Here is a 502,149-nt window from a genome sequence, read left to right on the forward strand (position 1 = left end):
CGCAGCACTTTGGGAGGCTGAGGCAGGTGGATCACCTGAGGTCAGGAGTTTGAGCCCAGCCTGTCCAAACCCCATCTCTACTAAAAAAATTTACCAAAATTAGCTGGATGTTGTGCATGCCTATAGTCCCAGCTACTTGGGAAGTTGAGGCAGGAGAATCGCTTGAACCTGGGAGGCAGAGGTTGCAGTGAACTGAGATTGCGCCACTGCACTCAGTTTTGGTGACAGAGCAAGACTCCGTCTCTTTAAAAAAAAAAAAAAGCCCAGTCTCTCCCCAAAGCTTTATCTGTTGTTATACAATAGTTTTCACGTTGTAACCCCAAAACTTAGTGGTTTACACATCAAACATCTCAGTTTCTGTGAATCAGGCACTCAGGAACAAACAGCCTCGTTTTGCATTTCTACTTCAGGGTCTCTCATGAGGTTATAATCAAGGTCAAGGTGACTGTTGGGGCTGCAGTCATCTTTTTTTTTTTTTTTTTTTTTTTTTTTTTTTTTGAGACAGAGTCTCGCCCTGTCGGATTGGAGTGCAGTGACACGATCTCGGCTCACTGCACTCTCTGCCTCCCAGGTTCAAGCAATTGTCCTCCCTCAGTCTCCCTAGTAGCTGGGATTACGGGCAAATGCCACCACACCTAGCTAATTTTTGTATTTTTAATAGAGATGGTGTTTCACCATGTTGGCCAGGCTGGTCTGGAACTCCTGATCTCAGATGATCTGCCCACCTCGGCCTCCCAAAGTGCTGGGAGTACAGATGTGAGCCACTGCACCTGGCTGGTCTTTTTTTTTTTTTTTTTTTTTAACCTTTTAAAAATCTACCCTTCTGCACACTGTTGGTCTACAAGTCATCTGAGGGCATCACTGGGTCTGGACAATCCATTTCTAAGATTGCTCAGTCCCCAGGCTGTTGACAGGCAGTCTCAGCTCCTCACTGGCTACTGAGAGAGTTCACTTCTTTGCTACAGGAGCCTCTCCAGAGAGCTGCTAGAATGTCTTTACAACAGGGTAACTTGTTTTACCCAGAACTACTGATCCCAGAGAAAGCCAGGAGGAAGCCACATGCCACTTTTTGATCTAGTCTCAGAAGTTACACTTTGTCCTTTCTGCCACATTCTATTTCTTAGAAATGAGGGTAACTAAGGGCAGGCTATACTCGAGGTGGTGAACTAGGTTCCACCATTTGAAGAAAGGTGTAGCCAAGGATTTGTGTACAAATTGTGAAAACACTCTTATCCCGTATATCAAGACCCAGCTTCAAACATGTAAACTTCTGTGGGCAAAAATTCTTTTTTTTTTTTTTTGAGTGCAGGGGTGCAATCTCAGCTCACTGCAACCTCTGTCTCCCGGGTTCAAGCGATTCTCCTGTCTCAGCCTCCCGAGTAGCTGGGATTACTCGTGCCTGCCACCACACCCAGCTAATTTTTTGTAGTTTTTAGTAAAGACGGGGTTTCACCATGTTGGCCAGGCTGGTCTCAAACTCCTGAACTCAAGTGATGGTGGTAAACATTCTATCAGACTGGCCTCAGTGCTTCCTAAGGCTTTGAATTACATCTGATCCATAGTTCAGCACCAGATGATTTCTTTTACCTGCAGGAGATAACCAAATGCCAAAATATCTCTTTGAAATGACGAAGGCAACTCAAATTTCCCATATGAAAAATCTACCAGGATAACATCATTGAGAATTCAGTTTACAAATGATCAGAAATCACAGATACTGTGCTATGTTTTCTTAAACTGTGATCCCCCTGTGAAACCAAGATGATAAGACTATTCCAGCAAACGAAAAGCTTATTTGGTGCAACGACTTGGAATGCCCCCAGGTAAGTGTATTTGTTACCTGTTTTGTAACAAACCACCCCCAAATTGAGTGGTTTATAAAACACATTTATTTGCTCACAGTTGCGTGATTTGGGCGGTGCTGGGCAGGCATAGCTCATCTTTCACTGTGGTATGACGTTTCCTCATGTGGCTACATTCAGCTGCAAGTTCTACTGAGACAGTGTCCACGTGGCCTCACCTTGCATATCTGACGCGTTAGCTGGGATGGTTAGGACAGGTGATAATGCGCTGGGCATTTCTCTCAATGTCATCTCTAGAAAGGAATAGCTTGGGTCTCTATGGTGGTGACGCAGGACTCCAAGGGAGAAATAAACTGCTTCCTAAGACCCAATCCTGTTACTGGAACAGCATCTCTTCTTTCACATTCTGTTGGTTAAAGTAAATAACAAGGCTAGCCCAAATTTAAGGAGAGAGAAAATAGATTACACCTGTTCACAGAAGGCACTGCAAAAAAAAAAAAAAAAAAAAAAAGGGGGGCACTCTTTCATCCACCACAGTGAGGTAAAACAAGCCCCATTGTTTTGTTAGAATACCTAGCACAAGCTTTCTGAACGCATTTACTTCTCCCCCCAAACCAAAGCTTTGCATATAGAGAAGCGCATGTGCAAAATGATTTATATTCTCAGAGGAATCAGCAGTGAAAGAACTTTCCGTTTCCCAGTGTGATTGATTTATTATTATTATTATTTTTTTGAGACAGAGTCTCACTCTGTCACCCAGGCTGAAGTGCAGTGGCGTGATCTTGGCTCACTGCAACGTCCGCCACTCAGCCTCCCAAGTAGCTGGGACTACGGGCACACGCCACCATGCCTGGCTAATTTTTTTTTTTTTTTTTTTGTATTTTTAGTAGAGAAGGGGTTTCACTGTGTTAGCCAGGATGGTCTCCATCTCCTGACCTGGTGATCCACCCGCCTTGGCCTCCCAAGGTGCTGGGATTACAGGCATGAGCCACCATGCCAGGCCTCCTAGGGTGATATTTGAAAAAAAGAAATTTATGGATGGGCTGGGCATGGTGGTTCATTCCAGCACTTTGGGAGGCTGAGGCAGGAGGATCACTTGAGCCCAGGAGTTCGGGATCAGCCTAGGCAACATAGTGAGACCCCCATCTGTACAAACCATTTAAAAATCAGCCAGCCGAGTAGTCCCAGCTACTCGGGTGGCTGAGGTAGGAGGATCACTTGAGCCCGGGGGATTGAGGCTGCAGTGAGCTGTGATCACACTGCTGCATTCCAGCCTGGGTGACAGAGGGAGACCCTGTCTCAAAACAAGAAGTTTGTGTGTAAGGTTTTAGGTTAGTTACAGTGAGAAGTACAAAATAAGAAATATTATCTTCATTTTTAACACCTGTAATCTCAGCACTTTGGGAGGCCAAAGCCGGAGGATCTCTTGAGCTCAGGAGTTTGAGACCAACCTGGCAACATAGCAAGACCTCCTCTCTACAAATAAAAAAATTAGCTCGGTGAGGTGGCTCACTCCTGTGGTCCTAGATCCTCAGGAGGCTGAGGTGGGAGAATCACTTGAACCTGGCTGGTCAAGGCTTCAGTGAGCCATGATTGCACCATTGCACTCCAGCCTGGGCAACAGAGCAAGACGCCTTCTCAAAAAATAAAAAATAAAATAAAACGTGTTAATACAGATTCAATTACTCAATTTTGACAATGTCAAGTCGGTTAATAAAAGCACTATGCCCAGCCTAGGCAACACAGTGAGACCCTGTCTCTACAAAAATTTTTAAAAATTAGCTGGGAGTGGTGGCATATACTTGTAGTCCCAGCTACTCATGAGGCTGAGGCAGGAGAATGGTGTGAGACCAGGAGTTCGAGGCTGCAGTAAGCCGTGACTGCACCACTGCACTCCAGCCTGAGCAACAGAGCAAGACCCCGACAAAAATAAATAAATAAGAAAGCACCTTTACCGTTCATAAAAAAGCCCTATGAGTAAGCAAGCATTGTCACTTTTATGGTTGTATCTTTTGATAACATATCAACATAAAGCAAAAATATTTTACAACTTCAGTGCACTAAAACATCTATTTTTCTTTTCCAAGACTTTTCCATAGGATACCTAGTTTTTAGTTATGGGATGATTATGGATAGGCTAACATCTTTTCACATAGTAGCTGCAATTATTCCTGTTTCACCTAAGAGGAAACAAGTTCAGAACTGTCAGATGCCCTCCAACCAATAGGGATTGAGGCAATTTAGGAATTTAACTTTACATAAGTCTCGTCCAACCACACTGATTATTCGTCCCCAAGTAACAGAACCATTTAAGAATGATGGGAAAGCTCGGTCAAATTTTTATTTATTTATTTTTGAGACAGAGTCTCACTCTGTTGCCCAGGCTGGAATGCAGTGGTGCGAACTCGGCTCACTGCAACCTCTGTCTTCCAGGTTCAAGCGATTCTCCTGCCTCAGCCTACCGAGTAGCTGGGATTAGAGGCCTGCACCACCACGCCCAGCTAATTTTTGTATTTTTAATAGAGACTGGTTTTTACCATGTTGGCTAGGCTGATCTTGAACTCCTGACCTCAAGTGATCCACCTGCCTCAGCATCCCAAAGTGCTGGGATTACAGGTGTGAGCCACCATGCCAGGCCTTCAGATTCTTAATGGAACCTGATATCATGGGTGTTAGATCACTCCTTTCCTCTTTTCCTTCTCTTTTCCCATTAATCTCACTTTTTCCTTTCCTGTTTCTTTTTCTGTCTTGATCTTCACCTGCTTCTTTTTACAAGGGCAACATTAATACTGTTCTCTTTGGACTGTGCTAATCCTCCCACTCTTCTGCTCAAGACTGGTGTCACACCTTGTTTTTCATTCTTAAATCTTACATACATCATAAGATCATTTATTAGATGAATATTTTTTAATTAATACACTTAAATTTTATTTCAGTAGCTTTTGGGATATAAGTGGCTTTCTGTGATGTGGGTGAATTATATAGTGGTGAATTCTGAGATTTTAGTGTGCCCATCACCTAGGTAGTGTATATTTTATCTAATATGTAGGTTTCTATCCCTGTCTCCCCTTCCACCCTCCCTCTTCTGAGTCTCTAAATTCCATTATATCACTGTGTTTGCCTTTGTATATTCACAGCTTAGCTCCCACTTACAAGTGAAAACATACGGTTTTTGGTTTTCCACTCCTGAGTTACTTCACTTAGAATAATGGCCTCTAGCTCCATCCAGGTTGCTGCAAAAGACATTATTTTGTTCCTTTTTATTGCTGAGTAGTATTCCATGGTGTATATATACCACATTTTCTGTACCCACTCGGTCGATGGGCACTTAGGTTGGCAATTGTGAATTGTGCTGCTGTAAACATACATGTGCAAGTGTCTTCTTCATATAATGACTTCTTTTCCTTTGGGTAGATACCCAGTAGTGGAATTGCTGGACCAAATGGTAGAACTACTTTTTGTTCTTTAAGGAATCACCATACTTTTTTCCATAGAAGTTGTACATTCCTACCAGCAGTGTTTAAGCATTCCCTTTTCCCCACATCCACGCCTACACTGTTTTTTGACTATTGTTTTTTGAGGTTTTTTTTCTTTTTTAGACAGGGTTTCAATGTGTTGCCCAGGCTGGAGTACTGTGGCACAATCATGGCTCACTGCAGCCTCAGACTCATGGGATCAAGGGATCCTCCTGCCCCAACACACGGCCCCCCGCCCCCCGCCCCCCGCCCCCCTCCCAGTACCTGGGACTACAGGTGCTCACCACTACACCCGGCTAATATTTGTATTTTTGTAGAGACGGGGTTTTGCCATGTTGCCCAGGCTGGTCTTGAACACCTGGGCTCAAATGATCTGCCCAACAGGCCTCCCAAAGTGCTGGGATTACAGGTGTGAGCCACTGCGCCCGGCCTTTTTTTCTGACTTTTTAATGATGGCCATTCTTGCAGGAGTAAGGTGGTATCTCCTTGTGGTATTAACTTGCATTTCTTCGATGATCAGTGATGTTGAGCATTTTTTCATGTATTTGTTGGCCATTTGAATATCTTTTGAGAAATATCTATTCATGTCCTTTGCCCATTTTTTGATGGCATTATTTTCTTTCTTGCTGATTTGAGTTCCTTCTAGATTCTGGACACTAGGCCTTTTTCCGATGCATAGTTTGCAAATATTTTCTCTTAATCTGTGGTTGTCTATTATTTCTTTTGATGTGCAGAAGCTTTTTAGTTTAATTAGGTCCCATTTATGTATTTTTGTTTTTGTTGCATTTGCTTTTGGGGTCTTAGACATGAATTCTTTGCTTGGGCTGATTATTAGACGAACATTTATTGAGCACCAACCATATACGACAAACGATGTACTAGGTGTTGGGAATACAATGGAGAACTTACATGAATCACCAGTCACACAAATCTCTTTTATCTTTTTTTTTTTTTTTTTGCCTTACTTGAGAATTTGGGTTTTTGAGTAAACGCCATTATTCTCTCTTTTTTTAAGCACACTTTTGCATCTCAACCACCTAACACACTGCATCCCTGAGCAACCCGGAGGGGCCGGTTCCTGCACCCAGGCCAACACAACTTAAACCCCAACACACCAGAAGAGGAATAAAGGCCAACCAACTTCCGCCCACCCACTACAAACGTCGAGAGAAATTCGTAGATGAGGCCTTGTCAAAATTCAGAGGCGTCCTACGTCTGCTTTCCCAATGAGACAGTTCCTTTTTGTTTGTCTCAGAGACTGGGGTTTTTTTTTTTTTAAAAGACTGTAGGCAGAAAAAACACCCCAACCGGCTGTTGTGACAATCAAACGTGTCTAAGAAAATTCAGCCAATGAGAGTGCGAGAGTGCATCTTGTGTTGGCCAATGAGAACAGCGACCCGTGCGCAGGGCCGCCCAATGGGGCGCAAGCGACGCGGTATTTGAATCCTGGAACAAGGCTACAGCGTCGAAGATCCCCAGCGCTGCGGGCTCGGAGAGCAGTCCTAACGGCGCCTCGTACGCTAGTGTCCTCCCTTTTCAGTCCGCGTCCCTCCCTGGGCCGGGCTGGCACTCTTGCCTTCCCCGTCCCTCATGGCGCTGCTCCGACGCCCGACGGTGAGTGTGCCCGGGGACCGCTCTCAGAGGCGAGTCCGTCGGCCCCACAGCTCCCCTGTCGCTTCTCTCATCTGCTCCGAGCTTCTCCGTCCCAACCGGGGCTGCTTTTCTCTTCTCCGGAGCTCACTGCTTCGCCCGCGTCCCTGGCCCTGCGGCCGGTCCTCTCCGGCCCGCCTTTCCCCGTCTGGATTCCGCCCTCCCCTAACCCCTCCCTGCCCCGGGGTGGGAGAAGTGTAGGAAAGCGCTTCCGAGATGGCGCCTGTCAAGTGAGCCCCCAGAGCACTAGGCCTAGTACTCAGCGAGCGATCCCCGAGTGCTCTTCATTGCTAGAGAGTTATCTACTTCCACGTTCCTGGGATTTCCCTCCCCCTTTCTTACAACTCCTTGCCAACTAAGGGACCTGTGATGGCGGCTGGGAGGAGGACTGGAAGGGTTCTGTAGGCAGTAAAGTGTACGGCGTGTTTCATCAGGCAACTGCCAGGCTGTTTTTCAGATTGTTCACATTTCTTTTTGTATGAGTTTCCCATTTATTTCGGCACGCTAAGTCTTCCATGCTACGTTCACTAATAAATGGGTTTGTCCCCTTAAAAAATTAATTTCTTTACTCAAATGTAACAGAGGTTTTTGAATATAATTTGGACCAATGTGGCAGACTGAGAGAAAAGGGTCCAAATTCATTTATTTCATCCTTGCAGAGATCAAAGTGTTATGGTGTTTTGGGTATTTTTCCTGTGGGCTTGAATTGTACCGGGACCTACTTTTTTCCTTTGCCGAAAGCTAGAGGGCCCTGACACACCTGAGTTCCATCATCTTGGCTATAAGGTTAGATAAAAGCTGCCAATTTTCCTATCCAGATGAATTTAAATTGAGTCACATTACCAGGCTTCTACCCATAAGCATTACATTTTCAAACACTTTTTCAGATTGGCAGTTGCTGCTGGAAGAAATTGAAGTGTGACTTTTGAGAATCCTAATAGATTGAATACATTTAGCATTTAATTAATATCCTTTTGTGGATCTAAGTCCAACTGACAAGTAATTTTTTATAATAATGTATTCTATAACGTTATTTAATAGTCAAAACCTTTCTGTTCAGGGAAGGCTTGAGTTTCCCTGGCCCCTCTCTCTGCCTGGTAGATCCACTCAAACCCCTTGTTGGGAGTTTTATTAGAGTCGGGACCCTGAACTCTCAGGGATAGGACATGCTGGTTTTTTGCTTTTTTCTTTTTTAATGAAATGTTTATCACTTCTATAATAAACTTTTTTTGGTATGAGTTGCTTTTCCTAGCAAGTTTTATTTCCAAGCACATTATGTCTAAAGCAGGTTAAGGTCAACTGACAATTTTTATTTCATACAATTCCAACCTTCCCTGAGTTTGGGAGCTAAAACTATATTACTCAAGAAAACTACTTCCATTCTAAATGTCCTTAATATAAGAGAAAATCCATTCTATGGCAACCTCATTTTAAAAAGCTGTAGTTCTAAAAGATCATGCATACAGGAGCATTTCTTATTTGTGAAATGGCATAAGAATCAAAGCTAGTTTAGGTTTTAAACATCTGGTTTTTAAACAACCAGACCTATTATTAACTATTAATATTATAGCTTTATTATTTTTCATCTTAATTTACTTTTTACCAAGCTCTGTAAAGGAAGGTTTTTAAATATATGCCTTTAACTTGCAGGGATCTCTAACAAGTGATATGGGTACTATATGAGAAATAATCATTAAATACTAATAAGCTTTGAAGTTCTCTTACAGGCCCACTTGAATACTCAGAATAGCTTTGCAAGGTTAGTGGGAGGATCTTTATTACGGATAAAGTAGATGGGTGATTTGCCTAATTTAGAGTGATGTTATTAATCACAAATAGCATTTTTAGACTTCCTGAAATGTACCTTTTCCATCTTGCAAATAGATCTTGACGTATTGTCCTTTCCCAAAGCAATTCTAAATTTGAGTATCTAACATTAGCAAAGTATTTCAAATTCTTTCAAGGTTTCATTACTTTTTTTTTTTTTTTTCAGGTGTCCAGTGATTTGGAGAATATTGACACAGGAGTTAATTCTAAAGTTAAGAGTCATGTGACTATTAGGCGAACTGTTTTAGAAGAAATTGGAAATAGAGTTACAACCAGAGCAGCACAAGTAGCTAAGGTAACAATGATGAAGACTGAATGTGAATACAGAGGCCGATTCTGTATAGTGCTGAGTCCCACAACGCTGGCTGTCTTGCGCTATTCATGTTTCTTTTTCCTTATAGAAAGCTCAGAACACCAAAGTTCCAGTTCAACCCACCAAAACAACAAATGTCAACAAACAACTGAAACCTACTGCTTCTGTCAAACCAGTACAGATGGAAAAGTTGGCTCCAAAGGTAGGAAGTTCTGAATTTACAAACGTATTTAATGAGGTAGCCTGTTTTTAGCCAGACTACAAGGGTGCCTTTATCATTGCTGTACCTTCTAACGAACATTCATAGCTGGAGCTCTGCTTTGAAGCAATAGTGTAGGAAATGAGTATATACACCTTTTAACTTAATAACATTATGACCTTGAAGCTGGGCATGGTGGCTTATGCCTGTAATCTCAGCACTTTGAGAGGCTGAGGCAGGAGGATCGCCTGAGGCCAGGAATTCAAGGCTGCAATGTGCTATAATGGTGCCACTGCACTCTAGCCTGGACAGCGGAGCAAGACCTTGTCTCTGAAAAAAAAAAATAAATATTACGACCCTGAATAATAAAGTTGATTACCTTAATACCCAAATAAAGGACAGAATGGTTCAGAAAATTCATGGAATGAGTGAGATTTTTAGGGGTAGAGAGAAGATGATAGCTGACAGGAAAGGGCACGTTTGTGGAGAACAAAGTAGCAACAAAGATCAAGGTACCAAAGCGGATATGGACCTATAATCATGTCCTTTCGTTAAGGAGTCTGAAAGACTTAACTGAGTCAGGCGGCTTGAGTGAGGAACCAGAAGATAAGGCTGGGAAGAAGGTTGCAGTTGGATTTGAAGGACTTGGAATTTGGATTTTTATCCCATTAGGCTTGAGGAAACAAAGTTTTGAGGAGTACCGAAATGATGAAAACAATGTAGGGAGGTAAGTTAGGAGGTATTGCACTTATCCAAGCAAGAGCTGATGAGGGTCTGGAGCTAGCCCAGATCTTCCCTAAGCGCCTACCCATACACCAGTATCAATAGTGGGTATGAAGAAACAACATCAAATGTGTTAGGATGTCTCAGAATGTCTTTCATCTTGTATTTAGGAAAGAATACTTTGGACACATGGCTTGCACTGCAGGAGTGGTATCCTTACCCACTTGGATATTAAATAAACCATTTATGCAATAAATGAACAAAAAGTAGGAAAGTCAGGAGAGGGCGGTAGCTTTGGTAAAGGTATCCTGTTTGGCTTCCGATTTGTTGAGGTAACCGAGGGACATCTGCCTGGAAATGCAGTTGGAAATGTGGCAGCAACATCTGAAGGCAAGGAACAGATTTGTCAGCTTTCTTCACAGAGATGATGGTTGAAAGCTCTTTGCTCTTTATGAGAACTAAAGCTTAGAAAAAGTAGTTGAGATGGGACTTCATTTAAAAAGCCTTCCCTAGAAGGTTTCTATAACAGTGACCTCCTGAAAGCCAAACCCAAAGGCTGGTTTTCAGACCTTGATCTCTTAGCAGTTGTGCAGTGTTTTACATGTGTAATGGTTTGAATGTGGTTCCTCCCACATCGCAGGAGGGCGATTTGGCAGTATATGTATATATTTTTGGGGGGGGACGGAGTCTTGCTCTGTCGCCCAGGCTGCAGTTCAGTGGCTCGATCTCTGCTAACTGCAACCTCCGCCTCCCGGGTTCAAGCGATTCTCCTGTCTCAGCCTCCCGAGTAGCTGGGATTACAGGTGCATGCTACCATGCCCAGCTGATTTTCACTATGTTGGCCTGGCTGGTCTCCAACTCTTGACCTCAGGTGATCCACCTGCCCCCGCCCCTCAAAGTGCTGGGATTACAGGTGTGAGCCACTGCGCCTGGCGGTAGTATATTTCAAATGGTTATTCTCCATACCCAGTAGCTTTGTTTTTTATCCAAAGAAAATGATCAGAGGGATAATCAAGTACTTTTAGATAGTGCTATGATGAGTGTCTCTTATAGAGTAGAGAAATACCCTAGTTAAATCCATTTAAGGAAATACTATGCAGCCATAAATATCATGTTTTAGTAGAATATTTAAAGGCATCAAAATGCTTGTAACATTAAGTGGAAAAATCAGATTATAACAATATATAAACAGTGCAACCCCAGATTTGCTTTTAAAATGTACATTTGTATGCAGAATATTGATGGTAGTTATTTTTGAATATTATGTTGGACTTAAGATTGACTTTCATTTTCTTCCTTAAAACGTCAAACTTTGGCCGGGTGCAGTGGCTCACGCCTGTAATCCCAGCACTTTGGGAGGCCGAGGCGGGCGGATCGCGAGGTCAGGAGATCGAGACCATCCTGGCTAACACAGTAAAACCCCGTCTCTACTAAAAATACAAAAAATTAGCCGGGCGAGGTGGTGGGCGCCTGTAGTCCCAGCTACTTGGGAGGCTGAGGCAGGAGAATGGCGTGAACCCTGGGGGCCGGAGCCTGCAGTGAGCCGAGATTGTGCCACTGCACTCCAGCCTGGGCGACAGCGAGACTCTGTCTCAAAAAACAACAACAACAAAACAAGAACAAAAACAAAAAACTTCAAACTTTTACCATGGGTACATATTACTGTTCAAGTTAGAGAAGAAGAAAAGAAGGCTTTTTTTTTTCTTTTTTTAAAAGCAAAGACCATAAATATGTTACTAAAGAAACAAAGGGAAAAATAGTTTCCTCCTGTGACCTCCATAACTTCATCCTTTTTGTGTTTCCTTTACTCCTTGGCTGACTCCTTTTTCTCTTGCTTCCTGGCAAAATTGAGGCCACTGTTTGAGATAAAGCATTATGGACCCGTAGCTCAGTTCATATAAAAATCAATTCCAGGGTTGAAACATATAGCTACATGTTCTAGATTTAGAAGTTATGAGGAATTAATGAACAGGAATTATTTCCAATTCAAATACATTTCCCTCTGAGAAAGTAGTGAAGGAATCTCTAAGTCCACGATTTAGGTAGAGTCCCACCTTCTAGCAGGTGAGTCTCTCTGCCTGCCTGTCTCTGGTCAGCCTTCTGGCTTTTACTTTGTCATCTGCTTTATCTGCAGGGTTATCACTGTTCTTTAGAGCCAATCCCTGGAGGTGTGGAAATGCCACTTGAGTGCACAGGTTTCTATCAATTTTCCTGGAAAGGTGATAACATAAGCCATGTGTCCATGATAGGAGATGTTCCCAGTCTTCTAACCAAATTTATACTATCCTTTTTGCAAAACTGGAGGGCAGGTTTCTTTCTCTGTAGCAGTTGACACAACTGAATCACAAAGTGCCCTGGCTGAGACCTCGGAAGAGTTCCAGCCCTTTACAGGTAGTCATAGAAGCTTATTATCCTGCAGGTTTTGGAGAAAATGGTGTTTTTTGCTGATTAATGAGGCTTTGGTAAACACAGTAGTTAGAAAGGACATGGAAGGCTTTCTACTAGTCCCATGTTTGCTGGACACTGGGGAAACAAGTTGAATAAACCATCGATTCTGTCTAGAGGAGCTCCCAGTCAAGTTGGAGGACATAGGAGTAGAAGTATGGCTTTATCTGTCACAAAGAGAGATGCATGCTTATGAGAGGTACTGAGGAGTCATAGCTAGAACAGATTACCTGACCAGATGAGTAGGATCTTAGAAAGGGTCTTACAATAATTAAATTATGTTGGAGTTCAAAATGAATGCTTTCAAGGAATTCTAAATTAAGGGCCAGGGCAAGAATCTTTGTCTTATCCTAGTGGCTTTTGTTGTTGACTGCTTGATTGATGGAGAAGATCTCACTATGTTGCCCAGGTTGGACTCAAACTCCTGGGCACAAGCAATCCTCCCACCTTGGGCTTCCAAAGTGCCCGGATCACAGATGTGAGCCACCACGCCAAGCCCTTGGTGGCTTTTGGATATGGCTAAACTCAGTTGCACTTCTGAATAGGAGCCAGAAAAATATTCTAAAGTGGTATGATAGCACATGATAACCTCTATCTCCTTAAACCAGACTTTTTGTTATTGACTGCCCTTCCAGGGGTGGGTGATAATGCTTATCCTTGAAAAAGTTAACCTTCAGCTGAAGCTGCATATGCTTATTACAATGCAAATCTGATTCTAGTCACTTGATAAACTCCTTCAGTTTTTCACCTTAACGTTTGGATAAAATCTAAGCTTCTAGAAGCTCGGCTGTTGTTCAGCTTTTCAGCTCATCTTCTCATACCTCACAGGCTATCCTGCTGACATCTCAAATCAATTTGCAGTTCCCAGAATTGCCTTGATTTTCTTTGGTTTGCTTTTGCCTGTTCATCTTCCTTAAGGTCTTACCGTCTCTGGTACCCTGGGTACCTCTACTCATTTGTTCTAGCTCCTTGAGGTTTCCAGGTTCCCAAATTCTATTCTATTCTTTTCTTTCTTTCTTTCTTTTTTTTTTTTTTTTTGACAGAGTCTCACTCTGTCTCTAGGCTGGAGTACAGTGGCATAATCATGGGTCACTGCAGTTTTGATCTCCTGGGCTCAGGTGATTCTCCCATTTCAGCCTCCAAGTAGTTGGGACAACAAGTGTGCGCCACCATGCCTGGCTAATTTTTGTATTTTTTGTAGAGGCGAGGTTTTGCCATGTTTCCCAAGCTGGCCTCAAACTCCTGAGCTGAAGCAATCCACCTGCCTCAGCCTTCCAAAATGCTGGGATTACAGGTGTGAGCCACCGCACTTGGCCTGGGTTCTCAAATTCTTGTATAAATGGCATGCATGCCTGCATAGTTCTTGCTCACCTGGTTCTTCCTCAGTTTAAGACCTTTGATTTAAGAGGGGAGGACATGTTTTAAACTGTTTTTTTGTTTTGTTATTGTTGTTATTGATGCATCCTCGAAGACTGGAAATTATAATCATTGAGCTTTACTGTAAATTAAAATTGTCTTTTTTTTTTTGAGACAGAGTCTCGCTCTGTCACCCAGGCTGGAGTGCAGTGGTGTGATCTCCGCTCACTGCAACCTCTGCCTCCCAGGTTCAAACGATTCTCCTGCCTCAGCCTCCTGAGTAGCTGGGATTACAGGTGTGTGACACCACAGGCCCAGCTAATTTTTGTATTTTTAGTAGAGATGGGGTTTCACCATGTTGGTTAGGCTGATTTCAAACTTCTGACCTCGTGATCCACCCACCTTGGCCTCCCAAAGTGCTGGGATTATAGGCGTGAGCCACCAGGCCTGGCCGCCTCCTCTTTTTAAAAAATATTTTATTACCTTAATATATATTTGTATAGCTTAGCATCTTGTTAGGTTTTACTTGGAGAAGTACTTTTTTTTTGAAAGCATTGATTTGGCTGGGTGCAGTGGCTCAAGCCTGTAATCCCAACACTTTGGGAGGCCGAGGTGGGCGGATCACAAGGTCAGGAGATCGAGACCATCCTGGCTAACACGGTGAAACCCCGTCTCTACTAAAAATACAAAAAATTAGGCGAGTGTGGTGGAAGGCGCCTGTAGTCCCAGCTACTCCAGAAGCTGAGGCAGGAGAATGGCGTGAACCCGGGAGGCGGAGCTTGCAGTGAGCCAAGGTCGTGCCACTGCACTCCAGCCTGGGCGACAGAGCGAGACTCCATCTCAAAAAAAAAAACATTTAAAAAAGCAAAGATTTTTTTATCTTTCATTAATAAATACTTGTTTTAACTGCTTTATAAATTTTTAATTTGCATAATTTTTATAAATAATTACCCAGTCAGCATAGGAAAGTGAAATACTGAGTTGTGAACTTGCTCAGTCTTCGCTCCCTTCTCCTATTTTATTTATAGACTGCAATATGCTTTTCTCCTTTTTAGTTGCCAGTTTTTCAATTTAGAATAAATTAGTTAAAGAGAAGAAAACATTATACTGCAGAAGAGGCTGCTACTAAAGTAGAATGATCAGCTCCAGTAATCTTTGAACCCAGGTGGTCAAGTTTCTTCCATTTATTGAGCACCTACTACGTATCAGGGATTATATAGATGTTTGAGGTGCCTTAGTGGGCAAAACCAATTAAATAAACGTAAGCTTTTAGAGCTTACATTCTGGCAGAGGTAGACAGAAAATAATACACATACTATATAAACTATAGAATTTTAGAAGTATAGGTATTATGAGAAAAAACAGAATAATACACATATAAACTATAGAATTTAGAAGTATAGGCTTTATGAGAAAAAACAGAATAATACACATATTAACTATAGAATTTTAGAAGTATAGGTTTTATGAGATGAGACATATGGGTAGGGTAGGAGGACAGGGATTGGAGGCAGGTGATAATTTTGTTTTTTGTTTATTTGGTTGGTTTTGAGGCGGAGTCTTGTTCCGTCCAGCCCAGGCTGGAGTGCAGTGGCGTGATCTTGGCTCATTGCAACCTCTGCCTCAGCCTCCTGAGTAGCTGGGACTACAGGGGCGCACCATCACGCCCAGCTAGTTTTTGTATTTTTAAAGTAGAGATGGGGTTTTGCCATATTGGCCAGGCTGGTCTTGAACTCCGGGGCTCAAGCCATCCACCTGCCTTGGCCTCCCAAAGTGCTAGAATTACAGGCGTGAGCCACCGTGCATGGCCTGATAATTTTAAATAGGAGTTAGGATAGACCCCATTGAGAATGTAACATTTAAGTAAAACTTGAAGTAAGGGAATTACCCATATGGACATAGGGGCAAGAGCATTCTGGGTAAGAAGAACCTGGCTTGAGTGAAGCAGTCAAGGGAGAGAAGCAGGAGATGGGTCAGCGAGGGAACTGGGGAGGGCCAGATTATATAAGGTCTGTAGGCCATTGGGAGGACTTAAGTTTTCAGTTTGAGTGAAATTAGAGAGTTTTAAACAGAGAAGTGTCTCTTGAAGAACTTCACATACTATATCTTGAATTATTCACCTCTTGGTATGAAATTTGTTGTGTCTTTAACATATTTCAGATGTGCGTATGATATTGATATTTAAGCCAGTTGGCTCTGCATGTATTTATGGTTAAGGCTGCTCCTACATGTGCCTAAATTTGTTGGTGTAGGGTCCTTCTCCCACACCTGAGGATGTCTCCATGAAGGAAGAGAATCTCTGCCAAGCTTTTTCTGATGCCTTGCTCTGCAAAATCGAGGACATTGATAACGAAGATTGGGAGAACCCTCAGCTCTGCAGTGACTACGTTAAGGATATCTATCAGTATCTCAGGCAGCTGGAGGTAGGTGGGCCTTTGTGTTTTGGTTGTATAAGCAATGTGGAATTTACCACACAGCTGGGAAGCAAACAAGGTCAGCTTTTTAAACTTTTGATTCTACCCACAGGTTTTGCAGTCCATAAACCCACATTTCTTAGATGGAAGAGATATAAATGGACGCATGCGTGCCATCCTAGTGGATTGGCTGGTACAAGTCCACTCCAAGTTTAGGCTTCTGCAGGAGACTCTGTACATGTGCGTTGGCATTATGGATCGATTTTTACAGGTAGGTGTGGCTTCAGGGACTTCACGCCAGTGGCTCATTGAACATTGCATTTATGCTTGGGGGATAGAAAACTAAAGTGGGTACTTCTGAAAAAAAGACCAAAAATCAAATTGTGAGAAGCCAAAGAACTTTGGGGACTAAAAAGGGAAGTAATCCAAGTGTGTCAAGCCTTTGATGATGCGGACCAATAATGGGCATTTCTGTAAGGCCAGCCAGCTAAAAAGTACTTGGGGGAAATATTGCATTGCCACAATCCTTCATCAGAGGAAATATACCATCAGTTGGGCTGAAAGTCCATCTGAAGCCTGTAGTGCCTTTGGATGCTGGTTTTCTGGGCCTGCTTGCACAATTTCCATAGTTTGGTGCTCTGGTGTTAAGTTTCCTCATCTGAAAAACGATGAGTTTGGCTGGAGAACCTCCACATTTCCAGCCAACTATGTCATTGAATCACTGTAGAAGAAGAAGGTGGCAGTATTTGTTTTTTTTAAAGGAGCAGGGGTTGTGTGTGGAGTGGACTGAGAATGTAGTGTAATAAAGAGTAATATAAGAAAATAAGAGGCAAACATAATCTTCAGCATATTTATGAGTGGGTAATGCACAGCCCCTGACCTGTTAGAAGAGACAGCAGATATAAATTGCCAGTGTGTTATCTACCAAACAATAGCCCTGCAGATAAGGTTTTATTTATTTAAAGTCAACATTCAGGATAGGGGTTTAGGTCAGGCACAAATTCTGTCCAAACAATGTAATAAAAATTACTTTACAATAATGACCCTGAGATACTACAAAATCCCAGGTAGCATGCATTCCTCTTTGGGCAGGAAAGCACAACAGTATTTTAGGTAGGTTTCTTTATTTTTTATTTTTTTGAGACAGGGTTTTATTCTGTTGTTGCCCACGCTGGAGTGCAGTGACACAATCTGGGCTCACTGTAGCCTCAATTTCCTGGGTTCAATCAATCCTTCTACCTCAGCTTCCCAAGTAGCTGGGACTATAGGCATATGCTACCACGCCCAGCTAAGTTTTTGATTTTTTTATAGAGATGGGGTTTTGCCATGTTGCTCAGGCTGGTCTCGAACTCCTTAGCTCAAGTGATCTGCCCACCTCGGCCTCCCAAAGTGTTGGGATTATAGGCATGAGCCACTGTGCCCATCCGTGGTAGATTTTTAATAATGAGAGTTGAAGCAAGAAAAGTACAGAGTTTGGGAGGAAAAAAAAAAAGCAATTAAGGGAAACGCTTTACCCTAGCCTGAGAGTCTGCCTGACTCCAAAGCATTAGCGAAAGATTTTCTAAGCTGAATAATGGGTATGCTTTTGGTAAGGATTAAGGAAATGAGCCATCCATTAAATTCTCACTTTTTTCTTTGGCCTCATTTCTATTCAGACCATGTTTAGTGTGTCAGGCCAGGGCTGCCACAGATACTCAAGTCAGCATGAGGTTGTGGGAAGGGTGACTAGGAGCTTGGTATTCAGGCTTGGATTCTTCCCTTCTTGGCAATTGAATGATCTTGGCATGGTGTCTGAATCTGTTCTCAGGACATCTATTTGTAATTGAGGAATAAAATATGCCTTTCCTAGAATTTTTATGAGGATTGGGTGAGATAATATGTTAGAATCTTAGCACTGTGCCTAGCACACAGTGCTCAATTACAGATAGCTGTCATGATCAGTGGTAGAACAGTCAGGTCTCCTGTGCCCTTATGAGCAAAGACAATGTGCACTTTTCCAGGACTTGGTTTCCTTTCCCCTTCTCCCACCTAAAGCTTCACTCTTCTTGTTAGGTGTGACTTTTGTTACATTAATTTTCCATTAGGTTCAGCCAGTTTCCCGGAAGAAGCTTCAATTAGTTGGGATTACTGCTCTGCTCTTGGCTTCCAAGTATGAGGAGATGTTTTCTCCAAATATTGAAGACTTTGTTTACATCACAGACAATGCTTATACCAGTTCCCAAATCCGAGAAATGGAAACTCTAATTTTGAAAGAATTGAAATTTGAGTTGGGTCGACCCTTGCCACTACACTTCTTAAGGCGAGCATCAAAAGCCGGGGAGGTAAGTGCCTCCAGCTCTGTAAGAGACTATTTTTGCTTGGTGTCTCATCCCAGAAACCTTGACCTAATTTAAGGAAAGCTTATTTATAGGACGCTTCCTTTAGGTAAGTCTTAATGCTTTCCTCATCAGTTCTTAAGAGAAAAGGCCTCATGATCTATGTTTACAACATAGTGTGGAATAGAGTAATTCTTGAGAAGGATAAGTGAGTCAAGTGAATTGGAGTTCCTAGGCCTTCACGCAGAATTTTGCAAGACAGTAATTACACTTGTGATTCTTACTATCCCTTGCTGTTCTTTCTTAGGTTGATGTTGAACAGCACACTTTAGCCAAGTATTTGATGGAGCTGACTCTCATCGACTATGATATGGTGCATTATCATCCTTCTAAGGTAGCAGCAGCTGCTTCCTGCTTGTCTCAGAAGGTTCTAGGACAAGGAAAATGGGTGAGTGGTGGATTTAAGAAGAAACTAATTAGGCTATATTTTAGTCCTTCGTAATACAAAAGGCCTTAGCATTTTTACAACACTATCCTTGAAGCAGTTGGTTTTGTTTTGTGTTTTTGAGACAGGGTCTCATTCTGTCACGTAGGCTGGAGTGTGGTGGTGCCATCACAGCCCACTGCAGCCTTGACTTCCCAGGCTCAAGTAATCCTCCTACCTCAGCCTCCCGAGTAGCAGGGACTACAGGCATGCATGACCATGCCTCGCTAATTTTTGTAAATTTTTTTGTAGAGACAGGGTTTTGCCATGTTGTCTAGGCTAGCCTTGAACTCGGCTCAAGCAGTCTGCCCACCTTGGCCTCCCAAAGTGCTAGGATTTCAGGTGTGAGCCACAGTGCCTGGCCTGAAGCAATTGTTTAAAGTCCAAAGTCCTAAAGGAAAACTACTTGGAGAGGGGCATGGGGGCTTGTGCTTGTAGTTCTAGCTACTTGGGAGGCTGAGGGAGGAGGATCATTTGAGCCCAGGCCCAGGAGTTCAAGTCTATCCTGGGGAACACAGAGAGACCCTTGTCTCTTGGGAAAGAAAGCAAGCAAGCTGCTTGGAACAGTTCACATAGAAGTGAGTTGACTATACATACTAAGGTGCATGTGTGCAGTATAGAGTTGTACAGAATGAGGAAGGCCACTAAGAACTGACATGTATGATTTCTTAGATATTACGTTAAGTGAAACAAGCAAGTTGTCAAGCACACAAGACAAAGGAAGGCCAAGGCCTGACTGATTTAGCCAGTAAGAATAGAATGAGCCACTTGTAGATTTAGAAGAGTAGCCAAGGATGGCAGCTCCTCGGGTCTTTGTTTCACATGGCAAAAAGGATAATGTGGAAACAAATGGAGCTGGATGGCTGCAATGCAAGTCACAGGTACACTGTTGTGGAGAAGCCAGTTCTAGACCACCGCTAAACAGTCTTCTAGTCTGCAGTTATACCCTGAGAGCAGTACAATAGAAAACCTCATCAGAACCTAGGGGATACGAAGCTGTCTTGGCCGGGTGCCATGCCAGTAATCCCAGCACTTTGGGAAGCCAAGGTGGACAGATCACCTGAGGTCAGGAGTTTGAGACCAGCCTGGCCAACATGGCAAAACCCCCGTCTCTACTAAAAATACAAAAATTAGCCAGGCATGGTGGCAGCTGCCTGTAATCCAGGCTACTCTGGAGGCCTAGGCATAAGAATCACTTGAACCCGGAAGACAAAAGTTGCTTTGAGCCAAGATCGTGCTACTGCACTCCAGCCTGGCGGACAGGGCGAGACTCTGTCTCCAAAAAAAATATAAAAAAGAAGAAGTTGTCTCGTGACAGCCTCCCAGGGGAGATAGGGAGGTGAGTGGGAGATGGCTGGGCGGCAGCTCTGCCCACACCTGCCATCTCCTCCTTTTTCAGGAGGATCACAAAGCATTTTGCCAGGACAGATCAGCTGTGGTTCAGGCCTTGGCCTGTGTGGCCTATATGGATATAGGCAAGGTCACCAGGGCAGCATGGTGGAGCTGTTCACCTAAACAATGTATATTGTAGTTTACATTTTATGCAAGAAAGTGTGTGTATGTATATATATTTATATATTTGTTAATTTTTTGGTACGGGAGGAATAAACCAGAAAGAATGAAAGTGGAAACTATGGGGTTCTTTGGGAATAGGGTGGAGGTTGAGGATGAGAGGACTTCTGATTGTAACCTTTTATTGACTTTATAATACAGTGTAACTTTTTTGACTTTTGAACAATGTAAATATTTTATGCAAACTTTAAATTGTAATTAAGTGGAAATAAACAATGTAACTACATGTGAAATTGGTAACAGAACACAGAGGAAAGAATTAATTTAAGTACTTGTTGCTTGAGCCCAGCCTGGGTAGCGTAGCAAGACCCCCATCTCTATAAAAAATTAAAAAATTAGCTGGGTATGGTGGCACACACCTGTAGTCCTAGTTACTCAGGAGGCTGAGGCAGGAGGATTGCTTGAGCCCAGGAGTTCAAGGCTGAAGTAGCTATGATCCTGCCAGTGCACTCCAACCTGGGCAACAGAGCAAAACCCTGTCTCCAAAAAAAAAAAAAAAAACAAATCTGTAACCTGAACACAGCATTCTGACTGTGCATCCTTAGTGGGATTTAAAGTATGACAAAATAAAGGACTAAAGTGGTAACATCAAGTTTACTTAGTAGGTTCATTGTTAATAGTAATCTGTTATTATAATTTTGGAACTAGTTTATGTGTATTGTAGGATAAAACAAATTTATTCATGTTATTAAGGACTAAAATTTTCAATATAGGAAGAGTTTTAAATTATTAATTCATTAATTTTTTCTTATACAGGGTCTTGCTTTGTCATCCAGGCTGGAGTGCAGTGCTGCTGTCACAGCTCACTGCAGCCTCAATTGCCTGGGCTCAAGTGATCCTCCCACTTCAGCCTCCCACGTAACTGGGACCCAGCCACACGCCATCATGCCTGGCTAATTTTAAAGTTTTTTTGTAGAGATTAGCTCTCCCTGTGTTGCCCAGGCTGGTCTCGAACTCCTAGGCTCAAGTGATCTTCTCGCCTTGGCCTCCCAAAGTGCTGGGATTACAGACGTGAGCCACTGTGCCTGGCCTAAGAGAGAAAATATTAACAATTAAAAACAAAAGGTTAGTCCTCACGTAGGAAATAGCAAAACAAAAACAAAGGAAAACCCCTATTATGTTTTGGAAATAACAGCAAATTCATAATAAAGGGTCTCAGAAACAGTGACAACTCAGTAGTAGTGAGCATATTTAGTGCCCACATCTTGGATACTAAATACCATTATCTACTGGCAACTAGGGCTGTTTAGTGAAATTGCTGATTTCAGGGCTATGGCAGGGGAAGTACAAGGTGAGCCTAGAACAATTTGTGCCAGATAGCACACAAATTCTCAAAGATCAATGAGGTCACATCAAAAGGACATAGGAGAGCTGGTCATGGTAGCATGTGCCTATAGTCCCAGATACTCAGGAGGCTGAGGCAGGATCCCTTGAGCCCAGGAGTTGGAGGCTGCATTGACCTATGATTGCACCACAATAAAATAGGAAGGAAGGGAAGGAGGGAGATAGGAACTGGCTTGAAAGGACTCTGGCTGACTGAATTAGAGCATTAAAAAGAATAATGACAGTAATAGATTATAGTGTATAAAAAAAAGGATTCCTGGGACCATAATGACATAAAAAATAAAAGAGGGGTTCATTTTTAAAAATCAGAATACCAGCTAATTAAAGTAGAATGATAGAGTTAGAAACCACTAATTTTCAACCTGTAATGTAATAATTTATTCAAGCAAGGTGCATCAATGAATGCAAAAATCATTAGATGGAATAATTTTGGGAAACAAGATTCACGTGGTCTCAATTTATCATCCCATAGATACTTATTAATTCTGTAACAAAACTGCACATCTATGATGAAGTGGTCTGGTGGTTTCCACCTTCACCCAGTGATTAAGCTCAGCATTACCACTGGCAGACGACCTGAGTTGCCATGCCGTGTTGTGCAGTAAGATGTATACATTATCACCTATTCATGCCCAAAATGTTTGACATGAATTAAATCTTGAGGAAATATGCAAATCCAGAATGTGAGACATTTTAAAAGGAACTGCCTCGATGCTTAAAAAAAAAAAGTCACTGGTGACAGTGTTTCTTATGTGAGAATGGTGTTATGGATAGGTACGAAAACGTACTTTTTAGAATATGCTTCTGAAACATTTAGCAGGGATGTGCTGTGATATCTGCAAATCGCTTTCAAATGGCATAGCAAAAATTGTGTGTGAGTATACACAGAGAGGGAGAGGAGGGAAACGTGGCACATGTTCATGATTGATCAGTCTACATGAAGGATATATAGAGGATCATTCTTTCAGTTTTTCTGTAGATTTGGAATTTTTTGAAATAAATAAAACATTTGAGGCAAAAATGTCACTGGTACATGGTACCAATGGCTCATTTTTAGTCACCTTACTCTTAAATGTGCTTCGCTCTCCCAGTTTTCTGAGAATTTATTTCAAAAGGCTAGAAATTGTGCATTATTTCAGTTTTTACTCGTTTCCTCTTTCTTCCCTTCAAAGTATTTTAGGATTAAATTGTGTAGACTGGGCACAGTGGCTCACACCTGTAGTTTCAGCAGTTTTGGAGGCTGAGGCAGACAGATTGCTTGAGCCCAGCAGTTTGAGACCAGCTGGGCAACATGGCGAAACCTCGCCTCCACAAAAAAACAGAGAAACTGGCTGGGCGCAGTGGCTCATGCCTGTAGTCCCAGCACTTTGGGAGGCTGAGGCGGGTGGATCACTTGAGGCCAGGAGTTTGAGACCAGCCTAGCCAACATGGTAAAACTCTGTCTCTATTAAAAATACAAAAATTAGCTGGGCGTGGTGGCACATGCCTGTAGTCTCAGCTACCCAGGAGGCTGAGACACGAGAATTGCCTAAACCCGGAAGGTAGACGTTGCAGTGAGCAGACATTGCACCACTGCACTCCAGCCTGGGCGACAGAATGAGACTCTGTCTCAAAAAAAAAAAAAAAAAAAAAAAAAAAAAAGGAGAAATTACCCAGGCATGGTGGCATACACCTATAGTTTCAGCTACTAGGGAGGTTGAGGTGGGAGGATCACTTGAGCCCAGGATGTCACGGCTGCAGTGAGCTTTGATAGTGCCACTGCACTCCAGCCTGGGCAACAGAGTTGAGACCCGGTCTTCAAAGAAAAAAAGAGATTAAATTGTGGTTTATTTTGCCAATTATACCATGCATATGAAAAAAACGTACTTTCGCTTTTAGAATTTTTGTCACAGAACTCTTAAATAAAGTCAGTTGACATATCTTTTTTTTTTTTTTTTTTTTTTTTTGAGACAGAGTCTTTCTCTGTCACCCAGACTGGAGTGCAGTGGTGCGATCTCAGCTCACTGCAGCCTCTGCCTCCCGGGTTCCAGCGATTCTCCTGCCTCAGGCGCACACCACCATGCCCGGGGAATTTATGTATTTTTAGTAGAGATGGGGTTTCACCATGTTGGTCAGGCTGGTCTCGAACTCCTGACCTCAGGTGATCCGCCCACCTCGGCCTCCCAAAGTGTTGGGATTACAGGCGTGAGCCACTGCGCCTGGCCTTTTTTTTTTTTCTTTTTTTTTCTTTTTTTTTTGAGACAGGGTCTCACTGTGTTGCCCAGGCTGGAGTGCAATGGCGTTAATATCGCTCATTACCTCAAACTTCTGGGCTCAAGCAATCCTTCCTCCTCAGCTCCTCAAGTAACTGGGACTATAGGTGTACACCACCAAGCTTGGCTAATTTTTCATTTTTCATAGAGATAGGGTCTCCCAATGTTACCCAAGCTGGTCTGAAACTCTTAAGCTCAAGCGATCTTCTTGCCTTGGCCTCCGAAAGTGCTGGGATTATAGGCGTGAGCCACTGTGCCCCGCCAATTTATATATCTTCTTACATGATACATCTTATTATCAATTGACAGCTGTTCTTTTACTTGAATTTTACTCTTTGGGAGGCTAGGTCACAAGGCTTGGTGTGGTAGTGTCTAAGTTCTCTCTGCTGTTTGGTGCTTAACTACACAGGGTTCAACAAGAGAATCATAGGTAGTCCTAGTTCTTCTGGATTTGATAGATTGTTGCTTGTAGCACAGTTTATTTCTTATTTCCGAACATCTTTCCCTGACTGACAGTATGTCTGTTTGGGCTCTTGAGCTCATAACAGGGACAGCTGGGCAGGGCTTTGATGCAGGGTTGTGTGAGATGTGGCCAGCACTGTAAAGGGGCACTTTGTTTTAAGTGTCTCCTTTTCCATCCCCTTTCAGTGTTGTTACTTGAAGGACTCTTACCTGTGCAACGTCTTTGAAAGATCGTATGGGACCTTTGGCACTTGATTTAGTCTGGTCTCAGGGCCAGAATCATCTTGCATTTACCAGCTGCTTTAGTGTTGCTGGTACTGTGAGAGTGGTTAGGGCTTTGATTGAATTTCCAGAAGGTAAGAATATTCTTGTACAGCTTTTACATAAGTAATGTCATCATGTACAAGATGTGTTCTTCTAAAGAAGCAGAGGTTTTCTCTTGCCCCTCAGTCATGTCTGTCTGTCTGCTTCTTGTGTTTCAGAACTTAAAGCAGCAGTATTACACAGGATACACAGAGAATGAAGTATTGGAAGTCATGCAGCACATGGCCAAGAATGTGGTGAAAGTAAATGAAAACTTAACTAAATTCATCGTAAGTACTACTGTTTTCTTAAGCTGTGGAAAGCTTTAGGTTCTGGGTTTTGTGTGTATGTTGGGCGGGGGGGGGCGGTGTGTGCCGTCATGTAAATATATTAATAACATGTGGGAGTTTTAGCACAAATCCTTTATCCTTTATATTTTTCTGGTACAGTATGGTATGGAGCATACTGATAAACCCTGAAAGCAAGCTTTATTTGAAACAAGGTCGATAGGCTAGCCATGTCCAGGCCCAGATCCCAGTCAACCAGTCGGTTACTCAATGTATTGAATTACTCTGTGCTTATACTAGCATCCTGGGGAGGGCACTTTGCAAGCAGGGAAGGCTGGTCTGCATGTGATTGGGAAGAGAGAGGGCCCACTTCAAATGGCGGTGTATTATATTGCGTATTCAGGTGATGTTACTCAGAGCCTTTGTCCAGGGTCTTTTGAGGCAATGATGGAAAAACGCCTAATTAGCAAGCATGGTTAAGAGGGAAGAGGCCCATTCAGGGGGCATCCTGAGGGCATGGTGTCTATCTCTGCATGGCCCACCTATGAGGAGGAGCCAAAGGAGACTTAGTGCTGTCCTGTGCTTGTGTGACACCAAACATCAGAGCTCACCAAGTGTGTGGTGGCAAAGAGCAAGGTATTTGAACCTCAGAAGAGTCTCAAGTGTCCTCACAACATGATTTGCTTCATGGAAGTGTAATATGTGTTCAGTCCTGAGAGGACTGTCTGGGATTTGTTAAGCACTAGTTGCCACCCTCTTTTATTGTCTTTTATTGTCTTTTAATTGTTCCTATTGCTGCCAGGCCTGGTGAACCTGTTATGTCCTGATGGCACTTAGGTGTCGTAAACACAGCTCCCCCTCCCATCCCTCTGGTAGCCTACAAGAGGAAGCCTGCTACTTGGACCTTGAAATCATTTGTTCCTATCACCTGTGCTACCAGCTGTGTTTTATTCATTAATGGGGATGGAAGGAAATGGTCAGGCACATGTTATGAGCCCAGAGCTTTCACTGGCTTCAGCGATTGGGCATCATCAATGTGATCATGATTGTAGCCGTGGACCTTTGATAATTGTGAGTTAGACTAGGAATAAGGTATCATTGGGGGTTCCTGACATGTGCTTAATCACAAATGACTTCTGCAGGCCATCAAGAATAAGTATGCAAGCAGCAAACTCCTGAAGATCAGCATGATCCCTCAGCTGAACTCAAAAGCCGTCAAAGACCTTGCCTCCCCACTGATAGGAAGGTCCTAGGCTGCCGTGGCCCCTGGGGATGTGTGCTTCATTGTGCCCTTTTTCTTATTGGTTTAGAACTCTTGATTTTGTACATAGTCCTCTGGTCTATCTCATGAAACCTCTTCTCAGACCAGTTTTCTAAACATATATTGAGGAAAAATAAAGCGATTGGTTTTTCTTAAGGTATCCCATGTGTATTTATTTGTGTATTCTGTACTTAAGAAATCAGTGAAAGCTTGCTTTGACTAATTTCTTTTTGAGCTGTTATGAATAGCATGTAAATTACTGCCATTATGGCTTGGGCAAGACCTTTTTACCATTTTCTCAAATGGAAAAAACTAGAACTTGGCCTCAGTGAACACTAAACCTATTCCTAAGCTTCTTGAATACAAATAAGTTTATTATGAAAATTTTAAATGGGAGGATAACCATGACACTTTCCTTTCTAGAAGCTAGTCAGCTGCTCTCTAATTCCTGCATAGGAACGCCTGGCCCAGAGCAACCCTTGTAATGGGTCCCTCTCTCAAATGCATTGTTGAGACCAGAGAGAGCCATCCCATGGGTCACAGCTGGAGAAAATGGGCCCGTGGCATCCTGTTCAAGGTGAAGCTTGGCATGCATTTTTTCAGGTACATTATGGGGTAAATGGCTTTGCATTTTTTTGTTTGGTTGGTTTTTAATGGGCATTGAACTTTTTTTTTTTTTAATTGAAGTTCTGGGGTACATGTGCAGAACATGCAGGTTTGTTACATAAGTATACATGTGCCATGGTGGTTTGCTGCACCCATCACCCTGTCATCTACATTAGGTATTTCTCCTAATGCTATCTCTCCCTTAGTCCCCCACCCCGTGACAGGCCCCTGGCAGGGGTTTTCCCCTCCATGTGTCCATGTATTCTCATTGTTCAACTCCCATTTATGAGTGAGAACATGAAGCGTTTGGTTTTCTGTTCTTGTGTTAGTTTGCTGAGAATGATGGTTTCCAGCTTCATCCGTGTTCCTGCAGAGGACATGAATTCATCCTTTTTTATGGTTGCATAGTATTCCATGGTGTATATGTGCCACATTTTCTTTATCCAGTCTGTCACTGATGGGCATTTGGGCTGGTTCCAAGTCCTTGCTATTGTGAACAGTGTCGCAATAAACATATGTGTGCATGTGTCTTTATAGTAGAATGATTTATAATTCTTTGGGTATATACCCAGTAATGGGATTGCTGGCTCAAATGGTATTTCTAGTTCTAGATCCTTAAGGAATCACCACACTGTCTTCCACAATGGTTGAACTAATTTACACTCGCACCAACAGTGTAAAAGTATTCCTATTTCTCCACATCCTCTCCAGCATCTGTTGTTCCCTGACATTTTAATGATCGCCATTCTAACTGGCATGAGATGGTATCTCATTGTGGTTTGGATTTGCATTTCTCTAATGACCAGTGATGATGAGCATTTTTTCATATGTTTGTTGACTGCATAAATGTCTTCTTTGGAGAAGTATCTGTTCATATCCTTTGTCTACTTTTTGATGTTTTTTTTTTTTTCTTGTAAATTTGTTTAAGTTCTTTGTGGCCTCTGGATAGTAGCCCTGTGTCAGATGGATAGATGGCAAAAATTTTCTCCCATTCTGTAGGCTGCCTGTTCACTCTGATGGTAGTTTCTTTTGCTGTGCAGAAACCCTTTAGTTTAATTCAATCCCATTTGTCAATTGTGGCTTTGTTGCCATTGCTTTTGGTGATTTAGCTATGAAGTCTTTGCCCATGTCTATGTCCTGAATGGTATTGCCTAGGTTTTCTTCTAGGGTTTTAATGGTTTTAGGTCTTACATTTAAGTCTTTAATCCATCTTGAGTTAATTTTTGTAAAAGGTATACCAGTATAAGGGATCCCGTTTCAGCTTTCTAAATATGGCTAGCCAGTTTTCCCAACACCATTTATTAAATAGGGATTCCTTTCCCCATTGCTTGTTGTTGTCAGGTTTGTCAAAGTTCAGATGGTTGTAGATGTGTGCTGATATTTCTGAGGCCTCTGTTCTGTTCCATTGGACTATATATCTGTTTTGGTACCAGTACCATGCCGTTTTGGTTACTGTAGCCTTGTAGTATAGTTTGAAGTCAGGTAGCATGTTGCCTCCAGCTTTGTTCTTTTTGCTTAGGATTGTCTTGGCTATGCGGCCTCTTTTTTGGTTCCATATGAAATTTAAAGTAGTTTTTTCCAATTGTGTGAAGAAAGTCAGTGGTAGCTTGATGCAGATAGCATTGAATCTATAAATTACTTTGGGTAGTATGGCCATTTTCATGCTATCGATTCTTCCTATCCATGAGCATGGAATGTTTTTCCATTTGTTTTTGTCCTCTGTTATTTCCTTGAGCAGTGGTTTGTAGTTCTCTTTGAAGAGGTCCTTCACATCCCTTTTAAGTTGGATTGCTAGGTATTTTGTTCTCTTTGTAGGCATTGTGAATGTGAGTTCACTCATGATTTGGCTGTGTCTGTTGTTGGTGTATAGGAATGCTAGTGATTTTTGCACATTGAGTTTGTATCCTGAGACTTTGCTGAAGTTGCTTATCAGCTTAGGGAGATTTTGGGCTGAGATACTGGGGTTTTCTAAATATAGAATCACGTCATCTGCAAACAGAGACAATTTGACTTCCTCTTTTCCTAATTGAATACCCTTTATTTCCTTCTCATGTCTGATTGGCCTGGCCAGAAGTTCCAATACTGTGTTGAATAAGAATGGTGAGAGAAGGCATCCTTGTCTTGTGCCAGTTTTCAAAGGGAATGCTTCCAGTTTCTGCTCATTCAGTATGATATTGGCTGTGGGTTTGTCATAAATAGCTCTTATTATTTTGAGATACGTTCCATCAATACCTAGTTTATTGAGAGTTTTTAGCATGAAGCAGTGTTGAATTTTGTCAAAGGCCTTTTCTGCATCAATTGAGATAATCGTGGTTTTTGTCACTGGTTCTGCTTATGTGATGGATTACGTTTATTGATTTGCGTATGTTGAACCAGCCTCGTATCCCAGGGATGAAGCCGACTTGATCACAGTGGATAAGCTTTTTGATGTGCTGCTGGATTCAGTTTGCCAGTATTGTATTGACGATTTTTGTGTCGATGTTCATCAGGGATTTTGGCCTAAAATTTTCTTTTTTTGTTGTGTCTCTGCCAGGTTTTGGCATTAGGATGATGCTGGCCTCATAAAATGAGTGAGGGAGGATTCCCTCTTTTTCTATTGTTTGGAATAGTTTCAGAAGGAATGGTACCAGCTCCTCTTTTTACCTCTGGTAGAATTTGGCTGCTAATCAGTCGGGTCCTGGACTTTTATGGTTGGTAGGCTATTAATTACTGCCTCAATTTCAGAACTTGTTATTGGTCTATTCAGGGATTCGACTTCTTCCTGGTTTAGTCTTGGGAGCGTGTGTGTGTCCAGGAATTTATCCATTTCTTCTAGATTTTCTAGTTTATTTGCGTAGAGGTGTTCATAGTATTCTCTGATGGTAGTTTACATTACTGTGGGATTGGTGGTGATATCCCCTTTATCATTTTTTATTGTGTCTATTTGATTCTTCTCTCTTTTCTTCTTTATTAGTCTGGCTAGCGGTCTTTGAAATTTTGTTGATCTTTTCAAAAAACCAGCTCCTGGATTCACTGATTTTTTTTGAAGGGTTTTTTTGTGTCTCTGTCTCCTTCAGTTCTGCTCCGATCTTAGTTATTTCTTGCCTTCTGCTAGCTTTTGAATATGCTTGCTGTTGCTTCTCTGGTTCTTTTAATTGTGATGTTAGAGTGTCGATTTTGGATCATTCCTGCTTTCACTTGTGGGCATTTAGTGCTATAAATTTCCCTCTACACACTGCTTTAAATGTGTCCCAGAGATTCTGGTGCCTTGTGTCTTTGTTCTCATTGGTTTCAAAGAACATCTTTATTTCTGCCTTCATTTCGTTATTTACCCAGTAGATATTCAGGAGCAGGTTGTTCAGTTTCCATTTAGTTGTGCGGTTTTGAGTGAGTTTCTTAATCCTGAGTTCTAATTTGATTGCACTGTGGTCTGAGAGACTGTTATGATTTCCATTCTTTTGCACTTGCTGAGGAGTGTTTTACTTCCAATTATGTGGTGAATTTTAGAATAAGTGTGATGTGGTGCTGAGAAGAATGTATACTCTGTTGATTTGTGGTGGAGAGTTCTGTAGATGATGGTTAGGTCTGCCTGATCCAGAGCCGAGTTCTAGTCCTGGATGTCCTTGTTAATTTTCTGTCTCATTGATCTGTCTAGTGTTGACAGTGGGGTGCTAAAGTCTCCCACTATTATTGTGTGGGAGTGAGTCTAAGTCTCCTTGTAGGTCTCTAAGAACTTGCCTTATGAATCTGGGTACTCCTGTATTGGGTGTGTATATATTTAGGATAGTTAGCTCTTCTTGTTGCATTGATCCCCTTACTATTATGTAATGCCTTGTCTCTTTTGATCTTTGTTCATTTGAAGTCTGTTTTATCAGAGACTAGGATTGCAACCCCTGCTTTTTTTTTTTTTTTTTTGGTTTCCATTTGCTTGGTAAATATTCCTCCATCCCTTTATTTTGAGGCTATGTGTGTTTTTGTGTGTGAGATGGGTCTCCTGCATACAGCGCAATGATGGGTCTTGAGTCTTTATCCAATTTGCCAGTCTGTGTCTTTTAATTGGGGCATTTAGCCCGTTTACATTTAAGGTTAATATTGTTATGTGTGAATTTGATTTTGTCATTATGATGCTAGCTATTTTGCCCGTTAGTAGATGCAGTTTCTTCATAGTGTCCATGGTCTTTATAATTTGGTATGTTTTTGCAGTGACTGGTACCAGTTGTTCGTTTCCATGTTTAGTGCTTCCTTCAGTAGCTCTTGTAAGGCAGGCCTGGTGGTGACAAAATCTTTCAGCATTTGCTTGCCTGTAAAGGATTTTATTTATCCTTCGCTTATGAAGGTTAGTTTGGCTGGATATGAAATTCTGGGTTGAAAATTCTTTGAATGTTGAATATTGGCCCCCACTTTCTTTTGGCTTGTAGGGTTTCTGCTGAGAGATCTGCTGTTAGTCTGATGTGCTTCCCTTTGTGGGTAACCCAACCTTTTTCTCTGGCTGCCCTTAACATTTTTTCCTTCATTTCAACCTTGGTGAATCTGATGATTATGTGTCTTGAGGTTGCTCTTCTCGAGGAATATCTTTGTGGTGTTCTCTGTATTTCCTGAATTTGAATGTTGTCCTGCCTTGCTAGGTTGGAGAAGTTCTCCTGGATAAATAACCTGAAGAGTGTTTTCCAACTTGGTTCTATTCTCCTTGTCACTTTCAGGTACACCACTCAAATGTATATTTGGTTTTTTCACATAGTCCCATATTTTTTAGAGGCTTTGTTAGTTTCTTTTTACTCTTTTTTCTCTAATCTTGTCTTCTCGCTTTATTTCATTGAGTTGATCTTCAATCTCTGATATCCTTTATTCTGCTTGATTTGGCTATTGATACTTGTGTGTTCTTCATGAAGTTCTTGTGCTGTGTTTTTCAGCTCCATTAGATCATTTATGTTCTTCTCTGAACTGGTTATTCTAGTTGGCGATTCGTCTAATCTTTTTTCAAGGTTTTTAGCTTCCTTGCATTGGGTTAGCACAGGTTCCTTTAGCTCGGAGGAGTTTATCACCCACCTTCTTAAACCTGCTTCTGTCAGTTTGTCAAACTTGTTCTCTGTCCAGGTTTGTTCCCGTGCTGGTGAGGAGTTGTGATCCTTTGGAGGAGAAGAGGCATTTTTTGGTTTTTGGAGTTTCCAGCCTTTTTGTGCTGGTTTCTCCCCATCTTCGTGGATTTATCTACCTTTGGTATTTGATGTTGGTGACCTTCGGATGGGGTCTCTGAGTAGACGTCCTTTTTGTTGATGTTGCTACTATTCCTTTCTGTTTGTTAATTTTCCTTGCAACAGGCCCCTTTTCTGCAGGTCTGCTGGAGTTTGCTGGAGGTCCACTCTAGACCCTGTTTGCCTGGGTATCACCAGCGGAGGCTGCAGAACAGCAAAGATTGCTGCCTGTTCCTTCCTCTGGAAGCTTCCTCCCAGAGGGGCACCCGTCAGATGCCAGCCAGAGCTCTCCTCTATGAGGTGTCTGTCGGCCCCTACTGGGAGGTGTCACCCAGACAGGATACACGGGGGTCAGGGACCCACTTGAGGAGGCAGCCTGTCCCTTATCAGAGCTCGAATGCTGTGCTGGGAAATCTGCTGCACTCTTCAGAGCTCTCAGGTAGGGACTTTTAAGTCTGCTGAAGCTGTGCCCACAGCCGCCCCTTCCCCCAGGTGCTCTGTCCCAGGGAGATGGGGGTTTTATGTATATGTCCCTGACTGGGGCTGCTGCCGTATCTTCAGAGATGCCCTGCCCAGGAAAGAGGAAATCTACAGAGGCAGTATGGCTGCAGCAGCCTGGCTGAGCTGCAGTGGGCTCTGCCCAGTTTGAACTTCCGGGCAGCTTTGTTTACACTGTGAGGGTAAAACCACCTACTCAAGCCTCAGCAATGGCAGGCACCCCTCCCCCAACCAAGCAGGTAATTTCTGCGTTTCCAACTGAGGTACCTGGTTCATCTCATTGGGACTGGTTGGACAGTGGGTGCAGCCCATGGAGGGCGAGCAGAAGTAGGGTGGAGTGTTGCCTTTCCCGGGAAGCGCAAGGGGTCGGAGGATTTCCCTTTCCTAGCCAAGGGAAGCCGTGAGAGACTGTACCTGGAGGAAAGGTACACTCCGGCCCAGACACTGCACTTTTCCCAGTCTTCACAACCGGCGGCAGACCAGCAGATTCCCTGTGGCGCCTGGCTCGTCAGGTCCAACCCCCACGGAGCCCAGCAAGCTAACACCCATTGGCTTGAAATTCTCACTGCTAGCTCAGCAGTCTGAGGTCGATCTGGGACGCTCGAACATTGTTTTCTACGGGGGGAGTGCATCCTCAGCCTCCAACCATTGACTTAAAAACAAAAACCATAAACATAGTGAGTCTCGTATAAAAACAACTTCCCAAGACGTTGGTTTAACAAGATGTTAATTGGTGTTGTAAGAGAAAGGAGTTAGTTAGTCAAATACACTTGTGAAACATTGCAAATGATTGGAAGATTCATAAAGGTTCTGTGCTTTGCAGTAAACTCATTTATCTCAGTTATTTTCCCCAACCTAGAGTGTGGTTGCCTCTTGCTGACAGAGAAATTCAGCGTCTGCTCTTTTGATTCAGGTGCAGCTTGAGGACAACTGCCCCTGGGGAGGAGAAACTGGCTCCAGTTAGGGCTGGCTTTTTACTCTCTTCCTGGGCAGGCAGGACTGCCTGACTAGTATGTCTTTAACTGTAAGTTTTGGGTATCTTTATATGCTGAAATCCTAGTATAGAGTTTTATGAATATCCCTTATTGGGTTAGTGAAGCTTGTTCCCATGGCAGCCTTGGACAACTCTGATCACAAGTGTGAATGGTAACGAAGTGAGACCATGAAAGGGAGCTTTCCTGGCTCTGACAAGCAGTTACTTCCCAGAGATGCTTGAGCTCAACTTCTCTCCAAGAACGCCTGAGTTTTGTAAGCATATTCCAAAGACATTTTATAGCTTCCTTATTACATATTTTACTTAGTTAAATATTAAATGTCCTGACTTAGGAAATTCTTCCAGGATGTCATAAAAAAAGACCTTTAAGATACTTTCTTAGATGGCACAGCAGGCACCCCAAACTAAAATGTCATAAATGGGAAATGAGTGGCAGAAGTAGAAACCATATCATAAAAACACGGAAATTAAAAATGAGATGATGTATCCATAGTATAGAAGAGCACTAACTCTGAACGTGGGTGCTTTGGGTTTGATTTTAAGTAGTGGTGATCTCTATACTTTAGTTTCTGTACCTGTGAAGTGGGGATAAGAGTGTCTCCCTCATAGGGTGGTGCTAAGTAAAGTATGCCAAGCACTTAGTATAGCTTCTAGTGTGAAGAAGATACTTGAACATAGCTGTTAATTATTTTAAAGAGAAGGTTAATGGTCTTGGAAAGAGATGAATCAGAGGATTCAGATTTGTTAGATGGAGCTCCTGCCCATTAAAGGAGCTTACAAGTTTCTAGCTGTTGAGTTTTATGCGTGAGTTTTCTTCTCTCTCTCTTTTTAAATAGACTTTTATGTTCTGAGAGGAAGATATTGGAAGTTGAAAGGCTGACACAGTAGACCATCACATTACTAAATATCTGTTGAATTGGAGAAAATGATTAAAAGCACAGGCCTTTTGGGCACAGTGGCTCATGCTTGTAATCCCAGAATTTTGGGAGGCCAAGGCGGGAAGACTGCTTGAGCCCAGAGCTTTGAGACCAGCTGGGCAACACAGGGAGACCCCATCTGTACAAATAATTAGCCGAATGTGGTGGCACATGCTTGTGGTCCCAGCTACTTGGGAGGCTGAGGTGGGAGGATCACCTGAGCCCTGGAGTTTGAGACTGCAGTAAGGCATGATCGCACCACTGTTCTCTAGTCTGGGTGACAAAGTGAGGTGCTGTCTGAAAATAAAAACGCACAGGCCTTTGACTCAGAGTTCCTGTGATGGCTCCCCCAGGGAAGAACTGTGTGACCTTGGGCGACCTAGTGAACCATACTGAGCCAGTCTTCTTGTTAGAAAGGGTGCTCAGAGTGGAAAGGTATGATCTAGTAGGGAAAAAGACATCAAGATTAGTGGGTAGGAATAAAACCAAGTTACTAAATCCAGAAAGAACTGCAATCAATCAGCTAGGCCTTGGGAGAAAAGCAAAACAGGGAAAGAGGGCAGAATTGCAGAAAGGCTCCTCTGGTCTTTCTTTTGATCACAAAAGTGAGGGGTGCCAGAAACACAGAGTTAAATTGTCTACCAAAGACGCACCGTTCATGCTCTGCTCTTGATTGCCCTGGAAACCAGAATCCAGCCCTACTGCCAGTGAAATCTTAACTGGGACAACACCTATAAAAGAAATGGTAGCAACTAGAGGCACAGGCTGACTTGGTGTGACCAGCTCCACTCAGGGAGGGTCTGGGGATGAGTTCAGGAGGGAGTCGCAAAGAGAAGGAATTTAGATTATGTAAAAGCCATGCTCTATGGAAGCCCATGGAGTTTGTAATTCATAAAGGCACATCCATATTTTCTCTTACTCATTTTTGTGAACACTTCCACCTGGCAGGAGCCCGCTGTCACTCTGGTGCTCTGGGTAAGCTGCTGAGACAGCTCTGTGCAGAGACCTCCAGCCCCCTTGAGTTGAGGCCACATGACTAAGCTCTGGCCAGCAGAATATTGGTGGACATGGTGTGCACACAGGGCAGGTCCTTTAAGGAGGAAACTGCACGATGCTTTTCTACCTTCATTGGGCTGGACTTGGTAGTAGTGGGGAGTCAGGTTTGATTACGATGGGCTGGGACCACACGTTGGGAGGTCAGTGGGTTGGCATCCTTCATGGTTGGGGAGCAAGCTTATTCAAGAAGGCTTCACCCTTTGTCCTCTCCACATGTCTCTGTATTGTTTCACAAAACACTGTGGAAGAGACGGCCCTTTTGCATGTCTTTAAGCCAGTTGGCCAGGTACGGTGGCTCTTGCCCATAATCCCAGCACTTTGAGAGGCTGAGGCAGGAGGATCGTTTGATCCCAGGAGTTTCAGATCAGCCTCTCTCTGTCTCACAGACGGCCATCAGTAGAGTGGATACCACCCTTATACAGACCTCTGTCTCTCTCTCTTCTACAACTAAAGCTTGAACACCTCTACCCTAGGGTACACAGTCAGGCCTTCTCATTTAGTTCCTGGTTACTTAAAACCTTTGGTTGAAGGGATGTCACATTTTTATACTGTGTTTGATACTGCTATACACGTTGCTGTGTGTGCACATGAACACCCCTTATTTCAAACAGGATGGCAAGTTCCAGAAGGTGGGGGTGGCCCCTTGATCTTCTGTATGTTCTTTCCTGGTAAGTGACTCCTAAAGTGGTCATATTTGCTTAACTGCACAGTGAACAAAATGGCAGGCCAGGCTAGATCCACAGACTAGAGGAAACCCAGGTTAGTGTCTTAAAGGGAAAAAAGACATTTTTCTGAAGACTTTTTAATTAGGAAAAAAAGGGAAATGTTATTTATCCCAGATTTTTCTGGTAGTCCCCATGTTGAATTTCTAAATATATACAAATAAGTTTAAGATAAACCACTATTTCTCCAAACTTTTCTTAATAGTGTCAGCATTTCAGCATCTCTACGCAGATCTAAGTCTCCTTCCCCTGTGGGTCACTTACCTATTTCAGCACCATTTGTTGGGCATCTCCTTGAGCCTGGCACTGGCTGGGCACACGATGCAGGTGCTAAGGGCTTGGTCTGTGATTTCCATGGATGAGGGTGTTACTCGTGGGGGTTTAACTCAGTCCCTGTTTTGTGACCTAGAGCCCGATGGTTCCCAGTTACACACAAGTGTAAAATGCCAATCAATCAATCAGGAGGAAAAACAAAGGCTTGTCCCAGCCAGCCAGGGGCTTATGATAACAAGGGAAGATGGTCCTGGTGTTCCTGCCCTGAGAACGCAGCCTGAGTGCTGGTGGCTGTGGGGACTCCAGCATGCTCCTCTGTCCCAGTTCTGGTGGTATCTTCCTCCCACTGCGGGGAGTCCATGAATGTGAAAGTACTTTAGAGACCACTAGTGTCAACAGGATTACCTTTCCTCAACTCACCGCATCATGGCTCTACTTTCCTCTCTGGTCGCAACATGGAACTGAAGTAGCCTTTTAACATTATTCGTTACTGTTACAGAATGGAGTTTGCTCCCTGTTCTTGAAGTAAAACACAGCAGAATTAAATGTATCTTCGTTTCAAATCTAGATCAATTTTTTTCCCTTATACGTAAGCCCTGATAATTTTTTCCCATGGACTTGAGGATCCTGAAAGCCTCAAAGGTGTATGCTGCTCAAACTCTAAGTTACCAGTAGCTTAAGAATGGCTATGGCACCCAGAGGAGGAAAGGTAGAGAAATGGCAGTCTCTACTTACAACCATTCCATTATTGATGGGCATTACACTGATTCCAGCTTTTCACTATTATGGCAAGAAAACATTGTTTTAGTTTGTTAGGGCTGCCGTAACAAACTACCACAAACCGAGTGGCTTAAACAGCGAAATGTATTGCCTCACAGTTCTGGAGGTTGGAAGTCCAAGACCAAGGTGGGCAGGGCTGGTTCCTTGTGAGGGTGTGAGGGAGAATCTGTTCCAGGCCTCTGTCCAGGGCTTGTGAATGGCTGTCTTCTCCCTGCCTTTTCACATGGTCTTTCCTCTGGCATGTTGGTCTCTGTGTCCAAATTTCCCCTTTTCATCAGGACACCATTATATTGGATTAAGACCCACTCTAATGACTTCATTTTAATTAGTTTTGTTTGTTTGCTCCATAAAGACTCTATTTCCAAATAAGGTCATATTGTGAGGTACTGGTGGCTGGGACTCCAACATCTTCTTTGGAGGCACACAATTCAACCCATAACAAATGTCATAAAAGAAGAAGGTGTTCGCCGATTCCTTTATTTATTTAGGAGGTGGGGGCAGGACGCGGAGTAAGTTTCCTATAGGGAAAGAGTTGAGAAGAGTCTGCAGGGACTGACCTAGAAAGCAGTGACACTCCGTAGTTGGAAAAAAGCAGAGCACATCTTTAAGTACCTGGTGTGAGTTTTGTAAGAAAACCTACCTTATGAATGAGTACAGTGGAATACTACTTAGTACATTCATACATGTTTCTACCATCTCAAGATTTTTATATATACAGTATATGATCTGTTTTTATAAATGTACAGCTTGAAAAAAGATCCTTCTTGTAGTAAGTACAGCATTTAAACACAAACCAATATGGGCCAGCCACATTCTAATTGAAGACCCAGAGAAAGCAAAGCCAGCAGCCCAGCCCCCAGCCCCCAGCCCCTGACCTGCTTGGCGGCCCTGATGGTCCCGGCAAAGTGTAAACCAGTGCCCCTCTGTCGCCCTGGGCTCAGCAGGCCAGCTTACCCTTGGCACGTACATGGGAAGTGCCTGCTCACGCTAAGCCCAGTCTGCAGAGGGCGGGTCCTCCCTGAAGGAAGGTGGCAGAGAGGAATGTGTCTATCAGGTATGGACAAGAGAGATGAAAGAAATGTGCTCTTCAACTAAAGGCACTTGTCAGCGGCCACCTACAGCCATTCTCTAGGCCTGGTGAGCAAGCAGGGTGCTGTTTTGATAGAAGCCTACAAGGTCTGAGCAGACCTCACTTGTCCTCTCACCAGGTTTAAATACAATAAATAAATCTTAATGCATGGTGGTTTTGTCCTCCTGGGTTCCTATGAAGAGGCTACCTTTTAGGATCACTTATGGAGTGATACTCCCTGTCCCCAACCCAGCCTTTTCAGTGTCCTCCATGGGGAAGGTACCAGAATAGCTCCAGGCCTTGGAGAAGCAATTGCTCATTGTGGATTGTAAGGGGAGCCCCTAAATATCCCCTCCCCTGGTCTGTGCCTGGAGCTCCTCTGCCCCATGTGTCAGAGTCACGGGCACCTCAGATCTTGGTCACATAGTTGTTGGGGAACAGGCCCTGCTTGCCTCGTAGTCGACCCGTCCACCAGCCAGAAGGATCTGCAGGGAGAGAGAGGTGGTGGAAGTGAAGATGAGAAAGTCTGTTCTGCCCCAGCCACACACACTCCGCTCCCATGGGCTCAAGTGATTTGGCTCCATCCATGTTGTTTTCCCTTTGTTCTTTAAATCAAAAAGTTTGTTGAAAAAAGTAAGATATCTACCAAATTAATAAAGCACTCAGCCAAGCCCATGGACTGCTTTAATAATGGATATTCAAGGTTGTCTTCCTGGCTTCCACTCCATCCACTTTCATTATGAAGAAGCCAGGAAGTGTGGGTGGGACAGACCTCCCCGTTTCTGGGGACAGCCCCTACCAGGTCTCATCCTCTCAGGGTACAGCCTTTGTCTTGCTACTGAAGTTGGTTCAGGGATGGACACATGGCTAATTTGGTCTGATCAGAATAAAAGTCAGGACTTTTGTCCAATGACTAAGAACAGAAGTTTCAGAGATGATGCACATTTCAGACATGGTTTGATATGTTGGCCTGGAATTGCTGCTGCCGTTTTGCTACCATGAAGAAAAACAGCTTGACAAGGGAGGGAATATAAATAAGGGGGCAGAGCTGAAAGAAGCATTAAAAAAGCTGGTGTCTTGATCAGACTGAGCCTGAGGCCTGACCTGCCTCTACAAATTGCAGTTTGAGGAGCCCATAAATTCTTTTCATTTTCACACTAGATCTTACAGCAATGTGACTGCATGCTCTTTGGGAGGCTGTCCCAGCCAACCAGCCACACACTTACCTTCTTTGATAATATCAATAATGTCATTGGCATTAAAGCTGAGTTCGTCTGTGTCCTGAGCGTCATAGGCATACAAAGCCTTGCACTGTGGCACCTGAGGCTTGGGCTTGGGCTGGGGCTTGGGTCTGCCCCCTGCTGGGGGAGGCCGACTGGTTGTTTGTCTCCTGACCCTGTGGAGAGAGTGGAGCAGATGAGACTGGGCCCCAACAGGGGGCAGCAGCACCGAACGGTGGTTTGGAGCATGGCGGCCGGCACTGGCCTGTTCAAGTTCAAATCCAGCTCCATCCTTAGAAGACATGTGGCCCAGGGTGCAGTCTTTAAACTTGAGGAATAAAAGTAACTTTTCTGACAAGGTTGTTGCAAATGCACATAGCTCTTAAAAACCTTAGCTGCTGTTGTCACTGTGTCCCCAGCATAGAAGGAAATGTGGGAGACACATATCCATAAAAAAGTGTCAAAAGTATACCCATACATTTAAATCAGGAACATTCAGGTATCTGTCCCTCCTTCCTCAAGTTTCGAAATGGAACTTTTGCAGGTGCCACAGAAGCCTGTAGGCATTTCTCCTTCACTGCATTCCCCCCAGATTACCACCACCTTACAGTTTGTATTAACCATTCTCTGGCTCATCTCTACAGTTTGCCACACATGTAAATACCCCTAGCCAATATTTGTGGTCCGACTGTCAACTGTATGAAAGGAATCATATTCCACGGTCACATGCTCAACAACTGGATGACGTGCCCTGCTGATGCCTGCAGCTATCGTTCCTTCACCCTTGCTGCCTGATACTACACCACTGCGCGAGTGAGTGTGTCACAGTTTACTTCTCCAGGGCACTGTGGATGGTCACTTGGGATGGTTCCAGTTTTCACTATTATAAAAAATGCTGCCATGAGATTTGCTCCCCATTCACAACCTTATTATGCCTCAGACCTCACTCCTGTCTACTCCCATCCCATCTATCCACCCACCCTCATTACTCCAGAGACTTCCCTCCCACCAGTTCATTATTACTCCTTAGACTTCCCTCCCATCCCTCATTATTACTCCTCACACTTCCCTCCCACCCCCTCATTATTACTCCTCAGGCTTCCCTCCCACCCCCCTCATTCCTCCTCAGACTTCCCTCCCAACCCCTCATTATTACTCCTCACACTTACCTCCCACCGCTCATTGTTACTCATCACACTTCCCTCCCATCCCTCATTATTACTCCTCACACTTCCCTCCCACCCCTTCATTATTACTCCTCACTTTCCTTTCACCCGCTCATTACTCTGCAGACTTCTTTCCCACCCCCTTATTACTCTGCAGACATCCCTCCTACCCCCTCATTATTACTCCTCAGACTTCCGTCTCACCTTCTCATTATTTCTTGTCAAACTTCCCTCCCATCCCTCATTATTACTCTGCAGACGGCCCTCCTACCCCTTCCTTATTACTCTACAGGCTTTTCTGCCCTCTCATTATTACTCCACAGATGTCCCTCCTACCCCTCATTATTACTCTGCAGACTTCCCTCCTACCTCCTCATTATTACTCCTCAGACTTCCCTCCCGTCCCTCATTATTACTCCTCACACTTCCCTCCGACCTGCTCATTATTACTCTGCAGACTTCCCTCATACCCTCATCATTACTCCACAATCTTCCCTCCCACCCCCTCATTATTAATCCACAGACTTCCCTCTCATTTTATCAATCAGTTATTACTCCTCAGGTCTCCTTCCCATTCTTTCATTATTACCCCTCAGAGCTCCCCTTTGCCCCTCCAAAAATGTTGCTGTAAATATTCTTATACAAGAGTTTATCCAGAGCAGTTTCTCAACATCTGCACTACTGACATTTGCGGCTGGGAATTCTCTGTTGTGTGTGTGTGTGTGTGTGTATGGGGGTGGGTGCGGGAGGCTGTCCTATGCCCTGTAGGATCCCTGGCCTCTACCCACTGGATACCAGTGACACTCCCTTCACCCCACTGTCATAATTATTAAAAATAACTCCAGTGCTCTAACCCTAATCCAGATCTTCTAGCTTTAAAGTTATTCTTCCTATATACTATGCTGCCTTAAGTCACCATTCATACATTCTTTCAAAGGTGTGTAAGTTCAACTTGTTCCTATTTAGTGAGATCTTTACACTTATACCTGAAACATTTATTAAATATGTTCATAAAAAGCATTTAGCAAAAACAAAAAGGAAAACGGAAACATGGAGAACATTTCTTTTTTTCCACTTCGCTTAAGGACAAACCAAAGTAAAGGCTACATTCATTTCCCTACAAAACAAACTTAAGATTTCTCCCTCAAGAAGTTGGGCTGGACCTCAACAGGGTGGGGCTGGCTGTTAGGTCTGTGCACATCATTCACACCTACAGGAGCAAGGAGGAAAAGGGAGGGCCTTCCTGGGGCCTGAGTTCTGGAAAGAACAACCACACCCAGTTTTGAGCTGTGCTCTCAGGAGCCACAGCCTGCTGGCCTTGCCCAGGTCCTGTGATGACAGATGTTCATGGGGTGCTGATGAACAACCTGGATCACAAAGGGGTGGCTGGGGGGAACACTGACTGCCAGCAGGGTGGTGGACTGTCCCCAGGAGGGGCTGGGCGCCCCTGAGACTCGGCTTTTACACCACCCCACGTGGGAGGGAGCAATCCTCAAGGCTACTCAGGCTCCACTCCTCCCACCACCACCACCCCCCTGCACTTTTCTCTTAGTGCAGAGGAAAGGCATTTTGTAGGTTCTTAGTGTGACATCATTCGTTTTCTACCTAGTGCCTACTGGAAATCCCCATTCCCTGTTCAAGAAGTGCTTGCTTCTCTGAAAGTTGGCCAGGCGAGCAGGTTTTTAATTAAGCACCCTATATATTGGGATGTGTCAGCATTTGGTTAATAAGAGCCATTAGCCTGGATACCAGACGTCATGTGACTTCTCAGCAACAAGGAATGAAAGGGGATGGCGGCGGGCATTACAACACCCTGGGAGGGAGGAAGCCTCCAGCCTGGCAGTCCACAGAACTGGGCTACAAGTGCACATGGAAGGACACAGATGCACACATGTGCACGCACACACACCAAAAACTCATCCCTATCTCCCTGGGGGACTGGTTCCAGGACTCCTCACAGATACTAAACTCCACAGACACGTCCCTCATATGAAAGTGTAACAATTGCATATAACCTATGCACATCCTCCTGTATACGTTAAATCACCTCTAGATTACTTATAATACTTAATATAATGTAAATGCTATGTAAATAGTTGTTATACTATATTGTTTAGGGAATAATGACAAGAAAAAGGCTTTTTAAAAAATATAGGACTGGCTAGGCATGGTGGCTCACGCCTATAATCCCAGCACCTTGGGAGGCCAAGGCGGGTGGATCACCTGAAGTCAGGAGTTCGAGACCAGCCTGGCCAACATGGCGAAACCCGTCTCTACTGAAAATACAGACGGTAGCTGGGCGTGACGGTGCATGCCTATAGTCCCAGCTACTTGGGAGGCTGAGGCAGGAGAATCGCTTGAACCCGGGAGATGGAGGTTACAGTGAGTCGAGATTGAGCCACTGCACTCCAGCCTGGGCCACAGAGTAAGACTTTGTCTCAAAAAAAAAAAAAAAAAAAAAGGCTGGGTGCAGTGGCTCACGCCTGTAATCTGTAATCCCAGCACTTGGGGAGGCCGAGGTGGGTGGATCATGAGGTCAGGAGATAGAGACCATCCTGGCTAACACGGTGAAACCCCGTCTCTACTAAAAATACAAAAAATTAGCCGGGCGTGGTGGCGGGCGCTTGTAGTCCCAGCTATTCGGGAGGCTGAGGCAGGAGAATGGCGTGAACCAGGGAGGCGGAGCTTGCAGTGAGCCGAGAGCGTGCCACTGCACTCCAGCCTGGGAAACGGAGTGAGACTCCATCCCAAAAAAAAAAAAATTTTTTTTTTAAGTCTGTACATGTTCACTACAGAGGCATCTATCCATATTTTTTCTGAATATTTTCATTCCAAGTTTGGTTGAATCCACAGATGTGGAACCCATGGGCACAGCGGGCCAGTTGAACCCACAGATGCTAATTTGTCCTGTCTTGTTCAGGGAAAAACCCTAGTGTCCTTAGTGTAGACTGACAAGGTCTCTGGAGCCCAAGTATGGGGGCTTAGATACAGGGTCCTCCTGCTGAAGGACTCCCCTCGCCAGGGTCGGGGTAAGACCTCTTAGTGGGAAGACAAGACGGATGGCTCCTGAGAGGTAAGACCCTCCCTGCCCTGGGCATCACCCACTTGTTCTGCCCCACCTGCCTCCAGCTTTGACTAAGACCTGTTTCTGTCCTTCGTGTCTTCCTTGCCAGTTGTTTCCTTTCTAGGACACTTGGCCCTCATGCTAGCTCAGCTGTTATTAGTTCGCCCCATCCTCAACCTGAAAATCTTTCTAACAGCTTCTCTCTGCTCTTGGAAAAAGGACCAAAACCCTTCATGGCGCCTACAGACTCTGCCAGGGGCGGCCCCTGCTCACACCCCAGCCTTACTCCCTGCTGCAGGCCACATTGGTGCCTTCCTACCTTTCTTCATGAGCCCTGGTTGGGGAGAGGACCCTTGTCCACATACTTCAAGCTTACATCATATTTACTGGTGAAACTCACAATGATTTCCCCATAAGATCAGGAACAAAACAGGGATGTCAGCACTCACCACTTCTGTCCAATATTATCCTGGAAACTCTAGCCAGGGTAATTAGGTGCAAAAAAAAAAAAAAAAAAAAAAGGCGTCTAGATTGTTTTAAACTAGAGATCGTAAGTCTCATGGAACGGATTCTTTCTGGTGATAAGATACCAAATTATAAATAAGACCTAAGGGGATGCAGGACGCAAAAAGCTGTGTGTATGTGGCCACTGCGTGGTCTTTGATATCAAGGCATCAGAGGCTACTTCCTCAGGATAAGTGACTCCTGGCCAAAGTAAAACCTCCGAAATTACCCGGGGAATTTGGGGTCCATAATTGTCCAGGTTGTGGACAACTGCTACCATGCTGGCAGTGTAAGCCATTTGGCCCTTTATCACTAGGCTGAATGGGGTTCCTAGTAACTCCACAGGTGAGAGGTGGGGGAGGCCAGGGCAGCTTTGAGATGGGTGTGGATAGTGGGGACTGTCTGATGGCAGCCGGGAGGAGTGGGCAGGTGGGTGGAGGAGGGAGGACCTCTGCAGTTTGCACTTTGCATTAGGAAGGGCAACACTGATGCTGCCACCATTGGCTCTGTCTTGTGACCACAAAGAGGCACAGCTGCTTTGCTGGGGCGGCATATTCCCAAAGCGAGCCACAGTGAGAGCCATTCTCCCTGGCCAGCCTGCACATGTCTACACCCTTCTTGTGAGGGCTAGCAGACAGGATGTCTTCTGGGAAACTGCCGGTAGCTGTGTGAAGTCTGGATAAACTCCCCTCAACTCAGCCAGGCCTTGTCCTAGGCATTTTCACAGATGCTGCTTCATTTCACCCTCACGACACTCCTGTGAGATGACTGATGCAGGCTCCTGGGATTTCCTGCTGGTTTCATCCCTGGCCAACATGGTGGCACACGCCTAAGGCTCCTGGCACTGCAGCCACATGGAATCTTTCTGGATCCTTGGTCTGGCTATGCTCCCCTGGCCTCTGCCCACTTCCCAGGCAGCACTGCTAACTCCTGCTCGGCCTTCGGATCTCATTTCCATCACTGCTTCCTCATACTCTGGCAAACCCCCGGCCATACCCTCTCCTAGCCCACGGCTTCTCCAGAACATGGGTCAATTGTAGCATGACAGTGACTTGTGTGGCTATTTGGCTAACTCCCCCTGAGATGGGGCCTCAAGCTCTATGTTGACAGTGTGTAGCAGGAGGGGGACGTGGGCTTGAGTCTGTGTGCTGGGTTTGGGGCCAAGCTCTGCATCTGTAAAACCTGAGCAGATTCAGGCAATGGCCTAGGTCCTTTTTCTTTTTCCTTTTATTTATTTATTAATTTATTTTTATTTTTTTGAGACTGAGTCTCACTCTATGACGCAGGCTGGAGTGCAGTGGCATGATCTCGGCTCACTGCAACCTCCACCTCCCAGGTTCAAGCAATTCTCGTGCCTCAGCCTCCCAAGTAGCTGGGATTACAGGCGCCCACCACCACACCCAGCTAATTTTTGTATTTTTAGTAGACACGGGGTTTCACTATGTTGGCTAGGCTGGTGTTGAACTCCTGACCTCAAGTGATCCGCCCGCCTCAGCCTCCCAAAGTGCTGGGATTACAGTTGTGAGCCAATGCGCCCGGCCTCTTTATTTTTAGAGATGAAGTTTTGCCATGTTGCCCAGGCTGGTCTTGAACTCCTGGGCTTAAGCGATCCTCCCACCTTGGCCTCCCAAAGTGCTGGGATTACAGGTGTAAGCCACCGCACCGGGTTCCAGGTCTTTTTTCTGATTCTAGGAAAGTTTTACAGAGAGCTCTCAACAGCACTGAGGAACACAGGAAATCTGTGTCAACGAAGCCGTCACAATCTCTACGATTCACCAGACTGGAGACCTGGAAGCCACCTTGGAACACAGTTGGTGGGAACAGCCATTTTCCCAGACTCCAACAGCCTCGAAAACCCAGGCAATCTCCTCTGCGTCACTAGGTGGCAATCCTGTGTCATTAATGAGAAGAAAGAATGACTTTTTGTTTTGTTTTGAGACGGAGTTTCACTCTTGTTGCCCAGGCTGGAGTGCAATGGTACGATCTCGGCTCACCGCAACCTCCACCTCCTGGGTTCAAGCGATTCTCCTGCCTCAGCCTCCTAAGTAGTTGGGACTACAGGCATGCACCACCATGCCCGGCTAATCTTGTATTTTTAGTAGAGATGGGGTTTCTCCATGTTGGTCAGGCTGGTCTTGAACTCCTGACCTCAACTGATCCACCTGCCTCAGCTTCCCAAAGTGCTGGGATTACAGGCGTGAGCCACCGCATCCGGCCAGGAATGACTTTCAAAGAAACTGCCAGAAATTTGATTAATGAGGTCTTCTAGGCAGGTGGAGCCCCCTACTCCCAGCCGAGGCAATTGGCTAGTCCAGGAGGAAGGGATTACACACCCCCTTACAGGGCACATGAGACCCGCATGCCCACTGTGCCAGAACAGGCTTAGTCCAGCTTGCGAGAGCTGATAGAACTTTCAGGAATTTTGTGAGCCAGTTGTCAAACATGGCCATTATTAAAAACCAAATCATTGACAACAAAGAAATTACATTAAAACAAAAGCAATAAATGCTCATCATTTATCTCTTCCTACTTCTCACTGCAACCTCCGCCTCCCGGGTTCAAGCGTTTCTCCTGCCTCAGCCTCCCGAGTAGCTGGGATTACAAGCATGTGCCAACAAGCCCGGCTAATTTTTCTTTTGTATTTTTAGTAGAGATGGGGTTTCACCCTGTTGCCCAGGCTGGTCTCGAACTCCTGGCCTCAAGTGATCCACCCGCCTTGGCCTCCCAAAGTGCTGGGATTACAGTCGTGAGCCACTGTGCCCAGCCTACTTATTTTCCTCTATCTATGCATTTGAAGTTATTAAAGTCTATTGCTGATGTATGGTAGAAATACTATACAATGGTGAGACTGCCCATGTTTTCCCAACTCCGCACTCAGTAGTAGTCACACTGGTAGCTTGAAATTGGCCATGAAGAGAGAATTTTACCATGGAAACTGGTAAATGTTACAGTTCAGGCCTTTTCCTCCCTGGAGTGCCCACTGTTTACCAGCACACTACCATCCTACCATCCTACCATCCTCAAGCTGCCCTCACGACAGCACAGGCTCACTCATGTCTAAAAATGCCTTGCCAACTTTTGTTTCATTATTTCCTTATTGTTATTATTTTTAGAGACAAGGTCTTGCTATGATGCCCAGGCTGGGGTACAATGATATGATCATACCTCACTGCAGTCTTGAACCCCTGGACTTGGGCCATCCTCCTGCTTTAGCTATCTGAGTGCTGGGACTACAGCCATGTGCCACCATTTGTTTTATAATTGTACAACTTAGATAATTTTGGTAGGTCTGGTACTCTGTGATACAGTATTTGTATTTCTAATAAACATCACAGAATTGAAAATCGTGTTATAAAAATAATTATTTCATTGAGATAATGGTTGTTTTTTGTTTTGTTTTGTTTTGTTTGAGACAGATCCTTGCTCTGTCACTTGGCCGGAGTGCAGTGGAATGATCTTGGCTCGCTGCAGCCTCCGCCTCCCAGATTCAAGTGATTCTCATGCCTGAGTCTCCCAAGTAGCTGGGATTATAGGCACCTGCCACCACGCCCGACTAATTTTTGTATTTTTAGTAGAGACAGGGTTTCACATGTTGGTCAGCCTGGTCTCGAACTCCTGATCTCAAGTGATCCTCCTGCCTCGGCCTCCAGAACTGCTGGGATTAACGGCATGAGCCACTGTGCTTGGCTAGATGATGGGGAGTTGCAGCAAGATTTCAGACTCACAATAACTTATTTTTTCTTTTGACATTTCAATAATAAAGGCTCATTATATATATAATATATATTACTTATATTGTATATATTATTTATATATGTAATATACATATGTTAATATATGGTTATAAAACTATACATCACTGAGCAAATCCAGTGTTTCATTATATGTAATTTCTGTACAATCCAATTTAGTTTTCTTATTTTAGGGTAATTTGTACACATCACTTTATGTGTCTATTACCAATTAACATAAATGCACGAAAAAGCTGACCCACAGCAACTTCTTTTTGCACCAGGTTCTTTTTTCTGAGTAGGGCAATCACATTATAACCCAGAAACAAATAACATTTCCTGATGAATTAAGTACACTACATCCAGTTTGCTTTGTGAAAACTTGCTCTGCAAGAGAAGTCCTATATTAGTGACCAGAGAAGACCAAGTGATATACTTGCCCCGAGACATTTGGATGTCAGCTGACATTTGAGTCCTCATGGATGGCTGCCGAATCTCACAAGGTGCCAAAAGCCCACAAGAAAACAAAACCCCAAATGACATGAAAACTCTCTAAACTGAGGGCTAATTCCCTCTGCCCTAGCAATGTCCATCCTTTCCATGGGCTGTTCATTGTTATGATGACTGCAGCTCAGATGTTTAGTTAGAAAGAGACCGTGGAGGCCAGGTGCAGTGACTCATGCCTGTAATCCCAGCAGTTTGGGAGGCTGAGGTGGGCGGATCACTTGAGGCCAGGAGTTCGAGACCAGCCTGGCCAACATGGCGAAACCCCGTCCCTACTAAAAATTAGCCAGGTGTGGTGGCTCATGCGTGTAATCTCAGCTGCTTGCGAGGTTGAGGCATGAGAATCGCTTGAACGTGGGAGGCAGAGGTTGAGCTGCAGTGAGCCAGGATCGCGCCATTGCACTCCAGCCTGGGTGACAGAGTGAGACTCTGTCTCAAAAAAAAAAAAAAAAAAACAATACAAAAAAAAGAAAGGAAGAGACTGTGGAACGGTGCAGAGCCAGAAGGAGTTTGTGACTTTTCATCTTCAAATTGTCCAAATGAGGCTCTCATGTCTAGTGATTATTACCATTACTGCAGAACTCTGTGTGCCACTGATGCTCTGTGCCCACGGAGAACAGGCACAGCTGCCAAGGGTGTGTGTGTGTTGGGGGCGGGCGTCTCCCTGTCTGGTCTCCTTGTCTTGGCTTCCCTAGGCTGCCCATTCCCCGCATTACAGCCAACAATGCCTGAAGCGTAGACCTTCATGGAGTCCACAGCTCTAGGCAGGCCAGAGATTTGAGTTCTTGAGAATAAAGCCACTGGGCCAGGAAACATCACCTTTCAACCCTGGTAGAGCATTAAAATTTCCTTGCAAGACCAGCCAATGAATAATGGTAATGAATCAAATACAAAATAACTTTCAAATAGCATTGTGCTTTATAGCACACAAAGCCCTTATTTAACCTTCAAGAAAACCCTGAGGAGTGGGTTTTCAAAATTATTATATTAGTATCCCTATTATACAGGTGAAGACACCAAGAGTAGAAAGATTAAGTGACAAGCCTGGGGTAGCACATAGAAGGCACATGGCTCAGTAAATATTGATGAATAAAAGAAAAAGGAAAGAATGAATGAACCAGGACTCACCCTACTCTTACAGATGCAAATCCTGTGCTCTCTGCACTCTAAATGCCACCTTTTGTGAATTTCTCTGTAGCTCCCACACCTCCTGGGTGGGTGTGCCTAGTCTATGTCGGGGGAGCTAGGATTAAGCTTTCGAATATCACCTCTTTGTTCTGCAGATGGGAAATTTATGTCTTGAAATTCCAAGAAGGAAAATAATGGCATTTTATTTCACTGGCTCTTAAAAATATGCTGTGTTCCAAAAGGTTGAATCTATAAACATTACTGGAAATGTGGAAATGGATGCCAGGAATTCCTCAGCACCATGTCTGCCTGGGCCAGGATATGGCTGCTGCTCCCATAGATTATGGGTTGAGAAATATTGCTATTGGACACTTGATGGAAATTTTAAGCCCCATAAAAATATGACTCCATTGGGAGGATCTTGACAAGAGACACACAGGCAGCATTTAAATATTTCTATTGACCCCTCCTTTGTGGCATGCCCAGAAGCCCTACCACTGAGCACTTCCAAGACTTTTCTGTTTTTCCAACTTCTAGTTGGATTAATCTCTGGAGTATCTTGAAATTTCCTGAAGTTATCCTCCCACAAAATGGACCACAGGATTAAAAAGGTCAACAGACATTTCCAGTCTGGGTTTTAATGCTTCCAAGAATGAACTGCAGGTAGATTAGGTACATTTCAGTTATAGGAGGGAAAATTACAAAGCACACTGGATAGTGAGATCAGAGCAAAGGTGGGTGGATGAACTGTTTTTTTTTTTTTGTTTTTTTTTTTTTTTTTTTTTTGAGACAGAGTCTTGCTCTGTCGCCCAGGCTGGAGTGCAGTGGCCCAATCTCAGCTCACTGCAAGCTCTGCCTCCTGGGTTCACGCCATTCTCCCGCCTCAGCCTCCTGATTAGCTGGGACTACAGGCACCCACCACCATACCCAGCTAATTGTTTGTGTTTTTAGTGGAGACGGGGTTTCACCGTGTTAATCAGGATGGTCTTGATCTCCTGACCTCGTGATCCACCCACCTCGGCCTCCCAAAGTGCTGGGATTACAGGCGTGAGCCACCGCGCCCGGCCTGGATGAACTGTTAATAGGATTCTTGCCTAACCTCTTCCCTTTCCTTGAGAAACAGGAAAGATCTTTGACCTGAATTAAGACTTCTCAAAAGCTATGCTAATCGATGGCAAGATCCTGATTCCCACGCAGATCTCTCAGTGTTTCCTGGAGAATGATAATGATAGCTACCATGTGCACCAATACTGCAATGAAAGGGTAAAGAATCCAGTTGGGATGGTAATTAATTTAGTGAAATCTTCATGCTCTCTTCAGAACAACTGATTGAACCTAAAATAAACTGATAAAGACTTGCCTGAATTAACTTGAGGTGCTAATTACATCATTTGATTTTATCCATATTACATGATCCAAAATAAATTACAGAAAAAGTGCACTGAGGGATGAGAGAGAGGAAGGAAAGATAAACTCAGAATGTGAAAGCCAGGAAAGAAAGACCATAGTAATCCTACTTTTATAGATTGGTAAAGTCAAGGTGACTGTTTAGAACTTTGATGTATAGGAATTTTCATGTTTATGGAAAAAGTACAAACTTGGGATCCTAAAATTCCCTGCATGCTTCAACAGCCTCCTGTGGAATAAATGCAATTCATGTTTTCTTGGCAAATAGGAGAAGCTGTTAAATTTAGGTAACCATGGGGATCCATAAAATGCCACATCCAAAGTCTCTGGCCACATTAGATACTTTTAATTTTCACCTTTACATGTTTTAGAAAATAAATACTAAGAAAAGGCTGAGCCTTTTGCCCAAGGTACTATTTTGTAAGGAATGTTTGCACAGCAGATTTAAGGTTACAAAGAGGAGGCTGGCTAAGACACAGTGTGCCTACTAATTGTGTTTTACATACAAGGAAATCTTAATGCCTAGCAGACAGGTGTGAAGGTGTCCTCTCCTTCCGGCCTCATGGCCTGCCTCCAAGACAGCACCACGTGTACCCAGTCTTTAGGCTGGAGGGTGGCAAAGGGTGCCATAAGACTTAAATAGGGAACCACATGGCAGAGGGCTGGAAGGGAGCAGCCTTGGTTAAGACACAGTGTTCCTAAATTGCCTACTTTTGGCTGACAGATGCTCCCAGCTGGCTGATGTGCAAGTTTGCAACTTGCAAAGTAGGCTGGAAAGATGGTTTTGCTTGCCAAAACCAAAGTAAGTAGGCAGCTAGCACACAGAGCTAAGAGATTTGGTGCATTCTGTTGACTGCTTTTAATACCCTGCCTACTTTGAGGCATCAAACTGGGCCTAGGTGGGATTGTGACTTAGTGATGCTCACCCACCTGAAAGGTGTAGGTCTGGGTTAGAGAGCAAAAATCCCATAAACCTAACAGCACCCTTGCAATTCACCTTCACATGGAGGCTTCCCTGGCTTTATCAATCAGACTACAGGTGCCTTCAGACCAGTGGTTTTCAAAATGTGGTCCCTGGATCAGAGCATCACCTGGGAACGTGGTACAAATGCAAATTCTTAGGCCCTACCCCAGACCTACAGAATCAGAAACGCGGAAAGTGGGCCAGCAAGCTTTCCAGCGGATTCTACTGCACACTAGAGTTTGAGAACTACTGGTTTAGACCAAGCCAATCACGTGAACCACGGTCATGAGAGCTGGTGGGATATAGCTACTTACCCAAGACTGGGGGGTAGTGGAAGGGAAGAGGAGAGGGACACACACACACACACACACACACACACACACACACACACGCGCGCGCGCGCACGTGCACTTAGAGAGAGGTCTACATAAGGGCGGCATCCACTCTACTGATGGCTGTCTGTGTGATAAAACTAAGGTGCTTTCAGCTGGGCGCGGTGGCTCACGCCTGTAATCCCAGCTACTATGGGAGGACAAGGCAGGCAGATGACGAGGTCAAGAGATCGAGACCATCCTGGCCAACATGGTGAAACCCCATCTCTACAAAAAAAAACCAAAAAAATTAGCTGGGTGTGGTGGCACGCACCTGTAGTCCCAGCTACTCAGGAGGTTGACGCAGGACAGTCACTTGAACCCAGGACATGGAGGTTGCAGTGAGCTGAGATTGCACCACTGCACTCCAGCCTGGCAACAGAACAAGACTCCATCTCAAACAAACAAAAAACCCCCCCCAAAAAAACCAACTAAGGTGCTTTCATATTTGTAGCCCAAATGAAGTGAGATAAGACTTGCCAGGGCAAAAGGAATGCTGCTAGGAGAGAACATGGTAAAGCTCTTAAGAGCTCTGTGGTCTTTAGAAGGAAGCTGCCAAGGCAGGAAAAACATCAAATAATAGGGCATAAAGATGAATGAGGCCAGGCACAGTGGCTCACGCCTGTAATCCCAGCACTTTGGGAGGCCAAGGCGGGTGGATTACTTGAGGTCAGGAGTTTGAGACCAGCCTGGCCAACATGGCGAAACCCTGTCTCTACTAAAAGTAAAAAAATTAGGCTGGGTGCGGTGGCTCACATCTTAATTCCAGCACTTTGGGAGGCCAAGGCGGGTGGATCACGAGGTCAGGAGATCAAGACCATCCTGGCCAACACAGTGAAACTCTTGTCTCTACAAAAATACACACACACACACACACACACACACAAATTAGCCGGGCATGGTGGCAGGCGCCTGTAGTCCTGGCTACTCGGGAGGCTGAGGCAGGGGAATCGCTTGAACCCGGGAGGCAGAGATTGCAGTGAGCCGAGATTGTGGCACTGCACTCCAGCCTGGCAACCGAGTGAGACTCCGTCTAAAAAAAAAAAAAATTAGCTGGGTGTGGTGGTGCGTGCCTGTAATCCCAGCTACTCAGGAGGCTGAGGCAGGAGAATCACTTGAACCTGGGAGGAGGCTGCAGTGAGCCGAGACTGCACCACTGCATTGCAGCCTGGGCAACAGAGCGAGACCCTGTCTCAAAAAACAAAGCAACCAACCAACAAACAAAAAGGTAGATGGATGGCTGCCCCCTCAGAGGAAGGAGCTGTTGTTTCTCTTCCTGCACAGGTCTATTTTGCATTCATACCTCCTGATCCTCATTTGAAACTTCTCCATGGTGCTGGAGACAGGAGACAGTGGAAAATGGAAGTGGGCTTGAGAGAGGGGAAGAGAAGAGAGAGTGGGTGGGAGCAGGCCATTACTAGCTTTAGCAGACAGAGCCACTCCACCATGGAGAGTCGTGCAGAGCTGGAAGATTCCTTACAAGTCTCTAGTTCAACCTCCATGAAGTGACGGGGGTCCTTATGATCATCACCCTGTCACCGTCATTACCACCCTCAAGCTAGAGTTAAGTGAGCAGACGCCTGCATGCCAAGTACCATGCTAGAGATTTTATGTATATAATTTCTAGTCCTCCCAACAAGTTTGCTGCAAGTTTGATGGCATTACATTAGTGCTTAGACAAGGAAACTGAAGCTCAGAGAGAGCAAACAGCAGGTCCAGTGTTAGAGAGGCCTCTCTTTCCCCTTATCTACCATTTGACAACACTACTCTGAACACTCCTGCCTGGTGATCCCCATCCACCTGGTGCCTGGATGCTCCCAGGAACAAAATGCTGTTTACATACGAGGGCAACTCATATTTGGGTTGCTACGTTCTTCCTTTTACTGGAGCCAAAATCTACCTCCTGGCAGAGTTCACCAACTGGCTTTCAGTTGGCGCTAGTTCCATCCCTACGACTCCACAGGACATGTCTTAACCCCCTTTTAAAACTGATAGCTCTTTTAATATCTACACAGAGTTTCAGGAATCTTCACTTCCTCCGGCTAAAAAGGCTGGGTTCTCTTCACCACTCTTTATTTATATTCTAGAAAGGCAGAGAGGCTCTCACTATAAAGCCACAAAGACCCATATTCTTCAACAAATATCATATAGAATGCTGGGATGTTATGCTTAATGTTGCTGAAGACTCTTAAAGCTGTTGTATTTATGCAACTGCAGGCACAGACACAAATCAAAAGATCCATTATTCCTCAACCATGCAAGAAAGCACAAAGAGGTCACAGAGTAACCATATCTGGGGCCAAGGGGAACCCGTCTTCTGATGTTTCCAAGATAAGCCCTCTCTGGAGAATGAAATGAATTGTGTGCTATTAATGTGACTGTACCTTTACAAATAACCAGCCACAGCCCCACAGCCTTGGGTCCTGGCATATAGCACTGAGGTGGAAAACTAAACCTTAGAATCCTGTGTATTGACAGCCCACAGGAATCTCTGAACCCTTGTTTTGAATGATGGAGATGGAGCTTGCCGGCTTCATCCAGAGGATGTGAGAATCTTACCCTGCAGCTCCCTGGTCCGGGACCTTGAGGAAATCCAGGCTCTCTGGCGTCTGTGACACTCGGTCTGAACTGGTAGACTGCTGCCGAGGCAAGGGCGGGCGGGCCATGGAGGTGTACAGGCTTTTCTGATTGGACCTCTGGCTTCCAGGAGCATGGGGATATGGCACATACTGGTTTCTGATGACTCCGTTCTGATGGTATCCTAGAGAGAGGAACAGAGAAGGAAATAAGGCTCAGATTTTTGGATCCTTTGCCAAAAGTCTCTCCACATTTCTTCCATGTACTACAAGGGCAGCTTACTTAACTTCTGAGTCTCAATTTCCGCATTTGAAAAAAATGGAAGGCATCACTGCTAACACATTGTGAGAATTAGAGCTGATTCCCTGTTTTCCCCATCACCGGGCTTTACTGAGGTATAACTGACAAATAAAATTGTATGTATTTAACATGTACAACAATGCATGGTCAACTTCCCGGGATGTGCCCGGAACACAGCGGACACTCAGCACATGCTTGGTGGCAATAGAATCCCCAGATTTCCTGGGGTTCAAAGCCCACAGTAAGGTAAGCTTACAGCCGGCTGGGAGACACCTTCTTGGGCCTAAGAAAAATTATGAGATTATGACTCAAGAGGGCTGACAGGCAGCTGCTTAAACAGCTGGACATCCATTTTCGAGGGGTCAATCTTGGGCATCCACGGCAGGAGCCTGCTGTGTGAGGCAGAGGGGGTGCTCTACACAGGCAAGGGAAAAGTGGCCACCCAGTTGGATCAGTCCGGATGGAGCAAGCTCTCTCAGCCAAACAGCGATGTCTAGTTAAAATCGCATTAGCCAATAAGTAATGGGTTACAGTGGCAGGCTCCAAACCATGCGTCTTGGCAGACTCGGGCATTAGCATTCCATGCTACGTATGAAGAGGCCCTTATTCATTCTCCCACTGACAGATCTGGGCTGAGTGGAGAAAGAGAACAAGACTCTTCAAGGCCCACTTTGGTGAACCCTACCTAAAGACCTCTTCCAACCAAATTAAGAGAACTCTTTGGTACCAGTGGGATGACCCTTAGGAAAGGATTAGGGGTTCAGTTCTGGCTCTGCCTCTGAGAGCTATACTGATCATGAGCAAGAGAGTTGATCTTTCATAGTCTCAGTTCTTCATGAAAGAACCACGAGATAGGTCCAGAATCTGCTTGGTGGCTTCCAGCTCCGACAAGCATTTTCTCTATATCCTTATTATTGCAGAAATATTTCATGCCCAGTAATAATAGGTGGAATTCTTACTTTGAACCACGGTTTTATCAGGGTGGAGCTTTCAAGAGGGTGGCTCCTCATCCAGCCATGTCTCTAGCAATTTCCTCCCACAGGCCGTCAGACCAGATCAGAACTAGACATTTGGGGCAAACAGCTGCTCTTCATCTTACCTCATTCCCTCAGTGAGTGAGAGCTGAATGGGCTCCCACAGGGTCTGGGGATGGGGAGGGTAGAAGGACCCTGCTTGCTGCCTAGGGTCCCAACAAAAGGAGAGGGGCATCTTAGGAGTGTGACATGCCCTCGGGATGTCACATGGCCAGTGATAAAAGTGGGGTCCCCACAGGGGCTGCTCCACATGCTGCTCGAGATCCCCTTGTCCACGATAAGGTCAGAAATGAAGAGTAAGCATTTAGAAACGTTCATGGCAGTTTGACAGATCTATTTCATGCCTGTTGCATCTTATAATAAGACATTTTGGCTTATATTTTATATGTTTTGAAAATTCCATTCTTCTACTAATTCATTTTTATTGTAACATACAAATACATGGTTTGTGACGGACTGGAAATTTTTTAAAACCCCCTGAAAACTCCTGGTCTTTCACCACAGACAGTTTGAGAAGTGCTGGTCAAATGGATCTGGTCCCATTGTCTCATTTTTTTGATGAAGGAACTGTCATTTAGAGAGTTGGGGAGCCCTGCTCAAGGTCGGAAACTTTGTGGCCTGATTTGATCTGAGGCTACTTTGGCCAACCTAGCTGAGGCCAGTGAGCTTTCCAGGTGGACTTGGCCAGAATTCTCCACTGGAACCAGCGCACACGCAGTAATATGATACTACAGTGCTTCTCTTAAGTTCCTTTGTGCTTGGATTTTCTTCAAAGAAGAAAGGAGGAGACAGAGCCGGGTCAAGGCAGGATGGGGACTCCAAAAGAGATGAGAATTAGTTTCTCACTGCTGGGCCCCAGTGTCCATACTTTAGCATGCAATGGTGAGATTCCAGAGACTAAAGAAATGCCCTTTTCTGGGGGGAAGGTGGGGGTGGATGGGGAGGGGAGACAGACTCTCACTCAGTTACCCAGGCTGGAGTACAGTAGTGCAATCTCAGATCACAGCAACCTCTGCCTCCCCGGCTCAAATAATCTTCATGTCTCAGCCTTGTGAGTAGCTGGAATCACTGGTGCATGCCACCACGCCCAGCTAATCTTGAGACAGGGTCTCACTCTGTTACTCAGGCTGGAGTGCAGTGGCATGATCATAGCCACCTCAGCCTCCCACTTCAGCCTCCTGAGTAGCTGGGATTCCAGGCATGTGCCACCATGTCCAGCTAATTTTTATTTTTTAATTTATTTTATTATTTATTTATTTTTGAGCCAGAGTGTTGCTCTGTCACCCAGGCTAGAGTGCAGTGGTGTGATCTCAGCTCACTGCAATCTCCACCTCCCGGGTTCAAGCAATTCTCGTGCCTCATCCTCCCCAGTAGCTGGGATTACAGGTGTGCACCACCATGCCTGGCTAATTTTTGTATTTTTAGTAGAGACAGGGTTTTGTCATGTTGGCTAGGCTGGTCTCAAACTCCTGGCCTCAAGTGATCTGCTCGTCTTGGTCTCCCAAAGTGCTGGGATTATAGGCATGAGCCACTGCGCCTGGCTGCAGCTAATTTTTAAGAACATTTTTGTAGAGATGGGGTTTTGCTGTGTTGCCCAGGCTGGGCTCTAACTTCCGGTCTCAAGCAAGTCTCCTGCCTTGGTCTCCCAAAGTGTTGGGATTACAGGCGTAAGCCACCATGACCAGCCTCAAGAAATGCTTTTTACTCCTTATCTTGGACATTGGTACAAATAGAATTCTCTTGGCTGGGAAGACTGGAATCAAATACAGTCTCAAAATGACCCTATCAGACTTAGAATTCTAAACTGCTTAATACCAAACACTCTGGGAGTAATTTTTTATGAACTGAATTTTGTGAGTGATGGAAAAACATTAAAAGATTTTATGTATTTTTGCAAGCATTCTGCAAACACTACACAGATTTTTAGAGACAGAAAATCTTAGATTCAGGTTTAGAGTGTCTGGATATGTCAGTTATATTTTTACTATTAAAAATGAGAGGCCAGGTGCAGTGGCTCACACTTTCAATCCCAACACTTTGGGAGGCCAAGGTGGGATGACTGCTTGAACCTAGGAGTTCAAGACCAGCCTGGGCAACACAGTGAGACTCCGTGTCTACAAAGAGTAAAAAAAAAAAGAGCCAGGTGTGGTGGTGCGTGCCTGTAGTCCCAGCTACTCAAGGGGCTGAGGTGGGAGGATCACTTGATCCAGGGAGGCTGAGGCTGCAGTGAGCTATGATGGCACCACTGCACTCCAGTTGGGCAACTGAGACCCCATCCCAAAAAAAGAAGAGATAAATATGAAATATGAGCATAAATTTTATAACAATTTTGTAATACTCTCAGATATTACTTTGTTTTTTTGAACAGGCCTCCTGAATCCTAATCTCAGAAAATAAATAGAAAACAGATTTCTTCTATTCAGTCATTAAGCTGCTATAACTTACAAAATAGTAGCCCCCTCCCCTCCTTATCCATGATTTTGCTTTCCACTGTTTCAGTTACCCATGGTCAACTGTGGCCTGGAAATATTAAATTAAAGTTCCAGGAATGAACAATTCCTAAGGCTTAGGTTGTGTGCCATCTCACCCTGTCCCGCCAGGACACGAATCGTCCCTTTGCCCAGCCTATCCATGCTGTGTGTGCTACCCCATCATCAGTCACTAAGCAGCCATCTTGTTATTCATAATGGCCCCAGGAAGCTGGCAATTTGGGTATGCCAAAGAGAAGCCATTAAGCGCTTCCTTTAAGTGAAAGCGCTTCCTTTAAGTAAATTCAGTAACAATATATCTTCTATCTGTAACACTGTGAAGACAGAAAAAAATTTCTGCTGGTTTTGTGGAAAACTCAAACTGGAAAAGTATAGATAGGTTTTGGTAATATCTGCATTTTCAAGCCCCCACTGGGCGTCTTGGAATGCATCCCCCGAGGATAAGGGGGTGCTGCTGTAGTGGTATTTGGCCGGAGCTGGGTAGTGGTGGTGGGGTTAGACCTGTAAACTCCTATTTCCATAAAGCAGCATCCTGTGTCTTAAAAGCTGACAACAGTCTGGTTGTTACGGACAAGGAACTCCTTTCTCTCTGTCAGAAGCCTTTCCTAAGGGAGTAATATTTCGAGGTAATGAAATCCAGATTGCAAACTCAGCCGCAGTTCAGTCTCACTGACTCCTATTTTTCTGAATTTTGAGGTCTCAAGTAGGGCTGCTGTGTTGTACATGTGGCACTGAAATGGTCCATGCCTGGTTAATATGTGTGCATTGATTTGCTAATGGGTTTCTTCCCAAACATATTTTATAAGTTATGGGTCCAGATTTAGTGGTCCCAGACTACGGTACGTAGCTGGCTTACCTGGGGGAGGAGGGGCAGCTCTCACTGGGTAGTTGGCATTTTGAGTCCCACTGGAATAACCTGTATTTTGGGTAGTGTTCCTTCTGGTAGGACCTGAAATAAACAAGACAAAGTTAAAACCAGTGCTACTGGTTGGTTTTATGGATCCTCATGGTTCTTTGCATATGGAAAATTTTTGAGAAGCTTGGATTCCAGCTCTCAGGTGGATCTGCAGGAGAACAGTTGCAGTGGAGAAGGAGCCGTTGAGGGAAGTATGTAATGGTAGCTATTGGGTGGGAGGGGCTGGAGGACAGGGTTATAGAGGTACAGTTTTGAAATGTTAGAGACAGTGGTTCTTAAAGAAGGATTGGTCATCTTACAAAGGTGTTTCTATTTTTACAGACTTTTAAAAGAGACAGATGGAACATTTAAACATTTGCATTCATGTTCTAAATGCTAAGTGGCTGAGCAGGTTCACTAATGCTGCGGATCAACGGGGTTGGCATGAAGCCCGTTCTGGCACTGACTGCACACCTGCCTACGTCAAGCGCCTTGCACGCAAGAGTGTGTGTTCTACGGTCCTTGAACTAAACACAGACCACAAGGAGGAGAAGCAGACTTGTACCCTTGACACAGACATGAAGGAATGAGGAACAAGCTGGGGCCAAAGGAACACACTGTGGGTCACAGTCAGGGCTGGACAGCAGGGCCAGAGGAGCCAGAGGAGATCTCTGCAGAGACATCTATGTGGGGAAGAAAAACAATAGGGTCTTGAATGGAACAGGAAGGAAGGTAGGATTAAACCAGCTGGAAGAGGGGTGCAGAGGGAATTTCTTATAAAGAGAAGAGCTGAAGAATAGAGAAGGGTAGGAGGTGACAAGGTGCACAGTGCAAACACAGCAAAGGAGCTGCAGCTCTAGGGCCTGGGAGAACCGACCACGTGGGATCGGGGCAAACCCAGTGTGGCCTGCTGGACGCTTCCCTCCCAGTACCTAGGCCACTCTCGCCACCCCAAATAAGATAGAATCCAACACCTATTGGGCAATTTCCCCTCGGGGGCCCGCCGCACAAACATAGCCTGCTGGTTATTTGCAGCCTTTCTTTGCCCGGCTCTGTGCCCTGGGGTCTGAGTCCTGTGGACAGCCAGGCCTCTGCCTTCCAGTGGGGTGAGGCCTATAGGCCAGGCCAACAGGAGGCACTGGAAGGAGACTGGAGTGTCAGGAGGGAGGTGGGGGACTTCATGTGCCTCCTTCCTGACTGTAGCCTTCAGTTCACCTCGTTCCTCCCTCTGCTGCTTCAGGTTTGCGGATAATAATGATTTCCTGCCACTCCCTTTCCCTGGGTCCCTACTTTGTTCCCTAAACCCCGTCCACATCTTTTCACTGAAAAATCGCTTCAGAAATCCCTCCAAAAGTTGCTGTCTGTTTTCTGCAAGTACTAACGGATACACAGACATACATCAACATTTTCTGAGTGGCTCTACATATATAAAGATATGATGGCATTTGCTGGTATTGTATTAATATGTTAGAGAACATGTTAAGGTGTACCTTTGCAGACAGATTTGAGAAATGGCTAATTAATTAATTAATTTTTGAGATGGAGTTTCGCTCTTGTTGCCCAGGCTGGTGTGCAATGGCGCGATCTCAGCTCACTGCAACCTCCACCTCCTGGGTTCAAGCAATTCTCCTGCCTCAGCCTCCCAAGTAGCTGGGACTACAGGCATACGCCACAACACCTGGCTAGTTTTTTGTATTTAGTAGAGACTGGGTGTTGGTCAGGCTGGTCTCAAACTCCTGACCTCAGGTAGTCCGCCTGCCTCGGCCTCCCAAAGTGCAGGGATTATAGGCATGAGCCACCGTGCCTGGCCTAGAAACAGTTATTTTATATAAGGCATCTTCATGTGTGTGATCACACACAGGCTAAATCTTAGAACAATATCACAGTATATGCATACATAGCATGTATGATTATTCTATGCTGTGTGCTATAGATATAAGTTTATAAATATCAATTATAAATACAAAAATAAAGGCCAGGGAAGGAGTTAGACTGGGGTTTGAGGTAGTGCGTGTGTGTGTGTGTGTGTGTGTGTGTGTGTGTGTGTGTGTGTGTATGGTGTTTTATTTCTTTTTCATCTTCTTTTTTTTAATGAGGCAGGGTCTTGCTCTGTCACCTAGGCTGGGGTGCAGTGGCACCCCAGTAAAGATCATGATTTACTGCAGCCTTGACCTCCCAGGCTCAAGCCATCCTCCCACCTCAGCCTCCGGAGTGGCTGGGACTACAGGCATGCACCACCATGCCTGGCTAATTTTTACATTTTTATTTTTGTGTGTGGAGACAGGGTTTTGCCATGTTACTCAGGCTGGTCTGGAACTCTTGGGTTCAAGCGATCGTCCGGCCTTGGCCTCCCAAGGTGCTGGGATTATAGGTGTGAGCCACCACGCCGGGCCCAGTCAATTTCTTTAAAGGTGGCATAGAGGATGATGTTGGTATTGTGGACAAGATCTGACTGGAAAGGGAGGGGAAATTTGAAGCTAACAAACTTTGATTTGTTTTAACCACAATATTGTAATGCCAGGTGTACTGATACATAAGTACTAAGTCCCTCAGAAACTTTTAACCTGCTCATTTTCCTTGCTGTTGCTTTAGTTTGAAATGTTCCATTCTGAAGAAAGCGTGAGCCCCAGCAAGCAGAAGGTGTACTGATTCTCAGCCCCCACATCTGTGCACATGTTTGCAGCATTTGCTCGGGAGACTCGGGGGAGCGGCGGCAGTTCTGCCTGCAGGGCCCGTGGAGCACTTACGGGAGTTCTTGGGCAGTCCAGGTCCGATGCTGACCTGCAGCACTTTGTTACTGGGCTTGAGGACAGCCAGGTCCCCAAACCCTTGGTGGAACTGCACTTGCCGGGAGCCCCCTGCACTCCAGGGGCCCCAGTTTTCCTTTTTCAACTTCAGTTCAAGCCTGCAAAAAGCACAGTGGGGTTAACAGGTCGAAGGACGCAGTGAGAAAACGGTGCTCAGAGATCCCGCCACGGAGTTCTGCTGCTGGAAAAGCATAAACATGAGGCGAGAACGGACAATCTACACCAGGAGCAGGGCCCTGAGGATGCGCACCGCATCCATGGGGTGGCACTGTCGCTGCATGACAATGAGCCAGAAAAAGGAGCATCTGGGGCCCGGTACCGTGAGACACCAGGTGGTGAGGGAGGTACATCTGGCTAATGTGCCAGTGCCACTCTGTCAGGTGGTCTCAGAGGCGCCTGCTGAGGGGACAGAGGAAAGAGACAATTTCCAGGTCATACCGCTGTGCTGTCATTGTGCTTCCAGCTGTTGTCCCTGATTCTGTGCTTGTGGAGGACTGAGAGATGCCAGACACAGGCCAGCTTGAGGACTCTAGCATAGAACCTGGCTTTGTTTAGTCCTGTACTATTCTTGCACCATCACAGCCCACCCAGGGATGGAAAAAGACACACACTAGCAACCAAAATCCAAATAGAAGGCAGGATTTACCTGCAATTCCCAAACTCCCCATCCAGTTTTAATGCTTCTATATTGCATATATGCCTGTATTATGCAATCCTTATTCTGTTTTTAAGTTATATTTTCTGATATCATAAGAAGGAAAAATCATAATTTTAAGTAGCTGCCTATTATAAGTTTCCCTCATCATGATATAAAGGCTTTGTCTTGGCCTTATTTTTGTAGCTAGGAAAAGATGGAGGATATTCCCATTTTATAGATGGGGAAATTTAAAAAGAAAAGCTAAATAACTTTCTTTCTGTGTTTTAGACAGGGTCTTGCTCTGTTGCCCAGGCTGGCGTGCAGTGGTGCGGTCTCAGCTCACTGCAACCTCTGCCTCCTGGGCTCAAGTATCCTCCCACCTCAGCCTCCCGAGTAGCTGGGACTACAGGCATGCACCACCATACTCGGCTAATTTTTTTTTTATTTTTTACTTTTTGTAGAGATGTGGTCTTACTATATTGCCCAGACTAGCTAAATAACTCTTACTCAGCAAATATGAGATTAGAGGGTCAACAGTATGCCAGCCAGTACCTGGTCCATTAGATCATGTTGCCAAAAGAAATGAAGGTGAGGCTGGGCATGGTGGCTCAAGCCTGTGATCCCAGCACTTTGGGACGCCGAGGCGGGTGGATCACTTGAGGTTAGGAGTTCAAGACCAGCCTGGCCAACATGGTGAAACCCCGTATCTACTAAAAATAAGAAAACATTAGCTGGGTGTGGTGGTGAGCACTTGTAATCCTAGCTACTCAGGAGGCTGAGGCAGGAGAATTGCTTGAACCTGGGAGGCAGAGGTTGCAGTGAGCCAAGGTCGCACCACTGTACGCCAGCCTGGGCAACAGAACGAGACGCCATCTCAAGAAAAAAAAAAGAAAAAAAAAAAAAAAGAAAGAAAGGTGAACCACCTACACAATACGTTGGCCACCTATAGTCCTCAAGCCCCCGGAGGCTCTACCAATAAACAGGTTTTATTATGCATTGGTTTGGGGAATTTAAACCCCCACCTCTGTCACTTTTATCTGCTTCCAGTGTGATTCTACTCCTGTCTGCTCTCCTAAATTAAAAAAACCCTTTTTTGGGTGATACATAAAAATCTGCCTTTGTCTGCCTCATTCAGGTGATTTTTGTCTAAATGATAAAATACACTAGTCTATGAAGTCATTATTTCACAGAAATGCAAAAGTAACCTTTTCAAAGTCTGTGACTACTATCCAGACTGTCTTCTGCAGGCTCTAAGGTTCCACTGGGGCCAGCCAGACCCCACTCTTCTCCTCGCAGGCCTCCTCCAGCCCCATCCTGAATCGCAGGGGTGCGATCAAGACCCCTTTTTAGCTACACGCAGAAGTCTGGGTCCCAGATCCGGACTTACGTATTGCTGAATTTCAGAGGTAGTTGCTTCTGGGTCTTCTCCTCGTAACGCTTTGCTAAGAGGCTTAGGAATTCAGTTTTGAAGACAGATTCAAGCAAACTGTCATACTCTTGCTCATGGAGAATAAAAATGTCATCCTGCATAGTACTGTAAAGAGATTGGACAAACACACTTGGTGAAAGCTGTGCTTCTGTTTACTCTATTGTTTTTTTTTTCTTCCATTTTAAAAATCCTGCAAGATAGTGCTAAGATTTTACAGTCTTTCTTTCTATAAGTAATAATCTTTCAAACAAAACCAACAACAATGAATTACATAATGAAATTGCTGAAATCTGCTTTCAAAGAAGGTTTATAGTCCAACAAAAGCATGATCAAAGTACTTTTTCCACATGATTTTTACAATCAGGAACTTAAGGACAATTTAGCCCATATTAAAAAAAAATCCATTTTCAAGTCCAACTTGTGTTTTTAAGATCATAAAAATCCAGAAAGTTATGAATAGAATGCAGTTGAAAAGGGATGACTCTACATTTAAGTTCCAAGTTAGTATAATTTATGATATGGTTATAGCTATTGTAGTAAATTTGAACTTGAAGAATCATAAGCTCGGTTCTCAAGAGGGAAGCCAATATCCTGGACTTCAAGGTACTTATTAAGAACCTTCTGGCAAACAGTGCTCTGTGGACACTGTAGGCCAGGAGCTACTAGAACGTACAGACACATCCAAGTTCAGAAATGCGAAGGCCAGAATGGACAAACAGCAAACAAGCAAAAATCATCACCTTCAAGCTAATGAATTTTGTCAGACAAGGAAAGAACACACCTTTGCGGGAACTGCATGTTTGGACAGGGTGGGATTGTGGAGAAATTTATGCCTGGAGGGGAGCAGGTGTTACAAGCTATAGGGTGATGGCAGAGAGACGCTGAGGCAGACCCAGCTCCGAGGAAACGCTTGCTGGTCAGGGGAGGTTGATGAGACAAAGTTCCATCTTCAAGCCTGGCTAGGCTTGGTAGAAAGCAACAACATGTATGTAATTGAGAATTTGCATTCCCTGTTAGATTTATCACTCAGGTGAATGGGGCCACCACCCCAAAGACTATAATATATAAGTTTACGAGTATCTCCAAGTACCACTGCCAAATACCAAAGACAACCCTTTGAAGAATGAGATTTCGTTAGGGATTGTAAGCATTTTCCCAGGCATTAGAAACAAATTAGGCAAACCTGCTTCAGTGAATTGACCATGGTAACATTTTATTCTCTCCAAGTGCCACAGACACGGTTCTTTGTATATCCAGAGCCCTGCAGCATCACTCAGGAGCTCTGCTCTGCTCTCAGAGCACCTGGTGTCACTGCACCAGTGGGATTACTGTGGCTGTGACAAAGCCAGATGATGAGGCAAGGGGATCACAAGAGGACTGAGCTGTGGAGAATCTTTGAGACCCTGGATCCTTCTTCCATGTAAAATCTGATCCATTTAGAAGGAAACTCCTGTGGTATCCCTGTTCAGCCCCATTCACAGGTCAAGGTAGGGGTTGGGCCCTTCTTGGAATGACAGGGCTCCCTTGGGCAGAGAATCTTGGGGGACTATCTCAGGCTTGTCAGGAACCTTCTCTCCAGACTGAGACAGGGAGCTAGTGACCCAGAGGTGATGGAGCCAGTAGCTGTAGCCACAGCCTCTACCTTGGTCTGATGTTGAAACTCATTCACCAATGTGCTAGTATTAAGAAGTGTGGCCTTAAGGAGGTGATTAAGTTACAAGGAAGAGGTCCTCATGAATTGGATTAGTGACCTTACAGAAGAGGTATGACAGAGTGGTTTGCCCTTTCTGTCATTCTCCCATGTGAGGACACAACAAGAGGCGCCATCTATAAAGAAAAGACTGGGCCTTCACCAGACACCACATCTGCCTGCACCTTGACCTTGGACTTCCCGGTCTCTAGAACTGTAAAAATTAAATTCTTACTGTTTACATATTACCCACTTTCAGTCCTCCTACAGGAAAGGGGCTTGGTAATCCACAGGAGAAAAAGAGGTCGAAGGAACCACAGCACAATTGGATAGGAAGGCGTAGAATGGCAGTACGCGCAAACCATGGGGGTGGGGCGGGGCGGTGAATGGAGTTCACTGGAAGCAAGAGGCCAGTGTCAGGGGAAAGGAGCTTGGTCCTTTCATGGCCAGCTTACTGAAGAGCAGCCAAAGAGTTTCCCTTGGACGTAAAGTCAGAACCCTTTACAGTGTTTTTTGGACAAATAATAGCCATTTGGGTGGAACACTTGGTCATTATCATTACCTCAGATGTTTGTTTTCAGACATCCACACATCATAGCCATGCTTCTTGCCCACTCCTGTGATAGTTGGGATCAAGGATAAACCCTGACAAGCAGTGGTTTAAACAATAGACGGTTTTCATCTCCGTCACTCAACAGCTCATGCAAAGGCAATTCAGGGCCAACGTGCCAGTTCCATAGTGCCTGGGAACAAACACCTCCTACTTACCTTTAAAGGTACAGCCAGCAATCTAAAACCCCAAAAAGCACTTATGAAAAGCTGCTCAAAAGAGCTCTTCCAAGTCATTTTGAATTAATAAAGTCTAAGCCTCCTGGCACCCTAGCCCAGGTGTAAGAACCCGGCTGCATTAGGTAGAGTGCATGCAAAAGACCAGAGTAAAACAAGAAGCTCCACTTTTTGGCCTTTGGGGTGAGGAATGAAACGCCTTCCTGTTTTGGTTGTTTGCTCAAAGCTTTCTTTGGCATGTCTGGTCATGCCTGGTGGCCTGGCTGAACTGTGGCAGGATGGTGATTATTCAACAGGGCTAAATGAGCCCAACACAAGTCACCTTGAGTGGTTTAATGGGCTTAGATTTATTAGGAGTTTCATTACTATTATAACGAAAAAAGCAAGCAGGCCAAAACTTCAAGGTCAATTATCAGCATGAATCTAGAAATGAGAAGAGATGTGTTTGGACACTTTGACTTTAACCAACAACTCCAAAATCCCCTCCCTTCAATGATCCAGGCATTGGAGCTAGGCAGACCACCTTCACCCAGGCCAGGGTCTCAGCTCATTCTGCTCTCCTTAGCCCACGCTCCTGAACCTGAAAACAAAGCTTTCGTGTTTATTTATTCTAAAAAGTCAGACTTATCTTTGGACTTCACCCCTGACTTATTCCTATGCTGCAATTCCTTACAGATGTTTGACGCTGTAAGCTGTGTTGAAAGACCTCTTCCTAGTCTCTGGTTTGGATCTGCCCTTGTTTTTTTATTCCTCTGTCTTTGCGGCTTACTGTTGTATTGCTGAAAACACTAGAAAATCTGTTTTACTCTCTTCACCAATATATCTTTTCACAGAAATGTTAGTTACAAAACACCAAGGAAAGTCCTGAAGGAGTTTTGTTTTTTTTTTTTAAAGCTGAAAAGGCAATTTCCAAGGATAGCCCTGCCTTTATTTAAGCTTTTATAAAAGTCTTTCCTGATTATGAAATATATGCTGCTTTTAGGAAACTGGAAGATACGGAGGCGAATCAAGAAGAAAATAAACCTTGCCCAGAATTCTACCACTCAGAGAAACCAGTGGCACCAGTTTCAGAACCTTCTTAACTTCTCTGAGAAAGCCCGGACGCAGATGCAGGCCTCAGCAGTGACGTGTCCAGCTCAAAGAAGCTTCACCTGACCCGCAGATGCAAAGACCCACTCTCCTCTCTTGTGTCCCAGGAATATCCTTTAAATCACGCTGGGAACACTTATAGTAAGGCACATGTTTACTCAGCTGTCTGTTCCCCCTTCCAGAATGAGAGGAGCTTCCTGAGGCAGTGACTGTGCCTCATCCACCTTCGAATACCAGGGCTCAGCACCAGGTAGGTGCTCAATCCCATGATGTTGACAACTTCCAGGTTCCCAATGCTTACAGACCATAGCAAGTCAAGATGCCAGTAATGCTTCAGGTCAGCAGGACAGGCAGTGAAGCGGGCTGTTTTTATTGCCAGAAAGTTTAGGGGATTCAGGCAAGGAGACATTCTGGGCAAGAATGTTGTGACCAGGGAGCTGGAGCCTCTGTCTAAAAGCACCGTCTTACGGGTTGTTTTTCCAATTGGAGATAAGTACTGGAAAATCTATTAACCCAGACAGACAGCCACACAACTTTTGGTCTCATCCTTCTGGTGATCAGCCACCAGAATGAGAAGAAAAATGAGAAGCCTCATCAGAGACCCCCAAATAAGAGCTTCCATGGCACCGAACTCAACACCTACAATAGCAAAGCCAAGAACATGGGTCATTACACCTGTGGTCACCCTTCCTGCAATTGAGTTTTTCAAATAAGAGTGGGGCCAGGCCAGTACTTGAACAAGAAGCAACTCTGGGAGGATCCTTCAAAAACCCAGGCATGGCCTTCTGCCAGCAGCCACCATACACTCAGAAATCCCGTGTCTCAACTCTGTATTGGTGTGTCACCTCCTGACACTCTTCCCGAGTCTCCAATGAAGCCAGAAATGCAAGCGTCAGTGTTTCACTTTAATTTTTATTTATTTATTTATTTTGAGACGGAGTCTCGCTCTGTTGCCCAGGCTGGAGTGCAGTGGTGTGATCTTGGCTCACTGCACCCTCCGCCTCCTGGGCTCAAGCGATTCTCCTGCCGCAGCCTCCTAAGTAGCTGGGATTACAGGCACACACCACCATGCTCAACTAATTTTTTTGTATTTTTAGTAGAGAGGGGGTTTCATCATGTTGGCCAGGCTGGTCTTGAACGCCTGACCTCAAGCAATCGGCTCGCCTCGGCCTCCCAAAGTGCTGGGATTACAGGTGTGAGCCACCACACCCAGCCTAATTTTTATTTAAATAAGGATTTTTCCTGATCAAATTATCCTGGAGTCCCTTTGACAAACTATTGTCTTAATATCTCTCTGAGCTATTGGCCCTATTTCTACCTGTTGGGATCCTATTTTTTCTTGTAAATGAAAACTTCAAAAAAATTTTTAACCGTAACTCAACTAGACATATATCTGTATGTTTAGAAAAGATAAAGACTTCTAAAAATTTAACATCTACTGGAGGATTAGAAAAACATTTTATTATGGAAAATTCTAAATTGTAAACAAGTAGGATAGTAGGGCCAGGTGCAGTGGCTCATGCCTGTAATCCTAGCACTTTGGGAGGCGAGGTGGGTAGATCCCATGAGCCCAGGAATTGGAGACCAGCCTGGGTAACATGGGGAAACCGTGTCTCTACAAAAAATACAAAAATTAGCCAGAAGTGGGGGTACATGCCTGTAGTCTCAGATACTTAGGGGGCTGAGGTGGGAGGATTGCTTGAACCTGGAGGGCGAGGCTGCAGTGAGCCGAGATTGCGCCACTGCACTCCAGCCTGGGTGGCAAAGTGAGACCCCGTCTCAAAAAAATAAAAAGTAGTATAGAATGAACCACCACATGTCAGATTTCAAGCACCAATTCACGGATAATCACAATTATCTACAACCTCACTCTCCCTGCTTCCACTTTAAAATAACTACCAGGCTGGAGTGCAGTGGTATGATCATGACTCATTGCAGCCTTGACCTATTGGGCTCAAGCAATCCTCCCACCTCAGCTTCCTGAGTAGCTGGGACCACGGGCACGTACCACCACTCCTGGCTAATTTTCACATTTTTTGTAGAGATGGGTTCTTACTATGTTGCCCAGGTGGGTCCCAAACCTCCTGGGGTCAAGCGAGCCTCCTGCCTTGGTCTCCCAAAGTGCTGGGATTACAGGCGTGGGTCACTGCGCTCAGCCTTTATTTCATGCTCAAATGTTTCAGTACATATTATTAAAAGATAAAGTCTCTTTATATTAAAATTAACCACAAAACATTATCATACCTACAGAAATAAACAATAAATTCTTCATACCAAATATTTAGTCATGCTCACATGTTGTCTTGTAACTGTTACTGAATGGTTGGTTGGTTTGAATAGGGAGCTGTAGGCCCACTGTGCACTGACATTAATTGTAAGAGCTAGAGATGGGCTAAGATCAAGCTTATGGGATACTTTGATAAATCGTAACTAGGAGGCCATATGTTGATATCATTCCAGCCAATAGTCAACTGGTCAATCTCAGAAATTCTTAAAAACACATACAGATGTTGCAGCTTTTTTCCTGAAGTACAAGCCAACTGTTAAAATCTTTCTCTATGCCAGTACTGAAGTATTTTGAGAACACACACGCATGTTCAGTAGTCTGGTACCAGAATTAATTTCCACTCTGGGTTCGATTCTGCACACACATCACCCTCTGGTTGCTTTCCTAACTTGGTTCTGATTACTGGCCTAACTCAAGTATAAAGAAATGAGGGGACACTATTATTCATCTTGGCAAGTGTGAGGTTCAGTGACTGCAATACACAGACATCACAAGTTCAAATGACTCACACTTTCTTTTTTTTTCCTTAGAGTCAGAAAAACTTTTAGGCTAAGTACCTCATTTTACTACAGCCTTTAAAAAGGAAAGACCGCAAGAAAGGAACCTTCCAGATAATGAATACTGAACAGGAAGAAGAAAAAGAAGCTGGTGCTCCCATGACAGATTATATCCCCAGAGGCTGTAAAAGAAGACAATAAACAAACAAAAAACAATAAAAGGAAGAAATTTGAGTGTGAACAGTCCCTACAGTCCCTGCTTGACAACCCCCTCAAGGACTTATCAATAAGATAGTAAGTGTCAAAGTGCTTGATACAAGTGTAGCTCAAGGCCAGGCACGGTGGCTCACGCCTCTAATCCCAGCACTTTGGGAGGCTGAGATGAGTGGATCACTTGAAGTCGGGAGTTCAAGACGAGCCTGGCCAACGTGGTGAAACCTTGTCTCTCACTAAAAATACAAACATTAGCCAGGGGTGGTGGCTCAGGCCTGTAATCCCAGCTACTCGGGAGCCTGAGGCAGGAGAACCACTTGGACCAGGGAGGCAGAAGTTGCAGTGAGCTGAGATCACGCCACTGCACTCCAGCCTGGGTGACAGAGCGAGACTCTGTCTAAAACAAAACAAAACAAAACAAAACAAAACAACCACACAAATGTAGCTCAATTAGGATAATTTATGGTCCCAGTCATGAGCACTCCACCAGGGGTCTGAGGGACTGAAGACATACCTGGGCAATAACAGAAAGAACAAGTCACTCTCGGCACAGCGACTACACACACCCTAGAGCTGTGGTTCCCTGACTTTCACCTGCTGTGCCTGCCAAGCACGCTGTGGCCAACCTGGCTTAGTCCAGGCATGGCAGGGCCCCATGCAATGACAAACAAAGCAGGAGCTTCCTGTTGGGTTTCCACGGCAGCCTCAGGGCCCAGCTAGCCAGGAAGAGTGTGGCCAGCAGGCACTGCCCCGCTCAGGTTGGGACCCAGCCAGTGAGCTGAATGTTTAGGAAGGCCTTCAGAAAATCAGTCAGCGCCTAGAGCTTTAAAAAAAAAACAAAAAAAACAATAGCCTTGAAACCTACCTGAGGTGGGGCTGCAAAATGGACACTGCGGACTCATCTGCTTAGCAACTTTACCACATCCTGAGTTGGCACGTTTTAAATACTTCACTGCACTGCACTGCCTGGTCCTTTATCCAGGGAAATTAGGAACAGATAGAATCAGAAACCACAGAGACACAGGCAAGAATGGATGCAACTAGAAATCTGTTTTGGATTATCAGACTGGAACTAGGATTTCCAGCTTGGTACATCAGACGCCTGAGCACATAAAACCCCTGCTTTTTCCTGAGCGCACCAGTTTTGCCTTCTGTGTGGAGTAAGAGTTTGACAGGCGTCCCAATTCCATGTTCATGTGAGAGCAGAACATCTTTAATGCAAAGGCCCAAAGCTTTTCCTGATTAAAGTAGTGTTAGCCTCAGAGGCCCAGGGACACGATTCTTGGAGGAAGCTATGGGGCTCAAGGAGGCCTTTCTTCCATTCTTAGTCTTCATGGATTGCGAGGATTTCCTGTGTCAGCGGAACTTAGTCTAGGAGTTCTTACCATGGGAGGACTTCGGGAGGACTTAGCATGGGAGGACTCCTAGTCTGGGAGTTCTTGGCATGGGAGGACTTCTTAGCATGGGAAGACCTCCTATGCTAAGAACCCCTAGCCTAGGTCCCACTGACGGAGGAGATGCTGACGGCCGGCAGAGGAGCCCTTCTGCCGAGAGGAAGCCAAGGTGCTGCCGGGAGGAGCAAGGGCCCTTCCTGAGGCCTTGTGGAAGCAAACACCACTCCCCACTGCCTGAGAATTGGAGCGAAGAGAGCATCTCACGATGACTCCAGGGCTACAGAGAATGGAGACCAACTTGCACTCCCTAAGGAAGTCCCAAAGAAACTTCCCTTTCAGGACCCTCTGCTCAGGGAAATGGGTGAGGCCTCCAACCTGGGTGAGGTGGACTGGGGGACAGGGCTCTGAATCCTTGGCTCTACTGCAACAAGAGAAATTATTCTCTGAGGTGTTCCATATACCGGGTTCATTTCTAACACGTTTCGGTTACAAGAGATCTGGGTCCCCCTTGATTAGAGGAGCTGTCCGGAGGCAACCTTTTCTTGGTACCTTCTTCCTGACATATCAAGACTTGCTGAGACTAGGGAGTCTTCCCTTTGGGACAAAGGGAAATTCCATTCTCTTGATCATGATTTTGACAGCTGGGAAGCCCAGCCCGGCCTTCCTCCTGGCTGTTTGGAACAGCGGACCGTGATGCTGAGGCGAGAAGGGGCAGTCCTGCCTCTGCACCTCCACTACTCACCTGAGGGACACAGACAAGATCCGTTCTATCTCGATTTTCCGCTTCAGGACTTCTTTCACCAGGCCCTTGTCTGGGCCCTGTTTGACTTTTTCTCGTCCGATTAAGTACAAGCACTTTGGGGTAAGGAGCAGGTCTCGCTTTACACCCTGTAAGGAGAGGAGCTTTAAGAAGCTGGACAGGCCAGGCATGGTGGCTCACACCTGTAATCCCAGTACTTTCGGAGGCCGAGGCGGGTGAATCACCTGAGGTCAGGAGTTCGAGACCAGCCTGACCAACATGGTGAAACCCCGTCTCTACTGAAAATACAAAAATTAGCTGGGTGTGGTGGTGGGCGCCTGCAATCCCAGCTACTTGGGAGGCTGAGGCAGGAGAATCGCTTTAACCTGGGAGGTGGAGGTTGCAGTGAGCCGAGATTGCGCCATTGCACTCCAGCCTGGGTGACAGAGCAAGACTCCGTCTCAAAAAAAGGTGGACAGACATGGTCAATGTGATGACAACAATTCACACAGTGGACTGCTGTTACCAGGACAGGGGGAAGCTGCCTTGGACAGTCAATCTTCACTACTGTTGAGAGGCCATTCCATTCATCACATGACCGGGCCCCATGACAGTGAAAGAGGGCATTGTTCATGATTATTAGGATGACATGTAAAAAATGATGACATTTGACTCTTTTTGACTTAAAAACTGGCAAACTCATATGGAGTCACTTCACATATCAGGACAGCAGGTGTAAAGGGAAAGTCACCAACACCTGTGGTGAACTTAGCAAGGATGCACTACAGCATGTTTCTAAACAGGGGGCAGTGTCTGCATATATTTTCTTGGGAGTTCATAAAATTTTCATTCTAAAATACTGATATATTGTCATTTGAATGATAATTCTCAATAATCTAATAGAAATCTACTTGGGAATTTGTGGGTAACCACTTTATAATGAGTACCGCTGCGAGAGCTAAGCACCCCTGTGTGCATCCAGGGCTGCCGTCACAGCAGCTGGTGCCATGCACAGGTTGCAAGGAATGGTTTGGTTTTAGCAAAACATGCTTCCGTTGTTTATTTCGTTAAATTTTTTTCTTGACCTCCCCGCCCCTGGCAAAAAGCCAAAAGCTCTTAACGGGTCCATGAGCTTCTGAAGCTTCAGATTTTTCTATTAGGACCAAGACTTTATCAAAAGGTATCTAAAGGAGGAGGTGAAAAATCAACTGTTCCTCCTGTGGCTGGAAAAGCCTTACTTATCAGCCACTCTGGGAAAATGGATGAGGATACTCTGCAATATTACTTGATACTCTGAATCCTTTGATTCAACGATTTCACTCCTATCAATTTCTTCTAAAAATATTAGGAGACAGATAGATACACAAAGATGTGTGAAAAGATGCTCACTGAAGTTACGATAGTAAAAAAGAAAAACTCACTAAAAATTGATTCATGAGAAACTGGTTAAAAATAATAAAGCATCTGTCAAATGGAATACTATGCAGCCATGTAAAATAACTTATATTGCTAACTGTATTACTATCGAAAATTCTCGCATTATTTAAAAGACAAACAAAAAACCACTTCAGGACATAAAACAGCATGTAATGTATATCTCATTTTTTGTAAAACTAAATACGCAAATGTATGTTTTCATAAAAACATTCTGAAAGATATGGATATACACAGAATGTTAACAGTGAATGTTTCTGGGCATAGGTGCCTGTTTATCTTTTGGTTTACTGTATTTTCTCTAAATTTTTCTACAACGAACACATTCTGATTTGGTAACAACAAAAGCAAAATAACAAGTTATTAAAAAAATAAGGAATCTGTTTGGTGATCTCAGAGGCAGGCAGTTAGCACGTACCTTGAACCTCCTGTCATACTTGGTGACTGTGTCTGCGAAATCAATCTTCTCCCTCTTGCCCACGAACTGCTGGAGTTCTGGGTGCTCTTCCATCCCAATATAATCCCCTATAAAGTTCCTGTTAATACTGTTTCTCCTTCTCTCCTTCTTGTTCAATAAGAGGTCTGAGGCTACAATTCCCAAGAGGGTCAAGATGGAAGAAGGATAAGTCAGTCAGAAAAGGGAGGAAAATACTGTGGAAATATACAAAGAAACTCTAAATGATGCAATATTTTTAGCGTGACATTATATGCAAAATAAAATGGAACTTAAAACTTCACTTAAGCTCCAATTTACTCTTCAGATTTATTAAAATCAATGAAACAAAATTGCTAAAATACCTTCTTCTCTCATTTGAACGTATTTCTTCCGGGCCACGAATTTCCTCCATGATTTCTGTATCACTCGAGCATACCCATCATACTTTCTCTCTCTCATCTCTTCTAAAAGAAATAGCTGTGAATGGAGAGAAGACAAATGTGAGCCAAGCCCCAAGCCCCAATCCCTGAACAACACTTTTCTTGTTATTCCAGGGACCCTCAGTTTAGACAATGACACACACGGGAAGCAGCTTCTCTGATTCATGAACGAATATGTGAAACGCTTACTGTGGCATGTTGTTTATTCTCACTATAAAATGACCTATACCTTTTTTTCTTTTAATGGAAAACAATGGGAAATAGGAGAATCTGAGTGTATTCAGTTAGACCTTGTCCTGCCTTGCTACAGTCTCTGTGAGAATCGAATGAGCGATTCAATGCTTCTCCACTTATTCCCCACCTTGATCCAAAGAGTGTATTATTAGGAAGTCAGATCAAGTGAGTGGGTGGAGGCTGTTGCTGTTGTTTGGCGCGGCACTTCTGCATGCAGCCTCTAAACAGAATTTTCCAGTTTCTGCAGGAGCTGGGCTTGTGCTGCTGTGGAAGGAGGGCTGCCCTACTTTCAGTTCCAAGAAAATATAGACTTCCTGTCTCAGGATTCACCAATCTCAGGATTCACCAAGGACCAGCGGAGCAGAGGATAATAACCACAGTGACTGGAGCTGGACGTGAGGTGTGTTAATGAGGACTTGCATTTGCCCAGAAAGGCTGGGGCTGTTTAGGGACCACATCAGCCTCTAGCAGGTCTTGAGAGTCCGGCCATTTTACCAATGAATGCTGACAGCTGCGCCTCAACCAGGCCTTGGAATGATAAAGGTGACAGCAAACAGCTGTAGTGAGCCGAGTGCCCACTATGGGGCAGAAGTCACCCTAGATGATTTCCACACAGTTTCATTCAACGCCTCCACAGCTACATGAGCCGCATACTCTGTCATCTCTATTTTACAGATGAGAACATTGGAACTAAGACTGGGTGGGGCTAGAAAGTGAACCTAGGTCTTTCAGGCTCTGCCAGGCTCCTCCTCATTTAGACACGCAAAGCTTTCTCTGTAAATCTGCACTTGATCCACTTGTAAAATAGTAGGAAACCTTCTCATTTACCTTGAGAGTGGCTTACATGACTCTCTAGGAAAAAAATAAAATCAACCAATAAAAATCCAAAGTAAAGATGATGAACAGTCATTGCAAAAATGTTCCAGAAGTAAACAAGCCAATGTGGTTTGAAGGCAGCTGGGCTTGATTTGTTGTCTCTGTTTATCCGGGTGCATGCTTGGGAGACAGACCTATCCTCTCCTGCCACTCAACTTCTCTCCTCACAGATCCATCTGTGCAGAAACAACAACTCAAACTCCAAACACCAGGGGAGGGACCACGTAATTCCCCTGGCTTCAGTGCTGTAAACAATAGGCATAAGGACAGATTTCTAAACCCCAAGTGGAATGCACAGATTAGCAACTGGACAGAATGTTTAAAATCTGAGCCCTGCAGTTGCCTGTTGTAAGAATATCCATTGATATTTCTTATCTTGTGTATTGGGTTTCTGAGTAAGTCTTGTTTCCTTCTTCTTTCCCAGAACTATTTTGGGCGTATCACAGAAAATACACTTGTGACTCAGAGAAAGGATGAACAGGCAAACGATTCCCAACTTCCTAGAGACTATCTCAAAGATTCGCTGGATTTTAGATTTCTTTTTAAAAGCCCAGGGGGTTAGAAATTAGGGAGGTTCAAGAAAAAACCTTGATAACACAGATAAGGAGAGAATAAAAACCAAACCAAACCAAAAAACAACAACAGGAAAACACACAAAACAACCTTAAATGAGAAAAGCCAAAAGACATGGATACATTTAACAAAACAAAAACAAACCCTATGGTGTCTGATGTGGGTTTTGTTGTTGTTGTTGTTGTTTTCCGAGGCAGAGTCTTGCTCTGTCACCCAGGCTGGAGTGCAGTGGCGCGATCTCGGCCCACTGCAAGCTCTGCCTCCTGGGTTCACGCCATTCTCCTGCCTCAGCCACCTGAGTAGCTGGGACTACAGGCGCCCGCCACCATGCCCGGCTAATTTTTTTTGTATTTTTAGTAGAGATGGGGTTTCGCCGTGTTAGCCAGGATGGTCTTGATCTCCTGACCTCGTGATCTGCCGGCCTCAGCCCCCCAAAGTGCTGGGATTACAGGCGTGAGCCACTGCGCGCGGTTATGATGTGGGTTCTTAAAGCAAATAGGTAATTTTGTATATTCAGAACATTTACTATTAAGGTGAAACCACATGGTAGGTTTTCTTTTTCCTTTTTTTTTTTTTTTTCTTTTTTTTAGAGAAAGGGTCTTTCTTGATCTGTTGCCCAGGCTGGACTGCAGTGGTACAATCATAGCTCACTGTAACCTTGAACTCCTGGGCTCAAGTGATCCTCCAACCTCAGCCTCCTGAGTAGCTAGGACAGCAGGCGTGTACCACCACACCCAGCTAATTTTAAATTTTTTTGTAGAGAAGAGGTCTAACTGACTTGCCCAGTCTTGAACTCCTGGCCTCAAGTCATCTTCCCAACTCAGCCTCCCAAAGTATTGAGATTAGAGGCATGAGCCACTGTGCCCAGCCAGATTTTAAGAGTCAACTTTTGTGAAAGTATTTGCATGTCAGGGCTAGATGGGGATGTATGCGTTTGGGGCAGGGGAGAGAGCGGAGGTGATGGTGTGCGTGTGTGAGTGCATGTGTCAAAGATGGGGGAAAGGAGAGTCAAATAATGGTAATAACACAATTGAATGTAAGGCAAGGAAAAGGACAGCCAAAAATAAATCTTGATTTTGAATATAACCCCCTCCAACGCAACTGAAGCAGAAAAAAAAGTATTACAAATATTGAGGCTGTTTTAATTATATATGAAAACCTCACAAGTTGAAAAGTAACAGCGGGTATGAAACAAGGAGTTCTGCATTGTACCGATAAATCACTCCATCCCATTTTAGAAAGAACAGGAACTGTTCTGTGGGTTGCTTAATGGCGAATGACACAACATTTTCACTTTATATTTGGAAATGAAAATTCTTGTGAAGCTACAAATAACTCAAAGTAGAAAAATGCTACCACAAACGTGTCATAAATGGGTTCCATCTCTGTGTGCCGCTTATTTAATAATCTTGATGTCTCACAAAGCCATTCAGTTATAGCCATTATCATTCCTGAGTCTCAGGCTGATCCTACGAGGCAGGCAGAAACAGTGGCTATGGGGCCCACCTTAGAGGAGAAGAAAACTAATGGCAAGACTGGGATCTGCCTGAAGTCAAATGCTTCCCTTTTTACTGTGAGTTCCCATATGATTTCCCCTTGGTCTGATGACTGATTTCTGCCAAGTTCATCACTGACTCTTGAAATAGGTCTTGTGATGGTTAAGGGAGCCTTGAGAAACGATGATGCTGAGCCTCGGTTCCAGCAGTTTCTCCAGCTTAAAAAGGAATGAATGTCTTTATTCCGCAGCCCTGGAGCAAACTGGGCAGAAGAACTGAACAGAACTTCCTGTGGACATTCATGGGGCTCACTGACCACACTCTCATCAGGAAAGAAAGAAGTGTCTCTAAATGAAGCTGTAGCAGACTGTTTGTGAATTGTAAATGTGTATTATGAATGCCTTACTGGTAAGTACTGTGTTCTATAAACCAGAGATTTCTCCTCCCACCTATTTTCCCCCTCACAGTCCTTTCTAGGCTCCCCCACAGCCTTCTAGGTACAATCCTGGGAATTCCCACCCGGCACTCTGCTGCACCTTCCAGGAGGAATCCTGAGACTATGCGTAACTGACTTGGTGTCAACTAACCATGGGTGGGACACTGAAGTCCCTCTTTAGCTTAGACACTCTTAGAGATTAAGTAACTATTGAGCATTTTCTGTGTGAGGCTTTGGGTATATAAACACATATGGAACAAAGAGTCCCTGCCCTCCAGGAGTGTAGCAGCTAGAGAGGAGCGAGACAGTCAGCGAGGAAGGAGCCACTCTCTGATGCCCCTTTTTCTACCTGCTTAGTGCTCTGCAGGAAATGAACCGGGCAGTGATGGGCTATGGAGAGCAGGTGTTTAGGGAAGGACCCACTTAGACCAGGAAGGGAGGGAAGGCTTCTTTGAGGAGACAACATTGATGGCATGAAGCGAAGAATGAGAAAAAGAAGCCAGCTGAGGGGTGGAGCAGGGCTGGCGGGGGCCCCGCGGGAGGGAAGAGAGTGGAGAGCCAGCCAAGCACTCACAGACTCGGGGGCTTTGATGAACACTTTACTCCTCCCCAGCTGGAACTGGTCGCTGTCCATGTTGACCGACTGCAGCAGGTGCAGGACGCCTTGCTTCTCCTCTCCCTGCCAAGAAGGCCAGGTGGCTTTGGTCAGAATGGCATACCTGTGGGGACATTGGGGAGAAGAGAATCACACTTGGGCGGGACCGCACTGGTTTTCTACCCGGGCAAGGCAGCAAGAGCTCTGCTCTGAAGGTGCCCAGTGCTGCAAAGTTACTGATCATCTGTTTACCAGCGTTCGAAGGCTCAGGCGTGGACTGCGATGACTGCAAAAATCCCGAGTCTGGGATGCTCGTTCCCGAGCTGCCTCCTGCTTCTTTCCCTTTCCCAGCATTCCCACGTCAACACCCTGGTGAAAACCTGCGTACTCTTTCTACCACTGTCTGAAAATAGCATTGTGGAAGGCCACCAGGGGTGGTCTTTAGGCAAAAATCAAACGGTCTTGTCTCAATAATCATCTCCCCTGACTTCTTCAGGGCATTTAACACTTAATGCAAAGAGTTTTATAAAGCTCCTGCTAAACAGCTATTATGACAACTGTGTATCAACTTTCACCTTTGAAATTCTGTGCATCTGGGTCACGAGGCCCTTGGGATCTGGTCGTTGGCTGTTCTCCAGCCTCGCCTCTTCATTCTCACTTTGGCTTGCTGCATTTCTTCGAGAATGGCCTCTTCTTCATGCCCACCATGCCCTTTCCTTCCTCGGCGCCTCTGCCCCTGCTCTCCCCTCTACTGGTGTGCTGCTCCCCAAACTCATCACTCGGCTGGCTCCCGCTTGGGTGTCTCACCTTCAGTGACACTCCCAGACAGGCCTTCTTGGACCAAAAATCAAAAACTGCTCTCTTGTTAGTTTCTCTCATAGCAAGTACTATTTTTCCTTCAGAGCATGTACTCTAATTGGTAGTTATATTCACGGTGGTGTTTATTTGGTTAATTTATGCCTCCCAGATGAAGGTGAGAGCTCCAGGAGACCGGATGCCACATCTGTGTGGCTCCTGCTGTACATCCAGAGCCTTAAACCGTGCCTGGCACACAGCAGTCATAATGAACATTCCTGGCTAATGCGGATGGGTGCTCTCTCTGCATGAGGTGCTGTGATTGAAGCTTTTGATGTACGATCTCCTCTTACTCCTACAGCAACCTGATCAGGTTGGTTTTCCATTTTGCAGAGTAGGAGACAGAGGCAAATTATGACTTGCCCAAGGCTACTTAGCCATTAAGCGTCAGAGATGGGATTTGAATCCCTCTCTGTCTCTTTCATGATGGCACTGTAAAAAAGCCATGGACTGGTTCACATTTAAATATTTCTTTTAAAGATTATCCAGTCTACTATACATGCCTATGTTAGAAACATTACTATTATGTCAGAGGCTGATATAATCAAGGAGAGACAAACACATTACAGTTTGTCAAATATGGATAGAATCATCATGGGTATGTGTGGGTGTGAAGTTGGAGGGCGTGGCCCACGTGAGAGCACATCCAGGGCCCAGGCAATAGGCCCCCAGGCCTTGAGCGAAGCCAGGGCCCTCCTTTGTTCCCAGAAACTACTGTCACGATTAGACTGATTTATGACAGCCAAGGGAGAAGGGAACCTTGAGTGGCCCTGCCAGCTGGTTGCGACTCAGGTGATTTTAGGAGCCTTCTCTGCTCCTCTCAAATGTCTGCATCTTGCCTGATAATATCATAAACTTCCTAGAGAGGTAAATCCTCCTATTCCCTAATTAGAGATAAAAAGCTTAAAAATGAAAATGCCTAGTGGAAGTCACACATTAGCATGAATAACATTCATATATGTTATAAGGATGTTAATTAAAACAAATTAAGCTACACATAAATGACTAATAGCAGAACCTGTCTAGATGTGATTGGGGGAGTTAGTGAAAATGAGTAGGTGCTAGGAATCTAATTGGGTGAGGCAGAAAGTTCATGGAGGGTAGAAGTGAGAAGGAAAAGACTATAGACTTTCAAGGTGACAAGCTTCTGAGAGTACAGTTTTGCTTGGCTTGATCTAACCTAAAATTATAAACTAAAGTATATTTATCGTGCAACTGGAAATGGGTCTTTATGGCAATTCACATTTTTTCCTACAAAATTAATGCTGCGTTTCTCTTTTTTTTTTTTTAATGGTAACGAACCTTGCAGAGACTTTCTCTCCCTTATCCTGACAAGGCCTCCAGTGTTGAGGGTCTTGGCAATACATGGGAATTGCCTGGGGCTTCCTTTGCTTCCATGAAGCCTGATACATCCTCACCCCATCCTTTGGTATCGCACTGGAGACCAGGGCATAAACCAACAACACATGTTCTCCTACCAAGTGTACCCAGGCCACTCTCTTTCTCTAGGATATACTCATGGGAACAGGTTGCACAGGGCAATGGTGCCCCTGCCTAACTGGTGCCTGTGATAATTTTGGACAGATGGCAATAATAGCTTACATTCCTTTCATCACATATTTTCAGTTTAAGACTCAAATATGCTAATATTTCCTCTCAAGGCCTTTGTGCCAGCTCCTCTTTCTGCCTGGAAATCTGTTCCCTGCTCTTGTTATCTCTTGGATCACTGATCCCATGTTTCCTTCTCAGAGGAAATGCAGCTGGGACCCCAGGGACTCCCAGCTGCTGGCACTTGAGATTAAGGATGTTTCTGACCTCGGAGGACACAAACATCCTGGCAGCCAGGAGAACGCTCTCCACCACTCCGTGCTTTCCTGGGCTTCCTATTCCTCCTTCTCTCTTGCCCGTGAAGTGGAACGCCTTTGCTGATGAGGCATCCCTTTATCATCCCCACATTCTGAGAGGCTAAGGTCAGAGGAAGCATGCTTGTGAGGAAGTGTAAATCATGCTACAAGATAGACTTTGCAAATCTGTTATGTTTCTACCACATTCTTCCTCCTAAGCATCAGAATCTGTATTTGGGCTTATTTCTGCCAACCACAGAAAGAAACACACATTGCCTAGCTCAGAGAGGTGTTTTCTGGAGAACTTATTTTCCAAGACACAACATGGCTATTTGTAACAGTTTTTTAACACTTTCTGAAGGCATAAAAGTTGTAGTGGGGAGATGGTGTAAATGGGTTCTTCCTACTACTGCTTCAAGTAGCACAGCACTTACTTCAAGAGCATGGGGCCCACCCATGGGGGAATTAAGGCATCTTTTGATTTTTGCTCTCCAATATTCAGTCAAGAGGGATGGTTTTGATAAATATAAAGGATTTTCCAGAGAGGAAACGAACACACACTAAACACACAGAATATTTCCTAAGCAAACACTATGCTCTGGGTAGTCTGTGAGCCATGGCTCTGTTTAGGCCTGTGAACTTCCTATATAGGGAGGGTGTATAATACATGCAGATGTGGATAGTTGTGCTGGGTATTAATATATCCTTTCCCTTCAGGCTTTTACTTTCTGTTTCTCATTTGGCAGCCTTTCTGTGGACACCTAGAGAGCAATTTTATAAACAAAGCCTTTCCTCTCACCTTTAGAGAAAATAAAGTTATGAGATGGTTCAATTACTTGTAGAGCATCATAGGATGAGACAGTTGGCGGTGGACTCTGGATGAATTCTGCATGACCAAGATCCCAGACTCATGCGTCTTATGGAAAATTGTGTTCTCTCCAGAGAAATACCCCCGCCCACTGATATAGTGGGACTTCAAGCCACTTTTGAGTGGACTGCTTCAATAACAGTTTTGAAATATAGTGTGGGGGATTGAAAATGTCCTTTTTATAGAAAAATAATTTCTTTCCAAACTTTGATTCTCCTCCCAGTATTCTTTTTTTTTATTTTTATTTTTGAGATGGAGTTCCACTCTTGTCGCCCAGGCTGGAGTGCAGTGGCGCAGTCTTGGTTCACTGCAACCTGCGCCTCCCGGGTTCAAGCGATTCTCCTGCCTCAGCCTTCTGAGTAGCTGGGACTACAGGCACCCGGCACCATGCCTGGCTAATTTTTGTATTTTTAGTAGAGGCGGGGTTTCACCATTTTGGTCAGGCTGGTCCTGAACTCCTGATCTGAGGTGATCTGCCCACTGCGGCCTCCCAAAGTGCTGCGATTATAGGCATTGAGCCATCTTGCCCAGCCCCAGTATTCTCAAACCAAGAAAAGTATGACAACAATAAAAGAGCCTACTTTTTGACAATAGAGACAAGGCTATTTGTCTGTTCTGAAAGGAAAAGCTTACAGCAGGAGAGCTAAGGGAGGCATCCAAGGATACAAGCATTTCAGTGGAAGTTCCTCAACATAAAAGGAATAACAAATTTCACAAAATGCCTACTCAGAGTGCGGCACAGCGTAAAGTACAGCATGGAATCATGAAGCTGGCATGGCACTCGAGACAGATCCGGATAATCAACAGAGTCAGTTCACACCTCATGCACGTATCACAGGGTCCCTTACACCAGCCAATCTTTTTGGCACCAGGATTCATGGAAGATAATTTTTCTATGGACGGGGTTGTGGGGATGGTTTTGGGATGAAACTGTTCCACCTCAGGTCATCAGGCATTAGATTCTCAAAAGGAGCGCACAAGCTAGATCCCTCGCACGTGCAGTTCACAATAGGGTTTGTGCTCCTATGAGAATCTAATGCCACCGCTGATCTGACAGGAGGTGGGGCTCAGGCGGTAATGCTCGCTGGCCTGCTGCTCACCTCCTACTGTAAGGCCCAGTTCCTAACAGGCCACAGACCAGTACTGGTCCCCTGCTGCGAGTTGGGGACCCCTGCCTTAGACGGGAAAAAAGAGTGCATAGACTTCCTGCTCTCCTGAGATGGCAGCACTCTCAGCATTGTTTATGGAAGTCAGTTTGGTTGGTTGGTTGGTTTTTAAAACAAGGTAGAAGGAAGGAGGTCTTTCAGAACTGGTTTCTCAAAAAACAAACAAAAAAACCCAGAATAGATTAAAAAAGGTTTGATCAGGTTTTTTTTTTTTTTCTTGTTTTCTTGAGACACAGTCTTGCTCTGTCACCCAGGCTAACTCACTGTGGCCTTGACCTCCTGGGCTCGAGTAATCCTCCTGCCTCAGCCTCCCAGTGTTCTGGGATTACAGGCATGAGCCACTGCACCTGGACTGATAAGTTTTTTTTGGGGGGTGGATACATAGTAGGTATACATATTTATGGGTTGCATGAGATTTTTTTTCTTTTTTACTTTTTGCATGAGATGTTTTGATACAGGCATGCAATGTGGAATAACCACATCATGGAAAATGGGGTGTCCATCTCCTCAAACATTTATTCTTTGTGTTATATGAAATCCAACTATACTCTTTTAGTTGTTTTAAAATGTACAGTTAAATTATATTTGACTATAGTCACCCAGTTGTGCTAGGAAACACTAGGTCTTACTCATTCTTTCTATTTTTTTGTATGCATTAACCATCTGCACCTCCCTTCCCCTTCCCCCACTACCCTTCCCAGCCTCTGGTAACCATCATTTTATTCTCTATCTTGATGAGCTCAATTATTTTAATTTTTAGCTCCCACAAATAAGTGAGAACATGTGATGTTTGTCTTTCTGTGCCTGGTTTGTTTCACTTAACATAATGATCTCCAATTCCATCGTGTTGTTGCAAATGACAGGATCTCATTCTTTTTCTGAGACGGAATCTCGTTCTGTCACCCAGGCTTGAGGGCAGTGGCGTAATCTCGGCTCACTGCAACCTCTGCCTTGGGTTCCAGCAATCCTTTCACCTCAGCCTCCCGAGTATCTGGAATTACGGGTGTGCGCCACCACACCTGGCTAATTTTTGTATTTTTAGTAGAGATGAGGTTTCACCATGTTGGCCAGGCTGGTCTCAAACTCCCGACCTCAAGTGATCCACACACCTTGGCCTCCCAAAGTGCTGGGATAACAGGTGGGAGCCACTGCGCCTGGCCTGGATCTCATTATTTTTTATGCCTGAATAGTACTCCACTGTGTATGTGTAACACATTTTCTTTTTTTTGAGACACAGTCTTGCTCCATTGCCTAGGTTGTATGTAGTACAGTGGCAAAATCTTCACTCACTGCAGCCTCTGCCTCCCGAGTTCAAGCAATTTTCCCGCCTCAGCCTCCCAAGTAGCTGGCATTACAGGCATGGGACACCACACTTGGCTAAGTTTTGTATTTTTAGTAGAGACAGGGTTTCACCACGTTGGCCAGGCTGATCTCGAACTTGTGATCTCAAGTGATCTGCCTACCTTGACCTCCCAAAGTGCTAGGATTACAGGTGTGAGCCACTGCACCCAGCCTGTATCACATTTTCTTTATCCATTTGTCTGTTGATGGATGCAGCTTACTTCCAAATCTTGGCTATTGTGAATAGTGCTGCCATAAACACAGGCGTGAACATATCTCTTTGATATCCTGATTTCCTTTCTTTTGGCTCCATACCTAGGAGTGGGCTTGCTGGATCATATGGTAGCTCTATTTTTAGTTTTTGGAGGAACTTCCAAACTATTCCCCATAGTAGTTATACTAATTTACATTCCCACCAACAGCATACGATGGTTCCCTTTCTCCACATTCTCGCCAGCATTTGTTATTGCCTGTCTTTTGGGTAAAAGCCATTTTAACTGAGGTGAGATATCGCACTGTAGTTTTATTTTGGCTTTCTCTGATGATCAATGATATTGAACACGTTTTCATATGCCTGTCTGCCATCAGCATGTCTTTTTTTTGAGAAATGTCTCTTGAGATCTTTTGCTCATTTTTTTGATTGGATTATTAGATTTTTTCCCCACAAAGTTGTTTGAGCTCCTTCTATATTCTGGTTATTAATCCCTTGTCGGATGGTTTGCAAAGATTTTCTCCCATTTTGTGGGTTGTCTCTTCATTTTGTGGATTGTTTCCTTTGCTGTGTGGAATTTTTTTTTTGAGATGGAGTCTCACTCTGTCGCCCAGGCTGGAGTGCAATGGCGCCATGCCAACTCACTGCAACTTCCATCTCCCTGGTTCAAGCAATTCTCCTGCCTCAGCCTCCCAGGCAGCTGGGATTACAGATGCATGCCACTGCACCTGGCTAATTTTTGTATTTTTAGTAGAGACAGGTTTCACCATGTTGGCCAGGCTGGTCTCAAACTCCTGACCTCAGGTGATATGCCCACCTCGGCCTCCCAAAGTGCTGGGATTATAGGTGTGAGCCACCGTGCCCGGCCCCTCTTAATTAAAAAAGGGTATTTTGGGGTCGGGCATGGTAGCTGATGCCTGTAATCCCAGCAGTTTGGGAGGCTAAGGCAGGAGGACTGCTTAAGCCCAAGAGTTCAAGACCAGCCTGGGCAACCAAGGGAGACCTTATCTCTAAAATAAATAAATAAATAAAATTTAAAAATGATTATCTAAGCCAAAGTTCCTCAACTGACTGTGCCCTGTAGGGGGAACATTAGTCAATGCCTGGATACGCTTTTGGATGTCACAACTCAGAGGAAGGTACACTACTGGCATCTAGTGGGTGGAGGCCAAGAAGGCTGCTAAACATCCCACAATACACAGGACAGACTTCGCAGCAAAGAATCTTCCAGCCTAAAATGTCAGTGGTCTGAGGTTGAGAAAACCTTTTCTGAGCTAGTGTTACTGATCTGTTTAAGGAAGTCTCATAACTAACATCTCAGTTGTGTGTCAGCAAATGGGTGGTGCTATGTGATGCAAAAGCTCTACAAATACCTTTTCTCAACTTCCTAAATATTTCTTTCACATAGTCCTGCTTACACTATAGGCGTACTGACGTCTTTAATTCAGAGAACAAAGAGGGTAAACCTTGTTCCTAGTCTAACTCACCTCCACGGTTATTAGGAAACTCAAATGTGGGGGACTGAGTTTCTGACGCTTTATTATACAAAATCATTAGCTCTTTTTTAAAACCTCTAAATGGTGAGTCGGCTGTCCTAATCTCATAGCAGAAGAAACAACAGCCCTAAATAAGAACTGTCTTATTAGAAATACTAGATTCCAAAGACAGTAATTAACTTCTTCTTCAGTTATATACAATCTGAATTTTAAAAAAAAAAACATTATATCCAGCCCCTGCATAATATATCAGGAAGATGTAATTGTTTCTGATTAAAATGCTCAGTTTGACGCGGTGTGGTCGCTCGTGCTGATAATCCCAACACTTTGGGAGGTTGAGGTGGGAGGATCACTTGAGAGTAGCTGGGGCAACATAGCGAGACCCTGTCTCTACGAAAAGTAAAAAGTCATCTGGGCATGGTGATGCATGCCTGTAGTACTAGCTACTTGCAGACTGAGGTGGGAGAGAATGGCTTGAGCCCAGGAGTTCAAAGATGCAGTGAGTTATGATTGCACCACTGCACTCCTGAGTAATAGAGCAAGACTTTGTCTCTAAATAAATAAATAAAACACTACATTTGGCTTACTTCTTTTTTGTTTCCCTATTCCTTCAAGGAAATTAAATAGATGTAGAAATACAGTGGAACGCCACAGAATCATTAGAGAAGTTAGAGTGATGTAACATTTTAAGGGTACCACATTTTATCCTTTTACAAACAACACAAAATAAGAACAATTTAAGTATAGGTCCTGCCAAATACATGTTAAGGGATATATAAAAATAAGTTTAAATTTATACATGGATTGTACAAAATTTTTGAGGTTAAATATTTTAAGCTTATTGTCTTAAGTGGGTTAAACATTTTCCTGAAATTGTCTTCATACTGTTAATTTATTCAGTCAAGTTAAACCTCCGCTCTTCCTGTGGCACAATTATCAAGAATTCTTGCACTTATGTGTTACACTAAACAGACAGCCTAATGAATACTTATGGCTACTGATTTATTCTACAATAAATAACAGTAAAAGAATTATTATTACAATGCAATGATAAAAAGACAAAACACCCAATTAAAAAATGGCAAAGGGCCTCACAGACATTTCTCCAAAGAGGAAATACAAATGGCTAACAGGCACATGAAAAAATCCTCAATATAATTTGCCATCTGGGAAATGCAAATCAAAACCATCATGAAATACCACTCCACACTCACTAGGATGGTTAGAAAATAACTTATGTTGGCAAGGATTTAGATAAATTGGAAGCCTCAAATACTGCTGGTGGTACAAAATGTGAAGTGGTGCAGCCACTTCAGAAAACAATCAGGCAGTTCCTCTCAAAGGTTAAATGCAGAGTTACCATATGACCAAGCAATTGCACTTTGAAGCATATACCCGAAAGAAATGAAATATGACCACATAAAAACTTGTACACAGATTTTCATAGCAGCATTATTCATAATAGCCAAGAAGTGGAAACAACTGACGTTTATCAACTGATGAATGCATAAGTAAACTGTGGTATATCCACACAATGGAATATTATTCTGCAATTAACAGGAAGGAAGCATGGAAATGCAACAACATGGATGAATCTTATGTTCAGTGAAAGAAGTCAGTCACAGAGGACACATATATGATTCCATTGCTATGAAAAGCATAGGCAAATCTATAGACAGAAGGTAGATAAGTGACTGACTGGGCCCAGAGGCAAGGGGAGAATTGGAGGTTGACAACAAAGGGAAGCGTGATTTCTTTTCAGGGTAAGAAAATGTCCTAAAATTAACGGTGGTGATAGTTGCACAACTCTGTGAATACGTTAAAAGCCATTGACTCGTACGCTTGAAGTGGGTGAATTGTATAGATTTGAATTATAGCTCAATAAACCTGTTTTAAAAAAGGCCAGAGTCACTAGTTCATTACCTCTGTAGGAATTTTTGGAAGATGCGCCGATAGGCATAGCCAGCTCTTCTCACTCGAATGTTCTCTTTCAGACCCAAATATTCGACTTGATGCTTTACCCTGTGCAAAGGAGAAAATGGGGCCTGGACATTACTGGATAATCCTTTCACTCGTGTTCTTACCAGCCAACCCCCAAGCCCCCAGTTCCAAGCTGTAGGGAAACATATTCAGAAGACTACAATTTATAGTGTTCAAACACTGAGCTGACCTCTCAGATGACATAATGCTAATTTTTAAATATTGAAATACAGCAATTAGGCTGGGCGCAGTGGCTCACACCTGTAATTCCAGCACTTTGGGAGGGTGAGGCGGGTAGATCACCTGAGGTCAGGAGTTCAAGACCAGCCTGGCCAACATGGTGAAACCCTGTCTCTATTAAAAATAAAAAAATTAGCCAGGCATGGTGGCACGCACCTGTAGTCCCAGCTACTCGGGAGGCTGAGGCAGGAAAATCGCTTGAACCAGGGAGGCAGAGGCTGCAGTGAGCTGAGATTGCACCACTGCACTCCAGCCTGCATGACAGAGTGAGACTCCGTCTCAGAAATAAAATAAATATAAATAAATAAATAAATAAAAATACAGCAATTAAATAACAGGGCATTACATATCTATTTCAAAGAATAACAGTAACACAAAGACCCATCTATCACCTAGAGTATGAACAAAAATATTGGTTAATCAGAAGGCTAAAGGAAAGAACTTTTAACTTTTGAATTAAATGATGCTAATGCTGGTTTTGTTATTGAACTTAAATTTTAATATTGATTATGACTTAATGGAACTACACTTCTAGGCTTTTCTAATACAAGTTACAAAAGGGCATTTAAAACTATTAATTTCAAGTGTGTACATTAAAAATGGTCTAAAATATATCTAAATTATAGTTTTAGTTGATTTCTTCTTTCTTACAAGAATTTTTTTTTGATACAGGGTCTCACTTTGTCATCCAGGCTACATTGTAGTGATGTGATAGCTCACTGCAGCCTTGACCTCCCCAGGCTCAGGTGATCCTCCTATTTCAGGCTCCTGCGCAGTTGGGACTACAAGCATGCACCACCACACCTGGCTAATTTTTGTATTTTTTGGAGAGACAGGGTTTCGCCACTTTGCCCAGGCTGGTCTCAAACTCCTGAACTCAATTATCTGCCTGCTTTAGCCTCCCAAAGTTCTGGGATTATAGGCATGAGCCACTGTACTCGGCGTGTTTCTTCCTTTCCTTTCCCTTCACTTTCCCTTCCCTTTTCTTTCTTTCTTTCCCTTTCCCTTTCCTTTCTTTCTTTCGAGACAGAGTCTCGCTTTGTCATCCAGGCTGGAGTGGAGTGGCAAACTTTCTTTCCTTTCTTTTTCTTTTCTTTCTTTCTTTCTTGAGTCAGAGTCTCACTTTGTCATCCAGGCTGGAGTGCAGTGGCAAACTTTCTTTCTTTTCTTTCTTTCTTGAGACAGAGTCTTGCTTTGTCATCTAGGCTGGAGTGCAGTGGCAAAATCTCGGCTCTCTGCAAACTCCGCCTTGTGGGTTCAAGAGATTCTCCTGCCTCAGCATCTCGAATAGCTGGAATTACAGGCATGTGCCACCATGCCTGGGTAATTTTTTGTCTTTTTTCGTAGAGACGGGGTTTCGCCATGTTGGCCAGGCTGGTCTCGAACTCCTGGCCTCAGGTGATCCACCACGCCTGGCCCATCCTGGTTTCTTAACAGTAAAAATCTAGCAATGTCTTTTGAAAAAATGGATGTAAAGAACTATTAGGTTAATATTCTCACACATGAGGATTTTCATACCAGAAGATGCCCCATGCCCCACACCTTGGGGATGCTGATTTAGTAGGCCTGCACCTTGGGGAGGCTATTTTAGTACACCTGCTGGGTCTAAGGTGGAGCACGGACATGTGCCTTGTGAAAACCCACCACTTGCTGGAAAACACAGTGCTCTGGATGCCGACAGATCCTGAAAACTTGCTTCAGATCATCCACTCTGGGAAGATAAATTGGGCCTGGGCTGCGTGCTGCGCGAGCTGGCTGAACCAGACACTTGGAAACATGGTATTTGAGGCAAATTAGACATAAAAAGTAAGGTCTCTCTCTTTCGAAGATGGAATGTCAGGATTGTGCTGCAGTAGGGAGGTAACTCCTCACACTCCCTGTTTGGTACATTTGGGGATATCTGTGCTGATAACGGGGCTAATGCGCTCAGCAAAATGGGCCTTTCAGGAGCTGCTGAGCTGAAAAGACAATCAGAAGCATCCTCATTCCGATGTCACGCAGGTTCCCAACAGCTGTCTTCCCAGTAAGGCTCTCACAAAAACCACCATTTCCAATTAAGTCTCATACTTGCGGATGTCTACTGTGGGCCAGTCACACACAGTGCCTATTGCAACATGCTAGGGTCACCAAAAAAGGACAATGCTATGATTCCTGCTGGAGCCCACACAGGCAGCACAGTGGTTAGGAGCCAGGTTCTGGTGCTGCATTCCTGCTGCGCCACTGGCCCTGCCACGATGCAACTTCTCTGTGCCTCTCAGTTTCCTCTTCTGTAAAAACAGGAATGGTGGCATAAATTCTTTATTTCTAGACGAGTACTTTCTATGGAAAGCACTTAGTTCGTAGCACGAGCATGTAAAGCTGTTATTATCGTCATCCATTCCCAGCTACAATATGTAAACCAGGATAGGAGAATAGAGAAGGAAGTGGATTTTTCACAGCACAGGGATTCTCAGGAGCACTGTGATGTGCCTGGGCCTGGAGGGGCGAGTTGAATCCATGAGGTATACAGGACAAGGCAGAGGGCTGTGAAAGCAAAGGTACAAGAATAGGAAAGGCCAGTGGCAGGGTGCTGTGGGACAGGAGGAGGGGGACAGATGAAGCTCGAAGTGGGGGTGCAACCTTGGCTGATGGGAAGGATGTCACAATGGGAGTGGTGTTTAAGAGTCTCCAGTTTGATGGGTCTTACAGAGCCAAGAGCCAGAAATGTTGATTCCTCTAAGATTATTAACTTTCAGAAAGCCTCTGTGTGCAAAGAGTTAAGCCGGGCATAGTGGCTCACGCTTGTAATCCCAGCACTTTGGGAGGCCGAGGCGGGCAAATCATGAGGTCAGGAGTTCGAGACCAGCCTGGCCAACACAGTGAAACCCCGTCTGTACTAAATATCCACCTTTGCCCATATAAGTCAGACAGACAGAGACAGAGAGAGAGAGAGAGAGAGAGAGAGAGAGAGAGAGAAAGAAATGTCATGTCAATTAAAAAGGTAATTAAATTGAAAAATAATTAATTTTCCTTTCTCTCACCCTCCAAATCTAAAACTCGCCACTGGCCTTTTCTCTAGTGAGAAAAATGCATGAAAAATGCATTTAAAGGTTCTGCTCATTTTAAAGTACTTTTCATAAACACTGGCTTCACGCCAAGCTTTCGAGGCAGGGAATGCATCACCCATTAATTCAAGCAGAAACGTTCCTCTCCCATGAATCACATAGGAAGGAATATTCCTCATGTTAAAACATTGTTTCATTCATTATAACTTCCACCATCAGGAAATTTTCTGGTAGAAATGAGTCTAGCAAGTCCTGTAATGTTTAAAATTTGGGGGTCATCAAAGCGACACAAGTTGATTTTTGCATATTCCTGGAGCACTGTCACCTCCTCAGTAGTCGTTGATCAGACAATGCCCAGTTGTTCCCTAGGCTATGCCAACTCCATCTTGCAGAGGGAGTCTTTTTCCAAGACTGTCCCTGGCCGTTTACTCAAATTGATCAGGGCTAGAGAACTCTGCAAGGCAGCAATTCAGAATGCAGGGCAAGCAACCTTGCCAGAAGCCAAACAAAAACGCATTTGCAACAGGAAAAGAAAAACCCTACACCTCATAAACTTGTGGAATGAGTAACCCTCTTTACCAGGAGCTTCAACTGGGTGTGTAATCCCAGCCAGTGAAGCACACTGCCCTTTCACGGACCCTAACACTCCTGACTCATGGATGGAGTGAAACCATTTGTTACACAATAAACCCAAACCAGGATTAAGGGTGGAATCCCAGAAAGCGGTCTTACTGGAATTATAAATCAACGCTCGACCAACTAATACCTTGAACTTCTTAAAACCAGTTTATTTGAATGCATGTCATAAAATTCTTTGCTGCAATTCAAAGGGGAATCATTTAAAAAAAAAAAAAAGAAAAGAGAAAATACCATCCTCATCCTATGAGGATTTACTGAATAAAATGTACCACTCATTTAATTTCTCCATTTTCTGATATTCCAATGAATTATGTTGGATTTTTACAAGGAAGTAGCATCAGGGTTGGTGAACTTCCAAGCAGCTATTGCAAAATTTCTATTTTAGAGGGGCTTTCAGTAGAACTATCTACGTGGGGTAGAGGAGGGTGTGCTAGGGGGCATTGATCAGACAATGCCCAGTTGTTCCCTAGGCTATGCCAACTCCGTCTTGCAGAGGGAGTCTTTTTCCAAGACTGTCAAAATGCATTTGTAGGGCAAGTGAGATGTTTTCATTTAAGAGTATTTGCTGGGAAGAGCAGGTGGATAGAGTTTGAAATGGGGGAAGGTGGGCTAAGGCCCCCTTTGGCAATACCTCTGCTTCCAAGACTCTCATGGTTTATTTCTAAGGTTGACTAAAGATTTGGTTGGAGTAATCATATTGGGATATTGATTTAATATCACTGTTCTGTTGTGTGTGTGTACATGTGGATGTATGTGTGGGTGGGTGTACAAGTGTGGGTATGTGTGAGAGGTGAGTGTAAAAGTGACAGAGACAGAGGCAGACTGACAGCCACTGTCTGGAAGCCTTCATTCTGTCAGACTGAAGGAGATCCTATTCTAGATGGACCCTCTTAAGAGGAAGGAACTGAGGGCTAAGGAGATGAAGAGTCTCGCTCTAACAACTTAGTGATAGGTCAGCACCGGGACACAGTCTAGTTCTTTGCTCTAGATCAGTGATTCTCAAAGTGCAGTGCCTGGGCCATCATCACCAGCACCACCTGCAAGATTTTTAAGATGCACATTCATGGGCCCCACCTGAGACCCACTGCATCAGAAACTCGGGATGGAGCCCAGCAATCTCAGCTTTAACAAGGCCTCCTGGGGATCCTGAGGCAGGCTCAAGTATGGGAACCAATGTAAGAGAGCAAAACAAGATGTTTTCTGTATGATTGATTGATTGATTGACTTGGGGTCTCACTCTAACAGCTGGGCTGGAGTGCAGTGGCTCAATCATGGCTCTCTGCAGCCTCAAACTCCTGGGTGTAAGCATTTTACATCTTTAGAGGAGAAGAGATGACAATGCTGCTACCCTCTTAGTCTGAAAGGAGAAGCGGAACTATACATTTCAGAAAAGCAGAGGCCAAATTAAGTACCTCCAAGAGAAGGGCTAAGATGGGGAATGCTTATATTTCATGTCCTAGAGAAACTGTTGACGGAACTGAGAGGGATTAACCTGTAGAAGAGAAGATTCAAGAGAAACACGACGGTCACCTCGAACTAACAGAAAAGGTGTCCAGTGGCAAAGTAATGAGAATGATTCTTATCGCAGATTGAAAACCTGGGATTAGGATAAAAGTGACCTAGAGAAGGACTGTACAGCCTCCTAAAGTAAGAATTGACCAAAGAAGAGCTGGTCACCTTAGCAAGTATGAGCTCCTCATCCGGGCCTGAATATCATTAACGGACAATATTGTAGAAGGAATCTGACTACATTAAATTGAAAAATTTCAGAGATTCAATAGAAAAGATGCCTTAAGCGGTCAGGGGTGGTGGCTCACACCTGTAATCCCAGCACTTTGGGAGGCCGAGGCAGTTGGATCACGAAGTCAGGAGTTCAAAACCAGCCTGGTCAAGATGGTGAAACCCCATCTCTACTAAAAATATAGAAGTAGCCAGGCATGATGGTGGGCACCTGTAATCTCAACTACTCAGGAGGCTGAGGCAGGAGAATCACTGGAAACCGGGAGGCAGAGGTTGCAGTGAACCAAGATCATGCCGCTGCACTCCAGCCTGGGTGACAGAGCGAGACTCTTGTCTCCAAAAAAAAAAAAAATCCTTAAGAATATGCATCTATGGATGAGATTATTCAGAACATAGTGGCCTGAAAAGATGGCAGCTCTTACATCCAAGCAGCCTGGCTTCTTCAGAGGAGAGAACAGACTTAGACTGCATGCCGAAGTATTCAATATTAAATAGAACGAACTTTCAGACAGTAAATGTTTGACCTACGTGTTTTTCTTACTATGGATCTGTTTCCTCCTGTAAAGGATCAGGCATCATCTATCTGCCATGGTTTAGGATCTTACTGGCAGGAAGGAAAATGGACACACCTGTCCCTCGCAGGAGATAATCGGCAGCTAGGAATTTTAGTCCTTGTCTTCCTGTGGAAGCTAAACCTGGAGTTCTTCACTCGACACCTAAAAGAGCCTACCTTCTTTTCTCCAAGAGAGAAGACAAGAGGTAGCAATTCTGGTAGGCTCCCATCCTGGGACTGATACTAGGTGACGATGGCTAGGGTCCTCTCTGTAGTTTAAGTCTCTCCCTCCTTCCCATGCTTCTATGGACAGTGGGATCAGGCCTCTGAACAATGTGTGTCTGGGTCTCCCAGCGGGCCACAAAATTCATACCCTCTAGCCACCACCTTAACAGGCTCCTCCTCAATGCCGCCATTTCTTCCTGCCCAGGCCACTTCCCTAAATCCTAGCTGTGGGAGGAACAGTGATGCAGGCTTCACTGGAAGTCAGGGCAGAAAGGGTTTGCTGAATTCTTGTGCTCTGCATTTCCCTTTGACATCTTTCCTCCCAGAGTCGTTCTTCTCATCAATACGGTGCTTAGGGGGAATGCCAGAGCCTCCAGCTTGTCCCCAGTGTCTTCACGAGGCACAGCAAATGCTGGATTGTATTTCCATCAGCTCTTACGCCCTCCACTTTCCACCCCAAGCTAAGCATTCTAGGCCACATCCTGTGGGTCCCGATCAGGGGCTGGGTGGACTAAGAATGTCTACACAGAACCTCAAACTGATTTTAAAACCATCATGACTCTGCGGTATGAGGTTATGTTTTGTTTTTTTTCCATCTGCCCCCAGACTAGCCAAGATCAACATTATAAACTGCTAATGCTGAAATGAATGGCACTGCTAACATTTTAGCAAATGACACGGAGGGGAAACAGTATACAGCTTTTGTCCTGAAAAAGTTAAGATGCAAGGGCATGACAAAGACATGTGCGGACAACTGACACTGCTCCTGCCTGTGATGGAGGACGGCTCATCTTGAGCAGAGGGAAAAAGGTCCCGGCCCCACCTAAGCCGGTTTCCCCCGATACCTGCTTTCCTCCCAGTCTCTGGGCTTCTTGGTTTCGTTTGGCTTGATGCAGCGAATGTAGTGGGGCGTACATTTCATCAGGGTGCTCACAAGGTCATTGGCTTGTTTCTAGAAAGGAAGAACAGTATCAGAATCATGGAACTTTCTCTAAAGAAGACCAAATTTCAAAGGAGACTTGTAAAACTCTCTTGTAGAAATACATAGCTAGGAATTAATCTTCATGACAATTTGCTCGTTAAGCATAACTCAGGTCTACTAAACTTTCCGAAAGCTTTGCCGACTTTTATGATGATTTTATCACTCCTAAATGGGTTTGAAATTCAATCTTCAAAAGCAACTAGGCATTTTCAGTACAGTTAATAAAATAGAACAACAACAAAAAACAAAAATCCCAATAAATCTTCACATACAAAATGATTTTCAGGTGGTACAGTGAAGCATGTCAGTTAACAAACTAAGTTCATTTTATGCTGATAGAGCGCCTTTGAAGATATATTGTTCTCATTAACTTTTTTTCCCCCAAAATTATTTGTAAGGATAAATCATCAAATCCCCTACACTCTCTTTTCTGGCAATCCAACTAATGAAGAATCACTTTGCTAAAGTGATGAAAATTCATAGTTAAAGAATGGGAGATTCATAAAAATCTGAGAATTTATAAACTTTTGATATTCCATTTCATTCAGTTTCTTCCTCAATATGGCCATTTAAAAACCTGCAGAGTCTGAACACTTTATCTGTGGCTGCCAACTTACTTCTTTGCAAATCTAGAATATTCTATATAAAACCTTCTATTAATGCCTGTGCACTGGGTACTCAAAGTAGAACTGGATTCAAGCAGAAAAAGCCACATAAAGCTGAAATTGCTTATGAAGTATTTTAAACCCTGAGAATCTCAAACTTTGTTTGAAGAAACAGGAGTAGAGCTCACATCAGCATTCCCACCCCACAGCTGAGCACACCCTGTGGGTCCAAGGATGTGGCACACATGCGAACTCCACTTCCAAGCAAAGCAGCCTAAAGAGAGAAAACCTCTAAAAGAAAAAAAGCCAAAAGGGACCTCCAAAGCCAGAAAACCATTACAGTCAGCAGAAGAGATTTGCTTGCAAGACACAACCCTGTCTCAATTAGGACTTTTCTGTTTTCATGGGTTTGGGAAATCTGAAACCCTTGAGAAAAACTATTGAGTATATTCAAAGCAAGATATTCATTGGTGAATTAAGTTCTCTGTTTAGATGTGCAGGAAATAGCATTCTTTGCGATGCTTGAAATTGAGGACAGACAGGGCTGCAGAGGTTGCATGATCAAAGCAAAGCCCTATGATGAAAAAGTAAATTGCCTCTTATGTTCTTTGATGATGCAGACTGCACTTGAGAACAAATTTGATGATTTTTGCAACACATCAGGTGGAGCCGGAGAGGGACTGCAGGGTTGAATATAGCACAGCTTTTTTTTGTTCTTAAAATCCCCAAATTCTTAATTTTTTAAACTTCATTTTTAGATTTTAGTTTTGTATTTAATTACGACTTTTTTTTTTTTTTTTTTTTTTTTGAGATGGAGTCTCACTCTGAGGCCCAGGCTGGAGTGCAGTGGCGTGATCTCTGCTCATTGCAACCTCTGCCTCCCGAGTTCAAGCGATTCGCCTGCCTCCGCCTCCCGAGTAGCTGGGACTACAGGCGTATGCCACCAGGCCCAACTAATTTTTGTAATTATAGTAGAGATGGGGTTTCACCATGTTGGTCAGGCTGGTCTCGAGCTCCTGACCTCAGGTGATCCACCCGCCTCAGCCTCTCAAAGTGCTGGGATTACAGGCGTGAGCCACTGTGCCCAGCCTACAACTTTTAATTTCCAAGAATAACTTTGCAAACTCTTTTGTCCTAAGTATTTAACAGCATTCCTTCTTTTTCACCTCAGCATAAGAAAACATAGAGAGGCAAGTGTAACTTAAGTTTATAAGTCACTTGCCATAGTCCTCTCCAGCTAAAATAGTGACAGATAACATTTACTGAGTTTGCAGTGCAGATTAGATACATGTATTATCTCATTTACGCCTCACAACAACCTGAAGAGGTGGCTACTATTTAATATTATTCCTGTTTTTTAGATGAGAAAGCTGGGCCTTAAAGAAACAAAGTATTGCTCAAGATGACACAATTTGCATGAAAGAGAAGTAAGGCTTGAACCCACGCCCATGGGCTACCAAGCCTGTTCTTTGGCAACAATCCTATCCTGCCTTGCTGACAAAGAGATGGGATCATTTAGTGTGATATAAAAGGAATTAACTGGTTGAGGTAGGATTAGACAGAAGCCACCAGGCTGTGAATAATTAATTTCAGCAAACAGAAATACATCTTAACCATCAAAATTATCCTGTATTTCAATAGCTATGGGTCAACTTTATTTACCTATTTTTAATTTTTGAAACAGGGTCTTGCTCTGTTGTCCAGGCTGGAGTAGAGTGGCATGATCACAGCTCACTGGAGCCTTGGCCTCCCAAGCTCGAGTGATCCTTCCACCTCAGCCCTCTGTGTAGCTGGGACTGGAAGCACATGCCACCACACCCAGCTAATTTTTGAAAAAAAATTTTTGTAGAGGTGGGGTCTCACTATATTTCCCAGGCTCGTCTCCAATCCTGGCCTCAAGCAATCTTCCCACCTTGGCCTCCCAGAGTGCTGAGATTACAGGTGTGAGCCACTGTGCCCAACCTTGGGTCAACTTAAGATGTCTGCTGAGGTGGTTGTGAAGCAGTAACTGAATTTAATCCTGATTCCAGCCAAGAAGGGTTCCTGAGTTAGGACAGAAAAGTACCAACAGCACTTGCTCAACAGAAGCAGGTGTTAAAATACGCAGACAGCACAGTGAGAAACGGCTCAGGGTGAAAGCTCCTCATTCTACCTTCAACAGAGATGACAGCAGGCCTGACTGTGGGTCCTGGCACTTTTATTTGCAAGTTACATGACTAATCACTAGATTTCTCTGGTCCTCAGTTCTCTATCTGTAAACTAAGTAGGTTGAACTAGAAGACCTCTAATTTAATCTAGAGATTGAAATACATATTAAAAAACAAACAATCAGGCTGGGTGCAACGGCTCACTCCTGTAATCTCAGCACTTCGGGAGGCTGAGGCAGGCGGATCAATTGAAGTCAGGAGTTCGAGACCAGCCTGGCCAACATGGTGAAACTTCGTCTCTACTAAAAAAAATACCAAAAAATTAGCTGAGCATGGTGGTGCCACCTGTAGTCCAGCCACGTGGGAGGATGAGGCAGGAGGATCGCTTGAATCTGGGAGGCAGAGGTTGCAGTGAGCCAAGATCGCATCACTGCCCTTCAGCCTGGGTGACACAGCAAGGCTCCATCTCAAGAAAAAAAACAAAAAAAAAACAAACCAAAAAAACCCCCAACCAATCCAATCACCTGCATGATGCCTGTACTTCCTCTGTCATGTCCCTTATAGCTCCAGCTGCACTCAGATAAAGCTATAGCCAGTCTGCCTTTGCCACCTCTGAGCTTGGTTCTGTTTCTCCGTAGCATCAATCTTTGGCTCTAATTTAAATATGGGATGAGTATCCCTTATCCGAAATGCTTGGGAAGGGAAGTGTTTCGGATTTTGGATTTTTTCAGATTTTGGAATATTGGCATTATACTTTATTTTTTGAGATGGAGTCTCGCTCTGTCGCCCAGGCTGGAGTTCAGTGGCATGATCTCGGCTCACTTGCAACCTCCACCTCCTGGGCTCAACCAATTCTCCTGCCTCAGCCTCCTGAGTAGCTGGCATTACAGGCTCCTGCCACCATGCCCAGCTAATTTTTGTATTTTTAGTAGAGATGGGGTTTCACCATGTTGGCCAGACTGACCTCAAATGATCCAGCCACCTCGGTCTCCCAAAGTGCTAGGATAACAGCCATGAGCCACTGTGCCCGGCCTGCATTATACTTTATAGTTGAGTACCCCTAATCTGAAAAGCTGAAATCCAAAATGCTCCAAAATTTGAAACTTTTTGAGCACCAACACGATGCTCAGAGGAAATGCTCATTGGAGCATTTCAGGATTTGAGATGCTCAACCTGTACTTGTCCCTTCCAGACACGACAATATCGAATTAAGTAAAACCTCAAAATCAAATGCTATTAAATATTACTATATTTATACTTTTATTTATAATCAATATAATAAGAGTTCCCATCAAATGAATATTCTATTAGTTAAATCCTACAAATCAGTTTAAATTTTTAAATAATTAGAATATAATGAAATCTATAACACTACGATGACCTTGAACACAAGTTTAATTTTTCTTTCAAGGAACTCAGAATCCTTTTAAACGCTTACGCCTCAGGGACATCGTTAAGATGACAATGATGTCTGCAAATTACTGTAGATATGGAACGTATCAGCGATTGGGCCATGGCTATGTATCTGTAAGAGGTACTGGGAGAGACTTTTATTCCTACGTGGAGGCAGACAGCCAGGCAGACAGAGGTCACAACATCCACCAAGGAGATTGTGCCTGGAGGTGGGAAAACATGCTGTACTCTCTTTAGGTAAACTGCTGACTTCAGCTTGACCTCCCTAGACAAGGGCCTGAGACTTGTAAACCTAAACATTTTGGAAACATCCCACAATGGTGGCACTTTGAGCCTTCAACCAGACAAGCATACGAAGGAAAGAAAGGGGACAAGTCTTTAAGGAGGAAAAAGTGTCCCTACCCTTGCTCTCCTTTTTATAGACAATAATCCAGACCACTTGAAAATGAGTCATCATAACCTGGATGATCTGGGCCCCTTGGATCTGAATGTGACAGTCTTATGACTCGATTTTCCAGCCCAGAGTTAATCCTTATCCAGGACTTTGCAGTAAAGGCATGAGTCAGACACTTCACGCAGACATTAATATCTGGGCCTCATGAGAATTTCATTTGTTTTCTGCCTTCAGCAATCTGCCCCAGTGAGCCTAACCCAGGGACTGTCCTGAGGCTACTAAATGTCTCTAGTTCTTTCAACATGATGTTCTTGACGCTCAGAGGGCTCTACCCTACAGCTGAAAGCCCAGGCTGGACTCGGTGGCTTGTGCCTGTAATCCTAGCATTTTGGGAGTCTGAGGTGGATCGCTTGAGCCCAGGAGTTCAAGACCAGCCTAGGTGACATTGTGACACCCCAACTTTACAAAAAAGAAAAAAACAACAATTAAGCAGAGACCAACAACGGCGATACAGGAAAGGGGCTAATGGGAAAGAATGTAGTCAGAGCATACATATACATCTTGTGTTCAGTATGCCTCAGGCACTGCGTTACATGCTTCCAATGAATTATGAAGCTGAATCATCACAGTAATCTCTTAAGATAGACACTAATATCTTAAGATAGACTCTTAAGATAGACTCCATTTTACAGGGAAGCGGTGAGGGCACTGAGAGCGTAAGTAACACCTTGGCAAGCACACAGCGAGGAAAAGCCAGAGCTGAGATTCGAACACAGGCGAGCAAACTCAAAGCCCTGCTGTCACTCAACCATTCCTTTGATTGTAAAACTGAGGAAGTATTCAGCTGGTATAATTTTTAAAAAAATTATTCTTAACCAGTATGATTTTAAAAAATAGCTCAGTGAGTATTTCTTAGAGTTACATGATTGTGTGTGACACAATGACAAAAACTATTTTTTTTTTTTTTTGGAGACAGGGTCTCGTTCTGTCCCCCAGGCTGGAGCAATCATGGCTCACTGCAGCTTTGACTTCCTTGACTAAAGCGATCCTCCTTCCTTAGCCTCCCAAGTAGCTGAGAGCATAAGATGTGAGCCACTACACCTCATTTTTATTTTTAGTAGAGATGGGGTTCTCATTATATCGCACAGGTTGGTCTCGAACTCCTGGGGTCAAGTAATCCTCCCTCCTCGGCCTCCAAAAGTGTTGGGATTACAGGCCAGAGCCACTACATCTGGCTGACACAGATTTTTTTTTTTTTTTTTTTTGAGATGGAGTTTTACTCTTGTTGCCGAGGCTGGAGTGCAATCGCGCAATCTTGGCTCACTGCAACCTCTGCCTCCAGGGTTCAAGTGATTCTCCTGCCTCAGCCTCCTGAGTAGCTGGGATTACACTCACGTGCCACCACGCCTGGCTAATTTTGTATTTTTAGTAGAGACAGGGTTTCTCCATGTTGGTCAGGCTGGTCTTGAACTCCTGACCTCAGGTGATCCACCCGCCTCAGCCTCCCAAAGTGCTGGGATTACAGGCGTGAGCCACCGCACCCAGCCCACAAACTCTTAATTCAGTGTAATTAAGTGTAAACTCTTAATTCAGTGTAATGGCTCAGGTACCACAGAACCCTGCCTACTTCCTGAGAAACACTGTAAGATTTCCTTCAGACTTTGAGACACCATGTGGCTAGATGTGTCTTCAATTCACAGCAAGGAGAGGCCTGTAGGACCCAGTGAGGAGGGATGCATAAATTGCCCCTAAAAGACCAAGTAGAATTTCTGGCAAGTAACGTTCCATAACTGGCAGGTTTTTGGGCCTGGCCTGGTAAACTGTCAACAGTATCCAAAACATGGCTCCGAACCATATTTCTCTGACAGTTTAACATAAATTCTTCCAGGTTCTGTTTAAAGCCATTTCCTCTTAGAAAGTAGCTGATTATCATCTGCTGACTATTAAGCTATGAGGTACTTAATATCCATTTAAGGTTTCGGTACAGCCAAGTCAAATTCAGCTTGCATCCTGGAACCTTGTAACAAGCAGCGATGTTACTTCTGGGCATCTTCTGTAACCACCTCCTCACGTCTCACTGACCTCATCCTGGCCCAGGGGTGCAGTTCCTTACTCCTAGAAAGCGCTAGCCCTTATAAGAATCTATAAACTTCCTAAAATAGAACTAACCTTTATTTTGCTTCCGGCAGTAGTTGGGCGCCCTTTCTTGTCAGCCTGCAGATTTTCCGGAAATAAAGACTTTATGAAAGGCCTGGAAAAGGAGAAAGAGAATGAATTAACAATCTGTAAGTACCTCTGGGGCTGAAAGCCTGCCTTTCTAGAGGATGGGGTGAAGGGCCGTCCCCAGGCACATAACCTTGGCTACAGAAAAGCCATCTGACTCACAGCGCGGGCCATCAAGATGTGACTTGGGGAAATGAACAACGGACAAAAGTCATGAAGGGAAAGAATTCTAAGATATAAGCAATTTGGAATCAAAGACTGCAAAATAAATTTTAAAACAATGCCTTTCCAACGTCCCTAGTCACAGGAATTGAGGTATATCTTGACAGAACATAACAGAGGGAGGTCAGTAGGGGATTTTAGGTTTTTGTTTTGTTTTTGAGACAGGGTCTCGCTCTACTGCCCAGGTTGGAGCGCAGGGGTTCAATCATGGCTCACTGCAGCCTCGACCTCCCAGACTCAAGCCATCTTCCCACCTCCGCCTCCTGAGTAGCTGGCACTATATATAGGCAGACGCCACCACGTCCAGCTAATTCTTGTATTTTCTTTAGAGATGGGGTTTCGCCATGTTTCCCAGGCTGGTCTCAAACAACTGGACTCAAGAGGTGCTCCTGCCTCAGCCTCCTGAAGTGTTGGGACTACAGGCATGAGGCACTGCGCCTGGCCAGCATGTGTTTGTTAAGACAAGCAAGATAGACCAGAGCTCAGGGAATTATATGAAATGTCTGGATTCAGTGCAGATGCTGCTTTGCTCTAGAGCAGAGTTTCTGAGTCTGGGCACCATTGGTATCTGCGGCTGAATAATTCTTTGTTGGGGGCCGAGGAGGGCGCCTCTTCTACATATTGTGGGATATTTAGCAGCATCCATGGTCTCTGCTCACCAGATGCCAGTAGCACACTGTTCCCAGCTCTACACAGAAAACCCTGACAAACTGCTTTTGAGTATGAGCAATTTTAAGCGGAGCAGTAACAAATCACCAGGCTCTGCCGGCTGAATATACTTTCTTTTTTTTTTTTTTGAGATGGAGTCTCGCTCTGTCACCAGGCTGGAGTGCAGTGGCGCGATCTTGGCTCGCTGCAACCTCTGCCTCCCAGGTTCAAGTGATTCTCCTGCCTCAGCCTCCTGAGTAGCTGGGACTACAAGTGCGTGCCACCACAGCTAATTTTTGTATCGTTAGTAGAGACGGGGTTTCAACATGTTGGCCACAGTGGTCTCGATCTCTTGACCTCGTGATCCACCCACCTTGGCCTCCCAAAGTGCTGTGATTACAGGCATGAGCCACTGCACCCAGCCTGAAGATACTTTCATTAGTGGTGCTATTTGAGCTGCATGTGTTTATACGTCTGCCTCACTAGCAACAGGGCAGGGACAATGCCTTACTCATCTTAGTGTCCCTGGTGTCTGAAGCATAGCATGGTGCACAGTTGGTCCATAATATGTATTTGCTGACTGGGTGAATGACGGGATCCATGTAAATTAGCAATCTGACATTCAAACTCAAACTCACTTCCTCCTCAATGACTTTTTGGGCATCTTGAATTTTCCAGGAAGTCTCCCCAGCAGTCTACTTTTAACTTGACCAGATACAACTACAGATTTTGACATCAAGTGTGTTTACAAAATAATAGGCCATGTCCGTATGACAGCAGTTTATGTGGAAGCAATAATAGCTCTTAAACTTGGCAGGAATTTTAATAATTTTTTAAAAACAATCTCTGGAAGCAAGTCTGCACCTGACTGCCATAAAACCCACAAGCCAGGACTTGTGGCTTACCTAAACATCTCAGAGAAGAACAAATTGATTATGTATGTTTTGAATAAAAAGAAATGCAAAATCTCAGAAATGGTGGTGTGGCTGCAAGGAAGCGCAGGGATGGAGAGCAGAGGGTGAGGAGGGGTAGGGAGCTACAGGGAGAGAAGTAAACGGAGCAGAACAGCTGACCAGGGCCTGAAAAGGAAACTCTTGCTTTGCTTTCATTGCAGTCAGCCCTTTAATAGGAAATTATCAGGCTCGCTGCTGTTGATCAGAGAAGCTGGCCTTGCTATTGTGACAGCTTAACTAATAGAGAGCAAAAGGGCAGCTCTTACTTGAAAGAAGCTCTAGAAATTGTAAGATCTGGCATGCATGGGCCTTGCCTCGCAAGCATGATGGACTTGCTCATGTAAATTACATCTTATGTGTTATCCAGGATCTTGAGAACCTTTTCAGGGAAAAGGGGAGGAAGGCAGAGGTGGTCTTGAGAGTTCTAGCAGCGTGCAAGGGGGATACCCTCCCTCTTCTACCCCTACAGCTGAAACAGGGTCTTGGGAGTTAAAATGGATCTCTTAGTCACTCCTTCTTTAGTTGTCCCTCCCAGAGTTCTCAAGCCATTTCTTCAGTACTTCAGGGACTCTGGTTAATGTGGGTCTTGCTAAGCCATTAACCATCTTTAAAAATTCAACGACCATGAAGAAGAGCTCAGGGGCAAAGTATCATAGAACCAGACTGTTCCACTCTTAAATAGTCAGAAATGGCCATCCCAATCCAAAGCCAGTGGGCTTATTTCTCCCTGATAATAGTATTGAAAGGTAGAAAGCCTGAGGCCCTGAAGGACCTGTAGATGGCACTTGGAATTTGGGGGCATGAAGTGTTAGGGACATAAAAGGGAGAGACTGATATAGAGAAAAGAAAGCTATTTTGAGAAACCAAATAGATTAAATGATAATCCAGACCCAATAGCATGAAGGAACAAAATGCTAACCACTAAACATCACAGGTGTTTTGTTTTGTTTTTGTTTTTTTCTTTATTAGAGACACAGTGTTCCTATGTTGCCTGGCTGGAGGGCAGTGGCTATTGACAGGAGTGATCACAGCTCAGTGCAGCCTCAAACTCCTAGGATCAAGTGATCCTCCTGCCTTAGCCTCCTGAGTAGCTGGGACTATAGGAACACACCACCACACCCAGCTCATAAGTTTGTTTTCATATTGAAAATTTCATCAAACCTATATCCCCTGTCAGCTATGGCAAAACATACTTACAGCTCGCTGCTCTGCATAAGCTCGATGAGATCCATAAAAAGCACATCCCGGTTCCTTTCACAAAAGCCATCCATGTCATAGGATACCTGGCCAAGAATGGAAAGAAATCGAATTTCATTGAACAAAATGTAATTAATTGAACAAAATCATTTATTGAACAAAAAATCTAATTTCACCAAACAAAAAACCAAAGCTGTCATGGCTACCCTCACCACAACATGTGGATTTCCAGATGTTGCATTTGGGATTTCATTGTGCACTGTCACAGGAAGGCTGTGCACGTCTTACTTGTTAGCTGACTTAGTGGGGAAGGCCTGCAGATGCTGATGAGTATCTGGCTGCCTGGATGGCCCAGCTGATCCGTAATCAGAACTCCAGCTCTCAAGTCCCCATACCCCTTCTTCAGTGGATCCATAGGGGTGTCTAAGTGACATACTCAATACTTTTCCTAAATTTTAGCTAAGCCAGAGCAAAAGTGAAGCCCCTCATGCTCAGTAATTCACTGCAATGAGCCATGTCATCTGAGGCTTTGCAGTTTCTCCCAGAAGTGGTATCAAAGTTGCACCAATCTGGCCAGAAACTCATGCTCAGATACTCTGTTTAACAAGAGATCAGCTGGGATGATGGATGAGACCAGGGGATTTCCATAGCACTAGGAAGTCCCCAAGACCACGACCTCAACTTAACTTTTTTATCATCAGCAGCCCCACACAGCCTGGCATCCAGTAGGCACCCAATACTGATGGGCTTTATAAGAACACCAAAAGTGCACTCTGGGCCTTGATTTATACTACCAGTAGGCATGGGGAGACAAGGAATGCCAGTCTGTGATTCCAGCAAGAGGCAAGACGAAAATCCATTTATTCAGCAGCTAATACATGTAGCAGGGTGATTCATTTTCCAAAAATATGCAGTAGTATGCTGAGATTTAGTGCTGGAGTGACTCCCAGCCGGCCCCTACCCTGCTGAAGCCCCAGCCGACTGTCCCAGGGTGGGTCCTGGCCAGGACTGGCACCAAGGCAGTGGAATCCTTTCAAAATAGGCCTCCAGCGCCATAGACCAGAAAGCAGGCGCCCAATTCTGGGACACTGGGAGATGGTGCAGGCAGCCACCAGTACGCAAAGCATAGAGCCCTATCCTTCCTGGCAGGGTCACGGTTCAGAAAACGTAACCTTATTTTCATCTGTAGTTAACAGAAGCATGTTTCCTCAGCATTCATATTAAAAATAAAAAACTAGTAATTCCAGGGATCTCGGTTAGCCTCTTAAGCATGTCAACTATTGATAATACTCTTAGCAAAACTAACTCCAGAAATCACTTGCTAGAGAAGCAGCCCTTCACTGCCTTAGTCTGAGCACCCACGGAAAGCACGTGTCGGAGACTCTGGCAAGGCCCGCGCAGCCGCAGTAGAGGGCCAGGGGGCGGGGCACGCGCACCTGCCGTAGAGTGCTGAAGGTCCTGCCAACGGCTCTCTTGGCGTCTCAACGTTCGGATCAGCAGCTTTTTTCCATTCTCTCTCTCCACTTCTTCAGTGAGCAGCCATGAGTTGGACTGTGCCTGTTGTGCGGGCCAGCCAGAGAGTGAGCTCGGTGGGAGCGAATTTCCTATGCCTGGGGATGGCCCTGTGTCCGCGTCAAGCAACGCGCATCCCGCTCAACGGCACCTGGCTCTTCACCCCCGTGAGCAAGATGGCGACTGTGAAGAGTGAGCTTATTGAGCGTTTCACTTCCGAGAAGCCCGTTCATCACAGTAAGGTCTCCATCATAGGAACTGGATCGGTGGGCATGGCCTGCGCTATCAGCATCTTATTAAAAGGCTTGAGTGATGAACTTGCCCTTGTGGATCTTGATGAAGACAAACTGAAGGGTGAGACGATGGATCTTCAACATGGCAGCCCTTTCACGAAAATGCCAAATATTGTTTGTAGCAAAGATTACTTTGTCACAGCAAACTCCAACCTAGTGATTATCACAGCAGGTGCACGCCAAGAAAAGGGAGAAACGCGCCTTAATTTAGTCCAGCGAAATGTGGCCATCTTCAAGTTAATGATTTCCAGTATTGTCCAGTACAGCCCCCACTGCAAACTGATTATTGTTTCCAATCCAGTGGATATCTTAACTTATGTAGCTTGGAAGTTGAGTGCATTTCCCAAAAACCGTATTATTGGAAGCGGCTGTAATCTGGATACTGCTCGTTTTCGTTTCTTGATTGGACAAAAGCTTGGTATCCATTCTGAAAGCTGCCATGGATGGATCCTCGGAGAGCATGGAGACTCAAGTGTTCCTGTGTGGAGTGGAGTGAACATAGCTGGTGTCCCTTTGAAGGATCTGAACTCTGATATAGGAACTGATAAAGATCCTGAGCAATGGAAAAATGTCCACAAAGAAGTGACTGCAACTGCCTATGAGATTATTAAAATGAAAGGTTATACTTCTTGGGCCATTGGCCTATCTGTGGCCGATTTAACAGAAAGTATTTTGAAGAATCTTAGGAGAATACATCCAGTTTCCACCATAATTAAGGGCCTCTATGGAATAGATGAAGAAGTATTCCTCAGTATTCCTTGTATCCTGGGAGAGAACGGTATTACCAACCTTATAAAGATAAAGCTGACCCCTGAAGAAGAGGCCCATCTGAAAAAAAGTGCAAAAACACTCTGGGAAATTCAGAATAAGCTTAAGCTTTAAAGTTGCCTAAAACTACCATTCCGAAATTATTGAAGAGATCATAGATACAGGATTATATAACGAAATTTTGAATAAACTTGAATTCCTAAAAGATGGAAACAGGAAAGTAGGTAGAGTGATTTTCCTATTTATTTAGTCCTCCAGCTCTTTTATTGAGCATCCACGTGCTGGACGATACTTATTTACAATTCCTAAGTATTTTTGGTACCTCTGATGTAGCAGCACTTGCCATGTTATATATATGTAGTTGGCATTTGGTTCCCAAAAAGTAGGATGTAGGTATTTATTGTGTTCTAGAAATTCCGACTCTTTTCATTAGATATATGCTATTTCTTTCATTCTTGCTGGTTTATACCTATGTTCATTTATATGCTGTAAAAAAGTAGTAGCTTCTTCTACAATGTAAAAATAAATGTACATACAAAAAAATGCAGTAGTATATACAATCTTTTGTTTTGCTTCCTTTGATAGTTAATAAATTCCGTTTGTTGAATCAATAAAATACGGCGAGCCATATGATTTGCTTCATGAGAAACCAGATCACAAACCCAAAGGCTTAAAACAGATAGACATTAAAATGGATATTGGCCATACCTTCCCAGCATAATGATGAATGATGAAGCCTTGGTTCCAACTGTTGAAGTGCTCATGACTCCCAATCTGCATCTGAAGTTTCTGGAGCAGCGTCTGATCTGCCCCCTCACCCACCGCATGCATCGTGGCGCACACGTCATCCAGGATGCTCATGATGCCAGGAGGGTTCTGATGGGAGCAAGAAGGCAAGGCCCTAGTCACTGACCTCTCCAAAACAGACAATGCTTATCAGGTCCTTTCTTAGGCAAGGAAACAGCTCCCCAGACTTAAGATACCATCTTGAAAGTCAGTATTCCCCTTCAGGCAAGAATGCAATTAATAGTCCCAAATAGGGAGTCACCACTTAGATCTAAAGAGGGAGGAAACTCCACTTTCCAAAAAGCTGTTTAACTCCCTGAAGTTTTATCCAAGAGTCATGCACAGATCATTATCTGCTCACTCATAGTCATGCCAAATTGACTTGCTTAAGAATCCAAAAGTAAAAACATTTTCCTTTGACCTAATCTATTTCTTAATGTTCTCTTTCAGCGTGTTACCCATATAGGCATCATTTCGGTAGTTATTTAGTGTACACATTCTATAATGCATTTCCTTTTTCACATAGCACTATTTTATAAGCATTCCTCATGTTTTACACATTCTTCACACTTACTATTTTAATGGCTATACTTCTCTGTTCTGATATGCTATAGTTTGTTTAATAACTAAGTTGTCTGGCCGGGCATGGTGGCTCATGCCTGTAATCCCAGCAATTTAGGAGGCCGAGGGGGGTGGATCACGAGGTCAGGAGTTCAAGACCAGCCTGGCCAACATGGTGAAACCCCCTCTCTACTAAAAATACAAAAATTAGCCAGGTGTGGTGGTGGGCGCCTGTAATCCCAGCTACTCAGGAGGCTGAGACAGGAGAATCGCTTGAACCCGGGAGGTGGAGGTTACAGTGAGCCAAGATGGCGCCACTGCACTCTAGCCTGGGCAACCGAGCGAGACGTCTCTCAAAATAAATAAATAAACATGTAAATAAATAAATAAATAAGTTGTCTACGGATGTTTTTACTGTTTCCAGTTTTTGGCTTTTATATATATAAAAAAATCCTATAGAGATATTTGTTCTGTATCACTTTTATTTTGAATCACCTTTTTTTTTTTTTTTTTTTTTTTTTTTTTTTTGAGACATGGTCTTGCCTTGCTCTGTCACCCAGGCTAGAGTGCAGTGGCACAATCTCAGCTCACCACATCCTCAACCTCCCAGGCTCAAGCGATCCTCCCACCTCAGCCTCCAGAGTAGCTGGGACTACAGGTGCGTGCCACCATGCCTGGCTAATTTTTGTATTTAGCTAATACAATTTTTGTATTAGCTAAATTTTGTGTTTAGAAATAGGGTTTCACCATGTTGCTGGGGCTGGTCTTGAACCCCTGTGCTCAAGCGATCCACCTGCCTCAGCCTCCCAAAGTACTGGGATTACAGGCACGAGCCACCATGACCAGCCTGAATCAGTCATTAAGGCTAAAGTCCTAGAAGTTGGACTAGAACACAGGGCCAATTTTATGGCTCTTTCCATGCTAAGTCATCATGTGATCCTGTCTTCTCTTAGAATTCAATAACAACTTCCATTTGTACATTGACATTTTACTCATATCCACATGTTCATATTTACTGCCAGAATAAAGCCGTACTGTTCTCTTTTCACACATACAGAAAACTAGTACAATTGCTCAAATTCTCTGCAAATCAGAGTTGTCACTTTGCCTGTTCTAAAACAATGACACAGAGAATAAAAACTCACTTAATGTAAACCTGTGAGCAGTGAAAAGACATACTAAATGAACACTTACCACTTTGTTCTCTATGAGGTCACATACGATTTTATTATTAAAGTACTCAATGGGTGTCCATCTTATTCCCTCTTGAACATATTCTTCCTGTAACACAGAGACAAGGAACTCACATTATTTCCCAGATAGCAAGAGCTCTGCACGGACAGACCCTGAATGGACAAAAATTCCCATAAAAGAGAAAAACCTGAATGTCCTGCAACAAAGACCAGGGACTTTAATTTTTATTTTCTAAGAGGTAACAGGAAAGGAACATTTTATGACTTGGTGATTTTTATGTTTAGTTTGAACCCTATGAAATTATTGCCACACAACTGTTTCTGGCCAAAGAAAACTACAATTTAGTAGCACCGAACTGATAAATCCAGTTACAAAAAAATCACAAAACTCTTAAAATTTAACATAGGACTGGGCGCGGTGGCTCACATCTGTAATCCCAGCACTTTGGGAGGCCGAGGTGGGCGGATCACAAGGTCAGGAGTTCGAGACCATCGTGACCAACATGGTGAAACCCTGTCTCTACTAAAAATACAAAAAGAAGCTGAGTGTGGTGGGGCGCGCCTGTAATCCCGGCTACTTGGGAGGCTGAGGCAGGAGAATTGCTTGAACCCAGAAGGTGGAGGTTGAAGTGAGCTGAGATTGTGCCACTGCACTTCAGCCTGGATGACAGAGCGAAACTCCAACTCAAAAAAAAAAAAAAAAATTGAATATAGGACAGGAGTACAGATTAGCATCCAGGTACTTAATGGGAAGGTTCTTCAGTCTATGAGTTGCTCATTTAACTTGAACACCACAACACCATCCTGGTTTTTTCCTCTTTCCTCACTGGTTTCACTTTGTCAGCTTCCTTTGCCAGGTCTTTCTTATTTCCAGACCTTTATATGTGGTAGAGTCTCAGGGCTCAATCTTTCAGCTTTCTCATTTTCTCAGCCCTCCTTCTCTAGGTGATTTCAATCAATCCCATGGCTTTAAATACCACCTACAGGCTAATGACCCCTGAATTTATTTCTCTAGTCTATACCTCGCCACGGGGTTCCAGACTCAAATCCATTCTACAGATTGGAATCTTCACTTGGATGTATGATAGGCCTCTCCCACTTAACCTGTTTAGAGGAACTCTGATTCCATATTTCCCGTGACCTCCAAACAACCCCTCTTCTAATCTTACCCTCCAGTAAACAGTGTCACCATCGGCCCTGTTATCCAGGGTATAAAGCTAAGAATCACCCGTGATTGCTCTTTCTTTCTTGGCTATTGCTAATTATTTTGAGCAAGTCCCATTCTCTCACTCTCCAGATACTCCCCCTCCCCACCTACACTGCTACCATGGCCGTCTAAGTCTCTACCATGTCTAGCGCAGTCTCCTGCAGTATCCCCCTCACTGGTTTTTAAACTTCCATTCTAGTTTGCTTTCCCCTGACTCATCCCACTCTATAAGTCTATAGAGCCAGAGTGACCCTTTCAAAAACACAACAAATCACATCATGTCACTCCTCCCTCAAAATTCTTCAGTGGGTCCTCATTCCACTTACTGTAACACCCAAAGTCTCAGCCATGCCCTGCAAGTTCCCATACAATCTAGCCCCTGCCTCCCCTCTCCCATCTCACTGGCTATTGCACTCTTACTTGGTTGTTTTGCTCTGGCTACTCTAAGGGTTGGGGAAGGCTAGAGGTTCACAGGAAACCCATATGGAAACTACCAAACCAGTTAGGAGACTACTGCAGGAGACTGGGCTAGACGTGGTAGGGACTTAGATGGCAATGGGAGCAATGGGTTTCATGTGAACCTCTAGCCTACCCCACCCCTTAGAGTAGCTACAGCAAAACAACCAAGGGCAGGTTCCAGGGCAGAAGGTCACGTGAAACCCCCTGGTATGGTGTTTCCTAAGCAGAGGCATAAACACTTCCATAACTAAATGACCCCAAACAGCCTTTGATGTGTGTAATGGCTTGAATAGTATCCCCCCAAATTTCACATCCACCTGGAACCTCTCAGAATGTGAGGTTTGGAAATAAGGTCTTTGTAAATGTAATTCACTAAGGATCTCACAATAAGTCATCCTGGGTTTAGAGTGAACTTGAAATCCAAAACAATGGTGTCTTTCTTTTCTTTTTCTTTTTTTTTACAGTTCACTCTCCATAGAGACTGTCAAAAATTGTCAATGCTGACTGTATTTCCAGTCATCATGGCAGGGTATTGTGAAAAGTTTTCAATTAGCAATAATCATGCCTCAGATGAACAGCCCTGGCTAAAATATTGCCATTGCGCAAAGCTAAAATGGTGTCTTCATGAAAGAGACGGAGATTTGGATATAGACACAGAGGGACATTGAAAAAGGCTACGTGAAGACACAGGCAGAGACTGGAGTCAAACTGCCATAAGCCAAGAAATGCCAGGAGCCACCAGAAACTAGAAGAGGAAGGATTCTCCCCTCTATCCTGAGGAGGAGGAGGAGTGTGGCCCTGAGGACTTCTTGACTTCAGACTCTGGGCTCCACAACTGGGAGGGAAGAAACTGCTACTGTTTTAAGTCACTCAGTTTGTGGTGCTTTGTTATGGTGGCCCCAGGAATCCTAAACAATATGCTATCAGGAAACAATGGAAACTGCACTGAACTATTTATTTATTATTATTATTATTATTATTATTATTATTATTATTATTATTATTATTTTGAGACGAAGTCTCGCTCTGTCGCCAAGGCTGGAGTGCAGTGGCACGATCTCAGCTCACTGCAACCTCTGCCTCCTGGGTTCAAGCGATTCTCCTGCCTCAGCCCCCTGAGTAGCTGGGTCTACAGGCACACACCATCACGCCCAGCTAATTTTTGTATTTTTAGTAGAGACGGGGTTTCATCATGTTGGCCAGGCTGGTCTCGAATTCCTGACCTCAAGTGATCTGCCCGTCTCGGCCTCCCAAAGTGCAGGGATTACAGGCATGAGCCACTGCGCCTGGCTATTATTTATTTTTGAGATAGAGTCTTGCTCTGTTGCCTAGGATGGAGTGCAGTGGTGTGATGATATAAGCCTCGACCTCCTGGGCTCAAGCAATCCTTTCACCTCAGCCTCCAGAGTAGCTGGGACTATAGGCTTATGCCACCACGTCCAGCTAATTATTTTATTTTTTTTGTATGGATGGGGTCTCATTTTGTCCCGCAGGCTGGTCTTGAACTCCCGGGCTCAAGCAATTCTCCCGACTCGGCCTCCCAAAGTGCTAGGATTACAGGCACGAGCCACAGCACCCAGCCTGCAGTGAACTTTAGAAGAAACTATACCAAGGCATGTTACCTCAGGTAAGTATTCAAATACCAGCTTTGTTAAAAATGCACGTATTGTTAGGGAAGATTGAAAATGGCGTAGATCTGAGGAAACCAAGTCTTTTATTTGGAACACAATATTTGCCACAGACAGTCGGGGCTGGAACTAGGCTCCCATTTCCCACGTGCTCAATGAGTCAGTAGAGTAAAAGCAGCCAGTCTTACCTCCAACATCACAGCATCATTTGCTTAAAGAAGAAGGCAAATGCTGCAGACGGTATTTATATTTCATAGATTAAAATGCCACAATGGCATATGGTTTTTCTGCCTGACTTTATTAGATGCATTTCCTAATATAAGACTGGAACCGAAATCTATTAACAAAAGACAGAAATCTATACCCTCTTAAACAAAATAAATTATAAATAGAATAGGATGAAGGAAGAGGGACTGCTTACCTGTTCTGCCTTTAATGTCAGTTCAATAAAAATCTGCTGCAGTTTTTCATTAACAAAATTGATACAAAACTGTTCAAAGCCATTTTTCTGGAAAAAAAAAGTTATTCACATGTAATTCTTTCACAAAATCATTTAAAAGTCATTTCTGGAGTGATTTATTGAAATGTCTTCATGTGAAAAGCTTTAATAGAAATGTTGGATGCATCAAAAGAAATAAGTTTATATTTAGGAGAAACTAATTTGGTAAAGGCACATGAAGAACTCACAAAGGCAAAAATGAGCCTGAGTTGTTTTTTTTGTTGTTGTGGTTTGTTTTCTGTTTTTTTGTTTTTGCATTGCCTAGAATTATTTCTTGCAGGCCAGATGAAATACGTCACCCTCCTCAACCCCTAGTTATTAAAACTGGCCTTACCTGGAATATTTCAAAGCCATAGATGTCTAGGACGCCAATGTTGTATTCTTCATGGTCTTTCTCCATGGCTTTATTGATGGACTAGAGAAAGTAAACAGCATGGCAGTGAACTCCTTTCCATTCATACTAAAAACGGGCATGCACTGGGGAAAGGGAAGCTGGATTCTACACGGCAAACACTACTGCTTGCAGGAAACAGAGGACAAGTGAAGGCAGGAGACTTGCTGCTTTAACAATCTCTCAGTCCAAAGTCAAGTACTTTGGAAAACCACCAGGATTCAGAAAAGCGAGTACAGTAGAAACAAAAAATGTTTGTTTAATGATGATAACCATTAATTTCTGTCCAAGTAAGCTTTTTCAGGAAGTCTTAACAATTAGAAAAAAATGTCATCTTGGATGATCGAAGTAAAACCTATTTCACACAAAGAACCCACACTAAAGGATCTGTAATTGTCATTTCCAGTGTCTTCCATTCACCAGTCATTTAATGATGACCCAACACAATATGCCAGGGATGCTAAGGACAAGACAACCCTTGTTCCTAGGCGCTTATAGAGAGGGTGAGCTATCTGCAGATAGTAACAATAGTCATTATTTTTGAATTGATAATAGAAGCAGCTTACGTCTATTAAACATTCACCTTTGCCAGGGTTTGCTAAGTGCTCTCAATGTGTTGTTTCACTTAATTCCCATTTCAGTTCTCAAAATGGCAGTGATACCATTATTTTCCCAATTTTCCACATGGATACACCAAGGCTTGCTTAAGGTTGTTCTATGTAAGAAGCAGGGTCTGGGACTAAATTTAAGCAGTATGATGCCTAAATCTGTGTTCTTAATCACCGTGAGAAGAGGCCAAGCAATTCATGGGAACAGATGTAATGACAGCAAGGGAGGTTTGGATAGAGCGGTTGGTGGGGGATGCAGTGGGGGAGGAATGTAAGCGAACAATTCTTTGAGGTGATGAATACCTGGACGAATTCTGAAGTACCAGAGGTGTTTTCCAGGCAAACAAAATGAAATATCATCTTTTGTGAGCGAATGAGTAATCATACACAACACACAGTCAGTGCCCAGTAAATCCCACCTCAAATTAGGATCACTTATATGAGTATTCATGTACTGGTACTATTCACAAAAAAAACTGACAGGTGACAGGTAGAAAGGTAGGTAGGAAGCCCAGCGCTGGAAGGTGCTCTGAACAAAGAGAAAAGAGATATGGATTCTAGTCCCAGGCTGCACCACCCCCTTGCTGACCAGCCTTGGGCAAAACCACCATTGCTCAGGCCTGAAGTTCCCTTCTCAGTAAAATGAGGGGTCTGGACAACCTAACTGCATGACTTCTGTTTAGTATGACCCTGACCTTCCCAAGCAATGTTATCCTTTAAATAGCCACTAAAGTACCTAGAATAGTTCTCCTACCCTGTCCTGCCTGACCCTACTCTAACCACACTAACCATACCTTAAGCCGTATAAATGTTAGTGCCTGGAATCAAATACAGATCTTTTGGATTGAATGGCCCCCACTGTTGTCCCTTGACTAGGGTCCTTCTAGCTTGAATATATAAACGTCAAAGAAACAAACTAGCTAGGAATCTAGGGCCTCCTAGATCACTCACATAATAACAGAGTGACCTTGGGCAAATTCCTTAATCGATCTATGCCTCCCTTAGTTTATCTGTAAAGCAGAGATAATAATACCTAAGTCACAGGGTTGTTGTAAGAATTAAGTGAGGGTTTTTTCTCTTTAAAATACTCAGAACAGTATCTGGGCACTAACATAGTTAGTTCTATATAAGTGCCTGCTATTATTATTTTACCATTTAGAGGCTACAGTGATTAACAGAGATTGTTACTGGCAGCTCTACACTGCTGAAAGACTAATTGTCAGAATATATATGTGATATACATATATAAATATATATTCATATATAAGAGTTTATGTGTGTGTGTGTGTGTATCTATCTATCTATCTATCTATCTATCTTTTGGATCGAAGGGCCCCCAGTGTGTGTGTGTGTGTGTATGTGTATATATATATATATATATACACATACACACACACACACACACACACACACACACACATAATTATGCCATAACCAAAAATATCTAATAGTTTCAAAATACATGCAAAAAGTTTTTGATATTCCTTCCTCTAAAAGGTGGAGCCTCATTCCCCTCCCCTTAAGTGTGATCTTTGCTTAGTGACTTGCTTCTAATAAACAGAATGTGGCAAAGTGACAATACCTGAGTCCAAGATTAGGACATAAAAAACTGGCTTCTTGCTCATTCTCTCTTTCAGATCACTCGCTCTGGGGAAAACCAACCATTATGTTATGAGGATATTCAAGGAGAGGTCCATGCAGCAAGGGGCTGAGACCTCCTGCCAACAGCCACATGGGCAATCCATCTTTCAGCCAGATCCTCCAACCCTAGGCAAGCCTTCAGACAACCACAGTTCCAATCAGCTTCCTGACTGCAACCTCGTCTTTGAGTCAGAACCACCAAGCTCAGCCGATCCCAAATATCTCACCCTCAGAAACTGAGAAAATAAGTGCTTATGGTTTCAAGCCGCTAGGTTTTGGGTTAATTTGTAACATAGAAATATGTGAAAAACATATTCCTAAATCTTTAGGTCCAAAAGTCAAGAAAGGCCCATGAACGTGGCTCTCCTCTTTTTCTGGTCTCTAGTCCTAGCTTTACTAAATATTTTGTCCAGAAGAAACTTGTTACCACATTAGATTTAGCTAAGGTATCTTGGTGGGCAGTTCTAGAAGGAAAAGCAGGATTCAGTAATCACAGAGTGAGAGAAAGTGAAGTAAGGTAATGGGTGAAAGGAAGGAGCCAGAACAGGAACACAAAACCCTCAGTCGTTTTACCTTTTTTTTTTTTTTTTTTTTTTGGGAGATAGGATCTCACTCTAACCCCCAGGCTGGAGTGCAGTGGCGTAATCTCGGCTCACTGCAGCCTTGACCTCCCAGGCTCAAGTGATCTTAACCACCTCAGCCTCCTGAGTAGCTGGGACCACAGGCACATGCCACCACACCTGGCTAATTTTTGTGTTTTTTTGTAGAGACAGGGTCTCACCATGTTGCAGAGGCTGGTCTCAAACTCCTGGGCTGCAGTGATCCTCCCACCTTGGCCTCTCAAAGTACTGGGATTACAGGTGTGAGCCACCGCACCCAGCCTACTAGTTTTACTCTTTATAGCTAAGATATGAAGCATCACCAGCATCAACTTCTGTTACTTACATCTACCAAGAAATCAAAGACCCGGGCGTGCAGGGCCTTGGCGAGCGCATCCCGGGTGTAACAGGCCTGCTCTACGTTGAGGGTCACGTGGATGGATTCGGATTTGCCTCCCCACTTGCTATCCATCTGCCGGCTTGTTAGCTTTTCTTTCAACCGGTCCTGGTTTATCCCTAGCAGATATGCAGGAAAAGCTAAAACTGTAGAACATAAAACAAAACATGACAATCTTTCAGAATTGTGACACTTCCAAGTCATCTCACAAACATATGGAGGCACTTATGTGCACATGCACGTGTGTGTGCATAGAAGGCACAATCACGGGCCCCAAGAGCTTACGTTCTAGTGAAGGCTGCTTATCAGTAATCCCATACACATCCATCTCCTTTGTTTTTCCCAATTGTTTTATGACATGAGTCAATTCCTATGATGACTGAGACTTCCAATAATACAAATCAGGGATTCAAGAAGGATGGCAAACCTATCCCTCCTACTGAGATCACAGTCAAATGCCTAAAATGGACATCTCTCCAAGCTTCCAGCACGACAGCCAGGAAGGAACTCAATCAAGAAACATTTCTTTGGCTCCAAATATTGTTTTCTTCCTTTTTAGTACAATGTTTTCATAGCATCATTTTTGAAGCACCTGATATTACTGAACTAATAATTACAACCAATCCCATGTTTATTGAGTATTTAGCATGTGTAGGGTTACTAAAGAGAGAGGAAAAGATAGAAAATATGTAAGAAATCTTGAATGCAATCTAGATGAGGCAAAAATAGTTTGCCAAATAAAGAACCCTTGGAAAAGCTGAATATGTAACACAGACAGACAAGATCTGGAGAAATTAGAACAGGAAGATATTACTACTTGCTGGGGTAGTCAAGAGATTTGAGCTGGGTGTAAAGGATGAATACGATTTGTGCAGATGCAGAGAGGAGAAGGGAGTGTACCAAGGGGAGGAAGCAGAAGTGTGGGAGACATGATCAAGACGAGACGGTCTACAGTGTGTGGACTAGCACTGGCTACAGGTGAAAGTTCAGGTCAGATTTAAAAGGTTAGGACAGATTCCAATGCTGGGGGTCCTTGAATGGTATGATATATTTGGGCTGGAGGCAAAAGGGGGCCTGATGGCTAATAAAGAGGGGCATTATAAGAAGATTCCTCTGAGGGTAGCATATGGAGTGAAATGAAGGGGATGGTATTGTTCATATCCTGCCCTAATGTCACATGGTATGGCAGTCTGTGGTCTTTGGATAGAAAAACGGAGACTTCCATAGCTCAACATCTTGTTTCAGACCATGAAACTTACCAAGGAGGGCTAGTGATATAAATGGGGTTTTCTTGATTTCTGGGCAGAACGTTCTCATATAAATAAATGACACCATTCTTTGACATGAAAGAATGCTCAGATTTTTCCAATATGAATGAAAGATTTTTATAGATGCAATGCAAATTTTGAACTTGGCTGAGTTTTCTTTTTCTGCATAATGCTTTACCAAAATTATCTGATAAAAGAATTTTGTTAAAGGCCTTATGATAATGCTAAAAAATCACAAGCCTCCCAATAAAGGATAATCTGTTTGAATTTCACAGATGGTGTTAGAATATAACGGGCTGACATTTCTCAGTATACACCTTCCAATGAGATTAAGTCAGTGAATACATTTTGAAAAAGTATAATGCCAGAACAAGACATTTATCCTCTATATGAGTGTTTCACAAAAATGCTTTGAGCAATAGAAGGGCTTCCTTTTAGAAAGGACATGTAAACAAAATCAAATGCACTGATCTGAAAATGGCCATTATCCTTAGTTTAGTTTTACTGTTAACACATGTCTAGGAATCTGGATATGTCTTCCAGTGAACTAAACGTGCATTCATCTCACAGAGTTGAACATTTCTTTTGATTGAGCAGTTCTGAAACACTCTTTTTGTAGAATCTGCAAGTGGATATTTGGAGCACTTTGAGGCCTGTTGTGGAAAAGGAAATATCTTCACAGAAGAACTAAACAGAAGCATTCTGAGAAACTTCTTTGCGATGTGTGCATTCATCTCACAGAGTTGCACTCCTGTGCACAGAGTAAGGACAGATGACATTCATAAATCAGACTGGACCCATGTCGGGTTGTTGTGAGAATCAAGAGACATTCACCAACATATCCAACTAAGAAGGGATTTCTTAGTTTGTTTAGCTTCACAGCAACGTAAAGGTTTGACCAGGGAAATGCTACATTTCCATTAGTCTAAGGTCAGGTAAAAAAAACAAAGCTTGTTTGGCCAGGTGTGGTGGCTCACGCCTCTAATTACTGCACTTTGGGAGGCCCAGGCAGGCATATCATCTGAGGTCAGGAGTTTGAGACTAGCCTGGTCAACGTGGCAAAACCCCATCTCTACTAAAAATACAAAAGTTAGCCAGGCGTGGTGGTGCGCACCTGTAATCCCAGCTACTTGGGAGGCTGAGACAGGAGAACTGCTTGAACCCAGGAGGTGGAGGTTGCAGTGAGCCGAGATAGCGCCACTGCGCTCCAGCCTGGGTGACACAGAAAGACTCTGTCTCAAAACAAAAACAAAAAACAAAATAAAACAAAAAAGCTTGCTGTTATTAATGGCTATTTTGCTTTAGTAGGCCAGTTCTGATGAAAATCTTACCATTTTTTTCCATTTTTTTTCTGCACTGCAAGAGCAAGAGAAAGTCTGCTTTTTTCCATTATAAAGGCATGGACTACCACTTCCCTCTACAAATTTATTCCATAGATATACTAAAATATGAGAAAGATGATAGAAACCAAGGCTATTCCTTTCAGTAGTGTTCATTCAGTCTTGTAACAGCAGAAGATCAGAAACCATATTAATGTCCAACAACAGATAAATAAAGTGTAGCCAATGAATGGAATGCTATGCAGCTACAAAAAGGACAGCCAGGTGCAGTGGCTCAATCCTCGATTCCCAGCACTTCCGGAGGCCAAGGCGGGAGGATGACTTAAGGCCAGAAATTCGAGACCAGCCCTGGCAACTAAGCAAGACCCCATCTCTTAAAAAAAAAAAAAAAAAAAAAAGATAAAGCTCCTTAGGAATTGATATAGCATCATCTCACATTATATATATAATTATATATATAATATATATATAAAATTTATATATATATTATATATATATACACACACATAATTTTTTTTCCCTTTTTGAGATGGAGACTCGCTCGTTGCCCAGGGTTCAAACGATTCTCCTGCCTCAGCCTCCAGAGTAGCTGGAATTACAGGTGCGCACCACCACCAAACCTGGCTAATGTTTGTATTTTTAGTAGAGACAGGATTTCACCATGTTGGCCAGGCTGGTTTCAAACTCCTGACCTCAGGTGATCACCTGCCTCAGCCTCCTGAAGTGCTGGGATTACAGGCATGAGCCACCATGCCTGGCCTAAGACACATGTTAAGTGAAAAAGCAACTGTAGAACATTGCAGTATAAGCCCCCAATATTGCACAAAAGTGAGAAAAAGGAGTGGTTGTGTGTAGTTGTTTTGGAACACACATCCTTTAAAGGGAACACAAGAGACTGAGAATCTTGGTTACCTCTGACGAGGGGAACAAGTGGACTAGAAAAGGTATAGAAGGGAGAACTTTCACTGCATACCCCCTCAAGCCACGTTAATGTATTACCAAATGAACAAAACCCCAAATCAAAGGAAATTATTGGTAGGGGGAGGCCCATTTCCTGGACCTCTCTGGCTTCCATCTCAGCCTTTTCCAATCTCCATGCCTCCATCGCCTCTAGTCAGGGAATTTCATGGGCAGTTGCCAGTGCTCGGCCTTACCCATCTGGCTGAGAAGACTACTAACTCTGGACATCAATGTGCAATAAAACACTTCTTGTTTCAAACATCTAGGGAAGTGTTTGCTGTTTCAGTGTCATGATTTTGTTTTCAAGCATAAAGAGGCAGTAAATTATTTTACTATCCAAGAAGGCAAAAAAAATCCAGTCTACTTCAACAGAAACTACCACCAAACCAACACTGTTACAATTAAAAGGCCAAGTGTTAATGATCCTACTGGAAATATATGTGCATTTGTTAAATGTCAAGGATAATGTACACAAAGTTTAGAAACATAGTTATCCTTATTATGATTATTAGGTCATGTTTTTAGACTTTATGGACACCCTGTATATTTATTGTTTTCTACTCCCTTCCCTGGTAAACATAATTCATCTTTTTCTTTATCAGATAGACATCAGAAGTTAGCAGAACTTCCCTCTTTTATCAGAAAAGAAAACAAAAACATAAAAAAAGAACCTTATTTGGAATGGAAATATCCCCACTGCATTGTCAGCAATGAGTGGGATGCTATTTATTACTAAGCATCTAAATTTATCATCCTTAAAGAATGCTGAGAAAGGAAGAATGTCTTCCTGGGTGGTTAAAGGATGTGTGGGTTCTGAGAGCAGCCTGCAAGCTGTTGATGCCTAAGAGGCTAAAGTCATGTGCCGCTGTATTTATGGTAGATTTTGGGCACATGTAACCAGCAGCACCTCTCTGTAGGAAGAACCCTGATTTTTTTTCTCAAAGAGTAAAAACGACCATTTAGGTGTTGAGGCTCCAGGTATACAGATGTGATCATTAAAAGTGATCATCAGAAATGTCAACACAACAGTCAATGTCCATCTTTTTCTGTGTTCAGAAATCCAATGTAATCCAATCCATGGAACAAACTGTGAAGCTGTGAGCTTCCCATATTTACATATATTATATTGCTTGCTCTTTAAAACCTGTAAGTGAATTTAGATCCTAAAGACCAGTTACTGAAAAGGTTTTGATAAAGACAATAAATCTTTTGCATTAAGCCATTACTCTAATCCCCATTAAAGAGATCACTTTATCTTTAAACCAAGGTGTGAAATCCTCCCAGCTTTCCCCAGGTTAATGATAAATTGAAACGATTCCATTAATAATCGATGGTGTGGGACTTGGAAAGGCTGGGGGTAAGGACAGGGACAGGTGCATAGAAGAGGTCTGGTCTCTCGTGAAGCCATTCTGTTTGCCACAGAGGACATGTAGATTTATCACTTCTTCCCAATATTCCCATTTGAGATCTAAGCAAAGGAAAGTGCTAGGTTACTTCTAATCAGAGCTAGCCACCCCTCATTCAATGGCCACATGCCAGGGCTACGCACACTCTTCACTCTCCACAGCCGCGTAGTTGCCAACTTCTTTGAAGCTGATGTTTCCCAGGTGGAGAATACCCGCCACTATCTGCAACACCAGCGTTTGCTCTTCTGCAAAGATCCCAATCACATTCATGGCGTGCTGGAAGAGAAAAGAGAAACTATCCAGAGAAGCTGGTCACCAGCTTTAAAAGCACCTTAGGAAGAAGCCAAGGCACAGCAGCTGCTCTAAATAAGGATGTGACAAGTACAGACGAGTTACAAAGAAAAAAAAAAAAAAAAGCCAAAACATAAGATTGGGTTGTGCAGTCACATGTGGCTTAGCTTGTGATGACAGCAGGACGTTCTTGTACAACATGGTCACTGCCCAATGCACACATTCTTCTCACGTCTCAAAGTCATGCTGGAAGGGCACTTCTGTCTCTAAGCATAGCATGCCATCCTCCAGGAATAAGAGAATACTCCAGGAGGAAAGAGACTCGGAAGAGTGGTAGTTGTACACAAAGTCTCCAAGTCCTGTCTTCATCCTTTGATGTGTTCTTGTTGCCAGCTTCCCCTCGAAGGTCGCTGCTGACCTTTCCACCTACTCAAAGTGGACTCGAGATCTTTCCCTTCATCAGGAGGGATAAGAATATATTGTACTTGCAAAAGGATCTTAATGAAAAATCTCCAGGAAATCCAATAAAAGCATCATTTAAAAGTCCAGTTTCTGAGGTCCCTTAAATGCAATAAATACCGCTAAAATGTCTAAATCTTAAGAGAAACATCTCCTAAGAAAACTACACTCTAGGACCAGTGTGCAGACTCCTTATTGGCACTTTTCCCCGCAGCTGCTTTGAGGCCATGTGACCTGTTGATACCATTTTGTTTCCTGGCACCCAGGACACAGTCTGTTTGAACTTTCTGTCCCTTTCAACCACAAATGTACTGAACCCACGCTGCTCATTCAGAGTCTACTGCTCAGTTCTGGATCTGGGTTGAGGAATAGTCCCCAGCTTGAAACAGACTCAAAGGGCAGTGGGTGGCAATGAAGGCCTTTGAGGCCAAGTGGGTGTTCAGCCTACCTCCAGAAAGTTCTACATTATTGCCCCCAGGATGGAACCCCTCCATAATCTACCTAGTTTCACAGCTTGGACCATAACATACATGCAATGTGAAGGGCATGGCACAGAAAAAGGGTCCTCTGCCCTAAACAATACAGAGGGGAAGAGAGTCTTCAAAACCAGAAAAGAAATAAGAGAAAAGACTAAAGACGTTCCAAAATGTCTAAACCTATTCAGTCCATAGACGTGCGGTTTGCTTAGCTTTTCTAAGGAAATAGCTCACGAATAGAGTAGGCCATCAGCAAACAGGTATGCTCAACGTATGAATCATTTTTGCCTATTTATCAGAGCTCCTGCAGGGTGATAATGATGAATTCATTTCTTTTTACCCATCTCAAATCATTAAGTGGTCCTCAGGCAACTGGCACATGGCTGTTTAAGGATACTGAAACATGTATGAGCATACAGAGTGCTCACAGAGAAAGAGGCGGACATTTCATGCAGCTCTTTGCTTTATTAACCTTCACTGCCCTTTTGGCCACAGGAAATGGCCAGTTGGGAGAGCAGATCCTGCCTGGCCCTGCGCCAGCACTTACCAGAGTTTCCTGAAACTCCCGCCTGTCGTCAATGTCATCAACCTTGTATGAGCCCGAGAGGCTCAGGTAGTAATAATAGTCCATGCTGGTGATGCCAAGGCTGTGTTTCTGCTCTGCAGAGGCGCCCTCGATGAGCTGGAGCAAGAGAACACAGGTTGAGCCATGATGTGGACCACAAGGCACCCGAAGTCACTCCTGCATCCTGCAGCCACCATCCCTAAGGACTTTCTATCTCTGCTTTCTAAAATTACAGGCAGTCCTGGCCCCCAAATATGTACTTGTAGTAGCCCCAGGTCATCTCTGCAAATTTTGATTCCTAACTCTGGAAAGACCTGCAAGAGCTGAGGATTTTCCATTGTCCACTGAAAGGAACTGGACTGCCACCCTCGGAAGAGTGGAAAGCAAAACAGATTTTAATTACTTAGTTCCTGCCCAACTTGCTATGGCTTTTTAAGCTGGCTTTTCCATGTTTCTCACTGCAGGGTGCATGTTAAAAAACTGCCATGCAGCTTCCTGCTCTCTGGTACTCTTTGCCTTCTTTAGAAGCTTTTCCTTGACTGTGAACTTCTCCAAGCTGCAGGATCTACTTCCTTGCCATGACATAACCACTTGCATTCTAGCTTCTCCCCTCACCACTCTGGCGGAACCCTTGCATGGCTATTTTTCAGTGCCTAAATCCAACAGCCTTTTTTTTGGCCCCCACACCCCAGCTCGTCCCTTTTGCCCAAGAGCTCTGACCATTTGATCCTGTCGATGTCGCCCTGAGGCTTCCCTGGCTTGGTGACACTGCAGGATCCTGGCTTTCCTCCTTATCCTTCAACTACTTCCCTGCTGGCTCTTCAATGCCTCCCGATCCTACATATCTAGAAAGTCCCCTGGTCCTGTGTGGCAGGATTTTCTCCCCACATCCACTCCCAAGTATTTCGTAGCTTCAAGAATTTCTTTTTCTTTCTTTTCTTTTCTTTTTTTTTTTTTTGAGACGGAGTCTCACTCTGTCGCCCAGGCTGGAGTGCACTGGTGCGATCTCCGCTCCCTGCAAGCTCCGCCTCCCAGGTTCACGCCATTCTCCTGCCTCAGCCTCCTGAGTAGCTGGGACTACAGGCGCCCACCACCACGGCCAGCTAATTTTTTGTATTTTTAGTAGAGACAGGGTTTCACTGTGTTAGCCAGGATGGTCTCGATCTCCTGACCTCGTGATTCACCCACCTTGGCATCCCAAAGTGCTGGGATTACAGGCGTGAGCCACCGCACCCAGCCAAGAATTACTTTCATGTCAGAATCTTGAACCCCTGCGCCCATCAGTTCCCAGCCTCTATTCTGGTGGTTTCTGACTTAAGGGCAGAGAACTCCTGGGGGAGGGTTGGGGCTTGCATTTATTTAAAGAAGTCCTGACATCCATTATACACTTCCATCTAGCACTGGGTATTATTTATGTGAAATATATAATTATTTTTCACTTATCTATATATGTTGCTTTAATACAATTTTAAAAATGACTGAATTCACAGAAGTTTTAATCATTTATATACTTTTTCAACCAACAGGTACAAACTAAAAGAATTATTTGGCATTGCCTAAGATGTGTGTGTAATTGAAAAGATTGAATGTGAGCTACTTCCACAGTTTAATGTCCTTCTAATCCAGTGATCCACAAACTAAACACGAAATGAAACAAAACAAAACAAAAAACAGTGACCAGGTCTTTCTTCGAAGAAAGTCTAATGTGGATCTTCAATATAAAATACTAATAAGTAAATAGAACATAAAAAATTTGGTTATTAACATCATTATATTTTTTAAGTACTTAAAAACCTTTTACAAAAGTACCTGAATCAGGGCCAGGTGCAATGGCTCACGCCTGTAATCCTAGCACTTTGGGAGGCTGAGGTGGGTGGGTCACTTGAGTCCGAGAGTTAGAGACCAACCTGGGTAACATGGTGAAACCCCACCTCTACGAAAAATACAAAAATTAGCCAGGTGTGGTGGCATGTGCCTATAGTCCCAGCTACTTGGGAGGGTGAGGCAGGGGGATCATTTGAGCCCAGGATGCAGAGGTTGCAGTGAGCCAAGATTGTGCCACTGCACTCCAGCCTGGGCAAGAGAGCAAGACACTGTCTCAAATAAAAAAATAAATAAAATAAAAGTAGCTGACTCAGATGACTGCTGAAGCCTGTAACATAATCAAAAAGCACCCTGCAAGCTGCTCTGGCCCCAAACTCTCCATGACTTCTGAGGGTCTAGGTGGCAACTTTTCAATTTGGCATTAAAGATCCCAAACCTATCTCAAATCTTTCCTCCGGTAGCTCACGTTCTGGAGACGCCTGCCCTGCAGGCAGGCTGAGGCCGGGCTCCCTGACTGGCTTTCCCTCTCCCACCTCCACTGCTTTGGTGCAGGTCACCTGTCTTCCCTCATCAATCCCCTCCACTTTCCATCCGGGCTCTACCTCCTTCACACCTCTCCTACTATCCGGCCAAACCTGCCCACCTGAATTCCTTTGGCAAAGACTCCAACACTCCTCGTTTTGTTTTGAAGTTACATCAATACTTTCTTGATGATTTAGCTTTGGAGGAATTTCTGTCTTATCACTCCAATTAGAACTCACTCTCCTTGAGGGCAGGACATTCTCACAATTCTGCACATTGACTTGTACATGGTATCATCATCAGTCCTCCCTGGCTTCCTAGACTATAGTCTATGCCTGAAGTCTGAGAAATATTTTAATGTAGAGAAGGGACAGGAAGTGGGTAGGAAAAAAGTAAACAGGAAAACCTGGTAAAATATGTGAAAACTCCGCTCTCCTGGGTTCCTCATCACCACCCTAGATTTTTCCAGAAGGAAGTTGGAGATCTTTCCACCATCTGGTTCCCCACCTGGACTGAACTGGATTTCAAAGTATTTTCCCTGCAAGAAAGTTAGGGATTTCCTTCAATGGTTGGTGAACAAAACATGATGTCCCAAACAGGCTTTGAATACAGTATATAATTCAAGGAAATTCATTAATAAAATACACATTCTGAATTACTCCTAATTTGAGTCTAGACTTCCTTAGTTTTCAATCAGACAATAACCCGTGCTTTTGTCCAGCCACACGATTCTGTTAGAGAGAGCACCTATCATTCCAGCATGACTAAATAAGGATATGCTCTATTCCTTGCTCATTTTCCCCCAGTAGGTGCCTGTCTGCTCAACCAGAAGGTGTAAATCATGAGGCAGAAAAATGGCATGGCACCCTTTCAGAGGAAGAGCACTCTTGCTCTGTCAGGCTTCATCTCATGGCTTTGAGCAAAAACACTCAATCTCTCTTACCTACGGAGCATCTAAAATGTTTATCTAGAACGGAAACACTTTATTAAAAGTAAAGTTCTTTCTAGCTACTGACGGGCCTAGGGATTTTTGTCACTGTCATTGTTATGAAAATTCCTCTTTAAATGACTGCTAATAGGGAACAAAGGAGAATAAAAACCTAGACTGTAGTTGAAAAGGTATCTAGGTTGTTATATTAATTATATATAGCCAGGCGCGGTGGCTCACGCCTGTAATCCCAGCACTTTGAAGGCTGAGGCAGGTGGATCACTGGAGGTCAGGAGTTCGCAACCAGCCTGGTCAACATGGTGAAACCCCATCTCTGCTAAAAATACAAAAAATTAGCTGGGCATGGTGGCGGGTGCCTGCAGTCCCAGCGAGGCAGGAGAATCGCTTGAACCTGGGAGGTGGAGGATGCAGTGAGCCGAGATCATGCCACTGAACTCCAGCCTGGGCCAGAGAGCGAGACTCTGTCCAAAAACCAAAATAAAATGAATCAAAATTATATATATAATTATTATAACAATTATTATATATATTTCATATGTATATTTAAATTGGTTTTTTTTTCTCACTAGAACTTAATTTGTCTCCTGTGCTTAGAAACTTAAGCACCCTCAGAGGCCAGAAGGGTAAATACGGATAAAGGAAAAGAGGGAGTGGTGTGGTCTATGGTCAAACTGGAGAAGATGCCCAGCCTCATCGCATTCACATTTAATAACATAAAAATGTGTATGCTGACTAAATCCACCCATCTCAGGGATGAATTCAGCTGGGTTTTATGTCTGTGACTGGAGCTGTAAACTCATTAAGGGCAAGAAAAGTACTGTGCACACTGCAAATGTGTGAGTACATGCCGTGTTCCTGTTCGTAATTATTCTAGGTGTCAAGAAAGACCACCGAAGGCGGCCAGCCTCTAACTGTCTATGTGTCTTAATCTGATGATTCTTTTCCTCCAGGCAAAAAACAAAAACACCCAGCAGCACCAGGCACAGAGAACCACCAGCCATCGCTCTGCGGAATGTCAGTGGCACCTGAGAAAAGCTCACTGAAAGAGAGCTCCCGTGCTTCCTTTGGCGGCCACCTTCACCACCCTTTCCTTTTGGCATGTGATAGAGGGAATACTTCAGTGCCTGTCCCCCATTCCTCAACAGTTGAGGGAAAATGAAACCAAACAGAACATCTGACCCAGGAAGGGCAGGTGTTGGACAGGCAAGCTCCCAAGTCCTCCTAGCAGCAGTGCTCAACCTTGGATGCCCCTTAGAAACACCTGGGGAGCCTTTCCAACATGCTGTCAGCCCAGGCCACGCACATCAGACTCTAGGACCAGGGCCCGGAGCTGTGTGGTTTTCAAAAAGCACCCAGCTGATTTTTATGTGTGGTCAAGGTTGAGAACCACTGCTCTAACATAATAAAATGCATATGCATGGCTCATAATTGTCATATAAAAGTTAAAATTTCTAACAAAAGGTTAACATATTTAGGACTGCTGTATAGCAGCCTGGGGGGGATGACAGGAAATTTTATAAAGGGAATAAAAGGTTGCATTTGCATTTTGATAATGAAATGAAAAGAAGTTTCACCTCGACTCTTGGTAATGATTTATTTCCTAAGCTGGGTGCCAGATACATAGATGTTCATTGCATTGTTTTTAAATCGTGTTTGAAGTATTTCGTAATACATTCTTTAACTTGAAAAGATTTGTAAGTGTTAAATATATACATTCTTATGCTTCATAATACCTGTGCATTTTTTAAAGTGAAATTACTCATAATTCTACCCTGATGCCACTTCTTCATTCTCTTGCTAAATAATTACTGTCATAGATGTCAAACTTTGATTTACATACCTCTTAGTTACCTTTCATATAATGTGCACATTAAAAAAAAACAAGAACATATTGTAAATATTGTTCTGTAATCTGTTTTTTTAATTTAACAATATATTATGAATATCTTTTAAAATAAGTAGTTATTTAAGCAGGAAGCTTATGTAATTTATTCTAAAAGTATTGTTGGGCAAAGATAATGAACGATTAAAATTTTAATAACAATTGCCCAATCACTTTCCTGGAAGAATGTGTCAGTTCTCAACCAATAGCGTGTTTTCTCGATTATTATCAATCAACTTAATGTTTGCCCATTTGAGAGACAGAAAATTATATGTGGTTTTCATTTACATTTCTCTCATCCATGATGGTGAATAGTGAGAGAGAGAGAGACAGTGTGTGTTTGTGTGTGTGTGTGTGTGTGTGTGTGTGTGCAGGTGAATGTGTGTCTGAATTGTCTCTTCCAATCTTTCTATCAGGGTTGTATAAAATTTTGCAATTAGAAAAATAATAAATGTTGAGTGTTTTTGTTATTTACAGAAACTGATATATCCTCCAAATATAATGAATAATTTATATTGCAAAAATCAATGAAAATATCAATTTAATTGTTTTTTTTTTCTGGTCTCCAAGGAATCCAAGACAGGGGAAAAGGTAAATAAAGAGTTAAATTTGGTCAAGTCCATTTTTATAAGATTTAGATTGAAAATTAATTCAAGTGGAAAATTTGTTTAATTCTTCTTTCCTATTTTATTATCTGGAAAACTTCTTCAGGATAACACAACTCAGGCATTGGGCCCAAATATGAGAGACAAACAAATGAGTAGTTTGAATAATATTGGAAAGCAAAGAAAGTAAGGGCAAGTCTAACAGATAGAACCCACCAGGGAACTTGACAGTTATTATATGAGCACATAGTAAAAATTCTCTTGGAAATAGAAGCTTCTTTCCAAAATAGACAGTGGAAAAGAAAATTGTTTTTCTCCAAAATTCCCACTTATTTATTTTAAAACGTTCCAGAATCAGCCTCACAGATGGCTCCGTGAATGCTTTAGTGCCAGACATGATCTATGGTTGAAATAAGATGCAAAATCTATATAAATCAAGGTTACTGGATAAACATTTGTTTCTTTGTAAATGTGGCTTTTGTCAAGGGGAACATATTCATATTCAGCCTTGCCAGCTTTCCTATTTACCCCCTCTGGAGACACCCAGACAGAAACATGACTAAATGAGCATTCATAACAATGCACTTGGTTGACATTTTCATTACCAGTTAGGTAAGCCAGTTAAGAGGCAACCTGTGAGGCCAGGTCCAGTCACTTTGGGATGTCGTTAGGTTACATGAGTAGGGCATAAGACAGATGCACAAAGCCAGAGGGCTGCGGTGGGCAGGCAGCTCGCTCTGAGGGATGGAGAGGAGGAAGTTTCTCTCCAAGGTGCCAGATCAGTCTAACTCTGTGCACCCTTCAGAGTCTATGGACCAAGTTCTAAGAAGCAAAACCACTGCCAGTGGGAAATGATACCTGGGATACCCCTCTACTCTAGTTATTTCTTGGTCTGGGAAAGAAGGTCTTTTCTCTAGGGCATAAAGACAACTCCTCCAAGGCCAAAGCTGCCACTTTCATCATTTATTTTCCTTAGTAAGGCAACTGATGTGGAAAATGATTTTCAAAATTATCTTGTTTGTATCCCCGGGGCGCAAAAAAAGGCAAACTGCAGCTTGGCGGCATGCTGCTATAGAAAATGAAGGAAAGATCGAAGAGGTGGCCTCCTGATGATATGTGAAAGGCTCCCATTTCCTGTGGGATACTAGACTTCAGTCAGAAGCATCAACATCATCAATCAAGCGACACTCTCTGAAACAGGGAAGGGACTTACAAATCGGCTGGAGTTGTTGTTCCGGACGGTCTTGGCGTTCCCGAAGGCCTCCAGCAGCGGGTTGGACTGCAGGATAATGTCCTTCACGTGCTGTCCCAGCAAATAGACCGGAGGTTAGGAAGGTGTGAACACCTACCACACAGTGTACGCCAAACTTTCTCTAAGGACCTGGTTTCTGAATGCATTAAGGTGAGGGGCCCCACACCCGTGTGTCACTGGTGGGGTTTCTGGAGGATTTATTCTTTCACCATGACAGACCTCAACCTGTTTGTGTATTTGGGTCTTCCAATTCCCATGGCTTGATGCAGAGTCCCCAGGAGCCAGGGCCCCACTGTCAATCAGGAACTATTCATACAAACGTTCTCAGTGTCCAAATTGATTGCTGCAACTTCACCAAAAGTGAAGTGGTACCTGAAGGGGCGTGTCCTTGCTGTTCTGGCCAGGGTCTTTCTTCTCACTACCCCTTCCCAACTACTCTACCAACCCATCTCATCCCATCTCCACCTGCTTCACTGCAAGTTACCTTAAGGAAAATTAATCCACTTCTCCTCCCCAAACAAGGTTATGGAAATATAGCCTGGTGTTTCTCAAACTTTAATATTCATGAATCACCTGGGGATCTTGTCAAAATGCAGATGTGGACTTAGTAGGTTGGGGTAGGCCCAAGAATCTGCATTTGTAGCCAGCTCCCTGGTGTTGCTGGTTTTGCCAGCACTGATACACACTTTAAGCAGCAAGGGTCAACAGTGGATCGTGTGGAACGAGTCCTGGCCTGGGGGGAAGGATTTGTTTTTCAAACATCCCAGTTCTATGCAGAAGTGTGCAAAACACACCATAGACATGAGACAGCTCAATAGATAGAATTTGATGTTGGAGAAGTCTTTCAACAAGTGAGTCATTCCTTGTACTTCTAATTATTCACATGCTATGGTTAAACATGTTCCAGAAATAACAAGTCTTCTGGCTTGTGCTCTTTAGCTACTGACTAATTCCAAGCCAAGGGCTCTGTATCATTGTCCTCATAGGAAAACAGGAAGAGAAAAATCAACATTAACTGTCTGCAGTCTGGCTACTAGGTCGTAGGGGTGTAGCAAAGAGGAGTAAATTAATGAACTACTAACTGACTATGTAACAGCCAAAGTGTTACAAAGGGTGTAACAGGCACCCTCCTGAACATTCAGAAGAGAAACTGCCATGAGAAATGAGAACTGGGCTTTCATTGTGACGAGGGAATCATCCTTAGCCATGGCACCAAGGGCAATTCTGGGTGGTCCTTTCATGGGTCAGTTTCAAAGCTTAGAAACATACTCCCAACCTGCCTACTCTCTTTTAAAAACTCATGGATTTATATAAACTCTGCTTTTCTTTGTAAAATCTATTTTGAGTTTGTGGATCTTCATTAACTCTTTCTATCTTTTTTTTTGCTGGCCAGACATGCCCATACCACTTAACAAAACTCAGCTTCTCTCAGGAAGAGAACAAAAGCCAGAATCTTCTTCTATCTTTTCCCTTTTTAAATTACAGTGTTTAAAATGAGAATCTTTATGTATCCATTCATCCATCCATCCGTCCGTCCATATGTATTCATCAACAATCGGTGATGTTCAACAGAATTTTGTGGCATGTGGCGGGCATATTAGGGAAAAGAGAAAGAGCAAACTGAGGTAAAAGAGTAGCCCATCGGCCGGGCGCGGTGGCTCACGCCTGTAATCCCAGCACTTTGGGAAGCCAAGGCGGGCGGATCATGAGGTCAACAGATCAAGACCATCCTGGCCAGCATGGTGAAACCCCATCTCTACTAAAAATACAAAAATTAGCTGGGCATAGTGGTGCACGCCTGTAGTCCCAGCTACTCGGGAGGCTGAGGCAGGAGAATCGCTTGAACCCAGAAGACAGAGGTTGCAGTGAGCTGAGATCGCACCACTGCACTCCAGCCTGGCGACAGAGCGAGACTCCGTCTAAAAAAAAAAAAAAAAAAAAAAAAGGCAGCAAAACAGCATCCTGGATTCTTGTCTCCATGTCAACCCTCTCAGGATCCAGTACAATCACAGGAATAGAGAAAAGCAAGTGGACTGAACCACATGAACCTAGGTTCTATAGCTGCCCTTACTGTCCAATAGGGAAGCCATAAGCTACCCCAACTGAGGTGTAACTGTAGAATACACACTGTATTTCAAAGACTTAGTACCAAAAAAAAAAAATCTCATTAATTTTGTTATATTAATTATATAATAAAATCTTTTTTTACATATTGGGTTAAATAATACTGTTTTAAAAAGTAATTTCCTTTTTCTCTTTTTACTTCTTTTAACATGGCTACTAGAAAATTTAGAATTACACATATGGCTTGCTTCATCTTTCTACTGCACAGAGCTGCTCTCCATCTTCCTTTCATTCAGAGAAAGAGGCCACTTTAAGGACCCTTCACTCTGCAACCTTAGTTTGCTCTTTCTCTTTTCCCTGATATGCTCACCACATGCCACAAAATTCTGTTGGACATCACTGATCACTGATGGATGGATGGATGGATGGATGGATGGATGGGTGCATGGATGGATGGGTGCATGGATGGATGGATGCACGGATGGATGGATGGATGGATCCATAAATATTCTCAGTTTTAAAGTCTGTAATTAAAGAAGGGAAGAGATAGAGAAGATTCTGTCCTTTGTTCTCTCCCTGACAGAAGCTGTCGTTAAATGGTATAGGCACGTCTGGCCCGCAAACAAAAGATAGAAAGAGTTGATCCACAAACTCAAAGGAGGAATGTTTGGCTCTACCTTAAGCTTTCTGATCTACCAGTACATGATAGAACACTATTTAATTAATAGAAAGGGGCCAGACATGGTGGCTCATGCCTGTAATCCCAGCTCTTTGGGAGGCCCAGGTGGGTGGATCGCTTCAGCTCAGGAGTTTGAGACCAGCCTGGGCAATGTGGTGAAACCCTGTCCCTACCAAAAACAAACAAAAATTAGCCAGGCATGGTGGCACACACCTGTGGTCCCAGCTACTTGGGAGGTTGAGGTGGAAGGGAATGCATAAGCCCAGGAGCAGGAGGCTACAGTGAGCTGAGATCATGCCACTGCACTTCAGCCTGGGTGACAGAGTGAGACCCCATCTCAAAAAAAAAAAAAAAAAAAAGGGAACCACAATAAAGAGAATTTTATGTGTCTTTTGAAAGTCTACAGCTGACCATGGCAATAACATTACATAATTCTGATTTAAAAAACTAATCTTTGGAAGGAATTCTGTCACCAGCGGTGCATACTGGTGATGAGCGCCAAGCTTGGGCTGCCCCTTATGGACCTTAGCTCGCCATCACCCTCATCCATGGCTCTGGGGAGCAGGCTTTACTCATTCCTGCCAATGCTGATTTTAATTTTCACCTCTTGAGTATCCTCATTCTCTGGATCTTTTCTCTTTCCCAACACTCCTTTACACTCTTTAATCTCTCTTTTTTCCTTCTCTTAAATCCTTTCTCTGTCTACGTCCTTTAAAATTTTTATAAGTTTCTTGAATTGGCAAGTGGTTCACATAGCTCAAACCATGCAAGTTTCTAAAGGGTATACAGGAAGGGTAGGCCCTTCTCCCAACCTCCCAGCTCCCCTCCCTCAAGACAACCATTGTTGACAGTTTCTTGTGTATACTTCGAGGGATATGTGATAACATACCCAAACAAATACAAATGTGCACTCTCTTTTGATCCCTCAAATGGCAGCATATATTACAAACAATGTTCTGAACCTTGTCTTTTGTAATTAATGATACATCTTGGAGACCATTCTCTATCAGTACAATCGGTACATGAAGCCTCATTTTTATTGCTGTATAATATTCTATTATATAAAGAACCACAAATTATTTCACCAGTTGCCTAGTGATGAACACTTAAGTTGTTTCCAGTCTTTTGCATTACCAAAATTGACAGAAATAACTTTATACATGTATTATTTTGTATACATTTCAGCATATCTAAAGAATAAATTCTTTTCAGCAGAACTGCTGAGTCGAATGGCATACATGTGTAAGTTTAACAGATTTTGCTGAAATGTTCTTCATTAAAATGTACTAGTTCATCTCCTACCAGCAATGTATGAGAACAACTGTGTCCCTACTTCCTACCAATCAAGCGTTTAAAACATGGTAAGATTCTGGCCAATCTGATAGGCAAAAAATAGTTTTCTAATGCAGTTTTAATTTGCATTTTTCTTCTTATCATGATGGTGAACATACTTTCATGTTTTGTGAGTAATTTATATTTCCTTTTCTATGAGTTGTCTTTCATGTCCTTTGTTTATTTTCCTTTTGGGCTGCTGATCTTTTTATTGATTTGTAGGAGTTCATTATATATTAGGCACATCTACCTTAAAATATGCTATTCCTTAATCCCAGCACTTTGGGAGGCCGAGGAGGGCAGATCACCTGAGGTCAGGAGTTCGAGACCAGACTGGCCAACATAGTGAAACCCCCGTCTCTACTAAAAATACAAAAATTAGCTGGGCATGGTGGGGCACACCTGTAATCCCAGCTACTCAGGAGGCTGAGGCAGGAGAATCTCTTGAACCCGGGAGGCAGAGGTTGTGGTGAGCCGAGATCGCGCCACTGCACTACTCCAGCCTGGGCAACAGAGCAAGACTCTGTCTCAAAAAAGAAAAAAAAAAAATATATACACACACACACACACACACACACACACACACACACACACACACACACACAAACACACATACATATGCTATTCCTTTCCATTCCAGATTTCAAGTTTCACAGTTATAGAAGAACCAGTGTCTTTTCTGTGGAAGAAAAATTCTTTTCTAACAGCAAATGGAGCCTCTTACATTTCCCATAACATAAGGTATCATAATGGGCCACTGCCCACTCACCTGGACTTTGGTCCCTCCTCCAGACACTCTGGAGATGTAGCTCATGATATATTTGGCAGCCACTGTTTTTCCAGCACCACTTTCACCACTAAAGAAAGACAGACAAAGAATCCACCTGAGAAGTGGATTGCGACCAGCTCCCTTCCTTGTCTCCCCCATCACACAAAACAAACAAACAAACAAAAAAACAAAAAAAACAGGCAGAAAAGAATTTTTTTTTTTAAGTACAATACCAGTAGAGAAAGGCAAGTTACAGCAGGATTAGGTCGCCCATGTGACCCGTGTGAGCCGGATTAACATGGTGTGGATAATTACCACTGTGCACACCACTGACCATTAAGCATTTTACATGCCCAATAATGGGGGATATGATTAGGAAAATTATGGAGTATCACAAGGGTGGAATTCTACATAAATTACAACTGACATGAAGACTGTAAACACAGGAAACAAGCAAATGAAATCATGTTAAGTGAAATAAGTCATTCAAGTTATATACAAAACATGATTACAATTTTTTTTTCTTAAAAAAAAGACTGGAACTACCACAAAATATTAACAAAGGCTTTGGTCAAGCCAGAGACTAGAGAAACTTGTTTTAATTCATTAGTTTTCAAACATTTTATAATGCATATGCTATTTTTGTAATTTAAAAAAAGAAAAGAAAAAGTGGGCACTCTGAGGTTTCAAACCATGTGCCTTGAATTGATGCAAGCTTCCTTATTTTAGAAGTTCTAAAATTAAACCTTGAAGCAATATTAATCACATCCGGAGTAACAAAGGCCACCTTCCGCTGGGTAGCCTTCCTGCATGGGGAGAGCCTTTTGTTAATAATATATAGTCTGCTCTTCAAAATCCCCATTCTTCCTACAAAATCCCCCTGAATTGATAATGACCTCAATTCAAAACATGCTTAAGTCAGTCAGATTTTTCATCTTTCTATTGGTACCCTTTGTGTTACCAGGATAGAATTAAAGAACCCCATATCATATAAAATGATGGTGGGAGTTAGTATGAAAAATGCAGACTGCTACAAGTTCATAGGACAATATTTTTGTTCGCGCTTCGCGATAAAAAATTTTAGGGCGCAGAGCAAATGTTCTTCTATGAATATCCAGCCCAAATTAATTGTTATCGATTGCTGAGTTACTCAAGGAAAGAGAAAACATTTGCTTGGGGAACAACCAAGCAAGGTGACACTCCTATTCCCAAAAGGAAACTGAAATTTGAAATAATTTTACATTTCAAAACAAAACAAAAGAAACAAATGAACAGAGAATTGAGCTGGCCATATAGCGAAACTCAGAACTTTGCTGAATTTCCTTGAACTAATAATACGGTTTTAAAGAAATTATGGGGAGGCGGGAACCATCCTCTGTTCAGAGCTCATGACCTGCAAAAGTCTGAACCCACCTATGCAAGTCACTCACCATCCTAGTGCTATGCTCCTGGCTTCCTGGTCACATGAATAAGAAAACCAAACTGAAATTTCGTAAGCTACAGTAGCAAGTAGAAAACCAGCAAGCCTGGGACGAGGTGTCACACTCTTCCAGAGGACATGCTTACTCACAGGCAGCAACTAGGTCGGGCAAATTCAACTCCATGGGGAAATTATCTTTTCAAATGGTTGACATACTCAGATGATGTATTTACTAGATCCAGGGTCAACACACACACTCTCTCATTGGAATTACACGGTTTGGCAACAATGAAACTCCATTTTAGAAGTTGTAAACAATGTAAACATTCAAGAATATTGGAAAGTCCAAGCTTACAATGGCACAACCACCCAATATAATACTGCACAGGCATTTGAAGTACTTACAAAGAGTATGTAGCAACATAAAGATAATGCAGCCTAAGTTAAGTGGTAATGTGAATAGAAGATACTATATTTATAACAAGTTTACAACTATGTGAAAATAATGTATGGGCAAAAACAAATTGACAAGGAAAAAGAAATATTCCTTACTTGTTAGGAGGCTGGTATAGGAATGGTTTTTTTGAAATGGAGTCTCACTTTGTCACCCAGGCTGGAGTGCAGTGGCACAATCTTGGCTCACTGCAATCTCTACCTCCTAGGTTCAAATGATTCTCCTGCCTCAGCCTCCCAAGTATCTGGGATTACAGGTGTGCACCACCATGCCTAGCTAATTTTTTAATTTTTAGTAGAGACGGGGTTTCACCATGTTAGCCAGACTGGTCCCAACTCCTGACCCCAGGTGATCCGCCTGCCTTGGCCTCCCAAAGTGCTGGGATTACAGGTGTGAGCCACGACACCTGGCTCTTTTTCCTTTTCATGTGCTTTCTCATAATTTTCTATTTTTTTTAGATTTTTATGCCGGGTACAATGGCTCGTGCCTGTAATCCTAGCACTTTGGGAGGCCAAGGTGGACGGATCATTTGAGGTCAGGAGTTCGAGACCAGCCTGGCCAACATGGTGAATCCCCGTCTCTACTAAAAATACAAAAACTAGCTGGGCGTGATGGCAGGTGCCTGTAATCCCAGCTACTCAGGAGGCTGAGGCAGGAGAATCTCTTGAACCCGGGAGGCAGAGGTTGCATTGAGCCAAGATTGTGCCACTGCACTCCATCCTGGGCAACAAGAATGAAACTGTGTCAAAAAATATATATATATATATTTTTTTTATTTTTTAAAATTTGTGTATTTCAGATTTTTTAAAACAGCTTTTCCAGAGAAAAGGGAGGGATCACACCTCACAATAATCACCACTGATCAATTTCATTACATTATTATTATTCAACTTCCTACATATCACCATAAGTATGTATATTTTCCTTAAGTTTACACTGTCACATTTAAACTTTACTAGAACAAGCTGGGAAAGAGAGAGAGAGCAAGCGTGAGCAAACCCTATAAGAATTATAAAATAATATATATAAAGGGGAATTTATTAAATTTAAAAAAGAATTATAAAAGGACAGTAATCCCAGTAATCCTCCCACTGTGTCTTTGGTTAATACTGTATTCAGACATGAAATATTTTGTCTCTTTTGTTGGAAACAAAAGCAAGTAATAATAATGGAAAGTAGCTCTTTTAATATATCAAAATAAGTATACCAGTTCCAAAAATAGGATATCTGCATTCTCAGCAACTATGATCTTTTCCAGCAGACTTAAAATAATTAGTTCTCACTAAACATTGATCGGAATTTTCATTACTTGGTTTCAATTTACAGACACTTAAGAAGAATTTTTATTGATCAGAGGCTGGTGAGTTGGTCAAAATATGGTACAATAATGGAATGTTACAGAATGACTTGAAACCTACAGTATATGCAACCATAATTATGCTGGCCTGTTTGGGATGAGAACATATTGTTTCTTCTCCGGCACTAAAACCCAAGTTAAAAGAAAGTGAAGGTCTTAGACAAAATAATATATCCCAAATTATTTACTTTGCATCTCACAGCAGTTATTGTACAGCAATTTGCTTTGTTTACGCTTCCAGGCAGCCCGTCCTAATTTAATTGACTTATAAAATGGACACACACACACAAATACTCTAGAAATTAGGAAAATATCCCAGTGGTTCCCAAATCTGGCAGTCTATCAGAATCGTCAGAGTACTTTTTAATTGCCCATGTCTGGGCCCGTCTTCTGACCTGCTGGATCCCAGTCTCCAGGGACAGAGTCTAGGAATAGGAATTTCTAACAAACTCCCTAGTTCTTGTATAGCCAGCTGGGAACAAGCCAAGCAATTTTAAATCAAAGTCATAACAGACTTTATAGGAAATATTAATTCAAATAGGAAGTATTGTAGAGTGTGTGTCTGTGTGTGGGGGGGGTCTGTGTACTAACTATAGAAATGGAAACATACGGTAAAATATCAACGAAATGGAAAGAATGTTCTGGGGAAAAAAAGCCATTTACAATGGTATAATCCAAGGACCATAATTATTTTTCTGAGAAAGGTTATTCCTCACTTAAAAGTCAATAGTATTTTCTATTCACTTCAACTTATTCAGCAAATGTAAAAATATTTCAGTTCTTTTTTATTTTGATTTTTTGAGATATTCCCTAAAATAAGTAGGATCCGCTGTTACCACTGTTGGACGACTCACCAATGCACCCCCATCCCCCATTTCTGATCTAAAAATCTCTCTCCTGGCTCTGTACCACAGGAACTGGTGTTCCCTTGTAACTGGCTGAATCAACGTAATTGAAATATCACTTTTCCAACTTTTTGTTTGTGGTTTAAAAAGGACAAACACTTAAAACAAAAATGATGTCTACTTTTGTTCATGCAACACACACTGTCTAACAACCCCCTCTGCCCCAGTGTGTTAAGCCGAAGGCCAGAATGAGATGTGGCTCCTGTCAGAGAAGAGCTCACTCACTGTCTTACAGGGAAGTCGAGTATACAAAGGCTATTAATAACACAGTGGAGATGTGGGTATGGCTTTAGGGATTTGGGGGTGGCAGCTATCCCTGATCAGAAGATTACTAAACGAAGTCACAACTAGTTACATCTCAATAAGGACAATCAAATCAGCCAGGTGTGTTGCGTGTGTGTATGTGTACTTGTGTGTATACATGTCAGGGGCTGGGATGAAGCCTGAGCCATACATAAGAGGCAAAAATTCTGTGGGGTACACATGAAGGGAACCATGGGTAGTTAAACAGGACTTGAGGAGACAGTGGCTCACACCTGTAATCTCAGCAATGTGGGAGGCCACGGGAGTTGGAGAACCAGCCTTAGCAAACAGCAAGATCTCGTTTCTTAAAAAGAACAAAAACAAAACCCCAAAACACAAAAGAAACAACAACTATAATAATAAAACAAATAAAAATAAAAACAATTGGCTGGGTGCAGTGGCTCACGCCTATAATCCCAGCACTTTGGGAGGCCAAGGCGGGTGGATCACCTTAAGTCAGGAGTTCAAGAGCAGCAAGAGCAGCCTGGCCGACATGGTAAAACCCCGTCTCTACTAAAAACACAAAAAAATTAGCCAGGTGTGGTGGCATGCGCCTGTAGTCCCAGCTGCTCAAGAGATCCGAGGCAGGAGAATCACTTGAACCTAGGGGACAGAGGTTGCAGTGAGCTGAGACTGCACGACTGCACTCCAGCCTCGGTGACAGAGCAAGACTCCATCTCAAAAATAAATAGATAAATAAATAAAAATAAAAATAAAAATTTTTAAATAAAAACAATTAAAAATAATTAGCTGGGTGTGGTAGTGTGCTCCTGTGGTCCTAGTTACTTTGGAGGCTGAGGTGGGAGGATTGTTTGAGTCCAGGAGGTTGAGGCTGCAGTGAGCTATTGTTGAGCTACTGCACTCCAGCCTGGGTAACAAAGTGAGATCCTGTCTCTAAAAAATAAAATAAAATAAAATAAAATAAACAAGTAAATAAATAATAGGCCTTGACTGTGATGTGGGAAGCTGGGAGGGGTAGGGAGTGGAGCTGGAAGGCAGTGCAGAGATCCAAGACAGTGACCTTGGGTTCAGGTTTGGGGATGCACCAAGGGTTCTGGCCTGTGCCATTTCGTGCTACATTTTATATAGACTCTAGACTTCCATTTTCTCAAGGCAGCATACCGACAAACTTGCCTTTACCTATACAGAACAACTGATATATTATTTACTTAGTTTTCAAAATTGACACACTTTTTGTTGGTCTCTGAATACTATTCTTCAATAAAAAGAACAAGGGCTGCTTTGGGAAATGACCAATGCCAGGGCTGGAGTGGGGAAAATTCAAACTGGGCGTGGAACATATAACTGTGCCAAAAGGTAAGGAAATGTACAGTGACTGGTGTGGACGTGTCAAGCATATAAGAGCCAGCTGGAAGGGGTTCCCACTGGCCAAATCAAAATAAGTAATGATAATAATGGATTACGATCCTTTGAATAAAATAGGAAGCCATAATTCCATAGTGCCATACGAAAGTAAACGAGTCAATCAGTAAATAGGAGAGAAAGGAAAGCTCTTCCTCACAGTGGAATACCAACTAATAAATGTGGAAGGAATGATGGAAACAGATATATCACCATTTGGCAGCCATCATACAGGTGTCCAGGAGTCATTAATGGATGCTAAGGCTGGTAGGTGGAGGTTTGGATGTGGAGAAGGATGTTGTCATGATCTGAGAATATATCCCCACAAAATACACATCCTAAAAGAAAATAAAATTAATTTAATGAGAAGAAACCTAGCAGATGCCTACAGAACCAGGTGATCAAGAGCCCTGCATTGTTTCTATGGTAGTCCAGCCTAGAATGCATGACCTGAGCCTGGTCACGAGGAAATGGGTAGACTCAGCCTGAAGTCATCCCACAAAATTTAATGCCTGAACTCTTTAAAGCTGTAAAGGGCAAAAAACATGGCAAACACAGAGAACAAGATAGAAAAGTCAGAGAGGTACACAGAGAAGCAGGAAGATGCATGTGGCTTCATGGGGGCCAACGGAGTTGGGATTAACCATGTCAATGTGTCAGGGAGATAAACAAGACAGTGGAAATTCCCACTGGACTTATTTAATTAGACCCTGCTTTTTTTTTTTTTTTTCAAATATAGAGAGATATAGTATTGAACACAACTCTTATTTCAAAAGGTATAACCCAAGGATTAAAAATATAGTGATAGTTTTTAAAAACCAATTTTTGTAATTCTAGAGTTATAAAAGATGAACGCAGTTGTTCATCTATTAAAACATAGTCTAGACGATGAGAAATAACATCAATTCCAAAGGAGGCTTGAAAGGAACACACTGAAATATTGTGGCTATGATAATTGGAGGTACGATGTGTTCATTGTGTGTATCATGCATGTCAGAGACTGTTATAAGTGCTTTACATGTGTCAATCACTTGGTCCACATAAGAGTCCTGTGTGGTAGGTGCTTTTATAATCTCCATTATTTGAAGTGAGAAAAGGTAAGAAACTTGCTGAAGGACACTTAGCTAGTGAGTGGAAGAGCTAGAAAAGGAGGTGAGAGAGTCTGTGTCAGGGGCAAGAGCTCTACTGCTCAGAGGACGGTAAACCTTTAAGACCCTCATATGGGTTGACTAGTCAATAAAAATCAACAAGGTTTCACAAAGGAACCCCATGAACAGCACAGTTCATAGTATCAGCAAACTTTTAGCTACTCCTGAGTCTTTACTGATACACACCCATTTAAGCAAGCCTTCTGCCAACAACATTTATTACCTCACGCAGAGTTGGAACTAACAAATAATAAATAGCCTACATCACTGTGATCATAAGACAAAGTAATTCTGCGAGAATGAGAAACCACATCAAAGAAGGTCCTGGACAGTCTTCTCCAATGGCTCAATTCACAGACTCCGCTTCCTGGCAGCCCTACTAGATCTGGAACAGAAACAAGTCGGAGGTGAAGCACATCTGGGAGGTTCCAGGGTCATGGAGAGAGGGGTCCTCCATCGGACTTTAGAATTACACTAAAAAACTAATTCTCAAATACATGCCATGGCTAATGGTATAAAAGACAAAAACAAACAGCCATGCTGAAACCACTGGCTAAATAAGACAAATTCATTCCTTAACAGATTGAGGAAAGTGTGAATAAGACCAACAGCTGTTATTTCTTCCCAACCCCAGACAAATATCTAGTTAATTGGTGTTGTCAAGCAAACAAAATTTTCACCTACTCTGCCAAGAATATGGATGGCCCCATGGCAATGCTCATCTTGGCCCAGCCTGATGCAGTCAGAGGAACCCAATGTTGAGTATGAAGACCAAGTTTGAGTCCCAGCCCAGCTACTTCCCAGCTCTGAAATTCCTTTGAATGTTACTAGCAGATCTTTTACATTACTCTTTAAGAGTTAAAAAATGTTTTCCATGTATATTTCCTCATTACACTTTCTTTATATTCCTTTAAGGTATAAATTCCCAATTTATAGATGAAGTAACTGAGGCTTGCAGGGGTCACACGCCTTAGACAGAGAGAATAGAGTCTACCCTATGACTCACCCCAGAGGTCTTTCCACTGCACCTCATGACTGAAAGTGGTAATGGATTATTAACCAGTTAACCTAACACCTGCTGGCTCAAAGCAGCAGAGAAAAGTATAAAGACTGCTGTATCGGAGGCGGGCAGCTCTGGCTGGGAGCACAACTTTGTCACATTTCAAATGCAAGATTTTAACAGTTTCATTACCTCTTTGAGACTCAGTTTCTTGATCTGCAAAAGTAGGGGACAGCAATACCTAGTTTGCTAGGCTGACGTAAAGATGAAAAATGATACAATTAAAAGGATGCAAAGCAAGTACTCGAAAAAGAGTTGCTGTTATGTTTATGGGTAATATATTAATTAGGCAGCCCTCCTGAATAGCACTCCTTGGCTGATGATAAAGGAATTTTAGCAACCAGACTAGAATGTAAGATTTGCAGAAAGCTTGGGGAACAGGGTCAATCTAGGCCCTTGCTCTTCAGATTTACAGCCAGCGGCAGCCCCATGCAACCCCGTCATAGTCAGAGGTATGGGCTGACAGGGCCTCCCAAAGCCAGGCCAGGGGGATGGCGAGGTCAAAGGCCGGTGCTGCTGGGATAAACAAGAAATTGGGTGGACCCACAGCAACTCAGGAGAGCCCTGAAAAGCGTCCCCATGCTAATAATAAAAGGTTCCTGAAATACATCAAAGGCAGGAAGATAGCTTGAGAATCCGGAGACACCTGATGGTGCCACAGCAAAGAGCACGAGAGACCCACGAGCCAAATATGAGCGGCACTGGGAATTTTTCCCTTTTATCTTTACTACTGCAAAAATTACATATTTCAAATCTAAAATATATGTTGAAGCACACGGGTCAGAAATCTTAGCTCCAGTGATGACTACTATCTCCTTTTCCTCTATGAAAACTCTCTTACTCAATCAGTCAGCAAATCCCACTGATGTACCTTCAAAATATCTCTCGCCTCTATTTATTATTTAAAAAAGTATTTATTTAGCTTCTATGCAGGATGCACCTGACAAAGACTTTGCAAACTGGTATTGGATATATTTAGGACAGATGGTCTACTCACCAGAAAACAACTGCGTCAGGATACTTCAAATAAAAAAAGTAGAAACAGCACCAAATGGGATGCTTTCCAATTGACATCATATTTTTTAAACAGCCTAAGGTGCAAGAGCTGATTTAGGCCAAAAGTGATAAGAATTCACTTTTGATGGCAGCAATAAAACTGCCACATAAATGTTCTCCAAGGCCCGATGATTCTCCATGGGTCAGTTGGCAAGGGCTTCAGAAATGCCTCTGGCCACATTGTCAAGATCTTGTCTGGTGATGGAGAGATGGTAGAGATCATGAACAAAGCTTGCCAGTTCTTCCTTTACCACATCATGACCTTTTTGTTAAACAGATTTGCAGAGATGTCTCTTGACATCCAAAGGTATCACATATGTGGTTTTAATGCACAAATCCAAATTCTGGATTTTGGAGAACAGATTAATGAGCTAAGCAGATATGGGTGGCTCATTTACTGGGCTCACAGGTACCTACCAAGCCTTCAGGTGCTCATTATCATTCTTTTTTTAAATTTTTTAAATTTTTAATCTTTTTTTATTTTTTGAGATAGAGTCTTGCTCTGTCATCCAGGCTGGAGTGCAGTGGTGCCATCTTGGCTCACTGCAACCTCTGCCTCCTGGGTTCAAGTGATTCTCCTGCCTCAGCTTTCCAAGTAGCTGGGATTACAGGTGCCTGCCACCACACCCAGCTAATTTTTATATTTTTAGTAGAGATGGGGTTTCACCATGTTGGCCAGGCTGGTCTCGAACTCCTGACCTCAGGTGATCTGCCCACCTGCTGGGATTACAGGCGTGAGCCACCATGCCCAGCTTCACTATCATTCTTAATGATGCTAATGTAGCTATTGCTGTTGCATTTTTCTGTTGGCACTGCCCAGAGTCTACCTTCACACTTGCCCATTCCTTTATTTCTTTACAGGCTTACTGAAAGTCATACGTCGGCTTCCTCCTCGCCTTTCTAACTCAGGTCAGGCCCTCACTGCTGCAATAGATTTCCATATTCCCTCAACATCCCATCTCTTTTCTACCAATAACCTTATCTTTTTGAACCAGGTGTCAGTGCTATCATGTCTCTGCTCAGAGGCCTGCTATAATATAGAAATAGGCCATAGAGAACCATGAAAAGAAGGGGAAGACTGAGCTCTGGCCCCCAGACAAATCCACTGGATAACAAGTCAGGTAAAATACAGAAACTGCCCAGGTATGGCCATTTGGTGTATAAATGCATCTTCACCTCTTGGTAAGAAATCAAAGCTAATGTGTCAATAAGGTCATGTTCTTCTGTTAACTAAGTCTGTGCGTCATTTATCCTCCGTTGATGACAAGCCCAATCATCATCCTCCTGGGTATGCAGAGAGCATCACGGCCAACAATGACAAAGGGTTAGTTTTAAAAAGCACCTGAGTCCAGCCTGGGCAACATAAGAAGACCCTGTCGCTACAAAAAATTTAAAAATTAGCCAGGCATGATGGTGCGCATCTGTGGTCCCAGCTACTCGCGAGGCTGAGGTGGGAGGATCGCTTGAGCCTGAGAGGCGGAGGTTGCAGTGTGTTGAAATTGTGCCACTGCACTCCAGCCTAGGTGACAGAGCGAGACTCTTTTTCAAAAACTAAAATAAAAAAGCACCTGTATTTGTGGGGACAGAGTGAGAGACTTTAATCCTAGGAGCTCAAGTCCAGGGGTAACTAACCTGGCGAACCTGTCCTGACCTCTGTCCTATGGTATATGGTAGCTATTACATCTCCATTAAAATATGGGAAATTTGAGACCTAGAGAGACATCACTGCTAATAGGTATAAAGAAAGTGCATAAGGTTTGAAGTCAGACAGGGCTAAATTCAAATAGAGGCTCTGCCATCTACTAGTTTTGGATCTTGGAATTCTCTTAAGCCTCATTTTTTAGATGCAGCTTCAAAAAACAATGCCAACAGAGTGGTAAGGATTAAGAGACAACCTATACGAAAGCAACCAGCAGAGGGCAGGCACTCAGGAAGTCTATCTTGCGGGGTCTGATGGTGCTAACAGCAAGAGGTGACCTGAAATCAGGATTTCAAGAGCCTTAGCCCTGGCTTTTAAGCAGAGTGAGCTGGGGGAGCTTGAAAAAAGGTATTAATGCTCCAAGGCCACCACAAATCAGTTGAAACAGAATCTCTGGAGGTGGAGCCTACATATCTGTAGAGCCACTGAACTAGTAAGGCAATTCAGGAATCAGAAATACTTATCCCTAGAAAGTTAAATTGGTGAACCTAGGCCAGCCATGGCAGCTCACGCCTATAATCAGAGCACTTTGGGAGGCTGAGGCAGGCAGATCACTTGAGGTCAGGGGTTCAAGACCAGCCTGGCCAACAGGGCGAAACCCCTTCTATACTAAAAAATACAAACAAAAAATTAGCCAGGTGTCATGGCACACCCCTGTAATCCCAGCTACTCAGAAGGCTGAGGCAAGAGAATCACTTGAACCCAGGAAGCACAGGTTGTGGTGAGCCAAGAGTGTGCCACTGCACTCCAGCTTGGGTGACAGAATGAGACTCCGTCTCAAAAAAAAAAAAAAAAAAAAAAAAAAAGATAAATTAGTGAACACAAGGCATGGTAGATAAAATTAGCATCTATAGGCCGGGTGCGGTGGCTCATAACTGTAATCCTAGCATTTTGGGCGGCCAAGGCAGGTGGATCACTTGAGGTCTGGAGCTCATAACCAGCCTGGCCAACATGGTGAAACCCTGTCTCTACTAAAAATACAAAAAAATTAGCCAGGCAAGGTGGTGGGCGCCTGTAGTCCCAGCTACTTGGGATGCTGAGGCAGGAGAATCGCTTGAACCCGGGGGGATGGAGGTTGCAGTGAGCCGAGATCACACCACTGAACTCCAGCCTGAACGACAGGGTGAGACTCCATCTCAAAAAAAAAAAAAAAAAAAAAAAAGTTAGCATCCATAGAAGCCACTCTTCCTGATTTGTCTGCCAGTGGGCTGAGGAGGAAGGCATAGGAAATATCCAAGGTCAACCCCAGGTGTTTATTCCTTACTAGAAGTTGGCCTAATAGACATCAGGGCTTGGCAGGAGAGAGTGTAGGTTAATGAAAGGGGGTTGACTTACAGCAGAGTCAGGACAGGAAAGTAAACAGCAGAGATGGGGGGTTTTCTCCAAGTAAAAAGACTGTTCTGCAGACTAGAGCAACACCCTTAGTTCATGTGTTCACATCTTCAGATAGAGGTGACTGCTGTGAGCTGATTTAGCAAATACGATCATCCCTTCGCTCAGAATTCACCCCTCTATCCAGCGTTCTCGTGGTAATCTAGCTCCCTTCGTGGACTGTGTTCCAGGGCACATAATCGGCTGTCCACAGGCAGAATTCTGCCTATGCAATAATGAATTGGGGTCTGATTCACACTTCCTTGTGAGTTTGCTTGGCAAGTCAGTCTACCCAAGGCTGCTCAACTCCAGCTGTTTTGACAAATCAAGTTTGTAGATGGACCTAGGCTTCCATGGAGCCCTGTGCTTGAGAAAGCAGCACGTCTCCTTCCTTGATTTATTTCTTTCAAAATCCACTTTGTGGCCAGGCGCGGTGGCTCACGCCTGTAATCCCAGCACTTTGGGAGGCTGAGGCGGGTGGATCACGAGATCAAGAGATCAAGACCACCCTGGCCAACATGGTGAAACCCAGTCTCTACTAAAAATACAAAAAAAATTAGCTGGGTGTGGTGGCAGGTGCCTGTAGTCCCAGCTACTCAGAAGGCTGAGGCAAGAAAATCACTTGTACCTGGGAGGCAGAGGTTGCAGTGAGCTGAGATCACGCCATTGCACTCCAGCCTGGTGACAGAGCAAGACTCTGTCTCAAAAAAAAAAAAAAAATCCGATTTGTTACACTCATTTCTAGTCTTGAAATGGTCAGGTGCCTGTCCATCCTGTCACCGTATCCACTGCGTTGGAAAATATGAGTAAGACTGACAGGAAACTAGAAACGCCGCCTTTATGGGCTGCATTATGCCATCTAAAGTGTCATTTAGACAAAGTCACACCAGGGAAACTGGGAGGTGGAAGTCTAAAACACCACCATAGAAATTAGGTCATCGCTCACTTTTTATTTCCTAATTAAATGACACTAAAGATTCCTAGTCTTTCCAGCCATGCCAGAATCCCTTAGCATGAGGAGCAGGCTTCTCTTCCAGCCTCCAAGAAAATGGTTTTTTCGTTTGTTTTCTGCTCACAAACACATTTTAAAAGGCACCATTCAACTCGGCCCCTAACAGATGGAGCACCTGCCCCATCCAGTGTCAGGGGCTACAAACTTGGCCTTTCCACCCAGAACAGGATTTCCCTGCCTTTCCTCCTCTCCAACATTATTTGGAAGGAAGAGTTCCAAAACCAGTTCCTTCACAGGTGAAAAAGCCAAGGCCCAGACAGGTGTGAGGCGTGCTGCCCAGGGTCAGGTGAGCATGAACCACGGCATGCCAGAGGTTTCCAATTTGCTTTCTCAAAGCAGACAAACCACAGCCCTGGTGCAGAAGAGAATTAACTCAAGGGCTCAGGCTTTTGCCCTCGGTGACTGGGCGGTGATGTCTATGCCCCTGGAATGTCCTACCTAAGAGGAGTGCTTTTCCTTTCTTGGGGGCTTTGACCATAGGAGAGTCTGACGATATGATTTATGTCGGGGGCTTTGGGACATACCATCGCAATTCTGACCTCCAACTGGAAACTAAAGGCATTTGCACAAGCCTTCGAGAGCAGCTGGAAACTGAAGGTGGGCCAGGCAGGCGGTGCGTGATCGAGGCCAAACATCAGAGGCTCAGGTGATGTTTTCTGGTCGGCAATACTGTGAGTATTGTCACACCTCATACCGGTAGGAGGTAGCGCTGTCCATGACTCCACAGGGAGAGGAAAACCAGAAACTCCACCTCGGGACCCTCCCAGACCTCGCCCTCAACCTCTTTTGTTTGGCTTTAATTTGTATCCTCCTTTTGCCAGAACGAAACTGTAATCCTAAGTGTAGGGCTTTTCTGAGTTTTGTGAGTTGTTCTAGTGAACTACTGAACCTGGCGGGGGCGGGGGGTAGTGGGAACCCCTGAATTGATGAGGGTGGCCTGGGGAGCCCTGAACATGCAGCTGATGTCTGCAGGGTGGGCAGTCTACCGAGGAGGCCTGTGTCCTTAACCTGGAGTTTGGCCCAACTCCAGGTAGCTCCTAAATTAAAGCACATCTCCTAAATGAAAACACAGCCACTGCAACAGAAATCCTTGGGAGCAGGTCCTTGAAATCTCTGCCACCTGAACAGCTGGAAACAAGGATCTGAAGTGGGCATCATCCCGCTTCAGTGCAGGTGGACCTTGCAGTGCAGGTGGAGGGAGACACGTGGGCTGCAGAAGACTGAGGGGGCCTCCAGACTAGCAAGCTCATGTAAGAAGACCATTCCCATCCCACTCGTTTTGGCACACACCCAGAAGAGGGAAAATGTGAGGAAAGAGAAAGGGCAGAGGACTCTATCAGAAAACTCATCCTGGACCCTCATTAAATTCCAGCTAGGAAAATACCTCCTGCCTCTCTAGTAGTCGGTGACCTCCGCTTAGTATCAAACAGAAGCATTTCCTATTAAGCAACCAAATTCAACATGACCCAGGTGTTCCTCCTCATAAAATTTAACTTGCACCTGCATCTGATCAAGTCATTAGATATAACCTTAAACTTGTAGAAAATCCAACTGAAGGAATAAGTATAGTGAGACCAGGAAGAAGCAATTAGACAAATGTAAATGATGTCTGTAGGAAAACTAGTTTTGGTCTCTTCAAAAAGTCAGTGTCATGAAAAAAAACAGCAGTAATAGGGCAATTGTGGTAGGATAAAAATAAATTTATGATTCATAACCAAATGCAGTCAGCGTTACTTGATTTGCATAAACCAGCAGAAAAGGACGTTTGCGACTATTAGAGAAGTTTGAAGTTTTTAGATGATGTTGAAAATGTACTATTAATTACTGAGTTATGATAATGGTCTTCGGATCAGTAAGAAAATGTTTCAATTTCTCAGAGATGCATGTGGAAATATTTAGGGGTAAAATGTCATGAAGTCTATATTTACCTCCAAATACTTCAGATATGTATTTACCTTGAAATGCTTCAGTGCTCATGTTTTGCAGTACTGACTTGGGAACCATGTAAATGTTTTGCATAATTATAAAAACAAAATTACATTTAAAAATGCAAAACAACTGAAATTGTAAATGAAATAAATGAACCCAACTGTAGGTCAGGTTGACATAGAAAAGGATTATTTTAAGTGACTTTTATGAAACCCAGTATTTTGACTGCAAATATTGGATATTTGGACAAAAACCAGAAAAGAAATTTTAAAATGAATTCAGTATTGCTACTAATAATATTGGTATTGTTACTTTAACAGCATTAACAAACTTATTCTATCTGTCTAAAACGCATACAATGCAATGCAAATAATTGCTAATGTAATCAGGAACTAAGATTGTTCAGCATAAGATAAATGGGATACAAAAATTAAAATCAAAGAAATAAAAACTCTGAAATCTTAAAAATTAATTGAAAACAGTTAATTTTTCAACTTCATTTTTCTCTTAAAAAGCTCATATTCCCTAGCTTTGTACTTTTAAAGAACTATAGGCACTGAAAACACAGGGCAGTGAGCACTCTTGGTGTCTAGTTTAGTGGTCTCTTAATGCCATTTCCCATTAAAATGAACCAAGGCCTAGCGGGGTGCGGTGCCTCGTGCCTGTAATCCCAGCACTTTCGGAAGCTGAGGTAGGCAGATAACTTGAGGTCAGGAGTTCAAGACCAGCCTGGCTAACATGGTGAAACCCTGTCTACTAAAAATGCAAAAGAGGCTGGGTGCAGTGGCTCATGCCTGTAATCCTAGCAATTTGGGAGGCTAAGACAGGCGGATTACCTGAGGTCAGGAGTTTGAGACCAGCCTGGCCAACATGGGGAAACCCCGTCTCTACTGAAAATACAAAAATTAGCCAGATGTGGTGGCGTGTGCCTGTAATCCCAGCTACTCGGGAGGCTGAGGCAGGAGAACTGCTTGAACCCAGGAGGCGGAGGTTGCAATGAGCCAAGATCGTGCCACTGCACTCCAGCCTGGGCGACAGAGTGAGACTCTGTCTCAAAAAAAAAAAAAAGCGAAAGAATTAGCCAGGCATGGTGGTGCATGCCTTAACCCCAGCCACTCAGGAGGCTGAGGCAGGAGAATCGCTTGAACCCAGGAGGCGGAGGTTGCGGTGAGCTGAGATCACACCACTGCACTCCAGCCTGGATGACAGAATGAGACTTGGTCTCAAAAGAAAAGGAAAAGCAAAGGAAAAAGAAAAGAACCAAGGCCCCTGAAGAGACTGTGGATTCTACGCAGGAAATATACAAGATGAGCTAGAAGATCTTAAAGAAGGAAACCAACAGAGCCTACTGCGGTCATGTCCAAAGGACATAAGAGCTAAGAAAAAAGAGTGTCACTGTTCAACAACAGGATCATTTCAGCCTTGAAAAGTATAACTGCAATGTAAACAGGTACAATATTAAAAGTCCACTAGTTTGAGTAATACTGAAAATAAAACACATCACCTTGGGAGACTGCTAGGGCAACAATTAATTGTTTTGAAAATAGGTGAGTAATGGCAGTGAATCCAGTGTTTTGTCTAATTTTCCCACATAGTTTTTATTTGAAGGTGACCAAGCAAAAGAACTAATAACTGCAGAAAAATAATAGAATTAGAAAACAACGATTTTTCAACCACTAATTAAACAATGGCTCTGAAATGATTTATAACAGACGGGTTCACTGACAATCTGGACACACGAAGAGAGAGCAACAGGCATGAAGTGCACAGCATCACTGATGAAGTTTCCTTTGCCAAAAACGGAATCTGAGTCTGATCGAGTTTTTTTTTTTTTTTTTTTGAGACAGAGTCTCACTCTGTCGCCAGGCTTGAGTGCAGTGGCGCAATCTCAGCTCACTGAAAACTCTGCTTCCTGGGTTCAAGCGATTTCCCTGCCTCAGCCTCCCAAGTAGCTGGGACTACAGGCATGCGCCGCCATGCCCGGCTAATTTTTTGTATTTTAGTAGAGATGGGGTTTCACCATGTTGGCCAGGATGGTCTTGATCTCCTGACCTCGTAATCTGCCCACCCAAGAGTGCTGGGATCACAGGTGTGAACCACCACTCCCGGCGTCTAATGAAGTTTTTAGATATAACTATTAATTTACAGAAAATGTAGGGGACAATGGAATACTTAAGCAACATCATAGGATACAATTAGGCAATGCCAGACTGTATAGTAAGATCTACAGGACAAACAACCTTTTTTTTTTTTTTTTAACAAAGCCAAGAAAACAAAAAGGGGAAGGGAAAATTGTTAAAGACCGAGACACCTAAGAGACACAGCAACCAGGTGCGGTGTGTAGGCCTTGTTTGGATCCTAAATAAAAATAAACCAACTATAAAAAAGAATTTATAGGAAAATCATGGAATTGGAATACTGATATTAGATACTATAAAAGAATTCTTCCTGTTTAAGGTGTGATAAGAATGATTTCTTAGAGGCACATACTAATTATTGAGGAATAAAGGGGATCTTTGGGTTTGCTTTATTAAAAAAACAAAACAAAACAAAACACCATCTCTGTCGCCTGGCTAGAGTGCAGTGGTTCAAGCACAGCTCACTGTAATCTCAAACTCCTGAGCTCAAGCGATCTCCCTGCCTCAGCCTCCCTAGTAGCTAGGGCTACAGGTGTGCACCACCACACCCAGCTAATTAAAAAAACTTTTTTATGGAGACAGGGTTTGCTATGTTGTCCGGGCTGATCTCCAATTCCTGGCCTCAAGTGATCCTCCTGCCCCCTGGCTTCCCAAAGTGCTAGTATTACATATACTCTTTTCTTGACCTTGGAAATGAATCTACTGCCATGCCCTGCCAGATTTGCTTTAAGTAATCAAGTGGGACAGAATGGGAGGACCAAATAAAACAGAATTGGCCATATACTGACAACAGTGCAAAATGGATAATAGATATACAGGGACACATTCTACTATTCTTTCTCATTTTGTGTATATTTGTAATTATCCACAATAAAAGGTTTTTTTTTTCCCAAAAATGTCTCAGAAAAATTAACTAAAAAAGATGAACACAAATACGTATGATAAGATTGTGAACTGTCAAATTCTAGGTGATGAGAATATGGATGCTTATACTTTCTAGTGTTTGAAAATATTCACAATAGTAAGCAGAGCTTTTTTTTTTCTTGATATGGAGTCTCAGTCTGTCGCCCAGGCTGGACTGCAGTGGCGTGATCTTGGCTCACTGCAGCTTCCGCCTCCTGGGTTCAAGTGATTCTCCTGCCTCAGCCTCCTGAGTATCTGGGACTACAGGCATGTACCACCACACCTGGCTAATTTTTGTATTTTTAGTAGAGACAGGGTTTCCCCATGTTGCCAAGGCTGGTCTTGAACTCCTGACTTCAAGTGATCTGCCTGTCTCAGCCTCCACTAAGGTATAAGCCTTTTTTTTTGGTTTGGTTTGGTTTGGTTTTTTTGAGACAGGGTCTTGCTCTGTTACCCAGGCTGGAATGCAATGGCACAATCTCAGCTCAATGCAGCCTTGACTTCCCTGGCTCAAGTGATCCTCCCCACTCAGCCTCCTCAGTAGCTGGGACTACAGACAAATGACACCAGACGCCTGGCTAATTTTTATATTTTTTTGTAGAGATGGGGTTTCGCCATGTTGCCCAGGCTGGTCTCAAACTCTGCGGCTTACAGGTGTGAGCCACCCCAACTGGAGTTAGTAAGCAGAATTTTATTTTATTATTTTTTTTCAAGATGGAGTCTCACTCTGTCACTCAGGCTGGAGTACAGTGGCACGATCTCAGCTCACTGCAACCTCCTCATCCCAGGCTCAAGCGATTCTCCCACCTCAGTCTCCCTAGTATCTGGGATTAGAGGCGTGCGCCACCATGCCCAGCTAATTTTTGTAAATAAGCAGAATTTTAAAAGCACTTAAGGCAGGAGTATCCAATCTTTTGGCTTCCCTGGGCCACACTGGAAGAAGAAGAATTGTCTTGGGCCACACATAAAATACACTAACACAAACGATAGCTGAAGAGCTTAAAAAAAATTGCAAAAAAATCTCATAATGTTTTAAGAAAGTTTACGAATTTGCTTTGGGCCACACTGAAAGCTGTCCTAGGCCGCATGTGGCCCATGGCCTGCAGCCCACAGGTTGGACAAGCTTGACTTAAACCCAGCCAGGATTCAGAGCCATGTCAGACTAGAGGGATTATGAAATGTGGCTACAGACACCTAATGCTGGCAATTACCAGTAATCTTCCCCCAAATTCAATGCAAATGACAAAGTTCACCAAAAATGTTCAAACATGAACTACTAAATTATGAAGGGAATGAAAAAATAGGGACCTACAGAAAAGGAATTCATCTGACTAAACAGTGAAAACATGTTTATTATACTTACTGCAATCCCATGGAAGCTCAAAAGTTTTATGATATGGAGCTCTATTATATAGAGTTATAAATAAAGCAAGATAAAGCAGCTAACCTGCTTGCTACTCAGACACATTAACCAGGCTGTGACATCAGTAGCTGTTGCAAAACCACTGCTTATCGACCGAAATCCATAACCACAGCATAGTCTCATATCTTCCACGCCCACTGATAAGGATCTTCTTCATACCTGATAATGACGCACTGGTTCTCTCTGTCAATGATCATGTTTCTGTACATATTATCTGCAAGGGCATAGATATGTGGTGGGTTTTCATACTGTGCCTAGAAAAGCAAAAAATAATAATACATAAATAATAATAAAAATTTAAAAATAAAAACAAAATCATGGTCAGATAGGCAATACACTCAATTTCTTTTCCTGAATTTGGAAACGAATCGTGCACTATAGTTCCAATGCCTATCATTACATCTTAAAGGTTGCATGATACAAGAATTCATAAAACTTCCTAGGTCATCAAGGTTACACCCTCACAAAATTAAGACGGAATTTGGAAGCAGTCTCCCGTAGGCATATCCATGATTCAGCCTTCCGGATGTGCCCCGTGTCTTTAGACACTCCAACACCCCACCCTTCCACCCATACACGCCTCTGCAGGTGACAGTCCATTTCTAAATGTTTCTGTAGACACTTGGGCAACAGGTCTTTGGAGAGGCCTGCCAAACACCTAGATCTGACTTCTACCAGAATTCTAAACTCTTACATAATTTTTTCTAAGAGGCCACGTTGTAGATTCTGGGGCCTCAGAGGGAATTAGGTGAGATTATCTATGGATCAGAAAAAATACTTAAATCTTTCCATAAGAAGAGGGCAAGAAGGTGTGGTTCTTTAAAGGGATAAGCTAGTTTGGCCAGTTTGTTTCATCTCTATTGGAAAAAAAAATCCTACCACGCTAAGATATTCTCCTGGGTTTGTGATTTCATCTTATGGGATATCTTAGCTATGCACAAATATCAAACTAAATACATTTTCCATGCTTAATAAATTATCAGGCTGACTTCAGCCCTGCTTTATACAATTTCTTGACACCTACCTTTACCACAACCTCAAAAATTACTAAAAAGAGAAATACTTTGTTGAGTATATATGGAGAAAGAACACTCCTAGCCTGTAATCACTCCAAGCTACTTGGTAGGCTGAGGCAGAAGAGTTGTTTAACCCTAGGACTTGGAGTCTAGTCTCCACACACACACACAAATTTAATTAGCTGGGTGTGGTAGCACATGCCTGCAGTCCTAGCTACTTGGGAGGCTGAGGTGGGAGGACAGCTTGAGTCCAGGAGTTGGAGGACGCAGTGAGCTACAATTGTGGGAATAATAGCGTCCAAGCTGCAAGTCTCACAGTGTAAATGACGGATGGGAAAGCAATTTGAAAAGACAGAGTGATATACAAAGGTGAAGCTTAACGTACTTAATCCATCTTTGGATTAATTTACTTAATCCATTTCATTGTGCAGTGACTTACTGTAGAAAAGGGGGCCTGGCTGAGAAGTTGCTGCTCACTGCCATGCTCTGGAAGATGAGAGTTTGGTGGGGAGGGGTTAGGATGAGGGGGCTTTGTATCCGATACCCAGTGTTCTTCCCATGCTGTAGGCAGGGGGCTCATAGGGGGAGCTACCCAGTGAGGGCTGCAAGCTATGCCTAGGACTGGTCACCTAAAGAACCCTATGCAGGAACCAGAATATGTGATCTCTGCCTTAACCTTATGGTTAGGAGTGGATACCTGGATAGGACCTCAGGATATGGTTTTAAATGGACTTCTAGTCCACAATAAGATTGTGCAGGATTATTATAATTATTATTTTAATTTAACAGAGTTTAACTGAGCAAAGAATGCTTCGTGAATAAGGCCGCCCTGGAACAAGAATAGATTCACAGAGCCTCCAGTGCTGCCATATGCCATAAGATTTTTGGGCAGAAAAAGGAAAGTGATATACAGAAAATGGAAGTGAGGGCTGGCCCTGGCTCAGGCCTGTAATCTCAGCACTTTGGGAGGCTGAGGTGGGAGGATCACTTGAGGTCAGGAGTCCGAGACCAGTCTGGCCAACGTGGCAAAACCCAGTATCTACTAAAAACACAAAAATTAGCCAGGCGTGTTGGCAGATGCCTGTAATCCCAGCTACTCAGGAGGCTGAGGCAGGAGAATTGCTTGAATCCAGGAGGTGGAGGTTGCAGTGAGCTGAGATTGCAGTATTGCACTCCAGTCTGGTGAAGAGCGAGACTCCGTCTCAAAACAAAACAAACAAACAAAAAAATATATATCTAGAAAATGGAAGTGAGGTACAGAAACAGCCAGATTAGTTACAGATTAGTTTAGAATTTGCCTTATTTGAACACAGTTTGAATAGTTGGCCACCTTTGATTGGCCAAAACTCAGTGACTGGCAGAAAAGTAGGTTATAGTTTGTTTATACATCTGGTTAGGCTACAGTTCACTGTGCACAGAGAAACATTTAGCGCTGGGTGTGATGGCTAATGCCTGTAATCCCAGCACTTTCTGAGGCAAGGCCAGAGGATCACTCGAACCCAGCAGTTCCAGATCAACCTGGGCAACATAGTGAGACCTCCTCTCTACAAAAAAGAAACAAAATTAGCTGGACATGGTGGTGTGTGCCTGTAGTCCCAGCTATTTGCTTGGGAAGCTGCGGTCGGGGGATCGCTTGAGTCCTGGAGGTGGAGGTTCCTGTGAGCCAAGATCACAGCACTGCGCTTCAGCATGGGTGACAGAGTGAGACTTTGTTTCAAAAGAAAAAAAAAAAAGAAGAAAACATTTAGATCCAACTTAAAATATGTAAGGAGGCAGCTTTAGGCTAAACTTAATTTAACAATTCCCCTCTCTTGTTTTTTTTTGTTTTTGTTTTTAAATAGAGACAGGGTCTCACCATGTTGCCCAGGCTGGTCTTGAACTCCTGGGCTCCAGTGATCCTCCCACCTTGGCTTCCCAATGTGCTGGGATTATAGGCATGAGCCACCATGCCCAGTCCAATTTCCCTCTTTTGGTCATCCTCTCAATTTTGAGACACTGACCAAAACTTTAGGCACTGATGTCACTCTGTCACCATTGTAAAAATGTACTTACTTGTTCTCAAATATCATTGAGAAATAACAGAACAGTAGGGTTTGTAAGATTGGAACAAAGACTCTAGGTTACTTTTTGTAAGGGTTAGAGTAGAGCGGACCTCCTCCTGCTGGCATCTCCTGGTCTGTTTCTTTAAAGTTTCGATTATGTCACATGTAACATGAGTGATTCCATGTTGGTTTGGTTTGGTCTGGTCTGTTAGGGGCTACTGCATGAGATCAGTCCAAAACAATGGACTCTCATAATTTTGTTTAAAAATTCCCCTCTTTAGGTCAGGTTCTCACTTAGGTGAGAGTGTCACCAAAACTTAGCCCTTAGCACCCCTCTCAGTTACCCTCATTTTGGGTTTCTGGTCTCAAGTGCACAAACAACATTAATGACTCTTTGAAAATGAGAAAGTAGAGGACTGTAAGAAAGACACGAAGATGGAAAATGGAAGGAAATGGAGTGAAAAGCAAGCTATGGGCAGTGGGGGAAAGTCATTGCCCAGTAAGGCTTCAACGCTGCTGAACTGTCATACTTGACCTTTGCATGTCACTCTATATTTTCCAAACTCGTTTCCTATCTGTGGTCTTACTGAACCTCTCAGCTATCTGTGACAAAACTATAGAGTGGGCATTTCCTTTACCTGATTCTTCCCTCCCCTGAGACTCTCAAAGTCATTAGGACCTGACTTCAACTCCTAGCTCCATCACTCAGTAGATTTTAGTACTTCATCTCTCTGAGCCTCAGTTTCCTCATCTGTGAAATGGAGATAGATGTTATGACACAGCCAGCATCCAGGGCTGTTTTATTATTGCTGCAAGTATAACATAGTACATGGCACTCAGTAAATACCAGTTTTACAATAATCTGTTACTATTAGCAGTAAAATTGAGCATATTTTTTAGAAATTCTACATTTCCTTAAAGAGAACACTTCAAAAGATAAATGGTCTAAAAGGGATGTGTATACAGCAACCCTTTTCAGAAAACTGGAGAGAAACACACATGCACAGCACTACCATCTACAGCGCCTTGGCTGTCATTGAGGACGCCAAGCCAGCTCTGTGCGCCTGCTGATCAGGGCACTAGGGCAGGGCCAGCCTCTGCTGACAGTGTTTCCCTTGTGCTGGGCTCCCATAAAGGCAGCATTATCAAAGGTCTTTCGCGTGGCAGCCTCCTTCGGCTCCAGCTACCAGCACCATTCATCTGGCAACAATGGGGTGGGCTCTTGCTCTGGGTAAATTGCCTTCCACTTCAACTGATGAATTTGTGTGGGCTCTCTTTTGTTTGCTTTTTAGGGGTCAGGATTAATGAATACTCTTGTGCTTCTGCTGCAGTGGGAAGGAAAAGGAAAGGAAAAAGATGCAGAGATGGGGAGGCCTGGGGAAGTGATGAACCACAGAATAAAATATATTAAGGAGAATTACAGCTTCCATTTTTACTATACAACTGAAATGGCTATGGAGCTGATTATGAATAGGAACCAGGGTCAAATTAATAAATGAAGTAATACAAGATTCATTTTTCATGTTGAAGTCATAGTCATAGTTTAACAATGGTTCTGATTCTGCAAATCAGTACCCATTGCTCTATTTTTTTACCCATAACTGATTTTTATTCCTTAGATTTTTGTGGCATATATGGAAGCAGGAAGATCCCTAAGCTGTAGGTCCTACATCCTATTTAACTAATTTTCTATGCAAATAAGGCTCAAATATTAGACAGTCCTAAGCTTTTTTGAGCTCTGCTCTAAAAAGCAGATCATTGGCCAGGCGTGGTGGCTCACCAGCACTTTGGGAGGCTGAGGCAGGTGGATCACCTGAGGTCAGGCGTTCAAGACTAGCCTGACCAACATGGTGAAATACCGTCTCTACTAAAAATACAAAATTAGCCAGGTGTGGTGGTGCATGCCTGTAATCTCAGCTACTTGGGAGGCTGAGGCAGGAGAATTGTTTGAACCCGGAAGGCGGAGGTTGCAGTGAGCGGAGATCATGCCCAGCCTGGGCAACAAGAGCAAAATTCTGTCTCAAAAAAAATAATAATAATAAAATAAAAATAAAATAATAAAAATTAAAAAATAAAAATAAAAAGCAGATCATTAAAAATCAAACAATGTCACTCAAGTTTCTCCAATAAAAAATTCATAATAGAAAAGTGCAAAAGTACTGCTAACTTCAAGAAAAACCATGTCTGCATCATAAAAGCCCTAAATAAGGCAGTAATTTATGTGACACGTAACTTACCGCTCCTTGGTACATTTCAATTTCCTTTTCCCCAAAATATGGCATCTGCTTGAAAGGGTTGACTGAGATTAATACAGATCCTATATATGTCTGAATTTAACTCAGTTAAGGTCCATCATTAATATTCATAGCTACACATTTTTCAAATTAAGTAACCAGATGTTATCAAGAATTCACAATGACTGTCCAAGTGGAAAGTTTGTGTACTTGTTTTCTAAAAGATTACAAGTAAAGACGAAAGCAATCATCCAACTAGCACAGGCTTTATTCCTCCTAAGGAAGAGTAATAAATTACCAAGGTGCTACAAAATGAAATCATTATTTTAAATGAACTAAAGCACATTCTTTCAAGATGGGTGACACGTACAGCAAGGAGAAAAGAAAACAAAGGAAAAATGGCCAAAGAGTGAAAAAAGCAGTTATCAGTCCTCCCCTCAAATGATATGCATTTTTTCCTTTGAACTTTCGTATCCGTTAGGTACACTAAAAACATATTCATCAGCCGGGCGTGATGGCTCATGCCTGTAATCCCAGCACTTTGGGAGGCTGAGGTGGGGAGATCATTTGAGGTCAGGAGCTCGAGACTAGCCTGGCCGACATGGTGAAACTCCGTCTCTACTAAAAATACAAAAATTAGCCAGCTGTGGTGGCACACGCCTGTAGTCCCTGCTACTGTACTCAGGAGGCTGAGGCAGGAGAATCGTCTGAACCCATGAGGCGGAGGTTGCAGTGAGCCAAGATCATGTCACTGCACTCCAGCCTGGGCAACATAGTGAGACTCTTGTCTCCAAAAAAAAAATAAAAAAAAATATTCATCTACTTATTTAACAAATACAGGGATACAAGATGAACTAACAGCTCTGTTCTCCAGAAGCTTAGAGGAATTAAAAGGCATCAATGAGGTAATTTTCTGGCCAGGTGCAGTGGCTCATGCCTGTCTGTACTCCCAGCATGTTAGAAGGCCAAGGGGGTGGATCGCTTTAGGCCAGGAGTTTGAGGCCGGCCTGGGCAACATAGCAAAACTCCATCTCTAAAAAAACAAAAACAAAAACAAAAACATTAGCCAGGCATGGGGGCGTGTGCCTGCAGTCCCAGCTACTGGGCAGGCTGAGGCGGGAGGATTGCTTGAGGCCAGGAGTCGGAGGTTGCAGTGAGCCCAGATCAGAGGTTACAGCAAGCCAAGATCACGTCACCGCATTCCAGCCTGGGTGACAGAAAGAGACCTTGTCTCAAAATAACAGTAATAATCATAAATAAGGTAGTTTTCAGAGAAGAAAATTATAAACCCACCTACATCAGGTTTAGGGAAAGAAGGTATTATTTCTGCTTGGGGAATACAAGATGGCCTCTCAGAGAGGCTATGCTTATGCTGGGCCTTAAAAATTTTACACATTTTAATATATGAAAATAAATGAAGACTTATGATCACATGAAAAATATTTCCAATTATTCATTCAACAATCAACTAATTTGAATTGGGTGCTTACTTAACATGCCAGGCACTGTTTTAGATGCTCGGGATATGACAGTGAACAAAATAAATAGAATATATATAACTTCTTGACTTCATGGAGAGAATAAATATAACTTCTTGACTTCATGGAGAAAAAAAATCTAAACAACACACAGAGACATTCAAAACTGTTTCTTTCAATGATCAATTTCAAGGTGTTTAGAAATTTTACAAATAAATTGTTAAACAGAAAGTTATTTACAAATATATAGTTTTAGATAAAGACTTAAAACTATGAGATTTCCTCCCACAGGAGAACATTTTTATATTTACATATTAAGACCTGTGTACCATGAAAACCAGCCCAGGTGTTCAGTCAGATTGGCTGGTGCTGATGGAGATAAAATAGGACCTACCTGATAGTCTCATTTTACTTAAATAAAATAATTATAGAACACTCAGCACTGTGAGCACAGCACATAGTAATGGCTTTTCCTTAATTAATATCCTCTAAGGCACATGTTTTATCATGTAATATCTCAAATCATGATGCATGTTTCAAGTGTGGCTTAACATGCCAGGTGCTGTTTTAGAGGCAATGGTTTGTTAGTTTCTATTAGACACAGTGTTATTACTACTTAATACAAATCAATGTGAGATGGATCATATAATCATATAATTTTTTTAAAGATAATATTTTAGATTATTGTGCATATACAAAGGTAAGCATGCAGAATGACATGATTATGCTTTTACTTCTCTTTGTCACTGACCAGAAAGATCTTCATACTTGAAGGGGTGGAACATGAATTGCTATTAGGGAAGATGAAGTGGTTTTAAGACCACTTCAGCAGTGCCCAGTTCTGGTCTAAGGGCAGGCCATAGTGCTAAGAGAAAATGCTGATGAGACAGTGATTGAGCCATAACTGAAAATTACTGAAGAGTTATGGAAGAAGGGCCATGGAAAATGTATTCCCAATTGCCAAAGTCAGATGAGGCCAATGATAGATTAGTGAAAATTTAGGACACATACATGTACTGTTAAAATTATCAAGCAGGTAAGACGTCCATGATGCCGTAGCCAAGACTCAATAAGGCGTCATAAAATTAATTAAACACATATACATTTACATCTTAGCACCAAATAACAACCTATTTGACTTCAGGTTGACTGTCCCTTATCCAAAATGCTTTTTGCAGATTGTGCTTTTTTTCATATTTTGGAACGTTTGCATTACACTCACCACCAGTTCAGCATCCCTAACCCAAAAATCCAAAATCGAAATGCTCTGAAGAGCATCGTGTCGATTATCAAAACATTTCAAACTTTGCAGCATTTCAAATTTGGAATTTTCAGATTAAGGATACTCAGCCTGTACAGGGAAACTGAGGCACGGAGAAATTTTTAAAAGTTGCTTAAGGTCACACACTATAAGTGGCAGAGCTAGGATTCAAACTCAGGCAGTCTGGATCCCACGCCCATACTCTTAATCAAAAGCTAGAATGTCTAAGATAAGCAGGTACTGTTGCGTTAATATTATTACTGGTAGCCAGATTTAGCAAATAAAAACACAGAAAACTAGTTAAATTGGAAAGTCATTCAAACAAGAATTTTTTTAAGTATGTTCCAAATAAGTATGTTCCCCAGTAATATTTGGTACATACTTATAGTAAAAAGTAACTTGTTGTTTATCTGAAATTCAAACTTAACCAGCAGTCCTGAATTTTATCTGGCAACCCTAAATTGGCAGCCTCTTCTAACTTAGATTCTCTGATGCTTTGCATACTCGAAAACCTAATTCCCTTAGGTGGATTTTTAAAGTATCTTTTCTAATTGGTAAGGACCTAATCAAAATTGAATGAACGAGCAGGTTGTGGTGGCTCAAGCCTGTAGTCCTAGCACTTCGGGAGAATAAGGTGGGTGGACCCCTTGAGCTCAGGAGTTCGAAACCAGCCTGGGCAATCTAGTGAGACCTCATCTCTACAAAAAATTTTTTTAAAATTAGCCAAGCATGTTGGTTGGTACGTGCCTGTAGTTCCTGCTGAGGTGGGAGGATTGCTTAAGCCAAGCAGGTCGAGGTTGCAGTGAGCCATGATCATGCCACTGCACTCCAGCCTGGGCAACAGAGCCAGACCCTGGCTCCCAAAAAAGAAAACAAACAAACAATTAATGAATGAAGTAATAATGATTCTTATGGTAAACCCAATTTTAAAGAAACACAGCACTGCTAGAACCATCTTCACTTCAGAAGAGGAAGATGTTTATTTCATGTCTACATCTATCCCCAGGGAAAAACAAACAGGCAAATAAGCTCCTTCCATGGAGGAGGGTACTTGTTCCCTTAGTTGTAAAGGGAATGTGGTTACTGCCGCCTTGTCCTAGACAAATTGATCACTGCACACAAAGAATAAAGGGCTGCCCTCAGGACAACAGACAAAGGTACCACCTCCCCACCAATCCCTTGGTTACTCAATAAATATGAATTCAGTTGCATATGAGCTCCTAAAGTGACCAACATTTTAAAAACTGTTAATTTGCTATATAAAGAGATATCTCATTAAGTCTTGATTTTTCACCAAGTAGATTACATAAATTCTGATTAGGGCCTGGTTAAGGAGATATTCAGGAAAAAAAACAAAAACAAAAATTTATTTTGGACTATTCTAGGCCAATCGTGAATCAATGACTCAGGTCAGAATGAAATGAAGAGGGAAATTTGTACCTGCTCCCTAAATTTATCAGTAGGGTTCTTGGGGATAATACTATTTGGGAAGACACCTAAAAAATAAAGTTTGGTTTAAAATGGCTGTTTCTGGTTGGGTGCTATAATCACAACACTGTGGGAGGACAAGTGGGATGATTGCTTGAGTCCAGGAGTTCGAGACCAGCCTGGGCAATATACTGAGACCCCATCTCCTTAAAAAAAAAAAAAAAAAAAAAAAAAATTGCCAGGCATGGTGGTCTTCACATGTAGTCCCAGCTACTTGGGAGGCTGAGGTGGGAGGATCACTTAGGCCTGGGAAGGCAAGGCTGCAGCGAACTGTGATCACACCATTGCTCTCCAGCTTAGGTGACAGAGCAAATAAAATAAAATAAAAAATTTAAAAAAAAGTCTCAAAAAATAAAATGGCTGTTTCTACAGAAAAACTAAGGAGAATTTAATTGATTTAAAGAAAATAAACATATCGTAGTTATTTCCGGTGAGAGTTTGGAATAATTGTTTATCTAAACAATTCTCACCTTTTCCACCTTGCTATGTCTGCAGAGACCTTAGCTATTTTCCGGACACCTGTGCTCTCCTGCTGCTTTGGGAACTCCAGGTAATTCCAACAATGCTCACTCCCACTCCTGTTGCATAATTCAGGTGTGCCTCTGGGAAAAGCCGTTCGGATCATTGTCTTTACCCACATAATCCTTGGTGGTGAAGGTGTGGCCTAAGGTTAATTTTCAAACTGCATAAAGATATGAAGCTATGATACCAAAAAACAGAAGGAAAAAAATGCCAATTATTTAAAAGACTCTGGGAGACAGAAGAAACCCAAGATATCTTTAACTGATGGGTTCCCAAATGCCTGCCCGTGGATCTATCAGTTTTCATTGACCTGCAGCAAGAATGACAAAAAAACAAACAATGCACTGAATTTTTCATAAAGCTTAATTTATTCAAAATAAAGAAACTGTCCTTTATTCTTAGATTATGTCCTTCCTACGTTTTTGGTGTAAAAATATTTTCTTTTATGAAATGTGATGGCAGTACAACTTTCAAATTTTGTTTTTTGTTTTGCTGTTCTTTTTTTTTTTTTTTTTGAGACGGAGTCTCAGTCTGTCACCCGGATGGAGTGCAGTGGTGTGATATTGGCTCATTGCAAGCTCCGCCTCCCAGGTTCACACCATTCTCCTGCCTCAGCCTGCGGAGTAGCTGGGACTACAGGCACCCGCCACCACGCCCGGCTAATTTTTTACATTTTTAGTAGAGACGGAGTTTCACCTTGTTAGCCAGGATGATCTCGATCTCCTGACCTTGTGATCCGCCCGCCTTGGCCTCCCAAAGTGCTAGGATTACAGGCGTGAGCCACCGTGCCCAGCCTCAAATGTTTGTTTTTAATAGTCTTATTAGGCAATGCTAAGAGTTGAACTTTTAAAATCTTTTTTTTTTTTTTTTTTTTTTTTTGAGGTGGAGTCTTGCTCTGTCACCAGGCCGGAGTGCAGTGGTGCAATCTCGGCTCACTGCAACCTCCGCCTCCCGGGTTCAAGCAATTCTCCTGCCTCAGCCTCCCGAGTAGCCGGGACTACAGGCATGCGCCACTACGCCCGGCTAATTTTTGTATTTATAGTAGAGACGGGGTTTTCACCATGTTGGCCAAGATGGTCTCAATCTCCTGACCTCATGATCCACCTGCCTCAGCCTCCCAAAGTGCTGGGATTACAGGCATGAGCCACTGTGCCCAGCCGGTTAAAATCTATTTGAATAGTCAGTGAATTTCCCAAAACCACCTACGCTGGTCGAGTGGACTTCCTTGGGTTCATCCCTGAGGTGGCACAGGGAGGTGAGTTGACTTCCCCAGAGTCACGTGGAGAGTGGGTGGCCTGGAACTCGAAGCTTTGGCTCCAGCCCGGCATCTGTCTTGCTATATAGCATGCTGCCCCTCCAGTGAACTGGATGCCAAGGGCCAGACCTCACTCGGAACAACTACGCTGCTTTGAAATCTAGTGGGTCTGGCACGAAAATCTGGACTCCTAATTCAAGGATTAAAAATGCCAAACACACCTGAGTGTGGTCTTTGAGTAAAAACAAGTTTGGAGAAAGTTGGACCGAATGAGCACAGAGTGCTTTGCGCAGGAACTCTTTTCGTCGGCCAAGTGGTCAGAAGTGCTCTCTCCCTATGCACAATAGACAACACTGTAATGTTTTCCTCATAGATCTTACAATGTAATTGTAAAAAGTGTGGCAACATTGATGACAAACAGATGGCAAATTAAACCTTGTCATAGGACAAATAACTCAAAAATAGGGAGTTTTATTGGTAAACGATGTCAGCATTTTCTAAGTGGATTTTTTTTTCCTAATGTAGAAGAAATGTGCATTCAGCCTGAATGCATTAACAATCGATCGCCCCAAATGCTGACTTTCAACACAAGACAATGTGCAGGAATTAGATATAGAAGGGATAAAGTGAGCAATTTTATAACTCAATGTGAAATCAAGTCTCTTCTCGTCTTAACAATTAAACATAGGAGAGGAAAAAACCCAACTCTTACTTACAGTAATGCCATTCTATTATAATATTCCCTTAACATTGAAGTGTTAAAGGATGCTTTTACCACTTAGCAGAGGAAGACTTGCAGCAGAGCCCCTGTATTATTTCACAAACATCCATCAAGCTCCCTCAAAGCTGAAAGCTACTCTGTGCTAATGATAGAAAGCACATTTATGCTGGGCTTCCCATATATTCAGTGGGTAGAGATTTCTAAAACATAAAGTCATTAGTGGTCAAGTAACTCATTTCCTTGGTAGAACACACGATTAGTCAGTCATCGATTCAAAGGCATTAATTCAAAGGCGCATAAACAGCCCTCTCTGTGTGAGTCATTTAAAAATTCTGTTGTCTGAATTTAAAAAGCAAGTCTTAACAGTCAACAAATTGTCAATGAATACTTAATACAATGCACCATGCCAAAAATTATGCAGAAAACCAAGAAATACATGAGGCAGGATGATGCCATTTTTGTTAAAATTAACAAGAAAGCACACATATATGCATGGCCATATGTGGTTAAACTGAAAGCTCTACACCAAGAGATTAATAAGAACTAACCTTTGGTGATGGGTTCTGGGTGACTTTGGTATTTTTTTTTTTTTTTTTTTTTGCTTCACTGCATGGTATGAGCCATGTTAAATGAACCTACATTGCTCTAAAGGGTTTTTATATGCTGCTTTTTGAAGAAGATATATAAGACATAGTCCCTGCTTCTGGTGTTTTGGGAGTAAACAATCGTGATTGGGAGGAGTGAGGCCGCCTGGAGTTATGAAGGACTGACTACGGACATCATTTGTTTGTTTTTATACTCAGCTTACCAAAAAACCGTATTTCCATCTTTATAATGCAGTAAGTCCAGCCCACATTCCAAGAACATTTCAAAATATAATTTGTACAACTACTACATTCAGCGGAAATGAAGACTTCTATGGGCTTGTCAATACTCCATTTATAACGGTTTCTGTGGCAAAATGCATTTTAATTTCCAATAAACAAGTTTACAGTGGAATTTTTGGAAAATAACTCGGAAATATGGGAAGCACTTACACACCTGCATGGTAATAATGACTCATACTTACTGTTTACTTGCTGCATTCTTTATTTGGTTTCACCCTACAACAGCCTTATGTGGGAGATTTTATTATTACTCCCATTTTACAGGTACGGAAAGCAAGGCACAGAGGTCACAAAACGTTTCGGTCACCAAATCTATGCAGAGCAAGGTTTGAAGCCAGACAGTCCAGATCCACATCCTGCCACCCAGCTCCTTCTAATCAATTAACTGCCAGTTTTCATGTGCTGTGGGTGCTGCACGTAAAAGTGATTAACATTTTTTGACGGTGTTAAGTCCGGATAAAGTAAGCATATTTCAGTATTTTGACCAAATAAAATAAAAACCTGCAACTGAACATAACTGTTTTTGTACAATTCAATTAAATGAAGCTGCTGGGCGCAGTGGCTCACGCCTGTAATCCCAGCACTTTGGGAGGCTGAGGTGGACAGATCATGAGGTGAAGAGATTGAGACCATCCCGGCCAACATGGTGAATGAAACCCCACCTCTACTAAAAATACAAAAATTAGCTGGGCGTGGTGGTGCACACCTGTAGTCCCAGCTACTCGGGAGGCTGAGGAAGGAGTGAATCTGGGAGGCGAAGGTTGCAGTGAGCCAAGATTTCGCCAACTGCACTTCAGCCTGGCGAGAGAGCAAGACTCCATCTCAAAAAAAAAAAAGGAAGCCCTGCACAGGTATCTGGAGCAGAAGTCAGCAAATTTTTTTCTGCAAAGGGCCAGAAAGTAAATATTTGAGACTTTGCAGAGAGTCTGTTACAACTACTTAGCTCTGCCACCATAGTGTGAAAACAACCCTAAACAATAACTAAACAAATGAGCATGGCTGTGTTCCAACAAAACTGCTGTCCAAAAAATGGTGGTAAGTAAGATTTTGTCTGTCAGCCATAGGTCACCACCCTGATCCAGAAGTTATATAAGTAAATAATAACGTAATGTATATTTCAAAATTGTGGAGTATAGATTTTAAATGTTTGCACCACACACAATAAGTATGTGAAGTGATGGATATGTTAATTAGCTTGATTTTATTATTCCAAAATGTATATACATATTAAAACATCACATTGCCAGGCGCAGTGGCTCATACGTGTAGTCCTAGCACTTTGGAAGGCCGAGGCAGGTGGGTTGCTTGAGCTCAAGAGTTTGAGACCAGCCTGGGCAACATGGTGAAACCCTACCTCTACAAAAAATCAGCCAGGCATCGTGGTGTCTGCCTGTAGTCCAGCTACTTGGGAGGCTGAGGTGGGAAGATCACCTGAGCCGGGGAGGCGGAGGTTGCAGTGAGCTGGGATCGTGCCACTGCACTCCAGCCTGGGTGACAGAGGGAGACCCTGTCTTAAAAAAAAAAAAAAAAAGAAAAGAAAAAAGAAAAAAAAATCACATTATATCCCACAACTATATACAATTACTATTTGTCATTTAAAAATACAATAAATTCACTTTTTTTTTTTGGAGACAGAGTCTTGCTCTGTCACCCAGGCTGAAGTGCAGTGGTGCGATTTTGGCTTGCTGCAATCTCTGCCTCCCAAACTTAAGCAATTCTCCTGCCTCAACCTCCCAAGTTACAAGTTATGCCTTGTAACTGGGATTACAAGGCATATGCCACCATACCCCGCTAATTTTGCATTTTTAGTAGAGGTAGGGTTTCACCATGTTGGCCAGCCTGGTCTCAAACTCCTGACCTCAAGTGATCCACCCGCCTCTGCCTCCCAAAGTGCTATAAAAAGAAAATAAATGTTTTAAATGATGCAATTATAATGTAGCCAATAAATCCAACTATATCTGTTAATCCTTGAAAACAGAGGTTCAGAGGTTTAACTACAGATATTGGTAAAATTCCCTTATAGTAAATAAGAAACAGCAGAGTACTGGTCAGAATGGTCCAAATGCCTTGGAATAATGCTGTTAATTATTTAACAGTATTGTTTGTTAAATACCTGATAAGTTGAACCCGACCCCCCACGACTTACCAGTGATGGGATAGGCAGCCGCTGCAAAAGTTATTACTGCAAAGGTTCCCGTGCTTTTAGCTAATAGTCAAAAAACCAGTTTAAGTAATCATAATAAGCCACTGATGTGAAAACTATTCTTCCCCAAGCTTTTTGGGTAAAAATCTAAGATGTATATTACATCAGAAGCAAAGACTCCACTTTTTAATAAGTCATCCATGATACCATACTTTCAGAAGGCACTATTGGCATCAAAGTTAAACTTTTTGGTACTATTATATAGATTTGACACAGAGTTTTGCATGTCCATGACTAACTCTCACAATAGTTCCACCAGGATATCTTTACATAGTTGCATCAAACAAAATTCCTATAGAACTTAAGCAAATATCACAGTTCCCTGTTGATAATGAAGTCAACCCATATTTGAATCAAATTTCCATTCTGCATTTTTTAAAGCCCCATAAAAAATGGCATCCGGCAAGCTAAAATTGAAACATAAAGAACAACTGAAGAACGTCAAGCATTTTCAATAGTCCATCTTCACTTCTCACATTTCCTTTAGTAAACATTAAAATGCAGAAAAACTGGCAACATTTTTAAGTCTTTTAAGTGCAGACTCAAATGTCTCTGCTTTGCAGTCAGGATGCATTATTGATAGAACTCTTTGCAAACCAGGACTTCCTCTAGGAAGAGCAGAGGTTTCAGATACCACGTGCATGACTAGAGCATGTCAAAGGGACGATATTATAGATTAAAGTAGATGAATACTGGCTGCATCTTTACTTTGTGAAATGCCAGGAGAATAACCGGGCATCATCTTTGCCCTTTGCACAGCCTGAACCAAGTGATATAAACATACAAAACCTCATTCTGAAACGGTGAAAACAATGTGAGCACACAGCATCTGTTCGGACTTTCAGATAGCTCTTCTCAAGCCAGGAATAAAGCCACAAGTTCAGTTTTTATTTTTATTTTTTATAATAGAGATGGGGTCTCCCTGTGTTGCCAGGATGGTCTGGAACTCCTGCCTTAGCCTTCCAAAGTGCTGGGATTACACACGTGAGCCACTGCACCCAGCATAAAGCCACAATTTAACTGTGGACACTGTAATATCACTTAGAAATGTCCAAAGCAGCCAATAAAGGATACAAAAATGTAGTCATCCATGTATCTCTTCTTCAGATTCTCCACGATGGAGTTCTCTGTGATCTTGGACAGTAGCACCATGTCGTCCACACCACTGTGCTTGACATTGTGGCTTTGCCAGTGGTACTGGTAGACACCTTTGCTTCCCTGGGAACATAAAACATACAATTACTAGGATAGTTTGTTTTCCCCTGTAGTAACAAAGACAAAATGCTGTTAATTTCCCAAATATTCTTAAAATAAAATGTAGCAGAAAGAGCAGTGCAGAGAAAGATTCTGCAATCAATAAGATGAGGATTCAAGTTCCAGCTTTGCTACCTACAGACTAAGTTAAGTGGGGAAAAGCTACCTAAGCTCATGTGTCCCTGAAGTGACACAAAGTGACTTCTCTTTTCTCATTTGTAAAATGGGAGACAGACCCATTTCACAACGCTGCTGTAAGGATTAAATAAAATAATATGTGTGAAGTGCTAAACAGTGTCAGGAATACAGCACAACACACGGTTGACAGTCTCGGATGAGACTATCCTTCAACCATACTGTTGTGTTGAATTTGTCGGTGAAAATAAGCAACGACATAGAAACTTTCTAGTCTTGTTTTGCAAACTACATGACAGAATCCAGAAATGGAAAGAATATGTATCACACAAAGGCTATGTCACACGGTCATAATTTCTCAAGTCATCTAAATTACTTTCCCTTCATAAACTTATCACTGTCATACGTGTAATACTGGCTTTCCATATTCAAAAGATAGGCTACATTTTTATGACTGATCACTGCTCCAATAACGAGGATGTGGACAGGACAGACGAAACGAGATCACGGAACATGCCCAGGAGGGGAAGGCCTCATCCCCGCATGGCCCCCTTGGGTAGATGAAGCTGTGGCCCTCATCTACGTCTGGGATTTTTCAGCTTCACACCAGGGGCGGCCTCTGAACACTCTGTGGGCTGCAGGGCTTCCTTTCATTTGGCATTTCTGTAGTGGGGTCCCCCATGTGTTCAGCTACGTGACAAGTTCTTATGGCACACTTGGGGAGCTTAAAGTCCTATGAAGACACCTAGATAATGATGGAACAAAGTGACTCATGAGCACTTGGGGAGCTGAGCACTTGGGCAGTTCAAAGTCCCTTGAAGGACACCTAGATAATGATGGAATAAAGTGATTCATGCGTCAATAACAGTCAACATAAACACACACAAAATGGGTGTTCCAGGAGTGGAGGTTAGGCCACTTTGTCCTGGGAGAGGCAGAAGAAATGACTTCCCAGAAAAGGAGCCATTTGAAGTAGGTCTAAGATATTTAGAATTTGCCGGAGGAGACCAGAGGAGGAAGGACATTCATTATAATCTATGCCGGAGGAGACCAGAGGAGGAAGGACATTCATTATAATCTACACTTATCAGCAAAAAAGCTAATAAATATGAAGTAATGGCAAATATTACATGACAATATTGGAAGATCCTCCCTTACCTTCAAATGCTTGCATTCTACTGGGAGTGTCGCCAGTGGGTAAGTGCAGTGGGCACTGCACTGGGTGAGACTCGCCCCTGCCCCCTCCCTGCTCACTGCTCGGGGGACTTCGAATGAAGAAGAGAAAAATTCTAAATAAGGGTATCTAGAAAGGCCAACTGCTCAGACATCAAAACTAGGATGAAAAAAGGGAAAAGGAGGCTTTTTGAGAGGAGAAGATGACAAGAAACAAGATGGAAGCCATTCCAAATTTTATTTTAAAAATTTATTAAATGGTTTACTTTTTTTTCGATGGGAAACACAGATCCTTTGCTAAGAGCAAGTTCTAAGAAGCTCTGGGAAAAGCCATCTTTTAAAATCAGCCAAGAAGGAGCTACCACAGGAAAAGTGTACAGTGTCATGGGCTCCTGCTCTGGAAAGGGATTCTGGAAGGCCTGCCACCCATGCTGTCTTGCAGAAGGAAACTCTCTATATCTGGCATTCTCAGAACCACATACAGCATCAATTCTACAAAATTACCTCAGACCTCACCACTCCTTCTTCCTCTTGTGGCAAAGCAGAAAGAGAAAAAAGCACTGGCCACAGCATGACTCACTAGATTTCCATTGAATGCCCATGGTCTACTTCCAGCCAGATAATTCCCAGTGATTCCTCCTCTCCTCACCTCCCCACCTTTTCCAGCTTTCTGGGCACCCACGGTTACTCTGCACAGAAAACTAGGGTCCCAGAGTAACCAACCTGCAGATTGGTTGGTTGGTTTTTAACCCCCATAGACATCTAAAAATGGAAGCAGAGTTGAATAAAACACAAGGGCTGTTAATAAGTACTTATTCAACTTCTATAAAGGACAAGAAACAGAGAAGCTCTGTGTCATGGTGCGTATGTTTGTATTGATCCGAAGAAACTGCCTTCCTAGCGTAACCCAAGTTTGTCTCAGTATCAAACCCATTGGTCTTTCTCTGTCTCACTGCACAGAGACACATTCCTGACTGCCCCACCTCAGAGGCTGTTTCCTCCTTTTTCTCATGGTAGTTATTTCCTAGCAGAAAAGCACTCACGGTAGAGTTCATTGATTCTCATAGTTCCAAGTATCACTCGATACTGAAGATTCCTAGCCCCAGTCTCTAATGCTCAAAGAGGACTCATTTTCCAGTCTGCTGTCTATATAACAAGGTGACAGTGGTTACAATATGCAAAGGAATTAGTTATTTGATTTGTGGAGGGTGTTCTACTTACTACTGCAAGCAATCCTAGGAGAGAGGGGTTAACATTCCCATGCCATATAGGAGGAAACTGAGATCTCCCGACTAGTAAGTAGCAAAAGCCAAGATGTGAACCGAAGATTCGATGACTATGGACGCATCCAAACGTGGTTTCTTCACAGTCTCATACATGAATGACTGACTTATTGGATATTTCTACCCGTTAAGTTTAACATGACAATGGAATGACAGACTGTCTCCAAAACCAAATGTATCATTAAAAAGACATACAATTTTTATTCATGACCACCTCCTCTTAGCATTAGAGACTAAAACACCAAAGTTATTTTTGATTTGATACGTTTTTTATATCCAATAGGTCACATATCAGTTTCTGTATCTCTCTCTCCCTCTCCCTCTCTCTCTTCCGCCCTCCCTCCCTGTCTCCCTTCCCTGTCTCTCCCTCCCTCTGCCAGGCAATTATAGTTACATATGTGAACTCATTCAACCTTCACAACCATCCCCCCATACTATGTATTACTATCTCTATTTTACTGCTGAAAAAACTGTAAACTGCCCAAGGTTTTCTAATGGTAACTTCTGTCTTTAGTGACCACTCCTCACTATGCATTTATTCTCCCCACTCCCCTAAAAACCCACCCAGATGAGGCAAAGGGAGAGAGTAAAGAACCTGGAGGTGGGAGCAACTCAGAGCCTTTGGGAGAACCTGACCTGCCCAGATCGTCAAGGACAAGGTGGATCAATGAAAGCTGGGAAGCTTTAGCAGAGGGTGATATGGTTATCAGCAAAGCTGGAAACCAAACATGGATGTGCAGACCCTCAGCCCAGCCAGGGAAGCTGAAAAGTTCCCCACAGTGAAACAAAAACCATTTTCTGTTGCTGGGTAGGGGACAACAGAATTTGCTACTAGTGTGACTTGTCCAGAGGCACACAGCCTCTGCACACAGCCGCTGAATGCCAGGAGTTACATGGGCGGTGTGGTGGGGCATTGTTACCACGCACTATCCTACGCTCTAGGGAGCAGAGGCTGAAAGTTGTTCTAAGACACAAACTACCGCCCTAGAATTGTGAGAATATGCAATAGGGCTCTGGGGCAACTAACCCTTCGCACCCGTTTTGCCCCTCATTTCTTCCTCTACCCCTGCTGAGAGGCAGGGGCAGGTTTGGCTGCCATGTGTGCTGGGAGAGGGGCAGCAGAGATGGTTCCTCATCAGTGTGAGGGCAGCCATTCTCTTCAGAGGGCAAAGGCATTGTTTATTGGGCTACTACTTCATGACTCTCAGGCGAGCTTCATTTTTGAGTAATTCCCTTTTGCTCCCCCCACTAAAAATGGTACCATTTTAAACAGGTGGATACTCAGCAAGGTATTGCATTTTACAGCAGCTCCTGGTGAGCGCAGCACACTGTACAAAGGGAGGAGGGCAGTGGCGGGCGTGCCAGCTACGACATGAACGTAATAATAACAATAATGAAAAGTTACTCTTATCCCTGACACTTCCTACAAATTATGACGGAGAAATTTCCATTAGATAGAGATTGAGTGCAGACACTCTCAGATCCACATTCCGTTTCTAAGGATGACGTAGTTTATTAAAAAGCAGTTGATTCATGTGCAAGTTCTGGAAAGTAGGGTACGCCCCTATCCACATAATAGCCTGGTTTGTTGCTAACATTTAAGAGGTGGAACCCAAACACCAGAGTCCCTCACACACAGGAAGAACTCGGCCTTGAGGCTGGGAACCTCAGATGGGTGATTCCCTGACTGATTTTTTCAAAGGTGGAACCTCACTGACTGGTGTCTGTTTACCAGGGTGGGGACCAGGAAGAGCAAAGGTGAGTCAGCATACACAGGAAGGATTATTCTCTCCTGAAAGTCCACCTTCATTGCCCAGGAGACAGCCCCAGGGTAGGCCTGGCCCCACGCGGCAGCGGTTCTGCAAACACTTCATTAGTGTCCCAGGGAGCACTGTTCTTTGATGCATCTGGGAGAAAGGAGGAGTTACCCATATACTTGGTAACCACTATCTTCAAATGCCTTCAAATGCCCAGAAAAGGGAGACAATTAAGTGTGTTGTGTAAATACAACAAGGTCCCCCACCCCGTACAGGGCAGTGGGGAGGAGGTGACCATCAATACTCTTACAAACTTCTACAAAGAGTAAACTGCACAGTATTTTTAGGTAGCAATTTAGAAATCGGTATTGAAATTTTAGACACACAGACCAATATATAAACATAGTTAACTAAATAAAAATCAAAGTCTGGGCCAGGCGCGGTGGCTCATACCTGTAATTCCAGAACTTTGGGAGGCCAAGGTGGGCGGATCACAAGCTCAAGAGATCAAGACCATCCCAGCCAACATAGTGAAACCCTGTTTCTACTAAAAATACAAAATTTAGCTGGGCATGGTGGCATGAGCTTGTAGTCCCGGCTACTCGGGAGGCTGAGGCAGGAGAATTGCTTGAACCCAGGAGGCGGAGGTTGCAGTGAGCTGAGATCGGGCCACTGCACTCCAGCCTGGCAACAGAGCAAGACTCCATCCCCCCACAAAAAAAAAAAAAAAAAAAAAAAAACATCAAAGCCTCATCCTCTTTGAGCCAGCAACTGTATTTTTTAGGAAACTACCTCAAGATACACCTGCAAAAGATACATGTGCAAGGTTGTTCACTGTAGCAAAGTTTGTAATAGGGAAACAGAAGCATCATTAAGGGACTGATTAGAATACAGAATGCTCTGCAAAGGAGTACTTTGCAGTCATTAAAGGAACTTGCATGTCCTGATATGGAAAGAGCTTGAAGATACTGTTTCATTGAAAGAGTAGTCAATATGTGGAATACATATGGAATTACTGAATTTGTGTAATTTTTTTAAAACGGCATGTTTGCTATAATTGTTTTGTTGGTACTTTTGGGGAGAAGACCTGGAGTTTTAGGAGAAATGTAACCTTTATTTTCCATTTTAGACCTTTCTGTACAGTTTACATTTTTTAATCATATGCATGTGTTAGTAAAATCTTAAAATAAATAGAAACATCAATATAATTGAGCATTTTCTGGGTTGCTGTTGGGCACTGACCAGGCTCTCAAAGTCAAAAGCCAGGACTGTCCTAAGACTGGATTCTATGCTAAGTCCAGGTTTGAAAGGTGATTGGAAGACGCTGTGTGGACAGTAAGATAGTATCATGTCTGAGCCATTTAGTTGGCCCATGAGCACAACAGGACAGCAGATTTGATTTCAGAAAACCTGGGACTAGAATGCCCCCAGTGTTATAAGTAGATCACCCTGAGAAGCAGATAAACCATATTCTTACGGTGAACAATGGACAATGGGTAACACTCTGGCCTGCAGTCAAACTGAGCTTGTTTTGTAATGGGATTTTTCTGTCTCCGTGAGTAATAACAGGAAAGGGACTACCTATTTTAATTTTAAGACATTCTGGAATTCCACCTTTTACATTTCTGCCATTTTACTGGACTGAAACATTTACTTCCACTGCAAATGATGAAAAATCAACCAAAAATATTTGTCTGTCTGCTACATACAAGGCACTGGGCTTGCAAACTGGTCTACAAACCAGCATTGGGCTTGCACTTTATTTCAACTTTATGAAATTTAAACCCCTAATATTTTGGTGATGGGAAGATGTGTCTCTGAAGCAAGTATGTGTGTGCTGGACTTCAGTGCACAGAGTACAATATGAGGAAAAAGTGTTCCTGAAACAGTGCATGGGGGACAGGGTAGTCAGTAGCCAACAACCCACTCTCAACCCCTTACACTCCTAGATAATTGGAACATTTACTGAAACCAGAAATACGTGCCAATGCTTTTTACATAATTATCTCATTTAATTCTCACAACACTTGCAAGACACAAGTATTATAATTTCTGCACTATTTTACAAATGGAGAAACTGAAGCTTGGGGTCATAATGTACCATGTTGCCTCTGCTTGGAGTGGGTGGAAAAGTGCACTGAGGGGGTGGCACGTGAGGCTCGGGGAAGGGAATACTCAATGAATATGGAGTATGTGCTTATTCATAAAGTTTCATCCATTTAAATATATGTGACCATACCACAGATTCATTATTTGTGTAGCATTTTCACATACACGTGGTCTCCTTTCATCCCTGAGACCTGACACAGGGATTTCTGACTTCCTTTTCTCTGCTCTTTCTGCGATACCAAAGCTCACTTCCAATATCATCGTTAAGTCCAAGTGTAGACACAGGCTCCAGGTCTACTGTGGGTCCAGTGATCTCTTAGTCAGTGGTGCCTGGAATCAACCTTCCTAGAAGAGCTGGCCCCCGGTGGAGAAGTGTTCCACCACTAGAGCAAACATATAATGTATCATTCAGCCCGGGACACTTTTGATGCAGAAGAGAGTGTTGTTAATGATAAAGCTGGAGGAAGGCACATAAACTGGGACTGTCTCAGGCTGCTAGGTTGCATCTGTGACCAACTTGATCTCAAAAAAGCCAAGGACAACTCTCAAAGACTAGCCCTCCCAGCCAAGACCCTGTGCCACTTAGCCATAGGGTGTCACACAAATCAGTCAACCTCTTGGAGCCTGTCCCCTCCTCAGCAAAAAGGGGTTCATAACACTACACTCCCCCCTGGGCCACTGGGAAGATCAAATAAGACTGACCATCAAACCACCCCCAATCCTTTTAGGGGTAGAGCTGGTTTTACATGATGACATGATCCAGTGCATGGAAGGTGCACACCAAGCCAGCAACATTGGCTGAGTGGGTTAGAAGGGGGAGGGAAAAAAAGGTTTGTTGAAAATAACAAGGGATGGTAAGGAGCCCCAATTTTGTTTTGATTGAACGTATGATAGTATTTATATGCACTATCTCTGTACAAAAATACAGTTGTTAAAATGTTGTGGTTGTTTATCTCAGTGTACTTTCTGCACTGTTTTATTTTTCTGAGTATGTATATATAAAATATACACACACAGAGCTGTTTTCATTGTGAAAAAAGTTAGATCAAATAAGATAATGGATGTGAAAGTCTTGCTAAGCAGAATGAAATATATAAATGTCTGACACTGTTTTCCATATTTTTTATTATTTCATGTCAACTCAGTCTCCAATTCTTTTTGTTTATTCCAGCTTGCAGATATAGCAAACTTTTTTTAACAATAGGCTCCCAGAAAGAAGAGACACGACAGCTTTCTTTTACTTTCTCTGCCTGAAATGTCAATCTCAAAAGGATCATTTTCTATATCAATGAACAGTTCAAAGATAAGATGTTGTAAATGAACAGTTAATGTATTCCATCAACTCTAAGATGCATTCTTTTTCACATTTTCACATTTTGAAATTAGGATGTCTTATAATCAACTGGACGCAGCAGCTCATGCCTGTAATCCCAGCACTTTGGGAAGCCAAGGTGGGCAGATCACTTGAGGTCAGGAGTTCAAGACCAGCCTGGTCAACATTGTGAAACCCCGTCCCTGCTAAAAATACAAAATTAGCCTCGTGGTGGTGCACTCCTGTAATCCCAGCTACTCCAGAGGCTGAGTCAGGAGAATTGCTTAAACCTGGGAGGCAGAGGTTGCAGTGAGCTGAGATCGCGCCATTGCACTCCAGCCTGGGCAACAAGAGCGAAAGTCCATCTCAAAAAAAAAAAAAAAAGGATGTCTTATAATCAATGATGTGTTATAGCTTAACTGGCAGTTTTTTTTTATTTTTCAATACTGTAAATAAAATAATGATGCTCCTTTTATAACCAGTAGCATCTTAGGTGTGATATATTCTGGCGCATGACATTTACTAAGGGCCAGGTACTCTTCAAATATCACTGTTTAATATCATCACAGATGAAAAAATATTATAAAAATTTTGATTACTCTGGAAGCATTGTACCAAATACTAATCTCACGTCAGGAACTGTGTAGTGGCTTTACTGGTGAGGCTGATGATCACCCAGTTTTAGAGGCTTTGTTGCAGAAATTTTTGTAGCTGCCACCCCCTCCCCCATCCTCACCTCCAACCCACTAGAGGATGAGGACAAGGGTCCTGGATGACAAGCTGCCCAAGAGAAGCCACCCATCACCAGACCACAGCTCGCAAAGCAAGGTCTTTACGTAATTTCCTCTTCGCTTTGTAAAGACATGTTCAAGTTTGTATCTCTTTCAGCCTACAGGTTCTTTCAATATTAACACCATTTGAAGCAGAAAGGTGTCCCACCCTCCATGCGATATGTCTGCCCTGGGATTACTATGATGTCTGACTTTCCCCATGACTTTTCCTTTTCTTTTCTTTTTCTTTTCTTTCTTTTTTTTTTTCTGAGAAAGAGTCTTGCTCTGTCACCTAGGCTGGAGTGTAATGGCATGATCTTGGCTCACTGCAACCTCCACCTCCCTGGTTCAAGTGATTCTCCTGCCTCAGTCTCCCGAATAGCTGGGACTACAGGCGTGCACTACCACACCAAGCTTATTTTTGTATTTTTAGTAGAGACGGGTTTTCACTATGTTGCCCAGGCTGGTCTCAAACTCCTGACCTCAGGTGATCTGCCCGCCTCGGCCTCCGAGAGGGTTAGGATTACAGGCGTGAGCCACCGCGCCCGGCCCCCATGACTTTTCTGACATACACCACACCATATTGCAATCTTTCCTAAACCTCAGTCATTTTCAACTATTTTAACAAGTTTCCTATAACCACATTCCACAGCACTTGCTTCAAATTTTTCTATAAATGGTCCTTAATAATTTTGATTAAACCTACACAACAATCTTCATAAAATCCACCAGTTTGGTGTGCTAGTTTTGTTTCTTCAACATGTAAAAATAGCTACGAAGACAAATGTTGTAAGCCGGTCGCGGTGGCTCATGCCTGTAATCCCAGGGCTTTGGGAAGCAAAGGTGAAAGGATTGCTTGAGCCCAGGAGTTCAAGGCTGCAGTAAGCTATGATTGCACCACTGCACTCCAGCCTGGTGACAAAGCAAGACCCTGTTCAAAAAAAAAAAAGGAAAAGAAAAAGAGAAATATTGTAAAATACACCAGTGTGGGGTTGTACATACCGATGTTAAGGTCTACCCTGGTGCCATGTTCCACACCTGGGGACACACTGGCATTCCCTATTGGGCCTTTTCTTGTCAATTTCAAGTCCAGCCATAGGGAATTTAAATAACTTCTGTTCGATTTCCCAAATGCATTTTACTCTGCTGTGGAAAATCTCACATGGTAAGACCAGATTTCCCTTTTAGTTTGCAGGCGAGAGTCTAGGTTGTGTTCTCACAAGTAGAACCTACCCTATGTTTGTGTTCTGAATTCCCTGCACTTTCCATCAGGGCTCCCAAGCCCCCTGCTCTGTCTAGACCTCCCACCTCAGAAAACCCTCCCAGCCACAGGTGGGACATGTCAGTAGTCCCCAGGGTCAGGGCTTGTCTTGAGGCTGAGCAGGAAATTCTCTTGGGTAACTGCTTTTTATTCTTTCTCTCTCAGGAAGTGCTTCCCGTAAGCATTACCAAAACGGTTCTGTCCTCTTTCCCTCACAAACTCCAGGAACCCTAGAATGGTGGCTCCTATCTCTGATCCTCACCAAAAGTCCCTTTGAAGACCAGGTGTGGTGGCTCATGCCTATAATCCCAGCACTTTGGGAGGCCAAGGAGGGAGGACTGCTTGAGCCCGGGAGTTAGAGGCCAGCCTGGACAACATAGCGAGACCCCATCTCTACACAAAATCAAAACATTAGCTGGACGTGGTGGCACATGCCTGTGGTCCAGGCTACTCTCGAGAGCCGGAGGCAGGAGGATCGCTTAAGCTCAGGAGGTCAAGGCTGCAGTGAGCCGTGACTGCGTTACTGCACTACAGCCTGCGTAACAGAGCAAGACAAAGAAAGAGAAGGGAAGGAAAGGGAAGGGGGAGTGGGAGAGGGAGGGGAGGGGGGAGGGGGGGAGGGGGGAGGGGGAGGGGGAGGGGGAGGGGGAGGGGGAGGGGGAGGGGGGAGAGGGGAGGGGAAAGGGGAAAGGGGAAAGGGGAAAGGGGAAAGGGAAAGGCCTGGGCAGCCCAGGCTCTCTGAGATGCTCAGGGCATCCATCCTCCAGGGCACAAAAAGGGCTCTGGTTGCCCTCATCCCAGGGAGACGGGCGGTCAGAGGACAGTGGCTGCCTTCACAAGCCTGGTCTGGAACCCCTCAAGGTAGCTGCGCATGCATTTGAAGTGCAAATCTTAGCGAGGCTTCCCTGACCTGTCCTTGTCCATCTCTAACCCCTGCTTTCTCCGTTTTGAGGTTCCCACCACACCATTTTCTGTGCATACCATGCTGTGCTTTGTTTCTGTTTTTCCACAGTGTGTGTGTGAGGTGGGATCTTCAGTACCTACATTCCCACTGTCCCCCAGCTTAGGGTATTCTTCTATGAACTCCTCCCTACCTCAACCCAACTCTATGCCTACTAAACTCTCACCCAGCACAGGTCAGGCATCATCTTGCTAAGAAGCCTGCTCTAACAGCATTACCTGAGTGCCTGGCTCCCTGATTAAACTGACCCCTAGGACCAAGTCTTATTCACCATTCTGCCCCAAGACCTAGTAGAGTGCCATGATGCATGGCATGGGCAGCCCCCAAGTATTTGTTGAATGAATGAAATACATTATTATTATTCTCACGTAACAGCTAATTCTTATTACATACCAAGCACTGCTCTAAGCATTTTACATATAACTTATCTAATCCTTACAACTTCACGAGGCAGGAAACTGAGTGAAGCACAGAGAAGTTAAGTAACTTGCTCAGCTCCCACAGCTGGGCTTCAAACCCAGGCAGTCTGCTTCAGATCTTTGCCCTTAAACATTGTACCTACTGCCTCTCATAATAAAGTAACAGCAGTTGGAAACAGCAATAATTCTAAAGTTCATAGTAACTGCTTTATTGCATGTTTACTATGTGTCACGTATCAACTTCTTTCATCTGCCCAATGACACCACCAAGTACTTGTATTATCCTTTTTTTTACAGAAGAAAAAGAAGTACCACGTGGTAAACAGAATACCTGGTACAAAGCCCTGCAAGCTAGGAGCTCACGGAGCAGCCTGGCTCTGCACAGCCTTGCATAATGCAGAGGAAGTTCCGTGCCCTGGAGTCAGCCTTGGGATGATGTCTGCCCCCTGCCATGTCCCCACCAGGGTGGTGCCTGGGGCATGGGAGTGCCCAATCTTTACTAGCTGGGTGAATAAATTCCAGGCTACACTGACTCACCTCACAACATGTTTGCTGTAGGTACACGGCAGCACTGTGGCAGCAGCTATCGTGGGGCAAATAGGAGTCCTGGGCCCAGAGTCTGCTCCAAGGAAGAAATAAGTTTCCAAGGCGTTCCTATTTGCCCCCAACTCAGGAGATCAAAGGGAAGAGATATTGCCCCTAAACACAGTTCTCCTTCTCTTAACCATGTAAGTAGTCCAGTTAAGAGTAACAGATATTTGAGGTTGGATGATTACTATTTTATTTTTATTTTTATTTTTTTGAGACAGGGTCTCACTTTGTCACCCAGGCTGGAGTGCTGTGGCGCAAACATAGCTCACTGAGGCCTCAACCTCCAGGGCTCAATTAATCCTCCCTCCTCAGCTTCCCTAGTAGCCAGGGCTACAGGTGTGCACCACCATACCTGGCTGTGTTTCTCTACCAAAAAAAAAAAAAATTTTTTTTTTTTTTGTAGAGACAGGGTCCCACTGTGTTGCCCAGGCTAGTCTCAAACTCTTGGGCTTGAGCAATCCTCCTGCCTCAGCCTCCCAAAGTGCTGGGATTATAGGTGTAAGCCACCGTGCCCAGCCTGGATGATTAACTTTTTAAACAGAATAACAGGCAATTAATCTTCACCACATCATTAGTGAGGTAAGGACATTTCAAGCTACAGAATAATATGAATCAAATGCTTGAGATTCCTTAATATGACAAATGCTCATTTCACTTCTGCTCTGATTATATTTTAATCAAACAAGTGACAAGAGAGTCACACTGATGTTAGTCCCTGTCTTTTCAGCTGTGGCTCTGCTAGCATGTCACATACATCAAGCACTTAACAGTCCCTTAAGAGAGCTCCCACATCACCACTCTTGTTTTTAAGTGCAAAGCTCTTAGACATTCGGTAATACGATTCAGGAATGTAACTTTTCTTCCTAATCTAGCAAACTGATTAAAATCAACAGACTTGGGTACAAGCTCTACCTCTCACATGCCTCTGTGCCTTGGGCAAGGCCAGTTTCACAGAATTTTATTATTTACAGTTTTAAAGCAATCTTGCAAGGTGTGGCGGTTCATGTCCTTCATCTCAGTGGAGGCTGAGACAGAAAGATCACGTAAGGCCAGGAGTTTGAGAACAGCCTGGGCAACACGCAAGACACTGTCTCTTTTTTTTTTTTTTTTTTTTTTTTTGAGACGGAGTCTGGCTCTGTCGCCCAGGCTGGAGTGCAGTGGCACAATCTTGGCTCACTATAACCTCTGCCCCCCGGCTTCACGCCATTCTCCTGCCTCAGCCCCCCGAGTGGCTGGGCTTACAGAAGGTGCCCACCGCCACGCCCAGCTAATTCTTTTTTGTGTGTGTTTTTAGTAGAGAACTCCTGATCTTGAACTCCTGACGTCAAGTGATCCACCCACCTTGGCCTCCTCAAGTGCTGGGATTACAGGCGTGAGCCACCACGCCCGACTAGACACTGTCTTTAAAAAAAATAATAAAATCAATTAATTAATTAGCTGAAATGAATTTTAAAAATAAAAGTGAAAAAAATTTTTAAGAAAAAGAAAAGAAAAAATTAAGTCAGCCTATTAAATGCATACCAAATTAGTGTGTGCATGTCCATTAAGATTTTTATTAATCATACAGGTCGGCACAAAAGTAATTGCGGTTTTTGCCATTAATGGCACCGGCCTAATAGATTCATAAGTCAAAAATCCTACCAGACTCTGTGTCCTAATTTGTGGTTTGAAAATGATAGTCTCTGAAGTAGTAGCTGCTCAATACCTTTTTCTAATTCAATTACACAGCCAAGGTAATGAGGCAGGAAGACTAGCTAGAAACACCAGCAGCTGTGCATATAAATAAAGACAGGGAGGTAACTGAACAATTTCTTGTGACATAATATGAACTATCACCCTGTACCATGGAACAAAGAAACTCTAATTTAAATGCTATTCTGAGAAAAAGAACAGTATGCAAAGAGTTATCAGCAGGCTGTGGCAGAGTTGATATCAACCTGCCAAAAAGTCAGGACTTCCTATCCTTGGAAGAATCTCTCCTATACTGCTTGCAAAATACGCATTATTTATAAGTCATGCAAAATGCTGGAGGTATGCTGACATGAGTTAACCAACTACTCACATGTTATGGTTTTCTCAGATTGCCCTATTTTTCTGAAAAATGTTTGGGGCATATCTGAATAAGAACTCAATTTTTAAAAGTTTTATAAGGTTGATGAAATTATTTTCTCATCTCTGTCTTTTAAAAGCCAACGTGGAAACTCCACAAGAGTATAAAGAGTTGGATTTTAAGGAGCGGTGACACAGGTAAGGTGTTGGTGTGTCATCTCTCACTTAGGGGTACTGTGTCTGGACGTGCTAAGCGGGGGAAGGGTCTGGATGTGATCAGGGGTGTCTTGATGTGGGCACAGCCTTTGTTGTGGGTTTGCTATAGGGATACGGAGTCCAGGGAAACAAGCCAAGCTCAGGGGCAAGGAGCATTCCCTGAACAACCACTAGCCAACGCTGAACCAAATGCAGAAGTGAGGAATGCCTGTTTCTGGCATGGTTACTTCTGGACCCTTGGCTTGCCTGATCTGCTCTGATCTATGGCACAGTGGCACCATGTCCCTCTTGGGGCAAAATGTAACCATAAGGGCATTGGTCTAGGGGCCTTTAGGGTATCAATGACACATGTTTACAAACAGAGATCTCAGACCACAGCTGGTTGATGGGTGGCAGAGATGAGAGTCCCGTGGGCACATCTCAGGGAGAAGCCACAAGAGCAGCCACTAATCCACATGGCAGATCAGTGTCGCCAAGGGTCCTGCAGGCTCAGGGCCGCTCAATGTGTGATCACAAACAAGTTCATCCTCTCACTCCCTTCCACCACCTGACAGAGGATGCAGGGCTATCTTGCTGTTTCTTCTGATCCATACCTTGGACTTTAGGAGTGGGCTTGGGGAACTTAGAAGGGGTGGGGAAAATTAAGAACAAGCTTGATAATTCAACTAAAAGCCCTAGGATAGACATGAAGGGAGGCACTGTCTTCTAATGGGCCTGCTAGGGGCTTGTCTCTCGGAACCCACACCCAAATCGCAAGCCCAGTTTGCAGAAGGCAAGCACTGCAGCATGCAGAGACGGGAGCCTTATCTTCTATTGATGTGTCCTTCCCGACAGACTTTCTGAGGGCTACCTGCAGTTGCTGCCACCTCCCCAGCCCCAAGTTCAATCAGCAAGCTCTAGAATGAATTTGCAATAAAAACCAATTTGGAAGATCAGCACGGCTTCACTGATCTTACCAGGACCCTCACTGTTGTATGCTTCTAGGGTGGCCACAAATAGGTAGATTCTGCCTTCCTTTGATCAGCTTAGATCTTTATTAAAGGTTCAACAGCAAGCCAATAGAGCAGGTCCTCGGATGACGCCATTTTGTGATAAAGATAATGAGGAAGAAAAATGGATTCCTGGTCCAGCCAGTGAGGAGTCTGCATGTTTTTCCCATGTCTGTGAGGGTTTCCTCCCACATGCCAAAGACATGCACATTGAGTACATTGGGGTGTTGACATGGTCTCAGTCTGAGTGAATGTGGGGGATTGTGTGAGCACCCTAAGATAGGATGGCCTCCTGTCCAGGCCTGGTTCCTGCCATGCTCCCTGAGCTGCCGGGATAGACTCTGGCCACCTGCAACCCTCAACTAGAAGGAGTGGATCAGAAAATGCGTGAATGAATGATTATAAGTTATTGTCAAATGAAAACTTTTAAAGTAGATGATAGTCATACAAATACATGACAATCAACAATGTGCAGCGAAGGCGCTCAGCGAGCCTGCCATGTTCCTGATGGGTTTTGAACTGCGTGGTGCACAGAGGCACTCCTTACAGTTCTCACTTTGCAAACAATTATTCCTTAACTCAAACCCCACTACTACTACCACTGTCACTCACCGACTCACCAAATATTGGGCAAATAATTCTATTACTTTTTTTAAATTAATCTTTCTTTTCTTTTCTTTTTTGAGACAGGGTCTCACTCTGTCACCCAGGCTAGAGTGCAGTGGTGTGATCACAGCTCACTGCAGCCTGGGCCTCCTGGGCTCAAGTGATTCTTCTGCCTCGGCCTACCGAGTAGCTGGGACTACAGGTGTGTGCCACCATGTCTGGCTAATTTCTTTAGTTTTTGTAGGGATGGGGGTCTCACTATGTTGCCCAGGATGGTCTCGAACTCCTGGGTTCAAGCGATCTTCCTGCCTTGGCCTCCCAAAGTGTTGGGATTACAGGTGTGAGCTGTCATACCCAGCCCCGTTCAGTGCTTTTGAGTACATTAAAAGAGATAACGCACAGAGATTTCATATTACCCAAGCTCACAGTACCAGATGAGTAAAGTTTTGCATTGGTTATTAATAAGTGAACTGGGATACTACTAGCCACTAATATAGCTCTGATTGGATGTATGATATTTCAAGAAAGAGACTGGGTACTGTCATCTCATCTGGCTAATAAGATAATAGGAGGGACAGGATTCAAATAAAAAATATAGAACTTTTAAAGTTTCATGATGCTCAAGTGATGTATAACTGGACACTATAAATGTGAGTCAATTTGAATATGGGATTCTGAGAATAGGGATCCGCCACAGAAAAGAAGACGACAGACAGTAGCTGCAGAGAAGATACATAGGGAGTTCAGCAGGCTAACCAAAATGGAAGCCAGTGACAAAGACCATTTGAGCAACAGACTGATGCCTTGTAGGCAAAAAATTAAGGTGTTTAAACAAACAACAAAGTGGCAGGGATAAGGAAGGGGCAGAATACTTACATATTTACATTCAGAACCCTAAAATATTGTAGCTGGAAGGGGCCTGGCCTATCGATTAAGCAGTGCAAAACTTTTACTTTACAGATGAGGGACCTGAGGGCCAGAGAGGTGAAAGGATGTGTCCACGGGGCCATCCTGGACTGGAACCAGGACTAGAACTCGGGTCCTCTGACTCCCAGCCCAGCACTGTGCAGCTCTCTGCTTCCAGTCCCTCCTGAGCAAATCTGTACCAAAAGTTTTTTGTTTCTGGGAAGAAAAATAAGGCACTATTTTGGATGCTTACCATAAAATAATCAGCTGAATCCAGGCATTTATATAATTTGAATTTCTCAAATAATAAGTAATACCATTTGTGAGCCCTGACCCTCTGGCAATCAAACTGCATGAGGAGACTGGGGTCCATCCAAATATTATATATGGGAGCAGCTCAATTTCATCTTAGTTTTTAATGTAAAGATAAATACAAATTAGGTTTTAATATTTTCTTTCCAGTGAGTTTCCTTGCACATAAAAGTGCATAGACCCCACTTTGGAGATCTCTTTCCCAGAACCCCTTGTCATCCACCCAAGACACAGGTGTCTGCTTATGGGAAGAAAGTAAGAGTTAAGGCATTGGCTTGAAATCTAGAAACAAGACAGACAGAAAGGAAAAAGGCAATCTCCAGAAGATGAGGGGCAATGCCAGCAGAAATTAGAAAGCTGTCATCTAGTTAGAGATCTCTGGCTGTAGCATTTCAAGGTGTTCCTTCTGCCAGTAACTCTCTCCTGCCAGAATCACTAAAACTGAAAGCAAAACACAAACTGACCATGTCTGATGTGATTATGGACATGGTTGGGTCACACCAGTTTAAAACTCACAACTCCCTAGAAAATCCAAGGAAATTTTTGCATTTCCTTCTCCAAGAATACTTACTTCTCATTGTATCTGTGAAATATAATATGGCATCAAAAGGGCAACCCACATCAAGAAGTGTGCCCCACAATGTTTGGGGATCGGGGAACGGGCATCACTTTTCTTGAGCACCAACCATGTTCCCAATGCTACGTTAGGTGCTTTGCGTACATTGTTTCATTTGGTTTCAAAAGAATTCTAGAAACAGGGAGGTACTGTGATCCCCATTTAACAGATGAAAAACTTGGTGACAGAGTGTGTGTGTCCATGGAATCCAGATTTGTACTGGTTTGGTGGCTTTAGAAACCTGGCAGCTTCTATTAAGGCTACGGTAGAAGACAGAAGAAATGGATTCCCCACTCGGTGAAAATATCTCACGGGAGATGTCCTCTGAGAGCCAGGTTTCATATGCAACCCTTGAAGCTGCCTTTAGATCCCACAGTGGTAAACTGGATGAAGTGTTACCTTGGCTACGGAACAGAGCTACCCTTTCTAAACAGAGGGACATTTTGGGTACCTTGAATGACTGACTCTTAGAAAGATCACGGGCACAGGAGATGCCTCAGCAAAGCTGAGATCAGAGCTTTGGAGCCACCCTGCGACATCTTTGGGCCTCTGCCTTGTCTCCTTGAAAGCATGCCTCGTAGCCAGCTTCAAAGTCAGACTCCCCATGCCTGGTGTTCAGTAACAGCGGGCTTCTCATTCAAAAATTTTGCAGAGGTAATAGACTGTGACTTTCTTTTGTGACAACGGTGCCTCAGCACAATCAGACAACTTGAATATGTTTAAAATAACCTTGCAGAAATCCTCAGAAAAAGTAGGCAAGATAGACATCAATTGCCAAAACAGTCCCAGCTAGGGATCCACTGGAGGAATTTTTAACATAGTTTCCAAAGTCAAACAGCATGCCACTCTCAACCCTGCAAAGTCAGAGCTGGTAGTAAATGCTGGGTTCCCTTGCTGTACTGACAGGAATGAGAGTCAAAGGTGCTGAGATAAACACACAAATTATCTCAAAGCAGTAATAGTAAAAATCATTTTATGCAAGGAATGGAGACCAACTGATACCCACTCTCCGCATTAGGTAGAAAAGAGTGTGCTCACACAATTAAAGTACAAGACGGCATGCTCGATTTGGGGCAGGACAGTGAATAGAAAACAGAAGTCAACATCACCACCTCAAACAGAGCGTTGTGCTCACAAACTGCCAGCAAGACCACAAGCATATCTGCAAAAACATTTGCATGGTTTCTGGTTGCAAAAATGCTGAAAGGATTTGTACGATACTCTGTTCCCAAGTGCACAAAAGTCTCTTTCTACCTGAGCCCAGCGACCCAAAATATGAAGAAAAGCAGCACCAGTACTCCTGATATTCTTTGCTGGTCTGTGACCCCTTCCTTTCCTTGGAGTTGGACCAAAAACACAGTATTACCTCCTAATCAAATAACCAACACCCAAAGATACCTGGGTGTGACTACATGTCAATTCAAGTTCACCGGAGTTAAAAGGAAAAGGTTTCACCGATTGTTTGTTGGTGTTTGTTGGAGGCTGGTGTGTTTAAGATACAGAAGTAGCTGCTAGCTTTGCACTAAAACAAACAAACAAAAGCACATTTCAATTATTTTTTATTTATTTTTTAAATTTAGTGCAGCAAAAAGAGAACAAAGGTGGCCAGGCGTGGTGGCTCACACCTGTAATCCCAGCACTTTGGGAGGTCAAGGCGTGCGGATCACCTGAGATCAGGAGTTTGAGATTAGCCTGGCCAACATGGTGAAATCCCGTCTCTACTAAAAATACTAAAAAAAAAAAAAAAAAAAAAAAAAAAAAAGAGAGAGAGAGAGAGAAAACAAAGATTAACAAAAAGAGAAATAGCTTGAGATGCCGAGGAAGATAAAAAGCAAATGATTTAAATTAAACATGAGGGAAACATTAAAGAAGGGAAGGAAATAAAACAACCCTAGGGATCTAAATAGACAACAAAGAAAAGTTGTTTGATCACAGGGCAAGCAGTATGAATAAATCAAATACCATAAATGCTCTAAAGGAAAAAAAAATTTTAAAAAGTTTCCTTCCAACTCTCATTCTAAGGAAACCACAGCTCTTTTGCTTAGTATAACTATAGTTCACATGCTAAATAGCTAAATTCAGCTTTTTAAAATCTACCCAACACTCTCTAGATTTAAAAATGTAAGTAAACCGTTCAGATCCTATTGTTAAGTAAATTTTGTTTGGTGAGTGGATTTGTTTTGAGTGGCTGTGGATAAAGGCAAGGGGTGATTTTATTTTACTGGTCATTTAAAGATTACATTCTTTTTAAAGAAAAAAATCTATGATAGTTTTACAGGATTTCAAGGCAAATTCATCAGTTTTGTTTCAAACACACCCAATGGGTGTTTCCCTTGTCTCCAAATGAAAAGCCTTAATCCACCTTTTCCTACATGTGTTTCTACAGCATCTTCTGGCTGTGAGTTTGTACACCACTACAGAATTATTATTACTATTTCAACTCCCATGAAATGTACTACGACTGGCAGGCATATGAGTTCTGAAATTTAAAGTGCGTTACTAGAGAAACTAAAACTCATGTTGGCCGCAAGGATGGACAACAATACGAAATGCTACAGATGGCAATGGGAGGCCTAAAACAATGTGCAGTTCCTTTCTATTCTGGTTTGCCCCATTGTGTTCTGAATAGACTGAATCACTGCCCAGCTTCAGGGCCAGCCTCTGAAAGGCCCCATTGTAAGGGCTATGCTTTCCAGAGCAGAGTTAAGGTTGCTGTAGTAACCTTCACTATGAATTTCCTGACCAGTGTGATGAAAATCTCAACTGAACTGCGACAGTACTACAGCTACAAACAAGACCGCGAAATGAGCGTGGGTCTACCCATTTAGGGGGTCTTTCTTATCTGAACATAGCCCACTATCTACTACTTCAGGCATCCACATTGCCAAAGAAGGGACTAAATTTCTACAAGCCAGAGCTTGAGAGGTGACCTTGTTGTATAAAGTCTCAGGGGGATCTATCCCATAGGATTTGAGGTGGCAGGCAAATGGGAGTTTGTAGACAAAGGGGAGGCCTCGGCTCATAAACTGTTTAAGCTGTCCTGTGTGCTGGGCTGGGGAAGCCACTTTTCTGGAGTTGCACAGGGAGGCATGGGGGTACCATTGGTCCAAACACCACAGGTAAGGAATAAGTCTGCACTGAGTGGGAGAAAACAGTTTAGAATTCAGCAAGGCACCCTTTTTATTCTGCTAGGAAAAGAAGGGCAACGGACAATCACCCCCATCTACCAGATGGAAGGCACACTGGCTTAGAATGAAACCCCCTCCCAGTTAAGTTTATTGAGGGTTCCCTATCTGCCAAGCAACATTCTAAGCACTTTACTTATACTAACTCATTCAATTGTCCCAACAGTCCATAATGCTGGCATGATTATTAACTTGAGGTCAGGAGTTTGAGACCAGCCTGGCCAACATGGTGAAACCCCATCTCTACTAAAAATACAAAAATTAGCCAGGCGTGGTGGCAGGCACCTGTAATCCCAGCTACTTGGGAGACCAAGGCAGGAGAATCGCTTGAACCTGGGAGGTGGAGGTTGCAGTGAGCCAAGATCACACCACTGCACTCCAGCCTGGGTGACAGAGTGAGACTCCCTCTAAAAAAAAAAACAAAATAAAATAAATAATTTTTGTGAAATTAAAAAATATGTATAAAGCTAATGAAATTCAGCTGAATCTAAAATATTAAGCCCCTAACATATGTACAGTGTTGTTTTAGGCATCACAGTGAATTCAGAAAAGGTAAATGAAGCCCTCAAAAGTTTTTTCATCTGATGTAGCAAAAACAAAACAAAACAAAAAACCCTGATATATGGGCCAGCTGTGGTGGCTCACGCCTGTAATCCCAGCACTTTGAGAGGTTGAAGTGGGTGGATCACTTGAGCCTAGGAGTTTGAGACTAGCCTGGGAAACATGGTGAAACCCTGTCTCTACTAAAAATGCAAAAGTTAGCCAGGCATGGTGGCGCATGCCTGTGGTCCCTGCTACTTGGGAAGCTGAGGTGGAGAAATGCTTGAGCCTGAGAAGTCAAAGCTGCAGTGAGCCATGATTGTACCACTGCATTCCAGCCTGGGCAACAGAGCAAGACCCTGTCTCAAACAAAACAAAATAACAACAGAAACCCTGACATATATACAGAACTGATACTCAGTTCCCACTGGAAAGAGCGTCTGGCTGGCTTCCACCCTGATTGTTCGGTATTCATGTTGCTAACTATTTAAACATTTTATATCACCCCTGCTTATGTTAACCAACTAGACAAACTGTAACAGTCTGAGATGGTTTGGTGTGAGTTCTATCTCATGATCGTGCCCCTTAGAGGTCTCTCGGATTTTCCTGGGCCAGCTGCTTCAAAGGCAGATATCCCTCATTCTCTGAGGTCCAAAATCAGGAACTAAATAGATCTGTATAAAATTTTTGATAAATCACCTCTTATCTGGAATCTCACTACTTCCTATTCCAAATAGATTTGGACAAAGGAGCATTCCTTATTCCCAAATGTCCTACCCAAACCCCATTGAACTTGGAAATAAACAGCTTTGGATAGTGAGAGATAGCTGTGCTTGGTCACGTCATGCCATATACCACAAAATGTCCTGGAAATGCCAGTATCTTTGCCCTCCCGCTTTCAATTGTCAATGGCAGCCACAGGAACTCAAGGGAGAACACAGGCCTTCTTGGCTCCCTTGCCCCTGTCGTTTCAGCCCCCACAGGACGGGGGTTTGACTCTTCCTAACAGCCAGGGTTTCTCTTGCCCTCAGGGGAGCTCCTCCCTACCAGTCAGTGAGGTTCAAATTCCTTAGCCTAGCTCATAGCCCACTCTCCTTGCCAGTGCTATTTCCCACAATGCCTCATGCTCCTGCCACCAGTCTGCCTGGGGCTCTTTGCATGGAACATCTGACCTCTGCATCTTAGTCCATGATGTTCTCACCACCTGGACCAAATATCCTGCATGTTCAATCTAGTCCATCCTTGAAGACCCCATGCAAATGCTACCTCTTTAAAGCCTGCAAGTTCCCAGATTATCGGTAATCTTGTCTGTCCTCTGACCCCCACTGTTGGCTTATTTATATCTCCTCTCCCTCCCTTTCTCAACTGTAAGTGACCTGAGGATGGGGCATGCCTCATCTCTGAACTCTCCTTGTCCTAATAAAGAGCCATGCACATAAGTGGCTTTATAAATGCCTGTTCAATGAAGTAATGAATGAGACAAAATCACTAAAAGTTGAGTCATCCTAGGAGGCTTCAGGGAGATCAGATTTGAGTTAGGACTGAAAAAAGCTTAAGCACTGAATTGGGAGAGAGGAGGAAAAAAAAGGCATTCCTGAGAGGGAAACAAGGAGAGTAAAGGCATGGACGAGGGTAACAACATCGCTTGTGTTTGCACTGAGCTTTTCACCACGTGAAAACCCCCTAAAAAGACCAACTGGACTAGAAAGGCGGATTTGTGTTGAGGAAACGGTAGCCTCGGTTAAGTAGGAAAATAGAGCTGACCGAAGGAGGGCCAGGAAGGCAAGGCTGAGTACTTGGCACTACAGACAGGAAACAGGCAGCCAAGATGGAATCTCCATCAGAGGGTGCAGCCCAGGTCATGCAGAAAAACTGTCTTCTTTCCAGAGGGAAAGGGACCAACTACTGTAGTCAGATCCCCATCCAGCGAGAGAAAATAATGCCACCTCGCATTTGCTCCCAGTGTTTCACAACTTAGCCGTTAATCATCCCAGGAGAGTCCTAAAACAACTCTGCCAGGAGGGCGGAGAGCAGGTATAATTATCTCGGTGTTACAGCGTGGAAAGGCTGGCAAAATTCCCCTCCTGCTTTGGAGGACCCCAAAGGAGTGGAAGAGACGGGGAAGGACTGATGTGCAAATTTCCGGTCCAGCTCATCTGCTTTGGAGAACTTACCTCTGTGTATCTGTCTAGTGTAACAATGGCTATGTCACTTACTGCGGGGTTATTATTAAGCTGAGCTGTGAGTCCCTCTGTGTGCTCAATCTCGCCTACTTAGACCTAAAGAGGGGGCAGGAGGAGGGAACCAGAACCAGCAGTGGAGCTAGACTGCTTTTAACCCAGAGACAGAGAAAAAACAAACAGCTCTTTAAAAACACAATTTCTAAGCATACTAAAAGGTAGCAATTCCAGCCTAAAAGCCTGTCAGCTTAGCAATGCACCACCCTAAAGAAAGGGCAAAATTATCAAGGCATAGAAAAGCAAGAGACATCACGCTGTGGATAAAGGACCCTGCTCTATGCCAACTTCTAAGTAAGACGAGGAATTACAGTAATCCAGCCCACAGCAATTTCCCATTTTAACTGATGCTTCCTGTTTTCTATGCTGGGCATCATAAGGATATTCAGAACCAAACACAGCGTTCACAGGCTGTCCCTTCACTGGGGTACATTCTTTTCTGTTCACTCACCAAATTGTGTGCAACATTACAAACCAAAACAGATCTGTTTTCCTACTGACCTCAATTTGCGGCCACCATTACTGTTGCTGAGAAAATTCTTGGCTCTGCATGGCAGAGCGGGGGCTCCTACCAACACAGGCCAGCATGAAGGCCTAGGGAGAACAGCTCATTTGCCCAGCAGTTCCCTGGGCTTAATTGCCCTTGAAACACAGTCGGGACGTGCTGGTAGGTGTCTCTCTGCAGGCACTGTCCACATCAACTGGAGTGACTTGATTTTGGAGGAAGGGTGAGGGGCAGAGGGGATGGAGACCTCTTCCAGTCCTTTTAGTGATTGCTGATCCATCCCAGAGTAAAGCAGACAACTGGGTTTTCTGTTTGTTTTGTGTTTGAGTGCAGGACAATGAAGGTAGGGCTGTTTAAACCATCTATTTTTAAATTCAATACAACAGTTACACAAATATACAAAGAATTCACATACTTTTTTCTTTTTTTTTTTTTTTTTTGAGATGGAATCTCGCTCTGTCGCCCAGGCTGAAGTGCAGTGGCATGATGTCGGCTCACTGCAAGCTCCGCCTCCCGGGTTCACGCCATTCTTCTGCCTCAGCCTCCCGAGTAGGTGGGACTACAGGCGCCCGCTACCACGCCCGGCTAATCGCCCGGCTAATTTTTTGTGTTTTTTTGTAGAGACAGAGTTTCACTGTGTTAGCCAGGATGGTCTCGATCTCCTGACCTCATGATCCACTCGCCTCGGCCTCCCAAAGTGTTGGGATTACGGGCGCGAGCCACCGCACCCGGCCAGGAAATTTAACATCGATAGAATACTTTTTATACAAGTCAATATTCTAATTTTATTATCCCAATCATGTCCTTTATTACTTATTTTTTCCCCTGGTGCAGGATCATGTACCACATTTGTCAGAATTTTTTTTTTTTTAGAGACAGGGTCTTACTCTGTCACCCAGGCTGGAATGCAGTGGCACGATTTCAGCTCACTGCAACCTCCGCCTCCTGGTTCAAATGATTCTCCTGCCTCAGCCTCCTGAGTAGCTGGGATTTCAGGTACGCACCACCACACCCAGCTAATTTTTTTTTTTTTTTTTTTTTTTTAGTAGGGATGGGGTTTTTGCCATGTTGGCCAGGCCAGTCTCAAACTCCTGACCTCAGGTGATCTGCCTGCCTCAGCCTCCCAAAGTGCTGGGATAAAAAGCCACCATGTCTGGCTTTTAAAATTTTTATAATTTTTTGAGACAGGGTCGTGCTCTTGTGGCCTGGGCTGGAGTACAGTGGTGCGATGAGGGCTCACTGCCACCTCGACCTCCTGGGCTCAAGTGATCCTCCCACCTCAGCCCTGGAGTAGCTGGGACTACAGGTGTGCACTACCATGCTTGGCTAATTTTTTTGAATTTTAGTACAGATGAGGTCTCACTATGTTGCCCGGGTTGGTCTTGAACTCCTAAGCTCGAGTGATCCTCCCACCGTGGGCTTTGAAAGTGCTGGGATTACAGGCATGAGTTTTCCTTTGTCTTTTATGATGGTGACATTTTAAACAGTTCAGGCAAGTTATTTTATAGAATTTCCCTCCATTTGAGTTTGCCTGATATTTGTCATACTTAGATTCATCTTTCACATTTTTGACTAGAATTCTAGGCAAATAATTTTGTGTCCTTCTGAGGGCATGATGTCCAGAGGTACATGATATTTGTAGGTGATATTCACTTTCATCATTTGGTTAAGTATTTTCCAACTTCCCCACTGCGTAATTTTTCCTATTACAAATGCAAAGTGATTTGTGGTGAGATACTTTGCGACTATGTAAATATCCTGTTCCTCATCAAACCTTAAGAACTGACTGAAAAAATTTACATTTACAAATCTAGTTATTTGGTACCCTGGGGGAATGTATTAAACTCCGAAACTGAGTTTTTCAGACAGTCAAGGGCCATGGAGTATGTGTTTGGGCTTCTTAGATACATGACTTCCTCACAGCCCGCTGAGTTCCAGAGAGGCTGAGGTTGCCCGATAGCTGTGCCCTGATCAGTGATACTGCGTTCTACCTCCACAAGGTGTGAAATCATGCATTCCTAGAAGCTGAACTGAAAACCAGAACTATGAGTCAAGGTGATTCTTAATGGCCCAGACAGCACTGTGGGAAGAGGCATAGAAGGAAATCAGGTCTGTCCATATGCAAAGCTGCTATGTGTGGGATGTTCACGTCTGGTTTCCTCCCTCGGGGTGCCTGTGAACCTCACCCCTGCTCCAATCCTGTTCCCCCTCTCTTCCTTGACTACAGTGGCATTAAATAAGAACCTATTTAAAGGGTAGAAATGGAAGGAGTTCTTTCAGACCAGATCGCTTAAATCCAGGTGAGGACTGGGGGTAAAGGACAACATGAGTGAAAAGGATGGAGTCCAATCATTCAGTTCAAAGAGGTTGCCAACATCTGTCCTTGAATCACAAAGAGGAAAGTTCTTCTCTATGCCCAACCTTTGATTCCCGCCATTCTTGTTTCCACAAGGGAATCTGCTGCCACCTGGGATAACCATTAAACATTTTCTTTTTGCTAAAAATTATTGTGTGGAAATATTACCTCAGATGACTTTGTTATACAAGAACCACCACTTCCACAACTACAGTGACTGGGATAGATCCTCAGAAAAAAAGCCTGGTCTCTATGGCAAATTATCACAGACATGAAGGCCAGTGAGCTTATTCAGAGGCCAAAGATTCTTGCTCTGCCAATATTACGGCCACATGTTTTACAAGCCTGGAGTCCATTTCTTAAAGGTATGTGTGTAGGTTCGTGATTTTAATATTAATAGCTACTGCTGACACATCACTGGAAAAACACAGGTTTTCCATTTTGACGGTAAAAGGTTTACATTTAGGATTCATTTATCCCTCCCTTAGCTTGAGTAATGAGATACAAATTACTGGTAGTGCCCTCCAAAATTCCTCAGGCTTCATAAACACAAACAGGAATTGGCAATAACAGTAATTACAGGGATGGCATTTTTTAAATAGCCGCCGCACTCTTGTGGTTTTCTTTCCTGAACTGCATCCTATATTTTTCATTTATTCAATCATTCACTGATTCAATCATTTCACCTAGTCAACAAAACTTATGTTAGGCCTTGGGGATAGGATGATGTTTTAAAAAGATACAAAGGTTTACAAATTAATTACTTAAGTCTGCATTTATAGTTCCACTGTGAAGAAATGGGCTTTGTTGCCATAAGATTCAATTCTTTCATCTTCTAAAAATCCTGAGTGAGCTATGAAGAAAAAGAATATAAATGCAATTCACTCCGAAGTGTGAAATATTACCCCTGGCTACCAGGTAAGCTGAGAAGACTGTGAGTTCACACAAATCATTGATCTTTCTTGACAACTGAATCCTAACCTGATGACCCCATTTAAAGAAACTCTGTAGTTTCATTTTAGAAACACCAGCCCAAATTCTGACGATAATTAGCTCTAATCATCATTTATGCCATTTAAATTAAGTTGATTAGATTTTCCCTAACAATTTTCCACTCAGAAGTTGCTATTTTAAAAATCTCAATGCCCAGCTGTGAGACGCACAAATTTGGTGTGAGGTATGTGATACCATCTCCTATCTGGCAAAGGTTTTAAATATCCTAACTGGAACCCCTAAATCTTTAATGTAATGTAAGATCTCCGTGAGATATACTTTGTCACCACTGAGAAGCTAAAAGGGCATTTGAGCAACTGTTCACCACAAACCAGTCAGCTACTTTATAATTTATCATCTGGTGAAATCCTAAGAGCCTGGGCTTTGGGTCCTCTTGAATCTCTTCTAGATGAAAATCTTGGGCAGTTCTTCCCAACCAGCATGCCTGGCAATGAATGCCAGTCCCTAGGAAAAGGCTGAAGGGGGTGCTGGGTTTTCCTGTTCCCATGGCTCTGCCTGCCCAGCACGCGCACACACACACACACACAGACACACACACACACGCACGGTCATTTCTGGTGCACACAGGCACACACACACGGCCATTTCTGGTGTGCACACACACCCCCATTCCCATTTCTGAGTCTTTATTGGCAAAGATACTTCTAGAGGCTTAGAACCACTGGACACTCCCACAAACATCTTCAGACACCACCCTCCCCACCCACTGCTATTTCCCCACTCTGCCCGCTCATTCTCAGACCTAAGCACAAGAGGAAGTGAGTCTACCCATGATGCGGTCACACTTTTTGAAACCTGGAAGTGGGCCACATGTTGTAAAAGGAAGCTGAACGCTGGTGCACTGATCTAGAAACCTGTGATCGCCTTCTAGCTATAAATCTTCCGGGGTTCCCATTAAAAAAGAAATTCCCAAACTGCCCCTCTTTTGTTGGAGCTATGATTATGAAAAATCCTGACAGGCTTTCTTGAAGGTCTCACAGGCTAGCTCTAAGAAGCTAGCCAAACGATAAAATCACAATCATAACAAACTCTTGGAGGAGGGAGCTTATTGTATATCTTTCTTTTTTTCCTTTTTTTTCTTTTTTTTTTTTTTTTTTTGAGACAGAGTATTGCTCTGTTGCCCAGGCTAGAGTGCACTGGCACCATGCCAGCTCATTGCAACCTCTGCCTCCCATGTTCAAGAGATTCTCCTGCCTCAGCCTCTGGAGTAGCTGGGATTACAGGCACATGCCACCATACCTGGCTAATTTTTGTACTTTTAGTAGACATGGTGCTTCACCATGTTGGCCAGGCTGGTCTTGAAATCCTGACTTCAGGTGATACGTCTGCCTCGACCTCCTAAAGTGCTAGGTGTGAGCCACCGCACCTGGCACATTTGTTTTCCTTTTTAAATTTTATCAGTGGCAGCCTCTGAATCCTCAAGATGTATTAAAAATGTCTTCCTAATTAATGTCTCCACTCTCTTTTGAGGAAAATATGGATTCAACAATAAGAATGTATCTTTACATCTGAGCATTTAAAAATAGATTAATTCTCCCATTTATACTATAGCAACTTGTAGTCAACAAAATTTCCCTTCTCTTTTCCTCAGAAATGCCCTCATTCCCAGGAAATTTTACCCCAGTCTGCTGGGAGCAGGAACATCTCTGTGCAATCCTGAAAGCCAGCCTTCTTTTGAGATGCCCTCATCCCCTCACCGACTCAACAGCCCTGCCTTAAGTGAAAGCACCTAGGACCCTCAACTGTGTCTCCTGGGCTAATGCCCGAAGGCTATAATGTTTAATTGAAGAGATCTTCTTGGATGCTGAGAGGAATAAAGTCAGTCAGTAACAACCACTCTCCTCGGTCCTTGAGGCAGCTTTATTGTGGCTAAGTCCATATTCTGCCATGACCTGGCAGAGAGAAGAGGCTTAGCACTGGAGCCTGCTGGAGCCTGAAGAGCGGACTCCAAATTCCTCTTCTGCGACTTACTACTGGCTGGGTGGCCCAGGGGATTCTCTTTAACTCTTTTGTTTCCAACCTCACAGGGTTGACTTCCAAGATAGAGAACGGGAAAGCTAACCTGAAGATGTCATATCAATGAGTTATTTTGATAACATCAAGAGATCATCTGTGATACTACTGATTCGTTTTTCCTAATACATACCCTCATCCTAATTGCTATGCACTCAAATAACTTACCTTCCCCTGCCCTCAAACCCATTTTCAAACTAATGCAAACAGAACACCTACGTAAAGGTAGGTTCGTCCCCTGCCTGGCAGAACTAAAGCCTCTGTTGGAGGTAATAAGAACATGGGGTCTGGCCAATTCTCAGGAAAGTCCCAGGCACCATGAGCATCAGATGTGGGGAGAAAAAAAGGCAGGAAAAGTTAGAAAAGAGTACACCTTGAGGCTAACAGAAACCAGCGTGCCAATGAGGGGATCAGTTTGTGACTCAAGTAAGATTTAGGGACATGTCCAATTAACGAAGGCACTGTCCTAAATGTCTTGAGAAAAAAGGCACCCCAAAATAGACCTTCTATATGATCACAGACATTAACATGCCATCTTGAAATGGCAACATACTGCAAAAGAATGCTGACAAGGTGAGACGCGGGGCAGTGTGCTGGGTAGACAAGGCCAGTATTTAGAAGTCAGAACACCTTAGCTGGGTGACCACTGCAGTCACTTAAGGCCGCTTAGTCTCACTTTCCTCATCCATGACAAGGGTGCCACAATCTAACTCATGAGGCCAGGAGGAAAAGTTCTGTGTCTAGGACTCATCTGTATTATTGGATTTCACATGTCGTCTTGACCTTAATTAGACATAACACAACTGATTTTTTGACTAGGCGCTGCATGCCACCTGAGCAAAGAAATCTGTCTCTTTTTCTCTGAATCTCCAGAGTCCATCTAACACAGTGCCTGACACACCTTGGGGCTTGATCAATTTTATTCCATTTACAACTGAAAAATGAGGTGTAAAGTAATACATTATAAACTCTGGACACTATATAAATTATACAAATATGTTAAAAATTATTGAAAGTAAATAAAAGACACTTGCCAATTTAGAAGCTAAAAATGGCATTGGAAGTTAAGGACTGGTAAAGCTGTCTCCAGTCCTGCCCAGGGGAGAAGGACATTTTGACCAGGGCACCTATGAATACAATCTCTTAGGCCAAGGCATCTCTAGAGTGGAGAAAGGAAACTTTCAGTTGTTGTCTGGTGAGAATACCCCTCAGAATCACTCCAAGCCACCTACATATTAACTGGTTCCCACACAGAAGAAAATGTAATGCCTGGCTGGTATTTTGAGAAGCCAGCTTGGCAGGTGAGTTCCATGCTGCAAATAAAGTCTTCAGCTTCAGACCCTCATCAAGTCTAAATTTGATTGTTAGAATTAGATGTCAGCTTGATAAAATCCATCATCTAAAATGCAAAAGCCAGCCTGAGCAACGTGGCGAAACCCTGTCTCTACCAAAAATACAAAAATTGGCCGGGTGTGGTGGTGGCATGTGCCTGTAGTTCTAGCTACTTGGGAGCCTGAGATGGGAGAATCACCTGAGCCAGGAGGTCGAGGCTGCAGTGAGACGGGATTGTGCCATAGTCCTTCAGCCTGGGCAACACAGTGAGACCCTTTCCTAGCTACTGAGGAGGCTGAGGCAGGAGAATTGCTTGAACCCGAGGGGCAGAAGTTGCAGTGAGCCGAGACCGTACCACTGCACTCCAGCCTGGGTAATAAAGTGAGACTCTGTCTAAAAATAAAGAAAGAAATAAATAAAAAGGAAGAAATTAAAAAAGATAAATAAATAGATACATAAAATGCAAAAGCAAGAGGCAACAGTGCCTTCCAGATCTCTCCTCGGAGTAAGCAGCATAATCCCACAGCGAGATGGTATCTGCGAGTAGTGGCACTGAAGTGTGATCATCTCGCATTTGCCCCTCTCCCTGGCTCACAAATGTGACAGGGAAAGGCGGTGGCACAAAACACCAGGCACAGTGACTGCACACAAAACCATTGCTCAAAAGCTACTTGTTCTACTGAGTCGGCAGTGTAGGACTCTCTTCTGATAAAATTAACAACAACAGCAGGAATATAATGGCCCGTTTCCTGGATATATGGCCTTTCACAGTTAAGAGTTTCCATACACATTAAAGTGATGCCTGGAGGAGTATCAGGCAGGCGTCTCTATTTTCATTTTCTTTTCTTTCTTTTTTTTTTTTTTTTTTAGAGGGAGTTTCGCTCTTGTCACCCAGGCTGGAGTGCAACGGCGCAATCTTGGCTCACTGCAACCTCTGCCTCCTGGGTTCAAGCGATTCTCCTGCGTTAGTCTCTCTAGTAGCTGGGATTACAGGCACACACCGCCACGCCTAGCTAATTTTTGTATTTTTAGTAGAGATGAGGTTTCACCATGTTGGTCAAGCTGGTCTCAAACTCCTGACCTCAGGTGAGTCATCTGCCTTGGCCTCCCACAGTGCTGCGATTACAGGCGTGAGCCACTGCGGCCCGCCTATTTTCTTTTTCTATATGAGAAAGGTGAAGGTCAGGTACGTGGCCAAGGTCACATATAAAGCAAAAGGCAGGGCTGGGTTCCTACGCTACTGTTTCAGTTGGCTTCTTTCCATCTCTTCACAAAACTGAGATGATGGTAACCTTGGATTAACTGGAGCTGAAATATGTGCTAGAATTTCCCTTTAGACCTCCAAAGCCCAGTGAAATTTTTATAGGTGCTACTAGAAAAAGGGGCTTTCTTCTAATTATTTAGGTATGACACAAAATAAATCATGTCATCTTTGCCTTCTTTTTCCTCATTTCAAATGGATGTTGCATCATGGATTCAGCATAACTTTTTTTTCAAGGGGGCTCTGCTGAAACTATGCTCTGTTGCATCCTTAGCCCGTGATCTGGTTAGGGCAGAAATGCCCGGGAATCAGGCTCTTGGTTCAAATTACCCTCCCTAGTACAGATCAAGCGGGACCTAAGACTGCAAAAGTATTTACTGTTGTCAATTAAGCTACAAAATAAGCTATTCATTGACCTTGGCTCAAATCAAATCCTAGAAAATGGAACTTGTCTTTACCCTGTCATAATCAAAATTATGGGTCCTACAGGAAACTTTTTTGTGTCTGTGCTCAGAAAAAAATATGAAGTGGCTTTGCTTTGTCTCTATTTACCATGGTTTCACCATGACCTTGTCCAAGGTCAGTGCTCTGTGAGTCGGCTTATGGCCAACAGGAAGACAACATGGCCGAGCTGTGAGCACCTGACCAGCGTCGAGCAACACTGTGAACGAGTGGTGTATAGCGTCCACTGTCACCAGTTCCTGGAGGTCAGGGCTTGCTTTTTTCTTTCTCAAACAACTGCCTCTAAGCAGCCTTCATATCTAGCAGAATGTCAAAGAAGATCATTCCACAATTTATTTATTATTTATTTATCTATCGAGATGGGGTTTCACTCTGTCGCCCAGGTTGGAGGGCAGTGGCATGATCTCAGCTCACTGCAACCTCTGCCTCCCGGGATCAAGCAATCCTCCCACCTCGGCCTTCTGAGTAGTTGGGACTACAAGCACACACCACCATGCCCGGCTAATTTTTTGTATTTTTAGTAGAGATGGAGTTTTGCCATGTTGCCCAGGCTGGTCTCGAACTCCTGAGCTCAAGTGATCCGCCCACCTCAGCCTCCCAAAGTGCTAGGATTACAGCCATGAGCCACCACGCCCAGCCTATTCCACAGTAACTTAAATGAAACTTCTACTTAGAGAAACGAAAAATACAGCCAGTATTAAACTGCCCCTTGAACTCCCCAGCAGATGAGATAAACCCTGAGTCACAACTTTCTTGCCTGACTTGTCTCTTCCTCTATTCAGATTTCCTCCCATCTGAACAACTGGCTCATGGACAGACAGAGGCTGACCTGTGGCAGCAATTGTGAGCTGTGCTTCCTTTCCTTGAGTTATAAAATCTCGGGCTTTTTATTGGACACACAGTTACCCAGAATAAAAAATTCATTCCCAGCCTACCATGTAGTTTAGATGTGGCCGTGTGACATAAGTGGAAGGGGTGTATTCAAGTTCTAGGACATTCAAAATTAGGAGGTCTTGATCAGAGCTTCACTGGGGGCCCATAAGGATGAGGACAGACCAAGGCCATACCCTAAGGATGGCAGAGCAGGAAAACCAGACAACTGCAGAGCTACACAGCAGCCTTGAACTCCCTCCATCCAGAATGTTAAGTGGGAGAGAAATAAACACATGCCACAGTAACAACCAATAAAACTCCCTCGTAATTACAGCTGCATATTCTCAGGTGGGCATTTTTCTATTTAAATGCGATAAAATTAAATTCAACCCCAGAAGTTTTTCTATGGCACCAGGTTTACACAAATCATTTGCAATTAAATCCCTTTGCAATATGTTAGTGCTCACTTCTCAGAATCCAAAATAAGGGAAAAAATCTGTTGTAGATTATTACATGTACATTATTATAGATTACCTGATTGTATATTTCTGTGCTCACTAATTGTTTTATGAGTATATTTATGGTCTTTTCCATTACATAGAATATTTCTAGTTTTCACCTTTTTGTCTTACTCTTTCTTTCTCAATAGCCTAGGGCACATTAATGAAAGCATAAAAGATACTGAACGAATATATGTTTTAATGAGCATTTAAAGACTCTATAATGTAATCATATTTTAACATTTCTCCTTCATTCACTCACTCCTCATCCTCGTCTGAGATACTCAGGTTGTGGATGGAGGAAAATATATGCCTCAGCTAAATGGCAAATTGCCATGGGGTTGCTCCACAGGTTGGCAAAACCTCAAATGCTAAATTTGTGAGTGCCAAGGATTTAAATATATAAAATGCCTTTATTTGTGAAAGGTCTCAAAGGACTTTGCTCATTGTTGATTCATCATATCCCTTAGGTTTGCAAAACCATTTGCAATTTACAAAGTACTTTCACACTCATCATCTCAGTCCTTGGAGTCAGGCTGGATATTAGGGACTGACACGTTATCAACAAGGAGCCAAGATGGTGAGGCACGCCTGGTGCTCATGCTCATGAGTTGCTCATGATGTCATTCATCTCAAAAACCTGGTGTGTGAATGGCCCTTTGGGTTATTTTCCTGGTCTCCCTGTTATGAGCAGCGTTGCAGCAAGCGTTCTCATTCCTGTATCTTTGCAGCCTTGAGCTAATACTTCTGTGGGATGGACTTCAAAGTGGAACCGCTGGTCAGAGACTTGAGAACGGGATGCAAGCATATAGAAAGAGGCACTGGGAAAGTCTTCCTGGCAGGAAAATGAAGGAGAGCACCAAAGCATGAAGTACAGGAGGCAGGCCTAACGAGATCATCATTTCCAGCTTTTATTTAACTGAAAATGTAGGCTATTGCTTCCCAGCTTCAGAGTGAAACTAAGTCCAAGGGGACATCACCCAGGGAGCTGCTGGTATGGCCTGGGCATTGGAACTCTCCGGGCATCTCCAGTGGCACATGAGCATAGGCTACCTCACCAGATCCCTCAGCAGCTGCACCAACACCCTGGGCCCGGGGAGGATGAGGTTCCGCACAGTCGTTTTCTATTGGAAGGAGAACACGCAGGAGCTTTGGCTTACAGACAACAGCAGCTGGGCAGCTGGGGCTGGCCACCATGGGAAAGGGACAGAGCAAGAACCAGATTCTGTCAACTTTAATCTACGTTAATCCTGCTTATAATTCTGACATTTCCTTCCCACCTTCACTCTCAGGGTTTGCTTCATAGACTCTAAGACCCCTAATCTAGCTATTTGGGTGAGTATATTATTTGTAAATGATTCCAATGAGTTTAGTTTTTGTTTTTGGTTTTGGTTTTTTTAAGACGGAGTTTCGCTCTTGTTGCCCAGGCTGGAGTGCAACGGCGCGATCTTGGCTCACGGCAACCTCTGCCTCCAGGGTTCAAGCCATTCTCCTGTCTCAGCCTCCCGAGTAGCTGGGATTATAGGCATGCACCACTATGGCCGGCTAACTTTCTATCTTTAGTAGAGGTGGGGTTTCTCCATGTTGGTCAGGCTGGTCTTGAACTCCTGACCTCAGGCGATCCACCCGCCTCAGCCTCCCAAAGTGCTGGGATTACAGGCGTGAGCCACCACGCCTGGCTCCAGTGAGTTTAAAACAAATCCTTGGGGCTGGCGCGGTGGCTCACGCCTGTAATCCCAGCACTTGGGGAGGCCAAGGTGAGCGGATCACTTGAGGTCAGGAGTTCAAGGCCATCCTGGCCAACATGGTGAAACCCTGTCTCTATTAAAAAACAAAAAACAAAAATTAGCCGGATGTGGTGGCATGCATCTGTAGTCCCAGCTACTCGGGAGGCTGAGGCATGAGAATCACCTGAACCCAGGAGGCAGAGGTTGCAGTAAGCCAAGATCATGCCACTGCACTCCAGCTTGGGTGACAGAGTGAGACTCTGTCTCAAAAAAAAAAAAAAAAAAAAAAAAAAAAATAGGCTGGGCATGGTGGCTCACACCTGTAATCCCAGCACTTTGGGAGGCTGAGGGGGGCAGATCGCCTGAGGTCAGGAGTTCGAGACCAGCATGGCCAACATGGTGAAACCTCATCTCTACTAAAAATACAAACATTAGGCTGGGCACAATGGCTCACGCCTGTAATCCCAGCACTTTGGGAGGCCAAGGCGGGTGGATCACCTGAGGTCAGCAGTTCGAAACCAGCCTGGCCAACATAGCAAAACCCCGTCTCTACTAAAAATACAAAAATTAGCCAGGTGTGGGGGCCCACACCTGTAATCCCAGCTACATGGGAGGCTGAGGCAGGAGAATCACTTGAACCCGGGAGGTGGAGGTTGCAGTGAGCCGACATTGCACCACTGCTCTCCAGCCTGGGTGACAGAGCAAGACACCATCTCAAAAAAAAAAAAAAAAAATTAGCTGGGCATGGTGGCAGGTGCCCCTAATCCCAGCTACTCGGGAGGCTGAGGCAGAAGAATTGCTTGAACCCAGGAGACGGAGGTCACAGTGAGCGGTAATTGTGCCATTGCACTTCAACCTGGTGACAAGAGCAAAACTCCATCTCAAAAAAAAAAAATCCTCTAGAGGGATTTGTTTATTATTTATTTATTATATATTTATATTTTAGCCCCAGAGAGGCAGAATTGCAGAAAGAGCTCTGGGCCTCAGAGAGTCAGAAAACCTGTTCGATTAGCTGGGCTTGGTGACGCATGCCTGTGGTCCCAGCTACTTGGGAGGCTGAGGTGGGAGGATAGCTTGAGCCTGGGAGTTCGGAAGCTACAGTAAGCCATGATCACACCACTGCACTCCAGCCTGGGTGACAGAGTGAGACCTTGTCTCTAAAAATAAATTAAAAGAAAAAAACCTGGAAGAAAGAAGAGAAGGAAGATTGATGGGGAGGGAGAAAAGGGATGATTGTGTACTATGCACTAGCTCTGAGCCCGGCACCTTACATACATTAACTGATGTCTATCCTCAGAGTAATGCTACAAGAATGGTGTTGCTGCTCCATTTACTGAAAACAAAATGAAGCTTCCATAAGTTAAGTGTCTCCTCACAATACTACAACCCCCAAAAAAGCAACTAAAACAACAACAACAACAAACAGGACTTGAATTTTCTGACTTGTCAAAGGATTTTCCATTGTTCCAAGATTGCTGTGTAAACTAAACAGATGCAAAAACTGTTTACTAAATGCTACTGAAGAATAACAGGACATCATGATGGTGATGCCATGACCTGCAACACAGGTTCACTAAGAATTTTTGAGTCTCCCTGGAGGTCAGCCAGCTGTGTATTCTCAGGCTGGACGACGGCCCTAGAACCGCCTTGTGAGAAGTCCACTCAGTATGGCAGTAGCTGCCATTCCCTGAGACATCTACACTCCGTTTAGAGAAATCTTCCCAGAAAGGCCAAATGTGTGTCTTTCTGCCTTTAAAATATCTTTATTCACATGCATTTCTAAGGTTGCCCTTCGGTTTCTTCCATATCATTTTCACCTTTTTACCCTTCTTGGCAGCACATAAAGCATAACTTAAGTGGGTAGAGACAAAGAGAAGCTTGTCTGGATAGGCCTTCGTATATACTGATAGGGATTATATACCCCACCCACCACATTTGTAAATAGGCTAAGAATCACCCTTGATCCTTCCTCCCACTACATCAGATCTTAGTGGTTCTCCTTCAGACCCACCCCTCGACTACTCCCCTTTCCTCTCTGTTCTCACAGCCACTGCCTTACTTAAGGTCCCCTTATTTCTCACCTGCAATAGCGCCCTAACTCGTCTTTTTGGTCAGTTCTCCACAGCCTGCTGCTTAGGTCCTGTGCACCTTCCCTTCATAATTACTTAAGTGAGCTGCTAGTATTACTTACTCTAGGTCCAGGCAGCTTCCTAGCGCTCACGAAGAACACATGACACTGCCAAGTTGACCAGCTTGAGTGTGGCAGCAAACCCACTGCCCCCTTGAGTCCTAAAATGATAAGGTGCAGCGAAGTGTGTATCTGTTGTGGGTTGCACTGTGTTGCCTCCAAAAAAGACATGTTGAAGTCCTAGGCCACAGTATCTGTGAATGTGACCTAATTTGGAAATAGTCTTTGCGGATAGAATCAAGTTAAGACGAAGTCAGCAAAGCGGGCCTTAATCCAAGATAACTCACGTCCTTAAAGAAGAGAAGAGACACAGAAACAGACACAGGGAGAAGGTCATGTGATGATGGAGGCAGAGATTGGGGCGACACAGCCACAAGCCAAGGAATGCCAAGGCTGGCCAGCAACACTAGAAGCTGAGCAAAAGCATGGAACAGAATCTCCCCAACCTTCGGAAGGAGCGTGGTCCTGATGCCCATGCTGATTTTGAATCCTAGCCTTCGGAATTGTGAGAACACATTTCTGTTGTTTTAAGCCACCAGTTCATAGCAATTTGTTAAGGCAGCCCTAGGAAATGAATTATAGTATCTAAAGAAAGGTGGGAAGGGCTGACCACCAAGATGAAACAAGCCTTCGTGCCCAAATTCCTCTGCTTCACCAAGTTGCCTTTGGTAGTTTCGTATATATACTCTGTAAGAAGCTAGTGGTCTCAGAATTATGGTTCTAAAGAACAAATGTGATTTTGTTAAAAACCTCCACTTTCTGTAGGACAAATTCCAAGCAAGCCCTTAGTGTGCCATGTAAGCCCTCTCAAGTCTGGCCCCAACCTGCCTGTCCCACGTACTCATGTACTCATGATCATCTTCCCCCTCCACTTCCCTGCCTGCATGCTGACCTCCAGCCATCACTCTGCCCTGGAGTCCAGCAACTGATTCTCATGCACAGTAGACAACAGGCATGGTCAAGGCAACCATCCAGGGTGGCCCTGGATGTCCATCATAACGAGCAAAACCACAAGGTCCTTACTCTAGAACAGCAGTCTCCAACGTTTTTGACACCAGGGACAGGTTTTGTGGAAGACAATTTTTCCATGACAGTCATAGGAGTGGAACGGTTTCAGGTTGAAACCGTTCCACCTCACATCATCAGGCATTAGATTCTAATAAGGAACACGTCACCTAGGTCCCTCACATGCGCAGTTCATAACAGGGTTCGGGCTCCTATGAGAATCTAATGCCGCCACTGATCTGACAGGAGGCAGAGCTCAGACAGTAATGCTCACTCATGCATGCTTACTTCCTGCTGTGCATCCCAGTTCCTAACAGGCCACGGACCGTATTGCCCAGGGGTTGGGGACCCCTGCTCTAGAAGACCAGAAGTTTGGGCAGTTCTGAAGCAGGCAGAAGGACCTGCAGCTTTGGGCACAGAAATCACATGAGTTTACCATATAAGAACCATAAAGCTTAATTTGGTGGGTATCTCTGGCACTATATATCAGGCAAGCCCAGTTGGTGTTATAGGCAACGTTATGATTTAAACGTGTCTTCCAAAGTTCATGTGCTGAAAACTCAATCCCCAATGCGACAGTGCTGAAGGTAGAAAAAGGGGGAACCTTTAAGAAGTGACTAGGTCATGAGGACTCTGCCCTCATAAATAAATGGATGCTGTTATTGTGGGAGTGGGTTTGTTTTAAAAGTGAGTGTGGCCCTGTCTTGCTATCTCTCACACACTTTCTCACTCTTTCTCGTGCACGCACTTGCCATATGTTGCTTTCTGCCGTGTTGAAGCAGCAAGAAGGCCCTCACTAGATGCAGCCCCTCGATCATGAACTTCCCAGCCTCCAGGACCAGGAGAAATAAAATTCCTTTTCATTATAAATTACCCAGTCTGTGGTATTCAGCTATAGCAAACCAAATGGACTACAACACTCAGCAATATATTTTCTCTCTTAATTCACTTTGAACTTTCATCACAAAATAAATAATTGAGTCCTGTGCTTGGCTCTGTGCTAAGTTCAAGAACACACATAAGAGCATCTAAGGGATGATCGTGTTCACAAATCAAATCAGTTCAGTCTAGTTGGGAAAACAATTATCATGCATCAATCTGAGCATACTACAAGGCAACAAAAGAAATTTTAGGGTTTCATTTTTACAACTGAAAGAGTTCAGAGAAGAGAAAAGATCGTGTGCACTAATCAGGAAAGGTTCCGTGGAGGAACAGGAACTTGGGCCGAGCCTGGAGGAAGCAGAGGACTCAGCCACTGGGACGAGGGGGACTTTCCAGGGACAACACAAATGAAGAAACAGAAGCATAAAGGAGCAGCTGTCACTACTGCTGTGAAAAACCTTGCGTTTAGAGCACCATTCTTTGTTTTTTAAGAGACAGAATCTTGCTCCGTCACCCTGGCTGTTACAATGGCATCATAGCTCCCTGCAGCTTCAAACTCCTGGGCTCAAGCGATCCTCCTGCCTCAGCCTCCCAAAGTGCTGGGATTAGGCGAGAACACCATCCTTGATCATGCTAGTTCACAAAATGGGGCCCCCAAACCAGCAGCATCAGCAACACCAGGAAACTTGTTAGAAATACAAAGTCTTGGCTGGGCGCAGTGGCTCATGCCTTGTAATCCCAGCACTTTGGGAAGCCGAGGCAGGTAGATCATGAGGTCTGGAGATCGAGACCATCTGGCTAACACAATGAAACCCCGACTCTACTAAAAATAATAATAATAATAATAATAATACAAAAAATTAGCCGGGCATGGTGGCATGCCACCTGTAGTCACAGCTAATCAGGAAGCTGAGGCAGGAGAGTCGCTTGAACCCGGGAGGCGGAGATCACGCCATTGCACTGCAACATCTTGGGCCCCACCCTAAACCTGCTAAATGAGATGCTCTGGGCATGGGGGTGGGGCCCAGCAATCTGTGCTTTAACAAGTCCTCCCGTAGATTCTGGTGCTGGCTAAGGCTTTTGAGAACCACTGCTTTAGTGAGAAGACTTATAAATAAGTTTGTAATTATCTATTCCTACAGAAGAAACATTGAAATCATCTCCAACTAGATTTCATTTAGCTCTTGATATAACCCAAATGGGGGTCCACATGAAGGGAGAGTCAGTATATGGACATATGTATCCCCCAACACACACACAGACCAAATCAGCCACCTGACTGCCAGGAAGCAACTGTTAATACGCATCTGAAGGATATTTGGAAAAATTCATTATTTAAGGAAGCAACACAGGTCTGATGTCATGGTTCTATGGGACAAGAAATCTTCTGTACTAACGATAAAGTGACTTAATTGTGGTTATCTAGGACCCTGAAATAATAATGGGAGTACAGATGCAACTACCCCACCCCCGCCCCACCTCCAACACTCCATCATCTTTCAGTGATCATTCTGTGGCATGTTCTCCTATCTCCTATGCTCACATCCTAGAGATGAGGGTACATGCTCTTTTATTTCAAGCTCTTGTTTCTGAGAACCTCCAGCAATTCCCAACTTCCACCATTCCTGCCAAATGAAGGCTGGATTTATTTTGATTTGTGTTGGCTCTGTAGCCCCTTGTTAAGTAAACTAGGACTCTGTGTCTGGCCAATGCATTCACGAAGAGAAAAATAGAAGGAATCAAAGTGAATTATAGGGAGAGAGGGAGGGGGAAGTTCCCTGGAAGTCTAAAAGTAGGAACCAAGGATGGTATTTTTGGCTTGGGACTTTCTGTACCACATGAAATTATGAGAATGACTTAATTGCTCCTGTGCATTCGAAACCTGAGAGAGACCATAATGGCTGGGTTACGCCCAGACTGACTGGAACAGGAGTTAGACAGCGTGGCCTCCTGCCAGCTAAACCTGCTCTGCAAACACAAGTGACTGCATCATTCATGCTTTCAGGCCTGGGCTGAGTCTGATGATGGCCGGTGTTGCTTTTCTTCCTCAATCTCCCTGGACTAGACAGGGCAGAGTATGTTACAGAGGACTGTCATTTTAGGGGTAGCCAGAGGGGCAGAGGTGGGCTCCAGAATCCTTTCTCTACCTCGCTATGTGCACTTAGGCAGCCACTTAAACCATTCTGTGCACCCTAGTTTCCCCATCCCCTGAATATGAATGACAACTCTGTGCCTTAACTATTTCACACAATGCTGGAGAGAATAAACTTGAGAAAACAGATTCAAAGAACTTCTGGGAAGTGAAGATTGTTATACTATTGATAGTTATTCCTGGACTCTCTTGTTTTCACACAGTGTCTTTTGCATCCCTCCTTCCCACATACTGTGAGGGATACCTATTGAGTTGCCTGCCCTGATTCCCTCTCTGCAGGAGGTAGCAGCCATGATGGTTAATGCCACCCTGCCACCTGGTCACAGGAGAAGGCCTCTGACCCAAGCCAGACCAAGTGATCTCACTCCCAGAAATGGTATAATGGAAAGATTTAGGGACTGAGTGGTCAGTGGCTTAGGCTCATTATACAACCCAGTGATTTTCACTCCGGGGCAGCTCTGCTCCCCAGAGGACATTTGGCAGAATATGGATTCATTCTTGGTGGTCAGACTGAGGAGGGGGTACTACTGGTATCTAGTGAGTGGATACCAGGGATGTAGCTAAACATCCTCCTATGCACAGGACAAACCTCCACAACAAATAACTCTCTGGCCTAAAATGTCAGCAGTGTCAATGTTGTAAAACCCTGGCTTAGGTGACTGCTGGAGGTAGAGGGGCTGAGGAGGAGGCAGCTTCCATCTAGCTCCAGCCAATTGTTACCACAGGCGGGGTGGCAGGAGGAATGAGGCCTCAAGGTTGCCTGGTCTGATTTTTCTAGAGAAGCTGGAAATCTGGATTTCCATGAGTAACCTTTTGATTTTTAAGCACCAGCTCAATTTTTAATAAACGTATGGGCCAAATAAATACATCTCCAGGCCTCATGGAGCCTGGGGGCCACCAGCTTACAGCTTCTGATGGGGAGAGGAGACCCAAAGTCTCCTTTACTTGAGCTTTTTGAAGCTATCTGGCTTCTCCCCTTCCTTGGATGTTGTGAGGCAACAGACCATGATTTTTTTAAGTAAGTTCTCTGTGTTGCCTAAACAATAGCTTCCATTACATGTGCCCCCAAAAGCCTTAACTAGTACACAACTCCTACCTGTTTCTCTCCCACTCACTTCTTTGGCTACATGTTTTGACCTGATTGCCATCCCCATCCACGTAAAACATTTTAATCTCAGAACTGGAAGGGGTCTTACGAAAGGTCTACTAGTTAGGGTGGGCGGGGGAGAGTATTAGGAAAAATAGCTAATGCATGCTGGGCTTAATACCTAGGTGATGGGTTGATAGGTGAAGCAAACCACTATGGCACACGTTTACCTATGTAACAAACCTGTACATCTTGCACATGTACCCTAGAACTAAAAATTAAAAAAAAAAAAAAAAAGTCTAGTTCTGATCTGCCAAGAAATAACACTGGGTAAGTTACTTAACCTCTCTGTGCCTCAGTTTCCTCATTTGTAAAACAGACATGATACTTATATCACTTCATCAGACTGTGAGGAAGATTGAATGAGCTCTTGTATGTGCAATGATTAGTTAAAATGATCACATTAACCTCTTCCTTGAATTCTTTGCCTTTGGAAATAATGCCCCAATGCTGCTGCTGTTGCTGTTAATAAAAATATTAAAATAAGCACACTTAGATTAAGATTGGTGTTTATATTTGTCTGAGGCTTAGCATAAAAACTTGCAAAGGTGGAATTAGAGCACTAACTTGAACTTTCTCAGTGACAAATAAGCTGCGATCCATCAGCTTACTCAGACACGTTTTTGTAACATTTTGTAGACACTGAGGAATACTTTTGCACTGAGGCACCCGTGGGCCAACAAGTACCAGAGTGGTTTGGCTCGTGGTGATTCTGAGAAGGAGCCTGAGCAGCAGGAGACAGAGCAAGTAAGGAAAGGGCAGCTGTCAAACCATCAAACCTCCACTTGCAAAAACCGAAAAAGCATACAAGAAATTCTTGGGCCAGAGTGCAACAATCTCTCACCATCTGAAGAATTTAGTGTATCCAGGTTTATGGCTAATCTAACCTGTCACAAGGGCTGTGGCTTTCTTTGCTGAAGCCAAATCATTCTGGCCTGAATTCTTGCCAATACCACTTGACCCTCATAAAAGTCCTTGACAGCAGAGTGGATGCCATTTTTCCCTTGGCTTTGAAAAGCTTCCTTGCCGGCACCCATTACAAAGAGAATAGGGTCTGCTCTCCAGACTGGAGGCCAAAATGCTAATTAACTCATACCCAAGTCTGCCAAAAAAATTTGTGGGCAGCACTCTTTCTTCCCAGCAGTCACTATTATAGCAGTATTATAGAGAGAAGAGAAAGAAAGAAAACGAATGGAAATGAATAAAAGCCAGAAAGAATTCTGATATTAAGACCAAATAACTGCATACGCTTTTTTACATTTGTCTTTCCTACATTATTTATTTTTTATTTTTCGGAAGTCTGATCACTTCTTGCCCATATAAACTGGTCTTTCAATTATAAAATTTATCTTGTCATGTACGGATTAGACATCAATCCTCTTGCTTTCCATAGCGAACTTCACAGAGGATTTATGTGAGGTCTACAGGATCCGTTAGCAAGTCTTTCAAAATATTTCTATGAAAACACTGTGCTTTGTAAGGAAGATATCATACAAAGCAAATAATGCAACTATAGCAGGGAAATAAATCTGGAATCCACCCAAGTACCTGTGAAAGTTGGTATTAGTAAGATACCACTCCTAAATGTAAATAACTTCCCATGGTCTTATCAGCAGCAGAGCTAAATAAGATGCTCTTATTTAGTAACCTCAGTAGCCCAGGAATAATCTAGAGTATTAAGTTGTCTTCTTGCTAGGAATAGCTTCCTCCCTAGGCAGAGAAAAAAGTTCACCTGATGTTTGTATATGCCAAAAGGGGCATGTACATTCCAATCTTTATCCGTCTATCTATCATCCATCCATCTACTCGATAAATATTGAATGCCAATTAATGGTCCAGATACTTTGCTATAAGTTGGCAGATAGAGATGAACAAGGCACACACATTACCTGCCCTCATAGAGCTTACAGTCCAATAAGGCAAACACAGAAGTAAACAAGCAATGCTAACAGTCTGATAAGAGCTGTGTATGCTAAGACATACCCTTTTCTCCCTCCTCCCTAAAGAAACCTGGAACAAGGTGCCAAAAGCTGGTAACTAAGTAGAATTTAATCTGGCATGAGTCATGATAACATGTAGGATGCTTAGGGTAAACTCTAAACTCACAATCACTAAGGGCAACGCAACAGAGAAAGTGATTTGGGAAGACAGCAGCAACAAGAGACCTCCATAAAGAAGGCTCTTGTGGTAGCATATGCAAGATGACCACTCAGGCCAAACCTAGTATGACTATACAAACTGTTATCAGAGGGGCAGTGCTGATAGTTTCAGTTTCAGGACTGCCCCATATTAGTGTGAAAGTCTGGGTACAGGTGGAATTTCTGTTCTTCGGAACAGTAAACCCTGTGTAAGAAAGGGAGGCAGAACTGGGGGACAGATTTAGGAGAACAAATTTTCTGGCTTGTCAGGGCCTAGGGGTGCTAAAGATGAGCAATGGAAGAAGAGATGGAGAGAATGCTGGTGTGACAGAGCGAGGGCGTGAAACAGTCAGGAACTTTTCTAAGTCCTTCATGTGGGCTAATTCAATATTTACAATTGAGCTACATAACCTCATAAGGCAGGCACAATTATTGTCACTTCCATTCTACAGATGTGGAAACTGAGGTAGAAGGTTATGAAATTTGTTTCAAGGTAGCTAGTAAGTCATAGAGCCAGAATTCAAACGCATTCAGCCTGGTTCTCTAGTTCAGTGGGGCAGAAGAGTTTAGATCTGCCTAAACAGTAAATGGGGAGTCACTGAGGATATTTAATCAAGACACTGTGTAATTACAATTGCGATTTCATGAGTGCATGTGGTCACCACATGTAGGACGAACCAGAGGGGAAATGGAAGATAAATGGCATTTAATGAATGCCTCTGGTATACCCAGGCCTCTCCAGCCATTATCTTACAATCCTACCTCATTACCCAACAATCACTCTAGAAGAGGCAGACATGGAGGTCCCATCTTCCTAGTGCTGGAACTAAGTCTCGAAATGCTTCAATGTCTTGCCCATACACTCCTGTATGCAATAGAATTGAGCCCAACGGAGACTACCATGAAAGCCCCTGCTTTTCCCACCACACTGTCCTGGAAATGCTAGACACAACAAACTAGGTAGTGGTTTTTATAATTGTCAAAGCAAGTGGTCATGAGAACTGGAGGACTAAAGGATGGTAGACTTGATAACTGATCAGACATGAAAATCATACAAGAGATTAAAACCAAAAAACAAAAAAGATTTCAAAATTATTAGTCTAGAAGACTTGCATTGCCAGTCATAGACATTTGGAAGTTACAAAAGAGGAAGATGTTTTTGTTTTACTGCAGTTTGGGGGTAGAGAGTAGTAGAAGCCTACCAGAATGTTGACTAAAAATACTAACATTTATTGAGTACTTACTGTTTGCCAGGCAGTGTACTAAGGACTTCACGTGCACCAATTAATTTAATCCTCACAAAACTCTTTGAGACAGATGTTGTTATTATCCCCATTTTAAAGATGAGGAAAATGAGAAAGTCACTCAAGATTACACGAAGAGTAAATTGCAAAGCTGGACTTGAACCCAGGTCTATCTGACTTCCTGTCTTATAGAAACTGGGCATTTTAAGCCTCAGAGAAGACATGACAGTGGGTTAAGAAGACTTGCATGACTGGCTCATGCTAGAGAAGCAGAACCAGTATGAATGGGTAAGTGTCATTTTAAAATATATTTTAGTGGCTGGGTGTGGTGGCTCATGCCTGTAATCCTAGCACTTTGGGAGGTCAAGGCAGGTGGATCACTTGAGGTCAGGAGTTTGAAACCAGCCTGGCCAACATGGTGAAACCCCATCTTTACCAAAAATACAAAAAAAAGCCTGGCATGGTGACAGGCACCTGTAATCCCAGCTACTTGGGAGGCTGAGGCAGGAGAACTGCTTGAACCCAGAAGCCGGAGGTTGCAGTGAGCTGAGATCGTGCCACTGCACTCTAGCCTGGGCAACAGAGCAAGTCTCCATCTGAAAAAACGAAAAAAAGAAAATTTAGTTCAAACATGAAGTTTCTGTAATAACTTTTCTGTATTCTACCTTGAAAAGAAAATAAATGCATATTTTATAATTATTATAAAATAATGCAATTGCCCTGACATTTCTAGTAAGTTTAGCTGCTCAAAAATAAGCAGGCTTGGAAGTTTTAGCCAGAGCTATCAGGCAAGAGAAAGAAAGAAAAGGCACCAAGATAGGAAAAGAAGTCAAACTACCTTTTTTTTTTTTTTTTTTTTTTTTTTTTTTTGGCTGATGTTATGATTCTGCACCTAAAAAACCCCAGAGACAGCCAGGCACGGGGGTTCATGCCTGTGATCCCAGCACTTTGAGAGGCCGAGGCATGCGGATCACCTGAGGTCAGGAGTTTGAGACCAGCCTGACCAATATGGATAAACCCTATCTCTACTAAAAATAAAAAATTAGCCGGGCATGGGGGCATATGCCTGTAATCCCAGCTACTCAGGAGGTTGAGGCAGGAGAATCACTTGAACACAGAGGCAGAGGTTGCAGTGAGCCGAGACCATGCCATTGCACTCCAGCCTGGGCAACAAGAGCAAAACTCCGTCTCAAAGCAAACAAACAAACAAAGAAAGAAACACCCTAGAGACTCCTCCACCTCGAACTGACAAGTGACTTCAGTGAAGTTCACGATACAATATCAGCATACAGAAATCAGTAGCATTTCTATACACCAATGACATTCAAGTTGTGAGCCAAATCAAGAATGCAATCCCATTGACAATAGCAAAAAAACTAAAATACTTAGGAATACATCTAACCAAGGAGGTGAAAGACAACTATAAGAACTACAAAACACTGTTGAAAGAAATCACAGATGACACAAACGAATGGAAAAAACATTCCATGCTCATCCATTGGAAGAATCAATATCGTTAAAATGGCCATACTGCCCAAAGCAATCTACAGATTCTATGCTATTTCTATCAAACAACCAACGTCATTTTTCACATAACTAAAAAAAACTATTCCAAAATTCCTATGAAACCAAAAAAGGGCCCAAATACAAAAGCAATCCTAAGCAAAAAAGAATAAAGCCAGAGACATCACATTAACTGACTTTAAACTATAGTATAAGGGTACAATAACCAAAACAGCATGGTACTAGTACAAAAATAGACACATTGACCAATATTCTGTTCTCTGTTCTGTTCAACAGAGAACCCAGAAATAAAGCTGTACACCTATAACCATCTGATCTTCAACAAAGTTGACAAAAATAAGCAATGTGGAAAGAACTTCCTATTCAATAAATGGTGCTAGGGTGCTTGGCTAGCCATATGCAGAAGAATAAAACTTGACCCTACCTTTCACCACATACAAAAATTAACCCAAGATGGATTAAAGATTTAAATGTAAGACCTCAAACTATAAGAATAATAGAAGACAACCTAGGAAACACCACTCTGGATATCAATCTTGGAAAAGAATCTATGATTAAGTCCTCAAAACAACTGCAACAAAAACAAAAATTGACAGGTGGAACCTGATTAAACTAAAGAGCTTCTGTACAGCAGAAGAAACTATTAACAAAGTAAAAAGACAACCTACAGAATAGGAGAAAATATTCACAAACTATGCATCTGACAGAAGTCTAATATCCAGAATCCTTAAGGAACTTTTAACAATTGAACAAGCAAAAAAACAAACAATCCCATTAAAAAATGGCCAAAAGACATGAACAGATACTTCTCCAAACAAGACGTACAAACTGTTAAAAAAATGAAAAAATGCTCAACATCACTAATTATCATAGAAATACAAATCAAAACCACAATGAGATACAATCTCACACCAGTCAGAATGGTTATTAGAAAGTCAAAAAACAACAGATGGTGGTAAGGCTGAGGAGAAAAGAGAACAATTACACACTGTAGGTGGGAGTGTAAGTTAGTTCAGTCACTGTGGAAAGCAGCTGGGAGATTTCTCAAAGAACCTAAAACAGAACTATCATTCAACTCAGCAATCCCATTACTGGGTATACATCGAAAAGAAAATAAATTGTTCTACCAAAACGACACATGTACTTGTATGTTTACCACAGCACTATTCACAATAGCAAAGACATGGAATCAACCTAGGTGCCCATCAACAGTGAATTGGATAAAGGAAATGTGGTACATATATACCATGGAGTACTATGCAGCCATAAAGAAGAGCGAAATCATGTCCTTTGAAGCAACATGGATGAAACTGGGGGCTATTATCATAAGCAAATTAATGCAGGAACAGAAATTCAAATACCCTATGTTCTCACTTAAAAGTGGGAGCTAAACATTGGGTACTCATGGACATAAAGATGGCACCAATAGACATGGGGACTACTAGAGGCAGGAGAGAGGGAGGTGGGTAAGAACTGAAAAACTAGTTATACCCCATATCTACAAAAAATACAAAAATTTGCCAGAAGGCTATGTGGGAGGCTGACCTGGGAGAATCTCTTGAGCCCAGGAGGTTGAGCCGAGATCACACCACTGCACTCCAGCCTGGGTGACAGAGTGAGACCCTGGCTCAAAAAAAGAAAAGAAAAGAAAAACTGGCAGGGTGCAGTGGCAGGTGCCTGTAATCCCAGCACTTTGGGGAGGCCAAGGCAGGCAGACCACCTGAGGTCAGGAATTGGAGACTAGCCTGGCCAACATGGCAAAACCCCAACTTTACAAAAGTACGAAAAAAATAGCTGGGTGTGGTGGCGGGCACCTGTAATCCCAGCTACTTGGAAGGCTGAGGCAGGATAATTGTTTGGACCTGGGAGGTGGAGGTTGCAGTGAGCCAAGTTCACACCACTGCACTCCAGCCCGGGCAACAGAGTAAGACTCTGTCTCAAAAATTAAAAAAAAAAAAAATAGAAAGAAAAGAAAAACTAACTATTGGGTATTATGCTCAGTACCTGGATGACAGTACCCCAAACCTCAGCATCACGCAATATACCCAAGTAACAAATCTGCACATGTACCCCTTGAATCTAAAGTAAAAGATAATGTGTTTTGTGTCACCTTTTCAACATAAGAAACTGTCACCATGAAACTGTATCTATACTTACAAATTGCTCTGAAAATTTTGACCTTAAAAGCTATTTTTTAACTTGAAAAGTAAAATTAAAGGTAAAAAAGAAACCCACAGCATTTTTCACTAGAGAAGACCAAATCTTTTGTGGTTAAACAATCCAGATCATATGAGTGTTTAGTCAAGTGTTTTTCAAGTTCAAAGTGCTTACCTAGCATGTGTAAGAAGGAAGCCATGAGAGCCAGAGATGGGCTGAAAGGAAATTGTCCTGCTTACCTGGCTATTTTAAAAGCATAAGTGGCTCTGTCAGAGGGAAAGTGAAATCTAATAGAGTCCTGACACAGATTGTATTGATTCTAAAAAGCACATTGGGAAAAAGAAAAAGGTACATGGGTTTTGAGTTTGTTTGTTTTTTTTCCATTTAACATATCTTAAACCAGAATATGTCTTACAACAGAAGACATGTCTTAATTTAGTTAGCAATATTTTTCTTTTTTAAAGGTATATAAGAAATGGTGCTTTCTGGCCGGGCACGGTGGCTTACGCCTACAATTCCAGCACTTTGGGAGGACGAGGTGGGCGGATCACGAGGTCAGGAGATCAAGACCATCCTGGCTAACACGGTGAAACTCCGTCTCTACTAAAAATACAAAAAAAAAAAAAAATAGCCTGGTATGGTGGTGGGCACCTGTAGTCCCAGCTACTCAGGAGGCTGAGGCAGGAGAATGGTGTGAACCCAGGAGGCAGAGCTTGCAGTGAGCCGAGATCGCACCACTGCACTCCAGCCTGGGCGACAGAGCAAGACCCCATCACAAAAAAAAAAAAAAAAAAAAAAGGTGCCTTTTGAAATATCAATGGCAACCAAAAATGGAAATAAGATTGACAGAAAAGAAACATCTGTTCCTAAAACCAAACTAAACCAATGGTTTTGATGAAATATGGTAATTTCTGAACATGAAACATAAACAATTTCAACAAGGGAATTGACATTCAGATTTAAAATTAAGGGTGATATGGGCCAGGCACAGTGGCTCACACCTGTAATCCTAGCACTTTGGGAGGCCGAGGTGGGAGATGGCAAGGTCAGGAGATCGAGACCATCCTGGTTAACATGGTGAAACCCCGTCTCTACTAAAAATACACACAAAAAAATAGCCAGGCACGGTGGTGGGCGCTTGCAGTCCCAGCTACTCGGGAGGCTGAGGCAGGAGAATGGCATGACCCCGGGAGGTGGAGCTTACAAGAAGCCGAGATCGCACCACTGCACTCCAGCCTGGGTGACAGAATGAGACTCCGCCTCAAAAAAGAAAAAAAAAAAATTAAGGGTGATTTGGAGAACGGCTGTGTGCATTTGTCTGATGACTGCACTGATGTTGCTGTGTGCTACAGGGCCCCAGCACACTGGAGGGGAGGAGGACCTGGAAGTTAAGGGAAAATAGCAGGCTTGGGACAAAGGGTGCAGCCAGAGAGGGGTCTGGCTGCCCATAAGAGCCCCTGGGGGGCTGTCACCTTATATTATTACTAGAGCTTGCGGGATGTGTGTTCTGAGTTTGAAGCAGCAAAGACCCTTCATGAGCCCACAGTGACTTCTCCAGCTCCATGGTGAGAAAGCCACCAAAGGCAGGAAAAAAAAAAACAAAAACGGAATCCTCGAGAGAGCTGAGATTCAAGATCTAATCTGGGCAAAGTGAGGGATCCTCCCTTGTGCCCTCAGTTCTCAAGAACAGGACCCACTTTGGCCACAAATCATAAGTAAGAAAAGAAGGCTCAGCCGACAGAACGTGAGACAAGTACATATATCCGTGTGGGCAGTGAGGCAGTGAATGACATCTAAACTGTTAGAAAACCCAGACTCCAATTAATTCTATTCTGCAGTGTCCTAGGTCTGCAAGCATCCAAAAGTGCAAGCATCAGTCACATCCGTTAAGAGAGAATATGTTTTCAAATTAAAAAAAAAGGGAGAATATCCAAAAGAAAATCAATGACACTATCGGAAAGGGGGCCACCCCTCGCCTATGAGCAACACAAGTCTGTGGAGAGCCTTGTGCTAAACCACCCCAAAATGACCTGCTTCTGGGTCTGGGTTTTAAAAGAAAAAAATCAGGCTGTCTTTGGAGTTGGGCATGTTCTGGGGAGCATCGGGGATGCTAGAGTATCTGGGTTGGTTCAAGGGGAGGAAAAGGTAGAGAAGAAGCACACCTCAGAGATGCTGCCAGATAGAGCTCCTCAAGTTCAAGGTGACATTCTTCTCCCTGAAACCCAGGTGGGAGAAAGAGCTGTGTCTCGCCGTATTTATCCCCATCCCAAGCCCCCCCCCCACAGAGGGCAGCATACAGCAGAGCCTGAGAATTATTGGTTGGATGAATGCTCAAGTGCTGCACCTGCTTCTTTCAGACTGAGGGGACCTGAGGAGTAAAATTGAGCCTTATGTCCTAAAGACATTAAAAGACTCCTAAAGGCCTTGCTTCTATCAGGGAGTAATTAAGACACAAAGAAAAATCCAGATAGTCTCAACTACAAGTACATTTCCCATTTACAAAACTTCAAGTAATAGCTGGATTTGTTTTTACTTTTAGCACTCTAAGGCTTTTTAGAAAAAAAAAAAAAAAAGCCTTTTGACTGAAGAACTATCTTCCCTTCAGTAGGGTTTAACAATTTAAATGAATTCAATTTCCTTTTCTTTTTTTTTTTTATTTCTGGGACAGAATCTCGCTCTATCGCCAGGCTGGAGTGCAGTGGCACAATCTCAGCTCACTGCAACCTCCACCTCCTGGGTTCAAGCGATTCTCCTGCCTCAGCCCTTCCGAGGAGCTGTGACTACAGGCGCCCGTCACCATGCCCAGCTAATTGTTGTATTTTTAGTAGAGAGAGGGTTTCACCATGTTGGCCAGGATGGTCTCCATCTCTTGAACTCGTTGATCCACCTACCTTGGCCTCCCAAAGTGCTGTGATTACAGGTGTGAGCCACAGTGCCCGGCCAATTGTCCTTTTTAGTTAGGGGATAAAAGATCTCCAAATGACATAACCAGGGATTTCGTGGAAGTGATCACAGCTTGACTAAAGGACTTAAATTCGTGCACAATGAGTCCCAGTCAGTAGGCTGTGACATCAGCTGACCAGCACCTAACTGCACCACAGGTTGAGATTATTTATTTATTTCAACTCCAGATTTTATGGAGTTTGATAGTGCAATCCAATAACACATCTTTTAAACAATAAACACTAAAATGTATACATGTCCAATCATTTTGTTAGCTTTTTTCCATGAAGGAATACTAAGATTTTTAAAAATTAATTTAGCATTTCTTCATTATCTTTTTAAAATTAAATTAGTTAAGATTAAACCATTAATTCCTCCATCCACTGGCCCAGGCTGGGGGAATACTGCTGTGCTTGGTGAGCACAGGAGCAGGTGTCCATTTCCATGGCATCTGTAGTGCTCAATGTCAGCCCACGCAAGTCCTTGAGCTCTCAATATCTGTTTTTCAGTGTCTGACCTGTCAAATGCGGGACATGGATTGACTCCCACAGACCCTTCCAGCTCTAACCCCCATGGCCTATAATCAGGGCTGTCCAGTGAATCAGAATGTGGAGGCATCAAGAATCTTCCCAAAGCACAAAAAGCAACAGCTACGACATTTAAAGTAATGGGAATAGGAAGAGGGAAGTCACCACACATTCTTCATGATCCTGAATTCTTTAAACACCAAAACTCTCATTAAACTCAAAGGTTCAGTTCCTCTTCCATTTGAGTACATTTGTATTATCAGATGCTTAAAGGAAAAACAAAACAGAAAAAAAAAAAACCCAGACAGCTATGTATTTCCCTGAAGACACAAATAATTCACACTTCTCTGGAAAAGCGCACAGTAGAATTGGGTGGGACGGGCATGGTGGCTCACGCCCGTAATTCCAGCACTTTGGGAGGCCGAGGCAGGCAGAAGACGAGGTCAGGAGATCGAGACCATCCTGGCCAACATGGTGAAACCCCATCTGTACTAAAATACAAAAAAAAAAATTAGCCAGGTGTGGTGGAGCATGCCTATAATCCCAGCTACTCAGGAGGCTGAGGCACGGGAATTGCTTGAACCTGGGAGGTGGAGGCTGCAGTGAGCCGAGACTGCGCCACTGCACTCCAGCCTGGCGACAGAGCAAGACTCCATCTCAAAAAAAGGATTATTTGGGTGGTCAGTCTGAACCCATTTTTCAATTTAAAATCACAAGATGTTTTTCAATGTCGTATCGACACGTGATAACTGTTGATTTTTTAATTATTATTTTGAGCCTAAATGTCTCCTAACCAAGAGATTTACATTTTCATGATTTTACCATTCCATTTTTGTCTATGAACCTTGCTTTTGTGTTAAAATATGTACTGCTACTTGCATAATTTATAGCTATGCTTTAATTAAAGATGATGTATTCCTACATAAATTCTTCCCTTTGTCAATATGGTAAAAAGGACATTGGAAACACAACTCGAAAGCGACCTGTTCAGAGTCTACCTCTTATGGGCTGAGTGACCAAGACCTGCCCCCTGCCCCCGACTCTACTGTATGTAAAAAGGTTTTATAAAACAGCAAGTCAGGGAACCACTCAGGGAACAGTGGGGAGAATGTAGGACAATCCTGAGCACCAGGCTTCAGGCAATCAGGCACCTGCACCCAGAGGAACTGGAACCTAGGTGGGGCTTTTCGGGTGGGGTCGCAGTAGGGAAAGAGAACTGAAGAGGTAATGATACCATCTCCCTTTATGGGTAAGGCGTTTTCTCACTTGACTCTTCCACAGAGTGCACACCTCCATGCAGGAGTCTCCCATGTAATCCTCCACCTTGTGTGGACCCAAGACTTTGCTTTCTATTCCCATGGACCCACCAGTGCAGCCGTGGCTCACCGCTGGGCACTGCTAGCCTTGATGCCTGCTTACATCTCCATATACCTGCTTTTTAAAAGGCACTTTGTACATTTTTCTTTTTTTTTTTTTATTTCAGAGATGGGGTCTCACTCTATCACCCAGGCTGGAGTGCAGTGCCAGCCTCGACCTCCCAGGCTCAAGCAATCCTCTCACTTCAGCCTCCTGAGTAGCTGGGACCACAAGTGTGCATCACCACATCTGGCTATTTTTATTATTATTATTATTTATAGACATGGGGTCTCCCTATGTTTCCCAGGCTTGTCTCAAACTCCTGGCCTTAAGCAATTCTCCTTCCTCTGCCTCCAAAAGTATTGGGATTGCAGGTATGAGCCAGCACGCCCAGCCATTTATTTACTTTTTAAACATCACTGTTAAGTGGACAGTGCAGGAGGGTATAGTGGGATGGCAGAGAGACCAGTTAGGAATATCCTAAATCATCCTGACCGAGAATTGCCTCTCCAGCTCGCTGAATTAGGAGGGCAGCTATAGAGTGGGGCAAAGCTGTCAGATTCGATGTATTTTTATAAGCAGAAATAACAAGATGTGCTGACAACTTGTACATGAAGGGGCTGAGGGATGGAGTGAAGTTAAGGAAAGGCCAGGGTGGACTGCCATTTCCAGACATGTCTTGGGAAGGGCTGAAACTTCTCATCAGTGGGCAAAGGAACGTTTGCCACATTGACACCCTCTCCATCCCCAGCACTTCGGAAGCTGTGTTAAAAGAGGAGATGGTGGGCCCAACAGCCTGGGCAGAAGTGTGGAGGCTTACCCTGCTAAAAGGAGGAAGTGGAGGAAAACACAAAGCTCCATGGTGGGGGGGTTCCCCCTCTCAAAGGAGATGGGGCTGGGTGGCAGAGGTGTCAGCAGAGGGTGAGAGAAAGTTCACCCTGACAGATTAACTGGGCAGCAAACGGGCTTGCAAAATGTGGCCTTTGCTCAAACCAAAGGTAGAATGTGAGAGTGGAGTAGTACATTTTCTTGCACTGGGGAAGTGACCTTCTGCTTAGTCCCGTCTACCTCCCAGAGTGTGGACCAGAAGAGAGATTCTGCAGGAGGAAAGAGAACTTGATCCATTGCCAGGCTCAAACCTTCAAGACTTCTGAAAAGGAACCCACCTTCATTGGGGTGGCAAATTGACCAGACAATGAACTTTCTGGCCCCTCTCCCAATACACGCTTGGTACTGGGAGAGGGGCCAAAAAGTTCATTTTTACAACCTCTATGAAACCCCAGTTGTGTTGTTGGTATCTCTTCATTTCATGAGACATAAATTCATAAATTAGTATTACTATACTTAGTATTTTATAATGACCAGTTATAGAAACTTAAAGGACATACACAACTCCAGCTGTGCAGAGATGACCCTGATCAGAATACAGATGTTTTGATCAACCTGCTACACATAGCTGTTCTGTGTGGAGGGGACCTCATCAGCCCTCAATATATTGGGCAATCTGTAGAAGACTCTGGTGTGGAGCATGCAAGGCCTATAGAGTTAAGCATTTAGGGCATGTGAAAAATCTAAGACACTGGTAAGTGAGTAGGTCCCAGGGCTACTTCTACCCATACGTTTGAGAAAACTAAGGCAGGGGTGTGTTACCCTCTTAGACTCTGTGGGAGGGCATTATCATCACAATTTACAGACAAGGAAACTAGTTCAGAGAGGTTAAGAAACTTTGCCCACAGCTAATCAGGACAGGGTTAGAATTTGAACTCAGCATCCTATCAATGACACCATAGCTGCTTCACGAAGATGACTGTTATCAACAGAAGGTACGGAGGACTCAAAATGGGTAATGTAAGTAATAATGAGAATATTATTCATGACAACAGTAACAATTAACATTGACTGAATGCTTACTGTTAATTTAACAAATGTGTGTTGAGCTCCTCACTATATGCCAGACACTGCTGGAGGCACTGGGAAGACAGCTCCTCCATGGAGCTTACAATCTAGTAAAGACTCATGCCAAGTCCCATGAATTATTCCTCTTAATCCTCAAGCAACACTATGACGTAGATACTGTTCTAACCTATATTCAGTGTGAGAGTCAGAGTGGTTAAAGGACTTACCTAACGTGCCATAGCTAGAAAGTGGTGTCGAGCTGGGGCCAGAGATCCTGAGAATCTTATGATCAATCCAGTTCATTAGGTACCCAATAGCAATCCTAAATGTGCATTGTTGGAGGAAAATGGACCAACGACTCAGAATGTAAACATTTCGGGTAGCCCCAAACCAAAAGAGATTTGACATCCATTCAAAAACTGCAGGAATACTCTAAAGAACATTCTAGGACCTCTGAAAATCACAGGGTGGTGAGCAGCCCACCCAAACTTTCCCACAGTCTAGTGTGCCTTCCAAGTTCATGGTCTCATATGACTCCATATGAAAACTGCCAGCCGTCAAATGCTGGACAGGCCAACTTCCTGAATAACCACCACTTTTTGATTCTCTCCTAAGGTCTTTAAAAGAGCAAACCACAGCTATTCTCACTTCCCAGAACCCTTTGCTGATTACAGCGTGAGATCAAATCCCCATGGACAGGGCGGACTGGTATTTCAAACATGAAACACTGGAATGCAGATTAATAATTTACCAATGACTGTAAACGAATATTATTCATGGAGGGAAAAAACTTCTCTCTTTTAAATGGGAACCCAGTCAGATTATCTCAGTACTTTAAGAAGCAAACTGCAAAATACCTTCTTAGAATTCAATATTTATTAACGCTGATGCTTTATTTTTTAAGAATTAACCATTCCCAGCTTCAATATTCTGCTTCAGCATAAAGTTCACTTTATTCTGCATGTGGATTTCTGTATTCTCTGCCCAGATAAATTAATACATATTCCAGAGTCTGGGGCCACGGTCAATGAAAAACCACAGCAAATTCCTAAGCAGTAAGAGATATTCCACATGGCTTGAAATGGCTGAAGGAGAATTTTTTTAAGGTTAAGAATCAAAGTGCTGTAATTGAAGATCTTAAAATCAAGCAGCAAGGCATTCTCAAGGTACCTAATGTTGACTTCAAGGATCATTTAAGGTAAACTTCCCTCTCCTCATCCTTCCTTGCTCACCCTCGAATCCAGTTTCCAGCTTTAAGAGTGGAACATTGCTGACATTAGGTCGGTGATGTTAACTTAAATTGGCAATGCAATGTAAAAAGTGGCAGGCAAAGTACGTATAACTCAATTACTTGAAAAAGTAAATATCCCCAAATATTCCCAAGGTCTGTTGTCAGGTTTTTGCCTAAGTCAATCTATAGGTACATGGCACAGGGAGGTACTGTAATAATAGTCTTTTGTAGGTAAATTTCTAAGCAAACTGCTTTAAAAAGCTATCCTTGATTCAACTTGCAGGTATTTACAATAGCACCCTCCATTCCATTTAATATTATAAGTGCACCTGTCCCACCTTTATGAAAATCATGTAGAACAGGAGTCAGCAAACTACAGCCCGTGAGCCAAATCTGGCTCAATGATTATTTTTAATTTTTATTTATTTGTGTTGGTTTTTTGAGACCGAGTCTTGCTCTGTCACCTAGGCTGAAGTGCAGTGGTGCAATCATGGCTCACTGCAACTTTGACCTCCCAACCTCAGACGATCCTCCTGCCTCAGCCCCTGCAGGTAGCTGGGACCACAGGCATGCACCATCACGCCCAGCTAACTTTTTAAAAATCTGCGGAGATGGAGTCTCCCTACGTTGCCCATGCTGCTCTCGAACTCCTGGGCTCAAGCAATCCTCCTGTGTCGTCCTCCCACAGTGCTGAGATTACAGGTGTGAGCCACGACGCCCAGTCTGATTGTTTTTGTAAACCAAGTTTTATTAGAAGACAGCCACGTGATTTCATGCTACAATGGCAGAGTTGAGTAGCTGTGACAGAGACTGTATGGTCCACAAAGCCTAAAATATTTACTATCTAGCCTTTTACAGAAGAATTTTGCTAAACCGATGTAGGATCAATGAGGAAAACCTTGAAAGATGTGACAGCAGCCTTGCTCAGTCCACAGGTGGACTCACTATATTATGGACACAGTAAGTGACAGGGCTTTTAAATCACAAGCACCTTCCTTTTCCAACCCCCATCTACAACTGGGGAAACATCTCTGAACTAAGGGAAGAGCACTGATATGAGAAATCAGAGGTCAGCAACATATCAGAAAAGAAACAACTGAGAACCAAGAAACTGCCCCATATTTCAGATGAGATGGGAGAGGTAGAACAATATATACAAACGGCAAGAAAAAGATCAGATAGACTCTCCTCTCCTAGAGATCGCAATCAACTTGATTATCAACACCAGCCCCAAATTGTTTTTTATTACAAAGGTATGTAGACACAGCACTCTACCACTCCAAAAATACTAAGATGGAAAGAAATGAATCCCAAATTTTCAACAACTTATATCCCTTCCACCATCTAAATTTCATTAGGTTAACAGGTCAGTAGCACATCTTTAAAAAGTATAAATAACTCTGTTAAAGTAATACCTGTCAGTCATTTTCACCTTGATGAAAATTATTAATGTTTCAATCAAATTTTCTTTTCTGTTTATATGTAGCTAGTTCTGGCTCTACAATTCTATAATTTCATGGTTTGATTTCACTGCATGCAGCTCTCTTTTATTATTGCAGGGCAAGGGTGATATTCAAAAGAGATGAAAGGAAACAAAGACTAATTTCACAGTAAGGGTAACGTGAGGCTACTACAAGTGGAATGAAGCCCAACGGCTCTCTTCTTTAGCCTGAAATCTAGGTTCTAGATAAAAATTGGGATGCGTATAAATTAAATTTAAAAGCAAAAGTATCCTACCATGTTGCAGTAACTTAGCTTTTCCTTCCTTTACCATTTTGTGTCCTAAAACAACTCTGTGAGTAGAAATAGATAATGTAGACATTATTTCCATTTTGCAAATGAGGAACTGTGTTGTCTGAGAGGTTAAATCACTTGCTCAAAGTCACGGGTAAGGGAGAATTCAAAGTCTTCTAACTGCCGCTACTTCTTTTGTGAGACAAAAGTGTGTGATAGGATTTACTGTGTCCAAGAATGCTGCCGATTTAACGGGAAGGAATCCTGGGCTTTTGTACAGCAACACATTTACCTTCTCAAAATTAAAAAGTAAACCCATTATTTACAAATTACAACTTGCAATTAGATGGGAAGAAGTAAGCATGCTGATCTAGGATTTCCATTATGTGGCTGACACTAGGGAGGCCACGTCCATTCTCATTAGAATACACAGATTACTAACCTGACAGCAGCAGCAGTCCACAGACAGGTGTTTCTAGATGTAGTGTCCCCTGTGCTATAAATCCACAGCAGGATTGTCAGTGATGTGTCTGATGCTACAGCCACATAAACTAACTTTCCCCATCACTTAGATCAGGCATTTTTGCTACTACTGAACAGAAGAGAGTTCAGGAATTGACTTTGCTGGCGCTCTATTTTTTTTTTTAATTTAATTTTTTAGAGACGAGGTCTCACTATGCTGTCCAGGCTGGTCTCAAAGCCCTGAGACCAAAGCTCAAGTGATCCTCCCACCTCGGCCGCCCAAAGTGTTGGGATTACAGGCATGAGCCACCACGACCGGCCCTGGGATTCTATTGGATGCAGCCAATTTCTTTGTCAAGATTGGCTCCATGCTGTTATTTAATCAGGTGTTTCCTACTGTGTAGACAAACCTAACAGCTCTCCATCTTAAAAAAGGAGTGAGGAATTGAGCTGGACAGAGATGTGCATTCCAAATTTTTCTTTCCTTTTCATAAAGACTTGATCGTCTTATTTATCTGGATTGGCCATACACAGTAATCTCACTAGCTGACAGTTGCTTAGTAAACACAACTGAAGGACAATCCACTAAGAAATGTCACATTTCTTTTAAACTCTGAAATCCTATATCCCAGTTCCACATCTTGCTTTTCAAGTTTCTGTTTTAACTATCCAGCTTCATCACTATCTACTTTCTTTCTTTTTCTTTTTCTTTTTTGGAGACAGGGCCTCGCTCTGTTACCCAGGCTGGAGTGCAGTGGTGCAATCTTGGCTGGCTGCAGCCTTGAACTCCCAGGCTCAAGTGATCCTCCACCACAGCAACCCCCGGAGTAGCTGGGATTACAGGCACTCCACCACCGCGCCTGGGTAATTTTTGTATTTTTTGTAGAGATGGAGTTTTGCCATGTTGGCCAGGCTAATCTCAAACTTCTGGGCTCAAGCGATCCTCCTGTCTCGGCCTCCCAAACTGCTAGGCTATAGGTGAGAGCGAGGTATCTACTTTTGAATCTAGTCCATCTACTCACCAACCTCCCACACCCATTGTGAAATTACTACTACTACCCACAACCCTACCACACAACACTGGACCTATTTCCCATTGGTGAGTGGGTATCCTTCCTCTGAGCAAATGGACTTCCTACTTCTTTCTAGATCCATTCTCTTCCTGCCTGGCTTTCAGCTTCTAGTTTTTCATGCTTTTTTCTCCCTTTATTCCTATGTTTATAGTTGAAAGCTAAACCACAAGAGTGAGTTCAGTAAATATTTTTTGAGCTTCCACTATGCATCTAAGTAAACACTTCAGAACCAGCATATATCCTCATAGGAAAGAGCTACTTCTTCCTCTGAAACCCCCTGGAAATATGCCCAGGTAATAGGGAAGCACATGAAAGGTAAGCGACTTCCTGACTGAATAGACCAATTGCACTCAGTTTTGTGGCAGTGGATATAAAAGAAATATGAAGAACCTCTCGTCAGTGGGGCACAATGACTCACACCTGTAATAGCAATGTTTTGGGAGACCAAAGTGGAAGGATCGCTTGAGACCCGGCTGGGCAACATAGTGACACTCCATCTGTACAAAAACTTTAAAAATTAGCCTGGCATGGTGGCACACGCCTGTAGTTCCAGCGACTCAGGAAGCTGAAGCAGGAGGGTCACCTGAGCCCAGGAGGTCAAGGCTGCAGTGAACCATGATTATTGCATCACTGCACTCCAGCCTGGGTAACCAAATGAGACCCTGTCTCAAAATAAATAAATAAGTAAAAATAACTAAAAGTATAATTGGAATGTTTGTAACACAAAGAAATTATAAAGGCTTAAGGTGATGGATACCCCATTTATCCTGATGTGATTATTATGCATTGTAGGACTGTATCAAAATATTGCATGTACCCCATAAATATATACACCTACTTTGTACGCATATGTTGTTTTTCTTAAAAAAAAAAAAAAATGACCATTTTAGACGACTCCTGACATAAACACAGAAAAATGCTACCAAATGTCCTCCTTTTCCATTATGGTAACAGCATATTCCCCCCACTGGTGACAAAGTGGCAGAAACTGCTACAGGACCAAAGTAGAATCAGATGGTATCAATAAAACTGCCAACTTCATCCAAATATTCTCCAAAGCTTATTAAGTCTCTGAAAGACGATTATACAGAGATCACTTGGCAAGGGCTTTCTTTCGCAGGCCCTTCCAGTCACAATGCTGGGTCTTTGGGTTCAGCCTGGCAGGGTCAAAAACAGAAGGAAATCAGAGAGAAATTTGCCAACTCTTCCACACTGACTACAAGAATGATTTACTTATCAGACTGGCATATATGTCTCCCTCATTTTGCTCCATCCACTTAGATGTCTCACGTACAGGTCACACTTTCAGAAACCTCATAGAGAATTGCCAAGCAGACAAAGGAAGCCTATTTGCAAAAAACACATCCACCAACTCCTCCTCGCTAAGAATATCCCTGAAGAAGTTCTAACACATTTATTAGTGTAAAGATTTAACACAAAGATTGTCTCAAAGAGAACATTCACACCACACTGGGTCAAACCGTGAAAGAGAAAAACAAGGGCATTCTTGTGGCATCTAAGCCTACTCAGAATAATCTTTATTCATTATTTGCATAGCTCATGGCTTTATATTTTTATTATTAAAGTGCAATTTTGACGTTCAAATTTAAGAAGAATAAAGAACAAGATTTGGCACCACTTGGTGGATATATGTACTATCCTTGGTATGTAGTAAAAGGTGGACTAGCATCAAAGAGTGTGAAAACGACTCCAAGCTACTTTCAGACACTTCAGCTGGCAAGCGCAGGCTGCTACAGTATGAGATGTAATCTGCCAAATACCACAGAATGCAAGATTTTACGGATTTTGAAAGAAGCAAGTGATGATTCTGTGGCCACATCAGGAGAGCATGTTTTCTGCATCAATAAATCTGTGCCGAATATGAATAAAAAAAAAACCCACTTGGTTCTACCTCAAGGGCTGCTTTTCACCATTGTCCCACACATAAGCCAGGGCTGGAAAAGTACAAGAGACCCGGCCAGGCTTGCTCTCAGATCTCTTTGAAGTCCCCCACCTGTTTTCCTAGCTACTTGGAGGCCACGATGGACTTACATTTAAACTATATTAGACCTCATGCCTCAGAGATAGGCCACTGCTAAGCAGCCTGAGCATTTATTTACCAATTAACTTAGTCCGGCATTTTGAGAGGTAGTGGGAGAGACACGGACGCATTCAAATGACTCCCCTTGAGATGTCAGGAAAGAACCTGTATCATCTGAAGCCATGTGTGGCCCTGATTCATGCGGAGGAATGAGTGTCACGGACTATAAGCGGTGCTGTCTGCACACACTTGTTCTGATGCCTTTCCAATGAGAACCCGGCTGTGTGCTGTGGGCTCTCTCTGGTCACACAAAAAAACAAGTCCTGCAGCAACTCAAGTGTGCTACCCCCTCTCCCACTACACCCAAAATATTAACACAAAAGCAAAAAAAAAAAAAAATCTTGAAACTTTTTCTGGAATTAAAAAAAAACTAGGCCGAGTGCAGTAGCTCAGGCCTGTAATCCCAACATTTTGGGAGGCTGAAGCGGGCAGATCACTTGAGGCTAGGAGTTTGAGACCAGCCTGGACAACATGCCAAAACGCCATGTCTAAAAAAAATACAAAAATTAGCTGGGTGCGATGGCGTGGCCCTGTAGTCCCAGCTACTCAGAGGCTGAGGCAGGAGAATTGCTTGAGCCCAGGAGATGGAGGTTGCAGTGAGCCGAGATCATGCCACTGCACTCCAGTCTCGGTGATGGGAGTGAAACGCTGTCTCAAAAAAAAGAAAAGAAAAAACCCTAGATTCAAAGGGACATACATAAATAAGGTAAATAAGGTTTATTTATGTCCCTTTAAAACTAGCAGTCAGGCTTTCATAAGTAACTTTTATTTTTAAAATTATGTGTTTTTAATAGTACTTGAATTTTGGACATGTGTTGGATCATCTGAGAATTCTCTGATACCTCCAGTAATTCACATAGTACACCCCTGGTCTTTTTTTGTTTTGTTTTGTTTTTTAATTATACTTTAAGTTCTGGGATACATTTGCAGAACGTGCGGGTTTGTTACATAGGTATACACGTGCCATGATGGTTTGCTGCATCCATCAACCCATCATCTACATCAGATAATTCTCCTACCCCTCCCCTAGCCCCCCACCCCCTGACAGGCCCCAGTGTGTGATGTTCCCCTCCCTGGTCCACGTGTTCTCATTGTTCAGCTCCCACTTGTCAGTGAGAACATGCGGTGTTTGGTTTTCTGCTCCTAGGCTGGTTTGCTGAGAATGACGGTTTCCAGCTTCATCCATGTCCCTGCAAAGGACATGAACTCATCCTTTTTTATGGCTGCATAGTATTCCACAGTATATATGTGCCACGTTTTCTTTATCCTGTCTATCATTGATGGACATTTGGGTTGACAACTCCTAGTTTTAAAAAAAAAAATCTATGCTTATATAATACCTCCTTGCAGTTACTGAATTGTACAGTTATTGAATTGTTTATCTTTTACAAAGCACTTCTACTTTATTTCATTTGATTCTTATGGAGGTGTTTTATTATTATGAATATTTCCGTTTTACAGATGTAAAAATGGAGGGAACTGATTAAGATGACAAGAGCCAGGATTCAAACCAGGGCTCCACACTCTAAATTTCTATTGAATAATTTTTAAGTTTCCTAAGTTTACTACAGGTATGAAAACAAAACATAAGGCAGGCAATTATGATGAAACCTGCTCTGCTCAGGAATGGAGTTGTGTTATCCATATCTACAACTGCTGAGCTTGATTGTGATTTTTCTAAACATGAACATTCATCAGATATAATTCGTATAATATAAAGCACATGGTTTTATTCTGTTCTACAATTTCGCATTTGGCAGAAAATAGAGCTTTAGCCTACATTATGAAACTTAAAAGAACATTCAGACTACTATAGTCAAAAATATTTCGCTCGGCTGGGCACAGTGGCTCACGCCTGTAATCCCAGCACTTTGGGCAGCCAAGGCAGACAAATCACTTGAGGTCAAGAGTTCGAAACCAGCCTGACCAACATGGAGAAACCCCGTCTCTACTAAAAGTATAAAAAATTAGCCGGGCGTGGTGGTTTGCTCCTGTAATCCCAGCTACTCGGGAGGCTGAGGCAGGAGAATCGCTTGAACCCAGGAGGTGGAGGTTGCAGTGAGCTGGGATCGTGCCACTGCACTCCAGCCTAGGCAACAGAGCAAGACTCCATCTCAAAAAAGAAAAAAAAATCTCGCTCACAGAGTTCTTATAGGACAAAGTAAAATCTAAGCTTAGATATATCTTTACTCAATAAGGCAAATCACTTAAACATCCTCCATACATTTCCCTGTCCATGATGTGGCTAATATGGTTAAATTAAACTCCTTTTTTTCCTCCTACTCAACTGAGAAATGTCAGCGAAGAGTGTAAATTAATCAAACAAAATCCTTCTAAAGGAAATAAGCTCTGTGGTCTTTGCAGAGTCAGGTAATAGGTGTAACTAAAGTGGCCCTATATTGACAACTGCATTGTGAGGCAAGGCAAGAAAAAGTGTTCAAGTCTAAAAAAAAAAACAAAAATGAATAGATTGCTTAGGAATTTGGTAGCTGTCTCTACTTACAAATGAATTTCTATTTTCATTAATATAATTTTTTATAATAGCTATATAAACTAGATCAGTATTGACTTTTTTTTTTTTTTTTTGCTTGAAAGAGGAGTTGAAATGTCTTCCACAGCACATAGTACGTTCCTGACTCCCAGATCTGTGCTGAGCAAACTTTCTGAGTTTTTCAACCTTGGTCAATGAGAGGACTGTGTTTATTATAAATCCATGAAGGGATATCACCTGCTGAATTGCAGAGAACAGAGAAAAATGTTTCCTCTCTGGTTTTAGAACATCTCCTCTTAAGCTCGCTCCATAAAACACTCAGCCAACCCTGCCTGCAAGATGTCCTCAGTGCTGAGCCAGGACTGTCTCTATGGGCTCTCAGGAGTATTGGGGCTGGTCTCCAACCACCCTGCTAAGCTGGGAAAAACAGTAGGGGAGTTTCAACTATTGCTAACCTGTAACCACTTCCCACAGGCAGGAGGAGCAAGGTCCTTGAAAACCCATTTGGGTAAAAATTTAGAATGATATGGGGCAAACAGTGCAAGAGAACCAAAGACAGGGGTGAAACTACCTACAAAGGTCTATCAACATCTAAAAATAGACATTTAAACAATGAAGAGTGCACCCTATAAATAAAACATCAGGCTGGGCGCTGTGGCTCATGCCTGTAATCCCAGCATTTTTGGAGGCCGAGGCAGGTGGATCACCTGAGGCCAGGAGTTCAAAACCAGCCTGGCCAACATGGCGAGACCTCATCTCTATTAAAAATACAAAAATTAGCCAGGCGTGGTGGCACATGCCTGTAATCCCTGCTACTGGGGAGGCTGAGGCATGAGAATTGCTTGAACCTGGGATACAGAGGTTGCAGTGAGCCAAGATTGTGCCACTGCACTCCAGCCTGGGTGGCAGAGCAAGACTCTGTCTCAAAAAAAGAAAATGTCAATGACACATTTTATTCAACTTGAAGTAGTAATAATGGGTACTAAACTCTTCCATTTTATCAAACCTCAATAGACAGAAACCTTTCAGAGCCTTCCTCTCCACTGGTTCTAATGGATGGTGTGGAATGATACACAGTGCTTGGATACAGATTTTATGTGTAACAAGAGATGTTTTCCTGTTCCTGGTTTTCTAACCAAATATTTGACTGACCTTCTGGTTTCCAAATGGAGACAGAAATGTAAGATAGCTTGGTTATTTGACGTACAAAACCTTTGACCTAACTGACTCCATACTGTAGAATTGGTATTTCTCAACTTCACTACCCCGATATTCACAGTAGTCCAGCCTCCTATTGACTGCCTTCATCCAGAACACAGCCCCTCCCAAGAGACACAAAAGGGCAGCTCTGGGCATGTTAGGCTCCCATCCCAGACATTCTTCATGTTGATTCATCTGTGTTTCTCTCCTAATAGGGTTGTTCAGTCACCCAGTTTCCTTCTCGTTCCTATAGTCAACTTCCAATTAAAAGGTCTCCCTACTAAGAATTTTAAAAATTCAGTCCATGTATGGTGGCTCCAGCCTGTAATCCCAGCAGTTTTGCGGCCAAGGCCTGAAGACTGCTTGAGCCCAGGAGTTAAAGACCAGCCTAGACAATATAGCGAGATACCTTCTCTACAAAATTTTATATATACATACTTTTTTTTGTTTTTTTTTTTTTTGACAGAGTCTTGCTCTGTCGCCTAGCCTGGAATGCGGTGGCACAATCCCGGCTTACTGCAACCTCTGCCTTCTGGGTTCAAGCAATTCTCCTGTCTCAGCCTCCCTAGTAGCTGGGATTACAGGTGTCCGCTACCACATCTGGCTAATTTTTTTGTTGTTGTATTTTTAGTAGAGACAGAATTTTGCCATGTTGGCCAGGCTAGTCTCAAACTCCTGACCTCAGGTGATCTGCCTGTCTCGGCCTCCCAAAGTGCTGGGATTACAGGCATGAGCCACTGCATCTGACCTCTACAAAATATTTTTTAAATTGGCTGGGCATGGTGGTGTGCAACCTATAATCGAGAAGCATGAGGATCGCTTGAACCCAGGAGATCGAGGCTGCAGTGAGCCATGATCGTGCCACTGAACTCCAGCCAGGATGACAAGCGACACCTTGTCTCAAAAAAAATAGCAATTTTTTAAACCCCGCCTGATCGTTAAATTAAATAAGGCAAACTTTTCACATTAACCTTTTTTTTTTTGAGGTTCTATTTCCGTGATGTGCTGTGTTTTTGTTTTACTTTCTCTAGACAGTCTAATTTCTATGGACTATTGGAAGGAGGAGGAAAATTGTCAGGAAAAAGTAATACTTGAGTTGGTTTTCTATGACGTCACTCACTGTGTTTTTACCATGTGTAGTATCAAATAACAGTAGCATCAAATGACATGTTTACAATTGCCTTTGCAAATAACTGCCGTTTCTAAGTTCATTACTCCTCTTACTATTTTTTATTTCTAATTTGCTTGGACATTTAATGTCCAAAGTAAAACTAACTTTATAATATTTGGTTTTTATTCAGGAATAAAATCAGGAAGGATTTAAGAAAAATCTTCAGCCAGGCATGGTGGCTCATGCCTGTAATCCCAGCACTTTGGGAGGCTGAGGCGGGAGGATCACGAGGTCAGCAGTTCAAGACCAGCCTGGCCAACATGGTGAAACCCCATCTCTACTAAAAATACAAAAATCAGCTGGGCGTGGTGGCACACACCTGTAATCCCAGCTACTCGGGAGGCTGAGGTAGAAAAGCTTGAACAGGGGAGGCAGAGGTTGCAGTGAGCTGAGATCCCGCCACAGCACTCCAGCCTGGGACAGAGCGAGACTCCATCTCAAAAAAAAAAAAAAAAAAGAAAAAAAAGAAAAAAAGAAAAATCTTCAAAGAACATAAAATTCATTTTAATTTTTAATTTTTGGGCATATATAAGTAGGTGTATATGGATATTTTGATACAGGCATGCAATGTGTAATAATCACATGATCGAAAATGGGGTATCCACACCCTCAAGGATTTATCCTTTGTGTTTCAAAAAATCCAGTAATACTCTTTTAGTTATTTTTAAATGCACAAATTATTATTGACTATAGTCTTTCTGTTGTGCTAGCAAACACTAGATTTTTTTTTTCAATAACATTTAAAATACACTTCATGAATTTGCATGACATCCTTGCTCAGGAGCCATGCTAATCTTCTCTGTGTCATTCCAATTTTAGTATACGTGTTACTGTGAGCATGCAAATGCTAGCTCTTATTCATTCTATTATTTCTAACTATTTCTTTGTACCCATTAACCATAACCCCTGTCTCCCCAGTTCTCCTTCCCAGCCTCTGGTAACCATCATTCTATTCCCTATCTCTATGAGTTCAATACTTTTAATTTTTAGCTCCCACAAATAAGTGAGAAAATATGAAATCTGTCTTTCTGTGCCTAGCTTATTTCACTTAACATAATGACCTCCAGTTCCATTCATATTCTTGCAAATGACAAATGACAGGGTTTCATTCTTTTTTATTGCTGATTAGTACTCTGTTGTGTATCTGTACCACATCTTCTTTATGTGATGAATGATTTCATTCATCATTTGATGGACACTTAGGTTGATTCCAAATATTTGCTATTGTGAATAGTGCTAGGATAAACATGGGAGTGCAGCTATCTCTTCCATATGCTTATATCCTTTCTTTAAGGTATACACCTACCAATGGAATTGCTGGATCATAAGGTAGCTAGCTCTGTTTTTAGTTTTTAAGGAACCGCCCTTCTGTTCTCCACAGTGGCTATACTCATTTATATTTCCACCAACGGTGTATGAGAGTTCCCTTTTCCCCTTTTCTTCACATCCTTGCCAGCATTCATTATTGCCCGTCTTCTGGATAAAAGCCATTTTTACTTGGGTGAGATGATACCTCATTGTAGTTTTCATTGGCATGTCTCTGATTTTCAGTGGTGTTGAGCACCTTTTCATACACCTGTTTGCCATTTGTATGTCTTCTTTTGAGAAATGTCTATTGATATCTTTTGCCCATTTTAAAATCAGATTAGATTTTTTCCTACAGAGTTATTTGAGTTCCTTCTGTATTCTGGTGATTAAACCCTTGTGAGATGGAAAGTTTGCAAATATTTTCTCCCATTCTGTGGGTTGTCTCTTCATTTTGTTGATTTTTTCTTTTGCTGTGTGGAAGGAAGCTTTTTAACTTGATGTGATCCCATTTGTCCAAAAAATCTTTGCTTAGACCAATGTCCTGGAGTCTTCCCAATGTTTTCTTTTAGTAGTTTCATAGTTTGAAGTCTTAGATTTAGGTCATTCATCCATTTTCATTTGATTTGGTGAAGTGTGTTGCTTGTAGGCAACAGATCCTTGGGTCTTGCTTTTTATCCATTCAGCTATTCTATGTCTTTTGATTGCAGAGTTTAGTCTATTTACATTCAATGTTATTACTGATAAGTGAGGCCTTACTCCTGCCACTTTGTTATTTGTTGTCTGGTTGTTTTGTGGTCTTCTCTTCCTTCTGTCCTTCTTTCCTATCTTCCTTTAAGGTGATTTTCTCAGTTGGCACATTTTAAATTCTTCCTTTTTATTTTCTGTGTACCTGTTGTATGTTTTTTAGATTTGAGGTTACCATGAGGCTTGCAAATAACATCTTATAACCCATTATTTTAAACTGATCACAACTTAACATCGATTGCATAAACAAAAAGCAAAAAGACAACCAATAAAAACTCTATAATTTTGTCTCCCCACTTTTTAACATTTTGTTGTTTCTATTTATCTTACTGTACTGTCTATGCCTTGAAAAGTTATTATTTTTTATGGGTTCATCCTTTCATCTTTCTATTTGAGATATGTATAGTTTACACACTACTATTATACTGTTATAATATTCTGTGTTTTTCTGTGTACTTACTATTACCAGTGAGTTTTGTACCTTCAGATGATTTCTCATTGCTTGTTAACATCCTTTTCTTTCAGATTGAAGAACTCCCTTTAGCATTTCTTGTAGGATAGGCCTGGGGTTGATAAATCCCTCAGCTTTTGTTTGTCTGGGAAGGTCTTAATTTTTCCTTCATGTTTGGAGGATATTTTTGCCAGATATACCATTCTAGAGTGAACTCTTTTTTTTTTTTTAATGCTTCAGCACTTTATGCCACTCTCTCCTGGCCTGTACAGTTTCCACTGAAAAGTCTGCTGCCAGACGTGTTGGAGCTCCATCATATGTTATTTGTTTATTTTCTGTTACTGCTTTTAGGATCCTTTCTTTATCCTTGACCTTTGGGAGTTTTGTTATTACATGCCTTGAGGTAATTTCCTTTTAGTTAAATCTGCTTGGTGTTCTATAACCTTCTTGTACTTAAACTTTGATATCTTTTGTTTGGGAAGTTATCTTATTATCCCTTTGAATAAACTTTCCACCATTATCTCTCTCTCTCTACCTCCTTTAAGGCCAATAATTCTTGGATTTGCCCTTCTGAAGCTATTTTCTAGATCTTGTAGGTGGGCTTCATTCTTTTTTATTCTTTTTTCTTTTGTCTCCTCTGACTGTGTATTTTCAAATAGTCTGTCTTCAAGCTCACTAATTCTTTCTTCTGCTTGATCAGTTCTGCTACTAACAGACTCTGACGCATTCTTCAGTACGTCAATTGCATTCAGCAGCTCGAGAATTTCTGCCTGATTCTCTTAACTTACTTCAATTCCTTTGTTAAATGTATCTGATAATATTCTGAGTTCCTCCTCTGTGTTACCTTGAATTTGAGTTTCCTCAAAACAGCTATTTTAAGCTCTCTTTCTGAAAGGTCCCATATCTCTGTCTCTCTGGGATTGACCCCTGGTCAATTTATTTCATTTGGTAAGGCCATGTTTTCCCAGATGGTTTTGATGCTTGTGGATATTCATGGATGTCTAGGCACTGAAGAGTTAAGAATTTATTGTAGGCTTCACAATCTGGAGTTGTTTGTACCCATCCTTCTTGGGAAGGCTTTCCAAGTATTCAAAGGGACTTGGTTGTTATGATCTAAGTTTGTGGACACCACAGCCGTATCTGCATTATGGGGTACCCCAAGCCCAGTAACACTGTAGTTCTTGCGGACTCGTAGAGGTACTGCCTTGGTGGTCTTGTGTAAGATCCAAAAGAACTCTCTGGATTACCAGGCAGAGACTCTTGTTCTTTTCCTTTACTTTTTCCCAAACAGAGTTTTGCTCTCTGTGCTGAGATGTGTGGAGCTAGGGGAAGGGTGACAAAAGCACCCCTATGGCCACCACCACTGGGGACTGCAGGTCTGACCTGAAGCCAGCACAACACTGGGTCTTGCCCAAGGCCTGTATAATTATCTGGCCTATGTTCCCTCAAGGCCCTAGGGCTCTACAATCATCAAGTAGTGAAGCCAGCTAGGCTTGTGTCCTTTCCTTCAGGACAGCCCTGGGCCCAGGTAGGTCCAGAGATGCTATCAGGGAACCAGGGTCTGGAGTCAGAAATGTTAGAAATCTACTGAGTACTTTATTCTACTGTGGCTAAGCTGGCACCAAAACCACCAAAGTCCTTCCCACTCTTACCTCCCACCTTTCCCCAAGCAGGTATCTCTTCCCGTGTTCTCCACCCCACAGGCCCACGGGGAGTGCTGCCAGGGCACCACCAATCAAAGAGCATAATATTTAGATTCAATAAATACAAGCAGCCATTAGCCAGTCAATAGGCACTAGAATCAATAGGTACTAAAAGACCAAGAACTCAAACCAGCATGTCATTTTTTAAAAATCAACTCATCTGTTTGCATATTGATAGGATATGACCAGAGCTTTCAAAATAACTTGAAGTACTTTATTTAGAAAGACAAACAGAAAAAATTTTAAATGCCTAACTTTTTATGAAGAAAAAACATCAAGAAAGAAAGAGGCTTGACCAATCGGGTAGACAGAAGAGCCACTTCTCCCTGAAGATGAGGGACTTCAGAAGCCACAGCAGATTAAACACATTGAGCCCACTGGAAGCTCTTTTCTAAAAGCAATCAGATAATGGTACACAGAATGGCTAACAGATCAGACAGGCAGTTGAAGTATTTAAATGAGAGAGAGAGAAAAAAAAAAAACCTAAGCAAAGTGCAGAATATTGCAGAAGAAATACAGCATAAAAAAGCAAAGGTATCAGGACTGAGAGTTTAACTCTTACCACACATTACCCTCTCTGAGCCTCAGCTTTCTCTTGGGGAGCCTCAAAATCCTGTGCTCAAGGGATTCTCCTGCCTCTGCCTCCTGATTAGCTGGGACTACAGGCACATGTGCCACCACACTCAGCTAATTAAAAAAATGTTTTTAGAAATAGGGGTCTTACTATATTGCCCAGCTTTACCAGCTTATTAGAAGCCAGTGGGTTAAGCATTGACCTTTAACTTTGGCTTTTCATCTGCTGTCAAAAAATAGAACTGCCTAACTACTTTTATACTTCCTGTGATACAAGATGATTGAGGAAAGACAGGGAAATGCAAAGAGAGAGGTACCAGGAATAGAACATTGTTAACAGCTGGCATGCCCTGACTCAGGGAATGGAGGGGTATTTAGCCTGTGGATGCTAAGGATGTATAGAATATTTACCAATTCTCAGAGTCTCTAAGGCCTTCTGTGAGTTATCCATGGTTTAGACACATGTCTGGATTAAAGAGTTACTGTTACTTTCCTCTGCTTTCACATAAAACTTCCTTAAAGCTGTGACAACAATTCTGGGGTAGAGGGATGAGGTTTTATCCAGCAGTTGCATTGCTTTCTTTCTAAAAGACTTTCAAATGCAGCTAAAACACGTGGAGGTAGTACTTCCGAATGCATGTGAGTGAATATCACTTTATAGTTTGCAAAACACTTTTTATATAATTGGTTCTTAGAATTACTTGATTCCTGGAATCAACATTTTTTCCTTCTGAGATTGTAAGCAAAGGTCTGGCTCCCACTTCTGAATCCCTCATTCAGCTAGGCAGAATTAACACATCTTTCCCCTTCTTCCACTTGTGCTTTCTTGACCTCAGGATGACGAGGTGCATCACTGAACATCCAGCCCCCGACCAGGGACCTATTCAGAAGCACGAACTGCAGGCTGTGTCCCACCATGGATCACATTCAGCCCAGACTCAGCTCCTTCTGCAACCCTGCCAAAGAGCCTACGAATGACGGCCCCATAGCCCAGGCCACTCTATTAATGAAGAAGAGTGCACTGGGACACTTGAGGAGAACCTGTTTTGTCTCATGTTTTTGAAGCAAGAGTAAAAAATGGAATGCCTCAAAATGCTACAATCCCTCTATATTCAGGTGAGGGAGATTCTTGTAATTCTGTGGGTTATGACATGATATCCATTAAATTATAAGAACTATGGATAAAATTATTAATATTTTCAAAAGACAATGTTTTAGGAAATATCCCATTCAAATCAGTAACAAGGGTAATAAAATGCCAGTAATAAACTTAAGAAATGGGGAAGATGGCTGGGCATGGTGTCTCACGACTGTAATCCCAGCACTTTTGGAGGATCACTAGAGCCCAGGAGTTCAAGACCAGCCTGGGTAACATGGCAAAACCTTATCTCTACAAAATAAACAAATAAAATTAGCTGGGCATGAAGGCACACAGCTGTAGTTCCAGCTACTCAGGAGGCTGAGATGGGAGGATTGATTGATCCCAGGAGGTGGAGGTTGCAGTGAGCCCTGATCATGCCACTGCATTCCAGCCTGGGTGACAGAGCGAGACCTTGTCTCCCAAAAAGAAAAAAAAAAAAAAGTGAAAGAATTGTGTAAAGAAAAGCATAAAGATGAATGGAGGCCCCTGAAAGAAGGGCTGATGGGGAAGGACACCATGTCTGTGGGTATAAGGCATCAGTTACAAAGACGTTCACCTTCTCAAAGTGCTCTAGAGCACGGGTTCCCAACCCCGGGGCCATGGACCCGTGCTGGCAGTGGCCTGTCAGGAACCGGGCTGCACAGCAGCAGGTGAGTGGCTGGTGAGCAAGCATTACCGCCTGAGCTCCGCCTCCTGTAAGATCAAAGCAGCACTAGATTCCCATAGAAGCACAAAGCCCATTGTGAACCGAATATACGCAGGATCCAGGCTGCGCGCTTCTAATGAGAATCTAATACCGATTATCTGAGGTGGAACAGTTTTCTCCCAAAACCATCCCCACTCCACACCCCAGGCTGCAGAAAAGCTGTCTTCCACGAAACCGGTCCCTGGTGCCAAAAAGGTTGGGGACTGCTGCTCTAGAGGGTTCATGCTACTCCAACCAAAGTTCCAAAGAGATTTTCTTATGGAACTTTGACACATTGATTCTAAATTTTATCTGGAAGAGTAAATGAGTATAAATTGCCAAGAACTCACTTAAAAAGGAATTTAATTAGTAAAGTCTTGCCAAAAATAAAAATTAAAACATATTCCGAAACTAGAGTAATTATAGAATGTGGTACTAGCAACTGGTTTAGGAATAAAGAAAAGGATCAAGGAAACAGAAGAGGCTAGAAACATATGATAGATATGAATTTAACATAAGATAAAGGTGGCACTTCACAACAGGAGACAAAGAATGCACCAGTGAATAAATTATTTTTAAGACCACTAACCATGCATTTGGAAAAAATTATACCCCTCACACCAGAAAAGTAAATTTCGGGTGACATAAGGAGCTAAAATTTAAAAATACAAAAAAGTTCTAGAGAAAATATGTATGTAATTACATAATTTGGGGTTAAGGAAGACAATCTAGGAAAAGAAAAACACCCTGCTGCTTATGATCCAAGACCCACGTCATTTTCAATTCCACACAGCTGTAAAGCAGCGGCTCTCCTATCAGTTTTTCCACTGGAATCACCTGGAACCCTGGTGAAAAACAGATTTTGAAGCCTCATCCCAAACCTGCTGAATCACCTCCTCAGGTGGTTTTGATGCCTCGCCATGTTTTGGAGGCCTCTGGTCTAGGGTCAATGCCACAGTGGGGAGGAGGTAAGAGAATGCAGGTGGTAAAACTACCATAGCCTTGACAGCGATGAAACCCCCCAGGTGCTAGTCACACAAAGGCTTACCTTTTGTAAAGTCCCCTGGGAACTAGTTTCCTATTTATTCAAGTCAGCTGTATTAAATAATACCCTCCCTAACCAAAAACGCCAAAACCACAAAACTTCCTAAGTTACATGGTGTGTTGCAGCATGGCAAAAATACATCCTGATCAGTTTGCATTTGGTGTTGCATCAAATTATGGCATAGCCCACAATGCTTAAACATCCATCAACAGTGGCTCTCAACCTAGGCTGCTTTTAGGAACCATCCAGGAAGCTTTGAAAAGTAATACAGTTGTGTCTGAATCCTTTTGGTCTAGGATGGTGCCCAAGGGTTGTCATTTTTAAAAAGCACTACGGGTGAATTTTAGCTGGATAAAGACCATTGGCTATATGTCAGAAACAACTTCTGCTCCTTGGAGTTCAATATCATTTTTTTTTTTTTTGAGATGGAGTCTCACTCTGTTGCCCAAGCTGGAGGGCAATGGCACGATCACAGTTCACTGCAACCTCCGGCTCCCAGGTTCAAGTGATTCTCCTGCCTCAGCCTCTCGAGCAGCTGGGATTACAGGCATGCGCCACCATGCCCGGCCAATTTTGTATTTTTAGTAGAGATGGGGTTTCACCATGTTGGTCAGGCTGGTTTCAAACTCCTGACCTCAGGTGATCCGCCCACCTAGGCCTCCCAAAGTGCTGGGATTATAGGCGTGAGCCACCGCACGCAGCCGAGTTCAATATCTTAATGAGACACAAAAGCTTAAAGGGTCTAACACAAGGCAGAACATGATGCATGAGGTAAGAACATTTCAAACTAGGTGCCATGGACATATGGAAGAGGAAGGTGACTATCTGGGAAGGCTTGGGGGTCCAGGGGAGGGAATTTTGTTGAGCCTAGATCTAGAAACTGATCTAAGACTTGGACATGATGGAAGGACACCCAGGCAAGGGGAAAAAAGGGGATCATTTGAAACCTTATTAATAGTAATTATTAATTAGTAATTATTTCATTTTCCTCCCATAACTTCCCATATAAACATCTTAGGTATATATGCATATGCCTCCTATATTTTTTCTATTTGCAATTATAATTTTCTAATGATTTTGTCATACTGCATATGAAATGGATATAATTATGTCTTTAGCTTCTAGACAAGGCTGTGATTCCTCTAGCTCAGGGTTAAGGCAGAAAAGGGTGTCTTTCCTCCACTCCCAGTAATGCACTATTAGCAATCTACCATATAAAAAAGGGTAAACTGAACCCACTCTATTCAGAAAATTTCAACTCACAAACCTTCTTTAAATTACCCAGCGAGTTAGGGAGGAGGATGATGAGAAATCATCCTCATCCTTGCCAAGAATTTTTTCAAATAAGCAAACTATCCTGCCCAAATTCAGTGAATGCATTACTAATTAATTTCGTTCTGTGATGTCTGTTCTACATGATGATGATATAACTTTCTGCAAAACAAAAACTGAGGCACTCTACATCTGCCATCCATCCCTCCCCAAACTAGGAGATATGAAAGTTTGAGGCTGAGCAGGTCAAGCAGGGATGTGTCTGTTTTCTTGAACCATTTCTAACCTTACTCAATTATTTCCAACTGAAGCATTTCCTTAACAGGCAACATGCAACTCTTTCAAAGACAATCTATTAAAAGACTGGAGAGAAATGATATCATTTCCCTAAAATTTAGTGAGCCAGGACTTGAACAGGTTTGTTAGAAAAACACTAATGCGGTAACTCTATTATTGCCTCTAACTTTAGGGCGATGTGGTAGTCAGAAAGGAGGGGTGGCTAGAACAGAGCCTCAGCCACAACCAGGTTGTGGTGCGTTACATAGTCCCAATGGTGGTATCTAAGGCATTTTATAATTTTCTTATTAATTGTCAATACATCACCACTTGAATGAAAAGAGAATGGAAGCTATTCTTACTTCATTTTTTAACAAATGAAACTGAAGTACAGTTAAGTAATTTGTTCTACTCAGTTCCAGGAAACAATGTGGGGAGGAGGGCCTCCTTCCCTGATCACCAGGCAGGCTCCTGCCTTTCCTCAGGGTGGAAGAGATCCACTGCTGCTGTCTGCTGACTCACCTTCACACTCCAGCTAGAGGATACACTGACTCACAGTTTCATTACCTTCTATTCACCATGACTGTAGTCGTAGACACTCAGAAATGGGAGTTCCAAGAACTGAGCAGGAGAAGGAAAAGAATGTAGATGAAATTGAAAAGGATAAAGGGTACAGCCTCTATCATTGAATAAACCAGAAAAGACACAGGAGAATGTAGTGTCTGCCCTCAGAGACTACATGCATTACTGAGAGGAAAGTGGGGAGAGGAGGCCTGATCCACAGCTAACCATAATTCCCCAATATGAACTGCCAGATAACCAGGGAATGTCGAGAGTGTACAGGAATGTGGGAAGGCCAAAGGGAAAGATGGTGAATTCTGAAAAATATAAAGAAATGTAAATTATCTCTGATCTCAAGAGGCTTACAGTCTACTTGGGCTGTAAGAGACTGTGTGAAAACAGATAACAATGCAAGATGACATAGTTTAGTCACAAATAAATAACTCTATGGTAAGGGCCACAATTTGGAGAAGGGAATGATCTCCACGAGTTAAATCAGAGGCTTCCAGGAAATGAGTCTTTATTTGTTGTTGTTGTTGTTTGTTTGGTTGGTTGGTTTTTTGTTTTTTGTCTTTTTTGAGACGGAGTCTCGCTCTGTCACCCAGGCTGGCGTGCAGTGGCGCGATCTCGGCTCAATGCAAGCTCCGCCTCCCAGGTTCACGCCATTCTCCAGCCTCAGCCTCCAGAGTAGCTGGGACTACAGGCGTCCACCACCACGCCCAGCTAATTTTTTTGTGTATTTTTAGTAGACACAGGGTTTCACCGTGTTAGCCAGGATGGTCTCGATCTCCCGACCTCGTGATCGGCCCACCTCGGCCTCCCAAAGTGCTGGGATTACAGGTGTGAGCCACCGCACCCGGCCTTACTTGGTTTTTTAAGGATTCAGATGAACAGGAAAAAAGGGAAGGGAAATCTAGTCACAGGAAATGGCCTGACCAAGGAGTGTATTCTAGGCAGACTATAAAACATAAACCTGAGAATAAGTTCATTCGTTCATTCAATCAATATTTAGTGAAAATCCACTGTGTACAAGCACTGTGCTAGGAGCTAATAGCAGGAACAAGGCATGTAGGCTGCCCTCACGGAATTTATTTGAGAAGGACTACTGGAAAATAGAGTTGGATAAATGCAACCAGTAATTGGTTTAATTTAGACCGTAATGCATTTTGGTCTTTAGACTGTTCCCAGTAGGAACTGAGAGTTTTTGAGGAAGAGTGACAGATGCAAAGCCGTGTTACTAGAAGATGATTGCGCTGATGCTATTTCTGTGAATTACCGGGGGATAAGAGTGAAGACCACTTAAGAAACGCTTATAATGTTCCCAGTGTAAGACAATGCACATCCAAACTAGGGTGGCCACTGTGAAAAGGAAGGGGGAGTCCTGTGAAGATATACTCACAGGACGTTGGAAATGGCAGGAGCAAGGCAGGGATGGGAACAACAGACAAAGACACTACTGTCTCCAGCATAGATGCCTGGGGGAATTCTAAAAGGAAAACCAGGTAGGAGTAAAAGGTAAGGTGCAGTTCTCCAGCGCCAGGACTGGAGTGTTCTGAAGGCTGGGCTCTTTTCAATGCCCTTCTCTATTTTCATGCTATTGATCGTCCCCATTCTGGATCTCTTTCTTCCTCTCTGGCCTGACAAAATCTGTTCTCACCCTCTTTAGGAGAAGGTTTGATAGACTAGTTCAGAGGGATCAGTAATGGGAGAAAGTATAGCATGGACAGCAGCCGTGGAAGAGGCACCCCGGGTTGATAGGTTTTCCAAGCATGCTGTCGGCAACAGCCTATTCTGTGCATCTCCTTAAGGATAGCTGGACTCCCTCCAGAATTGTCCAGGAGAAAAGTTTCCCTCGATTCCACTTGGAAGAATCGCTCTTTAATTTTTGGTTGAGCAGGATAATTAGAGATGATTGAGTCGCATATCTGAAAGCTTGGGATATTTGGCACGTCCCTAACCTTGGAAGATGATATCCTGGAGGGCGGCCATCACACTTCCTCTGGGGAAGTGTCCCTGTGCCGTAGTGCTTTGCAATCATCTAGAGACCTTGTTAAAACACAGATCTGCAATCAGGTGTGGGTGGGACCTGAAGTTCTGCATTTCTAATAATATCCCAGGGATGCCCACGCTATTAGTCCGTGGACCCACAACCTAAATACGCATGTGTCTAGAAGCAAACAGCTCCTCTTCTAAGCAGACCTTAGATTCAGATGACCAGGAGTTTAAATCCCCTCTCTGCCACTTTTCAGATGGGTAACCTTAAACACGGTACCTAACTCATTTTCCTCATCTGTAAACCAAGGAAAATACTAATATGTACTTTAAAGTAGATACAAATGCTGGATGATATAGAAGTGGTTTCTTAGTAATCGCTAGTTCCAATAGCAGATTCTCTTCTATTCAACAGTGTGTTAAACTGTTAAATTCACGGAAGCATACCCAGCCCCCCTCAAAGGCTCTAAGGTCTGCAGAAGGAATTACCAAGAAAGCAAAGCACAGAACTCCCTCAGAAACTGGAGGAGCCATTGAAAACTCTTTATCACCATGTAATCCTGTACAATCACAAGCACTTCCGAAAACAGCATTATCCTGTATTTGTCTGAGTGATTTATAACGTTAAGATCGACCACATGATTTCCTAGCTCTAAATTTCCCAAACTCCGGTTTGCAGGGAAAGGAAGCATTTCTTTTCTAAGGAAGTCAGCACACCTAGATCTAGCCAACGGCAGTTGATTTTTAAGTTTCTTCAACCTTCACATTTCCCTTTCTCAAAAGTTGGATCCCACCTGCATTAAAAACTACTGTCCTAGCACATTACAAAGTTATTCAATCTAAAATGTCTTGTTTATACTAAAATTATAAAAATGCATTTAAGCCAGGTGTAGTGGTGCGCGCCTGTAGTCCCAGCTACTTGGGAGGCTGAGGTAAGAGGATTGCTTGACCCCAGGAGTTTAAGGCTGCAGTGAGCTGTGATGGCACCACTGTACTCCAGCCTGGGTGACAGATAGAGACCCTGTCTCAAAAAAAAAAAAAAAAAGAAAAGAAAAGAAAAGAAAAGAAAAAAAAGAAAAAAAAATCCATTTACAACACGAACCAGAATAGTCTTATACTGGATTCTTTGTCAAAGGTGAAGAAACAGGCCAGGTGCGGTGGCTCACACCTGTAATCTCAGCACTTTGGGAGGCTGAGGCGGGTGGATTACCTGAGGTCAGGAGTTCAAGACCATCTGGCTAACATGGAGAAACCCCGTTTCTACTAAAAATACAAAAAAATAGCCGGGTGTGGTGGCGCACGCCTGTAATCCCAGCTACTCGGAAGGCTGAGGCAGAAGAATCACTTGAACCCAGGAGGTGGAGGATGCAGTGAGCTGAAATCATGCCATTGCACCCCAGCTTGAGCAACAAGAGCAAAACTCCGTCTCAAAAAAAAAAAAAAACAAAGAAAGAAAAAAACGCAAAGGTAAAGAAACCTCTACATTTTGAAAAGCAAACCACAGCTCTGTAAAAGCGAAATTTTTGTCCTGTTAAATATCACCATTCCCTTGTACACATTAATCTTTTAACTCCCAAAACCTAAAGCATGTGAACATAAATAGGCTCCAAAATAATCTAGAGTTTGTGTGTACAGATAGAAAAAATGTGCATATTTTATTTTTAAAATTACTCTCACTTTCTCTACCACACACTAAGAAAAACCCCCATTTGGAGAAAGCCACACCCTTCACTAACGGCTCGATCAACCTTTCAAAACAACATGAAGGGCAAACATTAAGAGCCATTCAAAACCAAGGGAAATGACAATACAGTTGAAAAAAGTTCTCTGAATGTAAATGAAGCTACTGGAATTTGTGGGGAGCAGAATAAACAAAACAATTAAGCCATTAGCCTGTCTCCTTTGAGACCGTCCTGGCCTTTGGAGGAGAGCAATACCAGATTCCTCTAGCACAGGTGGATGGCACGTTGGCTTAAGGAAAAACAAAGGCAGCAAATCCTCGTCTTTAAACCAGAACAGACACAACCTTGGTCAGGAAATTTCACATTCTGAAAGTCCGTATCACCTAACAAGGAAAACCTTCTTATCCTGGCCATGAATCTAGCAGTGATCTTTCATATCAGCAAAAGCAGCCTAACCACTCCCCCACAAACGTCAGAAAAGCCCTCGCTTGGGGTCACAGGCCTGGGTGTCCTCAGGTGGCAGAACTCGAACAGACTGCTGCCTCCATGCCAGGTGGGCACCTGGCATGTGAACCTAAATGTGATAATAAATATCAGGCTCCAAAATGGTGCCCAGGTGGGCACCATTGCAATGGCTCTTTGTTCGGAGTTGGGAGCTTTTGAACGGATAGTGGTGAATTTGGTTTCCATTTTGACCTGGAAAGAGTAGCTCCACCCCTTGTGGGGACAGGTCAGGACTGGTTGTGTGATCTCAGGTAATTATAATTACCTAGCCTCTCAATTGAAGGGGCGTTAGTAGGAAAGGAGTGAGAAACAGGTAGAAACCTTCCCAGCCTACCAGCTTCCCTCCACAGCTACCCCCTCCTGCAGGAGCCCCACCGAACCACTAATATCCTGTTCTGTGAAAAGAAAACTCAAAAGGAAGCCCTAGTGGTTTTATCTGAGGGGGCTACTTTTATCTTTGAAAACTATTTCCAGTTTACAATTAGTTGTCTCCTTTAATCCGCTGGCTCTCATCAATCACTCATTCACTGGCGGCTGCCTTGCTGCCACCAAGTTGAATTGGAGGGTTTTCAGTCCTCTGGGCACTTTTGGTCTAGTGGGGAACAGTTGTTCAATTCAGCAAAGTTGCCAATTCTACCCCATGCCAGAAATACAAACACAAACCATGAGCATGACAGTGTCCCTCTCCGTCGTGACTTTCCAACCAAGGAGGATGGAATAATAAATATTAAAAATATCACTCAAAAACTTCCAATTGGCAGGAGGGCCCCAATTTACCTTGCCTGTCTCAACTCCTCCATTCCTTGTCTACAAGCCACTGGCAATTCCTCCTTCCAAATGTTCTAACTGGTGGTGATCTACATATCTTTCCAGATACTACAGGTTACCTACTCCTGCCACTCACGTGGGAGGCTATTTCTTTTACCCTTCTGTAGAGCTTAGGATACTTCACCCAGCCACCTGGAGCTGGAAATGGACTCTAAAAAGCTCAAAAAGTGCAAATCTGCCAATTTTTCACTTGAGTTCCAGAACAAAGATTTTATGCGCACAGTTTGACCCTGCCAGTCTTAGTTTCACTAAGCATTTTAAACATCCAAATTCAACCTGTCCTTCAAAACCACATGCAATTTTAAAAAGCAAATTGTCTAATGCGCAATCCCATGGCAATTCTTTCGATTCCTTTTTCCATCTCTTGTATTTGCCTATTTCTTTTTTTTTTGAGACAGGCTCTGACTCTGTCACCCAGGCTGGAGTACAGTGGCATGATCAGGGCTCACGGCAGCCTCAACCTGCCAGGATCAAGCAATCTTCCCACCTCAGCCTCCCAAGTAGCTGGAACTACAGGCACACACCACGATGTCTGGCTAATTTTCGTTTATTTTTTTGTAGAGACGGGGTCTCACAATGTTGCCCAGGCTGGTTTCGAATGCCTGGGCTCAAGCAATCCACCTGCCTAGGCCTCCCAAAGTGCTGGGATTATAAGTGTGAGCCACCACGCTCAGCATATTTGCCTATTTCTTAGGCATCTACACTTGTGAAAATCACTGGCAACATATACAACAGATTCTGTTTTCTAGGAGAACTACCTTTTGTTAAACAGTTGCACGGGGAAGGCGTTTGCCCCATTTTCAACATTATAGCTGCTGCTGAGTGAAGAAAGGCATCATGACTGCAGATTGCTTTCTACTGCCTTCCAGGGACAAGCCACCTGGCTTTCAGGTGCCCTTTTAAGTGTCTTTTTATCACCTGTCTCCTCTCTGTCCTCACCATTCCATCTTTCCGAAGGGCAAGCACAACGGAGTGGGGAGTGACACACATCAGACAAGGTTCCAACGAAAATGAAAGGCTTGCGACATTCAAATCACAGGGTGCTTTCACCTATTCATTCACTCCTGTTCATTCTATCAGCTGAGTACCCACGAGCAGCAGTTTTTTGGAGTAGATTTTAAGAATGCTCCACCTTGTAGGCAGTTCTGCATCCTACTTTTGTCCCTCAAGGAAAAGACCTGGGGGTAGTTTTAAAGATTGTATACTGATGCATAACAAAAAGAAATACAAACATTTTTCCCATTAAGTTTTTTGGGGTTTTTTGTTGTTGTTTTTCCTGAAACAGGGTCTCTCTCTGCAATCTCGGCTCACTGCACCCTCTGCCTCCCGGGCTCCAGCAATCCTCCCACATAAGCCTCCCAAGTAGCTGGGACTACAAGTGTGTAACACCACAACCGGCTATTTTCTGTATTGGCAGGTCTTTGCCATGTTGCCCAGACTGGTCCTGAACTCCTAAGCTCAAGGGATCTGCCTCCCTTGGCCTCTTAAAGTGCTGGGATTACAGGCGTTGCACCACTGTGCCCTGCCTCCTGTTAAGTTTTTTTTTTTGTTTGTTTGTTTGTTTTTGGTTTTTTTTTTTTGAGATGGAGTTTCACTCTTGCTGCCTAGGCTGGAGTGCAATGGCACGATCTCGGCTCACTGCAACCTCCACCTCCCGGGTTCAAGCAATTCTCCTGCCTCAGCCTCTCAAGTAGCTGGGATTACAGGCGCCCACCACCACACCCAGCTAATTCTTGTATTTTCAGTAGAGATGAGGTTTCGCCCTGTTGACCAGGCTGGTCTTGAACTCCTGACCTCAGGTGATCCACCCACCTCAGCCTCTCAAAGTGCTGGGATTACAGGTGTGAGCCACCGTGCCTGGTCCTCTCATTAAGTTTTAAAATAGTATCATATACTCAAGTATTGGAAGTCAAGAAACAACGAGGGGAGGTGGGAATGGGGAGAGGAGAGGCTGGGATACAAAGCTGAACGAGAAAGGATTCTACCTGAAAAGTAACTGATCAGAAGGAAAGACAAAATGCACATTAGCAATTATAAGATCTTTATAGATAAAGTGCTCATGAGATTTTGAAGAAGGAGATAACTTTTTTTTTTTTTTTTTGAGACGAGTCTCACTCTGTCGCCCAGGCTGGAGAGCAGTGGTGCAATCTTGGCTCACTGCAACCTCCGCCTCCCGGGTTCAAGCAGTTCTCTTGTCTCAGCCTCCCGAGTAGCTAGGATTACAGGTGCCTACCACCACGCCTGGCTATTTTTGTTGTTGTTGTTGTTGTTGTTGTTTTGTATTTTTAGTAGAGACAGGGTTTCACCATGTTGGCCAGGATGGTCTGAAACTCCTGACCTCAGGTGATCCACCTACCTTGGCCTCCCAAAGTGCTGGGATTACAGGCGTGAGCCACCATACCTTGCCAAGGAGGTAATTTTCAATGATGAGGCTCAAGAAGGCAGAGTTAAGGCTGGTTTAAAAGAAGAATTAGACTGACGGGATGGAGAGGGGGAGGAATTGATTCCAGCCAGACACAAGCTGAAGATGGAGAACATCTAAGCCTGAAAGGGAAACACCAAGTGGATGAATTTGGTCAGCTGATATAGGTGAGTGTAGCCACACTGCAGAGGTGGAATCACAGGACTTGGCAAGTGGTAGAATGTCACAATTCACTACATCTTAATTGGAGCATATAAAATTCACTTTTGTCAACTGACACTTAAATACAACTGCTGCAAAAAACTGAAGACTCTTGACTCATAGCCCCAAACAAAGAGGATGATGTCTCCTTGTCTCCATAGAGCAGACAATGCTTGCCACATTGTCCTCCATGCTTGCTTGGAGAGTTGCTAAGCAGGGCTGGACCAAGGAGTATCAAGAGAGCCTTAGGGAAGAGGAGGAGGAGGACAAAAAGGAGAAAGAGGAAGAGGAGGATGAGGAGGAAGAGGAGGATGAGGAGGAGGAGAGAGCTCCCTTTGGTTTACTGGCCTTACTTATGTTTCCTCACTTCTCAGCAGGTGCAAACTATGTCTCCTGCCTTCTCCAGCTCTCCTCATCCTTTCCAAGTCCAGATGAATGCTTCAAGGAGAGGATGGACAAGAGGCCTTGTGGGGAAAGAAAAGGACACTAGTTGGAAGATGGGTTTGGGGTGTGAGGGTGTGTGAGAGAAAGAGCTAGAAGGAAAAGGCCATCCCAGTTTTTCTACACCCCAAGCCCTAGTTCTAGATCATAGAAACAAAGCACAGAAATCTGCTCCAGAGTCCAGATATTAAGGCCCAGCAATTTCTTATGTCAACTATTAAATACTAATTTTCTAATTAATATCAATGTATCCTCACCAGGAAAATGGGTTTTCAATTATTTATATAAAGTAAAAACTTTATGTCCCTGACATATTTATTTGGAGTCTGTATTGAATGCATTTCTCTTTGTGATCACAGAAAAATTTACCACTTTGAACCTCTCTTCTAATACACCATTATGTTTGATTTTCAAACATTTCCAGTAAAAGCAGGTTTACGACCATAATTCCTGAACTGTGGGTTAAGAGACTTGTATTCTAGGGACAACTCTGCTATTAACTTGCCAAGTAACTGAGAGACCTAGGTCAGGCCACCACAGTTCCCTGGACCTTAAAGGGTCACTTGGGGAGACCATGAACCACATTGGGGATTTATGAATCTTTTTCCCAGGAAAAAATTCACTTAAGAATGAATATGGACACAAACAATTTCATAGACTACCCTGGAAGTGGTCTCCAGGATACTTCTCATCTTGACATTCTATATTTAAAGCTATTTGGTCACTGAAAGAAACAAGGTTGGGCACAGTAGCTGTCACCTATAATCCCAGCATTTTGGGCCACCAAGGCAGGAGAATCGCTGGAGACCAGGAGTTCTAGACTAGCCTGAGCAACAAAGTGAGACCCTGTAAAATATATATATATTTTACATACATATATATATATATGTATGTGTATATATATATAATATATATATATATTTTTTTTTTTAATTAGCTAGGCATGGCAGCTCATGCCTGTAGTCCCAGATACTCAAGAGGCTGAGATGGGAGGCTCTCTTGAGCCTAGGAGGTTGAGGCTACAGTGAGACAAGATCACACCACTGCACTTCAGCCTGGATGGCAGAGCAAGACCCTGTCAAAAAAGAAAGAGGCTGCATGCGGTGGCTCACACCTGTAATCCCAGCACTTTGGGAGGCTGAGATAGGAGGATCACTTGAGGCCAGGAGTTTGAGACCAGCCTGGGCAACACAGCAAGACCTCATCTCTAAAAAGAGGAAGAGGGGAAGGGAGGCAGGGAGGGAGGGATATTATTTTCCATAGCCATTACCATGATACATATGATACTGCCTAGGTAGAGCTGGGACTGTAGGGTGGGGAACCAATGCTGTCCTGCACACTGAGACTATGAATGCCAAGATATCACTGCCAGATCCTTCTGTGGATGAGGCTGGGCCAAGCTTGAAGAAGTCCCCTCAGTGGCTGGAGATGCCTACAGCGTTCTATAAAACAAAGCCACTCCTATTAAAACTTAAAGGGAAGCTATTTGCTTTGGTTCTCTGAGTATATCTCTTCTTTCAGTCCAATGAGCAGTTAGTGTCTAGCTTTGCTCTATGTGAAAGCCAATATAATATGGAGATATTTATGGATGAAATGGTATGCTATCTAGGATTTGCTTCTAAAGAAACCAGGGGAAGATAAGAACAGTGAAATCAAGATTGGTCATGAGTTGTCAACGGCTGAAGTTGAGGGATTTGTTTTCTCTCCAACTTACTTATTTTTACATTTTTGATTGAAAGACAGAACAGAAAGTCAAAGTGAAAGATCAGGAGGTCAAGGAATTTTTCACGTCCTGTACAAGTCCTGGGCACGAAGCTAAACTAATCCTACTCGATTCACGTCTTGACGAGCCCACAGATAGCAAAATCTGTGGCTCACAGAATATGGAATTGACACAGGGTTATTTTGAGAACCATCTTACAGTCCAAAAGACATGACTTTCAACCAAGGGGAAAAAAAAAAGAATTTTTGTCTGTGTGTGGAATGTCTTTCTTCACATGGACAGCTCAGAGGTGGGCGAAAATGCAGAATTGGGCAGCAAGAAGTATTGTCCCCACCTTGGAAGGCCTGCATTCCCCTTTCTGTCCAGCAGGCCATCGAGCCCAGCATGGTTTGGCATGATTCATTGCTCTCTAACTTTGGACTTAATGTAAAATGTTTGTTATTCTTGTAAAGCACCCTTTAGCAGATAGAAAATGATTTTCCTTCTTGTTGTTAGCTTCTGTTTTTGCCCTTTTTTTCCCCCAACAAAAGACAGCAGTTTTAGAATGAGACTGAGCCTCATCACTACAAAAGGACTTCAGCTCCGATTCCTCATGCCTTGCTTGGGAAAGCAGCAGCAGACAGAGCAGGAGCCATGCTGGCTTCTGTCAAACAAAGGGGTTCAGGGGATCAGCCAGAGAAAACTGGAGCTACCACTCAATCTATTCCTGCCTCCAAGTATTCCCGCAATGTAGGAAAGTTGACAGAAAAGGTTGAGGGTAGGGAACTGAATCTGAGCCTTTGGGCAGTCCTCTTCCACAGTGACTCTGGACTTGACAGTGTGACTTGCTTCAGCCAATGGGGATAATAGCAAGCATGACGCAAGCAAGGGTTGAAAAATGTGTGTGCCCTGGAGCTTGTACCCTTGCTTTTCTTGGGAACCCTGTGGTGTGACCACTACTATGTAAACAAGCCAGAGCTAGACTGTTGTGACAAGAGACACATGGCCAAGCCATCCCATGGCCCCAGCTGAGACTGGACCAACTACCAGACATGTGAGTGAGGCCACCCTAGATCATCCATTCCCAGCCAAGCCACTAGCTGACCACAGTGATTGAATGAACCAGCTGAGACCAGAACTGCCACGCCAGTGCACAAAATCATAAGAAAGTATAAACATTTATTATTTAAGTTACTGAGTTTGGGTGATTGGTCACACCAAAAGCTAACACAAGAAAAGGTGGCTAAGCAGAGCTAAGATGTATTGAACATTGGGAGACATATCCCCTAATGGCTCTTTACACAATAGTCAGTGGGACTCACTATTGATGCGACTGTATGTCAACTGTCATTGAAATAACCTGACATAGATCCAAAATTGACCATACTCCCTAATACTCATTTCAAGACAATGTTAGTTGTAATTCTTGGAATGCTACTGTATGGGCTTCAGGGGTTTATAAACCTCCTGAAGTTAAATGAAGAATTATATGTATTTTTTCATCTGAACTGAGAAAAGATGTTAAAACTACAGAGGATAACAAAGAAATATATATGTACAACTGCCTAGAATTAATAATATCTCATCATATTTGCTTTGGATTTTTCTATATGTAAAGCAAATAAAACATTACTGACTCAGTCGTCTCCCTTTCCTCTTTCCCCCTTCAGTATTTTGAACTTGGTGTGGATCTTTCTAGTCTGTGGATTTTTTTAATTAATTTATTAATTAATTTATTTATTTTTTGAGATGGAGTCTGGCTGTATCGCCCAGGCTGGAGTACAGTGGAATGATCTCAGCTTACTGCAACCTCCTCCTCCTGGGTTCAAACGATTCTCCTGCCTCAGCCTCCCGAGTAGCTGGGATTACGGGCGTCTACCACCACGCCAGGCTAATTTTTGTATTTTTAATAGAGATGGGGTTTCGCTATGTTGGCTAGGCTGGTCTCGAACTCCTGACCTCAGGTGATCCACCCGCCTCGGCCTTCCAAAGTGCTAGGATTACAAGCATGAGCCACCACGCCCAGCCTATATTTTTTAAAATAATATCCACACAAATACATATATGTACACATACACAAATAAATGTATAGACCCCCAAATAGCAGTCTTATTTTGTGTTTTTGACATTTTTCTTACATGGTTTCAGATATGCGTCTTTCTACAACTTGCTTCTTTACCAAACACTACCCTTGTGACACCTATGCATATTGATACCATATTATCAAACAAGCCACATGTATTTCTCTTCCAATGAACATTTAGATTGTTCCTGTTTTGTTTGTTCTCGTGATCTGCGGAATGTTTATTTGTTATTATAAACACTGTCAGGGAAAAGGTCAGTAGCTTCCAACATATTCTCAGAGGACTCAGGACATTCTCCCATCCAAATGTTAGGAATCTCTGATAATCTGATGTGGAGAAAGGGCACTGTCATCATTTTGCATTGATGCATATTTCTGCATTACAGCATTCCCAAGCCTTGAAGGAAGCTATCTTTACTTACATTCTTAAAATAGCTTATTAGATTCTTCTGCATTTAAATCTAAAATTTTCTATAAGGTCTGCATCTTCCTAGGACACCAAAAACAGCCCTATTATTTTTTCATTGAAAATTTCTTAGAATCAGATAATACTGTCCAAAATATTCTGTGACCATGTAATGTTATCCTAAATTGCTGTCAACATCAAATGGTGGTCACACCGAAGAAATTATTAGGAGACTAACAATGTGATATTCTAATTTTGTTGTTGTATTCTGTAATGTATTTAAGAATTAAACAACTAAATCTCTGTTGTTCTCACATTTTCCTATTTTCTATTTTTTTTAATCCTAGTTAAGATTAGAGAGCCTTCTAGTATGACTTTCTTTTTTTTTTTTTTTTTGAGACGGAGTCTCGCTGTGTCACCCAGGCTGGAATGCAGTGGCACGATCTCGGCTCACTGCAAGCTCCGCCTCCCAGGCTCACGCCATTCTCCCACCTCAGCCTCCTGAGTAGCTGGGACTACTGGTGCCCACCACCATGCCTGGCTAATTTTTTTTGCATTGTTAGTAGAGACGGGGTTTCACCATGTTAGCCAGGATGGTCTCGATCTCCTGACCTCGTGATCCACCCGCCTCGGCCTCCCAAGGTGCTGGGATTACAGGCGTGAGCCACCATGCCCGGCCAGTATTACTTTCTTTTACTTTTATGCTTGCTCTCACTATGACATCTTCTAGTCTCTATGGCAAAGTCCCAAAGCAAGGAAATTAAAACTCAGAACACTACTACTCATAACAGACAATGTTCTTAAGTCTAAATTATCCCCTCTGGTATTACTGAATAAAATCAACCAAAATTGGTGATTTTCTATCAGCCTTACCTTCCCTCAGGAGTATGTGAAATAATGAAAAAGTATACAAATACGTGGACTCGGCATTGTCAAATTTAGAAATAATTTATTGAACCACTTTTCAAAGAGCATGGACTTAGCAGATCTGGCTGGTCACATACAAATTGTGTGGCCCTAAGTAATTCCCCTCCCCTCACTACACTTTGATTTTCTTACCTGTAAAATGGCAATAAAAACCAACACTGGTGCTAGAATGAAATGAAATCATGTATATGGAAGCCTTTTGTTATCATTTCTCCACTATATGGGGAGCTTCTCATAAGCAGAGGCAGAGAGACTAATTCATCTTTTTGGAGACGGAATCTTGCTCTGTCGCCCAGACTGGAGTGCAGTGGCAAGATCTTGGTTCACCACAACCTCTGCCTCCCATTTCAAGCGATTCTCCTGCCTCAGCCTCCCGAGTAGCTGGGATTACAGGTGCCCGCCACCCCACCCAGCTAATTTTTTTGTATTTTTAGTAGAGACGGGGGTTTTGACATGTTGGCCAGGCTGGTCTCGAACTCCTGACCTCAAGTGATCTGCCCTCCTCGGCCTCCCAAAGTGCTGGGATAACAGGCCTGAGCCACCATGCCCAGCTCTAATTCACCAAGCCTGTATGCTAACCTCCTTTGCCATGGCAATGTCTTCTCTCCACTTTGAGGTTCAAAGCTCTCCATCTCCATCCACTCCCGTTCTCTGGTAAGACCACTCATATTTGCCAAGGAAGACCTAGAGGTCTGAGTACCCACTGGTGTCACATATTTGAGTGTCAACGCCAGAATCCAGGGGGAGCACCAATGGTAGGTACCTTTGGGCTAGAACCTGGGAATGTGGAGTATGCATCCCAAGCTCACCCAAAGAGGGGGCTTCTTATCTCAGGAGCCAAAGATTAAGCAGCCCATTACTGACCACAGCGGTTCTAGTGGGTGGAAGGAGGAACTCTCCCCTGTACACACTTCTGGAGGAAGTCTCCATACAGTTATGACACACAGTGAGTAATCCGGCTACATGGGATTATAATACTGCCACCAAAATATAACAAATATGCTTATCAAGAAAAAGGATTTGTAAAACAAGTGGAAAAATAACAGAACACAAATTGTATATTTGCCCCATAATTACAACCACATAAAAACAATGTGTTTGAGGCCCGGTGTGGTGGCTCATGCCTATAATCCCAGCACTTTGGGAGGTCAAGGTGGGTCACTTGAGGCCAGGAGTTCAAGACCAGCCTGGCCAACATGGTGAAACCCTGTCCCTACTAAAAATAAAACAGTTGGCCGGGCATGGTAGTGTGTACCTATAATCCCAGCTACTCAGGAGGTTGAGGCAGGAGAATCGCTTGAAACTGGGAGGCAGAAGGAGGTTACAGTGAGCCGAGATTATGCCACTGCACTCCAGCCTGGGCGACAGAGTGAGACTCCATCTCAAGAAAAACAAACAAACAAAGAAACAATGCATTTGAACAGACTGAAAGGAAACCCAGAGACAAAAATAATTACTGTGTTAGGGTGTGGGGGTACTTTGGGTGAATTATTCTAAATTTCTTTTTCTTTTTTTTTTTCTTTTTTGAGATGTGCCCCAGGCTGTAGTGCAATGGTGTGATCTCGGCTCACTGCAACCTCGGCCTCCCAGGTTCAAGCAGTTCTCCTGCCTCAGCCTCCCAAGTAGCTGAGATTACAGGTGCCTGCCACCACACTCGGCTAATTTTTTATTTTTAGTAGAGACAGGGTTTCACCATGTTGGCCAGGCTGGTCTCGGACTTCTGACCTCAGGTGATCCCTCCACCTCAGCCTTCCAAAGTGCTGGGATTACGGGCGTTAGCCACCGCGCCCGGCTGAATTCTTCTAAATTTCTTATAATGAAGTTAGTACAGTAACCTTCCACCTACAAGCAGACTTTCTTGAAAAGTCCCAGAAAGAAAACTATCTGGTCACGTCCAGACTCTTAAAGAATTATTCCCACCACTGTTTGGTAAGAAAAACCTTATTAGACTGGGATCTAATAAGGTTAGATCTGCACTGGATCAGATCTAACTTGGATTCTGGCACCAGCTCAGCTAAAAACTAGCTATGAGACTTTGGAAGTAATTTAACCTCTCTAGATCTCTCTGTGAAGTTAACAAATGGATTTAGGATAGAATTTTTAAGCTCTCTTCTGGGCTTTCTACAATGTAGCCTATGTTTTACTTTCTATAATGTAACGTATGACCATAAAGTGCTATAAATGAATTTGTAACAAACATTATCAGAGCTCAAAAGACCCAAGAGAGTGTGCCTCCTTCAGAGCAGTTCTTATACTTATTCCAGGAAAAAGGGACCTGCTGGATACTGCATATCTTTAGTGGGGCTAATTGTTCCGCCTTTGAGGCACAATGTAACTTCTGGAAACACCTGAGAGGGATGTAATACAAAGTCTGGTGAGTAATAGGAATGATCACACTGGGCACTAAGGAGTTAAAAAATAAAAAATAAGGCCCTCCCTCCTTCCCTCTTCTTCCCTTCTTTCTCTCTTTTGAGACAGAGTTTCACTCTTGTTGCCCAGGCTGGAGTGCAATGGCGTGATCTAGGCTCACTGCAACCTCCGCCTCCCAAGTTCAAGTGATTCTCTCTGCCTCAGCCTCCCAAGTAGCTGCGATTACAGGCATGCACCACCACACCTGGCTACTTTTGTATTTTTAGTAGAGACGGGGTTTCACCAGGTTGGCCAAGCTGGTCTCAAACTCCTGACCTCAGGTGATCTGCCCACCTCGGCCCCCCAAAGTGCTGGGATTACAGGCGTGAACCACAGGGCCCAGCCCTGTCTCTTTCTTTTTTTTCTCTCTCTCTCTTTCTCTCTCTCTCTCTCACTCTCACCCAGGCTGCAGTGCCACAGTTACAGCTCACTGCATACTTGAACTCCTCAGTTCAAGAAATCCTCCCACCTCAGCCTCCCAAGTAGCTGGGACTATAGTGCATGACACCACACGTGGCTAATTTTTAAAATTTTTTTTGGTAAAGGCCTGAACGACCACACCCGGCAAAAAAATAGGTTTTATTACATAGCTCATAAATGACCATTCAAAAGTGCTTTGAACAACGGCAATGACGTCATTCTCATGGTGGTAACTCAGAAGGGCGGGCCAACTTCATTCACATGTACAGTTTGAGTTCTATGGGTTGTCAAAGTTCATGTCACTATGTTAGGGCTGGCTTTTACAGTTGTACTTCTCTTAAGTGTGGCTGTCCCAAAGATATATGAAAAAAATACTTTGCTAGGATGCCCCAAAACCTTTTGTCTCTGCCAACATAAATTCTGAAACTGAAATTCAAAACACAATTTGTTTACCACTATTACAGAATGTGCTTATAAGGCTGAGATGTTTATTTTAATACCTTTGGCATTTAACCTTTAACCTCTTATTTACTTTGTAAATATTTCAGCATGGTGAGAAAAAGAAAAAAAAAGTTTTTAAAAACTCACCATTAAGAAACATTTTAATCACAGATTGGTAAAAACACAAGTTGCTGCATTTTCGCAAAAAAAAAAAAAAAAAAAAAAAAAGAGATGACTCAAACTTGGAAAACCATGACTGTACATAATTCCTATATATCCTACCATGAAGCTTATAATACCTTGCACTTACACAGAAGATTTAAAATATTTCTGCTTGTTGAAGCAGATAAAAAGAGATTTCTCAAATTCCTAATGAATAATAAGGCCCCACACTTGGCTCATGAGGAAACGCAAGGTACTATATGTTCTTTCACTGAGTCTCACAGGGGCTCATCACATGCCCACACTAGGCACAGAGGCAAAATGTTGTATTCTAAGTTATCAGAATGCACGCCGCTGCTCATTATCTAACCCTCAGGAAAACGCCTGAGACAGACCGCCAATTCATGAGATTCAACTGAAAAAGGAGTGAAAAACAAGAAGTCCATCATGTGACATTGGAGGCCATGGCATTTTCAGTGGAGGAAGGAGTTGAAGGGTTGAAGAGAAAAGCTCAATTTGCAGCCTCACCACTCGTGGAACCATCCTACACAGGTGTTGAGATAGCGCCAAACAGTAGCAGCTGGATGCAGATTTTCCCTGTTATAATAGCTTAGAGAATGCATAGGCTGAAAATACCAGGCTATTCCCTCTCTTTAGGGAGACCCAGTAGGAAGGTGTGGATGTATGGATAAATACTGAATGCCACTACTGGGTATGCAGTGAACGTTTAGACATTCTTCCTGGTGAGTGAATGAGAAGAATCACTGTGGTTCACAGAAGGACACCATGTTAAGACTTACAATAAAGTGGCTGCAAACAGCTAATCTGCAGCTGTGTTTGGCCCCTCTGAGATGATCAAATCACATATAAAAATTGGCAGAGGCCGGGCGTGGTGGCTCACGTCTATAATCCCAGAACTTTGGGAGGCTGAGGCGGGCAGATCACCTGAGGTCAGGAGTTTGAGACCAGCCTGGCCAACATGGTAAAACCCTGTCTCTACTAAAAATACAAAAATTAGGCGGGTGTGGTGGTGGGGCCTGTAATCCCAGCTACTCAGGGGGCTGAGGCAGGAGAATTGCTTGAACCTGGGAGGCAGAGGTTATAGTGAACCGAGATCGCGCCAGTGCACTCCAGCCTGGGCGACAAGAGCAAAACTCTGTCTCAAAATAAATAAAAATAAGAACTGGCAGATATAGCATAAAAATCTAGATTTCTAGTTTCTCTTGAAAAACAAGATAATTTGGTAATATGGTCGATATAACCATGGCCTAGAATCAAGTAGTGGTGCCTCCTAGAATGGCACATATATTCCATATTTACTCTCTAGAGGCCAGCCTCCCTCCACCAAATTATAAGACATTTAAGTTTGCAACCACTGGCCGGGCACAGTGGCTCATGCCTGTAATCACTTTGGGAGGCCGAGGCAGGAGGATCACGAGGTCAGGACTTTGAGACCAGCCTGGCCAACATAGTGGAACCCCGTCTCCACTAAAAAATACAAAATATTAGCTGGGCATTGTGGCAGGCACCTGTAATCCCAGCACTTTGGGAGGCCGAGGCAGGAGGATCACGAGGTCAGGACTTTGAGACCAGCCTGGCCAACATAGTGGAACCCCGTCTCCACTAAAAAATACAAAATATTAGCTGGGCGTTGTGGCAGGCACCTGTAATCCCAGCTGCTTGGGAGGCTGAGGCAGGAGAATCGTTTGAAACCGGGAGGCGGAGGTTGCAGTGAGTTGAGATCGCGCCAGTGCACTCCAGCCCGGGCGACAGTGAGAGACTCCAACTCAAAAAAAAAAAGTTTGCAACCACTGACAAGACTGTAGTCCTCAGCAAAAGTGTGGTGGAGGTGACTTTCAACTTCAGTAAATGTCTGCTTCTTATACTTCTCCATCCCTCTCCATCCACTGCTCCACCCATTTTCTCTCCAAGGAGATGCCTGGGCTGTCAAATATTTCCCACTAGGATGGCCCACTCACACTTGTCCCTAGATAATGTCCCGGACTCTAGGTATTTCCCCAACGCTTTGCCTCCATCAAAACTTTTTTTGTGCTTGATCCCATTCCTTTCTGGTTTTGTTTTGTTGTATTGTGTTGTTTTGACTAGGAGACTACTAGCAATCTGATAAACTAATCTGTGGAAATCAAGTAGGTTACCTTCCCAGGAAACATTTGAAATGTATTCCAGACTTTCTAAATACATGCCATGCCATCACCTAAAGGAACTTACCTACCTTATCATCAGCTATCCATCAGATTTCTAGGTTGTAAATCTATTCCTGGGTATTCTTATGTGTCATATCTATAATTTCCTCACAAGTATATGCAAGTAAGGAAAAGGGAACAGCTCTTGAACATGTTTTGAGGTGATGGTCAATTCAGATTTGCTCAAATATTTCTGTATATTTAATGCACAGAAACCTTGCATAAAAATCAATCACAATTTCTGGATCCAAAGCACATAGCGGACCTACAGCCATGGGTTTCAGTCTATCAGAGAGTCCAAACTGGTCATGGCCACAAAAGCAGAACTTCCTTTGCAGATGATGATAAGCCCAGATTCTACGAAGGAAGCCTTAGATGGGTATTACGGTTAAAGTCAACAGAGATTTTTTTGTACTCTGCTAAACAACCTCCACTAAATTATAAAGATGTGCAGGGTTTTTTTTAACTTCTTCAAGTCTCCTTAGGAAAAAGACACAAGTAACTATTGCCTGGTAGTGTTCCTAGTTTTCTCAAGATAGAAAAGTGTCCCAAAGTGAGTTTTCAGGAGGAAGATAGAAGGTGAACTACAAGCTGTACACTGTGTTCATGAGTCAGAAAATGAAAATGGCTATTTTCCTTATGAGTCACAACTGAATGAGTCTTAGTAGGGCCTCAGGTACAGATGGAGAGCCCTCCTACTATGCTACCAGACTTCCTAAAAGACACACGCACACACACACACTCACACAGAAGAAGTCCACGGTATAGGTGTTCTCCCTATAGCCCAGCCAAGGGCCTTCTTTTTCTTCTTCTTCTTCTTAATATTTTTTAACTGAAACAGGGTCTCACTATGTTACCCAGGATGGTCTTGAACTCCTGGGCTCAAGTATTCCTCCTGCCTCAGCCTCCCAAAGTGCTGGGATTACAGGCGTGAGCCACTGCGCCTGGCCGCCAAGGGCCTTCTGATGAATTTTAGCCTCCATGCTAATCTTCAGCCACACCCAAAGAAGGTAATGTCCTTTCCCTTCCTGTTCTAAGCAGCTGAAGGGATACAACTTGGGCAGGCCTGGGCAGATGTGGAACACAAAATGAAGTATCATTTGGCTTGACAGAGTCTGACATAAACATTAAATATTGTAACTTGGGTTTCTGATTATTTAAGATGATGCTCTATTCTAAGGCAACTTCACATACATAATGAACAATTTTTCAAGTCAGGAAAGAAATGATTAACTTTGGCCAAATCACTCTGGATCCAGTAGATCTATCAATGGCACATCTCCTGTTTCAGGACAGCCAGCTGTTTCAACTTTTCCATCAGTGAATTGTGACTTCAGCAACCATATCTGATGCACAGATAGTCGCCTGGGGGCACACAACATGCCCATCTGTGCTGATGGCAGGGAGCCCATCAATAGGGAAGTCACACACTGTCCTCAGATAGAACCACCTCTTCCCTACAGCATGCCTTCTTCGCATGCATTTGACCAACCCTCTACTTCATCTGCAATGGGGCTGAATTAAGCATGGTATCACAGGTTTCGGAAAAGGCAACCTAGAGTATATTTCAGTCCATTCAGCATGAAAAATGAGTTTAACTGAGGGGAAGTTAATTTCCTCAAGGTACCACTCAAGTACTTAAATTCAGTAAGATTCTTTAAGTTCTTGACATAAACACATTGATTTTTTTAAGAAATATTGACCCACGGAAAATGATTACAGCAATTCTCAAGTACCAGGACTATCACACTGCTTCAAGGGACCAGGTGCCCAGTGAGGTAGCTTCACCCAAACACATGCCCAATGGGAATGGTTCTCTGCTGGGGTGAGGGAAGGGGTCCAAAAGTAACGTAGAGTAGACTGACTTCTTAAACCTTAAAACTAGAAGAGGAAATGTATAGACAAAGTGTTCTCTTAGATGGGGCAAAAGTGACTTAATTTTGGACTATGTAAAAAGAAAAGGCTTTGGCCGAGGATGCCTTGAAAGGTTTCTCGTTGATGTTTGTTTGTAATCATTCTTTGGAATAAACAGCACGGGGCAAGGGGGCTTCTGAGCTTTGTGTGCAGGTTTCGATGGGCCTCTGCTGCACTTCCCTCAGGCTGCTCACCGGGATATCGATTTTTTAATTAGTGTTGTGCTGGTTATCATTTTGACTTGGCTTCTCTTCCACAGCCATTAGAAAACAACAGCAAACCAGAAGAGGACGAGATAATCCACCTAAGCAGGACTACTTGAAAAGAAGCAAGTGTGGAAACTATGAAGCCTTGTAATAGATTTTTTTTTTTTTGATGAACTGCCGATCTCTTCAAAATAGAGTCCTTGCTTTCGTGCCCCGCAAAGAAAAGTACACCACGCCAAAGCCCAAGGGAGGTGGCTAAGGTTATACAGGGAGGGAGGGGAGTGTAGCTGGACTGGGGAGTTGGAATAGCAGAAAAGTCACAAGTCAAAGAGGCGGCCCCTTCCACACATTCCCAAAGTGCCAAAGGGAAAACAGCAACAAACTCGAAACTCGCGAGGGCGTCTTCCCGTGCGAAGCGTCCCCTGGATCCCCGAAAAGCCCCGATCCCCTCGCGCTTGGGAAGGGGTGGGGTCCTCTTCAGGAGGTGTTTACTTGGCGTCCGGGGCGCGGAGACCCTCGGGGCCGGCGCCCGGCACAGGTCCGGGGCGGCGTGGTTGCCGCCCGCGCCCGAGTCTCCCTGGCTCTTGACAGCCCGCCGGCCGCCAGGTGCTCGCCCTACCTGGCGCCCCCGCCTGCCTTTGTGCGGCCCGCGCCGCCCCTCGCCAAGGCGGGCCAGGGACCGCCCCCGCCCGCGTGCCGCTGCCAGGCGGGACAGCTGCGGGCGCTGCCGGGCAGCGGAGCGGCGGCGGGGAGGAGAGGGAGTCGGCGCGAGGGTGCCCGGGGCGGGGCGGGCACGGCCGCGGGGAGGGCAGGGGACGCCGCCAGCGGCTGCGGCGCGAGTCTCCGAGCACCTCCCCTGCCGGCTGCGCCCCCCACGTCCCAGCAGGAGGAGGGGACCCCCTCCCGCGCCGTGCCCCTCGCAGCCGATGCGCCCACACCCTGGCTTCCGACAGCTGGCAGCCATAGCAACCCGGCCACAGAAAGTTTCGCGACGCAGAAACCGACTTGGAATAAAGTTTTCCTTGGCCCCTCGCTCGCTCTCCCCCGGCCCGGGTTTACGGAAAGCGGCAGGAAATCAGAGCTCGCGACGTGCCGGCTCCCGCGTCCACCTTCTCCACCCCTGGCCCCGGCAGCGCGCCCAAGGTGGGTGCACCACGCCGGGGTTTCCTGCCCCGTCCCCGGGTCCGGCGTCCTAGGACGCGGCGCGGCCAACTCACCATGGTGACTCGCGCCGCGGTCGCGTCTTCGCCGGGTCCCGCTGCCGGGGAACTGGGGCTGGAACGCAGTCTTCTGGGCGAACTTCAAAAGTTGGTTCCCCTCGCCAAAAACAGGCTCCCGACACCCAAGCACTCACAGGAGCCAATGGGAACCCAGAGGGGACTCCATCCAGGCGGGATTGGCGGTGCTAGGTGAGGGCGAGACGGCGGCGACTTAGCAGGCGGGGCGCATGCTGCGGAGGGCAAGAGTCCACTCGTACTCGCCGGTCGCCGCCGGCCCAGGTGAGTCCGATGCGCTCGGAGCGTCCGCCTCGCTCCCCTGCCTCACTCCTCTTTCTTCGGCCACTTAATCCGTACTCCTCTGGCTGAGTCTCGGCTCGGGCCGGGCAATCTGTCCATAAATGGAGAACTCAGCTCAGGCCTGACCAATCAGGGTTTGTTTTCGTAGCGTCACTCCTCAGGGAAACCGTAGTAGCCAACAAGCTTGGAGCTGCTGGAGTTTCCAAAGATCTCTGGATCCTGTAGTCCTCCTCCCGCGCCAGCCACCGAAGAACGCTGCGGACCCAGCTCGCTCCTGGTAGCAAGACCCGAACTGTAAGGAACAAAACCCTCGTGAAAGAGGAGCAAACCTTTCACTTCGCTGCGTTTTAAGACGAAAGTTAGGGTGGGTTTCGCTTCCAAGTTGAAGGGGCATGATTTTCCCAGAACTTTTTTTTAAGAAGGAAATATTTTATCAGCATAAAACATCAGAGTCGTGGCAGCAGCCCAAAGGAAATCCTTTTTCTTTCCTACGTCTGGATTGTGAGCAAAGTCAAAAATATCATTTCCCCACCCCTCCTTTTACCTGAATTTCCTTGGAAAACAAAGGAAGACTTCCGGCTGCTTTTTCTTTTCTTTTTTCTGTTTTTCTTTTCTTTCTCTTTCCTTTCTTTCTTGTTTCTTTTTTGCACGTTTTGATGGCAGAAAAGTTGTTGCACGTGCAGTGGGCAGAGGGAAGGAGAGAGGAGAGATAGGTGGGAAGAAACCCCATCCAACCTCAGCCAACACATCTGCTGAAAACAATCAGAACTGTAAAAATGCATTATTCCAGACTGTCGAATATCCAAGGAGAAGATTGGGGTGGGGCGGGGTGGGGGGAAGCAGAATCTTAAAATCAAGGTAGGGAGTTTGATTTTATTGTTCTGGAGGCTGAGGAAGTAAATTTGGTGAGTCTTAACAGGCTGCCTTCCTGGAATCTGTAGAAGATAAAATTGGTAAACTTCAGGGCATAGAGAAACTATGAAGCATAATGATATTATGATACTTTCTGAAATTTGGTTGAGGCAGGGCGCTGTGGCTCACGCCTACAATCCCAGCACTTTGGGAGGCTGAGGTTGGTGGATCACGTGAGGTCAGGAGTTTGAGACCAGCCTGGCCACCAACACGGTGAAACCCCTTCTCTACTAAAAATACAAAAATTAGCCCGGCATGGTTATACATGCCTGTAATCTCAGCTACTCGGGAGGCTGAGGCACGAGAATCGTTTAAACAGGGGAGGCGGAGGTCGCAGGGAGCCGGGATCGTTCCACTCTACTCCAGCCTGGGCGACAGAGCAAGATTCTGTCAAAAAAAAAAAGAAGGAAAGAAAGAAAGAGAGAGAGAGAGAAGAAAGGAAGAAAGGAAAAAGAAATTTGGTTGTAGCTCTTCACTTGACTATCTGAGCATAGAGTTAGAAAGGGTATTAAACTTTATCTTGTCTAAAAGGGTAAACAAAATGTTACAACATGGATGAATCTCGAAAATATCGTGTTAAGCCAGGAGCAAAAGACCACATATTATATAATTCCATTTAAATGAAAGTTGAGGATAGGGAAATCTATAGAGATAAAAAGTAGGTTAGTGGTTTGCTAGGGGCTGGGGGAGAGGGGAGATGGAAGTAATTGCTAACAGGTATGCATTTTCCTATTGAAGTGATGAAAATATTCTGGAATTAGTGGTGATGATTGTACAAGTTTATGAATATACTAAAAACCACTGTGTTATGCTTTTTAAATGGGTGAGTCTTATGGTACGTTCATTATATCTCACTTTTAAAAGTTGAAAGAAAATCATATTGTCCAAATTCTTGTAGTAATCATTTACATAGTTTGGCAACAATATAATCGAATGTGTGTTATAAGACAGCACAGCTAAACACTGGAGCTACAACTGGTCCCTGCCCTCACTGAGCTTACAATTTTAGGATGGGGAAAACAAACGATAAATTTTTAGAAAGAATAAATACAGGAAAGAAGCAAGCATAATGAAATGCGACAGTAGTTTTGTGCAAGGAACTGCCATATTTGGAGCTATAGTTTAGGGCAGGAAATTCATCTGACATAGTTATGTAGTATGAATTGGAAAGAAAACAGCATGCCATCTGTACTAGGCATTGCCTAGGTACACACAGACATGATAAAGTCTCAGATAAGTCTGACTCCATATCTCATAGGGAAATATCAGCTTCAGAATATTATTAGGTCAGCCAAGCTCAGTGGCTCATGCCTACAGTGCTAGCGCTTTAGGAGGCCAAGATGGTAGGATTGCCTGAAGCCAGGCATTCAAGACCAGCCTGGGCATCATAGCAAGACTCTGTCTCTATCAACAAATTATAATAATAAAAATTAGCTGGGCATTATAGTGCATGCCTGTAGTCCCAGCTACTTGGGAGGCTGAGGCAGGAAGATCATGTGAGGCCGGGAATTCGAGGCTGTAGTGAGCTTTGATCGTGCCACTGCACTCCAGCCTGGGCAACAGAGTGAAGCCCTGTCTCAAAACAACAACAACAACAACAACAACAACAAAACCTATCAGGAATTTTAGGAGTGTATGAACAGAGGTTACCAAGACGGAAGTGTCAGCTTACCAGTAACACAAGAAACACTACCTAAGACACCATCCCATCCATGGTCAACCCTCATTAGTAGTCAGATTGACATGGGCTTTGAGATGTACAGACAAAGGCATAGTTTGTTTCCCAAGATTAGCCCAGGTATACAATGAAACACTGAAAATCTCTTAATAAGCCATTGACAGTCGACTGACAATTGATCAGTCTTGGATTTATCAAAAACTACCTTGAGACTATTAGTCCATTATATCATCATTTCTGATTTTTTAAAAAAATGTTTTAGCGTTTACTTTTATTGCCCTAATAATCTATAATCTCTTCCAAGTTTCAAGAGGTACATCTAACTGTAGTAGGCAGGACTTTGATGAAGATGTATGCTTGTGTTCATTTTTTATAATATATATGAGATTTTATATGTACATATGATTTATATATGATTATATATCATTTTATAATATATATGAGCATGAGATTATTATAAAGTCATATATATATATAAAAGCAGTTTTTGCCGGGCGTGGTGGCTCACGCCTGTAATCCCAGCACTTTGGGAGGCCGAGGCGGGTGCATCACGAGGTCAGGAGATCAAGACCATCCTGGGTAACATGGTGAAACCCCGTCTCTACTAAAAAAAAAAAAAAAATACAAAAAATTAGCCAGGCATGGTGGCTGGTGACTGTAGTCCCAGCTACTCGGGAGGCTGAGGCAGGAGAATGGCGTGAACCCAGGAGGCGGAGCTTGCAATGAGCCAAGATCACACCACTGCACTCCAGCCTAGGAGACAGAGCGAGACTCTGTCTCAAAAAAAAAAAGGAACATTTTCCCAATTCTGATTTCCATCTGTTTTTCAGAGGATTCAGTAATATATTGCCAAATATTTATTCTTTCTTTTTTTTTTTTTTTTGAGACGGAGTCTTGCTCTGTCACCCACGCTGGAGTGCGGTGGCGCAATCTCGGCTCACTGCAACCTCTGCCTTCCGGGTTCAAGCTATTCTCTGCTTCAGCCTCCCAAGTAGCTGGAATGACAGGCACCCGCCACCACACCCAGCTAATTTTTGTATTTTTAGTAGAGATGGGGTTTCACCATCTTGGCCAGGCTTGTCTTGAACTGCTGACCTCGTGATCCACCCACCTCGGCCTCCCAAAGTGCTGGGATTACAGGTGTGAGCCACCGTGCCCGGCCTTCTTTCTTTTTTTGAGATGCTCTGTCACCTACACTGGAGTGCAGTGGCTCTATCTCGGCTCACTGCAACCTCTTGCCTCCTGAGTTCAAGTGATTCTCCTGCCTCAGCCTCCAGAGTAGCTAGGAATACAGGCGCCCACCACCACACCTGGTTAATTTTTGTATTTTTAGTAGAGATGAGTTTTCGCCATGTTGACCAGGCTGGTCTCTCAAAGTCCTGATCTCAAATGATCTGCCTACCTCAGCCCCCTAAAGTGCTGGGATTATAGACTTCAGCCACTGAGCCCAGCCAGATATTTATTCTTATTCAAGACCATAGTAGCAGTGAAGTGGAAGCAACTTTTAAAATTGTAAAACTCATTCTAGACACATGATGGAGCTAGTCAGATAAGGCTTTGTAAATACCTTGGCATGATTAATTGCATTTTTTCTGGGGCTGAATGAAAAGGAACAAATAAAAAAATCAAAATGAATACAAAGTAAAATTTTCTGTATAAATCTATCAGTGAACTAAATCATTGTTTATGCATTTTGGAAAGCAGCAAGAAAATAATATCGAGCAATAAAACTAGTTTCCCTGTCAATACCATAAAAAATCATTCAGAATGCACTCACAACACTAAAGTTAATTAATGTGGGGCTGGTGCGGTGGCTCACGCCTGTAATCCCACCACTTTGGGAGGCTGAGGCAGGTAGATCACCTGAAGTCAGGAGTTGGAGAGCAGCCTGGCCAAACATGGTGAAACCCTGTCTCTACTAAAAATACAAAAAAAAATTAGCTGGCTGTGGTGGCAGGCACCTGTAATCCCAGCTACTCGATAGGCTGAGGCAGGAGAATCTCTTGAACCCCGGAGGCGGAGATTGCAGTGAGCCGAGATCAGGCCAGTGCGGGCCAGCCTGGGCAAAAAGAGTGAGATTCCGTCTCAAAAAAAAAAAAAAAGAAAAGAAAAGAAAATTTGGCTGGGCACAGTGGCTCACACCTGTAATCCCAGGACTTTGGGAGGCCAAGGCAGGTGGATCACCCGAGGTCAGGAGTTTGAGACCAGCCTGACCAATATGGTGAAACCCCGTCTCTACTAAAAATACAAAAGTTAGCCAGGCATGGTGTCCTGCACCTGTAGTCCCAACTGTAGTAGAGGCTGAGACAGGAGAATTGTTTGAACCCGGGAGGCGGAGGTTGCAGTGAGCCAAGATCCTGCCACCGCACTCCAGCCTGGGTGGCAGAGCGAGACTCCATCTCCAAAAAAAAAAGAAAATTTGTCAATGGGAAAATTAGAAACCTTTAACAAGACACTAATGAAAGAGAGACTTGTATCATATCAGTGTGAAATGTCCTCTACAATCACTATTTTTATCATAACATACATCATGTATTAGGTTCACTAGCTATTAGCTACTGAGCTAAGTGCTTAATGTGCAATATCTTATGTAATCTTCCATACGACCCTGTTAGCTCCATTTGCAGTTAAGAAACTAAGTTGAGAAGACTTAAAGTAATTTGACCAAGCTATTACTCAGCTATCCTGCATCAAATACATACATTTGTCTGGCTCTGAAGCCTACACTATTACCCTTTAAGCAGTGATTGCGTAATAGAAATGTCCATCAGAAGAAATTGTCCCTAATGCAGGCCCAAAATGAATAGGAACACACTTATTAAAACCCCGTGAGCCTTTCCAAACCAGAGCTCCCAGAAAAATTGTTGCTTTTTAATGGAATATAAAAATTACATTTACACAGTAAGTTTAACTCTAAACACTTTTTCCCCCAGTATGTTGATATTGGTTTATAAAAAGGATGTTGAAGAGAATTTCACCAGTTGTATAATGTAACATGATGCTACTTCTGATTAAGATAAATTAAGGCCAGGCACGGTGGCTCACACCTGTAATCTCAGCACTTTGGGAGGTCGAGGCAGGTGGATCACCTGAGGTCAGGAATTCGAGACCAGCCTGGCCAGCATGGTGAAACCCCATCTCTACCAAAAATACAAAAAAGTAACCGGGCGTGGTGGCAGGTGCCTGTAATCCCAGCTACTCAGGAGGCTGGGGCAGAAGACTCACTTGAACCCAGGAGGCAGAGGTTGCAGTGAACCGAGACAGTGCCATTGCACTCCAGCCTGGGTGACGGAGGGAGACTCTGTCTCAAAAAAAAATAAAATAAAATAAAATTATTTTGCCTTAAGAATTATTTTACTGAAGTAAAGGAATAGAAATGATTTAAATATATGCTTAAATTAGCAGCTTATTAAAAGCATGTTTGTGTAGATTTATTATTATATTTTCTCTGATTTAAATCAATATTTTCTTTTCTTCCAGTTTCAATTTGATTTTTACATTCAGAAGATAAACCTTGATCTTTCTCCAAATCTAAAAAATTTGGAGTTGAAACAATGATTAATACTAGTTATGGTGGTCCATGATCTAGCAAGGAATGAGGAAGTCCATGGAAATGAGCTTTGCAGATAACTAAATCTCTTGTCCATACCTTGATGTTCTTTATTTTCCCCACTCACTGTCAATGTTTACTTTCCTGTTGGATCCTGTGTATTCTTATAAGTCATCTGAGCTCTTTGCTACAACAAGGCAAGGCATGGATCAATAAATATGTGCATTTCAAAAAGTAAAAAATAACAAATCTCTGCATGAACCTTGCCTTTTTTCCTTTTTTCTTTCTTTTCTTTCTTTTTTTTTTTTTGTTTTTGTTTTTTTGTTTGTTTGTTTGACAGCACCACACTGTGTCTCCCAGGCTGGAGTGCAGAGGCACAAACAGGTATCACTGTGCCAGGCTCAAGGGATCCTCCCGTCTCAGCCTCCCAAGTAGCTGGGACCATAGGTACACACTACCTATAGCTCGGCTAATTTTTTTATTTTTTGTAGAGACAGAGTCTCACCATGTTACCCAGGCTGGTCTCGAACTCCGGGCTAAAGCAGTCCTCCAGCCTCAGCCTCCCAAAGTGCTGGGATTAAAGGCATAAACCACTACACCCAGCCAAATCTTGTCATTTTTAGATACCAAGACTTTTTTTTTTAACTTTAAGAAAAGTTTTTTCTGAATGAAACTACACATTTCATGGACTTCTGAAAATACATTGAATGTCAGGCAGCTTTTGCTTTAAGACTCAAGGTCATTACCATAAATATTGATTATTGCACAGGATTGCACGAACCAAGGTCCTGGGGGACTGTCAGATGAAATGACTGTTTGCCACTATCTTTCATGGTCTTGGACTGCTGTACTTATATGGTTCTCCTGTGTTTTTTTTTTTGGTGTGTGTGTGTTTATATCCTCCACTGGCAGAGACTTATTTATTTATTCATTTATTTATTTATTCATTCATTCATTCATTTATTTTGAGATGACATCTTGCTTTGTTGCCCAGACTGGAGTATGATGGCATGATGACAGCTCACTGCTGCCTTAAACTCCCGGCCTCAAGCTGTCCTCCTGCCTCAGCCTCCCAAATTGCTGGAATTACAGGTGAGTGACCACATCTGGCCAAGAGAGACTTTTTTCTGCCGTTATGTGTTGCTCCAATTTAGTCTCTTTTACTAACAAGGATCAGAAGAGCACATGGGTTACTTTAAAGAAAATAATGTTGTTTTTTTTTTTGAGGCGGAGTCTCACTCGGTTGCCCAAACTGGAGTGCAGTGTTGTGATGTCGGTTCACTACAACCTCCGCCTCCCAGGTTCAAGCGATTCTCCTGCCTCAGCCTCCCAAGTAGCTGGGATTACAGGTGCACGTCACCACACCTGGCTAATTTTTGTATTTTTAGTAGAGACAGGGTTTCATCATGTTGGCCAGGCTGGTCTCTAACTCCTGATCTCCAGTGATCCAGCCGCTGCACCCTCACAAAGTGCTGGGATTATAGGCGTGAGCTACCATGCCTGGCCTTTGCTTTATTTTTTTGCTTTTGTTTTTGTTTTTGTTTGAGATAGAGTCTCACTCTGTCACCCAAGCTGGAGTGCACTGGCACGACCTTGGCTCACTGCAACCTCTGCCTCCCAGGTTCAAACGATTCTCATGCCTCAGCCTCCCGAGTAGCTGGGACCATAGGCACGTGCCACCACACCTATCTAATTTTTGAATTTTTAGTAGAGATGGGGTTTTGCCATGTTGGCCAGGCTGGTCTCGAACTCCTGGCCTCAAGTGATCCAAGTGCCTCAGCCTCCCAAAGTGCTGGGATTATAGGCGTGAGCCACTTCACTAGGCCAGAAAGAAATTTTTTTTTAAAGTATACATGCCCAGGAGCCCAGGAAAAACAAGACAAAAGAAGGCAGGGCTGTGCATCTCTGCGTGGTTGGATGTTCTTTTCTTGTCTGTCTCTTGAAGCTTCTCCCACTTAACTCACAGTTGTTCCTCTTCCCCGATTTCAGCTTGCAAAGTGCCTGTAGCCTGTCACGATCTGACTTGGGCCCTAGAATAACGTTTTTTACAATGTTGCCCACAGCTCACTGGAAACTGCCCTCTAGACTTTTGATTCAAGTTCCATAGGGAGAAAGGGACGGAGAGAAAAAAAGAAAGAATCTGACTCACCCAGCTCAACCTTTTAAATCACGCCACCCAGGTCATAGGTCACTGACAAGGAAGGCTCTGCTGGGACCAGGTGCCTGTCCAGTCACATTCCAAGCAAATGCTGTGAGAGGAGTGATGTCCTAAAGCTTACTGCCCCATTAAAAAGAGATGGCAGATGGGGACAGAGTCTCTGGGGAAGGAAGACAGGGTAGACACTCCAAATTTAGGGCATGCAGCAGTTTGCTGACTTTGCCTGTCTGCTGCCTCGATTTCTACACTTAGTGAGTCCAGGAGGGTAATTCCGTTCACCTCTTCAATAGAAAAAAATGTATGGCCTTTGTAATGATCATCATCATTTCCCCTTTATCATCATTGTGCCTGTAAATGTGTTTACATACTTGAGATGTGACATCATTTTTCCTTTATTATCATGTACTTATAAATGTGTTTTTGATTACATGCCTTTAAATATTTGTGTAAACACATAGATGTGTGTGTTGTGTGTGTGTATTTAAGATGACATTTTTTTCTTTTTTTTTTTTTTTTTTGACACAGGGTCTCACTCTGTCACTCAGGCTGGACTCCAGTGGTGTGAACACATATCTCAAGCAATCCTCCTGCCTCTGCCTCCCAAGTAGCCAGAACTACAGGCGGTGCCAACATGGCTAGCTAATTTTTTTTTCTTTTTTTGTAGGACTGGGTCTTGCTATATTGCCCAGGCTGGTCTCAAGCTCCTGGGCTCAAGCGATCCTCCCTCCTCGGCCTCCCAAAGTGCTGGAATTACAGGTGTGAGCCACCATGCTCAGATAGATGACATGTTTTTCAATATATTGTTACAAACACTTGGGGAGATTGAATAGAGTGTTTCTTGGTGTTCAGCATGATGGCAGCATGGTTTCCAACTGACTACTGTTATCACTCACCACCACAACCAACCTTTACTGAGCACTGTTGTAGGTGCTGGAGAAGTAGAAGACAAGTTCCCAGTCCTCATAGGATTCACATGTTTACATGTACATCCAAAACATACAACAATGCAAGAGAGTTCTACCTTCATATAGAACACGTTCCCAAAACACACACCAATGTCAGATATATAAAGTTCAAAGACAAATCCGTGTGCTTTAAGCACAGGTTTCTATTTTCAGAGATCTAAAATGTAGCATAAAATCCCTGATTGTGTGCTGTCCCCTAGACATAGTCTTAAGCTATAATTCCAGCATGCATAGATGTTTTTAAAATCTGAGCATCTCCATCCTAGCTGAGCAAAGTTGACCACCTGAAGTCCAATAGGCAGCTTTAAGATTTGGGTCAGGCTATTTACCTTTATAAATCATGAATTTTTTTTTATCTGTAAAGACAGAGATAATAATAGTACCTTCATCATTTATTTCTCACATAGTGTTGTAAGAATATGAATTAAATCATATAAAGTAATAGCAATGATGAGTGATGCGTAGCAACGTCTCGGTATGAGTTGTCATTATTGAGGCTAAATATTCACTACCTTCTCCACACCTAATGATTCCCTTCTTTGTCTCAATTGTTTTATGTTTATGAGAACAACACTCCCTTTTACTAGTGTTTGCACTTATATTTTCTCCATATTTCACTAATTTTGAAAAAGCGACAAGGCTAAATGGAACCCAGTATGAATGTAATTGAGTAAATACTGTAGTTTGACAATGCTGGTAGCGCAGGTGGACCTGAGCTATGGACTGGCAGGCAGCACCGCCAAGAGATAGCTCAAAAGGTTCCTTTGTTGCCTGGCCCATTGTCCTGATGCCATGTAGGAAACATGGCTCAGGTGCATTTCTATACAATGTCTGTATCTGTGGAAAGGTGAATGTACAAAGGTCAACGGCACAAGGAGATGGCCCCTCTCTTTTATTATATTGAATTCCTGGAAATCCCGAAATAGAGCCAAACATGATAAAGTTGATGACAGTTTCCCATAGGAGGAATGCTTCAATAAGGACTTGATAACAAATGGATTATAAGTTGGACCAAGAATGTGATTCTAAAAACAGCTATGACAATTATAAGCTTCCATAATTTAAAGTAGTACAGTTTTGCTCCAAATTTTATAAAGTAAATATAAATATGCATTTTTATTATAAAAGAGACCTCAGTGAATTGAAAAGTGCATGACACCACATAACCACATAAAAAAATCACACAACTGTCACAAATCCTAGCTATATAAATTCCCTTTAAAAAGTGTCCCAGCTCCGGCCGGGCACGATGGCTCACACCTGTAATCCCAGCACTTTGGGAGGCCGAGGCGGGCGATCACAAGGTCAGGAGATCGAGACCATCCTGGTCTAACTTGGTGAAACCCTGTCTCTACTAAAAATACAAAAAATTAGCCGGGCGTGGTGGCGGGCGCCTGTAGTCCCAGCTACTCGGGAGGCTGAGGCAGGAGAATGGCATGAACCGGGGAGGCGGAGCTTGCAGTGAGCTGAGATCACGCCACCGCACTCCAGCCTGGGCGACAGAGCGAGACTCCATCTCAAAAAAAAAAAAAAAAAGTGTCCTAGCTCCAATAATGATTATGTAAACATTCCAGTTTCTTTTCAGTTTAAAAACTGCGAGTGGGTGTGAGAGTGGTGGCAGGGGGTGATGCTTAGAAATAATTTATAAAGTAGCGAAATTAGCCTGTAATCTCAGCATTTTGGGAGGCAGAGGTGGGAAAATTTCTTGAAGCAAGGAGTTCAAGACCAGCCTGGAAAGGCCGGGCGCGGTGGCTCACGCCTGTAATCCCAGCACTTTGGGAGGCTGAGGAGGGCAGGTCACGAGATCAGGAGATCGAGACCATCCTGGCTAACACGGTGAAACCCCGTCTCTACTAAAAATAGAAAAAAATTAGCCGGGCCTGGTGGCGGGTGCCTGTAGTCCCAGTTACTTAGGAGGCTGAGGCAGGAGAATGGCATGAACCCGGGGGGCAGAGCTTGCAGCGAGCCGAGATTGCGCCACTGCACTCCAGCCTGGGAGACAGAGTGAGACTCTGTATCCAAAAAAAAAAAAAAAAGACCAGTCTGGAGTTCAAGACCAGCCTGGGCAACATAGTGAGACAGACCCTTGTTTCTACAAAAAAAAATTTTTAATTAGCTGGTTGTGGTGGTGTGCATCTTTAGTCCCAGCCACTCAGGAGGCTGAGGCAGGAGGATCACATGAGCCTAGGAGTTGGAGGCTGCAGTGAGCTATGATCTTACCACTGCACTCCAGCTTGGGTGACTGAGTGAGAACCTATCTCTCTCAAAAAAAAAAAAAAAGTGAAATTAATGTTTTTTAAAATAATTTCCCTATAAAGCTACATTATTTAGAAACTATTCTCCTAGGCACCTGTCAGAAAAAAAAAAAAAAACAGAAATGAAAACAAATAGCTCACACAATAGAAAATGTTTGAATGGATAAATAAAAACTAAAAGAAAAATGACTAGACTTTCAAGTTTTTGCAGTATAGTATTATGGGTTTTCAATTCTAAGAGAAATATATGCTTCCTGTAATAAAATAAAGCATAAATATTTAGAGTTTGTGAAGTAAAAACTGAAAGTCTACCTGCTCCCACCCTCTTCTACAAGGTTTTAAATGTGAGAAAATGGTGGTTCCATTGGCAGGAAATGAAAAACCAAGACCAGGGTCTGGTTTCAGCGAGTTCCGTTAGGCCTGTTCAGTTGGTGCTAACAGAGGTTCTAGACATCTCTTGGAGAGACTGGTTGAACCTCAGGGAAGATGTCAGCTCCAACACTGTATGTGCTATTTCCAGTCTTCATCTAATTTTCCTCTTTTTCTCTTTTTCTTTTTTTGAGACAGGGTCTCGCTTTGCCACCCAAGCTGGAATGCAGTGTTTCAAACATGGCTCACTGCAGCCTTGACCTCCTGGGCTCAAGTGATCCTCCCACCTCGGCCTCCTGCATAGCTGGGACTACAGGTGTGTGCCATCGTGCCCGGCCAATTTTTTTGTATTTTTTTTGTAGAGACGGGGTCTTGCCATGTTGCCCAGGCTGGCCTTGAACTCCTGGGCCCAAGCAGTCCTCCCTCCTCTGCCTCCCACAGTGCTGGGATTAAAGGCGTGAGCCACCGCACCCAGCCTCCTTTTGTTTTTGAGGCTGAGCCACCACTTCTTAAATCTTTGCTCTCTCTTTTCCTCTCTTTTGGCAAGGCTGTGGAGAAACAGGTTTCTTGTGTATTTTTGCTGGGAGTATAAACAGCTAGAACTCCTGTGGAAAACAGTTTGGTTCCCTCTATCAACATTACAGAATTATATAGTCTGACCCAGCCCTCCTGCTTTTGGAAATTTATCCAGATATGTACATGCACAATGCAAATTGACATATGACTACAAGGCATCGTCGATGTAGCAAAAGATTGCAAACAATGCAAACGTCCATCATTAGCAGAACTGGTTAAAAACATTAGGAGACAATTTGTAATATGATTCTTTAAGTTTTAAAACGCTTTAGCCAGGCACAGTGGCTCATGCCTGTAATCCCAGCACTTTGGGAGGCCGAGGCATGTGGGTCACTTGAGGTCAGGAGTTGAAGACCAGCCTGGCCAACACGGTGAAACTGTCTCTACTAAAAATACAAAAATTAGCCAGTCACAGTGGCATGAGCCTGTAGTCCCAGCTACTTGGGAAGCTGAGGTGGGAGAATCCCTTGAACCTGGGAGGTGAGGTTGCAGTGAGCCAAGATCATGCCACTGTGCTCCAGCCTGGGCGACGGAGTGAGACTCCATCTCAAAAAACAAAAACAAGCAAACACAACCCTTTAAAAACAGAATAAGGAATTTGTTTCTAAACCTATATGGAAAGATTCCCAAGATCTATTGATAAGTTAAAATGAAAAGAGCAAGGTGGCTGGGCATGCTGGCTCACGCCTGTAATCCCAGCACTTTGGGAAGCCAAGGTGGGCGGATTACCTGAGGTCAGGAGTTCGAGATCAGCCTGGCCAACATGGTGAAACACCATCTCTACTACAAATACAAAACTTGGCCAGGCGTGGTGGTACATGCCTGTAATCCCAGCTACTGGGGAGGCTGAGGCAGGAGAATCACGTGAACCCAGGAAGCAGAGGTTGCAGTGAGCTGAGATCGTGCCATTGCACTCCAGCCTGGGCAAAAAGAGCAAATTCCATCTCAAAAAAAAAAAAAAAAGAGTAAGGTATAAAATTATATGTATATCAGGCTACCTTCTGTGTAAGAAAATAGAGATGGTGAAATAATAGATTTGTATTTATGCTTGCAAGAAGAAACTTTGGAAAAGACACAAGAAACTGACAGCAGTGTTTGTGGCATGTGGGGGCAAGGGTTGGAACAAGACAGTATACTGGAAATGCTTTATGTTGCTCAATTTTTGAACCATTGTAAATATCTTGCCTATCATTTAAAACATTGTTATCAAGCAGAACACTTTGCTACACATGGCAGAACAATATGAATGCTAAATAAAGATCATGCTGGCAAAGATTTTGGAGGGCTTCTTGGAGTGGTGGCCTGTGGTCTGTCTGGCTGTAAAGATCGATTTAGAAAGATGGAGAAGGCTAGGTGTGTGTCGTGGTGCACACCTATAATCCCAGCGCTTTGGGAGGCCGAAGCAGGCAGATGGCAGAGTGCAGTGGCACGTGCCTGTAGTCCCAGTTACTCGGGAGGCTGAGGTGGGAGGATCACTTAAGCCTAGGAGGTCGAGGCTGCAGTAGCCATGATTGTGCCACTGCGCTCAAGCCTGAGTGACAGAGTGACATCCTGTCTGCAAAAAATTTAAAAAACCAAAAAAATAGAAAGGTGGAGGGTTAGGATTGCTATAGGAAAGGGGTCCCGATCCAGATGCCAAGAGAGGGTTCTTGGATCTCGTGCAAGAAAGAATTCAGGGCGAATCCACAGGGCAAGGCAAAAGCAAGTTTATTAAGACAGTAAGTGGTGAAAGAACAGCTACTCCATAGACAGAGTAGGGCATTCCTGAAAGTAACAGGAGGAACATGTCCACCCTAGGTACAATACTTGTTTATATACAGGATAAAAAAGATCATGGAGAGATGTGCTCTGCTACAAGGGTTTGTAATAAAGGATTAATTTTCTTAATTACTATATTTTGTGAGAATCGGTATTATTATCTTTAAAGCAAAATTAGAAATTCTTTTGTTCTCAAGATACTGGGGTATTAGGACACTCCCAAGTCTGGGTCTGTTTAGTAAACATTTACAACCTGAGCCCTTAACTGTAAACATCTAGAGGCTAGGAATACCTAACTTTATGGGAATGCAACCCACTAAGTCCCGGCCTCATTTTCCTAGCCCGTGAGTAAGTAACTCACGATGGAGTTACTTACTCTGGTGCGAATGCCTCTGGCAGGGTGGGACCTTCTAGGTTTTAGGATTCACATAAGCAGTGGCAGGGCGCAATGGCTCATGCGTATAATCCCAGCACTTTGGGAGGCTGAGGCGGGCGGATCACCTGAGGTCAGGAGTTGGAGACCAGCATGGCCAACATGGCGAAACCCCATCTCTACTAAAAATACAAAAAATTAGCCGGGTGTGGTGGCGCATGCCTGTAATCACTTGAGCCTGGGAGGCGGAGGTTGCAGTGAACCGAGATCACACCACTGCACTCCAGCCTGGGTGACAGAACAAAACAAAACAAAGGATTAGCATAAGCAAAAGCCCAGGGGTATGAAGGCTTATTATTAAATTGACTGAAATGTTCCTTCCTAGGACAGTTTCTCAAACTCACTAAGAAAAAAAGAGCTGAGATTTCACTTTTGTCTCTTTGGGACTGTGACAAAATGAGTCTGGTTTCCCAGTCTCTGCTCAATTATAAAAGGTAATTTATGTTGCTCCTTATATACTGCTGATATGCCCTCCTCAAATATGGGAGAGCTGTCTCATCTCTGATTTACCTTTGAGAAAAATCCCCAAGTAAATGCAAAGTTACTTATACCACAAAAATCAAGTCCTAATATAGTTTAGAACAGGATTTACCAGAAGATTCAAATGATTCAACTTGATTTTTTTTTAATTAGAGACTGAGTCTTGCTATGTTTCCTAGGCTGGCCTTGAACCCTGGGCTCAGGTGATCCTCCCACCTCAGCCTCTTGAGTAGCTGGGGCCACAGCCATGTGCCACTGCACCTGGCCTCAAGTTGATTCTTTTCTTTTTTTTGAGACAGGGTCTCACTTTGTCACCCAGGCTGGAATGCAGTGGCACGAACACAGCTCACTGCAGCCTGGAATGCCCAGGCTCAAGTGATCCTCCTGCCCCAGCCCCACAAGTAGCTGGGACTGCAGGTGTGTGCCACCATGTCCTGCTAATTTTTTTTTTTTTTTGTAGAGACAGGGTCTCACTATGTTGCCCAGGCTGGTCTTGAACTCCTGGACTCAAGCGATCTGCCCACTTTGGCCTCCCAAAGTGCTGGGATTGCAGGCGTGAGCCACCATGCCCAGCCTTTCAACTTGATTCTTGAATTCTTTGACTTCAACTTGATTTTTTACCTCTTTAACCTTAGTGCAAAGTGGGACTATTCTGACTAAAAGACTCAGGTGTAAAAATCTGTTTAAGTCTTCAAGTCAATAGCAAGTGCCTTAGTTATATTCCTTACTTTTACATCTCTGATTTGAATCTTGCTATCCTTCTTGCTGAGCATGGACCATGAGAAAAGCAGCTGGATATTAGAGTAGGTAATTCCTAATGACAAAATGAAGGAAAGTCAACCTTGTTTTTACCAAATCTCATGAAGTTGCTCAATAATTCTAAGATGACTCATCTTAGTACTTTAAGATCACATTAACCCTGCTGCCTTGAAAACAGTGCTTAAAGGAAGAGGATCCAATTATGTTAAAATATCTATCTTTTACTCTCCCTGACACACACACACACACACGCATGCACACGCACACACACACACACACCCTATCTATGTAGAGAGGAAGATAAGCCTTGAGGGAAATATGACGAATGTTTACTTGGTTATACTGGATGGTAACACTATAGAGATTTTTATTTTTGCTTTTAACTTTTTCTACATTTCTCATTTTTAAAAAAATAATGAGCCTGGGCACGTTGGCTCGCCTATGTAATCCCAGCACTTGGAAGGCCAAGACGAGCAGGTCACCTGAGGTCAGGAGTTCGAGACCAGCCTGGCCAACATGGTGAAAGCTCATCTCTACTAAAAATACAAAAAAAAATTAGCCGGGCTTGGTAGCAGGTGCCTGTAATCCCAGCCAGTCAGGAGGCTGAGGCAGAAGAATCGCTTGAACCCAGGAGGTGGAGGTTGCAGTGAGCCCAGATCACGCCACTGCACTCCAGCCTGGGTGACAGAGCAAGACTCTGTATCAAAAAAAAAAAAAAAAAAAAAAAAAAAAAAGAAGCAGAGTCTTGAAGCAGTGTCTTGCTATATTGCCCAGGCTGGTCCCGAGCTCCTGGGCTCAAGTTATCCTCCCACCTCGGCCTCCCAAAGTGCTGGGATTACAGGCATAAGCCACCTTGCCTGGCCTACTTCAAATTTTGTTGAATAAACACAAACTCCTTTTTTTGTAAAAACAGAGAACAAAAACAACCAAAGCAGATATCTAAAAACAGGCTTTCGTAGAGCAAGGCCAGGCATGCAGCTCACCTGTCTCTTAGTTCATCTTCCAGGAAGGCCTGAATGAGCCTGCTGCTGCTGCTGCTGTCCCTGTTTCATTTTCAGATGCTTGGGCATCTACTTTGAAGCCTTTACACGGTCAGCTCTGGAGAAAGAGAAATGGGTGCCCAACATTCCATTTAATTAGTTAGCCTGGATGCACGTGGGCCCTTCTGCAGCTCCTGTTGTTACCCGAAGATCAGCTTTGGGCCAGACTAGGCACTTGCTTCCATCCCCTGGTCACCCTCTTCCAGAACAAATGAACAAATCCAACTCTATCAGCCATCTTGAGTAAGATAGCATTTACTGATTTTCTTTGGGAAAGTGAGGCAAGCTCCTCATAACATATGGTAAAATTTCCCTGAGGATACCTGCAAACACTTCTGTTCATCCCTCCAAGTCCCTCTCAGCAGCTGCTGCCTGCCCTTCTTCTTCCCCAAACTGCCTTAAGTGGCTCCTTGAGCCTGACATTGCTCCCTTCTTCCCTTCACTGGCTCGTGCCCCTCCTTAAAAAGAGAGTCAGTGATCCTTTTGTAGTTCATAAGCGTGATGACTGTGGTTTCATGCTTGTGTGTGAGAGATGGGTGGGCCTCCCTCAAACCTTGTTACGACGTAGGCCCATTACCCATCTGACATGGAAAAAATAAAAGAAAGTTGGATTGTCAGCCAAATTTCAACAACCTCTTCTTTTTTTTTTTTTTTTTCTTGAGATGGAGTCTCACTCTGTTGCCCAGGCTGGAGTGCAGTGGCGCCATCTCGGCTCACTGCAACCTTTGCCTCTTGGGTTCAAGCGATTGTCCCACCTCAGCCTCCCGAGCGGCTGGGACTACAGGCATGTGCTATAATGCCTGACTAATTTTTTTGTACCTTTAGTAGAGACAGGGTTTTGCCATGTTGGCCAGGCTGGTCTCAAACTCCTGACCTCAGGTGATCCACCCACCTCGGCTTCCCAAAGTGCTGGGATTGCAGGTGTGAAACACCGCGCCCGGCCCAACCACCTCATCTTTTTCAGGCAAGGCTTCAAGGCCCATAATTCAATTGCATTAAGTTTACTGGTCCCTGAAAGTTGGGCAAAACTCTTATATTTGATTTAATGCCCTCAGCACAGACCAGAAAACTAGTATAGGGCTATTGCAAAACACGTGGCCATAGGATGTGCCCTGTAAGATCTAACCATTCTTAGGGGCCAAAATAGGGCAGAGTGGGACAGATGTGAGGCGGTACAGCATGTGGTTGCAGCTGGACCATGCTCTGAGCCATTTGGACTGTGAAGGTTTCTCTCCCAGAAGGTAGCAGGGTAGGTCATGGGGTATTGTAGGCCTTGACAAGAGTGCAAATGGAGGCCTAAAAACCAGATGTCTAAATGTTTTAAGTTATAAGTAAAGCTCACAAATCATTCAATACAATATGTTCTGTCCTCCTACCTTGACAAAAATACCTTCAGAACAACCTGGAAGTCCAGGTTGGAATTTTAAATTCTTGGATGTCAGAATCTCTTGCTGGAACATGGTGGCATGGGAAGAGCCAGCCCCCAGCTTTGGTCCTCATCCTCCATCCTTTTTTCTTCCCACTCCTGTCTCCAGCCCTTCTTGCATCAGCATAGATCTCTTGCATTCCCATATGGACTTCTCAGCCCATATATCCAACTTCCTCATAATACTCACTCTTTGTTGATCCCTTAAGGTTGGGTTGTACACACCAGCATCTGGGTCACCCTTAGAAGAACTAACCTTGAAAAGGTCAGCACTAGGTCTGGAGACAAACTTGGGGATATTTGGGCAGAGAATTCTGGAGTCCCATGCATTATCCAAAAAAAGTGAGGAGAATGTCAAACAGTTGATTTCTAATTTGTAATCTTTAAAGGCCCTCTCCAAGATGATTTGAGGAAATTCCAGGTTCAGGAATTCAACTTGTCTACTACAATTTGAGGAAATTCCAGGTTCTAATTCCAACGAAAATCATCTCGGAGAGGGAACTGTTTATTAATTGTCAGGGCAGCCAGAAGGTAGGGGGATGGATTTCATAACTTCTAGAGGTCACTTGTCCCACTTCCTCCTCTGCTAAACAGGGTTTTTGGGAGAAGCTCAGTAGACCATGGTCCCTTCACTCTTAGTGCCCTTCGGCCAGCTCCTGACATGAAGCAAAGGCCCTTGTGTTTCTCGAAGCTTTCTGCCTTGTCAGGGATGAGGACTAAGCGGGAGGATCTTTAAAGGCAGAGCATATGCGCAGAAATCTTTGGTTTCTCTCATTAGGTCAAAAATACCCTTTCGGCTGGGCACCGTGGCTCACGCCTGCAATCCCAGCACTTTGGGAGGCTGAGGTGGGCAGATCACCTGAGGTCAGGAGTTCGAGACCAGCCTAACAAACATGGCGAAACCCCGTCTCTACTAAAAAATACAAAAATTAGCTGGGCGTGGTGGCAGTTGCCTATAATCCCAGCTACTCATGAGGCTGAGGCAGGGAGAATTGCTTGAACCTGGGAGGTGGAAGTTGCAGTGAGCCGAGATCACGCTACCGCACTCCAGCCTGGGAGACTCTGTCTTGGAAAAAATATATAAATAAATGAATAAATAAAAAATCTTTCCTGATCCCCAGGCTGGAAGGCAAAGAGTATGAGTAAAAGGAGGACCAAGGGCTTGGAGAAGGGCCACCGTTCATTCTGTCTCTGCATTCATGGTTCAGGTGCTGTCAGTCATGCTGAGAGGAAGGCAGACAAACTGTGTCACCCCAAAGCCTTCTGGCCCCTCTCAGATAGTGTGGTCCCATCCAGGAGCTCTGCAGGCCACGAGTTCAGAGTGGGAAGGGATGTGGGAGGGGCTTAGGAGCTGGGCATGATATCTTGGGGTGAGATGTGCTGCCGCAGTCTCTTCTGTCCCCTGACTCAGGCTGGGAGGGAGACAGGTATGCTCTGAAACCAGGGAAGATAGAAAGCCTCAACTACCCGACCTTAGCGACCAGGATCTAAAACTCTGCAATGAGGGCTGACTCCATATGATCTCAGCTAGTAATGGCATAAAGATTGTACATGAAAATTCCAGACAGGGGCGCGTGTGCACACACACACACACACACACACACACATACACACAGCACCTTACCTTAAGACCTACTCTGCAGGAAAAAAAAAAGGTTTCAGGGTAGGACAGTAAGTGAGATGTCACAGAGAGTTCATAACCTGATCTCTCTCTGAAGTCTGCTCTTCTTGTTACCGAAAAACACAGGTTTTGAGATAAAGGTCATTAATTTGATACTTTGCTCTGCTACTACCTGCATTTTCATTTCAAAAGCAAAGTCACTAGGAAATGCCATTGGAGTTTGGAAAGAGAAACGAAATAACATCTGAATATTATGATTTGAACAAAATGGAGCCCAGGAGGCCTGGTTTGTGTTGTGTTCTCATAATATCATCCTTAGGAAGCCGTAGCTGCCCCATCCCTTAGGCTGTGGAGACTGTGCAGTGTTTCAGTAGTGAGAGAAGGGGCATTGTAGGGCCAAGGAAGGTGTAAGGGGACGGCAGGGAGTGAGGGACAATGAGCAGTGCTCTATTGATAGTAACAGGAAATAATAATGACGAGAAGCCTTGAGGAAGTTAATCCAGGGCCTCCTTACTAAAACCTAACCTCCAGGATCCATTTTGCTTCTATAATACTTAAACCCAACATGACTCATGGGAGAAGATGCCCTTGATAACTGTCTTCCTGAGAAGTTGAGCCTACGTTCTTTTTTTTTTTTTTTTTTTTTTTTGAGATGGAGTTTCGCTCTGTTGCCCAGGCTAGAGTGCAGTAGCACGATCTCAGCTCACTGCAACCTCTGCCTCCTGGGTTCAAGCGATTCTCCTGCCTCAGCCTCCTGAGTAGCTGGAATTACGGGCGCCTGCCACTATGCCCAGCTAATTTTTGTATTTTAGTAGAGATGGGGTTTCACCATCTTTGCCAGGCTGGTCTCGAACTCCTGACCTCGTGATCCACCCACCTCGGCCTCCCAAAGTGTGGGATTAGGGCATGAGCCACTGCGCCCAGCCGAGCCTACATTCTGCAGCATCTCTCTCTCTCGCCGAGAAGCCCTTGAATGTGGATATCGTAAATCACACAAGTTCACAAAACAAGAGTCAATCCTAGCTTGAGTTTACAAGAAGATAAATTGGCATCCATGTATGATAGCCAGATAAAATATTGCGCACCTGTATTTTTATTGCAAAATTTGGCAACCTCACATCCATGTCCCCAAATCTTCAATCCTCTCTGATTTCTTCAGTAATGAAAACTACTTAATGTGTGGGACTGTAAACTCAAGGACATCTGAGGTCTTAGGGAGATGTCCGATGGGACCACACAAAAAAATGAAAATAAGAACTCTCATCAAAAACATGAGAGTCTCTTCCACTGAGTAAACTTTTCCCATCACAGGGACTTTGTTGTCTTCCTTCCTCTGGTATTCGTTCTTCCAAAATACCTGTTTTGACTATCAATCAATAAAGGAAAGCCGTGGAAACCAACAGGAAATAACGCCCACTCAATGAGCGCCTACTATTTGCCAAGCATCATGTTAGATGCTTTATGTGCCTCATTTCATTTCATCCTCGCTATATTCTTGAAGATAATTACGTTTTTTCTTTAATGTAAAGATGAGGAATCCAAGGTTTAGAAATGTTACACAACTTGCCCCAGGTCACAACCCGCATCAGTGGAAGAGCCAGGATGATGGTGATGAAGATGGTGATAATAATGGTGGTGACGATGAACACAGCTCACATTGCTTGAGAATACATTATGAGTCAACCAGTGTGCTGAGCGTGCTACATGCTTTAACTCATTCAATTACCACAACTGCCTTTTGGGGCTGGTACTCTCATTAACTCCATTTTAAAGATGAGAAAACACATTCACTCTTGGTCTGCTCACTCCAAACCGCTGACTCTACTATTAGCCATACTCCTTGGATTGTACCTCTCCACCCACTGGGTCTTGACATCCCACTACCACCCCTCTTATTGCAGGTTGCTGAAGCTGTCTGTAGACTCAGCTTCTTCCTAAAACCTTAACCTCGCGACTGGCTGATTGCTCTTGGGAAGCAGTGCATGGTAAAGCTTGGCAGGCAGATGTCAGGTTGACCAAGGTTCCTATCTTAAATGTTGAAAATTTAGTGTTTCCCACCTTGAAAATACACTCTGACAAGTTTTATGCAAATTACTCCCAAGAGCTGACACATAGCCAACCAATAAAACAGCCTCAGCAAAAACCTTCTCAATCTTACCTCTAGGAAGCTCTTGGCTTTCGCTAACCACAATCTTAGAGAAGCTTCCAACTAGTCAAAGGTGAGTGTAGCTTCGTACTAATATAGCAAATCTGGTTTCTTTCTTTCTTTTTTTTTTGTGGACTCACCCAAAAATGCAGAAATGGCTGGATGGTTGATGACTTATTTATCTTATTTTTTATTTTTATTTTTAGAAATGAGGTCTTGCTTTGTCACCCAGACTGGAGCACACTGGTGCGATCTTGGCTCACTGCAGCCTCCACCTCCTGGTTTCAAGCAATTCTCGTGCCTCAGCCTCCAGAGTAGCTGGGGTTACAGGCGTGCACCACCATGCCCAGATAATTTTTGTATTTTTAGTAGAGATGGGGTTTTGCCTTGTTGGCCAGGCTGGTCTCGGACTCCTGACCTCAGGTGATCTACTTTTCTCGGCCTCCCAAAGTGCTGGGATTACAGGTGTGAGCCACTGCACCTGGCCTATTTATCTTATTTTTTATTTTTATTTTTAGAGATGAGGTCTCGCTCTGTTGCCCAGGCAGTAGCACAACAGTAGTTCACAGCAGCCTCCTGGCTCAAGCTATCCTCTCACCTCAGCCTTCCAAGTAGCTGGCACTACAGTCGTGTATCATCATGACTAGCTAATTTTTAATATTTTTTTAGAGATAGGGTCTTCCTATGTTACCCAGGCTACTCGAACTCCTGGGCTCAAGTGATCCATCGGCCTTCAGCCTCCCAAAGTTCTAGGATTACAGGTGTGAGCTGCTGTGCCTGGCCTGGTTTCTTACTAATGGTGCTGATGGCACAGATCCTTTTTGGTTGACACCCTTGTCACCTGCCCCTGCATAGCTCCCATGCAAGTTCAAGGTTGGAGAGACAAATGGGGGGATGAAGACAAAACTTCCACCCTCCCCCTTTCTCCTAGTCAGCCTGTGCGATATAATTTCCCCCAAATCCAAAGAAAGGGAATAAAACTCTCTCCAAACATCTCAAAAGCCTATCATGTCCTTTTGACTTTTCCTGGCTACATTTCTTCCACTCATTCTTGTCTCTGTCTTCAAGAGGTGATTCTGCTGGCCTGAGAGTGTCTGGTGGACTCACTACCCAGGGTCTCTCTCCTTCCATTTCTGGAGTGAGCACATCAGAGGGCAGTAGGGAGGAGGCCGAGCAATCTGTCCACCTCAGGCTTCCAAAGTGCGGGGGTTATAGACATGAGCCACTGCGCCCAGCCTGGACTTTCACTGCCTTAAGCCAGCAGAGGCTGTAATAATAACTCTTCTTGAAAGAAAAATGTTCAACAATCGAAATGACCAGCAAATTTGCCATGTAATATTCCATCTTATTCTCCTTTTCCAGCTCCAAAACCACAACCATATGCCACAGCTTAGAACAAGAAAGAATCCCTTGCTTAGGGATACTGGCAAGGAACTCCACAAAGTAGCCTCACTCCCCAGAGTACGTCTACAAGGGATTATGCAAGTTTACCCTGTAATGCAGGGATCAGATCATTCAATTTGTCAATATTTATTCATGTACAGTCATCACAGAAGTGATGTAAAATAAATGAGAGTCTAAATAATAATACTGCAGGAGCCCAAATAAAATGACTTCTCTCCTTTAAGCTGTATAAAACCTTCTTTCTCCCCTGCCACTGATCGTGCATAAATTACTCTGGTTAACAACCTTCTACCTAGCAGGCTCCAGGAATCACAGGACCAATGTGTCAGGGATCTCCTTTTTCACATAAACTCTGGGCTGGGATTTTTTCCAGTGTAGCCTTCTTCTTCTTCTTTCTTCTCCTCCTCCTCCTTCTCCTCCTTCTCCTCCTTCTTCCTCTTCTTCCTATTCCTCCTCTTCTTCTTCTTCTTCTTTAAATTTTCCTTTTTCTTTTTGAGACAGGGCTCCCTCTGTTGCCCATGCTGGAGTGCAATAGTGCAATCACAGCTTATTGCAGCCTCAACCTCCCCGGGCTTAGGCAACCCTCCCACCTCAGCCTCTCGAGTAGCTGACCATGCCCAGCCCCGTGTAGCCTTCTAAGGGAAGGGTTATGTTTATAGGAGAGAAGCATTGTACTTAAAGGAGGATCCCAGCAAGAACTCTTTGCATTCAAGGTCCTTCTCATACTCTCAGTTAACATTGATCAGACATTTTAGCGGTGCTTATTACATGTCAGGCACTATGGTAGATACTAGGAATACAATGTGATTTAAAAAAAATGGAGTCCCTCTTTAGGGAGGGAAAGCCCACTGTATAATAGGTAAAATCTATTGATAGCAGCTGTGTGCTTTATATACGCTACCTCATTTAATCTTCAGCCCTGGCAGGGTCCAGTGGCTTACACCTGTAATCCCAGCACTTTGGGAGGCTAAGGCGGGCGGATCACTTGAGGTCAGGAGTTTGAAACCAGCCAGGCCAACAGGCTGTGAAACTTCAAAAATCCAGCATAATTGGAACCTCAAACCTATGAGATTATCAGATTTGTCCAGATATTTGGACAGTATTATATTGATAATGTTTGAATTTTTTAAAATTTCTGACTTTTAAGATATTGTCCAGGTTATGTGCTTCTATCTCTTGGCCATTATTATTTTGGCTCATACTTGAAGACTATCAATTACAGATGAGTCAATTAAGGCAGAAACGCTTGGTATAAAAATATAAAACACCATCATAAACAATATTTGACCTTGGAAAGGTTCTGGGGAAAAAAGTGAATTAATCAGCACAGATTCATTGGCAGAGTCTGTTCAAGGGTGTATCACCAACCTCAATAATGGTGCTAGGTGTGAGCCAATCCACCGGATACACTCACTCCTCTGATCCTACTGAAATTCATCTTGACCATTTGCTTCTTCAGCTAATGATAGAGACACAAATGGACTATTGGGATTTTCCAGATTGCTTTCAACATTCCAAATGCCAAACCATCCGAGTTTTTAAAATTACTTATGGTTTTCCAAATCCTACAACACAGGATGTGTTGACTAGGAGATACAATTTTTAAGATGTTTGTTGTACGTGCTTTTTTTTTGTCTTCCTGTTTTCTGCGGGTTTATTGGTGGTATCAACTGACTATTCCATCCAAGAGACAGAACTTGCACTGGAGGAGAAATGGGCACAATCCTAACCATAGCATCACCTAGCGACTATCAAGCCCGAGACCAGAAAGCAACATTTGAAGTGGTTTGACAGCATTGCCTTTGGATAACTGGCTTTCTGGTTCCTTACTGAACACTTGCAGATATGAGTTATGTTAGGTGAGGACATCTTTGGAGCCATCTGCATAAGAAGAAGAGTGTCAACTCTGGCAGGACAGACTTTTTTTCACTCAGGTAAGTAATTGGTAATGTAGGGTCTAAGTGTTTTCATAGGAATAAACACATGGGAGGAACACTGTGTAAATTTGGATTAGGTTTTTCTGCATGTAACCAAAATAACAGTGCCTTCCACAGGATGGGAGTTGACTTCCCTTTTACACAAATGAAAGCAAGAGGTAGACAGTGCAAAATACCTAATAGCTCCATAAAGTCATTAGAACATGAATCCAGGCCAGGTGTGGCAGCTCATGCCTGTAATCTCAGCACTTTGGGAGGCCAAGGCAGGTGGATCACTTGAGGCTACAAGTTCGAGACTAGCCTGACCAACATGGTGAAACCCAGTCTCTATCAAAAAAAGAAAATTATTGGGGATTGGTGGCACATGCCTGTAGTCCCAGCTATTCAGGAGGCTGAGGCAAGAGAATTGCTTGAACCTGGGAGGTGGAGGTTGCAGTGAGCCAGGATCACGTCACTGCACTCCAGCCTGGGCAACAGAGTGAGACTCTGTCTCAGAAAAAAAAAAAAAAAAAAAAAAAAAAAAAGGAAATGAATCCAGTCTCTTTCTAGTGCAAAACTTCACCATCCCTAGGGTGTGGTCTATGTCTTCCTAGTCCAAGCTAGTGACTAAAAAATCAGCTATCGGCCAGGTATGATGGCTCACGCCTGTAATCCCAGCACTTTGGGAGGCCAAGACAGGTGGATCACGAGGTCAGGAGATCGAGACCATCCTGGCTAACATGGTGAAACCCCGTCTCTACTAAAAATACAAAAAGTTATCCAGATGTGGTGGCGTGTGCCTGTAATCCCAGCTACTCGGTAGGCTGAGGCAGAAGAATCACTTGAACCTGGGAGGCGGAGGTTATGGTAAGACGAGATCACACCACTGCACTCCAGCTTGGGTGACAGAGTGAGACTCCATCTCAAAACAAAAACAAAAACAAAAAAGAAGAACAAAAAGAATCAGCCATCATATTCATATAGAGGAAGGGGAAGAAAGGCATGTCTTCTCCCTATAAAATCATATCCCAGAAGCTGGAAACATTTCCACTTTCACATTACTAGCCAGAGCTTAGCCAAATGGTCTCATCCAGCTGCAAAAGATATTGGACAATGTAGACTTTATACCAAGCACTTTATGCTCAGCCCAATATTAGGGGTTCTTGTACCAAGAAAAAAAGACAAGAGAATGGATGTGTAGACGATTAGCAGTCTCTGCCACAAACATTGAACCCAGCTGTAAGACATCAAAAAAGGCCTCCAGAAAGATATGGTATCTGAGCACTGAATAAAATACGCTGAAGAACCCATGCAGATGAAAGGGATGTACGAGAGGAGGAAGGGCAGGGTGTTTCTGGTGAGGGGGCAGCACATGTGAGGCCACAAGAATGAAGAAGTGTGCTGTGATGGGGGAACTGAAAGTTGCTCCTCTGGCTGATTGAAGATAGGAGGCAGGAGAATTCTCTCCCTATGCGAGGCGCTGGCCAGTCCTCATTCTCAGGTAATGTTCCCAGAGTTCTGGCTCTCCTCCTTTCCTCCTGCTGCAGCTGATTCTCTAAGTTTAGTGTGAGTGGCCAGCCACTCCCTCCAGGGCAGGAGGGGAAAGAGTGGATAGTATGCCATAGCCTTGTTAAGAAAGCCCCATACTTATTTTTCAGAACACATTTGAGTTTCTCCTTCTTCAACTAGACCAAAAAACAAAGTATCTTCAGTGAGTAACTTTCAGAGAGGCTCCAGGGAGGGTGGTGGGGTAAATGGAGAGTCCCCGTCCGAGTCTCTCTTCTGCTCCTCCACACCTAGGAGCTAACTTCCTGCCATTTTTATCGTAACTGTTACAGGTGAGGGATTTGTGAACTGGGAAACAGGCCAGAGGTTCACTCAGAGATTGCAAAGGCACCTCCAAGTCAGGTTGTCCAAGACTGACTCATGCTCTTGCCCCCCAATTCATTCCTCTTCAGTGTTCCTGTCTGGGGGAATGCGTCTGCACACGTCCCAATACCAGAGCGAGAAAGTCAGGAGTCAGCCCAAGCATGGACTCTCCCTCCCCGCCCACATCCAGCCACTCACGGGTCTGATAAATTTACCTCCTCAATAGCTTGCACTTCTGCTTACTCCTCTCCACGTCCACTGCACCCCGCACACTAGCCCAAGCTACTATCATCCTCTCCCGATCATAGCAGTGGTTGCAAGTCTGGTTGCCCCGCACCGGCTCAGACCCCCCTACCCCATGAATCACACTACAGCCAGTGTCATTATCTTCAGCATAAGGCTGATGATGATCCTCCTTCTCCACCTCTTGAAACCCTAGGGTGGCTAACTGCAGTCTACACAGCTCTAATCACTCAGGTTCACACCCCTCCTGCTTCATCAGGCGTCATTCCTTCCCCTGCTCCCTTCACTCCAGCCTCCTTGGCTGACTTTTGCCAATGCTCTGCCCTCCTTTCGGCCTTAGGTCTGTTCCAAGCTGCAATGCTCTTTTCTTCTCCCAGTGAATCCCAGTCTCTTTCTGTTGTCAGTGCCGGTTGCTTTCATGGGGGAAGTCTAAACTCCCAGTCTACTAAAAATCCTTGCACATTCCCTACTTTTCTTTCTCTTAATACACATGTTGGTTTATAATTTTACATTCACTGGTTGATTAGTGTTTCTATTGATGCATTTTTAGTAGGGTGATTCTTCCAGCTAAAGGGCTACAAAGGTTTCAAATTAATTCTGGAAACATTTTCTCTTTGCATATTTAAAGGGAAAGTGATCTTTTCTAACCTTTGCAGATAAGAGGAATGTTTGAAGTTAGAGTCCTAAAGCATTATTATTTTTATAATGATTTTGTATTTTTTTTCCATTTTAATGTTTGCAATTTAATAAATCTCTTGATGATTGCAGACATGTATGGCTGTTTGGTAGTATTCAGAAACATCACAGTAATGGCAGTTTTTTCAATTGGTGCGTAGTCCTCAATAATTATATATGAAATTGCTGTCGAACCAGTAAGACTGCATTTATGCATCCATCATTTTCAGGATTGTTGGTAACCTGGGCATATTTTCCCCAAATAACTGCCGCCTTGCATCACAAGGCCCAATTTGCTCACATTTACCTCCATGGCAGTACCTTTGGTAATAACACCCAAAGTTGTATACAGTGGGGACGACGGGTTCTTCTTTACACCAAATATTGGTAGGCAAAAGGTGACTTTCAGTTCAGGATATGTTACATGGGCTTTCTTGAAACGCAAGCCCATTGGCCTGATGAATCTTTCATACTTAGGTGGTATTCTTGTAAAGCCATCTTGAACAAAGCAGACATTAGTAACCACCCTCTTCCATGCCTTCTTCTTTCTCTTCCTTGTTCGAATAACTTTTAATACTTCTGTTTCTCCCTGGGCACATACTTTAGGCAGAGGGACTTCCCATTTTCCCGCCTTCTCTTTTCGTTTCTGTTTGATCATACTGGAAAGTACTTTAGCTCGAGATTGTCCCTCTCTGTCCAGCAGATAGGCAGGTACTGCTCCCTGTGGAGTCTTTTCAGCATTTTTTTTTTTTTTTGGTGTTTCTCTTTTCATGCATCTTGATAGTCTTTTTTATTTGTATTTTCTCAGCATGGCCCTGTTTATGGTAAGGCTTAGCCTTGAGACCAATCATTTTCTTTGCCTTCTTTGAACATTCATGAGCCTCTCGACTTTCTTTCTTTCTCTTTTTCTCATGGTAATCCAAACAGTATCCATGGTGTTTACAGTGTAATTCAATATATTTGTTCTGTGGCATGTTGACGCCGCAGAGCTGCCAGGAGCAGCCCCTGGGGTGCGAAAAACGCTCTCAATTTTCGGGTCTTAGAGACCCATGAGCTGACGCCGTGCAGGCCTGACAGGAGAGTGATTTTATATTAACTTTGCTATTGCTTTATACTGCTATAAAGTAATAAACTCAAATTTCTATCCCACGTGTTACTGATCAGCCGTGGATAATGTTAGGAGGATGCCCTAGTTTTGGGGGTGGCTATCTTAATATTCCTTAATATCCCTTAACTGTTTTGCAGATCCAGAACATTTCTGCCTTCAACTCCAGCAAGGATCTGAAGGTCCAGGACCTTAGGAAAGCTGCCTGCAGAGAGGTGGAGAGGTAACAGCATGTGGGACGGGGAGAGTCTGCTTGTATTCTTCTGCCTCCCACACCCCAACGTTTAGGAACAAGCCTCATGCCCATTATACTCACAACGAGTTACAGACTAGTGGCTCACAGGCCAACTTAGTCCCTTACATGTGTTTGGCTTGGCTAGAAGGATATTTTAAATTATTATTATTTAATTTTATTTTTATTTCGAGACAGCGTCTCACTCTGTCTTCCAGGTTGGAGGGCAGTGGCTTGATTTTGGCTCACTGCAACCTCTGCTTCCCGGGTTCAAGCGTTTCTCCTGCCTCAGCCTCCCAAGTAGCTGGGATTACAAGCATGTCCCAACAAGCCTGGATATTTTTTTGGGGGGTGGGGGGGATATTTAGTAGAGATGGGGTTTCACCATGTTAGCCAGGCTGGTCTCGAACTCCTGGCCTCAAGTGATCCACCTGCCTTGGCCTCCCAAAGTGCTGGGATTACAGCTGTGAGCCACCACGCCCGGCCTCTATTCCTTTTACAATATGCTTTAATAGCATTTCTAAATCATCTTCATAGGGGTCTTATATATATATTCTTTGTTAGGTAAAATTTGAGATATTATGATTGTTGTTACTACAGTGAACTGAGTCCTACCTGTTATTGCATTTTCTAGTGGGTTATTGCCGATGTAGAGGAACGCTACTGATTTATATAGGTTCTAGTTCATTTAGTTCATGGGTCTATAATTTCTCTGCCTGAGCCACTGTCTTTACCTCATGCTCCATCAGAGGTCTCTGATAGTTTCAGGGTGTCCAGAGAAATCCATTCATTTACCCATATCTTTACTGAATATTTATTGAGAACTTCGGTTATGAAGTGGGCTACCCCCCCATCCCACACCCCCACATTCATATGTTGAAGCCCTAACCCCCAATATGACTGTATTTGGAGATCCGGCATTTAAAGAGGAAATTAAGGTTAAATGAGACCATAAGATTGGAGTCCTAATTAGATAGAACTTGTGTTCTTAAAAGAAGAGAGAGACATCCGAGCTCCCCCAACTCCTAAGCATAGACAGAGAAAAGGCCACACAAGGACACAGTGAGAAGGTGGCTGTCTGCAAGCAGGGGAGAGGGGTCTCGTCAGAACCCAATCCCACTGGCACCTTGGTCTTGGACTTCCAGCCTCGAACTGGGAGAATATACATTTATGTTGCTTAAGACACCCTGACACTGTTATGGCAGCCGAAGCAGATGAGTACAGCCTCTCTATGCCCTAGTTCCTCTGGTTATTTTATGGAAGTGTTATCTCTGGCTAGAAAGCCTTACCTAGGGTCTTCTTTCAATTTAGGCAGTGGAGATCTGGTTAGAGTTGAAGAGATGTTTTAAAAAAACAAAGAGAATTAGCATTCATGGCACACAGGGAGGTAATTGATTTCTTTTCAGTTAAAATACTTTAAATTGCAAATTTCTTCCAAATCTTAATAAACATTTTTTTTCAGTGTTTTCAAGACTCAATATCAGAGAATTGATGGGGACCAAATTGTTTCTTTTCTTTTCTTTTTTTTTTTTTTGAGACAGAGTCTCACTCTGTCACCCAGGCTGGAGTGCAGTAGAGTGATCTCGGCTCACTGCAACCTCTGCCTCCTGGGTTCAAGCGATTCTCCTGCCTTAGCCTCTGAGTAGCTGGGACTACAGGCGTGCGCCACCATAGCTGGCTAGTTTTTGTATTTTTAGTAGAGACGGGGTTTCACCATGTTGGCCAGGATGGTCTCGATCTCTTGACCTCATGATTCGCCCGCCTCGGCCTCCCAAAAGTGCTGGGATTACAGGCCTGAACCACCATGCCCGGCCTGAATTGTTTCTAAAGGTAAACCTCTACAAACAAACCCATTGATTCTCAGGGCAAAAAAGGAGAGGGAGACACACCTATACACGAGGCCTAAGTGGGAAAGAGAAGATCCATCAGGAAGAGAAAATGGGAGGAGAGACCCATCTCCTCATTCCAGCAAGTCAGAGTCCATAGCCCATATTTCTTCCCACCTTAGACAAGGCCATGAGACTTTCTCAGGTAGAAAGGCTGTTCACTTTGGTGTGGAATCCTGTAGCAGTTTGGTGAGAAAGTTTCTATACATTCTTTGTTTTTTTTTAGAGACACAGTCTCGCTCTGTTGCCCAGGCTGGAGAGCAGTGGAGCGACCATAGCTCACTGTAGCCTCCAACTCCTGGGCTCAAGCCGTCCTCCTACCTCAGCCTCCTGATTGAGACGACACATATGCACCACTACACCCACCTCATTTTTGTAGTTTTTGTAGAGATGGAGTCTCACTATGTTGCTCAGGCTGGCCTCCAGCCCCTGGCCTCAAGTGGTCCTCCCACCTTGGCCTCCCAAAGTGCTGGAATTGTAGGCATTAGCCACCATGCCCAGCTCATATTCTTCACAACAGCTGGAATAACCTCAAGATCAGATCACTTGCTATACTGTTCAAAACTCTTCCAATGGCTTTTCAACACATCTGAAATGAAATCCATGTGTTTCTCATGGCCAGTAAAGCTAGTAGGTCTGGGCCCTAACCATCACCCTGAAATAATCTCCTACCACCCTGCTTCCATCTCACTCTGTCCCAGCTACACTGGCTTCTTTGTGCTCTTTGAACACACAGAGCTGACACCAAACCCAGGGCCTTTGCATGCTCTCTTCTGTCTGCCAAGAGTGCTCTTTCTTCCAAGCTTTGTTTCTTTTGCTCCCTCAAAGCCCTGCTAACATGTAACTTCCTCAGAGAGGTCTTCCCTGACCACTCAGTCTAAGCCATCTCGCCTCCTGCACATCCTTTCCTTGTTAGCAGTTAGGTTATAGAGTCATTTGATTATTTCTTTATGATCTGTCTTCCACTACAATATAAGGTCTGTGAGAGCAGGAATTTGGTAATGTATGTGGGATGAATGAATGAACAGGCCTGCCAAGAACAGAGTGGGAGGGGTTTGGGAGGGTACAAAGAATACAACCGTATGCCTCTTTCCGCTAAGAATTAGACCGGGCTCTGTGGCTCACACCTGGAATCCCAGCACTTTAGGAGGCTGAGGCGGGTGGATCTCTTAAGGTCAGGAGTTCGAGACCAGCCAGGACAACATGGCAAAACCCCGTCTGTACTAAAAAGATGAAAATTAGCTGAGCATGGTGGTGCATGCCTGTAATCCCAGCTACTTGGGAGGCTGATGGGGGAGGATCGCTTGAACCCTGGAGGCAGGGGCTGCAGTGAGCCGAGATCACGCCACTGCACACCAGCCTGGGCGACAGAGTGAGACTTCATCTCAAAAAAAAAGAATAATGATAATAATTGCTACTACTTCATCCTGTCCATCCCATGTCCCTAAAAACTTCAGCATAAGTGCACTCCACACACAAGGAGAGAACAAACCCTCTTACTGGCCTTGGGCCCATCCCTCTTTCTCCCACACTGCTACTTTTGAGTTATCTCATTTTGCTCCCAATAGTCAGCCTTGACTTTTCTGGGCTTACCTGGGCATCAGGGACCCATGTTGCACATTCAGTTGTCCCGATTATGTCTGCCTTAGAGCGTCTCCTAGGGCAGCCAGTCTGGAACAGTCAGTCACCTAGGGTCCTGGAGCTCCTGCAGTCTGCCACTCGCTCCTTCTGCCTGATAACAAATACTATTCCTTTTATCCTTGCAACTCGACCCAGAAAGAGGTGGCTGTCAATGTCCAAGGCCCCTGGAAACGAAGACTGGAAATGTGAAACCACTGGGCACAGGGGAATGGGTGGGTCTGAGAGTCTGAAAGACAGTGCTAGAGCATGTGCCTTCCAGATCATTCTCATTGAAAAATTCAGAATGACCTCCCCTCCCCAAGCCAAGAAAGGATAAACACTGACACCTGCCTACCTTCTCACATTCTAATTTCTAAGGTAAAATAAAATGCATTAAGAATCTGTAAGTTATCTCATTTAACTGGCACTCTGCTTTATGAGATACGCACTATCATCACCCACTTACAGATGAGGAGATTGAGGCTGGGGGATGTGAAATCATTTATTTCAGTTCACATGGTTTGCGAGCAGTGGAGTCAGGATCCTAAAGTAGATACTAACCAGTGCTATTTGGCATACCAATTTAAATCAGTTACCTACACTAACTTTAAAACAACATCAGCTTTATTAAGGCAAATTTATATATCATAAAGTTCACCCACTTTAAGTGTACAATTTGATAATTTTAGTAAGTTTGCAGAGTTGTGCAACCATCACCACAATCCAGTTTTAGAACATTTCCACTACCCCAAAATGTTTCCTCATGTCCATTTTCGGTTCATACCCACTCCTACCCCCAGCTCTAGGCAACCGCTGATCTACTTTCTGTCTCTATAAATTTGCTGTTTATAGAGAAATGAAATCATCCTGCACGATCTTTTACTACAAGCTGCATTTGTTTTGTGAAGACTGTTCAGCTCAGTTCTCAACATTCAGTTCAGAGGTGTGCACTGGCTTAGCACAAGAAGGAAGGTATTGTAACTCCACTTTTGCAAGACGTCTGGAGGGAAAGTTTTTTTTTTTTTTTTTTAAGGAGAATTTGTATTATTTTAATTATTTTTATGTGCAGAAAACTCAACAGCGTACATTTAACCCAGTTTGGTGGCAAGTTCTTTAGCCTTGGCTTTTCCAGCTTGGCAATGAGAGCCACAGACTTGGGAGCCAGGACATTGCCTCCCCAGTGATGATGGATCTCATCGTATCTGCTGTTCTAATTGGTTCTGATGGCTTCCTCCAGCTGAGCCGAAGCTTCTTTGTCTTCCAAGTTAGGCTGTGTGGTGACAGTGGTGCAGGTGTTCCTGTGGACTAGACATCCCAGTCTTACCTTCCCCTTGATAATGCAGTCAGTGACCTTTATTTTACAACACAGAAAAATGCACTATCAACTATCATCACCCACTTTCTTTTCTTTTCTTTCCTTTTTTTTTTTTTTTTTTTTTGAGACAGAGTCTCGCTCTGTCGCCCAGGCTGGAGTGCAGTGGCACAATCTCAGCTCCCTGTAAGCTCCACCTCCTGGGTTCACGCTATTCTCCTGCCTCAGCCTCCCCAGTATCTGGGACTACAGGCACCCGCCACCACGCCCGGGTAATTGTTTTGTATTTTTAGTAGAGACGGGGTTTCACCATGTTAGCCAGGATGGTCTTGATCTCCTGACCTCGTGATCTGCCTGCCTCGGCCTCCCAAAGTGCTGGGATTACAGGTGTAAGCCACCACACCCGGCCTATCATCACCCACTTTCCAGATGAGGCGGCTGAGGCTGGGGGCAGGCAGAAGACAACTAGCTCGATGGGATCCACATCATGTCCAGTCACCACCAGCTGAGCCTTCTTATTCTCCACCAAGGTGGCAATGGTGATAACTCCTGCTCGAAAAACAGGTGGTCTCTTAGTGGGGAAGTCCCCTTTGCTGGCAGCTTTCTTCTCAGTCCAGGCCAGCAGCCTCTGCTTCTTCTCTTGCTTTGTCTCTGGTCTGTACTAGTGGGCCAGCTTATGTATTACAGTTGAGTAGCTCTTTGGGGGTCCAAGGCCTGGGTGAACTGGTTCGTTGCAGGAGGCACTTTCAGCCATGTTTAGAGGATCGCTCTTTGCCTCTGCAACCTGATAAAGTGGGGCCATTTGACAAAGCAAGTGAGGTCCCTTTTGGGTTGGGTGTGCTGTCCAATGCCAAGATTCTTAGGCCTTTTCTCCAACACGGGATTCACCACTTTCCTGGCCTCCTGCTTCTTCGCGACAGCAGCAGCTGGAGCCACCTTCTTCCCCTTGGCCTTCTTCCCTTTTGGCATCTTGGGCGGTGGGAGGAAAGAGAGGAACAAATGTTTTTGTTTGATAACTATTCCAGGCTTCTGAGGACAGAGACTAGGCACTACCAGGCTGATAGCAGAAAATCAGGGTGGAGGTGATTGTGGGGTTGGGGAATCATACCTGTTTCTTTTGTTGTTGTTGTTGTTTTACTTCTTAAAATATTTGAAATAGTTTATTTTAATTCATGGACTTTTTAACTCCAAATAATTTCAAGGATGGCTCCATTTAAAATAAAATACAGCTGGGTGCAATGGCTCATGCCTATAATCCTAGCACTTTGGGAGGCTGAGGCGGGTGGATCACCTGAGGTCAAGTGTCCAAGACCAACCTGGCCACGTTGTAAAACCCCATCTCTATTAAAAATACAAAAATTAGCTGGGCACTGTGGCTCACGCCTGTAATCCCAGCAATTTGGGAGGCCAAGGCAGGTGGATTACGAGGTCAGGAGATAGAGACCATCCTGGCTAACACAGTGAAAACCCATCTGTACTAAAAATACAAAAAAATGAGCTGGGCATGGTGGTGCGCACCTGTAATCCCAGCTACTCCGGAGGCTGAGGCAGGAGACTCTCTTGAACCTGAGAGGCGGAGGTTGCAGTGAGCTGAGATCACGCCATTGCACTCCAGCCTGGGCGACAAGAGTGAAACTCTGTCTTAAAAAAACAAATAAAAATAAATAAAATACAAAGAACAAAATGAAGCCCTAAATATCTGATTTAAAAATGTAATCTGGCTGGTCTGAAGGCAGTGAGTTATCTCACTTTGATTGTTCACAGTCAGTTACAGATAAAACACCTTGTTCTCTTTCCCTACTTCTTGCTACTGTACTTGACTAATCTTTAAAAATAAAATTTAATAAAATTTTAAAAATTAAAACGTCATCAAAAGGGCTGCCCTGAAGTGATTCAGCTCATCTCTATCCAGTCGGATAGCTCCTACCTGAAAGGGGAAGCGAGGAAGATGATACTCCTATTCCCTCCTCCAGACACCCACTTATTCCACTTACAGACATGCAAGGTTTGGAATGTTTGTTTCTACTCCAGGTCTGGGTCCAGTGCAGTGACACTGGGGCTCTCACTCTCCTGCCTCCGGACTCTCCATTATGCCCGAAGATGCCTTTCTCCGGGACAGTCAGAAGTTACCGCCCCAAACCAGAGAATTGGTCTCCTTTCTTCCCTGCCTGATCACCGTCCCTGTCCCTCTGAGAAAAATCCCTCTTCCATCCAGAGAGAAAACAATACCCCCTACTTCATGCTTCATGACCATGTGGTTCATTCCAACCCCTTCATCCCCATTTCTCTTCTTGGCAGGAACAAAGTCTTTTCAAAGCTGGAGAGGTAGTGCCCAGACTCCTTGAAGAGGTCCCAGGGAAAGGGGATGTTCTCCTCTCCTTTCCCCACAGATCACTCACCGGGACTGTCTTTTCTGTACAAGACAGACGTGAAAAAAAGCCAGTTTTCGATTTTCTTTACAAGTTTCTGTAGGTGCAAAGGCTTGGGCAGAATGACTAGAAGACATGTCCTCATCAATAATAATAATAGCTAACATTTATTAACCATGCACTATATGCTATACTCTGAACGTTTTATCTGCTTTTTTTCTCATCCAATAGTCAGAATAACTCTATATTAGCCTCACTTTACAAAAAAATTTAGCATTTTGTTATAGAACAGAAATTATGCAGAATTATTAAATTATTGGTGCCACAGACATTTTACTGTATCTGTATTATTAGTACAGAAATTATTATTAAGGCACAGAAATTATTAGTACAAAGATGATATCAGTACTATTATTATAATATAGAAATCAGTACTATTATTATAATATAGAAATTACTAGTGCAGGCCGGGCATTGTGGCTCACGGCTGTAATCCCAAAACTATGGGAGGCTGAGGCGGCGGATTACGAGGTCAGGAGAGTGAGACCAACCTGGCCAACATGGTGAAATCCCGTCTCTACTAAAAATACAAATTTGTCAGGCATGGTGGCGTGCACCTGTAGTCCCAGCTACCTAGGAGGCTGAGGCAGAGAATAGCTGGAACCCGGGAGGTAGAGGTTGCAGTGAGTTGAGATTGCACCATTGCACTCCAGCCTGGGCAACAAGAGCGAAACTCCATGTCCAAAAAAAAGAAGAAGAAGAAGAAATTACTAGTACAGAAGAAAGTTTCAGAAAACTGAGGCTTAAAGAGGTTAAGCTAACTTATCCAAGGTTACAGAGTTAGTAGAGCTAGCTGAATTCAGTCCACACAAATAACTTAGCTCTTAACCTTAAGTAAACCTTATCCTCCTCTGTGCCTCCCACACTCACCTCTGGCTTCCTCCCTGGGATGAGTGAGGCAAGAAGGAGAATATGAGCTGTGGACTACGAGAAAAAAACCAGAGTGACTGAAGGAGAAGGAACTCCTGGTCCTTCCTGGTGACCCAGAGCCAACAGAGAAATGGGTAACTCATTAACCAGAGAACAGTCCCACATCCTGTGTGTGAAAGAAAGAAACATTTTAAAAGTTAGAAAATGCATTTGAACAATGTTGTATTTAAACCAAGCTCAAGCAACAGATGTTTCTTTACTTTTCTTTGAGACAGTGTCTTGCTCTGTTGGCTCCTTCACCCAGGCTATTGTGCAGTGGCTGATCTCGGCTTACTGATCTTGGCTGAATTCCACCTGCTGAGTTCAAGTAACTCTCCTGCCTCAGCCTCCTGAATAGCTGGGATTACAGGCATGCGTCACCACACCCAGCTAATTTTTGTATTTTTAGTAGAGACGGGTTTCACCATGTTGGTCAGGCTGGTCTCGAACTCCTGGCCTCAAATGATCCTTTTGCCTCGGCCTCCCAAAGTGCTGGGATTACAGAGGTGAGCCACCGCGCCAGGCCCAGATGTTTCTTTAGTATAGATTTTACACCAGGCTTTTCATTCAGCTTTTGAACATTATGTTAAAGTATATTAGCTTTTATAATTACTTTATTCTAAGATCTTGCCCTGTGAATGACCCCAAATATCATAACGCACAGATCAAGGAGGGTTAGGGACCATGCACAGAGCACAGGCTGGGATTTGCTTTGGGAACAGTCGCTGGGGCAGAGGATGCCTGCTGGAGGGAAGGGCTCTTTCTATGTACGGTTGCTGGGAGCCCAGGACTGGACTCAGAGGAGAAGATGAGTATCAATCCATAGCAGAAACAAAGAGGTATATATGCATCTTCCAATAGAGATCACTGGGGTTCCCACAAGAAAAGTTGACAAATAGCTCAGCTGGAAACATGAAGAGGGGAAGTAAATTACTCAGAGTATTGATCAGAATGTATACAGTAGCCCTCAAACGCAACAAACTCAGCACAGCTGCACCCACTTCTCCTTCAGAGCAGGGAAAAGACAAAAGTTTCAGAAACTTTCCATCTTCTCACCCTCATAGGTGTGAAATCATCTCCCTCCACCAGGAGGAAGAAAATACTTTAATTGGCCAGATGCAGTGGTTCACTCCTGTAATCCCAGCACTTTGGGAGGCCGAGATGAAAGGATCGCTTGAGGCCAGGAGTTTGAGACCAGCCTGGCCAACATGGTGAAACCCCATCTCTACTAAAAATACAAAAATTAGCCAGGCATGGCAGGCACCTGTAGTCCCAGCTGAGTCTGGGGGCTGAGGCAGGAGAGTCCCTTGAACCCAGGAGGTGGAGGTTGCAGTGAGCCGAGACTGCACCACTGCAATCCGTCTCAACAACAACAACAACAAAAATACTTTAATCTTTATTTGTCTTAGGTGAGTGCCCTGGGGTGGAACCTGCTGCAGCCTTTACTTGAGTGGGCAGAAAAAGAAACAAACAAAAAAAAAAAACGGGGGATGAGAGGCTATTACAGTGAAGAGAAAGGGGGAGAATGGGATAGAGTGAGGTGGGAGGGGCAGAGGGGAGAGGCCACAAGGAGGGCTTCGATTTTGGGGGCTGTTGGCCTAGATCTGCATGTGGGCCCAGCTTCTCTGTTCCTCTGAGTGGGGAGATTGTGCTATAGAGACAGTCCAGCATAGTGGACTGGGGGCTGGGACTCCTAAGATGGGGCAGTAAGGTTGCAAATTTGGGGCAGTTTAGTGTTTATGATGGCACGGGAGGTTCAGGAGTTTTGTTGGGGAGAGAAAAGACTTGCTGAAACAGAAAAGACTTGCTGTAAAGCAGTTATTCATGAAGGAGAAACTTTCTTCAGTCAGAATTTATGTTGCTACCCCGCAAGCTGGTTTTTGGATTAATCAAAAGACGGTTCCAAAGAATAGTGTTACAAGCCGGGCACAGTGGCTCATGTCTGTAATCCCAACGCTTTGGGAGGCTGAGGCTGGTGGATCTCTTGAGCCCAGGAATTTAAGATTAGCCTCGGCAACATGGCGAAACCCTATCTCTACAAAAAAATACAAAAATTAGCTTGGCGTGGTGGTATGCGTCTGTAGTCCCAGCTATTCTGGAGGTTGAGGTGGGAGAATTGCCTGAGTCCAGGAGGTTGAGGCTGCAGTGAGCTGTGATCGCACCATTGCACTCCAGCCTGGGTGACCCTGTCACAGAAAAAAAAAAAGGTGTTACGGTGTTACAGTGGGTCCCTCCCTGGACTGTCTCTGCTGCCATCTGCTGTGGAGTGGCCCGAGGGAAACTCTGGGCATCGGGGTAGGAAGGCAGAGTGTTGCCCCAGGCCTTTCTGGGCTTTCCTCTGTTGACATTAAAATTAGCCTTGAACTGGTTGAGAAAGGTCCTCCCTGAGCTCCTTTTCAGGGGGAAAGAAATCAATCAAAAATTAAAACGTAAGAAAAACCAAACACACGTACCCTGTGTTGTAAACATGCTACCTTAAGTGAAGGTGCAGATCAAGAGAGAGAAACCAGAATTTCACAGTTTTGTTATACGTGCAGCTCCCTTGGGAGCAACAGCACGCCACACAAGGCCACTCAGGTGAAGCCCCAGGTCAGTCACGTGGCAAAGGGGGAGAAGGGGTGGCTGTGGAAATTCTCCTTTCTTGTGGTCTCTGTGGGAGATGGGGGAACATGGCTTACTACTGGCTAATTTGAATAATTTCACTGGGCTCTGGGACATAGGGGCTGTCCCTCGTTGTCTGGCACCTGGCCCAGGGCAGTTAGGGTGGGTGTGTGGTAGCCCAGAGTGTGAGGGCCCAGTCAGGGAGGTGGTTGAGGTGCGAACGTAACTGGCTGCCCAAGAGGAGGAACTGACCATCTCTAGCCAGGGCCTCAAAACTGGGTTGAGAGCATTAAACACACACACACACACACACACACACACACACACACACACACACAACCACCCACCCTATATCACACCCTGTGAACTGAGGAATTAATAGCTGATTTTCTTATTTCAGGGGATATAATCTTGGGCAAATCAAAAAGTCTCTGTACTTGAGCCTAAATATGCAAACAGAGTTCTAAGCCATTATCTGCTGTTCCTTATTGTAGCATGCAAGAGCTCTTGTTTTGGTCAGGTATGGTGGCTCCTGCCTGTAATCCCAGCACTTTGCAAAGCAGTGGCGGGAGGATAGCTTGAGGCCAGAGTCTGAGACCAGCCTGGGCAGCATAGTGAGACCCCTGTCTCTAAAAAAAAGAGTTCCTGTTTAAGCCATTGGTAGATGGCTGTTTTCATTTCCTCAGCAAACCTATTTGCTTGGGAAGCCACAGCCCACAGCTTCCTCCCAGGTGTTCTTATCATCCTTGAGAAGGGAGAGATGAGGGTCAGGCTGCTGTGAGGCTCTGGCAGGTAGAATGGTAGCCCTCCCAAAGACGTCCACATTCTAATTCTTTTTCTTTTTTTAGAGACAGAATCTCACTCTGTCACCCAGGCTGGAGAGCAGTGGCATGATCTCGGCTCACTGCAACCTCCATCTCCCGGGTTCAAGCGATTCTCTTCCAGCCTCCTGAGTAGCTGGGATTACAGGTGTGCGCCATCACCACGCCCAGCTAATTTTTGTATTTTTAGTAGAGACAGGGTTTCACCATGTTGGCCAGGCTCATCTTGAGCTCCTGGCCTCAAGTGATCCGCCCGCCTTGGCCTCCTAAAGTGCTGGGATTATAGGTGTGAGCCACCACACCTGGCCCACATTCTAATTCTTGGAACTAGTGAATATGCTACTGTAGGAGAGGAAAGACTTCCCCTCACTCTCCGTGGGTTTCATAGCTGAGTCCATGAAATGAACTGACAACAGGCAGATTAACAGGAGAAAAGTTATACAAATGTACTGTGTGCATGGGGCATCACAGGAAAGAAAAGGGAATACCCCCAAAACCAGTGGGATTTAGGAGCTTGTATGCCCTCTTCACAGGGGAGAGAGGAGGAGGTATGTAGGCAATTTAGGAGAGAGTAAGTGATTTTGGAATAAAAATGAATGGGCCCTTCTCTTGGTGTGGTGTTGGCTTCTTGTTTTCTCTCCTGTGATGAGTTAATCTTCCCTAGCTGATGAAACTCCTGAGGAGGGGACTGGTGACAACTGAGTTCTTTTTTGAGGATCTGTATTTAGGCAGATGGGGAATTAAGAGAAAGCCTCCCCTTGCATTTGCTGTTTTTCAAGTACCTCCAGCTCTAAGTAATCAATATAGCAAACTGGTGTATTTAGCGATGGCATTTCCTGAACTCCTTCATTACCTGACGTGGTAAAAGGAAAAAACTTTTTTTTTTTTGAGATGGAGTCTCGCTCTGTCACCCAGGCTGGAGTGCAGTGGTGGGATCTCAGCTCACTGCAAGCTCCGCCTCCCAGGTTCACACCATTCTCCTGCCTCAGCCTCCCAAGTAGCTGGGACTACAGGCGTCCGCCACAATGCCTGGCTAATTTTTTTGTATTTTTAGTAGAGATGGGTTTTCACTGTATTAGCCAGGATGGTCTTGATCTCCTGACCTCACGATCTGCCTGCCTCGGCCTCCCAAAGTGCTGGGATTACAGGCGTGAGCCACCGTGCCCAGCCTGTTTTTTTTTTTTTCTTTTCGTGATGAAATTTTGCTCTGTCACCCAGGCTGGAGTGCAGTGGCACGATCTCGGCTCACTGCAACCTCCGCCTCCTGGGTTCAAGCAATTCTCCTGCCTCAGCCTCCCGAGTAGCTGGGATTACAGGCATGTAACACCACGCCTGGCTAATTTTTGTATTTTTAGTAGAGACGGGGGTTTCACCATGTTGGCCAAGCTGGTCTTGAACTCCTGACCTCGTGATCCTCTTGTCTTGACCTCCTAGAATGCTGGGATTACAGGCGTGAGCCACCGCACCCAGCAAAAGGAAATTAAGATTGCTAATCAGCTGATCTTGAGATGGGGCCAATCTAATCATGAGTGCTTAAAAGTGGAACAGGGAGGCAGACGAGAGGCTTGGAGAGATGCTACGTTGAAAGGACTTGATCTTCTGTCATGTGCCAAAGAATGCAGGCAGCCTCTAGAAGCTGGCAGAGGCAAGGAAACTAAACTTTTTCTAGAGCCTCTAAAAAGAATGCAGCTCTACATACATTTTGATTTTAGCCCAGTGAGGCCTATCTTAGACCCCTGACCTGCAGAACCGTAAGATAATAAGTTTGTGCTGCTTTAAGCCACTAAGTTCATGATTTTTTATTTAATGACAGCAAAAAGAATAATACAGAGGCTGAGAGGAGTTAGCTGCTCTTGAGTGATGGAAGGATTCCACATTCAGAACCACTCTCCTATACCTCTTGCTACTAAAACCATTCAATATCAATGATTTGTTGTTAAGCAGAAATGAACTGATTAAGGGATACTCAGTAGTTTACAGAATCTCTGGGAGGGTCACAGACTGGGTTCTGGAGCACACAGCCAGGTACAATCCCTGAACATACTGTAGGGCTGCTCTTCTAAAACATTTAAACAAATCTGTTTATATGTTTACTTTGGAAAGTTTCAAACCACAGAAAAATGGAAAGAGCACTATAATGAATCCCCATATCTCCTGGACTTGGTTGGGTTTCCCTCAAAGGAGATCCTGAGAGAACTTGGGTACAGGACATTTATTTGGGAGGTGATCCCAGAAAGCACAAGTGAAAGGGTGCAGGACATGGGACAGGAAAGGAAAACACAGTAATAATATGTGCATTCCTGTGGTGGTCACCGCTGTGTGCAACCGGGGCTCCGTCCTGGGGACCTTCTGGGAAACCATGCACGATAAGCTTCCCATTTGTCTCGCCAAAGGATGGAGAGACGGGGGCTTTTGTCCACTGCCTCCTCTCCCCTTTGGTTAAGAGTCAACCCTGAGAAAGTCAGCTGCCTCAGTTTCCAGGTTGTGCCTAACCAGTAGTATTGCACGCTTCTCTGTGCTGGAGAAAGCCCTCTGGCAGAGAAGCCGTGAGATGCGTCATTTGAGGTGTCAAGTCTTCCCATGGCAGAAACTGTGAACCACAGCTGTGAGTGAACTCAAACAGGAGCTGAAGGGATGTGGGGTGGGGCATCAACATCATCTGCTACAATCCCTCCTAAGATTTACTGCTAACATCTTGCCGTCTCTTTCCCTCTCTCTCTATACACCCACACATACGACAAAGATAAAGTATTTATCATGTGCCGGGCACTGTGCCTCTATTCAGCCCTTGAGTCTGCATAATGACCCTATGAAGCAGGTATCCCATACCTGTCATGCTTAGCGGTCACTGGAATCATTCCAAAGGGTGCTGGAACCATTCTATTTTCAAATATCATTATGCTGGAAATTACATTTTGTGCAACTATTTGAACTTATGGTGACAAATTTTAGATGCCAACCTAAAAATATACAGGAAGGTGCATAGTTTTTCAAAGTTCTTTCTGCGAGTAAGCAGCCAAAGAGTCCCCATCCTAGACTTGTGCCGTCGTGTCTGCATCTGGTGCTATGCCCAGAATCACTGAAGAGGATGATGGGGGCTGGGGTAGGGGGAGACATGGGGAAGGAGCTAAGACACTTCTGTGGTTGCCCTGAAAGAATCCTGGGAAATACATTTTTAAAAGAAAAACAAAATGAGGGATGCTATAGATAGAAAGTGAGTTCAGCTTGCTGAAGGTCCAGATGGATGCGTGCTGAATACCCAGGCTGTGCTCTCCACATTCTGATTCTGTCCCTCTCGGAGCCTGAGGATGCTGAGTTAGTGGTCACATGCCGTACCACCCTGTCGCCTCCCCTTTTATATTTACTTCGTTTTCTTAATGTTGCCTCCCCAACCTCTAAATGTTCAACTTACTTTATGATCAAAGTAGCTATTTAAAAACAAACAAACAAACAAACAAACAAAAAAACAAGCTTTTCTGGCTGGATGTGTTGGCTCACACCTGTAATCCCAGCACTTTGGGAGGCCGTGGTGGACAGGTCACTTGAGGTCAGGAGTTCGAGACCAGCCTGGCCAACATGGTGAAACCCCGTCTCTACTAAAAATACAAAAAAAAAAAAAATTAGCCAGGCATAATGGTGCACGCCTGTAATCCCAGCTACTCAGGAAGCTGAGGCAGGAGAATTGCATGAACCTGGGAGGCAGAGGTTTCAGTGAGCCCAGATCATGCCACTACACTCCAGCCTGGGCAACAGAGTGAGACTCTGTCTCCAAAATAAATACATAAATAAATAAAAATAAAAAGATTTTTTTTGCTTGATTATCCCTTTTATTTTTTTTATTATACTTTAAAGTTCTAGGGTACATGTGCACAACATGCAGGTTTGTTACATATGTATACATGTGCCCTGTTGGTGTGCTGCACCCATTAACTCGTCATTTACATTAGGTTTATCTCCTAATGCTATCCCTCCTCCCTCCCCACAACCCACGACAGGCCCCGGTGTGTGATGTTCCCCTTCCTGTGTCCAAGTGTTCTCATTGTTCATTCCCCACCTGTGAGTGAGAACAAGTGGTGTTTGGTTTTCTGTCCTTGTGATAGTTTGCTGAGAATGATGGTTTCCAGTTTCATCCATATCCCTACAAAGGATATGAACTCATCCTTTTAAAATAGGATTTTTTATCTAACTTTGTCGGGAAGACAAGCTGACACTTTCTTCTCTTCTAGAGCACAAATACGGTAGCATTCTCTTCACAGTGCAAGCACATTGAGGGCACGATGTGAGCTGTGAGGTAGTTGTGAGGCTGTGATGAGAAATGAGCTATGGGGGCAGAGGCAACAAACAGTGACAACAGAAAAGCTACCTTACGTGGAGAAGAAGTTCTTTGGATGCAATTTATCTAACTGAGTTTTACAATCAATCAAACTCATCAGCTATAACCCTGCCTTTTCCTGTTTAGAAAACATTTTTACCCCTGTAATTTACAAGGGCAAGCTGGTTGGTTCTCTTGAATCCATTCTCCCCAAAAGTAGAGCAAGAAAGTTTAGAAAGGGTGTTAGAATCTGGTCTAATCAATAGCTCGATCCAGGTTATGAAGGTGTTTCCCAAGCTTGGTGCAATGTTCAGTTTAGTTCATGTATTCAGCTATTTTTTCCTCCCAATTTGTTGTTCATGTTACCCAGGCATGGTAGGAAAAACCGTAAAGGGCGACTTTCCTTGCTCGATTTCCTCTTCATGTCTGCTAACATGGGGAAAGAGCTTAGGCTTTGAAGCCAGACAAGCATGTGTTTAAATCCAGGCTCATCAGTTATTAGTTCTGAAGATGGATAGCTTATTTAAATTATCTGAGCCCCAGTTTCCTTTCCTGCAGAATGGAGGTGATGTCTCCTCCTCACAGAACTGCTGTGAGGAATTAGCAAGGGCATGTGTGCAGACAGCCCTGTCCATTGATATACAATTAATGATGACCAGTGTTAATATTGTCATCATTATCCTTCTGATCTACAATTTGATTTCTGAACAGACTGGCTGTAGAAAAAAAATGTCTTAGGCAGAAGACTGATTCAAATCTCTTGGCTGGTTTCATCCTAAGTTGTAGAAATTAGAAACTGGTATTCTGGTTTTAAGTCACTGGTAGTTGGTTACTAAAATCATTTCATCAGTTCGATTATCTGTAGGCCTAGGGTAATGTCCTGAACACAGTAGGCACGCCCATAACAACGATAATATCAGCAGTAGTAAGGAATAATTTGAATAACCCTTTAATCTATAAAGCAATTACAAAAACCATCTCATTTAACCCTCTCATAAAAACCTATGATTTAACTAAAACAAATCCTGTTATTCTTCTCATTTAGGGAAGTGGAAGATACAATAAGAGATATTAAATAACTCTCACTTTTGTGCCTTTGAACTCCCTGTTTCCTCCCTAGAAACTTCCCCTAATCTCTCTTCTATGTATGAAATTGCAACACGTTCATCAAGGACCATTTTAAGTTTCCTCTCCTCTTTTCATAGGAAAGAACTCATTCTTTTCTGACCTTCTACAGTACTTGAAGTGTGAACCACATTATTTAGTACTTCATTACCCTCTCTTTCATTTCTTCCCAATGGTTTCCTGTGTTTGAATTCTATTAAAAAACAACAGGCCGGGCACGGTGGCTCAAGCTTGTAATCCCAGTACTTTGGGAGGCCGAGGCGGGCAGATTGCTTGAAGTCAGGAGTTCGAGACCAGCCTGGCCAACATGGTGAAACCCTGTCTCTACTGAAAATACAAAAATTGGCCGGGCGTGCTGGCGGACGCCTGTAATCTCAACTACTTGGGAGGCTGAGGCAGGAGAATTGCTTGAGAATCACTCCTGGAGCTGGATTGCAGGGAGCCGAGATCACACCACTGTACTCAAGCCTGGACAACAGAGCGAGACTCCATCTAAAAAACAAAAAAACAAACAAAGAAACCAAAAACCAACTACAGCTCTGCCCCTCTGGAGGTTAGGGATCATGCAGCTGGAATGTATTTTGGGTCTTGCCACCCAGCCCCTTTCCCCTTCACACTCCCTAGCCCAGAGCTGGACTCAGAGCCAATGCCTCATGCATACTGGATTGATTCACAGAGAATTTACCTGAAATCCTGGCATAGAAAATCCATTGCAGGATAAAAATGGAGAATGACTCTTTAGGGACTGCCATCTAAGAAGCAGGGCAAAAATGTTCCTGCTAGGAAATTACAATTCAAGAAACAAACACAAGCAGGAAACACATCTCTTACATGCAGCTTCTAGCGCTGATTCTGGCAATCCCCATTATACCCTGGTAAGTTTAAGTGACTAGGACTTGACTTTAGTCACTGTGTCCCCAGCTTATGCCACTGTAACCATATGTAGGCGGGGACATCTTTTGTGGGTTCATGTCATTGTTCTTCCTGTTGCAGTGATGAGAATTAGCTTCATTGTCTAACAAAATTAAACAACCCTTAACTAAGGGAAGCTAAATAGCAACTGATATTTTTGGAGGCTCTTTCAAATTAGGACAGCTGAGTCTAACGGAAAAACAAACACATTTTATACCAAATACCAGTTGCATGTTGTTGCATACCAAATGTCAGCCTAGAGAGAATTTTTCCTTTCGTTTCTTCATTTTTATCACATTTCTTCCCAGTGCTTTATAAGATTTATTGTATAATCCCAATGATTTTAATGACAGGGTTCCTACCCCCAGTATCACTCATCCAGTGACGAAGCCAAGGAAGGCTCTTTTTTTTTTTTTTTTTTTTTTTTTTTTTTTTTTTTTTTTTGAGACGGAGTCTCGCTGTCGCCCAGGCTGGAGTGCAGTGGCGCAATCTCGGCTCACTGCAGGCTCCGCCCCCTGGGGTTCACGCCATTCTCCTGCCTCAGCCTCCCGAGTAGCTGGGACTACAGGCGCCCGCCACCTCGCCCGGCTAATTTTTTGTATTTTTAGTAGAGACGGGGTTTCACCGTGTTAGCCAGGATGGTCTCGATCTCCTGACCTCGTGATCCGCCCGCCTCGGCCTCCCAAAGTGCTGGGATTACAGGCGTGAGCCACCGCGCCCGGCCAGGAAGGCTCTTGAAGAACGTGCTCTACTGTGTTCTGGTGGGGTCACGTTCTCTAGGCCAGTACTTCTCAGACTTAAATGTGCATACGAATCAGCAGGAGGTCTTGTTAAAATGCAGATTCTGATCCTGTAGACCCAGGTTGGGACCCTTGAACTCTGCATTCCTAACAGTAGAGGGGCTCGTGTTCTTGTGCATAGATCACACTTCGACGGGCAATGTTCTAGGTAGAATTGGAGCTCAGTGGAAAGGCAGATCCCTGACAGCTTGAACAAAGATTCTTGTGTGGGAGTAGATGTGGACCCCATCACTGTAGGTCAGAAAGGTCCTTAAGTCCATGATGGCTCTGCTTTAAAGGCAGGACAACCTGGGGAGGACCTTAGTTTCTGGAGGAAAATGGGCAGCTTAGCGTATAGCAGGAGCGTATATACGACGGGCTGGGAGCTCTCCCTGGTGCTGCTTAAGACTTCCCCCAAGTCTGCTTTCCTCACAGGAGCCTCTCCCGAATTTCTGCTCTTTTGTCTAAAATGTCAGTCTAAATCCTTACTTGTAATTGTGCCCTACTTTGCCGTTGCTGCCTGGCTATACCTTGTATTTATTGCTGGCCTATACCTGGAGTCCTTGGTCCTTCTTGGGAAAAAGTATTGAGGTTTTAAAGCTCTTATCCTTGGGGACAGATTAAACCCTTAAACTATCTATCTGTCTGTCTGTCTGTCTATCTATCTATCTGTCTATCTATCTATCTATCTATCTATCTATCTATCTATCTATCTATCTACCTACCTAACTACCTACCAAAAAAGCATTGAGGTTTTAAAGCTGTTATCCTTGGGGACAGATTAAACCCTCAACCCTCTATCTATCTATCTATCTATCTATCTATCTATCTATCTATCTATCTATCTATCATCTGTCACCTATTTATATCCACTTTAATTTGATATTTTTGACCAGGAAAGGAAAAGAAAGTTCATATGGCCATATCTTTTAAACAAAATAAGGTACATAACAGGTGTTCATTGTATTTTTTTTAATTGAGGTGAAATTTCACATAACATAAAATTAAGCATTTTAAAGTATTTTTAAGTGGGCCAGGCACAGTGGCTCATGTCTGTAATCCTAGCACTTTGGGAGTCCGAGGCAGGAGGATTGCTTGAGTCCAGGAGTTCAAGACTAGCCTGGCCAACATAGTGAGACCCTGTCTCTACACAAAATAAAAAGAATTAGCCAGGCATGGTGACACATGCTTGTAGTACCAGCTTGTAGTATCCCTGAGATTAGGGTATCACTTGAGCCCAGGAGTTCGAGGCTGAAGTGAGCTATGATCAGGCCACTGCACCCCAGCCTGGGTGACAGAGTGAGACCTTGTCTCTAAAATAAATTAAAAATAAAACAAAGTGTTCTATTCAGGGGTGTTTTGTATGTTCACACCTCTATCTAGTTTCTTTCTTTTTATTTTATTTTATTTATTTATTTTTTGAGGTGGAGTCTCGCTCTGTCACCCAGGCTGGAGTGCAGTGGTGTGATCTCAGCTCACTGCAACCTCCGCCTCCCGGGTTCATGCCATTCTCCTGCCTCAGCCTCCGAAGTAGCTGGGACTACAGGTGCCTGCCACCACGCTCAGCTAATTTTTTGGAATTTTAGTAGAGACGGGGTTTCACTGTGTTAACCAGGATGGTCTCAATCTCCTGACCTCATGATCTGTCTGTCTCAGCCTCCCAAAGTGCTGGGATTACAGGCGTGAGCCACATGCCCAGCCACCTCTATCTAGTTTCAAAGCATTTAAAACATAGTTAAATGAAATCTGCATGAAAGTAAAGTTAAAGATTCCTTGAGTGGTTCATAAGAAATTTCTGTCATTTATTGAATTCACAAGTTAATTTAAGTTTTAAATGGTAAATTTCTTAACTGTATGAATATTTTTTCACTTTGCTTTTTTATTTGCCTATGGAATAATGATAATAATGATAGTAACAGCTGTTATTTATGGAATGCTTACTACATGTGAGAGACTTTGTATATATTTTCTTTTCCAATCCTCACAACAACCTAATGAAATAGGTATTATTATTATTTTTTATTTTTTAATTTTTACTTTTTAAGACGGAGTCTCGCACTGTCGCCCAGGCTGGAGTGCAGTGGCGCGATCTCGGCTCACTGCAAGCTCCGCCTCCCAAGTTCACGCCATTCTCCTGCCTCAGCCTCCCTAGCAGCTTGGGACTACAGGCGCCCGCCAACACGCCTGGCTAATTTTTTGTATTTTTAGTAGAGACGGGGTTTCACCCTGTTAGCCAGGATGGTCTCGATCTCCTCACCTCGTGATCCGCCTGCCTCGGCCTCCCAAAGTGCTGGGATTACAGGCGTGAGCCATCGCGCCTGGTCTGAAATGAGTATTATTATTAACTTTTGATAGAAAAGGACACTGCAGCTCAGAGATTTTAGCAAACTTTTCCCAAGGTCACAGAGTTATCGCTTGGCTGAGCTGAGATTTAATCCAAGTCAATCTGACTCCAAGACTTGACCTCTAAATCACAGCACAATAACGTTTCTTGTGGACACAGACTTATTATATGTGACAAAAGGGAATTATGGAGAAACGTAAACTCTTAGGAAGCAATAAAATGGATACACATAAACTCAAGGTTAAATATTTGGAAATAAGGAATGAGAAGCTAACAAAATACAGAAATTTTTATAGAACCATTCACAATTAAGGAGATTTCATGCTGAAAGTTTTTCATATAATGTAAGAGACTTATATTTAATTACTCACGGGTCAGGATTTTTAAACATGATTTATAACTATTACTGCCTCTCTCTTATATCACTGATTTCTCTTCCTTTACTGGATCATTCCTATCTGAAAGGAAACCTAGGTTAACATTTTCCATTTTTTTAAAGAACGAAACAACTTATCTTGACCCCACATCATTTCTTTCTGGCTACCTTCCCATTTGTCTGCTCCTTTCACTGCGGAACTTCTTGAAAGCATTGCCTGTGGTCACTACATTCTCATTCACCTCCCATCTTTTCCTTAGCCCACTCCAGTAGAGATTCTGTCCCCACCATTGCACCCAAACTGCCCTCATTAAGGTCACCAGTGACCTCCTTGTTGCCACGTTCATCACTCACTTTTTGGGCTATACCTTTTGGAACTTTTCAGCAGCCTTTGACCCAGCTGACCAGAGGGTTCATACCCTCCTTGAAACTCTTCTTTTGTCTTCTGTGTTACCACACTCTCCTGGTTTTCTTTCAACTATGAAGGCTCTTTCTTCTCAGTCTCCTTCCTTGGTTCTTGGTTCTTGATTTCTGGCATCTGGTTCTTCCTTCTCTGGCCCAGGGCTTCATTCTGAACCCCATACATTTCCCCATGTGCACATCTTCCCTAGATAATCTCATCCAATCACAGGGCTTTATGTATCTCCTGTATACTAATGCTAATCAAAGGATGGCTTCTGCTCAAATTCTCCCCAAAACTTCAGACTCACAGTTCCAGCTGCCATCTTGATGTTTTTTCCTAGAAGTTGGTAGGCATTACATACTTGACAAGTCCAAAACTAAGCTCTCGATATCCACCACTGAATCTGCTTTTCCCACAGAGTTCTCCATTTCATAAATGGCATCATTATTTACCTATTTGCTTACGTTATAGAAGAAAAGCCAGAAAAAATTCTTGATTTCTCTTTCCTCTTTTCCTGCATCACAAGTTCGCTGAACTCTACCTCTGCATTCTAGTCAAAGTCAGTCCACCGTGTCTATATCTATTTCCTCTGCAGTCATTGTAATCCAAGCCACTGTCATACCTCACTACTACAATAGCCTTAAAACTGGTTTCTCTACTTTCTCTTCCTTCTCTTATGCCCTCGTAATTCGTTCTCAAAACAGCCACCAGAGTAAATCAGATCAGTTACTCCTCTGCTTAAACCATTCCATGGCTTATATCAAATACAACCAAAACTATTTACTGCAACTTTCAAACTTCAACATACATTCTCCTCTGGTACTCCTCTTTTTCCCTCTTTTATTTAATTTTAATTTTAATTTTATTTTATAGAGATGGGGTCTTGCTATGTTGACTAGGCTGGTCTCAAACTCCTGGTCTCAAGAGATCCTCCTGCCTCAACCTCCCAAAGTGTTGGGATAATTTTTCCCCTTAGAATGTAAGCTCCATGAGGGCATAGACCACGCAATGACTACAGTGTCCCTGTGCCTATGATAGTGCCTGATACAGTCTAGGTGCTTGATGGATGAAGAAATTGAGGCTCAAACAAATAAAATGACTTACCCCAAATCATCGACTTGGTGAGAGATGAAGCCAGAATTTGAATGCAAGTCTTTGAATCTTGGAGTCCTTCTTTTTCATTACCATTCATGTAATATGTGTTCAGCAGATAATTATTTTAATTATCTGAGTTATGGAAAAAGGCCCCTGACCTTCTGTTATTCATAAGCCTTATTTAAAAATTGCTAAAATAGTTTTTTTCTTTTTTATTGCTTTATAAAGTATTATTACAGTTACACACAGAAAAATCGTACTTTAAATGAATACTCTATCTGGAAAATATTTTTGTTTTAGTAAAATAGGCTTTGCCTTGGCTATTCTTTTATTTGTTTATTTGTTTGTTTTTGAGACAGGATCTCACTCTGTTGCTTATACTGGAGTACAGTGGCATGATCATAGCTCACTGCAGCTTCAAACTGCCAGGCTTAAGTGAGCCTCCTGCCTCAGCCTCCTGAGTAAGTGGGACTACAGGCCTGCATCACCATGACTGGATAATTATTTTATTTTGTAGAGATGGGGGTCTCACTATGCTGCCCAGGCTTGTCTTGAACTCCTGGCCTCAGGCGATCCTCCTGTCTTGGCCTCCTATTGGGTTTACAGGCATAAGCCACTGCACCCAGCTGGCTATTCTATTTTTAATGGGCTCAAACTGAACTTAAAAGTCATCTTCTGATTTTGTTTGGTCAGAAAGTTATTAAAATATATTTGGAACAATTTGCTATGCAGTCAATGAGTTTATGTTCTTTTGAACAAAATTAGTTTTTAAATTAGTCTTTAGTCCTCTAAAAAAGGCTTCATAATGCCATTCTAAAGTGGAAGAATTGTGGTTTGCTAACCACACTTTTTGAATTGTCTCCAAAACAGAAATACAGAAATTATGTCCTGGGAATAAAGGCAGTAAGACTCTTAAAGAAATAACCAGAAGAATTTCAAAATAATAGGTACAAGTACTTTTAAAATATTCTATAATTTATTTCTCCTAACTCTGGATTAAAAAAAAAAATTGGCTCTAAGAAATACACGTACTGACCAGGTGTGATGGCTCTTGCCTGTAATCCTAGCACTTTGGGAGACCGAGGTGGGCGATCACCTGAGGTTGGGAGTTCAAGACCAGCCTGACCAACATGAAGAAACCCCGTCTCTACTTCTCTACTAAAAATACAAAATTAGCCAGGCGTGGTGGCGCATGCCTGTAATCCCAGCTACTGGGAGGCTGAGGCAGGAGAATCGCTTGAACCCAGGAGGCAGAGGTTGCGGTGAACCGAGATTGCGCCACTGTACTCCAGCGTGGGCAACAAGAGCGAAACTCTGTCTCAAAAACACCCAAACAAACAAACAAAGAAATACATGTACTCAGTTTATAAAATCAAACTTGCTTATACTGATGTTTCTTCATCTTTTACTGTTAGACATTATCTAGTCACTTCCTACTAAGGAAGGTGAGGATTTAGTTCTCCAACACGCCTCGACATACCTCTGCCACATACACTTCCCCCCTAAGCTTCTCAATAGAGTGACATAGCAATCTTTCATTAAACCAACACTCAGTAACATATTTACATTATAACTATTGTTCACAGCTGAGTCAAGTATGATTGAACACATTTCTTTTAACTCTTAGCATTAAGCATTGCCTTTTCTTGGGCTATTAGTTTTTTATGCACATATCACTAGTTCATCTATAAGCTTTCTGACAGAACTGTAATTCCCTTCGCTAAGATCAAACATATCAGACAATCTGTTTCTGTTTCTTTCTCCCATTTGCCTGGGAGTGACCTCCCTATAGTGCTCTACTTCTTGGTTTTATTTTATTTTATTTTTTATTTTTGGGAGCACCGAGTCTCACTCTGTCACCCAGGCTGGAGTGCAGTGGCCTGATCTCGGCTCACTGCAGCCTCCGCCTCCTGGGTTCAAGTGATTCTCCTGCTTCAGCCTCCTGAGCAGCTGGGATCACAGGTGCATGCCACCAAGCCCAGCTAATTTTTGTATTTTTAGTAGAGACGGGGTTTCTCCATGTTGGCCAGGCTGGTCTTAAACTCCTGACCTCAAGTGATTTGCTTGTCTCAGCCTCCCAAAGTGCTGGGATTACAGGCTTGAGCCACCATGCCTCGCCTCTTTTAGCTATTTTTAAATGTGCAATTAAATGATTATTGACCTATTGATAGCAAAAGTTACCCTGTTGTGCTATGAAATACTAGATCTTATTTATTCTGTTTTTTTAATACTCATTAACCATCCACACTGCCCCGCTAGGCCCCACTCTCCTTCCTAGCATCTGGTAACTGCCATTCTACCGTCTATCTCCATGAGTTCAATTGTTTTAATTTTTAGCTCCCACAAATGAGTGAGAACATGCAAAGTTTGTCTTTCTGTGCCTGTTTTATTTTACTTAACATAATGACCTCCAGTTCCATCCATGTTGTTGTAAATGACAGGATCTCATTCTTTTTTATGGCTAAATAGTATTCCATTGTGTATAGGTACCATATTTTCTTTATCCATTCATCTGCTGAATACACTTAGGTTGCTTCCAAATTTTTGTTATTGTGAATAGTGCTGTGATAAACATAAGAGTGCAGATATCTCTTCGATATACTGATTTCCTTTCTTTTGGGTATGTATCTGGCAGTGAAACTGCTGGGTCATATGATAGCTCTATTTTTAGATTTTTGAAGAACTTCCAAACTGTTCTCCATAGTGGCTGTGCTAATTTACATTTCTACCAACAGTGTACGAGGATTCCCTCTTCTGCACATCTTTGCCAGCGTTTGTTATTGCCTTTTAGGATAAAAGCCGTTTTAACTCGGGTGAGATGATGTCTCACTGTAGTTTTGATTTGTGTTTCTCTGATGATCAGTGATGTTGAGCACCTTTTCATACACCTGTTTGCCATTTCTATGTCTTCTTGTGAGAAATGTCTATTCAGATCTTTTGTCCATTTTAAATTGGATTATTAGATATTTTTCCTATAGAGTTGGTTGCATTCCTTACATATTGTGATTATTAATTCCTTGTCAGATGAGTCCTCTACTTAATCCAATCTGCAGTGATTGCTCTCCATCAGACCTGCTTGACATCACTCTGGGGCTTTTCTTAGTCCTGAGAATTCTTTTTGATATTATTATTATTATTATTATTATTATTATTATTATTATTATTTTGAGACAGAGTCTTACTATGTTGCCCAGGCTGGTCTCAAATTCCTGGGCTCAAGTGCTTCTCAGGCCTCAGCCTCCCCAGTAGCTGGGATTATAGGCACCTGCCATGGTTCCTTTCATATTACCTTGAGGTGCATCTTCTACTACCTAGATCCATGTCTACTCCTTTTTTTTTTTTTTTTTTTTTTTTTTTGAGATAGTGTCTCACTCTGTCACCCAGGGTGGAATGCAGTGGTACAATCTCGGCTCATTGCAACTTCTGCCTCCCAAATTCAAGCTATTCTCATGCCTCAACCTCCCAAGTAGCTGGAATTAGAGGCGCAGGCCACCATGCCAAGCTAATTTTTGTATTTTTAGTAGAGATGGGGTTTTGCCATGTTGGCCAGGCTGATCTCGAACTCCTGAGCACAAGTGATCTGCCTGCCTCCGCCTCTGAAAGTGCTGGGATTACAGGCGTGAGCCACCACACCCTTCCCATCTACTCCTTTTTGATCTACTTTCTCATACCTAGAAAATATTTCTCAGTGGATTCCTGAGAAAGGGTGCATATGAGGTACATTGTTGTGAACTGAAATACATGAAAATATTTTATTCTGCTCTCAGCCTTGATGGATAGTTTAGCTGGGTGTAGAATTCTTGAATGGAAATAAGTTTCCCTCAGGATTTTAAAGGTACTATTCTTTCTTCAACTGCTAATATTGGGAAAACTGATGTTATTCGGATTCCTAATTCTTTGTATGTGATATTTAGTGCCTGGAAAATTTTGGATTTTGTTTTTATCTTTGTGTTCTGAAATTTCAAAGTCAGTTGTCTTGGTATGAATCTTTTTTTCGTTTACTTTGCCAGGTTTCTGGTAGTTCTGTTCAATCTAGATACTCATGTCCTTTCATTATAAGAAATTTTCTTCTACAACTTGTGCAACTTTAGGAGTTTTACTCTGAGCACCCTTATTGGTCATCCTGTCCTTCTGTATTGCCTATTAAAAAAATCTGTGTTGAAGATTTTTTAAAGTTTTACTTAGAATTGTTCCTCTCTAAACTTAATAAAAGGAAAGCTGATATCTCCTGTGGAAGTGTTCCTACATATACCACTATTATCTCCCCTTGGAAAAAGGGTTGACTCTTGCTTGGAAAAACAAGAGTCAAATTGATTATGTTAAAGTTAGTATTAGGTATATTTGGGCTTTAAACTTACAATGAATTAGCAATAACTTTGCATATATCACTGGGATTTATTTTAAAAAGAATGTTTTGACTTTTAAGTACTGTAATTAGAAAATTTTATCTCCATGTGTAAAATAAAATAGTTGAATCAGTATCAATTAGACCTTTATTTTTCTCTCTGGATTTGGGATAAAATAAGCCAGGGAAATTTAAGCCCTAATTTCTGATGTAATAGATGTAGGCAGAAGTCCTAGTTAGGAATAGGTGCACTCCTGATGCTGAGAACAGGGCAGGCAGGTGGCGAAGAGTCTTAGAGGGTTGAGTCCAGGCCAGGTAGTAGGACTAGGGAGGTGTGAGTCTTCTTTGTTCTGGGTATGCTTTGTAATTTTACTTTACCATTCATGAGAATAAACCAAAACAATAAAAAAGAAAAATAAACTAAACAGCTGAAAGCAAGGGCCAGATAATTGTCTGGTGGTGGTGATCACGGACTCCTCAGCCATTGCCAGCCACATTTATCCTCAGAGATTTTCACTGGGAGAAAGAATGATTTCAACCAGCAGGGGGATGGGGAGGATAGGACAGTGATGTCACTTCCACCCTTCCTGTGGCACCAAATACACAGACCTATTTCCCTTTTTTTTTTTTTTTTTTTTTTTTTTTTGAGATGGAGTCTTGCTCTGTCACCCAAGCTGGAGTGCAGTGGTACAATCTCAGCTCAGTGCAACCTCCGCCTCCCGGGTTCAAGCAATTCTCCTGCCTCAGCCTCCTGTGTAGCTGGGATTACAGGCATATGCCACCATGCCCGGCTAGTTTTTTGTATTTTTAGTAGAGATGGGGTTTCACCGTGTTAGCCAGGCTGGTCTTGAGCTCCTGACCTCAGGTGATCCACCTGCCTTGGCCTCCCAAAGTGCTGGGATTACAGGTGTGAGCCCTATTCCCCTTTTTAAGGGCTTCATTTGGTACCTAATTTGGTTCAGTCATGTCAGTGGGGCAGGAAGGATTCAGATAAATACAAAGTAGAAACCACACTGTGACAATGTCACTCATTGCTTTAGAAGAAGAGAGACCTTGGAATTTGTATTAGGTACACCCCAAAATGATGCAGGAGATTAGGAGCTGCATGTACATTTGACTATGACGTTGAAAACTACATGTAAGGAAAAGAGATGGTTTGAGTGTGGCTGGGACCAGAAGGATTCTTAGAATTGTTCCAAACCAAGCAATAGCAGTAATATTATATGGAATGAGTTAACCAGATTAATTAACAAACTCTGTCTCCCTGTGTAGGACATAATAGTTGAACCAATATTAATTAAATCTTTACTCTTCTGACTGAGTCTTGGGGGACATTAGTAAATAAATGTGTATGTTAAACATAATAAATAATATAAATAATAACTAAGATGTTATTCTAAGCTCTTTATATGAATTGGTGCCTTTGATCTCCATTTGAACCTGATGAGGTAGGCACTATGTTATCTTCATTTTACAGGTGAGGGCACTACTTAACCCAGTCTGCAGTTACTGCTTTCCATCAGACCTGCTGGACATCACTCTTTCACTCTTGGGGCTTTCTTTTGTCATAGTCCTAACAATTCCCTTTGCTATTATCTTTTTTTTTTCTTTTTTTTGAGATGGAGTCTCGCTTTGTCACCCAGGCTGGAGTGCAGTGGCGCAATCTCAGTTCACTGCAACCTCTGCCTCCTGGGTTCAAGCGATTCTCCTGCCTCAGCCTCCTGAGTAGCTGGGATTACAGGCAAGTGCCACCAAGCCCAGCTAATTTTTGTATTTTTAGTAGAGTTGGGGTTTCACCATGTTGGTCAGGCTGGTCTCGAACTCCTGACCTCATGATCCGCCTGCCTTGGCCTCCCACAGTGCTGGGATTACAGGCGTGAGCCACTGCAACCAGCCTTTTTTTTTTTTTTTTTGAGACAGAGTCTTACTATGTTGCCCAGGCTGGTCTCGAATTCCTGGGCTAAGTGATCCTCTGGCCTCAACCGCCCCAGTAGCTGGGATTATGGGCACCTGCCATGGTTCCTTTGATATTACCTTGGGGTACATCTTCCCCAAGGAAAGTCAAAGAGAGCTTAAATAACTTGCCCAAGCACATACAGATAGTTTCCAGCACCTTTAAAGTATGAATCCCCTTAAGGGGAGAAAGAAAATGTCAATTTTATTATTTATGTTTCCCAGGGGAAGAAAAAGCTGTTTCCTGAGTCTACAGTGATGAAAACCTACTACGTGACTATGTGGGGCTCCAGTGCCTGGTAGAGAATCCTGCAACCCTTTCACATTGCCTTGGGAAACCTGTGTGTGTGCATGAAAATGATTTAAGTGTATTCAAATATGGGAGGGAAAACAAAGACGATTATACCTATTTATCTCTTTAAAAACAACTGCATAATATTAATTTATCTTACTTTGTTATTTTTCTTTTTTCTTTAATTTTATTTTACTTTAAGTACAGGCTATGTATTGTCTATTAATTACAATTTTTAAACACTGCATCACTCTATATGCCTTTACCTGGCAGGCATGTACTCATAAAGCGCTCGTTTCAGTTTAATTAATTAAGAAGATGCTCAAATCCCAAAACATGTTTGGCTCTGTGTATTTTAAACTAACAATTATTTGATTGGATTTATCTGGGTAAGTACACGAATCTTCACTCCTTTGCTAGTGCAGACCTGAGGTGAAGGTGTAAGAAATCAGAGATAATGTTAAAATTAATTTGCTCCCTCAAAATAAATTTTTATAAGTTACTATTCACATTCTTTGATATGTGCTGTCCTTGGGGAAGACAGGGGAATGAAAACAACATTTATTTAGTTCTCACTGTGCCATACACTTTACCTACTGAAGTTTGTAAGGCATTTTTCCTCCTCAGTCTCATTTGGTTTTTATGCGGCAATCTTGCACCTGGTACCTACAAGGCACAGCTGTGACATCAGAGGGGCCCAAGTTCAAATTCTAGCTCTAGAACTTAATAGCTTTGGGACCTTGGACAAGTTACATAATACCTCTAAGCCTAAGTTTATTCATAAGCTGTTGCAAAAAAGAAATAAAGTACTACAAGTAAGCATTTAGCACAGGGTCTGACATAAACATTGGCTATGATTGCAACAGGGCCAGGGCTGAGGGGAGGTGAGTGAGGCAAAATTTAAGGTGCGACATTTAAGGCAAACTCAATGATCAAGATAAATAGTATTTTAATGCAATATTTAAAAAATCAGGCCGGGCATGGTGGCTCACGCCTGTAATCCCAGCACTTTGGGAGGCTGAGGTGGGCAGATCACGAGGTCAGGAGATCGAGACCATCCTCCCTAACACGGTGAAACCCCGTCTCTATTAAAAAAAAAAAATACAAAAAATTAGCTGGGCATGGTGGTGGGTGCCTGTAGTCCCAGCTACTCGGGAGGCTGAGGCAGGAGAATGGTGTGAACTCGGGAGGTGGAATTTGCAGTGAGCCAAGATCGCGCCACTGCGCTCCAGCCTGGGCACAGAGCGAGACTCCGTCTCAAAAAAAAAAAAAAAAAAAAAAAAAATCAAAATTGGGCTGGGTGCAGTGACTCACGCCTGTAATCCCAGCACTTTGGGAGGCCGAGGTGGATGGATCATGAGGTCAGGCTATTTTAGGATTTCTGGCCACAAACTCTTTGTAGAAAGACTTCTTTATTTCAGATTTCACTCTTGAAAGTGTTATGTTGAGGGCTCACTTGTATGCTATATAAATACACCCTGAGGCTGAACTTTCCCTGTTATGTACAACTGCAATTATCTAAGTTAAGACGTAAACATTATTAAAAGGATCTTCTCAATATTTTGTGCTTTCTCTGCTGGTTGTACTTTAGGCATAACTACTTCAAAAACATTATTGCGAGATGGATTAGCCACCAATGAATTCATAAGCAAAACATAATATTTGAGAGAATGAGCCTATACATGAAGAAAAATTACTAGCAAAAACAACAGAGCCAATTGTAGTTTATTCAAAACGTATGAAAAATCTATAATTTCTATAAATAAAAGAGGAAAAAAGGAATTTTCTTAATTCTATTTTACTATTAGCAACAAAGAAACCGATAAAGAACAGCCATAAAGAGTGACGTATTGTGTTAATTGGTTATTAACCCAAGTTTTTAGTTGGTTATTCACAGAATAACGTCCCAAGGTCTGAACCCCACCTTTGTTCAATGTAAGATTTCTCTTATTCGGTGAAACATTTTATTTTTGAGACATAATACCTTTGGGACCTTTTGAGTCTCACTCTGTCACCCAGGCTGAAGTACAGTGGCGCGATCTAGGCTCACTACACCCTCTGCCTCCCAGGTTTGAAAAATTCTCGTGTCTCAGTGTCCCGAGTAGCTGGGATTACAGGCACCTGCCACCATGCCCGGCTAGCTTTTGCATTTTTAGTAGAGACGGGTTTCGCCATGTTGGCCAGGCTGGTCTTGAACTCCTAGCCTCAAGCTATCTGCCCATCTAGGCCTCCCAAAGTGCTGGGATTACAGGTGTGAGGCACCGTAACTGGCCCGATGAAACATTTTTGAAAAGGAAAATGGATATGGCAATAATGAAAGGAATGGTAGAATTTAGATTGAGTTACTCAGTGCAAAACGATGCATTGTGCTCTCCTTGTCTGCAGCCCTACAACTGTATATAAATATGCAGAGACTATTTTCCCTTATCTTAAAAACATCCACTGGCCACTACAGATCTCTATGGATATTATTTCTCACCTTCTTTACACTGCCGAACTTCTCTAAAGAGTGACCTACACCTTTCTTGCATTTCTACAGCATCCAGTCTTTTCTTAACCCACAGCAATCTGATAACTAAAAAACACTCCTGAGGGTCACCAGTGACTTTCTATTCACTAAATTTTCTTGGCTTTCTGCAGGACTTGTCCCCTGGAAACTTTCTGCCCTTGAGCCTTCTCATCTGTGTCTTCTCTGACACTGTCCTCACTCTTACATCTCTGGGTCTTCCTCATTGCTCCCTGTGGGAACCTTCTTTCTCCTGCTAGTTCCTACATATGACTGTTCCTTGTGGTCAAATTCTTTGGCACTCTATTATTGAGAATGAACAACGTGTAACACTCCTCCCAATGGATCTCGACAAACCACGGTTGAGAATTGCTGAGGACAAAACAAAGTGCTAACTCTTTATCCATCTGAAACTCACCACAGCCTTGGCCCAACTGCTTTCCAGCCTTCTTATAAACACCACGTTGACCTACACAAGCCCTTGACCTCTACCTACCTAGAGGAGCCTACTTACTATCCTTATAGATGTCGTGTGTATCTCATCTTCATGACTAATGGCAGTGCAGAGACAAAAGTAGAACCAGAGCTCAGCCGTGGAATAAATCACTTAAACAATTTCAGCCGGGCTTGGTGGCTTATGCCTGTAATCCCAGCACTTTGGGAGGCTGAGGCAGGTGGATCACGAGGTTAAGAGATGGAGGCCATCCTGGCCAACATGACAAGACCCCATCTCTACTAAAAATACAAAAATTAGCTGGGCGTGGTGGTGCATGTTTGTAGTCCCAGCTCCTCGGGAGGCTGAGGCGGGAGAATTGCTTGAACCCGGGAGGCAGAGGTTGCAGTGAGCCGAGATCACGCCACTGCACTCCAGCCTGGCGACAGAGCAAGACTCCGTCTCAAACAAACAAACAAGCAAACAAACAAAGCAAAACAAAAAAATTCCCACAGTGGACTGGGTGCAGTGGTTCACACCTGTAATCCCAGCACCTGGGGATGCCGAGGCCGGCGGATCACCTGAGGTCAGGAGTTCGAGACCAGCCTGGCCAACATGGCAAAACCCCCTCTCTACTAAAAATAAAAAAGTTAGCTGGGCATGGTGGCGTACGTCTGTAGTCCCAGCTACTCGGGAAGCTGAGACAGGAGAATCACCTGAACCCAGGAGGCAGAGGTTGCAGTGAGCCAAGATCGAGAGCCTCTGCATTCTAGCCTGGGTGACAGAGTGAGACTCTGTCTCAAAAGAAAGAAGAAAAATGAATTTCCATGGTGTCTAGCATAATATACTGAACAAATTATTTGTATTTAAATAACTGCTTTGTAAATAGTATTACAGCCATCAAGTATATAGAATTGTTCTCTTTGATAATTTTTTTGGTAATCCTTGCAGCATAAAATAATTTGTGATAAATCATGGCTTTTTAATTGAAGTAATGCAAGAAAATCTCCATCTCCTGTAATGAGTTACAATCAAAGTGATTCTGGAAAAAATGGATATTTCGTTGCAATTTAGCCTACAAAAATAGGGAAAGAGTTGGAAAGAAACTAGTGTAGGCTTAATCATTGTGCATTAAATTTTGTCCCCTTGGGATTCAAAACAAATCACTTAAGAAAAAAGATAAATAAGAAGTGGGAAGTCATGGGCCTGATTCAAGACCACTTTGAAAGCCCGGTTCTTACTGAGAAATTCATGTTTTGAAATAATTATTAATACAATTATTTGTCTTATTTGCTAACTGTTATGATTTTTAAAAAGGAAATGAAAGTCAGCCTAAATAGAAGGTGCCTACATATGGCAAGAGCCCCTCACCTTCCAGGTCCTCTCCTTCCCTACCTTTGAGAGTGAGGGAGTCTTGCAGCAAATGAAAAATCAAAGTTCAGTTTTGATGGCCAGAAGTAAGAAGGCACTTCCTCTGTTTTATAGGTGTTCCATTCTGAGGAATATTAGGATCTACTATCACTCTCCTAGGAAGCCAGGAAGGGGTGCCTTGAGGCTCTGGCACCTCAAGTAGTAGAGGGAGTAGGGTCAGTATTGGGGTGGGCGGGGAAAGGGTAGAGTAATAAGAAGAGGAAGAAACAAGACAGAGGGGACGTTATGTGTCCATCTGAGATGCTCTCCATATGCACTGAAAGGCACCCCGATGGAGACAGGCAAGAAATATTTTGAACCTTTTTCTAGACTCTTGGTGATGGACTCTAGGTTTGAATGGGTACTTTCTGCTAACACATGCACACCTTTCCAGATGTTGTGGCCAGTTACAGCCAGAAGGTCACTGGGAAGCAGAGTGACAGTGTCATCACCATGACATAGGATCCAATTCAATATGTATTTACCTAGTACATACCATGCACCAGGCAGTGGGAATCTAACCGAGAAAGGAAAGAATAATCATTGAGCTTTTGCAGCACTAAAGAGATGCTGTTATACCAGATCTACACATCACAAGACTCAAGGCCATTACTCTCCTGGTCACAACGGCAGTGTTAACATGTGTCTGTGATTATTTGATGAATGCTCGTCAGGCTCTAAGCTCTGTGGGATCAGAAAGTGATGTGTCTCTTTTTCATCTTCACCATTGTGTCTCAGGGCTAAGCATAGTTTCTAGCACTTGGCAGCCATCCAATAGATACTGTTGGCTGAATGAATGTTACAGATGCGTTAGCGCTTTGTGGAAGTTATTAGCCCGTTTTACTGGTGAGGAAACAGTCGCAGAATACCCACAAATATTTCAAAGATCACACACAAATAACAGTCCTTAATACTAATAGCCCCTAAATAATAATGCTGCCGGAGAGAGAATTCCAAAACCGCTCAGCCGAATCCACAGTTCGGGCTCTTCTACCATGTCGGGCTCCTTCCCCTGGGTTGGAAGGGCTCAGGCTGGGGCGGGGTGGGGGAGACAGACAGGAGCCCCTGTGCTGGGTAAGTACCAGTATCTGCGAAGGAGGCACGAACCAGATGAGGCAAAGGTCGTGTCCCCCGCAACTCCGCTGAAATCCTGCCCACCGAGAGGAAGCACAATTATGAGTGAATGGGCTTGTGCGTCCTGATGAGAATCCAAAATCGAGAGGAAGGTGGAAAGAGCCAGGACGCGCTGGGAGGGGATGAAGCTGACGGGAGAAGAAAGGGCTGGGAAGAGGAGGGGTGTTCGGGGTTCTTCTTCTCGTCGTGTCTGCTGCGATGAGACACGATCCTGGGTCCCAACTGCAGGTGTCAAGGCGATTCAGTAAATGACACATGGCAGCCCCGGAGGGTTCGTTCACCTGCACAGGTGGGGCGTCACCGTGGCCTAATCAAATAACTTCTCCCCAATTTGAGGTGGGGCGGGGGAGAGAACTATTTTTGTGGGAAAGCGGTTTAGTAAATAAGGTATATTGGGGCTCTAGAGAGAATTGCAGTGCCACCACCATGGCTATGATCTCCGTCAGGCACCATTTCAACACCTCTCCAAATCAACCATCCCTACAACAGGATTTATTTTCCAATGAGCGAAATCCCCGCCCGCCAACTCCAAGGCGCTTGGATGCGAGCTCTGTGGGAAACAGCAGCGACGAGCAGAGGCTATTTTGGGTGTGGGAACGAGGAGGGAGGAGGGGCGGCGCCGCCAGGCTGGGCGCGGGTGCGCGGGGAAAGCCTCCAGCTCGGGCTGCCACGGCAACCGCGTCCAGGCAACGCGCCCGGAAGCGGCTCCGGCGGCGCGCGGCGGCTCGCGCCCCCCGGGAGCCGCGAACCCGGCCGGGCCGCGCGCCGGGCCAGGCGGCAGGCGCGCGCTGATTGGACGGCGCTCCCCGCGGCGCGGGCCCGCAGCCGGGCGCCCTGCTCAGCCAGCGCCAGCGGCCGCCGCACCCAGCCGCGCCGGCGAGGACATGGGCAGCCGCGGCGCGCCCACCCCCCGCGCCGGTGAGTGCCGCGCTCTGGGAACCCCGGCCGGGCGGCCTCTGGGGCTGGGCGGCGGGAGCTCTCTGGGACGGCCGGTGACCTTGGGGCAGCCTCTCAGGAGATAGGCGTGGGGTAGAGAGAGCTGCGCGTGGCCCATGTGACATGCCGCGGGCGAGAGGGTTAACTGCATGTGACGCGAAGGGCTGAAGTTGGGCACAGAGCGCAACTGGCGTTGCATTTTCGCGGGGGCTGCATGCTAGCGAACCAACCGACGCCCGGAGGGACTGTTTGGGGGAGCTGGGGTGGTGCACGGATTGCCAGGGGTAAAGGCGAGTCAGCCGACCCACTACTCAGAGTGAGTGACCTTGGGTAGGTTAACCATCTGCTCTTCCGCCCCTTCGCTTTTTCTCATCTTTCAAACGAGAGGCTAGGGGGTCTTTGCAGTTCCAGAATGCTGTTGTGCCATCCTACTGCGAGCTGAGAAAGAGCCCTAAAGTACGGTTCTGCAGGTACCGGAGATGCAAAGCTTAACCATGTTTATTCTAGGAGGGGTTTCCATTAATTGGCTCCTAAAGTGGTAAGAAATGTTATCGTTGTCTGGAAGATTATGGAGCAAGCAGTCGGTGGTCCGGAGAATGGCTTCTTAAGATGCACAGGTTAAAACCTCTTTGGTGCCCTAAAGACATGAACAAAATCAGGATTAATGCTCCTAAGTTCTTCTTTCCTGTAGTTAATCTAATAGGAAACTTTGTATTTGAACAGGTAAAATCAAAACCCAATCGTGGCAGGCAGCAGCAAATTAAGTGAGTCATTTCTTCAATGTGCACGAGGTTTATGTGTGTGTGTGCGCGCGTGTGTGTGTGTGCGTGTGTGCGCGTGCGCTCTCGTCCTCAGCTCAAAGTCTGCGTACGGCAGTGTTGGAAATTATTTCATAGGAGTAACCAGAAATAATGCTAGAATGATTCGAATCCACAAAAGTGCAGCTCTCTCAGAAGCAAGGGCAAACATTTGCAACTTGCTTTTAAAATAAGAGGTTTGTAGAGTAAATATATTCTTTATTGAGAACCATCCCCAGATTTGCACATTGTATCTGCCTTCTGGGCCCTGTCACTGAATGCGCGTGTGTGTATGTGTGTGTGTGTGTGTTGGGGGGGGCGGGTTCCTTGGCACTTATAATATTTTTAGCGTTGACTGGTACTAAAAAGGACACTTAGGCCCCCTTCCATATCCACTGTCTATAAACTTCCCTCTTCCACGGAGGGGAATGGAGGACGTACCCTCTCACAGGTACCCCTGGTTGCCCCTTCTGACTTTCTACTTAAAGCTACCCTTGATTTTCATTCGAATCTGATTTCATCTGTATAAGAACGTGGGTTGGGAAGACACAGTTTCCAATGCTAATGAATAAGCTTCTGCAAGCTTGTTTACCTGAGGGCTTAATAACCTTTAATGTGTTACATGTTAGAAATCTGATAGCATACGGATAGAAAAATACTTAGTGTCCAGGAATTCAACCATGAAGCCCTACCAACCATTTAATGAGCCACACTACATGGTGCTTGGAAACGTTATTAGCGCATTATTCAGCCTCCTCTCTCTGCAGGCCACTAGGCTGTGTCACTCCGACCTGGCTTTAAATGTCTTGTTTCTTGTATCCTGCAGCCACACTCTTGCATTTTCATTTTTTATGTAGCTGAACCCACCTTCTCTCCCGAGCACCAGAGCCTGAGTGAACAACTTGCCGCAGAAGAGCCTTCTCTAGTGTCCTCCACCGTCTCACCAGAGTAGGGATGCTCTTCCGCTTCTCCTTAGTGCTGCCTCCAAACCAATGCACCATCACCAACCAAGTCTCCTCTCGGAAGGTAGTGCTATCTGCTTGTGCCCCTACCCTCCTTCTTATCTTCTGGTCCAGTGCTTCCCAAACCTGGGGGCTCCTCAGAATCACCTGGGACATTTTGAAAAACTTGGTCTTTAGACTCTCTCAGATATACCAAATTAGAATCATTGGGGGCTGGGGCAGGGTGGGGGAGTAAGACCTAAAAATCCCTACTTTAAAAACAAACCCCAAAAGGAGGAGCAGCAGGAGACGATGAAGAGAAGGAACAGAACTCTCTGGGCAATTCTGATGTACACCCAGGTACAGTGGGGATCTCTTCACTTGATGCCCCAAAAAAGGGATAAACAAACAAAAAACGTGAGCAGCCAGCTTCATTCTCTTCTCTGCTTTGTCTCTTGCCAGTGACTTTGGGTTTTGTGTTGAAGCTCTCTTAATTCTTTGACCTTGAAGTTCCTCAACATCTATCCCAGTAGCCTCAGTTTCCACTTTGCTTCAACTAACATCTTGGACTTGTTCAGTCTTGAACAAGACTAAACCTTTGAGATCTTGAACTCGGACTTCAGCCTACTTAGCTGATACTACCCACATACTGCTCTGGATTTTAACCATCGCTGAGGACCCTGGTCCCTTAAGCACTTGCTGTTCCAATCCTTCAGCCCCTCTGTGACTCTGTTTCTCCACTTGGGGCATGTAAGTTGCTGGCCATTTCCATTCTGTCTGGGATCCCAGAATCCTTTGTTTCAATGTGTTGGGCTTCTTATATTTCAGTCCTCAATCCAAAATCACCCCCGCTTGCCTGCTTATTCTTCTCCCAGCCTGCCACATTATCTAGGAGGAAGTCACAAAGACCTTTGGACAGGTTCCATTGAAAATTTACGTTGGCTCTAATTTCACCAGATAAATTCCCACTTTACCTTCCTCAAGGCCCCCAAGCATCTTTCTCTTCCTCTCTTTGTCCTTCTTTATTTCGTCTTTCTCAAAGGAAGAAAATGTCTACAAGTCCCTTCCCCAAGGTTAATCCACATGCAATCCACACTCTTCATTCTCTGGACTTGATTCCTTCCTTCTCACCTCTTTTGGGAACTGGCTGCATTTGTTATTCCTCTTCTCCAGTGTCTTTGGTCCTTCCCTACTCTGCCCCAACCCTTACTCCACCATATGGGTCATCCTTCCCATAAGAAACTCTGGTGGGGTCCTCGCTCTGTCCAGTAGAATTTTCTGCGGTGAGAAAAATATTTTATATCTGCACTGTTCCGTATGGTAGTCACTGCCCACATGTGGCTCTTAAGCACACGAAGTGTGGCTAGTATGACTGAGGAACCAAGTTTTCCATTTTAGTAAATTCTAAACTAACTTAAATCCAATTGAAGTAGTCACATAGGGCCAATGGCTATCGTATGGGGTAGCACTGTTTTTGACCCTGCTACTCTGTTGAACTGTCCTCAGGTTCTCTTCTTTGTCCACTCACCTATTCTGGTTTCACCCTCATCTTTCTGTTGAAACTGCTTCCTCAGAGGGCTCTGGCATAGGTGTCCTGGCTGCAGATCTGAGGCCTTTGCCCTGGCTTTCCCTTCCTTGGTCCCTGCCCTGCGTCTCCTGGCAGCAGTCAGCCCTTTGCGCCTCTGTATCTCCCTGTCTCCATGACACTGGTTGTCCAGGCCCACTCGAACCTCATTTGTTTCCTTTTTCTTCCTGGCATGTAGACACGGGGATGCTGTGAGATCCTGTCCTTGGTCTTTCCTTTCCTTTTCCTCCTCCCTTCCCCCTGCCCCAGCCTCACCTCTGAGCCCGCAGTAGTATTTAAAGAGCACTGGGCACTTTCCCCGCGCCTCACTGGGCGCCCTCGCCCACTTGTACTACTTCCTCTAATCCTCACTCCAACTCTGTGAGGCAGAGACTCTGATTACTCCCGTTATGTAGGTGCAGAAATTGAAATGGAGGGAGATTTGAATAACTTAAAGAAAACACTGCTTTCAAGGAGCAGACCTGGGAAAGGGACTCCACCAGTCTGACCTTAGAGCCCCACTTTTAACCCTGTTTACCCAGGGCCCCCAGGTACTTCAAATCTATATTTTGGGCCCTGAGCTGTTGCCCACATTTCACTCAGAATGTAATACTCAGAAGCCTGACTGCTTTGTCTCTACCTTGTCTTCCTGGCTTCTGTAATCATTTTTCCCCTTTTTAAACCTTTTACTTTGAATAATTCAAATTTATAGAAAAGTTGCAATAACTGGCCAGGTACAGTGGCTCATGCTTGTAATCCCAGCACTTTGGGAGGCCAAGGCGGGTGTATCACCTGAGGTCAGGAGTTCCAGACCAGCCTGGCTAACATATAGTGAAACCCCATCTCTACTAAAAAAATACAAAAATTAGCTGGGCATGGTGGTGAGCGCCTGTAATCCCAGCTACTCAGGAGGCTGAGGCAGGAGAATTGCTTGAACCCAGAAGGTGGAGGTTGCAGTGAGCTGAGATCGCGCCACTGCACTCCAGCCTGGGCGACAGAGCGAGACTCCGTCTCTCAAAAAAAAAAAAAAAAAAAAAAGAAAAGAAAAGAAAAAGAAAAGTCGCAATAATTAAAATAATTCCCAACATACCTTTCAACCAAATTCTCTAAATATTAATTTTTACCACACTTGTTTTACCTTTCTCGCTCTATCCTATTCTCTCATTCTCTCTCTGTGTGTCTGTGTATCTGTGTGTTTATTCACACACATATGTATGAACACACATATGTATACACACACACAAGTGCATATGTTGTCATTTTCCCTGAACCATTTTAGAGTGAGTTGTAGACATGATACACCTTTGTCCACCTAAATACTCGTGTATATTTCCTTTTAAAAAGGACATTTTCTTGTATAAGTGCCAAAATCAGAAAATTAGCATTAAGAGCTATTATCTAATCAACAGGCCTTATTCATGTATCATCTATTGACCTAATAATGTCCTTCATGGCAAAAGAGGAGAAAAAAAGATCTTTATTGTTTTATTTTGTTTTTGAAATGGAGTCTTGCTCGGTTGCCCAGGGCGGAACGCAATGGCACAATCTCGGCTCACTGCAGCCTCCGCCTCCCTGGTTCAAGCAATTCTCCTGCCTCAGCCTCCCGAGTAGCTGGGATTACAGGCACCCACCATCATGCCTGGCTAACTTTTGTAATTTTGTAGAGACAGTGTTTCACCACGTTGGCCAGGCTGGTCTTGAACTCCTGACCTCAGGTGATCTGCCTGCCTTGGCCTCCCAAAATGCTGGGATTATGGGTATGAGCCACTGCACCTGGCCAAAAAGATCTTTTAAAAAAAAGATGTTTTCTGGTCCAGGATCCAGTCCAGGATGTGTTACATTCCTTGTCATGCCTCTTTCATTTCCTCTAATCTGGGACCGTTTCCCAGTCATTCTGTCTCTCGTGAACCTTGACACGTTTGAAGGGTGCAGGTCAGTTATGTAGTAGAATGCCCTGTAGCTTGGCCTTGTCTGATGTTTCTCATGAGTAGTGGAGTGTGTCCCTTTCAGTGCATTCCTTGATGACGTTAGTGCCATCATCCTCTTCTCTGTAACCAGAGCTTGAACACCTGGGGTTATTCTGACTTTCTGTTCCTTGCACTCCCACATCCAGACAGTCATTGAGTCAAGTTGAGGTGTCCCCTGCACAGTCTCCCTCCATTCGTCCTTTCCTTTCTGTGCCTACTGTCTCTCTCCTGTTTGGGGCAGTTATGGAGTGAAGGCCTGTGCACACTGGCCTCAATCGACTGTTCCAGCCTAATTGGCCGCTGCTTAGCAACAGGAACCCAAGGGTCCCATAGTCCTCACCAATCAGCATTTCCTCTGCTTTGCCCCGTCTCCACCCCTTCTCATGCTGCTCTGAATTCACATCATTTACCCCTTTGAATATCAGACTCAAATGCCTGCTCCTCAAGTGCTTTTCCTGATGGCCCAGTTCAAACTGATCCTGCCTTCTGCCCAGTGGCACTGACCAGCCCCTCCATTCTTGCACGGTGGCTTGCTAGTGTTATTTCCCTGCATAATGGGAGTTCCTGCAGCGCAGGGGCTGTGTCTTGTTCAGCACTGTAGAGGCTCAATGAATATTTGTTGACTGGACTAAATTATTTGATGAAATCATTAAGCAAGTGCACAGAATAACCGTGGAGCTGTCTGCTAGCACGTGGTGTGCGATGGTGGATGTGAGACCCATGCCTTACCCGAAGAGTCAGGTGGGTGTTGGCTCAAAATAGGATCTTTTTAGTAAAACCGTGGATAATTTGAGAAGGCATTTTCATGTTGTAAGTGGAAAAAATGATTCTTCCCTGATGACATCTTAACGTCGTGTGTATGTGTCAAGACAAAGAAAGAGCATATTTGATTTTTCAAAAAAAGAGTAGAGAAACTAACATAGCATATTAAAAATGGCCCATCTAGTTCTTCACACGCCAAATGAGCAGCTGAATGTGAGAGGAGTAGTTTCTCCAGCTCCCTTCCTCCCTGGGAGACCTGGAGCCACCTGCCTCCTCTGGCTGTCTGGCCTCCTCTCTCTCCTCTGCTGTCCTTCAGCACTGCCTCCCCACTCTACTCACTGTTTCTCTCCTCCCGTATTTCACTCTTTCTGTCTGTTACTCTCTCTTAGTAACTCTTCTACTGTCCTCCCTCTCCCTATTGACTGTTTTATTTTATTTTTTGACTTATTGGATGTGGTTTTATGTTCCATGAGTTTTTCCATATAAAAGCAGGTGATTTTTGCAAAAAGAGAAAACCCAATTGCTTTTTATGCCTTGGTGGTCTTTTGTCGACTCCTTCCATAGCTCAGTGGTTCTTGTTATTTTAAAAATGTAGCTATCAGTGATAATAAAATGGTTTATCGGAAGGAACATAATTACCTCTTTCTGGTCCACCAGGAAAATTACTAGGAATGTGCTGGTTGATAAATATCAAAAAGCCTAAAATTTTCAGTTGCTACCAAGGGAACATTGGTACTTGAGGTTGAAAGTCAGATTTCAGTGTGGTGAAAACTCAGATTTCCGGGTGGCGAGCTGCTGAGCTTACTGGGAACTTCAGTCTTCCTCCCTGAAGGTGTCTGCGTTTGCTGACTGGTTGTCACCCCCTGCCCCACTTCAGAACGCGTTTGTGAAGAAGACATTCTCTCTGGATGAAGCAACTACAGAAGTGCAGGCAAGACATTGTGCTGCCGTCGCTGAGTGTGGCTTAAATAAAAAGCATGTTTATGTGGGAGAGAATGTGTGGGGGTTGCTTTCGCATTATGGAATTCTTAAAATTGTTGAACCGGGAAGATGTTATTCAGAAACCCCTGGTGGCTTCAGCTTGCTTTTTGTGTATTTCAGGTTTCTTTTTTCCCCCATTTTTAATTATCTCTGGAAAAACTCAAGAGTCCTCCCCTGCTCCTAAAATAGTTATAAAATTAATGTGCTGTACTCAAGTCGTTACTCCACGTAAAAGAGTAAAAGACTCCCATATTAAGCAGAGAAGTCCAGCCTCCTCTCTCTGAGTGTGTGAAAAAGGGCATAGACTGGAGACTGGATCTTTCTTCTAAGCCTAAATTCTTAGCTTTTCAGCCAGCGATTTATAGATGGTAGAACCAAAAGTCACCACCAGCATTCTGTCTGTATGAGAGCACACAGAATCGTGCTTTCCCCTGCTAGTTTAGTAGGTAGAGAGTTTACATGGGCTTTTAATAATATTTTTTCTCTTCTAGCTGTTGCACTTGGCAGGTTCCTTTTTTAACATTTGGTAATGTATCTTTTCTAATGCTAGAAAGAAAAGTTGCCAAATATTGCTGTTGATCATAATAAAACACCCTAAAAGTAATGACTTCTTTTTGGGTGTGAGTGCCCGGGCCCACTGCAGGGTGACCTCCAGCCTTCCGCCGAGCTCACAGCTGGAAGGGCACCTTCAGTCAGCAATCGATATGTCATTTGGGTAGAGCAACTCAACAATGAAAACAGTGGGTCTTCCCAAATTAGAAAAACAAAAAGGTGAATGAACAAATATGTATGAGTGTCCGTGAAGAGGCGTCGTGTTAGGCTTCGTGGAGATTACAGGTTCATGTAGGATGTGGTTTCCGCTGCCCTACGGCAGCTCAGCTGGGGAGACATAATCCAGAAAGGTTCAAATAACAATAGAAGATTTAAATAGCATTTCAAAATAGCTGTTATTAATAGAGGAGAACAAAAACCAATCTGTTTTTGCAAGGGTTCTCCTAAAAATGTTAACATCATTCTAAGCTGTGGAGAGTGGATTGAACATCAGAGACCAGTCATTGGGTTCTAGAGGTCTGTCTGTAAATCTGTCTGGATCTGACAGAGGCCATGTGTGTATTGCAGATTGGCCGCCTCCCTTCAGTTATGCAGAAATCTCTGCACTGGCTGGAAGAGCACTGTCAAATGTTGTAAGCATTCTAAAGTTCACCTTTGTGGGTCAGAAACACATCACCCCTCACCCTTCTACCTCCAACAGAATTCCCTTTATGAATGTGATAGAATGGAGGGGAAAGAATGCAAGTCTTGCTAAGTGGACTCAAGGCCATTTTCACAAAGAGCACTGAAAATATCTGCTCTGGGACCCCATGGAGGGACTTGCAGTTTTCCTGGAACCTCGAGTTTTTGGAATACTGTGCTGGCATCACTCCAGAATCACTGGACCTGTACAACATGCTGATTCCCTGATGCACAGGCGATCCAGGCTTCATTCCCAGCTTTGATGAGAGCACCAGCCTCAAGCCTTGTTCTGTGCCCACAAGGAAATGAAAGTAAAAATTGATAGCAAACTTCTTTTAACTAAACCATAGTCTTTAAAGCCCAGAATCAGGCTTGTTTCTTGGTTTTGGTAGCTGTAAATGAGCAATTTATGCTTTTTGTTGTTATTGTCATTCACTGGTTCATTCTTTTCTTCAAGAAGGTTTTATTTAAATTTGTGTAATTGTGAAAATAGCACACTTGTTAAAGTATTTTGAAAATAAGGAAAAGCAGAATAAAAATGTACCCAGTGCCACTATTTACATTTCAGTTTATTTCTTTCCACTGTTTTAAAAGATATGACTATACTAATACTTCTAGTCCTAGAATCCTTGCCTCACCCTCTCCAAGATGGTTGTAGGATTTCTGGGTTGCTGAGGTAATGTACAGTTGAAAAAATGTCAAGATGTGTCAGGTAAGCTATATCTGCTGTTGGCCTAAGGACAGATATTTTGGTGTAAGGATGCCTAATGTCTTAGAGACCGTGTAAGACCTCGATGACTTACCCAGCTTTCCCCAGATCGGCCTCACAACCATAATGCCATGTGCGTTCCTCAATGTGCTAGCCCAGTATATTTCTTCCAAGGACTGCTCAGCTGTTCTAAAAAATTCTGGTCAGGGGTGGTGAGAGATGAGCTGCCTATGAAGGAGACAGAGTGTGCTTATTTGCACTGTTTTCATTTCCTTTGCACATAATTTGGAGGCACTTCCTCAATTGGGACAGTGTGGTTAATTTGTGGAAAGCTCCTGCTATTAGCATTGGTCTTTCCTTTGGCCTTGTCAATCTAGATACATTGGCTTGGGAAATTAGGCATGCTGACCTCAGTTGCACAGCCCTCTTCCTCCTTCTTTTACCAAAGCACATGATTTAGCCAGATAACAACTATCCACACCACAGAGATAATTCCAGCAATTTGGCAGGGGGAAAGTTGGTAGGAGGATGAGTGAAGGGAGGGGAGGGGAAAACAGCATTAAAGGTAGCCTCAAGACCATGGAGGCATCTAGGCATGAAGGGAGGAGGCCTCAGATACAGGAGCGAAGGAAGGCAGATAATTGGTGGCCTGGGCACTCAGCAGGGCAGTGGTTGCCTTCTCCTTGACTTTGAGTCTCCTGCCTCATCCATCTTTGCTGGCCCATGGTCAAGCAGTCTTCTCACTGTGGGGAGAAAGGGAAGAGGGAGGAGCAAGAGGAGTAGGATGTGGTAATGGTGGCAGTGGTAGTGGTAGTAGATAACTTCAACATTTGCAGGGTTGGCTGGGAGTGGTGGCTCAGGCCTGTAATCCCAGCATTTTGGGAGTCCTAGGTGGGCAGATCATGTGAGGTCAGGCTTTTGAGACCACCATGGACAACATGGCGAAACCCCGCCTCTACTAAAAATACAAAAATTAGCTGTGTGTGGTGGCATGCACCTGTAATCCCAGATACTCAGGAGGCTGAGGCAGGAGAATCACTTGAACCCGGGAGGTAGATGTTGCAGTGGGTGGAGATTGTGCCACAGCACTCCAGCCTGGGCCACTGAGTGAGACTCTGCCTGAAAAAAAAGAAATTGCAGTGTCCTTTAAACTCATGAGTCAAAATGTTTGCACCATCTAAACTGTGGTGCCTTGGAGCAAAGTGCTGGCTTCCAGGCCCTGGTTGTAGTTCTAAATAATGTGTACTATTGTGCATTGTAGAATGTTTAGTAAGATAGATAGATAGGTAGATAGATAGATAGATAAAGCATACTATAAATCCACCTTGGTGGGTTTTTTTTTTCTTTTTTACCTTAACATTATATAGCAAGGACATAAATACATAAATATATTCTTAGCTGTTATTTTTTGTTTTTTAGTTTTTTTAGAGACAAGATCTAGCTAGCTCTGTTGCCCAAGCTGGAGTGCAGTGTCATGCAGTGTTGAACTCCTGGGCTCAAGCAATCCTGTTGCCTTAGGCTCCTGAGTATCTTGGACTACAGCTGTTCGCCACCATGCCTGGCTAATTTATTTTTTATTGTTATTTTGTTGTAGAGACGGGGGCATTGCTATGTTGCACAGGCTGGTCTTGAACTCCTGGCCTGAAATGATCATCCTACTTCAGCCTCTAAAAATGTTGGGATTACAGACATGTAATCCATCATGCCTGGCCAGCTATTGATATTCTTTTGAGTGGATGTGCTGTGTTCTAACTAACTGCTCTTCTATTGTTGGACATTTATCCAATAGCCATTTATAGAAATGTTGCTATCTAGTTAAGATCACATAGTATTAAGTATGGATAAAATGCTTTAAGAGTAGAGATTTCATGGAGATTAGTTACTTTTGCCATGGAATTCCAATTTCATGGTCCTAGAATGCTTAGGGCAAGAGTGAGTTCTGTACATGCCCTGGAGAGTCTAACAATTTGACTCCCCTTTGAACTCTTGGTTTACATATTTTTTTTAAGTGGGGGCAAGAAGAAGTAATTTATTTCTTTTAAATTGATACAGTGAAAAATTAAGTTTAAGAAGTAAAAGATATGTTTAGTCAAAGCCCCAAGTATTTTACCTATTCCTCTCTATTTCTCACTTAGAAAGAAATATGACCCTGATTTGGTATTTGTCATTTCCACATTCATCTTGAGATGTTACAGATTTGGCATATTATTTGGCATGTTTTAAACCTTTAAAAAATGACATTGTAGGCCGGGCACGGTGGCTCACGCCTGTAATCCCAGCACTTTGGGAGGCCAAGGCGGGCGGATCACGAGGTCAGGAGATCGAGACCATCCTGGCTAACACAGTGAAACCCCGTCTCTACTAAAAAACACAAAAAATTAGCCGGGCGTGGTGGCGGGCGCCTGTAGTCCCAGCTACGCGGGAGGCTGAGGCAGGAGAATGGCGTGAACCCGGGAAGCGGAGCTTGCAGTGAGCCGAGATCGCGCCACTGCACTCCAGCCTGGGCGACAGAGCGAGACTCTGTCTCAAAAAAAAAAAAAAAAAAAAAAAAAAAAAATGACATTGTATAGTGTTCTTATCCTTCTTCAGCTTACTTTTTTCACTTAATATATTTGTGAGATTCATTCACATTGGGACTTGTAATTATAATTCATTTCTTTTTCTCTTTCTTTCCTTTTTTTTTGTGAGACAAAATCTCACGCTGTTGCCCAGGCTGGAATGCAGTGATGAGGTCACTGCTCACTGCAGCCTTGACCTCCCCAGGATCAGGTGATCCTCCCACCTCAGCCTCCTTGGTAGCTGGGACAATAGGTGTGTGCCACCACACCCAGCTAATTTTTCTTTCTTTCTTTTTTTTTTTTTTTTAATGTAAATGGGGTTGCCATGTTGCCCAGGCCCAGTCCTGGGTTCAAGCCATCTGCCGCCTCGGCCTCCCAAAGGGCTGGGATTACAGGCCTGAGCCACTGCACCTCGCTGCTAATTCATTTATTTTCAATACTATTTGTTCTTTCATTGCATGAATATATCATAGTTTATTCTTCCATTTGCCTAATGATGGGCGTTCATTCCCCACTCCTCACTTTTTTGCTATTAGAAAGAATGCTACCTTAAGTATTCTTGCAAATGTCTTCTTAAGAGCACATTTGGAAAGTTTTTGAGGATTTTTTAATAGTAGAATTATTAGGTCATTAGGTTTGTGCATCTTCAGCTTTACTAGATATTCAACATTGCTTTCTAAAGTGGTAGTATCAATTCACACTCCCATCTTGTGCTCCTGTTGTTCCATATATATTCTTGTCAATACTTGATCTTTTCATACTTGATTTTTGCCAGTCTGATGTGATGAAATGGTATCTCTGGGGGATTTTATCTCTTATGGCAAATTAGATTTATTTTATAATTTGCTTCCATTGTCCAGAACAGAGCCAATGTTGCATATATTAAGAACAACAACAACAAAACTTATTCAAGTTCTTACCCTTCAATATTCTTTTAAGATTTGCCAAGCAAGACAGCCACTTGGAAATCCATTTAGACTTAAAACTTAGATTATAAAGTAAATATTCTATTTCCAGTGAACAGAATTACACCCTATGTAGTTTGGTATTAGAACCCCAGCTGACTCCAACTGCCCACTGAGTACACGTGACTGTCAGTTGGCTGGTCTCTGGATGCTGTATTCTCTTGGTTAGAAGCAAGTCACAGGTCCCACCCACACTCAAAGGGAGAGGACCATGCAAGGTGTGAACACCAAGAGACAAGGATGGTGTTGTGGGGGCACCCTATGAGTCTGTCCACCACAGCAGGGACCATGTTTTGATCATCATGTTTCAGCATCATGGGTTCCAGTGTCATGGGTTTAGATCAGCATTGTTAGGGTGATCAGAGATTATCAGGGGGCTGACTTACCTAGTCTGGTTCCCATCAGAGGTGAAATTCCAATATATTAATTCACACCAAGAAAAGTAGCTGGCAGATAGACTTGGGCTTGTGTTTGCCGATTCCTGTGTACTCTCCTTTTATGCACAGCTATATGGGAAGCTAAAAGATGTGGTTGGTGAGTATGGACTCAGGGCAAGGAGTGAATAGGATTATCTTTACGGCTAATGTCACTGGACCATGGGAGCCTAATGCATCCCCCTCTATTATAGAGCTTTTCCTGCTGCCCTGGATTCCTAGGTCCTTGAAAACACCAATAATTTTTTTTTTTTTTTTGAGATGAGTCTCACTCTATCCAGCCCAGGCTAGAAGGCAGTGGTGTGATCTGGGCTCACTGCAACTTCTGTCTTCTGGGTTCAAGTGATTCTTCTGCCTGAGCCTTCCGAGTAGCTGCGATAACAGGTGTGGACCATCACGCTCAGCTAATTTTTGTATTTTCAGTAGAGATGCAGTTTCCTCATGTTGGTCAGGCTGGTGTTGAACTCCTGACCTCAAATGATCCGTCCACCTCGGCCTCCCAAAGTGCTGGGATTATAGGCATGAGCCACCACATCTGGTCACCAATACATTTTGTCTCTTCAAGCTCTGCTTTTAGTAGACATGCTGTGTATACCATCCTCCTTTCTGGTTGCACATTCATTCTCAAGCCAGAATATAATTCAGTTGATTATATTCAACAATATGAAATTACTTCAATTCAGTTATCTCTCCTGGACATTCACTCACCCAGCAAACATTTACTGATTAGCTCTGATGTGCCAAGTGCTTGGGATATAGCTGTGGACAACACAGGTCCTCATGGAGCATGCAGCATAGAGCCAAAGATGGATATTGAACTAGTATGATGAGTGTTTGCCGAATTTCAGTAATGAGTGTCAGCAGTGTCTTGGATCATTTTTGTGGATCAGCTGTTCCCATCTCTTCCTGATTCTTCAGATTTCGTTGTCAAAGTCTCATCTTAACTTGAATTTTGCAGTGTTCCCATTGGCTTTCTACACTACCTGCATCATTTTGTAGAACAAAGGAAAGGAAAATAAGATACCAAAAAGCTGAACTGATCCATGATTATAAACGCTATTTCAGTGAAAATGTCCATCATTAAGGGGCTGGCTAACAATTATGGGAGATCCATTCAGTGGACTATCACACAGGCATTAAAGATGGTGATGTAGGCTGAGCGTAGTGGCTCACGCCTGTAATTCCAGCACTTTGGGAGGCCAAGGTGGGAGGATTACTTGAGGCTGGGAGTTTGAGGCCAGCCTGGGCAATATAGTAAGACCTCATCTCTGTAAAAAATTGAAAAATTAGCCACGTATGGTGGTAAGTGCCTGTGGTCCCGGCTAATCTGGAGGCTGAGGCAGGAGGATTGCTTGAGCCTAGGAATTGGAGGCTGCAGTGAGCTATGACCAAGCCACTGTATTCTAACCTGGGTGACAGAATGAGACAGTGTCTCACACAAAAAAATTTTTAATGGTGATGTATATCTTTATATATTGACGTGGAATCATGCTCATGATGTAGTGTCAATTCGAAAATGCAGCATACACATAGTCTATGAAGTATTATTATATTATATTATTTATTTAGAAACAGGATCTCACTCTGTCACCTGAGCTGGAGTACAGTGGCATGATCTCAGGTCACTGCAGCTTCCAACTTACCAGGCTCAGGTGGTCCTCCTACCTTAGCCTCCTAAGTAGCTGGGACTGCAGGCATACACCAACATGCCTGGCTAATTTTTGTATTTTTTGTAGAGATAGGATTTTGCTGTGTTGCCCAGGCTGGTCTTGAACTCCTGGGCTCAAGTGATCCTCCTGCCTCGGCCTCCCAAAGTGCTGGGATCATAGGCATGAGCCACCGCTCCTGGCTGAAAGTTTTATTTTAAAAAATAGATATGTATTCTATCAGATGTTCATAAAGGGACATTAGCCAGGGAAGGGAAAGGAACCAACCCTTACTGGAAGCTTATCCAGTGTGCTAAGGCCAGACACTGTTCTGGATATTCCATAGCCTCCTGTGGCTAATGCCTGGTGATGCAGAGGCTGAGGTTCTAGGTCCAAATCTCTGCTCTACTGCTTCTTGGCCATGTGATGTTGGGCCAGTTGCTGAACATTTCTAAGTCTCTGTTTCCTCTGGTTCAATGTTGATAATAAGAGTATAATACTTTACAAATGATTGTGAGGATGAATTAAACTAATGCACATAAATGTGCTTCATGAGTACCGGCCCTTCTCAAGTAAGCAGTTACTCGTTACGTTACGTGTGAGCAGCTGTTAGTTATGTGACCCCCAACTCAACCAACTAAGGTGGGCCCGCTGAGATCATACAGCTAGTGGGGAAGCCAGGATTGAAGCAAGAGCCTTTCTTATCCTACCACCATGTTTTCTATGAGAGAAAAATATGTTGGACTGTAGCTGTGCAAAGGGAGAGTGAGAGAAAGAGGGATGAGAGAGACAGTAGAAGAAGGAAAACAGGCAGTAAAAATGGGAAGTTAAGAGAAAGGGCAAAGGAAAATGAAGAGGACTCAATGGTGGGGAAAGCAAAAAAAAAAAATTTGGAAGAGAGGAGGCAGGGAGAAGGTAAGGGAGAAGAGCTGGAAGAGGGTAGGGAGGGAGGCAAGAGGAGAGAGAGGAATGAGAAGTGCTAGGTGAATCTCGATACCTCTCCTGCTACTCCAGCCAGATCCCATCTCTGGGCTGCCTGAATTCCCAGTCTAGTCACCAGGGCCTTGGGCCTGCATGCACCACTGTGACTCCCCATCTCCTCTGACTCCTGCCTGCCTGGGAGGCCCTTGCCTTCTGCCATCCCACAACTTCCTATCACTCCTCAGGGCCTGGGGATCAAGTCCAAAGGCCTGAGGGTGCTGTTGGAGGTGAGTTAGAGAACAACATCCAGCTGTCTTTCCAGACAAACCTTCCACTGTTCCTGCCCTCTATCCTTTCACTCTGTTTTTAGCTATAAGGAAATAGGGTTTTTTGTTTTACCATCATATTACAACCACTTTATTCATAAATGCTTTGCCTATTTTTTATTCTGATGGTTGGGCATAATGTATCAATCCTATATTTTAATAGTGAAATGAAAAATTAACTGTTTTTACATGATTGGTATTCAACTCTTTAGTAAAAATTATCATTTTAATTTATTAAATTCATTTACCATTTTACATTAAAATGGTATGGCAGGTTTTTCTACTCAGTGTCACATCACTTATAAAACTATAATAATTGGTTGGCATTAATGTCTTCTTTTTCATTAAAATTTTAAAATATTCATCTCTATGTATATCTACTTCCTTTTTTGTTTCTCCCTTCACAGAATCCTCATAATCACAAATAATCATTTTGATTTAGATAATAGCATTTCACTTTACTCTTCTGTGAACTTCTGAATTCTATTTATATATTGCATATTTTGGGCATTTGGATTATTTTTCTTTTTTCTTTTTTTGAGACAGGGTCTTACTCTGTCACCCAGGCTAGAGTGCAGTGGTGCAGTCATGGCTCACTGCAGCCTTGACCTCCCAGGCTCAGGTGATTTTCCCACCTTAGCCTCCCGGGTAGCTGGGACTACAGATGCATGCCACCATGCCCAGCTAATTTTTTTTATTTTTTTTTACTTTTTGTAGAGACGGGGTTTTGCTTTGTTGCCCAGGCTGGTCTCAAACTCCTAGGCTCAAGAAATCCTCCCACCTTAGCCTCCCAGGTAGGACTACAGGTGTGTGCCTCCACACCTGGCTAATTTTTTTTTGTTTGTATTTTTTGTAGAGATGGGGTTTTGCCATGTTGCCCAGGCTGGTCCCAAACTCCTGGGCTCACCTTAGCCTCCCAGGTTGCTGAGACTACAGGTGTGTGCCACCACACCTGGCTAACTTTTTTTTTTTTTTTTGTAGAGATGGCATTTCACCATATTGCCCAGGCTGGTCTCAAACTCCTGAGCTCAAGCCATCCACTTACCTCAACCTCCCAAAGTGCTGAGATTACAGGCCACAGTGCCTGGCCCCAGAGTTTATTTTTTCTTACTTCTTTCCATTCTTTTCTTCTTGCTTTACCTACCTGTCCCTTCCCCCAACTTCCCCCAATTTTAAAACTTTATAAAGTGGAGATTGTTTAATATATTGTTTAATATAGTGGAATCACTGCACAATCAAAACAGCATGAAACCCAGACCTGTGTGATAAGGTTGTAGACAGACCTGTGGTATCAGTGATCAGATTTATAAACGTACAGGAGATGATAACCTCAGGCAGGTAAGCCAGAATTAACAACGGGAAGATCTGGAAACAATGCTTGAGATGTTATTTAATCCTGTGACTTATTCATTATCAATCTTTATTCATCTGCAATATAGATTCCACGTTCTGGCAAAGAATCGTGATGCTAACAAACCAAGCGACCTGCCAGATATGCAGATCCTCACCACATTCATAAAGGGCACCCATTCTGAATAATGTGTCTTGTGAGCTCATGCCTTATGAAATTTCTTGTCATAGAGCTGCATAGCGCTTAGGAGGGTTTGCTTCTGAAAAGCCATCTCCGATAATCAGTGGTGTGGCTTGACTTTTGTGGCTCTGTTCAGGTAGATGAAATGGCCTTCAGAGAAGGGGATGCCAAAGTCCCCATTCTTTCAGATACTTATTGAGTGTCTAATATTTGGGATTCAGTCTTGGTAAATAATTATACTTTTTAACTAAAGTATATTGTCTTATATCTTTATTGCTGCAGTTTCTGATCTGGAAGTGCTGGGCATTCACTCATTCATTAACAAACATATATGGATACTTCTAGGTCAGCCCTGTGTTTATTAAGATTTGAAACATGCCTGTAAGGAGCGTGTCATTTAGTAGGGGAGCTAGACTATTAAACAACTAAAAAGAATAGAGCACAATAAATAGTATACAAACAGATAAAGAGCTGGAGAAATGCAAGAGAGAGAGCCACTTTATAGACTGGAGGGGCTAGTGGGGCTTTAAAGAGTGCATGAATTTTCTAGGCTGGCAGGGGTGGGAAGGGCATTTCCCATAGAGCGCACGCACAGAGGTGTGATGGCAGGAGTGTGCAGGACATATCCAAGGACGGTGGTGGATGGGGTGGCGGGGGCGGGGGTTCCCGGTGACTGGAGCAGGTGATTGTGGTAGGGAGTGGCCAAATATGAGGGCGGAAGAACAGGTTAGGCAGGCCAGAGCATGTTCAGAAGAAAGGAAGTAGAGGTTGGAGTGTTGAAGAGAAGCTGTGGAACAATCTCTCCATCCCCTATTTTGGGAAAGCCTACTCATTCTCATCAGTTCTTCCTGACCTAGCTGCTACCCAGGAAAAATCGACCCCTCTCCTGTTTTCCCTCCCCATGTGCTTTTTTTCACAGGGTTAGCCACTTAACCCATTGTTTTTGTTTGTTTGTATTTGAGACAGAGTCTCCTCTATTGCCCAGGCTGGAGTGCAGTGGCGCTATCATGGCTCACTGTAGCCTCAGCCTCCCTGGGCTCAGGTGATCCTCCTGAGTAGCCTCCAGAGTAGCTTGGACTACAGGTGTGCATCAATACGCCTGGCTAATTTTTGTATTTTTTGTAGAGATGGGATTTCGCCATGTTGCCCAGCTGGCCTCGAAATTCTGGGCTTGAACTCCTGGGCTCAAGCAATCCTCCAACTTTGGCCTCCCAAAGTGCTGGGATTACAGGCATGAGCCACAACCCATTGTTTTCTGGTTGGTTTAGATGACTTCTGCTGAGGGAAGGGATTTTAGTTTTTCCTAGTTAGGTTACTTAATTACCTAATAGATGCCAAATACATGTTTCTTAAGTTAGGCTATTCTGTAGATTAATATCTCAACTGAGATGTCTTACAACTTTAAAACTGTAAAGATTCTATGATTCTAAATAACAGCATTTCCCACACTGGCCTGATTTTATTTACGGTAGTCCCCCCTTATCGATGGTTTCACTTTCCACATTATCCAAGGTCAACCATGGTCAAAAATATTAAATAAAAAATTCTAGAAATAAACAATTCATAAGTTTTAAATTGTGTGTTGTTCTGAAATAGTGTGATGAAATCTTGTGCGATCCTGCTCCCTCCTGCCCAGAACGGGAATCATCCTCTTGTCCAGCATATCCACACCATGTATACCTGGCCCTGTGAGTCACTTAATAGCCATCTCTGTTATCAGATTGACTGTTGGGGTATTGCAGTGCTTGTGACCAAGTAACCCTTATTTTACTTCATAATAGCCCCAAAGTGCAAGAGCACTGTGCCTAATTTATGAATTAAACTTAATCATGAGTATGTATGTGTAGAAAAGAATAGTATATATAGGCTTCGGTTTCAGGCATCCACTGGGGGTCTTGGAATGTACCCCTGACAGATGAGGGAGGGCTACTGTAGTCTATATGGCAGAAATGCTTCTCTTTGACACTGAAGAACTCTTTGGGCACCATAGCTTGTTTGGCATGAATGACTTTTTTTTCCTTAAATGTAATTTGTTTAAAGTTCTTTGTCTAAGAAAATGAAATGTGCACATTTTGAAACTCCAAAAATAAAACACTAGAGAGATGACGCCAAAACAGTGATTTCAATCAGAAATGCTTTCTGAATCCAGCATCTAAATGAGAATTAATTATGGAATCAGATCATAGTTAGTAGGCATTCATTATTTTAAGGCAATTGATAGCAGTATTGAGGAACCTAAATAATAAAGTATTTTAAACATCCTCTAGTGTTTTTCACATTTCTAATGAGTTGTGGGGACCAAATGTTCCTTATATGCAAGATGAAATATGAATGATTGTATCTTATTATAAAGTTTTCAAGTTCTAATGAGGAATATCTTTCTCACTCCCTTGGTGGATAGATATCTTCCCACAAATCAGATCACATTGATCATGTGCTGTTTTATTTGAGATTAATTTAGAAATAAGTGCTCTTCATTTACCATGGAATTAGTAGTAAAAGTTTTCTGAGATCAAATTTACTGAGGTAGTTTCCTGCAAAATTCTACAGAGAAGTATAAGATTGGATAAGCCTATTAAACACTCTAGTTTCTGTTAAAAGTGGTTTCTCAAGCTTGAGATGCAGATTTGGAGTGAGGAAACTTCAGGAAACTCCATTGTACAGTCCCTGTTGGTCTGTCTTGCAAGGCTTAGCAATATTAATTTCAGAAGAGCTTTGATTTTGCTTGATTGCTTTTCTTCTTATTTGGAAACATATGCTGTTTATTTCATGTATAAGATACAAAACATTTAATAATATAACTTATCAGTGTTTCAACATAATTTATGATCCACTTAGCAACTTAATAATAAGCTTTTGAGGTTAAGTTCTAGATATAAACTGTTAAATAATTTAGTGCTTATTTTTTCAACAGATGTGAATTATTAAAAAGAAAATGGCCCAACGGAGCACTGTATTTCCTTCTCGTGTCACCAAGGAAAGGTATAATATATGGAAAATATGCATCTAAGGTATACTTTTCCTTTCCACTCATCCCATGGGGGCTGCTAGTGGGTGTGATAGTTACAAATCAAAGCTTGGGCTGTTACATTATCGGAGAATGGTTTTGTTCAAGGGCAAGAGAAACACTATTGTGTCCTCTAGCTTTCAATTTATAGGATACTGTGGACCACTCAGTGACCCCAAGAAGTAGAGATTTCACAGTAGTCCTACAGTAGACTTGAATTTCCTGTTGAGAGTGAAATATAACTCCGGGGGCTTCAGGCTAACATCCCTGTTAAGCTTTTTAAATCAGAAGTTGCAGATTAGGGGCCTATCGGCCAAAATTGGCTCATGAAGTACATTGCTTGGCCTAGCATGTTCTTAAATACTTTTTTTGGAGACAGGGTCTCACTCTGTTCCCCAGGCTAGAGTGCAGTGGCACAGTCACAGCTCACTGCAGCCTTGACCTCCTGGGCTTAGGTGATCTCCCACCTAGCCTCCTGAGTAGCTGGGACTATAGTTATGTGCCACCATGCCCAGCTAATTTTTAAATAATTTTTTTTGTAGAGATAGGGTCTCGTTGTGTTGCCCAGGCTGATCTTAAACTCCTGGGCTCAAGCAGTCCTCCCACCTCAGCCACCCAAAGTGTTGGGATTACAGGTGTGAGCCACTGTGCTGGCCTTAAATACTTTTTAAATGAATCGTTAACATTTTAAAATCAAGCGATTTCACATACAAGTCGGGATTTGCTAGCTTTTCTTGAGAAATATCAGATCATCTGGAAAAAGGGACCTGAAATCCCTGATGGTCACTCATGGGTGGAGCAGAACTGTGGCTCCCTTTAGCTGGGAAATGCCCTTTCCAGATCTCTAAATCCCTGACACTCCCTATTGCCTCATATGTAGTATGCTTCACTCATTTATGTCGCCTGCCTGACCCACGTAGGCATTGAGTTTGTAACCACTGTTTCAGAGAGGGAGGAGGAGGAGAGCATGTTAGGAGACTTTGTTAATGCACTTGATCTTGATAACATAGATTATATTGGGGAGACATCTCGGTGTACCCAACTCTGCCAGCCTCTTGCTCTTGGAAGTCATGGAGACCGCTTCTAAAACACTGAAGTCTGTGGGCATGATTATTTAAAGATCTTTCCCGGCTTGTGAAGAAAACTTTTTTAGGCAGAAATCCTGCCTCAAACCCTATTTAGCTTGTAGTTATAGATAATTTGTATTTCCAGACTTCTCTGGGAAGTTTTGAATCTGGCTTTAAACATTATTTTTTCCCAATTAACAACCCTCATGGTTCCCTTCTGCAGGCGAGTGAGAACCATGCCCCGACACAGCCAGTCCCTGACCATGGCACCATACTCATCTGTAAGCCTCGTGGAGCAGCTGGAAGACAGGATCCTCTGCCATGAGAAAACCACCGCCGCCCTCGTAGAGCACGCCTTTCGGATTAAAGATGACATTGTCAACAGTTTGCAGAAAATGCAAAACAAAGGGGGAGGTGACCGCTTGGCCAGGCTTTTCTTGGAGGAGCATATCAGAAACATAACTGCCATAGTGAAGCAACTTAATCGGGATATCGAGGTAAGGTTTGTGAAAGTCAGGTGGCCTATGTCCCTTTCCACAGAATTGCTCCATGTCAGGAGGTCACCCACATCTAACTCCTACCTCCCAGGCAGTACTGCATTTAGAACAAAGCTGTCTGTCTTGTCTATTCTTAATGATCGCCAAGGAGACAGCTTGCAGAAATATCCTAATTAAATTTATTCCAGTGTTTGATAACAGTTACTGTTAGTGTTATGTTTAATCTAAATTTACCTTGCTGATTATTAAATGATTTTATTTTGTTTGGCTCTTAATGAAGAGAGAGAAGAACTAGTCGAATAGTTTCACTCTATAATCTTTCATATCTTTGAAGACAGCTATTAAGTCAATTACTAAGGTCAGACTCTGTTGCTTCAGATTAAATGTTTCTAGGTCATAATGATTATATGTAATACAGTTTATTACTCAAACAATTTAGGCATTTGGATTGCTCCTCAGACTCCCCTTTTTACTGCTGTAGTTTTCTTTGAAATGAGACCAATAAAAGGCCAATATTGTCTATTTTTAGAATTGGTAGATTTACTGCTATTTATTGAGCAATCACAGGGACCACACAGTTTAGTTCAGAAAGCTTCAGATCATTTAGGGCTTGGGTTTCCCTCACTACGCAATGTTCATATCTTTCACATGTAATGACTGAATATATGAATACTAATAGATATATGGCTAGATTAAGGAAAACTTTTGCTTCCTGTGATGGAGATTATATCTGAATTATGCTTCCTAAAATTAAACCTCATTTCTTTTTTTTCCATTGTCAGATTTGTATGTATGTATTTATTTTAACCGCTTTATTGAGATATAATGTAAATGTCACAAAAAGTGTAAAATTAAATGATTTTTAGTAAATTTATAAAATTGTGCAACCTCAACACAATTCAATTTTAGGACACTGCCATCACCTTCCCAAAATTCACATAAGCCTGTTTGCAGTCAATTCCTACTTCTACCCCAGCCCAGGCAACCACTCATCTACTTTCTATCTCTAGAAATTGGTCTTTTCCAGACATTTCATATAAATGGAAACCTTACAATATGAGGTCTTTCGCATCTGGCTTCTTTCTTTCCTTTTCTTTCTTTTTGTTTGTTTGTTTGTTTGTTTGTTTTGAATGCAGTTGTGCAATCATGGCTCACTGAAGCCTTGACCTCTCAGGCTCAACCGATCCTCCTGCATCGGCGTCCCAAGTAGCTGGGACTACAGGTGTGCACAATCATGCCCAGCTAATTTTTGTATTTTTAATACTACAAGGTCCATCTATACTATAGTATTTTTTGTAGAGACATCGTCTCACTATGTTGCCCAGACAGGGCTTGAACTCCTGGGCTCAAGCAATCTGTCTGCCTCAGCCTCCCAAAGTGCTGGGATTACAGATGTGAGCCACTGTGCCCAGCCTGGCCTCTCTCATTTAGCATAATCTTTCTGCGGTTCAGACATATCCTAGCATGTATCATATTCCTTTTTATGTCTGAGTAATATTCTATTTTCTGGATATACCACATTCTGTTTAACCATTCATGAACTGATGGGCATTTGGTTTGTTTCCAGTTCTTAGCTTTTATGAGTAAAGCTGCTATGAACATTTGTGACAGGTCTTTGATGTGAAAATATGTCTTTATTTCTCTTGGGTAAATTACTAGGAGTAGAATTGCTGGGTCTTATAGTGAGCTTATGTTTAACTTTTTAAAACATAGCTGGCAGGGCGCGGTGGCTCATGCCTGTAATCCCAGCTCTTAAGGAGGCCGAGGCAGGTGGATCACAAGGTCAGGAGATTGAGACCATCCTGGCTAACACAGTGAAACCCCATCTCTACTAAAAACACAAAAAATTAGCTGGGCGAGGTAGCGGGTGCCTGTAGTCCCAGCTACTCGGGAGGTTGAGGCAGGAGAATGGCGTGAACCTGGGAGCTGCAGCTTGCAGTGAGCCAAGACCATGCCACTGCCCTCCAGCCTGGGCGACAGAGCGAGACTGCATCTCAAAAAAAAAAAAAAAAAACATAGCCAAATAATTTTCCAAAGTGGCTATAACATTTTACAATCCCACAAGCAATGTATGAAGGTCCCAGTTTCTCTACCCCCTCAGCAATACTTGGCATTATCTTTTTTTATTATAGTCATTCTAATGGATGTGTAGTGGTATCTCATTGTGGTTTTAATTTGTATTTTCCTAATGACTAATGATCTTGAACACCTTTTCATATGCTTATTGATCATTTGTATGTCTTTGTTGGTGAAATGTCTATGTAAGTCTTCTACCCATTTTATTAAAGTTAGATTTTCTTCATTGTGGGGAAAAAAGCTACCATTTTAACCATTTTAAGTGTATAATCTAATGACATTAAGTACATTCACAATGTTGGGCAATCATTATTACTGTCTATTTCCAAAAGATTTCCATCATCCCAAAGTGAGACTTTGTTCCCATTAAAAAGTAACTCCCCACTCCACTTTCCCCTCAGCCCCTGGTGACCTCTATTCTATTTTCTGTCCTTATGAATTTGCTTATTCTAGCTACTTCATATAAGTGGAATCAGACAATAATTTGTACTTTTGTGTCTGGCTTTTTTCACTTAGCATAATGTTTTCAAGGTCCATCCATAATGTAGCATGTATCAGAATTCATTTTTATATTGGGTTATTTGTCATATTATTGATAACTTATGAAAGTTTTTATGTAGTTTAGATACAAGTCCCTTATCAGATATGTGATCTACAAATATTTTCTCCCACTCTGTGGCTTATATTTTCGTTTTCCTAATAGTGTCTTTTGAAGTGTGAACATTTTTAGTTTTATTGAAGTCTAATATCAATTTTTTTCTTCAATGGTTTATTCTTTTTGTGTTGCATCTTTACAACTATTTGCTTATTAATTCAAGGTCACAAAGATTTTCTCCTATGTTTAATTCAAGATTCTCAGTTTATACACTTAGGTCTGTGAACCATTTTGAGGTAATTTTTGTATATGGTGTGAGGTAAGGGTCTAAGTTAATTTTTTTTTCATCTCGCTATCTTAGGAAAATCTATCCTTTTCCCATTTGTCCTTTTGTTGAAAATCAATTGAACATAAAATATAACGGTTTATTTCTGGATTCCACTGTTCTGTATGATTTTCTTAATGTCAATGCCACATTGTCTTGATTTCTAGTTTTAGAGTATATTTTTGAAATAAGGTAATGTAAGTTCTCCAACTTGCAACTAATGTAAGTTCTTTTTAAAAGGTAGTTTTGGACTAGTCTATGTCCTTTGCATTTTCGTTTAAATTTTAGGATTAGCTTATCAGTTTATATTAAACAGTGACTTTGATAGAGATTGCTTTGCATGTATAGATTTTAAAAAGGCTGGGTGCAGTGGCTCACACCTGTAATCCCAGCACTTTGGGAGGCAGAGGTAGGAGAATCACTTGAACACAGGAATTTGAGACCAGCCTGAGCAACATAGTGAGACCCTATCTTTCTCTAAAAATAACAATAATAATAATAATAATAAAAAGAAATAATGTATAGATCCATTTGGGGAGAGTTGCCATCTTAATTACTGTGTCTGATTGTTCAAGGAACCAACTTTTGGTTTTATTAATTTTGTCAGTTTTTTTTGTTTTTGTTATTAATTTAAAAATTTTAAAATTGACAGACAATAATTATACATATTCTTGGGGTACCTAGTGATGTTTCAATACATCTAATATGCAGTGACCAGATCAAGGTAATTTTGTGTCGTTTAACAAGTTGCTATATCTCCTTCCCTTCCCCCTACCCATCCCATCCTCTAGTATTCTCTATTCTAATTTTTACTTCTTTGAGATCAACTTTTTTTAGCTTTCACATATGAGTAAGAACATGCAGTGTTTAACTTTCTGTTCCTGGCTTATTTCACATAACATAATGTCCTGCTGTTCTATCCGTGTTGTTGCAAAAGACAGAATTTTGTTCTTTTTTATGGCTGATAGTATTCCATTGTGTATATACACCACATTGTCTTTATCCATTCATCCATTGTTGGACACCTAGGTTTGATTCCATATCTTGGCTATTATGAATAGTGCTGCAATAAACATGGGGGTGAAGATGTCTCTTCAATATACTGATTTCCTTTCCTTTGGATAAATTCCCAGTAGTGGGATTGCTGGATCATATGGTAGTTCTATTTGTAGTTTTTTGAGGAACCTCCATACTTTTCTCCATAGTGGCTGTACTAGTTTACATTCCCGCCAACAGTGTATAAGAGCTCCCTTTTCTCTGTATCCTTGCCAGCATGAGTTACTTTTTGTGTTTTGGTAATAGCAGTTATAACTGGAGTGAGATGATACCTCATTGTGATTTTGATTTGCATTTCCCTGATAATTAGTGATATTGGGCCTTTTTTCATACATTTGTTTGCCATTTGTATGTCTGCTTTTGAGAAATATTTGTTCAAATCATTTACCCATTTAAAAAATTGGATATTTTTTGCTATTGAGTTGTTTGAGTTCCTTCTGTATTCTGGATATTAATCCCCTATTGGATGAGTAGTTTGCAGGTATTTTTCTCCCATCCTGTAGATTGTCTTTTCACTTTGTGGATTGCTTCCTTTATTGTGCAGAAGCGTTTTTGTTTGATATAATCCATTTGTTTATTTTTGCTTTTGTTGTCTGTGCTTTTGAGGTCTTATTAATAAAATCTTCTCCTAGACCAGTGTCCTGAAGTGTTTCCCCTATGTTTTCTTCTAGTAGTTTTATCATGTTGGGCCTTACATTTAGGTCTTTTGTCCATTTGGAGTTTATTTTTGTATTGGGTGAGAGGTGGGGGCCTAGTTTAATTCTTTTGCATATGGATGTCCAGCTTTCCCAGCACCATTTATTGAAGATTTGTCTTTCCCTCAATGAGTATTCTTGGCACCTTTGTCCAAAATCAGATGGCTGTAGATACGTGGATTAATTTCTAGGTTCTCTTTTCTGTTCCATTGTTCTATGTGTCTATTTTTATGCCAGTACCATGCTGTTTTGGTTACTACAGCTATGTAGTATATTTTGAGGTCTGGTAGTGTGATGCCTCTGGCTTTGTTCTTATTTATTTATTTACTTATTTATTGAGATACAGTCTCACTCTTTTGCCCAGGCTAGAGTGCAGTGGCGTGATATTGGCTCACGGCAACCTCAGCCTCCCAGGTTCAAGTGTTTCTCCTGCCTCAGCCTCCTGAGTAGCTGAGATTACAGGCACATGTCATCATGCCAGGCTAATTTTTGTATTTTTAGTAGAGACAGGGTTTCACCATGTTGGCTAGGCTGGTCTCCAACTCCTGACCTCAGGTGATCCGCCCATCTCGGCCTCCCAAAGTGCTGGGATTACGGGCATGAGCCATTGCGCCTGGCCCTAGTTTTGTTCTTGCCCAGGGTTGCTTTGTCTATTCGCGGTCTTTTGTGGTTCCATACAAATTTTAGGGTTTTTGGTTGAGTGCAGAGAACATCCTTTTTGTTTTCTTTCCTTTTCTTTTCTTTTTTCTTTTTAAATTATACTGTAAGTTTTAGGGTACATGCGCACAACGTGCAGGTTTGATACATAGTTATACATGTGCCATGTTGGTTTGCTGCACCCATCAACTCATCATTTACATTAGATATTTCTCCTAATGCTATCCCGCCCCCAGCCCCCCGTCCGCTGACAGACCCCGGTGTGTGATGTTCCCTGCCATGTGTCCAAGTGATCTCATTGTTCAGTTCCCACCTGTGAATGAGAACATGCGGTGTTTGGTTTTCTGTCCTTGTGATAGTTTGCTGAGAAAGTTTGCTGAGAATGATGGTTTCCAGCCTGATCCGTGTCCCTGCAAAGGACATGAACTCATCCTTTTTTATAGCTGCATAGTATTTCATGGTGTATATGTGCCACATTTTCTTAATCCAGTCTATCACTGATGGACATTTGGGTTGGTTCCAAGTCTTTGCTATTCTGAATAGTGCTGCAATAAACATACATGTGCATGATTTATAGTAGTATGATTTGCAATCCTTTGGGTATATACCCAGTAATGGGATTGCTGGGTCAAATGGTAATTCTAGTTCTAGATCCCTGAGGAATCGCCACACTGTCTTCCACAATGGTTAAACTAATTTACACTCCCACCAACAGTGTAAAAGCGTTCCTATTTCTCCACATCCTTGCTAGCATCTGTTGTTTCCTGACTTTTTAATGATTGCCATTCTAACTGGCGTGAGATGGTATCTCTTTGCGGTTTTGATTTGCACTTCTGTGATGACCAGTGATGATGAGCATTTTTTCATGTGTCTGTTGGCTGCATAGACGTCTTCTTTTGAGATGTGTCTGTTCATTTCCTTTGCCCACTTTTTGATGGGGTTGTTTGTTTTTTTCTTGTAAATTTGTTTGAGTTCTTTGTAGATTCTGGATGTTAGCCCTTTGTCAGATGGGTAGATTGCAAAAATTTTCTCCCATTCTGTAGGTTGCCTGTTCACTCTGATGGTAGTTTCTTTTGCTGTGCAGAAGCTCTTTAGTTTAATTAGATCCCATTTGTCTATTTTGGCTTTTATTGCCATTGCTTTTGGTGTTTTAGGCATGAAGTCCTTGCCCATGCCTATGTCCTGAATGGTACTGCCTAGGTTTCTTCTAGGGTTTTTAGGGTTTTTAGGTCTAACATTTAAGTCTTTAATCCATCTTGAATTAGTTTTTGTATAAGGTGTAAGGAAGGGATCCAGTTTCAGCTTTCTGCATATGGCTAGCCAGTTTTCCCAGCACCATTTATTAAATAGGGCGTCCTTTCCCCATTTCTTGTTTTTGTCAGGTTTGTCAAAGATCAGATGGTTGTAGATGTGTGGTATTATTTCTGAGGCCTCTGTTCTGTTCCATTGGTCTATATGTCTGTTTTAGTACCAGTACCATGCCGTTTTGGTTACTGTAGCCTTGTAGGATAGTTTGAAGTCAGGTAGCATGATGCTTCCAGCTTTGTTCTTTTTGCTTAGGATTGTCTTGGCAATTCAGGCTCTTTTTTGGTTCCATATGAACTTTAAAGCAGTTTTTTTCAATTCTGTGAAGAAAGTCATTGGTAGCTTGATGGGGATGGCATTGAATCTATAAATTACTTTGAGCAGTATGGCCATTTTCACGATATTGATTCTTCCTATCCATGAGCATGGAATATTCTTCCATTTGTTTGTGTCCTCTTTCATTTTGTTGAGCAGTGGTTTGTAGTTCTTCCTTGAAGAGGTCCTTCACATCCCTTGTAAGTTGGATTCCTAGGTATTTTATTCTCTTTGTAGCAATTGTGAATGGGAGTTCACTCATGATTTGGCTCTCTGTTTGTCTGTTAATGGTGTATAGGAATGCTTGTGATTTTTGCACATTGATTTTGTATCCTGAGACTTTCCTGAAGTTGCTTATCAGCTTAAGAAGATTTTGGGCTGAGATGATGGGGTTTTCTAAATATACAATCATGTCATCTGCAAACAGGGACAATTTGACTTCCTCATTTTCTAATTGAACACCCTTTATTTATTTCTTTTGCCTGATTGCCCTGGCCAGAACTTCCAACACCATGTTGAACAGGAATGGTGAGAGAGAGCATCCTTGTTTTGTGCCGGTTTTCAAAGGAAATCCTTCCAGTTTTGCCCATTCAGTATGATATTGGCTGTGGGTTTGTCATAAAATAGCTCTTATTATTTTGAGATACGTTCCATCAATACCTAGTCAAATGAGAGTTTTTAGCACGACGGGCTGTTGAATTTTGTCAAAGGCCTTTTCTGCATCTATTGAGATAATCATGTGGGTTTTGTCATTGGTTCTGTTTGTGTGATGGATTATGATTATTGATTTGCATATGTTGAACCAACCTTGCATCCCAGGGATGAAGCCAACTTGATCTTGGTGGATAAGCTTTTTGATGTGCTGCTGGATTCGGTTTGCCAGTATTTTATTGAGGATTTTCACATTGAGTTCATCAGGGATATTGGCCTAAAAGTCTCTTTTTTTGTTGTGTCTCTGCCAGGCTTTGGTATCAGGAAGATGCTGGCCTCATAAAGTGAGTTAGGGAGGATTCCCTCTTTTTCTACTGATTGGAATAGTTTCAGAAGGAATGGTACCAGCTCCTCTTTGTACCTCTGGTAGAATTCGGCTGTGAATCCGTCTGGTCCTGGACTTTTTTTGACTGGTGGCCTATTTATTATTGCCTCAATTTTAGAGCCTGTTACTGGTCTATTCAGAGATTCAACTTCTTCCTGGTTTAGTCTTGGGAGGGTGTGTGTGTCCAGGAATTTATCCATTTCTTCTAGATTTTCTAGTTTATTTGTGTAGAGGTGTTTATAGTATTCTCTGATAGTAGTTTGTATTTCTGTGCGATCAGTGGTGATATCCCCTTTACCATTTTTTATTGCATCTATTTGATTCTTCTCTCTTTTCTTCTTTATTAGTCTTGCTAGCAGTCTATCAATTTTGTTGATGTTTAAAAAAAAAAACCCAGCTCCTGGATTCATTGATTTTTTTGAAGGGTTTTTTGTTTCTCTGTCTCTTTCAGTTCTGCTTTGAGCTTAGTTATTTCTTGCCTTATGCTAGCTTTTGAATGTGTTTGCTCTTGCTTCTCTAGTTCTTTTAATTGTGTTGTTAGGGTGTCAAATTTAGATCTTTCCTGCTTTCTCTTGTGGGCATTTAGTGCTATAAATTTCTGTCTACACAATGCTTTAAATGTGTCCCAGAGATTCTGGTACGTTGTGTCTTTGTTCTCATTGGTTTCAACATCTTTATTTCTGCCTTCATTTTGTTATGTACCCAGTAGTCATTCAGGAGCAAGTTGTTCAGTTTACATGTAGTTGTGCAGTTTTGAATGAGTATCTTAATCCTGAGTTCTGATTTGATTGCACTGTGGTCTGAGAGACAGTTTGTTGTGATTTCTGTTCTTTTACATTTTCTGAGGAGTGCTTTACTTCCAATTATGTGGTCAATTTTAGAATAAGTGTGATGTGGTGCTGAGAAGAATGTATATTCTGTTGATTTGGGGTGGAGAGTTCTGTAGATGTCTATTAGGTCTGCCTGTTGCAGAGCTGAGTTCAGGTCCTGGATATCCTTGTTAACCTTGTGTCTCACTGATCTGTCTAATATTGACAGTGGGGTGTTAAAGTCTCCCATTATTATTGTATGGGAGTCTAAGTCTCTTTGTAGGTCTCTAAGGACTTGCTTTATGAATCTGGGTGCTCCTGTATTGGGTGCATATATATTTAGCATAGTTAGCTCTTCTTGTTGAATTGATCTCTTTACCATTATATAATGGCCTTCTTTGTCTCTTTTGATCTTTGTTGGTTTAAAGTCTGTTTTATCAGAGACTAGGAATGCAACCCCTGCTTTTTTTTTTTTTGCTTTCCATTTGCTTGGTAGATCTTCCTCCATCCCTTTATTTTGAGCCTGTGTGTGTCTTTGCACATGAGATGGGTCTCCTGAATACAGCACACTGATGGGTCTTGACTCTTTATCCAATTTGCCAGTCTGTGTCTTTTAATTGGGGCATTTAGCCCACTTACATTTAAGGTTAAGATTATTATGTGTGAATTTGATCCTGTCACTATGATGTTCACTGGTTATTTTGCCCGTTAGTTGATGCAGTTTCTTCACAGCATCAATGGTCTTTACAATTTGGCATGTTTTTGCAGTGGCTGGTACCGGTTGTTCCTTTCCATGTTTAGTGCTTCCTTCAGGAGCTCTTGTAAGGCAGACCTGGTGGTGACAAAATCTCTCAGCATTTGCTTGTCTGTAAAGGATTTTATTTCTCCTTCCCTTATGAAGCTGGATATGAAATTCTGGGTGGAAAAAATTCTTTTCTTTAAGAATGTTGATTATTGGCCCCCACTCTCTTCTGGCTTATAGGGTTTCTGCCGAGAGATCTGCTGTTAGTCTGATGGACTTACCTTTATGGGTAACTCGACCTTTCTGTCTGGCTGCCGTTAACACTTTTTCCTTCATTTCAACCTTGTGAATCTGACAATTATGTGTCTTGGGGTTGCTCTTCTCTAGGAGTATCTTTGTGGTGTTCTCTGTATTTCCTGAATTTGAATGTTGGCCTGGCTAGGTTGGGGAAATTCTCCTGGATGATATCCTGAAGAGTGTTTTCCAACTTGGTTCCATTCTCCCCATCACTTTCAGGTACAACAATCCAATGTAGATTTGGTCTTTTCACATAGTCCCATATTTCTTGGAGGCTTTACTAATTTCTTTTTACTCTTTTTTCTCTAACCTTGTCTTCTTCCTTTATTTCATTAATTTTGTCTTCAATCACTGATACCCTTTCTTCCACTTGATTGAATCGGCTATTGAAGCTTGTGCATGCATCACGAAGTTCTCGTGCCATGGTTTTCAGCTCCATCAGGTCATTTAAGGTCTTCTCTACACTGTTTATTCCAGTTAGCCATTCATCTAATCTTTTTTCAAGATTTTTAGCTTCCTTGCAATGGGTTAGAACATGCTCCTTTAGCTCAGAGAACTTTGTTATTACTGACCTTCTGAAGCCTACTTCTGTCAACTCATCAAGGTCATTCTCCATCCAGCTTTGTTGAAATCACCCGTCTTCTGCATTGATCATGCTGGGAGCTGCAGACCAGAGCTGTTCCTATTTGGCCATATTGGAACACCCTCCTTTTTTTTCTTTTTTTGAGACAGGGTCTGTCTGTCACCTAGGCTGGTATAGTGCAGTGGCTCTATTACAGCTCACTGCAGCCTCAACCTCCTGGGCTCAGGTGATTCTTCCATCTCAGCCTCCTGAGTAGCTGGAACTACAGGTGCATGCCACCACATCCAGCTAATTTTTTGTAGAGACAAGGTTTTGCCATGTTGCCCAGGTTGGTCTTGAACTTCTGGGCTCAAGTGATCCTCCTGCCTCAGCTTCTCAAAGTGGTAGGATTACAGACATGAGTCACCACACTTGGCTGAGAACATACTTTGTATATTTTTAACCTCTTTACATTTTTTGAGACTTGTTTGGTGGCCTTCTGTATTCTTACTGATTTTCTTTCTTGTTCTATTAGTTATTGAAATATCCAACTCTTATTGCTGAATTGTCTGTTTCTTCTTCCAGTTTTGTCAGTTTTTGCTTCCTGTATTTGGGCACTGTTGTTAGGCTCATATACATTTATAATTGCATATATCTACCTGATGCATTGACCCTTTTGCCATAGAAAGTCTCTCTGTGTCTCTTGTAATGTTTCTTCTCTTAAAGTCTGTTTTGTCTGGTATCAGTACAGGTATTCCATCTCCTTTGTGACTACTGTTTGCATAATTCATGTTCTTTTTTTTCTGGAGAGACAAAACCTCTGTTACCCAGGCTGGAGTGCAGTGGTGCAATCATAACTCACTGCAGCGTCAAACTCCTGGGCTCAAGTGATCCTCCCACTTCAGCCTCTAAGTAGCTGGGACTACAGACACATGCTACCATGCCCTGCTAATTTTTCTTATTTTTTTTTTTTGTAGAGATGAGGTCTTGCTTTGTTGCCCAGCCTCTGCCTCTGCCTCCCAAAGTGCTGGGATTATAGGTATGAGCCACTGTACCTGGTCTCCTTTTTTTGATAATTCTCACCAAGCTTGTGCCTCTTGGCTCTGGCCTACATACATAGTTATCAAATTTCACTGTTCTTTGAGATTCTCACATGTTTACTAAGGACAAGGATTCACTCAGAATTATATCCTAATTGAAGTGCATTTGTCTTCAGGGTTCTAAGAGTTCTAGTGGATACTTCTTATGATGGTTAAAGAAAATGACTGTGTATTTGTTAGTAAGACAGTGCAATGGGTCTGTGTTGCTTTGGTGCCTTATGGTATCCATTCCAGATTTCTTTTGGTCACAGCAATTTGATTTCTTTTTGGATTTACCTTTCTTTCATTGAATACAAACTGGGATGGCTAATAATCAGGTTGCCTTATCCCCTTTTTAGCTAAAGGGGGTTGGGGCCCATAACTCAGGCTAGAGCACTGAGACCCTCCCTTTCTGGAATTTAAAACCTGAGCAGGCTGGGCTGGGCGCGGTGGCTCATACCTGTAATCCCAGTGCTTTGGGAGGCCGAGGTGGGAGGAATCGTTGAACCTCGGAGGTTGCTGCAGTGAGCCGTAGTCATGCCGGGGTACTCCAGCATGGGTAACAGAGGGAGATGCTACATTCAAAACTAAAACCAAACCAAACCAAACCAAAACATAACGAAAACCTGAGCAGGCTAATTCAAAGACTGGAAATGGCCATAGTACCTTCCTTGCAGCCACTTTGCCTGCGGGATACTGGCTAGTAGTTCCTGCTGCTTGGACCTCAGGAAATACTCTTTGTGTCTTCTTCTCAACCTGCATAACCCAGCTTCCCTGTTGATTATGTGTTCCTTTCCCCATTCCTTTTTTTTTTTTTTAAATGTTTTCTGGAGACGGGGTCTGGCTGTGCAGTGGTATGATCATAGCTCACTGTAGCCTCTAACTCCTGGGTTCAGGTGATCCTCCCACCTCAGCCTCCTGAGGAGCTGAGACTACAGGCACAGGCCACCATGCCCAGCTAATTATTTTATTTTTTGTAGAGACGGGAGTCTTGGTATGTTGTCCAATCATTTCCATTAACCCCCTTAAGTTAGTCAGGTCCAATTACCTGCAACTAAAGAAGTGCAATGACCTCAGAGGAACGTAGAAAGTTTACAAAATTGCTGTAAATAATATACTTGTCTTTGGATGCTGGTATCTATATTAAGAATGATCTTTTCAGTTTTATTTTTGGGTGCTGAGTCAGTTTTATCCCAGACGCTAAAAACTAAGCAACCCTAAGTTGACAACTGTACAAAATTGAAGAACCCCAACTCGAACATTTCAATTTTGAAAGGGATTTCAGATTTATCAAGAGACTGATAGCTCTGCTGCACCTAAATCTAACGACAGGTAAAATCCAAGTGATGGGGATCAATAAGAATTCTCAGGTTCCCATCCCCTCAACCACTGGCAAAGAAGTACAGTAGGCCCCTTTATCTGTGGCTTCACTCTCCGCAATTTCAGTTATCTGTGGCCAACCATGATCTGGAAATATTAAATGGAAAAATCCATAAATAAGCAATTGATAAGTTTTAAATTGTGTGCCATTCTGAGTAGCATGATGAAATCTTTCACCACCCGGCCTGGGTGGGACGTGAATCACTACTTTGTCCACACTGTATATGCTACCTGCCCGTTAGTCACTTAGTAGATGTCTTGATTATCAGATCAAAAAAACATAGTATATGTAGGGTTTGGTACTATCTGCAGTGTCAGGCATCCACAGGAAGTCTTGGAACGTGTCCCCTGCAGATAAGAGGGTGCCAGGGTATGTTACAAAAAATACAAACTTTTCCCATGTTTCACATTAGAAAATACTGTTACTTCCCCATTCTTAGAATACCCAGCACTTTCCTGTGGGAACTCAGCTCTGTTCCCTTTGCTTACGGGGGTGGGGGAAGACTAGAGATGGGAGTCAGTCTATTCTGACATTACCGTCCCCTCCAGGTAAAAGCACAGTATAACTCTACCCTTAAGAAATCCTGGTCTTAATTTTTTCTGTCAACGTAAGAGGTGATAGTGTTTTAGCTGCAACTGTCGGATCCAGGGAATAATTTCCTATTTGGTAGCTGCCACGTACTACTCCAGTGGCCAGAACCACTTTATTTTATTTTATTTTTTTAGAGACAAGGTCTTGCTATGTTGCCCAGGCTGGTCTTGAACTCCTGGGCCCAAGCAGTCCTCTCACCTTGGCCTCCCAAAGTGTTGGGATTACAGGCATAAGCTACAGTGCCCAGCCAGAACCATTTTAAATACATAATTTCCAACTTCAGCTGGGCCACTGATGCTATTTAACAGTTCCTTCATTTTAGGAAGCCCTCCTTGCCAGTTCCTCTCATGCCCCCAGTTTCCTTTCCCTCAGTGTATCCTGGACACTGAACTCGTGCCACTCTTACTATAGCATTTATTGAATAGGACTAACATTGTTACTTTACAAGCCTCTCAAAAAGAGAGGAACCTTGTCTTCCTCATCTTTGCATTGTCTAGTACAATATTTGGAGCAAAATGCGGTGAATGCTGTCATAGTATATTTGTGTTGCTATAACAAAATACCTGAGATTGGGTAATTTATAAAGAACAGAAATTTATTTCTCACAGTTCTGGAGGCTGGGAAGTCCAAGCCCAAGGCACTGGCATTTGGCATCTGGTGAGGGTCTTCTTGCTGCATGCTTACATGGCAGAAGGTGGAAGGGCAAGAATGATGAATCCTGTGTCCTCACATTGCAAAAGGATTGAACAGAGTGGACCTCCTCCCATAAACCCTTTTTATAAGGGCCCCAGTCCATTCAGGGTGGAGCCCTCATGACTTAATCACCTCCTGAAATACCACGCCTCTTAATACCACCACAATGGGGATTAAGTTCAACATAATTTTTGGAGGGGGTGCCATCATTCAAACCTCAGCAAATACTTATTAAGTGAATAAATGCCCAATACAGAGTGAAGCCAGTTGTAGATATGCTGGTAGCAAAAAGGACTAGAAGAGACTATGAGGTTATCAATGCAAAGAACATCCTTTTCAGATAGGCTGAGTGAAGTGGCCTGAGGTATCAAGGCCAGTTAGTGGCAGTGCTGAGAATAAACCCATGTGGCAAAACTCCAAAAATATGCTCTTTTCTCTTTTCTACTTTACCTCTTAGAAGCTCTTCTAGAACCTGATCTTCTATAATCGACTCTCAAATGTGACAGGCTGTGCTATTCAGCCATTCTTTGCTTTCTGAGTTTCAGGAAGAACTTGTTTATGAAACTAGATAATTCTAGCTTTAGTTCTCACTGAGTTCTCCCCTGACCCATCCTTGCTTTGATGAGAGATCACTTGAATTGCTTCAATAATCAGCTGTATCAAAAAATCTGCCTAAGGAATCTGAAGTCATCAATTGTTTAGGCTTTTGATAATTATTTTTTCCAAAACCTTTTTTTTTTTTGAGACAAGGTCTCACTCCCTCACCCAGGCTGGAGTGCAGTCGTGTGATCTCAGCTCACTGCAACCTCCGCCTCCCAGGTTCAAGTGATTCTCATGCCTCAGCCTCCCAAGTAGCTGGAATTTCAGGCACACCACCACACCCGGCTGATTTTTGTATTTTTGTAGAGACAGGGTTTCACCATGTTGGCCAGGCTGGTCTTGAGCTCCTGTCCTCAAGTGACCAACCAGTTATGTATGGCCTCCCAAAGTGCTGGAATTATAGGCATGAGCCACCATGCCTGGCCTAAACATGTTTCTTTAAGATGATTTTTGAAAAATTTACAATGCAGTGAGAAAGTAATTTCAATTTTGCTGTTTTCCCAACGTCCGAAACACATTTTATGTAATGGTTATTCTTGCCTTAACCAGACAGCACTCTTTTATATTTACATGTATTTTTGGAGTGTGCAATTTTGCAAGTGATGATTTCCGTGATAGACAGGGAAAACTGAGTAAAATCTAAATTTGGCAAAAAATTTAGTTTGTATTTGAGTGTTTACTTTTTTTGTAACTGGTAGTAACTATATATAATGACAAAGTAACAACAAGGAAGTTTAAAAATTTAAGACTCCAATGTGAAACACTAATTATATTGATTTATATGTATTATGAACTTAAGCATGTCTACCTAAACATGTTAGGATGCTTGATGACAGATCAGAATTGCTGTCTTATAGCCAAACTTCATTAAAATGAAATCATGATTGTCTTAGTTTAGGCTGCTATGACAAATTACCATAGACTGGGTAGCTTAAACAACAGAAATTTCTTTTTCATGATTCTGGAGACTGGGAAGTCCAAGATCAAAATGCTGGTAGATCCAGTGTCTGGTGAGACCCTGCTGCCTGAATTGTAGATGGTCGTCTTTTCGTATCCTTGCATGGCAGAAAGTAGAGAGCAGAAGCAAGACCTTCTTTTAAGGTACTAATCCCATTCGTGAAGATTCTACCCTCATGACCTAATCACCTCTTATAGGCCCCACCTCCTAATACCATCACATCAAGGGTTAGGAGTTTAACCTACAATTTTTTTTTTTTTTTTAGACTGGGTCTTGCTCTGTCATTCAGGCTGGAATGCAGTGGTATGATCATGGCTCACTGCAGCCTCAACCTCCTGGGCTCAAGTAATCCTCCTGCCTTGGTCTTCCGAAGTGCTGGGATTACAGGCATGAGCCACCACGCTTGGTGAACATATGAATTTTTGGAGGACACAAACATTCAGTCCGTAACAATGATGTAGAGTAAATTTAAAAAGTACTAAAAGGAAGTCTTCATTTATAAGTAATATAAAAATTGGCACCAGGCACGGTGGCTCACGCCTGTAATCCCATCACTTTGGGTGTGGGATCCACAAGGTGGGTGGATCACTTGAGGTCAGGAGTTCGAGACCAGCCTGGCCAACATGATGAAACCCCATCTCTCCTAAAAATATATATAAAAATTAGCTGGGCCTGATGGCATGTGCCTGTAATCCCAGCTACTTGGGAGGCTGAGGAAGGAGAATTGTTTGAACCTGGGAGGTGGAGGTTGCAGTGAGCCAGGATCATGCCACTGCACTCCAGCCTGGCTGACAGAGCAAGACTCCATCTCTAAATAAATAAATAAATTGGGAGAGTGGGCATAATATAAAACTGATACTTGGCCGGGCGTGGTGGCTCACACCTGTAATCCCAGCACTTTGGGAGACCAAGGTGGGCAGATCATGAGATCAGGAGTTCAAGACCAGCCTGGCCAACATGGTGAAACCCCATCTCTACTAAAAATACAAAAATTAGCTGGGTGTGGTGGCAGGTGCCTGTAACCCCAGCTACTTGGGAGGCTGAGGCAGGAGAATCACTTGAACCCAGGAGGCGGAGGTTACAGTCAGCCGAGATCGTGCCACTGCCCTCCAGCCTGGGCAACAGAGTGAGACTCTGACTCAAAAAAAAAAAAAGCAAAAACAAACAGAAAACAAAACAAAGAACAAAATAACCTCATACTTGTAGTATCAGTTTTAAAACAGAGGTGTGAAGATATTTAAATTGTATTTCAATGATGTAAAAGGTGTATTTTTTATTTATAGATTCTTGAAGAATATCTTCTGTAAATTGCCTGAGTTTTTATTATTATTATTATTGCTGGTTTATAGCTGTTTTTCAGTTCACGCAGTAAAATTTTACTGGGTTATTTGATTTTTGAGAATCATCCCTGCAGGTGATTTTATATTACAAAAGTAAAGCTGAAGCCATTCTTAAGATGTGAAACTTACTGCTAGACCCTGATAGAACTAGTCAAATCGAGATATATTAACACTGTATCTTGGCAAATTTGCCTAGATAAGTCTTTATGATTTTCTGTCATGTGACTCTGAACAGTTATACACTGGAAAAAAAGTAAAATATGTTTTCAAACCATTACCCTATGTGATCCTCAAGAGCTAGAACAGAGTCTTAATATTTCTATTTTCAACACCTACCAATGTCTAAGACATAGTAGGAGCTCAATAAATGTTTCATAATCAAGAGCTCTGGGTCTCCTTGCCCCTTCCAGAACCCTATAATTATTGCTTATATTCTTTCAGCAGATACCAGTGTCAAAACAGATGACTCTTGTATACTAATACACAGTAAGTGCTTGATAAATGTTGAATGGAAGAATTTATTGTTTTAATACATCTCCATCCACAGTGTCTGTTAGCGGTTTGCCTTGTGATATGGAGAAGCTTATCAATTATTTATTCCTCAGAAACTTTCCACCAATGATCATCATCATTATAAATTTAGAGGAAGTAATATAGTCAACTATGAATTATACATGTCTGGGTTATCCATACTGTCTTTGGTTTAAGCCGTTATCGGTCCCTGGAAGCCGAGCCCTGGTGAGCAGTCCGTGGTCCTTTTATTGGTGGTAAGCTTTCCTTTCCATGCCAGTTTGATGGCTGGGGGTAGTAGTTTGGACCCCCATGTCTTTTTATGGCTTTAGCTGTGTCTCTGGCCTTTGGGAACCATGCAGTGGGGTCTGCCACCTGGCTGGTTAGAATCTGCGGACCTACTTTAGTTCCCATGTGCTCAACTTCATGATGTCCTTCTGGCTTGGAATGTTGGCTTTAACCTAGTTGGGTTATGGGAAACTGTATCAAGCCCTCATCTAATTGAATATATCATACGTAGTTTGCTAGTTTAATAATTTGCAAAAGGACTACTGGAGTTTTTGAACTTGAGCGATGAGTGCAGCATTGGGCTTTACTAACATGGGAAAGCAGGGGCGTAGACAGTGATGTTAACATGTAGTCGGACTAACATACAGGACCTTGGTTCAGTGTGCTTCCAGTACTGCCAATGAGGAAAGAGTTTTGGCTACTGGACTTCATGCATTTTACTGAAAAAGGGAATTTCAGCCTGCAGCTCTGTGATCTGGTTCTATTGAAACAGGTATATCAGCGGAGGGGTTTTGGTGATTATCATCCAAATTCATTTTGTTTTCATTCTACCCACTAGATGTGGCGTGTTGTATGCCTTGACTTCGGGGGAGAAGACAGTAAATTGAATGGAATTCGAATATTTATTCAGTTCTGTTGACAGAGGTTTTTCAATGTAAATGAATAAATTAGTGTTCTGGTGTCTGCTCTGTCTCCAGTACATTTTAGCTTGTCTGAGTCCTCTTTGAGGACCTGATCATGTCTGGGAACCAGAGATTGATAACAGCTCAAATCAAAGGGATTGATAACAGCTTAAACCAAAGACAGGATGGACAGCTAGAGATAGTCTCTAAGCCTTCAACTCAGAAGACCAGATCCTAGAACATGGAGCTAAATTAATTGATAAATCACTCACTAATCCACTAACCCACTAACAGCCAGGCATTGTTAGAGGCACTGGAGCTGCAGTAATGGCCCAAGCACACAGGCCTCTGATCTTCGCCCTGCTGCACACTTTAGTGGGGTGTACAGGCAGTCAATGCTAAGTAACCAAGGTGATGTTAGCTGATGTCAAGTGCTCTGATGAGAGGATGTGATGGAGAGTGACTGTGTGGCTGTCTTAGAAAGGATGGTGGCCGGGCGCGGTGGCTCATGCCTGTAATCCCAGCACTTTTGGGAGGCCGAGGCGTGCAGATCACGAGGTCAGGAGTTCAAGACCAGACTGACCAATATGGTGATACCCTGTCTCTACTAAAAATACAAAAATTAGCCGGGTGTGGTGGCACGTGCCTGTACTCCCAGCTGCTTGGGAGGCTGAGGCAGGAGAATTGCTTGAACCCGGGAGGCGGAGGTTGCAGTGAGCTGAGATTGTGCCATTGCACTCCAGCCTGGGTGACAGAGTGAGACTCTGTCTCAAAAATAAGAAAAAAAAAAAAAAAAAAAAAAAGGATGGTAAGGGAATAAGGTGACGTGTGAATTGAGAATGGAATGACATATGGGGCCAGGCAAGCCAAGGTGGTGGTGTTGAGGGAGGAGACACCCAGGGGGATCACTCCAGAGCGAGGGCAGTTCAAGTTCCAAGGCCATAAGTAGGAAGAGGCGTGGCACGTTTAAGAAGCAGAAAGGGGACCAGTGGATGGAGTGCTGTGAGCTGGGGGAAGGGCAGCCCGTGAGACTTGAAGGTTGTGATAAGAAGTTTGGAGTCTGGAAATGGGAAGCCATTATTTAGTGTTCAGCCAAGGAATTTAAATAATCCACTCACACTCTTGTTGCTGGGGCTACATTAGTGAATAAAACACAGATAAAAGCCCTTGTCCTTGTGGATATAGACTGATTTATGTTTGAAAAAGATCACGCTGGCTACTTCGTGGAGAAGGATTTTAGGGGAGCAAGAATTGAAGCAGGGAGTCAAGTTAGGGGACTACTTCAAGGTTCAGGGAGAGGCATGGCATGGTGGAGATGGGGAGAAGATGGATTCTGGAGTGATTTTGGAGATAGAGCTGACAGGACTTCCTGCCTATTGGAGGGAGAGACTTCTATCAAATGGTGGAAATGCCAAGAAGGCAATTTGATATATGAGGCTGGAACTGTGGTAAAAAGCCCTGTAGGGGAATACTACCTTATAATTCGCTGCTCTGCTGTAGTTGGGCCTTTCTCTAGGTGATTTGAAATTATACTTCCTCATTTCCAAACCCTTCCCAATCTAGGAAGAGTTGGAGAAGGAGGAACATGGAGAGCTGTTTCTTTCCTGGTTCCTGGCAACGCTGGCCTGTCTGGGGGGCTTAGATGTCCCAGGGGATTGGTTGTCATCACCTTTGCATAAACTGCATTATACAGCACATTGAGGCTCCCACAGAAGTCCCTATTCCAAGCCGTTTTGGGAAGGGAGGTTTTTTAAAGATAGGCCGTATCTTTGAAAAAATAAATGAGGACTTGGGACATCACTTTTTCAAGGTGGCTAGCTTCTGCTCCGTGCTTGTGTGAAGCATGTTTATTGTGTGCACCTGGACAATGCACTTTCCACCCTTTAGTTTTTCTTGCTGCAAGAAAAGCAAGAAAGCTCCCTGAGGGTATGCCTGATGCTCAGCACACAGTAGGTGTGCAAAAACAAGTTTCTTGAATTGAATTGAAAATAATGGAGAAGCAATGCCATATATAACGATATAATCTTTTTAAAAATAAATGCATCATGATGATATATTGTTCCAAAATGACAAATTCAGGAACATTATTGACTTTACAAAGGAATTACTTTTCTAAGTTTTCATTCTAGAATGTATTTAAGTAATAAGCCGTCTAACACCTTCTGTTTTCATATTACTTTCTAGTAACATGAATACTTTGTTAATGTCAGGTAGGATTCTTTCCTGTATTCTTCAAAGCACTTCTTTCTTAAATTTTTATTCATTTGTTTTTTGAGACAGGGTCTTGCTCTGTTGCTCAGGCTGGAGTGCAGTTGTGGGAACATGGCTCACTGCAGCCTCTGCCTCCCAGGTTCAAGCAATCCTCTTGCCTCAGCCTCCCGAATAGCTAGGACCAGGGGTGTGCACCACAACTCTTGGCTAATTAAAAAAAAAATGTGTGTAGAGACAGGGTTTCACCATGTTGCCCAGGCTAGTCTCAAACTCCTGGGCTCAGGCAATCCTCCTGCCTCGGTCTCCCAGAGTGCTGGGATTACAGGAGTGAGCCATCGCACCCGACCCCAGAGCGGTTCTAATACAATACCTTATTAATCTGCATAAGAATTTGGAGAGTTAAATGGGCTTTTTTAAATTTCTAAGCATTTTTTAAAGCACATTTTTTTTTCTGGCTATAAAAGTAATGTATGTCCATTGTTGGACATACAAAAAAAAAGAATAAACCATAATTCCACCCTAGAGATAAGCAAAACTTTCACATTCTAGTATTTTATATGCCTCTTAATACACAGCTGGAATCATGCTCCATATTTATTTTCTATGCTTTCTTTTTGCTTAGTATTAAGTTGTACACACTTTCCCTTGTTGCTAAAAACCCTTTATGAACATCTTAGTGTTTCCATAATAATGTACCTTGTGAAATACTTGACATGTGTATCACACTCTGAAGACATCTTTATGCATACATTTTTCTTATTATTTCATTTAATATTAATTCCAAGAACTAGAGTTACTGGGTCAAAGGTTATGAACATTATGAATATATATTTTTTGGCATTGGTCTCCAGGAAAGTTGTATTGGGAAGGGCCAGCTGTGCCTTTTTTATTTCTATTTTTTAGGCAAGCAGAAGATGCTGAAACCTTTTTGATTTTTGATATATTTTTAATATTATAGATTTAAAATATTTGCTTCTTTAATAAGTGAAAATGCTATTTTTGAGGTTTAAAAAATAGACTTTATTTTTTAGAGCATTTTTTGGTTCATAGCAAAATTGAGCAGAAAGTATACTCTCTGCTCCCACACATGCGCAGCCTCTCCCACTATCAACATCCCACACCAGAGTGGTATGCTATAATAGTATGATTTGTACTTCTTATTTCTTTGCTTTACTAGAAAGGTTGAACCTTTTAAAAAATGTGTGTTTTTTTAAGCCCCTTTTTTTGTGAATTGCTTTCCATTTTCATTGCTTAGAGATTGAAAAACAACTCAGATGAAATAAGATTGGTTATAGCCTTTGTCATTTCTGAAGTGTCTATTTTGTTTTGTTTTTTGAGATGGGGTTTTGCTCTTGTCATCCAGGCTGGAGGACAATGGTGTGATCTTGGCTCACTACGATCTCCACTACCTGGGTCCAAGCAATTCTCCTGCCTCAGCCTCCTGAGTAGCTGGGATTACAGGTGCCCGCCACCATGCCTGGCTAATTTTTGTATTTTTAGTAGAGACGGGGTTTCACCATGTTGGCCAGGCTGGTCTTGAACTCCTGACCTCAGGTGATCCACCTGCCTTGACCTCCCAAAGTGCTGGGATTATGGGCGTGAGCCACCATGCCCAGCTCTATAGTGTCTAATACAGTGTATTAGGCGCTGGGCTCGTTCTCTAGCTTTGGTTTTCTGGAGATGGGGTCCAAGAATTTGCATGCGTAACAAGCCATCTGGGTGAGACTTATGTATCCCAAAGATATTTGAGAACCACTGGTCTTATGCCTTACTATAGGCAAAGGTTTGCACCACTACATACAAAAAGAATAAGTGTTACTTTCTATTGACTCTAACTAATAGGTGTTACTTCCTATTAAGAGAGAGTGCACCGGAGCTTGCCAGCGCCTTCTCATCAGTGGGAGAGTGCCAGAACCACATTAGTCAGATGCGAAGTTGTCTTGCAAGAATGTATTCATATGACTCACATTTTGTCATTCACAGGTGATTGTAACTAGTTTGTGTTCCTCTTCATAGAGCAGGTTCATTGAGAAAAAGCTGGAAGCTACAGAAATAATAGATAGGTCTTGCAATTCTAAATTCTTTCTGGTGAATTTTTTTTTTTTTTGACGGAGTCTTGCTCTGTTGCCCAGGCTGGAGTGCAGTGGCACAATCTCGGTTCACTGCAACCTCTGCCTCCTGGGTTCAAGCAATTCTTCTGCCTCAGCCTCCTGAGTAGCTGGGACTACAGGTGCGTGCCATCACGCCTGACTAATTTTTGTATTTTTAGTAGAGACGGGGGTTTCACCATTTTGGCCAGGCTGGTCTCGAACTCCTGATCTTGTGATCCACCCGCCTCGGCCTCCCAAAGTGCTGGGATTACAGGTGTGAGCTACTGTGGCCGCCCAGTGAAATTTTCCTTTTTACTGTCAGTGCCTCAAGCAGGTTTCCACTGAGGGAAACACAGAATATTTACATTCCTAATTTCTTTTTTTTTACTAAGAAGTTTGAAAATCCTGAAAAAAATACACAAGTATTTTCTTTATGTATGTTATACTTCAAAAAAGAAAAGAAAATAGAGTTAAGAAGAGGGAGCACAAAAACAAATTATGTAAGCATAATTACATCTCTACTTGGGCTTTCCTATTCATTTCCAAATGGGCCTGCAAATTGTCAGTACATCAGAAACCATCAAAATTTCTAGAAATAAGTAGTAACAAGCAGATACCCAGGAATGTAATCTCAAGAAACCCTTGGATTGGTGCAGAAGGCAAGAGAAGATGGTGGTTTAGTGTGCCTGTCTCTAGTCTGTTCCCAATCCAGGTGCTACCTTCCTGAACAGTTGGGATAGGCAGGCAGGAAAGCCTGGGGAGCCAGCAGGATCCCATGGTTAGGAGTCTCAGGAGGAGGGTCCAGGCTCACTGCTTCGCACCCTATAACTAAGCCAGTCTCCTGCCCCATGGAGGGGTGGACAGGTTGTAGGGGCGGGCTCGTTCCCCACTGCCTCTCAGCTGGGAGAGCTGAGGGAATAGGATGTAAAGAGGCATCCTCCTGGTACCTCACCTGGAGACAGGCCCTGTGCTTCCCACTGGCTGCACCACCCGTCCACAAGCCCCTTCCACTACTCTCAAGACTACCTACTTAAGGCACTCCAGTGAGTAGAGAGAGCAAAGTCACATAGCATCTAATGGGGCCCTGCAGCCACAAGGAGGAAGAATAAGTACTGCCCTTAAAACAGGTGCAGATGAAATAGAAAACAGGTAGGCCTTGAATAAAAAATAATTCCTACATTTAAGGAGATCCAAGTGTCACATAAAATTTCTTCTTGAACTTAAATTTCTAAAAGTCAGTAGATGGACAGGAGGGCAGAGGAAGATGGCAGAATAGAAGCCTCCACCAATTGTCCTCCCCACATGAACACCAAATTTAACAACTGTCTACAAAATAAAGCACCTTCATGAGAACCAAAAAGCAGGTAAGCGATCACAGTACCTGATTTTAACATCATATCACTGAAAGAGGCACTGAAGAGGGTAGGAAGGACAGTCTTGAATCACCAACACCACCCCTCCACCATTCCCTGTCAGCGGACCACATGGCCCGGAGAGAGAATCTGTGTGCTTTGAGGAGGGAGAGTGCAGTGTTTATGGGACATTGTTTTGGAATGCAGGGCAGCCAACCAGCAGTGATAAGCAAGTAGTGTGCCATGGGCCTTGGGTAAGACTCAGACATTCTGGCTTTAAGGGTGCCTCTGCACTTTCACAGCCGTGGTGGCTGTGAGGAGAGATTTCTTCTGCTTGAGAAAAGCAGAGGGAAAAGTAAAGGGGACTTTGTCTTTAGCTTAGGTACCAGCTTGGCCACAGTGGAGAGGAGCACCAAGAAGTCTTTTGGGGTCCCTGACTCCAGGCCTTGGCTCTTGGACTCTTGGATCTCTAGATGTACCCTGGGCTAAAGGCGGGCCCGCTGCTCTGAAGGGTGAGTCCCAGGCCTGACAGGATTCACCACAAACTGAATAAAGAGCCCTTGGGCCTTAGGTGAACAATGGCAGTAGCATGGCTTTATTCCCTTTGGGCATGTGGTAGACGTAGGGAGACTCCTCACCCTGGGGAAAGTGGAGGGAAGAGTGGGAAGGACTTTGGTGGTTTCGGCACTAGCTCAGCCACAGTAGAATAGAGTACCAGGTAGATTTCTAAGGTTTCTGATTCTAGGCCCAGGCACCTGGACAGCCTCTCTGGACCTGCGTGGAGCCTGGGGGAACTCATTGCCCTTAGGGGAAGGACACAAGCCTGGCTGGCTTCACCACTTGCTGATTGTAGAGCCCTAGGGCCTTGAGTGAACATACGGGTAGCCATGTAGTGATTACAGCAGGACTTGAGCAAGATTCGGTGCTGTGCTGGCTTCAGGTCAGACCCATCAGAGTCCCAATGGTGGTGGGTACAGAGGTGCTTGTGCCCCACTTCCCAGCTCCAGGTAGCTCAGCACAAAGAAAGAAAGACTTTGCTTGTTTGGGAGAAAGTAAGGGAAGGGAAGGAGAGTCTCTGCCTGGTAATCCAGAGAAATCTTCTGGATTTTATCCAAGACCACCAAGGTAGTACTTCTACAAGTATGCAAGAACTACAGTGTTATTGGGCTTGGGGTACCCCCTAATGCAGATATGGTTGCAGTGACCGAAAACTTAGATTACTTAACACCCAAGTCCCTTTGAATATCTGGAAAGCCTTCGCAAGAAGAATGGGTACAAACATTGACTAACATCCACAAGCATCAAGACCATCTAGGAAAACATGACCTCACCAAATTAACTAAATAAGACACCAGAAGTCAATCCCAGAGAGACAAAGATATGTGACCTTTTAGACAGAGAATTCAAAATAGCTGTTTTGAGGAAACTCAAAGAAATTCAAGATAACACCGAGAAGGAATTCAGAATCCTATCAGATAAATTTAACAAAGAAATTGAAATAACTGGCCAGGTGCAGCGGCTCATGCCTGTAATCCCAGCACTTTGGGAGGCCAAGGCGGGTGGATCACCTGAGGTCAGAAGTTCGAGACCAGCCTGGCCAACATGATGAAACCCCATCTGTACTAAAAATACGGAAATTAGCCAGGTGTGGTGGTGGGTGCCTGTAATCCCAGCTACTCAGGAGGCTGAGGCAGGAGAATCGCTTGAACCCAGGAGGCAGAGGTTGCAGTAAACCAAGATCATGCCACTGCACTCCATCCTGGGCAACAAGAGCAACACTCTGAAGAAAGAAAGAAAGGAAAGAAAGGAAGGGAAATAATTAAAAAGAAGCAGAAATTCTGGAGTGGAAAAATGCTAGTGACATACTGAAGAATGCATCAGTCTGTTAGCAGAATTGATCAAACAGAAGAAAGAATTAATGAGCTTGAAGACAGGCTATTTGAAAATACACAGAGGAGACAAAAAAAGAATGAAAAAAATGATGCACACCTACGAGATCTAGAAAGTAGCTTCAAAAGGACAAATCTAAAAGTTATTGGTTTTTAAGAGGAGGTAGAGAGAGAAATAGTGGTAGAAAGTTTATCAAAAGGGATAACAGAGAACTTCCCAAACAAAAGATATCAAAATTCAAGTACAAGAAATCAAAATTCAAGCACAAGAAGGTTATAGAACACCAAGTAGATTTAACTCAAAGAAGACCACCTCATGGCATTTAATAACAAAACTCCCAGAGGTCAAGGATAAAGAAGGGATCCTAAAGGCAACAAGACAAAAGAAACAAATAACATACAATGGAGCTCCAATAAGTTTGGCAACAGACTTGTGGCATGACGTCTTTAAAGTGCTGAAGGAAAAAAAAACTTAGCATAAAACCTACCATAGTGTATCTGTTGAAACTATACTTCAAACTTGAAGGAGAAATAAAGACTTTCCCAGACAAACAAAAGCTGAGGGATTTATCAACACCAGGCCTGTCCTACAAGAAATGCTAAAAGGAGTTCTTCAACATTCAAGAAAAGAATGTTAATGAGCAATAAGAAATCATCTGAAGGTACAAAACTCACTGGTAATAGTAAGTACACAGAAAAACGCAGAATATTATAATACTGTAATTGTGGTATGTAAACTATTCCTTATCTTAAATAGAAAGATGAAAAGATGAACCAATCAAAAATAATAACTTTTCCAGACATAGACAGTACAATAAGATATGAATAGAAACAACAAAAAGTTAAAAAGTGTGGAGATGATGTTAAAGTATAGAGTTAGCAGCACTCCTGAATATATATATATATTTTATATATATATTATATATATATCTTATATGTATATTATATATATATTATATATATATTAGTATAGAGTTTTTTATTAGTTTTCTTTTTGCTTGTTTGTTTGTTTATAAGTGCCTACATCAAAAAAGAAGAAACCTTCAAATAAACGATCTAAGGATATGTCTTAAAGAATCAGAAAAGCAAGAGCAAACCAAACCCAAAGTTAGTAGAAGAAAGGAAATAATGAAGATCAGAGCAGACATAAGTGAAATGAGAACAATTTAAAAAAATCAATGAAACAAAAAGTTGGGTTTTTGAAAAGATAAACAAATTGACAAACTTTAGCTAGACTAAGAAAAAAACAGAAAAGACCCAACTAAATAAAATCAGAGATGAAAAAGGAGACCTTACAACCCATATCACAGAAATTCAAAGGATCATTAGAGGCTACTAGGAGCAACTATATGCCAAAAAACTAGAAAACCTAGAAGAAATGGATAAATTCTTAGACACATACAACCTACCACAATTGAATAATGAAGAAATCCAAAACCTGAACAAACCAGTAACAAGTAACGAGATTGAAGCCATAATAAAAACCTCCTAGCAAAGAAAAGCCCTGGACCCAATGGCTTCTCTGCTAAATTTTACCACATTTAAAGAGAATTAATAGCAATCATACTGTAACTATTCTGAAAAGTAGAAGAGGAGGAAATACTTCCAAACTCATTCTATGAGGCCAGTATTACCTTGGTACCAAAATTAAAGATGCAAAACAAAAACAAAAACAACAACAAAAAAACAAAAAACCTACAGGCCAATATCCCTGTTGAACACTGATGCAAAAACCCTCAACAAAATACTGGGAAACTGAATTCAGCAACATGTTAAAAAGATCATTCATCATTAACAAGTGGGATTCATTCCAGGGATGCAAAGATGGTTCAACATATGCAAATCAATCAGTGTGATACATCATATCAACAAAATGAAAGACAAAAAGCATATGATCATATCAACCGATGCTGAAAAAGCATTGGATAAAATTCAACATCCCTTCATGAGAAAAACCCTCAAAAAACTAGGTATACAAGGAACACATCTCAACATAATAAAAGCCATATATGACAGACCCACAGTTAGTAATATACTAAATGGAGAAGACAGGAAAGCCTTTATCTAAGATCTGGAACACAAAAAGGATGCCCACTTTTACTGCTGTTATTCCACATAGTACTAGATGTCCTAGCTAGAGCAATCAGACAAAAGAAAGAAAGAAAGGGCATCCAAATTGGAAAGGAAGAAGACAAATTATTCTTGTTTGCAGATGATATGATCTTATATTTGGAAAAGCCTAAAGACTCCACCAAAAAACTATTAGTACTGATAAACAAATTCAATAAAATTTCAGGATACAAAATCAACATACAGAAATTAGTGGCATTTCTATATGCCAATGGGGAACAATCTGAAGAAGAAATCAAGAAAGTAATCTCATTTCCAATTGCTGTAAATAAAATTAAATACTGGCCAGGTGCTGTGGCTCACGCCTATAATCCCAGCACTTTGGGAGGCCAAGGTGGGCAGATTACTTGAGCTCAGGAATTTGAGACCAGCCTGGGTAACATGGCGAAACCCTGTCTCTACCAAAAATACGATAAAATAGCTGAGCGTGCTGCTGTGTGCCTCGGGAGGCTGAGCTGGGAAGATTGCTTGTGCCTTGGGGGCAGAGGTTGCAATGAGCCAAGATTGTGCCACTGCTTTCCAGCCTGGGTTCAGCGCAAGACCCTGTCTCAATAATTAAATAAATAAATATAGGCTGGGTGCGGTGGCTCACGCCTGTAATCCCAGCACTTTGGGAGGCTGAGGCAGGCGGATCACGAGGTCAGGAGATCGAGACCATACTGGCTAACACGGAGAAACCCCATCTCTACTAAAAATACAAAAAATTAGCCGGGCATAGTGGCGGGCGCCTGTAGTCCCAGCTACTCGGGAGGCTGAGGCAGGAGAATGGCATGAACCTGGGAGGCGGAGGTTGCAGTGAGCCGAGATTGCGCCACTGCACTCTAGCCGGGACAACAGAGCGAGACTCCATCTCAAATACATACATACATACATACATACATACATACATACATACATACATATATACATACATACATACATACCTGTGAATTAACCAAAGAAGTGAAAGATCTCTACAATGAAAACTATAAAACATTGATGTGAGAAATTGGAGAAGACTCATAAAAATGGAAAGATATTCCATGTTCGTGGTTTGGAATACATAATATTGTTAAAATGTCTGTACTACCTGAAGCAATCTACAAATTCAATGCAATCCCTATCAAAATACCAATGACATTCTTCACAGAAATAGAAAAAAAAAATCCTAAAGTTCACATGGAACCACAAAATACCAAAATAGCCAAAACTATCCTGAGCAAAAGAACAAAACTGGAGAGGTCACATTACCTGACTTGCAATTATACTACAGAGCTACAGTAACCAAAACAGCATGGCACTGGCATAAAAATAGACACATAGACCAATGGAGCAGAATAGAGAACCCAGAAACAAATCCATACATCTACAGTAAAATCCTTTTTGAAAAAGGAGCCATGATCATGCAATGGGGAAATGACAGTCTGTTCAATAAGTGGTGCTGGGAAAACTGAATATCCATATGCAGAAGCATGAAATTAGACCCCTATTTCATACCATGTACAGAAAATCAAATCAAAATGGATTAAAGATTAGAGAGGAGCAGAAAAGATAACTGTTGGGTACTGGGCTTAATGTACAGAATCTGTACAACAACACATTAAACCCAGTATACAATAGTTGTGTTTAATTATCTCACAGAAATAATCTGTACAACAAACATCCATGGCACGAGTTTACCTATGTAAAAAACCTTCACATGTACCCTGAACCAAAAATAAAAGTTGAAAAAAAAAAAACTTAAATCTAAGACCTCAAACTATGAAACAACTAAAAGAAAACATTGGATAAACTCTCTAGGACATTGGAGTGGGCAAAGATTTCTTGAGAAATACCCCTCAAGCACAGGCAACCAAAGCAAAAATGGACAAATGGGATCAAATTAAGTTAAAAAGCTTCTGCACATCAAAAGAAGAACAAAGTGGAGGGAGAACGTAGTTGCAAACTCTCCATCTGACAAGGGATTGATCACCAGAATATATAAGGAGCTCAAACAACTCTATAAGAAAAAAATCTAATAATCTGTTTAAAAAATGGGCAAAAGATCTGAATACACATTTCTCAAAAGAAGACATAGAAATGGCAAACACAGGTATATGAAAAGGTGCTCAACATCATTGATCATCAGAGAAATGCAAATCAAAACTACATGAGATATTGGCTGAGTGCAGCGGCTCACACCTGTAATCCCAGCACTTTGGGAGGCCGAGGTGGGTGGATTACTTGAAGCCAGGGGTTTCAGACCAGCCTGGTCAACACGGTGAAACTCCATCTCTACTAAAAATACAAAAAAAATTTAGCCTGGCATGGTGATGCATGCCTGTAATCCCAGCTACTTGGGAGGCTGAGGCATGAGAATCGCTTGAATCCAGGAGGTGGAGGTTGCAGTGAGCCGATATCATGCCACTACACTCCAGCCTGGGTGACAGTGAGACTTAGTCTCAAAAAGCAAACAAACAAAACTACAATGAGATATCATCTCACCCCAGTTAAAATGGCTTTTATCCAAAAGACAGGCAATATCAAATGCTGGCAAGGATATGGAGAAAAGGGAGCACTCATACAGTGTTGGCGGGAATGTAAATTAGTACAACCACTGTGGAGAACACTTTGGAGGTACCTCACAAAACTAAAACAGAGCTACCATATGATTCAGCAATCCCACTGCTAGGTATATACCTACAAGAAAGGAAATCAGTATATGGAAGAGATATCTGCACTCCCGTGTTTATTGCAGCACTATCCACAATAGCCAAGATTTGGAAGCTACCCAAGTGTCCATCAACAGGCAAATGGATAAAGAAGTGTGGTACAGATACACAATGGAGTGTATTCAGCCGTAAGAAAGAATGAGGTTCTGTCATTTGCAAAAACATGGATAGAACGAGAGGTCATTATGTTAAGTGAAATGAAATAAGCCAGGCACAGAAAGATAAGCTTCGCATGTTCTCACTCACTTGTGGGAGCTAAAAATTAAAACAATTGAACTCACGGAGATAGAGAGTAGAATGATGGTTACCAGAGGCTGAGAAGGATAGTGGGGGGTGGGGTGGAAATGTGGATGATTAATGGGCATTAAAAAATAGTTAGAATTAATAAGATCTAGTATTTGATAGCACAACAGGGTGACTGTAGTCAATAATAATTTAATTGTACATGTAAACATAACTAAAAGAGTATAATTGGGTTGTTTGTAATAGAAACAGTAAATACTTGAGGTGAGGGATACCTCATTCACCCTGATGTGATTATTACACATTGCATGCCTGTATCAAAATAGCCCATGGCTCAAACCTGTAATCCCAGCACTTTGGGAGGCCAAGGTGTGCGTGTCACCTGATGTCAGGAATTCAAGACCAGCCTGGCCAACATGGCGAAACCCCATCTCTACTAACACAAACTCCGTCTCTATTAAAAATGCAAAACTTAGCCAGGTGTGATGGCACATGCCTGTAATCCCAGCTGCTCGGGAAGCTGAGGCAGGAGAATTGCTTGAACCTGGGAGGCAGAAGTTGCAGTGAGCTGAGATTGTGCCACTGCACTCCAGCCTGGGCAACAGAGCAAGACTCCATCTCAAAAAAAAAAGAAAAAAGAAAAAAGAAAAAGAAAGTGGCTTCATTACTAAGGAAGAAATACTAAAACCAAAGGAACTTAGTTTTTAATGGTAAATAAAGGGACTTGCTCTGGGAGGAGCCTCTAAGGTCTCTCTCTGTCTAGGCCCCCTAGTTCTCTGTTTAAGTGTGCCTTAGGTGACTGTTGAAAAGGAGTCTCTTATGAAAGACTGAGTTAAACATTCTTATTTTTGCCAAAAGTATAAAATGCTTTTGTGGAAGCACGTGAATTCTTAGATGACTCCCTTAGTGTTTTTTATGTTGCCCAGGTACTCCAGGAGCAGATTCGTGCCCGGGACAACATTAGCTATGGAACTAATTCTGCCTTAAAGACCCTGGAGATGCGCCAGCTCTCCGGTTTGGGAGATCTTCGAGGAAGAGTGGCAAGGTAGGTGTTCAAATGTTGGGGTCTCTGCTCATCAAAAACCATTTTCTATAAACTCCATTATAGTGGGGAATATATTAATGAAGCCCCAAAGCAAATGGCTTGCATTCCTTTAGTACATTCCCTCCCTGCTTTGGCCATAAAATCCAGTGGTAGGAGTTAAACCTGGTTGTGAGGGTGCCATGGGTTTCTTTTGTTACGCAATTGGTGTTGTCTTCCTGGGAAGAAATGATGGGAGAACTCACTCAGCTGACCTTGTAATTTGATAGGGTAAATACTAAGTTTATCGAATCCGAAAATATAAAGTTGAGATAGTTTGTATGTCATTTTGGAAATTTAATTTTTCCTGTTATTCATTTTTATTTTATTTTCGGAAAGTATTGGTCTGGGAAAGATTGGAAACTTAGAAAAAAGATCTTTCTTCTCAGTATGAAAAGTGCTATTTTCTCAAAGTGTGCTGCATGGACCAGCAGCCTCAACAGCACCTGGGACCTTGTTAGAAATGTACTGTCTCCAGCCCACCCTGCAACTACTGAGTTAGAATCTGCATTTTAACAAGATCCCTGAATTCATATGCATGGGAAAGTCCGGGAAGCACTGTACCAGGACTGTGTCTAGGGCTATTTTTATCTGGCTGGGACAAATTTGTCCGAAGTATTTATGGGCCTCTTCTGCCCTCTGCTGGGCCTAAGAGCCAAGCACATTAATGCATATCAGCACCGGAGCTGAGGAGCAAATGGCACTTCCCGTCAGCCTGAGGTGGCAATGAGGGTGGTCTGCATGGAGTCGGGTGGAAGAAAGAACAAGGACCTCCTGCATGCAAGGCCTCTGGAGCAGGGAGGAGTAGTATTAGGGTGTCTTTGTGCAGACAACGTGTCGAGGGCCTTGAATGCTGGACATGTGTGTTTGAGTCTGCTGGGTAAAGATCTGTCTATAATAGCAGAGGGCTGCATGGATTGGATGGGGAACAGGTTGATCACTCTCCTTCTGTGATTTTCTGTCCTCATCAGGATGAACTCCAGTCTCCTTAGTGTGATCCTTGGTGATGACACCCTGTTGACTCCCTCTTCTCTCTCTACCCTTGCACTGTACCTTTCAGCAGTGATCAACTTTTTTGTTAGTCCCTGAATAAACCATGCTCTTCTATTGCTCCACCTTTGTACATGCTGTTCTCGTACCTAGCATGCCTTTCCTCCTCCTTTTCTTTTCTTTTTATTTTTGAGACAATTCTCACTCTGTCTGCCAGGCTGGAGAGCGGTGGCACAATCTCGGCTCACTGCAACCTCCGCCTCCTGGATTCAAGCGATTCTCCTGCCTCAGCCTCCCGAGTAGCTGAGACTACAGGCACTCGCCACCACGGCCAGCTAAGTTTTGTATTTTTAGTAGAGATGAGGTTTTACCATGTTGGCCAGGCTGGCTTCTAACTCCTGACCTCAGGTGATCCGCCCACCTCGGCCTCCAAGAGTGCTGGGATTACAGGTGTGAGCCACCGCGCCCGGCCTCCTCCTTCTTTTCTAACTTCTTTTCAGTCTTTAAAGTTCAGCTGAAGTGTCACCCCCTCTGGGAGTCTTCCCTGACACCCCCACTCCATAGAGCTCTCCTAGCACTCACTGCTCTATTGAGTCTCTCCAATGTCTTCCTCACTCTGCTACCTTTACTATGTTGAAGGGGGATTCCAGATATGTTACCTGTCTATAGCTAAGTGCCTGGAACGGTCTCTGGAAAACAGTAGATACTCAACATTCATCATCAATTTGGATGAAGAAATGACCTGGAAACTCACTATAATAGGACTGGAAAACCTTGACTCCTTGTTTATGCATTTCGGCTTAAAAGAAATCCCAGCTCTGTGATACCTCTCAGAACAGCAGGGAGTTAGAAGAACTTGCGAGCTATAGGACAGAGTAGGGACTTTAGGAGGACTCTGAGGATCTTCGTAGCCGCTTGAGTTGCGGATGAAGATCAAGTGGGAGAATACATGTGAGAGGCTTGGTGCCCTGCATGCGATGAAAAGGGCCTGCAACCAGTGGTGGCTTTATCATCTCAGGGGCAAGAGCAGTGGCATTGTCCTTATGATGCTGGTTCTAATACAAAGTAGAAAAATTATTTTGAAATACTTTCAGGAATCTTATATTCTTCAGTTTCTTATCAACTTCTCTACTCAACTTGTTGCTTCCCTGTAACAAAAACTTTCACTCTAAAGGCATCAAAAGTGTTTGTTATGAGTACTAAATATTTTTGCTTTGTTTTTTTGGCTATATTAGAATGCTGATGAGACTTGATTGTTGAAATGAATTCATGTGAAATAAAAATTCTTTGGAAAAGTTTCTTGGCTTTCTTGTGTTGATTATGTAATTGTATTGGAGGGGTATGAACATTTTAAGTGGTATTCTTAAGACACTAGGTTGCTATATTATTTCATATTTAATTTTATAGTTTTTATGTGTCCATTGGTGATGTAATTAGTAGCAAATGGGCCTTGATTTTTTTCCCCTGTAAATCCAGCTCAGAAGGGCAAAGGCAAGTTCTCCATAAAGATGAGATACACATTTAGCTCATGTGGCATACCGTGTTCTAAACAGGACTTGATCAGACCTGAAGGCCCGATACATAGCCTCCTTTCTCTCTCCTCTCTCTCTCTGAACACCTTTAGTGAGATCTAACTATATAAGTCACCTACTTAAAGCACACAATTCAGTGATTTTTAGTGTATTCACACAGTCATGTAGTCATCACCACAATCGATTTCAGAACGTTTTTATCATCCAAAAAGAAACCCCATACCTGTTAGCTGTCACTCCCCATTTTTCCCCAGCCTCCCCAGTTCCCCAGTCCATGGCAGGCCTACATTCTCTGTCTGATGGATTTCCCTCTTCTGAGCATTTCGAGTGAATGTGTTCCCTTGATTCTGGCTTCTGACACTTAGCATCATGTTTTCAGGGTTCATCCATGTTGTAGCATGTATCAGCACTACATTCCTTGTTATGGCTGCATAGTACCTCATTGTGTACTGCATTTTAAAAACCTGTTCATCAGTTGAACGTTGGGGTTGTTTCCACTTTTGACTATTTTAAATAATGCTGCTGTGAACATTTGTCTATTTGTTTTTGTGTGCTCATAGGTTTTCATTTCTCTTGGATATGTACCTAGAATGAAAAAGCTGAGTAACATGATAACTCTATATTCAACTTTTGAGGAACAGCGCAGCTAGACTGTTTGCCGAAGTGGCCGCCACTTTACATTGCCCCCAGCAGTGTCTGAGGGCTCCGATTCCTTCACATCCTCACTAACAGTTGTTTTCTATCTTTTCGATTATAGCCATCCCAGTGGGTTTGAAGAGGTATCTCATTGTGGTTTTGATTGCATCCCCCTGAGGACTAATGGTGTTGAACATCATTTAATGTGCTTGCTCGTCATTGGCATATCTTCTTTAGGAAAATATTTATTCAGATTCCTTGCCCATTTTTAAATTGGGTAATTGTCTTTCTATTATTGAGCTGTAGGAGTTTTAAAAATTATATATTCTAGATATAATTCCCTTATCAGATATCTGATTTGAAAAATTACTGTCCCATTCTAAGGGATGTCTTTTCATTTTCTCATGTCTTTTGAAACTTAAAAATTTTTAATCTTGCTTATATCTAACATCTATCTTTTCTTCAGTTGCTAGTGTTTGGGGTGTCATATTTAAGAAACTCTTGCCTAATCCAGGTCACAAAGATTTATGCCTATATTTTCTTTTTAAGTTTTATAGTTTCAGCTCTTACATTTAGGCCTGTGATCCATTTTTAGTTAATTTTTTTGTATATAGTATAAGGTAAGGTTCCACATTTATTATTTTCCTTGTAGATATCTATTTATCCCAGCATAATTTGTTGAAAAGTCTATTCTTTCCCCCATCAAATGGTCTTGGCACCCTAGTTGAAAAATCACTTGGCGGCCGGGAGCGGTGGCTCACGCCTGTAATCCCAGTGCATTGGGAGGCCGAGGCGGGCAGATCAGGAGGTCAGGAGTTCAAGACCAGCCTGACCAATATGGTGAAACCCCGTCTCTACTAAAAATACAAAAATTTGCCAGGTGTGGCGGCCTGCGCCTGTAGTCCCAGCTACTCAGGAGGCTGAAGCAGGAGAATCACTTGAACCTGGGAGGCGGAGGTTGTAGTGAGCCAAGATCTCGCCACTGCACTCCAGCCTGGGCAACATAGCAAGACTCTATCTCAAAAAAAAAAGAAAGAAAATCACTTGGCAAATAGGTGTATAGATTTATTTGTAGACTCTCAATTCTATTCCATTGATTCTCAATTATTTTCTTATGCTGGTACCACACTGTCTTGATTGCTATAGCTTTGTGGTACATTTTGAAATTGAGAAGTGTGAGTCCTCCAACTTCATCCTTTTTTTTCAAGATTGTGTTAGCTGTTTTAGGTCCATTGTATTTCCTTATGAAATTTAGGATCAGGCCAGGTGCAGTGGCTCACGCTTGTAGTCCCAGCACTTTGGGAGGCCAAGGCGGGTGGATCTCCTGAGGTCAGGTATTTGAGATCAGCCTGGCCAACATGGTGAAATCCCATCTCTACCAAAAAGACAAAAATTAGCTGGGTGTGGTAGCGCACACCTGTAATCTCAGCTCCTGGGGAGGCTGAGGCAGGAGAATCGCTTGAACCTAGAGGTTGCAGTGAGCCGGGATTGTGCCACTGCACTCCAGCCTGGGTGACAGAGCAAAACTTTGTCTCAAATTTAAAAAAGAAGAAGAAGAAGAAGAAGAAGAAATTTAGGATCAGGCTAGGCATGGCGGCTCACGCCTGTAATCCCAGCACTTTGGGAGGCTGAGGTGGGCAGATCACGAGATCAGGAGTTTGAGACCAGCCTGGCCAACATGGTGAAATCCCATCTCTACTAAAAATACAAAAATTAGCCAGGTGTGGTAGTGGCCACCTGTAATCCCAGCTACTCGGGTGGCTGAGGCAGGATAATCGCTTGAACCTGAGAGGCGGAGGCTGCAGTGAGCCGAGGTTGTGCCACTGCACTCCAGCCTGGGCAACAGAGCAAGACTCTGTCTCAAAAAAAAAAAAATTTAAGATCAGTTTGTCAATTTCTGCAAAGAAACCAGTTGGAATATTGATAGGGACTGTGTTGAATCTGTAGATCCGTTTGGGGAATATTGCCATTTTAAAAATATTAAGTCTTTCAGTGGGTTCAGTGTCTCATGCCTGTAATCCCAGGGATTTGGGAGGCCAAGGTAGGAGGATTGCTTGAGGCCAGGAGTTTGAGGCCAGGAGTTTGAGGCCAGGAGTTTGAGACCATGTTTGGCAACATAGCAAGACTGTATATCTATGAAAAAATGAATATAAGTTAGCTGGGCATGGTGGCACATGCCTGTAGTTGCAGGGAGCTATGATCATATCACTGCACTTCAACCAGGGTGACAGAGCAAGACCCTGTTTCAAAAAAAATAAACAAATAAGCCTTTATTTAAAAAAAATTTTTTTAGAAACATTGTCTTCCTTTGTTGCCCACACTGGAGTGCAGTGGCATGATCACAATTCCCTGCAGTTTGAACTCTTGGGCTCAAGCAATCCTCCCACCTCAGCTTCCTGAGTAGCTGGGACTACAGGCATGTGCCACCACATCTGACTAATTTTTTTCATTTTTTGTAGAGACAGGGTCTCTCCCAGGCTGGTCTTGAATTCCTGGTTTCAAGTGATCCTCTCACTTTGGCCTCCCAAAGTGTTGGGATTACAGGTGTTAGTCACCATGCCTGGCCCCAAAATTCAGTATTTGGATCCACAAATGTGGATATCTTTCCATTTATTTTGGTCATCTTTAATATCTTTCAACACTATTTTGGAGTTTTAAAAGTATAAATTTCACACTTCTTTAAATTTATTCCTAAGTATTTTATTCTTTTTGATGCTATTGTAAATAGCAAATCATTTTGGTTTTTTATTGCCACTTAGATAAGTACAGTAGATTTTGTATATTGGTCTTGTGTCCTGCAACCCTGCTGAACTCATTAATTACTTCTAATAATTTCTAGTGGATGTTTAAAAGGATTTTCTACATACAGATCATGCCATCTGCAAATAAAGATAGTTTTACTTTTTACTTTCCAATCAGGATTTCATTTCATTTTCTTGCCTAATTGCCCTGACTAGAACCTCGAGTACGATGTTGAATAAATGTGGTGAGAGCAGATACTCTTGTCTTGTTTTTTTATTTTAGGAGAAAGCATCCATACTTTCATTATTTAGTAGGTGTTAGGTGTGGATTTTTGTTTTTTCCTTTGGAGACAGAGTCTTGCTCTGTCGCCCAAGCTACAGTGAAGAGGTGCGATCTTGGCTCACTGCCCCCTCCGCCCCTCCAGGTTCAAGTGATTCTCCTGCCTCAGCCTCCCGAGTAGCCGGGATTACAGGTGCCTGCCACCATGCCCAGCTAATTTTTGTATTTCTGTTAGAGATGGGGATTCGCCATATTGGCCAGGCTGGTCTCGAACTCCTGACCTCAAGTGATCCACCTGCCTCGGCCTTAGGATCACTTGATTACAAAGTGTTAGGATTACAGGTGTGAGCCACCGCACCCAGCCCAAATGTGGATTTTTTTGTATATGCTCTTTATTAGGTTGAGAAAGATTTTCTTTTCCTAGTTTCCTAGTTTGTTGGCTGTTTTTATCATGAAGGGGATTGGATTTTATCAAATGCTTTTTTTCCACCTATTGAGATGATCGTGTGGGGTTTGACCTTTTTTCAATTGATAAGGTTTATTACACTAATTGCTTTTCTGATGTTAAAGCAAATTTGCATTCTTGAAATAAATCTCACTTGGTCATGATATATAATCCTTTTTTTATATTGCAGGATCAGTTTGCTAGTATTTTGTTGAAATGACACCATCTGTTGTCATTTCCTTACCCCCAATACAGCTTTGCTCATCCACCTCCTTTGTGCTATTATCAAATACGTTAAATTTGTAATGTAATGTACATTGTTCTATGTATGTAACAATACAATTGTATGCATATTATTTTAAACAATTGCTTTTTTAATCAATTATGACAGGAGAGAAAATATTCATTTATATTGCTCGTTATAATTACATAATTACCTTTACCCACGCTCTGTGTTTTTTCATGAGGATTCAAATTACTAACTGGGGCACTTGCTTTTAGCCTGACAGACTTCGTTTGGTATTTCTTCTAGCGTGGTTCTTCTAACAATGAATTCTCTCATTTTTTGTTTTTCTGGGATGTCTTTATTTTGCCTTATTTTTTTGAAAAGTAGTAAGATTCTTGGTTGGATGTAAGATTCTTGGTTGACAGCTTATTTTCTTTTAGCGCCATGAATATGTCATCTACTGCCTTGTGGTCTCAATTATTTCTGATGAAAAATTAGCTATTAATATTATTCTAGTTCCCTTGTATGTGAGGAATTTTTTTTTCTTGCTGCTTTCAAATATTTCTATGTCTTTTTCATTTTCATTTTTTTTTTTTTTTGAGACAGATACCCTGTCGCCCAGGCTGAAGTGCAGTGGCATGATCTCAGCTCACTGCAACCTCTGCCTCCCAGGTTCAAGCGAGTCTCATGCCTCAGCCCCCTGTGTAGCTGGGATTACAGGCGTGCACCACCACACCTGGCTAATTTATGTATTGTTGGTCGAGACAGGGTTTCACCATGTTGGCCAGGCTGGTCTCAAACTCCTGGCCTCAAGTGATCTGCCCGCCTCAGCTTCCCAAAGTGCTGGGATTACAGGCGTGAGCCACCATGCCCGGCCATGATGTGTCTGGTATGGATCTCTTGGTGTTTGCCCTACTTGGAGTTTGTTGAACTACTTGTTTGTATCAATTAATGTTTTTCATAACATTTTGGAAGTTTTCAGCCATTATTTTTTGAATATTTTTTATGCTCTTTTCTCTTCTCTTTCTCTCTCTTTCCTTTGAGTTGGAGTCTTACTCTTCACCCAGGCTAGAGTGAAGTGGCAAGATCATGGCTCATTGTAATCTCAAACTGCTGGGCTCAAGCGACCCCCCAACTTTAGTCTCCTGAGTAGCTGGGACTGTAGGCATGCATCACCATGCCCAGCTAAGTATTTTTATTTTTATTTTTAGAGACAGGGTCTCACTGTGTTGCCCAGGCTGGTCTCAAAGTCCTGGCCTCAAGCAATTCTCCTGCCTCAGCCTCCCGAGTTGCTGGGATTACAGGTGTAAGCCACCATGCCTGGCATCTTCTCTCCTATTATTCTCATTATGCATATGTTGGTGCATTTACTGGTGTCTCATTTTTTTTTTTGGAGACTCTCTTCATTTTTCTTTCTTTCTTTTTTTCATCTCTGTTCATCAGACTGCATAATCTCTAGCCACCTATTTTCAAGTTCACTAGTCTTTGTTCTACCTATTCACGTTTTCTGTTGAGCCCCTCTATCAATTTTTTGTTCCAGTATTTCCATTAGGTTCTTCTTTTTCTTTTATAATTTCTATAGCTTTATTAATATTTTTTATTTGAAGAAACATTGTTATTATACATTCCTTTACTTTTAAAATTGTGGTTTCAATCATCCTATGTTTGCTCATTCTATATTTATATTAGCTATTTGAAGTTTTCTTTTTTAAAATCTGACATCTATGTCCTCTTACAGGCAGTTGGTTTACCTGTTTTTTTCCGCCTGAGTATAGTTCACATTTTCCTGGCCATTTTAGATAATATATTGTAGCAACTCTGGATACAAGCCCTCTAAGCTTGTTTTTGAGGTTGTTTGCATGTTTATTTGTTTAGCGACTTGAATGGACTCTTTTAGTGATGTCTGTTTATCCTGTAATATGAAGCCTCTGATGTCACTCCTCAGTACAGTTTGGGAAATGGGCACAATTATTTGCAATGACAGTGGTTTTGGAAGGGCTCTGTTTGACTGTCTCTTTCCCTGATATTTTATTAGGTTATCTTCCTCTGTTGATATCACACCCAAATCTTAGGCTCCACTAATTGCTAGCATATTGCTATACTATTTTTGACAATGCCCTGGGACATAAATTGTCGTATAGTCTGATGGTACTATAATTAAATAACTGCCAGCTATAAAGGGCTTAATGATACATATATATATAATAATTATGTATATATACAAAAATTACAATAATATGGAAAATGAGCAACCAAATTGATGTTTTAAATGTCATTGGGTTTGGTATGTTATGCTACTATGTCATATGCTGACAGAGAAGTTCTGCATCAGCGTGTGGCCCAAGTCATACCCTTTAGACGTTTGGGACTCTCTAGATGGACTTCTGACCACCAGTGATTAGGTAAGCCTAGCAATAGAGTCACTCTGCCACCTGATGGCCACAACCTGGAATTGTATCTGGGAGGTAACAGCTGTCTAAAGACCCAAAAAGGGAAAATTTGGAATGAGTACATTATTGTTCATCATGATGTAAAGCATTAAGGACGAATAGGAAAACTGGTTAGATTCATTGCAAATTCTTGTTTAACTAAAGCTGTTGAGCCATATGCGCAGTTATATTAGAGCCCTGAGGCTGTCTTTTATGAGTTTTTTTTAAGACAGGAATGATGTCTTTGATTTAACGCTAGATGAAATAGCAATATTCCTTTCCTTCTTTTATCTTAAATATATTTTTATTTTGAAATAATTTTAAATTTATAAAAAATTACAAAACTCACCAATTGTTAACAATATGTCACATTTACTGTATTATTCTTTCATGCATGTAATTTTTTTCTGAAACATTTTAGAGTAAGAACATTATTTTTATTTTTTATTTTTTTCTTTTTCTTTTTCTTTTTTTATTTTATTTTATTATTATTATACTTTAAGTTTTAGGGTACATGTGCACAATGTGCAGGTTAGTTACATATGTATACATGTGCCATGCTGGTGTGCTGCACCCATTAACTCGTCATTTAGCATTAGGTATATCTCCTAAAGCTATCCCTTCCCGCTCCCCCCCCAACAACAGTCCCCAGAGTGTGATGTTCCCCTTCCTGTGTCCATGTGTTCTCATTGTTCAATTCCCACCTATGAGTGAGAATATGCGGTGTTTGGTATTTTGAAGAACATTATTTTTAACATAAAAAAACCAGAGTTGACTTCACTGTGTGTGTGTGTGTGTGTGTGTGTGTGTGTGTGTGTGTGTGTTTTGAGACAGAGTTTCGCTCTGTTGCCTATGCTGGAGTGCAATGGCGCGATCTCGGCTCACTGCAATCTCTGCCTCCTGGGTTCAAGCGATTCTCCTGCTTCAGCCTCCCGAGTAGCTGGGATTACAGGCGCCTACCACCACGCCCGGCTAATTTTTGTATTTTTTATTTTTTAGTAGAGACGGGGTTTTACCATGTAGGCCAGGCTGGTCTCGAATTCCTGACCCCAGGTAATCCGCCCACCTCGCCTTCCAAAGTGCTGGGATTACAGGCGTGAGCCACCGCGCCAGCCGTGTTTTCTAATGGGAGTCTTTGGTATCTTACCTTGTGCTCTTCTCTGTGTCCCCTGCCCAGCCTGCTTCTTTTTTTACAAAAGTACACGAGGGATGTGTGCTGGTAGGAAAGAATCAGAAATGCAATTAAATATACAAAATAAAAATGAAGCCTGGCCAGGAGTGGTGGCAGCACTTTGGGAGGCCGAGGTGGGTGGATTACCTGAGGTCAGGAGTTCTGAGACCAGCCTCGCCAACATGGTGAAAACCAGTGTCTACTAAAAATACTAAAATTAGCTGGGCCTGGTAGTGGGTGCCTGTAATCCCAGCCACTCAGGAGGCTGAGGCAGGACAATCGCTTGAGCCCGGGAGGTTGCAGTGAGCTGAGATCGTGCCACTGCACTCCAGCCTGGGCAACAGAGTGAGACTGTCTCAAAAAAAAAAAAAAAAAAAAAAAAGCCTTACCACCTCTTGGCTCTGTTTTACTCCTTAGAGGTAACTAATGTTAACAGTCTGTTGTCTGTCCTTTCAGACTTTTCTCATAAGTAATAATAAGATAATAGTTTATTATATACAATGGTAGAATGGTTTGTAGTCTAATAAGTTTCTTTACAGTGTGATTTTAACTTTACAAAGTATTATATATACTATTCTGCAACATAAGTTTTTCCACATAACATGTGGACACTTCCAGTATGCACATAGATCTAGCATGCTTTTTAATTGGATATGGAGTATTCTGCTACATCTATGTACTATAAGTCAATGTATTTAGCCACTATTTTTTTTTTTTGACAGAGTCTCACTGTGTCACCCAGGCTGGAGTGCAATGGCGCAGTCTCAGCTCACTGCAACCTCCGCCTCCCAGGCTCAAGCGATTCTTGTGCCTCAGCCTCCTGAGTAGCTGGGATTACATGCGTGCACCACCACACCCAGCTAATTTTTGTATTTTTAGTAGAGATGGGGTTTTCCCATGTTGGCCGGGCTGGTCTCAAACTCCTGGCCTCAAGTGATCCACCTGCCTCGGCCTCCTAAAGTGCTGGGATTACAGGTGTGAGCCACTGTGCCCAGCCCTAGCCACTGTTGTATTAATAGAAATTTATGTTATAGTACTTGTGTTTCCAAGTGAGACACAGCATTGAAGCCAAGTGATAGCTAGTGAAAGCTTCAGAATACTTTTGAGACTTTTCAAACTACATTTTAAAACACAGTCTGTCCCTCAAACGGCTTTGTAAAGTTGATGAAACTGGTCTGATGTAGTGATACCTGATAGTGTTTATCTAGGAAGCTTATGTTTGGACTGGAAAATAATGTCTTTTAAAAAAACTATTATATTTTTTATTTCATAGTATTTTAAAAACCTCAGCTTTCCCCAAATATGATTTCAATAATATTTTGCTAAAAAATTATGAACTCAAAATAAAAAATCAGGGTCTACATTTGGCATTATTTTTAATCATCATTGACATGGGAATGATTTGTGAGGATTAATGAAATAATATATGTCAAGTATCTAGTACAGTACCTAGTACATAGTAAATATTTCCTTATATTCATTCATTCACAAATATTTATTAAGCCTCTACCATATGCAAGGCAATAAATAAAACTAGGGTTTTAGGTGATGAAAGAGGCATATATAATGTCTCCTTGCATGCAGTTTACATTCTAGAACAGTTGTTGCAAAGTAAGAGTCTATAAGAAAGTTGGAATAATTGAGCTGGTAGCTTACTTTCTTTAGAGTCAATAATAAGTTTACCACAATTTTATCCATTTACTCACTATTGTTTTTTGCACCCTACTCCTTCTTTGTGGGTGTTCTTTTCTCTTTACTGAAGTACATTCATTAGTAACTTTTTCAGTATTGGCTTGTGGGTGATATTTTTCTAATCTTTGCATGTTAGAAAAAGTCTTTATTTTGTACTTATTCTTGGATGATAGGTTATTTACCCTCAATACTTAGAAGATGTTTCTCCATTATCTTCTGATATCTGTTGTCTCCTATATCTATTGTGGGCTGTCAGTCTTATTGTCAGTTTTTGGTAGCTTTGGGTAGGTTACTTCTCTTTAGTCTGTAGCTTTTAAGATTTTATATTTATCATTGGTTATCTGAATTTCCCCATGCTTTATGTATTTTTACTTATCCCAGTTTGTAGTCATTGAACATCTTAAAATTCATGTCTTTCTTCAATTTTAGAAAATTGTTGGCATTCACACCTCAAATATTGCTTCTTTGCCATTATCTCTATTTCCTTCTGTTGGAACTCCTCCTTGACTTATGTTAACATCCCTCTATTTGACTTCCATGTTTCTTAACTATTTTTTCATGTTTTTAATCTCTGTCCACTACATTCTGAGTGAGTTCCTTGCTACTATCATTGAAGCCACTGATTCTATCTTCAACTATGTCTAGTCTAGAATTAAGACAAGGGCTGGGCGCGGTGGCACACATCTGTAATCCCAGCACTTTGGGAGGCTGAGGCGGGTGGATTGCCTGAGGTCAGGAGTTTGAGACCAGCCCGGCCAACATGGTGAAACCTCATGTTTACTAAAAATACAAAAATTAGCCAGGCATGGTGATGTGTACCTGTAATCCCAGCTACTCAGGAGGCTGAGGCAGGAGAACGGCTTGAACCCAGGAGGCAGAGGTTGCAGTGAGCCGAGATCACGCCACTGCACTCCAGCCTGGGTGACAGAGTTAGACTCTGTCTCGAAAAAAAAAAAAAAATCACAGAAAGGCGTCATTGATCATCTTAGCCACCTATAGCATGGAAGTAAGTGATTTGCTGGATGGTGTCTGCCTGGAAGTGGATGTACACCTCACATCTGCAGTTCACCCCTGTGTCTGCCCACCACTGACAGGGGAGAATAAAGGGTTCTCCTCTTCTACCTTCTGAGTCTTGTATAAATGACTCTCACTGTCAGAATCTAACTCCGAACCCTTCTGGCAATGACGTCTGGGAAGTATAGTTTGGGGCTTCAGTCCCTACGAGACAAAGAGCATTTACAAGGAGCAAAAATGTTGTGTCACTTAAGAATGATCCATTTATGTAAACTCTTTTCCTTGTCACTAATCCTCCAGTTTTTTTCCTAAGTCTCTAACCATTAGCCACTTTCCTTGAATGTCTGGCCATCTCTTATTCCAGGCAAAATGAATCTCCCAATATATTGTTAGAAATTCTGTCTTCCTAACAATCTTTAGGGCTACTCCTAAGTGGACTTAGAAGCATCAGCAGTCTTATTCCAGAAGGTGTCAGCATACTGGGTGTGACCATCTGTAAGCCAGGCCTGACTTTCTCCCTCAGTCCACCTGGTCATCAAGAACTCTTCTAGAAGCCACAGATTTTTTTGTTTGTTTGTTTTGTTTTGTTTTGTATTATCGTTTTATCTTTTTGTAGACACAGGGTCTTGCTATGTTGCCCAGGCTGGCCTTGAACTCCTGGGCTCAAGCAATTCTCCTGCCTCAACCTCAGCCTCCCAAGCAGCAGGAGGGAGAAGATGAAGAAGTCATAGGCATGGATTGAAGGAGAGTTGGTGCAGTAGCAGGAATAGATGCCATGGTGGGAGTCTGTGCTCTTGTAACTTACTTGTGCCTTTTGAACCTGCTTGAACCCTTCCCCTTGAAGATGGAGTGCTGTTCTAGGCCCACCTTCTAGTGTGGTATTCATGATGGATTGCTCCGATTGCAGAGTCACCTAATGGCATTCTGTCTCTACTGAGCCCAGTAGCAAGCCAGCAGCTTCTTCTCAACAGAGGAATATTGTCTCAGAACAGAGCATTAGTTAGCTCTAAACTCTTATGGGTCCATTCTGTGACTCTCCTATTAGGACTCGACAGAGGCCCCACACAGCTCATCTGCCACACATACTTTGAGTACCATTGGATCTGCCAAGTTGCAAGGCCCACAGGGCAGCAGCTTTTACTACAGCTTGAACTGGCTGCAAAGCCTTCCCCTGCTCTACACCCTACTCATACTATACAGCCTTACGAGTGATTCAGTCAAAGTTTAGAAGTAATATTTTCTAACATGGTAGAAGTTTCCTCCCAAATCCAAGGAGGCCCCCAACTTCGAAAGGCAGGGGTGGTACTGAAGAGTGACAGACCACATCCAGCACACTAGCTATGCTCTTTGTATTGGCCTCTCGCTGCACATACAGTGTTGTACTCATGATCGTTGGAAAGACTTTATTTCTTTGGTGGTTACATCTCTAGCCTTATTAAGCAACATCCCTGTGGTTTACCTTAAAAACCATAATGAGGCCAGCTCTTGGAATTCATTTGAACCTCTGTTCAAAAGAATGATGGATAGTGCACTTTCTTTGAGTGGGTTTTGCATTTCAGAGTGTATAAGGAAGCTTTTGCGCATTGTTTTTAAACTTTAATAAGAATCAGCTTTGTTCTTTGTCTGGACAGATGTGATGCCAGCATAGCTAGACTTTCTGCAGAGCACAAAACGACCTATGAGGGGCTCCAGCACTTGAACAAAGAACAGCAGGCTGCCAAACTTATCTTGGAAACGAAAATCAAAGATGCAGAGGGACAGGTACGACCTGTTTCAGGTAGCTTTTAGAAGCGGGTAATTTGTTCTTAGCTAAGAATAACATGGTGTTGATTATTTCTTACAGGAGAAACCAGCTGGGGCATCTAGCATGGGTTTATGCCAATCATAAGCATCTTTTCTTTGATTCTTCCTTTCCTATTTCACTAGAGTGGCCCTTCATGTGTCTGGCAACCAAACCACCAAAATTGTTTGGTATAGTCCTAATTCTACTCCCCACCACCACATTCCTAGAACAACTAATACATTCCAGAAATTCTAAATGACACCTTGAAAGCTATCTCTTGCACAAGTAAGTGATCAAGCATCCTTTACATGCCACTCGTCCCAATTTTTGATTCAGGAAATAATGTATTCCCTGGGACTCATTGTATGTACTACCTCATCACATAGTCTGTATGTGGGACAAAATTAGGCAAAGCTAGAGCATAGGCAGGCTAATGAATATGAGAGTATTTGACCTCAAACGTCACAGATTAATTTCACAAAGCAAAACTTTTGGCATTTCAGTTTGTTTTTTGGCCACTTAAAAGTTTCCCTTTGCCATCATAGGGCGTGTCTTCTAGGACTTTTTCTACAATATCTGCCTTATTTGCTATTGTTCGTTTAAAGAGACTATTCCAGTAAAATAGGAGCATCTGGTTAACTTACTGGATTAAATACATTTATACCTTAATCATCTCCAATAAGAATATAAAGCTACTTATGTGAAAAATACAGATATTATAAAACTATGAAAAAGAATAAAAAGACAATCCAATAATAATTTCTTTTTTGAAGAATGAGTGAGAATGGAATTACTACACCAGAGAAGAGATGTTAAGGAAATCATAAGCTTCTTTATAGCCAGGCCAAGTCAAATATGTACAGATATCCATCAAAAGAGACATTCTTTCTCTTTCTTCTGGATCTGACAAATACCATGAATCTTTAAGTAAGGAACATGGAACATTCTAATTTTTGCAGAAAAGGCAGAAATTTCACACAGGACTGGTTTTTGTTAAATTGCAGTAAAGACAAGGGACATGGGTAGGTGGTGTGAGAAAGGAACAGGAGGGAGATAGTCTACAAGTTATATTGACTGGTGACCTGACTTGTTATGGAGGTAAATCTGAGACCTTGATGGATTTTGTAAACAATAAAAATTCTATTTTCTATGACGAGCCGTTAAACTGATGGTAGAAATTCCAAGGTAAGGTTGACTATCATGACAGCTGGTAGAAGTTGCGGTCTTGGGTAGGAATTGGGCTTGCTCCTCAGAGAATTATGTGTAAAATTAAGTGCTTAGTGCAGGATGAATATTTTGGCAGTGCTACTGGTCTTGATTTTCGATGGGTATATAAGAAAGAAAATGGAGGTGGAAAGATGAGGTAGACTTATAAATGAATTTATCAAATTAGATAGAATCTTAATGCCATTGACTACAATATGGCTTACTAAATGTTTTCTGAAGTTGCATCTGAAGACGTTAGATGTGATATTTATAAGCAAGATTTCTTTTCCAGATTTCTCAGCTTTTGAACAGAGTGGACTTGTCAATATCAGAGCAGAGCACCAAACTGAAGATGTCTCACAGAGACAGTAACCACCAGCTTCAGCTTTTGGACACTAAGTAAGCAATCAATTTATTAAAAAAATAAAACTTAAAGTTCTTTATGAGTTTATGCAATACTATGATTTTTTTCCTCTTGGTTTTTATTTATTGCACAAATTGAAAACAATAATGGAAGTTAAAAAGAAAAGTTTCCTTGTATCATGTTGCCACTTTTCCTTCATAATTATTGTTTTTTGTGTTTGGATAATTATCCACCTATTCATTCAACAAGTGTATATTGAGTATTCATTGGCCTAGGGGCTGAGGATCTGGGTAATGAACACAAACCAGACTCTGTTCTTATCCTTGTGGAGTTTAGTCTGGGGAGCTGATGACCATTAATCAATGACATAAATGAGCATCTACTATATTATTGCTAATGGTGGTAAGTGCGTTGAAGGTTCGGTTCATGGTTGTGTAGGCTGAATAATGGTCCTCTAAACATCTTCATGTCCTAATCCCTGGAAGTTGCGAATATATTACCTTATATGGCAAAAGGGGACTTTGCAGATGTGATTAAGTTATGGATTTTAAAATGGGTTTTATCTGATAAGCCTGATGTGATCACTAGAGTCCTTATAAGAGGGAGGCAATAGGGTCACAGTCAAGAGAGAAGGCCATGTGACAATGGAAGCGAGACTGCAGTGATGCACTTTGAGGACGGGGCAAAGAATTCCAAGCCAAGGAACACATGAGGCCACTAGAATGAGTGAGAGGCCTGGTTGTGGGGCCTTCCTGAGGAAGGGATGTTTGAGGTGAGAGCTGAAGAGTGAATGGGGCTTTGCTCTGTAAAGAGTAGGATGAGAATATATGAGGTTGAATAGCCTGTCGTGGGAGGAATGTGACATGCAAGAAACTGAAAGATGGCGAGGGTGACTGGAACAGGGAGTGAGGGTGAAGCAGTGGGGCATGAGGCTGCAGGGGAGGTGGGCCAGCTCGCAGTTGTGATTTTTTGTGACAGCAATAGACACAAATAGAAGGAGACAGAGTGAGAAGGCCCAACCTATGCCTAATGAGAATCTTATGAGAGATAATAGAGGGAATAGAGGAGAAGCAGTATCAAAAGAGAGAATGGCAGACAAGCATACAGAATTGATGAAAGAGAAATCTCAAACTTAGAAAACCAAATACATGGTGGGTGCAGTGGCTCATGCCTATAATCTCAGCACTCTGGGAGGCCAAGGCAGATGGATCACCTGAGGGCAGGAGTTTCAGACCAACCTGGCTAACATGGTGAAACCCTGTCTCTACTAAAAATACAAAAATTAGCCAGGCATGGTGGCACAGGCCTGTAATCCCAGCTACTCGGGAGGGTGAGACATGAGCATTGCTTGAACCAAGGAGGCAGAGGTTGCAGCAGTGAGCCGAGATCACACCACTGCACTCCAGCCTGGGCAATAGAATAGGACTCTGTCTCAAAAAAAAAAAAAAAGAAAGCCAACTACATTCCAGTAGAATAAGTAAAAAGCCAAGTCTAGACACATCAGTTTGGTGCTCTAAAACTACAGAACACCAAATAAATATAGAAAGATCTTAAAGCAGAGAGAGAAATTAGACCAATGCTGATTTCTCAGCCATATTAAGGGTGAGAAGGTGGTCTGGTACCTTCAGATACTGAGAGTCTGATTGTCAGCCAGTGGAAAAATAAAGATGTTTCAGACAAATAAGAACTCAAAGTTAGCTGGATATGGTTGTGCATGCCTATAGTCCCAGCTACTCAGGAGGCTGAGGCAAGAGAATTGCTTGAGTCCAGGAGGTTGAGGCTGTAGTGAGCTATGATTGAGCCACTGCACTCCAGCCTAAGTGACAGAATGAGACCCTGTCTCAAAAAAAAAAAAAAAAAAAAAAAAAAAAAAGAACTCAAAGTGTACTAATAAAACTACACTAATGGAATTTTAAAAAGACAGCCTTCATGGCTGGATGTGGTGGTTCGCGCCCATAATCCCAGCACTTTGGAAGGTTGAGGCGGGCAGATCACCTGAGGTCAGGAATTCAAGACCAGCCTGGCCAACATGGTGAAATCCTGTCTCTATTAAAAATACGAAAGTAGCTGGAAATCACCTGAACCCAGGAGGTGGAGGTTGCAATGAGCCGAAATCATGCCACTGCACTCCAGCCTGGGCAACAGAGCGAGACTCCATCTCAAAAAAAGAAAACGAAGAAGAAACAAAGAAAATAATACAAAAAGAAGGTCCAAAATATAAGAAGAAAGGATGAGCAAAGAATATGATGAACATTGGGCAAATCTAAACAAACAGTAATATTAAAGTCAGATTTGCAGAGGATCAAAACACAACTAAAATATAGGTCAATGACAACATCTAAATGAGGAGGAAGATTTCTGAAATTATTCTTAGGAGTTTTTCAGGATCAAATTAGAAACATTGAATAACTTTAGACTTTGATAAATTAAATGTGTGTATTAAAATTTCCATTCTAAAAGAATAAAATTGGTATAATTTCCAAACATTAGAAGAAATCCAAAGGACACGGGTTCACATCAGATATGTGAAAGTGTTAGCAAGGATGTGGGGAACAGGACCTCTTTATAGCGCTGAGTAAAATGTGAAGTAGTACAACCACTCTAGAAAACAGTCTGGTGTTTTCTGGAAAAGTTGGACGTGTTCAGACCCTAGAGAAATTCTCCCAAATGTGAACCAGGAGCTATGTATCAGTATTTTTGTAACAGCATTATTATTTATTTTATTTATTTATTTTGAGATGGAGTCTTGCTGTGTCGCCAGGCTGGAGCGCAGTGTGCTTGATCTCGGCTCACTGCAACCTCCACCTCCCGGGTTCAGCGATTCTCCTGCCTCAGCCTCCCGAGTAGCTGGGACTACAGGCACGTGCCACCATGCCCAGCTAATTTTTGTATTTTTGGTAGAGATGGGGTTTCACCATGTTAGCCAGGATGGTCTCAATCTCCTGACCTCGTGATCTGCCCACCTCGGCCTCCCAAAGTGCTGGGATTACAGGCGTAAGCCACTGCACCCGGCCCATAACAGCATTATTTTTAATAGCAAAGATGGATAAAAACAAACCAAAACAAATGTCCATCAACAGAAGACTGGATAAGCTGTGGTATATTCATAAAATTGAATATTATTCAACAATGAAAATGAATTCACTACAGCTATACAAATCAGCATGAATGAATCTCACAGACATATGTTGAGTGAAAAATGAGTAGAAAACTCACACTTTAGTACGTTCCATTTGTATAAAATTTAAAAATATGCAATGCTGGCCAGGCGAGGGGGCTAACGCCTGTAATCCCAGCACTGTGGGAGGCCAAGGCAGGCAGATCACTTGAGTTTGGGAGACTAGCCTGGCCAACATGGTGAAACCCTGTCTGTACAAAAATACAAAAATTAGCTGGGCATGGTGGTGCGCGCCTGTAGTCCCAGCTATTCAAGAGGCTGAGGCCGGAGAATCACTTGAACCTGAGAGGCAGAGGTTGCAGTGAGCCAAAATCACACCACTGTACTCCAGCCTGGGCGACAGAGCGAAACTCCATCTCAAAAAAAAAAAAAAAAAAAAAAAAAAGCAATGCTGAAAAATATGCTGTTTTAAGATCCAAACCAATAGAATAAAATGATGAAGAACAATAAGTTCCAGTTAATGGTTACTTCTTGGGTTGTGGGGTGATCGCAAAGTACACTTGGGTCTTCTAAGGTCCTGGCAGTGTTCCATGTCTTACCTGGCAGGGGTTCACGGTTGTGTACTTAGGGTACAGGCTAGCTTCCATGCTGGCTCTCACATAACAGTGCGGAGATCAGTGGTCCAGAGGAGACAGGCAGCAGTCGCAACTCAGTGTGGTTTTTCCAAGGCTCCAGTCCTCGTCCCTTCCCAGTCACCTGGGACAGGGAGAGAGTCCAGGGCAGAAGCTTTGTTTTTAAAGATAGGACTGGAAAGGCGTGCTTATGACTTTGATGCATCATGAGGCTATATCTCGCTGCAAGGGATCCTGGGAAATGTGGTCTCTGGCTAGGCAGCCATGTACCCAGTTAACATTTGAGGGCTTCTTAATAAGGAAGAAGAAGAGAACAGATATTGCAGGACAAGTGGTAGCTCTACTACAATGGGTGTTCATGTTATCACTATTTAAGTCACATGTCTACATCACATACATTCTTCTGTATTTTATTACATATTATAATAAAAACTGGAAAGAAGTAATTAAGAGGGAGGTAGCAGGTATGGACAGTTATAAGGAATTTGGGAAGGGAGAGGAATGGAAGGATGGGAGGGTTTTATTTTTTTCTTTCAATTTTTCTTTTGATTTACATTAGGAAATATCCATAGAGGACAAGGGCAATTTGGGGAACGTTAGAGAGAAAGGGAGCCAGGTTCTAGTCCCAAGAGATAAAAGGGACTAGGAGGAAGAGCCTGGGGAAGAAGGGGACCCTAGAAGAGGAGATGAGAGACACTGTGTCCTCTGAGCCAGGAGTATCGTGGACCCTCGGAACTGCCGGGGTCTGTGGCTGGCCCAGCTCTGTGTCGCTGTGTCACCTCAGTGCCTGTGCCGCGTACTCCTCGTGGGTAGGAAGCACAATCAGATGGTTTATCTGTTGTATTCTCCCGCCTTACCAGCTTCCCATGTTAGTGCTAAGTGCAATTCTAAGAAAAGGAAAATATGTAATTCTGATTGAGCCTAGTTTAATGTTGGCATATATACCAGAAATATGATAGTTGGAAATTGATATTGTATGATGTCATTAAAAAAAATTGTTAGAACCAGAAATACCATTTGACCCAGCAATCCCATTACTGGGCATATACCCAAAGGAATATACATCATTCAGTTACAAAGATACATGCATACGTATGTTCACTGCAGCAGTGTTCACAATAGCAAAGATATGGAATCAACCGAAATGTCCATCAATGATAGACTAGATAAAGAAAATATGGTACTTATATAGCATGGAATACTGTGCAACCATAAAAAGGAATGAGATCATGCCCTTTGCAGGGACATGGATGGATCTGGAAGCCATTATCCTCAGCAAAGTAACACAGGAACAGAAAACCAAACACCACATGTTCTTACTTATAAGTGGGAGCTGAACAATGAGAACATGTGGACACAGGGAGGGGACCAACACATACTGGGGCTTGGGGGCATGGGGGGGGCAAGGGAGAGCATCAGGAAAAATAGCTAATAGATGCAGGGCTTAATACCTAGGTGATGGGTTGACAGATGCAGCAAACCACCATGGCACATGTTTACCTGTGTAACAAATCTGTATATCCTCAACATGTACCCTGGAACTTAAAATAAAAAAAATAAAAAATAAACTGTTTTACATCTAACTTGCAATTTTTTTTTTTTAGATTTAAAGGTACAGTTGAGGAACTCAGTAACCAGATATTATCTGCACGGAGTTGGTTGCAACAGGAACAAGAACGGATAGAAAAAGAGCTTTTACAGAAAATTGATCAGCTTTCCTTGATTGTTAAGGAAAACAGTGTAGGTATTGATGTTTAGCAAAAATTTAGTAAAGTTATTCAGTGGGGGCCTACACTGTTTGAATAATAATACCTAGTAATTTATCACTGATTTAGCTGTTCAATTGTTTCTTGCCTTAAAATCCATTTCCATAGTTCCATATTGATGCTTTGTATTCTTCATAAAGACATAGAACACTCTGACTTGTTTTGGTTAACAAAGACTAAGTAGAAAATTTCAGTACTTTCAGTTAAGATGAAGTTAAGCTAAAACCTTAATGATCCAAATTGTTCATCTTCGTTTCTACATAAAACTAAGAATCACCAACTTCATTCTTGTTTGTTTTAATTTCTTGATCTGGGTTTGCTTTTTTGCCTGGTGTTGAATAGATTTCTGTCTCCAGATCACACCATTCTACTGTAGCTACATGTGAGATACCACAGTGCAACATGTAAACAGAATCCACCATTTTTTTCCCCATTTTCCTTCTCCTTCATCCCAGTCTCTCACAGAGCTAAGGTTTGTAGAACTGCTCAAAAACGATATCAAGAAAGTCTTGTGCCGGGCACTGTGGCTCACTCCTGTAATCCCAGCACTTTGGGAGGCTGAGGCGGGAGGATCGCTTGAGCCCAGGAGTTCGAGACCAGCCTGGGAAACATGGTGAAACCCCATCTCTACAAAAAACACAAAAATTAGCTGAGCATGGTGACACACGCTTGTAGTCCCAGCTACTCAGGAGGCTGAGCCTGAATCCACCTTGAGCCCAGGAAGGTCAAAACTGCAGTGAGGTATGACTGCACGCTGCACTCCAGCCTGGGCGACAGAGTGAGACTCTATCTCAAAAAAAGAAAAAAAAGTCTTGCATATGTAGTATTCAAAATTGTTATGCTCCCAAACCAGTACCTGGCAAGCAAAGTTTCATTGGTTTTCATTGTTTAGCATGACATCTCTGTCTCCCTTCCCTTTTCTTGTACTGTTTCCTCTTGTTGGATATTGATGATTGAGCTGAAATGACTGGTGCAGTACATCTCTGACTCTGCTCTCTCCAGATGTGGAGCTGTTGAATTGCAGACTCTGCATTGAGCACCATCAAGAGAGGAGTATCATGCCATAACCCACTTACAGCTTGGAGTTTGCAGTCTTGGCCTCCAAGCTCACTGGCAGACACAGATTCCCATAAAAACCAAGCATGTGGAAAGGCAAAAGGAAAGGAAAGACTTAATTTTCATATATGATTTTATATATATTTAAAATATTAAATATGTTCTTTTAAGTATTTCCCCATATTTCCATCACATCTACTAATTGGCTTACTTGGATTTATACTAATACATTTGTACTAATAATTCTTGGTCTTTGGATCACTGTTTATATATGGATTGGTTTAATAGCTAACAGTAAACCCCAGGATAATAGTGGCTTTCATGAAATAGAAACTTATTTTTTATTTCGCATAATGGAAGTCTGGGTATAGGTAATGCAGGACTGGTATGATAGCTTCTCAGTCCTCAGTGACCCAGGATCCTTCCAGTTTAACTTTTTGCCAACCCTAGAGTGATCCATATCTTCATAATTCAATATAGCTGCTAGAGCTCCAGCCATTCTGGCTGAATTCCAGAAAGGGAAGGACGAAGGAAGAAGTAAGGAGATACATCAGCTGTCTTTTAACTTTTCCTGGAAGCTGCCATATACACTTGTACTTACATCTCATTGAATGTAGTGGTTTTTTTTTTTTTTTTTTGAGACAGAGTCTCACTCTGTTACCCAGGCTGGAGTGGAATGGCGAGATCTTGGCTCACTGCAACCTCGCCTCCCCTGTTCAAGTGATTCTCCTGCCTCAGCCTCCTATGTAGCTGGGATTACAGGCACCCACCACCATCCATCCCTGGCTAATTTTTGTATTTTTAATAAAGACAGGGTTTCACCATGTTGGCCAGGCTTGTCTCGAACTCCTGACCTCAAGTGATCTGCCTGCCTCGGCCTCCCAAAGTGCTGGAATTACAGGCGTGAGCCACCGCACCCAGCCTGAAAATGTAGTCTTTGTTTTGAATGACCTTGTACCCAGCCGAAAATCATGGATCTGTTAAGGAAGAAAGGGAGAACGGATATTATGGTGGGCAACAAGCAGCTGTTGCAAATCTGTTTCTTGCAGATTGTTGTTAAACGATATTATGGCTGATGTGAATGCAATGCAGATTTCTTTTTGGAGTGATTAAGTGCAGTTCTTATCATGGATCTCAGGGAGCCAGTGAAAGGGATATGGAGAAGAAGCTCAGCCAGATGTCAGCCAGGCTTGACAAAATAGAAGAGGGTCAAAAGAAGACTTTTGATGGTCAGAGAACAAGGCAAGAAGAGGAGAAGATGCACGGGCGAATCACCAAGCTGGAGTTACAGATGAACCAGAACATCAAGGAAATGAAAGCAGAAGTTAATGCTGGTAGGCCAAAACCAGAACAGCTCACGTGCTTTATTTTCTGTTTGTTCTAAAACCTATTAATTAGTATCCCCTGCAACTACCTATGAACCTGGCTAATGGTAATAACCGTGAAATATCCTTAGTTGATTTTCTGAGTAGCTGTGCTGTATTTTCTAAGTAGCTACAATGCTGTTTGAATTTCAGCTATATAAAGAGCCACCGTGAGAGACAGGCAAACAGAACTGAAATTGCTTAGCCTGCAACTGAGGTACATTTTCTTCAGCACCATCGGCCAATTCTTTTCTGTTCATAGCCAAGGTTAACATGTCTCAGAAGGAAGCACATATCTTTGAGGGGGTTTTGAGGGCTTATTTTATAGTGCTAGCAGTACAGTACCACCCTGGCAAAGAATGATTTTCCTCTACTGGCAGGTCAGCAGGGCGCATTAATTCACACTTGCTTAGAGGAGAACATTAGCACTGATTTCAAGTTCTGAGTGCTGTCATATATGGGAGGGATTAGATTTACGCTCTGAACTCAGGAATACAGAACTGTGACCACTAAGTGGAAGGTACCCGAAGACAGATTTTAACTCAATATGAGGCAGAAGTACCTTGAAGTTAATGAGTCCTAAAAGACTGATGGCTTTCGGAGCTTGAGAGCTCTTTGTTACAGAAAATATTCAAGTAGAGGCTGGTTGATTGTGGTCAGGAAGAAGACGTTCCTGTAGTGTGAGAAGTGGAACTAAATTCTCTCCTAGCTTCTTCCAGTTGTATGATTCCATGAATTTTCTTCTATGAAATTGTTCTGTTTTGGCCACATGGAAATAAAAGTGCTAGTTATCCCTAGAATAATTTTGTTATTACCACCAAATGTTTATTATTTTATTTATAGGAGCTACAATTAAATATATGAATTGGAGAACTTGTAAAGATAAAAATGAATTTTCTTTCTTAGTCTTTGGACTATTAAAATATGGTATTTGAATATTTCATCAATGTTTAACCTCGCATCATTCCCTGAAGGAATGTATTGTTATTTAACATACCATTGAGGATGTTAATATTTAGCACCTAATATGAAAAGCATCTGAGCCTTTTAAAAAATAAAGCCATTTTCTTTATTACAAAGACAATATATTTCTTCTTTCTTCCTTTTTTTTTTTTGTTTTGGAGACAGAATCTTGCTCTGTTGCCAGCCTGGAGTGCAGTGGCGTGATCTTGGCTCACTGCAACCTCTGCCTTCAGGGTACAAGCGATTCTCCTGCCTCAGCCTCCTGAGTAGCTGGGATTACAGGCGCCTGACATCACGGCCGGCTAATTTTTTTTTTTTTTTTTTAATAGAAACAAGGTTTCACCATGTTGGCCAGGCTAGTCTTGAACCCCCAACCTCAAATGATCCTCCCGCCTCGGCCTGCTGAAGTGCTGGGATTACAGGCAAGAGCCACCAGGCCTAGCCTCATGATGCCTTTTTACCCCTTTATTATTTCCATTTTTTTGGAAATTAAAAAAAATGACAGAATGAGACAGAGGCTCACTCTGTTGCCTAGGCCGGGGTGAAGTGGTGTGATCGTAGCTCACTACAGCCTCCTGGGCTCAGGTGAGCCCCCTGCCTCGACCTCCTGAGCAGCTAGGACTATGGGCATGTGCCACCATGCCCAGCTCATTTTTTTATTTAAAAAATTTTTTTAGAGATGGGTCCTCAGTATGTTGCCCAGACTGGTCTGGAACTCCTGGCCTCAAGCAGTCCTCTTGCCTTGACCTGCCAAAGCTCTGGAATTACAGGTGTGAGCCGCTGCCTGGTTGCCCTTTTATTATTTCAGTGTATATATCCTAAGAACAAGGATATTCTCTTATAAATAACTTTAATACAATGTATCATCAATGAAATATTTTTTAATATTCAATTTTCAACGTGCCATTATTTCCTTTATAGCAACCCTTTTCCAGTCTAGTGTCTTTTTTTTTCTAATTACATGTTTTTTAAATAAAAAAAATTGTTGTGTATATTTAAGGTATACAACAAGATGTTTATATTTTGATATATATATACATAGTGAAATAGTTACTGTATTCAAGCAGGTTAACATATGTATCATCTCACAGGTATTTGTGTGTGTGTGTCTGTGTGTGTGTGTGTGTGTGTGTGTGTGTGTGTGGCAAGAACACCTGAAAATGTACTCTTTTAGCAAAAATCCCAAATACAATACAATATTATTGACTGCAGTCCTCATGCTATACATTAGACATCTGGTCTTGTTCATTCTCCATATCAGCAATTTGTATCTTTTGACCTGCATCTCCCCATTTCCTCCTCTTCCGCCCCACCTTTGGCAACCACCATTTTATTCTCTATGTTTTTGACTTTCTTTCTTTTCTTTTTTTTTTTAGACAGAGTCTTGCTCTGTCGCCCAGGCTGGAGTGCAGTGGTGCAGTCTCGGCTGACTGCGACCTATTCTTCGCAAGTTCAAGTGATTCTCATACCTCAGCCCCGCGGGTAGCTGGGATTGTAGATGTGCACCACCAGGCCCAGCTAATTTTTGTATTTTTAGTAGAGATGGAGTTTCATGGTGTTGGCCAGGCTGGTCTCAAACTACTGACCTCAAGTAATCCACCCGCCTCGGCCTGCCTTCCTCCCTCCCTCCCTCCCTCCTTTCCTTCCTTCCTTCCTTCCTCCCTCCTTCTCTCTTTCTCTCTTTCTTTCCTTTCTTTCTCTTTCTTTTCTTTCTTCCTTTCTTTCCTTTCCCTTCCCTTCCCTTCCCTTCCTTTCCCTTCCCCTCCCCTCCCCTTCCCTTCTTCCTTCCTTTTCTTTTTTTAGATTCCACATATGAGATCGTGCAGTATTTTTCTTTCTGTATCTGTCTTATTTCACTTAGCATAATGTCCTCCATTTTTATCCATTTGTGACAAATGGCAGGCTCTCCTTTTTTGTAAAGCTGAATAATATTCATCATTTGTATATATACACAATTTCTTTATTCACTAATTTTTTGATGGACACACTTCAGTTGTTTCCATATCTTGGCTATTGTAAATAATGGTGCAGTGAACAGGGGAGTGCAGATATCTTTATGAGGCAGTAATTTAATTTCTTTTGGGAATATACCCAGTAGTGAGATTGCTGGGTCGTATGGTAGTTCTATTTTAAATTTCTTTAGTAACCTCTATACCAAGCTTGTCCAACCCACATCCCGCAGGCCACATGCGACCCAGGATGGCTTTGAATGCAGCCTAACCCAAATTCGTAAACTTTCTTAAAACATTATGAGATTTTTTTGTGATTTTTTTTTTTAAATCACTCATCAGCTATCATTAGTGTTAGTGTATTTGTATTGCCCAAGACAATTCTTTCAGTGTGGCCCAAGGAAGCTGAAAGTTTGGATACCCCTGCCCTATACTGTTTTCCACTATGGCTGCCCCATCCTGCATTCCCACCAACAGTGTACAAGTGTTCCCCTTTCTTCACACCCTCGCTAATGCTTGTACTCGTTTGTCTTTTTGATAATAGCCATCCTAACAGGTGTGAGGTGATAACTCATTGTGGTTTTAATTTGTATTTTTCCTATAATTAGTGATGTTGGCCCTTCAGGTTCTAATCCAGAATTACACATCGTATTTAGTTGTCATGTTTCTTTATTTAGTCTCTATTAATCTGGATCAGTTTCTCAGTGATGTTGACCTTTTTAAAGAATACCAGCCAGCCAGCATTTTGTAGACTATCCCTAGTTTAGATTTGTTTGCTTCATTTTTTTTTTTTTTTTTTTGAGACGAGTCTTGCTCTGTCGCCGAGGCTGGAGTGCAGTAGCACAATCTCAGCTCACTGCAACGTCCGCTTCCTGGGTTCAAGCAATTCTCCCTGCCTCAGCCTCCCGAGTAGCTGGGACTACAGGTGTGCGCCACCATACCCAGCTAATTTTTGTATTTTTAGTAGAGACAGGGTTTCGCCGTGTTGGCCAGGCTGGCTCGAACTCCTGACCTCAGGTGATCCATCCGCCTTGGCCTCCCAAAGTGCTGGGATTACTGGCATGAGCCACCGTACCAGGCCTGTTTGCTTCATCTTGATATAATTTAGGTTGTGTATTTTGGTATTCTTTAAAAATGTCAAGAAGTGATGTTGTGCCCTGCTCAGGGTATCTTTTCAGAAGTTACGTGATGTTGTTTCTCCCAGTATGGGTGACGTGAGATTTGATCACTTGGTTAAAGGGGTATATGACAGTCTTCTCCATTGTAATAGTTCCTTTTTCCTTTTTGTAATTAAAAAGTAATCTCTAGGGAGAAACTAGAAACTCACCTGTTCCCCATCATACTTTCATCCCAGAGGTTTTAGCATCTATTAATAATTTTTGCCTGAATCAACCATTACTAGATACTATAGAATTTGATACAGCATTTTAAAAAAATTGTTAACTGTTGTGAAATTTACCTCTCCTTCAAGGGTTTACAGCCGTCTATGAAAGCATAGGATCCCTCAGGCAAGTTCTCGAGGCCAAGATGAAGCTGGACAGGGACCAGCTACAGAAGCAAATCCAGCTGATGCAGAAGCCAGAGACCCCCATGTGAAGGGAGCTGGGACAAGGTCCTAAAAGACAGTTTTGCCAGTGGGGCTAGGAGCCGGATACCTCTGTAGCCAGGCCATCGCTGCATTCAGGATTGTTCCATCCATGGCGTGCATGTGCCAAGAAATGTGTTTTTATGGGTCTAAATGTTTACCTTGAGTCTTGAAAATACTCTTTTGTTAAAAGTATGAAATACAGTTTTTACCAGTTTATTTCACTTCTCTAAATTCAATGGAAATCCCCCGCCCTGGATTTTGAAAGGCTTTTATCTTCTTCATTTTACGAATGGAAAGACGACAATTTTTCTTCAATGCTTGATGCACTAATGAAGACTGTTTACTATTTTGAAAAATGTCATGGGGATTTTTTTTTAATTAAGAAACTAATGAATCATCACAGGAATGTGTTGCTCCTCACCCTAAATTAAGAGAATGTCCCAGTAGATTAGACTTCAACCTTTGAGTCCAATTTGGATTTTATTATCGTTGTCTATGCACTTCTTATATTGGTTATCTTCTTGTAAATCTTCTGTCTTTTGTAAGGGGAAAGGATTTAACATTTAGAATAAACCCCACCATTTATGTAATGGAAATAGTTTAAAAATTGCTAACTGCCATGTGGATTGCAAATTAAATGGAAACTTATTTAGATAACGTAAGGCTCAATATCTGCGTTGACCACCTAGATATTACAGGTTTTAATATTTAAAACTATTTTTGAATTATCCACAACCTGTATAGTGATAGCCATATATTTAATAATGGAATGGTGGTTAACAGTCTATTTACTGCACAATTAATTGTTCACTAATCAAATAGAATGTGGTAATTTTTCAGACTTTATGATCTGTTTCCAAAATTGGCACAAAGTGCTAGGGTTTATATACACTTATCGTAACTGTATTTTTGTGCCTTGGTTTTATCATGTCAATGCACTGTACTCTGTAAAAGTTTTGCAGACAAAATAGAAAGTATGATAATCCGTCAGAAGTATGATGTAAAACTGGAATCCTCTGTATTTTTTAAATGTTCTAAAAATTTTATCGCTGTTAAGGTATTAATCATTCAGTATTACTAATGGAATAGAAATTCATACTTTTGTATGGACAACAATTCAAATTGATATTGCATTTATAGCACTGTAAGAAACTTTCATCTTGAGCAACTTTGTAGATGATGGGTGTTTTATTTTCAATCGCCATATTTGATCAGTCATTGAAAATTGGCCCCAGTGCTGTTTGTTCATCTCTGTATGTAAAAACTGACAGTGAGACACAACGTTCTGAACTGTGAGGGTGTCCCAGGAAAAAGAAAAACAGGAATACTTTAACAATTAAAAAGAAAAAAATGTTTTTTGTTTGCCAAGGACTCAGGAAAATAAAAAGCATTTTCTATTTTTAGGACAAATCACAAATGAAGTGTCTAACTGGCTATTACTGTTTACCCATATAAAATATGCTGCTAAAGTACATATTTTGCTGTCAATGGCTTGACAATTTTTTTTTTCAAATTTGGACATGAGAGGTTATATAGGGACTATATTATCCAACACATATTTTCTTATTTTGCCACAAATTTCCACTTAACAAATAAAAAAAGGCGAATGCTGTTTTGCAATCAGAAAGTGAATTTCTTTTGTGGTAGCGTACACGTGGTTCATGTGGTTCTCCACGTTTAAGCACAAACCACAGCACAGGAAGCCACACCCCCTCCAGCATCTCTGTCTTGTGGGGTCTTTGAGGAGAAGGAATCAGAACATCGACACCTGGGAAGAGGGAGGCGGGGAACACCAGCTGGACTCTGGCCAAGGAGTGATGTAAGCAGGTGACACTTGGCTGTCAGCTGAGCTTCTCAGGTGCTTCTGACATTGCCAGCCCCTTGAGATGAGCCACCGCAGGTGTGCTCACCTTGGCTACATGTTGAAATCATCCAGAGGAGTTGGGAAATCTACTGATGCCCCGCTGTGCCTCCCAGACCGATTAAGTCAGAACCTCTGGGAGGTGGGTCGCAGGCATCAGTGCGTGCCCGAGGCCTCCGCGTGTTTGGGTGTGCAGCCGAGGTGGTGAGCTGTCGAGCCACAGTGCAGTTCTCTTCTCACCAAAGCTCAAATGAGAATCAGCTTCCATGTTCTTTCCTTTACCAGAAATTTGCAATAAAAAGAAAAATAAAATTTTCACATAAATGTGGTGTATGATTTTTAAATTGAAAAGTCTTTCAGTGTTGAGCTGAAGACTTAATTAGGTAAAATGCCATAGGAAATATTTCTGTTTGCTCTCTGTGGAAACGCTTTGATGGTTGAAATAAAGTGCTCAAGTCCTGGCAGCTCCTCTGACGACTGGAATGTCATTGGGAGCTGCTGGTCTGTGGGCTTCGGGGCTGTAGGGCCTTCTCTGCAGCCTTCTTGTCTCTTGGCAGTTCTCGGGTGTGTGCTGTGTGCCTGTGCTGTGTCCCCTGTGTATGTCAACTCTTTTCATTTTAACTAGTTGAGTTCAATACCATTTCCCCATTTTACAGATGAGAAAACAGAGTCACCTAAAGGTTAAGCAACTTGCCCCAAGTCCTATAGCTGATAAATGGGAGCCATGATTCAAGCCAGGCCGCCTACTTCCGCACTCTGGGAGCCTTACCAGCATACCACACTACCTCCGAAGACATTTTGGCTTCCCACATAAGTGACTTGCTAGGCCACTGACATCAGCCATATCTATATGAGCTTGGCCTCCTGCCATCTGACTACCCTCGCTTTTTAATGCCCCGATTCCAAATACGTAATGAGGCAATCTAATTAGCTTGTCAAACGTCTTCCCCTGGCTGTATCAATGTGGAGGCACCAGAGGTGGGGGGCAGTTGGTGCCACAGGACTTGTAGGATCACAGGCATTTCATCCCCTGCACTTGGGCTGTCCTAGGTCGTGGTCCCTGGCTGGCTCTGCACATCGGGAGATGGATTGTGTAGGGGAGTGTAGAGCAGAACAGAGAAGATGGCTCCGTTCAAGTTGTAATTATCCCACTAGGCTTTCAGGGGGAAAAAGAATCACAAAGCACTGTGACATCAGTCCCTTGCTCTGCCACACAGCCCTCCTGACAGGTTGTTTACAACACAGCAGCTTGCTTCCACCAGTACCAGTGAGAGAGAGGGTGAACGGGAAGGAAGCTAGTCTTTTGTAACCTAATCTCAGAAGTGACAAGCCACCACTTCCACTAGTCTCTTCATGAAAAGCAAGTCCAGCACACACACAGCGGGAGGGGATCACACAAGGGGCTGAACACCTGGGGATGGGGTCACTGGGGGACATTTTACCGACTTCCTGCTCCAGCCGGAATCTGGACTCTGAGTCTCAGTCAGGTGGGCCTGCAGTGCAGTGTCTACTCTATAAAAGGATACTGCTGAGGTCCTTTAGCTCTGGATTTATAGGGACGACAAAATAACTTTTTGAGATGAACTGAACCAAAAATGGCCCAAGATGAATTGACAATTTCCAATAGACATGTGAGGGAGCTTAGAAGTGGAGCTCCCTACCCAAAAGAAATGAAAGTGGGGAATCGGGTATGTGTACATGTGGGCATGGTGGCTTACGCCTGTAATCCCAACACTTTGGGAGGCTGAGGTGGGCGGATCACCTGAGGTCAGGAGTTCAAGACCAGCCTGGCCAACATGGTGAAACCCCCATCTCTACAAAAAACACAAAAATTAGCCGGGCGTGGTGGCACATGTCTGTAATCCCAGCTACTCGGGAGGCTGAGGCAGGAGAATTGCCTGAACCTGGGAGGCAGAGGTTGCAGTGAGCCGAGATCACGCCACTGCACTCCAGCCTGGGCAGCAGAGTGAGAGTCTGTCTCAAAAAAAAAAAGAAAAGAAGTGAAAACTCTCAGGCTCCACCAAGACCTACTGAATCAGAGGCTCTGAGACGGACGCACCAAATTGCTTCAAGTCCTGCAGGTGATTGTAATGTAAAATCTGAGGCTTGCTGCACTAATAAGTAGCCACTAATTACATGGATTTTTTTTTAACAGTCAAGAGGTCCTTAATTTTTTGGCACCTATTGTGCCATAAATTCATAGGGAACAGGTTCCAGCAGCTCAGGCCCTCTTCTGTTGGTTCACTAAGTGTGCTTCTCTGCGTAGAGCAGGCTGGTGCTTCAGCGGAACCCAGGTACGTTTCTCTTTGGGTTCCTTCGTTTTCTGATCGTTTTCCTTCCGCGTTTAGGAAACTATCTTGGCTCTTTAAGTACTTCATATGCTCAACATATACAGTAATTCTCTTGGCTAGAATATTGTTTGTTTACAGAAATGCCAATAGCATGCTGGGTAGCACTGTAGACTTCCAGCTTTGCCATGGTAACATTTGTGAGGTATTCCTTTTTGAACAGTACCCATTCCCTTGATGTCTACAACATCTCCCTTCTTGTAGATTCACGTGTGTGTGTCCAAAGGAACAACTCCATGCATTCTAAAAGGCCCAGGGAACAGAGAGCAGGTGCTTCTCCTCATTCCCTTTTTTTTCATCATTTAGGCAAATGATTAGAAGATGGTGGTTCCAGCCAAAAGAAAATATGTGGTCATTGGCCGGGCACAGTGGCTCAGGCCTGTAATCCCAGCACTTTGGGAGGCCGAGGCAGGCGGATCACGAAGTCAGGAGATCGAGACCATCCTGGCTAACACGGTGAAACCCCATCTCTACTAAAAATACAAAAAATTAGCCGGGTGTGGTTGCGGGCGCCTGTAGTCCCAGCTGCTCGGGAGGCTGAGGCAGGAGAATGGCGTGAACCCAGGAGGCGGAAGTTGCAGTGAGCCGAGATTGTGCCATTGCACTCCAGCCTGGGCGACAGAGCGAAACTCCATCTCAAAAAAAAAAAAAAAAAAAAGGAAAAAAAAAAGAAAATATGTGGTCATTTAAATCAATTAAATGTAAATATAAATTCATCAGAATTAGATATGTCTTAACATTTAGTTTCTTAGTTGCACTAGCCACATTTCAAGCGCTCAGTAGCCTCCCATGGTTGGTGCCTACTGTATTGCCTGTGCGAATGTGGAAGAGTTCTGTAACTGCAGAAATTTCTACTGGATGGTCCTCAAAGTGTCCGCAGACCAGCAGCATCTAGAGCAATAGTTACCTCACTCTTTCAACGTACAGCCTGATATAGTTTGGCTGTGTCCCCACCCAAATCTCATCTTGAATTGTAGCTCCCATCATTCCCATGTGTCTTGGGAGGGACCTGGTGGGAGGTAATTGAATCATGGGGGCCGGTTTTTCCCCTGTTGTTCTCGTGATAGGGAATAAGGCTCATGAGATCTGATGGTTTTATAAAGGGGAGTTCCCCTGCACACACACTCTTGGCTGATGCCATGTAAGACGTGACTTTGCTCCTCATGCGCCTTACGCCATGACTGTGAGGCCTCCCCAGCCATGTGGAACTGTGAGTCCATTAAACCTCTTTCCTTTATAAATTACCCAGTCTCAGGTATGTATTTATTAGCAGCATGAGAACAGACTAATACACAGCCCTATCTACAGCTCTGCACCATCATCTGTCAGCCTAAAATGAGCTTTGGAGCTGGAAATCCTCTCCAGTCTCATTCCTACAATATTATGTCAGTTGTCCCTGTTAGAATAATTTCCTAGGTCTTTATTTTTAAGATTTTATCTTTAAGCAAGATGAATAAACTCTAGAGATCTGGCCAGACATGGTGGCCCAAGCCTGTAATCCCAGCACTTTGGGAGGCCAAGTCAGGTAGATCACCTGAGGTCAGGAGTTTGAGACCAGCCTGGCCAACATGGTGAAACTCTGTCTCTACTAAAAATAAAAAAATTAGCCAGGCGTGGTGGCATGCACCTGTAATCCCAGCTACTCGGGAGGCTGAGGCAGGAGAATCACTTTAACCTGGGAGGCAGAGGTTGCAGTGAGCTGAGATCATGCCATTGCACTCCAGCCTGAGCGACAGAGCAAGACTCCATCTCAAAAAAACAAAACAAAACAAAACAAAACAAAACACAACTCTAGAGATCTGCCGTATAACATTGCACCTATAGTCAACAGCCATGTGTTATACACTTAAAACTTCGTTAAGAGGGTAGATCTCATGTTACATGTCCTTACCACAATAAATTTTTTAAAAAAGATTTTTATCTCATCTGTCAGTTCTGATCAGTAGATAGAGGTGCCTGGAGCACTGTGTTGGGAAGGATTTGGTGGCTGGCACCGGATGCAGGGGGAAGAGCCAGCCCAAGGCCGATGGGGTGGTGTCTTGTGAACTGTGGGTCTGCCAGGCTTGCCCTAGGGCATCCTGGGCATGTGGGATGCCTGGCAAGGGCTTGTTGGCCAGGGGAGTCCAGGGATTCTGATGCTCCCTAGTGAGGGGCCCCTCGCAGGTCTGGGATGAAGGTGAGTCACAGTGAGGCATTCACCTTGATAAATTTAGAGGGGCACCAAATACTCTAAGATTACAATATTTTAATGTAATATTTTAAAAGATCACCATTAATACTAAAAAATTCCAGATGAACAGGGCCAGGCGCGGTGGCTCACACCTGTAATCCTAGCACTTTGGGAGGCCAAGGCGGGCGGATCACGAGGTCAGGAGGTCAAGACCATCTGGCTAACACGGTGAAACCCCATCTCTACTAAAAAATACAAAAAATTAGCCGGGCGTGGTGGTGGGCGCCTGTAGTCCCAGCTACTCGGGAGGCTGAGGCAGGAGAATGATGCGAACCCGGGAGGCGGAGCTTGCAGTGAGCTGAGATCGTGCCACTGCACTCCAGCCTGGGCAACAGAGCGAGACTCTGTCTAAAAAAAAAAAAATTCCAGGTGAACAAAATATCAAATCTTAACTAAAGACCAGATCTGACTGTGCTATGTGGTGTCATTTTGGAATTGAGGCAAAAGACAAAGTATTTCTCTCTATATACATGTTTTTATGCAAAAATTGGACATATTTTTTGTGAGGGTTTTTTAATTTTGATTTTTAGAAATATTACATTAAAATATGATTTACTTGGTTATTGAGGTTTTGGTCTTCCCCTCTCCTTATCACTTTTTTTTTTTTTTTTTTTTAAAACAGGGTCTCCCTCTGTCACCCAGGCTGGAAGCTGTGGTGTGATCATAGCTCATAGCTCATTACAGCCTCAGTCTCCTGAGTAGCTAGGATTACAGGTGTGCACCACCATGCCTGGCTAATTAAAATTAAAAAAAAAATTTGTAGATATGGGGTCTTACTATGTTGCCCAGGCAGGTCTTAACTCCTGGCCTCCAGGAATCCTCCCAACTCAGCCTCCCAAAATGCTGGGATTACTGGTGTGAGCCACCACACCCGGCCTCTCCTTACCTTTTGCATTTGAGGCTGCTTTACCCTAATCCTGACCCTGCCCTGATATCTAGAAATTTGGAGCTAAATTCAGTGCTTAGTTTTTATAATTAGCTTATCTTGGGGGTATCTGATTGCTTTAGATGGTCTCTGGTCTGTTTTTATTTCTAATTACCATGCTTTGTTTAATTTTCAAACTTGTAGTTTAATTATTCTTTAAACCGACTTGGGCCACAGGTAAAGCAATGATCTGACTCTGAGCAGGTGTGACTCCTCTGAGACATGGAGGAAGAGAGGGCGGGGAGCGAAGATGTTTGCAGATTTCCAGCACTTAACTGCCAGCCGCCAGAGAAGTGCGAGGAGCTCTCCACAGCACTACCAGGCCCGCCCATGGGATTCACTGTCCTTTGCTGCCCCCACCTGGAGAGAATGAAAACTCCTAGGGAATCTGTTTCACTAGGGAGAACCCAGAACCAAGGAATGCCTCGGGAAAAGAGCCCTTGGAGATCATGAAACCGCTAGTGCAAAATTATAGCTGAGACAGCAAAAAAGATCTGACCTAGCCAACTCCATCTTGCTTCTAAGCTCCAAGCTGTCTTTGTTCATTCCTGGGCATAGGCTGAACTAAGTTTGGGAGGAACTTAGTTTCTTAAAACAAGGTGATTAACAGCCCTTTCCCAAAACAAACCGCCTTCTTGCCTGTATTTAATGATAAAATACAAGTTAAAGAAGATTTTTTTTTTTTTTTGAGACGGAGTCTCACTCTGTCACCCAGGCTGGAGTGCAGTAGTGCAATCTCGGCTCACTGTAGTCTCCACCTCCCAGGTTTCAGCCATTCTCCTGTCTCACCCTCCCCAATAGCCGGGACTACAGGCATGAGCCACCACTCCTAGCTAATTTTTGCATTTTTAGCAGAGAGGGAGTTTTGCCATGTTGGCCAGGCTGGTCTGGAACTCCTGACCTCAAGTGATCTGCCTGCCTTAGCCTCTCAAAGTGCTGGGAATGCGGGTGTAAGCTACTGTGCCCGGCCAAAGATATATTTTTAAGCAAAAATTGTTTAAAGCTGATTTTAATGTTTAAAATGTACCTACATCTTGGCCTGGTGCTGTGGCTGACACCTGTAATCCCAGCACTTTGGGAGGCTAAGGCAAGCAGATCACTTGAACTCAGGAGTTCAATACCAGCCTGTGCAACAAGGTGAGATTTAGTCTTAGCTACTCTGGGGACTCAGGTGGGAGGCTCACTGAGCCCAGGAGGTCGAGGCTGCAGTAAGCTGAGACTACCCCAATGCACTCCAGCGTGGGTGGCAAAGTGAGACCTAGTTTCAAAAAATAAATAAATAAAAATAAAAGTTTACCTACATCTTATTAAATATGGTTTGTTTTTGGGTTTTTTTTGTTGTTGTTGCTTTTTGTTTGCTTGTTTGTTTGTTTTTTGAGATGGAGTCTTGCTCTGTTGCCAGGCTGGAGTGCAGTGGTGTGATCTCGGCTCACTGCAATCTCTGACTCCCTGGTTCAAGCTATTCTCCTGCCTCAGCCTCCTGAGTAGCTGGGATTACAGGCATGTGCCAGTACGCCCAGATAATTTTTGTATTTTTAGTAGAGACAGGGTTTCACTATGTTGGCTAGGATGATCTTGATCTCCTGATCTTGTGATTTGCCAGCCTCGGCCTCCCAAAGTGCTGGGATTACAGGCGTAAGCCACCACGCCTGGCCATCTTATTATTATTATTTTGAGACTGAGTCTCTCTCTGTCACCTAGGCTGGAGTGCAGTGGCGCGACCTCGGCTCTCTGCAACCTCCGCCTCCCGGGTTCAAGCGATTCTCCTGCCTCAGCCTCCTGAGTAGCTGGGATTACAGGTGAGTGCCACCATGCCCGGCTAATTTTTGTATTTTTAGTAGAGACAGGGTTTCACCATGTTGGTCAGGTTGGTCTCAAACTCCTGACCTCGTGATCCCCCCACCTCGGCCTCCCAAAGTGCTGGGATTACAGGCGTGAGCCACCACACCTGGCCATCTTATTAAATATTTTTTATAAAAATAAGCCTATTTATGATTCAGGCATTCAATGTCCATCTAGTTGCCAATGTGTTGTCCTTTCAGCCACGTGGCTAATAGGGGCTTCCTGCTCTTATAATCTCTGGATGACTCATTATCTCCTGGTTGGCTTCTCAGTTTCCATAATGTGGGTGACCAATTCCCTTTATTAAATTATCTGTGTTTGGAATACCTAGGGAGGATTCTGTTTTCTTGAATGGACCCTAACTGACGTAATGCTTAAGGAGAGTAATTTGCTTCTGTAGCTATCACACTGTTTCTCCATAGCACCTATCTGCTTTTCCTTTGGTGCTGTGTGGCTCTCGTGTTCTAATAAACCAATACCCTCTAGGGCTAGCTAAGGCTTTTTGAGTACCCGACATTGTGCTAGGTGCTCATCCCTGTGTCCGCGAACAAGTCCTGGACAGAGCAGACCCTTGTCCTTGCCACAGGCACCTGCTGGTCCATCACTTCCTCTGGCCTCACCCAGGAACCCTCTGGCCTAGAGTTTACCTGTCTAGCAGCTGCTGTGCTGCTGCCCAAACCATGTTGGGCGGGACCAAATGCCGGGTGTCTTTAGTAAGTCTTCACCTTCCCTCTTCCTCCTACAAGGTTCTCAGCTACCTCCAGCCTACCTGGGCATTTTTACCAGTTTGTCCACTGCAGAGTTTCACCTCAAGAGGAAGAAAAGGGAGAACACGTTTGTCAACGTTCCTTTCTCCTCCCCACACTCCACTTGTGTGAAAAAGAGAACCGGCTTTCTATTTCTGCTTCCTCTCTAGGGTGGCCTTCTCGCTGTCATTTCTTCCTTTCTAGGGGGATGAGGGAGCCTTAAGTCCCTTAATGGTAGCAGGAGTATTCCTTCTGCATCATGGAAGTGAGTTTGTCATCTGACTTAGGCTTAGAGTTAGTGACTCTGACACAGTTCTAGGAGCCAAAGGAACTTAGAAAATTCTTTCATGACAAAGCCTGGCTTTTAAGACTATCGTCTTTCTGTGCTTTCCAGGTATCTATTCTGAATTTCAAAACTGAATATGGACTGCGTCCTCTTTGAGTTCCTGTTGTAACAGTCCTAGTTCCCTCTTGGGCAAATGGATGCCTCTGCAGAAGACGGGGCAAGTCAGGGGGAGGACAAGGAAATGCAAGGGACACCAGCAAATTAGTAAATTTCAAAACTATTGTTTCCATTAACTACACATGGGTGTCTTCTCCCTAAACTGTGATCTACTTGAAGGCAGGATTACATTTTCCCCAATATTTAAAAAAATATCTATGAGAAGTCAGGTGCTAATCGTGAAAGCACTTGCAGGTTAACTAAGGTCTCAGGTGTCCTTATGTTGTCTCATATTATGACAGCTCTTTATAGTGCGTCCCACACCCATTAGATCACTTAACGATAGTTCCAGATGGGTTAAAGTCTCTGATTAATGAGAAATAGAGGCCGGGTGTGGTGGCTTATGCCTGTAATCCCAGCACTTTGGAAGGGCAGATCAGTTGAGTTCAGGAGTTCACGACCACCCTGGCCAACATGGTGAAACCCCGTCTCTACTAAAAATACAAAAATTAGCTGGGTGTGGCAGAGGGCGCTGGTAATCCCAGCTACTTGGCAGGCTGAGGCAGGAAAATTGTTTGAACCTGGGAGGTGGAGGTTGCCGTGAGCCAGGATCGTGCCACTGCACTCCAGCCTGGGTGACAGAGTGAGACCCTATTTCAAAAAAAAGGAGAAATAGAATAAATTGATAAATCGATTAATGCGCTGTTATTAACTGATCTTTGTAAAACGTCTATGTTTGGGGGTAAAACACTAAAAAAAAGGCAGGGGGACAGGGTGTAGTGGCTCACGCCTGTAATCCCAGCACTTTGGGAGGGTGAGGTGGGAGGAGGATTGCTTGAGGGAGGAGACCAGCCTGGGAAACATAGTGAGACCCTGTCTCTAAAAAAAGAAAGAAAGAAAAAAATCTCTGAGAAAGAAAAAGAAACAAAAGAAAGGTAAAAATATGGGGGACCACTGAATTAATCATTTATTGAGAATGTCTCCACGCAAAGTGCTCTCATGCACATTTTTTCTTCCACATGTCGTTTCTGGGCAACGTGAAAGATAAATTTTGTTACAGACCTCTTTTAAACAGGTGTTTTGAAAGCTAGAGGGTCTAGATATGCCTGACTTCATAAAATTCAGGAAGCAGAAATCATTTCAGTTTCACCTCATTTCAGCTTTTTCTAAAACTAATGCAGAACTGTAGTCTATCCCTAGGTGGCGCATTAAGCTAAATTTTTGAGAACCTGCTGCCCCGCACCGACCCCTGCCAACCTCCCATGTCTTAAATAATGATGACCTGATACATGTACGGGACTTTGTAATTGATAAACCACTTTACCTCCCTTATAATAACCCTGTGTTACCATTACTATTCTCATCCTCCGATGAAGAAACTGAAGTTATGAATTTTAATTGAATATGTGAATAAGCGTAAATATTTTGCTTAATATTTATGTGTCAGACACTTTCCTACCCACTGGGTAGGAAATTACTATTTCTTAGCAGCCATCTTAGACCTTAGGGAAACAAAAAGAAATTAAAGAAAAAAGAGAAATTACAGCTTCCATTTTACAAATAGAAAAATGAAATATCAAGAAAGTTTGGTCAAGGTCACATAGCCAGTGAAGCAAGGCTGAATACCCAGCTCCTTTGGCTCCAGGTCTGGTGAGTTTCCTAGCACAGCCTTACTCTAGTCCTAAAATTTCTGGGAAGGAAGTCCTGTGTCAAACCTTTGCTTTCTTTGCATACTCTCTTAGGTCTGCATTTCATTGACCTTTAGAGCTGCAAAGAAGAAAGACAGACAGTAAGAAGGGAATGGGAGTTAACATTATTGCATTCGTGTGTAAAGTCATTCATTTCAGGTCGGGCCCAATGGCTCACATCTGTAATCCCAGAACTTTAGGAGGCAGATGCGGGCGGATCACTTGAGGTCAGGAATTCAAGATAGGCCTGGCCAACATGGTGAAGCCCCATCTCTACTAAAAATACAAAAATTAGCTGGACACGGTGATGTGCACCTGTAATCCCAGCTACTCAGAAGGCTAAGGCAGAAGAATCACTTGAATCCAGGAGGCAGAGGTTGCAGTGAGCTGAGATTGGGCCACTGCACTCCAGCCTGGGCGACAGAGCAAGACTCTGTCTCAAAACAAAAAAACAAACAAAAAAAAGTCTTTCATTTCAACCTGAAAATCCCTCCTCTCTTTCATCATCCCTCCTGCCATGTTTCTAAGGTGTCTCTGTGACACCTTTTTCTAGTAGATCCCCACTGCCCATTGTAATTTTAGGTAGCTTGGCCCTTTGGATCAAGCCTCCTCATTATTTTCAGATTTTCCTCATTGAAAATGCTTGGTTGTGGTAAGCAGTTTCCCTCTTTACAATGTGAGTTCCCCGACTCTGGGCCCTTAATCCCTCTCAGAATATAAACTGTATTCTAATATCTAGAAAGAAACCAATAGTTAATAGGAAATTAATATGTATTGTTGAATAAATATTATTACTGAAAATGTATTAAAACATAGAGGTAGGTGGTATTGTTTCTATTTGAGGATGTTCTCTCTTTCTTTCTTTCTTTTCTGTCTTTTTTTTTTGAGACAGAATTTCATTCTTGTTGCCCAGGCTGAAGTGAATGGCATGATCTTGGTTCACTGCAACCTCTACCTCCTGGATTCAAGCGATTCTCCTGCCTCAGCCTCCCTAGTAGCTCGGATTACAGGCATGCGCCACCATGCCTGGCTAGTTTTGTATTTTTAGTAGAGATGGGGGTTTCACCATGTTGGTCAGGCTGGTCTCGAACTCCTGACCTCAGGTGATCTGCCTGCCTTGGCTTCCCAAAACGCTGGGATTACAGGCATAAACTACAGCAACTGGCTGACGGTGTTGTTTCTACTTGAAACATCAGTGAATCCGCAAATGGTATGAAACTATATGGAATGCTAGTTTTCATACGCGTCCATGTGAAGAGACCACCAAACAGGCTTTGTGTGAGCAACATGGCTGTTTATTTCACCTGGGTGCAGGCGGGCTGAGTCCGAAAAGAGAGTCAGCGAAGGGAGATAGGGGTGGGGCCATTTTATAGGATTTGGGAAGGTAATGGAAAATTACAGTCAAAGGGAGTTGTTCTCTGGCGGGCAGGGGTGGATCTCACAAAGTACATTCTCAAGGGTGGGGAGAATTACAAAGAACCTTCTTAAGGGTGGGGGAGACTACAAAGTACCTTCTTAAGGGTGGGGGAGATTACAAAGTACATTGATCAGTTAGGGTGGGGCAGGAACAAATCACAACGGTGGAATGTCATCAGTTAAGGCTGTTTTTACTTCTTTTGTGGATCTTCAGTTACTTTAGGCCATCTGGATGTATACGTGCAAGTCACAAGGGATGCGATGGCTTGGCTTGGGCTCAGAGGCCTGACACTAGTTATTATAAAATGTACTTTCAGCAGTCTTCTGGGACTTGACTACCTTGTGGATTGTACTAGAAATGTCAGGTATGGTGACTGCTCTGCCCACCACTCTAAATGAAACTGTCCCCCCACAGTCTCTGTTGCCCAGGTGTCCTATGTCCCTCGTCACAGCTGAATGGACCAAGGCAGATGTGCTATCAAGGACAGCCAATCACAAGTGAGCAGTAATCTCTGATATGCTTTGGTGCAAAAAGCTGAGTTGAGTCAACAGTTATTTAAATTTGTGTGCAGTCACTTCCGTTTGCTGGGGAATGGCGTGGTGAGGGAAGATTGATATAAGTTACCTCATATCTGGGTTACATGGATATATATCCTACAGTTGCTTAAAATACATTTCAGGATTCTTTGGTTTGCAGCATGTGTTTTGGAAAGGACAGGGAGAGGAAATTTAAGAGGTGGAGTGAAATCCAGGGACCCTTCACCTGCCACAAAAAGTGACGGGGCTTTCTGGTGTCAAGCAGGTGACAGGCTGTGCAGGGCTTTGCCCCTGAGGGTTCGACAGACAAAAGCAAGGCAGCTGTCACATAGGGGAAGGAACACAAGGCAAAGGGTTTGAGTCTTCACTCTGCCGATTATGAGATGTCTGCCATTGGACAAAAATGTGTGTGTGTGTGTGTGTGTGTGTGTGTGTGTGTGTTAATTTGTGGAGATGGGGTCTCACTATGTTGTCTAGGCTGGTGTCAAACTCCTGGCCTCAGTCAAGTGATCTTCCTGCTTCAGGCTCCCAAAGCATTGGTATTACAGGTGTGAGCCACTGCACCTGGCCAAAAATATAAGTTTTCAAAGAGTCATCTAAATATCTGTGTCAATTAGCAATAAATTGATAATACTAGGTTGGCACAATAGTAATGGCAAAAACTGCAACTACTTTTGCAGCAAGCTAATAATACCTCTAGGTGTCTGTTTTATATGTTTTATTATGCAGAATAATTCTTAAGGAGCTTCTTCCAAATGTAGGTTTTGTTTAGAATCTACCCCATGAAGATTCTGCTTCAGTGGTTGTGGACATTCACCTAGACCTGGGGTGAGTCTGACTCAGGTCGTCCTTGGACCACATCTTGAAAAATTCCGCTCTGGATGAAGAAACTAGAAACAGGAGACAAACTCCATTCCAATTGATGAGCTTCTTTCTGGCTGCTCAACTAGACCATGGCCACCCTGCAGGATGCTAGAAAGTCTGCAGATTTGGGAGTCCCAGTCGCTTAAAGGAGCAAACACCAGCCTGGGTCTTCTCCAAGATGGCAGGATCATCCCGCTTTAAGGCAAGAACCGAGCAGCATCTTCTCACCTGCTCATTCTTAGGTGTGACAGCGTGAACCTAGGAAGGAGGAAGCCAGTCAAGCAGGAGCGATGTTGAGTATTTCTTGAGAAAGGAGACATGGTTTCTTCTACATGGATGTGTTCTTGAGGCTAGTTTGGGGGCTAAGCTGGCAAATGTGAGGAAGAGACTCAGATGGCTGAAAGAGCAGCTGCTTAAAGTGCAAAGTGGCTGGTTGAACCAGCCCCTGGGCAGATGCTGATTAGAGAGAGCCCCGTAATGAAAGTGGGATTAGGGGCCAGGCGCGGTGACTCATACCTGAAATCCCAGCACTTTGGGAGGCTGAGACAGGTGGGTCACGAGGTCGGGGTTCAAGACCAGCTTGGTCCAAGATGCTGAAACCCCATCCCTACTAAAACTACAAAAATTAGCCTCATGTGGTGGTACATGCCTGTAATCCCAGCTACTCAGGAGGCTGAGGCAGGATAATCACTTGAACCCAGGAGGCAGAGGTTGCACTGAGCCCAGATCACACCACTGCACTCCAGCCTGGGTGACAGAGCAAGATTCTGTCTCAAAAAAAAAAGAAAGAAAGAAAGAAAGAAAGAAGGAGGGATTAGGTTAGAGCTATGAAGAGAAGACTCCACTCTTTGTGTGTGTGTGTGTGTGTGTGTGTGTGTGTATGTGGGTTTTTTAAATTTAATTTTATTTTTTGAGACAGAGTCTCCCTCTGTCACCCAGGCTGGAGTGCAGTGGCATGAACATGGCTTTGCTCACTGCTGCCTTGACCTCTTGGGCTCAAAAGATCCTCCCACCTCAGCCTCCCAAGTAGCTGGACTCACAAGCGTGTGCCACCTCGCCCAACTAATTTTTAATTTTTTTTGTAGACACAGGGTCTATGTTGCCCAGGCTGGTCTCTAACTCCTGGGCTCAAGCAATCCTCCCACCTTGGCCTCCCAAAGTGCTGGGATTATAGGTGTGAGCCACTGCACCTGACTGAAGAATCCACTCTTTCTCAGCGATGGCTACATAAGCTTCAATGTCAACTTAAACTGGTTCCTTATGCAAACTGCAGTGTTCTTTCACCAGCTCAACATGCTCAGTTGTTTTCATTTTTCAGCAAACAGGCTATAGCTAGGCCACTCCCTTGATATTTGCATTTGACTGGGAACTGAAAAAAGTGAAAACTGATGCAAATGTGATCAGTTGAAATAATGGGTTGAATCTAATAGAATAAAATGTAACACGGAATAGGCATATTAAAAAATGCTCACTATTATTAGTCATCAGGGAAATGCAAATTGGAAAAGCATTTGAAGGTCTGGCATGAAAAGCACATTGAGGGTCGGGTGCGGTGGCTCATGCCTTTGTAATCCCAGCACTTTGGGAGGCTGAGGCAGGTGGATCACCTGAGGTTGGGAGTTCGAGACCAGCCTGAGCAATATGGAGAAACCCCATCTCTACTAAAAATACAAAATTAGCCGGGCGTGGTGGCGCATGCCTATAATCCCAGCTACCCGGGAGGCTGAGGCAGGAGAATCACTTGAACCTGGGAGGTGGAGGTTGTGGTGAGCAGAGATCACACTATTGCACTCCAGCCTGGGCAACAAGAGCAAAACTCTGTCTCAAAAAACAAAAACAAAAACAAAAACAAAAAACGAAAGAAAAGCACGTTGAAGTTCTGGTATGGTGGCTCATGCATGTTATCCCAGCATTTTGGGAGACTGAGGCAGGAGGATGGCTTGAGGCCAGGAGTTTGAGACAATCCTGGGCAACATATTGAGACCCCATCTATACAAAAACATTTTTTTTTTAAATTAGCCAAGGATGGTGGCATGCACCTATAGTCTTACCTAGTTGGGATGCTGAGGTGGGAGGATCGCTTGAGCCTAGGAGGTCAAGGCTGTATTAAGTTATGATTGTGCCACTGCACTCCAGCTTGGATGACAGAGCAAGACTCTGTCTCAAACCCCCCACCCCCCGCAAAAAAAACAAACAGCAACACACAATGAAATACCATTTCAATCTTATTAAGAATAAAAAAAGACAGGCAATAACAAGTTTTGTGTGCTTTTGTTTTTTTTGTCTGTTTGTTTGTTTGGAAAGAGTCTCACTCTGTTGTCCAGGCTGGAATGCAGAGGCATGAACATGGCTCGCTGCAGCCTTGACTTCCTGGGCTCGAGAGATCCTCCTGCATCAGCCTCCCCACCTGGGACCACAGGTGCATGCCATCACACCCAGCTAATCAATTTTTTTTTTTTGAGACAGGGTCTTACTGTGTTGCCCAGGCTGGTCTGAAACTCTTGGTCTCCAGCAATCCTTCCACCTCAGCCTCCCAAAATGCCGGAATGACAGACATCAGGCTCTGTGCCTGGCTAGTAACAAGTTTTGATGAAGATGTGAAGAAATTTGGAAACCTCATATATTGCCAGTGAAAATGCAAACTGGTGCAGCCCCTTTGGTTTCATTTACTTATTTATTTTTGAGATAAGTTTTCACTCTGTTGCTCAGGCTAGAGTGCAGTGATACAATTATAGCTCACTGTAGCCTCAACCTCCTGGCTCAAGTGATCCTACCCACTCGGCCTCCTGAGTATTTAAGAGTATCAGTGCAGGCCACCACACCCAGCTATATATTTTTTATATATATGTATGTGTATATATACACATATATATGTGTGTGTGTATATATATGTGTGTGTGTATGTATATGTACGTATATATGTGTGTATATATGTACATATATATATACGTGTATATGTGTGTATATACATACGTATATGTGTATATATACGTATATACGTGTATATATATGTGTATATATACGTGTATATATACGTGTGTATATATACGTGTATATATACGTGTGTATATATACGTGTATATATACGTGTGTATATATACGTGTATATATACGTGTGTATATATACGTGTATATATACGTGTGTATATATACGTGTATATATACGTGTGTATATATACGTGTATATATACGTGTGTATATATACGTGTATATATACGTGTGTATATATACGTGTATATATACGTGTGTATATATACGTGTATATATACGTGTGTATATATACGTGTATATATACGTGTGTATATATACGTGTATATATACGTGTGTATATATACGTGTATATATACGTGTGTATATATACGTGTATATATACGTGTGTATATATACGTGTATATATACGTGTGTATATATACGTGTATATATGTGTGTATATATACGTGTATATATATGTGTGTATATATACGTGTATATATATACGTGTGTATATATACGTGTATATATATACGTGTGTATATGTGTATATATATACGTGTATATATATACGCGTATATATATACGTGTATATATATATATATATATTTTTTTTTTCTTGGTAGAGGCAGGGTCTTATTATGTTGCTCAGGCTGACCTTGAACTCCTCAAGTGATCCTTCTGCCTTGGCCTCCCAAAGTGCTAGGATTACAGATGTGAGTCACCATGCCACACCCTGGAAAAGAGTGTGGTAAACAGGCAGTTCTTCAAAATGTTGAGTATAGAGTTCCCATATGACCCAGCAGTTTTACTGCTAAGTGTGTACACCAAAGAACTGAAAACCTAGGTCCACACAAAGACCTGTACAAGAATATTCATAACATGACAAAAAGGAATTTGAGGAAATCTAAAAAAAAAAAAAGAATATTCATAGAAGCATTTTCATAGTAGACAAAAGGTGGGAACAACACAAATATTCATCAACTGATGAATGGATAAATAAAATGTGGCACATAATACAATGTAATATTATTCAGCCGTAAAAAGGAATGGAATTGTGATCCATGCTACATCATGGATGACCCTTGGAAAGATTCTTTTTTTTTAAAATTAAATGTTTTGAGACAGTATCTCACTCTGTTGCCCAGGCTGGAGTGCAGCGGCCTGATCACGGCTCACTGCAGCCTGGATCTCCCAAGGTTCAGGTGATCCTCGTGCCTCAGCCCCCAAAACAGCTGGGAATGCAGGTGCTCACCACCATGCCTGACTGATTTTTGTATTTTTAGTAGAGATGGGGTTTCGCCATGTTGCCCAGGCTGTTCTCAAACTCCTGGGCTCAAACGATCTACCCACCTCGGTCTCACAAAGTACTGTGATTATAGGTGTGAGACACCACGACCAGCCTGGAAATATATCTGAAGTGAAGGAAGCCAGTCACAAAAGACCACATAGGGTAAAATTTCATGCATTATAAAATGTTCAGAACAGGCCAATCTATAAACACAGAAAGTGGCTTGGTGGTTTCCAGAAACTGGGGTGAAGGTGGAATGATAAGTGACTGCTAATGCGGACAAGGTTTCTTTTTGGAGTGATAAAAATATTAAAACACTCTCTACCAATAACCTGGAGGAAAATAAACACTCAACATCCATTTAAAAATGTAATAAAGATAAAGACGTGGTTGTGCCTTTGGGTTCAAAATATAACTGGGTTGAAGTGGATGTCTCCTGCTGCCTGGCCAGCCTGTGCCTTCTTTTACTAGGGTGACAGCCTCTGGCTTCTCTTGAAGAACAAGCCCCGGTTCTGTGTGGTTCTGGTGGAAATGTTATTGAAAGGACTCCTTACCTCCCACTAAGGGGCAAATACTTTGGCTTGGAAATTTGAACTGAATTAAATGGCCTAAGGAAACTGTTGAGATGGAATCATTCTCAGGATAGCACTTGAAATCTTTCCCTCCTTCCTTCCTTCTTTCCTTCCTTCCTTCCCTTCCTCCCTCCCTCCCTCCCTCCTTCCCTTCCCTCCCTCCCTTCCTCCTTCCTTCCTTCCCTCCCTTTCTTTTTTTTGAAACAGAGTTTCACTTTTGTCATCCAGGCTGGAGTGCAATAGCATGATCTCGGCACACTGCAACCTCCACCTCCTGGGCTCAAGTGATTCTCCTGCCTCAGCCTCCCAAGTAGCGGGGATTACAGGTGCCCGCCACCATGCCCAGCTAAGTTTTGTATTTTTAGTAGAGATGGGGTTTTGCCGTGTTGGCCAGGCTGGTCTCGAACTCCAGACCTCCCAGTCCTGCTGCCTGGACTCTCCTGGAGATTGTTAGAAGCCCTAGCCCAGACCTCCTGCATCAAATTCTGCAGTTCAACAAGATCCACAGGTGCACTGTATACTCTTTAATGTTTGAAAAACTAGAGCAGAGGTTGGCAACCACAGCCGCACATTAGAATCACCTGAGACACTGGAAAACCCTCCCAGTGCCCAGCAGCACCCCAGATCAATTACATCAGCAAGTATGGTCTAGGCATCAGCATCATCGTAAAGCTCCCCAGCTGATTCCAGTGCGCAACCAGGGCTGAGAGCACCTGGGGATCCAGCCGCCTTGGGCTCCAAAAGGGCTGGGATTATAGCTGTGAGCCACCGTGCCCAGCCACACTTGTAATTTTCTAGCTGAGATACTTGGAGCTGGCCTCATCCCTGTCCTTAGGTTTGGGTACAGTCACGTGATACACTTCTTTTCTGCCTTCGTTAGCCAGAATTGGTTAAACATGAGCCTTGCAAAGGGAAACCTCAACTGATACAATGAGCCAATGTGGCTTAGCGGCAGCACAAATAGATCACACACAGGCACAGGGGTTTTAACATTAATATAAATAAACAGCAACTGGCTGGGTGCGGTGGCTCACACCTGTAATCCCAGCACTTTAGGAGGCTGAGGTGTGGATCACCTGAGGTCAGGGGTTCGAGACCAGCCTGGCTAACATGGTGAAACCCCGTCTCTATTAAAAATACAAAAATTAGCCAGGCGTGGTGGTGCATGCCTGTAGTCCCAGCTACTCGGGAGGCCGAAGCAGCAGAATCATTTGAACCCAGGAGGCGGAGGTTTTAGTGAGCCGAGATCGTGTCACTACACTCCGGCCTGAGTGACGCAGTGAGATTCTGTCTCAAAAGTAATAATAATAATGACAGTAAAAACATAACAGCAACTAACCATCAATGAGCCCTAGGCAGGCAGGGCTGTAACACTGTTCTACACACTGTATATGTTTTCCTCATTTGATTCAACCCTTTCAGTAACTTTAAGAGATGTTACTATATCTTTGCTCCATTTTACACATGACGGAACTGAGGCACAGAGAAATTCGGGAAATTTTCTGAGATCACACAGTTAATAAATGCTGGAATTAAGACTCAGATCCAGGTCTACCTGACTCAAGAATAGAGCTCCTAACTGCTATTCAGTAATGCCTCAAAAAAGCCGGAAATGCGGATAGCTGCCCAGAGCTGTTGGGACTTAAGGCTATGACTGGAGAAGCTTGAGGGAGTAGACCATGTCCTGTCTTTCTAAGACCGTGGTCTCAAAGGTAGAGCCTGCATGTTAGGGCTCTGCAGCAGAGCTCTCAGCCCTGGTTGTGCACTGGAATCACCTGAGGAGCTTTATAATGATGCTGATGCCTAGACCATACTTGCTGATGTAATTGGTCTGGGGTGCTGCTGGGCATTGGGATGGTTTTCCAATCTCCCAGGTGATTCTAATGTGCAGCCGTGGTTGCCAACATCTGTTCTAGTTGTTCATACATTAAAGAGTATACGGTGCATCTGTGGATCTTGTTGAACTGCAGAATCTGATGCAGGTGGTCTGGGCTGGGACTTCTAACAAGCTCCAGAAGATTCCAGGTCAAAGGGCGATCCCAAGTGGAAGCTTTGCTGCTCACAGTGGCAGACCTGCAGCACCCGCCTCACCTGGGAGCTGTCAGAAACTGACTGCCAGGCCCCACCGCAGACCTACGGAATCCAAAAGTGAGAACTGATGAGAGCCCAGGTGATTTGGAGGCATGTTAAAGCCTGAGAAGCACTGTGAGCCTAGCACATGATTAGAGAGGAGTGAGTAGGTTAGTGAGGGGATTGAACACGGACGCGTCTGAGCAGAGATGAGAGGAACTGGACATGGTTAGCCCGGAAGAGACAGGAAAGAACAGAGGAGCTCTGCCCAAGTGCCTTAACCCTGGAGGGGCTGCGCCGAGGAAGAGGGAGGGGACCAACTGTGCGGTTCCAAGGGCAGGACAGGAAGGTAAGCAGGACTCACTTCGGTGCCTGGGAGCTGTGGTGGGGTCTCCCTCGGGCTGCGGGAGCTGCACTGCCTGTCTAGTCAGAAAGGACAGACTCCACTAATGATGGCAGAGGGGATTTGAGCGTTGTGAGGATTCAATGACACGTATGCTTCCTCCTGACTCTGAAATTCTGAGGGTATAAGGCTGAAGGGGGAGGATGCTGGGGCCACTGGAGACGCTGTCAGTGGCTGTGGAGCTGGGGTGAGATGAGATGCAGCTGAACTTGGGTTTGAGGTCTGGAAAAGTGCAGTGTCTAGAATTGAAACTGATAAAAACTGAGTGTTGAGACACCCACAGAGGAGAGTCAAGTACCTTACCCAAACGTGCATGGGAGGAGACTCTGGACGCCCCGAAGTTCGGTAAAGGTGACCCCAAAGACCTCTCAGCCGTTGTGCTGCTGATATCTAAGGTAATGACTCAGCAGAACACCTATGGGGCATAATGAGTGAGAAAGGAGAAGTCAGGAGGCCAAGAACTGGGTGGGGTATTCATCCCACACAGGCAGAGGAAGTCAGGTGGCCTGCTGTTCCAGACAGAAACTGGAACTGAGAGGGTGAACTGTGGCACCAGGACTTCCTTGGGTGGAAGGACTAGAGTCAAGTTATTTCAAGCAATGCAGGATCATTATGAGGGAACGCTGAGGAGACGTCTGGGCCCTAGGTGGCTCCACAGATGTCAGTGGCTTGACTTAAAAATTTTTCTTTTTTTTTTTTTTTTCTAAATACAGACAGGGTCTTGCTCTGTTGCCCAGGCTGATCTCAAATTCCTGGCCTCAAGTATCCTCCCTCCTCGGCCTCCCAAAGTGCTGGGATAACAGGCATGAGCCACTGTGCCTGGGCAATAGCCTGACTTTCTAGATCCTTCTTGGCTTTGTCTTTGGTGTGACTCAGTTTCTCTCTGTGGCTCTCTGGTCTCTGCCAGTTGGTTCCCCAGCCTCTTTCCAGCTTTCACAGCCCTGGGAGGTGGCTGGGAGAGAGTGGGGGAGTCGGCAAAGGTCCCCCACAGCAGCGTGTCAAAATCCTCTTTGTACAGGGAAAGGTGACCTAATTCCTAGCTCTCCTAAACTAGACGGAGACCTTGGGCAAGTCACATTCTTTAAACCCAGAGGAATTGCCTGCATATTAAACACCCAGGACTACTGTTCTCTTCCACAAAGGAATTTCCTCTTTATTTTTCTTGAAACATGGAGCACTCTTGGGAAACCATGCGCTTTCTTTATTTGGTGGAGAGAGAAATTCGAACTTTTACCAAGTTTCCAGGCACCTGTGTCCTCCTCATGGGCGCTCAGCCAGGCCTGGGCCTCTTTCTGGAGCTTTCTGCCCCTTCCTGCTATGGAGGCTCATCAGGGCCTTCTCCTTGGTTGGGGGTATATTTGGGTGAGGGCAGGGCACTGAGGGGTGTGGGGGGCAGGGATGCAGTTGACCTTCCTTAGAAACAAATGAATGGAGCCATGGAATAGGTTTCACTGGCCTTGTTCACGGACAGAGACGTTTTGGACTTCCTCAGGCAGTACCTTTGGACTGACAGGCAAGTCAGAAAGCACAGCAGTCAAGTGTGCTGGAGAGACAGTGGGGTGCCCACATGGGTCCTTGGTCAACTCATATGGAGCAGGGCAAAGGCAACCAACACGAATTGAGTGAGTCCCCATTATAAACTGCACTGTGTTCCTCACTTAATAATTTCATTGACTCCTCATAAAACCCTCAACTGAAGGCCGGGCACGGTGGCTCACGCCTGTAATCCCAGCACTTTTGGTGGCCAACGTGGGTGGATCACCTGAGGTAAGGAGTTCGAGACCAGGCTGGCCAACATGGTGAAACCCCGTCTCTACTAAAAATACAAAAAATTAGCCGGGTGTGGTGGCACGTGCCTGTAATCCCAGCTACTTGGGAGGCTGAGGCAAGAGAATTGCTTGAACCTGGGAGGCGGAGGTTGTAATGAGGTTGTCTCTCATGCCATTGCATTCCAGCCTGGGCAACGCAGTGAGACTCTCTCAAAAACAAAACAAAACCCTCAATTGAGAGATGAGTAACTGTGGCTCACAGAGGAATGACTTGCCCCGGGTTACCCACCCAGTGGGTGGCAGCGCTGGGGTGCCTGGGGCCCTCTTCCATTCTGTGCAAGTTCTTCTTAGAGACTTGGGCCACCTGTTGGGCACTGCTTGTAGAGGTGCCCTAACTGCTGGGACGTGGAAACACTCACTTTAGGGCCCGAAGAAAGGGCTATTGTTCTCCAGGATCCCCTGGCTCTTAACCGTTTTTTCAGCGGATTATGATAATCCCAGGAAGGCAGTCATTGGTTTAGCTACTTTCTGGAACTAGCCTTGCAGCTAATTTATCTTGGAGGGCTCACGAGGAAGTGTCTGTGCTCAGAGCTGTGTGTTCGGTGCACAGCTGAAAAGGAATGGGGTGATAGTTCTGCACCTGCTGCTTGAATGTTTTCCGGCCAACAGTTGCTGTAGCCCTGCTCAGGGGATGCCCTGTCCAGGTTTTACTTATTTTTCTTATGTTCATTGCAACACTCTTCATGCCTTTGCTTATATTTTAGAGAGGGCTAGGGGAGGGGTGGCTGTGTCCTCAGGCACCGGTCATGGCGCCTTTCTGAGCAAAAGTAACTTGTAAAAGATTCCAAACAGGCATGCTTTCGACATGCCCTCCTGGTGGATGAAAGTTCCAGGGCAACCCCTATAGAGTGGAAGTTCTGAGGCCATCCCCAGAAGGTGAAAGTTCTGAGGCCACGTCCTAGAGGTGAAAGTTCCGTGGCAGGTATGCCTTGGTGGTCTGCCCATTGACTGTCAGCTCTCAAGGAGAGATCTGTTTTGGAGCACAAGGTTAGAAGAACTTGCTCTGTAGGGAATGTTTGGTGAGGCGGAAGGTGAAAGGTTATATTTGCACTTCTGAAGGGCTAGGTAGGAGATGGGGAGCCAGGGACGGTAAAGAAGACAGAAAAAAACCCACCTCTTAGATAAATTGGGGTACTTGGTTACCGTTCCCTAACCCCAAGTTCGCTCCCATTTCTATGGGATCTAGGTGCCATATTCATTCTGGCTGCTTTCTGCTGAAAGGTGGGTGTAGTCATTGGACCTCAGAATGGAACTGATCTACTTGGAGTTGGGAATATTCACAAGTACGTGGACTTACAGATGATACTGGTTGGAGCATTATGGTGTGAGGTTTAGAACAGGGGTCCCCAGCCCTCGGGTCGCAGATCAGTACCAGTCCCTGAGCTGTTGGAAACCAGGCCGCACAGCAGGAGGTGAGCAGCAGGCTAGAGAGCATTACCGCCTGGGCTGTGCTTCCTGTCAGATCAGCTGCAACATTAGAGTCTCATAGGAGCGCAAAACCTGTTGTGAACTACACAACCAAGGGAATGAGGCTGTCCATTCCTTGTGAGAATCTAATGCCTGATCTGAGGTGGAACAGTTTCAACTCAAAACCATCCTTCCCTCCCCTTCACCCCATCCTGTGGAAAAATTGTCTTCCATGAAACTGGTCCCTGGTTCCACAAAGGTTGCAGACTGCTTGTCTAGGTCTCTGAAAGAGCTTGCCTTGTTTTCCCGTATAGAGGATACAACAGCAGTAAGCTCCACAATGGAGGGATATGCCCATCCCTGCAATTGGGGCCACTGTTAAAAGTAGCTTTGCCACCAGAATGGTCCTGTCCTGAATCAGGTTGCTAACCATTGGTCTAGTGACAATGTAGGGTCAGACATAACTTTAAGTTGTTTGTACATGTCTTTCAGGGCTATTAGAGGCATTTCCCAAATTCTTAGTTATCATGCAAGTTCCCCACTGACAATCATAACCAGATATCATGTCAGGTTGGCTAAGTATATATGTTTAACGGGCTACAGAAGGAGCTATGAATACTCATGAAGGTGGTCATAGCCCTGTCCAATTTTTGAGAATGGATCAGCTTAAATAGTAATAGCTGTGTCTCATTCAGGAGGTGGCGTTGCGTATGGGCTAGACTTTTGCCTGGGATGAGCCTCAGCACCCCAGGTCTCCGTGGTGTGGAATGGGTTCCTCTCACCTCTGCAAGCCACCAGTAAAGGTGAATTTTTTCCAGCCAGAGGGAGCTAGGGGTGCCTGCTGCCGAGAGGAGTAAAGCTGTAAGTGGCTGTTAGTGTAAGTAAAGCTGATAGTGTGAACGGAAAATATCTTGGGCCCTTTCAAGCTGGGAACTGCTTCAGGCAAGTCTGTCTTTCATTCTATTTGAAGTCATCCCTCTGCTCACTGAGAGAGGTGCATATTCTGATTGCCTCCTTTGGAATGGCTAATCAGAAACTCAAAAAATGCAGCCATTTGTCACAGGTACCTGAGACCTGGAAGCCCCCTCCCTGCCTTTCTGGATGGAACCAGTGTACTTCTTACATGTACTTCTTGATTGATGTCTCACGTCTCCCTAAAATGCATAAAACCAAGCTGTGCCCCGACCATCTTGGGCACATGTTGTCAGGACTTCCTGAGGCTGTGTCACAGGCCCGTGTCCTAAACTTCGGCAAATCTCCTGAAATGATTGAGACTTGTCTCATTTTTCTCGAATGACAGTAATTACAAGGGTGAAGTTGGAGACAGAAAGGAAAAGAAATCGGGGCCCATACACAAAGCCATACGTTCACACAAACAAATGGTGCACTTCCAAACAAAATCCCTGGTGGAGGCTGGGTGAGAGCCTGAATCCTCCACCCCAGTTCCGAAATGGCTCCATGGACATCTGAGTCCCATCTGAGCAGAGCTGCTATGGTGTTACAGGACAGAGCAGGAGCATCACCATCTTGGACAAACACCGCCATTTTAAGTTCCCCTTGATTAAAAACCACCTAAATCCAGCCCCCAGAAGTCAACCTAATGGCTAATGCCAGCATGACCATAAACCACAAATGGTACCTCCGACTGGAAACATTCCAACCCCTAGATAAACCCCCCTCCGACCAGAAACATGCCAACTCTGCAATAAAACTTTCCTCTGCCCAGAACCATTCTGAACCTAAGACAAGCTCTCCCTCCCTAAACCCTTAAATACCCTTAGTCTGTAAGAGAGAACACTCCTGACCTAAATTGGCCAGAAGCCCCTCTCCGGTTTATTCTCCAAAATAAACCTGTCTTTGACTGTTGAGCCACTTTTTGTGTTTGTCTCCTTTCTTTAACCCTTACTCTGTACATACAAACAAAAATGCTCAAATGATACCACTAGCAGCCAGGTCCTATGCACGGCAGGGCTTCAGTGACACCTCAAAAGAGGCAGAGGGTAGTCAGGGGTACTCCTGACCAACTTAGTTCTGAAGTTTACTGGGTTTCTGTTTTTCTTTTTTTGAGTTCACTTGCTTTGTATCAGCAAAGTGTTGAAGGCAGCAAACATCATGCAGGGAGGCAATAGGGAGGTGCCTCCAAAACAAAAGCATTTTTGGCAGCCGCTGGGAAATTCCCTAATGTTCCCATCTTGGGGTTCGCTAGCCACCAGCAGCTGCTACTCCCAGGCAACCTCATACCTTGCCCAGTAGCTCAGGCACAGGCCTACCCGTAGCGCACAGTGCTTCCCCGTACAGGCCACCAACATCATAACTGAAAGGTGGGTTAGTTGTTCACATGCCGAGTCCAATTAACAAGAACGAGGCCTGATACAAAGCAAGTGAATTGATTCTGAAGCTATTATAGCTTGGGGAAGATGTACAGATGTCCTGCTGTGTGGCTTTACTTGTGGAGCAGAAAACAGGCATTTTTATAAGGTAAGGGAAGAAATGAGCAAGGGCGGGGGTTCCCTGCTAGCTTGCTGTTTTAGCCATGGGGCAGTTGGCGCTTTCCTAGGCAGAAGTAAGTTGTAAAAGTGGCCACTGCCCATACGCTTTCAAACGCCTGCCTGGAGGGTGGAAGTTACCTGGGGAGCATGCTTTGGTTTGCAAATCTACCGTCAGCTCTCTAGGAAAGATCTGTCTTGGGGCATAAAGTTAGAAGAATTTGCCATGTAGGGAATGTCTGGTGAGACAGGAGGTGAAAGGTTATATTTGTACTTCTGAAGGGCTAATTAGGAAACAGGGAGCCACAGAAACAAGAGGGAAGGTGTGGGGTGGGGATGGGTGGGGGGGTGGTGGGGTGGGGGTGGGTGTGGAGGAAGTAATTAAATCGTTGTGAACCATTGTGAAGTATCTGAGACAGATCTCAATTTAGAATGTTTACTTTGCCAAGGTTAAGGACGCACTGTGACAGCCTCAGGAGATTCTGATGACCGGTGCCCAAGGTGGTCAGAATACAGCTTACTTTTATACATTTTAGGGAGACATAATGTATCAGTCAATATGTGTAAGATCTACATTGGCTGGATCTGAAAGGGTCATAGGTAGATTTAAATTTTTTCTGATTGGCAATTGGTTGAAAGAGTTATCAGTAGAAAGGAATGTCTGGGTTCTGCTGAGGGATTGTGAAGCCCTAGGTTTTATGTAGATGAGCCTCCAAGTAGCAGGCTTACAATGGACTGTAAATGTTTCTTATCAGACTTAAGGTCCCTATTGGTGTTAATGCTGGAGGGGTATAATGAGGCATATCCTGCCCCCCTCTTCCATCGTGGCCTGAACTAGATTTCCAGGTTAACTCTAGAATGCCCTTGGTTGAGAGGAAGGGTCCATTCAAATGTTTGGAGCAGGGGAGCCTTAGAATTTGTTTTGGTTTAACCACTCTAGAAAAATGGGGCTACTTGGAGACGGGGCGTAGTGGCTAACGCCTATAATCCCAGCACTTTGGGAGGCCAAGGCAGGCGGATCACCTGAGGTCAGGAGTTCAAAACCAGCCTGGCCAACGTGGTAAAACCCTGTCTCTACTAATGATACAAAAATAAGCCGGGCATGGTGGTGGGTGCCTGTAATCCCAGCTACTTGGGAGGCTGAGGCGGGAGAATCGCTTGAACCCAGGAGGCAGAGGTTGCAGTGAGCCGAGATCATGCCATTGCACTCCAGCCTGGGCAACAGGAGCAAAACTCCATCTCAGAAAAAAAAAAAAAAAAAAAAAAGTGGGGGTGCTTGGTTACACTCTGAAGTTCCTACAGTGACCCTACCAGGGTCCATGTGATCTGTCTTGCCCCCTCTACCATTTCCTCTTTTTCTTAGCACTTCTCCACTCCTCCTTGCTTTTTGCTCTGGGGAAGTTAACTTCCCAGCAAGCCAAACCACTCCCTACCCCAGTGCCTCTGTTCTTGCTGTTTCTTCAGATATCTACAGTTCCCTGAACTTTCAGGTCATTACTCAAACGTGACCTTCTCAGTGAGGACTTTCCTGACTCCATAAAAATTTCCTTCCTCTAGCACTCTCTTGCCTTTTCTTGCTTTATTTTCTGTAACACTTACCCATCTGATATACCATATAATTTTACTTATATATTGCCAGTTTCATTCCCCTAGAATTTAAGCTCGTGAAGTAGGACATGTTGTTTGTTTATGTAGAAGAGTGCAATAAAAGGTGCTCAGAATTATCCATTGAATAAACAGATGAATGGCTGGGGTCTCCAGGGCAATGCCTTTAGGGCCCAGTTATGCAACATTAATGTATGAAGCCACAGTATTAAAAACAATAGAGGAGGAAAACGGAAGCATGCATTCCCCTCTTAAGTGCATTGACTTTAAAATAACAGCAGTGGCAATCACAAACACAGTCCCAGCTAAACAAACGTTGCCTATGATTTGCAAGTTTGCATAGGATGTACCAGAGCAGCAGATGTCTGAGGCCTGGACCTACTAGAACTGCTGACAATAAATGGCTCTGACAAGATGTGGTGGCTCTTGCCTGTAATCCTAGCACTTTGGGTGGCCGAGGTGGGAAGATCGCTTGAGCTCAGGAGTTAAAGCCCAGCCTGGACAATAAAGTGAGACCCTATCTCTATAGAAAATAAAAAATTAGCCAGGCCTGGTGGCATGTGCCTGAAGACCCAACTTTCCAGAGGCTGAGGCAGGAGGATCGTTTGAGCCCAGAAAGTTGAAGCTGCAGTGAGTTACGATCATCATGCCACTGTACTCCTCCCTGGGCAACAGAGCAAGACTCTGTCTCAAAATAAGAGGCTCTATGGAGATACGCCTATGGTTTTCCTTGAGGAATCTTCTAAGAATTTCTGTGATTACCCATTCTAAAGACATTGATTGTTGAGATAATCGTTCATTTTATTTAAAAAAAAAAACTTTCTTTCAGGTCACGTATGTGTTTCAGTTTTTTTTTTTTCTTTTGAATCAGACCCTCAGAGTTACGTTACTCATAGTTTGAAGCTAGAAAATTTAGAGTTGAGTTTGTGGCCCAATTTCTTAACCCATTTAGGCTGGAGGTTGCGATTTTTTGAATTGCAGACGTGTGAAAAATCAGACCTTGGTGGTGACCTGGAGCAGTAGGATATAAACAACTCCCACATGCTTAGTGTTCCAATAATGGAACACCAGGCATACATGGGTTAAGGGAATAAGACTTCTTGGTATGTGTTTTTGTATTAGCCACGTTTTTTATTCCGTTTTGTATTCTGTCCATATTGATGAAAACTTCAGCCGAATTAAATTTAAAGGAGTTGAATTGATCAATGAAAAATGTGCGAATCGAGCAGCCCCCAGAATCACAGGAGATTCACAGAGACCCCAGGGCTTCCACGTGGTGGAAGATTTATTGACAAAGAGAAATGGCATACAGAAATTGGAAGTGAGGTACAGAATGGCTGGATTGATTACAGTTCGGCGTATGCTTTATTCGAACACAGTTTGAACCCTCAGCAGTGTATGAATGGTTGAAGTATGGCCACTTCTTGTCATACTTGGATTGGCCAAGACATAGCTATTGTTACAGGCTCAGACTCCTAAGTTAGGTTTTCAATTTTGTCTGTTAAGCTAGGTTACAGTTCATTCACAAGGACTCAAATACAGAAGTACGGTGTCCTTGGGCCATATTTAGTTTGCTTTAACACTTTTGTTCCTTTGTTTCATCTTTCCTCTGGCTTTTGTTGCCTTAGTATGTTTTATTTTATTATTTATTTGTTTATTTATTTTTTACAGCCCAGAGGTCCTTTATTTATTATTATTTTTAACACCTCTTATGCCATGAATTCATAGGGAAGAGGTTCCAGCAGCTCAGGCTCCTTCCCATTGGTTCTCACAAAGTGTGCTTCTCTGGGTGGAGCAGGCTGGTGCTTCAGTTGAACCCAGGTAGCTTTCTCTTTGGCTTCTTTGTTTTTCTGATCATTTTTCTTCACATGTTTCAGGAAGCTATCTTGGCTCTTAGAGTGCTCAATGTGCTCAATACACACATTAATTCTCTTGGCAAGAATCTTGCCCTTAACTGTTTGTTTACAACAATGCCAACAGCATGCTGGGGGACACGGCAGACTCTTCCAGTTTAGCCGTGGTAACACTTGTGGGGCGTTCCTTTTTGAACAGTACCCATTCCCTTGATGTCTACAATATCACCTTTCTTATAGATTCACATATATGTGGCCAAAGGAACGACTCCATGTTTTCTAAAAGGACTAGAGAACATATATCGGATGCCTCTCCTCTTTCCCTTTGTGTTGGTCATTTTGGCGAATTACTGGAAGATGGCGGTTCCCGCCGAAAGGCGCCTTAGTATATTTTATGTATATTTTAGTTAAATCTTCTTTTTAGATAAGCTTGGATTCAAGTAAATTAATTAACTGAATGAATACTAACTTGCTCAGACTCCAGAAATGGAAGACACCCAGAGGAAATAGTTTCCTTTCTTCTTCCCCGTTCCCTCTCTTGCCCTCCCTCTGTCCCATCCCCCCTCCCTCTCGTCTCTCTCTCTCTTGTCTCTCTTTTAATTAATGTTTTCCAACTCAAAGGTGTCACATGCTTTGATCATTACTGGAAATTGAGAGAGAATTAGAAGTGAGAGAGGAATATGACGGGGGTCTGAGAGGGAGGAGAGGAGATGGAAGAGGCCAAAGAGGAAGGTGGGCCTAATGGTGAGAAAGGGGGTGTGCATGACAGTTTTTTCTTTTTTCTTTTTTTCTGAGACGGAGTCTCACTCTGTCGCCCAGGCTGGAGTGCAGAGTGCAATGGCATGATCTCAGCTCACTGCAACCTCCACCTCCCAGGTTCAAGTGATTCTTCTGCCCCAGCCTCCCAAGTAGCTGGGATTACAGGCACCCGCCACCAAGCCCGGCTAATTTTTGTATTTTTAGTGGAGGCGGGGTTTCACCATGTTAGCCAGGCTGGTCTTGAACTCCTGACCTCAAGTGATCCACCCTCCTCGGCCTCCCAAAGTGCTGGGGTTAAAGGCATGAGCCACCACACCTGGCCAGACATAGCTTTTTCCAAAGCAGACCCCGAGCAATACAAAAACTATTCCCACAGTGACCTGGCTGTGACCATAGGTGCCGTGTGCGCGTGTGTTGAAGGAAGGGTAGCTTCCTATTGGGTTGTTTAGGAGTGTTTGATATGCTTTTCCTCATGATGCACATGGGTGCGGGGCCTGTGCAGCAGTGACCAATTACACCATCCCAGGAAGACACCTACTCATTAAAGACTCCCATATGCCCTCCCATTGTTCATTTCTCAGGAACTTCAATGTGAGTTCACTGGACTCCCATTGTTCCTTTCTCAGGAACTTCATATTTGTGGTCAGAGCAAATTCAACTGCATGTCCTGCCATGAGCTAGGCAAACACAGTTGTGAAACTGATAGCAACCCTGACACCAGGGATAAAGAGTCCAGTGGAGTTAACAGAAGAGAGACAATAATTGCTTGCAGTCTGTAATCCATGTGTACACAGCAAAATACCTAGTGTCTCCCCAACTTCTGTGCTCTACTAATGCATTTATTGTGAGCACAAGGTAAATATTTAATCTTGCCTACTTTATCTTCCTCAATATCTGTGTTTATTCTAATTCTTATATTGATTCCAGGTTCACTGAAATCAACAAGTGTTCCTCCATTCGGGGATATAGCCCTGAACTTTCCTGACAGCTGGAAGCTCCCCCCCGCTTTTTTTTTTTTTTTTTTTTTTTGAGGTAGAGTCTCGCTTTGTCACCCAGGCTGGAGTGCAATGACGCGATCTCGGCTCACTGCATCCTCTGCCTCCCGGGTTCAAGCAATTCTCTTGCCTCAGCCTCCCGAGTAGCTGGTGCCACCAAGCCTGACTAATTTTTGTAGTTTTAGTAGAAACAGTGTTTCACCATGTTGGCCAGGCTGGTCACAAACTGCTGACCTCAAGTAATCCACCTGCCTTGGCCTCCCAAAGTGCTGGGATTACAGGTGTGAGCCACCACGCCAGGTCTGGAAGCCCTTTATCACACTTAATGGCAATTGTATGGCTCATAGATGCCCATAAACTCTTCTCAGCTTAGGTGAATGATTATATTTCCTTTTCTGTCTGGGTTCTCTTCCTGCTTTCATTAAACATGTGTGTGCGTGCACACACCCCTCTCTGATTTCACATAGCAGCCCCCAGAGTGTGGTGTCACACCAACCTACTCAAGTTCTTACTGTCTTTCCTTTGGGCAGGTAGCTAAGTAAACTAGTTCAGTTGTGTTATTCAACTTCCTTGTGACCAGAATTTAGTCAAAAAAATAATTTTTTTGAGATAGAGTCTCATACTGTCACCCAGGCTAGAGTGCAGTGGCATGATGACGGCTCACTGCAGCCTCAGTCTTCCAGGTTCAAGTGATTATCCCACCTCAGCTTCCCAAATATCTGGGACTACAGGTGTGGGACCCCATGTCTGGCTATTTTTAAACATTTTTTTCGTAGAGATGGGGGTCTCACCATGTTGCCCAGGGTCGTCTTGAACTTCTGACCTCAAGTGATCCTCCTGCTTCCATCTCCCAAAGTGCTAGGATTACAGGAGAGTAATCTGCACCCAGCCCAGTAACAAATAATTGTCAAGTACCTACTATATGCTACATACTGTTCTAGGCACTGGGGATACAGCAGCAAACAAAACCGACCATCCCTGCCCTCATGGAGCAAATTTTGCAGTGAAGCGAGACAGGCAATAAACAAGGAAAATATAAGTGTTGCGGAGGTAAATGATAAACTAGTAAAAGGGATAAGGGGTCTGTGTGTTGTGTGTAGGGATGTAATTTTGAATTGAGTAATCAGGCCGGGCACGGTCGTTCACGCTTGTAATCCCAGCACTTTGGGAGGCCAAGGTGAGTTGATGACTCTGAGCTCAAGAGTTCAAGACCAGCCTGGGCAATAGAGCTAAACCCCGTCTTTACTAAAAATACAAAAAAATTACCTGGGTGTGGTGGTGCATGCCTGCAATCCCAGCTATTCGGTGGCTGAGGCACAAGAATAACTTGAAGTCAGGAGGCAGAGGTCACAGTGAGCCAAGATTGTGCCACTGCACTCCTGGCTGACAGGGCAAGACTGTCTTATAAATAAATAAAATTGCAGTGAGTAATCAGAGCTGGGTGTGGTGGTATGATGCACCAGTGTTCCCAGCTGCTCTGAAGGCTGAGGTGGGAGGATTACTTGAACCCAAGAGTTTAAGGCTGCAGGGAGCTCTGAACGTGCCATTGCGCTCTAATCTGGGGAACAGAGCAAGACCCTATCTTAAAAACAACAAAAGTCGTGAGTGATCAGTGAAAGCTCTGCTGTGAAGGTGACATTTGATAACTGGGGAAGACTGTTCAGGTAATGGGGGCACATGTGTGTGCAGAGGCCTGAAGAAGGTGCTGGTGTGGCAAGAATAGCCAAGAGACTCATCACTGGACCCGATGGGGAGAGGAGTAAAAGAAAAGGTCCAAGAATTGGAAGAGATGGCGGGCAGGTCATGTAGGGCCTTACAAAGAATTTGACTTTGGCTGAGAGGGGAGCCGTTAGAAGGTTGTGAACAGAGGAGCAATGTGATCTGACTTCTCTTTTAGCTTTTAGTTCCCTGTAGCTGCCTTGTGGAGAACAGCCAGAGACAAGGCTAGAAGCAGGGAGTCCAGTTAGATGGTGGCATGGCCTCAGGGCAGTGAGGTTTGGTAGTAGTTGTAATGTCTTCAGTGTCAAGAAACTTGAATTTGACTTGGTCCAAAGGCATGAGAAGTCATGGAAGATGAGGGTGGGGTTGGAAATTTACATAATCAGAAACACCTGTTCTGTTCCCTGTGGTAATAGGAGTGTGTGTGTATGTGTGAGTGTGTGTATGTTTGCAAATTAGCCTTAAGATAATATTTTAGGATATTGCCTGAAAGGCACATAGAGCCCATCTTTCCCAACCCTTTAAGTTTGATAAAAAACCAGAGCTGCGCGCAGTGACTCATGCCTATAATCCCAGCACTTTGGGAGGCCAAGGTTGGTGGATCACCTGAGGTCAGGAGTTCAAGACAAGCCTGGCTAACATGGTGAAACCCTGTCTCTACTAAAAATACAAAAATTAGCCAAGAGTTATGGCAGACACCTGTAATCCCAGCTACTTGGGAGGCTAAGGCATGAGAATTGCTTGAACCTGGGAGGTGGAGGTTGCAGTGAGCCAAGATTATAACCACTATACTCCAGCCTGGGTGACAGGGCAAGACTCCATCTCAAAAAACAAAAAAAAACAACAACAACAAAAAAAGGGAAACCAGGGCCCAGAGGGAGGAGAGGGACCATCTTGCCTTAGGTTACATCAGTGGCACACAGAGCTGTGGACTGGACCTCTGGTCTGAGCCCAACTGTGGCCCGGGCCATGCCACACCGGTGACTGTCTGAGCAATGCTCTTGCCTCACTGCCAACTTTCCAGTGGCCTCTAACATGGCAGCTTGGGAAGAGCAGTGAGTTCCACATCAGGAGCTCAGAGTTCTAATTCCATCCTGCCCCTGCCTGAGGCTCCCAGACCCTCCCAGACTGGCAGTTTTCATATAGTGAAATGAAGACATTCACTTAGAGCCTATGGGTTTCTCCCCTACCTTGACAGTCTGAATTGTATTTTTGTATATTTTTGAAAAGCCCTCTTGTACATATTAACTCATTGAATCCTTAACTGTGAGTGTAGATGGACAAAGATGTTCCTTGATGTTATAGATGAGGGAATTCATCTGAAAAAGAATTAAATGACTTTTCCTGGCATGTTCAATGAGTAAAAAGCAGGACCCGAATTTTTGAATTCTTCTTCCAGTATATTTCCACTATCCTATACCACTGAAATAAAATAATTTCCCTTTAGCTGTCTGCTTATTAATTGAAAATTCTTCCAAATGAGATCCACCTACACTTCAGTAGGGGTTAGCATGGGCTTGACTGATAGGAGGGACTCAACAATGGGGTTAAATGAAAAAGAGGAAGTTAAGTGAAAAAGACCTTTTGGAGAAAATTAGCCACTTGGCTCTCTGGCTTTACGATTGATGTTCTTCCTGTGTTCCTTTCCAGTCTGTGCATCTGACCCCGTTTATGTGCCATCATTTGTTACTCTGCTTGTGGCCATTAAATTCAATGGAAAAATATATTTGTACTGTCATCACAACCTTGTTTAATAATACGTCTCTCCCATTGAAATACACTTTCATTGCCTTTGGATGGGGCAAAGTAATTGAGTGGGAGAAAAATACAGTGCAAGAATAAATTGAAGGCCGGGTGCGGTGGCTCACACCTGTAATCCCAGCACTTTGGGAGGCTGAGGCGGGTGGATCACCTGAGGTCAGGAGTTCAAGACCAGCCTGGCCAACATGGTGAAACCCCGTCTCTACTAAAAATACAAAAATGACGCGGGTGTGGTGGCGCAGCGCCTATAGTCCCAGCTACTTGGGAGGCTGAGGCAGGAGAATCGCTTGAACCCGGGAGGCAGAGGTTGCAGTGAGCCAAGATCGTGTCACTGCCCTCCAGCCTGGGCGACAGAGTGAGACTCAGTTTCGAAAAAAAAAAAAGAATAAATTGAAAGTGTTATTACTTGCAAGTCAACTTCTTGGTTCAACTAATTTTAGAATTTAGTAGAACTTCACAACCAGGACTTTTTGGTACAAGAAACATGCAACTTTAGTTGACTAATCTGGAAGCCAAAGAGCACAGTACTGACCTGGGGCCTCTTAGAGATTTGGAGGCTGGTCTATTACTTGGGCTACACATTTCCTGTTCTTCAGCAGGGAAATTAGGCTCTCCTTTCTTTCACTTAGGGCAGAATTCATTGCAGAAAGAGAAATACTGTTTATATTTTTGGCATTTTGAGGGCAGGACACAGAATGAGGTTAACTTGAAATAATATCCTCTGGGCAGTAAATTACTAATCTTGCTGTTGGAAAATTCAAATTGAAATGCAAAGCAAAACTAGCAGGTAACCAACAATCGACTATCAAATCAATGGTCAGGAAACAGGGTTATACTCAGGGAGAGTATTAAGTTGTATCTACATCTTACATTGTTGACCAAGATAAATTCCAAATGGATTGATGATTTACGTGTAAAAACTAAAGTTATAAATGAGTTTTTATTTATATAAGTGAGAATATCTTCCTCCCACTATCCCTTCTTTCCTACAGAGTTACTTGCCAAGGGAGAATTCCTGTATATGCTTAGAATGGGGAAGATCTTTGTAGCTATGACTCAAAAGCTGGAATCTAAAAGTGAAAGTATATAAATTTGACAACATTGCAAACAAACCAAAATCCCTCCACTTGGTAAAACAAAATATTCACCATAAGGTAAAAACCAAATGGCATAGCTGGGTGTGGTGGCTCACACCTGTGATCCCAGCACTTTGGGAGGCTGAGGATTGCTTGAGACCAGGAGTTTGAGACCAGCCTGAGCAACATGGTGAGACCCCATTTCTACCAAAAAAAAAGCGAATGGCATCCTGGGGAAGAATAGCTGCAACTCATCACAGAGTAAGGAAGAAGAGCTAAACTTCCAAATACAGAAAAGAGCTAGAAACAAGAAAAGAACCAAAACTCCAAAGAAAGATGTGCAAATAATGTGAACAAGGCCAGGAATGGTGGCTCACGCTTGTAATCCGAGCACTTTGGGAGGCTGAGATGGGAGGATCACTTGAGACCAGGCATTTAAGACCAGCCTGCGTAGCATTACAAGACCTTGTCTCTACCAAAAATAAAAAAAAAGATTAGTCCCAGCTACTCAAAATGCCAAGGAGGGAGGATAGCTTGAGCCCAGGAGGTCAAGGCTGCAGTGAGCTATTATCAGAACACTATACTCCAGCCTGGCTGGCAGAGTGAGACCCTGGCCTCAAGAGATCCTCTTTCCGTGGGCTGTCCAAGATGCTAGGATTATAGGGATGAGCCACTGTGGCTAGCCTGGTGTTGCCTTATTTGATCATGATTTGAAAAATTGGCCATCTTTGATTAGCTGAAACTTGGTGATTGGCACAAGACCAGATTGTAGTCTGTTTATACACCCAGTTAGGTTACAGTTCACTATGAAGGAGGCAGCTTTAAGCTAAACATTTCATTATTATTATTTTGAAATAAGGTCTTGCTCCATCTCCCATGCTGGAGTGCAGTGGCACGATCTCAGCTCACTGCAACCTCCACCTCCTGGGCTTAAGCGATCCCCCCACCTCAGCCTCCTGAGTAGCTGAGACTACAGGCATGTGCCACCACAACTGGTTAACTTTGTATTATTTGTAGTGGTGAGGTCTCACCATGTTGCCCAGTTCCCAGGGTCACCAACTCCTAGACTCAAGTGATCCTCCCACCTCAGCCTCCTAGGTATCTGGGACTACAGGTGCATGCCACCATGCCTGGCTAATTTTTTGTATTTTTAGTAGAGATGGGGCTTCACTATGTTGTTCAGGCTGGTCTTGAATTCCTGGACTCAAGCAATTCACCTGCCTCAGCGTTCCAGAGTGCTGGGATTACAGGCATGAGCCACTCCGTCCAGCCTGACGATATCTTACAAATGTACCTATGTTTTGTCACAGTAGTTTCATTTCTGGGGGCTTATTCTACAGATATATGTGCTTTCATATGAAATTATGTATATGAAAACTTATTCATTGTATCTTTGCAATAATGAAAGATGAGATACAACCCAAATGTCCATTAATAGAAGAGGTCTAGCCATGGTAGATACAATGGAAAACTATGCAGCTGTAGATGTGTAAAGATGTCCAAGATCTGTTGTTAACTAAAAGACAAACCAAAAAAACCCAACCAACCCTCATCAAGGTGGAGAAAAACAATATCCATATATCTTAGGTACAAGAAAAGATGGGGGGTGGCAGTGGTAAGAATATATTTGCTTGAGCCCAGGAGTTTGAGGTTATATAGTAAGCTATGATTGTGCCACTGTACTCCAGCCAGGATGACAGAGCAAAACCTGTCAATTAATCAATAATAAATAATTTTAAAAATAGTAAATATAGATAAATACCTATAAATATAAAATTTTTAAAAAATTGGCCTGGAGCAGTGGCTCAAGCCTGTAATCCCAGCATTTTGAGAGGCCGAGGTGGACAGATCCCTTGAGGTGAGGAGTTTAAGACCAGCCTGGCTAACATGGTGAAACCCCGTCTCTACTAAAAATACAAAAATTAGCTGGGCGTGGTGTGTGTGCCTGTAATCCCAGCCACTTGGGAGGCTGAGGCAAGAGAATTGCTTGAACCTGGGAGATGGAGGTTGCAGTGAGCCGAGATCACGCCATTGCACTCCAGCCTGGGAGATAGAGCGAGACTCTGTCTCAATCAATCGATCAATCAATCAATCCCTTATGTGTGTTTAAAACATTTTGGAAGGATATATAGCAAACCAATAAAAGCGGTTTTATGTCAAGGAGGATGTAGGATATGGATGGTAAAAGAAAAGGGTAAGTGGTAGCAGGATTTTTCACTGTATACCTTAATACAACACCTTTTGGTGAAATAGACATATGGGAAAGAATAGAATATCAGTGCTTTGCAAAATAAATTATTAAGTGAACACTATAAAGCCATTATCCAGATCAAGAAATAGAATGCTGCATGGTTGGGCATGGTGACTTATGTTTGTAATTCCCAGCACTTTGGAGGGCTGAGGCAGGAGGATCACTTGAGGCCAGGAGTTTGATAATAGCCTGGGCAACACAGTGAGACCACATTTCTACATATTAGCTTGGTGTGGTGGTGCCCAGTTGTGCCTGTAGTCTCAGCTACTTGGGAGGCTGAGGTGGGAGGATCGCTTAAGTCTGGAGTTGGAGGTTGCAGTGAGCTATGATCACACCACTGAAATCTAGCCTGTACTACAGAGTGAGAACCTGTCTCGAAAAATAAAAAGGAACACTGTATCACCCCATAAACCCTGTCTTCTCTATCACAACCTCTCCCCAAAGGTAAGCACTATCCTGATTTATGGTCATCACCTCCTTGCTTTATAGTTCTGTCACCTAGATGTGCAAATCCAAAGACCATTTGTTTCGTTCACGTTACTAGCCTCATATTCCATGTCCTTTTGTAATGGTTTCTTTTTGCTTAACATTTTTTGGGTTAGATTCATCCATGTTGTGTATAGCTGTAGTTCATTCATTTTTATTGCTGGGTACACTGTTAAATGAATATTCTATAATGTATATATCTGTTCTACTGGTTTTTTTTTTTTTTTTTTTTTTTTTCCCCGAGGCGGAGTTTTGCTCTTGTTGCCCAGGCTGGAATGCACTGGCGTGATCTCAGCTCACGGCAACCTCCACCTCCTGGGTTCAAGCGATTCTCCTGCCTCAGCCTCCCGAGTAGTTGGGATTACAGGCATGCGCCACCATGCCTGGCTATTTTTGTGTTTTTAGTAGAGATGGGGTTTCTCCATGTTGGTCAGGCTGGTCTCGAACTCCCAACCTCAGGTGATCCGCCCACCTCGGCCTCCCAAAGTGGTGGGATTACAGGCATGAGCCCCCGTGCCCCGCCCTTTTTCTACTGTTGATGAACGTTTGGGTTGTTTCTAGTTTTGGGCTATTAATGATAAGGGTGCTTGAAACATATTTTTTTTACATGTATCTTGGAGAATAAGCACACGCATTTCTGGTGGTTATATACCTAGGAGTGGAATTGCTGGGTCTCAGAGTGTGAATCTCTTTCATTTCAGTAGATGCTGCCAACCTGTTTCAAACTGGCTGTACTAATTTATACTCACAGCAGCAGTGTGCTGGAGTTTCTATTAATACACATCCTCTCTAACACTTGGTTTTATTGGGTTTTTATACTTTTACCCTGGCTGGTCTGTAATGGTAGTTGGTGATGGGAGGTTGTAATTCACATTTTCTTGATGACTAATGAGGTTGAGCACATTTTTATGTTTATTGGGCATTTGAATTTTCTCTTGTAAATGCCTGTCTCTTTCCATATTTTTTTAGTTTCTTTTTTGCATTGCAAAAGGGAGTGTTTCTTTTCCTTCCATGGGTCTCTGCTTGATAGTGTTTTGTGATATGTGTTGCAAACACCATCTCCGCCTCTGGCTAGTCTTTTTATTTTCATTATTTTACTCTCACTTTCTTTACCTAGTGACATTTACCTGCTGTTATTTAAAAATATATCCTGACAATCTTTTCATTATCTGTACATAAAGAGCTCCCCCTGCCTTTTAAAAAATAATTGCATTGCATGAATTTCCTATAATTTTAATTAACTTTCCCTATTGGTGGATGTTAAAGTTTCTAGTACTTCGCTATTGCAAACCATGCTTCAATAAATAATCATTATACTAACATAGTTTTAAATACATTCAAGTACTTTTATAGGAAAAAATTCCTAGAAATGGTATTGTAGGTCAGAGAGTAGGTACATTTGTTTTTTTGATCGCAAGGGTCAAATTATTCTCCATAGATGCTCTCTCCTTGCCTGAGCACCTGTTTCTGCATAGTCGCATGTGTGTGGCTCTGTCAGACTTCTGTTTTTTCTTTTCTTTTCTTTTTTTCCTTTTTTGGAGACAGAATCTCGCTCTGTTGCCCGGGGTGGAGTGCAGTGGTACGATCTTGGCTCACTGCAACCTCTGCCTCCCAGGTTCAAGTGATTCTGGTGCCTCAGCCTTTGGAGTAGCTGGGATTACAGGTACCCGCCATCATGCCCAGCTAATTTTTGTATTTTTAGTGGAGGCAGGGTTTCACCATGTTGGCCAGACTGGTCTCGAAGTCCTTACCTCAAGTGATCCACCCTCCTCGGCCTCCCAAAGTGCTGGGATTACAGGCGTGACCCACCACGTCCAGCCTAGGAGACTTAATTTTGATAAAGTCCAATTTATCTATTTTTTAATGTATTGTGTCTTTGATGCCATACTTAAATTTTTGCCCAACCCAAGGTCACAAGTATTCTTCTGTGATTTCTTCTAGATATGATAGTTTAGATTTTCAATTTAGTTCTATAATTCATTTTGAATTAATTTGAGGTAGTGTCCAAGTTTTATTTTCCTTTTTTTGCTTATGGAATTCCAGTTGTTCCAGGATTGTTTGTTGAAAAGACTTTCCTTTTTCCAATGCATTGACTTGTGTTAACTGACATGTATAAAAAACATCAGCTTCTCATATGTATATGGGTTTATTTCTTGATGCCATTCTATTTCATTGATTTATTTGCCTATGTTTATACTGACGCTATGTTGTCTGGATTACTCTAACTTCATAATCTTGTAATCAGGTACTGTTAGCCCTTCAACTTTCTTCTTTTTCAAAGTTGTTTTGGGTAATATAGGTCCTTTAAATGCTTTTTATGAATTTTAGAGTAAATTTTAGAATCAGCTTGAAAATTTCTACAGAAAAGGCAGCTGAGATGTGGATTCAGACTGATTGCATTGAATCTATGTGTTAATTTGGAAAACAAATTTTAATTGATGCTTTTATTCTTTTGCTGATAATCTTAGGATCTTAAAACACTTTGAGTTCATTTTATATCCCACTCAACTTATATGCTATTGTTGTCAAGTATTTACTTCTGTGTGCATTTTAAACACCACAAGACATTGCTATTCTTGTTTGATATTCATTTAGATTACTGCTTTTGTTTCTCTTTGTTCCTTCCTTTATTTCTGTGCTTCTACCTGGGATCTACCTGGGATCAGTTTTGCCTACCTGAAGATTACTCTTTTTATTTTATTTATTTATTTATTTATTATTATTTTTTTTAGATGGAGTCTTGCTCTGTCGCCCAGGCTGGAATGCGGTGGCATGATCTCGGTTCACTGCAAGCTCCGCCTCCTGGGTTCATGCCATTCTCCTGCCTCAGCCTCCCCAGCAGCTGGGACTACAGGCCCATGCCATCATGCCTGGCTAATTTTTGTATTTTTAGTAGAAATGGGGTTTCACCGTATTAGCTAAGATGGTCTCGATCTCCTGACCTTGTGATCTGCCCGCCTCAGCCTCCCAAAGTGCTGGGATTACAGCTGTGAGCAACCGCGCCTGGCTGAGATGACGCTTTAGAGTTTCCTTTAGTACAGTTTGCCAATAACATTCCTTTAATTTTTGCCTAGAAGTTATTTTACTTCCATTCTTGAAGGAAAATTTTATTATAGAATTCTAGTTGGGCAGTTATTTTCTTTCAGAAGTGTGGTGATATTTTTCCACTATTTTCTAGTTTCTATCATTTAGGTTGAAATGTGAGCTCTTGGTCTAATTGTTTTGAAAGCAGTACTTTTTTTTCCCTCTGGTTGCTTCTAGATCTTAAGATTTTTCTCTTTGCCTTTGGTTTTCTGCAGTTTTCTTTTTTCCTTTATTTTTTATTTATTTTTATTTTTTTGAGACAGAGTCTCACTTTGTCGTCCAGGCTGGAGTGCAGGGGCATGATCTTGGCTCACTGCAACCTCTGCCTCCTGGATTCAAGTTGATTCTATTGCCTCAGCCTCCCAAGTAGTTGGGATTATAGGTGCCTGCCACCACTCCTGGCTAATATTTGTATTTTTAGTAGAGACGGGGTTTTACCATGTTACCCAGGCTGGTCTCGAACTCCTGACCTTAGGTGATCCACCTACCTTGGTCTCCCAAAGTGCTGGGATTACAGGCATAAGCCATTGCACCCCAACTGCATTTCTGCGGTTTTCCTATGTATCTTGATAAAAGTCTATTCTGCTTGGAGTTTATTAGACTTCTTAAATCTGTAGATTAATGTCTTTCATCAGTATTGGAGGATTTTAGGTAATATCGTTCTGAAGGTTGTCTCTATTCCATTCTCCCTCTCCTCTCCTTCTAGGACTACAGTTAAACATGTGACATCTTTTCACTGCATCCTTTATTTCTCTTACCTCTCATCTGCATTTTCTATCCTTTGACTCTCTGTGCTTCAATATAGATATTTTCAGAACAAGTGGTGTTCTGTAGCTTGATTACACAAGTTTGTGAGAGCCTATTACTAAATTTTTTATAAAGAAAATTTATGAGATCATTGTTAAACCATTGGTAACTTGAAATGGAGGCGTGATAGGAGTATTCATACCATGGAAGCTGGCAAATAGTATAAATTAGGGGTTCTACCCCTTAGAGCTGCTTTACCAGCAGCATACCATTACTTCATACTAACTTCTGATTTACAAATTTTCTCTTCACCTATGCCTGATCTAATGGTGAATCTATTCATAAGTTTTTTTATTTTTTATTTTTTGAGATGGAGTCTCACTGTGTTGCCCAGGCTGGCATGCAGTGGCACAATCTCAGCTCGCTGCAACCTCCGCCTCCTGGGTTCAAGTGATTCTCCTGCCTCAGCCTCCCAAGTAGCTGGGATTACAGGTGTGTGCAACCAAAAATTAGCCCTGCTAATTTATTGTATTTTTAGTAGAGACGGGTTTCACTGTATTAGCCAGGATGGTCTCAATCTCCTGACCTCATGATCTGCCTGCCTTGGCCTCTGAAAGTCTTGGCATTACAGGTATGAGCCACTGTGCCTGGCCCCATAAGTTCTTAATTTTAACTGTTACATTTTTCAGTCTTAGAATTTCTAATTCTAATTTTTTAAGTAACAGGTGTTTTTGTTTCAGTTTCCAGGTCTCTGCCAATGTGTTTAATTTGTCTTTTATCTCCATGGCCAAGATAAGCAAAGCAACTTTACAGTCAGTATTTGATAGTTCCAATATTTGGAGTCCTTTGTACATTGTTTTTAATTATTTGTAACTTCTGCTAATTTTTAAAAAATGTTTATTTTTTGAGATGGCATCTGGCTATGTTGCCCAGGCTGGAGTGCTGTGGCTATTCATAGGAGCAATTATAGTGCACTACAGTCTTGAACTCCTGACCTCAAATGATTCTCCCACCTCAGCCTCCTGAGTAGCTTGGAATATAGGTGCATGCCACCATGCCTGGCTTCACCTTCTGCTACTTTTTGTGTATGTGTTCTTGGCTCCTTGTATGCCTGGTCATCTTCGATTGTGCCACTGGGCTTTATTTGTTAAAACAACTTGAAGCCTAGCAAAATGTTATTTTTCCCAGGCAGAATTTTAATTTGCCTCAGACATCTGCCTGGGGCTTTACCTTTTCTAATTCCAGAGAGTTTCATTGTCTGGGTCACTTAAATGACTCAAAGACAGCCTGCAACGTGTTAACTCTTACAGTTAAGATGCAGCTCTGAAGGGCCACAACCAAAATCACATAAGAAACATTGATCAGAGTCTCTACTTTTGTCATATTCTGTTCCCCGGTCCTGGAAGCTTATCTCTGGTGTCTCTTCCAGATTCTGCAGAAGCCACCTGGGTGGAAGCTGTCCTAAATGATAGGCTCACCTTGTAGGCTATTCATCCATTCCTGAATCCTGGTCCAGTAATTCTTCACTATCTCTTTAGCTATTAGATGTTTTAAGCAGATTGAAAAAAAAATTGTGTTGACCTTTTCTAGTTGTTCTGAACAGGAGGGTTAGTTCAAATGGTCGAATTTGCCATTACTGAAAATGAGAGTGTTTGTAGGCTTTTTGTATTATTAAAATTTTGAACTGTGTGAATTATTTTTTAAATTAAATTTAAAAATTCTTTTAAAAAGAAAACTAATTTTCTCAGTGAATTCAGTTGTATTTCTCTGAATTATGAGCCTTCAGCAAAAGTTCTTGATTGCATTAAATGGCTGTTTCAAGTCCAGAAATTCTAAAGAGAATTAGTCATGTATTGCTTTATGATGGAGATACATTCCGAGAAATGTATTTTTAGGTGATTTAATCATTGTGCAAACATCACAGCATGCACTTACCCAAACTTAGATGGCATAACCTACTACACACCTAGACTTTATGGTATGGCCTATTGCTCCTAGGCCTGTTGCTTCTGGTGGTGCATACCTGTAGTTCCAGCTACTTGGGAGGCTGAGGCAGGAGGATTGCTTGAGCCTAGGAGTTCAAGGCTGCAGTGAGCTAGGATTGAGCCACTGTACTCCAGCCTAGGAGACAATGAGACCCTGTCTCAACTGAAAAAAAAATGAAAATGGTACACCTGTATTACAGGGTACTTACCATAAATAGAGCTTATAGGACTGGAAGTTCTTTTTTTTTTTTTTTTTTCAACAATAACATTTTTCTTTCTTTATTTTATTTTATTTATTTATTTATTTTTGAGACGGAGTCTTGCTCTGTCACCCAGGCTAGAGTGCAGTGGTGCGATCTCAGCCCACCTGGGTTCAAGCGATTCTCGTGCCTAAGTTTCCCGAGTAGCTGCGATTACAGATGCCCACCACCATGCCCGGCTAATTTTTGTATTTTTAGTAGAGATGGGGTTTCACCATCTTGGCCAGGCTGGTGTTGCACTCCTGACCTCCTGATCCACCCGCCTTAGCCTCCCAAAGTGCTGGGATTACAGGTGTGAGCCTATCCGCACCTGGCCAGAACTGGAAGTTCTTTGGGTGAGTTAGTGTGTGAGTGAGTGGTGAGTGAATGTGAAGGTCTAGGACATTGCTGTACACTACTGTAGGCTTTGTAAACACTGTACACTTAGGCAACACTAAATTTATAAAATTTGTCTCATTAATTAACCTTAGCATACTATAACTTTTAAATAAAAAACTTTTTAGGCTGGGCGCAGTGGCTCACGCCTGTAATCCCAGCGCTTTGGGAGGCTGAGGTGGGTAGATCACGAGGTCAGGAGATCAAGACCATCCTGGCTAACACGGTGAAACCCCATCTGTGCTAAAAATACAAAAAATTAGCTGGGCATGGTGGCATGCGCCTGTGGTCGCGGCTACTCAGGTGGCTGAGGCAAGAGAATCGCTTGAACCCGGGAGGCTGAGGTTACAGTGAGCCGAGATTGCGCCACTGCACTCTGGCCTGGGCGACAGAGCAAGACTCGATCTAAGAAAAAAATTAGATAGTCTAATCTGCAGTAAATTCTTATCTACAGTAAAAATTAGCCATTCTTATGTACAGTAAAATATTCTTATCTGTCAATGACCTTTGCCTTTTATTTCCCCAACCCAAGTTGTTAGAGCTTGATTTTTTTCTCTTTTTCTTCCTTCTTCCTGCCTTCAATTAACTGAAAGTCAATATAGGTGATAATTAATAGCTGTACTTTCCCGGTGACAAATGGAACTATAGTGTGTGCACACATAAACAAAAGTGCAATCTGAGAAATAAGATGGCAAAATATCAATCTGGACTAATGGTTACATACTAAGAAAGGAGTGGGGCAGGAGCACCAGTCGAGAACGTGCATTTTACTCAGTGCCCGGTGTCATCCCTTACAGCAGGCTTTTAATTTTCACTCTGAGAAAGGTTTCAGGAGATGATGCACTTACATTATGATTCCAGATCCTTCCTCTTGGGGGTGTGTTATTCAGAGAGGTACTGTGGTGCATGCAGTAGAACACCTCCAATTATTACTTAGGGGGAAGCCCATTCTTTATCGGACAGTTGCAAGTACTTCAAAGCTCTTCTGTAGAGTTCATGTCTGTTACTTCGACTCAGAAAATGGGCCCTGAAGGCCCTTTGGGTAGGGAGCATAATGCCACCACTGAAATCCTGTAACTTGAGGAAAACCTGAGGAAGAAATCCTATGATTTAAAGAAGGTTCAGTGATTAGCTGAGGGCTGATGGGAGAGGGGATGCCACGAGGCCTGCTGGTCTTCAAGGAAAAGGCCTTTGCTGGAGTGGCCTGGCTCCCTCACCTAATCTGACCTCCTATCTCTTGCACGGAGAAAACCTTGCTGTTATTATTGTCCTCATCCTCCTGTGTGGGCTCGCTCCTCCTCCCCCCATTTTTTAAAAGCACCCCACCCTACAACCTCATAGTCCCTGCACGCTCGAGTCAGGAGGATGGCATCGTCTCTGTGCTCTCCACGTCTGCTTTCAGTGGTTTGATCGCTTCCTCTCAAGCCACCACCAGGCAGCCCTGTTGCCTGCTGTGTATACTTACTGCCACCGCCTCCAGGTCTCTTCCAGATGCCCTGGGCATATTGGTCCCTGGATCTCAGGCTTGCCCAGCACTCAGTCCCTGGCAGTCATCTGGAGCATCTCCAGTGTCCAGATGAGTGACTTATCCAGCATCTGGCCTTATGGTGTCTTGACACCCCCCTTCACGTTAGTAACTCCTGGACAGGTCCTCTTGTAGAACCTGAAATTATAAACCCTGGAGTCTTCCTTTCTCCAACATTGACCTGAAATTACAATCCGTGAAGCTTCTTTCTCTGACATTGACATTTTATCTTTTCTGTATCCTTATTTCTACTAAACCTGCCTTACGATAGCATCTCAACCTCTGGTTCTAACCTTTCCTTATTCTCTCAGCCCCTTAGTCACCTCTGCCTTCATTTGTTTCCCTATCCCACCTGGACCTTAGGGTCAACCATTTGTGTGCTGTCATAAACTTCCTCCTTTCTTCTCACCCTTGATTTTCAAGAGCCAGTCAATCTTCAACCTCATGTAAACTTAGCTGCAAATTTTCGTACATGTGTACCCAAGCTGTCTAAATAGTGCTAGCAAAAACAGTAACCAAAAAGCAGAACCATGTTGCTTGACTTCATTCCAAAATTGTGTGATCAACCTTTATGTGGATCCTAAAGGCTGCTTGATTATTATTCATCCCTGGTCTCTCTCTTATTCTCTCCTGCTGTTTGGAATTATATTGATTTGCATCCTGATTCTTGTAACATGACTCTTTCGATCTCATTCTTCCTTGTGCCATCACTCTCACTCAGTGACGTAGCCTTCCACCTCTGTGAGAAGATTGTGGCATAAACTTGCCTGTGGCTCATTGAAATGTCACCACACCCTCATGCATTCTTTTCAACCACCTCCGTGTCCTCAAAGGAGGAAATAACAATCCTCTTTCCCAAGACTGTCCTATTTACCCAAGCACTTGTTATCCTACCTGTCCTCAGTAATCACCCCTTCTTTATTGTACCTTAAATTAATCCCTGTTCCTCCAAGTCTACCATATGAACCCAAGCACCCTCATCTTTTTTCTTCTTTCTTTTTTTTTTTTTTTCTTTTGAGACAGAGTCTCACTCTGTCTCCCAGGCTGGAGTGCAGTGGTGCCATCTCAGCTCACTGAAACCTCTGCCTCCTGGATTTAAGCGATTCTCCTGCCTCAGCCTCCCAAGTAGCTGGGACTACAGGCACCTACCACCATGCCTGGCTAATTTTTGTATTTTTTGTAGAGATGGGTTTTGCCATGTTGGCCAGGCTGGTCTTGAACTCTTGAGCTCAAGCAATCTGCCTGCCTCAGCCTCCCAATGTGCTGGGATTATAGGTGTGAGCCACTGTGCCTGGCCCATCTTCATTCTTAAACACAAATAAATCTCTCTCTCTATCTCCATTCAGGTTGTTTTTCCAGAGCACATTGCTTGGACTTTTATTTAGCATATATTTTCATTCTGACTTTATTATAATAAGCTGCTTTCATTACCTGGATCCCCTATTATATTTTAACTTCTTTTTTTTTTTAGTTTTTTTTTTTTTTTTTTTTTTTCCCAGAGTCTTGCTCTGTCACCCAGGCTGGAGTGCAGTGGTGCAATGTTGGCTCACTGCAACCTCTGCCTCTTGGGTTCAAGCAATTCTCCTGCCTCAGCCTCCCAAGTAGCTGGAATTATAGGCCCGTGCCACCACGCCCAGCTCATTTTTATATTTTTAATAGACATGGGGTTTCACCATGTTGGCCAGGCTGGTCTCGAACTTCTGACCTCAGGTGATCTACCCGCCTTGACCTCCCAAAATGCTGGGATTACAGGCATGAGCCACCATGCCTGGTCATGTTTTAACTTGTTGAATACAAAGATTTTATCAATTTTGTATATTTACCTTCTCCCTACCTTAGACTAGATCACGGGAACGGCATTTATATTTTCTATGAAGTGCTGGTGCTCTGAGTGTGGCCATGATATAAAACAATCCAAGGTCACCATGTTGCACTGGAAGGTGCTGAGGTTTGTCTTGAGACCTGCCTGTTGTGTGACAGCAAGTCTCGCAGGGAGAGAGGCAGTACAGCTTATCGTTCAGTGGACATTATTGCAAGAAACAGTAATATCATTTTTATCCTGGAATCATCATGGAACAGGAATGCTAACAAGGAACTTGATAAAAGTTTTCAAATATTTAAACTTACTGAGTTTGTATACTGGCCACTTTTTTTTTTTTTTTTTTTTGAGACAGATTTTTGCTCTTATTGCCCAGGCTGGAGTGCAATGGCGCAATCTCGGCTCACTGCAACCTCCATCTCCAGGGTTCAAGCGATTCTCCTGCCTCAGCGTCCCTAGTAGCTGGGATTACAGGCACGTGCCACCATGAACGGCTAATTTTGTATTTTTAGTAGAGACAGGGTTTCTCCATGTTGTTCAGGCTGGTCTTGAACTCCTGACCTCAGGTGATCTGCCCACCTCGGCCTCCCAGAGTGTTGGGATTACGGGCGTGAGCCACCATGCCTGGCCTACTTTTTATCTTCAAGCAGAGGAAAGAATGGGTCATATTGCAGTGGTATTCACTGCGGGCATTTGTTTCACAGGGACAATTGATTGATTGATTGATGAGACAGAGTCTCGCTCTGTTGCCCACACTGGAGTGTAGTGGGTGCTATCATAGCTCACTGCAGCCCCAAACTCCTGGGCTTAAGTGATCCTCCCAAGTTGACCTCTCAAAATTCTGGGGCCAGACAACAAGGAATGTTTATTTAGACAGAGGAATCTGAGTAGGGAGAATAATTCACGTTAGCACATTTGGAAAGGATGGGCTTTGAAATGCTTCAGGGAGGCAGCTGTGTTGAGCTGGAGGGATGTAAGAAAATGCAATAGGTCAAGTATTCTATTCGACGAAGAAATGTAAATATCTGGCCAGGTGTGGTGGCTCATGCCTGTAATCCCAGCACTTTGGGAGGCCAAGGCAGGTGGATTACCTGAGGTCAGCAGTTCGAGACCAGCCTAGCCAACATGGTGAAACATGTCTCTACTAAAAAAAAAAACACAAAAAATTAGCCGGTTGTTGTGGCAGGCGCCTGTAATCCCAGCTACTTGGGAGGCTGAGGCAGGAGAATTGCTTGAACCTGGAGGCGGAGGTTGCAGTGAGCCGAGATCACACCATCGCACTCCAGCCTGGGGGACAAGAGTGAGACTCCGTCTCCAAAAAACAAAACTAAACAACAACAACAAAAGAAATGTAAATATCCCGGATAAACAGGTCTTTTTATTGTGAAGATTAAATTACATGAAGTAGGCTGGGCATGGTGGCTGACACCTGTAATTTCAGCACTTTGGCAGACTGAGGCAGGGAGGATTCATTGAGGCAAGAAGTTCAAGATGCTTCTGGGCAACATAACGAGACTCTGTTGCTACAAAAAGTATAAAAATTAGGTGCAGTGGCACACGCTTGCATTCCTAGCTACTCAGAAAGCTGAGGCAGGAGGATCACTTGAGCCCCAGAAATCAAGACTGTATTGAGTTACGATTGTGCCACTGTCCTCCAACCTGGGTGACGGGAAGATCTTGACTCAGAAGAAAAACAAATTTCATGAAGTAATTGATTAATAAATGAATCCTATGATTCAACAAGGTTTTGCATTCCTATTATAGAGAGGGCTCTGCTCTAGTCTCTAGGGACACAGCAGACTCAAAACAGAGTCCCTGACCATAAGGCCTGTGTACAGAGGGGGCGTTTGATGAGAGACCTCAGTGAAATGAGGAATCAAGCACAAGCGTATGTGAGGCAAGAGCGTCCAAAGGAAGGAAACTGCATGTACAAAGGTTCTGAGGCAGGAGATGTTAGTTTTTGAGTAGCAAGGAGGCTAATGAACAAGGAAGAGGAAGAGGGTCACTGGAGATGTAGATGGAGACAGGTGGGGGCAGCCAGGCCCGCAGGCCAGGCTGAGCAAGTTACATGTGTGAAAGCACTTTGTAAGTCCCAGTTGCTGCTAAAGGCATTTAAATAGAATTAACTTGTTAAGTTGTCCAATCATTAATTAAAATTGAACTGATTTATTCTGTTTATCTTATATATCCACTAAATGACCGTCTCACAACCCTGGTACCCAAACACCTGTACCCACCTGAAGACAACAGCATAAGCAGGTCATGAGACATATCCCTGTAGGTTTCAGCAGGGCATGACAAGCTCTAATTGTCATATAGAAGTTCTGTTTATTATGAATAGTAAGTGAACATTTTCTCCCTGGGTTACTGTTTATCATTTGAATCTACTTGGGTTTTTGCCATATTGAAACATCTAATTTTTATGCTGTCAAATCTCAGGGTTTATTTTGTGTTTACAGCATCTGTGTGTCTTGTCTTGCTTTATTTCTATTCTTATTTTCTTTAAGCCTATAGCACCCAGTATTCCCAGGCAGTATCCCACTGAAGTACTAACCAGGCTCAATCCTGCTTAGTTTCGGAGATTAGACAGAGATTGAGTGCGTTCAGGGTGGTATGGCTGTAGGCTCTTGTCTTGCTTTGAAAGGTCACCTCTACCCTTAAGCAATACGAACATTCTCCATTTTCCCTAACATTTTTATAACAAAACTATAATAGATTCTAAATTTATTTTCACCATGGCATGAGGTGGGGACCTAACTTTATTTCTTCAAGAAAAACTATTTATTGGTTTAATAAGTAGCTATTTATTAGACAAGTCTCTTGCTGGATATATCAGTATGTATTATTTAAAAAGAAAAAAAAAATAAAGTTTCAGTTTACTTAAAGGCCAGCTAACCACACACTAATAAATACATCACTCCAAAAATACTTTTGAGAGCCTTCTATTATTTTTAAGTTTTATTTATTTTGAGACAGAGTCTCACTCTGTTGCCCAGGCTGGAGTGCTCAGCTCAACTGAAGCTTCTGCCTTCCGGGTACAAGCGATTCTCCTGCCTCAGCCTTCTGAGCACTTGGGACTATAGGCATGCACCACCGTACCCAGCTGATTTTTTGTATTTTTAGTAGAGATGGGGTTTCACCATGTTGGCCAGGCTGGTGATGAACTCCTGACCTCTAGTGATCCGCCCCCACCCCTCCTCGGCCTCCCAGAGTGTTGGGATTACAGGCATGAGCCACTGCACCCGGCTGAGAGCCTTCTAGATGTAAGCCTCTGTGAATGATACAGTAGTCTCCCTTTATCCACCAGGGGCTACGTTTCAGAACCCCCCAACCACTGCCCAGCGGATGCCTGAAACTGCAGTTAGTTCTGAGCCCTATATAAAAAAAAATATGCTATGTTTTTCCTTGACCTGTGGTCAAGTTTAGTTTACAAATTAGGTACAGCAAGGTATCAACAACAATAACTAACAATAGAAGAACTATAACGATATGCTGTAATAAAAGCTGTGTGAGTGTGGGCTCTCTCTCTCATGCAATCTCTCTTACAAAATCTTATTGTACTGATTCACCTATTTTCAGACCTCAGTTGACCAAGTGTAACTGAAATCATAGAAAGCCAGACCATGAATGAGCTGTGCCTCCTTGTGCTAAGGAACTTACCCTGTCTTTGGAAATGGGGCACGCATTTAAATGGCTCTTCCTTGCCTCTTTTGCTGGACCCTCAACTGGGTCCAGGGATTCCTTTCTCGGCCTTTGTGCTTCAGAAACTCTGTGGACCATTAATCATGGCCTCTATTCCCCATCTCTGCAGATAAAACCCCAAACCATTCCTTTCCTAGGCCTGCCTGCATGTTCCACAAGCACTTCATACTCAAGAGGGAGCATATCACCTACCCTCCTCTCCTCAATGCCTCCCCCATGCCTGTTACTCCTCTTGTATTTCCTTATGTCTTAGCCCATTTTGAATGTCAAAATACCATAGACTAAGTAGCTTATACAAGACATTTCTCTTTCTTTTCTTTTTTATTCTAAAAAACCAGTCAAATTTAGCAGTAGGGGGTTGTATAGCAACTTCAGTGACACTAATATTAATATGTTCTGATAACCCATTACCAGTGGACTGGGCAAGAAATGTATTTCTCATAGCTCTGAAGGCTGGGAAGTCCAAGATGAAGGTGCAGCAGATTCAGTATTTAGGGAGAGCCCACTCTCTGGCTTCTAGATGGCACCTTCTTACTGTGTCCTCACGTGGGGGAATGGATGAGCTAATGCTCTGAGGCCTTTGATAAGGGCACTGACCCTAATCATGGTGGTTCCACCTCACAAAGGCCCAACCTCCTAATACTATCACCTTGAGGTTGGAATTCCAACATGTGAACTGTCAATTTATATAGATTATATGTGCCTTATTTCTCTACCAATCATCCAAGTAGTTAATACTGGACTTGGTCTATCCAACATGATTAAATTCAATCCCTACCAGAACTGTGAGTTATAGATAGTCCCACATTGAAATAAAAAGGGGGAGGTAAACACTTCTTGCATTTTTTTTCTCACCTATCCACATGGGCCCCATGTGTCAATCTCTCAAGCAAGTGCTTAACACACAGTACTTAGACATCTGAACACTGAAGTTAGAAAACCAGAATTCAGATACCAGGTCTGTACAGTTTAATAATTCTAAGCCTCCATTTTTCTCATCTTTAAAATGGGAATAAAAATAATAACTTCATAAGATTGCTATGGAGCTAAATGAGAAAAGCATTTAGCAACAATGTTTAGTCCATAATAAGCACACAGGAATATTTAGTTAACACACAGATTTATGTATTTATTAGTGGGATAGTAGTCTATAGCCTGCTAATAGCCCCTCAGATTCTGAGAACACTTGGTCAACAATCAGAAATGATTTGTAAATGATGAAATGAATGGTGGTTTCTCCCGGATCACTAATTCTTCCCCAGCCTCAGAAATTTCTTTGAAGAGAAAGAAGAGTTGGCCAGGTACAGTGGTTCATGCCTGTAATCCCAGCACTTTGGGAGGCTGAAGCAGGAGGGTCACTTGAGCCCAGGAGTTTGAGACCAGCCTGGGCAACACTGCAAGACCTCATCTCTACAAATTAAAAAAAGAAAAGAAAAAAACTAAAAGTTCAGTTAGACTTCAAAACAGTATCTGCTTAATAAGGATCAACATTTATAGAGCTGTTACTTTTGTCCAGGGACTGATTATGTTACATATATATATTATTTGATTTTATTTTTGAGGCAGAGACTTGCTCCATTGCATTGGCTGGAGTACAGTGGCATGATCTCAGCTCACTGCAACCTCCGCCTCCTGGGTTCAAGTGATTCTCCTGCCTCAGCCTCCTGAGCAGTGGGGATTACAGGTGCATGCTACTGCAAGCACCTGCCTAATTTTTGTATTTTTAGTAGAGACAGGGTTTCGCCACATTTGCCAGGCTGGTCTTGAACTCCTGATTTCAACTGATCTACCTGCCTTGGCCTCTCAAACTACTGGGATTACAGGCGTGAGCCACTGTGCCTGGCCATATCTTTATTTTTTAATTTTAACTCACAAGTAAGAACTCATTCTTTTTTATTTTTAGGCTTTGTTTGTTTTCAAATTATTAAAATTTTTTTGTAGAGATGGGATCTCACTATGTTGCCCAGACTTGTCTTGAACTCCTGACTTCAAGCTATCCTCCTGCCTCTACCTCTGGAAGTGCTAATATTACAGGCATGAGACACCAGGCCTGGCAGGGAAATCTTTTTTTTTTTTTTTTTTTTTGAGTTGGAGTCTTGCTCTGCGCCCAGGCTGGAGTGCAGTGGCACGATCTTGGCTCACCAAAACCTTCGCCTCCAGGGTTCAAGTGATTCTCCTGTCTCAGCCTCCTGTGTAGCTGGGACTACAAGTGTGCACCACCATGCCCGGCTAATTTTTGTAATTTTAGTAGAGATAGAGTTTCACCATGTTGGCCAGGCTGGTCTCGAACTCCTGACCTCGTGATTCGCCTGCCTCAGCCTCCCAAAGTTCTGGGATTACAGGCATGAGCCACTGTGCCTGGACTTTTTTTTTTTTTTTTTTTTTTTTTTTTGGAGACAGAGTCTTGCTCTGTCACTCAGGCTGAAATGCTGTGGCAGAATTATAGCTCACTGCAGCTTCAACCTCTTGGGCTCAAGCGATCCTTCTGCCTCAGCCTCCCAAGTAGCTGGGACCACTGGCAAGTACCCACCATACCCAGCTAATTGTCTTTAGTAGAGATGAGATCTCACGATGTTGTCCAGGTTGGTCCCAAACTCCTGAGCTCAAGCAATCCTCCTGCCTTGGCCTCCCAAGATGCTGGGATTACAGGCATGAGCTACTGTGCCTGGTGGAATTCATTCTTGGTAAGGAAATTGAGGCACAGAGAAGTTAAGTCACTCATCGAATTAAGTTATACTGCTAAGAAGTAGCAAAGTTGGGATTTGAGCCCCCGGCCTATGGTCCCCTGTGCCTGTGACACCACATTGTATTGAATAAGCCTGCAGTGTCCCCACTGTGGCCAGGGCTCTGAATCTTCAGAAGGTGCTGCATCAGAAATGATGACTTGGCTGGGCGTGGTGGCTCACGCCTGTAATCCCAACACTTTGGGAGGCTGAGGTGGGTGGATCATGAGGTCAGGAGTTCGAGACCAGCCTGACCAACATGGTGGAACTCAGTCTCTACTACAAATGTAAAAATGAGCTGGGCGTGGTGGCATGTGCCTATAATCCCAGCTAGTCCGGAAGCTGAGGCAGGAGAATCACTTGAACCTGGGAGGCAGAGATCGCACCACTGCACTCCAGCCTGGGCGGCAGAGAGAGACTCCATCTCAAAAAAAAAAAAAAAAAAAAAAAAAAAAAAAAATCAGATGTCATTTTGGACTGGGGAAACTCCATTGGAAAGGCTTAAACTGGACTTGAAGGAAGTACACAGTGTGGGAAGCCAGTAAGGGAAGGAGGGTCAGCCGAGTTCATCCCAGGCCTGGTGCTGGGATCATCTGCCAGACTGACTTAGAATGGAATAAGCAACATTTTTTGTCGGGGGTGGGGAGGCAGGGGGCAGGTCGATGAGGAAGAATTCCTGCTTTGTATTTATAATTTCTCATCTGACTGGGAGATGCCCTGATTAGCCATCAACCACAGAACATTAAGCCCTATCAACATATTTGCTTGAGTTTGTGAAGTACGACATCTTAGTTTGTCCAAAACTCTTAGCCAGGGCCAAACCCACGGTTTATAAGGGAATATAGACAATTATTGGCTCTACTGAGAAACCTGGAAATAGAATAAATAGATAAATTATAATCCTTGAGTAATCAAACTTGTCTTTTTCTGCTGGTTGATTTTTCTGCATTAGTGCAGTAAAATTTAAGACCAGCTATCCAAAGGAATAAAGCAATTGTATTGTCCAGAGGATGAGGTCCTCATTCCTCTTAGCTCCAACTCCTGGTCCCTGCCTGACTATGCAAACAAGCATGTAGTAAGGAAATACTGCCCAAGAGTGGGTCTGTGAATGAGTCCTCTGGGCCATAGGATATGTTTGGGCTGGAATCCTCATGTTTCCATTCAAATGATGTTTACAAGGAACTCTTCATGGCACGAGTAATTGCCTAGTATGTATTACAAAGTGAAAACAACAGGCTACATAATAATGTATATAATATGACTTCTTTTTTTATTATACTTTAAGTTCTAGGGTACACGTACAGAACGTGCAGTTTTGTTACATAGGTATACACGTGCCATGGTGGTTTGCTGTACCCATCAACCCATCACCTACATTAGGTATTTTTCCTAATGTTATCCCTCCCCTAGCCCCCCACCCCTCCCACAGGCCCCAGTGTGTGATGTTCCCCTCCCTGTATCCATGTGTTCTCATTGTTCAACTCCCACTTATGAGTGAGAACATGCAGTGTTTGGTTTTCTGTTTTTGTGATAGTTTGTTGAGAATGATGGTTTCTAGCTTCATCCATGTCCCTGCAAAGGACATGAACTCATCCTTTTTTATGGCTGCATAGTATTCCATGGTATATATGTACCACATTTTCTTTATCCAGTCTATCACTGATGGACATTTGGGTTGGTTCCAAGTCTTTCCTATTGTGAATAGTGCCGCAATAAACATAGTGTGCATGTGTCTTTATAGTAGAATGATTTATAATCCTTTGGGTATGACTTCTTATGCATTAAAGATTGAAGCCTGTCTGTAGTCCCAGCACTTCGGGAGGCCAGTGGTGGGACTACAAGCAGGATCCAGTGGGAGAATTGCTTGAGCGCAGGAGTTTGAGACCAGCCTGGGCAACATAGATCCCCATCTCTATGATTTTAAAAACAAGACTGGAAGGAGACCGAGTACGATTTTGAGTTATAAAAAAAAAAGGGTGAAAATTTTCTATTCCTTTGTCCTTAATTCCAAGTTTTTACAATAAGATCATCCACAAACCTTTCAAGCTCTTTCTTTTGTGAACTTCTAGCAGCATTAGCCACTCCTTTTTCTTGAAGTGCCTTCTCTAGGCTTCCATGACATCACATTACCTTGACTTTTTATTTTTATTTATTTTTTTGAGACAAGGTCTTGCTCTCCCTCCCAGGCTGGAGTGCAGTGGCACAATCTCAGCTCACTGCAATCTCTACTTCCCAGGCTCAAGAGATCCTCCAACCACAGCCTCCAGAGTAGCTGGGACTACAGACATGAGCCACCATGATCGGCTAATTTTTTGTATTTTTGTTGTTGTTGTTGTTGTTGTTGTAGAGATGGGGTTTTGCCATGTTACCCAGGCAGGTCTTGAACTCTTGAGATCAAAGTTACCCACCCGCCTTGGCCTCCCAAAGTGCTAGAATGACAGGCATGTGCCACCATGCCTGGCTTACATTTTCTTGACTTCTAAGAAAATCTTCTCAAAAGCATCTTTCAAAGGTCTCCCTAGAGTCCTCTTTGTCTGCTCTTCTTCAAATATCAGTTTTGCTCAGGGTTCTAGCTAATGCTATTCTCTCTCTCTTACCCATGCTCTCCATGGGCTTTCTTACCCAGTGGCTCTTATTTCGACAACTCCTGTCAAGGTCTGTCTCCTGGGCTCCAAAACTGTATGTTCAACCCCTTACTGAACTTCTCTACTTGGATTTTCTACAGTCCTCTCAAACTCAGCAAGTCCAAAACTCTGCTCGTCATTTTGCCCACACAGATACTAACCATCTTCTGTGTACCTTTGCTCAGTGAAAGGCATTGTCATCCATCCAGTTCCCCAAGCTAGATATTTAGGAGTCATTCTTTGTTGTTCTTGCTGTCATACCCAATCAAGCACAAAGTCCTATAGGTTCTGCCTCCTAACTGTCTTCAGAATCTGTTGTCCATTTTTGCCACCTTCAGGAGAGGGCATATACTGGTTAAGAGCGCAGTGGGTGAATGTGACTCGGTCCTCACTGCTGTGTGGCCTCAGGCAAATTGTTTAACTTTTCTCTGCCTCACACATAGAATGTCATAGTGCCTTTCTCATGGGCTTCTTTTTTTTTTTTTTTGGAGACGGAGTTTTGCTCTGTTGACCAGGCTGGAGTGCAGTGGAATGATCTCGGCCCACTGCAACCTCTGCCCCCTAGGTTCAAGCGAGTCTCCTGCCTCAGCCTCCCATGTAGCTGGGATTATAGGTGACTGCCACCATGCCCGGCTAATTTTTGTAGTTTTAGTAGAGATGGGGTTTCACCATGTTGGCCAGGCTGGTCTCGATCTCCTGACCTCAGGTGATCCACCCGCTTCGGCCTCCCAAAGTGCTAGATTACAGGCATGGACTATCAGGCCCAGCTCCTCATAGGCTTCTGTGAGGGTGAAGGATCAATACATGTAGAGTGCTTAGATCTGTGCCTTCCCATGCAAGCGAAGTGTTAGGCAAATGCTGACAGTGTTACTCTCGCAGGTGGTTTTATTTCAGTGTGAGCTAGTTCATGACATGACCGCTTGGTCTCCTTGCTTCTAGTCTTACCCCAGTCTATACCCAACCCAGCAAATGGGTGGATAGTTCTAAAGCTTGTATTCTGTCCTCTCCTGCTAACTGCGCTCTGGGAAAAAATGTCCAACTCCCTAGCTTATAAAGGTTTTTCGTACACTGGCCACCCATTCACCTTTTCAGCCTTATCCCTTGCTGTTGTCCCAACTTGAAGTCTGTACTGTATGATGTACTGGAGTGTAGTGGCACAATCTTGGCTCATTGCAACCTCTGCCCCGTAGGTTCAAGTGAGTCTCCTGCCTCAGCCTCCTGAGTAGCTGGGATTATAGGTGCCCGATTGCACCACTGCACTCTACTATAACCTACAGTCTGTCCTATTTTAAGCTTCCATCTCTCCTTTCACCTTCAAAGCTTTCTACATCCTCTCCCTTTGTCTAGAAAATTTTTGTTTTTTTTTCCCCTTTGAGACAGGGTCTTGCTCTGTCACCCAAGCTGGAGTGCAGTGGGGCAATCTTGGCACACTGCAGCTTCGACCTCCCTGGGCTCAAGTGATCGTCCTGCCTCAGCATCCTGAGTAGCTGGGACTACAGGCATATGCCACCACACCTAGTTAATTCATTTTTATTTTTAGTAGAGATGAGGTCTCACTATATTGCTCAGGCTGGTCTTGAACACCTGGCTTCAAGCCGTCTTCCCACCTGGGCCTCCCAAAGTGCTGGGATTACAGGTGTGAAACACTACACCCAGCATTCTTTCCTCCTTTACCCAGTCAGTGCCCCTTTTCCCTGGAATGCTTCAGTTCTCAGTTTATGTCATTTTCCTGGGAAGACTTCCCAGATTCCCACCTCCTTACCCCCTCCTACCTCCATTCTTCCAAATAAAACTTAGCATGCTTACGAAGTTTCTGTGAGGAACACAGGTTCCTTGTCTGTCCAGGAAAGTGCCACCTTCTTACCCCCATCCCATGTTGCACCTGAAGGGGTGATAATAGGACAGGTATACCTTGTGGGGAGAGCTATTTTAGGGATTTTGACCTCCATACTCTGTTTGTTTTTTTTTTTTTTTTTTTTGTTCTTATAGAACTTCTCAGTGGTGCCATGGTATTTCTCTGTGACTAACTGGACGTGACTTGGACACCCACTCTGTTATGTGAGGCATTTTGGGGTTCCCTTCCAGCCAGACACACAGCAGTGCAGCACAAATCTTGATCTTGTGCTGCTGCAGGGGATCCATTCTGTAACTAGCCTGGTGATCCAATCTGGGGCAGGAGTTCAGACAATTTGGGGTTGTCTCTTCCTTCTGCCAGTTTCTTGAGCCCAAATTCAGCTTGGTCTAGGGGTTGACCTAGTCCAGCTCTTCCCAAATATAGGGGCAGATCTGCTCACATGTGGTAGATTGCGTTCTCCATTCCTGAGTTAGAGATTGTGTATGTAGATCCATTGATAGAGGCCAGGCAGGGGAAAACTGAGGGCACCAACTGTGCATATCAAACCCATGAGCTCTAATGGGGCCCATGCCATCCTCTGTCTAGGTACCCCAGAACCATGGCTTGAAGTTGGTGTTCATTCCCTGACTTAGGCATTGGGAAGGGCCAAGGTTGAGCACTGGAAGCAGCACGGGCAATGTCCCTGAGTCTCTGCTTGTTCTGAGGGAAGCACTCCCAGGTGCCCAGTGGGCATTTTTATCATAGTCATTGCAGAAAATAGCACCAGAGCACAGAACTGCTGACACCCAAGAGCACAAAGTACATCTCCTGGCGTGGCCCATTCCACCTGTGGGTTGGCCAGCACCCACTGAGGTTGTGGCTGGTACCTGCAAGCACTGCAGACAGGTCTTAGAGATATTTCCCAGGTAAGAGAAGGGGCCAGAGTCAGGGCCGAGTCTTACTCCATGCCCATGTCACTGCCATCCTCATCCTCAATCAAATAGCCATATTCAGTAAAAAGTTAAAAATGTGATTCCTTTGCAGAATAATGTCTGCATTTATTATATTGCTGTGTAGTGTTTTACAGTTTAACTTATGGCTATTAAAGAGTTTAAAGTTTGGCTATATGTTACTTAATTGACTTATCAAAATGGCTGTTTAGTTATTGATAATATTCCTGAATATACCATCCATGTTCCTGCAGAGGACACTCTCTCTTTCCTTTTTATGACTGCATTAGTATTCATGGTGTATATGTACCACATTTTCTTTATCCAGTCTATCACTGATGGGCATTTGGGTTGACTCCATGTCTTTGCTATAGTGAACAGTGCTGCAGTGAACATTTGCCTGCATGTGTCTTTATGGTAGAATGACTTTATAGTCCTCTGGGTATATACCCAGTAATGGGATTTCTGGGTTGAATGGTAGTTCTGTTTTTAGCTTTTTGAGGAATGGCTATACTGTTTTCCACAATAGTTGAACTAATTTACACTCCCACCCACAGTGTATAAGTGTTTTTTTCTCTACTACCTCACCAGCATCTGTTATTTTTTGGCTTTTTAATAGCCATTCTGACTAGTGTGAGATTATATCTTATCATGATTTTGATTTGCATTTCTCTAATGATCAGTGACATTGATCTTTTTTCATTTGTCTGTTGGTCCCATGTATGTCTTGGAACTTTTTCATAAGGAACCTCAGGTTAGACTTTTAAGAAGCCTCTTGAAGCCCAGGCTTGGTGGCTCATGCCTGTAATCCCAGCACTTTGGGAGGCTGAGGCGGGTGGATCACTTGAGGTCAGGAGTTTGAGAGCAGCCTAGCCAACATGGCGAAACCCTGTCTCTACTAAAAATACAAAAATTAGCCGGGCATAGTGGCCCGCACCTATAATCCCAGCTATTCAGGAGACTGAGGCTGGAAAATCACATGAATCCAGGAGGCGCGGAAGTTGCGGTGAGCTGAGATAGAGCCACTGCACTCCAGCCTGGGCAACAGAGTGAGACAACATCTCAAAAAAAAAAAAAAAAAAAAAGCCTCCTGAGGCTTAGGAACCAAGCCAAGAACTCGCAATCAGATTGTGCCTGTAATGCCTGTATGGGTTGAATGATTTTCTCTCCTTCCAAGGTCCCCCAAATATCTTGAGTTTCATGGGTGTATGAGAAAGTGATATTATTTACTTACCACAAGGCTAGGAACACTGTAAGGTAGACATGTGGACAAGACATAAGGCCAGTTTTTCCAAGGCCTTCTATTGGCTTTATAAAATCAACCTCTGTTCCTTACAATTGTCTGGTCATGGGCCGGGCATGGTGGTTCGTGCCTGTAATCTCAGCACTTTGGGAGGCCAAGGTGGTAGAGTCGCTTGAGGCCAGGAGTTTGAGACCAACCTGGGTAACATAGTGAGACTCCATCTTTACAAAAATTTAAAAAAATTAGCTGGGCATGGTGACACATGCCTGTAGTTCCAGCCTCTTGGGAGGCTGAGGTGGGAGGATGGCTTGGGCCCAGGTGGTTGAGGCTTCAGTGAGCTATGATTGTACTACTGCACTCCAGCCTGGATGACAGAGTAAGACCCTGTCTCAAAAAATTGACTGGTTATATTCAAAGATACAACATTTCAGGGAAAGTCTCGGTGATATAACTAGTGTTCTCAATTCCTTTTACAGGAACAGATTCTCATGGAATGTATGCAGATAACTATAATGCCATAAAAAAAGAATAATCATGAATAGTTTCCAAATTTTGGAGAGATGAGGTAGGGAGAAAAGCAAATATCAAAAATATACTTCACATTGCTGTAAGCTATAGATAGCTTAAAAGAAAAAACACATAAAAACAATCAGCAATATTTTAAATAAAAAGTCAAAAAATCATAATCTTTCCTTAGTTCAGTCCCATGTAATTAATTCTTATCTTGCTTAATGTTATGTTAGCATTTTTGAGTCCAGATTTTACTAGAGTTCTGGAAGTTCAGGCCAATGGTATGAACTCAAAATTACTAGAAAGCTGTTATTTGTCAGAGTTCTTTTTGTTCTTTTTACATATCTTCTGAAGACATAACACTTTAGGATTTGTAAAGGGCTTTCAGGAATAAAAGCATCAGAATAAAGTAATTGTGGACATGCCGATTTAAAATGACCATGTTTAAAGATCTGATGAGAGCTCGTTATAACATAATTGACAAGGATATTTGGTTATTTTTGTGGCCTATAACAATTTAACATAATCAGAAGTATGACCTATAACATATACCAAGAAATAAAAGATTTCTAGGCATCTCAGTTTTAGAAGACATATGTTAATAACATTTCCATACAAATATAACTCAAAAAAAGTTAAACACCGTCTTTTATTTGACAGTGTTTCCTATATAATTTTAACATATCAAATATGCCTATTGGTTTAATGTCCTTTTGTGCTTTTAGGGGTTCTTCTGGAATGTTTAAAAAGTTAGCTTGAAGTCAAGACAATTTCGATTCTGGGAAGTTTGTCAGAAATAAAGGTTTAAAACACTGGATCAAAAATAGGATCACAGATCATTATGAAATAATATTCATTTAACTACAGTGATTAAAAGAATTTAATAGCAAATATAGGAAGCTAGGCAGTTGTAGAAAAACCTTAACTCTTCTAATATTTAGCTGCCCTAAGTAATCAAAGACCCAATAAAGAAAACAGGCCGGGTGCAGTAACTCATGCCTGTAACCGCAGCACTTTGGGAGGCCGAGCCAGGGGCATCATTTGAGCCCAGGAGTTTCAGACCAGACTGGACAACATAGCAAGACTCTGTCTCTACAAAAAAAATAAGAAAAAAAAAGCCAGGTGTGGTGGTACACAACCTTAGTTCTAGATACTTGGGAGGCCAAGGTGGGAGGACTGCTTGAACCCAGGAGTTGAAGGCTGCAGTAAGCTGTGATCCCGCCACTGCACTCCAGCTCGGGAGACAGAGGAAGACCCCATCTCAGAAAGAAAGAAAAAAAATATGAAGCACAGGAAGCAATCTTGATAAATTTACTCTTTCTCTGTGTACTGAGAAGGTGAACAAAATTCTTTTACTTATCCATACTGCACAAACATCTTTTTTTATTTTAAAACTTTATTTTTAGATAGTAGATAGGGGAAGTAGAATATATAGTTAGCAGGGGCTCAAGAAAAAGGGATTCAGTCTACTGGGAGGTTCCCTGTGGGAGAAGCACATCCAAGAGAGAAATACAGAGGCCTTTTAAAAAAAGCACAGGGTATTCAAGCTATCTATCTATCTATCTATCTATCAAATATGCTTATTGGTTTTTTATATATATGTAGTATATAGTATATATATAATATATAGTGTATATTTATATATAGTATATATTTAGTGTACACACAAATTATATAAATATATGGTATATATACTAAATTATATAATATATAGTATATATATACGTCTGTGTGTATATATATGTGTGTGTATATATATGTATGTATATATAGAGAGAGAGTGCACATACTTTGGGAGAGACAGAGGATTGAGAGATGGGTTCAGAGAAACCTTGAGGCTGCTTCTTTAGTTCAACGTGTCAAAATGTCAAATTTCTGTGCCCCAGCAGTTACCATTCCCACCATCCATCTCCAAATCTTTGTCATCATCCTGCCTGGTATAGGTAGGAGGAAAATGATGACTCACCAGAATGATCAGGACACTTGTGGTTGAGACTTGTTTGTTTGTTTTGCACAGGTACAAGTCAATATTCAAACTCGCTTTGGAACATTTTTATGACTTCCTCTGAAATGTGATTAACAAGGTTAAATACCCAGCCCTTGGTATCTTTCTACTACACAAGAGAGCTTTTAATTTCATAGCAATAAATATTTATTGCTTCCTGGTTCATTTCTGGGATTTATGCTCAGCACTTGAGGGAAGATGATGGGTTCAGATTGCATCAGCTAGGGCTGTCATTGGCACCTGTCTTCTCCCTGCTGTTCTCCCTGTAACCTGTACCTCTGCCCCTACTGCCAGCTTTCCCCAATTATATCTGAACTACTTTTAAAATTTTTGTTTGTTTTCTTTGACTATTCTTGTTTTTAAGAAATCTGTGGGCACTATCATGCTTCCTGGAAAAATCGCAGCCTTTGAATGACTACTGCAGTAAGATTGCAATAAGATAAATTTCCCAGGAAGTGGGGGTGGTTGTCTTGCTTAATTGATTTTTTTCTAATGTCCTTCGGATTAGGTAGAAAACCTTTTAAAAAATACTCAGGTGAGTGCTGAGGGGGTGGTGGCTCATGCCTGTAATCTTGGCACTTTGAGAGGCCAAAGCAGGCAGATCACTTGAAGTCAGGAATTTGAGACCAGCCTGGTGAACATGGTGAAACCTCATCTCTACCAAAAAATACAAAAAACAGCCAGGCAAAAAAATTAGCTGGGCATGGTGGCACATGCCTGTAGTCTCAGCTACTCGGGAGGCTGAGGTGGGAAGGTGGGAGACTCTGTTTTTTTTTTTTTTTTTTTTTTTTTTTTGAGACGGAGTCTTGCTCTGGGGAGACTCTCTTGAGCCTGGGAGGTGGAGATTGCAGTGAGCTGAGATCCCGCCACTGCTCTCCATCCAGCCTGGGCAACAGAGTGAGATCCTGTCTCAAAAAACAAACCAACAAAAAACCCTCAAACAAACAAAAACAAATAAAAACTCAAGTGAAATATTTGTGAAAGGGAGAAGTTTACTTTCCTTGGAAAATAGATGGTTGAACATTACCATTAAGAAAAATTATTTAAAAGCTGGAAATGAGAAAGTTGGGCAGCATAGCATAGTCTTGCAGTATCAGATAAGGGCATCCAAGGATTTTTATTTATTTATTTTTTTGAGACACAGTCTCTCTATGTCACTCAGGCTGGAGTGCAATGGTGTGATCTCAGCTCACTGCAAGCTCCACCACCCGGTTCAAGTGATTTTCCTGCTTCAGCCTCCTAAGTTGGCTGGGTTTACAGGCGTGCACCACCACACCTGGCTAATCTTATTTTTGGTAGAGATGGGGTTTCACCATGTGGGTCAGGCTGGTCTCCAACTCCTGACCTCGTGATCCACCCACCTCAGCCTCCCAAAGTGCTGGGATTACAGGCACCTGGCCATTTTTTTTTTTTTTTTTTTTTTTTGAGGTGGTGTCTTGCTCTGTCACCGAGGCTGGAGTGCAGCGGTACAGTCTCGGCTCACTGCAACATTTGCCTCCCAGGTTCAAGCTATTCTCCTGCCTCAGCCTCCGGAGTAGCTGAGATTACAGGCACCTGCCACCACATCAGGCTAATTTTTGTATTTCTATTAGAGATGGGGTTTCACCATGTTGGCAGGCTGGTCTTGAACTCCTGACCTCAAGTGATCCACCCACCTCGGCCTCCCAAAGTATTGGGATTACAGGCGTGAGCCACTGTGCCCGGCCCTAAGGATGTTTTAATTATCTAGGGCAAAGCTTCTCAGTCTTCACACCAGTGACATTTTGAGCTGGATAATTCTTAGTTGTAAAGAGCTATCCTGTTCATTGTAGGATGTGCAGCATCATCTATGGCCTCCACGCACAAGATGCCAGCAGACACCACCTCCTGTGACCAAAAATGTCTCCAGACAATGTCAAATGTGCCCTAGGGAGGCGAAATCACCCCTGGTTGAGAACCACTGATCAGGGAGAATGCACCTTTGACTTTGCTATTTGCTAATAATAAACATGTTAAATGGCCGGAAAGCACTGTGTCTAGCTTTAGCTAACTCAAGCTCAGTAAAAGTATATGTTAACTTGCAGATCTTGTTTGGTAGAGATACAAATAATGTATATCCGGTAGAAGAGAAGGGCTCAAATGTTACGATTTTATATGGCCCTATAAGGCATTAGCCAGTTCTATGTCTAAGCTAGGAACTTTATTCCAACATTCTTTTATAAATGTCTACAAATATTTCGTTTCTCAAGGTGCCCTTTGAATCAGCTTTACTATCTTACTTCTTCCCTCATTAATTAGTAAGTTGAGTAAGTTTTTGACATCTTCAATGCATATTAGTAAAGAGTCAAGTTTTAAACTTCTGTGAAAATTATAATCTAGCATGATCGACTTTTCTCTCTGGGCTGACATGAGCTGGGGCTGCCAATCATAATATTTGGGCATTTCTCTTCTACTGGGCATAAATTACTTGTATCTCTACCAAACAAGATCTTCAAGTCAAAGGTACATTCTCCCTGATTATGGTTGTCAACCAGGGGTGATTTTGTCTCCCTAGGGTACATTTGACATTGTCTGGAGACATTTTTGGCCACAGCTCGGGGTAGGAGGTGGTATCTGCTGGCATATTATGGGTGGAGGCTATAGATGATGCTGCATATCCTACGATGAACAGGATAGCTCTTTACAACAAAGAATTATCTAGCTCAAAATGTCATTGTTGGCCAGGCACAGCAGCTCATGCCTGTAATCCCAGAACTTTGGGAGGCCAAGGTGGGCAGATCACTTGAGGTCAGGAGTTCGAGACCAGCCTGGCCAACATGGCGAAATTCCGCAAAAATTAGTTGGGCGTGGTGGCGTGTGCCTGTAATCCTAGCTACTCGAGAGGCTAAGGCAGGAGAATGACTTGAACCCTGGAGACAGAGGTTGCAGTGAACTGAGATCATAGTATTGCACTCCAGCCTGGGTGACAGAGCCAAAAAAGAAGAAAAAGTCATTGTGAAACTTGCGTCATGAGGCTCCTACCTTTCAGATTTGGCTTTCAATTTTTCTCATATCTGTGTGGTGCTTTTAGATCCTTCTTGTCTCTCACAACCCGGTCAGCGTATCCCTAGCATCACTGATCTGGTAGGGTCCTCACCATTTCTACCCGAACTATTGCAGTATCTCCCCAGCTAGCCTCTTCACTTCCTGCCTTTCTTTTTTCTTTTTCTTTGTTTCTTTTTTTGTTTTTTGAGACGGAGTCTCGCTGAGTCACCCAGGCTGGAGTGCAGTGGCGCTATCTTGGCTCAGTGCAACCTCTGCATCCTGGGTTTAAGCAATTCTCCTGTCTCAGCCTCCCAAGTAGCTGGGACTACAGGCGCATGCCACCATGCCCAGCTAATTTTTATATTTTTAGTAGAGATGGGGTTTCAGCTGGGCGTGGTGACTCACGCCTGTAATCCTAGCACTTTGGGAGGCCAAAGTGGGTGGATCACGAGGTCAGGAGTTTGAGACCAGCCTGGCCAACATGGTGAAACCCCATCTCTACAAAAGATACAAAAAATTAGCCAGGTGTGGTGGCATGCACCTGTAAATCCCAGCTACTGGGGAGGCTGAGGCAGGAGAATCACTGGAACATGGGAGGCGGAGGTTGCAGTGAATCAAGATTGCGCCATTGCACTCCAGCCTGGGCAACAGGGCGAGACTCCGTCTCAAAAAAAAAAAAAAAAAGATGGGGTTTCACCATGTTGGTCAGGCTGGTCTCGAACTCCTGACCTCAGGGATCTACCTGCCTTGGCCTCCCAGACTGCTGGGATTACAGGTGTGAGCCACTGTGCCCAGCTACTTCCTGCCTTTTGTGCCATCCTTTCATCCTTGCTGAGCTCTGCTACCAACTAAGGATTCTCAAAACATGGTTCTGACATGTTCCTCCCAGACAAAGATGCCAGGGAGCAGCATCACAGAATTTCTGATCTGAAAGAGCTTGTCTTTTAGATTTAGGTTTAGGGGTTCCAGTTTCTACACCCTGAGGAAACTGAGACCCAGAGAAGACAAGTAGCTGATTAAAGTCACACAGGGAAGAGAATATTGTATAGTCAGGTTGAAAGTGCCCTAGACAGTTCCTAGAAATTGACATTGTGCATAAATCCCGGATATTATTCTGCTCCCCATTCATTTTGGTTGGAAAGTACAAGGCAGAAACTGTTCCCACTAAACGAGTGTGGAGAAAGGGGTGCCAAGTAATTGAGACTTCCCTGGTTTCAATCAACACCTTCTAGATAAGTCTTTCATTATGAAAAACCACACACTGCTTAATCTGTCTTCCTGTGGCCTTAGGATCCTGCCTGCTTTAACCTCAACAAGCTCTGGGTTCCTTATTCTGCCACTCATTTGATTGTGCAGTTGGTTTTTCCTGATACTCCCATAATTAATTCTGTTTGCTTTTCATTGTATGTTCCTGCTTTCTTCCAGCTCTCTGGCCTCCCAGTCTACTTCCGTCTTTCTGTACTAACAACACCTTCTAGCCTCTGCTTTTTTGGATTTTCCCACAAAGAACTAACAAGTTGAGTTAAGTCCCTTCATTAACATTTTTTTAAAATCCCCATGTATAATTGGATCAGCGTGGTGTTCGATGCACGTTATTTTTGCACACTTGCACAGACTGTAATAAGTATCCCATTGGATTGTTGGGGAACAGGAAGCTGACTGGAGCCCACAAGAGTGTCTTATATAAATAGCACCCAAGGTATGTGGGCTCTGCCACTCAGAATGTGGCCAAGATTAGATGTTTCCCGTTAGAGGTAATAAAATTCCATGTTTATATCAATTAAGATTGGGTTGTTTGCTTCCTTTTTCAAATGAATTACATAACTTTCCTCTACAAAATCACTGGCAGTGTGCGGTTATTCAAAATCAGTGACTGGTGTTTTACATTATCCAAAAACAAATGTATTTTCGGAACTCAGTGGCATGTCAGGGCAGCTCTGTTTCCTTAGGTCTGCATCACTCTCTCCGCTATTGGTATTTGGCATTTTTTGGAAGTGCCAAGCTAAAAGGCCAAAAGCTTTCTTTCTTTTTCTTTTTTCTCTTTCTTTCTTTTTTTTTTTTTTTTTTGAGATGGAGTCTCACACTGTTGACCAGGAAGGAGTGCAGTGGCATAATCTCGACTCACTGCAACCTCCGCCTCCCAGGTTCAAGTGATTCTCCTTTCTCAGCCTCTTGAGTAGCTGGGATTACAAGAGCGTGCCAGCACGCCTGGCTAATCTTTTGTATTTTTAGTAGATACGGGGTTTCACTGTGTTGGCCAGGGCTGGTCTCGAATGCCTGACCTCATGATCCACCCGCCTTGGCCTTCCAAAGTGCTGGGATTACAGGCGCGAGCCACCGAGCCTAGCCTTTTTTTATTTTTTCCTAAATGAGACAAGGTCTCACTCTGTTGCCCAGACTGGAGTGCAGTGGCATAATCACAGCTCACTGCAGCCTTGACCTCTCAGGCTCAAGCGATCCTCCTATCTCAGCCTCCCAAATAGTCAGGACAATAGGCATATGCCACCCCACCTGGCTAATTTTTTAGTTTTTTTTTTTTTTTTTTTTTTTTTTTTGTAGAGACAGGGTTTTACCGTGTTGCCCAGGCTGGTCTCAAACTTCTGGCCTCAAGGGATCCACCCACCTCAGCCTCCCAAAGTGCTGAGATTACTAGCATGAGCTACTGCGCCCTACCACAAAGCTTTATTTCAAAGCACAGCTGTTTAGTTCTAGCATGATCATTGCCTTTCCTACTTCATTTCATACATCAAAATATATTCTGGGTGGATCCAGAATTTAAGTATTAAAAAATCATAAAAATTGTTAAAAGAAAATGTGAGTGAATATGTATATGACTCTGGAATGGAAATGGGTTTTCTAAGCATTATATTGAAGCTCAGAAGCCAAAAGGAAAGTGTGGATAAATTTGGCTACACAAAATCAATGCAATCTTCTGTATATTAACTGTTGCCCCTAGGAAAGAACCCCATAAAACGTAGTCAAAGTTGAACAGTACACTAGGATACAATGTCTACAAAACCAGAACAAAGAGGGAATAGACATTAAGCTGAAAGAACTCTCACAGATTAATAAAAATCAGCTAACACTCCAATAGGAAAATATGGAGAAAAAAGTTAATAGTAAAGAAATTTAAGAGGCCAAGGTGGGAGGATTGCTTGAAGCCAAGAGTTCTAGACCATCCTGGGTAACATAGCAAGACCTCACCTTTACACGTTTTTTTTTTTTTTTTTTTTTTTTTAATTAGCTGGGTGGGGTGGCATCCACCTGTAGTCCCAGGTACTCAGGAGGCTGAGGAGGAAGGATGGCTTGAGCCCAGGAGGGCAAGGCTGCAGTGAGCCGTGATCTTGCCATTGCACTCCAGCCTGAGTGGCAAGGTGAGACCCTGTCTCTAAAAAAGAAAAAAATAAGAAATGCAAATGGTCCCCCAAACTATGAAAAAATGCTCAAGCTTACTACTAATCAAAGAAACAGATTAAAACTACAGTAAGATGTCATTATTTAATTTATTGATTGTGGAAAGACAAAAGTACCAGATGATACCAGATGATGACAAGGGGTAAACAGGTACTTTATTTTATTTATTTCTTAAACATTATCTTTTTTTTTTTTTTTTTTGAGAGAGCCTGTCACCCAGGTTGGAGTGCAGGGATACAATCTCAGCTTACTGCAGCCTTGACCTCCTGGGCTCAAGTGATCTTCCCGCCTCAGCCCCCCAAGTAGCTGGGATTACAGTTGCATACCACCACTCCCACCTCTGCCTCCCAAAGTGCTAGGATTACAGGTGTGAGCCACCATGCCCACCCAACAGGTACTTTTGTATTAAGTGGATAAAACCTTTTGAGAAGTATCAAACACTTTTAAAGCTGTGACCCAGAAATTATACTTCTAATAATTCTATAAAAATAGCTGCACAAATATATATACACATGTATTTTATAAAATTTAAATGTTGACACAGCTTTCAATATATGTGTGTATTTTAATACAGCTATTTTTGTAATTAGAAATGCATTGTAAATAACTACTTTTTGTTAAAAACACGATTATTTAAATATACTGTAACTCAAGCATAACTGAAGAGGTAATCTGTGGCCTTTAAAAACAAGGTAGTTTTAGTGTGTTGTCCAGGGTGTTGAAAAAAATGAAAAAAGAAAAAAAAGAAAAATGTAGCTTTCAATGTACTACCATGGAATGACTTTCAGTATATTGTCAAGAGAAAAAGTTTCAAAAAAGCAGGTAAAATATTGAGTTTTTGTAAAATAATAATATGTTGACTGCTGTTGACATGCTTTTTTCTGTAAGTTTCTTCACAAGGAGAGCATGAGTCACTAGGGTACTGAATGAAATGTGTCTTAGAATTCAGTGATCCTTCCTCCTTCGGAGCTGGGCAGTCTCATCCATCCAACCACTTTATCACACACTCCACAAACAGTTACGTGTTCCCCAGGCAATGAGTGTGAGGCTAAGCAAACTGACCTTGAAGCTGGATTCCCTGAGCATGAATTCATCAGTGTTACTCTGGGCAAGTTACTTTTTCCAGTTAGGATCCACTTTATCTATCTTTATGGTTGAAGAAACAGGCACAGGGAAGAGAAAGGTTATATCCAAGGGAGTTCCCCAGCCAGGAAGTAGCCCAGCCTGATCTAGAATTGTACTAGGAGTTGGCCAGCCTGACTAGGAATTATTTTACTTGCAGTGTGGGCAGCTGGACTGGAGTGGAGAAGTAGGTAGGCCTGGCGCTTCTCTGCCAGGGTATAAATTCTGGCTCTGCCACCTACCAGTTGTTATAACTTTGAATAAGTTACTCAGTGTCTCTCTGCCTTATAGGATTTGTTGTGAGAACTAAATGTTAGGTGCTTGGAACAGCATTTGGCACATACTTAGACTCAGTATATCTTAGTTGTTGTTATTTGTAAGATATTAGGGATTAAAAAGTGAACAAGGAAGCATAATCCTTGTACTGGAGGAACTGACAACATAGCCAAGTATAGAGTGTGGGAAATAGTATGATGAGGAAGCATTTCAGGATGGTATGACAGCTAGGAAGAGGGGCTGGGCATGGTGGCTCAGGCCTGCAATCCTAGCACTTTGGGAGGTGGAGGCGAGTGGATCACTTGAGCTCAGGAGTTCGAGAGCAGCCTGGGCAACATGGTGAAAGCCCATCTCTACAAATAAAAAAATTAACTGGGTATGGTGGCACACATCTGTACTTCCAGCTATTTGGGGGGCTGAGGCAGGAGGATGCTTGAGCCCAAGAGGTGGAGGTCACTGTGAGGTGAGCTGAGATCACGCCATTGCATTCCAGCTGGGTGGCAGTGTGACGCGCTCTTTAAAAAAAAAAAAAAAAAACTAGGAAGAGGTGCGTTCAACCCAGGGAAGGGTCATGGGAGGCTGCCTAGAGGAAGTCGCAGGCAAGCTGAGGAGGCAGAGAGAGCAGCCTGAATCAAAGTCCAGAGATGATAAAGAGCCTGGTTATTTTCAGAAGCCAAAAGGAAGGCAAGAGAAATACCTGAGCACACATTGAGACAAGGCCAGGCATTGTGACTCGAGGCTCAGGCCACTGTGTTGGACCTTCAGCTCAGTGGTTCCTGCTTCTCCTGTTGTTTGTCTGGCTGATCTCTGCTCACCCATCAAGTATTAGCCTAAATGCCACTTCCTCCAGGATGTCTTCCCGGAACCCAAGCTTCCCACAGTTTATGTCTTCTTGCTGCAGGAACCATTGGTACTTTTAGTGCTTTTTGCACTTTATTGTTAATGCTAGATTGTTGCTCTTCCCCTCTATGAATGCCTATACAAGTGTATTTCATAGCATTTATTTACTAACACATAACCATTAGTATGCTCAGGTCATAAGTGGGATAACAGAGGCAGAGGGAGAATCTAGGAGTTTCAGGGACAGGATTTTCCATAACCATTCTAACATGGGCTCTAGTCCACAACCAGGCCAGACTCCAGCTGCTGTTCCAGAGCCCCCTGGGCAGGGCTATCGCAGGAAACACTGCTCAAAGACAAAGCTCATCTCTGATGAGCTGGAATTATATTATATGACAGCCGGAAGGTACTGAGAACTAAATCAGTCTGTTCAACCTCCCACCTGTGCAGTTTTACCCTGTGCCTCCCTGGCAGGGAGAGAAGAGAAGAGGCCCATGACTGGCTCCTACAGGTATGCCCTCTTCCTCCTCACCTTCTCCTCTGCTCCCCACCTAGAAAGGTAGACTGTCTGCCCAGGCCCAGCACAAGGTGTCAGTGATCCATGCCTGAAGGATGGCAGTGACCACAACTACACACATGCACCTTTCCAGGGATCCAGAGTGTGCAGTTGATAGGACATTACAGGTTGGGGGGCACAGAAATACTTTTCTCGTTTGATACTGTAGGGGCCTTGGGAAACGGTTCCTTCCACCTACTAAAGGTTTGCGGATGATGAGCTGACAAAGGGTAGATTAATAGGAGAAAAAGGCACACAAAACATTTAATGTGTATGTGGACATAGAAGCCATACACAATGTATAAGACTCAAAAAGGGGCCAGATAGTTGAGACTTAAGTAGTGTCTTTGTAGGGGAAAGACATATGGACCCAGGACAAGATATTTTATGAATGATTCTCTTTGGGAGCTGAATGAGACAAGTTAGGAGAAGGTGAGGGGTGGAACTGCAGAGGAACAAAGGTTGTCTTACTATGCAGATGAAGTCCCCCAGTTGACAGCTGGAAGGTACTGAGAACCAAATCAGCCTGTTTTACACTTGCCTCCCTGGCAGGTAGAGAAGAGAAATCTTCCACTGGGGGACTTGTATTGTATTGTATTGTAGTATTTTTTAATTTCAATAGGTTTTGGGGGAACAGGTGGTGTTTGGTTACATGAATAAGTTCTTTAGTGGTGATTTCTGAGATTTCAGTGCACCCATCATCTGAGTAGTGTACACTGTACCCAATGTGTTGTGTTTTGTCTTTCACCCCCCTTCCACCCTGTCCCCCGAGTGCCCAAATTCCATTCTATCATTCTTCTGCCTTTGTGTCCTCATAGCTTAGCTCCTACTTATAAGTGAGAACATATGATGTTTCATTTTCCATTTTTTAGTTACTTCACTTAGAATAATGGTCTCCAGTTCCATCCAAGTTGCTGCAAATGTTATTATTTTATTGCTCTTTTTTTTTTTCTTTGAGATAGAGTCTCCCTCTGTCACCCAGGCTGGAATGCAGTGGCACAATCTCAGCTCACTGCAACCCCTGCCTCCTGGGTTCAAGCAATTCTCCTGTCTCAGCCTCCCAAGTAGCGGGGACTACAGGCACATGCCATCACACCTGGCTAATTTTTGCATTTTTAGTGGACGTGGGGTTTCAGCATATTGGTCAGGCTGGTCTTAAACTCCTGAACTCAGGCGATCCACCTGCCTTGGCCTCCCAAAGTGTTGGGATTACAGGCAAGAGTGTATATATACATATATATATATACACACACACACACACATACACACATCCAGGAGTGAGATTGCTGGATCAGATGATAGATCTACTTTCAGTTCTTTAAGGAATCTCCATACTGTTTTCCCTAGTGGTTGTAATATTTTACATTCCCACCAACCGGGTAAAAGTGTTCCCTTTTTACCACATCCATGCCAACATCTATTTTTTTATTTTTTTATTGTGGCCGTTCTTGCAGGAGTATCACATTGTGGTTTCGATTTGCATTTCCCTGATAATTAGTGATGTTGAGCATTTTTTTCATCTATTTGTTGGCCATTTGTATATCTTCTTTTGGAATTGTCTAGTCATATCCTTAGCCCACTCTCTGATGGGATTTTTTTTTTTCTTGCTGATTTATTTGAGTTCCTTGTATATTGTGGATATTAGTCCTTTGTTGGATGTATAGATTGCAAAGATTTTCTCCCACTCTGGGTTGTCTGTTAACTATGCTGATTATTTCTTTAGCTGTGCAGAAGCTTTTTTTTGTTTAATTAGATGAAAAGTCTCTGTGGATGTGGCAACAACTCCCAGTCTCTTCTCCCCTGGTTGATTTTTTTTTTTTCTTGGTTATTTGATGAGATGGATCTTAAGACAATTGGATTTCTTTTGGGCAGAACATTTTTCTTTTCTTAAGATAGAGTCTCCATCTGTCACCAGGCTAGAGTATGGTGGCATGATCATAGGTCACTGCAGCCTCCAATTCCTGAGCTCTAAAGAGATACTTCCTCCTCAGCCTCCAGAGTAGCTGGGACTATAGGTGTGCACCATTGAGTGCTCAGCTAATTTTTAAAATTTTTGGTTGAAATAAGGTCTTGCTTTGTTGCTCAGGCTGGTCTTAAACTCCTGGCTTCAAGTGATCCTCCTGCCTAGGTCTCTCAAAGTACTGGGATTACAGGTTTGAGCCACCACAGCCAGTCTGGAAAGATGTTTTTAGATAAGGAAATTGCGGAGAGAGACAGAGTTCCTCTCAGTGCTTCAGGAAAGAGAATCAGAAAGACAGGGAGGCAGGGAAGGTGAGAGAGAGACCTTTGTTCTGAGACTTACATATCAATTCTCAAAGCACTCGGTATGTCAAAGGGCAGTAGTTTGGGAAATCATTTTCTGCACCCCAACACTGCCAAAACAGATGGCATGAAGAGCCAGTGTTTGTTACTGGTTTTAATATCAATAAAATAAAACTAAAATGGTGTCACATGTTATTTCATTTAATGCATTTTAATATTTTTATATAATAGTTGGCCTGGTGATCATGTTCCCTTAAAAGAGACAATATCCTTTTTTTGAGATGGAGTCTCACTCTGTCACCCAAGCTGGAGGTGCAGTGGCACCATCTTAGCTCACTGCAACGTCTGCCTCCCGGGTTCAAGTAATATTCCTGCCTCAGGCTCTGGAGTAGCTGGAATTACAGGTGTGCACCACCACACCCAGCTAATTTTTGTATTTTTAGTAGAGACAGGCTTTTGCCATATTGGTCAGGCTAGTCTCGAACTCCTGACCTCAAGTGATCCACTCACCTCGGCCTCCCAAAATGCTGGGATTACAGGCGTGAGCCACTGCACCCGGCCCAGTATCCTTTTTATAAGATGAGTGAATGAAGTGGCAATTTGTGGGTGCTAGGTGATGCAAATGTTTGAATTATATTAAGTTGCTATTATTATAAAAACACTCGATTTTTTACATACATAAAAATCACCTTTGCAACTACTAGAGTAACTGCCCAATGGATTCTTCTTGCCTAGAAAGTGCTGATTTATCAAGATAGGGAAATTGCAACAGAGAAAGAATAATTCATGTAGAGCCGGCTATACAGGAGACTTCAGTTCAAAGTCAGTTGCCCTGAAAACTTTGGGATCTGGGTTTTTAAGGATAATTTGGTGGGTAGGGGCCAGTGAGTCAGGAGTGCTGATTGGTTGGGTTGGAGATGAAATCATAGGCAGTTGAAGCTGTCCTTTTGTGTTGAGTCAGTTTCTGAGCTGGGGGGCCAGGAGACCAGATGAGCCAGTTTATCAATCTGGATGGTGCCTCTCAAGGGCTGGGGCTGCAAAACATCTCAGGTAATTATCTTAGGTTTTACAATAGTGACATTATCCCCAGGAGCAATTTGAGGAGAGTCAGAGTCTTAGAGCCTCCCAGGTGCATGGCTCCTAAGCTATAGTTTTTAATCTTGTGGCTAATTTGGTAGCTCCACAAAGGCAATCTAGTCTTCAGGCAGGAAGGGGGTTTGTTTTGGGAAAGGGCTGTTATTATCTTTGTTTCAAAGTTAAACTATAAACTAAGTTCCTCCTACAGTTAGTTTGGCCTCCACCCAGGAATGAACAAGGACAACTTGGAAGTTAGAAGCAAGATGGAGTCAGTTAGGTCACATCTCTTTCACTGTCATAATTTTCTGAGTTAGGATTTTGCAACAGCGATTTCGCTAGTATCCAGTTAGACATAAATACACTCATACACACTGTGGGGGCCATCGGCTCTTGGTCTCCTAAAGGTTCACTGAAAAATTACTGATGAGGCAGATTGATTAGAAGGAGAAAAGGCATGCAAATTTACTTAACATGTATACATGGGAACTTTCAGAATGAAGATCCAACCTTTTAATAAACCACAGAAGCTTATATACCATCTTGAGGTTACAGAAGGAATGGGGGCTTGAATCCTGGTAAAAAAGATTATGGGATGGGGAGAAAAGGAATTCTAGGGAGGGTCAACAAATGGTTCTTAGGAAGCATGAATGGATCTGGAACAGAGATTAACTTGTAAATAGTTTTCCTTGGAGGCCATGCGGTGGCTCACGCCTGTAATCCCAGCACTTTGGGAGGCTGAGGCAGGTGGGTCACCTGCGGTCAGAAGTTCGAGACCAGCCTGGCCAATATGGTGAAAGCCTGTCTGTACTAA

The 502,149-nt window shown here is 43.2% G+C and overlaps 4 protein-coding genes, 1 non-coding gene and 8 pseudogenes across 18 annotated transcripts, besides 42 other annotated features; 4 read left to right on the forward strand and 9 right to left on the reverse strand.

Annotated features, from left to right (window-relative positions):
- Nucleotides 6,269-6,558: an enhancer, noted in NCBI's record as "active region_9485". NCBI's record gives its function as "activates an Ori minimal core promoter by ATAC-STARR-seq in GM12878 lymphoblastoid cells {active_cell/tissue: GM12878}" and the evidence as "EXISTENCE:reporter gene assay evidence [ECO:0000049][PMID:35858748]".
- On the forward strand, nt 6,746-26,645 carry CCNB2 (cyclin B2). The gene is made up of 9 exons (NM_004701.4): nt 6,746-6,892; nt 8,922-9,050; nt 9,157-9,270; nt 16,044-16,214; nt 16,318-16,476; nt 18,290-18,526; nt 18,828-18,968; nt 25,117-25,227; nt 26,367-26,645. The coding sequence occupies exons 1-9, from the start codon at nt 6,869-6,871 to the stop codon at nt 26,475-26,477; spliced, it is 1,197 nt and encodes a 398-aa protein (NP_004692.1). The 5' UTR covers nt 6,746-6,868; the 3' UTR covers nt 26,478-26,645.
- Nucleotides 33,036-33,535: an enhancer, noted in NCBI's record as "H3K4me1 hESC enhancer chr15:59423635-59424134 (GRCh37/hg19 assembly coordinates)". NCBI's record gives its function as "activates a minimal SCP1, AML or CMV promoter by ChIP-STARR-seq in naive H9 embryonic stem cells {active_cell/tissue: H9 hESC(naive)}" and the evidence as "EXISTENCE:reporter gene assay evidence [ECO:0000049][PMID:30033119]".
- MYO1E (myosin IE) lies at nt 34,034-274,471 on the reverse strand. Its single transcript, NM_004998.4, has 28 exons — nt 274,098-274,471; nt 173,906-174,049; nt 163,020-163,109; nt 157,884-157,978; nt 138,185-138,272; nt 133,302-133,391; nt 129,059-129,190; nt 126,289-126,423; nt 124,659-124,791; nt 119,491-119,687; nt 116,240-116,320; nt 115,828-115,914; nt 112,114-112,200; nt 110,281-110,448; nt 107,000-107,085; nt 103,926-104,007; nt 97,061-97,167; nt 89,718-89,816; nt 79,993-80,137; nt 75,726-75,840; nt 75,346-75,515; nt 73,497-73,642; nt 64,757-64,903; nt 62,673-62,830; nt 59,887-59,979; nt 55,190-55,391; nt 39,798-39,967; nt 34,034-39,056 (listed from the first exon to the last, which is right to left on the reverse strand). The coding sequence occupies exons 1-28, from the start codon at nt 274,098-274,100 to the stop codon at nt 38,980-38,982; spliced, it is 3,327 nt and encodes a 1,108-aa protein (NP_004989.2). The 5' UTR covers nt 274,101-274,471; the 3' UTR covers nt 34,034-38,979.
- Nucleotides 39,810-40,104: an enhancer, noted in NCBI's record as "tiled region #4265; K562 Activating DNase matched - State 5:Enh, and HepG2 Activating DNase unmatched - State 12:CtcfO". NCBI's record gives its function as "activates a minimal TATA promoter and a strong SV40 promoter by Sharpr-MPRA in K562 cells, with weaker activation in HepG2 cells {active_cell/tissue: HepG2 | K562}" and the evidence as "EXISTENCE:reporter gene assay evidence [ECO:0000049][PMID:27701403]".
- Nucleotides 62,733-63,234: an enhancer, noted in NCBI's record as "OCT4 hESC enhancer chr15:59453332-59453833 (GRCh37/hg19 assembly coordinates)". NCBI's record gives its function as "activates a minimal SCP1, AML or CMV promoter by ChIP-STARR-seq in primed H9 embryonic stem cells {active_cell/tissue: H9 hESC(primed)}" and the evidence as "EXISTENCE:reporter gene assay evidence [ECO:0000049][PMID:30033119]".
- Nucleotides 67,512-67,561: an enhancer, noted in NCBI's record as "active region_9486". NCBI's record gives its function as "activates an Ori minimal core promoter by ATAC-STARR-seq in GM12878 lymphoblastoid cells {active_cell/tissue: GM12878}" and the evidence as "EXISTENCE:reporter gene assay evidence [ECO:0000049][PMID:35858748]".
- MIR2116 (microRNA 2116) lies at nt 72,783-72,862 on the reverse strand. Its single transcript, NR_031750.1, has one exon. It is a non-coding gene; the product is annotated as a microRNA 2116 (primary transcript).
- Nucleotides 108,443-110,188, forward strand: LDHAL6B (lactate dehydrogenase A like 6B). The gene has a single exon (NM_033195.3). It carries the CDS (start codon nt 108,541-108,543, stop codon nt 109,684-109,686), a length of 1,146 nt encoding a protein of 381 aa, NP_149972.1. The 5' UTR covers nt 108,443-108,540; the 3' UTR covers nt 109,687-110,188.
- Nucleotides 114,248-114,388, reverse strand: RNU4-80P (RNA, U4 small nuclear 80, pseudogene; annotated as a pseudogene).
- Nucleotides 130,760-131,259: an enhancer, noted in NCBI's record as "H3K27ac hESC enhancer chr15:59521359-59521858 (GRCh37/hg19 assembly coordinates)". NCBI's record gives its function as "activates a minimal SCP1, AML or CMV promoter by ChIP-STARR-seq in naive H9 embryonic stem cells {active_cell/tissue: H9 hESC(naive)}" and the evidence as "EXISTENCE:reporter gene assay evidence [ECO:0000049][PMID:30033119]".
- Nucleotides 183,550-183,844: a silencer, noted in NCBI's record as "tiled region #2447; K562 Repressive non-DNase unmatched - State 22:ReprW". NCBI's record gives its function as "represses a minimal TATA promoter and a strong SV40 promoter by Sharpr-MPRA in K562 cells {active_cell/tissue: K562}" and the evidence as "EXISTENCE:reporter gene assay evidence [ECO:0000049][PMID:27701403]".
- Nucleotides 199,875-199,934: a silencer, noted in NCBI's record as "silent region_6487". NCBI's record gives its function as "represses an Ori minimal core promoter by ATAC-STARR-seq in GM12878 lymphoblastoid cells {active_cell/tissue: GM12878}" and the evidence as "EXISTENCE:reporter gene assay evidence [ECO:0000049][PMID:35858748]".
- Nucleotides 205,817-205,993: a silencer, noted in NCBI's record as "fragment chr15:59596416-59596592 (GRCh37/hg19 assembly coordinates)". NCBI's record gives its function as "represses an EF-1alpha promoter that drives an FKBP-Casp9 reporter gene in an ReSE screen in HepG2 liver carcinoma cells {active_cell/tissue: HepG2}" and the evidence as "EXISTENCE:reporter gene assay evidence [ECO:0000049][PMID:32094911]".
- Nucleotides 229,421-229,770: an enhancer, noted in NCBI's record as "active region_9487". NCBI's record gives its function as "activates an Ori minimal core promoter by ATAC-STARR-seq in GM12878 lymphoblastoid cells {active_cell/tissue: GM12878}" and the evidence as "EXISTENCE:reporter gene assay evidence [ECO:0000049][PMID:35858748]".
- Nucleotides 230,182-230,683: an enhancer, noted in NCBI's record as "NANOG hESC enhancer chr15:59620781-59621282 (GRCh37/hg19 assembly coordinates)". NCBI's record gives its function as "activates a minimal SCP1, AML or CMV promoter by ChIP-STARR-seq in naive H9 embryonic stem cells {active_cell/tissue: H9 hESC(naive)}" and the evidence as "EXISTENCE:reporter gene assay evidence [ECO:0000049][PMID:30033119]".
- Nucleotides 237,178-237,247: an enhancer, noted in NCBI's record as "active region_9488". NCBI's record gives its function as "activates an Ori minimal core promoter by ATAC-STARR-seq in GM12878 lymphoblastoid cells {active_cell/tissue: GM12878}" and the evidence as "EXISTENCE:reporter gene assay evidence [ECO:0000049][PMID:35858748]".
- Nucleotides 242,914-243,017, reverse strand: RNU6-212P (RNA, U6 small nuclear 212, pseudogene; annotated as a pseudogene).
- Nucleotides 255,316-255,835: an enhancer, noted in NCBI's record as "OCT4-NANOG-H3K27ac-H3K4me1 hESC enhancer chr15:59645915-59646434 (GRCh37/hg19 assembly coordinates)". NCBI's record gives its function as "activates a minimal SCP1, AML or CMV promoter by ChIP-STARR-seq in naive and primed H9 embryonic stem cells {active_cell/tissue: H9 hESC(naive and primed)}" and the evidence as "EXISTENCE:reporter gene assay evidence [ECO:0000049][PMID:30033119]".
- Nucleotides 255,836-256,356: an enhancer, noted in NCBI's record as "OCT4-NANOG-H3K27ac-H3K4me1 hESC enhancer chr15:59646435-59646955 (GRCh37/hg19 assembly coordinates)". NCBI's record gives its function as "activates a minimal SCP1, AML or CMV promoter by ChIP-STARR-seq in naive and primed H9 embryonic stem cells {active_cell/tissue: H9 hESC(naive and primed)}" and the evidence as "EXISTENCE:reporter gene assay evidence [ECO:0000049][PMID:30033119]".
- Nucleotides 256,357-256,876: an enhancer, noted in NCBI's record as "NANOG-H3K27ac-H3K4me1 hESC enhancer chr15:59646956-59647475 (GRCh37/hg19 assembly coordinates)". NCBI's record gives its function as "activates a minimal SCP1, AML or CMV promoter by ChIP-STARR-seq in primed H9 embryonic stem cells {active_cell/tissue: H9 hESC(primed)}" and the evidence as "EXISTENCE:reporter gene assay evidence [ECO:0000049][PMID:30033119]".
- Nucleotides 262,104-262,605: an enhancer, noted in NCBI's record as "H3K4me1 hESC enhancer chr15:59652703-59653204 (GRCh37/hg19 assembly coordinates)". NCBI's record gives its function as "activates a minimal SCP1, AML or CMV promoter by ChIP-STARR-seq in primed H9 embryonic stem cells {active_cell/tissue: H9 hESC(primed)}" and the evidence as "EXISTENCE:reporter gene assay evidence [ECO:0000049][PMID:30033119]".
- Nucleotides 262,606-263,105: an enhancer, noted in NCBI's record as "H3K4me1 hESC enhancer chr15:59653205-59653704 (GRCh37/hg19 assembly coordinates)". NCBI's record gives its function as "activates a minimal SCP1, AML or CMV promoter by ChIP-STARR-seq in primed H9 embryonic stem cells {active_cell/tissue: H9 hESC(primed)}" and the evidence as "EXISTENCE:reporter gene assay evidence [ECO:0000049][PMID:30033119]".
- Nucleotides 267,239-267,823: an enhancer, noted in NCBI's record as "H3K27ac-H3K4me1 hESC enhancer chr15:59657838-59658422 (GRCh37/hg19 assembly coordinates)". NCBI's record gives its function as "activates a minimal SCP1, AML or CMV promoter by ChIP-STARR-seq in primed H9 embryonic stem cells {active_cell/tissue: H9 hESC(primed)}" and the evidence as "EXISTENCE:reporter gene assay evidence [ECO:0000049][PMID:30033119]".
- Nucleotides 267,824-268,406: an enhancer, noted in NCBI's record as "H3K27ac-H3K4me1 hESC enhancer chr15:59658423-59659005 (GRCh37/hg19 assembly coordinates)". NCBI's record gives its function as "activates a minimal SCP1, AML or CMV promoter by ChIP-STARR-seq in primed H9 embryonic stem cells {active_cell/tissue: H9 hESC(primed)}" and the evidence as "EXISTENCE:reporter gene assay evidence [ECO:0000049][PMID:30033119]".
- Nucleotides 273,416-273,735: a silencer, noted in NCBI's record as "silent region_6488". NCBI's record gives its function as "represses an Ori minimal core promoter by ATAC-STARR-seq in GM12878 lymphoblastoid cells {active_cell/tissue: GM12878}" and the evidence as "EXISTENCE:reporter gene assay evidence [ECO:0000049][PMID:35858748]".
- Nucleotides 273,751-274,254: an enhancer, noted in NCBI's record as "NANOG-H3K27ac-H3K4me1 hESC enhancer chr15:59664350-59664853 (GRCh37/hg19 assembly coordinates)". NCBI's record gives its function as "activates a minimal SCP1, AML or CMV promoter by ChIP-STARR-seq in naive H9 embryonic stem cells {active_cell/tissue: H9 hESC(naive)}" and the evidence as "EXISTENCE:reporter gene assay evidence [ECO:0000049][PMID:30033119]".
- Nucleotides 274,255-274,759: an enhancer, noted in NCBI's record as "NANOG-H3K27ac-H3K4me1 hESC enhancer chr15:59664854-59665358 (GRCh37/hg19 assembly coordinates)". NCBI's record gives its function as "activates a minimal SCP1, AML or CMV promoter by ChIP-STARR-seq in naive H9 embryonic stem cells {active_cell/tissue: H9 hESC(naive)}" and the evidence as "EXISTENCE:reporter gene assay evidence [ECO:0000049][PMID:30033119]".
- Nucleotides 281,664-282,165: an enhancer, noted in NCBI's record as "H3K4me1 hESC enhancer chr15:59672263-59672764 (GRCh37/hg19 assembly coordinates)". NCBI's record gives its function as "activates a minimal SCP1, AML or CMV promoter by ChIP-STARR-seq in primed H9 embryonic stem cells {active_cell/tissue: H9 hESC(primed)}" and the evidence as "EXISTENCE:reporter gene assay evidence [ECO:0000049][PMID:30033119]".
- On the forward strand, nt 291,808-291,917 carry LOC124903597 (uncharacterized; annotated as a pseudogene).
- Nucleotides 291,918-299,580: 7,663 nt separating this feature from the next.
- On the forward strand, nt 299,581-425,155 carry FAM81A (family with sequence similarity 81 member A). 14 transcript variants are annotated; one of them, XM_006720398.4, is made up of 11 exons: nt 339,786-339,882; nt 340,624-340,664; nt 341,555-341,723; nt 360,150-360,246; nt 361,533-361,806; nt 393,871-393,989; nt 408,813-408,942; nt 410,463-410,569; nt 415,889-416,024; nt 418,245-418,440; nt 422,854-425,155. In XM_006720398.4, the coding sequence occupies exons 4-11, from the start codon at nt 360,227-360,229 to the stop codon at nt 422,976-422,978; spliced, it is 1,107 nt and encodes a 368-aa protein (XP_006720461.1). In that variant the 5' UTR covers nt 339,786-339,882; nt 340,624-340,664; nt 341,555-341,723; nt 360,150-360,226; the 3' UTR covers nt 422,979-425,155. The 14 variants fall into 14 exon arrangements, with proteins under 14 accessions (XP_047288127.1, XP_047288126.1, XP_011519550.1 ...); XM_011521247.3 differs by having other exon boundaries at nt 360,150-360,217; XM_047432171.1 differs by lacking the exons at nt 339,786-339,882; nt 340,624-340,664; nt 341,555-341,723 and adding exons at nt 299,581-299,861; nt 303,876-303,958.
- Nucleotides 300,926-301,035: an enhancer, noted in NCBI's record as "active region_9489". NCBI's record gives its function as "activates an Ori minimal core promoter by ATAC-STARR-seq in GM12878 lymphoblastoid cells {active_cell/tissue: GM12878}" and the evidence as "EXISTENCE:reporter gene assay evidence [ECO:0000049][PMID:35858748]".
- Nucleotides 301,176-301,515: an enhancer, noted in NCBI's record as "active region_9490". NCBI's record gives its function as "activates an Ori minimal core promoter by ATAC-STARR-seq in GM12878 lymphoblastoid cells {active_cell/tissue: GM12878}" and the evidence as "EXISTENCE:reporter gene assay evidence [ECO:0000049][PMID:35858748]".
- Nucleotides 301,886-301,965: an enhancer, noted in NCBI's record as "active region_9491". NCBI's record gives its function as "activates an Ori minimal core promoter by ATAC-STARR-seq in GM12878 lymphoblastoid cells {active_cell/tissue: GM12878}" and the evidence as "EXISTENCE:reporter gene assay evidence [ECO:0000049][PMID:35858748]".
- NSA2P4 (NSA2 pseudogene 4) lies at nt 303,066-303,712 on the reverse strand (annotated as a pseudogene).
- Nucleotides 303,450-303,744: a silencer, noted in NCBI's record as "tiled region #1182; HepG2 Repressive non-DNase unmatched - State 20:ReprD". NCBI's record gives its function as "represses a minimal TATA promoter and a strong SV40 promoter by Sharpr-MPRA in HepG2 cells {active_cell/tissue: HepG2}" and the evidence as "EXISTENCE:reporter gene assay evidence [ECO:0000049][PMID:27701403]".
- Nucleotides 308,504-309,777, reverse strand: RPL7AP75 (ribosomal protein L7a pseudogene 75; annotated as a pseudogene).
- Nucleotides 309,276-309,365: a silencer, noted in NCBI's record as "silent region_6489". NCBI's record gives its function as "represses an Ori minimal core promoter by ATAC-STARR-seq in GM12878 lymphoblastoid cells {active_cell/tissue: GM12878}" and the evidence as "EXISTENCE:reporter gene assay evidence [ECO:0000049][PMID:35858748]".
- Nucleotides 313,081-313,130: an enhancer, noted in NCBI's record as "active region_9492". NCBI's record gives its function as "activates an Ori minimal core promoter by ATAC-STARR-seq in GM12878 lymphoblastoid cells {active_cell/tissue: GM12878}" and the evidence as "EXISTENCE:reporter gene assay evidence [ECO:0000049][PMID:35858748]".
- Nucleotides 313,141-313,220: an enhancer, noted in NCBI's record as "active region_9493". NCBI's record gives its function as "activates an Ori minimal core promoter by ATAC-STARR-seq in GM12878 lymphoblastoid cells {active_cell/tissue: GM12878}" and the evidence as "EXISTENCE:reporter gene assay evidence [ECO:0000049][PMID:35858748]".
- Nucleotides 330,432-330,628: a silencer, noted in NCBI's record as "fragment chr15:59721031-59721227 (GRCh37/hg19 assembly coordinates)". NCBI's record gives its function as "represses an EF-1alpha promoter that drives an FKBP-Casp9 reporter gene in an ReSE screen in HepG2 liver carcinoma cells {active_cell/tissue: HepG2}" and the evidence as "EXISTENCE:reporter gene assay evidence [ECO:0000049][PMID:32094911]".
- Nucleotides 339,484-340,013: a silencer, noted in NCBI's record as "silent region_6490". NCBI's record gives its function as "represses an Ori minimal core promoter by ATAC-STARR-seq in GM12878 lymphoblastoid cells {active_cell/tissue: GM12878}" and the evidence as "EXISTENCE:reporter gene assay evidence [ECO:0000049][PMID:35858748]".
- Nucleotides 384,497-384,546: an enhancer, noted in NCBI's record as "active region_9494". NCBI's record gives its function as "activates an Ori minimal core promoter by ATAC-STARR-seq in GM12878 lymphoblastoid cells {active_cell/tissue: GM12878}" and the evidence as "EXISTENCE:reporter gene assay evidence [ECO:0000049][PMID:35858748]".
- Nucleotides 384,607-384,656: an enhancer, noted in NCBI's record as "active region_9495". NCBI's record gives its function as "activates an Ori minimal core promoter by ATAC-STARR-seq in GM12878 lymphoblastoid cells {active_cell/tissue: GM12878}" and the evidence as "EXISTENCE:reporter gene assay evidence [ECO:0000049][PMID:35858748]".
- Nucleotides 394,729-394,778: an enhancer, noted in NCBI's record as "active region_9496". NCBI's record gives its function as "activates an Ori minimal core promoter by ATAC-STARR-seq in GM12878 lymphoblastoid cells {active_cell/tissue: GM12878}" and the evidence as "EXISTENCE:reporter gene assay evidence [ECO:0000049][PMID:35858748]".
- Nucleotides 416,859-416,928: an enhancer, noted in NCBI's record as "active region_9497". NCBI's record gives its function as "activates an Ori minimal core promoter by ATAC-STARR-seq in GM12878 lymphoblastoid cells {active_cell/tissue: GM12878}" and the evidence as "EXISTENCE:reporter gene assay evidence [ECO:0000049][PMID:35858748]".
- Nucleotides 426,985-427,524, reverse strand: RPL21P114 (ribosomal protein L21 pseudogene 114; annotated as a pseudogene).
- Nucleotides 436,087-437,286: an enhancer, noted in NCBI's record as "CDK7 strongly-dependent group 2 enhancer chr15:59826686-59827885 (GRCh37/hg19 assembly coordinates)". NCBI's record gives its function as "activates an origin of replication core promoter dependent on BRD2, BRD4, P300/CBP, MED14 and CDK7 cofactors, with strong dependence on CDK7, by STARR-seq in HCT116 cells {active_cell/tissue: HCT116}" and the evidence as "EXISTENCE:reporter gene assay evidence [ECO:0000049][PMID:35650434]".
- Nucleotides 438,288-438,407: a silencer, noted in NCBI's record as "silent region_6491". NCBI's record gives its function as "represses an Ori minimal core promoter by ATAC-STARR-seq in GM12878 lymphoblastoid cells {active_cell/tissue: GM12878}" and the evidence as "EXISTENCE:reporter gene assay evidence [ECO:0000049][PMID:35858748]".
- Nucleotides 444,804-446,003: an enhancer, noted in NCBI's record as "MED14-independent group 3 enhancer chr15:59835403-59836602 (GRCh37/hg19 assembly coordinates)". NCBI's record gives its function as "activates an origin of replication core promoter dependent on BRD2, BRD4, P300/CBP and CDK7 cofactors, and independent of MED14, by STARR-seq in HCT116 cells {active_cell/tissue: HCT116}" and the evidence as "EXISTENCE:reporter gene assay evidence [ECO:0000049][PMID:35650434]".
- Nucleotides 445,531-445,690: an enhancer, noted in NCBI's record as "active region_9498". NCBI's record gives its function as "activates an Ori minimal core promoter by ATAC-STARR-seq in GM12878 lymphoblastoid cells {active_cell/tissue: GM12878}" and the evidence as "EXISTENCE:reporter gene assay evidence [ECO:0000049][PMID:35858748]".
- Nucleotides 450,261-451,031: an enhancer, noted in NCBI's record as "NANOG-H3K27ac hESC enhancer chr15:59840860-59841630 (GRCh37/hg19 assembly coordinates)". NCBI's record gives its function as "activates a minimal SCP1, AML or CMV promoter by ChIP-STARR-seq in naive H9 embryonic stem cells {active_cell/tissue: H9 hESC(naive)}" and the evidence as "EXISTENCE:reporter gene assay evidence [ECO:0000049][PMID:30033119]".
- Nucleotides 451,032-451,802: an enhancer, noted in NCBI's record as "NANOG-H3K27ac hESC enhancer chr15:59841631-59842401 (GRCh37/hg19 assembly coordinates)". NCBI's record gives its function as "activates a minimal SCP1, AML or CMV promoter by ChIP-STARR-seq in naive H9 embryonic stem cells {active_cell/tissue: H9 hESC(naive)}" and the evidence as "EXISTENCE:reporter gene assay evidence [ECO:0000049][PMID:30033119]".
- RPL21P117 (ribosomal protein L21 pseudogene 117) lies at nt 454,172-454,733 on the reverse strand (annotated as a pseudogene).
- On the reverse strand, nt 475,703-475,822 carry RNA5SP396 (RNA, 5S ribosomal pseudogene 396; annotated as a pseudogene).

Source organism: Homo sapiens, chromosome 15 (genome assembly GCF_000001405.40).
Source record: "Homo sapiens chromosome 15, GRCh38.p14 Primary Assembly".
In the NCBI taxonomy this organism is placed as follows: Eukaryota; Metazoa; Chordata; class Mammalia; order Primates; family Hominidae; genus Homo; species Homo sapiens.

What these genes read in the sequence shown, in the direction of transcription:
- MYO1E (NM_004998.4), bottom strand. An exon ending in TTCATCATTATGCTGGGAAG is followed by an intron (nt 107,086 to 110,280) that starts GTATGGCCAATA and finishes ATTCTTGGCCAG; the next exon opens with GTATCCTATGACATGGATGG. An exon ending in CCTCTGAAATTCAGCAATAC is followed by an intron (nt 62,831 to 64,756) that starts GTAAGTCCGGAT and finishes TGCTTTTTGCAG; the next exon opens with GCTTGAACTGAAGTTGAAAA.
- CCNB2 (NM_004701.4), top strand. Translation starts at nt 6,869, where the DNA reads ATGGCGCTGCTCCGACGCCCGACG. An exon ending in TGGAAAAGTTGGCTCCAAAG is followed by an intron (nt 9,271 to 16,043) that starts GTAGGAAGTTCT and finishes TTGTTGGTGTAG; the next exon opens with GGTCCTTCTCCCACACCTGA. An exon ending in GAGCATCAAAAGCCGGGGAG is followed by an intron (nt 18,527 to 18,827) that starts GTAAGTGCCTCC and finishes GTTCTTTCTTAG; the next exon opens with GTTGATGTTGAACAGCACAC.
- FAM81A (XM_011521248.3), top strand. Translation starts at nt 360,171, where the DNA reads ATGGCCCAACGGAGCACTGTATTTCCTTCTCGTGTCACCAAGGAAAG. An exon ending in CTTCGAGGAAGAGTGGCAAG is followed by an intron (nt 393,990 to 408,812) that starts GTAGGTGTTCAA and finishes TTGTCTGGACAG; the next exon opens with ATGTGATGCCAGCATAGCTA. An exon ending in TCAAAGATGCAGAGGGACAG is followed by an intron (nt 408,943 to 410,462) that starts GTACGACCTGTT and finishes TTTCTTTTCCAG; the next exon opens with ATTTCTCAGCTTTTGAACAG.
- LDHAL6B (NM_033195.3), top strand. Translation starts at nt 108,541, where the DNA reads ATGAGTTGGACTGTGCCTGTTGTGCGGGCCAGCCAGAGAGTGAGCTCG.